General features: G+C 41.5%; 2 protein-coding genes across 6 annotated transcripts; one reads left to right on the forward strand and one right to left on the reverse strand.

The window, feature by feature from the left end:
- Positions 1-118,634: 118,634 nt before the first annotated feature.
- Positions 118,635-378,279, forward strand: TBL1X (transducin beta like 1 X-linked). 4 transcript variants are annotated; one of them, XM_084646525.1, is made up of 17 exons: positions 118,635-119,036; positions 194,378-194,451; positions 273,043-273,150; positions 323,781-323,888; positions 343,589-343,734; positions 348,312-348,573; positions 352,078-352,210; positions 359,927-360,068; positions 361,754-361,817; positions 361,919-362,016; positions 363,556-363,616; positions 366,835-366,956; positions 368,714-368,788; positions 370,585-370,712; positions 372,832-372,997; positions 373,976-374,077; positions 374,612-378,279. In XM_084646525.1, the coding sequence occupies exons 4-17, from the start codon at positions 323,831-323,833 to the stop codon at positions 374,636-374,638; spliced, it is 1,584 nt and encodes a 527-aa protein (XP_084502651.1). In that variant the 5' UTR covers positions 118,635-119,036; positions 194,378-194,451; positions 273,043-273,150; positions 323,781-323,830; the 3' UTR covers positions 374,639-378,279. The 4 variants fall into 4 exon arrangements, with proteins under 4 accessions (XP_084502651.1, XP_084502652.1, XP_084502653.1 ...); XM_084646526.1 differs by lacking the exon at positions 273,043-273,150; XM_084646527.1 differs by lacking the exon at positions 194,378-194,451.
- Positions 378,280-386,012: 7,733 nt separating this feature from the next.
- Positions 386,013-420,395, reverse strand: GPR143 (G protein-coupled receptor 143). 2 transcript variants are annotated; one of them, XM_084617255.1, is made up of 9 exons: positions 420,082-420,395; positions 418,327-418,436; positions 411,882-411,976; positions 409,157-409,249; positions 407,337-407,446; positions 402,840-402,948; positions 397,166-397,283; positions 394,422-394,674; positions 386,013-388,962 (listed from the first exon to the last, which is right to left on the reverse strand). In XM_084617255.1, exons 1-9 carry the CDS (start codon positions 420,323-420,325, stop codon positions 388,883-388,885), a joined length of 1,212 nt encoding a protein of 403 aa, XP_084473381.1. In that variant the 5' UTR covers positions 420,326-420,395; the 3' UTR covers positions 386,013-388,882. The 2 variants fall into 2 exon arrangements, with proteins under 2 accessions (XP_084473381.1, XP_084473382.1); XM_084617256.1 differs by lacking the exon at positions 386,013-388,962 and having other exon boundaries at positions 394,111-394,674.
- Between the last annotated feature and the right edge of the window lie 34,607 nt (positions 420,396-455,002).

Below are 455,002 nucleotides of genomic sequence, written 5' to 3' on the forward strand. Positions count from 1 at the left end.
TTCACCTTACCCCCAGCTCTTTCCTTGTGAATTAGGATGATGGAGTTAGAGACAGCAGCGAAACAAAAGCATGAGGCCAAATGCTAGTGACCTTCAGATTTAGGGCATTCCCTACTAAGCCGTCTGCTAAGAAATAGGAAACTAAGGACTTGTGTACACTGCAAAATTAAGTTGACTTTCTCTAATTCAACCTCGAGCCTCTGAATTATTTAAGTCGATTGTGCGTGGCCACAGTATGCTCATTGTCTCGATGGAGTGTGTTCTCACTAGCACCGTCTGCATCAATACACAAAGCAGTGCATTGTGGGTAGCTATCCCAAAGTGCAACTTGCCGCAGTATGTTTTGGGAAGTTTGTGCAATGTCTCATGGGACCAAAACATTGTCACAGGGGAGTATAGGAACATCATTGCATCGGCATCCCCTGATGCACTGTGCTCAATGGCAAACAACCCAGTGGTTTTTGCACCTTAAAACTGCCGCATGTACGCCATAACCCCAGAAGCATGGAGTCTGCTCAGTTGTGCACTCTTGCTGTGAGCATCTCAAACACCTCACACCTTCTCCTGCAGTATTTCCAGAGCCGAAGTAGGGTCCACCGCACGGAACTGCAAGCAGCCCTGCTGCAAACCATTGAAAAAAACAATTCACAGTTACTGCTGGCAGTCACAGAGCAGCTGCATTCTGTTGAGCACCATTTCTTGTCCGGTGAAACAAGCACCGACTGGTGGGACCGCATTGTTTTGCAGGTATGGGATGATGAGCAGTGGCCGCAGAACTTTCAAATGCAGAAGGCCACCTTCCAGGAACTTTGTGCAGAGCTTTCCCCTGCCCTGCAGTTCAGCAACACAAAAATGAGAGCTGCTCTGACAGTGGAGAAGTGAGTGGCGATCGCTATTTGGAAGCTTGCAATGCCAGACAGTTACCAGTCAGTGGGGAATCAATTTGGAGTAAGTAAATCAACCGTGGGAGCTGCTGTGCTCCAAGAGTGCAGGGCCATTAATCAACTTCTGCTACGAAGGGTAGTGAGTCTGGGAAATGTGCAGGACATAGTGGATGGTTTTGCCACGATGGGGTTTCCTAATTGCAGTGGGGCGATAGATGGCACCCATATCCCCATCTTGGTACCAGACCACCTTGCCAAAGGATACATAAACAGAAAGGGATACTTTTCAATGGTGTTGCAAGCGCTGGTGGATCACAGGGGGCATTTCACTGACATCAACGTGATTCTCCGGAAAGATTCATGACACGCGCATCTTTAGGAACTCGGGTCCATTCAAAAAGCTGCAATCTGGGACTTTCTTTCCAGACCTCAAAATGAACATTGACGATGTTGAGATGCCTATAGTTATCCTGGGGGACCAGCCTACCTCTTTCTCCCATGGCTCATGAAGCCATACACTGGCCATCTGGACAGCAGTAAGGAACAGTTCAACTATAGGCTCAGCAAGTGCAGAATGGTGGTTGAATGTGCCTTTGGTCATTTGAAAGGGCGCTGGAGAAGTTTACTAGCAAGGTTGGATCTTAGTGAAGAGAACATCCCCATGGTTATAGCTGCCTGCTGTGTGCTCCATAATATCTGAAATACAGGGGGGAAATTTTCTGCAGGGGTGGGCAGTTGAGACAGATCACGTGGCAGCCATTTTTGAGCAGCCAGACACCAGGGCTATAAGAAGAGCACAGCAAAGGGCTGTGCGTAACCACGAGGATTTGAAGAGCCATTTCAATAATGAGTCACAGTAATGTGAGCTGCTTGTCTGCATTGTGCTTTCCCAGACCTTCACCTGGCTTGTATCATTGTCCCTGCAAATCCAACCACTGGCCCAAGCCCACAGCTTCTTCTCAAGAAAGAACATTTATTTCTCGAATCCATTTACTTATTTAACAAACATAAGTAAAGAGGGAGAACAGAAAGAAAAGGGAACCTTGGGGAAAAGAGCTTGTAAACTTGGAAGGGGAGAAACATTTTCAGCTGCGCAACATAACACCATATTCCAGACCATCAAAGATCTGTGAATGGGCGCCTTCTGTTCCTTGTACCTTCCCCCTGAGTTAAGTGAAAGGGATAACGGACTTTTCGCCCATGCCTCATAGAACGCTTGGGGGACGGTGATTCTGCGCCAGGCGATGCTGGCTGGCTGTCCACCAGGATCTGCCGAGGGACTCTACCCTCCTGCTTCTGTTCCTGCAGTTCAGCCAGATGCCTCAACATGTCTGCTTGATCCCTCAAAATCCGAAGCATCTCATCCTGCACCACACGCTCTTGCTCTTTGGAAGCTTTCCTGCTCTCCATGTCCATGTCTAACTTCTTGGACAGTGAAATCCTCCACACTCTCAGCCTTGCGTCAGTTGTCCCGTAGGCGTTCATTATCTCGGTGAACGTATCCACCCGCGTTCTCTTTCTCTTCCTTCTAATCAGCAAAAGTCTGCTTTCAGGTGTTGATGACACGCTGGAGGACACATTTCCAGCTGTTAGTCATGAGAAAAAATAAAAGAGCCATTGTACCTGAATAAAATGTTTCCATAGCAAGGCCGTTTTCATTTTTAAAAAAAAAAACGTATTACATTGGGTGCAAGCCATAACATAATCAGAATCCGTAACCGTTCACTGTGCTGTTTTGCTGCTCCAGCCATGGTGAGTAGGCCCCCCGCAGGTCATTGGTGACCACACTTTCAATGACGTTTATGGCAGGCTCAAGTCGGAGGCAGAGGGAGCTAGTTGAACAATGGCCCTTCCCCATAGCTCCACGGGAAGCTGTTTACAAACGGGGGGGGGGGGGGCAGGTGGGAACATTTCCACTCCCAAATTGCAGAATCTCACATGTGGGACTCCTGTCCCCTATCAGCCACTTTAAACTACTTGCCGACCCATGCTGAGCACATTAGCAGCCACGTGGTTTGTCGATCTGGAATGTCAGGGGTGGGGTGGGTCTACATGCCCTTTTTTTCCTTTTAAGAGAACTTTTAATGAGAACTTCCCCTGTTTCCCCTACCCGACCCTATGTGATATCAGTTTCCTGAGGGTAACAGAGCCGGAAAGGAAGGAGATGCTGCAAGTGTCTGGGTATAGACCCAGTCCTTATACTGCTATGCTGTGTACCTCAATGATGCCAGCAGAATTAATTCAGGAGTTGCGTGGGAAAGTGTCCTACCATGGTGGAAGAAATAACACTGCCCTGCCCAGAAACCTTCTCCAAAGGATTGCAGAGTACCTCCATGAAAGTTTCCTAGAGAAATGCATGGAGAATTCCTGAGCTAACCCAGTCCACTTAATCATTCTTTTCCGGGTGCCAGCCTCTGCGTAGCTGGAGTGGCCTCTTGTAAGCAGAGAGCCACAGCACCTCACTTTTTCTTCCCAGCAAACATGCAATATCACGAAACGTGCGCGCCCACTAAGGTTTAACTGGGCTTTGATTCTAACTGTATACTCACCAGAGGTGCCTTCCCCAGCATCACGGTCGGCCATCATGATGTCCTGTGACCCACAGGGCACCAAGGTTAAAAATATTTCCTGGCTCTCGGGGAGAATGGATCCACCGCTCGCCTGTCTCCCATTCTCCTCCTCCTCCTCTTCTTCACCCACCATATCATCCTCCTTGTTGTCCCTAGACTCACATACCTGTGAGGTGTCCACGTTGCTTGTGGGGGTGCTGGTGCCCCAAGAATCGCATGCAGCTTGTTGTAGAACTGGCATGTGTGGGGTTCAGCACCAGAACGACTGTTTTCGTCCCTTGCCTTCTGCTACGCTTGGCGAAGTTCTTTCATTTTCACACGGCACTGCTGTGTGTCCCTCGTGTAGCCCTTCTCCCCCATTCCACGAGCGAACTTTGCATAGATGTCATCGTTTCTTCTGCTGGATCGGAGCTCTGCCTGCACAGAACCTTCTCCCCACACAGCGAGGAGATCCACCATCTCCTGTGCAGACCAGGCTGGAGCGCATTTTGGGCATGTAGTCTCCATGATCAGCTGTGGTCAAGCTGGCATGCTCCCAGTGCTGATCAAACAGGAAATGGGAAATCATAAATTCCTGGGGCTTTAGCATGGGCTTTTTCCTGTGTACCTGGCTGCAGTGCAGCGAATTGAGAATGATCTCCAGAGCAGTCACAGATGAGCATTGTGGGACACCACCTGGAGGCCAATTTAGTCAAATTACACAATGCGACATCTGCACTACCTCACAGTTGACCCATGAAAATCGAATTAAGCACCGCGCCTCTCGCAGAGGTGGATTACAGAAGTCGTCATAAGAGGAGACTTAGATGGGTGTAAAGGACCCAGTAGTGTAGACACATACATTAACAGGCTTCCTTCGACCTAATTTTTTAGTGCAGACTTGGCCTAAGGCAGGTATGAAGCCACAATATTCAGATCTAGATTTTGAACACCCCAAAACCAGGATTGTTCAGTTCTGATATTATGATTTAGCCCATTAGTAGCTAATTATCAAATTCTGTTCTAGATCGCTGAATTTTGAACTCACCCAAAAATAGGAGGGTTTTGGATCTGAGGTTTTAGTTCAAGTTCATCTCTGATAGGAGATCAGATCCTCAGCTGGTGTAAATCAGCAGTATTCTACTGAAATCACTGAAGCTAGACTAAAAGAAAAGGAGTACTTGTGGCACCTTAGAGACTAACAGATTTATTTGAGCATAAGCTTTCGTGAGCTACAGCTCACTTCATCGGATGCAGCTCACGAAAGCTTATGCTCAAATAAATCTGTTAGTCTCTAAGGTGCTACAAGTCCTCCTTTTCTTTTTGCGAATACAGACTAACACAGCTGCTACTCTGAAACCTGAAGTTAGACTGATTTCCCCCCTGCCCTCCCCTCTGCTCCCCCCTCTGAGGAGCTGGCCCAGAAACTTCATATAATTAACTTGTTCTAAATCATGTCCCACAGGGTTTCATTTGTGTATGGAGGGACATCTCCCCTCCTTCCTAGCATCTTCTTATTGTTTCCCTTCTGACCTGGAATAAATGGTTGCCAACTAAGGCCATTTTGTTTAGATATGCTGTACTGTTCAACAATACATTGCACCAATCTCCAAGAAGGAGTATAAAATAATTCATGACACCCAGTGATAAGTAGATCCCTGTTACATTGTGGATTTGCTTACAGCTCTGACCTCTGCTCTACATAAACTGTTTTTGATTGCAAAATTGCTCTACTCCACAGTACAGCTGTGTGGAGGATGTGCAGCAGAACTGTACTCAGTCTGACAAGCTATTTAGCTATAATATTTATAACCACTGAGTAGAAATGAAGAACAGTACTTTCAGCACCTCCAAAATCTGACTTCTATAATCAGCTCAAACAGCTAGGAATGCTGCCATATGTCATAGTAACAGACTTCCCTAATGGCACATATTTAATGATGGAATGGAATAGGAAAGCGGTCCAGGAGATGCCAAGAAATAGTAAGCATAATATATTTCAACTGCTGCCTTTGCAATGGACCTCTGGCATTACAGGAGGCACCATCCCAGCCTCCTTGCTACTATTAATAAAGGAGGGAATATGCCAAGAAATTGCTCCATTTGCAGCAGGGAGCATCTAAAAACCCAAAGCCTTTGAACGTTGGGCAGGACCTAAACAAATCAATGTTAGTGTGCTCCTCTTCCCCCATGCAATGTTTTCTCCAGCCTCACCAGGCAATGAAAGATATGTGGAAAGAGCATGTCAATGGTGCTTGGGAAGAGTGCTGGCAATTATGCAATAAGGAAAGAGAAGACATTAGTTATGGAAGAAAGTTAAAGAACTAAGAGGTTCTTTAACTTGAGTTAAAGAATGAGTGACAGTAGAAAGGACAAGGGTTAGAAAGTTCAGTAGTCAGGAGGAGTGAAGTTCAGCCATGACTGGGAAGAAATAAAACAGAGAATTCTTTATGTCTATTATTTTGCACTGTATTTTGCATAGTGTACATGTTTTCTGTTGCCATGATAATATGCCTCCTGTCTGTCATGTCTCTATTCAGTAGAGTATTGGACTATAGCGTTCTCATTGTTGCATAGGGGGTTGCATATTAAAAAATATCGTCATATCTTTCCACTGCAGCACCATATAGTCACTTGTTTTGTTTCTAAGTGTGACAAACTAGAAAGGAGAGGGAAGTAAAGGCTAACAAAACAATATTAAGTGTATATAATATTTTTAAATACAGTAGGCCAGATTCTACCCTGAGATACACACAACTCACATTGACTCCCAATAAGAGCTCTGCACACACATCTGAGGGCACAATTTGGCCTAATATTTTAATTATGTTTTTATTAATACTGCTGCAACGATCAGATGTTTGCAATATATGGCTACAAAAATACACAAATATATATATATTTATACATACTGTATATTTGGTAAAACCTTGCAACTCAAAGCATAAAGTAATATATTAGAGATCCACTGGAATAAGGGCAGCTCATTCTGGCCTCACTCACAGTAAACAAACACTGGGAGACATCGTGGCATAGTAAATAAGATATCAGACAGGGACTTGGAAGAATTGATTTCAGTTTCAGACTCTGCCACTGCTTTGGTGGGTGACTTGGGCAACTCACTTCACCTCTCTGTACCTCAATTTCCCCATCTGTAAAACAGGAATTATTATACTGACCTCTTTTGTAAAGTACTTTGAGATCTACTGATGAAAAGCTATGTAGAAAAGCTCTCTACTGTTATTATGGAGTTCTCCAGGTTAGCAGAAGACACCAAACCCAATGAACCCTAAGCTGGCTACAAAGAACTACAACTGTTTCAACTATAGTTACCAGCATTAACTGGGCAAAATATTTATCATGGTTGCTAGTTGTCCTTTCTTGGCTTCCTCACAATAGACAAACACCACTTCTCTGATAGGTCTTTTTTACAGCTTGATAATTAACCAATACGGCTACTATCATATTTGCAGCTAGCACAATTGTAGACAACATAATGCAAATCTCAGAAGCAGCTCTGATGGCTTGCTGTCATGTTCCTGCTACAGCACCCCCCTTAGTGGTCACCTGTGGCATCCCAAGGAGGAGATGGTAGCTGTGGCTGCTCTATTGCCTGTTTCATTGCCCGGAGGTGGGAGCCCCAGGAAAAGTAGGATAGGCACTTGACTAGATTTGAATGAGCCCAGGGGACACCTATCAAAGAACGGCTCTCTCCCGGGCCACAGTCATCCATGACAGACAAGGAGAAGGGGGGAAAGGAGGACCATGTTCCATCTATTCCCCCTCTTTGCCACCAACATTCCTTCTGCTGACTATTCTGGCTACACACCCACCAAGGACTACCCCATACAGGAGGAATCATCAGTAGGAGATTTGTGGTTGGCTTCCTCTTCCATTGAAGCACCCAAGCAGTGCAAAAGTGCAGAACAGGGCAGAGAATCTGTCCCAACGGGTGGATTGTGGAGCCTTGATCCTTTGGAAATATGTTTACCCGCCCTCCTCCCCCAAACTGAAAAGGTTGTACACCACAGTTGTATACAACTGAGACTATGCCACACCAGCTTTCTTTTAAAATGTTTTCACCATTGTTACCACCCGTGATATTACACCTGTGGTACCAGTGATGTGTGTACCAACACAGACAGGCTGCATGTCTAGACCACACAGTGATAAAAATGCCAAATGGCTGGCCTACACCGGCCGCTTCACTGCCATTGGTGAAGCTGCATCACTAGTAGCAATGGCAGGGAACTTTAAGGGGAGAAGTCTAGCATAGCCATAGCCTGCATCTTCCTTATCACCTGCTATTTTGTATCAGGTCTTTGCATATGCTAGTGTATGAGAGTAAGCTGAAGAATCAGATATCGTGTTGTAAGAAAATACAGCACCAGTACAGTAGGCTATAACCTAGACAATAACCCTCTAGAATTCCTTGTTATATGATGGAGACAATCCAGAAGAAAAGTGACAAATCTAATCCATTTCAATATAAAGTTAGTCTATTTATAATTTGCATTAGAGTAGTGCCCCCTGAACCCAATCAGGACCAACCCCCCTGTGATGGGGTACTCTTCCCTTTAAGGGCAATACAACCTACTGGTCAGTCCTCCCCATCACACGGCATGGCCCTTTAAGAATCTGGGGTGCTCTGCTACACAAAGCCTGAGAAGATATGTGGAGAGAGGAAAAAGGTCCCAAGAAGAAGTAGTATTTAGAAGGAAGTAGTATTTAGAAGGAATCCCGGTATTGGTATCTTTAAGGATCTGCAACCTGGAGCCTTGCAGACAGGGTGAGGCAGGGCTCCTGTCTCAACCAGCCAATGAGGAATGAGATGGGAGAAGGGGCCACCATAAATGATTGCCTCCGTGTTCACAGTAGAGTAGCTATCTGCAGATACTAAAGGGAATAAGAAGACTCTTCCAGGGCTCTGAGTTAACAGGCACCCTCAGAAGAGGGCTGCCAAACCCTCTGAATCTGAGGACTAAATGGGACCAGCTGAAGGAGATAAATTTCAACCCAGCTCCAGGAAGAGAACTGAGGACTCCTGGCAAGGAAAGGGATAATAATTGTTTGAACTCTCCAAGCTCCAGGAGGAGAGCTGGGACTCTGCCATAAGGAGAGACACAAAGACTGAGCGAGAACCCTGAGAGGCCTGGGAATGGCTTAGAGGGCAGGCTTCAGAGGAACCCTGAAAGCTAGAAGCACCTTTTGCTTATTTGGGAATTCTTTGTTATGGCCCTTTTTGTATGTGGGTTTGTAACAAACATACCCAAATGAGGGTATTATTGAGTCAAGTGTCAAGATTACCTGAAGTGAAATTTTTGGCTTCCTGGGCAGGAAGCTTGTACAACACTCCACTAACTCATCAAGGGGTAATACAGGGTAGGTTAGGCATGCCCTATAGCATCCCATCATGCTGAGTGCTGTACAAATGTACATTAAAAACCATCCTTATCTAATCTACCTATTAATATCAGCACTATGCATAAAAGTTTACTCCATTCAAAATACAAATTTTCTACAAGTGTAACAAAAAGATTTTTGTGGCCCAAAATTGCCAAATAGGTTAATTCTTTAAGAGCTTCATTATGCATAAGGAAATGTTAAAAACATAGCCGCGTGCTCTTTCTATTTTTCTTTTCTCATAGCTGCTGACTGCTGATGTATGTGTGTATTCACACTGATAATCAGCCACCTCCTCTTCTTTCTCTCCCCCTCTTGCTTCATTCTTTTCACGCTGCCACAATCCTTTGTTGGTGGCAATAATCACACAATTAGATCTGAAAGAGAAATTTCAGAGAATAAAAATAATAAAATCTTTTTGACACTTTCACAAAAGCATGAAACCTCAGGTTTTGGGAGAGGGATTTTTTGAGGGGGAGTGGTTGTTTGTGTGCTATGATTGGGGGTAGGAGGAATTGAGAAATTTTAGGCAAAGGAAAACTGAAATGTTTAGCCTGACAGAAACATGGAAATGATGATGATATTACAAGGACTGGGTTGTGAAACCACTACAGGCTAGTTATCAAATAGTTCCTTTTTTCCCCACAAAAGTACTCTAGTAAGGACAATGGGTAGCTTTTTAAAATTACATTTTTTGATATCTGCTTAAAGTTGTACAGGCTTTTTCTTCAGTGAGGATAGACAGCATGAGAACAGTCCAACCCATCCTACAGGAGCTCTGACCAGATGGATCACCATTAGAGCCAATACTAGCCTAGCTGCATGGAACTCAGGCCCCAATCCTACCATATCAATGTAGTTTGGGTTGAGATATTTGAATGGGATGCTTCACCTCTCCCTCCAAAACTCTAAAGTGTTCAGAGGGCCTAGTTTTGGGATATATCTGGTAGTACTACACAACCTAAATCAGATAACCCATTACTGCTCTCCATTCAGGAAAGGGGGAGAATCCATTGATTACATGAGCTCAGTTCCTCAGCTCCAGTTGGAAAAAGGCTTTAATTAAAACCTAAATCCTTTATCTTTAAAAAGACAGAAATCTCACAGGAGGCCCTCAGGATGATGTAAAAGATGACAGAAAGCAAGGCAAACTCCAGCCCTCTTTGACTATGATATGGCTTTTCAAGCAAGCACAACTAATCTAGGCAACTGGGGAACAGATACAATGGCAGATCAAATTCAGTGTAAACAATTGCAAGGTAAACGTACAAAATCCATGATGGGTTCTATGTTAACTGTAATGACATGGGGAAGGGGCGAGATTTGAGTGCAGTTTAACATGGTTGAATGTTCTTTTATGGTTTTTTGATGGAATATGTATGTTATAACAGTTATCATAGTTATGCTAGACATTTGTTACTTGTATTTGCCAAAATGCTTCTTCATTCTTCATTTAAGCACATTGCTGTTTGTGGTGGTGGTCGTTGCATGACTAATTATGACATTTATATATGGTACTTTAACTTAAAGTGCAACTGGCTACACTTGGGCTGTCAGCGGGAAAATAAGAAACAATGCCGGCAGGAAATCTAGATGATGAGGAGAAAAACCAAAGACTGCAAGAGTTACTAAACATAGTTTGTGTTAGACCTTCTGCACGATTCTGCTATTCTTATAGTCTATCAGCTAAACATAAGGCTCCATGGGGCTTCCAGAGTTATTAATAGGGGAGTTGAAGCAATATCTCAACTCTGTCATGTGCTTTGTTTTATTATACTGACTATTACTGTGATTAAAGTTATATTGAATTACATCATTATGACCATAATAAAATATAAACAGGGTAATATTTCTGTTTTACTTTCTGGCTTCTATCTTATTTCCTGACTTTCAGATATGTGGAAGAACACAGGTGTGCCACAAAAGCAGCGTTTAGTAATCTTTGCTGTGTCTGGTATGTACTGGTAGTTCTGATTAGCTGCTTAGACCCAGGCATGTTCTTTCTGTGCAGTTTAGCTCAGCATTTTATTCAAAACTCATTCTACATTAGAAAATGAATCTATTGACTAAAATAAAAAAACAAAACCTCTTTCTATCTCTCTTCTAAGACAATACACAAATTGCTGGTCTGACCAAACATTTAAAATAGGTAGAAAAAAGAATGACATTCACAGACCTAGATGTACAGAGGAAATCCCCTCTTTAACCATCTAAGGTAGCAACCAGCAGTTGAAAGATGAAGCTTTCTTAAAAACAACCAGCTCGAGAAAGCTGACAGGAAAGATTACATTATGAATAGTGTGACTTTTTAGGAGGATTTCAAACACAGATGGAGAATACTAATTCCTTTGCATTAGCCACCAGAACCTTTTATGTTTTTTGTTAAGTGTCTTGCATGTTCGATGTGGAAAAACAAAGTTTATGCCACACGGAATGGAAATATTTTGACCAGCTAGAAGGTCTGAAGGCCTCATCCCCAGTGCAGGAAACTACAAGTTGAGGTCACAGTATGGGGCTACTCTCTTGCCTGGATAGAAAAATTCAGGCCCACACATGGAAGGATGGTGATAACAGCTAATCTAATCTAATATAGTTTTGTTGGCATAATCTCTTGAAGGGGTACTCACCTTCCCTACTATTGTCTGAGAAGGAAAAAGTAAGGCAGGGCCATAGGAGGAGTGAATAGGGAAGAGCCTGTCTGGACCACAGTCATCTGGGAAGGAACTTTCCATTACAAAACCAAAGTTAAAAATTGTCCAACAGTTCCTGATTGTAGTAATGTTGCCCACAGTGCAACTGTGTGGGGAGGGGGGGGGCAGGTAGTTCCAGTTGTGGAGGCTGGAACTGCCCATGCCTAGCTAGTTGAGAGTGAAAGTCTTTTGTGGTATTTCAAATTATTTGGATTAATATTTATGAATCTCTGCTTTTTTGCAATAGTGTATCTGAAAGCAGAATTTGGCCCTTCACATTGGGTATAAGTGCTTCCTTTTATGCCAATTCTTACCCTTTTTTCTCTTTTGCTGCTTTTTCCCCTCCCCTCCCCTGCATTGCATGCTGACCCACCTATGGGCAGTGACACACAGATAACTACTGACATAGTGACATTACTAAATAAATTGTTACGGCAGTTTTTACCCCATGCATGGAAAAAATAAAGATAAATAAATGCTTAATTTGTGATTGCCAGTAATTAAATTATAAGGCCTTCAAAAAAGGGACTCTCAACTACATCCTCTCTCCATTCCTCAGTAAGGTTGCCAGCTTTCTATTCACTCAAAACCAAACACCCCTGCCCCACCCTCTGCCCCGCCCCTCCCCTGCAGCCCTGTCCCACCCCTTCTCTGGGGCCCCACCCCCCCTCATTCCATCTCCCCTCCCTCCATCACTCGCTTTACCCCACCCTCACTCATTTTCACCAAGCTGGGATGGGGGTTGGGGTGTGAGAGGAGGGTAAGTGCTCTGGCTGGGAGTTTGAGCTCTGGGGCAGGGCTGGGGATGAGGGATTTGGGGTGCAGGAAGGGGCTTGGGATGGGGCAGGAGGTTGGGGGATGGGGTCCCGGCTGTACTTACCACAGCTCCCAGGAAGTGGCCGCCACGTCCCAGCGGCCCCTAGGCACATGGGCAGCCAGAGAGGCTCGGCATGCTGCCCTTGCACCTGCAGGCACCGCCCCAGCAGCTCCCATTGGTTGCAGTTCCTGACCAATGAGAGCTGCGGAGCTGGCTCTTGGGAAGGGAGCTTCTCGCGGAGCCTCCTTGGCCGCCTATGCGCCTAGGGGCCACAAGAACCTGGTAGCCGTTTCCGGGAGCTGCATGAAGCCAGGACAGGCAAGGAGCCTGCCTTAACCCCGGGCTCCCACTTCCGCTGAGCAGACTTTTAATGGCCCGGTTGGTAGTGCCGATCGGAGCCGCCAGGTCCCTTTACGACTGGGCATTCTGGTTGAAAACTGGACAGCTGGCAGCCCTATTCCTCAGGTCTTTTTATGTCAGATAAAAAATCTTGAGAAGTATTAAAGGACTCTAAAAGCCCTTGTTGTGGCTGGGGGAGGATTCCAATGATGCAGGCATTTTGGAGGACAGTTGTAAGGCTGCCTTCTGAGAATCCCCTAGCAATTAGGGGCATAGGGAAGGTCCAGGAACAGGGCTGGGGGTAGGTGGGTTGTGTCAGGGGCAAAGCCTCAACCTTACTGAGGGAGGCTACTTAGGCCCCCACAGCTGTCTAAATTATGTGAGAGGTTTCTCCAGTCCCTGGCGCAGTGCAGGGTGGGTTGGGTGCAAGAGTGACTTAAAAATATCTTTGGTGCCCCCTATCAATTTCAGGTTTTGAATTCTGGTACAGACCAGAATCTTAGAGCTGGGGATCTATTTCCAATTCTGCCAGTGGCCCTTTGGATGACCTTAGGTAAGTCACACCCCGTGCCTCAGTTTCCCTATTTGAAAAATGGAGATAATGATACTGACTGAGGAAATATGCCATATAAGAGCTAGATTTTATTATATAACATAAGGAGCCTCTGCACTACCACAATACAAATACTAATAATTAAAAATACTTTCTGCTTTAAAAGATGAATGTATTGTTTTTCAGGGAGGGGAAAGGGAAATAGGGTGGAAGGGAGTTAGGCACTTAAATCCCTTTGAGAATCTGGGCCCTTGAGATCTACTGATCTACTGAAAAGCTATATCCATGTGAAGTATTAAGTTATTACACTATTACCACAAAGTACACAACTACTGTAGGATTAATCATTCACCACACATGGTCTGATTCTGCCAGCCCTCCACTCACAAAGCTAGTCAATGAGACGAGTAAGCTCTGAACAGGATCAAGCTCAAAATATAACTAAGGGTATGTCTGCACTGCCCCCAGCTCTATAAATTCCACTGTGAGGACACCATCTCTGATCAAGCACTAAAATAGAACATGGAAGCAGGAGGGGCTAGCTGCCCTGATTGCTGTCCCATCTGAGACTATAGGCATGTATTCAGGATGGCTAGCCTCTCCCATCACTCATGCTGCTGTGGCCACACTTCTATTTTTAGCACGCTAACTTGATTAGAGCCAGCATGGATATGCCTCCTGGACCTGGAATTTACATCTTTCAGCTCCGTTGAAGACATACTCTAAGATTAAAGACCTTATTTTTCTCTTTATGACCAACTTTTTTCATTAAGATACAACTGAAAGTGACATTTTAGATTTGTTCACTCTGCCATCTTCCAAGATATAACTTATTTGCCAATTTCCATTTTTGTAAAATCAACCTCTTTTCTAGGGCTTAATTAAATTTTCTCTCCAGATCAATGTGGTTCTGCTGTTGGCTGCTTACCAATTTCCTTCTCAGTTACTTTACTTTGTGTGCATGTCAGAACCATCACACTGGTTACTGTTATGATGAAGGCTGCGTGTCTGTCACGGAGGTCACGGAAGTCATGCTTCTCAGTCACTGCTTAGGCAGCCCCTGAGACAGCCACGCTGGACGCTGCTGGAGCAGACTCGGGGCCAGCAGCACCAGCTACTACCCATGCGGCCCCGGACAGCTGGCCCTGGGGACCGCCCGAGCAGTGGCCAGTGAATGGCCCAGGGGGTGGCCAGAGCACCCGCTGCTCAGTGGCTCTTGGCAGTTGGCCCCAGGGACCACCTGGGCAGCAGCCCTGGGGATGGTCAGAGCAGGGGGCACCCAAGCAGTGACTAGTGCCACTGGCCACGCAGATGGTCCAAGCAGTGGACGGTGAGGCTGGCGTCAGGCCCCACAGAGCAGCAGCGCCCCAAGGCACTCCAGAGCAGCAGCCCCCTCGGGACTCCCCAGCTAAGATTAAGTTAGGGGTATTTATAGTAATGGTCATGGACAGGTTACGGGCCATGAATTTTTGTTTATTGCCTGTGACATGTCCATGACTTTTACTAAAAATACCCTTGACTAAATCGTAGTCTTAGTTATGATTATTACTTAGAGCCCTATGTGTGCACGGTGCTATATAGATATAAAGTCAAACAAGAGCCCCCCCACCCTGAAGTGCTTGCACTCCAATTGGTGTGAAAACAAATGACAACATCAGCCACACAAAGGGAAGCAAGGTGTTGTCAGTGCAGGATGGGAGAGGTGAAAAAGTTATTTTGTTCTTTGGACTAGACTGTGGCTACATCAAGCAAAGAACCAAGAGAGATTGAGCCTTACTGAGGTACAGTTCCTCCCTGAAGTCTCGCTGGGGACTGGGCAGATTGACCTTCATTCTGTCAGTCCCTGGGAAGCATGGTCCCAACCCCTTCCAAGACATATCTGCTGCCAGAGTTGACTCAATGTGGTTCTTAATTTGATTTGCAATCAGCTGCATTATCTTGTAATGTTGAACATCTTGAGGGGAGGGGAGTTTGGTATTTTTTCTCCCTGAAATGCTATTCTATTTTGTGGTCTAAGGAGAAAAGTGGCAAAGAGCAGCAACCAAGTAGAGATTAGTGAGGGCAGGCAGGCAGAAGAAGTAGATTCTGAGGAGGGATTTGCAGGAGAATAAGGTATCTCAGAGCACTGGAGGAGGGAGGCATACAAAGAGACATGAAAGGCATTGCCAAGTCATGAGTGAGAGAGACAGACAAAGAGGGCATGAAGGTGAAATAGATTACATTTAAACAGGATTATTTAGAAAGAACCTGTGCTTCAAATCTTCCTTTCAGTTCTATAGGGTTTAATATGAAAGTATGTGCCTGGGATTTTCTCAGCACCAAAACAGTGGGTTACAACAGCCCTGTACATTCCCCCTGTTATTTCATTCAGGATGCTTTGACATCAGTGAGGACCATGCAGATTAGACCCAGACAGCTCGTAACCCTCGTCAGGATTTTTCGTCCTCCTTAAAAAAAAAAAGCTGATGTAATTCCCTTGAGCCCCTGCTATGGTATTCCTATTGCATAGCTGCATAATCTTGCTCGTCTGTTTTGAACATCTCAGCCCCCTGGGTTGAGGGCCATTTAGTTAAATTATTTTTCATGTGTATGTAAGGGGACTGTTGCCCCCTTACTAACATTCAGTGGGGGTGTTTTAGTTGCTAGCTCCCAGTACTAAAAAGGGGGAAGGGTCGATGGGGAATCAGGACCCTGAGACTGACAGCCCCCAGGAACAATGGGGAGAGGCCAATGCTCCTGATCAGCCTGAATAACAGGGCGGGCAGGCTAATCAGGAGGCCAGAGAGGTCCCGTCCTCCGTGTGAGCTGGATTTGCCTGGGTCAGACAGAGTGGGGCTGAGCTAAGGAGAAAGCAGGGGCCCAAGCTAAGCTGGGGAGCAGAGCTATGCCAGATCCAGAGGGGCCAGAAAAGCAGCCCAGAGAGAGCAGACCCTGTCCTGCGAGCAGAGCTGCAGCCCCAAAGCCAGAGGCACAGTCCAGAGAGAGCAGACGTGCCCTGGGAGCAGAGCTGCAGCAACCAGAGCCAGAGGGGCCAGGAAAGCAGCCCAGAAAGCAGGTCAGGGCTGGGAACAGAGTCACAGAAGCCTGCAGAGCAGACCTGTCCTGGGAGCAGAGCTGTAGCAACCAGAGGCAGAGGGGGCCAAGGAAGCAGCCCAGGAAGCTGGAGACAGAGCGGCAGCAGCAGCAGTGCTGAGACAGAGTGGTGGAGCTGGGGCTGGAGCAATCCAGAGCCGGGTGCGGTGAGCAGCTGGGGAGAGCGAGGGGGACCCTGGGCAGCGGGCCCAGCACAGGGAGACGCCTCAGCCAAGAGGCTCTGCAGGCCAGGCTTGAACTGTAACCCCGACAGGGCGGGGGTGACACTGGGTAGAGGGGTCCTACCAGAGCAAGTGTAGGTTGATGTGTTTCCTTTAACCTTTCCCATTTTTCCTTATTCTTTTTAAAATTAATTGTTGATTAAATAACAGCACCAGTACAATAGGATATATAACTTGCATTTGCTTTAACTTGTATGTAATGGTCAGTGGGTCAGAGAAGTACCTAGTGCAGAGAGAATATCCCAGAGTGGGGACACCCTAGCCCCTGTCCTAGGTGACCACAGCAGGGTTGGGGGTCAAGCCCCCCAGGAATCCTGGGCCCAGCCTTGTTGGGGTTATGAGGACTCCGCCAGACAGGAAAGTGGAAGGGGAGTCCTCAAGGACAGGGAGGCCACTGGGTAAAGGAAGTGGGAGCGAGGACTCAGATCCTTTCGCTAGCCCACTTCACCGGAGTAGTGCAGAAGCCAGGAAAGTTCCCCACAATAGCGGGACTATTCCCCCGCTTACATAATTGGCAGCACGAACAGGATCCTATCCACAGGGTCCACCCCATTGGTTTACTGGTTGAGTTCTGGTAGCACTGTCCAGGCCTAGTCAAGAACCCTGCCATGGCTGGAACTGAGGAACTACGGGCCCAGTTTTCTGAACTTCAGCGCAGATTGTCAGATCAAGCTGAGGCATTACAACAAGCTAGAACAGAACAGAGAGAAGCCTTATCACTGGCTAAGGAGGTAATAGACCAACAGGCAGCAGAAGCTAAGAAACCCCCTACTATTGATGTCCCATAGGAGCGGAAGGTCACGGAGTTTGGTGGCTTCCCGACTAGACCAGGAGACATTATGGTAGAGGAGTGGGTCAAATCTGTGAAGGCGGCTCTGCGTGTGCTAAGAGTACCTGAAGAAGATTGTGTAGACTTCGTAGAGGAGCACCTCAAGGGCCAGGCCGAGGCCACAGTAAAATTCATGGCAGTGGCAGACAAAAAGATGTGGAAAAGGTATTTGAACTCCTCCTGGAAGTGTATGGAGATAAGGTACCTATTGGAACCCGACTAAAGGAGTTCTTTGAGCAAAAGCAGGAGCCCGGTGAAACTATCCAGGCATATGCATATGACCTCCAGGAGAGGATGAGCAAAGTGGAGCGGCGAGACCCTCAACGAGTTCCAGACCCAGATACAGTTCTGAAGGAGCAGTTAGTGCTGGGGCTTCAGGATGATTCCCTCCACTGCGAAATAAAAAGGAGGTTTAAGGAAGAGCCCAATAAGAAGTTTCATGAACTCATGCAGGCTGCCATTATGTGGTCAGAAGAAGAGGAAGTTCCTGTGACAGAGACAGCCAAGCCTAACCCCCGTACACAAAGTGGGGACCTAGTGAATACAGCTGCTGGAGAAAAGGCTCTGCCCCAAACACAGTTAACACTGGAAAGTTTAAGTGAGGCTGTCCAAAAACTGGCTGTCCAACAGGAGGAGAAGATAAAAGTGATGACTGAGTTAATGAAAGAAAAAAATCCCATTAGTATGTCAAAGTATCCAAGAGCACCGGAATCCTGAAGAGCCCCACTAAAGGATAAGTTGGGAAGGTACATCTGTTACACTTGTGAAAAGCCAGGGCATACTAGCCAGGAATGTCCATTGAGAAGGAGAACAGAGTCCCACCCACTGAAAACCAATGAGGCACCAGGAGCAAGTGGTCCATCTACAGTACAAGGCCAAGCAGTGGCAGAAGGATTCCTAGGCCTCTCCTTGGTGGAAAGGTTTCAGAGTAGCAGCCTTGTTAGTCTGTATTCGCAAAAAGAAAAGGAGTACTAGTGGCACATTAGAGGCTAACCAATTTATTTGAGTATAAGCTTTCATGAGCTACATCCGATGAAGTGAGCTGTAGCTCATGAAAGCTTATGCTCAAATAAATTGGTTAGTCTCTAAGGTGCCACTAGTACTCCTTTTCTCCTTGGTGGAAAATCACTCTGCATACAGTGTTGAAAGGAATGTGGGCAGTGTCAGCATATCTAGTGACTTCTGTAAGCGAGCATTTGGAAACTGTCTAACTGCTGAACTATATATAGCAGCGGTGAAGACCAGATGTTTGTTAGATACTGGCTCAGAAGTCACCACCATTACTGAGTCGCATTTTCAAAAATATTTGAAAGACGAGGAGCTGACCATGCACAGCACACAGTTTGTACGTCTAACAGCAGTTAATGGACTGGCAATCCCAGTGGTGGGATGCCTCGAAGCAGACATAGACTACATGGGCCAGACACTGCCAGGGAAATGCATCTTCATCCTGAAAGATAAAGACTCTGAAGGGAGCCATATGGGAGAAGGAGTCCTCAAGGGCAGGGAGGCCACTGGGTAAAGGAAGTGGGAGCGAGGACTCAGATCCTTTCGCTAGCCCACTTCACCAGGGTAGTGTAGGAGCCAGGAAAGTTCCTCACAATAGTGGAACTATTCCCCCGCTTACATGTATATTTTCTTTGTGTTTTTCTTAGGTAACTAAGGGGGGATGTGGGAGTGAGATAAGGAAAGGTGATGAAATTGTCAGTTAAGAAGCTGAAGCTCTGCACAGTATTAAATAACCCAGAGGGAAATTGGAGAGAGTAGCCTTTGTGCTCCAGCCTCAGTTTTCCATTGATTAGGTAAAACTGAAGTGGAAGGCATTAAATGACAAACTGCTGTCTCTCTTTGGCAGGGACCCCACCCTGGCTATATCAGCAGCTGAGGGACTCAGGCTCAGCTCTGATCCTCTGCCTCCCTCTCCTGCACAGCAAGTCATCATTTAATTGAGTCTGAAAACCTGCTTATTTGAGCACACCCATAGGTCTCATAAATGCTGTACTGTTACATTCATCTTGGCTCGAGGGCTGAAGGATCACATAACCAAGCCTTTGCCTGATCCCCTCAAAATATGAGTCTGCAACAACAACAACAAATCAGCCTTCAAAGATGCAGAAAAACACACATGCTAAGCTTTTTTTTAAAGGAATTAGAACACATATACTCCCTCAATCTGTGGCCATTCACTTCCAAAAGCAACATCTTAGAAATCAAAGGAGACACTCAAGTAGGTGAGGCCAAAACCATTTGAATACAAATAACTGTTTATGACCTTGTGAAGAAAAATCATTTTTATCATATATTACAAAACAGCTTGCTGTCTCTGTGTCTCTTTTTCTTGCCACCTAAAAAGTAGGTCAACAATTTTCCTAGCTTTCAAAAGAAAATGAGCAGAATTTAATTTTAGTTGTAAACAGAGAGTCATAGTTTTGCCCTTAAAGTGTTTTCATAGTACAGTAGTTATAAATAAAGCTAGAAGTCAGGTTATACTGTATTATATATATTGATCACATTGATGGCTGGATCCCACATACACCCTGGATTTTCATTGGTTTATGTCAACTGTGGAATGTATGCCAGAGGAAGCTGGAAGTGACATGAAGTCCCAGCTTTCTTTGCACTGGAGGGATGAAGCCAGGACAGCCCCCAAACTCGGTAGTACTAGTTGGGAAGGATGTGTGAGCAGGGTAGCCAGAGAATTTGCTGATTCCGCACATCCTCCTACAAATGTCAACTGGCGAGGATGCTACAGCGTCTGGTCTTAAGCTGAGTATGCATCCCCACCCCATTCTAGCAAAACCTCAAAAGAAGAGTCACAGTCATATGCCTCCTCGGGCACAATGCATCTCACTGCACCAACGCTAGTGAATCCAAAGGACTATATATATTTCCTTGCTACTAAATAAAATTAATAACAAAAACAAAACAGAAAGATATGCTTCAAAAGACTGTGATGACTAGTTAGGAGAAGGTTTCGGTTTGACTGTCAGGGTCAGGGATTTTCAGTAAGAGAGCTAATCCCTTTATCAATTGTAGCGTGGTGTGAAAGTTCTCTAGAACATGAGTGAAGAAGGCAGACATGCACACACAAAGAAAAATCTGATCAATTTAATGGCAGCTGCAATTATGCACTTTTTTAAACCCTTCTTGATAATTTTCTGAAAGAAACTTTATTTCACCAAAGAGAGAGAGAGAGAGAGAGAGAACCTTTTCCACTGTAATCTTTCTTCAAGTTAATTTCCTTTTAGATCTCAGTTGTTGTGATGCATTAGCATCATTCTATTATACAGTAACTGTATTGGAACTGAGGGTTATTTTTTTAGCTTAGTTACAAAAATTGTACATGCATTAGTGAGTTCAACTGAATACTAAAACTCAGTTATGTGGCATAGAATAATTGCACTCAGTCTGGATACACAAGGAATTTTCAATGGCTTTTTATTATTATTATTTTATTTTACTTTATTACTTGCATTACGAATGTGAGCATTAGTGGTGTTTGTAATGTGTCCAGTGTTTCTGATGGATACTCAACAAACTGTAAGCAGGCTTTTCATTTGCATCTGCTCCATTATTAGGTCTTATTTTCCTGCCAATGTGCCCATTTTACAATGGGTTTTTTTTTCAGATGTCAGACTGAGTAAAGTGGCTGAAGCAGGAAGAGATCAAACAGACTGTACAAATAAAAATCTTCAAAATATATATTAATAGCTCTTACTTTCCACAAAATATGGTTTATAAGAATTTTTAACCAAGGTTGCCAACCGGGTACTATTTAGAAAACAGACCCTCCAGCAGAAATGTCGGATGGTCTCCTGCCCGGCCTCTTCCTCCCGAGGCTTCACCCCTGCCCTGCCTCTTCCCCCGAGGCCCTGACCCCCATCCACTCCTTTTCCCCCCTACCTCCTGTCACTCGCTGCTTTTCCCCTCCCACCACCAGCCCCATCCCTGGATCAGGAGGGATTCACCTGCAGAGCCAGGGCTTGGAGCTGCAGCCGCCTGACGAAGATAGGAGATGGCCCCGGCTGAGTAGGGGCTGGAGTGGGTGATGACCTGGCGCCTCCTCGCCTCTAGTAACTGAACTTTGGACATCCGGTCAGTTGATCTGACCAGACACCATCACGTCGCCTTTTGGGCCAGACTTTCCAGTCGAAAACCAGGCATCTGGCTACCCTAAGGGTTAGATTCTGTTACGATCTTTCAAGTTTTCCAATTGTTATTGCATCAATCATAGAATCATAGAATATCAGGGTTGTAAGGGACCTCAGGAGGTCATCTAGTCCAACCCCCTGTTCAAAACAGGACCAATCCCCAACTAAAGCATCCCAGCCAGGGCTTTGTCAAGCCTGACCTTAAAAACTTCGAAGGAAGGAGATTCCACCACCTCCCTAGGTAACGCATTCCAGTGTTTCAGCACTCTCCTAGTGAAAAAGTTTTTCCAAATATCCAACCTAAACCTCCCCCACTGCAACTTGAGACCATTACTCCTTGCTCTGTCATCTGGTACCACTGAAAACAGTCTAGATCCATCCTCTTTGGAACCCCCTTTCAGGGAGTTGAAAGCAGCTGTCAAATCCCCCCTCATTCTTCTCTCCTGCAGACTAAACAATCCCAGTTCCCTCAGCCTCTCCTCATAAGTCATGTGTTCCAGTCCCCTAATCACTTTTGTTGCCCTCCGCTGGACGCTTTCCAATTTTTCCACACCCTTCTTGTAGTGTGGGGCCCAAAACTGGACACAGTACTCCAGATGAGGTCTCACCAATGCCCAATAGAGGGGAACGATCACGTCCCTCAATCTGCTGGCAATGCCCCTACATATACATCCCAAAATGCCATTGGACTTCTTGGCAACAAGGGCACACTGTTGACTCATATCCAGCTTCTCGTCCACTGTAACCCCTAGGTCCTTTTCTGCAGAACTTCTGCCTAGCCATTCGGTCCCTAGTCTGTAGCGGTGCATGGGGTTCTTCCATCCTAAGTGCAGGACTCTGCACTTGTCCTTGTTGAACCTCATCAGATTTCTTTTGGCCCAATCCTCTAATTTTTCTAGGTCCCTCTGTATCCTATCCCTACCCTCCAGCGTATCTACATCTCCTCCCAGTTTAGTGTCATCTGCAAACTCGCTGAGGGTGCAATCCACACCATCCTCCAGATCATTTATGAAGATATTCAACAAAACCGGCCCGAGGTCCAATCCCTGGGGCACTCCACTTGATACCGGCTGCCAACTAGACATGGAGACATTGATCACTACCCGTTGAGCCCGACAACCTAGCCAACTTTCTATCCACCTTATAGTACATTCATCCAGCCCATACTTCTTTAACTTGCTCTCAAGAATACTGTGGAGACTGTGTCAAAAGCTTTGCTAAAGTCAAGGAACAACTTGTCGACTGCTTTCCCCTCATCCACAGAGCCAATTATCTCATCATAGAAGGCAATTAGATTAGTCAGGCATGACTTGCCCTTGGTGAATCCATGCTGACTATTCCTGATCACTTTCCTCTCCTCTAAGTGCTTCAGAATTGATTCCTTGAGGACCTGCTCCATGATTTTTCCAGGTACTGAGGTGAGGTTGACTGGCCTGTAGTTCTCCAGATCCTCCTTCTTCCCTTTTTTAAAGATGGGCACTACATTAGCCTTTTTCCAGGCATCCGGGACCTCCCCCGATCACCATGAGTTTTCAAAGATAATGGCCAATGGCTATGCAATCACATCCGCCAACTCCTTTAGCACTCTCGGATGCAGCGCATCTGGTCCCATGGACTTGTGCTCGTCCAGCTTTTCTAAATAGTCCCGAACCACTTATTTCTCCACAGAGGGCTGGTCACCTCCTCCCCATGCTGTGCTGCCCAGTACAGTAGTCTGGGAGTTTACCTTGTTCGTGAAGACAGAGGCAAAAAAACCCATTGAATACATTAGCTTTTTCCGCATCCTCTGTCACTAGGTTAATCAAGTGGGGTCTCCTCCAGCATACCTTACTTAGAGAAATCTTCCATCCTAGAAAGAGTTAGAGGTGAGTCGCATCATACACGCATTTAACTTACACAAATTCAACTATATGCAGTCTGCAAAAAAAAAAAGAAAAATAACAAGATACATGTAAATAGTGTGGGCGATTCTGCCCACCATTCCTCTCAATGAGCTTATGCCCCGGAGTGAGCGTGAGATGGGAGACATGAATCTGCTGTTCGTTCAGTCGGTCTCAGTTCCTGTGTGCCTCTCATAGTATAAGCATGTTGCTGCACTGAGTGTGATTCTAGTGTTTAAAGTTACGTATTTTTCATACAACATGGCCCCTAAACGCAAGCCAACTACTTCATCTGGTGCTCAACCGAAGAAACTGTGATCTGTTCCAACGCTGGAGGAAAAACTGACTGTGTTGGACTTTTTGAGAGATGGTATGTCGGTCTCCAACTTGGCGTGTAAGTATGGCCGCAACAAATCTAGCATCCGTGCCATCAAGATTCGAGAGAGAGAAATTCATCAAACCGTGGCATCAAGTGCTCCAATAACTGCTAAGGTGACGAGCCAGGTGCATGATAAGACTTTAGTGAAGACTGAAAAGGCATTAAACTTATGGCTGGAAGACACGAACCATAAACGTGTGCCTATCGATGGCAACACGTTGCGAGAAAAGGCTCTTAGCCTCTACGCACTGTTCAAACCTCCCACCGAAGAGGGACAGCCTTCTGATGAGAAGGAATTCAAAGCCAGCCAAGGTTGACTTAACAGTTTTAGGAACTGCTTCAACCTCAAAAACATGCAGACTACTGGTGAAGCTGCATCTGCCAATTAAGAGGCAGCAAAAGCCTACCCCGAACAATTAAAGGAAATCAAAGAAGAAAAGGGCTATCTTCCGGAACAAGTTTTTAATGCTGACGAGACTGGGCTCTTCTGGAAAAAAATGTCCAACTGCACTTACATTTCGAAATCAGAAAGACAAGCCCCTGGCTTCACAGCTAAAGACCATGTGACCATATTGTTTTGTGGCAATGTAGCTGGGCATTTAATAAAGCTGGGCTTGCTCTACAGGGCTGCAAATCCCCGTTCCCTAAAAGGCAAGAACAAAAATCTCCTGCCTGTGTTCTGGCAATCAAATAAAAAGGCTTGGGTGATGGCAGAATTATTTCTGGATTGGTTCCACAAGTGTTTCATTCTGGAGGTCAAGCGGTACCTCGAAGAGAAAGGACTTGACTTTAAAGTGTTGCTGATCATAGACAGTGCTCCTGGCCACCCTGAGGCTCTCAGGTTTGCACATAACAACACTGAAGTCGTCTTTCTCCCCACCAATACCACCTCCATCCTGCAACCTCTCGACCAAGGCATGATTCGCTGTTTCAAGGCCACGTACAAGAGACTTACATTCTCACGGATACATAGCGCTATGGATGCTGATCCCAATCTTAATGTGATGGAGTGTTGGAAGTCCTTCAACATTGCTGATGGCATCACTTATATTAAACAGGCAACGGATGCAATCAAGCCTGAAACAGTCAATGCATGTTGGCGAAACCTATGGAAAGAATGTGTGAATGATTTTATGGGTTTCCCGACCACTGAGAAAGAAGAGAAATGCATTGTTCAGTTGGCCAGGCAAGTGGGCGGTGATGGCTTCGTTGACATCCTTGAGGAAGAAATTGAAGAATTAACTGAGAGCCATAGAGAAACATTAACTAACGAAGAGTTAGAGGAATTGATAAAATCGTCTACAGAAGATGAAGATGATGATGACGAACAGGAAGAGCCAGCAAGTTGGAATCTTCATAAATTTGCTGAAGTGTTCCAAGCAGCGAAACACTTGAATGATTTAATTTCTGAATACAGTTCCCCTATGGAACAAAGTCTCAAAATCACACGTAGTATTACAGACCATTTGAGACCATATCAAGAAATGTTTGAGCTGCTCAAGAGACAACAGTGACAGTTGCCGATCATCATGTTTTTCAAGGAAAAACAACCAGCAGCAGATAAGCCTACGCAATCAACTTCTCGAGCTGAACCAGAGCCAACCACTTCATCTACGACTCACTCTCTGTTACCCAAGCTCTCAGTCACCTCTGTCTCCTGGAGCGACATCAAGCCCTGACGACCCTCTGTAATTACCCCCCTGTAATTAAAAATACAGTACTTTAAAATTATATTTTGCATATGTACTCCTTATTATATACTGTACATTACTGTATACATTATACATTTATACATATTACTGTACAGGGTTGTATACACAAAACCATGTACAGAATACTGTACTTTATGGGCAATTTAAGGGATTTTCAAGGGTAATTTTGACTATATGCTATTTTCGCCTTACTTGCTGACTTTAGAACCTAACCGCCACGTAAGATGCGACTCCACTGTATATTTAGCGCTATTAAGTTTGTGAACTAGGTCAACAAAAGGTAACAGGCCAAATTCAGCAGTGACATAAATTGGCATTTAAGTTACACATTAAGTTTAAATTGAGCAGAAAAGCAGCATAAACTGGTGTAAATGGTAAAGTATTTTATTTTGTGCCAATATGGCATTCAATGGATGTACAAAATGAGCATACCATACACTGGTTTGATATTCTGTACCCACCAAACTTAGCCCCTGGTATACATAGATGCAACTACAATTGAAGGGAATACAAGTTGTATCTCATAGACTCATACACTTTAAGGCCAGAAGGGACCATCACGATCTACTGACTCCAGGTCTAGAATTTGGCCAAGTACTGTTGGGGATGGCACAGCATCTGCATAAGTACCTAGATGGCTTCTTTATCTTATACCATCCTTTACTTGCTTTTCCTACTATTCCTCTCTGATCACCTCAGGGCCAAATTCTCTCTGGTGTCAATCAATGCAGTTCCTTTGAAGTTCATGGAGCTGCATCAATGTACCAGCAGAGAAACTGGTGCTCCAGGTCTAAGAGATTTATTTTCCACATCCACCAAATGCCAAATAGTATACTTCTGTGGTGTGACGTTATACACTGTTTAATTCACACACAATTTGGCCAGGACCTTCCATGGGATTTGCACCCATTTACTACAAGCTATATTTGGGAGAACTTAGTCCAGTATTTTTATTTTAATTTATTGTACATTTAAGTGAATTTGAGGGTACACAAAAGGTGACAGGATGACATTATTGGGAAATAAAGTCCTCTTTTTATTCACCCATATGCAGAGGATAGCACAGGCCCACTAAGTTCTCCATGACATGAGAGCCCTGTGATATATAAGCACAGAATATGAGTTAAAGAATTGTCAGCCTGAATTTATGTGATATTGTTGGATTGTGTCCCATTACTTAAACCAAGTTTTCCATGGTAATTTTCCTTCTTTTTTTTTTTCTTCCCACCTCTTAACTGGAGTTTAGAATCTTCTGGGAACCATGGAGAGTCTACCACATAAAAATACATATTTATGTACACCAATACAGGCAAAGTATTGACCCAATGGCTGTGCCTATCATATAAAGACATACTTTAATCAGAGCATTTTTACAGTACCTCTTATTTATATGATAGATGGTAGGTGCACCAGGAGAGCTATTACAGCCAATTGTACAAATATGTATTTACAATGTTTTAAAAACACATGCAAGCATAGAGAATTAAAATGAGGCTACAGCATATGGTTATTTCACTGTGAAACATTACTATCTTAACCATTAACAAGAAATAATTAAGGGCCAGGGTGAGTAAAAATCCTGCTCAGCTTCTGCAGCATCCAAGCCCACTCAAGAACGAGAAAACAAACTCAATTTGAGAGGGTGCTTGCTTAACCTGGCACAGCAGTGTGAGCTTTTACTGAACTTGGCTTTAAATGATTGAAGCAGAATATGGACTCACCCTTTGCCTTTTTGTTTTTAAATGTCAGAGATATTTTGAAATCATATGAGCACAAAATAGCGTTTTAAAGTCTTAAACAACTAAATAATTGGCTAGAAGAATCAATGTTGTTTCCTATTTGGGGTTCGCAAAAAAAAAAGGAGTACTTGTGGCACCTTAGAGACTAACCAATTTATTTGAGCATGAGCTTTCGTGAGCTACAGCTCACTTCATCGGATGAAGTGCATCCGATGTAGCTCACGAAAGCTCATGCTCAAATAAATTGGTTAGTCTCTAAGGTGCCACAAGTACTCCTTTTCTTTTTGCGAATACAGACTAACACGGCTGTTACTCTGAAACCTATTTGGGGTTGTGAGTGAAAGGGGCTGCCTGGATACCTCCAAGCTGCTACTTTAGATGTAAATTTGTACTTCAGAGTGAATTTTCATGATCACGTCATGGCACCCTGAAACCGGGGCTCATAAACATTTATAGTAGTGATGACACCTTAACAGTAGTGCAGGGTGAATACACTTCTGGGGGAGAGGGGGGGAAATAGTGGCCCCATGGATAAATATTAGGTGGTGAATAAATCCAGGTTTATTTTAAAAACCCTTAAACATTGGTTATTTCTCCACATCTTTTTTTATTTTTCAAATAATCTGTATTCCAGGAAGGATTCTTTAGGAGTGGAGATCTCTCTCTCTCTCTCTCTCTCTCTTTTTCTCCTTTTAAATCTTTTTTCCCTCCCAACGTTTGTCTATAATCCCTTAATTAGGCCTCAGCAGAGATAGCCCCTGTTTGATTTGCAGTCAGAAAACCTAATGTGTTTTAACATTGTCTGCCTGAGCTGAAAAGGAAACTGTAAATTTATACAGTCTGGTAAACATATTTGGCATTTGCATCTTAATGAATCTGTGGAATGAAGCTGGGTCTGCTCCCTTCCCCCACTAAGCTTTCAGTACAGCAGGGCAGTGTGTGAGCTGCCTACTCCCCTCCCCCACCATCACATATTACCATCCAAATTCTGTGCTGTCTAGAAAGGTCATGTGACCCTCATCAGTCTCCTGGGGTGGAGGAGGGGAAGCAGATTGAACCTGTTCTTTGTTAAGAGGTCAACGTCAGCTCCCAGAGCAGGGGAGGAATTACCAGCAACTCTCGAAAAGCCGGGCACTCTCTGCTGCTTGCAAGCAAATATCTTTCTTGACTGGAGGAGGATTTAATCCTCTGCTCTCTTTAATGTGATCCTCCTGGTGATACATGTCTAACCTAAGAAGACCTGCAATTAAAACTGCAAGCAAGGAACCAGCAAATTCAGAGTCTTAGCAATGCACTTTTGCAGCAGGGCACCTCATATGTCTGAGATTTACAGTAGCTGGCCTTTGGGGAATGCTGCTTCAGAGGCAGAGAGAATCTTGCTTTAAAAAAAACAACACATTCAGGGCTGAGTAGTTCTGACTGATGTTCTTACAAATATTGTATGCTGTGTAGCTCTAGCCTTGTGGGTCCCCATCAACGCTGTTACCTCACCCACCTTGTCCTTACAAATGTGCATTTAAGTGCCCTTGTTGTTGTGACCTTAGCACATGACAAGTCCCCAGAGCCAAATGCAGGGCCAGCTCCTGAAGTCCTTACCTAGTCAACGCTCGCACTGAAGTGAATGGGAAGTTAAGGCAGAGCCTCTAGAATTGGGAATCAGTAGATGCACTTCCCCAATGGGACCTGTCAGCAGCACTCTGTACCCCTCTGTAATGTGTACAATGCCTTGAAGAACTCTGGGAAAGCATGGGAAGGAGTGACCACCACTTTGGTACTATAGCCCTGACTCTCTCCTGGCTCCTTTGGGAAAGCTTGCACTGTAATCAGCACAGGCCTGGAACAATCCTTGCACGCTCTGGTCCTGTCTACAGCTGGGAAATTTTCATATATGTCCCACTAGCTCAGCTTAATGTTGGCAACGTGGGCCCCAGGCTGCTGCGGCTTCCACTTCCGTTTTATCCACCATATCGATTAAGCTCTGATCAGGGTTACATGCATGGGGTTACATCCCAGTCAGACGCAAAGACTTCGGCCTTGTCTGTACATGCAATTAGCCCTGATTTCAGCCATCAGCCTACTGTAGAGAAGGAAAGCTGTGATTTGTATTAGTGGGGCTTACCCCAGTTTCAAGTAGATTTTCCTTGTCTTCACTACAGGTTTGCAGCTAGGTTGATGGCTGAAACTGGGCCAAATTCAAAATGTAAACAAGGCCTGGGATTGTGTCTGGGCCCTATATAGCAATGCAAGATTGGAGAAATCTCCCTTGCACTCTTTCCCACCCCCGCCTCTTATATAGCAGCACAGAGACAGACACAATCACCCTGTGTATTGCAGGATTTGACCTTTTGAAAATAGCAGAGAAAAATACTTTTATATCAATATCACTACATAAAGTACTCTAATCCCTGTTACTTTCTTTGCCAACAAGAACATTTTCTTCGATTTTTCTTTTCTATTCCAGGCTTAATGATCAATTAAGTAAATACTAGGTTTAAGAAAAGGAGGACTTGTGGCACCTTAGAGACGAACCAATTTATTTGAGCATAAGTTTTCGTGAGCTACAACTTACTTGTGAGCTGTAGCTCACGAAAGCTTATGCTCAAATAAATTGGTTCGTCTCTAAGGTGCCACAAGTACTCCTTTTCTTTTTGCGAATACAGACTAACACGGCTGCTACTCTGAAACCTGTCATTATACTAGCTTTAAGACACCTTTCTCCCACTTCCTCTTTCTCCCCTCCCCCAGCCCTCTCATTGTAAGCTGTACAGACATCTGTTTCTCACTGCATCAGTTAAACTCTTTCCTTTTTCTGTTTGGTATGTTCTGGGCTTGAAGTAGAAAATGTTGTGGAAGGGAGGGGGAGGGGATGTTAAAATAGAAGCTAATTCTTGTCCTTTGACCTCAGTTTAGATAGAAGAGTGGGTTAAAAGGTCAAGGAAAACAATTGAAATGCTTCTTTTGCTTGAATAGCATGCCAAATAAACTTATCCTGGGGATTTAGAATGATCCTTTTATGGGAATTTCCACCTCCCTCAGGATTGCACATGCTGACTTTATGGGAGCTGAGGACAGTTCTAAATTTATTTGGAGTGGCACAGGGAATACTTGAGCTCTTCTTAAACAGTTTAGCTGGAAGAAGCAATAACATTAAAAATAAATTAATTAATAAAGGGATCCTCAACACAGCATACCTTCTTTGGGCTTTTTTTTTTTTTTTTTTTTTTTTTTTGGCATTTACAGTAACGATTTTAGCCTCATTATAGAATTCATTTCCTGTTGCTATTGGGAATGCCTAGTCCTCTTGAGATTTAAAATCAGACAGAAGAATTATGGATCTGATTCTCTTCTCACACCAATGTGCCTACATCAACGTCAATGGAGTTATGGCTGGTTTACACAGATGTATGTGGCAGCAGATTTAGGCCTATCTATGCTGTTTTAAATAATAATAGTGTAGTAGTTAATTGCACTCTTTCCTGCAACTTTCTTATGGAGGATTCTATATAAATTTATTTTGTTGATGCTGAACTGTTCCAATTGCCACTGTAGTGCAAGCTGACAAATGAAGATCACCGTAAAGAGAAAAGTCTCTTCAAGCTATCAGGCCATGTATACACTAGAGCTGATTGAAAAATTTCTATCAAAACTTTTTGTTTGTTTTTTTGTTTACAGAAACTAGACTTCGTTTTTTAATGAAAATTTTCACAGCACATTTTTGTTTCACTCAGATGTTTCCTGTTTCTCAATGAAAGGCAGGAAAAAAATTGATTTTTCAGATTTCAGAGTAACAGCCATGTTAGTCTGTATTCGCAAAAAGAAAAGGAGTACTTGTGGCACCTTAAAGACTAACCAATTTATTTGAGCATAAGCTTTCGTGAGCTACAGCTCACTTCATCGTTTTTTAAAGCTGAATATTTTCTAGATTTTGATTTTGATTTTTCATTGAAAATCCAGAATACTGTAATTTTATGGGAGGCTTTGGAAAAACATTTTTGAAATTTCCTGTGAAAAACATTTGGCAGTTTCTAACCATGTCTAGTCTACACTAGTCTTTTTACCCTGAAATGCCCCCCCCCCCAATGCTAACACTGATGCAGCTGTGCCAGTGATAACAACTCTGGGCATGCCAGTGAAAAACAAGTTGTTGGCACTCTCAGTGTTTTTATTGCTGTGCCATCTCAATTTGCTCAGAGCACTAAAACGTTTTACTGACATAGCTCTGGCAGTTAGGAGTGTGGAAAAAAAAAATCACACCGGTATCCGACATAGTTATGCTGGCAAAAGCCCTAGTGTAGATAGTTATACCAGCCATATAGTCCTTTTGCCGGTATCGCTTACTCCTTTTGGGGAACTGGGTTTAGGCTATACTGGCAAAAGAACTCGTTTGCCAGTATAAGTTGGTTCTCTGCTTGGTGGGTTTGCTGGTATACCTCCACATGTATAGCTATACCACTAAACCTTTTTAAGCGTAGACAAGACTCAGGTCTAGATTACATGATGGTAAAAACATCAGTGGCCACCAGAGTATTGTCTACACTAGCACTGGTGAAGCTACACCAGTGTATGTTAACAATAGTTAGAAATTTTAGGGGAAAGAACTGTAGTGTAGACAAGGCCTCAGAGTCTCAGGGCAAGTCTATACTATGAGTTCATGCGTGGCAAGCTGGGGTGTAAATCTAGAGCGCTTCAGTGTGCTGCCCCACTAGCTGTCCATGTAGACCCTACTGCTGCACAGTGAAAGCTTCACGTGGACTATGCGGCAGCAGGGACCACATAGACAGTTAGTTAGTGGGCAGCACACTGGAGTGCTCTAGGCATATACCCAGTTTGCTGGACGCTACCTTGTCATATAGACAAGCCCTTAGGCCCACAACAACACTGTTTCTCTCAAATCCAGAACTTTATTTTTTATTTTATTGGTTTCACAAACAGCCCCACATTTTTAAGGATCCTCACTCTGCGGACCTTGGGCCAAATTCAGCTCCCACTTAAGCCTTTTTAAAACCTTCTTAAAGCTAGATTAACTCTACTGACTCCAGTACAATTATCTGGATTAATACTAATGTAACTGAAGGCAGAATTAAGCTCCTTGTCTCCATCAGAAACGTCAAAATGTCCCTAAACTGGGGGTACAAAGAAGAGATGCCAAAACGTTGCTAAACCGGGGGTACACAGAAGAGAAGAGAAGACTTTCTGAGCTCTGACTGACATGCCTGCTATCTATTCTAATTTATTTCCTCAGATCACAAAGCTTGATAAGACAGCAGTGCAGGGAGTTATATCATCAGCATTACTGAGTATTAGACATTTCTAAAACTAAGGCTATGTCTACACTACAAAATTAGGTCGAATTTATAGAAGTTGATTTTTTAGAAATCAATTTTATACAGTCGATTGTGTCCCCCCCCCACTTAGACCATTAAGACCGTTAAGTCAGCGAAGTGCGTCCACAGTACCGATGCTAGCACTGATTTCCAGTGCACTGCACTGTGGGTAGCTATCCCACAGTTCCTGAAGTCTCCGCCTCCCACTGGAATTCTGGGTTGAAATCCCAATGCCTAATGGGGCAAAAACATTGTCGCAGGTGGGTCTGAGTACATGTCGTCAGGTGGTCCCCCCCCCCCCCCGTGAAAGCAACGGCAGACAATTGTTTTGCGCCTTTTTTCCTGGGTTACCCATGCAGACGCCATACCAAGCATGGCAAGCATGGAGCCCACTCAGTTCATCGTCACCGTATGTTTCCTGGGTGCTGGCAGACGCGGGACTGCATTGCTACACAGCAGCAGCTCATTGCCTTGTGGCAGCAGATGGTGCATTACGACTGGTAGCCGTCCTCGTCGTCTCCTGGGTGCTCTTGACTGGCCTCGGTGAGGTCAGTCGTGGTGGCTGGGCAGACATGGATGCTCCTGGCAGATCTCAGTGAGGTCTGTCAGGGGAGCCTGGACATAAACAGGAGTGACTCAGGTCTTTCTCTTTTTTAAGTTTTGTCTAATGGAGATTCAGTCCTCCCTGAAATATTGGCAGAGGGATAGCTCAGTAGTTTGAGCATTGGCCTGCTAAACCCAGGGTTGTGAGTTCAATCCCTGAGGGGGCCATTCTGCCTCAGGCTGCTCTCGCAGCCAGCAGCACCGGGAGCACCCAGGAGACAATGATAGTTAGCAGTCATACTGCACTGTCTGCTGCCAGCTGACCCCTTCCTCCGTGAAAGCAATGGCCAACGATCGTTTCATGCGGGCGCCATATTGCTATCAGCATCATCATCCACCCGCCGCTTCTGCTCTCCTGCAGACGCCAAAGCATGGAGCCCGCTCAGATCACCACGGCAGTTATGACCATTCTAAACACCACACACATTATCCAGCAGTATCTGCAGAACCAAAACCTGCAAAAGCGGGCAAGCAGGTGACGGCAGCGCGGTGAGGAGAGTGACACAGACTTCTCTCAAAGTACGGGCCCCAGCAATTTGGACATCATGGTGGTAATGGGGCAGGTTCATGCCATGGAACGCTGATTCTGAGCCCAGGAAACAAGCACAGACTGGTGGGACCGCATAGTGTTGCGGGTCTGGGACGATTCCCAATGGCTGCAAAACTTTCGCATACATAAGGGCACTTTCATGGAAAGTTGTGACTTGCTTTCCCCTGCTCTGAAGCGCCAGAATACCAAGATGAGAGCAGCCCTCACAGTTCACAAGCGAGTGGTGATAGCCCTGTGGAAGTTTGCAAGGCCAGACAGCTAACAGTCAGTCGGTAATCAATTTGGAGTGGGCAAATCTATTGTGGGGGCTGCTGTGATCCAAGTAGCAACGCAATCACTGAGCTACCAAGGGTAGTGACTCTGGGAAATGTGCATGTCATAGTGGATGGCTTTGCTGCAATGGGATTCCCTAACTGTGGTGGGGCGATAGACAGAACCCATATCCTTATCTTGGCACCAGAGCACCAAGGCAGCGAGTACATAAACCGAAAGGGGAACTTTTCAATGGTGCTGCAAGCACTGGTGGATCACAAGGGACATTTCACCAACATCAGTGTGGGATGGCTGGGAAAGTTACATGACTCTCGCATCTTCAGGAACTCTGGTCTCTTTCAACAGCTGAGCCAGGGACTTTCCTCCCAGACCAGAAAATAACCTTTGGGGATGTTGAAATGCCTATAGTTATCCTTGGGGACCCAGCCTACCCCTTAATGCCATGGCTCATGAAGCCATACATATGAACCCTGGACTGTAGTCAGGAACTGTTCAACTATAGGCTGAGCAAGTGCAGAATGGTGGTAGGATGTGCATTTGGACATTTAAAAGCGCACTGGCGTAGTTTACTGACTCGGTTAGACCTCAGCGAAACCAGTATTCCCACTGTTATTACTGCTTGCTGTGTGCTCCACAATATCTGTGAGAGTAAGGGGAGACGTTTATGGCGGGGTGGGAGGTTGAGGCAAATCGCCTGGCCGCTGATTACACGCAGCCACACACCAGGGCGGTTAAAAGAGTACAGGAGGGCACGGTACGCATCAGAGAAGCTTTGAAAACCAGTTTCATGACTGGCCAGGCTACGGTGTGAAAGTTCTGTTTGTTTCTCCTTGATGAAAACCCCCACTCGTTGGTTCACTCTACTTCCCTGTAAGCTAACAACCTTCCCCTCCTCCCTTCGATCACCGCTTGCAGAGGCAATAAAGTCATTGTTGCTTCACATTCATGCATTCTTTATTCATTCATCACACAAATAGGGGGATGACTACCAAGGTAACCTGGGAGGGGTGGGGGAGGAGGGAAGGACAAGACCACACTTGCACTTTAAAACTTATTGAATGCCAGCTTTCTGTTGCTCTGGGGTGGAGTGATTGGGTGCCCGGAGGCCCCCCCACTGCATTTTTGGGCATCTGGGTGAGGAGGCTATGGAACTTGGGGAGGAGGGCGGTTGGTTACACAGGGGCTGTAGCAGCAGTGTGTGCTCATGCTGCCTTTCCTGCACCTCAACCATATGCCGGAGCATATCAGGTTGATCCTCCAGTAGCCTCAGCATTGCATCCTGCCTTCTGTCAGCAAGCTGACGCCACTTATCATCTTCAACCTGCCTCTTATTATCTTCAACCCACCACCTGTCCTCGCATTCATATTGTGCTTTCCTGGACTCTACCATTGTCTGCCTCCATCCATTCTGCTGGTTTCTTTCAGTGTGGGAGGACTGCATGAGCTCAGAAAACATTTCATCGCTGGTGCGTTTTTTTCACCTTCTAATCTTTGCTAGCCTCTGGGAAGGATATGATAGTGTGAGCGTTGAAACATTTGCAGCTGTGGGAGGAAAAAAAAGGGAGAGTAGTAGTTAAAAAGACACATTTTAGAGAACAATGGGTAGACTCTTTCAGGGTGAACCTTGCTGTTAACATTACATAGCACATGTGCATTTGGTACAAGGTCACATTTTGCCTCTTATATTGAAGGTCTGCCGGTTTGGTGTGAGAGATCACACATGCAGGGCCTGCGGGCAACAGAATTTGGCTTGCAGGCAGCCATGGTAAGCCACAGTCTTTTGGCTTCTTTAACCTTCATAACATGTGGGAATGGTTTCAAACAGCCGCGCCCTCATTTCCCATACCAAGCACCCGTTGGGTTGGCCATTTAAAAAGGGTTGGCAATTAAAAGGAGGGGCTGCGGTTTTCAGGTTAACCTGCAGCACAAACCCAACTAAACCCCCACACACACACACCCAATTCTCTGGAATGATCACCTTCACCCTTCCCCTCACCATGTGGCAAACAGCGGGGAAGATTTCTGTTCAGCCACAGGCAAACAGCCCAGTAGGAACGGGCACCTCTGAATGTCCCCTTAATAAAATTACCCTATTTCAACCAGGTGACCATAAATGATATCAGTCTCCTGAGAATAACACGGAGAGATAAAGAACGGATGTTGCTTGAATGCCAGCAAACACCAGGACCATATGCTGCCATGCTTTGTTATGCAATGACTCCAGACTACGTGCTACTGGCCTGGCGTGGTAAAGTCTCCTACCATGGAGGATGGAATAAGGCTGCCCTCCTCAGAAACCTTTTGCAAAGGCTTTGGGAGTACATCCAGGAGAGCTTTATGGAGATGTCCCTGGAGGATTTCTGCTCCATCCCCAGACACATTAACAGACTTTTCCAGTAGCTGTACTGGCCGCAAATTAATCATTAAACACACTTGCTTTTAAACCATGTATTATATTTACAAAGGTACACTCACCAGAGGTTCCTTCTCCACCTGGCAGGTCCGGGAGCCCTCGAGTGGGTTTGGGGGGTACTGGCTCCAGGTCCAGGGTGAGAAACAGTTCCTGGCTCTCGGGGAAAACAGTTTCTCTGCTTGCTTGCTGTGCGCTATCTTCAACCTCCTCCTCCTCACCTTCCTCGTCCCCAAAATGCGCATCCCTGTTGCATCATAATCCATTGATGGAGTCAAAGCATGAGGTGGGGTAGTGGTGGCTGCACCCCCTAGAATGTCATGCAGCTCATCATAGAAGCAGCATGTCTGGGGCTTTGACTCCGAGTGACTGTTTGCCTCTCTGGTTTTTTGGTAGGCTTGCCGGAGCTCCTTAAGTTTCACGCGGCACTGCTGCGGGTCTCTGTTATAGCCTCTGTCCTTCATGCCCTTGGAGATTTTTTCAAATGTTTGGGTATTTTGTCTTTTTGTCTCCCCATACAGCGATCAGATCCCGTACCTCCCATTCGGTCCATGCTGGAGCTCTTTTGCAATTCTGGGACTCCATCGTGGTCACCTCTGCTGATGAGATCTGCACTCACCAGCAGCTTGCCACGCTGGCCAAACAGGAAATGAGATTAAAAAGTTTGCGGGCCTTTTCCTGTCTACCTGGCCAGTGCATCTGAGTTGAGAGCGATGTCCAGAGCAGTCACAATGGATCACTCTGGGATAGCTCCCAGAGGCCAATATCGTCAAATTGCAACCACACAACCCCAAATTTGACCCGGCAAGGTCGATTTCAGCGCTAATCCTCTCATTGGGGGAGGAGTACAGAAATAGATTTTAAGAGCCCTTTAAGTCAAAGTAAATGGCTTCGTTGTGTGGATGGGTGCAGGGTTAAATTGATCCACCGCTACTATATTTGACCTAAACTCGTAGCGTAGACCAGGGCTCATCCTCGTGCATCTACGTGAGCTTTTTTTTTTTTAGATTAGAGTATCAAGATCCCCAAAATAATGACAGCATCTCCTGCTAGCTGTTAAGAGAATATTGGACAGAACTGCAAAATCTGAAGGCTGCAATAACTAAAAGACTGAGGAAGGCCCGTATTAGAATATCCCATAGTTCAGTGGCTAATGTACTTTCCTGAGAATGCAGATCGCTTTTCAAACTCCTCCTCCCCCTCAAACTGAGGGAGGACTTGAATGGGAAGCGGGGGTTCTCCCACATCCTAGCTAAGTGTCCTAAGCACTTGGGTAAGAGTTACGAGGGAGGTGCTTGTAAACCTGATCTCAGAGCATACCTAACAGACTAGGCCCCATAGGTGAGTTAAAGGAATGCCTGTCTTCCCCAGGTTCATGTATCGCACTGGGGCTTAGGCATCCAGATGCCTAGAAAAAGACAGCAACACACATGCCCAGAGGCAGAAACATAGGCACCTAAGCAACTCTTACTGCACAAACTTAGGCACCAAGTGTGTACAGGATTCAGTGGCAGTTGAGCAGGGATTTGTGTACCCCAATGGAGCCAGATTCTGGGATTTAGGTGCAAAAAGTGGCAGTTAGCTTTAGGACTCTCCACTGTTTCTATGGGAGCTTTTTCAAAGTTCTGCCAGTTCTCATGTCAAGGCTGTTGGAACAATAATGAATATTAGACAAAGAAAGTTAATCACTAGCCAAGGCATTTTAATCAATATCAAGTTTTATTTAAAAGTGCAGAACCATTACCTCCTGCCAGCTCTTGCCTAATTACTGTTGCACTGAATATGGTAGCTTTCCAGTAATTTTGCTGAAGTTCCCCATAGTTCTGCTGCTCACTCATTTGGGTCACCTACCAAGTTACATTCTGTCTTGAAGTAAAGCAAATTCCATGTATGTTTTCTCATGATTGTGGAATTAATTTATTTACTAAAGCAGTATGCTGTAACATTAGAATAGAAAGGCAGATGGTGTGAATTAGATAAACAAGTAACAGTCAGTTTGTTACTTTAAGCAGTGATTAATCATTAAACTTGATACTATTCAACTTATTTGGTTTCACCCCTAATTCTCAGAGCTTTAATATGTAAGCCAAAAAGGCACTAAGGTTTTAGATATTTGCACACATGTAGAATAGCATGAGTGGATTTTTCAAAGCTATGCAAAAAACCTGAGGTGAGAATTTGGGCCTGAATTACCTCTGTCCAATGAAACAAAGTGGGTGAGGTAACATCTTCTACCGGACCAACTTCTGTTGTGAAAGAGACAAGCTTTTGAGATTACACTGAGCTCTTCTTCATGAATCAGATACTTTCAAGAAGGGAGTTTTCTCCCTTCTTGGACCTGCGCATACTAGAATACAAAACTCATGATATCAATATGGACAGGAGCTGCAGCTTTGCCTTGTATGAGTCAGTCACAGATTCAAATCAGACAGAATTTCTGAAGTTTGCTCAAGGAGAAATTGAAATCTATCTTTACCGTTTTTTCATACCCTCCACTCCTTATGGCAAAACTATCAGAATTATACCACTCATTTTTCTTAAGGTTGAAATTAGTGCTTAACTGTGCTCATAGTTTGACTCTACAGTACTAGCAGGTCTATGTACTTTCACCTACATACTGACCTATACTACTAAAACATATAATTAAAGTTTTACTGTTTCTTTCCATGGTGGGGAGGAGAAAAGGAGGTGTTTGTGTTTTTACTTTTGGGCTCTTCCTTTAAGAAAAATACATTTCTTCATTTATTCTTCTGGCAAAAGCTCTCTGACTGCCTTGTGTTATAGAAGATAAGAAAGAAGCAGCTAGGGAGAGAGATTGAATGTGAAACTTGTGGACACAGGTGTGCAAAAAATTTCACACTGCCAGAATCAAAATGTATGTGCATTTTTTTAATGAGTGAAAATGGAAGCTTTATATTAATGCAAATTTTGGTAAGATTCTACTTAAATGTACAGTGCATGCTTTTACACCAGTGGCTACTTGAAGAACCATTGTGGCCTACTGCTGGGCTGGGTTTTTTAGGTCTGAGCCTGTATAAAGGGATCCTGTGAAGATTAGAAAATTAGACCCACCAGGGATGGTTTGCATAGGTGCTCATGTCATATTATTCCTCTGCTTTTTGCCATTCTTAAATGCAGGCAGATAATGAAATATACTTCCCTCCTGTTGTTTCAGAGAAAAGACTTCTTTATCCCTTCGGTATCAGTCTGCTGACAAGTCACAAGCATGACTTGATTGGATCTGGTACGCACAGTCCTGGGCTGGATGAAGTGAGGAGCTGTTCTTCTCTAGGTGAGGTGGAGCTGCATCTGGCAGCATTCTGCTTCAGGAAGGCAAAATGCCTTTTGGAATTCCCAGGTACTAAGATGCAGTGTGCCCACTGCTACAACACTTAATGGGGTCCAGATTACTACCCCTCCACTCCATGTAGTTGGACAGTTTTGCAGGCCAGTGCATAGAGTGGATGGAGGTATACCTTCTCCTATTGTCTGCCTCCCCTCTCTTCTGTTGGAGAACCAGATGCCCCAGGAAACTTGGGAGGGAGCAGTCCACTCAATCCACAGGCTGCATATTTGCCTGGCCCTTACATGGTCTGTGGATGGTTCCTTGGGCCTCGTCCCTCCACTACACACATTCTCATTTGAGTGTCACTGTCAGGCTGAAACTGGCCCAGAGAGGTAGAGAGAAGAGATGATATGTCTCATGAGCACCATAGTTTAAACTCAGTTCCAGATAAAACTTCTTCTGTCAGAGTTCAAAAACCATGTTCTAAGCTAGAATTTCAACCTGGTTGGCCCCACACACAGGGTTTTATTTGTAACTAAATTAAAACCATCTATAGATGAGACAATGTCTGAAAAGCTTGTGTAGACCAGTCCTAAAAACACCTTCATTGTGTTCTGATTATTACTGTAGGGTATCCCAACAAAGTAACTTGAATATTATCGATCTTGGAATCTTTAGTCTAGGCATGAGGGATAGTATAAACAATGGTGATTTTAGGGTGGGATTTTCAAAAGCATTCAGTTCCCGCTGAAGCCAGCAGGAAAACTCCTTTCAACAGAGTTAGGCCAACGCTAAGCACTTTTGAAAATCCCACCCTAGGCAAAAGTTTAAGTCTGTCAGTCTTGACAGCAATTTCTTGAGTATTTAAAATGGTTCCTTGTTCCCATTAGGTGCCAATTTTACCTTGAATAAGAGAATCCCCACCACATCCATTCCTAACCTTGCCCTTGCTGTGGTTGGTACTAGACTCTGCCTATGCAAGCTTATCTTAGTTTCTTTAGAGTTCATTAGCGTTGTTGGGATTTTGTGGTAGTTTTCATTCGTTTACCCAGATACCAATTCTAGAAGTCATATAATGTAAAGTTTGTTCTATACTATGTAGTTATTTTTTAATGGCATTTTTAAAAACTGGTAAAAAAAATTAAATTCTAGGAAAATGAAGAAAATATGTAGATTTCACACAAATATAACAGAAAATGAAACCAAGCAATTTTTCACAATTGAATTCAACAGTAAATATATTGCAATGATAAACTATTTCTTAATCTCTTTATATCGATCATGTGTATTACATTACTACATTCACACAAGATCCCACACCAAAGGCTCTAAAGGAAAGTAGAAAAGGAGTACTTGTGGCACCTTAAGTACGCAGTCATGGGATAAGAAGGAAGGTCCTCTCATGGATCAGTAAAGATAGGAAACAAATGGTAGGAATAAATGGTTAGTTTTCAAAATGGAGAGAGGTAAATTGCAGGGATCCCCAAGGATCTATACTGGGACCAGTGCTGTTCAACACATTCATAAATTATGTAGAAAAAGGGGTAAAGAGTGAGGTGGCAAAGTGTGCAGACGATACAAAATTAGTCATGAAAGTTAAGTCCAAGGCTGATTACAAAGAGTTACAAAGGTATTTCCCAAAACTGGGTGACTGGGCATCAAAATGGCAGATGAAATTCAATGCTGATAATTTCAAAGTAATGCACATTGGAAAACATAATCCCAACTACACATGCAAAACAATGGGTTCTAAATTAGCTATCACTACCACCAACCACCAAATAGAGGTCTTAGAGTCATTATTGATATTTCTCTGCTCAATGTGCAGTGGCAGTCAAAAAGGCTAACAGAATGTTAGGAACCATTAGGAAAGAGATAGATAATAAGACAGAAAATATCATAATGCCACTTTATAAATCCATGGTAGGCCCACACCTTGAATACTGCATGCAGTTCTGATTGCCCAATCTCAAAAAAGATTTTTTAGAATTGAAAAAAGTACAGAGGTGGGCAACAAAAATGATTAGGGGTATGAAACAGCTTCCATATGAGGAGAAATTAAAAAGATGGGACTATGTGTCTTAGAAAAGAGACGACTAAGGATGGATATGGTAGAAGTCTATAAAACCACAAATGGTGGGAGAAAGTGAATAAGGAAGTGTTATTTATCCCTTCACATAACACACGAACCAGAGGTCAGCCACTGGAATGAATAGGCAGCAGGCTTAAAACAAAAACAAGCAAATACTTCTTCACACAATGCACAGTCAACCTGTGGAACCCATTTCCAGGGGTTGTTGTGAAGGCCAAAAGTATAACTGGGTTCAAAAAATAATTAGATAAGATCATTGAGGACAGATTAATAGCTATGAGCCAAGATGTTCAGGGAGTCAACCCCATGCTTCGCGTGTCCTTAAATCTCTGACTGCCAGAAGCTAGGACTGGATGATAGGGGATGACTGACTCGATAATAGCCCTGTTCTTTTCATTCCCTCTGAAGCATCTGGCTCCGGCCATTGTCAGAAGACAGGATTCTGGGCTAGACAGACCAATGGTCTGTCCCGTATGGCCATTTTTATGTACTTAAGTCACCTCTCACTCTTTCCACCTTCACCCTGCCCCCAAAAGGAGCTGGCAACAGCAGAGAGGTCAAAATTCACACTTGAACAAGGAGGGAGGAAGCTCTTGCTTACCGCTGACAGGCCTTCACTCTTGCCTCAGAACAGCTCAGATTACTTGCATTGCTTTTGCAACTCCCTGCTATTACTTTGACTCAGCAAAACGGGAAATGTCCAGGGGCTCTTGAGGAATGCTCCAGATGTAATAAATGGGTAAAAACAAATTAGCATCTATTCTATACATTAAGAAATCTCTGCTGGATTCAGGATGCACTGTTAGAAATGAAGGGTGTGTCAGAGATTCTCCAGATAAGAGAAGTACTCCTTTTCTTTTTCCAGATAAGAGAGTGATTGCTGTTCAAAGAACAAACTAATTCAAGGGCAGACAGATGTTTTTAAAAGTAAAATACACATGGGAAATTCTTCCTTCGGCTACTAGACTAAGCATTAACTAGATTGTCTGTTTGCATATAGTAACTTTTTATAATGGGCTGAACATATAAGGGGAAAAATCAGCCAAGGTAGGGTTGCCAAGCATGGCTGGATTCTGTGATTACAGGAACTGCCAATCTACTGGAAAGAGACCATTGTCAAAGAGTTTAAACCATAAGCTAGGTTCTGATATCAGTTACAACAAAGTAGGTCTGTAGTATTTCCCCTGAAGTCATTTACTCCAAATTTACACTGGACTGAGATCAGAATTTGGCTTGTAGTCACATGCTTAGCCTAGCAGTGGTTTTTTAAAATTATTTTGAATAAGAAGAGATGGAAAGTTCTCTTTAATAACAATTATTATTTATAATATTTTGTTCAGGGCAGAATTTTAGTGTGTTCAAATATGTTTTCAAAAATTCACAGCCACGCAGATTGACTGATGAAGTCACAAGTCTGAACCTGAATGTAATTTCACTAAAATAAACAGTATCTGTTCTCTTCCATCAATCACTTGTCCTTACTGTTTTTTCAGCCTCTCCTTAGTCTGCATCTGACACAATTTTTGGCCAGCTCTGTATTTATGGGAGTAGTAATATCTGGATTGATCTGAACACAAATTTTTGAAGAATGAGCTCATGAGGATTTTTTTAAAACACGTAAAAAATAAATTTTTATTTTAATATCTGTATTCACAGTGGTTCCTGAATGTTTTTCATTGATAATTTAAAAAGTACTGTGACTATAGCACCATCATAGCCCAATCTGGAGTTCACTCTGCAGCCAGCTCCAGCCAAGAAAAGGTGCATGCAGAAATGCAGCAGGGAAACTCCCTTCCACCCAGGGCACCTATTCCAGACCTCCCAGAGTAAACACATAAACACACACACACAGACCCACACACTGGATTAGTACAATGAACGTAGTAAAGGGAAATATTTATTTACAGAGGGATACCTACCTACTCCTTATTCCCAATCCAAGGTTACAAGTCCCAGTACTCATGGCCCCATACAGCTCTGGGCGACAGTGATACTGGGTCCAGCTCTAGTTTGTCCTTTTTGGATAATTTCTCCCTGGCACAGTGCTCCTCCTAATTCATGTCCCAGGGTGTCCCTGGACAGCCACTCTGTCCCTCCCAGATTTTGGGCTGGTTCTTGGCTGCTTCAGTACATGCGAGTCGGTTCACTGTAGGCCCTCTTGTCTGGAGCTCCAGACACACACATCCTGTCACTCTCCCTTGGAACAGCCAGCACTTCCTCAGGACAAGGTTTGAAACGGGTCTTTGTCTCTAAACCCCAAGGGGCGTTATGGTACCATGAGATCTTCCTTTGTTGAAAGGCCATAATTTATATCATGTGAGTTTGTTTTTATTGTCATTTAGGAGTCTGTTCTTCTGTGCTTTTCACCCTAAGAATAGTCACTGCAAGATGCTCTCTCTCTTTCTCAGGTGTTCCCAGTGCTGTAGCCATAACACTGATCCCTGAAAGCCTTGAGGTAGTTATGACAAAGTGACCTTTTACTTTTTTCATTTAAAAATGTTCAGCCACATCCACTACAAACAGGGTGTGGTAATAGCAGGGGAGAGGGGCAGGCAAAGTGGGGACTACTCAGTCCTGCATCGTCGGAACTATGAGGAACCCAGTTAGGGACACTGGGCTTCAGCAGTTCCCCATCCCATACATCCCCCAGTACCAGGTTCCAGGAGTGGAGATTAAATGTTCCCAGCTTGCTTAGGGTGCTAGGTTGGAACTCAGGAGACCCCGGTATAATTTTCTGCTGTTGACTCCTTGGGCAAGTCATAGAGTTTAAGGCCAAAAGGGATCACCACATCATCTAGTCTGACCTCCTTTATTTCACAGGGCACCAACACCACCCAACACCCATACACTAAACCCAACAACTGTGTGGCACTCTGTGCCTCAAAGCAACACCCTGGAACCCGCCATATTCACCACTGTCATACAATTATGATATGTGTTGTACAAAGTATGCCTTGTCAGGTATCATTTTAAAAGTATTGATCTGTAGAACATTAATATCCTGTTGGATTGTAAGTGCTATCATTGTATGTAAAATTATGAAGTTTTGCTATGTGTGTGTTACTGAAATAAGTTGTGAGGTTGGGAACACTCGCAACCAGCCTTTCAGGTCCAACAATGGAGCAGCCAGATGTGCTGATGGCCCATTAAAGAGAATCCACTATCCCAGAAACTGTATACAATGGAAACTTCTCAGACGAGAATGCTTGACCAATGGGGGCGGACCCCCCATGTCACAAGCAAAGATCTTTCTAGCAAGCTGGAAGAAACCATAAAAGAGGGGAAGTGACATCATCCCTTGGCCTCACTCCCCCCACAACTCAACACCTGGAAACATGTTTGGAAGGCAAAGATTTTGAACTGGGGAGGTGATCCTGGGCTGGAGGAGAGTCCCAGCCTGTGTATTGAAGATCTGTGACCTGTTTATACCATCTATCAGGGTGAGACACCGCTTGATTCAAATCCTGTTTAGTTTATAGAACTAAAACTGCAAATTTGTTTTATTTCTTAGGTAACCAACTTTGATCTCTGTGCTCACTACTTATAATCACTTAAAATCTATCTTGCTGTAGTTAATACATCTGTTTTATATTTTACCTAAAACTGTGTGTTTTGGTTGAAGTGCTTGGGAAATCTGCTTAGGTTACAAAGGCTGCTGCACGTCCACTTTGTAGAAATGGTGACCTTAATGAACTTACACTGGTCAGGCTTCTGACTAGTGCAAGAAGGTACAGTTCTTGGGTGTAAGGCTGGTGAGCTGGGGGGAATTGGCTGGAGCCTCTCTTTTGTTGATTCATGAGTGGTTGGGGAAGCATTCATGTAACTCAGTTGGCTGTGTCCCTGTCTATAGATGTCTGTGTAAGTACAGTACCTGACAGAGGTTTGTGGCTAAGCAATAGCATCACAGTGTGAGAGGGATCCCAGGTTGGTGGGACAGAGGGCTCAGCAGTCCCACCATTTAGGTTGCACCCCAAGAAACCTATCACAAACTGAAATTAGACCAAAGTATTACAACCCACAGGAGACTAAGCTATTGTGTGCCACAATATTCTTTAGTAGCTCTGTGTCTCAGTTCCCCATCTGAAAAGTGGAGATAATAGCACTGCCCTGCCTTACCAAGGTGTTGTGAGGATTAATTCAGTAAAGATTTTGAGGTGCTCAGATGTTATGATGATAGGGGCTATATGAGTACAATTGAAATGACTAGAACGTCTTAAACAGCAAGGAGCCCTAAATGGACACCCCTTCAAAAGTGTCTCACTGACAGAGTCAATGAGATAAAAGTGTCATTTTTACCAGAGTTCACCTACTTCTTTGAAAAACATGTCTATTTTGCAACAAAAGCTTTCCTTAGACAGCTCCAGTTGGTTACATTGTCATTCCCATGTGTCGATAAAATGCTAGGAGTTGATTACCCCATTCCTCTAAGAAAGGAAGGGGTATTTATTCTCCTAAACTTCTAATTACATAGCTTCTGAGCTGCAGTACTTTTGTTTGTGGTTCAGTGGCTGCTTAACTCCCCAGTGGTGAATTTGAACAATATTTAATTAGCCCAATTCTATGGTGGTACTCCAAACAACCCATTTAATCAATTAAGACAAAAGTTACATGATCCTACACACAAACCTTCAGTGTAACAGAGACCTCAAGTTGGAAAATATAAATAAAAAAAATGTCTCCTTGCAACCCTTAATCTGGCTCCAGCCAGGAACACCAACCAATTTGGTCCAAATAATACAAAGAAAATGGACACAGCATAAAACAATTGATGGTTAGATTCATTTCAAAACAGATTGAAACATTAAAGCAACACAAAGACAACTCATCTAAATAATGTGAATTATAACCTGCACATTCAATTTTCATGATATGTTCTATTGTAGCAACACAGAGAAAATATAATAAAACATTGTCAAAATTTCAAATGGGAATTGAGTTCTCTTAATATATGCCCAAAGATCTCTCCAAAATAAATTCCCTCTTCATAAAAAGGGACACAAACATTATTAAGGGTGAAGCAGGCCTGAGCTTCTTCCAGAAAAGGAGCTATTCCAGTTTGTACCAAGTACATCCAGGAAAGGAGCTAGTCTACATTTTCATATGGTGCCATGGTGTTTCATTGGAGTAGTAGCACCTGGACTGAGCTCCCTGCCTGGACTATATCTATGAAGAGATAGAATCATAGAATCATAGAATATCAGGGTTGGAAGGGACCCCAGAAGGTCATCTAGTCCAACCCCCTGCTCGAAGCAGGACCAATTCCCAGTTAAATCATCCCAGCCAGGGCTTTGTCAAGCCTGACCTTAAAAACCTCTAAGGAAGGAGATTCTACCACCTCCCTAGCTAACGCATTCCAGTGTTTCACCACCCTCATAGTGAAAAAGTTTTTCCTAATATCCAATCTAAACCTCCCCCACTGCAACTTGAGACCATTACTCCTCGTTCTATCATCTGCTACCATTGAGAACAGTCTAGAACCATCCTCTTTGGAACTCCCTTTCAGGTAGTTGAAAGCAGCTATCAAATCCCCCCTCATTCTTCTCTTCTGCAGACTAAACAATCCCAGTTCCCTCAGCCTCTCCTCATAAGTCATGTGTTCTAGACCCCTAATCATTTTTGTTGCCCTTTGCTGGACTCTCTCCAATTTATCCACATCCTTCTCGTAGTGTGGGGCCCAAAACTGGACACAGTACTCCAGTTGAGGCCTCACCAATGTCGAATAGAGGGGAATGATCACTTCCCTCGATCTGCTCGCTATGCCCCTACTTATATATCCCAAAATGCTATATCTGCAGTCATGTGATTCCCACAATGCATCATGAAGTTTGGTCAGAGGGAAGTCCACACTGCATCATAAGAGATGTTGTTCAGCCAGGAAGTCAGCCAGTAGGGGAGAATGGGGACCAGAACTACAACTTCCATGAGACAATGGGCCTGATAGGGAAATTAACTTCAATGTTAAACTGATCTGAACGGAAATGTTTCATGTCAGTTCAACAAACCAAAATATTCCAATTGGGTTGAAGCAACCCAAACCAAAATATTTTGAAAAATCAAAACCTTTTGACAACATTTAAATGTTATCCATATTGCATTTCCTGTCAAAATGGAAAATTCCCAGCCATCTCTGACAGTAACACATATAGCAGCCATATAGGACCATGTGCCTTACCTCAGATTTCACAGTCTAAACAGGTCATTCTGTATCTCCCATATGAATGAGAGCTACCAAAAGAAAATCCAGGTGAGCAGTGGTGCTGGTAATTCAGTAAATGGTCCTTTACCCCAGAATGGGACAAATTTTAAAAGAGAGAGTAGTTAAGGACATAGAGGTGAATGGTAATTGAGATAAAATACACCATGGTTTTATAAAAGGTAGACCATGCCAGAGTAGCCTGATCTCCTTCTTTGAGAAGATAACTTATTTTTTTTAGACAAAGGAAATGCAGTAAAGCTAATCTGCTTGGATTTCAGTAAGGTATTTGATACAGTTCCATATGGGAAATTATTAGTTAAATTGCAGAAGATGTGGGTTAATATTAGAACTGAAAGGTGGATAAGGAACTGGTTTAAGGGGTGAATACAATGGGTCATACTGAAAGGTGAACTGTCAGGCTGGAGGGAGGTTACTAGTGGAGTTCCTCAGGGAGCGATCTTGGGACCAATCGTATTTAACATTTTTATTGATGACCTTGGCATAAAAAGTGAGAGCGTGCTAATAAAATTTATGTATTACATAAAGTTGGGATGTATAGCCAATACAGAGGAAGACCGAAATAACATACAAGAAGATCTGGATGACCTTGTAAACTGGAGTAATAGAAATGGGATGAAATTTAATCATGCAAAGTGCAAGGGCATGCATTTAGGGACTAACAACAAGGATTTTTGCTATAAACTGTAGATTTATCTGTTGAAAATGACAGAGGAGGAGAAACACCTGGGTGTACTGGTTGATCACAAGAGGACTATGAGCTGTCAATGTGATGCAGCCATGAAAAAGTATAATGCACTCCTCGAAGGCATCAGGCAAAGTATTTCCAGTGGAAACAGGGAAGTGTTAGTACCATTATACAAGGCACTGGTGAGACCTCACCTGGAATGCTGTGTGCAGTTCTGGTATCCCATGTTTTAGAAAGATGAATTCAAACTGGAACAGGTGCAGAGAAGGGCTACCAGGATGATCCAAGGAATGGAAAACCTACTTTATGAGAGGAAACTCAAAGACCCTGACTTGTTTAACCTAACCAAAAGAAGGCTGAGAGGAGATATGATTGCTCTCTATAAAATACATCAGAGGGATAAATACCAGAGAAGGTGAAGAGTTATATAAGTTAAGCACCAACGTGGACACAAGAACAAATGACTATAAACTAGCCATCAACAAGGTTAGGCTTGAAATTAGACAAAGTTTTCTAACCATCAGAGGAGTGAAGTTCTGGAACAGCTGTCCAAGGAAAGCAGGGGGGGTAAAAAACCTAACTGGCTTCAAGACTGACTTGATAAGTTTATGGAGGTGATGGTATGATGGGACTCTCTACGATGGCATGTGGCCCATTGGCAACTGCCAGTAGCAAAAATCCCCAAAGGCTGGAGACAGAACACTAGATACGGAGAGCTCTGAGTCACTACAGAGAATTCTTTCCCAGGTGTCTGGCTGCTGGGTCTTGCCCACATGTTCAGGGTCTAACTGATCACCATATTTGGAGAGGGAACGAATTTTCCCCCAGGTCAGATTGGCTGAGACACAGGTTTTTTCACCCTCCTTTGCAGCATGGGGCACAGATCTCTTGCAGGTTTAAACTAGTGTAAATGGTGAATTTTCTGGAACTTGAAGTCTTTAAACCATGGTTTGAGGACTTCAGTAACTCAGCTAGAGGTTAGAGGTCTATTTCAGGAGTGAATGAGGTTCTGTAGCCTGCAATGTGCAGAAGGTCAGACTATATGATCACAATGGTCCCTTCTGACCTTAAAGTCTATGAGAATGGTGCCTGTAATTCAGTAAATGGAACTTCACCCCAGTGCTGCCCCAGAATGGTACTAAAGATCTTTCAGTAAGATTCAAGGAACTCAAGTACTGACCACTTGTGCTCATTAGAAATACTACAGCACTTTTCATAATAGCAGAGATTATCATCTTCAATATTTTGACCAAATATCACATCAGCTATTATTTTCGGTCTACTTGTTTACCCTAAAGGTTTTTAGTTAGATATGCTATTGTTCTTTACTCTCCTAAACATTAGTGTAGATGTGCATTGTTAAACAATTGCAGTGTTTCAGTTTAGAAATGGCTGTATTTCAATGGTGCGGAATTTACACACACATGTAGAGTATTTTGGGATGAATGGTTCTATATAATATAAGTCATCAATATCTGTCCTTTAGAATGGACATTATACTAAGATACAAACACAATCTTGCAGCAAGGAAGAGGTTAAGAAGAATATAGTTAAATATGGAATGACGGAGTGTTGATTACCACCAGGGACCTCATAGCATAAAAATTATGCCTCTGAAATTTTCATAATGATGGAAAGCACTTAAACTGACTGGGCTTGTCCTGACTCAGTGGCTGTAATCTGGGAGATGTGCTTCAGGATAAATGACAGAACCTAAAAGGACACAGAATGCTGAGTATTCAGAGCAACCAGGAGTCCCTGAAATGAAAGTGAGCTATTAAGATAATCACTATAGGGTTTTGTACATTCTGAGGAGATTCAGAAATGTGAGTAAATATTAAAGACTTTCTCCAGACACTGCTCTCTGTCATAAATATACTTTCTTGCCAAACATTTAATTATCTAATGGATAAAGGAGAAAAAAGTATTTTAACAGCTGATTGAAAGGTGATATTAAAATAAAAGAAAATATGACTTCATCCGAACATTCTGAACCACATTATTAGCCTACTCTGGCACATCTCCACACAACTGTTTTAAATCTGAATTAAAGTAACTTCATTAAATTTAAATCCTCTGGATGGCCAATGCAAAGCAGACATTGGCTTTTCTTGGTCAGTTCCCTCATTGCAACACAGGTAGATTAAGACTAAGGTGGTTAAAGGTAGAGAGATGAGCAAGTCTCAGATAGCAGGAGGAAAAACAAAACCATACATGTTATATTTTAAACATATATTTTTACCGTGGAGACTGAGCATGGACAGGGTCTGAATTTTTAAGGTTTATGTCTCTATGTGAGTCCTTTGCTCTCACAAGGGCTCAGACATGATGGTAATTAGAGTAGAAACCTAGAAAAAAATTTCTATAGCTGAGAAAAGTTTCTGAGGCTTGCTCTGCACAACCAACTCCTGTCAGTATAACTGTGTCACGCAGGGGTGTGGAAGATCCACAGGCCTGAGCGATGTAGTTATACCAACCTAACGCCCAGCATACACAGTGCTATGGGGTTTCTCATGTTGACATAGTTACCACCTCTTGGGGAGGTGGATTAACTAGGCAGACATGAGAAGCTCACCTGTTGATGTACGTAGCATCTTCACGAAGCCCTGCAGTGGCACCACTGGAGCACTGTAGGTGTAGACAAGCCCTGTCTATCCATTATAATTTTATTTTCTCCCAGGTTTTCCTCAAATTATGTGACTGCCTTTTGAGAACCCCCGCCCCCTCCTTAACCTGAAGCCTCTCATACTCCATTTTTCCAAGAAAGGAGTTATGAATTGGACTCCCATGATTTTGGAGCAAGTAATTCTTGCTTCTTAGTAAGCTCCAGAGGTTTCTGGTGAATGATGTGGGACAATCTGCCCTGCCTGCCCTGTGTCCATTTCACTCCTTGCCTTCCAGGATACCCTACTTAAAGAGTCTCTTAGGATATTTGTAACCACTTATGCCCTTGGGGTTGTTTGATAGCTTGACATCATACTCTATTTATTAACTGTTGCTCAGATATAAGAATAGAAAGTCTTCTTAAAATGGCCACTTTTCCGCAACTTACACAGGTATGTACTTGAATTTCTATGAATAAACTTACTGTGCATTTTAATATATCCATTAGCAATGCCATGCTGCCATCTGAATTAGACACTTAGGTTCATGAGCAAGTTGGTTTCCTGGGATCTCCTTCTGATTTAGAGTATGAGTGAAGAGTGTCTTTTATAACCTCAAACAAATTGTTGTGCAGGGGCCTTGCAGTAGACCCTGAAGAAAGGTTCTTGACTTCTCAGTCACTTGGTGAATATAGTGTTCATGCAGAGGGTTAAGAGAAGGCACTAAGGTTAAATGGGCTGCAGGAGAGTGAGTATAAAAGCATACCAGAATGAAACATTAATTTAAAATGCTATTCCACAGTTTTGGGGGTCTAGTAATTTCCTTTTTCTGGCGTAAGCCTCAATAATAGGGAAGGAGGATTAAAAGGCTTTCAGGACCAAAGCAAAGGTCTCAAGGCCTTCCTGATTAGTGAGAAATATTTTGATTTTCAAGGTGCCTGATAGAAAGGCTACTGAAGATGGGGGAGTGGAGCATCATTTTTTCTCCCTCTATGAATGTTGAAGAGAGGAGCTAGCCTTTCCTCCCCTTAGGAGAAACACTCACTTGTATGAGGAGATGTCACATTGTCATTTTTTCTTTCTATGTCTCTGTAATAGGGTCAGCTGCCTTCTTAGCATCCCCGATGGCCGGAGGTCACTTAACAATCCCCAGCCTCTGTTTCCCCCTTTCAGGGCCGCTTACAGATTCCACACACTTTTTCCCATGGCAACATACCCCTCCTTGGAGTCTGGGTTTATTCACAGAAAATAAACTCAAAATAAAACTCAAAGTGCCAAGGTAAAGTCAGCCAAATATTTTCCCTTCCTATTCCCAGGCATCCCTGCCAGGAGACCTTTTGCTGTCTTTCTTCCACTTGCTCAGGGTCTCTCCTGCCTTAGCAGGCTACCCCCAGCCATTCCTAGCTAGAGTCTTAATCCCAAATGACTAGACTCTGCTGAAATATAACCCATTCTAAAAATCCCCACTAACTGCAGCTGCCTGCTGCTCTTTATAGGGCAATCACCTGATTCCTAGCAGATGTGGCTCTTTCAGTGACCAGAATTGGTTAGCCCCAGGCCCTCCAGCCCTTACCGGGCAAGCCATCCTGTTACAATCTTATCTAGCTAAAAGCATTGGCTATGGTACTCTCATCTAGTTTTCTCACATGAGAATGAGGGTAGTCTGTGTTGAGTGCAATCGTCTTTGGAAAAAAGAGTCATAAGGGAAAAGCAGTGAAATGTTTGTGCCTGCTCCTAGGACAAGAGGACACTCTTCATAACAAGGGTAGATAAACCAGCAGGTTTCCAAGAGTCACCACAGCAGAGGCAAAGGAATCATGGCTTTAGAGGAGGAAGCATGGGAATTGGAAGTCAGACCTAGATAAATGAGTTTAGCAAGATCTTACCCAACGTCCTGAGCAAAAATTGGTGTGTCAGCTTCAGGAAGCTAATTCTTGCATTGAAATACACCCTACGACATCTGGATGGGGTACAGGAAAGATTTCATTCAAATGGCTGGGGTATGCTTGCAAGATACACAGATTAACATTTTAAAAACTGGATCCCAATAGGATTAGGTTCCTCAGACCATATTTAGGTACATAAATAAGTGGCCTGATTCTCAAAAAATGTTTCAGAGTAGCAGCCATGTTAGTCTGTGTTGAGCATTCACAGATCCAACTGATGTCAATGGAGCCACTTCTTAAAATTGTGGCCTGGAAATATTCCCAAGCATTGTTTAGTAGACAGAAGCCTAAAGGTTTTGTTTACAGACTTTTTCCCAGAAAGAATAAGCAAACTCTGAAGAGAGACTGTACTGGGCTTACTTGTTAGCCTGAGTCTGAAAGCCTTTGCCAGCTGGGCCCACTTTGACTAGGGAAATAGGAGGGTTGGGGTGGGAGACCAAAAGGTGAACTCATATTTATTGTCATAGGAACAAGCAAGTTTTAAGCTTTCATCTGCCACTAGCAAATAATCAAAGATGTCAGTGGCAGCAGCTCTCTTAGTTAACCCAGTGCATGTTCATTAAACAGCAGGGGATGCCCAGAGTGTTTATTTCTATACAAACAATTGAGCATATATATTTTATTTGTTCAGTGTTAAATGATTCCCTGTTAACAAAGCTGAAGAGGGGATACTTCTTAAGTTTCAAAGTGTGATTATTAAATAGAAATGTCTATCAGTCTAAAAAAAAGGAGTACTTGTGGCACCTTAGAGACTAACAAATTTATTTGAGCATAAGCTTTTGTGAGCTCGGATGAAGTGAGCTGTAGCTCATGAAAGCTTATGCTCAAATAAATTTGTTAGTCTCTAAGGTGCCACAAGTACTCCTTTTCTTTTTGCGGATACAGACTAACACGGCTGCTACTCTGAAACCTATCAGTTTAGTAATTTGGCCAAGCAAAGAGTGTCAAGCAGACCAGAGGTGTTTTTTTTTTTAAAAAAGAGCTGATTATCAACAGAATTTTTTTACGCTGTCACAAATAAGCTTCACAGCTTATCCTGTCACCAACCCAGCCACTATAATGCAATCTTTTCTGTAACACTGAAGCAGCACTCCAGCCAAGACTGAGATGGCATCTGCATCTAAAATCCCTCCCTGGAGACATTAATCATGTACTCTATAAAACACCTCTCCTTTGGGGGTGGTGTCAGCTGATGGATGACCTTTTGCAGAAAGTTTGAACAAAATCTATTCAGCGACTTTTGACTTAGTGAGTATTTCATAAATTATTGTTTATAAGGACAATTATTTTTTCCCTCTGTGCTCAAATAACTCAGCTGTTCTGGGGGAGAGTGTCACAGTTTAGGCACCTGCACCAATATTTCCCCTCTATGGTCACCATGGGCACCCCCTCTCAGGCTTCCGACTCCATCACCTCTCTTGGGCAGAGATCCTCATCTCTCTCCCTCCCTGCCAGGGTATTTTCAGGCTGCACAGTTCCCTGCCTACATTGTGAATTCCCAACTGCCTAAGCAGGCATGCTTTGCTTTTCTCCTCAGAGGCTATAAACAACATACTTGTCAACAGTGTAGGATACCACACAGCTCTTTCTAAGCAAGCCCATTTATTCTTAAGGGGAAAACATTACCGAGAAAGCATATTAAAACAATTTTTAAAAACCTTATATACATGCTAATAACTTTACCAGAGATCACCCAACTCCAACAAGGGCTCTGGCCAGTGACCACTCCTTCAAACCCTGCCAAGGGTTTTTTCTGTGATCACAAGTTCGTAAGAGCTGTTAGCTCAAAACAAGCCCACCCATGAATCTGTGAGTCCTTCCTTTATACAGTCTGCATCTCTGATCTAATCTTCATGTAACAGGTGATCTGCAGACAAAGATGTCATCTTCAGGATGAAGCATCAAAAGGCTGAATTGTTGCATGAAGCTCATAACACTTCCCAGTGTTTACGTTGGTCACGTCTCCTCACTAGAGACATTCATGCAATTCCACAATAATACATAACCATTTGCATTTTTAATACAGTGAGAACCTGAGTTACTTAAACTTAATTCAATAAGGTTTGTCCAGGATATTGCTGGAAACTGCCATATTTTCACAGAGGATTTGTAACTTCAAATGTGATGTGACTGGGCCTCTGTGAAAAAAAGATATAATACAGAGATAAGGAAAACAAAATTGCATATTGAGAATGTATGTGCAAATATGTGCTGTACATTTGCCAGTGAAGGAGTCACGTTCTTACCTCTGCCTCAGCATCCTTGGATGATTTGCACTGCTTTGGTGGTGCAAACTAGTCAAAGAGATGGCTTAACCAGCTGTCTGGGAATCCCCTGATGATACAGAGCTGGTCTAATTTGCTGTGCTCCAGCATTCCCTAGCTTCTGGAATGGCTCCCGGGGCCAAAAGTAGTTGGACACAACTTAAAGCAGCCTTAAGACCTTAAAGGCCAAACCACCCTCAGCTGGGCCCATGATTTGAGAGTGCTAAAGGTGACCTGAGGACATGCCCTTAATGCAGGTTCAATCTAAAACAGAAGTGTGTGGGACAAAGAGAAACAAAATGATTTATCGCCTACAATGGATAGCTAAAAAGAAAAGGATGCTCTCTCAGAATATGGATGGATCTGCCATCTGCTCCTATTGTCTCTTTTTCTTATGATCAGCACAGGCACATAACAAAATTCTACCACTACGGGGAACATAACTAAGGAGGGATATATGGTCTTGCTGAGGTCACAGGGTCTGGAGCTCCTAGGGATTGCACTTTTCCCTGAATGGAAAGAGTAACAGTATCTAGACTAAGCAGTTTCAGGGTGTGCCCACATTAACACAGAAGGGATTAATAAAATATGAACTATTACAGACGGCTTTACCTGTTGGGTTCATCTCTGTTCCTGGGGATTCCCAGACATATACCTTGGCCATAATCCCTCTAGATTATAGGGGGCAGGTCAGACAATTTCAGGTGGGGAAATGTTGCTCATTATCCTGGTAAATTATCTTAGGGTATGTCTATGCTGCAATTGGAATGTGTGATTGCCATATATGTAGACATGTCCAAGCTAGCTTTAATTGACCCTGTGTGCTAAAAATAGCAGTGTAGCCATGGTGGCATGGGCTAACTGTGAGTTCAGTCCTGCCCGGAATTTGGGATATGTGTGGGCCAAAGCAGGCATGAGTGACTCTATAGCCCAGTAGTTACAGACCCTACATGGGGTATGGATGATCAGTGTTCAAGTCCCTACTCAAACACTTATTTATAAAAAGTGGAATAATTTCAACAGGAGAGATCAAGAGCGATCCATCCCAGAATATCCCATACACACTGAGTTGGGATTTGGGTTCCAGTCTCTGCTTTGCTCTTCCAAACTAGGCAGGAGGTTGGAACTGAACCTAGGTATTTCATATTGTGGGTGAGTGCTCTAACCATTGGGCTAGAAGGTATAAAGTTACCCACACCACCTCCTTAGTTTTTTGTACTAAAGAGCATAGGCAACTAACTCCAGGAGATGGTTCATGACTATGAATCCCAAGCAGAGATAGGCACCTCCCTCCAACTTAGATACAAACACTTAGGCCACACCCCTCTCCTTGGCATTTCCTGTTGACTAGTTTAGGCAATTCCCCACTCAGTTTGCTGACTTAGGTGCCTAATTCTCCCTTCTAGGCAGCTGGGGTACCTATCTTGAAGCCATGGATTCAATTAGGCACGAAGGCACCTAAAGTTAGGATTAGGGTAGCAACACTCAAGTCCCATTTATGGATCTAGCACCCAAATGAGCCCATCCAGATCAACACATAGGCAACTTGGAAAGTCATCATCATGTGTTCAAATCCCTAGCTGGGTTTACAATTCAGCCATAAAAAAGTCCGGGTCACTCTATGAATTGACTGACTAAAGGATATAACTAGTGCTCTGGACCACCCTAATAAGGTTTAGTGTTCCAATAGAATTATTATTCATTTGAATATTTCCAGTCTGGAAGTGAAAAATCTGAATTTTACAATCTATTGACCCTTCAGTGATTATATTATGAAAAAAGGCTCCCAACAGCTATACGGACACTGGACCAAATTCTGATCTGTCACACTGATGTAAATCCAAAGTAAATTTGGTAGTTACTCCAGTGTATCTAAGACTAACATTTGTCACTCTGGCTTTCATATACTTTATATCCTGTATGCTGATATTGTATAATAATAATTTAAAACTGTAAGGTGTCAAAGTCAGAAGTATGTGGCAAGAACAAAAATGTATAATGGGCTAAAAAAAACACAAACCAGTCTTGCTAATATTTTAAAATATACTGGATACAAGCCAAGCTAAAATGCTCCCATTTTACATAAACTTTTGACAAATCAAAAAACTCCATGGACATTTATTTCAAAGTGTTTCAGTTTTCTGGTAAAATAATAGTTTTGGTATATGTTTTTGAACATTCCTCCCCTATATATTTTATCTGTTGCAGTGTCTTTATAATACCTAAATGTGTTGCCTAAATTTAATTGGGACAATGCAGTAGCAAAAATAATCATTAGTAAGATAATTGCCTTTAGCTAAAGCCAACATTATTTCTACCAGTGAACCAAGACTTATCAAGTGCTTCAAAGGATTGACTGACTTTTTTTTTATTGTGGGATTTTTAAAATTATTATTATTATTATTATTTAGGGAATGGGAACAAGTCCCAGGCCCACTAAAGTTGATAGGATTGTTGCCATTAACTTTGATAAGTCTAAAATTAGAACCTTGATCTCTGATATGTGACATCAGAAATATAAACTAGCCTGCTGCCTACAGAGAACCAGACACCATCAATGAGAGTCTATGCTGGGCACCTTGATGACACAACATAGAACTTTGCACCTTCCCCATTCTGGACTATCCTGGTCCCCGCTGCCTCCCCCGACCGCCAACCCATTACTTCTGACCTTCGCTGCCTCCCCCTGGGGCCCTGACAGATCCCCCTGGGGCCCCCATCACCCTCTTGGGCCCCCCCATCACTCCCCTGGGTGCTGCTGCTTCCACCCCCTCCTCCCCATTGCCTTGAGCTCTATTCTGCAGCCTCGCACCCCAGGCTCACCCCGCTCCTTGCCTCTTGACCATAGCACTGGATAAGACCAGCACTGCTGAGGCTCCGCCAACCTGGGCTGAAGCCCAGAGCCAGAGGTTTTAGCTGAGCCAAGGGAGGCGGAGCTGAAGCCCACCCCCAGAGTCCCGCAGCTGAAGATGGGGGGCAAAGGGGCCCTGAAGCACAGAGCCCACCGCCAGAGCCCCAAGGCTGAAGGGGGAGAAGGGAGTTAAGCCTGCCCCTGGAGCACCATGGCTGAAGCTAGGTGGGGGAGGCTGAAGCCCGCCCCCAGAGCCATGTGGCTGAGGCCAGGGGCAGGGCTCAAGCCCACTGTTGGAGCCTCCGGCTGAAGCTGAATGGGGGGAGGGTGAAGCTTGCCAGCTGAGCCTCTGGCTGAACCAAGAGAAGGGGGCTGATCCACCCCTGGAGTACCACAGCTGAAGATGGGTTGTGGGGGAGGGCTGAAGCCTGCCCCTGGAGCCCCTGGGCGCTGCAGGGAGGGGCTGCTGCTTTGCCTCCTCCCCCATCTCTGCCCAGGAGGCTGTCGTGGCCACAGGAAAACCCCCTGGTGGCCCCATGCAGCCACAGTGGGTGCATTTGAGAAATGCTGAGCTAGTCCTCTCTATACAGCGTGGGAGCTACCTAGCATGGGTTCACTATTGATATGTCTATACAGGGATTAAAAACCTTCAGCTGGCCTCGGTCAGCTGACACAGGGTCATGCTTTGGAGCTGAAAACCTGCTGGGTAGATTTTTGAGCTCGGACTGGAGCCTGAGTTCTGGGATCCCCAGTCGGGGACAGTCCCAGAACTCAGACTCCAACCCTCATGTCTACATGCCAATTTTTAGCTCTGCAGCCCATGCCCAAAGAGTCTGAGTCATCTAACTCAGGCCAGCCATGGGGCTTTTATCCCTGTTTAGATGTACCCAAAGTGTCTGAATAGGTTGTCATTCCATTAGGGGAAACAAAGGAAGCTGTTCTCCACTATCAAGAAACTGAGACAAGGGTTTCTGAATCCCTGTGATCCTACTTTGCTGTTATACATCCTTTCCCAGAGGGTCAGGTTTAGAAGGAAAGACAGTTGAGTTGTGCCACCAAGTCACCAGGTGTAAGTAGCTATAGTTACACTAATGAGCTGGTTATTCTGATGGCACATTTTCTGTTTAAGGCTATGCTACTTTTTCCTTTTAATGAGATTTTTTTAACATTCGGGTTCTGTTCTGACAAATATTTTTGATAAAAAATAATTAAAAATATAAATCTGAGCATGTATGAATTTTCTCATGCAGTTTTGGATGTCTAATATATGTAGCTGTAAAGATATAGAGTTTTTTTCAAAAATCATGTTTTTCAGATATTTTAGAGAGCATATCATTTTTCTGTTTTGCTTTTTATTGCTTTTTAAACACTTTTGGGGAAAATGCTTAATTTGGGCAAAACATTATTTAGTGCTCATAAGCTTTTCCCTACTTTCCACTAGCCCTGCATCTGTTTGATTTTCGGAAAATCCTTCCTTAACTCACATCCTTAACCCCAACAACTGCATTCAGTTGTGAGAGGGAAAACCATCTCTGGTTCCCTGCTTACAGAGCTAAACAGTACAATCTTTGCACCAGCCTTTGTGCTGGCCTACTTTTTAGTTTGATTTACTGTGTCTCACATTTTCCCAAGGACATTTTTTTCCTCCTTTGCCTTGTTTGGGCCTTTACTTTTTTATATTGTGTCAATCACAGCAGTGCCAAGAACCAAAGATTAAACAAATGGAGAAACTTCAGAACATTCTGAGTCTGACTGTAGCTCCTCTCCTGTGCAGGACTATGTAGCAATAAGGAAATTCTTCAAAGTGTGTTCTGTTTTCACTCTCCTCTAGTGTTGAGTGTTAAACATTTCTTTTTTTCCCTGTGCTGTATCATTAATGCTGGCTCTGTTTGATTCATGGGGAGAGCAAATTTCCTGCATCTGCCTACTTCCCATATGAGAACCTTGTTACTAGAGCCACTGAGCATGCATTAGCATGAATGCTAACAAAACAGAATAAGAATACATTTTGTTTTTAAGAAGTGCTCTTCATATTTAAAATGCAGTATGCCAAAGCATTGTATAAAGCAAGTGGGGTAATGACAGGGCAGTAACACTAATCTATAGGTTCTTACACCATGTCCATGTGGTCTGAGTGCCTAAAAGTTGTCACTAACCAGGGCCTGGCATGTGCTAAGCAAATGTGTGTCATTATGGTTTAAGAACGTGAGTGTGGCTGCAGGGATCAAAGATCATCTTTCATTTTGGAAGGAAGGGTTCTGGACTGCAGCAAACAGAAAAGTGTAGCCAGCTGCAGCTTACAACAGGCTTCACTGCTGTGTTATGTAATGTTTAAATAAAAATAATTTAATTCTGCCTTACTTATAGGCAGAGCATATAGTGTCACCTGTAGTTAACATTGCCCTACGCTTCCCTTTGTAAGACTCTGTTTTCAGTTGCTAATAACTTTGCCAAGTATTAATTTTGGGGGCTGAAATTTTCCACACTGGGTATCTGCCTCTGAATCATTTAGAAAGTTTCAGCTAAAGCACTCAGCCATTTCTGACAATGAAATTAGGCAAAATGTATTGTGTTGTCCATGGTAAAAAACATTCTTACAACTGTTTCATTGAGAAGCTCTAGCACCTCCATGCTTTGGGGCAATGACTTGCGTAAGCCCTGCGCCCTGAAGCCTCAGACAGACTAAAGAGCTCTTTATTGTCACCTGTTGGTAAAATGGGAAAAAAGCAGCCTAGAGCAGCGTAAAAACTGCAAGTGGGCAGGAGCTTCACTGGGGAGGAAGCTCTCTGCTGGCGTCTGTTGGAGAGCAAAGGGAATCGACTGAATGGGCCAGGACTCATTTGCATTTCAGTTTGATGTGACAGTTTGGGACATTTTGGTTAAATTTTGCATTTGGGGAAAATGACGTGCCAGATGCCTTCTTGGGAAGTACCAGGACAAGACACTGACATCAAGTGTGCCTGGTGTCATCCTGACCAAGAATGATGTCAGGCATAGTTGGGCTAGGGAGCTGCTTTTGGCTGGGAGTGCTTTTGTGGTGATGAGAACTCTGTAAAGGGTCTTACATATTTCTGATTCCTCTCTAAAGAGAGGAGCTGAGAGTGCTGTAGAACCGTGGATAGTACAGATCGGAGAATGGCTTTGAGGCAATGGACAGTGTAGAGTGGTAGCTTTGGGGTAATGGCTGGCACAGAGCAGCCACTTTAAGGCAATGGACAATGTAGAGCAGTGGTGATTGGAACAGAGCTGATGTAGCTCAGGTTGAAGCCCCAGCAGTGTACTTAAGGGACTGTGGTGTGGTTAACCTCCCTACCCATCAATTAAAGCTGAAATCTCCCCAGCTGGGTCAGCTGGTAGAGGGCCCCAAAGCTTCCCAAGCAGCACTGGCCTGCCTGCATCCTTGGACTTCTCCAACCCAGGACAGCTAACTGTGAGTAACGGGCCCACTGAGGGGAGGGGTGAGCATCTTACATCATAGAATTGGTGGATTTATTAATTGCTGGTTTTCCCAAGTTTGTTTTATTGTCCTTTCCTTTCCCCCCACTTAATCAAGTTCTCATTGTTATAAGCCTCTGGGCTTAGCATTTGTGAGTCAGGAAGTATTGCCCATCGGGGTACCCTGGGTTGAAGATATAGTTTTCCAGGTTTCTGAGTGGAGACTCAAGCCAGTGTTAGTTAAATCTTTAAGGAAACCCTAAGAAAATTGAATCTGGTCCTTTTTGCCACTGTCACGAGGTTATAAACCTCTGGAAAAATCGCACCCCACGCATGTTCAGAAGAGACTCTTTTTACAGTTTGGCAGCTAAATTTTCCAGAGATTTTGTCTGTACTGGGAATGATTCCATCCCATTACAGTTCCTATGTATGACCAGACTGTGCAAGCACCATCTCCACAGAGTGTTGGGTATGCTTTAGCCCAGGCCTGCAGGGGTGGAGAAGGACTTGCCCAACAATACTCATCCAGCTGCCAGTGGCTGCTGTGATGACCGACACTGTAAATGAGTGCTGGGAGACAGCGTCTCCTGTGCTTTCAAGTGCCACCCAACAGTGTGAAGGAAAAGAAGGGGGTTGCCTAACTCAAAAGTAGAGAGGAGAGGAACAAAGTCAGGGGAGGGGAGGAGATGAAGGGTGAGGGGTGGGGCAAGCAATGACAGGGGACAACAGATGAAAAAGCAGGGATGGGAGTGGGGTTAAAGGGTAATAACGAGGGATCCAGAGGGGGACGCTGACCAGAGAACCCCTGGCAGAGCCCACTCTACAAAAGTGTGTAATGAACGAGGCAAAGGACTACAGAGGAGAAAGCATGGTCTTGTGGTAAAGACAGTTAATTGCTACCCTGGAGAATTAGATTTTATCCCTGTCTCTGCCACAGAGTTCCTATGTGACACTGGGCAAGTCACATATACCAAAAATTTCACAGGTGGCCATTGTGTATTTCCCTTTTTCTGGATACCCAACTTGAGACATCTGGGGTATAATTTTCAGAAGCGCTGAGTACTCACAGCTGTGCAACTGACATCAGTGGGGGCTGTGCTTTAATATATAAAGTGCTATAAAATGCTAAAAATCAGATCGTAGACTTCTCAAATTGGGCACCCAAAATTAGTTGACACTTCTGAGTTTAATCTCCGTGCCCCAGTTCCTCATGGATAAAACAGGGATAATAAATCCATCTCAGCTTACCTGGGTGTTGTGAAGATAAATTCATTAATGTTTGTAAAACAGTAAGACACTATGATACGAGCAGCAGAGAAAAGCCCATGATTAAATTAATAATTCTGTATTCCATGCAGGATGGTGCAGAATACACAATGAATGGGGTGACACAGTATGGTGAGGATAAAAACACATTAAATAGCTCCCCATTCAGTGATCAATGTCTGCCCTGTGCTCTGAATGAGGCAGGGGGTCCCTTAGAAAAAATAGAATTTGATCATAATTAAAGACTGTCTCACAATGTGTATGCACAAAGGGACCAAATTAAAGCTGCACAGGCCATCTTAATTCAGTCATTTTCTAATTTTTGCATGCTTGACTTTGTAACTGTAATGTTCTTTTAACGTAGGCTTTCTGGGATGTAATAAGAACCCCACCACAAATAGCACTTGTATAGACTTGGACATTAGAGGCCAAATTTTCAAAATTAAGTTATTTGTGAGTATATAATTTGTGCAGAAATCACTTACCTGCAAACTATTTATAGCTTTTCATTTGTATATTATAGAATGTACACAATCAAAAACCCATCTAAGCACACAGCTCAAGTACGAAAGGGGTTTCTGAATACACACACAAATAATACACTGTGTAAGTGAGAGTGTGCAAAAACTAGGTACAAAAGAGATTTTCAAGCATACAAAAGAAGGCTATATTGAATCCCCTTTGGAACTTTAAGCCTACAGCTTGTTTTATGGAAAGGGAGGGCATATTGGCAAGAACATCAGGTTTATCCTCCACTCTTTTCAAAAAGTTCCACAAGGATCTTTAATTCCTGCCGAGATCTCACTTTAACATTTCATTTGGAAGAAGGCAGCTCCAACAGTGCAGCACTGTGTTTTGTTCTTGTGTAAGACTGCCTCATCCTGCGGAAATAGCACTTACCAACTGAGCCAAACTCCTAAGGATAACACATCACTCATAATAGCACTTATGTTTTTGTCCCCAAATAGAGAGTCTGAATGAGGGGTGGGGGCACACACAAGGGAATCACAGAAGGTGAGAGTCAAAATGAACACTTGGATTTTCAGATGTAACCTAATATTTACCATGGAATTAAAAAATGGGGGCGGGGGAGAATAGAGAAATTTCCTGACATCTGAAATAAGAGCTGTGAAAACTTGGAAAAAATCACTTTTTTTAAAACTAAAATCTAGATTTGCAAACCAAGGAGAGCATTAATATAATCTAGTTGCAAATCTGGTCACCAGAAACCAAAATTAAATCCATAACAACAATTATTCCCGCTACCCAGTACAAGTGTGTTTTGCAAGTGTTCCTAATCATATAGACTGTAAGCAATTTGGGACAGGGACTGTGTTTTTGTTCTGTGTTTGCAGAGAGCCTAGAACAATGGGGTCCTGACCCATGACTAGAGCTTCAAGGCACTACCACAGTGCAAATAATTAATAACAATAAAGGACAGAGGAGATTTTTTTTTTTTTCATTTTTTGACTTGCAGGGGAATGGGAGTTAAGACTGCTGGGTTCTCTTCCCAACTCTGTTATTGATCTAGGCTCATATCCTCAAAGGTATTTAGACTCCTAATTTCCACTTAAATCAATGGACGTTAGGAGCCTACATATCTTTGAGGATCTGGGCATTACTGTGTACACTTGAGCAAATCATTTCACCTGTTGGTGTCTCTGTTTACAATTCTCTAAAACCAGTGTAAGGATATTTAATTACCTGGCAGCGGCTGGGCTGCCTCTGACCCACTGCAAGGGCAGCTACCCAAGTAAACAAAGAAGCAAACACAATAAAGTTGTCTTTTTCCCCTTTCCCCTATTTCATCTTGGGATAATTGTTTGTTTTTAAAGACGGCCCTCCCTTCTGTTCTTTGGGGTACAAGCAGAAAAAAAAACCCAACAACCACATTTCCTCCTTTGGGGTTCAAGCAAAAAGAAAAAAAAAAAAGCAAAATAGAGCTCTCCAAAGTAAAAACTGGACCTTCCAGTTTAAAACCAGTACTCCCCTATGACATACAGGCCTTTTGGCAAAGGGTCCCCTGTTTTTTGCGAACTCTTGTTTCAGGCCTGACAAACTCACTACACCAAACACGTCTTGCAGGATATTTATCCATAAGAGGTAATGTAAGGTATATACATAAAGCTTGTAACTTATCAAGACTCATAACCATTATGAAATGTATGCATGGGTAGTATTTAAGGAATAATGGAACTATACTGAAAGTATGCTGTGTAGTCTTAATGTAAAAGTTAGTCACCAGGGGATAATACGTCTCTGTGACGGTTCACTCAACCTGGAGGGAGTTGTCATCCCTTCCTGGTTAGTCAGTGATGCAATGCAAGGCTCAATGGTCTAACCTTGCTCAATCTCAAGACTATCGATGGAAAACCATTAAAGACAATTGCAAACAACGTCACAGGGGAACAATTCAAAGGAACTCGGGGATTGGGCTGCACCTATGGTTAATCTGCAAGGTGAAGGCAGGACTGGCAGGGCCAGAGGAGAGTGCTTGAGTAACTGAAAGGCTAGTGATGTTAGGGAGCCAACACGCAGCTACCATGGATAAGAATCCCTCTCGCTGGAGGCAGGGGATAACAAGGTAAGTCAGAGTCCTGGGTGCCCTGAGAACCACCACATACCCCATCACCAGCCACACCTTTCAGTCTTCTTCATTTTTATATCTGACAGCTGAGACCTGCAACTTAAATGAGCCCCAACTGCATCAATTCATCAGTCATTTAACCCTTGCCAATCTAGTTTTATAGCCTATAGACCTCTTAGGACTGTACCAATAATCTAGAAGGTCTCCTAGGAATTCAACATCTAGTCTGTCCCACTGCACTACCTCCCAGCATCTCCGTAAAGCTGATGTTGGTGTCCGTAGAGTGCTCTGAGGCACACAGCTGAAGAGATCTGTATCACTGCACAGCGTTATTATTTAGTATACTATTCTGGCATTTAAATTAATCCTGATCTTTTAGTCAGTCTCCTCTTTGTGAGGCAGTTCAGAGATGTAAAGTATGACTAGATTATAGAGCTAAGAATATCTTACATTTATATAATACTTTTCAACTTAAAGGATCCAAAGTTCTTTGCAGACAATTTAAGTCAATGTCAAAACTCCCTTTAATTTCAGTAGGAGTGGGACTGGACGTGAGACAGTAGTGGAATTGCATGTATCTAAGGTTGAACTCTGGGGAAAACAAACACCCTAAATTCTGTTGAGAGTATCAGAACACACTTAGGCCTGGTCTGCACTTGAAATTTATACTGGCATAGCTATATTCTACATGTTCTATACATGTTCAGTATATGTTCTGTATTCTACTGAATTTAACAAATGCTCTACTTAGTGCTGACATTGGTTTCTATGGGGTTAGCCCTAAAAGCATTACATAGCCATATATTTAAAGATAATGATTTATGCTGGTTTTGAAAACAAAGATGAGAAATTTTAATACATTTTCTGGGTATTAACATTCCTGGGTTTTATTTTCAAGAGCAGCATAAATCATTAACTTTAACAATTACAACAGATGATCATTATAAAAGAAATAAAGTGGGATTTAATATGTCTGACAGTCAGGGAAATGTACTTCTTTGCTCAAATTCTCAGAGTATTTTATTTTATTTTATTTTATGTGGAATTGGAATACTCTGGGTAAAGTGTATTTGTGTTCTTCTAATCTGTTAGACCACTGACTTCCTATTGCACTATAGATGACTCTGACTGCATGGAAAGTATGGGGTGAAGCATTATGGTCTAATTTGCTGTCTTTATATCAAGATTCCTTACCTCTTCTTCTTTGATGTTTTTGTTTGTACAACTTAAAGGTCGAAGATATTGTCGACTAAAACAGAGTGGGAATCTGTGATTTCCAGACAGTGTCAGGTGGGGCTTCTGGCTTCCCTCTCTATATGTCTATAATACATGTGTGCAGGCAGGGGTGGGGTTGTTGGCTAGTGTAGAATTGGGAAAGCAAGGCTGTAAAATGGCAGAGGAGAATGAAACGTTCATCACTGAGGCAATCTGTGTCTTTTACCACTTGGAGACTAAACACACACAAAGCAGGAGAGTCTCTGCTTTGTATACTATAGAAGGCACATGGCCTACTGATAACAGAGGAAAAATAAGATGGTGTAGTCATCCAGGAAGGGTGGAAAACAGCAAGATTAAACAGTTAATCCTGTCCTCAGTGACTATTATTTGTTAATTATAGAGAATCCAGAAATGTACGAGGCACTTCATAGATAATTCTCCACAGAGTGTACAGGCTAATTATAGACATAACTAGTGTAACAAATTGGAAGGATGAGGCAGGGAAGGAGAAGGAGAAGGATGAGATTGAGTGGTTACTCAGATTTGTTATGACCATGCCTTGAAGGTTCAACTACATTTCTAAATGTAGAACTTTTTCAGGGAGATTGATGGGACAGGGAGATGGATGCGAGAGGGGAAATGGAAGAGACAAAGAGTTGGAAGAGAAAGGCAGGTAGCATGGTGAGACAATGCAGTAGTGTAAAATCAACCTGGTGACAATAAAAATCAAGTGACTTGAAACAAGTGAAAAGAGATTCAAAAAGCTGTAGTGAAGTCTGGAGTCTTGGGCGTTAAGTGAAGTGAGCTGCAACAAAGCTTCTTTAGTCCCCCCAGTAGCTCTCAAGGAGTGACATTCTTTCGCCTCTGTTGATAGCTTTTCCCAGAATCCCCTGACTCTCCAATGGTGCTGTAGCTCTTTGAAGAACCATATGGAGGGTGGGGATAGATTACGCATGAACAGAAGGGGTGTCAGTACTCTAGCTGAAAGAACAGACCAAGCTATGCCAGAGAGCTTTACCTACTACAGACAAAGATAAAAATAGTGATTATAGAATATGAAGCACTTTATTTTGAAGCAGAAAGAAGGAAGGAAGAAGCTGCTAAAATTAGCAGACAAAGAGGAAATAATATTGAGCACTGAAACAGATAAAATAAGATCAAAAGAGAAGTAAATAGAGAAGAATGTTTTTAAAAATCATGCAAAAGAAAGTAATAAGGTCACTGGGGGGAGGTTAAATATACTATAAACGCATGAAGTGGACCAGAAAAATAGAGGAAATAAAAGTATATGAACCCAGAGGGGATCTAAACATCACAAGCTTTACCAAATGCTGAGAAAACAAAACTTAATAGCTAAATGTGAAGACTGGAGGGGGAGGAAGGAAGAAGAAGAGAATAAATTGTCTGTAAAGAAAGTTTTGCAAATCACTTTAATAGCAACTACAAGTGGAGTAGACTGATAAAAATTGAAGATAATAAAGACAGTAATCCTAGTTCTGGGCTCGATTTCAGATCCTTTACTCTGCTTCTGTGCTGTAAAGAGGTTAGAAGACAGACAGATCTCCCCAGCAGGAAATTCCCCAGAATAATAGAGATTCCCCACTGACACTGGGCTGGTGGAATGCCCCCAGACCACCTTATCCACCAATAGAGCGCCTGCTGGAGATGGCCCTATGGGCATGAATAGGTGACTCCACTGCACTCCAGCTATGCTGGGCTACCAGTAGGGTGAGCAAATGTCCCAATTTTATAGGGACAGTCCCGATTTTTGGGTCTTTTTCTTATATAGGCTCCTATTAGTCCCCATCCCCACCCCCGTCCCGATTTTTCACATTTGCTGTCTGGTCACCCAAGCTACCAGACCATCCCTTGGAGACTGTTTCAGCCCAGAGAAGTTGAAAAAAAAGAGATTTGGGAAAACAGATAGGCCTTGCAGCATGACCTGAAGGTTAAAAGGTTTGGCAAGCTAGCAGATTCAGTACTACACATTTGCCTCCTCTGTGATGTAGAAGACAACAAGGAAACTTTAAAGCCATCTTTAAAAGGTAATCAGAATGTGGCCTTGATAGAAACTGAGGTCTCTAAAGAGAAAATTGAGAAGCAAGTAGAGATATTCAAGGGCGTTAAATAACCAGGACCGGATAGTACTTATCCGAGGAATCTGAAGGAAATAAAGTAAGAGGTACTGATGAGATAGATGCGATATGGGGATAATCCTGGTCCCACTGATGTCACAGAGAGTTTTGGCATGGTCTTAAAAGGGACCAGGATTTGGCCCTATATCTTGGCTCTTTGTTTCCACCAATTCTCAAAGATGCCTGTTAAAACAGTATAGAAAATAGTTTTATCTGGTCTATCTTAACACATAGTTGTTTTTGATAGCAGATAAGGGGGAATCCTAGCTAAAAAGTACATTTTCAATTTCCTAGTGCAAAGCTATAGGTTCAAACCAACAGAACTTCACTAAGGGTAGAATCATGTAAGTAAAATTAAGCTTATGTGCAAATATTTGCAGGCTCAGGGCCTTAACTTTGAAATAACTTGTAGGGTTTTTGGAATCTAGATAGATTTCTATATGTAATGGATTGTGAGCACCTTCTAAGGCTATGTCTACACTGGCAAGTTTCTGCACCACAAGTTATAGCACTTTTATTGAAATGCTGGAATTAAACCGCTGTTGCGTGTCCACACTGTGCTCCTTGTGATGCTGGAGCGCATCCACGTTAGCAGCTCTTGCAACGGCAAAGACAGCAGTGTATTGTGGGTAGCTATCCCACTGTGCAACTGGCTGCAGGGTGCTTCGGGAAGGGTTTGGGATCCCTCATGGGGCAGGCACAGCATCACATGATGCAGGTTTCCCAATCCCATTGTTCCATGGGCATCCTACTACATTGCCAGCTGCTTTCCAACTGAAGTTTGGGGGGAGTGCGTGTGTGTATGGATGGGGGAAGAGAGACAGTGTGTTTTGGGGGACAGAGAGTGTGTCAGCATGTTGTCTTGTAAGTTCAGATAGTGGCAGGAAGCAACCAGTCCTGAGGCAGGGGGAGGGGAAAACCCCTACATCAACCCCCGCTTCCCTCCCTGGGCTCACAGAGAGAGAGAGAGAGAGAGCTGCCTCTGTGTTCAACAGCACAAGCATTCCACATTAATAGTTTGCTTTGTGTCCTGGAGCAGATCAGCACAGCACTCAATGGCTGTCAGAAACGGTGCTTTGAAGGGGGTGGAGCGCATGTCTCCAGGGCAGCCAAGTTCAAAACAATGAGCAGAGCGGTCATTTGAGGCATTATGGGATAGCTCCGGAGGCCAGTTACAGTGCAGAAATCTATCAAGTGTCTACACTAGCAATTGAGCGCTGGAGCCTCTGTGCAAATAGCCTTACGACTCTCGTCAAGGTCAGTTTTTTGCAGCGCTGCAACTGAGGAGTTTTTGCACACAAAGTGGCTTGGCAGTGAGCAGTCAAACTTACACGTCTGCAGTTTGAACGCAAAAAGCTGCTTTATTGCGCTGAAACTTGCCAGTCTAGACAAGCCCTAAGTGACAGCTGAGCAATATAAAATTCTCGCAAAGTTGAATTGTTAAATCTTTTTTTTAGTAGGGAACTAGTAACTGTAATGCATTTACAATATAAAAGGTAAATGGACTTTTAATCTCTTCCTTTTCTACCTTACTGGTTTAAGATGAAAGATGCCTTTTTGTTTTTCTGTATTCCTGTTACAACTCTGTTTGGCAGTATTTTGGACCAAAATTCTCCTAATATGTGTAGGACACCAGTGGAAAATTCTGCAGCAAGCTGAAGCTGCTGTTGTTGCATTGTTGATAAATGTCCAAATTATTCAAAATATTAGTTAAATCTAAAAATGAAACATGCAATCAACATAAAACAAGATCATCCCTTTCAAACACTTGCCATAATAATGTATCAAACATATGACATTTACAACAAATTTTTCTAACTTGCATTGTAGCAGAGGAATGCCACCTGGCATGTGCAGGCTGCAAAAAGCTACCATTCTCACCTCGCATTCCAAGTGCATGGGTTACAGAGAGCTCCTTTTGTCTGTTGATTTTTCAAACTGTGAATTAACAGTGGCAGTTTTGATAGTTTTTATACAACAAGGGAGAACATGAAAAGCCGGTCCACCCGCTCAAGCAAAAAACATGGATTACAGGGTCCTACTATAGGGAAAACTGAACATTCTTTTAAAAAACAAACCAAGGAAATCTCCTAGATAAAGTTAAAAATTAAAGTAGAAAATATATAAATTGCAAACATATATGTATCCAGAGGTCGTGGCGGGGGGGGGGGGGGTTGTTTATCATGGGGAAATGAGAAATCAAGAAAAAAGGCAATGGTGGGTGTGAGACAGATACTTTCTGTGCTCCTGATTCTTTTAACACTACTTAGCACTTGTGTTCAGTTCATGATTCACTACTATCCCATACTCTAAGCACATTATATATATTAAAAACACATGGCCAGAACCTCCGTTTATGTAAATTGCCAGTTGACTTCAATGGAGTTATACCAATTGACCCCATCTGAAGATCAAGTCCACAGTCACCCAGTTAGCCTTACCTTATTCTCCAATCTTTATTAGATTTTAGTACATTGTTCTACTGACATGGCTAAAGCTAAAGAGTTAATTATAAATCCATGTGTCATTGCATGCTAAAGACCCTCTTACCCATGCTTCCTTATGAACACTTCTCCTGGCCCATACTCACTTGAGCAAGCGGATCAATAAAATAGACCACTGGGGAAACCCAGCATGAGTAAATCTGTGGATCTCTTAGAAAGAAATGAGCGTAGATAGTGTCAGCAGGCATGTCAACAAGACCTTATCACCAGTGGTGTAGAAGGCATTGGATAGATGTCAGAAAAGCTGCCTGGACACCTGGTTCTTAATCTCCTCCATGACCAGGAGGAGAATATCCCTCACAATAGCCAAAGCAGTGTTTGTGTTCTACTTGAGCCTAAAACCCAGGATCAGAGACATGAAAATCCTGATGGAGCTGTTTCATCACAACTTTCTTGATAATTATACCCAAAACTGGGAGATGCATGACTGGGAGCTAAGTAGGAGGATTGTCTATGATAATGGGCTGTTTCTTCTGCTAGAGTCTAGCCATCTCTCCTTTAACACAAACTGGCACCCTACCACAGGTGCTGGAACAATTTGTATAGTGGGGGTGCTGACAGCCATTGAACCAAACTATAAACCCTGGATATGATGGAAACCACTTCAAGCCAGCTTGTGCAGGAGCATCCCCAGCACCACTAGTTCCAGCACCTATGCACACCCCCTACCTCCAGGAGATATTGACAATCATCTCAGACAATAGGCACTGCATCTCCCATGGATAGAGCTCTCATGTCTATTTAATCCACCCCCAATGAGCAGCAGTAGTTCTGTCAGCGGGAAAAGCTCTTCCACCAACCTAACGCTGTCCACACTGCTGCTTCAGTCGGTGTAATTTATGTCACTCAGGGAGAGTGGCTTATTCACACCCCTGAGCGACATAAGTTGTACCGACATAAACCGTAGTGTAGCCATAGCACCAGTTGGGAGCTAAAGAAGAAGTTCTTTGCCTTTTTCAATCTATGGTACCCAAATTAATAAAAAGGAACTTATGCCCTTTGGGCTCATGTTTCACATGCATTTTTCCTCTCTGAATCTCAAGACTCGATTTACATACTTTTTTTTTTAACGTGTGTTTAGAGCCACATTATGACTCCATAATTTTTGTCCTGAATATCACCTTGTGGTAACAGCAGCTTCCCTGACTTTTGTGTTAGGAACTTATTGAATTTCCTCACTGACTTTCTGGTGGAATTTTTGAGAGTTTTTTTTATAAACTTTGCTTTTCATCTGTAGTCTGAGAATCAGCTTTTGATTATCAGTAGATTTCATAAATTTGTTCTTTTATCACAAGCCTAATGTGGGACTGTGGCAGCGTGGACTACATCTGGAGGCCCCCTGTTGGAGGCCTCACAGCCCTGCATCACCCTGTCTGAGAATAGAGCAGCGAGAAGTCCTCCAGGCAGCCTAGAGAGGCTGCAGAAGAATGGCCAATCAGAGGGGCTGATGGAGTGACCAATAAGGGGCCACAAAGGCCAGATAAAAGGCAAGCAGTAGAGCAGAGTCTTCAGTTGCTGTGTGGAGCTTGATGAGGGAGGGCTAGGTGTCTGGATGGCTAGATGAACAGCAGGCTTGTAGATTGCTCACTGCAGAGAACTCACCAGACAGATCTGAGCCCAGCAAAGGCTGCCAAAGACTGGTTGGCTGGATAGAATAGCATAGCAGCAGAGCCATTGAAAGGTTAATGTGGGCAGACAAGGGTACCAAGATGGACTCTGCTGGTCTGATAGCAGACAGAGCCATGGGGGAGGGGACTGCTGAAAAGGAGACTAGTTGAGGGTACCAAGATGGCCCCAGCTAGGTGTCTGAAGAAGGCAGTGCCTCTGGGAAGAAGCCTAAGAGCCCTGGCCCCATGCCAGGGCTGTGATAAGAACTCTGGACTGTATACCCTGGAAGGGGGGACAGCATGTGTGGCTCAGCCAGGGGGCTGAGCTGCCACAGACTGCTAAGAGAACCATCAGCCAGAGGGTTGCTAGTGAGAGGTGAGTGCCACCCCAATATAAGAACTAAAACCAAAAGCAGACTCACACCCAACCAAAGAGGGCTATCTATGACAGGTGGGTGTGGCCCCCCCTGAAAAACTGTGTTTGCAGGCCCTATTGGCCAGAGAAAAGGGGGCACACACAAGAGGTGGTACTGACCCTGTTACAGGGACTCATACACCAGAATATATGAGAGGATATGAGTGTGAATGTATGTTTGAGGAAGGAATAAACTTGCTCCCCAGCGGTTGAATCTCTGGCAAATAGCTTGCTGCAATTCAAATCTCAGCCCAGCCTGATTCAAATAGTTTGTTTTCTCACTTTCTGTCTCCACAAGAGCATGTTCTTGTCTGCCTTGCAATCATGTCTTTCTTTTGTTTTCCTATATATTCTGCAAGCATATTGAAGATGAAGTTATATCCTCTGCCTACCCATTATTGGATTAGGCGAAAAAGGATTCTTACAATCTGTATGTTTTGATGACTCATTTGGCATTGAAAAGTTGCCAGATATGCATCAATGCCTTTTGCGGGGAAATGCTGTTTTAGGCGACTGGATTTGTTTTTGATCTAGTGTGGGGTCTTGAATGTACAGACAAATGGAGACCACATGGTAATTATCCCTATGTTGAAGCAAAAGCCAAAAAAGCAGGGGGGAGAACCCTCACTCCAGTTATGAAGAAGCAGAACCAAAAACAAAAAAAGGGCGGGGGGGGAGCAGTGTTAGAATCTCATTACATCTGGAGCATAATGAAAGCAATGTCCAACAACCACACAGTAGATGGGAGGAAGCAAGAATAATGAACACTTACCTACTGTAAATATAGTCAACAGTACTGAACCACCTCAATAGCAACAACATCCCAAGCACTGTAATACTGCAAAATTCTGAAAAGGAAATTCAGGTAGCTGACAAAAATAAATATTTTTTCACTTGGAAGAAGTGCAAGGATTGTACATATTTTCCCAGCTATCTTATAGATGCAGACGGGATAGTAATTCAGAGATTTCAAAGAATTTTTGACGTATCTTTATATCACTACTCTTTAAGTGCTGGAACTGCTAGCAATTTATAATGGAAACAATCTCTCAGATGTTTCAAATAGCAAAAGGCTGAAACATAGGCCAAGAGTTGTCTGCTGAAAGTAATTTTATTTCTTAAAAATAAAGAAAATCTGGATCATATCACCTGAGATGGAGAAGAACAGCTGGGCAGGGAAACCAAGTCAGTGGTTGTATTACCTAAGGACAAGGAAATAGGTCTGACATTCACCTGAGGGACGAATCTAATAAGTTTTGAAACCAAACTAATGGAAATCTCCCACACTCCCTGATCCCACAATAGGCCATGCTCGATTTTAGTTAGACCATTTCAGTGGCCTTTTTTATCTTCATAAAGGGATAGCTGACTCCACCCCTATGCCTTAAGGGGTAGGCAGGCAGCACTTAGTATCTCCATTCAGTTAGGCACATGGCAGCCAGCTTTACAGCTAAAACTCAGTTGGGGTGTTTTAGTTGCTAGCTCCCAGTACCAAAAGTAAGGGGAAGGGTCAATGGGAAATCAGGACCCTGAGACTGACAGTCCCCAGGAACAATGGGGAGAGGCCAATGCTCCAGGTCAGCCTGACTGACAGGGCGGGAGTCAGGAGGCCAGGGGGTCTCATCCTCTGGGTGAGCTGGAATTGCCTGGGTCAGACAGAGTGGGGCCGAGCTAAGGAAAAATCAGGGGCCCAAGGTGAGGTGGGGAGCAGAGCTGTGCCAGATCCAGAGGGACCAGAAAAGCAGCCCAGGGAGCAGGTTGGTGCTGGGAGTGGAGTCTCAGAAGCAGCTCACAGAGCAGACCTGTCCTGTGGGGAGAGCCATAGGTGCCAACTCCATGGGTGCTCCAGGGCAGGAGCACCCACGGGGGGAAAATTAGTGGGTGCTTTGCACCCACCTGCACACAAGCTCCCCTCACCCCACCTCCTGCTTCTCTCCCCACCCCCACCCCCTTGAGCACACCGCGTCCCCGCTCCTCCGCCTACCTCCCAGTGTTTCCTGCCTGGCTGCTGCCGAACAACTGATTGGCAGTGTAGTAAGCTCCAGGAGGAGGCGGGGAAGAGGCGGGGCTGGGGGGGGGATTTGGGGAAGGAGTTGGAATAGGGGCAGGGAGGTGGTGGAGATGGGGCGGGGACTTTGGGGAAGGGGTTGGAATGGGGGCAGGGTCTCATGGAAGGGGTGGAGTGGGGGCAAGGGCAGAGGTGGGGGGTCAAGCACCCATGGAAAAGAGGGGAAGTTGGTGCCTATGGGGAAAGCTGCAGTAACCAGAGCCACAGGGACCAGAGAAGTAGCCCAGGGAGCTGGAGGCAGAGGAGTGGAGCTGGGGCTGGAGCAGTCCGGAGCTTGGTGCAGTGAGCAGCTGGGGAAAGCGAGGGGGGACCCTGGGCAGCAGGCCCAGTGCAGGGAGTGCCAAGAAGCCTTGCAGGCCAGACTTGGGGGGCCATGCTGGGAAGAAGGGTCCTGCTACCTAGAACCTGAGAGTGTGTGGCCCCTGCCAGAGCAAGTGTCCAACACATAGCATCCCTGCATCACAGCCAGGGCCTGGGCAGGAGGCCTGGGACTTGTGAGGAACAGACTGAACTGCCCTTACATTCCAGATGTTATACTTATAAGAAGCACATGGGATCTTTATAGGGGAGAAGGCAGCATGCCGCATTTATTGAGAATACAACAGTTAGCATATGCTTTTCAATCTTTCTCACACACACACACACCATGCACACAGTCCCTCCAGTTGATGTTTATAATTAGCAGTCCAGAGTCTGGATCAATCTAGTGGCCAGCCAGATTGGTCGCAGAGGGGAGCCGGGTTCTGTCAGTTGCGATTCGATGCTCTTGGAGTATGGCAAGATGAACCCAAAGTCCCATGGCCAAGCACCCTGTTCTTATAGTCTTTTTTTCTTCTGTTGAAGTCTATGGATTTTGCTGTGTCAGTTTGTGACCAGTTACTCCTTAATTGGTGTTATCTTTTGATGTTAACATTCCAAAACACCTCGGAGAGGGTCATCATGTCCTGGTTTTGATTTAATCAATTATCTTGTCTTTAGGGCTGCCAGCATCCACATCAGGGTCCTCAATCTGCCCTTCCTTGATTATGGATGTGCATTGATGGTTCTCTGGTGTTAAGTCTCTTCACTACCCCTTCCTTGACTGTCTAACTTTAACAATGGCCTTCACACCTTATCTTTTCCTGATGCATACATTCCTCTTTCACACGAACAGTCTTTCACAGAGACCTTTAAGAATACAGCAGTATTTTATATCAAGGGAAAAGACATTGTAAATTAAATCTTCGTTGTAAATTAAGGCTTACTACATCTTATAACCAAAACAATTCACATTGGGGCCCAGGTCTTCAACATTCCTCTAATCTACTTTACATACACACGATATAAGATCCTATGTCTTACTAACTAAACCTTAAAACAAAAACTAAAAGGGCCTAATTTGTGATGCATGGGAAACAGAATCTCTCATAGTTCCAGAGGGTCATTCCTTTGTGCTATTCAAAATGGGGTGGCTACTAGAATGAAATCAAAACATACACTGATACCTTTATTCCTTCTAGTACAATTATACAATCCTGCTCCTACAAAGAGATGCTTGTTGTGATGTCCCCGTGACATAGAGTGGGATTATGTGTGTAAGAAAAGTCAGAATGAGCTCTACCCTGACATCTGGTGGTGAGTTGTGGAAAAGGACTTCAGGGGCTGATCTCGTTTGCATGGGCACACCCACCCCACTGTTGGGTTTGGCCAGTAAATTTTACTCTTTACTTTTGTAGCTTGGCAGTATACTATCACCAACTGTGTGTGTCAGATAGCCACTCTGTTTATAGGCTGGACAATACAATGTAAACCTTTGACATTTATTTTATAATAAAGCCACTCCTCCTAAACAGGAGAGGTGCTTCAGATGTCTGAGAGACTAACATTTGTGAACACAGTTTTTCCCTCAAATGGCTCTGTAATCATGTCAGCCATTTTTATAGGATGCAGCTCCTGCTCTGTAAAACTGTCTTCTCATTTATACGCCTTTGTTATTTCTGCCACTGTAGTTAAAACATTTGTCTCTGGCAATGCTGCCCAGTTGTGATGCAACCGGCTAACTCAACTCCTCACCTTCCTGACTAAACACAATAAGATTTCTTAATGAGAAGTTCTTGGTTGTTTCATGTCTGAAATTTAAATTGTAAATGTTATATATTAGACTAAAAGAAAAGGAGTACTTGTGGCACCTTAGAGACTAACCAATTTATTTGAGCATAAGCTTTCGTGAGCTACAGCTCACTTCATCGGATGCATATATTAGACTGTACATGTAATATCTATCTATCCACCTCTCTCTCTCTCTCTCTCTCTCATATATATATATCCCTCTTCTCATAGTTGCATGTTATTTCCCTCACTTAACACCTGAAGTATGACGGGTTCTTCTTTTTTTCCTTTGTTTTAATATATAAAAGTGCTTCTTTTGCTCTAGGTAATAGCAATCGGAGCTAAAAGGTGGCACAAATTCACAGCTGCTACATAGGAAATCGCAACACAGGGAAAGCAGGAAAAAAAGATACAAAATAGGATGAGAGAGAGATGATACAGTATCTTGTATGCTAGTCCTTTGCACAATGTATAACCTCCATCAGGAAATATCAGAGGAAATTATAAATCATAGTTATATCTAGATATTCTCTTTCCTATGAGGGGAGGGTTATTACCATATGAACAGAGGACAAACCAATGACAGTGATAACCTGCCTTTAAAAATAATGTCTTTTTGAATGTCTCTCTGTTACTCAGGAATGAGGGTGGGGAAATGAGTCCTAGGAAATGGACTGCAACACTGTTAAAATTTCAGCTGAATGAATTAATTGGCAATAAACACAAAGCACTAGATGTGCTGTGACCCTGGATTTACATACATATGTTAAGTTTCCTCTTTTCTCTGCCTGTCAATTTTTTACAAAATTATAGAAATTTAGTGATGAAAAGCAACTTAAATCATCTAATCCATCCCAATATCAGTGCAGGATTGTTGATTGAACTATCTTCTTAAATATTTTGTCCAGTCTAGTTTTAAATAACTCAAAAGTAAAGGTATAGAAAAGTTTTCTATTTCTGTGATCAATTCTGAAAATTCTGGCACCCAAAGCAAGTATCATACCCCTACACCAATGCCCCTGTACTTCTAGCTCAGTAAGCGGGGAGAGTGCTGAAAGTGACAAGGCAGAGTGCAGCAGTGCATCCAGGATCACAACAAGCTTCACCCTCTGGGTTCATCCTTGGTGGGCCTTATACTTGAAGGATGCATTTGTTTCGGAAAGATGACATTTCTTTAAATATCCCCCTTCTCTGAGGTCAGATTCCACAACCCTTATTCATGTTGAGTACTGTAGTATGTACCCAGCAGAGTAGTCCCATTGGTACTAGACAAAGGGGGTAGGCCAGGGCTCTACACCAACACTCCACACTGGGGTTATGTGACGAGCAGAGCTGGCGCTTGAGGGAGTCCATGTTGCAGCATCTGTGTAGGGGCTGTGTAGCAGTTGCTGCTGCATGCATTTCCCCAGCATACTGGAGACACTTTGCCTACCTCTCCAGCACAGGCAAAATGCCTGCAGCCACTGCCTCTTATGCACCTCCTCTACCACAGTATGGGTTAGAAGGACCACAAGGTAACCTTGTTTAGGATGCAGACAAACAAATGCTATCAACTGCAGGATCCCACTGTGACATTATTTAAGCATTACTAAATCCAAAGCCAAGTATCATAAATAGATACTGAATGATAATGCTATTAGTTTGCTCAAGAAACAGGTGACTTGGATGCTGCAATTTCTGTCTTCACTTTTACAAAAGCCATCTGGAGATTATTTTAATATCTCTTCTAATCATTCACTATTATAGAGGGCAAATGAAGTCTAGAAAGGACCACGAGATTTCACTCTTTTGGCTTCACCCTGGTACAAACTATTTTCAAGGTCACCTGTAAAGTATTACATTGTTATGTTAGACTCCTCGACAATGCTGGCACTAACCTGGCATCACCAAGAAATGCCGACAGACATCCAAAGAGCCTTTTTATATTTCCTTTCCAAAGTCTCCATCCCTGGCATAAATCTGAGACTCGCAAAAGAGGTATGGCATTTGTTAAGTCTGACCAAGTGATTTGGCTGAAATAACAGGCACAGCCTTTCTCTGTGCGGTTTTGAAACAATCGTTTTTATTAGGCAGAAATAAAGAATGTGGGTGGTGTCTGTCTGAAAGGGTTTTTTAAGACAAAAAATTTGTTTTCCAACTTTTTGAGGGATCAGAAAGAAATCTGGATGGCTTTTTGTCATCAAAATGAGAAGACTATGTTTTCAGACAGGTAGTCTGGTCTTACTTATTGGCATATGTTTTGGGGAACGCTATATATAGCCCTATCAATGTCTGCTGGCTTCAGGTGCATATAAAGCCCATTGTGGCTTTAGAGAGCCGTTGTTTCTCTTCAGAATCCCCTTCTGTCTTCACCATTTCCTCCAGATTCACATCTCAACCTCTCACCACAATCAACAGCTCTTGGGGGGAAGACAGCTTAGAAAGTTGCTGAGAGAGACAGACACCCTGAGTAGTCTAGCTCTGAAGATTAGCCTCTCCAAGGTATATCATTCATCAGCAAGTTCATCACGTAATTCCTACCGGTTTAATGAAGTGGTCAAAATCTATTGCGCAAACGCACCAAGCTGTTCCAGCACAGTGTGTATGTGGCATACTCTGCGGTTTTACTTACACTTCCTGAAGACACACACAAAACTCAGGTAAAGATTCTTCGAGATCATCAGAATATTTTTCTGACCATTTTTTTAAAGATGAATATCAATAATTTCAGGGAAAATAATGTCAATAACAATGGGAGAAAGTTTGGTGCAAAACATTTTCAGTTATTCAACAAGTCTAATTCACGGTAACCACCATTTGTCTAATATGGAATTTGAGTGGAGCACTTTAACATACTAAAATGTTGATACTAGTTGAACTAAAGAGGAATTTCCACTAGCCTTCATCAATAGTGACGCTACTATGCCCATACAGGACTACAGATTTGTCACAGAAGGTACTCAAGGCACTAACTGAGTCAGCAGCCTTTAGAAAACCGCTTTAGTTTTTGTTTTCACTGTAGAATTGCAGGTCATGAATTCTACTCCCAACGCTGCATGTATGTGGTCCGCTGACCACTGTGGCATGTGTACATATGTGCAGCTCTGGCTCATTACCCTGAGACAACCCAGTGTGGCCAAACATTGATCACATAACTACCTGCAGTTAAAGAACATTATTTTTGTTCTTCTGATAGCAGTGACAATTGTAGCTGATAAACAAGCTTGGCACAAACTCATGCTAAAATAAATCCAATAAGGAACATGGCAGTTCTCTGAAGATGGCATATTTATCATCAGTATTATTCTACTTGTAGATGAAGAGGGCTCTAGTTTTCATTAGAAAGTCACTGAAAGCAGCTTTGCAGTAACTCTCCGTGACTGCTGTGCTCAGCAGGGCACCTACAGCTGCTGGTCCTCAGCTAGCTCTAGATTCCTCTAACATATTTTTGGATGAGTGGGATGCGTAGTTTTTTAAAGAAAACATTTGCCAGACCGCACATGATTTCATTTGTGCAGGCCGTATGTTTAATAAACTATTGCTTCTTCCACAACATTGTAATATTTTCCACAACACTCTCCTTTTCCAAAGCATTGTCCAAATCTTCTCCTGTGCTAGGCAGCAGCCAGTACTCAAATCTTTATATGATTGATTTCCCTAAATACACCTCTAGCTCTAAGGATGTTGAAGGGGTGAGAGTTTTATTGATTGGACTTTTAAACTAGCAAGACTTTTTGTAAATGTGTTAAAAACTCCAGATTTTAAATTAATCTTCTGCTTTCATGAAGGGCTCTCCATTCTGGGGCTATGTCCTGCCTGGTCAATTATCTGAAAGGTGTTGACCATCTTTAATTATGATAGTAAGGCTCTTTATGCACTGGATGACATATATAAACTAATTTGTCTGCACTTCTTGGAAGACCTACCAGTCACAGAATGCAAATATCAAATGATAGTTTAACAGTATAATTTAACTTTAAACTTATAAAGGATGCTACAAGATATTTTTTGATAAGCTAAAATCTGCCTGCATTACCTACTAAGGCAAACATTTTAAAACTTGGGTGCCTAAGGTTAGGCACCTGAATCCAGACTTAGTCACAGAAATAAACTGTCCTGATTTCCAGAAGCAGTGAAAGCTTATATCTTCTATTGACTTCAGAGGTATCTGGGGCTTTTTAGCACATCTGAAAATGGGGACTCTTTCTAGGTCCCTAAATATGTTGTTTAGGGACCTCAAGATTGGGTACCCAAATCTAAAAATTTTTTACTTGTAAATATATTGTGGGGTTTACACCTACCTACAGAAGCAACAGAAATGCCTTGATGACTGAAGTCAAATTTACTGACTGGCTTGAAAAAAAACAGAACATGTAGCTGAACCAGCAATAGCAAAAAAAACCTACCCTCATCATGAAGGTATTTGCTGAGCACAACATAGAACTTCCCTTTGCTACAGAAAGGTACTTAAGCTGCAAGGTTTGGAGGATTGTTTCAGCTGTGGCTCAACATATTTTCTGGGCATAGTCCACATGCTTGCCAGTACTGGGAGTGCTAGTTCACAGTCATGCATCGTTAATTTTTTCATAGATTTTTTTTCTTTTGTTTTTCTTTTTTTTTGGTAAGGCCAGAAGATACCATTATGTTCATCCAGTCTGACCTCATGTGTAACGTAGTCCAAAGAACCTCACTCTGTAATATCTGCAGCAAGCCTATCATCTGTTTGAACTAGAGCATATCCATTAGGAAAAAATATCCAGCCTTGATTAAAGACTCGAAGTGCTGAAGAATCCACTGCACCCCTAAGTAAATTGTTCCAACAGCTCAGCAGTTCTCAAACTGGGTTGCGACCCTAAAGTGGGTCACGACCCCATTTTAATGGGGTCGCCAGGGCTGGTGTTAGACTTACTGAGGCCTGGGACTGAAGCCCAAGGGCTTCAGCCCTGGGTGGCATGGCTCAGGTTGCAGGCCTCCCACCTGGGGCCGAAGCCCTTGGGCTTTGGCCCTCCTGCCCAGGGCAGTGGGGCTTGGGCTTTGGCTTCGGCCCCCAGTCCAGGGCAGCTGGACTTGGGTGGGCTCGGGCTTTGGTCCTCCCTTCTGGGTCATGTAGTAATATTTGGTGTCAGAAGGTGGTCATGGTTCAGTGAAGTTTGAGAACCCCTCAATAGCTAACCACCCTCGCTATAAAAAATGTGCACCTTATTTCTGAATAAGTTGAATTTGTTTAGCTTCAGCTTCCAGTCACTGGATTTTGTTATGCATTTATCTGCTAGATTAAAGAGCCCTCTACTATAGGAAATATTTCTCCATGCAGGTAACTCTATACTGTGATAAACTTACCTTTTTAACCATATCTTTAAGCTATATTTTCATGGGAGGTTAGTAACTTGTAGACTTTGAGGGTCATTTTAATTTATTTCTGCTATACTGAATTATTGTGGGGATTTTAATTGCTTACTATAATGTAAAGTAGCTAAGAATAGTAGTGACATATAGAGCTCTCACACAGTACTTCTTGTTTTAAATCTCATTTTTAACTTTCTTCTTCACACTTCCAGGAACAAATCCCACAGTACTGACTCAGGCAGTCTTCCTGTTTCAGTCAGCCTAATGCCCAGATAACTTCAGCAAGCACTTTGCTTTGCCAAAGAAAGGGCTGAAGATGCAGTTATGCTCCAATGGAGTCAGTGGAAGATTTCCTGTTAAATTCAACAAGAACAGAATTAGAACCTGCTTGAGGCCCCAAAGGAGGCCCCGGACCACTGGTAGAGAACCACTGGTCTAGATAATACGTAGTCCTTCCATGACTGCAGGGAACTGGACTAGGTGCTCTCTCAAGGTCCCTTCCAGTCCTATGATTCTATGACCTGAGCAAGTATTGCAGGGTTTGGCCCAGAACAATTGGCTGCACATTCCAATAAAGCATCAAATTGACGTTACACTTTTATTATCCTGTTATTTAAACCATATGTGAAAGTATTAAAGCATGACATTGAAAAATAATTTAGAATGATGTACCGTTAACCGATGTCTGCCATGCTGACTCAACTCATGTACAATGACCATTCTAGCTATAACAGTTAAATGGCATAATATCCAGATCGTTCCTTATAACTAACTTCTGCTACATACTCATACATGCTATCTTTTACCATCTCCTTAATCTAGAAGAAAGGCTGATTGCTGTTTAAAATAACCCAAGGGAGTATTTTTATAGCATTCTTCTCAGTCTCCCAAGATCCAAATATGTCACAAAAGCCCAAACTGAGGAACCCAATAAAATTAATAATATAGGAAAACTAAAATGTGGTGGGATTTATTCCTTTAGAGTAAATAACTCTTTCCATAACTTCAATGGCATCATTTCTATTTCTGATGGAAATCATTTTCAACAATAAAAATGAGAGGACACCAAACTTGTGTAGAACACAGGTAACTTTGGACTAAAATAAAGTCCCTCAAAACAGGGTAAACTTGAGAGGTATAGTCCTTCGGCCTGGTCAATACTTAAAATTTAGGTGGACCTCACTACATTGTTCAGGAGTGTGTGGAAAAAGTCACACCTCTGAGCAATGTAGTTAACCCAACCTAATTCCTGGTGTAGATGCTATTAGATTGATGGAAGAATTCTTCTGTCAATCTAGCTACTGCCTCTCAGAGAAGTGGATTAACTACGGTGACGGAAAAACACCATCTCTACTATGCTACAGTGGCATAGCCTGAGTTATATGGGTATTAAGCAACTTACCAGGAGGATTCCTGAGATTCCTACCCAGGTAACTGAAGGCAGAAATGGACTGATATCTGTTGATAGGCCTTGTCAAGGCTGATTCCCCACTCTGTCACTCTGAATGCAGGAGGTGGGGGCCCACAAGGATTCTAAAATTTAATACTGGCCACTTCAGGCTTGTATTATACTCCCAAGGTTACAGCTTTTCTCTAACCTTGGCTTGGTAAACGCTGCCACCACCCAAATGCAAAAAACCTCTTTTGAACCCAGGAAGGAGCACTTGGGAATTCCTCCCTGTGAGGTACCCTCAAGCCCTTTCATCCCCCACCCCCTTCCACGGAAGAGCTGAGAAAGAAAACAAAGCTAATCAAACAACATATGCACAAACCTCTTAGGAAACCAAAAATCCAATCCTGTTCTTAAAAAAGGTAAATTTTATCAAAACAAAAAGGAAGAAAATACATCTGGAACTTAGGCTTTTGTTAGATTTTTAAAAGAGCAGTTCCAAAAAATAAGCACCCAAAATAGCTTTCTGGGGGGGGGGGTTCAGCTTAAAGGTTACAAGCAAAGAAAAGCATTTAGTGTTAGCACATAGGAGTCCACAAACCAATAAGAAATATAACCCTAATCGCATCTTTTTAGTCATTCCCTAATTTTACTTACATATCTGAGGCTCAAGATAAGTAGGTTTGAGGTATGAATTGATAATCTATAATCATTCCTGGTTTAAAGCTGGTTATAGCATTACTGCTCCGTGTTCCTGCAGCCCAGAGAACAACAACAAAGGGAAAGTTTCTTTCCCAATTTTAAAAAGTTCTAGCCTTCCCATTGGCTCTTTTGGTCAGGTGCCTACTCCTTTTCTTTTACCTGTGGGCTTGTTAACCGTTTACAGGTAAAGCAAGCAGAGAACAGACCAAGAGGGATTTTACAGCTAGCTGGCTGGCTGGGTGTCCATCAATAGGAGCTACATTCCCTCCTCCCCCCTTCATGTAACAAAGTCATTAAGGCCAAAATTTTCAAATATTGCCGATGATTTTGGATGTCTCAGTTTTTGACTCCTCGACTTGAGACGTCCTAAAAGGATTTTCACCATAAAGGATTTTCAGGAATTTCTGAGCACCTGCCCTCTGAAAATCAGGCCCTTTTAAGGTATCTCAAGTTAAGCATCCAAAAACTGAGGCCACTAAAAATCACTAGTCAGTTTTGATAATCTTGGCTTAATGTCTTATCCAGAGTTTGTGAAACACCTTTTCTGTCCACTTCACTGAAACGTAACTGTGGAACACAGTTCAAATGCTGGAAAAGAAACTGCAGATGTAGTAAGCTTGGCACTCTCCAGTAAACAGTTCATGGATTCGTTTGAGCTGTGGACGCTACTTTAACACAAGGCAAGCCAAAGTGTGTACAAACATCAAATGTCATTACATTAGCCAGGTCAGTTTACTAAAGGAAAAGTAGGCTTGGATGACCATTTAGAAGAGCATTTTTACCAGGAGCTTACAAGAATAGTGTTCTAGGCCTTTGGCTTTAAAGAAAAGGGAAAACAGATTTAGACACTAATGCTTTGATCTTTATACTCTGTGTCACCTGGTGTTAGTTCCCTAGCACGATCCTGAACAAAAGTAAAACACTGGATAACAAACAGTACTCTTTATCTAGGACTAAACTATGTATTTACTATATGTTTTTTGTTGGCATCTTCATTTTTGTTGTTTGTTCAGTGGAAACACAAAGCATTTCTTCTATATGTTGAGGTCAAGTTTGAAATCCTAAGACAGGTATTTCCCATAATTCCTTGAGGGACAAAAGCATTGTGGAGGCACAAAACATGATGCAAAATCTTAACATTAATATCACCAGGCTGAGGCTGCAATCTCAGGTTAAAGCCTTGTCTTCTGCTAAGGAAGCACCTCAGTTTCCCATCAATGTTATACAGCCAGGGATTGCTAGAGTTTAGCTCACTCTGGCCTTCCTACTTCCTGCACTACACCAATGTGGGTCAGGAGGAGTTTGCATACAACTGGCTATGCTGGTTCTACAACAGCTAGGGATTTCCCCTGCTGAATCAGTTTTATGGTCGCTTTGTGCCACAGCCGGGGCTAGGCCTAAGGCAGACTAAGCAATTGCTTAGGGCCATGAGGAGGTCAAGGGGGGGCCCCTATTTGCCTTTTATTATAAGAATTTGCCTGTTTTAGTATGGGGGGGGAATATTCCTGCATAGGTCCCCCAATGGGCTAGCCCCAGCTTTGGCCACAGCACAAAACAAAGGGTGATAGCTGAGGATGAAGATCTGACCCTAAATATGTCTAAAGGGTTCAGCCTCTATTTCTTCCCTGTTTCCTCAGACAATTCTGTATTTTGGCCCTATTCAGTAAGGTCCCTAAGCAAGTGGCTAGTCCCATTTTGTTCAGTAGGACTATTCTCAGACTTCAAGTTATGTACCTGCTTCAGTACCTTGCTGAATGTGAGCCTTTGTAACAAGCTTGTTTCAAATTAGTGCACATGCTTTTATTATTAAATTCCTGAATCACCATAGTGCCTAGAAGCCCCAATCATGGACCAGGACCCCATTGTGCTAGGCGCTGTACAAACACAGAACAAAAAGACAGTCCCTGCCCCAAAGAATTTACAGTCTTAGGCTATGTCTACACTAGAAACCTTACAGCTCCGGGGAGGGGGGTGTGGGTGGGGGCAAGAGGGGATGTAACCACTGTATTAGGGTGTGACTGAAAGCTCAGTTAAATAAATGGGAAAGGCTTCCATTGACTTCCAGCGCTTTGGATCAGGCCTTTAGTACATCCCATAAAATGTAGGGATATTGACTGTGGGGACCTGACCCATATTCCATTGAAGTAAGTGGAGTGATTCACATTTACTTCAATAGGTGTTGAACTGAGCCCCTACTTAATATCTGCTATGATTAGTAGCATTCTTTGTTAACCCAGAAATGTATATATTTAGTTAATTTTGAAAAGGAATCAAAACAAAAAAAAATTTCTTCAAGACAAGCTGGGAATGAATCTCCCACACAAATCCATTTATGAACAATAATTATCATTGTCAGCTCTTTAGATTAGAGCAGGGTGAGCTGAACCACAGTTACAGCTCCGCTTTTTAATTGCTTCACATTTAAAAAAAAAAAGCAAACTTGAATATCAATGATATTTCCTTTCTCTGTTATTCAAGCTTGTTTTTATGTAGGTTTCTCGGTGATATTTCTGAGAGCCGATTCAGGACTTTGGCAACAGTACTTTTGCCACTAACAGAGTATTATGAATTATTTAAAGGTATTTTCTGTTGTGATGTAGCTTGGTGTTGGCTAAGATGACCAAAGAACAGGCTAAATGAAGGTAAAATACTCATGAAGAAAAACAGATTTTCCTGTTTGAAATTAAGAGGCTCGGACGGAGCCCAAGTAGTTCTTCAGTGTTGAAACAATCACTCCATAATCCCAAATTTTCAGGCTTTCTTTCAGCTCCATTGAAAATATTGAAATCTTTTAGCTACTTTAAAACTCTTTCCTTTTACTGTGTTTGCATAGAAAACTAGATAAGATGCAGTGATGCAATTTTGCAAAGGCAGAAATTAAAGGGGGAGGGGGCAGATGTAAGTAAGTGTAAGTTACACTACTGACTTCAATGGATCTCCATTGATTTACACTTGTTGAGGATCTGGCCATAATTTAAAAAATCTCGAATCCAGCCAATGGGTTCGCTACAACAATGTTGCAGCTACCATGAAGGAGGGGAGGGTCTACTTCCTTGTTTAGCCCACCTAAAAAGATCAGCCACAGGTTCTGCCAACTGCCAAAAAAAAGAAAAGAAAAAAAAAGTGTGTTAAACTAATAATGCATGCTACCTATCTATCTGTGAAGGCAAGGTGCCACAGGTTTTATCACCATGTAGCTAGGTGAAGTTCACTGTGGGTGGGGGAGATATAGTGTTGACCTTGCCTAGTTACATCATGCTAAAAACTAGCCAAGCCTTGTCTCCATTAGGATTTTATAGCAAGATAACTAATGCACCTGCAGCTATCTCACTGTTTAAAAAAAAATGAATTCTGGCATTGAAGACAGGAAATGAGATTGTGACCTTATTCTTGATCTCATTTGGTAAGGCTCATGGGAGTGCACAGTGCCCCAAAATGGGTTGGAAAGGGTAGAATAGAGGGGGGTTAATGACCCCACTCCACACAGCATTCATTCAAAGATACAAATAAAGATGTTTAAAAAACAAAACCTAGGTGTGCAGCTTTTCTGTTTCTTAATAATGTATAAAGAGGCTTAACAGGTTTTATAAAAGGTGTTTTGTTTGTTTTTTATCTGAAAGCTATCAGGAATGCCAAGGCTATGGCTACCCTAGACAGCTTACAGTGGTACACCTGTACCAATGCAGCTGCGCCACTGTAAGATCTCTAGTGTAGCTGCTCCATGTTGATGGGAGAGAGCTCTCCTTTCAACATAATTCACCCACCCCCACCAAGCAGCAGTACCTACTGTCCAGACCGACACTTAGGTCAGTATAACTTACATCGCTCTGGGGGTAGTTTATTCACACCCCTGAATAACATATGTTATACCGACATAAATGGTAGTGTAGACATAGCCTAAAACTGGCCTTCCCTGCTTCTGCTGGAGACCTACCTCCTTGGAAGTCTCGGGTGTTCACTTTCAACTTTTTCTGCCCTGTAGGAGCAGGGGAGTGCCATATTTTCTCATGAATGTTTCTCAGCACTTGAATTAACCAGGCGTTAACAGAATTAAAACCACCCACTTGGAATAAAACTCCCTCTTCCTCTCAGTTAATCAGGGTTCATTTGCAGATTTCTCTGAGGTCATAATCCTACCTGCTCTTCCTTTGTCCATAGAGAATTCCATCAGAGGCAGGGTAGACATGACCAATATTTCTAACGTTAAAAAAACAAAGAGCAAGTCCTGTTCCCTGTGAAACAGAAACCTTTCACTGTTTGTTATAAATCAAATAGAAGCAAAAGGGAGCTTTCTTTCTTTTGCAGGTCATCATTAAAAACAGTACCTTGTTTTACACAGCTTCAGGAGTGTCCTTGCTTACATCTAATGAATTGAGTAAGATTTGGCTTGATCTCACTCACACTTTTTCTTGATGCAACCTCCCCCCACCCCCAGCCAACCCAAATAAGCACTTTTTAAATTCACACTCTCTGAAAGTTGCTGAAAGCATTTCCAAAAGGAGGGTACAATCGTTACCATAGTCCAGGTCGTCAACGCTGCTGACATGCTGTTCTGGTGTTGCGTATCTATTCACTTTCATATGGAATCTGTAGCTCCTGTATCTCATACTAAATGTGCTAATGCTGGAAAGGCTTCTTTTGGGTCACACAAATATAATACATACATCTAAACTGAAATATCTTCTGCTAATTCTAATATTGCCTATTTTATAAGACTGTGACATCACAGAGGACTACGGGGTGTAAGACTTTCCCACTCCTGTATGCAGGACCTACCCATGAATCCACGTGGGGGGCAAGGGGCTGAGTGTCTGATACTCACACATTAGGAGTCAGGAAAGGGATGGGATGAGGCTAGGAAGGATTGGGATTATTTAGAATCATAGAATATCAGGGTTGGAAGGGACCTCAGGAGGTCATCTAGTCCAACCCCCTGCTCAAAGCAGGACCAATCTCCAATTTTTGCCCCAGATCCCTAAATGGCCTCCTTTGAACTCACAACCCTTGATTTTGCAGTCCAATGCTCAAACCACTGAGCTATCCCTCGCCCCTTCAAAGCTATGGCTATGCTTTGCTATATATCAGCCAGCAGAGCTAACTGGTTGCAAGTTGAAGGGGAGTATTGCAGTATCTTGTTATGGGCCAAGAGAGCATCCTTCTCTCTCCTGTAGGCAAAACAGTTGCCATGGAGGAACTATGCTGCAGATGGGTGTCTGAGTCACAATCCCTTTCAGGAGGTCCTCCTGGAGCGGAGCAGTCACACGTTGCTTTTTACTCAGGGCTGAAAGTCAACTTTCTATCTAGGGTAGTATTTGCTTAACACCCAATTGGACTTGAGTGCCACTGGGACTACTCATGGAGCAAGGGACTAATGCAGTGTGATTAATTGTCTTCCCCTCATAGCTTACCAAGGTTTGGTCCTGCTCCCATTGAAATCAATGGAAAGACTCCCATTGACTTCAGTACTCATTAGATCATGTACCTAATCAAAAAATGAAAATGCTAGTAAACCGAGTGCTAGCATGTTCAGTCAGCTTGGTACTCAAAAGGAGGATCAGGGGCAGACAGGCGGGACCCAGAGATCAATTGCATTATTCAACAGCAAATACAACCAGCAGCATCAAAAGAAAGTGCAGGTGAGATTTCAATTACTAAGAATTGGTTTTATTAAAATAGGGGCAGAGGTAGCTGTCCTTTTTTTTCCACAGCACAAATGAAAGTAATTTTAAAGGAAACCATATATATTTACAGATCTTGATTGGGCCATAAGGTTTCTGAAATCTAAATGTGATCAGGAGAAGAGAACACTGATGGAGAAGATAAGTTGATGTTTCTGCTCTGACTAAAACTGTCTTCCAGCTTTTTGACTGTAGTTATTGCCTTCACTTTAAGAAAATATAATATTACTTTGAATGGTTAGAGGTTTATAATTATGTGAAACTTTTGTCCTGTTATATACTACCTCACCCATAAATGTATTTTAAATAATGGGTGCAGGTATAATAATTGATTGTTAACAAACAAAAATTCACTTTTTGCATAGTAGAAGACTAAAAAGTTCATGATGAATCCACTAAGCAGGAAACTACCACTCCCATGAGCCCCCTTCCCACTGATCTATGACCCTCTGGGGTGGACAGGCAGGCACATTCCCTTCCCCTGACCAGTAGGGGAAGCGGACCAAAACTCTGTGGAAGACCCTGACCTAGGAATTAACCTCATGCTTGGGGAAGCAGCAACTATATGACAAGCCAGAAGCATTAGGGAAGCTGAATGCAAAGGAAAACCTCCAGAGATTGGGAGCCATGTGGAGAGCAGTCTGCAACAGGAGCCCGGGAACTACATGTGTTACAGGGTATGATTGTCAGACGTTGCAGTCAGGTTCAGGTCTGTGTGGAACTTGGGAAGGAGCAGAGTCTGGGCAGGGAACCAGGGCAGAGGGGGCCCCAACAAAACACACTACTTACTGATGCTGGCCTGTAAATCTGCAAGCTCCTATTTGCTTTTAATAGAGGACTGGACTGGAGAGGATGCCCCACGCGCTGGTCCTGAAGAGCCCTAACCCTCCAGTGGACTGTTCCCCGAGGGCCCAAATAAGAACTGCTACAAAGCTGTAACTGTGTAAGCCATTGTACCTACAGTATTTGCAACCTTTCCCTATCTTGTCATTACTAAATACCAAAATACCTCTTCACGTTAGCCATACCTCTGAATGGTCATTGGGACCCACCAGGGCTAGAGCCTATGTGGCCAAGCAGCTGAAGCACTTCAGCACTTGCTTCTGAGTCATGGGACCCCAGGTGTACTACTGGTACCTTAGAGGTTTGGTGTACCACAGCACTAGCAGCTGAAATAATTACAAAGTTAATGCACATGAGCAAAAGATAAGTGACTTTACACCATGGATAAGGTGCTATTGTATTACACTATTACCTGAGCGTATGCTGCTATTTGGTGAGTTACTCAAGTGGGTACCTGAAGACAGGGCTTCCGGAATGGAGTGGGGAGGGCCAGGGGGTCATGGCCCCATCGCTTTTAAAAGTGAGAGGGCTCTGCCCTCCCAATGGGGAGAGAGGGTGGAGAGGAGCGAAGCGAGCAGGGGCGAGGCCTCCGGGTGGGGGAGAGGGGATGTGAGGGTGGGGTGTCAAAGGAAGAGGTGGTGCAAGGGTGGGGCCACAGTTTGGTTGCTGCTGGGCCCCCCACTTCTAGGGAGCTTCCGGTGCTCCTGTCTGGAGATGAAGGTTGTGTTTACTCTCTGGACACTACAGCAGCACAGCTATGGTGTTACAGCTATGTGCTGTAGTACTGAAGTATAGATGCTTCCTACAGTGATGGAAGAGTTTTAGTAGAAACAGAGGATGAGCTATGATCTGAGCTCTTATAGAAAAGCTCCCAAGAGAGAGGATTTTTTTCCATGTTGCTGTTGCTTGAGAGGGTGATCGTCTCCACAATAAGTAAAGAGCATATTTCTGACGATGTCTCTTTCTTTAGATTGTATACACTGAATTAATTTGTTTGAAAAATGATTGTCACAACATACATGTTTATGGGATGTTTTTAGTCTATGAGTTGTTAAAGTATAAATAAAGTGATTTTTTTAAAAAAGGCAGAATCTGGGTGGGAAGATAAATGCACCATCGGACACATGCCAGAGCAGCTGAGTTGAGGTCTTGGCCTGGTCCTCAAATTGGCTCTCATTGTTATTACTGTGTAGCCATATCCAAAGCATTGCTACATCTGATCTGTGCATATGCAGGCACAGACTGAAAGGGAACACATCAGAATTTAATCAAATAATAAATTCAGGCAGGCAGCTAGGCCTAGTTATCCCATCGGGAACCCACTGTTAATGTATCAGCACTAGTCTTCCACACGAATAGGACAGTTTCCCATCATCTTACTTATTGGGTCTGATTCTGGTATCTCTTACACTGGTGTAAATTAACAATAATTCTGCTGAAATCAACGTATTTCCACAAGTGTGAAACCAATATAAGGGGGAGAGACATTACTGACAACTGTTACATGTGTGCAAGCATTTGAGAGAAAAATCTGTCCCTGCACATTTTAGACAATGTACTCTTGAACAACTCTAATGATAGAGCTTTAGTAACCTCATCCATTAAACGATTCTATTATTTTAATTGATCTCATAGGTAGAATGGAATCTTGTTCATTCACAAAGTGCACAGACCTCTTATTACTTAAAACAAACAAAAATCGAAAGCAACATTATGGGTGAAATGCCCACTGTGTTGAAGTTAACGGGAGTTTTGCCACTGACTTTAATGAAACCAGAACTTCACCCTAAGACTTAACAGCTATTGGGGGCATTTCCATAGTTAAGAGTTTTCCAAGGGTATTTTTTAAGTCTATACTTTATTACAAAGTATAGGTGCACATAGGTTTTGCAAAAACAGTGCTAGTGAGAGGATGATCGGTGAGATCTTTTCACTGTATTTAATCTGGAAATGTAAGTGGGGGAGGGGGGGAACCCTTCACTAGCACAAGCAAATTCCCAAAATAACTTTCACGTCACTTATTAACTATATTGTGTGCTACTCATTGATATGGTTCAAAGCAGTTTAAATTTTGTCAGGTACAAGTAAAATGAATCCAAAGTAACTCGCTGTTTTCTTGATGGCTTATGGGAATGTACTCTATGAGAGGTTTCAGAGTAACAGCCGTGTTAGTCTGTATTCGCAAAAAGAAAAGGAGTACTTGTGGCACCTTAGAGACTAACCAATTTATTTGAGCACGAAAGCTCATGCTCAAATAAATTGGTTAGTCTCTAAGGTGCCACAAGTACTCCTTTTCTTTTTACTCTATGAGAGGGTGCTAATTTTAGAGATACTTATCATAAGCATTTTCTAAGTAACTCTGTTTTTCATTGGCAGCACTTCCCAAATATTAGCAAGCCATTTTAGGAACAAATGACCTCTGCCATTCATACACAATAGTCATGTTCACTGCAAGAAATACAAAATTCAAGTTGAAGAAAATGCAAATGAGATTACCTACCAGGATTCCCTCGGAAGACAACTGCTATATCTAACTTCCCTTCCCAGATCTGTATCTCATTCACTGTGGTTTTTTTAGAGTGCCTCAAGAACTTTTTTACTCTACTTTTTTTTTGTTTTTTTTGGAAAAAGCCCTTTGTTGAAATGGATTTTTGTGTGTGTGTGGAAACCCAGGAGTTCCTATGAAACTTTCCTCAGGAAGGTTTCTGAGGTCTGGGATGGAATTCCTGATCAGAAGAAAGAAAGATCCACCTCAGAGCAATAGCCTGATGGTTAGGACACTCATCTAGGATGCACTGCTTGATTCAGAGCAGGGACTTGTACCTGGCTCTCCACAGCCCGGGTGAGTGTTCTAGACACTGGACAGTTGGCTATTCTGGGCTAGTTTCTCTCTCCTTCATTTCAGTAGCTCTTGATTTTTGTTCTGCTTCAGAATAGAAGCAAATGTCAAACCATCACAATTTTTATGAAACAGAAATCTTGTTTTCCAGGCAGTCCTAGTCTTTTTACTCTCCCCTGGAGCAGTGTTTTTCAACTTTTTTGATATCAGCAATCAGCTTGCTGCCTTCCTAAACTGTGACAGGGAGACCTCGAGGACCAGTGCCAGTCCATGGACCAGTTGATGGGCAACACAACCCTAGTGTATGGTAATCTTAAAGCATGACTGCCTTTAAAAAAAAAAAAAGCACTTGAAACATTCTGCTTCACCCATTCATCTTCAGAAAGAAACTAGGGGCCAGATGCTCAGCTGGCGAAAATTGACAGAACCCGATTGGCTTTAATAGAGCTCTGCCAATTTACACCACTTGAGTATCCTGCCCTGGGTCTGCTCACTCCATTTTGAAAAACCTGTTGGGAGAGGAAGGGCATTGTCTAGTGGTTAGAGACCAAGATTGGAAACTCAGATGTATTGGTTCTACTTCTGGATGTCACTGGCTTGATATGTAGCTCTGAATAAGTCGCTTAGGCTTGTTTTAAACTAGAAAAACTTACTGTGTTGATTAGAGGCATGTTGGTTTTGTCTGTGGATGCAATTTTACTGTTATAGCTTATTTTGCTTTCTGAATCAGAGTAAGCTATACTGGTATAACTGCATCAACACTGGGAGGGTTTTGTCCTTTATCCCACTAGAATTAAAGTGTCAAAATTTTTGAGCGTGGACAGGCCCTTAGATGCCTTGATTTACCTCTTTGAAAAATAAGCATGCTGCTACTGTACTTCCCATCATTGTTACAGTAATTTGTTAACTAATGTTTGTAAACTGCTTTTGAGATCCTTGTATAAAGGTGCTGTACAAGTGCAAAGTCTCTCTGTTGTGCTTGATGATGAAATAATATGTACAAATAGAGACTTTGTTGTTAATCATGTGCAGTAATGCAGGACTTCCTCACAGTTGGTCCTAACCTCCATGAACCTCCCTCCTTTCTCATAGTTGCCTGTGGATCTGCCAGGCATGGAGGTGGGCCCCGCTGTGTAGTCTGAGAGAGGACTTCTGCAAGGAGATCCCCATGAGTGCATGAGATGATATTTATAATTACAGGTCCCAGATCATACTGAATGTAAATTTAAGGTTTCAAATTTTGTTAAAAGTAAAATTAGTTTATTACAATCTGAACACGCACTTTTTCTTTAAAAAAGTTAAAACTAGAGGTAAACTTCTTCACATTGCTTCAGCATTTTGGGACATGACACTGAGTAAGCTTACATTGCTTCCCTCCAAATGAGCATTAGAGGACACATAAGGAAATGGTTGTTGCTCTGTTTCCTACTTTCAGGTTAGGTCTGGGACTGCACTCAGATTAATTCCAAACCTCAAGGCTTGACTAGTACCAAAATGTAAAGAGCACTTTATGGATGTATACAATGGCCTGAGACTGCATAAAGCTAAACAATACAAATGCTGCAATGCAACTGAAACAATAAGAGTATTTCTGTTTGAAGTATTAAGATACAATAGAGGACCAGTCCTGCCTGCATATTAGTCACATTGACATCAACTGGATTCTCCATACAGTAAAACAGGAATTGGCAACCTTTGGCATGTGGCCCACCGGGGTAAGCCCCCTGTTGGGCCGGCCCAGTTTGTTTACCTGCCGCGTCCGCAGGTTTGGCTGATCATGGCTCCCATTGGCTGCGGTTTGCCACTCCAGGCCAATGGGGGCTGCGGGAAGCAGCGTGAGCCGAGTGATGTGCTGGCTGCTGCTTCCCGCAGCCCCCATTGGCCTGGGACAGCGAATCGCGGCCAGTGGGAGCTGCAGTCAGCTGAACCTCCGGACGCAGCAGGTAAACAAACCAGCACAGCCTGCCAGTGGGCTTACCCAGGCGGACCACGTGCCAAAGGTTGCTGATCCCTGCAGTAGAACCTCAGAGTTATGAAAACCTCGGGAATGGAGGTTGTTCATAACTCTGAACAAAACGTTATGGTGGTTCTTTCAAAAGTTTACTACTGAATATTGAACTAATGCCACATTGCCCTGGTCTACACTAGGACTTTAGGTCGAATTTAGCAGCGTTAAATCGATGTAAACCTGCACCCGTCCACACGATGAAGCCCTTTATTTCGACTTTAAGGGCTCTTAAAATCAATTTCCATACTCCATCCCTGACAAGTGGATTAGCGCTTAAATCGGCCTTGCCGGGTCGAATTTGGGGTACTGTGGACACAATTCGACAGTATTGGCCTCCGGGAGCTATCCCAGAGTGCTCCATTGTGACCACTCTGGACAGCCCTCTCAACTCAGATGCACTGGTCAGGTAGACAGGAAAAGAACTGCGAACTTTTGAATCTCATTTCCTGCTTGGCCAGCGTGGCAAGCTGCAGGTAACCATGCAGAGCTCATCAGCAGAGGTGACCATGGTGGAGTCCCAGAATTGCAAAAGAGCTCCAGCATGGACTGAACGGGAGGTACGGGATCTGATCGCTGTATGGGGAGAGGAATCCGTGCTATCAGAACTCCGTTCCAGTTTTCGAAATGCCAAAACCTTTGTGAAAATCTCCCAGGGCATGAAGGACGGAGGCCATAACAGGGATCCGAAGCAGTGCCGTGTGAAACTTAAGGAGCTGAGGCAAGCCTACCAGAAAACCAGAGGGGCGAACGGCCACTCCGGGTCAGAGCCCCAAACATGCCGCTTCTATGATGAGCTGCATGCCATTTTAGGGGGTTCAGCCACCACTACTCCAGCCGTGTTGTTTGACTCCTTCAATGGAGATGGAGGCAACACGGAAGCAGGTTTTGGGGACGAAGATGATGATGATGAGGTTGTAGATAGCTCACAGCAAGCAAGCGGAGAAACCGGTTTTCCCGACAGCCAGGAACTGTTTCTCACCCTGGACCTGGAGCCAGTACCCCCCGAACCCACCCAAGGCTGCCTCCTGGACCCGGCAGGCGGAGAAGGGACCTCCGGTGAGTGTACCTTTTAAAATACTATACATGGTTTAAAAGCAAGCATGTGAAAGGATTAATTTGCCCTGGCTTTTGCGGCTCTCCTGGATGTACTCCCAAAGCCTTTGCAAAAGGTTTCTGGGGAGGGCAGCCTTATTGCGTCCTCCATGGTAGGACACTTTACCACTCCAGGCCAGTAACACGTACTCGGGAATCATTGTACAACAAAGCATTGCAGTGTATGTTTGCTGGCGTTCAAACAACATCCGTTCTTTATCTCTCTGTGTTATCCTCAGGAGAGTGAGATATCATTCGTGGTCTCCTGGTTGAAATAGGGTGCTTTCCTTCAGGGGACATTCAGAGGAGCCCGTTCCTGCTGAGCTGTTTGCCTGCGGCTGAACAGAAATGTTCTCCGCTGTTAGCCACAGGAAGGGGGGAGGGTTGAGGGGGTAGCCACACGGTGGAGGGAGGCAAAATACGACCTTGTAACAAAAGCACATGTGCTATGTATGTAATGTTAACAGCAAGGTTTACCCTGAAAGACTGTAGCCACTGTTTTATAAAATGTGTCTTTTTAAATACCGCTGTCCCTTTTTTTTTCTCCACCAGCTGCATGTGTTTCAATGATCATAGGATCTTCTCCTTCCCAGAGGCTAGTGAAGATTAGAAAGAAAAAAAAACGCACTCATGATGAAATGTTCTCTGAGCTCATGCTGTCCTCCCACACTGACAGAGCACAGACGAATGCATGGAGGCAAATAATGTCAGAGTGCAGGAAAGCACAAAATGACCGGGAGGAGAGGTGGCGGGCTGAAGAGAGTAAGTGGCGGGCTGAAGAGAGGGCTGAAGCTCAAATGTGGCGGCAGCGTGATGAGAGGAGGCAGGATTCAATGCTGAGGCTGCTGGAGGACCAAACCAGTATGCTCCCGTGTATGGTTGAGCTGCAGCAAAGGCAGCTGGAGCACAGACTGCCACTACAGCCTCTGTGTAACCAACCGCCCTCCTCCCAAGTTCCATAGCCTCCACACCCAGACGCCCAAGAACACGGTGGGGGGGGGGAGCCACCGGCCAACCAGCCACTCCACCACAGAGGATTGCCCACAAAAAAGAAGGCTGGCATTCAATAAATTTTAAAGTTGTAAACTTTTAAAGTGCTGTGTGGCATTTTTCTTCCCTCCTCCACCACCCCTCCTGGGCTACTTTGGTAGTCATCCCCCTATTTGTGTGATGAATGAATAAAGAATGCATGAATATGAAGCAACAATGACTTTATTGCCTCTGCAAGCAATGATTAAAGGGAGGAGGGAAGGGTGGTTAGCTTGCAGGGAAGTAGAGTGAACCAAGGGGCGGGGGGTTTCATCAAGGAGAAACAAACAGAACTTTCACACCATAGCCTGGCCAGTCATGAAACTGATTTTCAAAGCTTCTCTGATGCGTACCGCGCCCTCCTGTGCTCTTCTAACCGCCCTGGTGTCTGGCTGCGCGTAACCAGTAGCCAGGCGATTTGCCTCAACCTCCCACCCTGCCATAAACGTCCCCCCCTTACTCTCACAGATATTGTGGAGCACACAGCAAGCAGTAATAACAGTGGGAATATTGGTTTGGCTGAGGTCTAACCGAGTCAGTAAACTGCGCCAGCGTGCCTTTAAACGTCCAAATGTACATTCTACCACCATTCTGCACTTGCTCAGCCTGTAGCTGAACAGCTCCTGACTACTGTCCAGGCTGCCTGTGTATGAATTCATGAGCCATGGCATTAAGGGGTAGGCTGGCTCCCCAAGGATAACTATAGGCATGTCAACGTCCCCAACAGTTATTTTCTGGTCTGGGAATAAAGTCCCTTTCTGCAGCTTTTGAAACAGACCAGAGTTCCTGAAGATGCGAGTGTCATGTACCTTTCCCGGCCATCCCATGTTGATGTTGGTGAAATGTCCCTTGTGATCCACCAGAGCTTGCAGCACTATTGAAAAGTACCCCTTGCGGTTTATGTACTCGCCGGCTTGGTGCTCTGGTGCCAAGATAGGGATATGGGTTCCATCTATGGCCCCACCACAGTTAGGGAATCCCATTGCAGCAAAGCCATCCACTATGACCTGCACATTTCCCAGGGTCACTATCCTTGATATCAGCAGATCTTTGATTGCGTTGGCTACTTGCATCACAGCAGCCCCAGCAGTAGATTTGCCCACTCCAAATTGATTCCCAACTGACCCGTTGCTGTCTGGCGTTGCAAGCTTCCACAGGGCTATCGCCAATCGCTTCTCAACTGTGAGAGCTGCTCTCATCTTGGTATTCATGCGCTTCAGGGCAGGGGAAAGCAAGTCACAAAGTTCCATGAAAGTGTCCTTACGCATGCAAAAGTTTCACAGCCACTGGGAATTGTCCCAGACCTGCAACACTATGCAGTCCCACCAGTCTGTGCTTATTTCCCAAGCCCAGAATCGGCATTCCACAGCATGAACCTGCCCCATTAGCACCATGATGCATGCATTGGCAGGGCCCATGCTTTCAGAGAAATCTGTGTCCATGTCCTGATCACTCACGTGACCACACTGACGTCACCTCCTTGCCCGGTTTCGCTCTGCCAGGTTCTGGTGCTGCATATACTGCTGGATAATGCATGTGGTGTTTAATGTGCTCCTAATTGCCAAAGTGAGCTGAGCGGCCTCCATGCTTGCCTTGGTTTGGCGTCCGCACAGAAAAAAAGCGCGGAACGATTGTCTGCCGCGGCTCTGACGGAGGGAGGGGCGACTGACGACACGGCTTATAGGGTTGGCTTCAGGGAGCTAAAATCAACAAAGGGGGTGGCTTTACATCAAGGAGTATTTCAGGCAGGACTTCACGGAGGGTTCCAATAAGAAATGGTGCACCTAAGTTATTGTTCTTATTGGAACAAGGAGGTTAGTCTGGCCTCTTATTGATACATGGCTAGATTTACCTCACTGCACCTTCTCTGTGAGTGACTGCAGTGTGACCTAGAGGAATGAGTCCCCTAGATGGGGTGGGGGGGAAGCAGATGAGTACAAAACAAATCTGGTCTATTTCTTGTTTTGATCCACTCCATCTATCTTTTACATCTTTGGCTGGCAGCAGAAGGTGCAGAAGGACTGCATGCCATCCACATCTCATGGCTGCCCGGCAGAAGATGATGCAATAGGACTGCTAGCAATCCATATCACCTGCCTGCTCACCATAAGATGGTTCAATTGGACTGACTACAGGACTAAAGAGAATGATCTGGTCAAGTCACTCCAAATTTAGTCCCTGCGCGCATGTCTGCCCAGGCACTCCTGGCCAACGCGGCCAGGAGCACCTTGGACATGACGATGATGGCTACCAGTCCTATTGCACCATCTGCTGCCAGAAGGCAATGGGTTGCTGCTACTGTGTAGCAATGCAGTACCGCGTCTGCCAGCACCCAGGAGACATACGGTGATGGTTACCTGAGCGGGCTCCATGCTTGCCGTGGTATGGCGTCTGCACAGGTAACTCAGGAAAAAAGGCACAAAACGATTGTCTGCCCTTGCTTTCACGGAGGGAGGGAGGGAACGGGAGCCTGACGATATGTACCCAGAACCACCCACGACAATGTTTTAGCCCCGTCAGGCATTGGGATCTCAGCCCAAAATTCCAATGGGCAGCGGAGACTGCAGGAACTGTGGGATAGCTACCCACAGTGCAACACTCCGGAAGTCGATGCTTGCCTCGGTACGGTGGAAGCACTCCGCCGAGTTAATGCACTTAATGCACTTAGAGCATTTTCTGTGGGGACACACACACTCGAATATATAAAACCGATTTCTAAAAAACCAACTTCTATAAATTCAACCTTATTCCGTAGTGTAGACATACCCATTGAAACTTTACTATGAAGAAGAAAAATGCTGCTTTCCCTTTTGTTTTTTTCGTAGTTTACATTTAACACAGTACTGTATTTGCGGTTTTTTGTTTAGTCTCTGCTGCTGCCTGATTGCGTACTTCCGGTTCCAAATGAGGTGTGTGGTTGACTGGTCAGTTCATAACTCCTGGTGTTTATAACTCTGAGATTCTACTGTATGATTAAAAGCTATAGGATTGGGCCCTAAATTTGCTTGAACAAGAAGCACTTTTCAATAGTACATATTTTTTCTAACCATCTTCCTTAACAATGTTGCAAAAAGCAACATTTACTGATGATATCAAGTTTTTCAGTATACTAAGATCTTTTCAGTCAGAATGGCCTTTAGGTGTTTGTTTGTTCTTGTCTCACTCTAAAATAAAGTATCAATGGAAAAGCACACAGTGTATGTCTGCAACAGTCAGCAAGGAGCACAATTGCTGCTTGTCTCTGCAGACAGCAGGTTCCTTAGAAATATAAAGGTGTTTCACACAGAAAAGAAAAACATAACAGCAACATAGCTAAATACAGCATTGATCTCACAACTTGTATCCGCTTCAGTGAGTAGTGTGAACTATTGGAAATTCCAATTGAAAATATTCAAATGGCTCCTAATGGTTCCAGCTGGCAGCTAGGTTTAAGAATAGAGTAAAAGATCTATTGGGCTACTGGTTGCTAGTGCTATCACAGAAATAAACACTCACCAGTAGGATATAGACCATTATTGTTAAGTTGCTGTGACATTTGTAAATCTTGTGCCTGATCTCACGCCCATTAAAGGCAATAGAAGTTTTGCCCTCATTTCAACAAGAACATGATCAGGCCCAAGTTTTGAGCCTAACTCTTCATATGCTTATTAGGGAGTGTGGCGCTGAACATAGGTATGAGGAATGTATTTTAACCATTACATAAATAATGCATATATTAAATATTATGTTTCAGTGTTTTTATTTAAACGGGCAGTTTTGCCAGTATCGGGCCCCTTATGAGAGAGTTTTCTAACGTTTAATAGGATGTGAGTAGATAAACACCCAACACATAATAGGTAACATTTTAAAAATACTGGCTGCATTCTTGTTAGTTTGAGTCTTTTCTGTTTGACTGGTTATGGAGAGGAAGTTGAGGCATGTTTTATGTTACACCTGGTCTAAATATTTTGAATTTTCAGCTTATATGGTAACCAACATTTTTCAAATGAATGTTTGTGATTTCGCATCCAGTTCTATTTTCCAGACTTAAACAATGTATATATTATAAAGGTCACATTCCAAATAACTATACCTGATTTCAGTTTCATTTTTGGCATATTTCTGTCTACTCTGAACTTTCCTCATATCTTGGTTGTGCTTTTTTCAGTCTTGCCTGTCTGACCGAGTTAAAGAAATGTAATGTATCAAAGCCAGAATTAGAGGTTTACAGCCCACATTTAAAAAAAAAAAAAAAAAAAGCGGTCTCTGAATGAACACTAATCCTGTTTTAAGGATCTTATCTGATCTAAATATAATAACTTTAAAATCAGGAATTCCATTTAAAATGACCCACGTCATTTAAAATTGGATCATTCATAAATCTAAAAATGCCTCCTTTGTGTCCTTAAGTAGAGAGTGTTTAATTATAATTCAATTTAAATGAAACTTCTGCCATTTGCAGAGACTCACAATTAACACTTTCACTTGAACGCTGTATTTAGTGTAGAACATCATAAGCAAAAAATCATGGAATCACATGCATCTCTTTAATATTACTCCTCTTCAGTATTAAAACAAAACACATTTATACAGAACAAATTGCATAGGGGACTCTTAAGAAACTGCAGCTTGTGAACATACTGCCAATCACAAATTTGTCATGACATAATGCAGAAGTAGTGATGATTTTGGCTTCAAACTAACAAGTCTTGTTGTTTTGGAAGGTTCTGTATGGTTAAACTAGGAGACACATTGGGGAGGCATTCGAGGAACATGATGGCTAAGAGGCACATGGGAATTCCCTTATCTCCTATTATCTTCCTTCACTTTTGTTTCAAATATATAAATGAAATCAAACCTTCAAAAATGAGTATCAGAAGACCAGCATCATGGAACTTGATTAAAAAGAGGAATCCTGGGGGGTAGGAGGGTGTTAACGTGCTGTATGCACCAGGTTTTCACCTTTTTAGATATCATTCAAAACAATCCCCAATTTCACATGCATAGGATTCTCCTTCATATATATGAAAAAACACTGTTTTACTCTCAAATCTGAAAATCTCTCCTTTCATACTCCCATTTCATTGATTAACACTGACAGCTAAAAGGAGGACACAGAGAATGCTAAAGTAAAATCCAGGGACAGTGGAGAATTAGGGAATCACTTTTGTTCTACAGGAGATTTAAACTGGGTTACTGAAGCTAGTTTCCCCTCCACCACCCACCCCTGCCAATTACTAATTACACTGTTTAGCAAAAAGGTCTGTAATACAATCAAGCATACATAAAGAGGTAAAATCCCTGCTGTGTAATGTATATTCATTTTTTCTGACAGTTGGATTTTACTTAGTTCAAGGGTCCTATTCTGTTCCTATTTAAGTCAAAACTTCTATGGATTTAAATCGAAACAGGACTGGTACTTAAAATGTCTTCATTTGTAACCAGAACTATTTAATTAATTTCCTTGACCCTGAACCTGTCTATTTAAAGTAAGACACATCTTTAAACATAATTAATGGTAGCATAGTATTAAGAAAGTACCATATGAATAGTATTAGCAAATATTTAAATATTTGCTAATACTGTACATATATATGACTGACCATAAAAATGAGGTGAATCTCTTCTCACAATCTCCTTATTGACATCAAGGGAGATGCACAGGTGCTGTTGAGACTAGAATTTGGCTCATCGATTACACCTATGTGAAGTTTAAAATGTATAAACTGCAAAGCAGGACAGACCCACTGGCCTAAGAGTAGTGCTTCTTGTTGCTATGCAGAAGACTTGGGCTCAGTTTCTGCTCCTAGCCTGTGTCTCCTTGTGCTGTGTAGAACTTGGAAGGCTGAGGAAGGCCTTCCCGAAGAGTACGGAGTTGTTCATGATGCTCAACTATGAGGCTGCCCACATGATTGAAGAACATCACTAGTTGGCTCTGAAATTGTTCCTTCTAGTACAATTTTTCTGGAGAGATGGTTGTCCTGATGAGTCTTTGAAAGAAGTAGAGTTAAGATTGGAAACCTAAGGTAGGATGATCTTTATGGATTTGATGTTGAGATGGAATTTTGCAACAGGAGGAGAACTGTGGAAAATTAATGTCCTTATATCTCTGTTACACAATGGGAAAAAAATCTTCAGGAATTTGTAAAAGTATTTTGTGTAGGAATCAGCACTATTAATCACTGGTGCCAATATTAAGCCTTCATGAAAGTTTGCATCAGTTCTGTGTCTGTACAGGACCGAGTGCAATGGGGTCCATAACTAGGGCTCCTAGGTGCTCTGGTAATACAAATAATAGTAAATAATGTCTAAAATATGCTGATTTCTATGCCAGACATCTATTTGTAACTCCTATCATTTGCGGAGTTCAGAGAACTTCATTTGTATGCATGTATGTTTGGACAAGATATCAAATATCCATCATGCAAGTCTTGAACTATAAATTCTGCATGTGACGCAAGGGAAAAGGCCATATAACCATATCGCTATGGGCCCACTTTTGCCACCCTTACTCATGCTGAGAAACACCTTTCACCATGAGCAATCCCATTGTCTTTAATGGGACTTGTCATAGAGTAAGGCCCAGATCCTCAAAGGTATTGGCAACTAGGCACCTAAATATCACTGGGGATCTGGGCTCAAGCTATTATTCAACAGGGTAATGGCAACAGAACTGGGGCCTATGGTGACAGATGCTGGCTTATAAGAAACCTTCCAGGTCACTATATCATTTACACGTGCTGTTCCTATGTAAGGGACTTACAACTCTGAGGGTCTCCTGACAGATTTTTTTCCCACTGGATCCCCTGAAACATACGGAGTTTGTACCACCTAGGAATCATCAGGAGGTTTGAAACCCTTATCCCCCAGTACTGGTGGATTCCTGGATCTGTGGGTGCTCGCTGCGGGCTCATTTTAGTCATGTCCAATGTTCCCTCTAATTTTTGACAGGTTGTGTGTGCAAAAAATTTCTTCTGTGCAAATTTTTCATAGGCCGTGCGCGCAAAAAATTTCTTCTGTGCAAATTGTTGTGCTTCTGTGCAAATTTTTGTGCGTGCGGTGTTTCGCTGTGTGCTCGGGGTTTAGGATCTGTGTGCGCGCACACACGTGCACAGCTTAGAGGGAACAGTGGTCATGTCCAGCTCCTGGACCAGTGCTACTAGGGCCACTCCAGCTGGTTGCTTCCCTTAGAATACCCCTTTGGAAAGGAATGTATGGTGGGGGAGCTTCACAACAAGAAGGGAGACAAGAGGATAACTTTTCAGAGGGTGAGAATTAACATACCTACAAAATGTGAGAGATTAGGGGAGACAGACATCCTTAGCCATAAACTCATACCCCTGTGGAGCACACATGGAGGGGCTTCTGCATGGGAAGCAGAATGATGTCCTCGAAATAGTACTTCTATTTCCATGGCTCTTCAGGTTTCTCACTTGGTCCCTAGTTAGAGATACTCTGTTTTAAGGGAAATATATTACACTGCGGAAAAGGAAGTGGGCCAGGTATCCTCTGCTGTGCTGAATATTAACACAGCTGAGTCCACATAGAGCAAGGTTGGAGGAAGGAAGGGAAAGAGGTGGCAACCTCTCTGTTCCGCCCCCCCTTCCCCCAATCCTGGACTGCCTGGGGCCAAAATGACTCTGGAAGTATACTAGAGCAACCTAGAGACCACTGTACCAGGTAAGGATCCAAAGGGGCCCATAGGATCCAAGCTGCCTGTGCAGGAGCTAGCTACATAGAGCAGGGAAGTGGGTGATGTAGCATTATATACATGAAAGAATATGATCTATTTGACCTTAATTAAAAAATAAATATAAACATGTGCATATATTATATTACACAGGAGTATTTTCCTAAATCATGTAAGTATGAGATTTTCGCATTCAGTTGGGGAGAATTAGTCAATATGGGACCTGTACATTGATTAGAACCTCAGAGTTACGAATACCAGAGTTCCAAATTGACCAGTCAACCACACACCTCATTTGGAGCTGGAAGTACGCAATCAGGCAGCAGCAGAGATTTAAAAAAAAAAAAAAAAGCAAGTATAGTACAAGGGCTTAGCCATGGGTGGGCATGGGTGAGTCATGGCCCATCCACTTAGCAACCAGGCCCACCCAAATCGAGGCCAGAGCTCCCTGAATCCAAAGGCTGGGACTCTCGACCCCAGATCAGGGTCCATCAGCCCGGCCGCATTCCCCTCCTGCCAGCACCGTGCACTGCTGCCCCAGTGTTCAACCCCAGCACGTGCCTCATGGGGGCGGGTCCGGGTGGGGCTAGTGCCGGGGCCAGAGACTGGGGCAGCAGCGAACAGCGCTGGCAGGAGGGGAACGTGGCCGGGCTGACGGATGCCGAGCCGGGGTTGGGAGTGGCAGGTGAAGCTCGAGCCCCGGCGGGGCCCCCTTCCACCCCTTGTTTGCACGGTGCAGCCTGTGTGCCTGCTGAGTGGTAAGGTGGATGGGGTGAGGCGGGCTACCACATCGCTCCCTCCCCAGGGCACAGGATCCCTCCTTCGCCCCCTCCCCTTCCTGCCCCCACTCCTCAGGACCCCCCATCCCTCCTGCCTCCTCCCATCATTGCCCGCCCACCCGAAAGCTGGAGCCTGCCCAGTTTTCCTGTCCTAACTACGCCACTGGTACAGTACAATAAAGGGAAAGTTGTTTCAAAAAAATTCAAGGTAAGGAAGCTGTTTCCATGCTTGTTTCATTTAAATTAAGATGGGTAAAAACAGCATTTTCTTCTGCATAGAAAAGTTTCAAAGCTGCATTAAATCAATGTTTAACTGTAAACTTTTGAAAGAACAACCATAACGTCTTGTTCAGAGTTATGAACATTTCCTGAGGTGTCCATAACTCTGAGGTTTTACTGTAACGGTAAAGGAACATAACATAAGAATGGTCATACTGGGTCAGACCAAAGGTCCATCTAGCCCAGTATCCTGTCTTCTAGAGTGGCCAATGCCAGGTGCCCCTGAGGGAATGAACAGAATAGGTAATCATCAAGTGAGCCATCCGCTGTCGCCCATTCCCAGCTTCTGGCAAATAGAGGCTAGGACACCATCCGTCACCCATCCTGGCTAATAGCCATTGATGGACCTATCCTCCATGAACTTATCTAGTTCTTTTTTGAACCCTGTTATAGTCTTGGCTTTCACAACATCCTCTGGCAAGGGGTTCCACAGGTTGACTGTGCGTTGTGTGAAAAAAACCTTCATTTTGTTTGTTTTAAACCTGCTGCCTATTAATTTCATTTGGTGACCCCTAGTTCCTGTGTTATGAGAAGGAGTAAATAACACTTCCTTATTTACTTTCTCCACACCAGTCATGATTTTATAGACCTCTATCATATTCACCCTTAGTCGTCTCTTTTTCAAGCTGAAAAGTCCCAGTTTTATTAATCTCTCCTCATATGGCAGCCGTTCCATACCCCTAATCATTTTTGTTGCCCTTTTCTGAACCTTTTCCAAGTCCAATATATCTTTTTTGAGATAGGGCAACCACATCTGCACACAGTATTCAAGGAAAGCAAGATTATAGCATGCACCTCTGTTTGTAACCTCATTTAAAATGTAAAAGCATCAAAACTCCCACTAAAAGCTAAAACAGATCTTCACATTTTAAAATCTGGATGAGCAAAATACCAGGGCAGAATCCACATCTTATGAGTAATAGGGAGCAAACTTTGGTATATACACATTTAACTCAGACATGAAATGACAGCCTTGACGATAATAAGGAGGCCTTATCCTGCCTTCCTTATGCAACCGAAACATTGACTTCAAGGACTGTAGTTCCCCCCTCCTATTTCATAATTAGAGATCATAATGAAAAAAGGAAGAGATTGTAGAGCTGCCATCTTCACTTTGAGCACTAACTCAAGTGAGTAGTGCCATTGACTACCATGGGACTACTTGCATAAGCTCTTCCTGGGTTAAGTAAGGGTACCTCAATCTAATCCAAAACTAGCTGAGAAGAGCCAGGGGTGCCCTCAGTTCCTAGAAGTTTCACAGTCAGTTTTCTTTTTAAATTAAAACTCCTACAGTTAATGAAGGGCTATGTGAAAAGCCGTTATTCACATTAGTGAGCAGTTACTCACATGAGTTGTCCCATTGAAGTTAATAGGAATACACCTGCGATTAACTACAAACAGGTATGCGCAAGGTGTGTATAATCTGGCCCTATAAAAAAGTAAAATAAGGCCCCAGTCCTACAAATGCTAATGCATATCCTTGACATTATCAAGTAGTCTCGTTGAAGTCAATGGGACTATTCACGGTAGGAAAGTTAAGTATATACATAAGTGTTACAAGGATCAGGACCTAATACAGAGGTGGGCAAACTACAGCCCGTGGGCCACATCCAGCCTGCGGGACTGTCCTGCCCAACCCCTGAGCTCCTGACCCAGGAGGCTAGCCCCCGGCCTCTCCACTGCTGTTCCCCCTCCACCGCAGCCTCAGCTCATTGCGCCGCTGGTGCAATGTTCTGGGCTGTGAGCTCTTGCCGGCAGCACAGATGCAGAGCTGCGGCCTGACCCGGTGCTCTGTGCTGCACGGTGGCGTGGCTGGCTCCAGCCGTGTGGCGCGGCTGCCTGTCCTGGTGCTCTGGGCGGTGTGGGTGTAGCACTGCCAGCCACTGGTGCTCCAGGCAGCGCGGTCAGGGGGCAGGGAGCAGGTGGGGTTGGATAGAGGTGAGGGGAGTGCGGGGTGGTGGTCAGTTGGCAGGGGTGTGGATAGGGGTCGGGGTGGTCAGAGGGTGGGGAACAGGGGGGTTGAATGGGGATGGGGTCCTGGGGGGACAGTCAGGAAGGAGGTGGGGGGGTTGGATGGGACGGCAGGGGGCAGTTAGGGGCAGGGTTACTGGGGGCGGTCAGGGAGAAGGGGTGGTTGGATGGGGCAGGGGTCCTCGGGGGGCAGTCAGGAATGAGAGGAGGGGTTGGATGGGGCAGCGGGGGGCATTCAGGGGCGGGGGGTTGGGGGCAGTCAGGGGACAGGGGTGTTGATAAGGCAGGGGGGCCATCAGGGGACAGGGAACAGGGCAGGTTAGATGGGGAAGGAGTCCCAGAGGGGGCCATCAGAGGGTGAGAAGTCAGGGGGCATTGGATAGGGGGCAGGGGCTGGGCCATGCCTGGCTGTTTGGGGAGGCACAGCCGCCCCTAACTGGCCCTGCACACAATTTCGGAAACCCGATGTGGCTCTTAGGCCAAAATGTTTGCCCACCCCGACCTAATATGTCCTGGCTTCAGAATATAGACTTTCTTCGCATCACAAGATCAGAGTTATATGTATTTTCATAGCTATGTCCAAACAGTTATGGGGATATGAACTATGGCCAAATCACTTGGGCTTTGGCTTGATTTTATTTTTCCCTGTTACGTTAAATGTATTGTGTTCATTCTGTTAAACACATGTTTTTGACGTGTTTTTGTGAGGGAAAACACCAGGATTTTTTTTTTAAATAATAGAATTTATTTAAAAATTACTCATAGCATTTATGCAAAGCAATTTCATTTCCTTTGGAGAGAGAGAGAATACAGGAAAATATGGTGTGGGGGAGGCTATAGCTTGAAGCCCTTAGCATATAAACAACACATGAGGGTAATGAAGGACTTGTTTAGAGCCCCTTTTATGTACAAAATGAGTCCCAACCTTTTCCAAAGCATTGATTGCTTTGCTTTGGCTTTGGGTGACACCTTGGGTCTGACATTCAGCAGTACTGAGCACTCGCCATTCCCATTGCCTTCCTTTGGAGTTGCAGGTGCTCAGCACTTCTGAGAATCTCCAGCAATAAGACTTTGAAAATTGGGTTGTTTTCTGAAAATTGGAGCACAACTCTCCTAGTTACCCAAAAGGCCCTGTGCAAATATTTATGCGGTGGAGTGAGGGGCACGCCTTGGACAGCTGGTTACAGGACTAGATCATCAAAGAGGGAGATAGTGAACCTTGCCCTCCTGAGACTGCTTGAAGCCGGTACAAAATGGGTGTTACAAAAAGGAGGTGTCTAAGAATTGACTTTCACCCTAAAAAGCCTACAGACCAGCTGGGCCCCAGAGGGGTGACCAAGAGACCAAGCACTTTATTTTCCTTTCTTTCTTTACTTGATCCTCCCTCTCCTCTGGGAGTGGGAAAGAACCTGGTTTATTTGGAGAGACTCCGGTATACCTAGAGCTGGAGAAGCCCTCTGTGAGCCTGGTGGGGACTCAGAGAGCTCCTACCCATCACAAGTGGTAAAGAATGTGGGTCGTGTATACCTGACACAAGTGTGTAAGAAAAGAAAAACAGTCAAACAAAAAAGCCACAGAGGGAGATGGAGTTCAGTAGTTCTGAGCACAATGGAACCTGAGCAGAGGTGCAAATGGTGAGCTGAAATGCAGCATCAGCAAGTGGTTGCTACGTAGCACCAAGTCCAGGTGATGCAACAGCTGCTGAGGGAGCTGATGAGCCAAGAGCAGGAGCTCTACCAGGAAATGATACAAAAGATAGTGCCACCCTATGCTTCCCAGGACTCCCAGCACGACAAGCTTCCTCTGAAGTGCATCCTTCACCAAAACTTGGGATGCTAACAAAGATGGGACTGGACAATGAGCCTAAGTTTTTTTTGAATTACCTTTGAGAGGGTAGCACTAGCACTGTGGTGGTCCTATGGGCTTGGATGTTGGGCTCCATACTTGATGGGTCTGGAACAGATGTCCTCCTGTAACTTGGACTTGGAGCAGGCTAGGGACTACAAACAAGTAAAGTCCACCATTTTGGACTGCTTGGACATTTCTGAGGAAACCCCCCACCAATGTTTCAGATCCAAAATCTATCTCACAGGAACCAGACCCTGGTTAGTAGGGCACCATTTGAAGGAACACTGCTGGAAGTGGCTCCACATGAAAGAACAGTCTGTCCCAGGTGGCCAAGTTGATTGTGACTGAACGATTTAGAAGGATCTTACCACAAAAGACAGACAGTGGATACTACTGCACTGCCTGGGGACCTTGTCAGATGCATTGTGGTTAATCTAGAGCTTTCTAGAGGCTGAAGGGTCACTAGATTCAGGATTCCCTAGGGTCTCAATGCCATGCAGGGCAGATCTGAAAAGATGGATGACCTCAAACTGGCAACACTCATTCTGAGGGGTCCACCTCTGTGGTTGTCCTCCATGAGAATCAGACTAGGTGCTAGATTGTGATAAGTGCAGGTGGGATAAGTGGGGCTGTCAGGCTTGGAAACAACACTGCCAGTGGGACAACCAGGCAGTGCAAGCAACCAAATTAGGACCTGCAAAACAGGGTCCAGACACTATTTAAGAACCAGGTTCATCTCCAGGTAGGAAAGTTGCCATCAATGCCATCCCGGTGATTTGCTACTTCTGATGGAAGACAGGACATATGAAGAAAGAATGTTCTCTTAGGGACTGCAGGTACACAGAGGGCTGGACTGCAGAAACTCATGCCTGGAAAAGGGCTCCCCACGAATCAAGCTGGCCAATGAGGGGCCAAAAGAAGAGAGTTCAATGACCCTTTTGCCCTGGCTGTAGTCGGAGGGGGCCAAACCTCCTTAGTAGGAGACAAGGATGCTCCTAAAAGGTCAATTCACCTACAGTGCATAAATGGTTATATGAAAACATACCCCAGGCAACATTTGCTATTGACCATGGAGACACGTACCAAAGTGATAACTGTAGCTCTGGCTGAGAAATTGGCCTACGCCATAATCATAGGCCAGGACTGGCAAATTGTCTTTTTTGACAAGACAGTAACAAACAGGCCCACACAGTGAATGGGGTCCAGGTCCATTGTTGCGAATGAACCCCAAAGCCTGGTTTTGGAAGACCCTGAGGAGAGAACATTATGAGCAACTTGGTTATCCTCCTCCACAGGAAAGGAAGAGAGACTCAACCTGGACCTGGAAGCTCTCCTGCAGGGTGGGAGTCTTGTGCAGAGACAGAGGAGTGACCCTTCATGGAGTAGTGCATATGACCAATGGGCCTCTGTAAATGGGAAAGTAATGGAGCCTTGGCAAGTCAAGCAGTATCCACGCTTCATGCTTGCAGAAGGGAACCTCTGCTGAATTGAAAGAGATCCACAAACCAGGGCCGTAAAGACAACCGCTGGTGCAGTGCAAGTATCACCAGACAGTGTTGCAGCTCTCACGTCACAGCCCATGGACTTTCCACGCCAACATCTCAGTTCTTGTGCCAAGTATAACGTGGCTAGAACGGGTCCACCGAGAATTGTGTCTGCTTACTGCAAGCTGCATTTGGCAGAGAGGAACAGCACAAAACCAGTATAAAGGATTTAGTCTCAACTATACCGGACATTGCAAACAAAAGCGAAGATGAGGAGTAAGCAGAGAAGAGGATATGAACAGTGGACATACAATACTTTTGGAGACCACTTGTTTGGGGGAGGATCTACGTCTCAACGAGAGCACAGTTTGGGTAACTTCCCTTCTCTGGCACACATGGAGTCCGTCCCCCGGTCAGGGTATACCAGAGTGTCTTCAAGCAAACCAGGTACTTTCTCCCTCCCTGCGGACAGGGAGGATCAAGTAAAGAAAGAGAAAACAAGTGCTCAGTCTTTTGGGCAGCCACTTCAGTCACCCATTTGGGACCCAGCTTGTCTGTAGGCTTTTTAGTGTCCTGATCAGGGTTAGAGTCTCTCCTTAGATACCTCCCCTTTTTGTAAGACCAGTTCTGTTCCTGGCCCAGGCAGTCTTGTTCTTCCTGGTCTACTTTTGTAACCAGCTGTTTGAGGCACAGCAGTCTTCCCCTTATTACCATCCCTTCTTGGGCCAGGCTTTCCCTTTTTTTTTTTTTTTTTTTTAAAGCTTCCTCTCTATAGGCAGAGCAAGCCCTGCAGTTGTATCTGGTTAGTGCTGGCTAGGCCCAGGAGAGCTCATTAGTTTCCTCTTTAATAGGATGAGGGTATGGGGTGGGATCACCTGGCTCTCAGATTTCCTGGGGAAGGGGCAAAAACCGTGTTAGCTTGGTCCTTTCCTGCCTGGTTGTGCACCCTGAAGCTATAAGACTGTAGCATGAGGTACCACTGCAAAATACATGGGTTTGAGTCTTTCATGGTATGAAACCAGAGTAGAGGAGCCTGATCCTTGATCAGGGAGAAGGGGCTTTCCAGCAGGTGATGCCAGAGAGAATCCACAGCCTACCTAACCACTAGTACCTCCTTTTCAATAATGAAGTAGGCCTTCTCTGTAAGGAATAGCTTCGTGCTCAGGTGTAGAATCAGATGTTCTTGCCCCTGAAAGTCCTGTGAGAGCCAGGTGCCAAGAACAAAGTCTGAGGAGTCTTTGTGTAGTATGAATTCCCAGAAAAAGTCGGGGCTGAAGAACATAGGTGCCCAGCTGTCCTGCTTTCAGGTCATTAAAAACTTCTTTGCAGTTCCCATCCCATCAGATCTTCTTTGAGTTAATACCTTTTATGAGGTCTGTAAAGGTGTGTGTGTGTGTCAAGAGTGGGGGTTGGAGGTGGCGTGACTGAGGGAAAACCAGGGATAAACTTCCAGTAATACCCTGTCAGGCCTAGAAACTGCCTCACTTGCCTTTTCTTCTGGGGAATCAGGCATGCTGCTAGGGCTTGTACTCTATCAGTTACTGGTTTCAGTAGGTTGCCCCCACACAATATCCTAAACAGACTGCCTCTTTCATGGCTAGTCTACATTTCACAAGCTGTGGCTGGGAGGCCTGCATCTTGAAGTGCTCTTAAGTGCTGCAGGTGGTCTCCTGAAGTAGGGCTGTAAACAGTTTTATCTATGTATGCAGCAGCATACTGAGGATCTTATTCATAAGCTGCCTGGGAGTTGCTGCAGCTCCATGGAGTCCAAATGGCATGATCTCACATTGGAAATGCTGAGCGGGGTTGAGAAAGCAGTTCTCTTGTAAGGATGGGAGTAAAGGGATTTTCCAGTAACCCTTTGTCAGATCAATAACCCTTTGTCGGATCAGGTACTTTGCCGGTCCCAGCTGCTCTAGTAACTCATCTACACTTGGCACTGAATAGGCACTGAATTTCAAGATGGCATTATTTTTCCTGAAATCAATGCAAAACCAAACAGTCTGGTTTGGGAAGCATAACTATGGGCACCTCCATTTACTTCTGGAATCCTTATTTACCCCCCTTCCCATCTCCATCATTGCTCAGATTTCTTCTCGGACTGTGTCCCACATCCTCCCTGGTAGGGGCGAAGGGTTTTCCCTACCTGTTGGCCAAGGGGATTGCTTTGTGGTGTTGGGTTAACTGTGTTCTTTGTGGACAGGGGGGAAATACAGTAGCAAAGTCCTCAGTCAATTGGAGGAGTTGCTTCTTCTGTACAGGGGTAAGTCCCTGTGGGTACTTGGGTCCTAATTCAAGCACCATAGGGAAGGGAGCTCAGCAGGGCATCTCATGTCTGCCAAGGTTTAAGAAGATTCAGTGGTAAATTTTGGTTTCTTTCCTTCTGCCTAGTCTCTTATGTCATTGTCTACCAGCCCTACTTTCCTAGCAACTTCATATGGACTCTGCCATCGAGCCATTAACTTGACTCAGCCAAGGAATTCTCACCCAGGTAAAAGGTCCATAGTCATGCCCCATGATTATAGTTTTGCTCCCGAGTTAGGCCTTTATTAAGTTTTCTTTTGTGAACACCCCTATGTCCCTGAGTTGTTCCCTTAGTTGAAAGATATGCTGGGTCACACTTAAGACACCTACATCTTGTTCCTCCCAGGCTTTTTGCAGCAAGTCTAAAATTCCCCATGTTTGGCAGCCGTAAAGTAACTCAAAAGGAGATAACCCCATAGAGGCCTGAAGGACATCCCCTATGGCAAACAGGATCAGAAGGAGTAGCTGATCCCAGTGCTGATGGTTGTAACTAAAAAAAAAAAAAATTCCCTTCACAGTTTTATTAAATCGCTCCACGAGGCTGGCTGGCTGTGGGACGTATGCCAAGGTTTTCAGGGACGTTGACCTTCAGAAGTGTGCATAATTTGTGCATCACCTGGAGATGAAGTAAGTCTCTTGATCCAGTAGTATTTCTTTGGGAAATTTCACACATCAGAAGAGCTTCAGGAGCTCTGGTGCTACTGCTGTGGTTTTTGCTGAGTGACGTGGAAAAGTCTCCAGGTACATGGTTGCATAGTTGACAATTACTAATATATACTGGTATCCCTAAGTGGTCCTTTCCAGGGGCCCGATGATGTCTAACCCCATTCTTTCAAAGGGTGTCTCAATCCATGGCAGAGGGCTCGACGGGTCCTCGGGAGTCCCTTTGTCACCAGACAGCTGGCCTGGTGGGCAGGAGGAACAGTATTCTCTCATTTCCGGCTACATGCTCGGCCAATAGAATCAGGCTAGTACCCGTGACAGGGTCTTCTCTTCCCAGGTGTCCAGCCCCAGGTATTCAGGGGCTGACTGCTGGCCTGCTGGTCCCCAGTGTAAGTTAGAGCGGCCCTGAAACTGCTCTATATAGACTCCGCTGCTGAAACAATAACTTAGGATAAGGTCCAAATGAACCATGTTAGCAGCTAGGATTAGCTGGGACACTCCAGCCTTCACCCTTGCTCTCTCCTTTCTGGCCATTCCCCACACCCATGTGCTAGAGGTAAAATTGAGTACAGACACTAAACTGGCTCTGTTCTACCAAGGAAATCCTCTTGTGCTGCAATATTCCCTCGTGACATTATTCACCTTCTTTACAGCCATAAATTTCCCACTGTTGGAATGTATGCAGGAGGTTGCCTCGACATCTGATACATTGGGGTTTATGTTTTGAATGGTTGATTTACATTTAGTCTCAATAGATTAGCTTTCATAGGACCAAAACTACACTGGTATCAAGAGTTTCACTGGTGTAACTTTTCTTAAGAAAACAAACAACAAAAAACCCAAACAGGGACTCATTAAAATAGGAAGACTTTTGCTAATCCGACTCTGTTAATAATAATCATTTTGCATCATATATCTAGATGCTGAATATGACTTGCATTAAATTTAGGCTATAATGTTTCAGAATTTGTTGGTGTGTGTGCTTTTGGTTTTTTTTTGCCATTTCAGTATCATGTTTTAATGTGCATGGCGATGATCTCCATGCAGCTTCTGTTCACAACATCATAATCCTTTACCATGAGAATTCTCAATGACAGCACATAGAGGATTTATTTAAATCTGCAACAGGAACTGAAAATATAACTAGCATAACAACCTCTGTAATGTAAAAATAAGTCAAAAGAACAAGAAGACTGGCCACTTGAAAAAAATATGAATTACAGTGTAAAATAAACATCACCACCAAGGGGATTAGTGTATGTAAACAGACACTCCATGAGGCAATGCATTTGCGTGATTTTCACATTGTGTGGGATAAGGTACCAGATCAAAACATTGACACAATTTAACCACCAGAAAAGTGCAGTAAATCATGTATACTTGCAGCAGGCCTTATAGTCTGATTATGGACAATTTGTTTCATAAGAGTAAAATAAGGCTATAGGCCAGGGCCAGGGCATTGACTGGATATTATTGACACTGACCTTGCATTACTGACAGGGAGTCAGAAAACTGGTTTTGAATATCTGTATATCTATATAAACTGTTTTATAATTTAAAATATTGACACTGGTTAAGCATGTTATGTTTCAAACATAGCAGTAGACTATTTACAAAGTTCTATGCTGTGCCAGAGCAAGCAACCCAACACTGGAATCCCAGCTTGAAAAGAGTGGGTTTTCCTGCGCAGCTAATAGACAGTGTGTGGTAGTAGAGGAATGTGTCACAGTAATGCAGAGAGCTGTAATGATGTCAACTTGTTATTTACTTTCCAAAGCTGAATGACTGAGCAAGGCGAAAGGAGAATCAATCAACCACGGTGTGACTCTACAGGCGGAAAAAACACAGCACTCTCACCAGTAAGAGGTTGGGGGAAGGGAAGCACATGTAACCAGGGCAATGTTGCATCATTTACTTGCATTGGTTTTTGTATTGCTCCCTTCTTTTCTCGATTGAATGTAATATCTCAGTATCATGCTGTACAAATCCAGAGAAAAATAAGAAGGGCATGTTCAAGGCAAAAGAACAACAACATTTTTGGGGGTGTTGAATTTCAACTGATATATAATAAAATCCATTCTGCTGATTCACAAGTATGGAGACTGTGTAAGTCCATATTTAATGTGCTATAGAAACATTAGTTTTACATCACTCATGTTTTAACATAAGATATATAAGAATTTATTTTTGCTTATGTACTCTTTTGATTGTGGAACTCCCAGCTATTTTCAAATTTGAAAAACATCCATTGTCTTTTGATCAGATTGTTATGTTTCAAATTACTGAGAATTAGGCTCTTGCTGTCTGGCATATTATAGAGGAAAACACTTAAAAAAAAAGGAATAGGTAGAAAAATAGAAGATGGTTCTGGAGTATTTTTCCAAGTGGGTTAACACATTAATGGTTTGGTGTTCAATAACTATACATTATTACCCGATCTACTTCCTGGGAGGATTGTGGAAATGTAAATTAGATTTATTTTACATTGACTTTTTCAAAACTGATTTTTGTGAATATTTTCAGATTTGAAATCCGAAGACACTTCCAGCAGTCTGAAACTTGCAAAATAATAATAGTGTTACACTAATACAGAATTTAATACAATTAGTGTAAACTAGGTATCCCCAGACCTTCATGGGAATATAGTATATACTCATATCTATGTACACACTATCACAGACCAACTGTGTGTGTGTGTGTGTGTGTGTGTGCGGGGGGAGGGGGCGCCAGAGGAGTGTTCGTGCATCTTTGACATTTTTTATTGCTGAGTCCACAGGGTTAATATTTCGTTTTTCTAGTAGATGGGGTAGGGTTGATAAAAAAAATCCCTGGGATTCAAAATAATGACAAAAATAAGCCTTAAGTGATTAAACAAGTTACCTTAGGTACTTGGAAGAAAAAACAAAGCATTTTTTGGGTAGGCGTGCTTTTGTTTGAAGTTTTCTGGGGGAGTGTGGGGAGTGGGCTGATTTTGGAGGAAGGGAGAAGTATTGAGAGAGGGTGTGTGTGTCTATCTTCCCCTAGTTCAGGTCAATGTGGCTGGTTGGTTTCCCCCCCCTCCAGGTCACTGACTATCTCTGTGTGTCTTTCTCTCAGTCCTCCTCCTGCTGCTGCTGCTTGTCTCTGGAAGCCTTAGACACACACTCACACCAAACACATTAACTCTGCTAATGAAGTAGTGAGCAGCAGCACCTCCTGACCGCCATTCCGCACCAAAAACTTTCCATTTTCCTCTTCCCACTCTCTGGGACTTCCTTTTGATTTTGCTGTGTGGAGGAGGAGGAGTGTGTGTGTGTGTGGTGGTGGGATTTACAGTCTCCTTTAACGCTTGCTGGGACCTAGGAAAAGAAGAGTTACACCATGTACTGCAAGTGAAAAAGTCTCTGTGTGTGTTTCTTGCAGAAGTTGAGGCTTTTCTCTGCTGCTTCCAGAAGTGAAAGCTGTGCCTTTAATACACGTTGAGTGAGGTGAGTTTGGAGGACTGATTATTCATCATTTGGACCTTTTTGTGTGCGTCTGTGACATGCAGTTTAGTGATTAAAACGGCTTGCCTTTGCCATATTTTTCAGTGCATGGAATCAATTTCCTCGTGTTCCCCTCTTCTTCTTATTTGTTTCTTTTGTATCTGATTCTGCTGGATTTATGACTGTTTCTTTTAGGATTTCCCACATTTTGCTGTGTGTGTTTCTCTCAAGTGTGTCACGATTGTGTGTGTTTTACCCTAAAGTCACTGGAAAAGGCTAAAAAGTCTTGCATCGTTGGAAGGTTTATTATGAATGTTAATTCTGCTGGAGTTTCTAAACCCTGGTTAAGGCAGAGAGTGGTGGTAACACAATGTGGTGGCTTTAGAAGTGTTCCTCTGAATGAGGGAAAGGAGACTTGTTTGTTTGGAGGTTTGTTTTTTGATTTGTGAGGGGAAGGGTTAGTGAGTTTGGAGGGGAGTTTTTGAAATGATAACTTAGCCTTAAGATACTCACATTTCCCCTTAGTATTTCACTAACAAAATAAAAGGTATTCACACTGTAGGGACTGTGGAGTTTGCACAACCCAGGGTGGGGGAGGGGAATCCCATTCATCTAGTGTTTGAATCAGCAAGCACAGGAGTTGATCACTCTCTGGTAAATCGAAGTTTAGCTCCAAGTAGGTAAACAAATTAATTTTTGTCTATGATTTGTACTACTGTTATTAACTGAAAAGCAGTCCGTTAACAAAGTGATGGACAAGAGCTGGCATTATGGGAAAAATATTCAGTGTGACTTGTCTTACAAGCAGAGTACTACTGCAGTGTTTGCAAGAAAATAAAATTGCAGACCTGTTGCATATATATTGAGGCAAAAATAATACGTGCTTGATCATTTATCATTAACACATTAGGACAACAGGACAGTTCGACTAAGTTAGTGTGCCCAGCATAGATACTTAGCAGCACAGGATAGTGGGCATGTTCCTCCCAACTATAATCCTTTTATGATTCTGTTCCCTATTTTGTGTTGCTGTTTTAATCTCAGCAGTTTATTTTGTTTTAAACGGGTGTGAGGTCAAGCAGCATTGCAGTATGTCATGCTAATGACCCTTGGCCTATTTAATTACATGTTCTTCAAATCTCAAATAGGCATATTGCACACACAACCACACCCTAAAAGTTGGACTTATAGTAGATACAATTTTCTTGCAAAGTCTGGCCTCTTCATGTTGTCTTAAAAGATCTTTCACCTTCCTGCCTGAGGATTTTGTATTATTGGTATGTTTCCCCCCCCCCCCCCCCCTTACATACAATTCACGTTTAAAGTAGGAGGCAGGGGGAGAAGCAATCTATTTTGTAGGGCCACATGAAATGAAAAGAAAATGAGTTAGCATATTACACAAGAAGGCTTGTAATGTCACATCTTTCTTCCTTGACCCATTTATTAGTGAACCTTTAACTGAGACTGCTCACACAGCATATACAAGATTAACTGCAGTAAACCTTGCTTACCACATTATAGCACATGGTGGATTTAGGCCTCTTGGTTGGCCTAGAACTATATGGACAAAGTGTTACCAAACCTGGAGACATCTCTCAGTTTTCAAATTAAATAATTCTTTTTTCTGTGATATCAAACAGGATTGGAGCAAGAGCACCATTTCAGATTTCTTAATTTTTTTTTTTTTTTTGGTAAATGACAGTTGTTAATTGCAACATCACAAATACAGTCATATTCAAATAGGGAACCCTTCCCATGTAGATCTGGCAGTGGGGGTGGGGTGGACTGAGAAATAGACTCTCACATATTAAAAATGTATTAAACCTTTCTTGGGCTACATGCAGTAATAGTAAAACTGGCAGAGCTACTGTATCTCAATGTAAGTGTTTCAGAGGGCTAAAGAACAAATGGGCCATTTTTAAGATTAAAAAGTCTTTTTTAGTACTAAAGAGGATAATAATTATACATGCATATAAACATTGGCAGCTGAACAATAGTCCAAGTGCCCTTAGGAGAAGAAATCTCTGACAGTAAGTTGTCTTCTGTATCCATTTCCCCCTCCCCCAAGAAAGTTACTTATATATCCTACATTTATCATAATGATATTGGGACTTCATCTTCTTGCTCTTCCATTGCATGGATCATAAATCCCTCTGAAGCCTTTTATAAGGCTAGGTTTTTTATACTTTTAGTTTTGAGGATGGCGGAGAAGAACTTTTCTCTCTTTCAGAGCCCTGAGATGTCCTCTCTGCCAGTTTTTCCTGTTTTCCATTCTCTCACTTATTTATAAAGGAGTTTTTCCCCATCTCTGTAGTTACAGGGCCAGAACCAGACCAGTCCTTCAAAGGGTCATAATATGACCTGCCTCTTTGGAAGAGCCGTGGCTCCTTAGATTGCAGCAATTCTCAAAGGCCCACATCCTTGAAGTTGAAAAGGACTGAATGAGACATCCTTTGGAGTTAAATAATATTGTTTCTTAATGGTCCAGTTTGGTCAGTATTGAGGTATGCAGGAACACTCAGCAGTATTCTGAGCTCTGGCCATCTGGGGAGCGAGGCACCAGACGGGGAAAATTGACCCAGCAATTCTGTATGGTACTGCTTGGTCCTTGGGTCCGCGCACTTTTAACATTTTCTGTTATTTCCTACTGTTTTCAAATCGGGTGATAGAATTTACACTCTAGATGATTTTGCATGTATGTTTGTTTGGCCCCAACTGAACACATACTAAGAGTTAGTTTCCACCTTGAAGAGTTTATAATCAAAATAGACAAGACAGATAAAGGGTGGATGGGGAAAACAGAGAGGGGTGAAGTCACTTACCCAAGGTCATAGAGGTCAGCGGCAGAGTCGGAAGAGAACCCAGCTGGAGCTCCTGACTCTCTGTGCAGTGCTCTATCCGTTGTAACCCATTATCTCTACATCTCTTTGTGGGTGTGATGTTAAACTGTGGCACTCTATGGTGGTTTTATGATAAGTAAGTCCATTCAGTCTGGGGAAGGAGTAGATTTCCCTGCATCTCTGCTGTGCATTTTGCCTACCTTGAGTTTTCATTATTTTTTATTATTTTAATTTGTAGTACTGTTTTAATACTGGCTGGTTATACTCCAGCCAACCTTGTAAAATCACAAAGAATTTGTAACTCTCATGAGCAGGCTCAGGTTTTTTTTTTTTTTTTTTTCATTACTTCCATCTTGCCTCATGATGAAAATTATTTTGTAAACTGCTTTTCAGGTGCTAAATTAAGCTCCCCTCCTTCCCCCCACCTCTTGACTATTTTTAGTTAGAAGGAAATAGCTGACCTCTTTGCAGCAGGAACACAGAGCCCTTGGGTACCATTTATAGGTTTTTACCACATGGCCTACTTGGACAAGTTGGTTGAAATTAAACAAAAACACTGGAGCTACAGCCCTGCCTAGGAAGAACAGCCTCTTCTGAATATACATAATTTTAACTTGAGTAAATCTGAGAGAAATATCTGAAGGTGAAAATGTGGCTTTGGGGCATTCTTCTCCACTTTGGTAGATGAGTCAGCATTGTAGGGTATTTGTGGCAATCTGAAAGTTAATATTGTGGGATTTCATTTAAAATTGATGTATGCAATTTATATTCAGTGTTAAGAATGCTAGGAGTCCCACTTGCACTGTACCTATGTGGAAGTAAAGAAGGATATCTGTTTTCATAGGAAAGGATAATATTTCCCTTCACCTTCTCTCATATCAAACAGAACGTACCCTAACAGAGATTTCAAAGTTGTACCTATTAAAACATGGTAGTTACACAGCTGTGTGAAACCTGATTTTTCAAGCTGTTTGTCTTGGCTCTTATAGTTTCAGGTCTAAACTTATATGTTGGCTTGGAAGGATTAGATTTTTGTTGGTAAATATAGATTTCACTGTACACACACAGAGATGAAAAAATATTTCCACAGATGATGGTAGAAATTTACAGATAAATTGTTTTTACTTTTCCTGAGAACTTATTACAGTTTATACTTAACTTTGTATATTTTGACATCGTAATGTTGCCAATTCATGTTTAATGGCTATGAAACCTCATCTTTTTGAATCTCAATGACTACTGTCATTAAATAATTATTGTCTGACTCCCCTGTGATTTATGATAACTGTGAAAATTTAAATTGATAAACATCTAAAAATATTTAAAATAAACATTGATACTATCCATATACAAAATGATTAGGACTATAAAGTGATTAAAAAAATTAATCGCGCGATTATTCGCACTGTTAAATAATAGTAGAATACCATTTATTGAAATATTTTTGGATGCTTTCTACATTTTCAAATATATTAATTTACAGAATACAAAGTGTACAGTGCTCACTTTGTAGCTATTTTGATTACAAATATTTGCACTGTAAAAAAGGAACAATAGAAATAGTATTCCAATGTACCTAATACACATAGTGTAGAGCAGGGGTGGGCAAACTTTTTGGCCAGAGGGCCACATCGGGGCTGCGAAATGGTATGTAGGGCTGGGTAGGGAAGGCTTTGCCTCCGCAAATAGCCTGGCCCCTGCCCCCTGATGGCCCCCCTCAGAACCATCCAAGCCCCCTGCTCCTTGTCCCCTGACCGCCCCCTCCCTGGATCCCCCCAGTCCCTAACCACCCCCCCGGGTCCCCACCCCCTATCCAACCCCGACTGATCCCTGTCTCCTGACCGCCCTCACCCCCCTCCCGAACCTCCATCCCATCCAACCACCCCCTGTCCCCTGACTGCCCCCTGGGACCTCCTGCCGCTGATCCAACCCCCCTTTCCCCCGCCCCCTTACCATGCCACTCAGATTGGCAGGACAGGCTCACTGGAAAGCCTGGGAGGTGGGCGGGCACAAGCTGCTCTGCCCGTACAGCGGCGTGGCTGCGAGGGAAGTGGGACAGTGGAGGAGGGGCCGGAGAGGAGCCTCCCAGGCCGGGAGCTCAGGGGCTGGGCAGGGCGGTCCTGCAGGCCATAGTTTGCCCACCTCTGGTGTAGTGCAATCTCCTTATAATGAAAGTTGAACTTACAAATGTAGAATTATGTACAAAAAATAACTGCATTCAAAATAAAACCATGTAAAACTTTAGAACCTGCAAGTCCACTCAGTCCTATTTCAGCCAGTCGCTCAGACAAACAAGTTTGGTTACAATTTGCAGGAGATAATGCTGCCCATGTCTTGTTTACAGTGTCACCTGAAAGTGAGAACATGCATTCGCATGACACTATTGTAGCTGGTATCGCAAGATATTTATGTGCTAGTTCTGAAAGCATTCTCCACACCTCATCCTGCTCAGATTTTGGAAGGCACTTTAGATTCTTAAACTGTGGGTCTAGTGCTGTAGCTATCTTTAGAAATCTTACATTGGTACTTTCTTTGCGTTTTGTGAAATCTGCTGTGAAAGTGTTCTTAAAACGAACATGTGCTGGGTCATCATCCGAGACAGCTATAACATGAAATATATGGCAGAATGCAAGTAAAACATACAATTCTCCCCCAAGGAGTTCAGTCACAAATTTAATTGATGTATTTATTTTTTTAATGAGCATCATCGGCATGGAAGCCTGTCCTCTGGAATGGTGGCCAAAGCATGAAGGGGCATATGAACATTTAGCATACCTGGCACATAAATACCTTGCAACGCCGGCTACAAAAGTGCCATGTTAATGCCTGTTCTCACTTTCAGGTGACACTGCTCACTGCTTCTGATTTACAATATCTCCCATAAATGTAAACAACTTGTTTGTGTTAGCAATTGGCTGAACAAGAAGTAGGACTGAGTGGACTTGTAGGCTTTAAAGCAGGGATTGGCAACCTTTGGCACGCAGCCCGTCAGGGAAATCCGCTGGTGGGCCATGATGGTTTGTTTACTTGCAGCGTCAGCAGGTTTGGCCCATCGCAGCTCCCACTGGCCGCGTTTTGCCGTTCCAGGACAATGGGGGCTGCGGGAAGCAGTGTGGGCCGAAGGATGTGCTGGCCACTGCTTGAGTGCAGTTATGTAACAAAAAAAAAAATCTACATTTGTAAGTTACACTTTCATGAAAAGAGATTGCACTACAGTACTTGTATGAGGTGAATTGAAAAATACTATTTCTTTTATCATTTTTACAGTGCAAATATTTGTAATAAAAATAATAATAGAAAGTGAGCACTGTACACTTTGTATTCTGTGTTGTAATAGAAATCAATATATTTGAAAATGTAGAAAAAAATCCAAAATATTAAAAAACAATTTCAATTGGTATTCTATTGTTTAACAGTGCAATTAATCACGATTAATTTTTTTAATCGCAGTTAATTTATTTTAGTTAATCGCGTGAGTTAACTGTGATTAATCGACAGCCCTAAAAATTATACACATAAAATCTAATTATGCCATGCCTACATATATGTAAGACAGCCCAGAGATCATTTTGTCCTTCATATTACTTTTCACTCATGTATCTGCTTTGACCTTGGTTTCAGCGATGTCATGGCCTTAATAAATATTGCATTGCATTAGTATTTGGTGATGCCTCTATTTGCTGAAGATAGAGGAATATATGGCTGTGGGTACCTTACTTTCACCCCCCCCCCCCAGTTCCCTTGTTTAGATTAATTATGTTGCCAAAATAACACAGGCTGGGTAAGAGATTTGGTTTTAGGAGCATGATAGACTCAGATGATCTTTATTTTCTGTTGACTTCGCACAGGTCTCAATAGAAGGGTGCATCACAATGTCAGTATTGCAAGTAGAGCAGGTTAAGTAATATGGTTAAACAATCAATATGTCTGGTTTGTCCTATTTAAATTGAGACTGGGATGTAAGTATTTAGAATTTCTTAATAATGGCTAAGTAGTGTGCAGTTTTTAGGATATAACGCCATCTTATTTCAAAGAAGTATGGCATTCACATAATTTAAAGTGTGTCTATCTAGTGAAGTATCCTATAATGGAAGAGGAATAGTTATTCTGAATGCCTTTTGAAGGTGCATTGCATAAATATATATTCACTTGGGTGTTGAAGCTAACTACAGTAATTTATTATCAAAAAGTACAAGGTGCACTAGATTTGTTAATTGATAAGACCAATGGCCTGCTTATGAATAGATTAGTAGTACTAATAGTGTACTGTAAGTAGATGTGTACTTGTCAAAATCATTAAGTCTCATCAGGTTATGAGTTTTACTATGTTAATGTGTGGTTATCTTTTTCATCTTCCATCGGAGGGTAGAATGATGTGGTTTGTTTGTTTGCTTGTTTGTTTGTTTTTAAGCAGCATTCTTTACTAATAGCCAGAGTAGTATTAATCGAAATTAGATTTCATTTTCTGACCTACATTTCATTCTCCGTCTCCTGCTTTTAGTTGTAATGTACCTTGTCTTCACATCCTACAAGGCTTCAAATATGTTTTGTAACATGTGATTTTACACACAGAAATTTCTTCTGTTGGAAAATATGGTAACATTGAACTTTGAGTTCTGTCTTTTTAGTGAAGCACAACTTCCCGCACTGGCAGATACATTAATTCAATGAAGCTGCAAAGTCATTTCAAGCAGTTAAATGACATTTAGAAAATACCATTTAAAGTTTTCTTTAAGAAAACAAACAGGAAGAGGGTTTGCGTTTAGTGGGAGATTCTCTTTGTCATACTGCAGAATAACACATTTTCTTATGCTCCTTTTTGGAACTCAGCATACTACACTGGACACTTAACTTTGGCTTCTGCTGTATTTTGCAACACAGCATTATCAGCTATTCATTAATCCTAGACCAGAGAAGAGGCACTCTGGAGAGTAGTCTGTGTAGTTTAATAGTAAAAGCCAACCATTTACAACTTAATACTTCAAAAATGAATAATCATGAGGTATGATAGCACTGATGAAAGGACACTATCATATTATCATGATTAGCACATGTGCAATTTTTATTACATAAGGTTTATGCTTGAAAAAGTGCACTGAGTTTATACAGATTTCAACACATTCCAGTCACCTACAGCAGAATGATTCAAACAGTCCTGCCAAAAGTACTAACCTTTATAGTGTACAGTGAAATGTACACACACAGGTTTATTTCTTTCTTTTTGTAACATGAAGTAAAAATATAGACTCAGTGGAAGCCAGTATGAATTAAAGATTTGATTAAAAACAAATTTCAGCAGTTATAAGTTGGTTTACAGGCATACACCAGTTGGTTTCAATCCAATGCTAGTGGACAGAGCATGTACACAGTTGGTTTCAATCCAGTTCTAGTGGACAGAGCCCCCCATCATGATTAACACTCTTGCTGGCAGTCTCAGTAGAGGCCAAGATCTGAATAGGTACAGAAGCTGAATTATCCTCTCACCTGATTGGTTCTCTTTCATAACTACGGATGAAAATCACTGACCAAGGGTAGGGTAGAGAAGCCTAGCTCAGACGGTGCCTATGCTGTACCCACGTTGTAAAGATTACTTTCCAAGGATATCTGTCTGGTACCTTTGACAATAACAAACATCTCTTAACCCCTTCTGCCCCTGCCCATGTGCACACATGAAATAGATCATAGAATATCAGGGTTGGAAGGGACCTCAGGAGGTCATCTAGTCCAATCCCCTGCTCAAAGCAGGACCAATCCCCAATTTTTGCCCCATATCCCTAAATGGCCCCCTTAAGGATTGAACTCACAACCCTGGGTTTAGCAGGCCAATGCTCAAACCACTGAGCTATCCCTGGCCCATAGACCAATAAGAAAGCCGTTTGTTGATTAAACTGCTCGAAACATGGGCCTATTCAATCACACCAAATTCTTTGTGATTTTCACAACTTGTTCACTTTATATGCTTCCAAGTTTTTAAGCTGGTGGCTTGTCTTTGACTTTTTCTTTTTCTTTTAGATTAAGGTGTTTTTTTAAAACTTCTCTTTTTGTTTTTACCAGGCACCACAACACAGCTGCATTTTTGTGTGTGTTGAATTTCTAATGAGATAATAATTTAAAAAAAAAAAAGAAAGTGTTCCAAATAATCTTTGCAAGACAGTAGTTAGGGCACTCACTTTCACAATTTGATAATTTATAGTGGACTTTAAATGACTTAATCTGCCTCACAGAAGTGCTAGGAGGATTAGTTAATGTTTGTAAAGGGTTTTTAAGATTGGAAACAAAAAACGTTAATTGTTACTGCCAGTTTATTAAAAATGTAACATTTTATATGCAAACACACTCTACATCCTCCCCTGCCAAGTTGTAAACTATTTTAGAAAGATGGCAAAAATAAATAAAACCATTTCTATCTCCTTTATGGGGTTTTTAATAGCTCCTGTTGCTTTATTTTGTTGAACTCCATCAAGATGACATCTTAATGCTTTCCTTGGCTAAGAGACTGCCTTCCTTCCCTCTGCTAGGACACTGGTGCGAAACAGCTACTGGCTCTCTATCATGACCCAATGGAGGTCGAAGTTTAGCAGGCTTCTTCTCTGCTCCGCAGTCTTTTTTTTTTTCCCTGCCACTTCCCCAAGGTGTGACTGATACCAAATGAAAGAGAACCCAATACATAAAGTGTGAATTTGTGTTCCAATCCTGCAAACCCTCATCAACCAGGTAGTTCTGACGTATGCAAGTGATCCCATTGTAGCGATGGCCCCAGGCCTGCAAAAATTTGTGGGTATTTTTCATTCTGTAGATGTGAATGGTTCCATTGGTTTCATGCATAGAAATCTTTACAGGTTCAAGGTCCATGTGACCAAGCGTTTGTGGTACAGATTCTCGGTTGATTATGTGAACACTTTTTTCTATTTATTAACTAGCTAAAGACTCCTGATTTCTTGCTTTAATTCTATAAACCCTCTATTCTTAATGTTTCATTTCAGTTTTCAGCTATTGCTTGAAAAACTCATCTCCTCTAGATATGTATATATCACAACCTCTTCTGGTCTCAGGTGGTAGGCTTCACTGGAAATGTGTGATTACATATACATCTTAATGATTTTCCTTTCTTACTTTGTAAATGAAAAGAAAAACTAAAAATAGAAATCTTAGCCAAGTCTCCATTTTTTGTACATATGTCCTTTTCCCACATAGATGTTCTTGCAGGTGTATTTACATACTGTGTATTATGGAGCCATGGTTAAGTAACTAAACAACAATTAAGACTGTAGAAGTGTCTATGCCAACCCTACTGTCTGTTCTTCCCTTGTATCTAACAAAAACAGTTTCTTTTGTCCTGAAAATTCATGTCCTTTATCATGAGCTGGAGAAGACTTTTATTTTGACTGTTAGCGGTTAATCAGGCAAGCTGTTTTCTGAGTTATGGGACATAGAAAAGTAGGTGTTTTTGCTCCCCCTTGCATAAGCTCCCTTTCATGAAGGGAGCAGGAGGTTCATATATAATCTCCATTCACTGTTTTGCAGGCTGTTCTTATTTATTTGAGTGCCAACAATGTACTTTGAGATTTGTACAGTAGACAACACAAGATTTGTGCCCCCCGTATTTAAAGTTTATACAAACAGCAAGTTTGCCATGACTGACCTTGTACAGGCTTAATATTTCACAGTAAATGTCCATTGAGAACATTCAGGGATAAAAATCTTCCTTAAGAGAATTTAAGTTTATTTAAAAAAAAAAACCAAATTAGAATGCAAAAGTTACTAAAACTATTTTTCCTAAGATCAGACCATCCACCTTAATTCTTCTGCCACTAACTCATGTCCAACCAACACCAATAGGCTGAGAAAGAAACCCTAATAGCCACTCAGAATACATCACTACTCTTGCAGTCACTGTCAAGATCCTACCATCATTGTCCTCCTGCAGTTTACATGCTGTATGATCTACACACTGTTCTGCGAACCATGACCTAATATAGAAGTTTCTGCACTCTTCTAGTGGACCGTCTGGTGCCAGCCATATTGTTTAGGGTTATGAATATTATATACTATACCTAGGCCACATATCAATCATCCCATTTGCATGCAGTAATATATAAATCCTGCACATCTTGCTTCTATAGGAAGGACATTGCTGGCACATGATGGCATATATCACTTTGGTAGATGTGCAGGTGAACGAGCCTCTGATAGTGTGGCTGATGTGATTAGGCCCTATGATGGTGTCCCCTGAATAGATATGTGGACACAGTTGGCAACGGGCTTTGTTGCAAGGATAGGTTCCTGAGTTAGTGGTTCTGTTGTGTGGTTGCTGGTGAGTATTTGCTTCAGGTTGGGGGGCTGTCTGTAAGCAAGGACTGGCCTGTCTCCCAAGATCTGTGAGAGTGATGGGTCGTCCTTCTGGATAGGTTGTAGATCCTTGATGATGAGTTGGAGAGGTTTTAGTTGGGGGCTGAAGGTGATGGCTAGTGGCGTTCTGTTATTTTCTTTGTTGGGCCTGTCCTGTAGTAGGTGACTTCTGGGTACTCTTCTGGCTCTGTCAATCTGTTTCTTCACTTCAGCAGGTGGGTATTGTAGTTGTAAAAATGCTTGATAGAGATCTTGTAGGTGTTTGTCTCTGTCTGAGGGGTTGGAGCAAATGCAGTTGTATTGTAGAGCTTGGCTGTAACAATGGCAATGTAACAGATTGACAGAACCAGAAGAGTACCCAGAAATCACCTACTACAGAACAGGCCCAACGAAGAAAATAACAGAACGCCACTAGCCATCACCATCATAGGGCGTAATCACATCAGCCACGCTATCAGAGGCTCGTTCACCTGCACATCTACCAATGTGATATATGCCATCATGTGCCAGCAATGCCCCTCTGCCATGTACATTGGTCAAACTGGACAGTCTCTACGTAAAAGAATAAATGGACACAAAATCAGACGTCGATAATTATAACATTCAAATACCAGTCGGAGAACACTTCAATCTCTTTGGTCACTCGATTACAGATCGAAAAGTGGCAATTCTTCAACAAAAAAGCTTCAAAAACAGACTCCAATGAGAGACTGCTGAACTGGAATTAATTTGCAAACTGGATACAATTAACTTAGGCTTGAATAAAGACTGGTAGTGGATGGGTCATTACACAAAGTAAAACTATTTCCCCATGTTTATTCCCCACCCCCACCCCCCACTGTTCCTCAGACTTTCTTGTAAACTGCTGGAAATGGCCCACCTTGATGTATCACTACAAAAGTTCCCCCCCCCGCCCCTCCCCGCTCTCCTGCTGGTAATAGCTCACCTTATGTGATTACTCTGGTTACAGGTTACTCTGAAACGTGGTTACAGTGTGTATGGTAACACCCATTGTTTCGTGTTCTGTATGTAAATAAATCTCCCCACTGTATTTTCCGCTGAATGCATCCGATGAAGTGAGCTGTAGCTCACGAAAGCTTATGCTCAAATAAATTGGTTAGTCTCTAAGGTGCCACAAGTCCTCCTTTTTCTTTTTTTAGAAAATAATGTAGAGATGATCATTTGGAATCCTTTATCCTGTGCTATCAGGAGGACAGTCACTTCACCAACCTACTCAAGTGGTCCTCTTTTGCCTCTATACCAGCTCTAATATCAGTTTAGGCTCAAGCCTTCTAAATTGGAGGGAGTCCAGAGGACAGCAAAAACATGATCAAAGGTTTAGAAAATCTGACCTATGAGGAAAGGTTAAAAAAACTGGACATGTTGAGTCTTGAGAAAAGAAAACTGAGGGGGGACCTGATAAGTCTTCAAGTATGTTAAGTGCTTGTTATATCAAGGATGGTGATCAGTTGTTCCCCATGCCCACTGAAGGCAGGATAAGAAATAGTTGGCTTAATCTGCAGCAAGAGAGATTTAGGTTGGATATTACGAAAAATGTTCTAATTATAAGGGTAACTGTGTATTGCAATATGTTACCAGGAGAAGTTTGTGGTACCCCTGTCATTGGAGGTTTTTAGCACCAGGTTAGAAAAACACCTCTCAGGGATAGTCTAGGTATCTGCTTCTGCAAGGGTGGATTCCGTGGAAGTGAGGGTTGGGACGGGGAGAGGAGGAGGAGGAATGGACTAGATGACCTCTCCAGGTCCCTTCCAATTCTACATTTCTATAATTCAGTGCTGTAGCCATCTCATTTCCATAACCCCATGGGCCTGCATCTTGAAATTTTTAGGGGTTGGTATTTTTAGTTTCTAAAGTCCCTGTTCTTCCCCTGCATGGTAAGTGTTACCCATATCCCCTGGGTAACTCCCATTAACATTAAATAGTGTATGTGCTACGTATGTGAGAAACAGGCCCCTGGTGTTTACGCATTCCAATCAGCAATGGTCCTGGTCTCTTTGAGGCCCCAAATATTTTCCTTTTGACTATCAATCTTGTAGATTTGGGGCATTTGGGCACCACTCCAGTACAAATAAATAATAATCTGTTAATCACTTAGACTGAAATGTAATAAACCATATCTTTTTCTGCGTGTACACATGACAAAAAGGTTAAATTCACATGGAAAATAGACTAGCATAGAGTTATTAGCAATGCTCTAACTAGGATACCTTCTTCAGGAATTGCCTATAAAAGGAGATAGCCACATTTGAGTCTTTTCTTCATACCAGATTATTCCTGAAAGAAAGCCACGTGGCCAAAATATTGTTGCAAATTAGATTTTCTCTTTTCAGCATGATAACCATTTAGTTCAAATCGCTGATGCCAAATTGTTCTTGATGTATGTGTACATGTGTACTTTTTGGGGGTGTGTTTTTAATCCATTATGCAGTCTTTTCATCAGATTAATATATTTTCAAGCACTTGGTATTCAGAATTCTGATGTCCTATGTAGAATCAAATGTATAAAGCCGTAGTGGCCTATTTATTTTATTCTGCAGCCTGGGAGGAATTTTCTGCATGCAGCACTAAGAGTGTGAATGCTTTCAGGGTCTGTATAATGTATTGAATGGAGCTTCTGTATATTATTTATTATAAACATTTTATACATACCTGTTTTCTTGTCTGATGTCACTTATTCAGATCTTTTAAAGCTATGGGCTATGTATACTATTATTGGTGTTAAACTTTTTCAATGAAATAGTAATGCTACTTTGTTGCTTCAGCAACATGTTCTGTAGCCCCTGAAAGGACATATCTCAATTTGCTAGTATTTCTGCTTTCTAGAAGGAATTTGTTGTCCTCCAGAAATATTAACATAAAATTATGCACAAGAATTTAGACCATCCCATTGGGTTCACAGCTGTTCCCTTAAGACTTCTCCTAATACGTGTGATGTGAGACATAATTCAGGCCTTACAGTTTCTCTAAAGGAAGTTAATTACTTGGAACCTGCCCCGTTGTTATGACTTCCATTTAACCAGCAGTTAGAGGCATTTGACCAAGTTCTCAAAAGTATGTGGCTGTATCAGCCAGACCACCAGCAACTTGGATAAACACATGGTGGTATTTGTCTTCATTTCATCTCTAGGAACGGAGTATTACCCTGTCATGTAGTGACCTGAATCTAAAGACAGAGGTTGGAGTCAAAGGTTATTTTGTGCTGCTGTCAGACAGGATCAGGTTTTTCCCCTTAGCGTAAACGTAATTAAAGGGTAAGGTTACTTGCGCCTCATTATTGCTCTTCTTTTATGACAATAGGACAATTTGTGCATTGGCCGGATATGATGCTAATAATTTGTGTCCTTAGCTCATGTATTTATTATGATATGAAAGCTTTAAACCTAAAGGCCAACATTTTCAAGTGTAGGTGTCTAAGTAGCCTGGCTATTTTCAGAAGCACTGAGCACTCACAACGCCAATCGAAATGAATGGGTGCTGGGCACTCAAAATCACTCTTTGTTAGGAGCCCAACATCAGGCAAATACATTTGAAAACTAGCCAGATAATTTCAGTTCCATATTGCTTTGGCCAGTTAAATAAAGTCAGAAAACAAAAAAAAAACAACAAAATGAAAACAAAAGCAAACTCCCCTTCCCACCCCCCCCCCCATGATAATCATTGAAAGGTATGGTTAAAAAAATTCTAAAATTGGATGCAAAATTTGCTCCTAACCATGCAAGCTGCTCTCTGCACACCGTCCAATTATGTGTAGGTGAAGAGGACCGCGAGTGGATCAGCTTGAAGCAATCAGGCCCTTTAGTGAAAACAAGCAATATGACTGTGTTAATGTGTGTTTTTGTTTAGTATCGTTTGCTGAAGCTTCAGTAAAGTGCACTACTGTTGTGGTGTTCCTTTGGTTTACTAGTTGTTACAAAGATTTCCTTTATGAGGATCTTGAAATGTTCTGCATTTGTTAGTATTTGTATTCTTGTAGGGCCTAGGAACCTTTTTGTAATTAAAAACAAACAAAATAAAATACAAGCGAAAGTAACTGACTGCAAGAAAATATTTTATGTATGCCAGAATTAAACAAATTTGAATGATAAGAATTTGCAGTTCTGAAGTATTAAACATAGTTTAAACATAAACTATGAAAACATAGTGGCATCACACTTTGGCTATATAAATTAATGTTCTGTTCCAAAAAAACCCAAACAGTACTTTGGTTAGGAATTTTATGGGCTGTTGTCTTGAAAGAAAACCTTGGTTCAGTGAATGCTTTTAAAGAGAATGCTAGTAAAGAGAATTTAATAGAGGAAAAGAGAATGTGATGAAGGGTTGGTGCTTGGAGAGGACTTTATTCTGCACCTTCTGTCATATAAGACTGGAGCTTGGGCTCTCTCCTTATTTCTTTATTCCTTTTGTTTAGGAAAGTATGTGTATGAGACTGGACTGTTTACATGTATGTCCAAAATCTCAATTCACAGCTTACATTGCTTTAACTTAATTGTACCATGTTTAAAACTTTAAATATTGAAATTTCTTTCTAGCGATAAGTCAGCAGACCAAAATATAACAAATTTACATACTAGACCTAGAAGCCAGGGTTTTGACTTAATTGTATAAAAATAAAGATACTAATTTATTAAAAATCTAATTTATATTACGGTAGCAGCTAGGAGCCATGCATCAGATCGCCAATATGCTAGGTGCTGTACAAACACAGAAAAAAAAGATGGTATCTGCTCTAATGAGCTTACAACCTACAGTAAAGAAAGAGGGCATTTTAGCGTCGAAAATTAATTTTTTTTTTTTTACCCAAACCATTGTAATGTACATTTTATGGCTATGCACGTTTCAGTCCCATGTCCCTTCATGCCATGCCCCCACACACCCAGACCAACAAGAGTAGAAAGTTAAACACTGCAAATTCTGTATAATTGTCCCATTGCTGTTAGGCAAACTCCTGTTTTACGAGATCTTTCCACCACAAAGTAACCCCAAACTAAACTAATACAGTTCTGTTTCCCCTTATAAGATAGACAGATTTTTGTCAGTTGTTTGCATTGTTGCTTAAGACAGGGGTTTCACAGAACTCTAACCTGAACACATGGCAATGTCAAGTTTTATTCTGAGCCAGTATGCTTCCTGTGAAGAGTAATGTTTAGTGAAATGTTAATATTTGCCACATCAGGCTGGTATGAACTAAATTGTAAAGGTTTCTGAAACTGAAGATCATGTACCCGTTCTATGTAATATACCTTCAAAGCAGTGAGGGATAATGATAATGCAATGGTGTTTTGTAGGAAATAAAGGCTCACATGCCAGCTTTTGGCTATGTTAATCCTTCTCAGAATGTGTTCTGTCGACTGCAATCTGAAAACAGTTTTGTACCTAGATAGCGTGTTAAGTATCTCTAGGCCTTTCCCACTAGCTTGAAGGGCCTGTTACCAGTTTTACTATGGCCACATAATGGAGTGACCATTTTAAGGATTTAATTGTGATGTGATCTTTTTTTAAAAGAGGAGATTGGTGCTATAAGTGTTAGTAAACTGCTACAAATAATTTGTGGAGTGACACATCTTCATAACAAAACTCTGCTCTAAACTAAAATTAAACAGATGACCAATTTGTTAATGTGCACTGAAGGTTAGCTCAGGACATAGGTGCTTGCACTGAGAATTGATCATAAATTGTCAGCTTGATATGGATAGGATGCAAAGTGAACTCAGCATGAAAAACATACCTATTAATGAAGTTGAGAACATTTGCTATTGACAGTTGCTCTGATACAGTTACTGTTGTGTCTGAGGGAAGGTAAATAGGATGCTGTGTGCTATGGAGAATGGCTGTGCTTAGATCAAGGGATGGACACATTTATCTTCACCAGGGCTAGTTTCCCACCCTTTTAATTATTTTAATAAATATTAACCAAAAACAAAAAACAAACCAACGCCCCAAAACCCAAACAACAAACAAAACCACCACATATTCATTGTGTATATCCTCTTATGTTTTTAAGTATTGAAGCAGAGCATTGTTAGTTGTACACTGGTGAATGCATTTGAGTTAAATATTAGAAAGCTTGGTTTATTAAGCTTCTGTCTTGATTTCCCTCTCCTCCCCACAAAAAAGTATGTATTTGTTATACTTTATCTGTTTTTAGATTATTATAAGTATGTATCTTATTATAGGAGTACACCATATACTTTAGAGCAGCATCCTGTAAACACTTATGGATATGCTTACCTTTATGCACAAGCGTAAGTCCAATGGAATTCAATAATATTACCCAGGTACGTGAGGTTAAATGTGTTTTAGGGATCAGGGCCTTAATTGCTAGCTATAATCTTTCACAGTTTAGTGGCTGGGGCCTTTACATAGGATATAGGTATTTTATAATAACATCAACATCATCGTATCTCTCTCAGATACTTTCAAATAGGAAAAATCAGTTATTAAACGCTTTAAATGGGGACAGGGAAAAAATTGTTGCTGGACCTTCAGTGCCATTGACTCTAGTCAGGAATAAATTGCATGTTTTATCATGACATACACCTCTTAATCTTTCTAGAAAAGAAGCTTGTGTGAAAGATAAATTTGGCTGTAGTCTGCAATGTCTGTCTGTGTGTGGAGGAGGGGAGGTCACCGAGTGCTCCTTTTGTGTAAATGGGCTATGGAAATATCACATGGGAGAGAGTCAGTAGCTTTGTCAGTTGTGCACAAGAAAGACCAGTATAAAATTATACTTAAAGTATGAAATTAGTCATCAGTTCATCCCTCTCCCTCCCTCTCTCCTTGAATTCCGATTTCCACTAACATCCATGCCACAGCTAATAGCAAGGAACAGGCAGCGCAAACATTACAGTCAGGGTAGCATTTAAGTGTCCTTAGCTTGGACCAGTGGTTCTTAACCTGGGGTGAACGCATCCCCTGGGAGTGCGAGACATGCCAGATTTTTTTTTAGAAGGTAAATCATTGAAAACACAAATTAAGCACAGACATGTAAGTACAACTACTTTGTTTAATCAAACCTATGTATTTATTAACATTATACATTTTTTAAACAATTACTGTAATATACAAACAAAAATATATCTATTTTAAAGACATATTAAAGATAGTTTAAAGAACTAACCTACTTCAATGATTTTTGATAAGGGGAGCGAGAACATATTTTGAGAACCAAAGGGGTGCAGGCTGCGGTAAAGGTTAAGAACCACTGGCTTAGACAGTCTGTCTTCAGAATAGAAGCAAAATACCAATGTCTTTAAGGACTGATATTGGGGAGACTCTACTTGGGCCTATGCACAGGGCATATTAAAAAGACAGTAATACAAATAACATAACTCAAATGAATCTTCAAATAGATCGCTTTCATTTTTAGACCCCATCTTATGCTACAAAATATACTATTACCAAGTTCTTAAAATGCTTCATATCCTTTGCCACATGTGGCTGGAACATGATATTTTTTTGAAAACTGTTCTCAAAACAGATCTATCTAGTCTTGAAATGTTTTCCAAAATCTTTCAATAGAATTATGCGGTGTACGTATGTGTGGCAAAACTGTCTTAAGTGAAACCGTTTAAAAAATAACAAACCCAAAACAACTATTTTGATACACTGCACATTTTGTAGTGTTGATGGGGACTTCATGCCACCCAGCCTTTAAAAATAGATGTGTGTTCATGCAAATCTTCTATAATATGGAGAAAGCATATTTTAGTGCAGAAGTGGTATGTCTGCCTGAGTGGTATGTCACGCCTTTGTTTGTATGTGGGGTGTGGAGGAGAAACTTTTGTGAGTGTGTTTACTGTGGCCAAATCAGTCTGTCTGGGGATGTTTTGGGAAGCCAGTGAAAAGGTTAATAGCAACAGTAATAGGCATCAAGGCCAAACTTTGGCTACACCATCACATGGCTGTTGAAATATTGTCAAATTGCTTCCTGTTACTGAGGCAAGAACCCAGGTGTGTGTGTTCTGGGGGAGGAGAAAGAAAAGAGGAGGGGCTGTTAAGCTATTACACTTCCTAAGTGATTTCAACATTTACTGAATGGTTGGGACATCACATTGTGACCTCCTCTTCTACAATTCCTAAGCAAAGGTTATCCCCGGTTCACTGCTATTGTCTGATGCAATTAGGTTTTATTGACTAAGAAGACCTTAATAGGTTTCATTTATGTACCTTAAGTTTATTGCAATTAAGCCCTCTAAATGCCTAGAAGGCTGCTGCAATAACAAAGGTACTATTAATCAGGGGTCCCACCCCCCCAGAATATTTTCCCATGGGACATACTGTCAGTCCCTGCGGAGCCATCCTCAGGGCAGCGCCTCACCCACCAAGTCCAGACCATGCTCAGCCTTCGTCTTGCAGCTTGACCCACCCAGGTGAAGTGACACTCCTCATCCCTGAGAGCTGCTTGAAGAGGAGTGAGGCTGGGCAGGGCTTTGGTGCAGGAACCCTGACCCCTAAGCGGCAGCGAGGAGGAGCTGTTGTTCCTACAAACCCTCCATCACAATGGAGGGGCCAAACCTGAGTGGGCTGTGGGGTGGCCAGCACTGCTCCTCCTCGCCACTGCCAATGGTATGTACCGTGAGTAACATGCACACAGCTGGAGATACCACCACAATTAGAAGTTAAAAGAATGTGAACTTTTTGTGTTTATTAGAAAAAGAAAAAAAGTATTTAAAGGGATAGCAGCAAACTCAGAGTCCCCATACAGCTAAAAATGTGTTTACAAGTAATATCTAAGATTACTATGAGAGAGTAGAAATAGACATAGTTCTCTTTGGTCTATGGATTTCAGGGACTCATAGACTTTAAGGTCAGAGGGAACCATCATGATCATCTAGTCTGGCTTCCTGCACACTGTAGGCCACAGAACCTCACCCACCCACTCCAGCAATAGACCCCTAACCTCTGGCTGAATTTCTGAAATCCTCAAATCATGATTTAAAGACTTCAAGTTACATAGATTCCACCATTTACTCTAGTACAAACCAGCAAGTGACCTTGCCTACATTGCAGAGGACGGCAACTCCCCTCCCCCAGGGTCTCTACCAATCTTACTGGGGGTGGGGAGAATTCCTTTCCAACTCTAAATATGGCGATCATTTAGATCCTGAGTATGTGGGTGAGAACCACCTGCTAGACGCCTGGGTAAGAATTCTCTGCTGTAATGCAGAGCCCTCCTCCTCTAGTGTCCCATCTTTGGCAATTGGAGATAAATTTGCTAATAGCAGACCTGTGTGTACAGTCAGATTAATTGTTTTCCTTGGTGGCTCCATCCCCCCTTCCTGTTTGACTATTTCACAGAGCAACAGGAAGAATTTTTTTTTAATAAAAATATAAGATACAATTGTAAAACCATGACAGTTGGCAGAAGGGAGTTGAAGTAGTAGTAGCTAAAACTACTTTTAACTTGCTTATTTAAAAGTGAGTAGCTTTCAGGCTGACAGTGTCTTTTTAAAATGGTGAGGGGGAAAAAAAAACTTGCAGCTGAAAGCTTAATGTGCAATAGAATGTACTTTCTTCTTTTGATTATGATAATGGCAGAAATGAAAGACTGTCAGAGGTAGGCATTTAATTGTTGTGTGCTCTGGTGCTGCGTCGTTGTCATCTTTCTTACTGCTGCCTATGTGGGGCCTTGTTTCAAAACTTGTGATCATATGCCAGGCTGTCATGCAGATTGGTCTCTCTGAGGTCCACTGATATCTGGTCCATGTATCAAGTCTTGTATCAAGTCTCCCCCGTGGTCATTTTCCATCCACAATCATTGCAAGAGCCATCCTATCGATAGAGGGCTCTGGTCTCCGCTGCATATGCCCATACCAATGTAGCCTAGCCTCCCTCAGCTTATCTTCAAGTGGTGCAGCTCACATTTGGCCCCATAAAACCTGGTTTGGTTTCCTAATATGAAGCATCCAACCATTTGACCATCTCAACATCTTCAGTTCTGTGGTGGCGAGCATACTAATCTCCTTTCTTATGGGTGGCCAAGTCTCTGTTCTGTACATTAGGATGGGTTGCATTACAGTTTTATACTCTCTATCTTTTCACTTTATTGCCTTCTTTGTGTCTCAGAGAACAGAGGTCAGCTGCCATCATTTGCACCACACACAGCTTTAGTAGGATTCCCGGTGTCCTACCATCAGCAGCAGCTATTAATCTTAGGTCTTTAAATTCTTTCACTCTTCTAACCTTTCCATCTGTGACCTCCTTTATGCCAGGGGTGGCCAACCTGAGCCTGAGAAGGAGCCAATATTTGCCAATGTACACTGCCAAAGAGCCACAGTAATAAGTCAGCAGCTCCCCGTCAGCTCCCCCCAACTCCAGTGCCTCCTACCCGCCAGCAGCCCTGTCAGTCAGCATCTGCCACAACCAGCTGTTTTGCATACGCAGAAGGCTTGGGGCAGGAGCAGTGAATGCATGGCAGGCTCAGGGGAAGGGGTGGAGTGGGGGCAGGGCCGGGCCTGGGGCAGAGCAGGGGGTTGAGCAGTGAGCACCCCCCGGCACATTGGAAAGTTAATGTTTGTAGCTCCAGCCCCGGAGTCAGCACCTATGCAAGGAACGGCAGATTAACCTCTAAAGAGCCGAATGCGGCTCCAGAGCCAGAGGTTGGCCACCCCTGCTTTGTGGTGAGTCCTCCTCCCTCAGTTATCATAGCCTTGGTCTTTCCAACATTCACTCCAAGTCCAGCGTGCTCAAAACTATGTTGCCACTGTTCAAAGATGGCTTGCTGGGTCTCACAATCCTCTGCATATATCTCTAAGTCATCAGCAAACAGCATGTTCCACGGTGGCTCCCTTTGTATGTTCTCACTTATCACGTCCATGACAATTGCAAACAAAGAGGGGCGCAAATCTGTCTCCTGATGCAGACCAGTGTTTATTGGACATTCTTTACTCTAACCTGTCAGAGGATGGAATCCCTCTCCCCACGCATTTCACTTTGCTGTAGATGGTCTTCTCTCCTTCATGTCATCCTAGTCAGTTATATAGCTCACCACAGGTCATACAGCTAAAATGTCCATATTTTGAGAGAAATCTGTATTGGGGGTGAGGGAGAAAAATATGGCATCCAGTTGAAGTAACCAATTGGAATTGTGCTGAATTATAAAGCACTGAGTTATAAAGCATGAGTTCATTTTTATTTTTAGTCTTCTTTAAAATGTGTACCAAAGGTCATAAATAGGACTGAATGATACAGTATCAGCAACTGTGTTCTGTACAACTTGTCAGTTCTATCCATTTGAGTAGCACCTAGTCATTCACATAACCTCTATATAGTTAACTGGCTGAAGGAGCTAATAAATAGTCCAAGATGTACTCTTGAGAGCCTAATATTTTACCTTTCAGTGAGGAATTGGATATAAAAAACTATATTGTTTCCAGCGTGAAATGTCCCAAATGGTTACAGAAATGGAAACCTGAAGTCCCTAGGTCTGCTATGTGATGACAAAAGTTCTAGTGTAGCCCTTTTTATGTAATAACTCTTAACTTTGGCTGTTTGTACTTAAGACGATTAAAAGGATGAGAGAAACTAGAAACTGAAGGTTTTTTTGTGTGCACCAGACATGCATGGGATAGACAGCTGCAGGGTGACCTTTGCTGAATGGTTTTAATCTTCACCAGTAGAAGCCCTGGTTTCTAGGGTGAGGGCTAATGGTAGGTCAGTCCAGAAACTTCCCTAGGGCAAAGATGCCAATCAATTCTTAGATTGTGCTGGAGTTGGCATGTAAATGTGTTTTGTTTTTATTGTTTTGTGTGTTTTTATGTGGACTGCAGTCTGGTAGAGACTAGACTCACTGGCTTAAGTGCAGATGGCCAGTTAGAAAAGGGAATGAATGAGTTGATTTCCTTTCCAATATGCTTTGAAACTAATTGTGAAATACACATAGATGAGAAAGTAACAGCGCAGTCAGCAAACTGACTGTCTCTTGAGCCGGTCTCCCTACCCTTCTCCTCCACGAGACAATTTTAAATGGATTATCTTCTGTTCATAAACTCTGAGTGCCATGAATGTTTAAGGGAAACTCTGTACAAAAGAATAGGGAATTTCACTTAAAAAACTCGTGGCACAATTATGGCCCCTGATTTTGGAACTGCTTTTTACACAGTGGATGTTTATGGCTTTATCAAAAGTAGGAAAGAAATCCATGAAGCAGCCACCCCAATACACACATAACAAATGAAATTTACTTAAAGTTATCTCTCTTAACATAAATGCATCACATTCCCTATTGGTTTTTTTTTTATTTAGGAAAACAATTAGATTTATGGAAGCTCTGCACTTAGAAAAATATTGTTTTACATACAACTTCATCTGATTTCATAATGCAGTACATTGCAAGGAATAACATGTATTTTTTTAAAAAATTGTCTTCAGCAACCTGAAGTGATGTTCCTTTCCAGAAATTCAGGCCAAACTCCTGAAAAATCAAGTGCAATGTAAAAAAAACAAAAAAAAACATTTTAAATTTTTTTTTAAAGCTGATATTAATAGCACTTCAGCAATTGTTACTTCCATTTTAGATGCATAAAAGCATATTTAGATACATGAGAATTAGCTTATATAATAGATGGGGATGTTAATTAGCTTATATAATACAGGATATGAAACAGCTTAAAGCTGCAAGCTTTAAAAAACCCTATGTTTGCAATGTGATGTTTTGAAAGCTAATGATATAGTGTACTTGCAATAGTATATCATTACAGAAAAGTCATACAACTCCAAATGTTTTAAAAATAATCCATTACGTGCTGAAATGAAATGTCTTCCAAGTTACCTTTATTTACTGTTTCAGATGACTAGAAAGATTAGCTGTGTCAATCATTAGCACTTCTTACTTCATTTACTTTATGCAAAACTTATATTGGGAGTTTCTCCTATTATTATTAAAACTATGTAGAAGGCCATACTTTCATATTGAGGTTTTGGTGACCTATATAAATCACTTAAGGATTTTCTTAGTTCATAGCTCATGATAAAAATACAGGCTTATGTTGTATTCTTTGATTTTGTTTGTTTCGTTTACATGGCCTCAGAAGCATTAGAAAATACATTTGTACAACCAAAATGCCTATACCTCATGAGCCTGATGAATATATACAGCCTTTCCAAGTAGTAATTGAGGTATGTTTCCCATATACTATGGGGCTTTAGCCCAAAAACTTCTGTTAATTATAATGTAGGTTGTACTGTTTACTGCCTCACAGATCAAGTTGAAAGTATACCTATTGCCATGTAATTGTTTTCTGGAATTAAGAAAACAGGAGTTCCTTTTGGATTGGAAATTCTGGGGACCTGTGTCTGCTGCTTTTAGCATTGGGATGCAACAGTAAAGGCATTTTCCAATTTCTGTACTTTGCAGGAAATTCAAAGTTTTTATAGACACAAGAAATCTTGTACCTCGTGACAATTGCTACTACTTTAGTGATAATACTGCTAGAAAAGTTCTGTGATGGCCCAGCTGGAACAGTACACAGCCTATCCTAGTGTTAACCCTTAACCTTACTAATGCAGATCAATACTGGTCAGTGATGGGTTCTGTTTTTTTCACTCTGTTGACTTGTGCTTAGGACATGGTATACTTATCTGTACTATTGACTGAGAGTCAGACAGCATGAAGTGGTTTAACTAGAGTTGCATTCTTACTGTAAATCTTTTCCAGTAAGTAGGAGTCTTTTATGAGCAGTGATTATTCTTTTTTTAGGAGTTGATATGGGGAGAAAACATAACTCTTTAACCAGGACCAGGGGAAAAAGATTTGTCAGGAGAGGATACAGTGCTCAATTTAGCAACTAACGTGGAACAGCTATTTCCTTTCCATTTGCACTATCAGGAGAAAGGTGGATTGATTTCAAATCAGTGATTTTAAACAGCTGATTTTAAACATGATTTAAATCAGCAAGCAGACAACCTTAAATAGTCAATTTTAACATTGTTATGTATTTGTACTTTTTAGTTGTTTCCCCAAGAAAGGTTGATTCTCCCTGGTTGGTAACTTTTTAAAACATGTGGATTGGCAACTAGCTATAGCCTTTACACTACATTTGGTGGTTGCTTTTGCTAACCAGTAAGATAAATTATATCTATACACATTTATTTAAGCAGTTATATAGCTTAACCTATGTTTACGCATATTCTTAATTTTTACTTTATTGTAGAAAATGGTGAATGGGGCATTTATGTATCAAATTAATTTTTACTTATGATTTGTGTCAAGCTCCATTCACATGGAAATTCAAATTCAATTAAAATATACAAAACATTTATATTTTAATTAAATAAAACTATCTTTAAATCTCCTGGATACATAAGGAAAACAGGTTTATCAAGTTCATCAAAATATGTTTTTTGCATTTAAAACTAACATATTTTAAAGGAAGTGTTATTTGTAGTTGGTGAATTGAACTGATTGTTTCTGTTCACCAAGTCCTTCAAGATTTTAGAACTAGTAGATCTCAACCTCATGTCTCATTTTAATTTATAGAATGGAAGAAGAAAAAAAGCTTTTCTGCTTTTTCAAATTCCAATTGGTTCCTTAACTTTGAATGAAATAGTTATTGAACTGACTTATCTGAATAAACTGAAATGAAGAAAATATTCTCTCTACACTTGCAGAACAGGCTTCTGCTGTCAAAAGCTAGTTTAGCAGTTCAGCAAACTCTGATACAGGTTCTCAGCCAGTCACTTCCACCTGTTCAGTGGTTTGACTTTGTTTAAATCTTCAGCAGCAAATATATACCGCTTAATATTATTATATTTTGTGTTTAATTTAAATTATTTTAATATATTAAGCTTAAGTCTTAACCTAGGTTATCAATTTCAAATTTAATTTTAAATATCTGATGTTTAAATGTTTTTATTTTAAATAATTGATTTGTATCCATTGATACAGAGCAGTGCCTTATGTAAAATATTTTCCAGCCTTTAAGGCAAGTGGCAAAGGTTGCAAGTGAATATAGAAAATGAAAAACATGGCACAACTGTTCTTGAGCCAAAGGTCATAATTAGTTTGGGGAATGGAACAAACCTTGGGAGACAAATGGATACTGGGGGTTAAAATTGTCCCCTCTGTTGGTGTTCTTCCTTCGATCCCACACCCAGAGTGAGACCAGTACCTACTTCAAGTATGTCTCTACACTGTGCTCTCAGATTTAATCAACTGTGTTTGGGAATGCAACTTCCTTAATTGGAAAAGCAATTCCTTTAGGATCCTTTCCCAAGTGTACGCCCACTGCAGGTACTTTCCTCTTGTTAGGCATTGTAGAGAGGCACAGTGCTTTCGGTTGATGACCCTGCATACAAGTTTGGATGAAATGTCATCCATATCCATGGATTAAGTGATTTAAACTCACAAACTTTCTTTTGCCTGCTTCTCTTCTCTCCTCTCCTCCTCCTTCTCTCCACTTTCCCTGAAGAATTATTAACAGGTGCTGAGGGCATAATTGTTGCATCCCACTGAAATCTCAGAGTAGAAATAAAAGATCAAAGAATTAAACAAACAAACAAAACCACTCCCCCCCCCCCGCCCCCAAGTTGGGGCTATTTGTTGTAGAGGAATAGCATTGACCGTCTTGAGTAGGTATGAGTTGGGAGGGAAAAAAATAACCATAATTGTTACAGTCACATCAACCTATTTGTGATTTTTTCCATCTGTTTTCCATGTCCTGCCACTAAAGAAACAACATTAACAGAATGAGGCGGGCCCATGACACTATTTTATCAAATGTTAAGCACAATTGGCTTGGGTTGCTGCACTGAGGGAGGGACACAGACACTCCTCCCATATACATAAGGCCTGGTGTATACTTGTAAATTAGGTCAGTATAACTATGTCACTCAGGGATGTGAAAAATCCACACCCCTTGATGATGCTGTTAAACCAACCTAACCCACGCTATGTTGACAATGCTATGTTGTCAGGAGAATTCTCCCATTGAGCTCAAAACCGCCTGTCGGGGAGGCGGATTACCGGTGCAAAGAGGAGAACCCCTCCCTTCGGCCTAGGAAGTGTCTTCACTGAAGCACGAGAGCTGCGCAGCTGCAGCCTTTTAAGTGTAGACAAGCCCAAAGGTTATTTTCCTCTCTTCCTTCACCTCTCATCAGTATTCATCCATCCCCCTCATGCTCTTTAAGCTGCAGATTTCAAAAAGATAACATTTTTCTTTCTCCCCATATCGAGATCTTGATCTCATCTGTGTTGACATTTTAGTTTTGAGAGGGAAAATGCAGTCTATAAAGTTTCCATTAGTCTATAAGGTATTTAATAAGCGTTGAAAACATGAGCTGGGTTTCTTGGCTGAGCTAAGCAGAGCAAGCCATTCATATGGTTTTGTCCTCGCCCAAAGCAGAAAAGATTCTTTAGAACAAATAGAGAACTTGGCTGTTACAACGTCCCCTTTCCTTCCCCTCCCATTCTCCACCCTTTTCCAGAAAATGAAATGTTTATGAATAAGGGCCAAGTTCCTAATAAAGCAAGTGAAAACATAGCTATAATTTGTAGTTGAGAATACTGTGTGCAGTGTATGTGGCCACACATTCCTTTGGCAAGATGTTATTTGAGTTCCCCTTTAGCATATAATTATTATATCATTGCTTATAGAGAGAATTTTTTGTCAACCACTAAACTGCAGTGTTAACTCCAGATTTTAATGGATCATTTCTGAAGATCTTAGGAGAATCAACTCTTGTCATTTAATGTCTTCTGATTTAGGATAACATAAGTCTCACTATAGAAGCAGTGTAGGTATAAATAGGTTAAAATATAATATGCAGTAAGTGTGTATAGTAGGTGTAGAGATATAAATGAAATCTGTCTTGACATGCACACATGATAACATTTTTCTTGCTTGTTTACAAAATGAAAGAATTTTCTTACCAGAGACAGATTTTCTGTTTAAAGCAGTCTCCCCAATTCTCTTTGAAGTGTTAAATCCTCCTAGGGTTTCATTTTTTTGGCACAGGAGGAGTGGCTGTTTAAACAGCCAACAACATAAGCTTGCACGGGAGCATTCCTGTTTTATTTTTGTTTCTAGGTCTGTTTCCTGTGTTGGGGGAGGGGGAATGAGAACACAGCTGCTCCCAAGAAGTTCAAGATGAAGCTACTTCTTTCAGTGTGTGTGTTTTAAGCGTTGGTCAGACTTTCTTACTGGAAGATTTGGTAAATGGACGTTAGTCTAATCTTCTATTGCTCTTTTATGGGCGTGTTGCAAAAAATGCCCGCAATATGTGCAACACAAACAAACCAAACCCTCACATGAACAAAATGTCAACATGAGCTCTTCTAGAATAAAATGGATATTTGACCTAACATCCATCTGGTAGGGTGGCTGCTCAATATTTGTTTTTTTCCCCTCCTCCTTTTTAGTTTTTGTGTTTGCCAGCACACAAGATGAATGAGTTATTCTGGACCCCAAAGTTGAATCCCTTTGAAGCTTTATTTCTTTGATAAAGTGTATACAGTAGAGAAGGAAGATCAAACATTCATACTGGATGAGGTGGTTATTGCAGTAGCAACCATTATAGTTAAGGTTGAAAAATAGTTTTGGGGCTGAAATTGCCCATGCGTACATAATCCATAACCAGAAATGAACTTTTTAAATGGTGTGCTGCTTTTTATTTCTTCAGTTTTAAAAAACATTTTTGAAACAAACCCTTGTCCCTTATGTTCAATCAGGGTGTTACTCTCACACTCACACACCTGAAGTGTTTTCGATCAAATTTGCCTTATATTGCAGGGCACAGATATAAAGAACAAGCTAAAAGGGGAGCAAATGGGTTCAGAAATGTTGAGTGTTTAAAATATTTTCCTTGCATGTATGGTAGGATTTTCTATTACGAATCTTTGCTCATATAGACTTTAAAACATTGGGGCGAGTGGGACAGACATACACAATAGACTTTGTTGTTGATCTTTTCTGCTTAGGCATGGGTTTGAATGTTGGGATGGACGAAGTGTGCACTACGTGGATTTTTAGGATGTATGAACTAAGAGGCAGAGATAATGGTGCTGCCTCTGCAAGAGGCACTTAGCCTAGGAAAATGAGTGCATAGCTGGAAGCCCAGAACTCCTGGTGTTAATCCTACCTGATTGAATAATGGAGTCCCTTAGCTCTGTTCCTAATTGTGCCGTGCCATGCCTTGCTAATTTTTATGCATATAAAAACACTTCATGAATTTCATATTAGCAGGCCTTACAATTCTTCTATGAAGTAGATGAATATAGTTATCCAGTTTTACATATGGGGAAACTGATACAGTCTCCTACTCTTAAATATGTAACTTGGGATGCTGTCAGGTCTAATTTTGCCTAAAATTTAGGTTTTCCTTAAACAAGCATTTACAAAACCGAAGACCACTCAAAATTTTTCCGTGGTCTCTCAAAATTCCACTGAATACGGGTTCTTTAAACAAGGATTTGCTAACAGTATTTATAACCCAAATATTGTAGAATTTGTTAAGGCATGAGAGCCTAAAAGTGAAATTCACTAGAAACTGATATAAACAGAAGTGAAATGCAGAAGCCTATGATTATTATCTATTATGATAAATAGCATGTACAGTGGATAGTAAATGCGATTATTAAAGGATTTTAACCATCAAAATTCTTGTGTGTTACACTGGTAAGAATGTTAAGTTTAAAAAAAATTATTTTAACCTGACAGAATTTGTCAATAACAACAAATAGTTAATAAGCCCAGCTCAGTGCAAGTTATGTAAAGAGACCACGACAGGCTCTTGTGTGAAATGAAGTAGGTGGACGTATGGAGATTTGTATGTAGGTTATGTAGAGAATCGGACAGGTGGTGTTGGTAAGGATTACAGCGGATAATACAAGGGGGAGCTGAAAGGGCAAGTCAAGGAAAAAAAATATGTGGGAGAGGAAAAGCATATTGGAAGGATGCCCAAGGGGACGTGTAGCGCTTCCCGTTAGCTCTTAAAAATACATCCTCTTATTCACAATGATGTGAGAATATCACCAGTTCATTACATCTAGATGTATTTGTTATCCTCACCTGGAAATTAGAAAGGAGCATTAAAATTGCTTCTCTAATACTGAGGTTTGAGAAAAGTTGTGTTGCAGCTGATTTTTTTAAGCGTTTGAATATCCATGCCCTTAGCAACTGGCCTCCCATTATTTTGGAGGTGGTTGTTTTTTAAATTCTCCCCAGACTTATTAAGAAGTGAGTATTTAGTTTTAATTAATTGTGGGGTCATGCCCACCTTTTTGATTGTATGATTTTCTACCAAAAAAAGAGGCCATATCATCGTATAAGTAACCTAAGTCCCAGGAGTTACATAAGGCAAAGTTTCTTCACCATTAAAATATGTATAATATAATTAAGGCCGTTTTTGTCATGGATATTTTTTAGTAAAAGTCAGGGATGGGTCATGGGCAATAAACAAAATTTCACGGAAGCCCATGACCTATCCCTGACTTTCACTAAAAATATCCCTGGCAAAAGGGGTAGGTGGGTTCAGCACCAATTGCTGTTGGGGCTGCCTGTTTCCCCGCTGCTGCGGTGTGTGGGAGCTCCAGGATCCCCCTGCCCACGGAGCTAGGCTGCAGTGGGGTCCCCTCACCCCCAGGGCAGCTGGGAGCTCCCAGGTCCCCCCACCCGCGGGGCTGGGCAGCTGCAGGGTCCGCTGGCCGCCCAACAGCATCTGGGCAGCTCCAGGGTCCCTGGGGAGTCCCCACTGCCTGCCGGCTGGGCAGCTGCAGGTGGTCCTCCACCTCTGTGGTGGCCGGGCAGCTGCAGGGTCCCCCCCACCAGGTGGGGGCTGGGAGCTTCAGGGGTGGGGCTAGCTGGGAGCTCCAGCCCCGGGGCAGAAAATGTCATGGAGGTTAATGGAAGTCATGGAATCCATGACTTCCATTGACCTCCATGACATTTTCTGTGGCATAATCGTAGCCTTAATTATAATATTTTAAAAAGTGATTCAGGCCCCAATCATCAACAATACTGTAAGTACTACATATTCATCATGCACTGACAATTTTTTTAAGTTAAGTGCAGTAGGTAAATAATCAAAGTAACAAAATACAGATAGATACTTCTCAAAGCTTATGTTTACAGTTACATAACACTGTATAATTAAAAAAAATGAATTAAAAGGACAACGTAGAAGAATAAGAAATGTATATGTACTGTCAATATGTAATTCTGTTTTTATACACACCCACAGTCTAGCTAATTATTCCTCATTTGAATTTTCCCAAGGAAGTCAGAATACTTGCCATACCATGTTAAACCAATTAATTTTCATGTGTAAACTTGACAGTAGATTTCTCAAGGATCTCCAGTCTGCTTCCACCCTCACAATATAGTGAGGTGTGGTATTTCAAAATTTGGCTGCTACTGTGTACCTGGGAATGGTGAATCCGCTTTAATTAGATCTTTCTTTTGATGCTCAAGCCTTCCAGAGCCCCAATGGATGCATGACAGGGTTGAGGCAGAAATTACACTCCTTAATACTGCTATATGCATACATATATTTACAGAGTTTTAGTACTTGAAGAGTAGACTGCAACTTATAAATAAGTCAGTATTTATATAAGCACACAGATAACAGAATAGTGTGAGTCCTGTTACCCCCTTGAGAATTCTTAACGATAAGGTGAATAAGTCTAGAGCAGGGGTTCCCAAACTTGGTTCGCGCCTTGTTCACGGTAAGCCCCTGGCAGGCCACGAGACGCTTTGTTTACCTGAGCGTCCACAGGTATGGTCGCTTGCAGCTCCCAGTGGTTGCGGTTCACTATTCCAAGTTTGGGAACCCCTGGTCTAGAGGAACTTGTGAGATATTGATGGTGATTTGAATTACAATAAATATTTGGCTGATATGTATCTAAAGAACAGGAGAGGTCCAGATTCACCTTTGGTGTTAGCTGGTGCAAGCCTACTGGCTACCATATGAGCTGCCCCTGTTTAAACTAGAACTAAATTTGATAAGGGGTCAGAATTCTGTTCACTGGTACATGACTTTGTAGCGAGTTCTAGTTGTAATAAATGATTGAAATAAGGCCCCACCTCTTTTGCTTAGTAGTTGTTTTTTTAAAAAAATAAAAACAAAAAAGCTCCTCAAAACAAAACATGAAATCCACCACAGTCTATCTTCCTGAGATCTCTCTCTGATATAAATAAACTAGAAACTTACCCATATACAATTAATGCATGGCTCTGTGTACGAAAGATGTTTGGGACTGAACTTGACTGCGTTTTCTGATAAGTGCTACGCATACTACATTACTATGTACAGTAAACACTCAGCTACTGTAGGCGGAACATATAGTGACGCCTATAGTTCTGGTTGCACAAGTATTTCCATTGTAAAATGTCATGTTCACTTGCATATTCTGTTGGAATGAACTTTGAAGGGATTGTTCTCAGTCCTGGAGCGAACTTTTTGTGGACACTTTGAGAAAAAAGGATTAATCTGTCTTTGAAAATGAAGAGTATGATGTACTGTAGTCAGAATTGAATATAATTTGCACCATTATTTAAAATTAGAAAAGAAACTGTGATTTTTTACTTTTAACAATCTAGTGCCCCAGTCATAGGTACCCTGAACTTGAAATAGTTTCTAAGTCATAGTTGTGCCTTTTGCTGATTTAGTGACAATCCAGTTATAGAGGTTTAAAAACATGCATTACTCACGTGCAGTGGTATATTTTTCAATACAATCTACTACTAATATTGTATCAGTTATGTTAATACCACAGGTGTGTTTGTTAGGAGAGTTTGTAGGGAGTTCTGCTTGGTTTTCTATCATCTGTGAACGGGTGTAGAGAAAGAACCAGGGCTCAGAAAGAATGTTTCCTCCTCCCCTTCTTAGCAGTAAGGCGCATAGAAAAAGTGGTGGGGCCTCATGATGCTGTACAGTATGCGCCATCTGAACTCTACTTCTTCTTCGTCACCTTGTCCCATTAGTTTGGGTTGGTGACTCTTGTTCTTTGTCGCTAAGTATTCTTGTCAAGCATTTGTTCCAAGCTGATCCCAACCTTCTTCATGTCCTCCTTCAGTGTCTTGAATCAGCTTATTGTAGGTCTTCCTTTTGATCTTCGCCTCATGATGACTACTAGTTCTTGTACTCTCTGGCCAACATATCTCACATGACCAACCCAGCCATCTCAATCAACACTCCCTCAGCTTTTCTGTGATGGGTGCTGCCTGTCAGCTGACCAAGATAAGGGCGGTCTAGACTAGTGCCAGAGGAGGCAGCAGGCTTAGTGGCTGGAGTTAGTCGCCAGAGCCAGGGTCAAAACCGGAAATCAGGAACTGGATACCAGAGCCAGGAGGTCGAGGTGGAGTCCGTAATAAGAAGCCAGAATCAGAGGTCCAAACTGGAGGTTGGGAACTGTAACGAGCAAGGTGTCAGCAAGGAAAGGTTTGAGGCATGGACAGGACAGAGGCATGGCTGGGTACAGAGCAGGAGCAGTGGGAACAAGGTAATGCAGGAACTGGCACAGTGGTAGGCATGAGCTTTGAGAAGCCAGCAAGCTGCTGCTGTTGCTGGTCCCAGAAGACAATCAGGTTGCATGGCTAATCAGGCAACTGCTGCAGGTCAGTTGTACTGATGAGGTGCCTGAAGACAAGCTCTGTTGCGGGCCCTGGTTCCTGACACTATCTGAATCATGGCTCATACTGTTTTACTGTGTAGCCTATCAGCTCTCATCTTACCTAGCGACCATCTTAGTATGTTCGTTTCGGCAGTGTGAAGTAGTTGTTCTCCCTTCCTCATTAGCAGCATTCCAACCTGACCTGTATGTCATAGCTGGCCTAATTGTGAACTTACTCACTTTGCTCTTTAGTTTACTTGGCATATTTTATCACAGAGAATTTCCATCAACTCCTTCAATTTATACCAAGCAGTCTTCATGCGGCTTCCAACATCTGCATCCACATTCCCATACAGTTCAACATTGAACTGAGGTATTAAAGTCTGTACAACAATTTAAACTCTATGCCATCTAGTTTTATGGGCCTTTCATTGACCCTCTCAATGAAGCATTACATGTATTCCGTTTCTTGTCAGCTGATTCATAAGCCATTTTCTTCTAAGGCAGACATCCATAGTTCTAGGTCCCTTTCTACTTTGTATTTATCTTCACGATGCAACATAATGTCATTGGCAAAAATTATGCTCCTTGTAGCCACTCCCCTAATCTCTTGCATCAAGGTGTCCATTACAACTACAAATAGGAATGGGCTTAGGGCTGATCATTTGATGTAGACCTTTACAGTGTATCCGCAGCTGCTTCTTGCTACTGTTGTGCTACCCTTGTACAGGTCCATCATAGTCTAAACATATGTATCTGGCAGATTGCATCACCGTAAAAACTGTGTCATAAACCTCTAAATCCATAAACACTGTGTACAGTTCCTTGCATTTCTCACTGTACTTCTCCTGCAATATTTGGCCTAGAAACACTGCATCCATTGTTGACTTCCCTGGCATAAAACCCCAATTGGTTGTCACTTACTTGGATGCTCCAGTCCTTTCCAAAGCTTTTTCTTGATAATTCTTTCAAGCCATTTCATTATGTGACTCATTAACTGGATGGGTTGGTAATTAGTGCACTCTTTTATATCTCCTTTATGCTTGAAGATAGGGATCAATGAGCTCTTTCTCCACTCATCAGGCATTTTTCCAGTACGGAAAAATAAGTAGAATAACTTCGTCATCACTACTCCCTCATAGTCTAATGAGTTAAATTCCTCAATTGATATACTCTCTGGCCCCATTGCTTTCCCTTGTTTCATCATCTTTAGCATGGTCTGAATCTCCACCATGATGGTAGGTTTTGCGAGATTGTTGCTTGTGCATATTTCCCTCAGTAGTTTCTTTGCATCTCTTCATTAAGCAGTTTCTTATAAAACCGCTACCACCTCCTAATTTCACCACCTTCCACCAGTACTCTTCTGTTTTCTTCTATTACACACTTTACAACTCTGAAATCCTCTGTGCTTCTTTGCCTAGTTTTGGTTAATCTATATAGTCCTTTCCCCCCTTTCTTCATTAGTAATCCTGCATATAAGGCTTTGAAAGTCTAAACTTTAGCTTCCACAACTGTTCTTTTCATTGTTTTTCTCTCCCAGCTTGTATTTCTCATAACTTTCTACTTTTGTACTTTCTGCCATTGCTTACACTTTTAGCCCTTCTTCACTGCCTCCTGCACATCGCTGGAACACTACCACCTCTCCTTCCCATGAAATTCCCTTCCTTTCTTTTGGCCACAGGCAGCATATGAAGCTTCTGTGGTATAGTGGATATTTCCCCTCAAACCTCATTGATATCATTGTGGTTGGTTTGGTCACTGTCCAGCCTTCAATGGACATCATCCTTAAATCCCAGACTTCCCTGCTCACATCTTTTGTCCTCACACTAGAAGTCTATTACAAGCAATCTGTTGCTATACTGTCTGCTCTCCCAGGATCACTTTACAGTCCATTATGTTTCTTTTGGGCAGGAAATAGTTGATCTGGACCTGTTGGCCTTGCTCTTGTACGTAACTAAGTGCTCCTCCATCTCTACCAAGTATGAACTGACAAGAAGCAGGCCATAAGCTATGGCTAACTCTAAGATATCTTCAGGGACTTAATTTCTGGTTCCAAAGTGTTGTCCTCCATGACAATTATCGTAGTCCTCACCATGTTCTCCCACAAGTCCATTGAGGTCTGCTGTGATAATCAAGTACTCAGCTTGTGGTACTTCACACATCACTTGGTCCAGTGCTGTATGGAATTCCTCTCCCCCCTCCTCAGTCATACCATCAACCTGCAGCACATATCTGCATATATCATTAAATATTTGTTTTCTGCTCAGTGCTATTCTAACTTTCATCAGTTAGTCCGTCTTCCTTTAAATGGCCACTACCTTATCCCGTCGTATTCCTGCTATGATTATTCCTGCTCCATTCCTTCTTGCTGCTGAGCAGGGATACTTTATCTTTACAACCCTTCCTGTTGTTCATGGAATCAGAATTCTACTGCTGCCAGGCAAGGTGTTGCACAAAATGGGGTTCTTGTAGTTCAATTTAACTTTTTCTAGCCATGTTTAGGACTTCTATATTCTAAGTTCTAGTTATGTGTTGTCACGGTTCCTCCCCCACTCTGAACTCTAGGGTACAGATGTGGGGACCTGCATGAAAAACCTCCTAAGCTTATCTTTACCAGCTTAGGTCAAAACTTCCCCAAGGTACAAAATATTACACCTTGGACTGGCCGCTACCACCACCAAACTAATACTGGTTACTGGGGAAGAGCTGTTTGGACGCGTCCTTCCCCCCAAAATACTTCCCAAAACCTTGCATCCCACTTCCTGGACAAGGTTTGGTAAAAAGCCTCACCAATTTGCCTAGGTGACTACAGACCCAGACCCTTGGATCTTAAGAACAATGAACAATCCTCCCAACACTTGCACTCCCCATTTCCTGGGAAATGTTGGATAAAAAGCCTCACCAATTTGCATAGGTGACCACAGACCCAAACCCTTGGAACTGAGAACAATGAAAAAGCATTCAGTGTTTTACAAGAAGACTTTTAATAAAAAATAGAAGTAAATAGAAATAAAGAAATCCCCCCTGTAAAATCAGGATGGTAGATATCTTACAGGGTAATTAGGTTCAAAAACATAGAGAACCCCTCTAGGCAAAACCTTAAGTTACAAAAAAGATACACAGACAGAAATAGTTATTCTATTCAGCACAATTCTTTTCTCAGCCATTTAAAGAAATCATAATCTAACACATACCTAGCTAGATTACTTACTAAAAGTTCTAAGACTCCATTCCTGTTCTGTCCCCGGCCAAGACGACTACAGACAGACACAGACCCTTTGTTTCTCTCCCTCCTCCCAGCTTTTGAAAGTATCTTGTCTCCTCATTGGTCATTTTGGTCAGGTGCCAGCGAGGTTACCTTTAGCTTCTTAACCCTTTACAGGTGAGAGGAGCTTTCCCCTGGCCAGGAGGGATTTCAAAGGGGTTTACCCTTCCCTTTATTTTTATGACACGCCCCCCAAATCTCAGCTAGGGTGAAACACTGGCTGGGATTTCTTCCTGGAGCTCTAGGAAAACAGAGTTAATAAGACACATGCATCTCTAAATATACTACCAAGTACATAAAGACTAACAATATTTTCCACATCTCAAGGACGATTTTAACCAGTTGATTCTGGGAAACTTTCACGGGAGAGTGCATCAGCCACTTTGTTAGAAGCTCCTGAGATGTGTTGGATGTCGAAATCAAAATCTTGGAGAGCTAAACTCCACCGAAGAAGTTTTTTGTTAGTTTCTTTGACGGTGTGAAGCCACTTTAGTGCAGCATGGTCGGTTTGCAGGTGGAAACGCCGTCCCCAAACATATGGGCGTAGCTTTTCCAGAGCGTAGACAATGGCATAACATTCTTTTTCAGTGACTGACCAGTTGCTTTCCCTCTCAGACAGTTTTTTGCTGAGAAACACTACAGGGTGGAATTCTTGATCAGGTCCTTTCTGCATTAAAACTGCTCCCACACCACGCTCGGATGCATCTGTGGTTACTAGGAACGGTTTGTCAAAGTCTGGGGCCCTTAGTACAGGGTCAGACATGAGTGTCGCTTTAAGCTTGTTAAAGGCCTTCTGACACTTTCCGGTCCACTGAACAGCATTTGGCTGTTTCTTTTTGGTTAGGTCTGTCAGTGGGGCAGCGATTTGGCTGTAGTGCGGTACAAATCGTCTGTAATAACCGGCCAAGCCTAAGAAGGATTGAACCTGTTTCTTTGACTTTGGGACAGGCCACTTTTGGATAGCATCCACTTTGGTCTGTAGGGGGCTGATAGTTCCTTGACCCACCTGGTGTCCAAGGTAAGTCACTCTGTTTAGGCCTATTTGACACTTCTTAGCCTTAACAGTTAGTCCTGCCTCCCTTATGCGCTCAAGGACTTTTTGTAGATGTTCCAGGTGGTCTGCCCAGGAATCCGAAAATATGGCCACATCGTCAAGGTAGGCGACTGCATATTCTCCTAATCCCGCTAGGAGACCATCTACAAGTCTTTGGAAAGTGGCGGGTGCATTTCGCAGCCCGAAAGGGAGTACATTAAATTCATACAGCCCGAGATGTGTGATGAAGGCTGACCTTTCCTTGGCAGATTCATCTAGCGGTACCTGCCAGTACCCCTTGGTTAAGTCCAAGGTAGAGATGAACTGGGCCCGTCCCAGTTTCTCTAATAGTTCATCTGTGCGTGGCATGGGATAGTTGTCTGGGCGAGTTACAGCATTTAGCTTACAGTAGTCCACGCAAAAACGTATTTCCCCATCTGGTTTGGGAACTAGAACCACTGGAGATGCCCATGCACTTTCAGAGGGGCGGATTACACCCATCTGTAACATATCCTGGATCTCCCGTTCTATAGCAGTTTTAGCTTGAGGAGACACCCGGTAAGGTTGGACCCTAATTGGGTGAGCATTACCTGTGTCAATGGAGTGGTATGCCCGTTCAGTCAGTCCTGGGGTGGCTGAGAACGTTGGCGCGTAGCTAGTGCACAGCTCCTGGATCTGCTGTCGCTGCATACGCCCAAGGGTCATGGAGAGGTTCACCTCTTCCACACCACCAGCACATTTCCCTTCATAGTAAACACCTTCAGGCCACTCAGCGTCGTCTCCTCCCTGGGCTGTAAACTGACAAACCTTTAATTCTCTGGAATAAAAGGGCTTTAGAGAATTAATATGGTACACCTTAGGCTTTCGGTTGGAGGTGGGGAATGCTATGAGATAATTAACAGCTCCCAGGCGCTCCTGGACCACGAATGGCCCTTACCACGATGCTTCCATTTTATGGGCCTGGAGCGCCTTTAAGACCATGACCTGGTCTCCTACTTTGAAGGAACGCTCTCTGGCATGTTTATCATACCAGGCTTTTTGCTCTTTTTGAGCATCCTGTAAGTTTTCTCTAGCAAGGGCTAAAGAGGTTCGGAGGGTGTTTTGTAGGTTGGTTACAAAGTCCAGAATGTTAGTTCCTGGAGAAGGTGTAAATCCCTCCCATTGCTGCTTCACCAACTGCAATGGCCCCTTAACCTCACGGCCATATACAAGTTCAAATGGGGAAAACCCTAAACTGGGATGTGGTACAGCTCTGTAGGCAAAGAGCAACTGCTGCAATACTAGGTCCCAATCATTGGAGTGCTCATTTACGAATTTACGTATCATGGCCCCCAAAGTTCCATTAAACTTCTCCACCATGCCATTTGTTTGATGATGGTAAGGAGTGGCAGCCAAGTGATTTACCCCATGAGCTTCCCAAAGGTTTTTCATAGTTCCTGCCAGGAAATTAGTCCCTGCATCTGTGAGGATGTCGGAGGGCCAACCTACCCTGGCAAAAATGTCTGCTAGTGCCTGGCACACACTTTTAGCCCTGGTGTTGCTTAGAGCTACTGCTTCTGGCCATCGGGTGGCAAAATCCATGAAAGTCAGTATGTACTGCTTTCCTCTGGGTGTCTTTTTCGGAAAAGGACCCAGAATATCCACAGCTACTCGCTGAAATGGAACTTCAATGATGGGGAGTGGCTGGAGAGGAGCTTTGACCTGGTCTTGGGGTTTTCCCACTCTTTGGCACACCTCACAAGACTGGACATAGGTAGAAACATCCTTGCCCATTCCCTCCCAGTGGAATGATCCCCCCAAACGGTCTTTGGTCCTGTTCACCCCAGCATGGCCACTAGGGTGATCATGGGCTAAGCTCAAGAGCTTGGCCCGGTATTTAGTTGGAACTACCAACTGTCTCTGAGGATGCCAGTCTTCCTGGTGTCCCCCAGAAAGAGTTTCCTTGTATAAAAGTCCTCTTTCTACAACAAACCTGGATCGATTAGAAGAGCTGAGAGGCGGTGGGTTACTCCGTGCCGCCGTCCAAGCTCTCTGGAGGCTTTCATCTGCTTCCTGTTCGGTCTGGAACTGTTCCCTTGATGCTGGAGACATCAGTTCCTCATTGGATTGGGGACATAGGCTTGGTCCCTCTGGAAGCGATATAGGGGATGGAGCTGTTTCTGTTGACTGTGAACCGCTCTCCGCTGGTGCACTATGTTGGGATTCAGGCTCCGGCTGAGCCTCTTGTGTAGGGTTATCGGCTGCTGCCAGTTCAGGTTCAGTGGGGCCCTCTGGTGTTGAGGTTGCAAGTACTGGATTCAGTGCTGGCACGGGGTCTGGTGTTGGTTGTTTGGCTGGTTCCGGTTCTGGGACTGGTTCCGTCTGGGTCTCTGGGACTGGATCCACTACTGCTGTTGCAGACATTGGCCTGGGGTCTGGGTCCATCACCTCTGACCGGGCCCTGATAGAAGTTTCCGGAACAGAGCTAGGCCTCACGGCTTGTTTAGCCTGGCTGCGGGTGACCGTTCCCACCCTCTTGGCCTGCTTCACGTGATTGGCCAAGTCTTCCCCCAACAGCATGGGGATGGGATAATCATCATAGACTGCAAAAGTCCACATTCCTGACCAGCCCTTGTACTGGACAGGCAACTTGGCTGTAGGCAAATTGAAAGAGTTGGACTTGAAGGGTTGAATCGTCACTTGGATCTCTGGGTTGATTAAATTGGGGTCCACTAAGGAAGCATGGATAGCTGACACTTGTGCTCCGGTGTCCCTCCACGCGGTGACCTTCTTCCCGCCCACACTCACAGTTTCCCTCCGCTCCAAGGGTATCTGGGAGGTATCTGGGCCTGTGGACCTCTGGTGTGATTCCGGTGCAATGAACTGTAATCTGTTGGGGTTCTTGGGGCAGTTGGCCTTTATATGCCCCAGCTCGTTACATTTAAAACATCGTCCAGCTGACGGGTCACCGGGGCGAGGTGGGTTGCTGGAGAACGGGGTGGTGGGACGATAAGGGGTCTGGAGGGTTCTTTGGGAGGTAGGTGGGGCTTTGGGCGGCCCCCGGTAATAGGGTGTGGTCTGGGGTGGTCCCTTCTGGTCTCCGCTCCAACTGCGACCAGTTTTCTTCTTCTCTGCCACCTCCACCCATCTGGCTCCAATCTCTCCTGCCTCGATTACAGTTTTGGGTTTCCCATCTAGGATGTATCTTTCTATTTCCTCAGGAACACCCTCTAAGAATTGTTCCATTTGCATTAGGAAGGGCAAATTTACTGGAGATTCAACACTTGCTCCTGATATCCAGGCATCCCAATGTTTCACAATGTGGTAGGCATGTCGGGTAAATGACATGTCTGGTTTCCACCTTAGGGCTCGGAACCTCCGACGAGACTGCTCGGGTGTTATCCCCATTCTGACTCTCGCCTTGGATTTAAACAGTTCATACTTGTTCATATGTTCTTTAGGCATTTCAGCTGCCACCTCAGCTAAGGGTCCACTGAGCTGCGGCCTCAGCTCTACCATGTATTGGTCAGTAGAGATGTTGTACCCAAGGCAGGCCCTTTCGAAGTTTTCTAAGAAGGCCTCAGTATCATCACCTGCCTTGTAGGTGGGGAACTTTCTGGGATGGGAAGTGGTACCTGGAGAAGGATTGCTAGGGTTTGTTGGTATATTCTGCTGGGCCTTTATCCTCTCCATCTCCTCCACATGCTTCCTTGCCTCCATTTCCCTCTTGTGGGCAGCCTCCTGTACCTCCTTCTCCAGCCGCATGAGTTCTATCTGTCTTTCATGTTCCCTTTGTTTTTCCTCAGCCTGAAATTTGGCTAATTCCAGCTGTAGTCGAGCCGAGGATTTGGCCATTCTAACCTCTCTGTTTTTAACTAACTTTACACCCGAGGTTTAGAAATAAACAAACAAAACTTGGCTGTAAAATTTTGCTGTGCTGGAATAGAATACCTATTCTCTGATAGTGATTGTCAGCCTACAGAAAAAGACAATTCCCTTGTCTCTGCTCTGGGCCCAAATTAAAGCAAAAAACCTCGAACTACTTGGGAACCTGCTTACCCAGCCCAAAGAAAAAAAATTTCTTTTCAAACCTGTGCTCCTTGTAAAACAAAAAAAAATCAAAATCCTAAAAAAACCCCTGCCACTTTTGTCTCCAGGCAAATGGGTAGAGCACACACCCCCTATTTACTTTTAGGAAGAAAAGAAAAAAAAACCTCTGGGTTGGAAGACTGTGAATTTCCCTGCAGGAGTTAAGTACCCTGCCTCCAGGCAAAGAAAACCTGCAATTCACAAGATAATCCCCTTTTGTCTCTGCTTGGCCACAAAGCAGAGAGAAACCAAGCTGCTTTCAGTTTCAAAGCTGCTTCTGGACTTCCTAAAAATTCCTTTTTAAAATCTGTATTTCTAGTTCAAAAAATCTCAACTGGATCTCAAAATGATTTCAGGTTAATCCCACCACTGTGCCACCATGTCACGGTTCCTCCCCCACTCTGAACTCTAGGGTACAGATGTGGGGACCTGCATGAAAAACCTCCTAAGCTTATCTTTACCAGCTTAGGTCAAAACTTCCCCAAGGTACAAAATATTACACCTTGGACTGGCCGCTACCACCACCAAACTAATACTGGTTACTGGGGAAGAGCTGTTTGGACGCGTCCTTCCCCCCAAAATACTTCCCAAAACCTTGCACCCCACTTCCTGGACAAGGTTTGGTAAAAAGCCTCACCAATTTGCCTAGGTGACTACAGACCCAGACCCTTGGATCTTAAGAACAATGAACAATCCTCCCAACACTTGCACTCCCCATTTCCTGGGAAATGTTGGATAAAAAGCCTCACCAATTTGCATAGGTGACCACAGACCCAAACCCTTGGATCTGAGAACAATGAAAAAGCATTCAGTGTTTTACAAGAAGACTTTTAATAAAAAATAGAAGTAAATAGAAATAAAGAAATCCCCCCTGTAAAATCAGGATGGTAGATATCTTACAGGGTAATTAGGTTCAAAAACATAGAGAACCCCTCTAGGCAAAACCTTAAGTTACAAAAAAGATACACAGACAGAAATAGTTATTCTATTCAGCACAATTCTTTTCTCAGCCATTTAAAGAAATCATAATCTAACACATACCTAGCTAGATTACTTACTAAAAGTTCTAAGACTCCATTCCTGTTCTGTCCCCGGCCAAGACGACTACAGACAGACACAGACCCTTTGTTTCTCTCCCTCCTCCCAGCTTTTGAAAGTATCTTGTCTCCTCATTGGTCATTTTGGTCAGGTGCCAGCGAGGTTACCTTTAGCTTCTTAACCCTTTACAGGTGAGAGGAGCTTTCCCCTGGCCAGGAGGGATTTCAAAGGGGTTTACCCTTCCCTTTATTTTTATGACATGTGTGTTACTCTGTCTTCCCGTCTCTCTTTTCTGGCCCACTGGTTTGTCTCATCCCACTGTTTTCTTGTCTCTTTATTCTGTACATTTTTTGATGCAGGGACTGCCATTATATTTTTACAGCACCTAGGACAATGAGATCCCAATTTGGTAGGCTTCTGGATACTACTGCAGTTTAAATATTTAAAAAGAATACTTGTGTTCTCAAAGTGAATTATCACTGGTGGAGTCTGTTCAGGTGCTGATTTAAGTGAAAAATGCCCCATTTTCTCTATCCTTTGTCTTCCTCCAATTGCTACAGTCTTTGAAAACCTTAGATCAGTTTACTGAATCTGACATGGAAAAGACATATTTTTACATATATATTTTTTTCAAACTTAGTGAGGCAGACTAGAAAATGTTTATATCAAAGCCCTTTTCAAGTGCATGGAATAAAACACAGGTAGTGTATTTACTGTGTAGCTACAGCATAGGTTCATCTCAGTTCACACTTTCAAACTACTTTCCATTTGTATTGGCCCTGTGATGAGTTCCCCCCAGGGTGCCACCCAGAACTGGGGTACCACTGAGCCCCCCGACCCACCAACTGTGGCTCCCTTTACACTGTACTGCTGTGTCCAGCCTGCACTTTCAGCAGCACACATACAGCTAGGGGCACATTCAGCTGCAGTTACATGTAGGGGCTGGACACAGCGTCTGCATGGGAAGGCTCCAGCTAAGGAACTTCCCAGCTACGCAGGCACGCACCCACCTCCGGAGTGTAAACCCCAAATTATATCATCTTGAACTGTACAGCGTAAGATCATGAAATTCTCCCCCTCCCTCAATGTGGAGAAGAAACATACAGCAGCTTTCTGCTCCGAGTTACAACTCTCGCACACACTCATTTTAGAGAAAGCAAAAACAAGTTTATTATCTACAAAAGACAGATTTTAAGTGATTATAAGGGATCACAAACAGATCAAAGCAGATTACCTGGCAAATAAACAAAACACACAAACTAAGCTTAATGTACTACGTAGATCGGCTATGAATAACAAATCCTCACCCTAAGTGATGATTCAAGCAGGCTGCAGATTCTTAAGGGGCAAGCTGCACTAGCGTACAGTTTTGAATCCCCAGGTGTTCCATTCACAGGCTAAAAATCCCTTTAGCCTGGGTCCACCACTTCCCCCAGTTCAGTCTTTGTTCCTCAGGTGTTTCCAGGAGTCTCTTTGGGTGGGCAGTCAGTGAAGAACCACGATGATGTCAGTTCTCTGCCTTAAATAGCTTTTACGTATGGCGGGAACCCTTTGTTTCAAAGCTTGGTTCCCCCGCCAGTCAGTGGAAAAACACTGATATTCCAAGATGGAGTCCAGCACCAGGTGACCTGGTCACATGGCCCTGTAGTGTCACAGCAGCCATCACTCGGAAGTTGTTTGAAGTGTCCTCAGGAAGGCCCCCAGGTAGGAAAAAAAGCTTCTTCTAAAGCCAATCGCTTGCCCCTGAACCACCAAAGAAAAGATTACTGAAGTGTTTAAAGACCCTGGAGAGCACTGAGGAAAATGCTGACATACTTAGATAGATAATCAGTGTTGCTAACTTTCATTGTGAAGTTATGCAATTTTTGGCCCCTGCTGGAGCCAGTCTCATGATGACAAGAGACACTCCAGTCTTTATGTAAATATTAGTGCTACCATGGGGATGGGAAACCCCCTCTGATTGGTTGCCTTCCCCACTTGCCTGCCTTCTGGGGAAACAGGGCTGCTGCAGGAGTCTGAAGCTCTCTTCCCCCATCCCATGAGGACCCAGGAGAAGTTGTCAGGTAGGAAAGAGTGAAGAGAGGGAGCACTTTATGCCATGGTCAGAGGACGGGAGGGGGATGGAGGGAGCAGAAAAAGCCCAGAAGCTTTAGGCAGCCCAGCTCACTCCTCCTCTTCTGTGAAAAATGAGTCCGCCCCTCTCCCCTCAGTCCATGACTCTGCTCCCCCAGATGTGAGAAGGGGAAGAAGAGGACCCTGTTGCAGCTGCTCACTCTCAGGCCTGAGGGTTGGGATTGAAGAATTCCTAGCAGTGCATTGAGGAGCATGGGGCAGATGTGGGATTGGGAAGAGCATAACTGATGGGCTGGAGGATGGGCAGATGTGGGGCTGGTAGGGGCTGGAGAGAAGCTGGAAGCTCTGCACCATCAGGCAACCAGCAAGAGCTCCTGCAGCAGGGGCAAGTCACCTTATTGTGTGAACTTGAGAGAACTGGCAATACTCTAATTGCCAGACGCACATTGGGGATGGGTAGTGGGAGTTCAAAAATTAAAACACAGAGCAAAAAATCCAATATAATCTTTTTTAAAAAGTGCCTTTTGGTGTCTGGCTTGTGATTTTTTTGAATTTCTAGGCTTGGCGTTACTGAGAGATGGACTTGTACATGCTTGAGTGTTTTAATAAATTTGGGGCTCAATTAATTTTATATGATTTTTTTTCCAGATCTTCTTGACTTAAAACTTGGAAAGCTGATCAGTTAATTATTAAAGAATCAATTAAAACTCTTCTGCACTCTCCAACTTGCATTTCATTCTATATTCCGCCTCGCTTTACGGAGTCTCTGGGGTTAGCATCTGTAAACGCATTGTGTCAGTGGGTAGGGGTGCTATCTGCTTCTGAATACACAAGAGATTAACTTTGGATTCACTTTTTCCTCTTCTTTTATTGGTGCTTTGTGGGAAGGGCTTCTGTCAGGGAGGTGTAAGGAAGAGAGGCATTCCATTGGATGGGCAGGACTCAGTCATCAAACAGTGAGGTCTAGTTTAACCCCCAGGATTTGGGGACTTGTATTTTAGTGTGTATGTGGGTGTGCGTGTTACCGGATGTATGATTATATAAATTTTCTCAAGTCTAACAGACCTAATAATTTTTGCTTTGATGGTTCTACCATATTACAGTCACCTATGGCTGGTGTTTTGTGACTTTAATGTGACCAGCTCTGTTTTATTTTTAACGATGAGGCATTTCCTTTTTCTTCCACAAATGAAGTAGGGTTTCAACCTAGCAAACTCTTCAATAATGTAGATAAACTCTCTCTCAATTATATTAGTTTATTCTTTATAGGAATAGGGCGAAAATTTTCAAAAATTACTAGTAATAATGGTGCTCATGAAATACCTTATAGGAGCCTACAGAGACAAGGTGGGTGAGGTGATATTTTTTTATTGGACCAACTTCTGTTGCTGAGAGAGAAAAGGTTTTGAGCTTCCACAGGAGCTTAGCACTCTGTAAGACCAACAGAAGTTGGGCCAATAAAAGATATTCCCTCACTCACCTAGTCTCTCTCATATCCTGGGACCAACACGGCTACAACAACACTGTGTATTACAGGAGCCTGACTTTTTTCTTGAAAATCAACGTGCTTTAAAGTCTCACATTTGACACCCAAAAATCACGAGGGAGTTTTGAAAAGTTTGGCTGTTGCATCTAACCAGACTAAATTCCTTTCATCTAGTGGAATTTATAAACTCTGCCAGACCATTGGTAAAAGTTATAAAGTCCATTGGGACCCAGTGAAGCTGTCAGGAGTGATTTGGGTGTCGGTTTCAGAATGTCTATCACCTGGCCCTGTTAGGCCTATGCACCAGACTGCAAGTCGGATTATTCAATAAAACAAACATGAAGTTTCTAGTCCAAACTGGCTTTATAACATTTTTTGATGGACCAATTTTTCCTAATGAAATATTTTGTCTAATTAACTTCCAGATTTAAAAAGAAAAAAAAAATCCCTGTGGCTAGAGACCACACATGCAAAATTTTAGGAAGAAAGGAAATATATTTTTAGTGATGGCTAAGATCTGTCTTACAATGGAAAGGAAGTGATGCTCTTAATTATGGACAATAGTATGTAGGCTATGTCTACACTGTTCCACAGTTTGGACTACAGGGGTGTGAGTAGCACTGCACACCAAGGTAACTCCATGTGGATGCTCCAGGCTCAAACGAAAAGGTTCCGAGTTCACGATAACGTAGTTCTCTTCAAACAAGACCACATTAACGCAAACTAGGACCCTCTTTATTCTGAGCCTGCAGCATCCATGTGGGGGAATGACAACACAGCACTTTGGTATGCACTATTATTCACACTCCTGTAGTCCACTGCAGGGCAGTGTAGACAAGCCCTTCGTGTGTGTATATATAGAAGCTTTTATACTGAAAGCCCTTTACACACATGAACTAATTAGTATAATTTACAACCATGGAGCTATTACTGTTGCCCCAGAATGTATATGTGTGTCTGTGTGAGAGATGCTAATGTGTTCACAGTCCTAAATAATAATATGGTCAAATTGATTTTGCTTGCAAAATTAGCGAGACCAGTGTTTCATCAGTCATGCTTATGGGAGTTAGTAGCTGTACTTTCTATGGCCCTTATCCGACAAACTCTAATGCATGCTATCGAACTGAATGAGATTAGTTGTGTGTAAACATGTGCAGGGTCAGGGACTGTGCTCTCAGAGAGTATGTTGTAACTTCCACAAAGCCTCTGGCCCGGTTATCAGGAAATTCACAAATTTGTTTCTAGAGTGAGCAGAACCACATAGATGACCTCAGAGAAGTTACAGACTTCACCAATATAACCTACAGAGCTTTTAACTATACTAAGTCCCATGTTTCAGCCTTCACTGAAGTTATAAACTGTATAGTTTCTTATCTTACGGTATCACAGTTGTTACAGTCTAAAGGAGCTTTGACATTTCCCTAAGAATTAAGAGTTAAACAAATTAACAAAAATCTATACTATTTAGAACACAGGGTGAATCAATAAAATACCCAGCTCCTCCTCTTGCTTGACTCTCAGCATTACCCTGTGAATCTAGACCAGTGGTCCTCTTGGGAGTTAAACTTCACCTCCCAGTTTCAATGGAGAGAGAGAGAGGGAAAATGCCCCCTTCCTCAACATTTCAATGGAGGAATCTATTTTTCATCAAAAATAGTACAGTAGTTCATTTTAACCATCTTCTATAAGTATACTGGTATCTGTATCATTTTACTTAAGTAGACAGGACCAAAATCTCCAACAGCCAGCTCCCACCCCCTGCTGGAGTCTAGTTGCCCATCTTGGGCTCTGGTTATGTACAGTTGATTTCTCTTTCATTTCCTCCTCCATTTTCCTTGTATGCTTATTATTTATTTGTGTAACTGTAATGACTAGAAGCTGCAACAGAGATCTGCACCTGTGGAGGCTCTTGCTAAGCCTGATGATGTCAGCTAAAGTCATAATTATGACTTCATAATCAGGTTCTTTCCAGAATTTTTTCAGTAGGTAGCTTGGGCAAGGGATGGTTAGATTTTTTAAGTTAAGCAGACCAGAACACCTGGAGAAGTGTTCTCTGGAACAGTATAGTTAGAGTCCTGTGCAGATACAAAATTTGTATCCACATCTGATCCGCAAAAATGGTCCGCAGATATAAAGAGGATATCCACAGATTTGCAGGACTCTAGATACAAAATTTGTATCTAGATCCGATTCACGATCCCCCAAAATGGTCCGTGGATGTAAAGCAGATATCTGCAGATTTGCAGGGCTCTAAGTATAGTATGTATTTTTTCTTATCGGAAAGTTTTAACAGAAATTCTTTTAGGAAAAAACAAAAAAACCAGCCAATGGTACTAAGACAATTCTACAGGTTTAAAGAAATGTATTAATATAAATATTCCTGACATTTCCCTTTTCCAAAGTCTAGCTTTCAACAGTTTTGTGATCTAGTCTTAATCGGTTATAAAAAATGCTCCACATAGTTAAGCAAAAATTCCCTTCATTATTACTCAAACATTAATTAAAACATTATGTTCAGTGGTTGGATCTAGGTATAAATATTCACTATATTTGAAATTTAGATTTTGGGTTGAATCAGTGGAAATGGTTAAAATGACAAAACTCATCAAAACAACTTCCTCTTCAAATCTAAAATCACCCAAATTACTTTATCCTCAATTTAACCTCACAAAACTGAAAAGCTACATTGTAAAATTACTTTTCCTTCCTATGGAAATACAGGTAGAAGGTCTTTGACCTCAGAGTAATTCCTCTATTATTTGACTCTGTAGGTAATTTTTCTAACAATGTGTTTTTTGTTTATTTTAAATCTCCCTTTCAATTAGAGCGAGATGTCATTAGACCAGGGCAGTGTCCCTTCAAGGACACTGGAGCTCTGTGCCTGTTTTAATAAGCTCAAAGTGTAGACTTACTCTAATGGCTGCCTCAAAGCTTTATTTCCTGCAGTAAAGTTTTCTGCATGATGTAGGTAGAATAGTTTTGCAGGTCTGGAGCAGCATATACAAAACACATAAACAAAGCTTTTTTCTTCTGCATTCTGGTGCAATGGCAGTTACTTCTTAGTTAAGGTTGCAACTGAATTTCCATTTCTAGCCTAATTTTGGTTCCTTGTCTAAAATCAAAATGCACTACCAATTTCTTAACTGGTAGGACCGATGTCAGTCCAAGTGACGTTATCTACAAAATTTTGAAGTTAATCCAAGAAGAGATTCTTGAATTAAGTCACCCTCACATTAGAGATGATAAATGCCATCCCAAAGTTCTTCTATTTTTGTCACTGTGTAGTAAAAATAAAAAATATAAATTGAGAAAGGAGTCCCCTAGTAGAGATCTCCTGACCAGGACCATAATTTAATTGATTAAAGTCTGATTTTAAGAGTGTGTACATTTTAATGTAGTCATATTGCCAAGGAATGTCAGCTGCTGTGATCTTAGCCTAACTAGTCAAAGGGTGGTCTGGATGACGTTTTCTTTTTAAATAGAAAACAACTTAACCCTCTAACTTGCAGAGATAGAGCTCAAAGGGTAATCCGATCATTGGATAGATGTGTCAATGGAAAAAATACTTTCCTTCCACCCTCAGTCAAAAAACTCACAAAAGGGTTCTCCCCTTCTGCAACCTTGGGAGATCCATAGAAAAACTAAGAACACCATCTCCCTCATAGTACCTCCCTCATGTCAACTGGAAAGGAGCCCTGGCTCTCACTAACCTCAGATCTGTGTAGAGGAGAGCCTAAGATCTGAGACTGGGGACAAGAGGAAGCCTGGGATGATTGGTGGACCATCTCCCATCCCGTTCCATGAGGTCTGCGGGAGGAAAGAACCCCAGGCAAACTGTAAGGAGATCATTGATTCCCCCTCAAAGCCTTAGGTAGCTTGTTGTGGGATCAGTCCCACACAAGCCTTTAGGATCATTTAGTCCCCCCTCCCCTTCAGGACATTGGGAGGCTACTTAGGGGCCATCCTAAACCCTGAAATAATCACTAGGCTTTTTTATCCTCGCCAAACCTCCCTATTATGACCATAGGGGAGGGAGGCTAGCTACCGGATTGATTGTAGTTCTCAAACTCCCCTGCTATACCCACTCTAGTAAGACTTTCTTAGAAAGTCTCCTCATAGTAGTGCTTTGTGGTGGTACCCGGGTTATGTGAAGTCTCTCTTCACAATCCCACCACATGTGAAGTCTCTCTGCAGCAACTCTCCCACATGCTGCAGTTGTGTTTGTTTCTTCTGTGCAGGATAGGAAGAGGCATCAATGAGGGAGATGGAACTTGCTCTCACACAGGAAAAGCCCAATTCTTTTGCCACTGAAGCCGATGGAAAGACTGGGCTGCATGTCTGGTATCTCCTACCAACTAATAATGACGTTTCAGGTGCATTAGTTGTATTGTTTTTATCACCTTGTGAGTGTGAAATAGGCTATTGTGGCCATTGGAGTATTGGGTTGGATGGATCATCAAGATCATCTTCTTGTAAGGAAGTTTTTATATTCCTACAGAATGTATTGTGAATGCTTTAGGGTTTTTGTTTTGTTTTTGTTTTGCTGGAGGGAGCGGAAGGGCAATCTCATGCTTTTGCATAACATTTTTGAACAGTTGTTATTACTCACCTTATTGTTCTAAGTACATACTTTATAGCAAGTGATGCTGTTTTATTTCTTATGTCTTAAAATTGATAGCCATCAGTGTTAAGTGGTTTCTTTAGTATAAACTAGGTTGAACCCAGTAACTCTGTAAGAAACATAGTTGCAAAGTTATATTCTTTTGTTTTCCCCTCTGTTCTGTACTTACTTTGACCTTCTATTTACTGACCACTTAAGAATTTTTCTAGAAACAAAAAACTTAAGAATAGGTTTTAACTCCAACGTGTCTCTTCTTTTCATCAAACACATGATTCACAATTCAGGGTTTATGTATCAACCCCCTTCCTATTCCTCCTCACTCTAATGCTACTGTATTCTCTTTTTTATCCCAGAGAAGATTGGAGCAAAACTAAAAGTAGATTTTTTAAAAAAAGACAAGTCTTTGCTGCATGAATATTTAAATATATTTCTAAAGCCTTTCATTTGCAGTGTTTCTCTTTTTTTAATTAAAGTGGAAAAACGTGTATTAGGATAGCTGCATTATTTTGAGAAAATCATGATGTAGATTGTCTACAGAAAAAAAAAACAGGCTTTCAGCTGCGTATGTGATTTAACTTAATCTTACCATGTTATGATTGTGCTGGAAATAATTTGCAGCTTGATGTAGAAGAAACTGTTTTTAGAATTGAATTGAAAGATAGCCCTCTGATAAAAATTCCATGCCACATTGCTCTGGTTGTGGTGAATGTGTTGTGTGTAGGTTTTTTGTTTGTTGTTTCATTCTTTCAGGATTGGTTAAATATTGTAATAAGCAGAGGCCCAATGCTTCAAATTACCCAGCTGAGACAGTAGGGGAGCAAAGCAAGGAATGAAAGTCAGGCTCGCATTCCGTTAACTCTTACGCGACACATACATTTTCCAGTATACAAAATAATGCTGTTGGCTTTTTTTCCTGCTTTCTTAAATATTTTGATACGTTAAAGTTGGTTTTCTAACCACTTCCTCCTATTAATTACTGCTGGATTTATTAGGTAGGTGATGCCACGTGAAGAAGATGAAGCAGTGGAATTATGGAAAGAGAAGGAGATATATTTTATTTTCAGTGAACTCACAATACTAATGAAGTGATATCCAGGGAATGAGTTTGTAAAGCTGCACCCTGGAATGACTCAATATCAAGGGGAATTTTGCTATTGGCTTAATGGGAACAGGATTTGGCCTGTAGTGAGCAAGACAGGAAAGACATGTGCATGTGCACGTGATAGAGAGATTATTTACTATGCTATGTGGTGTGCTAGCCTAAGTGTCTAGCTTTTCCTTAGAGAATTAGTATTTCAGATAAACCTATTTGGTTTATAAATCTACTTTATAAATCTTTTTCTCCTTCATACACTATATTAATTGTAAATACTTCTTGAACTCTTTCCCCTGGTTTCCAACTTTCTCATAATTATGAAGCGCTCTAGGGCAGATGATCAGACTTGTATTACTTGGTTCTTGCGCCCTTGTATTGTGGGTGGTGTCTGGTGAACTACTGAGCTAATAATTAGTATTCATGCCAATCAGAGACTACATATATTCAATGCAACTGTTAATATTTTAAATAAACATTTTGTTGAATATGCACCATATTTTTGAAAGGCCTGATCTACCCTACAAAGTTTTTGCTGCCATAGCTATGTCAGCCAGGGATGTGGGAGGGTATGTGTGACTCTTCCCCGCTCCCCCCCCCCCAGCCCCCACATACTCCTAGCGCACATAGCTATGCTGGCAGGACTTGTGCGGACACAAGTAAGCTGAAAAAAGAGTGCTTTTATCAGCATAGCTACTGTAGTTTTGGGAGATGAACTCCTTCTGCTGGCATTTGCAGATTTTTATTAGGGAGCTCTATCAGCTTAGCTATGCCAACACAGGCTCTGTAGTTTTGACATGGCCTAAGTGGTTGGTAACCTGCCTGCTTCATTGATTTGTTGTACTCCTATAGTACATTCAGACACAGAGGAGCAGATTTTCCCCTTTGTCTCCGTGAATGGAGACTGGCTGCAACTCCTTTGCTGATTTCCAAGCTGCCCTCCCTGCAGATCCTGTGGGAGGGGTTTTGTGAAGGGGAGTGGCTGAAGCAGGATGGGTTCAAACAGTGGATGGTCCCTTTGTGGCCACTGCCAGTTGATACATCTTAAAGCAGCGTAGGTGTTCTCCTTTAAATTTTTGCCCAGGGCTGGGCAGAGAATTAGGATGCTGTAGCCAGCTCCCTGATGGTTTGCCTGCCCTGCTCCCCGCTCTCTACACATTTGGAGGAGAGCAGATGCAGCAGGGAATCTCTCTCAGAAATTCACATTATCTTGTAAACATTAATGAATGAATTCTCACAACACCTCTTTAAGTAGAAAAGTATTATCCTCCTTTCAAGTGTGAGGAAACGGAGACACAGGGAGTTAAGTTGTTCATCCAGGGTCACAAAGAAAGTTTGTGTTGGCAGCGTACGCTCCACTTGCTGACTGTTTTATTTAAGGTGTTATTCGGACGTAGCGTATGTACAATATTCTGTAGCGCACTGGAAAACCTATCATTGTTTTTGTTAGAAAAGTTCTGTAAGGCAATGCAAATAATATCAGATCTCAAAGATTCAGTTTATCAGAAGGCCACATTTCAACATGTTAGGCTATTTGAAAGTAGTGATAAAGTGGTGACACAAACCAATAAAATGGAGGACTTTCAAAGCAGAGGCACTCTGTCCTTGACTTTTCCTATTGAGCATTGATATGAGTTGTTGCTGAAACCCAAGGTTTATCATCAACTCTAATTCTTTTGGATTTATCTGTCAGATTTATCTCTATCAGCTATATCTGTGTGCCATCTCTTTCCTTGGTTTCAGATATCTGTTCCATTGTTTCATTTTTGGTAAAACTATTTTGTTTTATTCTCATGTTTAAATGGAAGATGTTCCTTGGGATTCAAACCTAGATCCTTTATTACTCTTTAACATCTTTTCTTTGGTAAACTGATTAAGTTTTGCAGGTTTGAGGATCATACAGATTATTATGGTGGGGATCATACAGATTATTAAATACCCCATGATTAAGAATCTAAAAATGGCTGTACTGCATCAGAACAATGGTCCATCCAGCCCAGTACCCAGTCTTCCAACAGTGCCCAATGCCAGATGCTTCAAAAGCAATGAACAGATCAGGGCAATTATCAAGTGATCTGTCCCCTGTCATCTAGTCCTGGCATCTGGCAGGCAGAGGCTGACGGACACCCGGAGCATGCGGTTGCATCCCTGGCCATCTTGGCTCGTGGTCACTGATGGATCTGTCCTCCATTAATTTATGTAATATTTTTAACCCTGTTATACTTTTGGCCTTCACAACGTCCCCTGGCAATGAGTTCCACAGGCTGAGTGTGTGTTGTGTGAAGAAGTACTTCCTTTTTTCTGTTGTAAACCGTCTGCCTATTAATTTTGTTGGGTGACTCCTGGTTCTTGTGTTATGTGAAGGAGTAATTAACACTTCCCTATTCACTTTCTTCACACCATTCATGATTTTACAGACCTCTGTCATTCTCCCCTCACCCCCCCCCCGTCATCTCTTTTCCAGGCTAAAAAGTCCTAGTCTTTTTAATCTCTCCTCATGTGGAAGTTGTTCCATCCCCTAATCGCTTTTATTGCCCTTCTCTGTACCTTTTCCATTTCCAATATATCTTTTTTGAGATGGGGTGACCAGAACTACACAAAGTATGTAAGGTGTGGGCATACCATGGTGTTATGATATTTACTGTGTTATCTATCCCTTTCCTAATGGTTCCTAATATTGTTAGGTTTTTTTTTTACTGCCGCTGCACATTGAGCAGATGTTTTCAGCGAACTATCCCCAATGACTCCAAAATCTCTTTCTTGAGTGGTAACAACTAATTTTAGACCCCATCATTTTGTATGTGTAGTTGGGATTATATTTTCCAACATGCATTACTATTTATTTATCAACATTGAATTTCATCTGCCATTTTGTCATCCAATTTTGTGAAATCCCTTCATAACTCTTCACAGTCAGCTTTGGATTTAACTTTCATCAGTCATTTTGTATCATCTCCAGACTTTGCCACTTCACTGTTTACTCCTTTTTTTCATCAGTATACACTGAACTGAAATGGTCTAAGTATAGCTCCTTGGGGGACCCCCCACTATTTACCACTCTCCATTGTGAAACTGACCATTTATTTCTGTTGTTTCCTAGCTTTTAACCAGTTACTGATCTATGAGAGGACCTTCCCTCTTATTCCTTGACTGCTTACTTTACTTAAGAGCCTCTGGTGAGGGACCTTGTCAATAGCTTTCTTAACGTCTGAGTACACTGTATCTGCTGGATCACCCTTATTCACATGTTTGTTGACCCCACAGAGAATTGTAACAGATTGGTGAGGCATGATTTCTCTTTACAAAAGCTGTGTTGACTCTTCCCCAACAAATCATGTTCACTTGTGTGTCTGATAATTCTGTTCTTTATCATAGTTTCAACCAGTTTGCTTGGAACTGAAGTTAGGCTTACCAACCTGTAGTTGCTGGTTCGTCTCTGGATCCTTTTTTAAAAATTGGCGTCCAATTAATCATCTGGTACAGAAGCTGATTTAAGTCACAGATTATGTATCACAGTTAGTAGTTCTCTGATTTCATATTCGAGTTCCTTCAGAACTCTTGGGTGAATACCATCTGGTCCTGGTGACTTATAACTGTTTAATTTATCAATTTGCTCAAAAACCTCCTCTATTGACTCTTCAGTCTGGGACAGTTCCTCAGATTTGTCACATAAAAGAATGGTTCAAGTGTGGGAAGCTCCTTCACATCCTCCGCAGTGAAGACCACTTTAGAGAATTAATTTAGCTTCTCCTCAATGGCCTTGTCTTCCTTGAGTGCTCCTCTAACACCTTGATCATCCAGTGGCCTCACTTATTGTTTGGCAGGCTTCCTGCTTCTGATGTGCTTTAAATTTTTTAAATTTTATTCTACTTCCAGTATCTTGCTCTGGCAGAATTATCCTGTTCTGGTCCGAGTTGAGTGTGGGAAGCTCTGCCATTGCATCATGGTCTGTTGCAGATCTGGGGTAAGGGTTACCTACATTTTATGTTTAGAATGTGGATTATATCTGAACTTTTTAATACCAGTCCAACTACCTTTCACTCTTAATTAGGAGAGTATCTGAACGAAACTCTGGGAGGAACTCCCTTAAGTATTTGAGCCCTTCCAGCATGGCCATTTGAAAGATGGTGAGCAGGAGATTCTTCCAGATGAGCTAAAATTAAAGCCCTGTCTATGCAAGCAATGTTTTATTTTATCTTTCAGTTATAGCCACTCAGTGATCTTGAGTCTTGTAATATGCAATAGGCTTTATCATTCATATTTGTATTTTATACAGTTAAAGTGTGTAAAATACAAATATTAATACAGTGTGCGCTCATGTTCTGCTCCATCTTTATTAGAACGCCACCTCTGCCAGCCACCCCACCCACCCTTTTGCCACAATAATAGATACCTGAGGTGGGGAGTGGAAGTCAATGTGCATGTCTTGCTCTTCACTAATGAAGCAGGCTTTTTGCAGATGCTGGGAGTGCTAAATCCTACCCTCCTCTTATCCCTTCCGAGTTGTAGTGTTGTCCTTGACAAGGCTTCCTCTGCCCCACAGTGGTAGCTGTTCATCTGCCTGCCCCGGCTGCTACCAGGATGGAGATCTGAGGGCTACTCTACACTGGCAACGTTAAAGCACTTCCCCAGCAGCGCTTTAACAGAGCTCATGTAGTCATGGCAGAGCGCTGGGAGAGAGCTCTCCCAGCGCTCTGAAAAACCCCACCTCCACGAGGGGCCTAGCTACCAGAGCTGGTGCACTGTCCACACTGGCACATTACCGCCCTGAAACTTGCTGCGCTCAAGTGGATGTTTTTTCACACCCCTGAGCAAGAAAGTTTCAGCGCTGTAAAATGCCAGTGTAGACAAGCCCTAAGGTGTCATAGCAGGGATGGGGGTTGTTTGTGGTTTGTGAACAGAGCCTTCTTCCCAAAATAAACGAACAATGCCATGTGGTGGCACTTACTGGCCAGGACCTTCCTATGGTCACTTCTTTTTTTTTTTTTTTTTTTTTTTTTTCAAGAAAGGAAAATATTTTTGTTGGTCCCTTGAGTGGTCACTGAAGACAGGTTTCCCTGTCTATTGAGCAAGTTACCAAAAGTCCCTGAAACAAGAATTGGCAAATAAGTTTGCAAGCACTAAATTAGAGCTTTAAAATTATGGGGATTAAATTGACAGACACAATGTTACTTGGCCTGTATGGATTTTTATGAGGAAAATATAACTGATATATATGTGTGCTATAGATGTGATATTTTTAATTTATTTCTGTTTCTTTGAAAGTTTAGTGACTGTGTTTGGTCTAGACTCTCCAAAATTGTACTAGTTTATAATAAGATTCATACTTTATAGATAGTTAGCATATATATATATTTTTCTCCTTTTTAAGTTTTGTCTGATTTTCATTACCTCTTTTGGGCCAGATTCTCTCTTGCAGTTGAACTCTGCTCAGTGCAGAAATGTGTGCTGCATATAGGGGGAGTCAAGCTAGTTTTATAGCTCCCTGCTATGCACTGACTCCAGCCCAGGCGTAAATCAGAGCAGCCTAAAGATTTCTCTAAATATGTCACTAGTATATTTTCTCTAAATAATCCTATGCTAGTGAAAGATCAGTTGCAGAGCAGACCTGTATCCTACCGCCAATTCACGCCTCCGTTGTCTGACATACCCTGTAGAGGTGTTGGGGCAGGGGACAGTTGGCACAGGAGCTAGTCCACCAATTTCATACCATCTGAGAGTCCCTGGTTTTATGCCAGCTGCCCCCAAAATCAGAGGAGTTCTCAGCTGGCCAGTTATAGCAAGAACATGCCCCTCTTTTATTGTTTGAGTGGTACCAAAGGGTGAGATCGCATTGGAGACTTTGGCCTGAAGTATTAGTCACTGCCCTAGAAATACCTGAAGTAGCTGCAGGAAATTAATTATGTATATCTGTTGTAGGCTTCTCCAGTATTGAAACAGTATAACAAGTTGATCCAGCAAGAGCTGCTAATGAGGGAGAATCAATGAAAAGCCCGTGTATGCATTTTGTGTTCCAGTTTCCAAAAGTCCCTGAGCTTCTGGCATGTACAATTTATTGCCAAAACAGTTGATATCTAGAAATGCTCCACTTAAAGTCATGGGACAAAAATATATTTCTGCATCAAGCCTGCAACAAGGATCAGAGGGAACAAAGGGTCAAATAGATACAAGAGGGCTTGCTTTTTTTTTTCCTTTCTTTTTTTTTTAAGTCCACCAGTCAAGAAAATTGCTTTTATACAGGCTTCATTTCCAGCTGCCCTTTTTAATCTCTTGTCCACAGGATGACTAAAAATAGCAATGCCAATGTAATATTTATGTTACTGTGAGAGCACACAAACCCTGATTTAGCTCTGATCTGCACACAATTTTTGTATCAGTGTAGCTATTTCAGTTAGGGTTGTGATTTTTTTTCTTTTAATGATATACTTACATTGGTACAGCACTTAGTGTGAACAGTTGTATTGGTATAACTGATTCTCCTTCTCACAGGAGACTTAGTTTTAACAGTATAAGCACATTTTGTATAAGCTGCATCTACAAAAGATGGGTTGTGCTGCTTTAACTATATTGGTGTATGTTTAAAGCAGTACAACTTTTGTGTGCGGACAAGGCCTTAATGATCAAACTCTCACCTCCTTCCTGAGATATTGGCTTTACTGATCTTAAACATAGCACTCCAGCCTAATTTTCCTTCCTTGAAGTTTCCATACAGGACCAACCTCCACCTAGCTCTATAGTTTTAGTTTTATAATTTTTAGTTTTATAGTTTTAGAGACCCAATGCCCAATAACTAATTAGCTGCAACTGCGGCCATGTCTACACAGCTGCAGCCACGCTGTTGTAAGGTGCACTGTGTGGCCACTTTTTATCGCCTGGAGAGTGCTCTCCCGGTGACCAAATAAAACCACCGCCAATGAGGGGCAGTAGCTTCGTTCCCGGGAGCGTGGCTCCCACAGACAAACTGCTGTCCACACCAGTGCTTTTCATCGTTAAAACTTTTGTCGGTCAGAAAGGTGTTTTTTCATACCCCTGAGTGACAAAAGTTTTAGCGACGAAAGTACCAGTGTAGACATAGCCTTCCTCACTGAGTCACATGTCAGCAGCTTTGTGTAGGGGTCTAGCACTTGCTGAGAGAATGGGTCAACACAAGAGCCCCCTTTTTGTAACCGTGACCTCCGTAAATCTTGGCCATGTCAGAAAAAGATGGAATCTCAGGTTTATGTAGCAGCGTAGTAGATCTGCGGTAGAACAATTTGACTGATGAGGCCTGGATGATTTACTGCTGAAATCTTGTGCAACTCTGACCATCAGAAATATTCAGAAATGTTCACTCTCTACCCGCCCAGGGAAATGTTACCCCAAACATTTTTCTGCATAGAGAAGTCAAAATACAGTTTCAAAAATAATGTAATAGGAGGGGGATGGTGGTCAGGTGTTTCTCATTCTTTTATTCAAATACAATGACACAGACTTACCCTGCAGCTTGAACAAGGGCAGAATGACTGATGATTAAAACGCATGTGTTCTGAATAGGACTGTTTGACAAATGGTGTCAATATTTTCTGGGGGGAGGGGGGGGGAATTAGAGCAAAACGGAGAACAAAACGTTTTTAGGGAGATTTTTATTTTTCAACTAATGGAATGGAATCAGAATGGCAATTGTAATTTTGAATGTTTTTTGTTTTTGTTCAGTTTTTAGCCCCTCCCCCCCCCAACTTTCTTCCTCTTTTTTCAAGGGTGGGGGAGGAAAGGAAGGGGGAGCCAGAAAGTCAAAATCTGAAATGAAATTTTGTGTTTGAATCAAAACAAAATGAAACATTTCCAAACTAAACTAAAATATTCTTTTCACTGAAAAATGTCAAAAGAATTTTCTCTTGAACAATTTCCTTTCCTTTGGAATGCCATTTTTCATTGGATTTTTTTTTTTTTTTTACCAGCTCAAATATTTGAAATGTATGTGAATCTCCTGCTTGAACGGATCCAACCACCTTTTCGGAGTATAGTTTTTTGGCCCTGCCTCTCTTCTCTTTTCTGTATCCCATCCTTGGCCTCAAGAGAGCTTAGCTGAAAAAGAGAAATACAGTCAGAGGGGTATAGACTGTGTTTCCCACATAGCCAGGGCACTGTGTGTGCGGTGGTGTCTCCATGAAAGAATCCATGAAAAAGATTTTTCCTTCCCTAAGTCCCCTCCTATTGCGATTACCCAAGGAGGGTAAGATCTAGGACCAGGACAGGTAAGACCTTCCTGTTGAGAAATGGATTAAACAAACTGCAAAAATCCATCACAGAACTAATCAGAGCTCTGAGCTTTGGCTCCTTATGTTCTTTTTTACTATTGTATGAGCCATTCCATTTTGAGCAGAAGTAACACATTGTGGAAGAAAACTGGAGAAGACTGCAAGGGTGAAAATGATACTTACCGACTGTCTGAATACCTATATAGACCCCATCAGTCTAGGATCTGACCCAGTGTCCATGACTGATGGTATTTGATTTCTTTCCAGTGTCTGTGCAGAGGAGGCGCCATTAATAATCAGTGCATGTGTCATTTCAGAGAGAAGAAAATCTTTTTTTTTTAACTCTAAATATTGAGCATTTGAAATTTTTAAGCTTTAAAGGTGGCAGTTTGACATTATGATGGATTCCTGTCCTGTGATTTGTAGCCATTTCAGGAGACATGGTGTGGTTGGTTTGGTTTATTTTATGTTCCATATCCAGCAGATCTAAGTTATCATTACCGTTGCAATTTGCCATGAAGGCAGAGAAGCCCTGATGTAAATAACGAATAGTCAAGGAAAGAAGTTGTGAATTAAGGACTGGCAATCCCAGGTCTGATTTGTTTTGAGTTAGGTGTTGTGCTACAGAAAAGATCAGACCATTCCCCAAAGTCTCGTCAGGTATATTTCATTTAACCACAAACTAAGGGCTTGATCCTGCAAATAGCACAGCATTTGAGTCAGTTGCTCAGGTAAGCAGTTCCACTGACTTAGGACTGCCAAAGTGAATAAAGTTACTCTCTTGCTGAAGTGTTTGTGGATTCAGGCTTGAATGGAGTAGCTATATATTAAGAAATCTGTGAACAGAGACATAAACTCTCAGAAGCATAAAGACTTCTTAAAATTATGCATTAAACTTTTTCTTTCTTTTTATATCCAGATTTCCATCTGGAGAAAAATGGTATAGGAACACTATTTGAAGCAATAAAAATTCTTCAGCATATTCCCTTCCAAAAGCCTTTTAAAAGTCACTCTCATCATACAGAATGAGACACTTATGGTGTCTAGACAAATGTTGTGAGGTCTCAACTGCTCTGTTTAGACAAACGTGCTACAACTACAAGAGTATATTAAATAAAATTTACATAGATTAAAATGTATTTGAAAATAATTGCCTTTGTTACCAATAAAACCTCAGATTATTAAAACAAAATTAGATTTTTAAAAAAGTTTTTGTTCTTCCACACTGATGTTTTTGCTTTTCATTTAGACAATGAAAATGGATAGATTTGTTAGCGCATGAGAACCAGAGAGTGAAACTAAATAAATATTGCTTTGTTTGGGTGGCAAACACTTCAGCAAATATTTAGTTCCAAACAGACTGTTCACATTAGGATTTTTTTTTTAAATCGGTTGATCTCTCTACAAACTTTGTATCTAAATTGACCTGACAGTATCCATTAAAAATATCTGATATTTTGTTCAGTGTAAGCTTCCCTACACTGGTCCCACCGCTGTACCTCATCCATTGGCTTGGAAGGATTAGATTTTTATCAGTAAATGGTGATTTGACCATACATTCATAAACCGATGAAAAAATGTTTCCATCCACAATAATCGAAATATACAGATAGGCAAAGTAAGAAAAATGTTGCTTGAGAACTTATTAGAGTTTTGAGTTTAAGATATTTGCTTTGTATATTTTGATGAGATGTTACAATTAGTGTTTTAAGATTCATAAAGCTTTAACTTTTTGAATCTTAATGTTACTTTAAATAATTGTTTTTTCCCTCCCTGTAATTTCCTGCAACTGTGAAAAATTTAAATCAATAAAAAAAGAAAAATGCTTAAAAATAAACACCTATTTGTCAAAATGTTAAAAAAGAATTGAATTCTTCCAAGCCTAGTCATCCATGACCAGCAAGGTCTAGCTATACGGGCGAGGTATGCTGTTTTGTTCCAATCTTTGGCCAGGCCGACTGCCATTTGGTGGCATTTGGTGGTAGTGATGGTTCCTGTCATGTGAATACGTTCACTGGGATCCCAGGGGTGGTCTAATAAAGATATATTGTATTACCTATATTTTATTATCCACTGCCGTTACTCAGTATCTGAATGGCCATATTTTTATTTTGTACACAGATTTACTATGTGTGGAAGTTTGGCATGGCCAGTTTTGGGGAAATTTTGATTTTTGTCAAGGAATTATCTAAGCTTACACTTTGATGCAAAATCCAAGACAGTAAGATGAAGGGGATGATTTTGGTTTTGCACTTTTTTTGAACATCTAAACAAATTTCAATTTACAGTCAGTTATCTAGGTTTTGCTATATGAGCCAAAAATCACTGAAACTGTGTCCCCAGCAAAACAGATAAAATCTAGCTGTAATGCTATTCAAACAGCCCTATTCTTGGTTTTTTGCCTCCTTTTCTTATTTTGTTTTTTGTAAATGGATTATCAGTTATCACTTCTTGACATCCTTATATATTCCCATACACTTTATTTCTTACACATGTGGACACATTGCTTTACTAACAAAATATATTCATCACAAGATGCACTTGTGCCTTTGTTGGAAAGAGTATGTCTTTTTCTTTTCTGCTGATGGCTTTAGAAATGTTAAAAAAGATTAAAATGTAAAGAGGTGAAGTGAGGGTTAGTCAGTGAGGATGGGTAAGGCATGTTCACTACATTTATAGTTATTGATGTGGAAACTATGCAAGTGTGCTGTCCATTTTTTAAATTATGTCCAGTCCCTTTACTGCCCTCATCCAAAAAAATGAAGTGAATTTAGTGCTGAAAGAGAGGATAACTTGGTACCCTTGGAAAACTAATCCAGAGCTTAACTACAGCAAGGCAGTGGCAATGAAAGTTTCCTCACCTTGTCTCACAATCGTGTATCAACCCTGACTAATGGGAGTAGTATACTGCAAATACCTTTAATTCTTGTCTTTCTTGATACCACTGCCAACAAAATGTCAATTGTGAAACACCTGCCTATTCATTTTTGCTCCAAATACACCGCATTTGGTTAAAGTATAGGGCCTGATTTTCAAGTTAATGTATGTGCCTTTGTGAATGGACAAAATGAATGCCTAACTTTCATGTCTGTTGGGTCGTGTGTACATGCAAACTAGGAATTTTAATGCAAACAGTTGGTGATGCATGTGCTAAGTAAGCATGCATTTACATTCAGGCAAAATACATTTCTAAAGTCTTCTTGAAAATCAGATTAACTCTGCATGAAAGTTTCATATTTAGACACATGAAATCTAGTTCTATTTTATAATGAGACCTATGTAATCTGCAGTGTAAAAAGCTTTTTTCTCTCACTCCAACCTGGATCACAAGTGCAAAAGTCAATGGAATAATTTTGCCTCGACTGTCAAAGTAATCATTTTTGTAGGAGTGTTTCTAGTCTGACCATACCTATTTACAGTTTTACTTCAGATGAGCATTCAAACTGTCCGAGATCTAGTTTGTTTTTGTACAAATGCTGGCCAGAAACTATTTTAAATTGTACGTAGAACTTGTCTACAATTTCAGTTAATGTAATTGTTGACAAGGGAAAATATCAATGAAAGTACGAGGGCCAAATTGTAGCTCTGAGAGGCTGATTATGCAAGGTGCAGGTATTGGAGAACCAGCTTGAGTTCCCGAGTAATGGACGGAAATATTATGACAACATAAGGCAAAATGCTGCTTCGGTGTCTGGACTCTTCTGGAAGTTGGCACTTGCTGCATCTGTGTAATAGGTGTAGTGCGTGTACTGTTAGCTGAAGGGTAAGGCTATAGCCATGCTCATATCTTGCCCAGACATTCTGCTTCCGTTTTCTGCAGCACTGCTAACAGGCTGGCTTTTCCCACCTCTCATCTCTAGCGTGTATAGAGCAGCATCATGGTTGCCTCATGACTTACTAGTATTCCTCTCACTTGTGGAGGGAAAACCATAACAGAGCTCAACAGCAGATTTAAAGGATGTGTATAAAATAATTTGTGTATTAAAAAAATAAAATAAAAAAAATCAGGATATTTATTTTCTTAGCAGAAGTAGCTGTGTCGTGTTTGGCTTGAATGCTTGCATGATTTAAATACTAGCTCAGAAGAAAATGATGGCTCCATATATTGCTTAGAAGAAAAAAATATTTCCGGATTGTGATATCAGGAATACAAAACAGACACAACATTTTGAGGGAATTAAGAGCTACTACATATTGAGGGAAATTTAGACTATGTTCGGTTTTAAACCATGGTCCAAAGTCTCCTGCTGATATAGTATGTTTTGTTAATTAGAATATTTTGGCAATAGATGCATAATATATTTAGAATTGCACTAGCCTGTGTTACATTTTTCAGTTCCATAGGAGCCATAAACAAAGCTTTTTTGCTTGACTATCAGTCATCTACTGTGTCCATCATGATTATCATTTGTACTCTGCAATTTTACAGTCATTCACTGTGAAGTCTGAATTTTGGTGGGACCTATTATTTTAGTTTCAACAAGACGCTTAAAAAAGGAGATATCCAAACAGTCCATGGAAACCCAAATGGTTAGTTTAAAAATGTGATTTTTGAAACAAATTGTTCAGGAGAGTTAAACAGTGCCTTTGTTACAGACAGATAGTGGAGCAAGAAGCTATATCTAGAGACATTTCTGAGGTGAATATTTCCTGCTTTGACTGCCCTGAACAAATATGTGGAAGAGGTGGCTTAAAGCTAGTTCAAGTTTCTATCATTCTGAAGGAATAAGCATAGGATCGGGAGTCAGAAAATGCCGATTTCTAATCCCACTCTCTCACTATGTGGCCTTGATCATGTCACGCTAATCCTAGCCTCAGTTTCTCCATCTGTAAAATGGGGATAGTAATACAACTCCAGCTACCGCATAGGAATGTTATGTGAATTATTTAATGATAATAAAACACTTTGAATGTGAAAAATGCTATTTAAATGCTCCAGTTCCTTTAAACGCTGTTCCAATACAAGAAGTTGCAATGCGATAGTTTAGTGATCCAGGTGCAGTGCCACATTCCTTCTGCTCTGGAGGGTTTTGCTATTCTATGCAAGACATCTCCCTCCCTCTATTCCTCATTTAACTGAGAAACACATACTCTTCACATATAGCGCAGGAAGGAATTATGTTAGTATATAGATGTCTTATGGCCCCTTCCATTCTTCTCCCATTTTCCCCTCCCAGAATTTCTATGAGAAAGTGAATTTTCAGGAAGTGCAGTAGATCCACTAAGACCCCAAGTTAACAGACGAAAGTATGGAAAGGAAATGAGATGAGATGAGGTTTACCTCCTGTCCGTGTAGGTATTCCACCTCCCTCAGTGGTGGTATCTAGGTCGATGGAAGAATTCTTCCATCAATTTAGTGCTCTCTACTCTGGGGGTTATGGTGGCTGAACTACGCAATTTAGGGGTGTGGATTTTTCACATTCCTGAGCAACATAGCTGGGTCGACCTAACTTTTAAGCATAGACCTGGACTTACTCTTGGTATTGAATTAAGTCATTAGAAGGTAGGCAGGAAGTGGTGTCTGGAGCAGTGGAGAATGAAAAAGAGCAGCATTGCCATTAGCTTGTCTGGTCGTTGAAAAACCACAGCACCGTATACACTTGTTGCTTTGTTTACAGCACAGTTTTGACAAAGCTGCTTCCTGTTTAAGTGTACAACAGGAAGAAACGTGGTTCCTAAATTAGTAGGTTAAGGTCACAAGGAAAGCAGCTGGTAATGGATGGCGTAAAGCTTTCTAGACTTTATACAGTACAGGGTTTAAAGAGACAATCCCTTTCAACCTTTCATTAGAGATCCTGATTAAAAAGAAGTTAAATCCTTAAATTAGTATTTTCTAACATCGGGAACACATTATTTTATAACATTTTATCCAACTTTTATTGGACTAAGGGAGGACTCTGTCTCTTATATGTGTTGTTTGGCAACTACCATTATATGGCCTGGATCCTGATTGGGGCATCATGGGCACTACTGTAATATAAATATAATTATTTATAAAGTCTAGTGGAGAATCCACGAGACCATGAGTTAGGAGACCAGGCGTCTATTCCCAGCTTTGCCAATTAAGTGCTGTTTCATCTTACACAAATTATTTGAAAAAGTCCGATTTTAAAAAGAGGCCAGTGGTTTTTGATGGCTTTTGTTTTTTTCTCAATGCTACATGACTTGAACCTGATATTTTTCAGAGGTGTGCAATACCTACAACTCTTGCTGAAGTCAATTTGAGATGTAGCTACTGAGCACTTTTGAAAATTAGGTAAAGGTTTGTCATGTTTGTCACCCAAAATCAGTAACCCTTTTTGAATTTTTTGGCCAGAGATGTTAATTTGGCTTTAGTTTCCCAACTGTAAAATGGGTGTTATTGTTACCTCTTTTGTAGTATACTTTGGAGGCCTAAGGATGAAAAACGCTATATAAGTATTTATTAAATTGTTGGCACACCCTTTTGTGGCAAATCTTTTTCTCCCTTGTTTAACTAACGTATCACATACCGTAAAGCTGAACAAAAGTGCACCGGTAACTTGTGTTTCATGTTGTGGATTTTGTTTCCAATATGTAAGGAATCAGATTGTCTTTAATACTTTTGGATGGTTGGAAATGTAATTCTGGGACTGCCCTGCATGAAGTGTTGCTGTGATGAGTGGTTACTGAAACTAGCAGGTGCCGAGTGCGTCCTCTTCTCTCTCACCGCCCTGCCTCCCCCACTTCCTCCATGAACTGTGAAGTTCACAGATCAAAGAAATGTTACATGCATTGGCTGTAGGCAAGTATACATATATAAGTTGTGTTTAGAGGGCTGCTGAGAAATTCTAGGGTTTGTTTGTTTACATGGGAAAGATACCAATACAAGGAGGAGTGTGAATTTAAATTGCTATATTTATACCAGTATAACTCCCCATATGGACAATCTTACTCCAGTATGAGTGCCTGTTAATGCTTTAGCTTATGTCACTTTGGAAGAGGTTTAAACTAACCTGAAAAAAACCACTCTTATTCCACTGTCAAGTGTCTTCACGACGTCAGTGCTAGGGTTGCCAGTTTTGGCTGGACATATTACTAGAGGTTTCATCACATGACATCTTCTATTAAAGATTAATCTTTAATTCCTGGAGACTCCAGGACAATCCTGGAAGGTTGGCAACCCTATCAGTATCCTACAAAATGCATGATTATACTAAGTCGTCATGAACTAGCAAAAACAATTGAATCATAGCATTAAGATCCTTGCGGCTTACAGCACCAGTTTCTGACCCGTGCTGAGCACCTGGTCATGCTGAGTTCAGCAGTGGTTACAAGCGCTCAGCACCACTTAAGACTTGTCCATACAGCGGGGTAATGCGCTCAACAGAGGTGTGATTTCTAAAGTGAACTCATGTGTTATGCATTAGTGGGTCTGGGCGGACCTTTCTGCTGAGCTTCAACATAGTGCTGTTTGAAACTGTATCATGTTAAAGCGCACTAGGAAAACTTTAGTGCCAACAAGCAGGGTCTGCACGGGTCAATTATTGTGCAACACATTAGTGTGCTTTAGAGATCACATCCTCACAGCATGTGCCACCCCACTGTGTGGACAAGATCGTAGTATTTTCAGGACTGGGCCTCAAATCCTTACTAGTCCCACTGACACATGCGAGTGAGGGTTTGCAGGTTCAGGTCCTTGACTTTGAGGTAGCAGGAGGACACAGAATATTTGGGACATATTTTAATCACTTATACTCTCCATCTGTTACAGCTAAGCTAAATCAGAGAAGAAAGAGACAATACAAGCTTGTGATACTGCCATATCTATTTGAGACAAAAAGCTAAACATCATATATGATGGATGCTGTTATGAAACACTAAAGCCATGTTTTCTCACTTTTATCTTTTGGATGATTTTGGTCACGCTGATCGGTCTGAATTTCACTTTCTTCTCGTGTGAATTCATGGAGCTCAGTGAAAAAGATATTCTGTAATTATATGTCACTCCCAGGATTTAACATATAGCTCTCCACTAACTTACTGCACAAAGAAATAAGTGATCTGAAGGCACTATGTACATTGGTGATGCTGTACATACATTGGGGGGAGGGTTGCAGTTACATCAAGCATTTAAATGTATGCGTTGAACTCCCGTCTTGTTCAGATATACGTAAACTTTAATTATTTATAATTTAATATTTAAATAGAAAAATGACTAACATCAGTGGACTGTTTTTGTTATTTAAGATAGCTTAGCTGTTTTGGGTCTGGTTTTAACATTGAAAGTATCTGTAGATGTAATAATAGTTCACCTTCAGCACATCTCTCTTAATGTTGAAGCAGTTGTTTGTACATGTGTGCAAAGTGCAGCATTATTAAATGGCAGTTCATTGCTGAAGTAGCAGAATATGAAAGAAGCAGGCTTACCCTCCTAAATCAATTTTGCTAGACTGAGGTTGAGAGTTTCAAAGTTAACTAGGGGATTTAGCCAAGTTTCGTAATTCCCATTACTTGCAATGGGAGTTGTATCGCTAAATCCTTTAGCTGGCTTTGAAAATCTCTTCTCGAAGTCCCTTAGATTTTTGGCTGGCAATTTTTTTCCTATTGCTCAACATTCTGAATATCATAATACTTCGTATTATATAGTATATGATCAGAGGATCAATAAACCTTGGGGTGAGTTGAATTTGGATAACAGTTACAAATTCAGCCCTGTGAGGAGGGGCATGCTTGTGCTCAAGGATGAATTTCATCCCTGGTGCATAAAGCAAAATTGGTGTGTGGAGTCTACTTAAAAAGAATATTTGTTTAAAAATAATTCTTTGTTCCAAACACAGCAGAAAAAAGTAAATGCTCCAACAACAAACTCTATGTAGCAATAATAAAAGACCTGTTTGCATATCAAACATTATCTTACAGTTTTATATTCTTGCTGCAATCCTGTCTTCTGCTCCCTCAGCACACAAATTATATCAGATTAGATTCAGGGAGCCAATTGCAGAGGTGATGTTGGAAGGTCCTGTTAGTTTAAGGAAATCCTAAGAGAATCTAAATTGTTTTAATTTATACCAATTTAGACTCCTCCCTTAGATTCATCTCTGCCTTTGACCTACAGACTGAAATACACGGGTTTTGAATTGCACCCTGAAGCTAACTGGAAGCTCATGCAGTCTGTGGAGCACATGTGTGATGTATTCCCTGAAGAAGTACTGATTACACTAGGCAAAAGGAGGCAGCTGCGTTCTGCATCAGCTGAAATTTGTGCGGTGTTTAGGTGAGGAAAGTGTGGATGGATGTCAATTAAGAGGAAGAAGCAAAAAAGTGGGGAACGAATTGACAGGTGTGGTCGAGGAGCAGCGAGGACAGAGGGGGTAATATGTAAAATGTGAGCCATGAGAAATAGAGGTAGAAAAGCAGATTTGGTGGGGAGGCTGGTGTATATTGTAATGGAAGTAGATTTGTAAGTGCTTAATCGCAAAAGCCTCTAATAACATTGGGTGTTGATATCAGAAAGCTGAAGTTGCTTATTCTATATTAGGATTTATAAACACTTACATTTTAAACCCTCCTCACCTACCTTTGAAAAAAAAACCCTTGAAAACCTAAATTTTGGGCCCAAATATAAAGCGACAATGACCGCTTGTAAATTCATCACACTCCTAAGGTATCTTTTTAAAATAGGCAATGTACCCTCTCTATATATTGATCTAAGGCAGGGCTTCTCACAACAAATTTTTGGTGGCCTCAGAGTGTAGCCATCAACTCTTGCTGGTAGCTACTCTGACAATTTTCCTAAAATACTTAATTAACTTTAGGAAAAAAACAAATAAATATGCACATATACATGTTCATGTCATTGTCATTTATTTACATAGGGGGGTTTTGAGGTTTTTTTTTTTTTTTTGCAGACTCAATATTAAAAATAATATACAGTTGTCTCTATCCTTTGCTGGACCTAAACAGAATAGAAACACAAATAAGTGCTTTGTACATTCTTGTCTTTTTTGTTGTTTCTTTAGGGGTTTTTTGGGTTGCTTTTTAAAGACTTACTGGCTAGTAAGACTGCTGCTGTGAAAAGTGATACTTGTATGTTAATATCACTTTTCACAGCCTCTCAGCTAGCTGCTAAATCTGCTGTGAAAAGTGATATTAACAAACATAGGAATATCACTTTTCACGGCAGACCTACTCGGCTCCCGTATACCAGGGGACAAATTAAGCTTTGTATAGGGAGGTGGGTAGGGAGGCAGCAGGGTCAGAGGCGATAGGGGGAATGGATGGGGGGCTGGGGAAGGCAGCAAGGGCCAGGGGTAATGGGGAGGTGAGCCTGGGGCCAGAGCCCACTGACACCCGGCCAGGGGCTGGGGCCGGAGCCTGCTGCTGCACAGCTTGGGGACAGAGCCCAAAGTCCTGCCTCCAGGGGACGGGGACCAGAGATGAACCCTGGGTCCTAGAATGGAGCCCAAAGCCCCACAGCTGGAGCCTGCCTCCTGCTGAAGCTTGACCCCACCATCCTCGGGAAGGTGGGAAACTCACTGGCTGCCTGCTCCTCCAGTGTTTGTGTCTCCAAAGGGGGGCAGGGCCCAACTGCTGCTGGTGGCCCCAGGGAAGGGGCCACTGTTTTGCCTCCCCGCCCCCACTACCCAGGAGGCTGTAGCCACAAGAAAAGCCTCTGGTGGCCTGTCAAGGTTCCTTCCCCACTCTGAACTCTAGGGTACAGATGTGGGGACCTGCATGAAAGACCCCCTAAGCTTATTCTTACCAGCGTAGGTTAAAAACTTTCCCCAAGATACAAACTTTGCCTTGTCCTTGAACCCTATGCTGCCACCACCAAGCATGTTAAACAAAGAACAGGGAAAGAGCCCACTTGGAGACGTCTTTCCCCAAAATATCCCCTCAAGCCCTACACCCCCTTTCCTGTGGAAGGCTTGATAAAAATCCTCACCAATTTGTACAGGTGAACACAGACCCAAACCCTTGGATCTTAAGAACAATGAAAAATCAATCAGGTTCTTAAAATAAGAATTTTAATTAAAAAAAAAGGTAAGAGAATCACCTCTGTAAAATCAGGATGGTAAATACCTTACAGGGTAATCAGATTCAAAACATAGATAATCCCTCTAGGCAAAACCTTAAGTTAAAAAAAGACACAAAAACAGGAATATACATTCCCTCCAGCACAGTATATTTTACCTGCCATTAAACAAAAGGAAATCTAACGCATTTCTAGCTAGATTACTTACTAACTTTACAGAAGTTCTAAGTCTACATTCCTGATCTGTTCCCGGCAAAAGCATCACACAGACAGACAGACCCTTTGCTTCCCCCCCCTGCTCCTGATTTGAAAGTATTTTGTCTCCTCATTGGTCATTTTGGTCAGGTGCCAGCGAAGTTATCTTAGCTTCTTAACCCTTTACAGGTGAAAGGGTTTTGCCTCTGGCCAGGAGGGATTTTATAGCACTGTATACAGAAAGGTGGTTACCCTTCCCTTTATTTTTATGACATGGCCGCATTTGAGAAACACTGATCTAAGGTAAGCTGCATGTAGTGGAGATTTCTCCCAAGTTATTTTTGTGTGCGACTTGAATTAGAGGTGGGCAAAACTTTCATCATGAAGCTCTCATGGGATTTGATTTTGTAATGAAACTTCTCAGTTCTGGTTTGGTTTGTTGAAAGCCAAGCTCAGTTAATGAGAACTCCACTGTTGCCAATCCCAGATGTTTAAAACTTGGATTGGTTTAAAAAATATAATTTAAAAAATCCCAAAAGCAATCAATCATGTTGCTTTTTTGACTGCCTTTTTGGTTCCCTCCTAAACACACACTTTTCATGGGGAAAACACTGATGTCTTTCTCCCCACCCCACCCCCCGCCCCCCAATCACCTTCTGTGAGATCATCTCAGGATCAAAATTCAACCCATAAATACACACACAATAGATACAGTGCAGGAAGAGACTGGAACATTTCTTTGGTTGTTTTTTGTTTTCTCCCTAAGAACGTGTGAAGTTGGACTATTAGCTACTTCCCTTCTCCGTGGGGGGAAGATGATCCAGGCTCATCCCTCAGGGACAGGGCAGAGGGCAAAAATTCCAAATGAAACGTTGTTCAAGAAGGAAACTGTATTTGCTCAAATCTAAAATGTAAGTACAGAATCAAGGGCAATGTTGTGTTCAGGGGTCCAGAAAATGTCAGGAGTGGGAGCTTGCTATTACTAATATGCCTGTAGGAAGTCAACAGCCCTGGTTGTCACTGAATGGTACCATTTTTGCTTTGATTTAAAAAAGCAGCTGAAATTAATTGGGAGCATTTATTTTCGTTATCTGGTGCTTATGCACAGAGGGCCAAATTCTGTGGATTCAATGCTGTTGAGCCCAGGAGGTGCACCTGTCTATCTATGGTATTTACATGGCACCCATTTATTGCAGTATCTTCATGCTTCACAATCTTTAATGCAAGGATAAATACAAGTCCCTGTGGGTTAGCAAAGCTCTATTATCCCCATTTTGCAGATAGGGAACTAAGCACAGAGACTAGGTGATCTGTCCAAGGTCAGAGAGGAAGTCTGTGGCAGAGGAGGGAATTGAACACTACTTAGACCATCGTTCTTCTCTTCAGTGCCGCCATGTAAGCACAGCCTGGTTGTTTTAGGATCCATGAGATGACTATGTAATGCTTACATGTTAACCAAACTCTTCCTGGACTCTGCCCATTTATGACCATTAGGTATTTGAGAAAGCATAGTGGGTATTAGCAGAGGGGCAATGAGCATGCATGCTGCTTCCATGATGTCCCAGATGGAGGTAGCGGGTCTACCGAATTGAATTGGTGGACATTGAGCTGAGTAGACGCTCAGTGGGTTGTATGACCTAGAGATCCCAGCATGGCTGACATTTCTGTGATGCAGTGTAGCGTTAACAGGCCATTCTGCCTTGAATGGTCCCTTACAGCATGTGCTATCTACTTATACTAAACAATCTGTTCCACCTTTCATTTAGCTGTGATGTTCGGAGTATTTTTCTCAAGCCTGAAGAAGAGCTCTGTGTGGCTCATAAGCTTGTACCTGTCAGCGACAGAAGTTAGTCCAATAAAAGATATTACCTCATCCACATTGTCTCTTTAATTTCTGTAATAGACTTACATCTCAGGGCACTGATATGGGGGACCATTAGGTTTCAGATCCCTTCCTGCACTGTAAGACAGGTGGTAATGGAAGAAGAGTCCTCCCTCATTCTTTCTGGAGCACTTGTGGTCCTAGGGTGGAAGTAACGTCTTTGTGCCCCTTTTCTCCATATTATACCAGGGTCAGAATTTGACCAGTCCATGGACAGTTGTATATTTGTCATGTTTTATTCAATAGGCCTTTGTGCAATTAGAATTTTTATATAAAATACTGTAACCCTAATGGTGGTAAAAAATAATCTAATTTACTCTCCTCTCATCTTTTGCTGATTGCGCCTTATCCTAAAACTATTCTACAATTAATAATAATAATAATAATAAATAATAAAAGAAATTGAAAATGTATCCTTTTGATGCAGTTACATTTTATAACGGGTAGTAAAGAATTTTTAGGAACAATTGTTTTAGGAATGCTTAAATTGGGGCTTATATTGATGTGCCTCTGCATTACGATACATTCTTTAATGACATATTTACCTGCTATTTTTTCCATAGGACTCCTGCCTTATTCAGTGCACAAGTTGGTTGCACAGGCAACCTTGACTCTGGGACTTCCTAGCTTTTAAGTGCTTGATTTTGTAACTTAAATAACTTTCTTTTAATGATCGGTGAATGGAGGGAGCTGAGGGTTGATGCTGCCATGCCTTTTGTATATTTCTTCTGGAAGAGCCTGGATAGACGGTGCGAAAGAAAATAAGACTGGAGAGAATATGGTTAAAATTTTATTTAACCATTTTAAAAATGTTTGATGTATATTCAACTCACCACTGTTTTGAATTTTCTTTAATTACTTTTATCATATAAATATAAGAAATTAATTAAATAATTTCCCCCCTTCATTTCATGTATCATTTTTTCTACCATATTAACAGGGGAAATTCAGACTTACACGAACTTTGTTCTTTTTTTCCACTTGGCTATCAGCATTTGGCCCCCTGTGCTCTGAATATAGTTCCAAGTAACATGATGGTTATTGCTTAGCGATAATAATTTCAACTGTTATGTCATACTGTCATAATTATCAATATTTTTTATTGGGCCCTACCTTAATTAAGTAAATAAAATCACAAAAACTCTCACGATATGTAAAAAGGTAATTGAATCTGTAGGATTTCCGCTTCAGGCAATAACAGTTTTAAGGTAAATTAAATCTGTGGCCAATAAAACCTTGATCGTGCCACTTTCAATTAATACCCCCTTTTTAAAAAAAGGATAAAGGATGCCTGTGTCATCAAACTTGCCTTTCAGTAGCCTGAATTTACACTAGTTTTCACTCAGAAAAAAATCTTTGATGTTCTGTTGATTCTACAGACAGAATGATTTGCAGAACTGGTCAAAGTGAGAGCAGTCTCCCTGCACAGAAAAGTCCATTTAGCCTTTTTCTGGTCAAGTAAATTGATGGGAGAGAATCCTGTTATCAGTCCGGATATCTAGCACTTTTAGTTGACGTTTTTGGGTCAAGGAGCATTCAGGTAAAGTCATGAACTCTTGAAGAGGACTGGTATGAACTTTCCTTTTTTTCGTCATTGACAGGTACCCAAGGATAGGAAACTGGCCTGAAGGGAAAATCTGGGGGAGACTGGGTATTTGGCTACATTTGCCCCTGAGTAAGTAAATGTTTAAATAATTAAAATACTGTCAGCTTTTTTTAGCTTTTCTGTGCCTGAAAAATAAATATTAACTGTACTGGCTTTAATCCCTGGAAACTATGCAGATGACTCAAGGTTTCTTGGAATAAAACAGGGCAAGAATATTTGGGCTTGCTTCTTTAAGAGCTTGTGTATTACCTTCGGCACTTCATAAAAGGCCTTGTTTTTTGTTTCTACCCTCAAAGCCTATATAAAGTTAAGCGAAGAAAAAGATTATAGCTAAAACATCTTCTGTTGTTCTTGGCCTTTTATTTTTGCTGATTTAGTTTTGTGAGAATAACTGCTGAGTGCAATGGAACTATCACTGACTTAAAGTTAAGCACACGCTTTGCTGGATTGGGGCCCGGTTGCATGGCACTTTGTAGGATCAGGGCCTTATAGAGGAAGGTTTGAGCACAGAAACAGTCAAGCACCAGAGAGCAGAGATAGGTAGAAAAGAGCACATGAGAGAGGACTCTGGATTCACATTCCCACCCCTGAGCAACGACCTAACCCTGCATGTAGACAGCGCTTTGTTAATGGGAGGGCTTGACATAGCTACCGCCTCTCGAGGAGGTGGATTAACTACACCAATGGAAGAAGCTCTCGTATTGGTGTAATAGTGTCTTTACTAAAGTGTCAAGTATCGGGAGTAGCCTGTATCCACAAAAACAACAAGGAAGTGCTACAGCGATGCAGCTGCACCAGTGTATGTGAAGATAAGCCCTAAGTTGCAGACCGTTGTTGCTCTTTGCCATGTTAATTGAGGGAAAAGCTGCTGCAGAGTCAATTAAAAGAGTCGTCATTAAGTAATGCAAGGGTACTCCCTTCCATAACAGGACTGAAGGTGCTGGCAGTTTCTTAGGAAGTGAGAATCCAAGAACCAAATTTATGTTTCCCCTATGCGACCCCCAAGACTTTTCATTTTACTGGGTAAGGTGGTTCACAATAGATACTCCTTAAAATACAAATGGATCCCATGTAAACTGGGGTAGTTTGAATGAGCAGATAAGCAAACTCTAGCATTGACCACTTTTTCCCCCTTTCTTGCCCAGTATGTATTCTTAATATAGAGGCAAAGGTCATTGAGTTTTCTGAAATGAATACCAAAATTGTAGCACTTCTCCATGCTGGGAATTTATTATTGCCATAAAAGTTATTTTTAGTTTGAGGAGGTTTATTGTTGTTTATGTAAGGCAAAGATTCTTGATTTCTACCTATGTTACATTTTAGAGAAACTGTCTCTTACGAAGATCATTGCTTTCGGTTCATGTCTGACCTAGACAGATATCAGTGTGTTTGATTCAAAAACATTGCCATGGCTTAATCATATTCCTGTATTCAACGAATGAAAATAATAAAAAGTTGATAAATGTATGATAGCTGTGTAGGCAAGCATATTTTAGCTTGCAGTGGTATTAACTGATTATTTCTTTATAGTGCAAGTATACATTTTTTTGCCTTTTTAATCACTTGTGGTATAAAGAGAGAATTAAACATGACACCTCTTATAACAAATCACTAAGTTTCATAAGCTACAACACCATGTAAGATTTTAAACTCATTACACACCCACATGTACATAGCATAAGAATCTATTCTTATCTTTGTGAAATACAGTAAGACCCACACTTAAGGTCATTTTTTGTTTTGTAACACAAGTAATCTCACATTGTTTGTCATTTGCAGCTTTAAAACTCGGTGGTTGTTTTCATGTGAATTTGTTGTTCATGTTTAAGGGCTGGTTCCTGCAAATGCATATGCCCAGGCACACCCCTGAACCAATGAATATCCAGGATCTACCCTAAAGACTCCCAGTATGCAGGTGTAAGGTTTTTTAAAGGGGAGAAATATCATATTGTTAAATAATAGTTTGCATATTTTAAAATCAAAATTAGTTTAACATTTCTGTTTTCAATCTGATATAGACCGTTCAGAGATGTTTTCTTGTTTCTTTTAACTTTTATAATAATACTCATCAAAAGTTTTCATTTATAAACCCTAAGTCATCTGTCCTTCTCTTTGTACTTAGTCTGTTGCTATTGATAGTGATGACCGACAAGGTATTTCCTGGCCTTTAGTATCTTGGACTCTGTATAAATTCAAGCATTCATTTTAAGATTATTTTCTTCCTCTGCATTGTTCACTTTTTTTGGTCATTTTTAAGGGCAGCAACAAAGGTGGTCTCTCTGGAGTTATAGTTTAAAAGTTTCAATCGTTTACATGACAAAGAAGCTTGTTGGTGGAAAGGAAGATTGTCATTCTGTGCTTTTCAAAGAACATGTAGTAGTATTTGTCCTGCACTGGAACAGAGATAAGTAGATGTTTTGATTCTTTTCACTGGAACAGTAGGCCAGGAAGACCATATATGTACTTGGTTTGTATGAAAAAGGCAAAAAGTCCACCACAGAATTAGAAGATGAAGGCACTCTAGTTAAGTAATGTAGTTTATCCCCTTATTGGTACAGGATTCTTCCCTACAGTGATTTATCAAGTGCTTTATCCAGCCTACTCATATATTTGCTACTCACTTGTGATCATTGTGAACCCATGCATTTCCTTTTAAAATTGAAAGTGAGTGCACTGAGGCCAGATTTTCCCTATTTGGCAAATAAATGAAGGGTGATATTTTTTGTACATATGCTGTACCCAGCTGCTCCTGGTGGGAACGTTGTTCTGAATGAAAGCTGTAGTGTTCTGAGCTCTTTTGAAAATCTGGCCCCTAGTTTGCAACAACATAAAAATTCTTTCGTGCAACTTTGTGTGTGTGGTATTAAATTATACTGTAGTCCCTGAGAAATAATTTAACAGAACTTAATGTCTGATTTTTTTAGCTAATAGGCAAAGATGAAACCAAGCAAAGCCTGTTGATGCTGTAGCATGTAGCATTTTAGCTGTGTTTAACAGCTAATTTCAGAGGGATTATTACTATTGTGAACTACAGTCAATGGTTTACGACAGTAATTTTTTAAGATACTGTGTTACTAGTATTCAATGAGTATGATGGATAATCTTTCACTATCTGGGGACTTAGGGCTCTTTCTTTCTCATGGAGATGAATTAAGTATTTACAATTATATTTATATCAATTTATCTACAGAAATTCTTAATGAAACTGACATTTTATAAGTTATTTCTAGAAGGTTTTCTTCTCTTTTATATTATGAAGAAACTTGTTTCGTAGGGTGTTTTATGTGGATGGGGGTCAGGATAAGGGTTGACTCATTTGAAGTTTAATTAACCCAAAACTTCATGAAAATGAAACAAATTAGTTTATTTAAACAGTTGCATCTATTGAAATTACTGCTTTTCAGGGAAGTAGAAGAACTAGATAGTTGCTAGGAAGACTACTTTTGATCTTCAGCATACAATCCCTTATTCTGATCAAACCTAAAATGTTGATGAAATTAAATCTCCATTTTATTTCACAGTCTGAAGCAAAGTGTTACAGCCTTTCCTTGGGGTTTGGAAAACTATATCTCACTAAATTTGAAAGGCAGAAAAGTCCCTTGTTTGGCCTCAGCATTAAAATATATAGACATTGCTACTTTACAAGGCTGTAAATGAGAACTGATCACTAGTAGGGGACTTGCAGGTGGATGTTGGCTTTTAAAGAAGAATACATTATATTACAAGTTCCTTTAGAGGGTGACTGTTTGTTTTTAATGATTCCTGGAGAGCAGGAGGCTACATTATGATGATCTAATTCAATATTTGTCTTCTTTTTTTTGAGAGCCTAATTCCTTTTAAACATACTATCGCCATATGAATTCCCACATATTGTTCACCTATCACACAGGAAAAAATGGGTTTATTTAGAGCAGGTGCAGTTTTCACACTAACCGTCAATAGAAATGCAAATGCAGTTAATGTGCAGTACACATGAACAGCAAATACTGTTATACTGTTGTCTCTCCAAATGTTGGGAGGTATTGGAGGAAATGAAGGGGGAGACGGTTATGTGGAGGATGCTCTGTGATGTGAATGAACATTTCTGCATCTTCTTTAGGTGGATGAAAAAAGACTCATTACCGACCTGACTTATTTTGTTTGGTTAATCTCTGATATTTAGAAAGCATCTTTACTGATCCTTTTTGCAAACCATCTCATGCAATAACTGGCAAAACAGAAGCAATTAGTGGTGTAGTCTCAAAGGGAATCTCAAACTTCACTTTTAGTGCAATGATTAAATCCTTTAAAATGGTAACCAATGCTGCCAAAAACTACTGTAATTGGTCACTGATGTATTTTGTTGTACTAGTCAATAGCTACTAGATTTTAGGCACATAATTAGCAACGTACACACTTTTGGTCAGTAAAATTGAAAATCTTAATATAACCATGGCTAGAGCAGGCAGAAAAGGAACACAGAACTGGAAAACTGAAATGGTGTTTTGTTGATAGTACCTAAGTAGAACTGTACGCTTCAATAAAACAAGTGTCCTACTGTGCTGGAATACAAATGGCCTGTCTGTGGCAGGATACAGGGAAGACATTTGGCAGAGAGGGATTTGAGAGCTTCTGGCATTATGTAATTGAATTGGCCATTTCTTTAAAGATACAGCAAATTGTTTGTTGCAGCGTTCATCATCAAAAGGAAGGTCAGACAGCTTGCCAAACATATGATATTCGTAATAAAAAATAAAACAGTGACTCAGACTTAAACACAAATCATTTATTATATTTGTAAAAGCTGTAGAAATGAATACGATTATTTTTTTGAGGAGTTGATGCATCAGAAATCTAAGTAAGATTGTAATTTGAGAGGGGGAGAGAGTATTAGTCAGTGAAAACAGACCCCAAGGAATTTAGGTAGCATTCAATATAGGGATCCCCTAATTTGCAGACACTGTATGTGATGCTGCTTAGTGTCAGTTTTAAAATGCTGTACAGAAAGTAATCACAAATGTTTTTCTATTAAAAAAACCAACACCTAAAAGATGGGAAAGGGACTTAAAAAACCCAGTTCCCTTTTTAACAAAGCATTGCTGCTTCTTGTTAAAATTGGCTATAGTGTGACAGAGCCAAATGCTGCAACAAGCTGCAGCATATTTGAAATCTATGAAATGTTCAATATCAGTACATTGGGAAAACCCTCTCAGGTCACATCCAGAACAGGGAACATAAATTGTATTGTGACGGGAGCTTTGGGCCACACAGTGGTGCCTCAGAAATGCGGAGCGGTTAGCTTTTATATCCTAATGCGTTCAGGAGACTAGCATTTTGATTTCTTGCACCATTGATAGGGTTGGAAATTGGAACCAAAATAATTAGATTGGATATACAGATCCTAACAAGCCAGGCTATGAAGTCGGGGAGGGAGCAATGCTTTGAATTCTAAAGCATATCTTGCTCCTTTTATTATTAATTTTGATGATAAGGTGAAGGAGGGGAGGTAAACTAGAACATAGATGGCTATTGTTAACATTCAAGCCATATAAATTAAATTATAGAACATTTCTTCATGTTAAAAGCTGTACGAGAGCTACTATATTAAAATAATAAAATACATAATTTTAATTATTCAACAGAATATATAGAAGTGTATTTTTGGGGCAGTGGTGGTAAATATTTGCTTAAAATATGCATATCTTGTAGAAATAGGGATGGAAAATACCTACTAGATTACCCACTCCACTCCTCTCTGCCAGTGCAGGATTGTTTCTTACAGTACGCTTTCTAATATTTTATCCAGGAGTGGCACTCCCCTGTTCCCGTTAGGATATTATTCCACAGGCCAGTAGACCTGTCTGTCCAGAAAGCCTTTCCAGATATTCAGTGAAGATCTGCCATTTCTTAATTTTATTCTATTACTCCTACTTGCATTTTCATGTATGAAAAATTATTTTTCTTCCTCCTTGGTGGGTGTACCCTCAGATACTTGTAAACAGTTATCATGTTCTTTTCCCTCCCTTAGTTGTCACTTAGCCAAACTATACATATTTAGCTCTTGTAATCTTTTCTCATAAGATAAAAAGAAAAGGAGGACTTGTGGCACCTTAGAGACTAACACATTTATTTGAGCATAAGCTTTCGTGAGCTACAGCTCACTTCATCGGAAGCATTGTTAGTCTCTAAGGTGCCACAAGTCCTCCTTTTCTTTTTACGGATACAGACTAACTCGGCTGCTGCTCTGAAACCTCATAAGATAGTTCCTCTAGCTCCCATTTTGTTGCCAGTCACAGAACTTCCTCCAACTTGCCAATGTTTTTCTGATAATAGGTACAAAATTTTAGGTCTGATCATACTATAGACATATATAAATATAAAAGTGACTATTACTTTCTCTCCCATGATCTGATTTCTTTGTGTATGCAGCCCAGAAAATGAATTTGCTTTTTTTCTGTTGCCAAATTCTCCTGCAAGCTCCAGTATAGTTTGCTGTCCATAATCTCTTCTATTTCTCTGCCAAATTTCTCCCTTCTATTCAGTATGTCGAGAATTATTTTTGTTCCAAATGTGTAGTACCTTTCATTTTTCAAAATCAAATCTCATTTATTTTTGTACATTTTTATCTTTCTAGATCCCTGTGCATTATTTTTCTGTCCTCACTTGTATTTGTGACTTCCAGTTTAGTATAATCTACAGATTTTATTAACATGCTGTTACTAACCAGCAAGTGACCTATGCCCCATGCTGCAGAGGAAGGCAATTCCTCCGCCCCCAATCTAACGTGGGGGAAAATTCCTTCCCAACCCCAAATATGGAGATCAATTAGACTCTCAGCATGTGGACAAGACCCACCGGCCAGATACCTGGGAAAGAATTTTCTGTAGTAACTCAGAGCCCTCCTCTTCCAGTGTGCCATCTGTGACCTCTGGAGATCTTTGCTAATAGGAGATGGGCCACATGCCATTGTACACAACCTCATCATACCATCCCCTCCATAAACTTACCAAGCTAAGTCTTGAAACAAGTTAGGGTTTTTGCACCCACTGCTCCCCTTGGAAGGCTGCTCCAGAATGTTACTCCTCTGTGATAGCCAGCCTAGGCACCTACCCATAATCTCAGCTTCAGACAGCATTTATATTTTCAAACAAGATGTCATGTATAATATGCTACATTTTAATAATGCTTAAAGATTTGGTTGTGAAATTATCTTTAAGGTACTTTTAGGGTAGCTAGAATTTCTCAAAAGCCTGACCATATTCTGGTCCCCAAACATTGATGACCAGATTTTCAAAGAAGAGTTCGGCAGCCCACAGCTGCATTTGCTGACAATGGAAGCAGCTGGATGTTAAGCTTTTTTGAAAGTGGTCCTAAGCTTATTACTAGATATTAGCAAAATATTTTTACAGTAATTAAATATGCTAAATGCTTATATTTCTGTTGTTTATTATTTTTATTGTGGTAGTGCCTGGGGGCCCTAGTCGTGCAGCATGACCCCGCAGTGCTGGGCGCTGTACAAACACAGGACTAAAAGATGGTCCCTGCCCCAAAGACCTTCCAATCTAAGTATAAGACAAGAGACAACAGATGGGTTACAGACAAATGGATAATACTAGGAAATAATGAGACTAATAATTGGTCAGCATGATAGGCAATGATCTCAGCACACCAGTAGTCTAACAGTTATCAATGTTTTGTAGGCATCATGGAAAAGGAGAGTTTTAAGAAGGATTTTAAAGGAGGATAATGAGCCAGTTTTATAAATATTTATGGGGAGCTTCTCCCAAGCATAAGGGGCAGCATGAGAGAAAGCATGAAGATGCTTGTTTAAAAACTTATGTGGGTGATTGGAGACTGGCATCACTGGCCGATCAAAGGTGAGTCAACATCTTGATAGTGTTATGTGATAAATTAGGGGCTAGGCCATAACAGGTCTTGGCTTTGAAGGCAAGTAGATTGTTTTATTTGACAGAGGAGGAGGAGCCAGCAGATGGATGTAAGGAGTGGGGTAACATGGTCAAAGAGAGGGGCTAGGAGAGTGGTATTCTGAATGTATATAAGCAAAGGAAGATTGTGTTTGTCAAGGCCGAAGAGAATGACGTTTCAGTAATCGAGATTTGAGATTGCGAGCTTGGTCGAGAGTCTTAGCTGTGTGAATGGATAAGAAAGGCCATATCTTAGACGTTTATGGAAAAAGAATTGGCAAGGTTTAGACATAACCTGGATGTGAGGACCTAGAGAAAGGTCAGAGTTGAAGATGACAGCCATTTTATGAGCCTGAATGACAGAATGGTGGTGTTGTCCACAATGATTGAGAGAGGGCTTATGGGGGTGGAGATTAAGTGTTCTGTTTTGGCCATGTTTATCTTGAGCCAAAGCCTAGACAGCCGTGAGGAAATGTCAGTAAGGTGACCAGACAGCAAATGTGAAAAATCAGAACAGGGGATGGGGGGTAATAGGAGCCTATATAAGAAAAAGACCCCAAAATAGGGACTGTCCCTGTAAAATCGGGACATCTGGTCACCCTAGATGTCAGAGACTGGCTGAAATTTTAGTTTGTGTAGGGGAAGATGGGTCTGGAGTAGAGAACTAGATATGTGAGTTATTAGCGTAGAAATAGTAGTTAAATTTGTTTTTGCAGGTGAGATTACCCAGAGATCAGAGATAGAGGGAGAAGAGAAGGGGACCAATGGCAGAGCCCTGTGAAACCCTGATAAAAAGTTGGAAGGCAGATGAGGAGAGTCATCCAAAAGGCACACTGAAGGAGCAACCTCCAACTCAAATGACTTCACATCAGTTATGATGAATTATCATAGAAGATTAGAGTTGGAAGAGACCTCAAGAGGTCATCTAGTCCAATCCCCTGCTCAAAGCAGGACCAACCCCAACTAAATTATAAAGATAATAGCAGAATGGCATTCCTCTATCCTGGTATTTTCAGCCCCATTATAGTTTAAAGGTGGCCGTCAAGCAAATAAAAAATTAATTGAGCGATTACAAAAATGAACTGCATGATTAATCGCACTATTAAACAATAATAGAATACCATTTATTTAAATATTTTGGATGTTTTCTACATTTTCAAATATATTGATTTTAATTACAACACAGAATACAAAGTGTACAGTGCTCATTTTATATTTATTTTTGATTACAAGTATTTGCACTGAAAACCCCTCAGAAGAAATAGTATTTTTCAGTTAACCTAATACAAGTACGGTAGTGCAATCTCTTTAACGTGAAATTTGAACTTACAAATGTAGAATTATGTACAAAAAAATCTTCATTCAAAAATAAAACAATGTAAAAATTTTAGAGCCTGCAAGTCCACTCAGTCCTACTCCTTATTCAGGAAATTGCTCAGACAAACGAGTTTACATTTTCAGGAGATAATGTTGCCTGCTTCTTGTTTACAATGACACCTGAAAGTGAGAACAGGAGTTCTCACGGCATTGTTGTAGCTGGTGTGGCAAGATATTTATGTGCCAGATGCACTATGTCCCTTCATGCTTCAACCACCATTACAGGAGACATGCGCCCATGCTGATGACTGGTTCTTCTCGATAACAATCGAAAGCTGTACGGACCGACACATGTTCACTTTCATTATCTGAGTCAGATGCCACCCAGTGGAAGGTTGATTTTATTTGTTGGTGGTTCGGGTTCTGTAGTTTCCACATCAGAGTGTTGCTCTTCTAAGACTTCTGAAAACATGCTCCACACTAACCCTCCCAGATTTTGGAGGAACTTCAGATTCTTAAACCTTGGGTCGAGTGTTGTAGCTATCTTTAGAAATCTCACATTGGTACCTTCTTTGCGTTTTGTGAAATCTGCAGTGAAAGTGTTCTTAAAATGAACAACATGTGCTGGGTCATCCTCCGAGACTGCTATAACATGAAATATATGGCAGAATGTGGGTAAAACAGAGCAGGGGACATACAATTCTCCCCCAAGGAGTGCAGTCACAAATTTAATTAACACATTATTTTTTTAATGAGCGTCATCAGCATGGAAGCATGTCCTCTGGAGTGGTGGCCGAAGCATGAATGTTGGGCATTCATGAAGGGGCATACGAATATTTAGCATATTTCGCACGTAAATACCTTGCAATGCCGGCTACAATAGTGCCATGCAAATGCCTGTTCTCACTTTCTTTTGACATTGTAAATAAGAAGAGGGCACCATTATCTTCTGTAAATGTAAACAAACTTGTTTGTCTTAGCAATTGGCTGAACAAGAAGTAGGACTGAGTGGACTTGTAGGTTCTGAAGTTTTACATTGTTTTGCTTTTAAGTGCAGTTATGTAACAACAACAAAAATCTACATTTGTAAGTTGCAATTTCATGACAAAGAGATTGCACTATTGAATTGAAAAATACTTGTATGAGGTGAATTGAAAAATACTGTTTCTTTTGTTTTTACAGTGCAAATATTTGTAATAAAAATAATATACACTTTGATTTCAATTACAACACAGAATACAATATATATGAAAATGTAGAAAAACATCCAAAATATTCAATAAATTTCTATTGGTATTCTGTTGTTTAACAGTGTGATTAAAACTGTGATTAATTTTTTAAAAAGTGATTAATTTTTTTGAGTTACTCGCATGAATTAACTGCGATTAATCGACAGCCCTAGTTAAAAGCCCTGAAAGCATGCTTTTTTCCAACCTTCGTTACAATTTTGTTTGTCTTTTTGTCATTTGTGCATAATAAAGGTACAGTCAAGGTCATGGTGGATAACCACCTGAACCATACGCTCCCAGTGCAAAGCTGTGGATAAAAGAGGTAATACAATCTTTGGTTCTATAAACAGGGACTATTGAGTAAGGAGTAGGGAGGTAGTATTGACTGTGTATATAGCACTGGTGATTTTACTGCTAGAATACTGTATCAGGTGTGGTATCCATACTTTAACAGGGATTTTTTTTTTTTTAAATTTAAAAAAATTGGAAAGTATTCAGAATATAGTTCAAGAAGGAACTATTCTGGAGAACCTGTCTTTGAGTGAATGACCAATGAAGCTCAATCTAATTACCTTATCACCTTTCAATCTGTGGATACCTATGTTAGTATTTCTGACAGTAGAGGTTTATTTAATCTTGAAGGCAAAGATATAACAAGATCTCATGGCTGGAAATTGAAGTTAGACAAATTCAGACTGGAAATGAAGGGCAAATTTTTCCACTGAGGTTAATTAACTATTGGAACAATTATTCTAGGGATGTATCACTTTAAGCCTTTAGATCAAGTTTTGATATTTTTCTAAAAGTTATACTTTGTTCAACCAGAAGCTATGGGCTAAATGCAGGAACCACTGGGTGGAATTCTATGGCCTGTGTTATGCAGGAGGTCAGATTACAATGGTCCCTTCTGGCCTTAAAATATGCAAAGGTCTCTGATTCAGGGTAGATGTATTTGTATAAGTATATATTCTTGAGCTGGGGCGATAGCTTATTTTGGTAACAGGATATGTGAGAACTACAGTGTTGTAAGTACTATATGTAAGTTGAGAACCAAGTTTGGTAACATGGCAGGAAATGTTGCAGAGCTACCTCTTGGAACGCAGGATTTATCAAGTGCTTCTCTTGAAGCATCCCATGGCAGATATGACATTTTAATATGTCGTTAGGTGAGAGTCTCTCCCCCACCCTTAATATATGCCCATGTGAGTAACTATTTGAATGCTTGGTGCTATTTCTTTATAGAGAGAATTTGGAAATACAAACCAAACAAACTACATTTTATTGTTTCCAGAATTACAGAATTGTTCTCTCAGTCTTTATTTACTGTGGAAGTTGTCTGGTAATGTTGCAGACACTTCTAATACAACATTTAATTAATGCTACTGCTTTTAAAAAAAATCCTTTGGCGCTTGAGGGGAGGAGAGAGTGAAAAAATTTGAGGGTTTTTTAGATGGAGAATCTATAGAATAAGAAAAGGAGTACTTGTGGCACCTTAGAGACTAACCAATTTATTTGAGCATAAGCTCATGCTCAAATAAATTGGTTAGTCTCTAAGGTGCCACAAGTACTCCTTTTCTTTTTGCGAATACAGACTAACACGGCTGTTACTCTGAAACCAATCTATAGAATATGAACCTATTCAAGTTTACAAAAGAGATCAGATTAAATACCTCTCAGATGTTCTACAAGGTCCATCTGAGAAGACACACAGCACTTGATTTCTCATGTTTTAACAGCTCCATTCACAAATGTGGACATTGCTTAGCTTTGGACAATGTCGTTGTGTTTTTTTAAATGAGTGATTAACCAGGCAATGTTGACATAAGTAGTATTTTCTATACCTGTTTTGCAGTTAAATGTACAGTGGATTCCATTAAAAAGTAAACATTTTCCATGGCAAGGTATAAATACCTCACTGCAGTATGCATTCTAAATATAGGAATTCATCGCATCAATACCACAGGATGTCATTTGTTTTAATGACATCTCTATTTAGCTTAATCTTTTTTTAAAAAAATGCCACAGATAAACAGGAAGTGCCACATGGCTGACTTGATTTTTGTTGCAACTGAGAGCAAATTTGGCTAATCATATAGATGTTGTCAGAAAGGTTTGTCCACTTCATCTTATTATCCCTGAGTATAGACAGAATCCCAGGCCACATGTATAGTATTTTTGTTGAGTAATCTCCAAAACTGATGATGATTAATGACCACTCCATGCCTATTAGTTCTTTATGATCAGGTTGGTGTACAATAGATTAGACTTTGCCTTTTGCCATATGATCATTCGGTTCCTATTTTGTCCATAAATACTGTATATAAACTTTTTTTGTTGGCATAAAGACATAGGCTATTCTCTTCTATGGTCAAAACCAAAAAAGAAAAGAACCTATTGGTCTGTCTCGTATCTGGGCTCAGAAACATGTCTGACAAACCCATCTCATGTGACAATGTGTGGTCATGTAGATTGATTGTTTCTTTGCAGCTTAGCATCATGGCCCATTGTGTTTACCCTGATGTGCACAAACTCAACAGGAAAGAGAAGATGTGCACGTTCTGTTTTTGTTTGTTTGTTTGAAAGCTGGATGAGAGCCTCCCATTTAGAACTAAATTTGACTAATGGATGTTAAGAACATGTTGGCTTTGTATGATTTAATTAAAAGACTCTTAATTCCTCAGATAGGGGAAACATTTCTGGAATCTGATCCATTGTCATAGCAACCTGTTGCTTCTCTGTACTTTCTTCAGTGAAAATTTTAGGACAGCATTGTGCTTTAAAGATTTAATTCTGAAATTAGACAGCACCACCTCTTATACAAAGATTCGGGGGACAAATTTAAAACGATTTATGTGTTGGTTAGTGCTAAAATTGCTAGCTTCTCTCCACAAGGGGAAAAATTCTCTTTTTTCCCCCTTCCTGTGCCCCTCCCCAAGAATACAAAACAATATAAAAATATAGGTGTGGAAAGGCATGAAAATGTGTTTCACGTATTTTTCTTCTGTCTTGGAACAATGGTTGCTGACAGCAGAAGGCTTGCTTGCTTGTTAAAATTAGATTTGAATCATCAGTGTAATAGCTGTAGGAAATTGTACTATGGATGGATGCCAAGAAGTCTATTGACGTCTGCTCCATCCTTTGAGTAAGTATGGGGTGATCTCTGACCATAGCTGACTTTCTTAACTGAGGGAGCTTCTACTCTCTCTGACAGAATGTGAGTGTTTGGTTTAAGACTCCTTAAACCAAGATGTTTTGTACATGAACAAAGGGAATTTAGTGGAGCTCCAAGGGGAAACACACAGCACAAGTTTTCAAATACACAAGTGGGTACTATCAGTCCAGGCTGCCTGATAGAAGGTAGCTTTACTATCAGTTCCTATTTCATATTAACTGGGCCTAAATCCAAGAACTCTTTCCCCTCTCCTGATATAGGGTACAACAGAGGTTCTTGCTTGCTTGCTTTCTTAGCCAGTCAAAGGTCAATGCCCTTTCCAAAGCTGCTTTGAAGTCAGCATCATTTTGGCTTTCTCTTCTTCTGTTTCCAAGCTGTTTTATGATGGCCCAGCATCCACTTGTTTCCTAACTGTAGTTATTATCCCTGCTTTTGCAGTAATCCAATCTGGAGATGACAATTACTTCTCCATGGGGCTTCACCTTAAGATCACTCAGAGAAACTCCAGTTGGCAGCTTCTCATTTAAGGGGTGTTTCTTACAGGGAGCATGTGACATCTGTGCTCCATAGTGGCTTCCATTTCATTTCTGTTGCAATCTAAGGTGTTGTTTTTAACCTACTGCCCTAAGCGGTTTGGTTCCTGATTACTTCGGAGACTACTTTGTGTGACACAGTGGTAACTGATATCAGCTGAGGTGCTCAGGCTACCAGTCCCCTAGTTTACATTGGTGGGGGACTGAGGCAAGGCTTTGTCATGAGAGGCCCCTTCCTTTGGAAATAATTTACCTTGTTGGTGTATCAGAGCTAGAATTTGCTGACCTTCAGGTCACACTGCAAAGTTTTGCTATTCTCTATTCCTGGGTTGGAGGGCAAAGTGGAAGAGAAGGAGTGGTGGAAAGCTTTAATTGAAGGATTTTTCTTAAGGGAAGGATTTTAATTTAAATATTAGTCTAACTGTATAGTGATTTCTTAATAAATGTTGTGTGTGCAACAAGAGGAGACATTTTAAATAAGTCTAAACAAATAAACAGCTAATGGTCATTCCACATTGATAACCTGGGCTTGTGTCTACTCCACTTAACTGTGTATTACCGGTTCCCATCTCCTTTGGAATTGGTAAAGTCTGCATAAAGTTTCTGGGGTTTTTTTAAGTGTTTTATTTTACTGAGGCTTAAGGAGTTCCACACATGGATTTATTAATTGTTGGCAGATAGGGGGGACAGGATCACCCCAAGTGGCTCAGCAAAGACTGGTACAGCAAGCCTGGTATTATCCAATTGGGCCTGGCAAATGTACCACTTAAGTGTGAGGACCTTATCCTAGTGTAGTATAACTGTATAGGAAGGAGTAGCTTCCAGAAGAGTTTCTGCTGAAGTGTATCCACCATAGTATCATTTGGATTGGAAAAGATATACTATGGATCATCTAATCTGTCCCCTTTCTTCATGGCAGGATTGATCTAACTATCCCTAAATCATTCCTGGCAGGCTTTAGGTACCCAACGTGATGGTGTTTCTATCACTTCCCTTGGTAGCTTGTTCTGTTGTCTAACTGTTCTTACAACGTGTTTCCTAATAGATAACCCAAATTTTCTTCTCTGTACTGAGCCCATTATTTCTTGTTCCATCTTTGCTGATTAATGTATCTAATTGGCCCCTGTGGCATTTTTGTAGACAGTTGTGTTTCCCCTTAGTCTTTTATTTAGCCAAAACATGCTCTGTTCTCTCAAATTTCCCTTTTCCTTACTTCCCAAAGCTTAGTCATTTGTGTTGCTTTCCTTTTAAATTTCTCCCATTTGTCTGAGCTTGTCTCTTTTTTTAAAAAGTATGTTGTCTAAATTTGAAGATAGTATTTTTAAGACCTAACTCTGTACATCATAATTTGACCCATAGTATTTTGCTAGATAGCATATATTCTTAATCATGCTGTTCAGCCAATAATCTTCAAACATATTTCATGTCATGTGGGTGTCTGCCATCTGTTACTTTATGCCATTAAATTTCCACCAGATTTCCTATATTCCCCTCAACATACTGTGCTGAAAAATAACTTCCTTATCTTTCCCTTTATTGATCTCACAGTTTAGTCTTAATTACACACCTAATCAGATTATGGTCACTATTTCTATTTCTCACTACATCCTGTTTTCCATTTTAACAAAAACAAATTCAAGAATTGCTCTGGGCTTACGTATCTGGGGCCTGATTCTCCACGACGTTGCACAGTCATTTATACCTGTTCAAAACCAGTATAAAGTGGTGTTAAAACACTGCAGAATCAGCATTTTATACTCACTCTTGGCACTTGTAAATGACTATACAAAATACAAAGCAACAGAGACTCAGGTGCCCTATTTAAATATTAGGTATAGAATACATTTTATGATCATGTAGGGGCTGATTCTGTATTACTTATACAGGCAGTGGAAGGATACCAGGCCAGATAAAATGATCATAGTGGTTCCTTGTGGCATTAGAATCTATCAGAATCAGGATCTTTGTGAATTACCACTCTAAGGAGTATTTTCATAAACATTTCTGATTTCTCTTATATCTAACACTTTGGATAGGTGGCCTATAGAGATTTTCCCATCTTTTTTGCCAGATCTTAAAACGACTACCCTAACCAACATCTGACAGATCATCAGAGCCCAATTTTGTTGTTATTATCTTAACAGCTCTCTAAATGCCTTTGTTTTTGTTAGTGTGGCAACCTAAGAAGAGTTTATAAATATATAAATATAAATAAAGTTTTCTCACCTTCTAAAATAATCTTTAATTATTTATTCCCTGTAACTGCAGGGTGAAAACTAAGCTGATTAACTCCAGGTTTCCATTGCTAATGAACTTGGCCAACAAGTGATATCTGTTCATGTACCATAAGAAATAGACTGTATGGTACTATTATTGTGGAACGTTTGTTTTTGCTTACAAACACGTATGTTTATATATGCCAGTTAGATGCAGTCTTAGTTAACTCAGAATATTTGAGTCAGAATCCTGATGTTATATTCAGTGGCAGCATTAATATCCCATGAGGTTCATGGGACTTTATCCCTCTCTTAGAGTTATTTTTTCTGAACCTGCAGACTCTGGAAGACAGCACTGCATATATTAACTCTTCCAAATATGAATTGAAGATAAACTTCCCAAACATAAGATAACAATTTTTTAAATGCAAGCTCAGACTTCAGAGCACAGTTCTGCAGTGGGGGTGGATTCTGTGGCAGCTGAATCATGGAATTAGTACACCCAATTTTCCATAATATTTAGTCTTCATGATGGTGAGGCTTTTTTCTTGCAAAGCCTCATTGCATTTTACCCTAGCTAAACTGTCCTGGTGAAATCTCAGCAAAGGGCATGTACTTTCAAACACCTTAAAAATGTCACCCTTTTATTACTGTATCTGCTCTGCCCTATTTTTGTTTTTGTTTTTGTTTTAACCCTTAATGGTGAATTGCAAATAATAGTCTAGAATTAAATATTTTAGAGCACTAAGCTGTATTATCAGTATAGGAAGGGGTGTCAGTATTAATTCTTGAACACTAAATTCTCTTTCTACTGTGTGGGGGAGGGGGAAGGTTTGCATTGAAATAACTGCTATTGTGAGAGGGGGCACTTGTCCTCTCTGCCCGTTGCATATCCTCAAATGGCTGATCTGCTGTGACCTGGATATCACAAAATTATCTTTACTTTACATCTTTACTTTGGCTCCTTCACTGCACTGTTGTTGATAGTACAATGTATGCAGATTTATCTCAATTCAATTTATTATGCTGAATAAAAAACCTTTTGGCTCCAGCAATATGTTGGAGGAAAGACACCCTACAACAAACTACCAGTAAGGATCTCTTCTCAATCTTATTTCCTGATTCCTCACACCTGCTTACAAGACCTCAAGCTCCTGCTAGTATAGCAGGTTCTGACTAGAGCTGTGCTGAACTTTCACCACAAAATCTGAACCCTCAAAAAAGATGGTGGGTTTCAATTTTTGTGTGAGCCTTTGTTTTGGTGACCTTTGATGAAGCTTGGGCCAAGACCAGCCCCTGCTTCTGTATACAGTTCCCAGCAGGCTCAAGTTCCACGCTTACCTCATAGTATCTTCCGAAGAGAGGACCTTTGTCTTTCTATCCACCGAAACCACTAACATCTTCAGGAGCACCTTGGCTGGTCTGCTCCATTTTTAGCTCCCTGGGGGCATGGAGAGGCAGACTACAGTTCCATTTTATCCAGTCTGGTTTGGTTTGTTTGAAGGGGCCAGTTAGTAGACCTACTTTCCCCTTCCTCAGAATTTGGGTAATGTATTTTGCTGAAGAACCTGGGAATTTCCTGCTCGGTGGCACTACTGCTAGTTCTTGAAACCTTGCTCTGATCCTGAGATATCCTAGAATGCAATATAGTGAATTGGGGAAAACCCCACTGAAGTGGGGGCATCTCAGTCTGAGCAAGGTTTAAAGGAAAAGCAGAAGCATCCAGCATGGATTTCCTGGTTCCCTCTGTGGAATAATTAGGGGGTCAAGCAGGCTGTTTGCCAGGGCCTAGAACAGGGATCGGCAACCTTTGGCACACGGCCTGTCAGGGAAATCCGCCGGCGGTCTGGGACAGTTTGTTTACCTGCAGCGTCCGCAGCTTTGGCCGATTGCAGCTCCCACTGGCTGTGGTTCACCATTCCAGGCCAATGGGGGCTGTGGGATATGTCGGTCAGCACATCCCTCGGCCTGTGCCGCTTCTCACAGCCCCCATTGGCCTGGGACGGCGAACTGCGGCCAGTTGGAGCTGCGATCGGCCGAACCTGCAAACACTGCAGGTAAACAAACCATCCTGGCCCACCAGCGGATTTCCCTGACAGGCTGCGTGCCAAAGGTTGCTGATTCCTGGCCTAGAAGATGGTTTGGGGAAAACTGGGTTGCTGGTTGGTCACCAAAGAAGTAGAATGGGGAATTGTGCCCAGGTGCCCATTAAACATTGAGCAAGAAGCACTATGGAAAGGCACAATTCCTCTCCCAAAATCAACCTGATGCAAAGGTGAGTTGGGCCATATGAGGGCCATATGAGGTGCGAGTTGGGCCATATGAGGTGCGAGTTTTATTATTACACATGGGTATCCCCAGCAGCTGTTATGCATTCCTATCATTCTTCCCGGCAACACTGAAAGCATTTTTTGTTTCAGAGTAACAGCCGTGTTAGTCTGTATTCGCAAAAAGAAAAGGAGTACTTGTGGCACCTTAGAGACTAACCAATTTATTAGAGCATAAGCTTTCGTGAGCTACAGCTCACTTCCTCAGATGCATATCGTGGAAACTGCAGCAGACTTTATATATACACAGAGAATATGAAACAATACCTCCTCCCACCCCACTGTCCTGCTGGTAATAGCTTATCTAAAGTGATCATCAGGTGGGCCATTTCCAGCACAAATCCAGGTTTTCTCACCCTCCACCCCCCCACACAAATTCACTCTCCTGCTGGTGATAGCCCATCCAAAGTGACAACTCTTTACACAATGTGCATGACAATCAAGTTGGGCTATTTCCTGCACAAATCCAGGTTTTCTCACATCCCCCCCACCCCCATACACACACAAACTCACTCTCCTGTTGGTAATAGCTGATCCAAACTGACCACTCTTCAAGTTTAAATCCAAGTTAAACCAGAACATCTGGGGGGGGGGGGTAGGAAAAAACAAGAGGAAACAGGCTACCTTGCATAATGACTTAGCCACTCCCAGTCTCTATTTAAGCCTAAATTAATAGTATCCAATTTGCAAATGAATTCCAATTCAGCAGTTTCTCGCTGGAGTCTGGATTTGAAGTTTTTTTGTTTTAAGATAGCGACCTTCATGTCTGTGATTGCGTGACCAGAGAGATTGAAGTGTTCTCCGACTGGTTTATGAATGTTATAGTTCTTGACATCTGATTTGTGTCCATTTATTCTTTTACGTAGAGACTGTCCAGTTTGACCAATGTACATGGCAGAGGGGCATTGCTGGCACATGATGGCATATATCACATTGGTGGATGTGCAGGTGAACGAGCCTCTGATAGTGTGGCCACTATGGTGAACTATCCTGATATGCTGGGTGTAACTCTCTATAGCTCTGAATCTGCAAAAGGGATCCTCATGGATGAAAGGGTCAGAGCAGATGACACCTTTACAGTATCTTGCACTCAAAGATAATAACACATTTATTTTTATACCTCAAGTAAGTACATCATTTTGCATGAATAACACCTAGTGTAAGCTGCTTAGATCAATAATACCTCATAAACTATAACAGCCACAACAAAAATCTAAAAGGGAAATAGCAATGAAACATGAAGTAAAGGATGCTAATTTAGAGGCAACAAACAGGAACTGCCAGTAGTCCAATTAAACTCCATAATTTGACAAATAGAATGTGCAGTCTTAAATTTAGTTTCTACAAATTTAATATTGTTATAATGGACTCTGGTGCAGCACAGAGCAGTAACAGTAAAATGTGCCCCCCCCCCCCCCGGTGAAATGTTACTGTAAACTTATTTTCCCTATTCTGTGTAATACTTCAGTATTCCCTTACCTTTGGCAGGGTAAAGATTAGAATAATTGCAGACAGCCCTCTTTCTTCTTGAATATCAAAAATTGAATTGTAAACGTGAAACGTGCTAGTAAAATGGGACTTCTCCTATAGCATTATATAAAATAACGAAGGATCTGGGGGTGTGTACATATACCTGGGGAAATGCATGGTTGCGTATACTGAGTAACTAAAGAAGATATAGTGGAATACCCTGAAATACAGATGTGCTCAGAATCCCGTAACTGTTTTGTTTTGTATTGATCCACCTTGCCCTTCCCCTCTTCATGCTGCTTTCTTATTCTCCCCTCCCACTTGGGAATGTCTTTGTTATACTTACCATTGCCCGGTGTGTGGTTATAACAGCTTTGAAACTGGTGCATTGTAGAATAGTGGTTCTTTATTGCTTTATTGGGTGAGATTCCAAGCTGCACCTTCCAGAGGTGTGGTACAGAATTTACAGCTAAGGGAGGTGGGCTATGGTGGCTTTAAGAAGCCACCTTTGTGCCCTTCCCATCTTGGACTGTTCCGTGGATCTTGATGTAACAGACAGCTGTGGGGGCCTGTTCTCCCCAGCCTGCCACATAGTGCAGCACTGCCTGGAATCACTGCAGTGTTGCATGCTGCAGACGCACCCATCACCCTGTGCCCCAAATCCTGTCTGCAGCAGATTCCCTATACTCAGGCCTGCAAAGGAGTCCTTGGAAGGCAGTCTTACAGCTGTCGCCACAGTTTCTGCACTGGAGGAATCCTCCCCTGGAGATATCCAGGCTTTTAATGCCCTTTTATACTGTTCCAGACCTTTTACCTAGTGTAAAGCCTTTTCTGGATCATGGGTGAGGATCTTACCCATAGTCTTCACTTGTGAAAATGGCATCATACCACAAGGATTTCATGTATTAAGACCATGGTGTCAAAATGCACAAGCTATTTTGATTTTTGGCCCATTTCGTGTTACTGGGATAAATGAAAAACAAGTGGGTGATTTTATTTGCATCTTTTTTGTTTGTTTTTGTTGCCACCTTCATGTGATGCAATGACATGATTGCTAGAACTGTGGTTTTACATATTTTAAATTATAGTGGAGTGAGAATACTTTGCACTGCTCAGACCTCTACTTTCCTGTATTCCCCCCCAAAAGTGTCATGATGCACGTATATTTCTGTCATAGAGAAGGCTTATGTTTTTACCCCAATGGGGGAAAAAAAGCCAAAGTTACAGTAGTGAAAACGGTCTTCATTCACTAGTGGTAGCAGTCAGCTGTGTATCAATAACTTTTACAATGGGTGATGGAATTTGTGTGTTTGTGTTTGAAATACAGACATCCCACTTTTTTTACGCTGACTTTCCATTTTAAAGAGAGAGACAAGGTGGGTGAGGTAATAACGTTTATTGGACCAACTTTTGTTGGTGGAAGATGCAAGCTTTTGAGCTACAGAGAACTGTTCTTCAGGCACAAAAAAATAAGACGTACTGGAAATCCTTAAACTAGCAGGCTTCATCCAATATAAAGGAATGTTGGGATATAATTAAACGATCTCCTAGGATGGGAGGGCAGTGTATCATCATGCAATTAAAGATTGCGAATGCATACACAAAAGGGCGCAAAATTGAGGTTGTGTGGGCAAACTTAATTCTTGAATTTCCTAACATTTGAGTGCTTTACAATCTTAACAACATCATTTGGATTTTTGTATCTAATTTCCTAAGTGGTCTTTTTATATAAAGAAAAAGGGAAAAAGTAATTCTTATTATGTGCAGCTATACCACATCCCCACCCACCATGTGCTATCAGCAGGATGGAAACCCTACACCTTCAGCACTGCATCAGACCTCTAAAACTTGACCTAAAAGGTTAACCACAATAGCTGGCAGTAGGATTAGACTGTTATCTTCTGAGGACCAGCCACTAGAGAAAAATGCATAACTCTGAAACAGAGAGTTATGTATGCATTTTGCAAACTCAAGAGCCACGTGCATAGATTTGGCAGATTCTTTCTGAGAGGTAGTATGGCTAAGTGATGGGGGGGAGGGGCTGCAAGATTTTCTTAGGGTTTTATTCCCATTTGAGTAACCTCTCAGTGGAGTACAGTGCCTTGCTCATTAATGAGGGTTGTGTAGGACCCAGAATTATTACCAGTCAACAGAAGAAATGAGATTTGAACTAACTGTCTCTTGGATCCAAACCCAGTGTATTTTCCTTAGACCAAAGGGGGAAAGTAGCAGGGAGAGGAGGATGACAAGGGTCCATTTTGAGGAGGAGGAGGATCCATTTTGTCTGTGTCCTTTCTGAAGCAGTTTTGTGTGCTTTGCACGCTAAAGAAAGAAACCAGGGCAGTACATGCATGGTGCTGATGGAATGTTGAGGGAATTTAGCAGCCAGCTTCTAGTAAACTCTAGTAAGCAAAACACGAGTGGGTAATGGCGTCTTTTTCAGCAGTTTACAACGTGGTTAACATTTACTGTGGGGACTGCAAAGGATACCTTCCTGATTCCAGGTCTTCCACTGCCAAATTTCAAGGTCCTGCTGCTAACTAGGGAGATGTTACAGCTCTTAAAAAAATGGTCAGTAAAATTTTTATAAAGGAAAGTGTTAGGCAATCTAAATTATTACTTCTCACCCACCTAGAGTGTGGGTGTATGTAAAAAAACACACACACACACACACACTACTTAAATGTTCAAAAGTGACAAGTGATTTTGGATGCCCAATTTGGGCTCTCTAAAAGGAGCCAGACTGCACAACACTTTTTGAAAATCAGGCCTCTTTAAGGTGTGTCAAGTTGGGCACTGAAAATCTCTAGGCACTTTTGAAAATGTCACCCACATGTATACATATATATGTGTGTGTCTAGAGCACATCTTAACAATTTTGCTTCCTTACCTTTACCCAGGCTTTTTTTTTTTAGGCTTCTTTAAATTATGTTTGTAAAGAGCCTTTTTTGGACGATTTATACAGTGTTACATTTTTTTTCAAAAGACAAGAAAGTGAGACTAACACAGTGTTAAAAGGAAGCTCAACTGCTAAGGTATTATGGGGATAAACTGTAAAATCAGTAAATCACATAATGCTGGAGTGACATGCATATTGATTTGTTTGTATCCAGGCCTCCCTTTCCTCACCCCTCCTCCTCCTGGTCCCCATCTGTGGAGTCTGAGTCATATCAGGCAAGAACAAAAATGGATGTGGTTGCTACCTGTTTGTGGTTGATTGGTTGTTTTTCCCCTCCGATTGCTGCAGGCTCGGAAGAGAACAGCGGCTTATCAAGCACTTCAATCTGGTTTGCTGAGTGTAACAGCTTAAGAGAAAATGGCTGCCTTGTTTTCCAGAGCTGTCCTACAGATGACCATGCAAGAGAAAATGAGGAGCTGAGCATGAGAAATCTCAGAGTAGTTTGCCGGGCCATTTAGCATTTATAAATACAATATGAAGGATTCTTCTTCTTTCCAGGTAGCTGCATGACTTAGTCCTCTAAGATTTACCATTCAGCACAATGATTCCAGCTGAGCTGTTTGAAGGATGGCTTGTTGTGAATGTAGGCGGAAGCGGAGCAATTCCAGAGATGTCATAAATACTCTTTGGAAACCTCTCTTTCATAATAGATTGAGACTCTGAATTTTGTATTTTAATCTAAAATACTAGTAGCATAATAAATGAATTCAACCATTTATAGTACTTAAATATTTTACAAAAATATAGTGTGCCTTACTTCTTGAAAAGAACTTTACTCAGTGCGAAACAAACATGAACAATGTAGCATCATATAAGCAGGTGTGAGGTGACACAATATAGAACTACATACTACAGGTACAATGAAGTATGTCTAGGCCAAGAAGTTTTCCATATTAATGCACATGTGATCTGTCAAAGACAGCATTCCTAATTCTTGGTGAACAAAAAGCTGAGAAACTCTAAACTGTTCTTCATACATTCTCACACAATAATGGGATAACACAAAGAAAATAGTTAACAGGTTGCACTATTGCTTTGCCGTGCTTTGCACCTTCTATCAGAGAATCTCAAAATGCTTTAATGAATTAAGATGCCAAACATCCCCATGAAGGAGGTCCTTATTCCAGTTTTATTGATGGGGAAACTGAGGCAGAGAGGGGGCTGTCATTTATGCAGTGTCCCAGAAGAAGTTTTTAATCAGAGCCAGGAACAGAACCCAGAACTCCCGACTCCTAGTCCTTTAACTTAATCAGAAGACCAACCATCCTTTACCATTTTTAAAATCTTGGGGGGAAAAAAATCACAGTAGGTTTTGTCTTTGGAGTTGCTACTGGCAATGTCAATATTGCGACATTGACGTACATGGGTTTCTAAGAGCTTATTTCAACGTACTGGTGTAAGGGTTCATTTCTTCCCTCATGTGGGCTTTCCCCCCCTCCTCCTCACCACCTCTTCAATTTAGTCAGTCAGTAATCTTTTCTGGAAGCGCTGCCACTATCTTCCAGATTACACACCCTGTGATGATGCTTGAGCAGTTGAAAATGGAAGGTAGTGTCCCCTCTTTTATTTTGTAATGGGAAGCTTCAGAGAAAAAGACTCTGGCCCCCTCTTTTTTGATTACACGTACTGTTGAACCTTACAGCAGTGGAGCTGTTATGGGAGAGGTCTATGTTAAAATTCTGGTGACTCCATCCATGCTATGTTGTGGATCAGCTGGGAACATACTAGAGCGTTAATATGGCTATTTCCCTTACCCAAGGATGAAGCGTGCTGCTGTTTCTGCCACTGCCAACCTGGATACCAGCCTAGGGACTGAGTTTTGAAAACTGCTGTCAGTGGACTTGTACCAGCATCAGACAGGAGAAACACTCTGGTGAATCAAACCCTAAATATATTTTGGAGAGGTGGTCAAAAACTTTTTAATGGAAAAATGGTTTCTTTTAAAGGGATTAAAAATGCATTTATTTTTTTTTTAGCAAAATGAAAAAAATTTGTCAGCTGGAATAAAATATTTTATTTGTGTGTGTGTGGTTTTTTTAACCTCTCCTCCCTCTTTTCCATTGAAAAAGAGAGTGGGAGGGGAAGTAGGAAAAAAGATTTAAAAACAAAACTAAAATTTTCACGTTTAAATCTTTGTGGGAAATAGCTACCATATTTCAACCAGCTCTAGTAATTTGTGTTGTGGACACAGGAGCTGGCTACATGGGGCTCACGTTCCTTCTTCAAGTAGAAACAGGTGCAATGCCCTGCCTCATACCTCTAGATGAGACTGTCACAGAAATCTGTTCAGAGCCCTACTCTCTTAGTTTGGATAGGGCCAAATCCTCGGGCCAGCTTTGGTAATGTGCCAGTAAGCAGGGTGTGCTGTTCTTTTCTCATAAGATGGAATCTTGGAAGTTTACTGAAAACTCACTTTAGTACAATTAAAAATATAAAACAAATATTTAAAATCTCATTTCTACTCTGAAAAATGGCAGAGTGGGCCATGTGGGTGATATTTCATGTGGGTGATTTCCAGATGAAATATACTCAGTTTGCAATTAATAGGTGTTAGAAAACACATATTCTCTGTGTATATGTAAAGTCTGCTGCAGTTTCCACGATATGCATCTGATGAAGTGAGCTGTAGCTCACGAAAGCTTATGCTCTAATAAATTGGTTAGTCTCTAAGGTGCCACAAGTACTCCTTTTCTTTTTGCGAATACAGACTAACACGGCTGTTACTCTGAAACCTGTCAAATTGTAACTGACAGTGTTCAACATAATTTTGCCCTTAGTGTAGACAAAGACAGTTAGGGGTAAAAATGAAAAAGCTGTTCCTCATTAACCGTAGGCATTTTTCAACACACCTGTCCTCGTCAATACTGACTCAAACTTATGTTTGACATCATGCCAATTAATATGTTCTCTAATATGATGCGTTTCCTCCAGAAAAATTCTTCTACTCCAGTGGTAAAAGGCGTGAAAGGTAGTAGAAAGACTTTGCCAGTAAGGTCACCTGATGTGAATCTAAGACAAGTTGTGTAAGCAGGAGCCATGTTTACAAAGTGTGGCAGAGCTCCGACCTTGTCCCCATGGGTCCCGCACTTCCAGGCGGTTTATGCTAGCTTCAGAGGCTTACTGCTTAGCTCTTCTCTCTCTAGGGCCAGGGATACAGTCTACTGAGCCCTTTTCATCATAAGCCAGCAATGGAGGTTCGTGAGAGAATTCCCACAGACTCTGTTGCTCCTACAGTTTAGCCTCCTGTCCTGACAGGGGCCTGTTTTCCCCTCCCAGGAGGTGTTTCTGTAGTGATGGGTTGGGGGGAACCCGGGCCCACCCTCTACTACAGGTTCCAGCCCAGGGACCCTTATGGTAGCAGCTGTTGGCAGCCAACCTTTTACTGCCAGAGTCTCTACATTTCCCTGGGCCACTTCCCCACAGTTCTCCTGCTTCTCCCTTCTTCACCCTTACCTCAGGGCTCCCTTACTAAAGGCTTGAGGGTATTCATTAACCAGCCATTCAGCCACACTTCGTCTCCTCTGGCTTCTCTTTGCCTGAGTGGAGTGAGCCTTTTTATATTATCAGAGGGGGCCTTAATTAGAGTCAGGTGGTCACATTAGCCAGGAGCAGCCCCTGCTCTGGTCAGTCAGGGAATAGAAAACGGTTAATCCAGTGGCCAGTAGATCTGCTTTCTGCTACTCTGCTGTACCCAACTGACCTGGGTCTATCACAAAAGTCATTTTTTCAGTAGAGCTGAGGAGCTCCTCCTTAAACATCCACAAAGCTACTTCATTGTCCTCCTTCAAATCCCTCCTTAAAAATCTCCTCTGCCGTGATGCCTATAATAAACTTAACAGTGGTTAAGCCGCTAGTGCACTCAGATCATTGCCTACCATGCTGACCAATATTGTCTTCTTGTTACCTTGCATTTCCCCATCTGTCTATAACCCTCTGTTATCTCTGGTCTTATATTTAAATTGTAAGATGCTCTTTGGGGCAGGACCGGCTTTTTGTGCTGTGTTCGTACCGTGCCTAGCACAATGGGGTCCCGGTCTGTGGCTAGGACTCCTAGGCACAGCGGTTATACCAATAAAAATAATTTATTATTGTTCATATCTTCATATCTTTTTGTATGTTAAAAACAAATTGATGGGTTGGGTTCCACATGTGCTTTAAGATGAGTAAAATATCTCATTGTCAATACACCAGCTGTCAATTCCATGAAAAAATGAAAGATGAAAAAATAGTTATAACTGTTAAAGAAAAATTCCCATCTTGATCTCATTTTTATCATATTTACTGAAAAAAGCACTTTGTGATGTTACCATAATGCACATAGAATCCGTCTAGCCTAAATTAAATCTAAGGTTGATTTAACAATATACATTTATGATATTATTATACTGATGTGCTATTTAATCAAAAGTATTAAACCATTGAAATGATTTCAGGTCATGCTGCTTTCTGAGAGGTCTTTGGTATTTTTGTTACACAGTATAAATGTTAAAGACAGACAGTGAATGTTTTAGGCCCCATTTTGACCTACTGTAAAAATGTTACAGTATGGTAAGCTTGTATTCAAAATATTGTGCAGTTTTAGTTGTCTAGTTTTCTCATATTCTGCTTTCCCATTACTGAGCAATTGATAAACAAAAACAAATCTCTCACCATCAAAACCAAAAACCAGCCACTTGTATTTTCTGGGCCAACCACCATGCTGTCTTGTTCCACTGAGAACTCTGTACCAGTAGGTACACTACCCTATCCCAGAGTGTGGCGATATCACTGACAGTGGTGGTGGCCAAACAGTCTGAGGCCTGAAAAAGCTGGTGGAGAATCTTTTTCTAGGTTCAGTTACATTCAAAATCCAGGAAATAAATGTTTTGCTACCAAACTAGTCCAATAAAATAATTTGCAAGGCAAAGACGGTATTACAAACTAGGCCAGATGCTGCTTTCCTGTACACTGGTGTTCCTCTATTGACAACAATGGCATTACTCCTGATTTACACCAGAAAATCTATTAAAACCACCTAGCATGTTCCAGAATCCCAGACACTTTACATGCTGCGGCTTCCTGAATGAGTAAGATGAGCAGGATTTGGCCCAGTATCTTCAAGTTTCTGTATACTTCCATCTGATTTTTCTTAAAGCTGAACAGTAAACTAGCCATACTACACTATAGTGGTCCTGACTGGGGTGTATCAGGTTGGCCAGAACTGGACTCTGCAGTTGCAGTGTTCTGTGCACATTCTGACCCTTATGGAAAAATAGGATATGGTAGGATTAGGTAGCAATTTTTCTTAACCTCATTAATTTAATAGAGAACGATAACCTCTCTGTTTGTTTGTTTTTAATACAAATTCGTTTTTAATAGAATTCTGTAGCATGATCCCCCTGGGTGATGACCACTCATTTGAATGTCTGCCCTAATACTATCACTTGGATATAATTCTCTACTAACTTATATAGGATGGTATTTAAAAAAACAAACATAAAAACCTTATGCTTTTTAAATTCTCTAGGACTTATTCATCAGGAGAAAGATTGTCTCTTGTCTCCACAGCTACCATACACGCTATTCACCACAACTGCTTGGGAGCGCCAGTTGACGTTGGGTTTGGTGGGTTGGGGGAGACTGAATGGGTTGAATGACCCAGATGCACTGTGGTTCATAGCTCCAACACAGACACTAATTTTACCAGTAATGCTCAGGGAGGATATTCTTAAGTGCTGAACAGCGTGTGAATGGACATTCTTTTAGATGAAGTTTCTTTGTTACTTATGAAAGGTTCTGGATTGAGAGCCCTGGCAACAGATTGTGGTCAAGCTTTATCTAACCTTTGTTTTTTTAAAAATAGGCTGTTATCTTACAGCTATAGGTACTATTTGTTGCCATTTCCTTTCATTAGCCTGGTGGTTCTGTACTGCCTTGTTAATCCAGGGTTTGAAACCAATGGAAAATCCACTGCCCTTGACTTTTGTGTCCCTGTATGATTTTCACTTATTGTGCAGTTCGGTCAGCTGTTCTTTTCAAGTATGTTGTACTCTGAGTCACTATGTAAAAAGGGTGCCTTTTTACTCAACAGATCTCTTCCGTGTGCGTATCTGCTTAATTTAGTGACTAACACCTACGCTTTATTCTCGTTAGCTGCTGTGGGAGAGTGAGCTGGGTTCTATTCATTCTCTTGTCTCATAAAAAGAATTCTTAACCAAAATCCAGTACTGGGCCAAATTCTGCCCTCAATAACAGCTCTGCGACCCTGCTGAATATAATGGGATTATACAGGTGTAATTCATGGTATAATATGAAGATGATGGTATTTAACAGGTGCAACTGAGGGCAAGAATAAATCCTGCAAAAAAAAAAAATTATAGGTGCTAATTAAGGAGAAGGAAACTTCACACTTGACTGTCAGATCCCAGGTTTAATTGACAGGGTTGGCAAATGGGAAGAATATGTTTTTACTTGTAAATTGAACAAATTTGCTTTGGAATCAGTGAGACACTCCATAACGTCATTAGTAGTCACTTTTCAGCATAAGATTATGTACATTATTCGTATTTACAGAGGTGAATTTGGACCTCAGGTACACCAGTGAACATCTGGAATAGCTTAATTTGTAATCAGTGTACTCGCCATGTTTACACTGTTCTAACTGAGTTCAGAACCCAGCCAACAGACTCAGGAGAAAATCGTTCACCTGTACACTCGCTCACTTACTTGCCCGCAAAAGACATTGGCACGTTTTACAAAGAAGGAAAATCATGAATTCATAAATTATGACAGCCATGACAAATAAACAGTCTTATCCATTACCAATCCCCTGAGTTATCAAGCCACCTCCTCATTTTATGGATCGTAATGTAAGATTTTAAATTAATCTCCTTTTCACTCATTATTTGTAATTCATAGCATTAATAAAAGCTCACTGCTTTATTCTTTTTTCCTTGGGTATCTCGGTTATTTAACACAGTAAAAATGCTTATATATCTTCTAGCTGTAGCATTCTTTGTCTGCTTTTCTGGTGTTCTCCTATTCCCTAATCTGGGAACACTATAAAAGAAATTGTATACCTTTTCTTTATTCAGAGACATGGTGAGTCTGTTGACCTTCAGAGCACACTGGAAGGGCCATCTGTTTTTCCAGGCTTTTGGAGGGTCGGGGCTAGAAAGGACAGGGGAGGATCTGAGGCATAATGAGAGATTGGTTTGCTTTGTTGTTGTTTGATTATAGCTTGGTTTTGTTCAGGGATGAGGCTAATTGACGTTTTACTGTATTATGAAATTTGTAACTTATTTTAAAGTAATGTCAGGACACCCAGAGCTTTTGGATGGGTGCCTTTTAGTGTTAGAAATCAAAATAAATAAAATGGTGTGGCTTCAAACTGCTTGCAAGTCTCTGACCAATTGTAAGGTTGAAAGCATGTTTGCTGCTATCATGTTTAAACAGTGTTGTTTATAATGTAATTGCAGCTAGAACATCTTCAATTCTAATATGGAAAAGGCCTTAATTATACGTGGGGAACTTGCAGGATACAATACTGGCCCCAAATAAACTTGGATTACTTCAAGTCTCAAAAAACCCTCTCATCTGGAAACGTTTTTTTTTCTAATTTATTTCCAAGACTGAATTTGTGATGGTGACCTCCACATACAGCTGCCCAATTGAGTTCATTGACAGTGCCTGTATAGGAGACATTCTCTCATTTCTGTGGTGCTATTGGCTGTCTATCAAGGACAAAAGGATTAAGATATTGATGTAGGTCTGAGAGGTGTAAAGGGTGGGAGGAGGAAGATATCAGTTGACAATGTTCACCCTTCCTTTGTCTTTGTAAACAATTTTTTGAGAAAGATAGTGGTGGCTTTTCAGCATTTTGTGATGCATTCATTCCTCCCCATCACACCCCAAAGAGACCATCTGATTTAAAGCACAAGATATAATCAATCAGATGCTTTGTTTGCCTTTTTTTAGAAACATATTTTTCTGCATATTCTTCTATTTTGTGCAAATATATGTCATATACTATGAAGTGTGCCATAGAACCTAATCTCCCCCTCCCACTCTCCAGATTCTCAGGAGGCATACATCAGCATAGCTCCCAGGGGGCTACCTTGATTTATATTAACTGAGAATCTGGCCTATCTCCTTTAAAAGGGAAAGGAAAGGGCTGGAGTTCTCTCTGATAGGTTAGTGTAGTTGTTTTAAACTGAATACTGAAAATAACTTGGTCATAAGAGAGAACCTCAGTCTCAAATTCAAGATTAATCTTTTCTAAAGAAGAGGATATTTTAAAGCAGAATTTATGACAGTAAAGTAATGTTGCTGGGTGCTGTTATGTTTAGTTCAGTAAAATCCATAGGGTTTAGTTAGGGGTTAATTTAGCGTCAGTCACTGGAGAGGATTCCTCTCTCGATCTTGTTAATTGTATTTTAGGAAGGAAATAGTCTAATTATGCAATTTATTTTCCATAAAAGTACATGAGGAAAAATTAGCTGGCTTTTTATGGTTTAATTAATAATAAGTCTGTTTGAATCCAGAACAGCTGTGTCTTGGGTCTGGTCCACACAAAGAAGTTAGGTCAACCCAGGTACCGTCATTGCAGGTTATGAAAAGTCTACATCTCTGAGCAATGTAGTTACGCCGACCTACCCCCTCTTCTTCCCCCGGTGTAGATAGGGCTAGGTTGATGGAAGAATTCTTCCATCAATTTAGCTACCACCTCTTGGGGAAGTGGATTACCTATGCTGAAGGGAGAACCCCTTCAATCAGCATACGTGGTGTCTACACTGAAGTGCTACAGTGGTGCTGCTGTAGCATTTTAAGTGTAGACAAGCCCTTGGAAAAAACCTGAATTTTAAAGGAAAGAGAGCAGAATAAAGATCTATGGATGAGACAGTTTACTTCACAACCCCTAAGAAATGCAGGGGTATTTTGTATTTATCGCCAGCATTTCAGACTGACCGTTCATACTGATGTGCTGTGTCAACTTTTCTTTCTCTCTTTTTTGTCCATTGTGTTATTATGTAGGCTGCACATTTTGAGAGAGAGGCAAATGAAAGTTTTTGGAAATGTACTGATTATTTTAAAAGGTCATTTTGATTTTCCGAAATGTTCTTTTGGTTCAGAACCTACTGTAAATGTTGCATGAAGTTTGGTACTCTACTACTGAGGAGTGGCACTTTTTTTGAGCGTCAGCCCAAGTTTTCATTTGTGGCCACTGCAGGTTAAGAAGCAGTTAGCAGACTGTTGTTTTTAAACTGGGGTTTCCGATGCTTAAGATCAAAAGGCTTTCTCGTGAAGCCTTGCATGGCTTACCCTTACAGAAATTCTCTCAAGGGGTTATAGGTCTTTGAGTTAAACATTTTTCAAGACTATTGCAACTCTTTTCAGGGAAACACGTTCAATGTAAAACATCTGCTTAAAAAAATGTTCTTTCTTTGGCGGGTTCTTGCAACTGTGGTAGGTTAAACCTTGGCCTTGGAATTTCCTCCCTTGGTAACACTGGTTATGTACAGTAAACATGAAATAACTTGGGTGTTATGTCAGCAGACAATTGCAGAGTATGGGAGGGTGCCAGAATACCAACTTGCAGGTGCAATTCTTGGCAACTTGGAAATAGTGGCAGTCTAATAATTCCAGCCTTTATCCCTGTGTGAAATTAAATCAGAGATAATGAAAATGTGAACAAGCAAGGATTCAAGCAGCTTTGAGGACAACATGAAGTACAAAAAATGCAATTGGCAGAAACATCCTGTTTCATGACTATGAAATCCTAAACTATTTAGATTAATAGTGGGTCAGTTCACGCTGTATACTGAATCAAATTTGGTGAGTTTCCTGTCAATTTAGTGTTTACACCTTTTTGATGTGTGTATGTGATGTATGAGCTAGATTCTGTTCTGGCTCACAAATCAACTAAATTATTAACTCAGTTCCAAGTACAGAGCCAAATTTTGCTGTGCCATATCTGTGCATTAGAGAGACAAGGTGGATGAGGTAATATCATTTATTGGACCAACTTCTATTGGTGAGAGAGAAGTTTTCAAGCCACATATAGTTCAAAAGCTTTTCTCTCTCACGAACAGAAGTTGGTCCAATAGACGATATTACCTCATCCACCTAGTCTATCTAATATCCTGGGACCAATGCTACATTGTGTGTATCTGTGCATTGTCAGTGGAGTTTCAACAAGTGTGGTGAGAGTAGAATTTGACCTACAGAATCTTTATTATTAGTGGTGATGCATGACAGGAAAAAAAAACAGCTGGACTTTCAGATCCGCTGTTGAGTTTGCAGGCTGGTAGCTTGTAAGCTGACCAAATTTGGTGGAAAGCCATTGAGATTAAACGTGGATCCCTAATAAAGTCATTGTTTGAAGCAGAACCACATTTCAAAGAATGATACAGCTTAACATTTTGAATAATTAAAAATGTAATTCTCTTAGGTGGCTTATGTTATATGGAACAGGTAAAAATTTTAGTTTCTCTACTAAAACACAAATTTTCAAGGGAAATTTTCATTTCTTTTTAAAATTGTCCCATTTTTGAGACAAAATTGAACAAAAAAACCCTATTTAGTTTCACATAAAATAACGTTTTTGCTTCAGTTTAAAAAACAAAACAAAAATTGGGTTTGGTTTTTCCCATTTGTGTATGCTCGATCTCTCTCTCTCTTTTGCCCGCTCTTTTCCAGTTGGGGGGGCAAAAATGAGGAGAAAAGGAAGAAAAGACAAGGAGGAAACCTATAGGATTGAAAACTGTAAAATGCTTGTGGCTGTTCAGTACCACATCTGCTACTTTTTCAATTAAATAACTAGTTGAAATGAATAATTGTTTCACCACTGCTGAAAAGCAAGCCTTGATTCTTTGGTTACAGAGAGGTAGGCAGGTGAGTAACCTGATAAGTCGTAATTACACTCTTGCAGTGTAAGTTGATTTTTTTTTAAAATTGATGTTTTGGTGAGTTACGTAGCCTCCATTTTATTTTTATTTTTCTAACTTAGGGGACCGATTTGTAGTTTCCCCCCAGTATAGTCAAGGATGCACTTTTCTCTCTAGGCATGCATGCCAGTCTGTTTTTGTATATAAAATAGAGAAAGAGATAATCCCCTTCAAGTAATCTAAACAAAAAAAAAAGCCTCACAAATTTTATCATAGTGCTGGAGGTTAATTCCTGCCTTGAATGTAAAGAATGAAACCCAAACACTGAAAAGACAGTGCCTCTTAATGTAATTCACCAGACAGTTGTAAAATTGCCAACAGGTAGTGTTTTGTTCGTTTTTTACCTGTTGCACATGTTTACATGCTTGTTTGTTAGGATTTTTAAAAGGCCGTAGTTAGTTTAATGGTTACCACTAAATGATTTTGTTGTTCTATAATAGTGTTAATATTTAGTTTCCAATAAGTTATTATTTGAACCTGTTATTGGATGTTTGTAAAAAATGAGTGCTGTGACTGGGTAGTAAGGATGTGATAAGACATTGTCTTTCAAAAGGTGTGAAGGAAAATGATAATAATAAGTTGATATTTCTAACATTCAAGTTTCAAAGTTAGGCAGTGAAAAGAAAACCTCTTATTAAATGCAAATCAGTATTCTGGTAAACACTAGAACAATGGTGGGATGTAAGGGGGCAGAAGCTAACCTCAGTATGAACCACTTGTTACAGCAGCTGTTTAGAAAGAAATACTTTGTTTTACAGTATATTGAGTCATTGACTCAAATAATGGTGGAAAACTGGGGAAATTTTCTATTAAGGGGAAAAGAGTATGGGTTAATTTTTGCTCAGTGTATTTATACATGAAGTCCAGTTGAACCCAATTGAGGCTTGGTCGACACCTAAAATTTGAAAAACACACCCCTGACTGCCATAGCTATGTTAACAAAAACCTCAGGGTTGTCACTGCTATCTTCTATTGATACAACTAATGTTGTTTGGGGAGGCGGGATCTCACACCAGCAGAAAAACTCCTTCTGTTGGCATACTCTGTGTCTACACTAGGGAGTAGGCTGGCATAGCTGTGCCATCATAGGTTCCGTAGCCTGCATAAGACAAATGAGATTTATCCATATTTCCAAAAGGAGGAAAAACAACATTATGAGAATTTATGTTCTGACTTCCAGAGAGACATACTGGAACTATGCTGGTTAGGGAAAGGGGGAGACTGTCTTTCTGCATCCCCACCCCCACCGCCTTCCTGCTATTCTGTAAAATGTAAGATCTTGTGTTAATTTTACCAGTGTTCTGTTTAACTAAACTGAGAACCTCGCTTGTTATGCCTTCCATCATGACTAGTTTCAGCCATCTTGCTTCACATTTTTTTTGTCATTTTACTTTTTATCTTCTACCTTATGCCAAATAAACATTGTTTATATTTTTCATAATAGAAATTTTATTAAATTGGGGCAACTACCATTGGGCATCTCCTGAGAGAAGGAAACTGACATGGTCCAAGGGAAGTGGAATAAGATGAAGTACCCGCTGGGGCAAGAGTGAAATGGGTTCCAGACCCTTCACCAAATGGTACTGGAAAGAAGCTGACTGTGATCAGTATAGTCATGGGTAGCTGAAAGCATCAGGCAGTTTACAATTAATTATTGACATATAAGAAATATAATACGTATTTAAAATAACTACACATTAGGAGTATAAGAACATAAGAACGGCCATACTGGGTCAGACCAAAGGTCCATCAAGCCCAGTATCCTGTTCTCTGACAGTGGCCAATGGCAGGTGCCCCAAAGGGAATGAACAGACAGGTTATCATCAAGTGATCCATGCCCTGCCACCCAATCCCACCTTCTGGCAAACAGAAGTAAAAAACACCATTCCTGCCAATCCTGGCTAATAGCCATTGATGGACCTATCTTCCATGAATCTATCTAGCTCCCTTTTGAACTCCGTTATAATATTGACCTTCACAACACCCTCTGGCAAGGAGTTCCAGAGGTTGACAGTACATTGCGTGAAAAATAATACTTTCTTGTGTTTGTTTTAAACCTGCTACCTATTAATTTCATTTGGTGGCCCCTTGTTCTTGTATTATGAGAAGGAGTAAATAACACTTCCTTATTTACTTTCTCTATACCACTCATGATTTTATAGACCTCTATCATATCCCCTCTTAGTCGCCTCTTTTCCAAGCTGAAAAGTCCCAGTCTTATTAATCTCTTCTCATACGGAAGGCATTCTATACTCCTAATGATTTTTGTTGCCCTATTCTGAACCTTTTTCAATTCCAGTATATCTTTTTTGAGATGGGGCGACCATGTCTGCACACAGTATTCAAGCTGTGGGCGTACCATGGATTTATATAGAGGCAACATGATATTTTCTGTCTTATTATCTACCCCTTCCTTGATGATTCCCAACATTCTGTTCGCTTTTTTGACTGCCGCTGCACATTGAGTGGATGATTTCAGAGAACTATCCACAATGACTCCAAGATCTCTTTCTTGAGTGGAAACAGCTAATTTAGACCCCATCATTGTATATGTATAGTTAGGATTATGTTTTCCAATGTGCATTACTTTGCATTTATTAACATTAAATTTCATCTGCCATTTTGTTGCCATCACCCAGTTCTTTGAGAGATCCTTTTGTAGCTCTTCACAGTCTGCCTGGGGCTTAACTATCTTGAGTAGTTTTAGATCATCTGCAAATTTTACCACCTCACTGTTTACCCCTTTTTCAGATTGTTTATAAATATGTTAAATAGGACTGGGCCCAGTAAAGATACTTGGGGGACACCACCTCTCTCCACTCATTAAGTAACTGGAGATAAAAATCTGAAAAAACTGTCCAGGCTTTAATAAATTCATTTTTTAACCAATTTAATTCCATATGATTTTCAAACTAAGAAAGAGTTGTCTTTTGTCTCCCGCTGGCATAGCTGCCGATGTAGCTACTGCTGCTCATTGAGATGGTTTTACTATGTCGACGGGAGAGTTTTCTCCCGCTGGCATATAGTGGCTGGCTATATGTGCGATCTTACAGTGATGGAGTTGCATTGGTACAGTTGTTCTGCTGTAAGCTCGCTAGTGTAGTCATGTCCTTAGTCTTTTTTTATAGTGGGTATTAGTCCAAAATGATACTAAAATGCCTGTGGAGATGGGGAACTGTTTTAGTTCTCTGCCTCCCAGATTACAGATTCAATACATTTATATGATCTATAAGAGGGTCAATGCATGGTATGTAATTTATCCTCCTCATGTAATTGAGAACGTACTGCTACCATATTTTCTATTTCTTATCCAAGGATACTATAGATCAGTGGTTCCCAAACTTGTTCCGCCGCTTGTTCAGGGAAAGCCCCTGCTGGGCTGAGCCGGTTTGTTTACCTGCTGTGTCTGCAGGTTTGGCCGATCGCATCTCCCAGTGGCCGCAGTTCGCTGCTCCAGGCCAATGGGAGCTGCTGGAAGTGGTGCGGGCCGAGGGACATACTGGCCACCGCTTCCAGCAGCTCCCATTGGCCTGGAGCAGCGAACTGCGGCCACTGGGAGCCGCGATCAGCTGAACCTGTGGACGCAGCAGGTAACAAACTGGCCTGGCCTGCCAGGGGCTTTCCCTGCACAAGCGGCAGAACAAGTTTGGGAACCACTGCTATAGATTTCTACAAAAAGGGACAGTGCTTTATGTTAGGAGTATACAGTGAAACTGCTTTCATAAAATGTAAAATAAGCAAGGATAGCAGAGAGTGAAAGAACTTAAATAGATATAGATTATACTGAAGACACTACTGAAAATGTCAAGTAGAGTTTGACAGCTGGTAGATTGGATACATAATTATAAAAAATGCCATACGTGCACAGACAGCCTTTTTGCATGAAGAATTGGCATCTTGCAATGTAACGGGGTGAGGGGCATATGGAGGATTAAGGCAGCTGAGGTCCCGTGCATACTGGAGGCAAACAAGTGAGACTTTGAGACAAAGAAGACTATAGTAATAGCTCTGGCAATGTGTCTTTGTTGATTCATAGCATAGCATTCTATGTTGGTTAAAGAAAGGTCTGTTTACTGTAGCTTGCTCTCCCAGTCAGAAGCACAATAAGTTGGAGCAGTGGTAGATGCCAAAAGGAAAAATAGTCTGGGAGTGGGGAGAGATGTGCAGAGCAGTCTGTCATGTAAGCGACATCCCAAATTGGGGTGGGGAAAAAAATATGTCTTTGTTTCCATACGGAGCTATATTATTCCCCTTCATTGTGCACTGGGTTTATGGGAAGAATTCAGAGATGATCCCTTTTTAAGACGTAATTAATGTTCTTATTCAGCATGATTATTATGCCTCCCTATCCATGCTACAGTTGGAATACTGGTAGGAAACAGAGCTTTGAAATGTGTCCATTTAAATACTGCTTCCAGTCTTTTTTTTGTTTTTCTTTTTTTGGCTTCAGTTTAGATTCCAAATGCATTGCCATTGGGCTGTGACCCTCCTGAGGGAGAGATTAGTTCAGTCATGCAAGCTATTTTGGGAGCTGAGCTGTGCATTTATTTATGGAGCTCTGTCTTCAGTCTCATATTATTATTTCCTGGTGCACTTGTTTTAGTGTTGCACCCACCACTTCTAGTTCTTTGGATATGCTTTTAAATAAACATACTGTAGGAGGCTGGCATTGTTTGCCTGGAACAGACACCCATCGATCCGACTACAAAAGGGTTAGAGGGTTCTAAATCCTTGAGGCAGGTGCGCTGTTAACCCACAAGAATATAATAATGTAGGTGTGTATTTTTCCTAAGGAAAAGATCTAAGGTGTGGCCTGAGCAGACCCGAGGAAGGGATCTGAGCAGCAGCCAAGCCTGTGGTGAAAGCTTGAGCTAAATTGTTGTCTTACTGTTAGATAGTAAATGTGAGTTTGGACTTTACTTAGCATGTGGAAGGTGTTTTTAAAGGAGATCGGGAAAGGTGCTAGCTTGACACACATGTTTTGGAGCTTGCTGAAAATCTTTTTGGCTTGTGAAAAAAATCATTGAATTATAATACAAATTATACACACAGTTGGAAGACAGGGAGCTTGTCATGTAACAGGAAATAAGATGGAGGGGGGAAATGCTAGATACAGTTATAGCAACACTGAATGTCAACTAAATAACTCATCAGAAAGCACAATATTAAGAATGCGTGAATCCCTTAAATATCAAGTAGTGCATGTTTCCCATTAAACTACTATCTGCTTCTCAGTACTCTGAGGGGCATTCATTTCACACTCTACGTGGGTCAAAGCAGATTTAGTTTGGTTTGTAACTATCCTGTTACCAGATGTGCCCATTATTTTGGGGTACACTCATTTATTAGGGTTACTCTTCTAGGGGGGAGGATTCTGTAATTCTATCAATGCATTGCTTGTGTCACTTGTGTATTTATGTGGAGCTCTACTTCTCCCTTCTGCAAGTCCCCTCCCAGTGGAGCTATCCTGCAGGATCTAGGTTCCCCAGGGCTGGGTTTCTCCAGCCCAGAATCAGATGAACACACACACACTAACAGAGCAAGTCTGAGTGGACCAGGTCAATCAGCACTCTCAAGCTGACCCCCTCATATGTTCCGGGACTCAGTGGGCTGGGTCAAGCAGCACTTTCAAGCTGCCCCCTTATATGCCACAGGTTCAGCATGTCCCTATCCCCCCTTCCACGTTACACTTATACTGGTAGTAACCCACTTGATAAGCAAACCCCACAGTATTTTGGGTGCTACAGGGATCTTTAGCTTAGGGAAAAGAAGCATTGCTGCAGAGTGAATGGGGAATCTAAAAACACAGAAGAGTAAAGTTCAGAGAGAGACAGAAGCAACCAGCTTAACCATAAAAGTTATTTATTGAATAATAATAACTACACAAGGAGAGCCTAAACCAACATAACAGTTACATTATTAAAGGTTAATACCTGAGGTAGAAAAGAAAACAGAGTGAGAGAGAGAGAGAGGGAGGGATCTCACCCACTCCATGAGGCTTGAACTGGTCGGGGTTCCCAGGTGATGGTGGTAGCTCAGGGTCCTGAGTGCTGGAGACAGGTAGAGCCCCCAGCATGATCAGTCAGGAGAAGTTGGAGTCCCAGTGGAACTGGTGCATAGTTTGGATCCAAGCATCAGAATACTTACTTGAACATAGGCAGGGGGTTTTGTCCGGGGAAAAAATGGTTCAAGGGAGAACACTGGATTTGTTTATGGGTAAACTGATGACTCCAGGGTTTTCTTTAAGCTAGACAATAGGAGCTGATCACTCTTGGCTATGGGTGGTGCTTCTTCCAGGGAGCTCACAATGAAATTAGGCTGCTTCAGTATTTTGGATATCAATCAAGGATCCATTACTAGAATTGGTCTGATAACTGCTGAGCTGGGTGTGTGCAGGCATAGGTTCATTAACATCTGGAGCAGAGATCCCCATGATGCAGTGCTTCCCGGCTTTTCTGGTCCCAGAGTTCAGTGTGGTTCTCGCATGGGAATCTCTGTTCTCTATTCTGTATGCTAATGGAGATGTCTCCCTGTCCCATCTTTGGGTCTAGGGGAGTTGCCTTTGCCTACTCAGCAGGGGTCTAGCTGTGTCTCCAATCTGCCCTTCGTTGCTCTCTGCAAATCTTTTCTCTGATTGCTTTTGGTTCAAGCAGAGGCAGGAGTGAGGGGGCGTGTTTCATGAGTCAGACAGGCTGGATACTGCGCCCTCGTTCCCCAAGAACACAGAGCTGACTGGTATCAATCCGATCATTAAGTTATTAGATCATTAGAAACTTTTGAGGCTGCCCAGCTTAAGGGATTGGAAAGGAATACAGAGCCTTTCACCTCTAGGGCTGCAGTTTGTCAATATTCCTACTTTTTAATCACGTAAAGTTGCTACCTTCTGCTAGCTGTTTGGTTCAGTGGTTGGACTCTTTGAAAGTCCTAAGTGATCTCAATTCAATTCCTACTGGACATATGTCAACATTTCAGTAATGGCCATCTTAGTTGGCACTAATTCACATCCCTTGGCAGCATCAATAGAAAAGACAAGGATTTAATGGGCAAGGAAGTGAAACTATCCACCTACCTCTTAGATCTGTATGCTCCTTATATATCAGGGTAAAGACATATTCACAGAGCAGAGTAAGGATAGTTGCATAGTCTCTTTTCAGGTACTTTCTATTCTGAGTACTTCATTCTCCAGGGCTGTCCATCTCATATCTGCTACCAGCAGTGGCAGATTAGCCACTGCGCCAATCCCATGCCCAGGGGCCCTGGCCAATTGCGGGGCCCCTGGAAAAACGGGCGCTCCCACACCCCAACCTGCTCCACCTGCCCGGCGCTCCTGCTGGGGGGTGGGGGAAGCCTCCGCACCCTAACCCCACTCCCTGGCAGCAGCGTCGGGCAGGCGGGGCAGGGCAAGCCCCTGTGGTCTGACCCCACTCCCTGGCAGGAGCGTGGAGGCGGGCGGAGGACTCCAGGCAGAAGGAGTGGGAAAGGGCTCCCACTTGCTGTGGCCCAGGACCCCACAAACCGCTAATCTTCCTCTGGCTACCAGCACTAAATTCCCTGAAGAATAAGGAAGGAAACATAGAAGAGTTCAAATCTCATGGTCAAGTTAGAAAATCTAGGAACTAGCTTCAAATTATTGCAGAAGGTTTTATTCTTACTTCCTCCCCCTCATATCTGATTCAAGGCAGATTCAACGTAATGCTTATTTATTGCTTTCTTGTTGGTGTTCCCTTATTGTGACCACAGGTTAAAGACTTAGTAAAGCTGCAAGCTAGTCTAATTTATCTGAATATCCTGAATACGCTAAATACTTTCATGCTGAGTGTTTGCCTCAGACACTGGAACATGTGAAGAGCTGGAAGTTAGAAAATAATGGAATGAGAAGTGGCTGTTGGTTGCCATTACGATGAAATGAAAGGTTTCAGTCTTTGAATTGAACTTTCACTCTCTCTGTCTGTCTGTCTCCTTACACATGTGCATACACTTCCAGATACACAGGAAAATACAAAAATAAATAAATAAAAAAAATCAGTCTTGTACTCTGAGATTCCCTTTTACACCTGCTTGACCCAATCTGATTTATGATACAGTCTCTATTTATGTGATGCTGATTAATGGCCATGCTAAGGCTGGGACTGTAGGAACAACTACGGGTTTTTAAAAGTATTTCACCAGAATGAAGTTAGAATTTACAGAGTCAGCAATTGAAACCTAAGGAACCGTAGCCATTTAAGTGTAAAATTTAGGGATTGTTCAATAATAATTTTAATGGATTCTGTCAACTAGCTTAGGGTCTCAGTGTATTTTCTTTAAAAGGCATAGTTTTAGGTATAAGTGCATTGAGAATATATAGGTAAGCAGTCAGGTTGTACCTCAGAGATCGTTGCATGCTTTGGGTATGTTCTTAGCAAAAAGTCAAGTGACCACAATCATATAAACAAAGCAGTGGTCACCCAGAAATGCAATGCTCCATGGCCAGATTTTCAGAGGGGCAGAAGTTTACATATGCAATCATACACCTAATTTTCATAGACAGGTACCACCACCTCACATGTAAATTGGATATTTGCACATACAAATAACCATTTGGACATCTAACTAGTAAATATGTGGCAAAATTTTCCAGTTTTCATATAACTTGGTAATTACCTGTGCAATTTAAGTATGGAATTGCGTAAACATGTTTGTACTATCCTGGAGCTTAGGTCCTTTTGAAAACTATATGGATCCAGTTGCAGGTAGGGTTCCAATTTTGGTTGGACATCTGCCTGGAGGTTCTATCACATGACGTAATATTTAATTAAAGATTAATCTTTAATTCCTGGAGACTACAGGACAATCCTGGAGGGTTGGCAACCCTACTTGCGGGACTTGTGCCCTAGTGCCGTATTAACGTTCTGAAAAGAATAATCCAAAATTAAGGGAAATAGGTACATGTTTAGCTAATGTCATTTATATAAGCAAAATCATAGACACTCAAACAAAATGTTGCATTACAAAACTAACCAAAAATATGTTACCAGGAATTGGTTCAGCTCCTGAAGGTGTGCATTGATAGCCCTATGAAACATATCCTGGTGTGTCTCTCAGCTGTTGTGATTCACGTCTTTTAATTTAATTTTTTCATTAACATATTATTATAATTAGAGTAAACAGAGTGTAACCTTAAGAAACACGATTCACAATGAAGAATTTGAAAATGCGAGAATAGAGGATAAGCATTTTTCCTTTTAAAATGAGAACACAAGTAGCTGGCTTTTTGACACAGGAATATCAGTTGTATAGACATCATGGTTATTCTGTAGGAATCATCTGTTTTCTAATACAAACTGTGAAAAGCAAATGTATTTTGGCATGGTGTTTGTTTTTTGCTAATGTGTTTTAGTTTAGCACAAGATAAAAATGGCAGCCACATCAGAGAATCCATCTTTACTCTCTCCTTATCGTTTTGGGCTTGGTGCAATGCCATTCTAACATATAATGAAAATGGCAGAGGCCAGGCTGCTGATATATATCTAGATGTGGGTTTTGTTTCTTTGTGGTTTGCCCATGTGTTCATACACTGTGCTCAGTGGTGCTTCTCTCTCTTTTTTGCACATTTTTGAAGTTATGAAGCCTAGTGCAGATAGGTTCTTGAAAGAAGGTTTGTTTGTTTGTTTTTAAAGCTCATTCACTGTAAAAAGTCGGGAACAACTTTGGGTTTCCACCAACCTCATGTTGCGGGAGAAATGTTATTGTGTTGCTCAAATATAAAATAAGCCTGCTGTGCTCCCATGCATCTCAGGGTTTTGTGTGAATTTTAGCTCTTAAAAAGCTTAGCACTTTACAAACAACTACCTATCTCAACCAGCCTATAAGTTAGGCAAGTGATATTCATACCATTTTACAGATGGGGAAGCATCACAGCAGAACACTTAAGTGTCTTTGGCAAAAGCCACAGGATGAATTGGTGTGAACAGTGGGATTAGAATGCAGGAATTTCTTGCTCTGTGTGGCGGTCCACTAGATCCGGCAGTCTCTCCTACTGCTGAGTGCCTCTGTTCATCCTTTATCTTTCAGCCACATTGGCTTCTCTGAGCGAATGTAGTTGAGCTCAGGTAGCTGGCTAGGGGGTTCCTATGGCTTGGTTAAGCAAGTCAGCAAAGTGTCTGATACCTGGAGTAAATGGTTGATATTTCAACTACCATATTAAATGGGGAAGCTGATTTTGTCAGACACCGAATGCTCTACTAGGTGTTTTATAGTAGCACATACAATCTTGTGATTAATATGCTGAATCTGTTGTATTACACATGCTTGTGTTTGCATCTTGTATGATTTTCCTGTATTCAAACCTGCTAACACAAACCAGTGTTTCCCATGAGAGCGGGGACCTGTTGGATCACTCACTTAGGGCGTGCAGGTCACTGTAGACAATGCTTAATAATGACATACTACCTTACCTGGCCCATGTTCCCAGGTGTAACAATTTATTCGTAGTGGGACAAGAGCCTGTAGTTGGATTATTCAGGGTTGACAGGTGACAAGTCATAGCAGAAAGAGTCACCGTGAGCTTTATGAGGAGAGTCAAATGTTAGTGTACTGAATGCCAATTAAAGGCTGTCTGCCACATTTGTTATTGAAAAGGTGAGCTTTATTTTGACTTTGTTTAGGTTCAGTGACCTATTACCCAATGTAATTGTTTTTCTCATTATACTTAAAGCAGCTAAGTAAATAAAATGTACCAATTGCAAGGCATCTGTGTCCTCACTCAGTTTTGTTAGCATAGGATGAGTTGCTGCTGTTAAAAAAAATAAGCGAATGAGCTCTCCTTTAACTTAATTCTTTGTTGCTTTCACACATCAGTATTGATTAATGAGTATTTGGTAAGAATGACAAAGATGTAACCACCATCTCCTCTAAAATGATTAAACATAACAATGCAGGTCAGTCACTAAATCTCCAAATAGACTGACTGACAGTTTTTTGCAAGAAACTGACACTGCCCCATAAGTCTGTGGGCAGATTTGTGGTTTCACAAGCAATGGGTGGGAAAGGAAAGGTGCAAGATAAAATCTTTATTTATTCTTTTTTTTTTTTTTTACAAAATAGCCTCAGAACTATATTGTTTTTTTTGGTTTGTTTTTTGCCTGTCAGTAATGTCATGTTCATGATAATGCTCTCTAAATGCACAGACCTGGTTTCTTGTAAATATAAATTCTATCTCATGGTAGTAATAAGATACTCAAAGCTGTGTATTTCAGTGTGATGATTATTGCATTTATTGAATAATTAAAGTTACTCAGCCTTTGGCTTTACGCCTTTGTGGCATGCCTCAGGTGGTGAGTAAATTGCCTACAAATGAACTGGCTGTCATGTCTTATTGCTTAATTTGTTCTGTGGGGTAAGTATGCTATCATAGTATATACACCATGCAGTGAATAAGCATTATACAGGGACTGAATGCCATTGCAAAGCCATTTCCAGTGTTGAGTCATTCACCTCTCACAGAAAGTAATGAATACCAAAATTAATGTCCACTGAAACTATGGTATGCTATTGCTCTGAAGAACTTTGTAGAATGATTGGATGTCTCAATGGACTGATATTACAATAAAGATTCCTTTACTGCCAGGTCAGGGGTTTGCACGTGGCCTAAGTTGCTAGTGCATTGAAAGACATTGTCATCTGATGACTGCACGGTTGCATATGTTAATTGTGAGGAATAGGTGTAGAACAGTTGGTGGACAGATGTGCACATCATGAAAAACACCAGTGGAACAGGACCTTACTCGCCACCCTTAATAGTAGTGCCAGCAGACAGTGCATTTTCCCATGGCACCCGTTATTACAGTATAATTTTTTAGGATAGTCTATTTTAAATCTGTGATATTTACGAAAAATTATACTAGTGCCTCTCTTGTAACCAAGATTCCCCCCTCCCCATCCAGAAGTAGTTCAGTCCATTTCAGTAATGTCATTTTGTATAGCTGAGTGGACCAGCAAAGGCACAGGAAGAAGCAAGTCTTTCTTCATTTAACTTCTCCGTAACAAACTTTATACATCCAAAGTATTTATTACAACAATTTTATCTCTAGCTTCAAGTGGCAAAGAAATTACTCAGTCACCCCGGTTTATGTTGCTAGAACCTCTTAATAAAACTACCCAGCCATATGACAGAAACCTTAATAGATTATTCTTTTTATAATGTTTTGTATTACATTACAATATATTACACTATGTTATCAGGTGCTATATTGTAGAATGAATAAAGCTACAGTTTCTGATGGGATAGAATTATATTATTTATGGCCCAGAGGGTGGTAGGATCTTTAATGGGAAAGTACACTAATATGTCTTGCTGTGTTCAATAACACTGAAATGTATTTGTAAATCTTGCATCTCTTGTGATTTCTGTTCTTGATAGATTCACTCTTACTAAGACAGGAAATTTGTATTACCTTTCTTTATTGTCAGAATAGCAAAAGATAGTACTTAGCTAGCATTTGTTGATGTCCAGACTTGTATTAATAGAAATTGAACTAGAAATGAACAAGATGCTATTAAGAAAGTAGGAGCAGAGGTTAGAAGCTACTTAAATTGAGTGCTAGCACTGATCACACTTCAGAACTCTGAACGCAGCACACTTTTTGGTTATTCTCGTTTTATAACATCAACTCGTAAAAGTTTTGATTCTTCTAAACTATAGTACAGGTTTGTAGGACCAGAGCCAGAAAAGCATATGGCAAAATTTTCAGTTTTAGATGTGTTGTGAATCTAATATTACATCCTGTTTGCACCTTAGCCCCTCTGTTTGTGAACTCAGCTTTTTGTCTTTGGCACACGTAGTATGGTCATGTCAACTTGCTTCAAAATAAGTGAACAAAATTGCCAGTTTGCAGTGTATATGAGGGTTTATTTTCCTCTTCTTTAGGAATAGCAGAGTGTTCAAGAGAAAGCAATCAGATGGCTCTGCACTAGTGTATTTTATCTGTAGGATCTTACATGGGGATCTTTAATATCCCATATTTGTAGCCACTATAGAGCAAATAAGTTTATTCACACTTTCAAAATAAAAATAGACAGAAGCCTTACAAAATACTAAAGCAAAATCAAACCAAACCAATGCATTTTAAGATTAAAAGGAAGCTCTAAAAAGAAACTGACAGGTCAAGGGTGTTATCAGACCAAAAACACCTAGAAGTATATTTCTAGTATGAGAGGCAATGTCTGACAAGGAACTGAGCACAATTCTGGATGTTAGGGCATCCTGAGTGTGAGTCTTAGCTCTGCCATTGACTTGCTCTGTGGCTTTGGGCAAGGTCACTACAGGCAGTGGCGGATTTAGAGTTAGTGGGGCCCTGTGCTCAGCTTCATTTTTGGGGCCCCCCCTCAGGACCCAGCCAAGAAAAAGAACATTCTCTCTTATCTCCCCCATCCCTGTTTTTCATTCTTTTTTTCTTCATCCTCCTACTGTATTATAAGTTATAGGAAGTAAATGAAAATAAAGAGAGGTACCTTGATTGTTTTTTTTTCACAGACCACTTGAAAATTGCTAAGGGTTGAGGCGGACCACTTAATGATCTTTCCAAATATTGTTTGTACCGTTAGCTAACGATTGCAAAGTGCTTTGGATAAGAGCGCTTTATTAAAAAAAAAAACATAAAAAAAACGTTGGGGTGCAGGCTCTGGCCAGGAGTTAGGATGTGGGAGGAGGCTCAGGGTTGGGGTGTGGGGTCTGGGAGGGAGTTAGGTTGCAGGAGCGGGCTGAGGGTTGGGGTGCAGGGTCTGGCCAGGAGTTAGGGTGTGGGAGGGGGCTCAGGGCTGGGGCAGAGGGTTGGGGTGCGGAGAGCTTACCTGGGGCAGCTTCTGTTTGGTGCGAGGGGTGCAGGTGGGGATGGGGGGGTGCAGGAGCTCCCGTTTGGTGCTCAGGGCAGGGGTGGGGATGGGGATGGGAAGGTGCAGGAGTCAGGGCACAGGGTGTGGAGGGGGCTGGGTGTCGGGGGGTGCAGGAGTCAGAGAGGTCAGGAGGCTAGGAGTGTATGAGGGGGGTGTAGGAGTCAGTGCTGGGGTTGTGGTGGGTGCAGGAGTGAGGGCAGAGGGGTGGGCCAGATGTATGTGGGGCTGGGGCAGTCCCAGTCCCGGCCTCCGGGTTACCTTACCTGACTGGCTGATGGATGCATCCCTGCCCTGCCGCTGCTCCTTTTCACTGCCAAAGGGAGCTGTGGCGGCAGCAGCATGTGAGAGCGGAGACCCCCTGGCCTGCTGCTCCCTTCCCCAGGCTTTTTTCCAGGGGCCACCAGCAGCAGTGTGCGCCAGGGACTGCACCTGTGCCGCCCGGCATCCAGAGGAGCAGGGCAGCAGGACAGGTGCGGACAGACGCCCCACCAGGGGAACGCACACACCTCCCCTACAGCGTGCCCGCAGCTGGCCCCTCACCTGGCTGCCTGCTGTAGCGCATGGGGCCGCCAGCACCAGCCTGCAGCAAGAGTCCCGAGAGCCAGCAGGAGCCTGGCTCACCGCCTGGGAGAGCACACCGCACACCGCGCCTCCAGCACGGCTCTTAAATGGCTCCCTCCCTGCTCTCCCCACAGCTTTTGCCCTTGCAGCGGTTCCAGAGGTGCTGGGCTGCTTGGCCCTGGGGCCCCATGTAGTTGGCCCTGTGCCAAGGCACTGTTTTCATTGTAAATCCGCCTCTGACTATGGGTATGTCTTCACTGCAGAGTTAACCTGGGCTCTTATGTGGGTGTTGTCCCTAACAGCCTACATCCACACACACAGATCTCTTGTTTGGGGTAAAGTCCAAATGCTGCTTTACCTCTCCACTTTGCAGGCTAAACCACTTGCATGCTGATAGTTCTCCAGAACCTTTCTATAATAATTCCCCCTCTCTCCCCTGTGTCCAGAAGTACAAACAAGTTATCCCACAATTCACTAGGACCACACAGACTAGCTCAGCTGATTGAAACACTAAGTACTCTGGAATGTGATCCCACAAGTCTTAACGCCTTGCACAAATGAATGCAGCTCCAGTAACTTGATATGGCTTTGCAGTTTGGCCACTTGCACCCAAGTTAACTCATCAGTGAGGACATACCATATGACTCAATATCTCCAGCTGCAAACTGTGAATACCACTACTAACTATATTTTCACAAGAGCATTATTAAAGTGATAGATAAGTACTATGTGTTATGGATAAAGCATCCACAATGTTCTCCCACGATATGAAGGACTTAGTCAATTTATTTTTCTGCCTTTAGGTCCAATGTTGGCGTGTGAAATGCCTTGGCAAAGGAGAGTGTTGCTTTATTCATTTTTGTTGTTTATCATTTTCACTGTTGTTTGTTTACTGGCTTGCAGTGCTCAATGAAAAATGGGCTGGAGGGGGAAATGGCAGCGTGGAAAGAAATAATTCTTCTTCTTCTTCGAGTAGTGTCCCATGGGTGGTGCATTTCAGATGCACGTGCACAGCTCGAGCTCTTGATTGGACAGTTTCAGTTAACAGTGTCCGCTTAACCCCCGCACGCTCCCTGTGCCTCCTTGTGTGGGATACCGAGGCTGTATAGGGAAGCACAGGCAAACTGCCCTCTGAGTCCTTCTCAACTGTCTCGGCCTGAGATGGAGCTTTCGCCTGTCCAGGCTAAGCGTGCCTCAGCTTTTCTAATATTTCATAGTGGTTAAGATAGTTCTTATAGTTAGTTGCTAGTAGAGTTAAAGCTATAAGTTCGTTAGTGAAGTAGTGAGAGGATTGGTTTGCTCCTCTCGCAGACACAGCTCTGATAAGGCGTTGGGTACCTTCTACCCGCAAGGAGGGCAAGCATAGATGCTCGGCACTGGTAATGTCAAATTTAGTCCAGCTGTCGGTACCCGTGCATTCGGCACCGAGCAAGCAACATCGACATCTACTTTGATATGCCCACCATCAGTGGTATCTTCAGTGATCATGGCCTCAGTTACTGTGTCTGTACCGATCCTCTATTTGATACCACAGGGGTTCAGCTATATTAAGGACCTCTCAATAACAGATTAACTGAAATCCTTGCTCCTCGTGGGAATCCAACATCTCTCGGTACCGAGACGCCAGTCTCTCGACTACCTTGCTCCGGTACCGCAGGACTCTCCACGATTTTCTGTAGGGGTTCCTCCTTTGGATTAGATGGAGGAGAGTGAATGGGCCTTCCAGTCAGTCTCCTTTATTTTTGTTCAGGGTTCTCCAGCATATGCCTTCAGGAACCCATTCTCTGAAGGTCATAGGAAAGATGGGGCTCAGTTATTAAGGTGGTGGAACCAACCCTGCATGCCACCTCCACTTCTGTATGGGCCCCCCAGTGGTCATACTGGGACCCCTGGGCTGCCTATCAACAACAATTTGCATAGGGAGGCCAGAGTTGTACAGCCCTCTCCTCCCCTCCCCAATCAGTCTCCCACCCCCATCCCCCAGGAGGAGATGTTTGAGGAGCAAGAAGCTAAGGTAGATAAGGAGGCCACCCAATAAACACCTATTTCATCCTTATCTCCAGACAAGGTGGTTATGCCTCCACCATGATCTATGGCTGATGAGTTTCAGCAATGTCAAAACCTAATAAAAAGGGTAGCTGACACTCTTCAGGTTCCTTTCAAAGAGGTCAAGGATTCACAACACAAACTGCTGGATATCTTGCAGTCAGCAACACCCTCCAGGGTGGCGTTACTCATCAATGAGGTGCTACGAAATCCGGCTAATATGGTGGCCCAAACACCTGCCACTATTCTACTCATGTGTAAATGTGCAGATAAGAAGTATTATGTTCCCCTGAGGATTCTGATTTTTTTTGTTCTCCCACCCTCCACCTAGCTCCCTGGTGGTGGATGCGGTAAATGAATGTGGTAGGCTGCATTTCTCTAAGTGTACTGGGACATATGAAATGGACCAGAAAGACTGGATCTCTTTGGAGGAAAGGCCTGTTCATCAGCAATCTTGCAGTTCAAGATCACAAATTATCCGGTGGTCACTGCCACATATAATTTTACAGATTATAGCGGATTCATAGCTGTTGTTGACCAGTGGCCACAAGAACATAGGGAGGAATTCCAATCCATCATCTCAGAGGGACAATAGGTGGCCAGAATTGCTCTTCAAGCTTCCTTAGATGCCGCGGACACTGCTGTCAGGTCTGTCTCTATAGTAGTGGTTATGCATAGGGCACCATGGGTGCACCTCTTGGGATTTCTGAGAGAAATACAGAACACCGTGAAAAACTTTTCTTTCCATGGTTTTGTAAACTGTTCTCAAAAACCAGGGTTAAGTGCTCACATGCTTTAAAGGGTTTAGGGGCATTTTACAATCCCTGGACATATATCTACACCTACAAATAAGAAAATGTTTAGTAAGTCACAGACTGCCCAGAGCTTGTGTCTTGCTCAGTTTTCTGGGTTCCATATAAGCAGCAAACCCCCCAGAAAGAGAGACAGATTTCAGAGAAAGAGAGCTGCCCATCTGCCCTCCATGACCTCCCAGCCGTCTTCAAAGCAATAGTTTTGATGGGTTGGCTGGGGGGATTGAATCTTCCCACACCTGTGGATTTAAAGCTGCACCCATTAGACCATCTTTGAAGACTGACTTGTCAATTTCCAATATGCTTAGAGGCAGATCACTACAGACAGGTGGGTCATAGAGATCATAACATCAGGCTGCACCATACATTTTACCTGTCTCCCTCCCTTCCCTGTTCCTCTTCAAGGACTCCTCTCATGAGTTTCTTTAGAGACAAGAAGTGAACTCTTTCCTTTGATTAGGAGAAATAGAGTCAGTTCCTCCTCCTCGCAAGGGCAAGGAATCAAAGTATATCCTTATTCCAAAGAGAGACAGAGGGTGGAGACCAATCTTAGATCTAAGACTTCTAAACAAGTTTGTAAAGTCTCGTAAATTCAGGATGGTGACTCTGGCAGCTATAATTCCTTCACTAAATAATGGAGATTGGTTCTCAGCCCTCAACCAACAAGATGCCCATTTCCATATAACCATACACCTATCACACAAGACATACATATGCTTTGCTATAAGCCAGGAGCATTTCCAATACTGAGTGCTTCCCGTCAGCCTTTCCTCAACTCCAAGGGTGTTCTCAAAAGTCCTGACAGTAGTGGCTTCTGACCTCTGTAATAAGAAGCAATCCTAGTCTTCCTATTCTCAATGACTGGCTACTCAAGGACTGTTCTTACGAAGCGGCCCTTGTTCTGTTCCAGGAGTTGGGTCGACAACTGAATGTAAACAAGTTCACACTAACCCCTGTACAGAGAACACAGTTCATAGATGCAAATTTGGACTTGTTGACAGCGAAAGACTACTTTCCCTTGGGCAGATTCATAATCTTGTCAGGTCTCGTATAGGTAATTCAGGGTAACCCTCAAACCACAATAACTGTCTTCAACTCCTGGGACATATGACTGCTTGCACCTTTATAAACAGTCAACAAGGCTAGGTCCCCACTGCTTACAGGGTTGACCTGTTCTCTAGTCAGAGACACGTTGGACAGACAGGTGACAATTCCTCTACCGTTTGGAAACTCCTTAGACTGGTGGAACGATCATAGAATATCAGGGTTGGAAAGGACCTCAGGAGGTCATCTAGTCCAAGCCCCTCCTCAAAGCAGGACTGATCCCCGACTAAATCATCCCAGCCACGGCTTTCTCAAGCCTGACCTTAAAAACTTCTAGGGAAGGAGATTCCACCATCTCCCTAGGTAATGCATTCCAGTGTTTCACCACCCTCCTAGTGAAAAAGTTTTTCCTAATATCCAACCTAAATCTCCCCCACTGCAACTTGAGACCATTACTCCTTGTTCTGTCATCTGCTACCACTGAGAACAGTCTAGAGCCATTCTCTTTGGAACCCCCTTTCAGGTAGTTGAAAGCAGCTATCAAATCCCCCCTCATTCTTCTCTTCCGGAGACTAAACATCCCCAGTTCCCTCAGCCTCTCCTCATAAGTCATGTGTTCCAGTCCCCTAATCATTTTTGTTGCCCTCTGCTGGACTCTTTCCAATTTTTCCACATCCTTCTTATAGTGTGGGGCCCAAAACTGGACACAGTACTCCAGATGAGGCCTCACCAGTGTCGAATAGAGGGGAACGATCACGTCCCTCGATCTGCTGGCAATGCCCCTACTTATACATCCCAAAATGCCATTGGCCTTCTTGGCAACAAGGGCACACTGTTGACTCATATCCAACTTCTTGTCCATTGTAACCCCTAGGTCCTTTTCTGCAGAACTGCTGCCGGGCCATTCGGTCCCTAGTCTGTAGCGGTGCATTGGATTCTTCCGTCCCAAGTGCAGGACTCTGCACTTGTCCTTGTTGAACCTCACTAGATTTCTTTTGGCCCAATCCTCCAATTTGTCTAGGTCCCTCTGTATCCTATCCCTACCCTCCAGTGTATCTACCACTCCTCCTAGTTTAGTGTCATCTGCAAACTTGCTGAGGGTGCAATCCACACCATCATCCAGATCATTTATGAAGATATTGAACAAAACCGGCCCTAGGACCAACCCCTGGGGCACTCCACTTGATACCGGCTGCCAACTAGACATGGAGACATTGATCACTACCCGCTGAGCCCGACAATCTAGCCAGCTTTCTATCCACCTTATAGTCCATTCGTCCAGCCCATACTACTTTAACTTGCTGGCAAGAATACTGTGGGAGACCGTGTCAAAAGCTTTGCTAAAGTCAAGGAACAACATGTCCACTGCTTTCCCTTCATCCACAGAGCCAGTTATCTCATCGTAGAAGGCAATTAGATTAGTCAGGCATGACTTGCCCTTGGTGAATCCATGCTGACTGTTCCTGATCACTTTCCTCTCCTCTGAGTGCTTCAGAATTGATTCCTTGAGGACCTGCTCCATGATTTTTCCAGGGACTGAGGTGAGGCTGACTGGCCTGTAGTTCCCAGGATCCTCCTTCTTCCCTTTTTTAAAGATGGGCACTACATTAGCCTTTTTCCAGTCATCTGGGACCTCCCCCAATCACCGTGAGTTTTGAAAGATAATGGCCAGTGGCTCTGCAATCACATCCGCTAACTCCTTTAGCACTCTCGGATGCAACGCATCCGGCCCCATGGATTTGTGTTTGTCCAGCTTTTCTAAATAGTCCCCAGCCACTTCTTTCTCCACAGAGGGCTGGTCACCTTCTCCCCATGCTGTGCTGCCCAGTGCAGTAGTCTGGGAGCTGACCTTGTTCGTGAAGACAGAAGCAAAAAAAGCATTGAGTACATTAGCTTTTTCCACATCCTCTGTCACAAGGTTGCCTCCCTCATTCAGTAAGGGGCCCACACTTTCCATGACTTTCTTCTTGTTGCTAACACACCTGAAGAGACCCTTCTTGTTACTCTTAACATCTCTTGCTAGCTGCAACTCCAGGTGTGATTTGGCCTTCCTGATTTCACTTCCTGATTTCAGCTCAACATCTGTTCAGACAGAGCCATCCTGTCCATAGGGCAGACCGGGGCAACTGCCCTGGGCCCTGCACTTTGGGGGGCCCTGCGCTTCAGGAGGGTGGGGAGGCAGGGTAGCCTGGAGGCTAGCAGGGGTCCTGGCGACAGCAGCAGGGGTCGGGCCCGTGCCCCACACTCATCACCCTACGCATTTATTTCTTGCCCTCAGCACCCCAGGCTTGGGCTCAGTCTCTGCAGCAGCAACAGCGAGCAACCCGGCCCCATTTCTAGCGGGACCCTCCACCAACACAGAGGGCCCCCTCACCCCTAGTACAGGTGAGTGCCAGCCAGCAGTCTCCATTGTCGCTTGCCTGTCCCCCCAGTGCCCTATACCTCCCCCTTCCACTGGCTTTTCTCCCCCTCCCAGCACTGGGTGGAGTCCTCCAATGCCACTTCCAGGGCCCTTATCACCCCCGTGCCTCAGGGTCCTCCTTGCCTTTCAGCTCTCCAGCCTTGGGGTCTCCTCCCTGCAGCACCAGGACCTGGGGTCCCACAGCTGTGCTCTCTCCACCACCCACCAGGACTGGGGTCCTCCAACCATCTGCTTTTCCACCCCCCCCTCCCAATCCCCAAGAGAAAACAGATCTTAGAGCCCCTCCTCCATGCTGGAGGGTCCTGGGGTCCCCCAGCACCAGGCCCTCCAAGAGCCACCCAGTTCCTGAGACATGGGCTCTCAGTGTTGCAAATGTGTAATTACATTTTTAAAAAATCTACCTCCCTAGGAACGACCCTGTGTGCAGGCATTCCTTTCTGTCATCCAGCCCCATCAGTGATTTTAACAACAGACGCATCACTGTTGGGATGGGGAGACCACCTCAATACCCTCACGACTCAGGGCAGATGGACAACTGAAGAAACCAGTCTCTGCATCAATTTTTTGGAGCTCAGGGCTGTCAGGAACACTTGCCTTCATTTCCTACCCCTTATGAGGGGTAAATCAATCAGCATCATGATGGACAATGTATTCTGCATATTCTATATCAACAAGCAGGGAGGAACGGGATCCCCCTTCTGAGTGCTGAAGTGATGAAACTATACAATTGGTGCATAGCTCATCAAATCCAAATTTCAGTGGTCTACCTCCCAGGTATTCAGAACGCCACAGTCAGTGTCCTCAGCAGACACTTCTCACAGGATTGCAAATGGGAGCTAGGCACCCATGCTCTCCACAGCCTATTCAAAAGATGGGGACTGCGAGAGGTGGATCTTCACCAACCCATGAACAGGGAGTGTCCTCTTTTCTGCTCAAGAGGGGTCTGGTCCTCCACTCCTTGGGAGACGTCTTTTATTCCATCTTGGAAGAAAGGTCTGTTTAATATGTTTCCTCCAATGCCACTGATACTTATGGGTGACAATCAAGATCAGAGAGAACAGGGCCAGGATTATCCTTATGGTGCCGCCCTGGCTGAGACCTGCTTGGTACACATACGTGCCTCATCTGTGTGTCCAACTGTTGTTCAAGCTCCCTGCAGTTCCTCATCTCCTGTCACAGGATGCAGGTTGTGTGGTTCATCCCAACCTAGATGTTCTCTGCCTCAGGATGTGACTCCTGAATGGTTCACAGGGTTAGAATCCTCCTGCTCTGCGCAAATACAGCAGGCATTACTGAATAATAGAACGATATCAACATATGTTACTTACCTGCAGAAATGGAAGGGATTCTTCCATTGATGTTGTCGTCGCTCCCTTTTGCCTGATTCAGTGCCACTTGTAGTCATCCTGGATTACCTGTTGCATATAAAGAAATCAGGGTTATCAGTTAGTTCAGTTAAGGTCCATTTGGCCGCAATATCAGTCTTTCATCCTCTGGTGGAAGGATTCTCCATAGTTGTTCATCTGGTATTGTCTAGGTTTATTAAGGGCATGGGGAATCTCTATCCACAGATTAGGAACCCTCCCCTGAACTGGGATCTCCACCTGGTACTCAGTTACTTTATGAGACTTCTATTCGAATCAATGTCAAACTGTTCTCTGTTGCATTTATCTATGAAGGTGGCCTTTTTTTAGTAGCCATCTTATCAGCCCCTACAGTTGGGGAGATGGCAAATTCCCCTGTTTATGGAGTTCTTTAAGGACAAGGTCTCTTTAGTTCCACACCCTAAATTCTTACCTCAGGTTCTGTCTGAGTTCCACCTTAATCAATTCATTCCTCTACCAGTGTTTTTCCTGAAGCCTACAGGTGTTCTCTATAGGAGTCCAGTTTACATAGCCTGGATATTAGAAGAGCATAGGCCTTATACTTAAATAGGATCAGGCAATTTAGGAAGTTATCGAGGCTCTTCTTTTCCTTTGCAAATAGATCCATGGGTCCTCAGTCTTTACTCAGAGACTATTGAGATTGTATCTGGATGTATTACTGCTTATTATGACTCTGCAGGTGTTCCCCCCACAAACGGTGATAACACATTAATCCAGCTAACAGGCAACATCTACGGCATAACTGTAGAATGTACCGGTATCTGAAATGTGTAGGGCTGCTACATGGCTTCAGTACATATGTTTTCAAATCATTATGCCCTGATCCATGTTGTCAGAGCTGACGCTGCACTTTGTCTTCGTTTCTGGCCTCTGTTCTGAAGTGCTCTGCTTCATCTTGAGATATTGAAAATGGGAGATTTGCCAGCTGAGAGCAACCTGGAGGGCAGCAAATGGGCAGTGATGACAGAATGTCTTGAATCCTGAGAATGTTATTTTGATTCTAAGCTGTTTACCTTCCACTAGATAAATATATAATTTTAATGTTCTGAAGACAGCTAATAGAAAAGTTTTCCGTATTATTACCCATTTATATACCAGTATTTGTATTTTTGTTTATCTAGGCCTATCCCATATAAATTAAATTACAAAATCCTTCATTAAAATAAATAAGGTTGGGACACAAAGCAGTGAAACCAAAGCAGTTTTGCCTTGAGGCTGCAGGGGTTTCCTTATCTCACCCTGGTGTGTCTAGGTATTGCAAAACATATGGTTCACCTTTAGGGGGAGTCTCCAGCCAGAGGGAAATGTTACGCACCATATGTGCTGCAATAAGCAGAGGTGTGATGAGAAGGTGAACTGAGGACAGCCATGCAACCGTCATTCAAATGTGTTGGTGGCTGCAATGTCAGTCTGCATCTTCTCCTCACCTCCTCTCTTTGTAGAAGTTAAAGCATTAAAATATGACATTATGGGGGGCATTAGAATTGCTTATCCATATTATTATTTTTATTTTATTTTATTTTATTTATTTATTACTGCTGCTGCTATCTATTCTGCAGTAGTGCCTAGGAACCCTTGCTTTGGACCAGGACCCCATTGTGTTACGCGCTGTACAAACACACAACAATAAGACACTCCCTGCCCCAGTGAGTTTACAAACTAGACAAGATACAATGCAGATCTCAGTTAAATTTTCCACTACTGCCCTGATGATAAATTTTAATTTTGGATGCCTGTGCTCCAAGGCCTCTACCTGGCTTAATAAGAAAACACTGTGAACATAATTACCCCTAAATTGGTAACTTGCCCAAATAAGTTCAAGAGCTGGAGCAATAAAACAGCATCATCTCACCCTCAAACAAAAAGCCGCATGAAAAGAACAAACCAAAGCAGAGACAAAAACAAAGCTCCCAACTATTCTCTTAGTTGTCACTGACACTTTGGCTATGTCTACACTATGAAGTAGGGGTATGATTCCTTTCCCAGGGTACACAGAGATGTGGCTGGCTGAGCTGTGCTGAGTACAAACCTCCCTGAATTCAGTATGTACTAGCCACTGTTGCTACCAGTGCCACTGTACTGCTATTTATACTTGTGTAACTCAATGAAATCTGGTGCAAGTACATGTACACGAGCTGAGGTATTACACCCCTAGTGTAGACAGAACCTATCAGTCTGATTCCCATTCTGACATTCATGACCAGTTGCTGCCAGTGCCAATATCTCCTGTTAATGTAATGGAAGCCACTCATTTGTAACAAAAAGCCAAAATGTTCCAGTATGAGATAAAGATGTTACTTCCTGTAATAAAGAAAAATACAGGGACAGATCCCCTTTCTTCATGAAAAATCAGTTCTGACTTATTTTACTTTCCAAATTTTCTAAGATATGGCGCGGTTGCCCAACCTTGAAACACCAAAGCCATGTTTCAGAACTGCAGAGTACCCACAGCTTCTGCTGAAGTGAACAGTAATTGTGAGTGCTCATCCCCTGCATAAATCAGGCTTTAAGTATCAAGTTGAGAACCCAGAATGACTGGAGAGTTTTGAAAATTTAGGATTAAGTAACTTGCATTAGGGTGCTGTGGTCTGATAAACCATAGAATCATAAAAATGTAGGGCGGGAGGGGACCATGAGAAGTCATCATGTCCAGCCCACTTGTTCTGAGGCAGGACTAAGTAAACCTATACCGTCCTTGACAGTTGTTTGTCCAACCAGTTCTTTAAAACCTCCAATGTTGGGGATTCCACAAGCTCCCTTGGAAGCCTGTTCCAGAGCTTAGCTAGCCTTATAGTTAGAAATTTTTTCCTAATACCGAACCTAAATCTCCCTTGCTGCAGATTAAGTCAATTACTTTTTGTCCTATGTTCAGTGGACATGGAGAACAATTGATCACCATCCTCTTTATAAACAGCCCTTAATATATACGAAGAGAGTTATCAGGTCCCCCCTCAGTCTTCTTCTCCCAACACTAAACTTGTCCAGTGTTTTTTAAGCTTTCATTATAGGTCAGGTTTTCTAAACCTTTTATCATTATTGTTGTTCTCTTCTGGACTCTCTCCAATTTGTCCATATTTTTCCTAAAGTGTGGAATCCAGAATTGGACACAGTACTTCAGCTGAGGACTCACCAGTGCCACGTAAATCCAGATAATTCCCTCCAATGTCTTACATACAACACTCCTGTTAATGCATCCCAGCCTGACATTAACCTTGTCTGTACCTGCATCACATTATTGACTCATATTCAATTTGTGATCCACTATAACCCCCAGATCCTTTTGTGTAGTTATTCCCCAGATTGTAGTTGTGCATTTGATATTTTCCTTCCTAAATAAAGTACTTTACATGTATCTTTATTGAATTTCATCTTGCTGAATTCAGACTACTAATTCTTCAATTTGTCAAGGGTGTTTTGAATTCTAATCCTGCCTCCAAAGTGCTTGCAACCCCTCCAGGCTTGGTCCTATCCACAAAGTTTAGAAGTGTACTCTCCACTCCATTGTGCATGTAATTAATGAAAATAATAAATAGTACCGGATCGAGGACTGGCCCATGTGCAACCCCATTAGATATACCTTTCCAATTTGATAGTGAACCATTGATAACTACTCTGAGGACAGTCTTTCAACAGGTGTGCCCCCATTTAATAGTAATTTAATCTAGATCACATTTCCCCAGTTTGCTTATGAGAATGTCATGCAGGACTGTGTCAAAAGCCATACTAAAATCAAGATACATCATCTCTACTGCTTCTCCCTTATCCACTAGGCCTTTTTAGGTAGTACAGTAGGAATTGGGAGACCTAGGTTCTGATCCTGATCCTGACAGTCTAGGTAAATTGCTTAATTTCTGAATTTTACTTCTCTATCTGTAAAATAGGCATAATACTTAGTGAACAGAGCTGTGAAGATTAATTAAGGTTGGTGTAGCATAATGGAGAGTCTATCAAAGTATTATAATTAAGTGCCATAAAAATAAGTGCCATAGAGGAGCAGAGGAGAACAGCATACCAAGGACAACAAGCATTCCTTCCTTTCCTGCTCCGATACCCATATTACTTCTATCTTTGCTGGAATGCTGCCATTTGTACAGAGAAACAGAATTGGTGATCCACAGGAGATCTCCATGTTTCACCTGGAGTAGCAACAAGGGAAGTTGATGATAACTTAATTCTTCATTTCCACAATTTCAAATGACAGGTTTCAGAGTGATAGCCGTGTTAGTCTGTATCAGCAAAAACAACGAGGAGTCCTTGTGGCACCTTAGAGACTAACAAATGTGTTTGGGCATAAGCTTTTGTGAGCTAAAACCCACTTCATCAGATCCATGGAGTGGAAAATACAGCAGAGAGGTATAAATACACAACATATGAAAAGATGGGAGTTGCCTTACCAAGTGGGGGGTCAATTAAGGTGGAAGTGGGCTATTCTCAACAGTTGACAAGAAGGGAGAAAAAATCACTTTTGTTGTGCTAATGAGTTGAATGTAATCAAGGTGGCCCATTTCAAACAGTCCGCAAGAAGGTGTGAGTATCAGGAGGGGAAAATTAGTTTTTGTAGTGACCCATCCACTTCCAGTGTTTATTCAGGCCTAATTTGATGGCATCCAGTTTGCAAATTAATTCCAGTTCTGCAGTTTCTCATTGGAGACCGTTTTTAAAGTTTTTTTTGTTGAAAAATTGCCACCCACTGTTAAGTCTGTTGTTGAATGTCCAGGGAGATTGAAGTGTTCTCCTACTGGTTTTTGAATGTTATAATTCTCGATGTCAGATTTGTGTCCATTTATTCTTTTGCATAGAGACTGTCCTGTTTGGACAATGTACATGGCAGAGGGGCATTGCTGGCACATGATGACATATATCACATTGGTAGATGTGCAGGTGAACTAGTCCCTGATCGTGTGGCTGATGTGGTTAAGTCCTATGATGGTGTCACTTGAATAGATATGCGGACAGAGTTGGCACTGGGGTTTGTTGCAGGGTTTGCTTCCTGAGTTAGTGTTTTTGTTGTGTGGTGTGTAATTGCTGGTGAGTAATTTCTAATGTTTGTTGGGTTTTGTAACTTTAATGTTGAATTTCCTGGCTCTTCGTCTTTGGTGTTCTTTTGGTTTTTTTTTTAAATTAAGGCCCAATATTTTAATAGAACTTTAATATGTTTTCCCCCTATTGTTGCTGATACAAGTTTTACAGTCTTAACTACATCCAATCATAATGTTTCAAAAGACAGTTTATAAAACATACCTGGGTTAAATAATTTAAATAACCAGATACCTGTACTAAGTTTCTCACTGTTCTTTGGATCTGTGTTCCTTAGCTAAAGTAGAGACTGGAGAGTTATTGTAAATTTTGAGTTTTGTTAGCCAAAATAACACTCAAAGCAGATAAGAAACTACAGAAAACAAAATAAAGTGATTAGATGATAGTATTTACAATGTCTAAATTGAACTCAACCTCGGAAGTTACACAATTATCAAGAGATAATCAGTTCAATTATGTCCAAGTTTTATTCCAGTCTTGTTATAAAGGCAAACTTCCCCAGTTCTCTACTAGTCTAGACAGGTGATTTTGGTATCAACATGAAAGTAAGGATCCTTAAATATAGATCCTTATTTATCTCCAGTCAGGCATATCTGCCAGTAGAATTATGGGCCTTCCCAGGTCAGTTCAACCAAACAGTTGGCCAGAATTTAGAAAAAGTTACTTAATTATCAAAGAATGTCAGTTCAGTTCAAAGTTAATGTGCCCAGATGATAATTGCAGCCTAAGTATTGCAATTTATCCATGCACAAGACTGTCACAGTTTAAACCCAATATATAATATATGGTAGTAATTTTGGAGCTATTCTAATTTCTCTGGAGTTTCACCGGTACTGTAAACTCTTATGCCACTTTAAGCAAAAGTTCAATAGTGGTAAAATCTTTAGCTTACAAGCCAATTCAGAGTTTCTTCCTCTTTATCTAGGAAGCTGTAAATTCTCTTGACCATAAAATTGGTGTGATTTTGTAGGCTGAACTCTTTGAAACACTCAAGGTTTCTTGCAGCCGACATTTGCTACAGGTAAACGCAGATTCCTGTTAAGAATGGTGTGAGACTTAGTGTAATGAGTTTCTCCAGCCTCAGTACTCTTGACAGAGCTAGAGATTCAGCATAATTCCTATATCTAGACAACTAAGACTAATTTTTTAGTGAAATGCAAGTACATATCATATATTTTCATTGTTGTGTGTTTTAACTCAGGTATGTACTTACTGAAAAGCATTTAATTTAACTAAGTTATCACTCCCATATCTTTATTCCAAATATATAGGCAAAAGCATATAAAATAGAAAAGAAAAAGCTGAAAGAGTAGGTTAATTCAAAACTTAGCAAGAATTTGTGGTTAAGCCTAGCTAGGTAGCTGCTGTAACAGTTACTCAACCCACATTTGTGTGTGAAACACAGAATGGCATCTGCTGTTTGACATGTGTTAAAGGTTTAGACCTATATTGGGGTTGTCTGTAACACTATTGTAATAAGCTACATCTTTTCTGTGCTGTCACTACAATAAGTAGGAATGTCACTTTTTTTTATAAACATAGAGGGTTCAATCCCACACTGATGTTGGGAAAATTTCTTCTCTCAATGTAAAAGTTAGGTTTTGAAATAAATGTTATTGAAAAAGTATTCTGGTTGCATGCATAAGGCAGACCATTTCCAATAAAAGCTTTGAAGTACCACCAGTCTATTCGTTTGTGGTTATGAACACCTTTTTCAATTTTGCAATATGTATCTACTTAGCAACTGTACAGAAGCTACTATAAATTTGATGTGTGATCTAGGCAGCAGGCTTCATTGCATAGATAGTTCCTCTTCTTTCCTTACTTTTGTGCTCCATTTATTTCTGTTTTTTAAAGGGTTTTGAGTGGAGCTCTAACGATAAAGCTGCCCTATACTTTGTTGTTGGTTTAAAATAAAAGGTGTGGGGAGCGGAATCTGTTGAGTTAGGAACTATGTACATATATGTGAAAGATATTTCATTGCTCTCAGGAAGAAATGAATGAATTCCATTCAGAAGTAGGACACAGGGAACACAGTGTATTCAGATTCCTCCTACTGTGTTTAAATGAAGATAGTGTTAGACTGTATTGCCCAAGACAGGGTTCCATATCTTTAAGCAGATAACCATGAACTGTTTTGTTAACAATGATTGTATGTGGAAGCAGCTTTTTCATCTTTGAAATTTCAAGCTGTATCTCAAATTGGGTCATGCCATTTAGTCTAAATGAATCTCACTGTCTCTTAAGTAGTGGTTGGGGGGAGAGATTGGAACAAAGAGTTTCACATGAAAGCACTTGAAACTGAGATTTCTGTGACTGTATTCACACAAGGAAATTGCATAGTATTTAATGCCCTACAATATACTTTATTACACCGGCTAAACACCTATGACCGTTTTTATTATTGTTAATATGGGGGTGGGGGGCGAATTCCTTGTCACACCCTGGCACAAAACCAAATCCAGTGCTGTCATAATAGCCGCCACTTGTTAGCTGCATTCCAAACTACTGGTTGGCAGTGCACACACATTACTTGGAACTTGCTTCTGTGACTAGGTAGGTTTTTCTTGCCTTTTCCTTTTAGATTCACAAACCAGATCAGTTGAAACTTACTGCTTCTGAATAATCATATTTAATGACTTTTTCCCTGGTTAAGTATTGAAATATATACTTATCTGTGTGACTATTTAAAAAAAAATTATAATTGAATCTACATTGATACTTTCCCTTTCACATAAAAATGAAACAGCGTCGAGGTGTGAGGAGAGGTATAAAACTGAACTTTTTGCCGTATTCCAGTGTTTTGTTTTGGGTAAAGTAGTGCATTTTGCGTATTATTAGCATCCTAGCTCTGCTAGCCATGTCCCTGTTTACCAAGGAATTCAGCTGGCATTAACCCAGATTATGTAAAATTTCTTACTAAGCTTTTGAGTATATCCCAGTGCTTAGCTTGAAGTGAAGATCCATATCATTTCTTGCTGAGAGAAGCAGACTCCATACCAGCCACAGGCTTCTCTTGTGGGTCTAGTGCCTTCCCTTGACCTACAGCCATAATTCAAGTATTTAAAACATCCAAAGATTGTTTTCAAACTTTACCCATTTAAAAAAATAATCTTTAATACGTTACTGGAAAAGGCAATAAAAAAAAATTGTAGGTTCACGTTTACCTGGGTCTTTTAACAACTCCTGAGCGTTGAAATTCAGCTTCAAAATAGACAACATACTCTGAACCAATAGTAATGTAATAAGCTATTTCTTTTTGTTTCATTGTATTGCAACATCTCCATTTTTCCATGCCAGGGGCATGGAAAAAATAATAAACAAAACAATGTTAGTACATTAGCTGGATCATGATGATTTCAAGCACAAGTTGGGTTATTGACTTAAAGTGTAATGGGCCTAATAGAAAAGCAATTGTTTAAACAACCCCTCTCTGTGTAGCCCATTCCCTGTTCTATCCCATCTCATTCTCTTTCCCACACCCCAATTATACAAGATCTAAATACATTATTCTTTAGCAGCTTTGCTTTTAAATCAGGAAAAATAGTTTTAAAATTATTTTTTAATAAATTTATTTAAAAATATTCTTGCTACATTCAGCAGAGCTTATATTTTTACAAACAAAGGCTCTGATCTTGCAATCTGATCCATTTAGGAAGACACTTGTAACCCATGTAGTCTCACTGACTTAAGTATGTGCAGGGGTCCACCAGAGAGGATCTGACTGCAGCATCAAGCCACGGCCGGTACAAAGAAACAATAGTCTATTTTATGCCATTGCACCTATCTGGCCAAGGATTGAAACATCTGGAAATTGTCTGTGGATTTTCAAACAAACAAAAGCCCCAAACAAAAAATCCATGAGCTTTCTCAGAACCAGTAGTTCTTTGGTGGCACACTGTTACCCTCCCGAAGAGCATTTGTGCTCATGGTCTGAGTATTCTTGGATTTTCACTCCTGGGTATTATACTCAAAATTGCATAAGAAAATTTGCGGATGATACTAAACTAGGAGGAGTGGTAGATACAGTGGCAGGTAGGGATAGGATACAGAGGGACCTAGACAAATTGGAGGATTGGGCCAAAAGAAATCTGATGAGGTTCAACAAGGTTAAGTGCAGGGTCCTGCACTTAGGACGGAAGAATCCAATGCACCTCTACAGACTAGGGACCAAATGGCTAGGCAGCAGTTCTGCGGAAAAGGACCTAGGGGTGACAGTGGACAAGAAGCTGGATATGAGTCAACAGTGTGCCCTTATTGCCAAGAAGGCCAATGGCATTTTGGGATGTATAAATAGGGGCATAGCGAGCAGATCGAGGGACGTGATCGTTCCCCTCTATTCGACATTGATGAGGCCTCATCTGGAGTACTGTGTCCAGTTTTGGGCCCCACACTATAAGAAGGATGTGGATAAATTGGAGAGAGTCCAGCGAAGGGCAACAAAAATGATTAGGGTTCTGGAACACATGACTTATGAGGAGAGGCTGAGGGAACTGGGATTGTTTAGTCTGCAGAAGAGAAGAATGAGAGGGGATTTGATAGCTGCTTTCAACTACCTGAGAGGTGGTTCCAAAGAGGATGGTTCTAGACTATTCTCAGTGGTAGAAGATGACAGGACAAGGAATAATGGTGTCAAGTTGCAGTGGGGGAGGTTTAGGTTGGATATTAGGAAAAACTTTTTCACTAGGAGGGTGGTGAAACACTGGAATGCGTTACCTAGGGAGGTGGTAGAATCTCCTTCCTAAGTTTTTAAGGTCAGGCTTGACAAAGCCCTGGCTGGGATGATTTAATTGGGGATCAGTCCTGCTTTGAGCAGGGGGTTGGACTAGATGACCTCCTGAGGTCCCTTTCAACCCTGATATTCTATGATTCTATGAAAAAATAATAATCGGAAAGTTTTCCTTGAGAGCAGTGGTAGAATTCTCTTCAGGAGAGAGAACAATATTTTGATCCACTGGAGAATTTTCATTTTGTTCCAATAGTTTAATCACCATTTATATATTTTTGCATTATTTTTAGCATCACATAATTCCATAGTATGTATGCATTAAGTAAGTGTTTTCTGTATTGCATCTCCAACGTTTGTGTATAGCTGGCTCGTCAATCAGATATAATTATTCAGTGCTGCTGGGGAGACTATGGTATTGTATGTTTTTTTTCCTCACCCCAAATAATGCACATTTTTTAAAAAAAATATGTAGTAGCAAGCTGACATTTTGACTTGGGAAATATTAATAGAATAGGACCCACAGTACCAATGATTCAGTCATCTGTCAGCCTGATAAATTCCAGTGGGGAAATGTAGCCCACAGGGCTTCCAGCTAATTATATTTAAGTTGTTTAGTACTGCTAGGAAGCAGCATCCAGGCAGTTGCTGAAAGCTTTGAAGCTGTGTGTACCATTCGAGTGTGTGTTCAGAAACTCATTACCCTTTTGTGCTTGTGTTAGATGGATTTTAGGAAGCTGACATGAAATAGAGAGCAGGAATCAATATCTGAAAAGACATTTTATTTGCTTCTGATCCATTTCCTGATTCAGAAGCTGCTAGTCTGTAATGTTTTATACAATAACTACATATGAGGGAAAATGTTATTTAACTTCACTAGGTATTGGCCATACAAATCTGTTTATAATGACGTGCAGCAAAACAGAACAAGTTAAGCTCCAGCCATGCCAAAGTTATAAAGGGACTGTCCATACCCAGAATCCCAAGTGGCAGCAACTGCCTAAAGTGTCTTACTTATCTGTGTCTGGTAAGTTTATTGCAGCTGTTTCTGTCAAAGCCTGATCTTGCAACCGTTATCCATGCCCTTGCAATTTCTGGATTCAAATCCTGTCAGAATGCTATATGTTACCCTTTAAGACCTCTTGGAAATCACAGCTTGTGCAGAATGCAGCTGCCTGCCTGCTTGGCAGTGCTAGCTACAGGGAGCACATTACATCAGTTATCAGATGACTATGCTGGCTTCCTCTTTGTTTCCCAGTCAAGACAGAAACTGTATGGAGCTTTATAGATCAGTGTCAATAATGTGAATTGCATCTGGAAGCAAACTCTCTCACCGTGTATCGCCCACTGGTTGGTTGCAGCTGAGGTGAGAGTGCTAAAAGTCCCTCCCCGCATCCAAACTTCTGGAGATCAAAAGCAGACAGTTCTCAGTGGTGGAGCATTCTGAGGTGTCAAATTCACTTCACTTGCTGGGTGGCAGTCCCAGGGCTTATCTATGCACAGAAATTGCGTGGATTTAATTAACCCATTTTCCACATTGATTTTGTTAAATCAGTGCAACCTACTGGTGTGTAGGTTTCAGAGTAGCAGCCGTGTTAGTCTGTATTCGCAAAAGAAAAGGAGTACTTGTGGCACCTTAGAGACTAACAAATTTATTTGAGCATAAGCTTTCGTGAGCTACAGCTCACTTCATCGGGTGCATTCGACGAAGTGAGCTGTAGCTCACGAAAGCTTATGCTCAAATAAATTTGTTAGTCTCTAAGGTGCCACAAGTACTCCTTTTCTTCTACTTGTGTGTACACTCTCTTAAATTGTTTTAACGGATGGCTGATAAGACACACTTGAACAAATTTAAGAGTGTTCACAAAAGGAGGTTGCAGCCCTTTACATCAATTTAGAAATGGATTTAATAAAATTTATGCAATTTGTGTGTGTAGACTGGGACCAAGTCTTCCAGTCTTTTTAATGAATGGTGCATGGTTCATCTTGTTCCTCGTGTTTTTACTTCAGGTGGGGTTCAGTGGAGAATGCGGTTTGATATTTCTGAAAGGGGAGTGTCCCTCTCCCCCCCCCCCTCAGATTTTTAATGAGCATTTTGTTTTCTTTCTTTTTATTTTATTAACTTTTGTATATGTTACTGTAACTCTTAACAGGCCATTTTATAAGTTAAGAAATAAATCTCATGAATAGGGTTGCCACGTGTCCAGGTTTTGACTTCTTTGTCCAGGTGCCATTTAGGGTTGCCAGGTGCTTGGTTTTTGACTGGAAAGTTCTGTCAAAAAGGGGACCTGGCATCCCTAAATGGTACTCAAACCAAAAGTACAGTTACTGCAGGGTGGTGAGAGGTGCCAGGTGATTAACCCATAACAAACCCTGCTAAGCTGGTGCTGCCTCCTACCTACAGGCAAGCTCCTTGAGATGATCCAGTGAGCGATGGTGGTGGGGGTAGAGGAGCAAGGGGTGGGGCCTTGTGGGGAGCAGGGGCAGGGCCTCAGGTGTACAGTTACCAGCAATTAGAAATCTTGCGATCCTACTCATGAGTAAATACCAGGAAACAGAACTGTTTTCGGAGCTGGATTTTTTAAGCATAGAAATTAACATTTATTTTACTAACCCCGAGGCTGCGAATGAGTTATGTGAATATAACCATTGTCTAAAGTGCCTTACTCATTGTCCATGTATATCCTATATTAATATATATTATATATCATGTGTATCCTATATATCTATAGCTATCTATCTTTATATATTGTGACAGGGTCAGGCCAGATGGCTATAGGAGAGTAATAGAAGGCAGCTATATTAGCCCCAGGCTAAGTAGGTCCCTTTTCCCTGGGTAAGGTAACAGGGAAGGTTCCAGAACAATCAGGAACCTTCTGGAGACAATTAAGACAGGCTGATTAGAACACCTGCAGCCAATCAAGAAGCTGCTAGAATCAATTAAGGCAGGCTAATCAGGGCACCAGGGTTTTAAAAAGGAGCTCACTTTAGTTTGTGGTGTGTGTGTGAGGAGCTGGGAGCAAGAGGCACTAGGAGGTGAGAGTGAGAACGCGGACTGTTGGAGGACTGAGGTGTACAAGCATTATCAGACACCAGGAGGAAGGTCCTATGGTGAGGATAAAGAAGGTGTTGGGAGGAGGCCATGGGGAAGTAGCCCAAGGAGTTGTAGCTGTCGCACAGCTGTTCCAGGAGGCACTCTAGACAGCTGCATTCCACAGGGCCCTGGGCTGGAACCCAGAGTAGAGGGCTGGCTCGGGTTCCCCCCAAACCTCCCAACTCCTGGTCAGACACAGGAGGAGTCGACCTGGACTGTGAATTCAGAAAAACGGCCAAGCTGAGGGCTGCCGTGAAGCTCCAAGGCGAGCAAATCCGCCAATAAGCACAAGATCCACCAAGGTAGAGCAGGAACCTTGTCACTAATATATATATTATATATATATATATCCTTCTGTTGACACAATCCTAAATTAATTGGATCAACAAGAGGCAACTGCAGTTCAAAATCCTCATGGACTTTCTGTCTCATATTTTGAAATTAGCCTTATTTCCATCTTCCATTTCCTTTCACATACTCTCTTCCTCCAGTGGAGATCAAATTCACTCTGGGTTTTACTGGTTTTGTTTTGTTTTGTTTTTGATTTTTGGTATGCAACATCACACATCAACTTTTGGCTGCCAGTAATCCTTTTTGTAATATTTTCTTGTCAGGCTGAACAAATCATGATGTTACTGTTTCTCTCAGTTACCCCCAGACAGCCAAAGCCTCCCCAGACACGTTTATTATCTTTCCTCCAAAACTATGATGTGCTGCAACAAATACAGTATTTACTACATCAAGATGTAGCACAGGGAAGAGAAGGCTGGACCTACTGAGTCTCCATATGGGTAAAGCGTTGAGCAGAATAAGTATTTAGGAAAGACTCTGCAATTAAGATTTCTGATGGTGAACACCTATTTTGGCTCCTATAGGGCTCTTGTGTAAGAGGAGGTCACAATAGGGTACCCAAACTGGTTCAAGACATGTCATTGTTGTGATATTGATTCTCTTAATTGAACAGGTGTTCCCTGCATTTGAGAGAGGCTGTTCCGGTGAAAGGGAGAAAGGCTTCCTATTGGCAATGGAATTACAGCTATAAGCTTTCTCTGTATTAGATACATCTGCCTCTAGCTCAGCAAGGCTCTTTTGACACCTTAGCTGAATAATGCAGAACAGAATTCTGCTACATCTATTGTATAATTGAAACATGAATAATAATTCTCTCAACTATACATGAAAAGAGAGACTGAATTATTTCTGTGTGATTGGACCTTGATACCAGTTCATCACTTCTGGTCCTCAAGAATAAGACTAACATTTTAAGGGTGTTTTTCCTGTTAACCTGTTTATGAGGGAAAGCTTTTATTCAATCATATTGTAATTATTTGTCTCAAAGTTGATTTCATAATTTGTTTTTATCTAGCTGACTCATATCTATTTTATGTTGCCCTCTTCACCGGATGTGACTTTGAAGATGTCTCATCAATGCTAAACCAGGTCAAAACACCCTTCCAAATTCAGTAGATGCATGACTCAGGGCTTGTCTACGTGGAGATTTAGCAAGCCAGGGTCTGGATGTATAACATATTAGCGTGCTGCACACTAACTGGTGATATGGACTCTGCTACCACACACTAAAAGTTCTGTAGTGCAGTTTGACCTGCTCTTTCAGTGCACACTGCAGAACTTCTAGTGAGCGGTAACAGGGTCCATATGACCTTTTTTGTCCAGCAAGTTATTGTGCTATACATTCACACCCCAGCTTTCTGAACGCTAAGTATCCGTGTAGATTAGCAGTTAGAGACTCAGGTACTATGGTGATGGGGCAGTATAAGAACCTAGACACACAGATGACTAGTACATCAAACAAGGAACGGTTCAGCTAGCTGTTCATCTTTTTCAGGTAAATAAATTGATCTATGAATAATAAAGTGAAAAATAAAGTGAAATTGATCACTTGATGATTACTTGTTTTGTTCATTCCCTCTGGGGCTCCTGGCATTGGCCACTGTCAGAAGACAGGATACTGGGCTAGATGGACCTTTGGTCTGACCCAGTATGGCCATTCTTATATTCTTATGAACACCATGCAGTTTACTAGGGAGAGATTTTTATTGAGATGTTAAAAACCCAGCTCTTGACTAGCCTGGGTATAAACATTGCCCCTTTTTTGTAAGAGTAGTCATGCCCAGCACAGTATGGGTGGAGGTTTTGGCAACAAGTTGGTTGTTGCCTGTGTCCCAGAAGTGGCTGCATTTTAGTGCTGCTGGTGTGGTTTTATGTAAAATATTAATCCAAAAAAGAAATTAAAAACCCAAATCACTCTCAGCAGCTTTGCAGGTGGCAGCACATTTAGTCTTCTTGATTTATATACTTTTTAGGAATCGCTTCATATATTTTTAAAGCATCTTTCAGACATGATATCTTGGGTTTTAGTTTGCCGGATTGTGACATATTTAACGATGGCATCCTGCAGTTTGCCATATATTCTGGTTTCCGTACAAGTACTAAAGGTTACCCCTCAGGGACTGTTTGAAAATATTAAAGCTGCTTATCACTTTGAAAGGATACAAAACATTCATTTCATGTATTAGGTAGACGGCACATCTTTTCTAGAGGCTGAAAGTTAAATTCCTCCTGTGAGGCTTCTCTGGTTTTGTGTACTACTGAAAGTGGCCTGCCTAACTTATATATAAAAAATAAAATAAAATCCATTGCTAGAAGGGGAAAATATAAATTAGACACACACCCACACACACTAATATAATGGTTTAAGGAATAGTGCTAGGGAAATGTATTTAAACACTAGGCCAGTAAAATTGGCATCTGGTTTGCCCTGTCTATGGTGGCTGGTCAAATCAGGTAAGAAATGGTTTGGTTGGAACTGTGCCACAATTGTGTTTAAATGCTGTTCTGAAACATGAGGCAAGATTTACAAAGGTATATAGGCATCTAAAGATGCAGACGGGTGCCCAATGGGATTTACAAAAGGACCTAAGCAGGTTAGACACCTAACTCTTACTAGTTTTTCAATGCGAGTAGGCACCTAACCTGCTTAGGTGCTTTTGTAAATCTCATTAGGCACCTGTCTGCAACTTTAGACTCCTAAAAACCTTTGTAAACCTGGCCTGTGGATCCGAAATGAATGTATGCAGGATTTAAAGGGAGACTAGATAAGGAGCAAAGGTGCAGTAGATAGATGTACTCACCTTTCACTTCTGAATAAATATGGACAGGACCAAATTCAGACTTGGGGTAAGTGGATTTAACTTCAGTGACTTCTAGATTAAAGGCCTAGGTCAGAGTTTGGCCCAAATAGAGATTTCTGCTCAGTCATATCCAGGATGTAAGTATCTGATCTGGATGTAGATAGAATGGTGGAAGTAAATATATTTACATATGGTCAGATAAATTATGATTTTTGAGTTGTAGAGAACTATGTGCAGTGTTCCCTGTGCTATGCTAGATCTAAGCCGGAGATACCGGTCCCTCTCCAAAAATCCCTCCCCCAAATGGGTGGTCTTTTATGCCTATGAAGGCCACGGGGAACAGAGAAATAAAATCAGTCTTCACACAAAGTTTTACATATAGAGTGTATAGCCATTGAATATCTATGTCCTTCTCTCCAATAAAAGGTTAGAGTCCTTGGATGAAATCTTGAAGTCACTGGACTCAGTGGGAATTTTGTCATACATTTCAGTGGGACCAATATCATCTCTTGGCTTTTTTCTCCTGTTGTTTTGCATGACACAACAGTGTTGTCTTATAAATGTGAATTAAAGATTGAGAGTAATGGTGGTTGACAGACATGCTCAAGCATATTCTGATGGCTGATTTTCATATTTTTAGGAATGGTGCAAAGTCTAATTCCAAACCACAAGCATCAGACATATGATTATAGAGTATCAGAGGCATATGAGAACTGCTCTCCTGTGTTGTTGTTTACATACAGTCAACTTCTTTGGCATTCTCGCCGCAGAAGATGTAATAATGACAGAAAAGAGAGTTAAAGCCGTCTCTCTGACGTCTTTTTTTAAGCAGAAAAAAAATTAAAACTTCCAGGCTATTGTTATGTGGCAATATATGGCAGTTAAAGCTAACATTTGAAGTATTTCTTTTTTTATTTTGTTGTAAAAGGACATGCCAGGATACTTTGGGTCTCAGAAATCAGAGGGGTTTTTTTTATATACATCACAGTAAGTTAGTATGCAAATAGAAAGTATGATTGTTTTATTACCTGTATCAATGTTCCCTAAACAGTGGGTTGCAAGAAGGGTTGAGATGGGTTGTGTGTGCCCTGGAGGCACTACCTATCCCTCTCTCCCCTTCTTTCCGCCCCCCTCCCTCCCCCATTTCTCTCTTCTGCTGGTCATAAGGAAGCGGCCATAGCTGGCGAGTGGACAGTCACAGCCTGGCAGCGCTTGTAGCCCAGCCACAAGGAGAGAGGAGCTGGCTGGGGCTGCAGGAGTGGGACAGGGCTGCAGGAGTTAGAGCAAGGGGGCTGGGGGGAGTGGAGCAGGGGGCTTGGGCTGAGAAGAGGAAGGGAGATTGGGGAGCAGGGGGCTAGAGGTCTGAGTGGGGTTGAGGGTGGGGTGCAGGGAGCAAGGATTATGGTGGGTCCCCAAAAAAGGCAAAAGGCAGTTGGTGCGTTGCCTTTATAAAATGTTTGTGAACCTCTGACCTATATTACTAGCTGGCTAGATGCCAGATGAAACTCGGGCCCTATTGTGCTAGGCACCAGACCAAGACCCTAGTAAATGGTCCCTGCCTCAAAGAGTTTACCATCTATTTAGAGAAGAGTGACAAAGAGTGAGAGAGAGGAAGTATTAACTGTCATTTCACAGCCAAGTCACAGAGCGTGTTAGAGAAAGAAAGTGCCTCTGGAACCTAAACATATAGCACCAGAGCTGTGTGTATATTATAAAAAATATTCAAAAACAAACCACTCCACTGCATGCACACACTCCCCCTTTGGAGAGAATGAGAGAACAAACACATGACAGCTGTTAGTCATGTTACTTAATGTGCTACAGGAAGGTGCCCAGATACTAAGGTGATGAGTGCAGTATAAGGACCTATATAGAAGAGAATGGAGATTAAATGACTTGTCCAAGGTCACACAACAAGTCTGTGGCAGAGCCAGCAATTGAACCCGTACCTTGTAACTCAATCCAGTGTCCTAACCACAAGACTAGATTGTAGTCTCTGTCCATAGGCAGTTCATAGATTCATAATGTTTAAGGCCAGAAGGGATCATTAGCTCATCTAGTCTGACCTCCTCTATATCCTAGGCCATTAAATTTCACCTAATTGAGCCCAATAACTTGTGTTTGACTAAAGCATGTCTTCCAGAAAGGCATCCCATCTTGATTTGAAGACACCAAGAGATGAAGAATCTACCACTTCCCTTAGTAGCTTGTTCAAGTGATTAATCATGCTTGCTGTTACAAATTTGTGCCTAATTTCTAATTTGAATATGTCTGGCTTCAGCTTCCACCCAATGGTTCTTATTGTGCCTTTCTCCAAGAGATGGAAGACCCTTTTAAACCCAGTATTATCTCCCCATGAAGGTACTTATACATTATAATCATGTCACCTGTAAGTCTTCTTTTTGATAAGCTAAAGAGATTGAGCTCTTTAAATTTCACACTGCAAGGCATTCTCTACAGCCCTTGAACAACTTTTGTTTTCTGCATCCTCTCCAATTTTTCAACATCCTTTTAAAAATGTAATCAGAAGAACTGGCTGCAATATTCCAGTATCAGTCTCATGAATTCTGTATAGAGAGGTAAAATCATCTCCCTGTTTATTGCTTCCCTGTTTTTACAGCCAAGCATCACATTCACCCTTTTTGCCACAGCATGTAAGGGACCAGGGTGTTGGTGGTCTGGCCTAGTGGTCGCTGCTGGGCTTGGGTCTACACATCAGGGATAGTAGTCACTGAGCAGGAGTCAGAGGAATTGCAAGAGCCAGGTTCAGTAAGCAAGAATCAGGGTCAGAGGCAGTCCAAAGTCAGAGACTAGAGGTCAGAGGTAGTACCATGCTGGAATCAGGGTCAGAGTCAGGCCAGAGTCTGAGATGAAAGAGAGTACCAGACTGGAGTCAGAAGGCAAGAGTCAGTGTCAGGCTTGGGATTTGAAACTGAAGATCAGGAGACAAGATAAAGTCTGGAGTCACAGCAGGCCAAAGTCTGTGTGGTTGGCCAGACAACTTCCTGGGGCAACTCCCAGAGTTAAATAGGGTGCTTGGCCGGTAGAGGGCCGCAGGGTACTGTCCCTCTGTCTCCCTTGGGTGGTACTTCCTGCAACACCTATTCTCTGCAGTGCTCGCTGGCTCTGGCTCTGCATGGCCTCCCAGTGGCACTGTGGGAAGTCATCTGTCCCAGGTTCTAGTCCACACAGCAAATTTGATAGAGAAAATCTGCTTTTCAGAAAGTAAACTGTGTATAGTAAAATTCTGCTTTCCCCCACTAACACCGTCACCCCCCTCACTACCACCTATTTTTGTTCCTTTGCTCTGCCAGTGAGGAGATTATCATTCTATTCTTGAGTAGTTATCAGTACGTAGTTTCCTCCAGTCTGTCAGCTAAAATAAATCTGCTGGAGTCCTTAGCACCAAGAACACAGGATGCTCTCGCCTCCTGGGCCGTGTGTTTTGCCACTCCAGTGCTACTAACTTCCTGAATTCTGATCCCTTGATTTGGTGCCTGATCCTGCAGTAATGACGTCCATGAAAATGTACCACTAACAGCAATGCTGCAGGATCTGACCTTCTGGGGTCCCTTTGACCTTCTGGGGTCCCTTCCAACCCTGATATTCTATGATTCTATGATCAGTCTCTTGCCTTGCTTCCAGGAGTCCACTGCGTCTTCTCCATAAAAGATTTCTATAACACATTACTAAATATCCCATTTCAATTTACTGTTAATACTTGACAATAACTGTTCTCATAACTGCAATGATCAAAATACAAAACCAAAACATTATCTTGTGATTAGCACTTTGATTTTTTTTTTTCATGTATCCATAAATTAGATGCAGGAAAAAGGGTTAATATAACTTGGAGACATTAAATACTTACAGAGCTAAAGAGAGATGAAGGTCTCTGGCCTTCTGCTAATATCCTTGAATTATGATTGTTCCGCCTGTTTTCACATCAACGCAAACAAATAAAATAGCCTCCCGACTTTTTATAGAAATGGCAACATTTGGGTCCCAACTGTAGTCAGTAATATGGCTGACGTGTTCCAGCAATAACCCCTCTCTTCCAGCAAAAGCTTGGTTGTTCCTTTTTCAGTATGTGTTGCCAACAGTGTTAATCTGTTAGCAGACCCCCATTGTAGACAGATCCCCATTGAAGTCTGCAAGGCACTACATGGGCTAGGGGAGCCACCTGGATCAAGTCTAATGCCTTTAATAAGCAATAATAATATAAATCATAATGAATACTTGTTTCTATATAGCAAAAGTGAAAAGATGAATGGCCTTTAAATGGGTCTGTTGCTTTGCTAATAGTATTTTTTGAGAAAGCTATTGATAAAAGCAGGCAATGATACAGTGCACCAACATTTGTAAGAAGCCTTAGTCTGACAAATTTATGAGTATAATAAGAATGGAAAGCATTAAATATGCAGTCACACAATATTTAAATAAATCAGAGCTATAGTAGGAGCCTTTATCTGCTTTACAGGATGTGTTAAAATCAATGATTCCTGCAGAGGGATAGAACATGGATCAGTTAATTGTTGTCTAGACCAGCACCATTATAACTTGTCTTTTGTTGCATGCACAAGTATCAGGATATTGAATATGGGCTAAAAATTTAATATTTAATATTCTATGAGTTTTTCAGTTAAGTATGGAAACAGGGATTATAACAGTATAGTCTTCCAAACATATTTAGGGTACCGCCTTCCATATTTACAAAGTCACAGTTTTTGGAGATGTTTTGTAGAAGGGGATCATAATGTTCACAAGAGAAGAAATGAAAGAAAAACAGCTTAACCTCAAGCTGTCAAGATGGCTAGATGGCATGAAATAGCTTAAATCTCTCATTATTCTATAAATATATGGGAGTACACATTCATTAGACAAACTCAAAAGGCTTTGACTTTAGTTAGTGCTATAGTTTTGTCACAGTGGTCACAGAAACTGTGAATTTGAAGGAAGTCCATGAAATACCCCAAACTGAGTGAAATGTTTCCAAACTGAGTGATGATGTGACCTCGTGCATGCAGGTTTGGCCCGTCTGTCCCTCCCTCTATCCTCCATCCTAACCTCAGTGGTGTTGCTATCTTGTGCGTTAGGTTGCAGCACCCGGAGTAGGGAGCTGAGTCCAGCCCCAAAGGACAGGAGGCACTACTGAGAGAGTGAGTGCAGTGTGGGCTGACTCTACAACACCCTGTCCTACTGCCCCCTTTCCATGACTCGTTTTTTCCCCACACCTCTGCAGTTAAATGTATTCAAAATTTCTGTGACAATCATAGCCCTGCTTTTGTCCATTCAGGAATAGTTCATCTGTTGTTCATATCAAAGTTAATTGGAACAACATGGAAGGCCTGATTTCCCTATGGCCTGGTCCCTTGTGGAATCATTTACACTTGTGCAAAATGGGTGTAGTAAAACAGTATGCATGTGGGTATAGAATTTGGAATTTATTATGTTTTACAGTCACCTTGTACTAATGAGAATGAGTATGTTGTTCAAGACAGGTGGAAAATCAGGACTGGATTCATGAAAGCTAACCTCTAATGATGTTGCAAATACCTTTATTTTATAAATTGATTGAGGAATTAAATGTTTCATTAAAAAAACACATTTAATGTGTGATTCTAGGAGCTATCAAAAGTCTTTGGAAAATAATATAACTCATTAAGAAATTAAATAAATCATTTTATCCTGATACATTTTATTGTTTTATTAGAAAGAACACAAGACATAAGGTGGGCAGAAGAAATGAGGCTTGAAATGTAGCCTGGGGTAACATCAAGAAGTAAGTTAGGCACATGAAGGCTGTTCCAGAAGGGGGCTATGAAATAAGGCTCCACTGGAAAGACACAAAGGAAGGCACAGAAACGTCTGGTATTTGAAGAGTGCAGGAAAAAGGCTCTTGTGGATATAAAAATTCTGGCACACCTTTCATGTTTGATTCCATAAAGATTTCCACCCTGACCTTCCCAGAAGACCAAGGGATGGATGCTTTGGTCTACCAAGCTCATTTTGTTCCACTTACTTGGCACAAAGTGAACTTAAACCATCTGGAAATTCCCGTTATAGGGGGAAGCTCTGCTTGCAGTAGGGAAATTGTCTGTATTTTATTCAGCTGCAACTCTGTTGTCAGACTTGAACAGTGCAAGTGACCATTGAAATGGCAGAATTTTGCGTTCTGATCCAGGTTGTCTTGAGGCTCCTGTTAGCGTCCTGAGTTGCTACAACCTGCCTCACAACCACACGTGCATCAGTTGAGCAGCATGAGTCTTTGTGTGTCTCTCTTCTATAGCTTTTTCTGTCACAGCTTTATTCCCCCATGGTTCAGATAAGCCTCCCATCTCAAAGGATATTAAAAATGATTGATAAACTGGAGAAGGCCAAGAGGAAAACTGACAAGTGCTCCTCTTCTGAGGCCATGTAACCCGGTCTGACTGGGTCTCTCTGCCTCTCATTCCAGACTTATCTACTGTCGGATGTGGTGATCTCAATGGTAACGCAAACCCCCAGACTCTCGACAGCAGCCTGCGAGGAACAGCATTCAGCAGCTCAAAGGTCTCACGACCAGGTAAACCAAAGTAATTCCAAACATGGACTTACCTTGAGAATGCTATTCTCCCATTCTCCCCACTTTCAGATTTTTCTCTGCTGGCCTAAATCCTGGTCACAGTTGGAGCACAGCATGGGCACACCTGCATTTTTGTAGAAAGAGTTTGGTTGTTAAGTCTCCACTTGCACCATCATTTAAGGCTAAGACAGTTCCAACTCCCTCAGTCTCATTTGATAAAAGGTCTATAAATATTGTTGGTCATTTTCCTGAAATTCCTTTTTATAAACGTCTCCAAATTATCAATATTGCCAGGAAAAAGAGCAAAGAAGCAAGCTGTCACTGATAAAGTGGATTCTGTGTTAGCTAGCTGCTCCAGAAAATTCTCTACAATGGAAGGAATCAACTCTCAGACATCTGCTGTTAAAGAGAGTGTATTAATTTTCTTACATTTATTTAGAACTGTCTGTCCATTTACATTAGGCTAGAGTCCTTACAAAATTATTTTTCTCTCTTCATGAGATCTGTCTTAATGGGTCCTGGAGAATTTCCATTTTGCTGGGTATGGTATCAAAATGTTTGCATGATACTTTCCAAGACGTCATGCATCTATCTGCAGGGTTGGGGGTTATGCCAACGAGAGCCTGCAGGGCACATTGTCAATGATCTGGTGCAGAATTCTTGGTTAAGTTTTGATTCCTTCTCTATATTGGTGGACTCCTATGGAGGGAACATGTAGATCAAGGCCTTAAAGATCTGTTTGGGAAAAAGACCTATGTAACTTCAATATAGGGGAAGATCAAGACTTTTACATACAGACCTACTCCTCATCCAAAATATGTTGGCTCACAATTGTTACAGAAACGAAGGATTGGCTATCATATGCAGGTGTAGCAGTTTATACATTCAGGGAATTCTGACTAGCTCTCTGGCAACTCCATATTAGGGGCCAGCTGGCTCCTTTTCAACAATGGTGTTCCTGCCTCAGCATCTCTAGCTTCTGGGGAACATTGTGATTATGGCTAGTTTATAAACTTTCTAAAGTTTCCTTCCATATGCCTTTCTTTGCAGATTGTTCTTTCTCCTTTCACCATTGTCCAGAGACTTTTTTTTCCTTCCCCTTTTTATCTCCCTTTTTTCCTTTGGGGAAAAAAGGAGAAAGGGATGGGGAGGGACAAAAGACAAAATGCCGATTTTCAATTCAAAATAAAAATATTTGCTGGAATTTGTTTCATTGAAAAATTAAATTTCTGAGGAATTTCTAATCAGAATGTCACACCGTACTAAGCCAAATGCTTTACAAAAGTCTAGGTGTATTATAATCACACAGTTATCTGTATCAACCAAACTTGTAATCTGATCAAATAATTAAATCAGATTTCTTTGACAAGACATATTTTCCATAGAACAATGTTGACAGGCCTTAATTATATTCCTACCCTTAAATTCTTTTATCAGTTGAATCTGATATCAGCTTTTTCCACTATTTTGCCTGGGATTGTTGTATGGCTCACCAGCCTATAGTTAGCTGGGGCATTCCCTTTTTGACTATTAGCACAACATTAGAAGTGTTCCAGTCTTTTGCAGTCATCCTGATATTCCAAGCTTTACTAAAAAATTAACATCAGTGGGCTGGAGGTCTGTTCAGCCAACCCTTTTAGAACTCTTGGATACAAATTATCCAAGCCTGCGGATATAAATACGTTTATCCCAATAAATGTTGTGTAATGTCCTCCTTAGTTACTAATGGACAGGAAAGTTTGATCATCCTCATTTGATACAAGTACATCATTCTGCTTCCTTCCAAATTTAGAACAAAAATATTTATTGATGTGTTTTCTGCATCATCAGTGGCGGATTCTGCATCAACAGGGGGCCCCCTGGAAAAATAATCTGCCACCCACGGTGGAAGCCCAGAGCCCTAGCCGCCGGGCAGGCAGGGTGAGAAAAGTCCCCATGCCCCAACCTTGCTCTGTGGCAGAAGTGCCAGGCGGAGTAAACCCCTGCGCCGTGACCCCGCTCCCCAGCAGCAGTGCCAGGCATGTGGGGAGGAGAAATCCCTCTCCCCCCGTGACCCCTGAACCCATTCCTGGAAGAAGCCACAGGACGGGGGAAGCCCCCGGCCACGGCCTGACCCCATCTCTGGCAGAAGCTGCAGGACAGAGAAACCCCTTCCCCCCCAGCAGCCTCAGCCCAACCCTGGCAGAAGCTGTGGGATGGAGGAAGAACCCCCTCCTCAGTGGTCCCCAAGCCAAGACCCTCTGTGAAACAGGGGTGGACCCTGGGGAAGGGGCAGAAAGGGGTGCAGCTGTTGGGCAGGGCCACAGGCAGAAGGGGCGGAACAAGGAGTGATCTGGCCCAGGGCCCCAGGAAACCTTAATCCGCCTCTGGCATCATTAACAGTTTTACCATGTGTATTTAGCAATGGGTCTATTGATCTTTGTTATGATTTTTTGTATATAATATACTTAAATTCCTTAATTCAGTGGTTCCCAAACTTGTTCTGCCCCTTGTGCAGGGAAAGCTACTGGCGGGCCAGACCAGTTTGTTTACCTGCTGCGTTGGCCGGTTCAGCCAATCGTGGCTCCCAGTGGCCGCGGTTTTGCTGCTCCAGGCCAATGGGAGCTGCTGGAAGCGGCATGGACCGAGGCATGTATCCAAGTAAACAAACCTGCCCAACCCGCCAGGGGCTTTCCCTGCACAAGCGGCAGAACAAGTTTGGGAACCACTGCCTTAATTCCTTATTGTCCTTAGCCCTGCCAGTCATGTATTTTTTTCCCGATGTCCTTAGTTTCCCATATTACTTTTCTGTACTTCATAACTTATAATTTATATGAGTTATATCTATTTCCCCCTTTTTCTGGTTGTTATATGCTATTTTTCTAATTGCTGCCTTCACTCCACTGAACCAGATTGGGCTTTTAGCCAAAGTTGTTCTCTTTCTTGATTTTTTTGAATCATTGCTTATTGGCTGTCTTATAAATTCTTTTTAAAGAACCCAGTTTGCATTCACATTTTTTGGTCTAGATTTTTCTTCCCAGTGAATTTAACTCATAAATTCTCTCATCTTTGGGAAATTAGCCCTTTTGAAGTACCAAGTGTATTTATTATCCAGTGTGTGCCCATATTGAATGTGATCAGGTCATAATCACTGGTCCCCAGGCAACCACAAGCTTCTAGGCAAGTGAATAAATTAGTCTTTATAATGAGGTCCAAAATAGGGTTACCTCAGATTGAGCGCAATACTTTTTGTATTAGAAAATTGTCATCTATAATGTTTAAAAACCAATAAAGTTTTGGTTTTCTTAACTGGTTTCATGAAACCTCCAACATATGTTTCCCCAACTGAAGTCCCTCACTACGCAATTATTCTTTTCACACATTACAGACAGGTGCTTATGGAGTAACTGATTCTGTTCTCTGGTTTGAGTTGCTGGTCTGTAACAGACCCCCCCACCCCTGCTCCTTCTGGAGCTTTGTTAGGACATTGATCCATATGTGTTCAAGATCCTGTGGTTCTGAGTTATTGATAAATCTAAACGAGTAACGATGTTTTCAATGGAAAATGCTACCTCTACCTCTCTTATCCCCTCCATCCTTCCTAAATAAATTATAACTAATGTGCGGTGGGGTGTATCCCCACCTTAGTCAAGATGGGGTTGAAGGCACAATCAGCTCACCTGGCAGACCTGCAAGGTCTGTCAAGCCTGTAGAGGGGCGGGGCTTTAAAAGGGAGACTCCCTACTCAGTTTGGGAGTGGCATTGAAGGACTGGTTTGTAGTTTAGAGCTCCCTGAGCCTCTGGAAGAAGGGATTGCTCACTGGGGAAACCTCCTAAGAGCCTTGGGGGCCCAAGTTCTCTGAGGAAAGAATGGGACCGATTCTTTTCTTTTCTCTTTGGCTTTCTGAAGTACCTCGATTCTGCCTCTTATTGGCTCTGGGAGCATCCTGACTTTTTCTTCTGGACTAATTCCTGCCCCTCCTATCTCCCCCACAAGGGAGCAAATGCTCTGAGTGTGGCACAAGAGGACTGTTTTCCAAACTCTGAGGCAAGAGTGGTACCCACCCTGTTACCCAGGGCCCCCAGGGAGGTGTTACCTACTACACTGTGACCTTAACATGCCAATCATGTGAATCATTCCACCAGGTTTCAGTAATGTCAATTATATCCAATTTCTTCTCATCAATGAGAAATTTGAGTTCCTCTTGCTTTTTGCCCAGCATTGGCTAGCATTAGTATATATGAAAATTTTCAGTTGGTTCTCATAACATTCTTTGCCCTGTCAGTTCAATTTGTTCACTGTAAGCTGTGTTTGAGTTGTACTGAATTTGCCTCCTTAGAAAGCTTTCCTGTTGTTGTTAGTTAAATGCCCTTCTGGCTGCTCCAGCTAGTTACAACCCAGAAGATTAGCACCCTCCACTCCCACACCTGTGGGATGCAGGCTGTCCTGTTCAGACAGTCCCCACTTCTAGTGGAATGTGGCCCAATTTTCCATAAAACCAAAATCTTCATCTTCACACCAGTGAAACAGCCAACATTTTACCTCCAGCATTTTCGGCCTTTTCTCGCTCATGGGACTGGAAGGAAATGACAACATCACTTGGACTTTTCTCTTCTTGGAATCTGAAGCTGTACTTTTACTAACTGGAACTACCCAAGAGCATAACTTGCATTGATATATCTTCCTCTGAACTTTTCCATTTTGCGGTAGCCCCAGGAGTCTTTTAATCTGTTAAAGGGAATCTGTCTGCCCAATCTATATTGACCTACCTTAAAGGCAGATGAGTCTGTACAATTTAATGATAGAATGGCTCAAGAAAAAACAGTTCTAGTAAAGCTTCACATAATTTTCTCGAGCCAAAATCTGTAAAAAGCCCTTTTTGCATTCCAGTGGGTTTTAACAAGTGAACCAGTGCAAGTTTGGTCAGAAAATTCCATACCAGTGGCTTACCTGAACCAGTAAGAGGGAAATAAAAAGCCACAGGCTTCTGTCTGAGTCAAGAAGATTGTTTCAAGGGACAGAGAAAAATCTCGCTGAGAGTTACTGAGCCCATGTCATGGGGCTCAACCTGCTCACAATATGAGCTCCTCTCTCTGCTACTGGATTGTCTCTGCCCATACACTAGTGAGGATAGATGGTCCATTGAAGATCTCTTCATCTTCCCACATAATGTTCAGTCAGTCAGGTGCACATCTTCTTAATTATATTATTTAAGAGCCAGTGCTGATTGTCTCCCTAAATCATCCTGTGCATAACATGGTGATAAAGATTTGGACCAAAAAAGACAAAGTTAAAGAGGTGGCTTGATTACATGGGGAACAAATATTTAATAATGGGCTCTTCAATCTAACAGAGAAAGGTATAATATAATGCGATGAGTAGAAGTTAAAGCTAGACAAATTCAGACTAGCAGCTATGAACAGTGAGAGCAATTAATCCTTGGAAAAATTTACCAAGGCTTGTGGTGGATTCTCCATCACTGATCACTGAAAATTTGTTTTTTCTAAAAACTATGCTCTAGGAATGATTTGGGGGAAGTGCTATGGCTTGTGTTATACAGGAGGTTGGACTAGATGATCACAGTGGTGGTCTCCTCTGGTCTTGGAATCTTGGAATTTATGACCGATGTCAGCCTCATAGTTCTCATATGGCCAAGAGAGCCCTGTTACTAGATTTGACCCAGCTATCCATTAAAAGAAGGTTCCTTGCACCACAAGTGTCTAACCGTATCAGAGGCTAGTTCTCAGTCTGGATTTCATGATCCTGGCCCTGATGGGGCTGTAGGGTAAGAGTTCTAGTTCCAGTTATGTAGGTATCTGACCTGTTATGGAAAGAGAATAAATTTTACACTGCTGATGTAACAAGCAGACACATTAGTGAAGATTTTAAAAAGCGATTAGTGATTTTGGGTGTCCAACTTGAGACATCTTAAAAGAGGCCTGATTTTCAAGTGCTGAGCATCAAATCAGTTTGTAGTGTCTCAGGTTGGGCTCTGAAAATTAAAGACCCCCAAATCACTTGTCATTTTTGAAAATCTTGGCCAATATTTATCATAGATATGGCAGTAGTGTCAAGAGGCCCCCCCAGGTTGAGACCACATTGTGCTAAGTGCTGTATAAATATATAGGAAATGAGAGTATCTGTTCTAAAGGGCTTGAAGTCTAAAAGTGTAGACATAACAGATGGATGAGCCAAACAAGTAGGCCTGAATGGGGCTTGTGGGAGGTGGTGTAACAAAAATAAGATGATGTGCTCAATTCTTAGCACGTCAAAGAGTACTCACAAATTGCCACCTGTCTAGATTGTTGTTTCATTTTAATGTATTATCTCAATACCTTAATTTTGATATCTAGGTTCTTTTTAGAGATAGTAAGTAATAAAGATTTTGTGCTTATGTCAGTTGATACTATATTTTTGTTGTTGTTAATTGCTTAGAAATGATGTTTCTTGAATACTGCTAGAATGTTGCATATGAAGTTTAATAGCAAAATATGTAACATTAATTTATGGTAAAATTATGTTCATGCATGGACTTATGTTAAGGTCACCTCTCTCTCTCTCTCTGTCTCTCTCTCTCTCTAATTCGATTCTCACATACGTGTGTGTGTGTGTGTGTGAATCGAATCATAGTTATATAAATATTTTGGTAGGTTTTCAGATGGCTTTTCTCTTTGTTTTGAGATTAATGAAGAAAACATTTCATTGTGAGTCAGAGTTAAGGTTGTTTGTTCTAATTCAATGTACATGTCTTTGTACTTGGTAAAAATGTGATTTATGTGATATAGGCAGTGTAAGATTTACCATGCAATTAACTATTGTCTTGTTTTTAAGTGCTTGAGTTTTGTAAGTTATGTGACATGTTAGTGCGCTGCTGTTACTCAGGAATCTTGATTTTTCTAAACAAAGGGTAACTGGGGTTTGTTGTTGGTTTGTTTGTTTTATTTATTTGGAACATTAGTAGTGCTATCGCATTGGCAGCTGGGGAAGCTTCCAAAATCACAGAGACAACTTGATTTAGCACTGTGGTCATTCATGTCTATATAAACATGATGAAATAGAAATGGTCAAACTACTCATTTGTAATTATATTCATTATCAATATAGTCCCTTTTTATTTAATGAACCATTCATAAACTGATTTTGATTTCTGAAAATGTATTTGTCAGCAAGTTTCAACAAATAATTTAAAGCCTATGGGACAGTTCATGAACTATGCACTTTGACTACTCAGTATTCATTATTCATAATGTATGGTTACTCACATAAGTCACATTAAATTGTTTCTGTTTGCTGAGTGGAAAATAATTAACTGCTGCTAGGAACTTTTGGAAAAATAAACATTAAAACATTAAAAATAAACATTGTTTAAACTTTCATCATTTTCAAATATTTCAGGAATATATACTGTGACACTCCATATAATCATTAATACTTCTCATGCAATCCATGAATCATAACTTAGCGAATGCTAGTTATTCATGAAGTATTAATGGATCAGCGTTTTCTTTTAGCACCCAACTACCTCTAGCAAAAATGTAGTTGGTTAGAATTTGAACGTCTCCATTAGAGAAACATTTTTTTATTCCTGTGAATTGCACTGAAGAGATGGAAGGAAAAAGAAAAGAAACCCTACTGTTCCATTGTTAATAACTTGCACAATTTTTATCATGAGATATATGGTGTTTTTCTTTCTACTGGAATCAGGTTATTACCAGACAATCTCTCCAGCTTTAATTAAAAATTAAAAAATTAGAAGTGGGTTGCTGAGAAAAACCTGAAAATATAGAGAACGCAAAATGTACTCTTTTTAAAAGTTCATGATGTTTAAATGAAGCTCATGATTGTTTGGGGCATGGCTCATGATTTTTGAACATTGTGACTTCTCAATACTGTTCTCTACGCTCCATTTGATTTGTAGGGTTCATCAGGATTCAGAGTTCAACATACCAATCACTTGCGAGTTGTGAAATTTGATGAGAAGAGAGCAGTGTGGGCAAAACAAATACCTCTACGGTAAAGTTAATAAAATGATAATCAGGCTCTGCAGTTAAGAAATTAAGGCATAGGGTACAGTAGGCCTGTGCCTAGGATCCCAATACTGGAGTCACAGAATAATAACAAAATCTTGGCTTTCATTTAAAAAAAAAATTGCTTGTTAGCCCTACTGGGGTATGTCTACACTTCACACTCAGTCTGAATCTGTGGGACCCAAGTTTATGGATTTGGTGTTTCCAAGCCTGTGCTTGAGCATCCATGCTGCATTGTAAACCTGGGTTTACAATGGCTGTACCTAGGTCTCACAGGCATGCTAACACCTCCGTTCTGCACTACACAGACTTTCTGACTCCAGATACCTCCCTACTTCAAAATGATAGGGCTTGGACCTGAGTCACAGCAGGACTCAGGTTCTTACCCATCCCCATGGCAGGATCTAGGATCTGGGTTCTGAGTGCTTGCTGACCCAAGTCAGACTGATTTTTGTGTGGCTCGGAGGGGAGCTTGGGCTCAAACCCAAGTCAGAGCCTGGGCTTAGTGCTCAGTGTAGACATTTCTGTGGATATGCAGAAAATCTTGAAAACAGGAACCTCGTGTAACTAATACCTGCCTGAGTCTGCAGACTGTGTGCATCAGGAGCTCCAAGAGGTGTGAATTCTACCATGTATCTCAACTCTGAAACCTGCTGCTGCCCAAAAGAGGGGTATGGGAGTAAGGGAATGGAGAGTACCATGTTGGGTGCGCCAGGATTCCTAGTTAGCCCTAATTTGATCCTGTTTAATTACTCAGAACAAGAACTGAATGATTGCTTTTCAAAGTTTTGTTCACTGGGTTTTTGTTTTATATTGATCGTCATCCTGATATTTACATTAGGACAGCGGTTCCCAAACTGTGGGTCGGGACCCCAAAATGGGTCTCCAGGGCTGGGGTTAGACTTGCTGGGGTTCAGGGCTGAAGCCAGTCTGAGCCCCACTGCCCAAGGCTGAAGCCCTCAAGCTTTGGTGCCACGGCTTTGGCTTTGCCCCACTGCCCAGGGTGATGGGGCTCGGGCTTTGGTCCCACTTCCTGGGGTCGTGTAGTAATTCTGGTTGTTAGAATGAGGTGGTGGTGCAATGAAGTTTGAGAATCCCTGCGTTAGGATATAAAACTGCAGTTACTATAATTCAACTAAATAAATATACCCCCAAATTGCTGGTCTTAAAGCCAGCTTCCCCAAACCCCATGCACAGACACATACTGAACTTCTAATCCAGTTCAGTTTAAAAAATAAATGACCTCTTGGAGGTTTCTGCAAGGAGATGCTAAGCTCCCAGAAGATGGCTGAAATAATATGTGTTTTAATCCTGGTAAGTTTATTTCAGATAAAAAAATCAAGAAAGCTCCTTTTAGTTTTCTACTAGGCCCTGATCCTGAATCAGGGTCTGCTAGCGTGGATCCAATACAGTGTTCTATGGATGTCTTAAGACCTGACTACACAACCCTGCAGTTAGGACCACAAAGTGATACACTGTAACTCCCCCATGTGGACTTTGCGAGCAGAAACAAAAAGATACCTCCTTTGCATTAACTTAGGCCTGTTTAAGAAGATGGTATTAACACGAATTAGGTATCTTTTAAAAAGAAAAGGAGAACTTGTAGCACCTTAGAGACTAACAAATTTATTTGAGCATAAGCTTTCGTGAGCTACAGCTCACTTCATCGGATGCATCTGATGAAGTGAGCTGTAGCTCACGAAAGCTTATGCTCAAATAAATTTATTAGTCTCTAAAGTGCCACAAGTACTCCTTTTCTTTTTGCAGATACAGACTAACAAGGCTGCTACTCTGATAGGTATCTTTTAGTTTGCTCATAGTGATCACTGAGGTGGGGGAGGAGGGAGGATCAACAGCGAAGCACACGAGTATGCATTCATTCATGCCCCCTAATTCCAAACTGTGGGGCCATGTAGACATAGCCTTAGTTAAATGTTTTCCTTCCTAACTGTAAGCTAGAAAAGGAAAATGTCATGTAAGTGCATTGCAGTGTTTATCTTTTAAATAGAGGTTGGGATGGGAATTGAAAACAAGCACTCACAGTTTGACAATGGCAAAATAAACATTTTGATCAGAGGTTTTTTAAGACCACAATTGAAACTAGATTTTCCTTTTGACATTTTTAAAGTCTTTTTTTAGTTTACAATTAGGACTGCTCTGGGTTCCTTCCTCCTTTCTCTTCCCAGATTGGATTATTCCCTGTATTATATTTATTGTTTAGTCATATTCATCTATCTTTACATAATATATTTTATTATTAATAAAATAAAGAGAAAACTGAACTGGTTCACAGATCTATTGAGGAGATGGGACAAGGAAAGAGGAGGGGAGGGCAAGAGAGCACGTCATCTAAATGTAAGGCTCTGAAATATGCATTCTGTGAAAGAAGGACTTGTGATTGAGTAGCTGGATCTCCATGTAAGTCCAGGAATGTGAGAATTAAGTCACAGGAACATACTTTCCTATGAATGAATGCTTGTGGGAGGAAATCTTGGGCTGTCTCTGCTGCCTATTTTCATGGAAGAACATGATGCGAAACATACTGTTACATAGTCCTAGTATGCATACGGAGACAAAGTTCCTCCTCTACTTTGGTGGGTCCTGCGCTTATTAGCGGATTTGCTTGCCTCAGAAATTCACGGCAGCCCTCAGTTTGGCCCTTTCGTGGCTCAAATCTGCCATTCACTCAGATAACCTCATCACTGGCCAGCATGGGGAAAAAGAGAACAACCCCCGCAGTCTCTGCTGATCCACCATGTAGGTCGAGGAACAGCCCAGAGACCTCCCCTCTGGTGGAACCCACAGTCCAGGTCAACTCCTCCTGTATCTGATCAGGAGTTGGGAGGTTTCAGGGGAACCTGGGCTCGCCCTCTACTCTGGGTTCCAGCCCAGGGCCCTGTGGATTGCAGCTGTCTAGAGTGCCCCCTGAAATAGCTGCGTGACAGCTACAACTCCCAGGCTACTTCCGCCTGGCCTCCTCCCAAGACCTTCTTTATCTTCACCACAGGACCTTCCTCCTGGTGTCTGATAATGCTTGTACTCCTCAGTCCTCCAGCAGCACGTCCTCTCACTCCCAACTCCTTACGCGCCCCCCCCTTTCCCCACTGATGGGAGGTCCTTTTTAAACCAGGTGTCCTGATTAGCCTGCCGGCCATAGTTGATTCTGGAAAGTTCTTAATTTTCTCCAGGTGTCTTGATTAGCTTGCCTGTCTTAACTGGTTCTAGCAGGTTCCTGATTGCTCTAGGGCAGCCCCTGCTCTGGTCACTCAGGGAACAGAAAACTATTCATCCAGTAGCCAGTATATTTGTCTTCTACAAGACTCCTGTACCCCACTGGTCTGGATCTGTCACAGTACATACTCTGTGTGAGTGTGCGCACAAATGTACAATACCTATACAAATAGATCACACATTCATATAGATTCCTGTCTCTCAAGTAGGGCCCTACCAAATTCACAGCCATGAAAAACGCATCATGGACTACGAAATCTGGTCTATAGTGTACTTTTACCCTCCACTATACAGATTTCATGGGGGAGACCAGTGTTTCTCAAACTGGGGGTCCTGATCCAAAAGGAGGTTTCAGGGTGGTCACAAGGTTATTGTAGGGGGGTTGCAGTATTACCACCCTTACTTCTGTGCTGCTGCTTTCAGAGCTGTGCAGCTGGAGTGTGGAGGCTGCTGGCCAAGGGCTGAGGTGTGAAGACAGCAATACAGACATAAGAGTAGCAATATCATACCGTGCCATCCTTACTTCTGCACAGCTGCTGGCCGCAGCACTGCCTTCAGAGCTGGGTTCCCAGCCAGCACTCACTGCTCTCTGGCTGCCCCCGACAATAACCTTGCAATCCCCGCTAAAGCTCCGTTTTGGGCCAGGACTCCTACAGTTACAACATCATGACATTTCAGATTTAAATCTCCGAAATCATGACATTTACAGTTTAAAAAATCCTATGACTGTGAAATTGACCAAAATGGACTGTGAATCTGGTAGGGCCCTAATCCTAAATCTCACTAATACAACTAATTTCATTGGGGGGAGGATATTTTGGTTTCTTTTCAGTTGCATTGCAGGTAAGGTAAAAACCGTAAATCAAATGTCAGATGAAAATCCCCACAAGATAGTTGAAGATAGCAGTTATTGAATACAAGCCAATAAATTATAACACCGGAATTGGATTTTTATCTCTGAACAAACTTACTACTTTTTGGATTCCTCCCCTGCACTTACATGCCCAAAATCTGCTTCTGGAACTTTACAATCCAAGCATCCAGCTGTTCTTGTAAAAATATGCCACTTTAAAAAAAGGTTTTATATTTAACAAGCTACTTGTTATCTGCTATCTGCAGGTGAAATTGTACACCTAGCTGTCCAAACTCACTGAACTTCGTAATGAAGTATCTTAGTGTAAGTCTTTTCCTTCATAAAGATTTCACTGACTTGCCCAAGTGCACTAGTACAGCGTAGTACTAAGAAAGCTGGGATAGCTAGTGGCCGGTTGTGGTTTGGACTCACTAGGCGTGGACAAATGGACTAACATCACAAGACTGACATTACATTCAGACCTCACTTCTGGAAGAGAAATACTTCCTCTACCCCATGTGAAAATCTTACATTTTCCTGATATTTGATTAAAAGGTAGAGGATTGAGGTGCTGTATCTGTTATCTACTGAGAAACAAAATGGGGGTGGAATGTAAGTAATGTAATGTATCCATTGTAATAAAACAATTCCTCCTCGCGTTTTTTCTTTGTGTCCTTAAATATTAGTGTGGTTAAAGGTTTGTTGTGGTTACTGTATAGCATACAGAATAAATTAGCAAATGTGCCAAAGCTCTGTAAACATCAATTGTATTTACAGTCTACTTAAATCAATTTAAGTAAGCTCTGCTCAACTGGTGCATACACAAATTCAAATTAATTTCCTTTTTATCTAGTCTCCTTGCAGACCTAATAAACACAGTAATCAATTTTATGAGCCCTCTTTTATAACGTGACTGTGCCTCTCTGATCAAGGAAACTTAAAACAATCTTTATTTCCCCCTCTAACAATCTCATCTGTCTGGATTTATTTAATTATTCAAATCAATCTTTTAAAAAAATCACTTACTGAAATTTAGAGAGAAGAAGTGCTATCTCATTTGGGTTTCAATTGAGGCTTCACACGTTTAAAGGAAAATCCTGTTTCCCACTGTACTAATAAAGGCTTTACAGACGAGATGGGGAAAATTGATATCAGTCTGACTTAAAGATTTGTTCATAGGTAGGAAGCATAAAAATCCACTCTGAACAGTTTGTACTGTAGTCTATATTCTTTATAGATTATGGGTGAAATCCTGGCTCCACTGAAGTCAATGGCAAGTCTCCCACTGACTTCAACGGGGTCAGGATTCCACTCACTACTTTTCTATCCCTCTTGTAGTGTGGTACTACGGTGCTAAGCCCTTTTAGGAAATGGTGGGTGACTGTGACAGGTGGCACTAAAAGAATTACATGCCTGAAGAAGCGCCTGAGCAGGTTAACCACACTGGTTACTAAGAGTGTACCCATGTGCACACATCCTGCATGCACACTTATGTGTGTGCGCATGCACGCACATACACACACACGTGTCTCTCTCTCAACAAAATTGGAATTGGTGGTCCATTGAAATAATACATTGGCCTTTACACTCAAATACTTGTAGTGGGAAATGGTATGAATTAACTGCCTCTTTTCTAACCTTCAGATAATGAATTAGTATATTTTAATGTATCTGTATCAACCTATGTAGTGTGACAAAATGGCCTATATTGGTATGGTGGGTCCCAGACTTTTCTTGGCAGGGGGCTAGGATGCCACTCCTTGCCCCTGCTCTTGGTGCACTGAGGGCCCTGCTAGTGGCCTGGGAAGGTGGTAAAGAAGGGAAGTGGGGGAAGGGTCTGGGTTTGCTCCTCACTCTGAGCCCCAGCCCCTCTCAACCCCTGTGGATTTCTTACCCTCTTCCCCCTTGGGTAGGGTTACCCTCGGTCCTTGACACTGGGGGAGGGAGTCTCCCTGCTCTGCTGGGGCAGGATCTCTCTTCCTCCGGTTTTCTGGCCTTTCAATTCTCAGCATCACACCTCCAAACTCCAGTCCTCTCTCCTTCCTCATTCCACCCTGTCTGCCTGAAGTAGGTTTTTTTTAATTAGGTTCCTGACAGGGCCTTAATTAGCTACAGGTGCTCCAGTTAATCTGTAGTAACTTTTCCTGGTCTACAGGGAACCAGACCTTAATTAGCCTTGGGCAGGGGTTGGCAACCTTTGGCATGCAGCCCATCAGGGTAAACTGCTAGTGGGCCATGAGACATTTTGCTGACATTGACCATCCGCAGGCATGGCCCCCCAGAGCTCCCAGTGGCTGCAGTCAACGTCAGCAAAGTGTCTCGCGGCCTGCCAGCGGGTTACCCTGTTGGGCCGCATGCTGAAGGTTGCCGACCCCTGGCCTAGGGCTTATATTATCTCCCCTCTACCACTCTCCCACTGCTCCCTGGTCCTGCTGTATCACAGTAGTTATTTGTGTCTCGCATTTGTCAAAGTATGTAATTATTTTAAAAATATTATGTGAATGCATATATGAAATATAATCAACTTGCTGTATGCTTATAACATTATTGTAACTGTTTGTGAGACAGTGTCACTGTCTACTTCAGCCCCATGTCACTGTTTCTACCATCTGTGTGACTCACCAGGGCTAATGTGGACTAGCCTACCAGTGTTTTAATTTCTCTGTCATCTAACCCAGGTTTGAGCAGGTCTATATGACACATTGACTTATTAAAAAGCTGGCACCTCATCTGCACTACAGCTCCTCCTGCATTGGTGATAGCAGTAGTGAGACATTTTAAGAGGGAAACAAGGCTAGTGTAGCAATGGCATCAAACTAAAATACCCTCCTTCCCTTCCCCTCATGTAACTTTATGGTAGGATTTTCAAACATGCTTAAAATGTGCTGATTCTGCTCTCCTTGAAGTCTGTAGTAAGACCGCAATTTACGTAAGCGGGAGCAGAGTTGGTTCAATGATGTGTGTTTTTGAAAATCCCTTCTTTAGTATTTACTTGCCACAGTGTGCCCTGAGGAGAGTCGAATTGAGAAACTGGGATTTGCTGGGTGACTAGCCTTCCTTTTTGGAGGAAAGTTCTGCATCAAATTGTTTCATACTCAGTGAAAACCCAACAAAGACCTGGCAGCGCCTGGTCACACAGGAGTTGGCACATAGTTTCACTAAGAAAAGGAGGACTTGTGACACCTTAGAGACTAACCAATTTATTTGAGCATAAGCTTTCGTGAGCTACAGCTCACTTCATCGGATGCATACTGTGGAAAGTGTAGAAGATCTTTTTATACACACAAAGCATGAAAAAATACCTCGTTTTCCAGTTTGACCAATGTACATGGCAGAGGGGCATTGCTGGCACATGATGGCATATATCACATTGGTGGATGTGCAGGTGAACGAGCCTCTGATAGTGTGGCTGATGTTATTGATGGTCAAACTGGACAGTCTCTATGTAAAAGAATAAATGGACACAAATCAGATGTCAAGAATTATAACATTCATGAACCAGTCAGAGAACACTTCAATCTCTCTGGTCACGCGATTATAGACATGAAAGTTGCGATATTACAACAAAAAAACTTCAAATCCAGACTCCAGCGAGAGACTGCTGAATTGGAATTCATTTGCAAATTGGATACAATTAGCTTAGGCTTGAGTAGAGACTGGGAGTGGCTAAGTCAGTGGCAAGGTAACCTATTTCCCCTTGTTCCCCCCCCCCCCCACGTTCTTGTTAAACCCTGGATTTGTGCTGGAAATGGCCCACCTTGATTATCATACACATTGTAAGGAGAGTGGTCACTTTAGATAAGCTATTACCAACAGGAGAGTGGGTTTGTGGGGGGGGGGGGGGAGAGAAAACCTGGATTTGTGCTGGAAATGGCCCAACTTGATTATCATACACATTGTAAGGCGAGTGATCACTTTAGATAAGCTATTACCAGCAGGAGAGTGGGGTGGGGGGAGGTATTTTTTCATGCTTTGTGTGTATAAAAAGATCTTCTACACTTTCCACAGTATGCATCTGATGAAGTGAGCTGTAGCTCACAAAAGCTTATGCTCAAATAAATTGGTTAGTCTCTAAGGTGCAAAAAGTACTCCTTTTCTTTTTGCGAATACAGACTAACGTGGCTGTTACTCTGAAACCTGTCAGTTTCACTAAGGAATTCAACATTCTAATTTGAATATATAGTGTCCTCTTAAACAGCTGAACATGAGCTCACAATGCGACACCATGGCTAAAAGGGCTAATACATCTTTGGATGCGTAGATGGGGGAATATTAAAAAAGAGTAGAAATCTTATATTACCTTTGTATTTGACAGTGGTGTGACCACTACTGGAATACTGTGTCCAGTTCTGTTGTTCACACTTCAAGAAGAATATTAAAAGTTGGAGAGGGTTCAGTGAAGATCCACAAGAATGATTAAAGGATTTAAATCTTTATAGTGCCTTTATAGTGAGAAACTCAAGAAGTTTGATCTTTTTATCATATCAAAGAGAAGTTTAAAGGGTGACTTGATCACAGGCTATAAGTACATACGTGGGGAACAGAAATTTGACAATAGAGGGCTCTTCAGTCTAGTTGACAAAGGTATAACAAGATCCAATGGCTGGAAGGTAAAGCTAGATAAATGCAGGCTGGAAATAAGGTGCAAATTTTTAACAGTGAGAATAATTAACCATTGGAAGAACTTACTAAGGGTTTTTGGATTTTCTTTCACTGGACACCTTAAAATCAAGATAGGATTATTTTCTAAAATAAATTCTCTAGTTCAGCCTCAGCAATTGGACTTGAAGCAGGAATTAATTAAAGAAAGTCCTGAGGACCATAGAAGCCAGGCTTGATCATAATAGTCCCTTCTGGCCTTGAAATCTATGATTCCATTAATCTTATGCAATTGTAAATGTTTTTAACATTAGGATCTCTATGTATAGAAAAATGAAATTTGATGAAATGGGAAGAACCCTTATTTGTGCTGTGTGCCTTCAAGTTATGAGACTTGTTCCAAAAGAGAGTTGACGTGAATTTGCTTTGACATTATAATATACAGGAAAAGTCCAACTTCAGACTAAGCATCATGAAACATTAATCTTCTCAGTGGCTGAGGAAAGGGGTTGGTCTCTTTATTCTGAATCAACACTGCAGTTTTGGATAATACAAAACAGAGACTGTGGCAATTTCACTTGCACCATTCTGTTCCAAGAATAGAAAAATCAAAGATCTCCAGCCATTTAAGACTTAATTATTTCCTTCAACAAGTTTGTGAACCTCAAATGTAAATTACTTCTAATATTTAAGGGGCTCATTTAAAAACAAGGAAAGCAAAACCAGAAAGTTTTAATTTAGGTATTAATCGCTTTTGTTTACACTGCTGTATCGAAAGTTGCATCACATTGTTTTGGAAGTCCTTTCTTTTCTGAGTTTAAAATTCAGCCATGGTAATGGCGCTAAGCTAAACTTAGTATCCAAGGTCCTATTCTGTGAAGCCTTTCCTCAGCCTGGTTTCCATAAAACATTGCTTTTGACGTTTCTCGGTTATATAAGCATATATAGTATAATTTTGTTATTCCTCCATTTTTTCCATTCCCTCATCATTCTCTTTTTTTAAAGTCAGAAAACTAGAAGTCGTTTTTATTTAAAACGTAGGATTTGGAGCTGATTAGCCTATATGAAGTAGGAAAAAAACATCAACATTTCAAACTGGCTACTGGCTATTAGTACTTCGGCACATGTATATAGTTACTTTCAATTGATTTTTTTTTTTTACTTTGCATATCAATATGCCTTTGCTAATTACCTGCTTGGTGACAAGCCCAATTATTTTTGAAGGATCTGCTGTAGTCTTAAGTGCGTAATACACATTTTAAAAACTGTCTATTGATATACTGTAATTCAAAGCCCCAAATCTACAAAGGGATCTCCCCAAGCTGATCTCTAGACTTAAGTGGAGTCCCTGTGTAGATTATGTATATATATTTATTATTCAAAAGAATAATGGAGAACACAAAAATATCTGTTTTTTAAATCAAATAAGGCTAGGGTTGGCTCAAGGTCAAAATAGCAAAAGCAAGGGCAGTCAGAGCTGTCTGTGCTGCACGGATGTGCCAATTGTTCTCTGAGGGAATGAGGAAGAGGATCAGTAACAGCAATTAAGTCAGTGACGTTGAATGGAAAGGGAAGAGAGAAGGGTCTGATTGAGCTGCAGTTAAAAGGATGGGAGGCAGAGATGGGGGAATGCAAATTCAATTCAAATTAGTTTTTCAATAAATTTAATGTTCTATTGGCAAGTGCTGCCCAAGTATAGAAAGGAGAAAGACTGTGGGTATCTATCAGAGGAAGATTAAGTGGTATTCCCAGGCTTCACAGTGTTTTATTCCCTGTCTTCAGTTGTTGCCTTTCCTGATTTTCTGAGAGGTGTGATGATATCTCTGCCAACCCCTTAGTTTCCTCCAAGAACTATGCCCATTTTTCTCTGTTACTTTTTAGTATTAGATTTTTGATCATTGGATAATTTGAGGATGTATTGTATCTTTTCTGTACTCCCTCATGCTTTGGAAATGGCTATAGAGAAAGTCTGCTTCAGTCTCTTGTTTGCTGCAGTAGTTTTAAAGTCATTCTTTCAAGGCTGTGCTGTGCTATGTCTCCCAGTTTCCACTTCCAGTTTATGGTCACTGATACCATATTTAATAAGTGTCTGCCTTGCCTTTGCACCTTACACTGTGATGAAGTAGTCTGCTAGTGTTGTGATAGCTTTGTTGAGGGATTTGTAGAAGACTAGCTTCATTTCTGAATTTGTTGTTCCCAGTGACTCATACGTTGGTGTGTTAAGTGTTGTTTAGTACAGACAATGCTGGTAGCTTGAGCATTCTTTGGTTTTTGGTGAGGATGTCCAGTTCAATATATTGTGGCTAGTGTGGCTGATGTGTGACACTAGTGTTATGCTGAAGTCAAGCAAGTTTTTGTTTGTGTTTAGATTTTCAGCCTCTAGGACTTTGCAGTGAAGGGAGCATATATGCTGCTTTGGTTGAGACAGTACAAAAAGTTGAATGCTCTTTCCTCTATGATGATTAAGAGCAGAATTCCTAATACTGCTATGCAGGGTGACCTGGTGGCTCTGGTCAACACCACTGACCGGGCTGTTGATTGTCCGGTCGGCGGCGCCACGCAATGGGGCTGTCAGGCTCCCTGCTACCCTCTGCACTGCACAGCTCCAGGGAAGCCGCCGGCATGTTCCTCCTCCAGCTCCTATGTGCCACTGCCTCAGCCTGGAGTCCCCTCCTGCACTCTGAACTCCTTATTTCTGGCCCCACCCCTGAGCCCGCACCCCCAGCCAGAGCCCTCAGCCCCAACCCCTTGAGCCAGCCCAGTGGAAAAATGAGTGAGTGAGTGAATCGGAGCAAACAACAGAGGAAGGGGGGATGGAGTGAGCAGGAGCAGGGTTTCGGAGAAGGGAATGGGCTGGGGCGGGGCAAGGGTGTTCGGTTTCCTGTGACAAGAATGTTGGCAACCCTTGTTCCAGCGTTGATGTAATATTTGCTAACAGTATTTAAGTGCAGGGTTTCTGTTGTGGTTTTGTCCCAATTGCTGTAACTGACTATTACAGGCTCAATCTCAGGCTTTGCTCAGACAATTTCAATGATACTTTTCAGTCAATTTAGAGAGAAAGTAATCAGCGGGTTGTATTCATGAAGTGGCTTCTTGATGTTATAGAAACTCATGTAGTTCTTTTTGTTTTTCTGGAGAAGATATCAAACGTTTGAAATAGCTTTCGAAAAATTGGGGGATTTAACTAAATCTTGGCAAGGATCAAAGATCTCTTTTGTACGAGGGCATCATTGTGAAAGGAAGATGCAAAGGCACTTAAAACAGTCAGAAGTTCTCCACTCAGTTCTGCATTAGGTTTATACATGAAAGTCAGCATAAAGCTAATCAAATCACCGACACCATGTGATCTGTTTCCATTGGCTTTAAGTTATCTTTGATAAATGAACTTCTCTACTGTAAAGCTGAACTGGTGCAACCAATAATTCATGTAGCTGTTAGTGTTTTCACTCTGTTCTATTTTGTGTGGTCTAAACCGAAACTGACAGGGCCTAAAATGGAAATTAAAAAAAAGCAAAACCAAATTCTGGATACTTTTGTTTATGAACCTTACTGAAAATTTCTTAGTCAACTCTTTGAGTGTCATATTGACACCAGGAAGCCATGTAAATTTCACACTGGAATTTACAAATCTGTGGGAGTTGCATGTTGATGACTGTCTCTTCTGTTTCCCAGGGGTGATAGACAATAGATTACTAATCTCTTAGTCATTACTTTAAGCTACAGTGACATTTTGTTCTCAATATTCCAGTTTAACAGTAATACCAACTGATAGCCTCCATCAAGAAATCATATTTGCTTTCTAATCTAACATGATTTTCAAATGTCTGGTATTCTGTCCATCACAAAAACTTTCTAAAATATTATTCTTGATGGTAGTTTTTTATCCATTTCTATATGTACTCAGTAAACCTGACTCCAGCCAGTTAGTCAAATGTGAAAGTGGAACTTTAGTGATGAAAACAGAATGTACTATGGATGGCTTTGATAAAGAACCCTCTCATTTTTGTACAATGTATAATAGACGTAATCATTAGACATAATTTGCTTATTAACTGTTTACAAGTGTTCAAATTTTGTTTGTGCCCTGCTGTATAGTTGCCTTTGATCTTGCAACTAAAGAAATTCGACTGTTGAAGGGAAATTGGGGCCTTGATTCCAGATTGTTTATGTCTGAGCTCTTATTGCTTGCTCTTTTAACTGACAAACCACTACTTTGGTTACAGTCCTAGAGGGCAAACTTAAGAGGAGGTTAAAGGGATGTGGTTAACAACAAGATATGATTGCTCACTGTAGATGCTGCAGATGCGACTGGACTTTGTGGAATCCTAGGGCTTGGGAAAGTGATGTGAAAGTGCATCTTTTTCCTAGTTAGTTAAACTAGATTTGAAATTCTTTAGCTGCCATAACTGATGGAATAGCATGAATTATTTTAAAATGTTTAAAGGGGTTAGTAATTTTAAAAAAATGAGTTTACTTAATTATAGATTTTATTTTTAAATGTTAGGATTGTGTGTTTAACCATTTAAATAAACTGTTATTTCATGTCATGTTTAAATGGTGTTTTATTATGTTAAAAGTAAGTGTGAGATTATGGTTTTTAATGTGCTTTGTCCTCTGAAAAGTGACTGTATCAGTGGCATATTCTCTCTCATCAGACATGCTTCCTGTATCTATTCAAAGCCAGTACTGATGACTTTAGTGACAAGTGACTTTTCACTGCCTTTTTATGACTATTAGCCATGTAGAACCAACACAGCTAAGAGACAGTGAGCTGGATCGTAATCCTCCTTGCTTATCAAGGAGTGGTTTGCTAAATTCCAGTCAGCTACATTGTAAGGGATTTCCTGGTCCCGCTTGCAGGGTTGGGGGCTCTGCAGGGAAGCATGCAATCTGGGTCTTCAGCAGTGAGTCTGCCAAAGAGTCAGTCAGGAGCAAGGTGGGTTGAGTTTTGACACTTTGCCTTAGGAAGGATTCCCCGCAACCCATATTTGGCTGTTCATAGAATCATAGAAGATTAGGGTTGGAAGAGACCTCAGGAGGTCATCTCATCCAATCCCCTGCTCAAAGCAGCACCAATCCCAACTAAATCATCCCAGCCAGGGCTTTGTCAAGCCGGGCCTTAAAAACCTCTAAGGATGGAGATTCCACCACCACCCTACGTAACCGATTCCAGTGCTTCACCACCCTCCTAGTGAAATAGTGTTTCCTAATAGCCAACCGAGACCTCCCCCACTGCAACTTGAGACCATTGTTTCTTGTTCTGTCATCTGCCACCGCTGAGAACAGCTGAGCTCCATCTTCTTTGGAACCCCCCTTCAGGTAGTTCAAGGCTGCTATCAAATCTCCCCTCACTCTTCTCTTCTGCAGAGTAAATAAGCCCAGTTCCCTCAGCCTCTCCTCATAAATCATGTGCTCCAGCCCCCTACATCATTTTCGTTGCCCTCCATTGGACTTCCTCCAGTTTGTCCACATCCTTTCCGTAGTGGGGGACCCAAAACTGCAGTACTCCAGATGTGGTCTCACCAGTGCCAAATAGAGGGGAATAATCACTTCCCTCCATCTGCTGGCTATGCTCCTACTAATGCAGCCCAATATGCTGTTAGCCTTCTTGGCAACAAGGGCACACTGTTGACTCATATCCAACTTCTCGTCCGCTGTAATCCCCAGCACCTTTTCTGCAGAACTGCTGCTTAGCCAGTCGGTCTCCAGCCTGTAGCAGTGCATGGGATTCTTCCATCCTAAGTGCAGGACAAGTCATCAGATTTCTTTTGGCCCAATCCTCCACTTTGTCTAGGTCACTCTGGGCCCTATCCCTACCCTCCAGCTTATCTACCTCTCCCCACAGTTTAGTGTCATCCGTGAATTTGCTGAGGTGCAATCCATCCCATCATCCAGATCATTAATGGAGATGTTGAACAAAACCAACCTCAGGACTGACGGCTGGGGCACTCCACTTGATACTGGCTGCCAACTCGACACCGAACTGTTGTGTGTTAGATTTGTGGATTCTGAGAAATATAGTTGTAACCTTCCAGGAAGAGTATACATGTTTTTTCTAACTGTGTGTATGCCATGAATGTAACAGGGATAAAGAGTGGGTCTTTACTTTTTGAGTGGAAGATTAAATTATAGTGTGGCAAGCACCTCCCAGAAAAAAGTACACAGTAATAGTGATTGTGATGAAAAAATCATGGGGGGACAGGGGGAAGGAAGCAAGGGAAGATGCAGATCTGTGTCGTTAGTAAATAAATTTTATTCATATTCCTGTACATTTATTTCTGGGATCTGAAAGGCTAGGAAGGAAAGAGGAGCAACTATAAAGAGAGTTTTTATTTGTGTAACTGCAGACAGAAATTAGGTTTTTCCCATGTTGTAGGTTCATGCAAATTAATGATTGTGTTGGCAGAAATCTGGAAAGTCAAGGATGCAGCAAAATTCAGTCATCCTTCAATTCAAAATCAGTGCCTTTTTAAAGTACATTTATTTCATGGAATTTTTAATTAAAAATAGTTGGAGGTGTATATCTTCTAATAAAACATTGTGTTTATATAGAACTCTTCCTTTTTAATATTATTTATAAATATTAGCCAAGTAATCATTGCAACACTCCAGCAAGGTTGCTAAACCTGTATATTATTATTATCCACTTTGCAGATGGGGAAAATGGCGACCCAAAGGTTAAGTGACTTGCCCAAGGCCACGGAGGATGTCGGTGTCAGAGTCAAAATTAGCATTCAGGAGTTCTTGACCTAGCTCAGACTACTAGACCTCTCCCCTCTCATTATTCTGATTTATAAACCACAGTACACAAATTATTTGGAATAATTTTGCAAAAATTCAGTCTAATTATGTTTCAGTGTAAAAAATAAATGGGATTATTTTCCCTAACATATTATGGTTTAAAACAATATTAACATGACCTATTTATTTTCTCTGGCATTTAGGAAGGATTAAAGTTTATACAGGAAAGTGCATACTTTGAAGCATTGTGGAGTAGGAGTTCGTCTTACTTGAAAATTGTTTTGGAAAGGTGTGCAGCTGTGTATTATTCAAGATCTGCATTTTTAAGGAATGGCAGGTTACCCAGAGCGTGAGATGCCTTTTTATGTTTGTTTTGTACAAAAGAAAATAAACAAATACTAAAAACCTACAATTGGGCCATTAGCTGTCCTTGCATTCACTATGGACCACTCTTTGATTGCTAAGGATTGCCAGATGATGATACTGAGGTTGGCAGAGAGAGATGGTAGAACTATAATGAAATAATAATCACAGTGGCATTATTTTTTTAAAGAAAATAGTGAAAATGAAATTATTTGTGCATGGACCTTTTGAATGTCATGTTTGTACGTTTTCTTTTTATTCAGAAGATGTGGGTTACAGTTCAGTGATACGCCAGAGTATTTATTCAAAGGGATTTTCTGCTTGGCACTATTGGTGCTGCAATAAAGAGGTGCTATGAGGAAATGTTTTCAGTTAAAGCTGAAATTCTTGTAATACAAACTGTCCTAACTGATCATTGCCCATCTAGTAAAGCTATGGTGGAAAGTAAAAAATACTTAAAACTCAGCATAAACCACAAAGGGTTAAACGTGATTTTGTGTAAGCAGACTGATGACCCTGAACATGTAGGATTGATCCACTGAGACAATCTTGAATCACAGAAGAGGACCACATCATTTTAGCTTTTAAGCTTATTTTCCAATCTAGTCTATTATAGTGCATGATAATAAACTATTATTTCCCCCTGTTTTACCATGGCCAATATATACATTTAAGTAAATAAGCTTATACCAATCTTCTTGGAAATGTGGTGCTTTGAACTGCCACCAATTAGTTAATGGGAGCTGAATTAATTTAGCTTGAGCAGACTGATGTGATAGATAAATAACAGCTTCTTTAGAGTCATTACCTTATAATATGAAAATGCTTGTGGACAATTTAACTCTTAATTAAGGGGCTTGCAAATTTATTTTATTTTGGTTTTCGTTTGTGTGTGTGTGTGAGAGAGAGAGAGTGTAAATATGTATATGCACACACCCACACACACACACCCTAGTCAATATAACAATAATATTATGCACTTCTATAGTAACTCTCATTAGGTGGTCTTACAGCACTTCTGTAAACATGAATTAATTTAGCCCGACATCACTTGTTATTGTTCCTGTTCTACAGCTGGTGAACTGTGACACACAGAGAGTTGCTTTGCCCAGTCCTGTGAGAGGCTATGTCAACTCCCATTGACTGGAACTGACATAACTCCAGATCACAGGCCACAAGTTACTTGCTCAAAGTCACAGAACAGCTCTGTGGCTGAGCCAGAACTAGAAGTCAAATCTCATAATTTCCACTCCTGTGACTTATCTCAACTATTATTATTCTTTCTGTTTGTACTGTGGTAGCACCTAGGAGCCCTGGTCATAGAGCAGGACCCCATTGTGCTAAGCACTGTACAAACACGGAATGAAAAGATGGTCTCTGCCCCAAAAAGCTTATGATGTACCACTGTTGCAATGATAGACCTTTATGACTCATTTTAATCATTACAATGTACTATAAACTAAAAACAAACAAAATCTTGTGCTATCTGTAATGGAAGCCTTTGATCAAGAATATTTTTGCTGTGTGCTTTGGTGATTTTCAAATATCTATGACTAGTGTTTATAGTTTTGGTTTATTTTAAGGTTTTCTGATGGGGTGGGGGGGAGGGCAGATGCTATCATGTGACTGTACTGGTTACCACACTTGCTTTTAAAAATGTAGTGAGTTTTGAGCATACAAAGGCACCTTCTAAATAACCATTTGAAATATATAGAGACTGTTTGCCACTTTAAAATATAATTTGGGGAAAAAAACCTGCTTGCTGTATTTATAGTCAGAATGAAGAGGGAACAGGGTTTGTTCGCAGTGGTACACTCTGTAAATAATACAATGTTAAAATTGTAGAAATTGTTCTATAAAAGGCAGAAGGCACATTGCAGCCGTTGTTTTGTTTATGTCATCTGGGTTTACATGTAGTATAACTCAAATCACAGTTGCCATTCACATAAAATACTTCTCAGTTTCTAAATATAAACCTATTTGATACAAATATGCCACCTAGCGTGCCTTCTTTTTACCTATTTTAAGTTTCTTGTAGATCTTAGAACTGGACTGGGTTACAATAATAGTTGTAACAAGCAATTGTAATAGCTCTTTGCATAGAAAGTGGTATATGCTGTCTTTGTTGTGACTCCAACTCCATAAAGCTTCTTCTGTCATATGTCAAAATCATTCATTGATGTGCAGTTTGGTTTCAGTTATGACCTGCAGCTAGGCAGTAATAAGCTGAGAAAAGCAGTTGTAGTACAAGGGAGACTTTTCAAACCCCTCACCATAGCAAATATTTTTTGGGGGTAAACAACCCACCTCTCTGGTCTCCAAACCTGAATCCTCACTTACTCTTTACTGCTCTTTTAGAGTCTCTGTAGTGTGAAAGGACCCTTTCAGATGCTATGAACTTCTTGGTCTTATCAAAAGCCTTAGTACGCTGTGTGGACCAACACCATTTCTGTTTATCGTATAACTGTTTAGAGGATGTAACAGTGTTGCTATGTTAGGCAAGAATCTGTGGTAATAATTGACCATCTCCAGAAAGAAACATAATTGTGGCACATTTTATGGTTGGACTTCTTAATGGTAGCTTCAGCTTTGTCCTGTGATTTATGTAAGCCATCTTTATTAATGGCATGGCCATGATATTTCATTCTGAAAAATTCACATTTTTCCTTGTTTGCTCTAAGTCCATGCTCAGATAGCCTCACAAGTACCTTTCGGGGTTTCTCAAGTTTCTCTTCATCACAAGATCCAGTGACCAAGTAACTCTGAGTACCAGTAATGTCTGCAGCACAATTAGAGATAGCCAATATTCTTGAACACTGACTGTTAAGAAATTGAATTCAACCATATTCACCAACATGTGAATCCAGAGGACTGTCACTCTCATTGTTGGGGGCGGTGGTTAAGGATATTGAAGTGGAACCAGACAGTCAGTGTGATATGTAGGACACAAACTGAATTCTTGCCAGTGACAAATAACATGATACAATGTGAAAGTAAAAAATGATCCTGTACTGGCTAAAGTGTATGACATTACTGTGAATGGATGGATTTATGCACACACAACCACTTCCAGCTCTCCTTTCTCAAAAACAACAGTTAGTATAAGTTAAGGTTGCCTAATGTGTGGCATGAGAGTAATTATTGCTGTGAAGCTCACATCAGGCATAAACAACATGAAGGCCATTTGGGCATTGTAAAAAATGAAAGTCCTGTCCAGGAGTTGTGTTGTAGGCAGGGATTGATACTCAAATAGAGGGAATGGCAAAATATTCTCAAGGTTGTCAACAAATACAAGACATGCCTAAACATTCTCTGTTGCATCCTTAGAAGTGGCCAAGTATCCCATGGCCTTAAATCCACATGGACCATTTATAGGACATAGGTTTTTGATCACAGTTGATGCCCATTCTAAATGTCCTGAAGTATTCTGTATGAATTCCACTAGTTCAGCACAGATGGCGCTAGTGTTTAGACTATTGTTTTCAAGGATGGAAGTTCATGAATAGATAGTAACAGTAAAACTCCATCCACATCTGCAAAGTTCCAACCGTCTGTTGGAAAAAATGGTATCAAACATGTCACATCAATTCTTACCATCCTGCCATGAATGGATTAATGGAAAGGTTTATCTAGACATGCAAGCAAAAGATTGACTCTGGATAGAGGTAGATTCCAACACAAGATTACTAATTTTCTGTTGGTGTATAGATATACATTATATGCTTCTACAAATTAGAAGCTAGCGATGTTGTTTATGGAACTGAAACTTCAATCTACAAAGGGACATTCAATAAACCATGTGAGCAGTGGCCACAAATAGTCACGCCTGACTGCACGGTTTTTACATAAGAGAAAAAGAATTAATAAGAGATTCCTTAAATAATTTATAGAATTCTGGATTGATTGTCGTAGATTGTTCCTCTATTTTATCAGATAAAAGTGGCATGGAACATGTCATGAGGATGACACGTAAACCAGCTTGTAACCACAAGTTTGGCAGGATGTGTTTCCACTACTGGTGACACATTGAAAATACCAAGCCTACAGTACAGCTGCAGACAGTGATTTGTGGTAGTACTGGTGAGCTTTGTGTCCCTCCTACAAGGGTCCCTATACTACAGATCAGGAAGTTGTTCTTGAGAGAGCTACACAAGAAATTATAGACACTGTTCCAGATGCTGCTGTGATGCCTATGAGTTGTTATCCAGGCAGAAGTCATAATCCACCTCTCAGACTTAATTTGTAGCATATTGTGAATTGAATGGTAATGCATTTATAACATTTTAAAATATCCTTTTACATTAAAGGAGAGGAATATGTGATGAGTGGGACTGGGAATTATCCCTTTAGTTTGTGAGCCCACTAGTGGCGTTCTATCTTTTGTTTATACACCTGCCCATGCAGCAGTGGGTGTAAGTAAGGGCTTGTCTATACTTATGGCTAAATCAACACTGCTGCGATTGATGCAGCAGGTGTTGATTTAGCAGGTCTGGTCAAGACAAGCTAAGTCAATGGCAGAGCACTTTCCCATCACCGTCTGTACTCCACCTCCCCGAGAGGCAGAAGGTAAGTAGGTGGGAGAGCATCTTCTGTCAATGCAATGCGATGTAGACCTCACTGTAAGTCAACCTAAGTTACGTCTACTTCAGTTATGTAACTTGCGTAACTGAAGTAGCATAACTTAGGTCGATTTACAGCTTTAGTGTAGGCCTTGCATATTGTGCATCTTTGGACCGCACTGTCCCCATGTAGTTCCTTCATGTTGTTGTGTAAAGAATAAGACATATTCATCTCTCCAACTAATGAGCTCCAAAGTACTCTAAAAGAAAAGTAGGGCATATCTGTGTGCATATATTCATATCAGGAGGATCTTTATTTACCTTTGCTCTGGGTAGGGGCAGTTTTCTTAGTGCTATGTCTTCTTTCAGGCATAAAGACTTTGAAAATGTCTCCCTACAAGAATAAATTTGATCATTGGAAACTTGACAAGTTAATAAATTATAGTATTAACTGGCAGAACAAAAGCAAATATTCTGCAAGGTATAATATAACACCTTTCCTCCTGAAAGATCTCAAATCTCTTTATAAACCACAAAAGAATGAAACCCCTGTCTGGAGCAGAAGGTGATAGCCAATAAGTTTGTAACGTGTGCACAGCAGTAATGCTATACAAAATGTGTAGGACCAGTGAAAAGCTAAGATGTAAAGTGTTTCTCTACTTGCTTATACAGCACCAGTCCAGGATGTAACACAACAAGGGCCAGGCCATCCTCTGGGCATTCTTAGTTTTACATTGTTCGACAACAGTAGCACCATATTCCCCTTGCATCTCATCTCTTTCTAGAATTACTGCTAAATGAGAAGCCTCCTGTCTGTCTTCCTGGATGGAAGGATTGTTTATTAAATCCAGGCTCAAACCCCATCCATGTAGCAGGAGGTGTCTTGTTCAGAAAGTCTCTGGGATAAAGGTACTTGTGCTAGCCAATCAGAAGATCCAAGATCTTTGATGTATCTTGTGGCTGTAGTACTGTATATCTGAACCAAGTTTTTAGTATTCCTGTTACAGTGTAGTTTGGATTGCTATACAAAATATTCCATCGCACTTTAACCAGGTGATGTCAGGGCATACAGTCCCCTTCAAGACATTGACTTTCTGCCTGCAGAGAGTTTAGAAAGTAAATCCACAGTGGTTTAACTGCTAGAGGTTCCATCTCTGACCTGGGTTTGTTCCATAATTTGTAGACTGACTTGCTCTTGCTCCACGGAATATTTCTTGTTTCACTCCCCAGGAAAAAAAAACTGGAATTCCTAGATTCAGTGGACCATTTGCAAGGCATTCACACAGCTATTCTAATGTCTTCAGCCAAATAATGGACAGGCATTTTCTCTGTTAATTCACTGTATTCAAAAGGTCTGAAAAAGACCTTTCCATCCTGGGCTTGAAATGGTTAAATCAGTACAGTATCTCATCTCCTAAGAAATTCAAGAGAGTCTTCCTGAGGGTTGTAATTTTAGTGTTGGCAATGGCTTCACTAGGAAAAAGGGTGTGTGTGTTTTTAGTGAGAGATTTACAATGTTGTTATAGAGAGGGGAGCCTAGGGTTTACTTAGACCTGTAAATATATTTTAAAATTACATTCTTCCTCATGTAGTTACCATGTGTACCTAATATGTGGTAAGAACACAATTTTTTTTTGTAGTAAGCACAAGGCCTCAGTAACTGTATTTGTGGACCTACAGAATAATTACCTCCATCACCAGTGACATTTCAGATTCTGCTGTGGGTATTTTTACCTGCAACGTTATTCCCTCCTGTTCTGTTCACTGTTATGTCCCTGGGTTTTCATGTAATTGGAGGAGTGGGCAGACCGTTTAAGGCAGGAGAGCGTGTGGTTGTACCTTTCTCGGATGAGTGGCTTTTTCTAGCAGGAAGTACACGTGTAGACAGTTTAGCAGATACTGATACTATTTTATAGTAAATGCTGTTGATTAATTGCAGTTAGCTTACGTGATTAACTCAAAAAATTAATCACAAATAAAAAAATAATCGAGATTAACTGCAGTTTTAATTGCATTGTTCAGTAATAGAATACAAATTGAGATTTATTAAAATATGTTAGGATGTTTTTCTACATTTTCAAATATATTGATTTCAATTACAACACAGAATACAAAATGTACACTGCTCACTCTATATTATTATGTTCATTATTACAAATATTTGCACAGTAAAAATGATAAACAAAAGAAACAGTATTTTTCAGTTCACCTCATACAAGTACTGTAGTCCAATCTCTTTATTGTGAAAGTGCAACTTACAAATGTAGATTTTTTTTGTTACATAACTGCACTCAAAAACAAAACAATGCAAAACTTTAGAGCCTACAAGTCCACTCAGTCCTACTTCTTGTTCAGCCAATCGCTAAGACAAACAAGTTTGTTTACATTTACAGGAGATAATGCTGCCCACTTCTTATTTACAATGTCACCAGAAAGTGAGAAAAGACGTTCGCATGGGACTTTTGTAGCCGGCAAGGTATTTACGTGCCAGATATGCTAAACAGTCCTATCCCCCTTCATGCTTCAGCCACCATTCCAGAGGACATGCTTCCATGCTGATGATGCTCATTAAAAAAAAATGTGTTAATTAAATTTGTGACTGAACTTCTTGGGGGAGAATTGTATGACTTCGGCTCTATTTTACCTGCATTCATCCATATATTTCATGCTCTGGTTGTCTTGGATGATCACTCAGAACATGTTGTTCATTTTAAGACCACTTTTGCTGCATTTGACAAAATGCAAAGAAGGTGAGATTTCTAAAGATAGCTACAGCACTCACCCCAAGCTTTAAGAATCTTAAAAGAGCAACACTTCAATGTGAACATCACAGAACCTGAACCACCAAAAAAGAAAACCAACTTTCTGCTGTTGGCATCTGACTCAGATGATGAAAATGAACATGTGTCGGTCTGCACTGCTTTGGATTGTTATCGAGCAGAACCCATCATCAGCATGGACACATGTCCTCTGGAATGGTGGTTGAAGCATGAAGGGACATATGAATCTTTAGCACATCAGGCATGTAAATATCTTGTGATGCTGGCTACAACAGTGCCACAAGAACGCCTGTTCTCACTTTCAGGTGATATTGTAAACAAGAAGCAGGAAGCATTATCTCCTGCAAATGTAAACAAACTTGTTACATTGGTTTTTTTTTCAATGCAGGTTTTTTGTACATAATTCTAAATTTGTAAGTTCAACTTGCACAATAAAGAGATTGCACTACAGTTCTTGCATTAGGTGTAATGAAAAATACTGTCTCTTAGTTTTTTTACAGTGCAAATACTGGTAATCAAAAATAAATATAAAGTGAGCCCTGTACACTTTGTATTTTGTGTTGTAATTGAAATCAACATATTTGAAAATTTAGAAAACAACCAAAATATTTTTTAAAATGATATTCTATTATTGTTTAACAGCGATTAATTGTAATTGATTTTTTTAATCGCGTGATTGATTTTTTAAATCGCTTGACAGCCCTACTATTTTACCATAATAGTCAGATGGTGACTGAGTCTAAAAGCTTCTTGTCCAGTTTCCTGAGGAGTGGGAGGGGGGAACATTTACCAGCAGGGAGAATTACAACCAAAAAGGTGAGTGTTTCAGAAAGTTCTAAATTACTTAAAACAGGGGACTTATAGTGGAAGCTGTTTGCAACCTTACCTGTAGAATATAAATGAGTGTATAATGTTGTTACCCTTTTTGGCCTGAGAGATTAGTCAAAATCCAGGTCTTATGGATTGTATCCATTAGAAGGAGAAAATAATGATGGAGAGAAGTATTTCTTTGATGCAGTCCTGTTTCTTTACAAAGAATGTACAAAGTCCTGTTTCCCTGAACACAGTAGGAATTAAATAATAGGGGATAGTTTCTTTGCTTATTGTTCCAAGCTTCTTCAGCCAGCACTGTGCCCAATAATCTCTCTAGGCTTTTTCTCAAGGCCATGTTCCCAGTGCTTGTTCTGGCTGCTTGCTTGGGTTTCTGCTCCTTCTCTGTTGTTTCTGTGGGGTTTTTCCACTGCTTCTCTCACACACCGCTCCATCAGTCAATGCCCTAGCCCCAGCATTTGCTATATCAGTCACTAGGGGAATCCCTTGGGCCACATGTACCTGTGTTTTGGGTGGTGCTCCTATTGTTTCAGCTATCTGAAAGGAACTCAGCTGCTCTTTAAACTTATCCTGAACAAAAGGCAGCTGTTACACCCAATGAGGTGTAATCTGACCCATGATAGCATCATGTTTGCTTTTTTCTTTGTTTCTTGTAATAGTCCCCTCTTGTAAAGCATCATGAGATGTGTGAAGGATGTTATGGAAATATTATGTTGTTGGTCAATGTGTTCGTGTCCTCTAGTTCATATAGAATTAAGTGAAGTATAAGAAGTTCCCTCATGCAGTCTCACCTCCTGAAATTCCAGCAACTCAAGTTTAAGTAATTTTGGATGAGCACAAAATTTAAAGAAAAATATTACCATTTGCTGTTTCATTTTAAAAAAAAAACAATGTCATGCCTCCTGTCTCTTCTTATCCTAGCACATACATACTGTGTTAATTATCGTGGAGTATCTGGTACGTCATCAAAGAGGAAGGAAAAAGAGCTTGTGTTACCTTTTAAAGAAAATTCTGCTGCAGCGAAGTCTAAAAAAAAAAAAAAAAATAGTTACGAGAATTGATGTGGTGAGACCTAGAGTGTGAAACTACTACTTGCAAGGTTAGATTAGTCTAGGCTGAGGAGCTTTGAGAAGCATGCTTTTTAATAACAATAGACGCGTTCTTTGCAAGTTATATAACTTTGGATTATATAAAAATGCTTTATAGAATTAAATATCATAAGATGATGGACAGTGTACTGTATTGTGGAATAAATAAAAAGATTATGTGGGGAATAAGTAAAAGTATCCAGTCATCAGGCTTGTGGCAGGGTATCATCCCAGAGCATGCCCCTCTAAGCACAACATGGCCCTGCAGCCAATCCATCCTCAGTTCCATTCTGGACCTCCCAATAACTCAGTCATAGTGCAGAGTACTTAAAACAAAATTCCAGCTCTTTCCCAGTGCTTTCATCTTGGGGCTTCCAGCTCACTGCTTGTTCTAGAAGAGCTTCAGGTTCCTCAATCCCTTTCAGTTCCCAGGAAGTTCTCCCAGTCCCAACAAGGCTAGGGGCGCCAGTGAAGACCCTTTCATAGAATCATAGAATATCAGGGTTGGAAGGGACCTCAGGAGGTCATCTAGTCCAACCCCCTGCTCAAAAGCAGGACCAATCCCCAATTAAATCCCCATTGGTCTTCTCCTGCGGTTGTCTCTGGATTTGACTCTTTGCTCTTAGTTAAGGGATTCCATAGCCCCCCTACCCTTTGGTTCAAGGGCCCCACAGCCCTCCTTTTTGGGACTGTGCTGTGATTCAGGCAGGCTCTGGCCCTGAGCCAGCTTCTCCCCAGAGGCCCATTTAAACTATCCTCACCTCGTTACACGCAGGTGTTTCAGACAAACAAAACTCAAAATAACACCTTCATAACAAAGTGCTTTCCTCTCAGCTGTGTCTGCTGGGGTCCAGTCTTCCTGCTATTCTCACCACTTGGACTCAGGTCAGTGTACCTCAGTCCTTTGCCATAGGCTGGGAGAGTCCAGCAGCTATGCTGTCTTTCTTCTGCTGGTGCCTGTCCCATTATGAGGGAAGATGCAGATTATATCATAGAATATCAGGGTTGGAAGGGACCTCAGGAGGTCATCTAGTCCAACCCCCTGCTCAAATCAGGACCAATCCCCAATTTTTGCCCCGATCCCTAAATGGCCCCCTAAATGGCCCTAAATCCCTAAATGGCCCCCTCAAGGATTGAACTCACAACCCTGGGTTTAGCAGGCCAATGCTCAAACCACTGAGCTATCCCTCCCCCCATGCTGCCCTCCTTCCGAGAACTTGCTATTTTTGGATGGGAGAGGGGAGCCTTGTCCCACCCTACACTACAAGTCTTCTCACCCTTAACAAAACAGTAGTCTGGAGATTTTCCCTCCAGACACTAAGTGCTGTATTACCCTAGGACAACTTTCTTTGTCCCAGCATCATCATCTGCTATTTCCTAGGCCCCTGTCTGCTTTGGAACTCCTGGAACCTTGAAGGGGCTTAGTCCTGGAGCAGGGGTGATTGGCCCTGGTCCCCACTACCTCTTACAGGGGACAGAATACTCTGTCATAGGACTATTTGACTCACTTGGATTTAGTGATATGTTTGTTAACTTGTTTCTAGTTCCATTTTTGGGCTAATTTGTTCTGCCCCTCCTCCCCAAGTCTTTCTCCCCTCCACCTCCTCTGTTTTTTGTGTTCTACAGTATAAACCTTAGTGCAGAGATCAATCAACTAGAGATTATCTAATTCTTGAGGCCTCTGCCCTGAGCACATCAACCACCCAGTGTGCTAATTATCAGGAGGCTCAAAGAAGTTCATTGGGGAAGATATCTGCAGCTGGGCCCTTCAGTGTTCTTAAACTGCTGTAATGGCATGCAAAATCACTCAGGGCTGAATGTCGGATGAAAACAGGGCTGGTGAGGAAAGGGAACTGTGCTGACACATGGGTGAATGTTTTTGATCCTTTTAAATAGTTTGTGATAGATGGGTTACTAGAAATCTTCTAAAAGGCATGCTTACAAAATACCATTATTGGTAAATTGTATGATCGTATACCTTATTGACATCAGATGAAATTATAAGGATTGTATCTGGCCTTGCTGATTGTGTATCAGAATGACATTGTATTTATTACTAACTGTGAAATGATCAAAAAGTTAGTTGAATCTGCTAAATGTTTGCTTTAAATTTTAGTCAATCACAGATGCATTACATTTCCTTATTTTGGAGGAGAAGGGATTCATTCATTTTTAACTGTATCCGTTAACAAAGCATTGAATTTTAATATAAACATGACATACTCTGCTATGATAAAAACAAAAAAAAATTATACAGAAATGTCTCAGACATATTAGTTAATGTTTGTAGAGCATTTTGAAGATAAAAAGCAATATAGAACTATTAAATGGGGGTGGTATTCATTAATACATAAGCCCTTATTTCCCTAGCCTCGGGGGGAAGTCTGTCATTACATACACACACAAAGAGTCAAAAATGGGGCATATGCTTTACTTCCCTTACACTTGGATCGTTATTATTGATTGAGTGAGGTCATGAAAAGTTCCTTTTTGTTTCAGTAAAAGGGATATATTCTTCCATCAAACTTTCCTTTTCCAAGTTTTACAGTTTGCTTCATCCAGAAAAAAAATACACAAATATTATTGGTGAAGAATGGACTGATTTTTTTCTTTCAATGAGAGATGCTGAAATAATTACTCTGAAAAAGTCTCAACTGCTTTATTCTGGTTACTTGCCAAATGAAATTTGCATGGCTGTATTCACTAAGATGACTGAGGATGTCGTGACAAACCCAAAAGCTTAAAAAATAAATTTAAAAAAAAATTTATGAAATGACGCCTTTTATACATGCAGGTGTGGATTTAAAATATCCTTAGCCCCAAAATGAAATGGACATTACAGAACATTTTTATTTTTGTCTCCAGAGTTTCTTAAAATGAAAGATCATTGCTTTCACTCCACAAAATAGGAATATACTGAAACAGGAAATAATAATTGTGAACAAGACCTTTAATAATTACCTTCAAATCTATTTACACTCTCCATTGGATGACCAAGGCCATTCCGAAACACAGACCACCATGTTGGTTGCCTATTAATTTTTTATTTTTTTAAAAAAGCATGGTGTTTGCACCAGTGCCCCCTTTACATTCTGGATGTCACAGAAATTTTAATAATTCTGAGCCAGAGCTCACACAAAAGATGTACTCTTATTTCCCCTCCTTCACTGATGTTTCCCAGGACAGTAACTTTGGCATAAAGAGTAACACTGGACCACTAAGCCAGGTGGCAAAAAGTCAGTGGGAGCTACTAGGTGCTCAGCACTCGTGAAAATCAGGCCACTTGTTTAGGTGTCTATGAATTGAGTTAGGAGCCTCATTTTTGAAAATCCCAAGCAGCAAGAATATCTCTACTTCTATGGTACATAATATGTGGACTTGAATGGCTCGAGTGATAGGGTACAGAATGACCCTCTTCTAGATCACCAGTTCACATCTTGCCCAGTGATGGATGAAAGTTTAAGTGATGGCTCTTCAGTGGCGTATTTGAAATGACTTGGTTGTCTCAGTCCAGTTCCTAGTGGGAAAACACATTGCTCAGTGTTCAGCTAACTGAAATGGAAGATCATATGTTTTTTTTCAGATTGGTGTAAAACTTTCTGCGTGATAAGTGAGGAAGGCTCCACTCCACGTTCAACTATGACTGTGACCCTTTCAAATGATCACACATTTAGCAATCCAAACTTGTTCATCTTTGGATCACCATTTGCTAGTGTTCTTTTCTGCTGTTCCAAACAGCATGCACTATTGCTAAAGGTTCAGAATTCGTGGTGTTTTCAAACTAAATTTTTGAGACAAGGAAAAGTCATTAATCCTTATACAAAAATATATAGTGTTCTGTTTTTTGATGGAGTAACCAAATAAATTCAGCCATAAATGAACAACAAAGAATTTGGAAATGCCGCTGCAGTGTATCATGGGAGATGAAGTCTTGCAATGGAGCCTTGTCTGTAGAAGAGAAAGGGGTCATGAGGTACATGAAGTAAAACCCCCATGAGGCAAATCAAATGTTCAGTTTTTATCTGGAAATATTTTGTCTTCATTTATTTGATGAAAAGTTTTCATTTTGGGGTGGGTAATTGAACAATGTGTAACTATTCACCTCTGCTGCTTTCACCACAGCATGTCTCTTTCCAAGACCCCCTTCTGCATTTAATTCACAGCACTGTTTCTTTCTCCTCAATGAAAAGTCTGGTTCAGCCCCAGACCTTGTAACTCTGGAGCGGAGCAAGCTCAATGCACACAAAATATTCAGAAAATTTAGCTGCCAGCCTCTTATAGACATCTGGTGAGCAAGCACAAATGGTAATCGTCAAAGGTTTTTAACTCAGCCAATTCTGGGTGAATTTTCACTGCAATGCAAAAGGCACTTTGCCACCAGAGTGAACCCTCTCACAAATGTTACGCCCCTGCTCCAAAGCATGGAGCAGCTAGAGCGTCTCAACAGCACACTTGTATAAACATCAGTAAATCTGTATCTTTTCCCCTGATCTGGTTTTTTGAAATGACCAAACTGTTTTTGCTTAAGCCATCCAGAAACATTTAGTCCAAGGCAGACACCTGGAAGGGAGCATTACAGCCCGAATGGTTAAAGTTGGTCATGTTATAAGCAAGTGAAAAAATAGGGTCTTTTAATGAAAAGTATGTCAACTTTAATTACAGGTGTTGATGCCAACTTCCTCTATAACAAAAATCTTCAGTTTGTGTTAGCAGTGGGGGGAAGGGTGCACGGGGGGGGGAAGAGATGTAAACAATCTATCCCATAAAATCTATCTATGAGAGGAATGATTCATGCAAATTCATCTGTAAGCAAACAATGGATGAATAATAATGCTTAACATTTATGTATTTTTTTCACCCATATTGAAAAAGAACAACACATACCATTTAGTACTCAACTGCAAATATTCCAGTAGGAGCACGTTCTGAGCAAAAGCTTCTTCTAAGAAATAATTTGCCTCTATTTCTCTTCCCCATTAAAATATTAAGCTCTGCCTCGAGAAAATTGTTTGCTTCATCATAGTTCATCAAGAACTGACAAAAGGATATGTTTGTGGTGAAGACACAGGGCTGTGAGTCAGAAGATGTGAAGTTCCATTCTTGGTTCTGCCACAGTCTTACTATGTGACCATGTAAAATGAGGATTTTAATACTTAACCTTACTTCATAAGAGGACTGCCAAGCTTAATTAGTAGTTATTTTTAGTAAAGTCCATTAAGACATTTGAATGGAAGGCTAAATACAAAGTATTATTATTGAAAACATTTCGCTCTTTCAAATAAAACTCTAATCTAGTAGTAAACTGGAACTGCTCCAGTATTCAAAAAGTCATTCTTCAGTTACTCAAACCATTTTCTTTGTTACTGGATATTGCAAATAGAGTGGGAAATGGTGTTTCAGTTCCATGAAAATTTTGAGATTTCAAACATTTATTCCGTTCCTCATCAGGATCAAATGGAGACCTTTTAAAATGTCTCTCAAACAACCAGGGAGACACAGACACACACACCCCAGAATAGCCAGTTGTGTGGTGGTTAGAGCTGTTGGAGATGTGGGAGATGCAGGTCCTGTACCTGACTCAGAAGAGAGACTTGAATATGGGTTTCTCAAACCTCTAGTGAATGCTCTAGCCACTGGGCTATTAGGCAGAACACTCTCTCAGCCCTTCCCGGAATGGAGAAAGTTTTGTTGAAAGCCATTTTTTTCCCACAAAAAGTTTCAGTTCAACTAACTGGCATTTTTTGATTAAAATGTTTTGTTAAAAAATTCCCAACAAGCTCCAATTGCAATCCAGATTAGGGAATAAATGGACTCTTTGCCCAAACAATACTACGGTTGTTGAGTCTGCAGGCTGGAATTTTCAAAGAAGTTAGACACCCAAATCCCACTGAAATTCAATGAGATTCGGAGTCTCACTCCCATAGATTCCTCTGAAAATCTCAGCTGTAACAATGCATGTACCTCTCCTAATCCCTGAATACCACCTTCCAGCTCTGCCAGAATCAACAAAAATTGGTGCAGAAACCAGAGGGGAGGTCAGAGTCTTAAAACCTTGTCAATACTCAGGGAAAGAATAACAATTCTAAGCCTCATTACTTTCCAGAATTTAATAATGTCTCTCAAGCCCAATATTTATAGATTTAAAGCTTCAGTTTTATTCTCAACATCTAGGCTTTTTGTTTTACAGTAAAATATTTTCCTGTTAATTAAGCTAGTTCTTAATTATAACATTTATAGGTATCATAATATATTAAAGTTCTTCCAGATAAGTATTCAGCTTGAAAATTTTCTTGAAACACTTCAGTTATATCTATCTTAAAAATTCTTGGGGAGTCAGAGTCTAATTTAGCTTCTAGTACAACAAGTGTATAGAAAGTAGGATTCAAAGCAATTTTCCACAATGGTGCCCCCAACCATAGATTTTCCAATTTATATCTGAAGCTGTGATGATGATGCCATCAAACCTCTAGTGTTTTGTCTCTTTCCTCTCCAGGTGCATTATATATAAAAGGCCTAAAAAAGGGTCCAAAGAACATCGTCACTGGCAGAGTTTCCTTCAATAATTGTTAAACAACCACTAGAAGACATCAAATAAAAATAAAACCCCAATTTATGCAGCAAAGATTATGAAGAATTAAAAAAAAAATAGAATTTAAAACTCCTGACTTCCCAGTCCAGCTATCCAAAGATCCAAGGAATAAAGGAAAGTCATACTGAATGGCACTGCAGCTAAGAAAACAACATAAACCCCTTGAAATCTGTCCCCATATGCCTGCTCATCTTTGACCTACAGGCCAGAGACAAGTGTCTTACCCTTTCCACCCTACACTATCTAATGTACAATTACAGTATGGGCCACGGATCTCTGCTATCCCCACATTGTCTGCATTGATCTGTATACCTCTTGCAGTAAATGGGCCAGACTCAAAACTCCAGTCAGTCCTCCTTTTAGAGGTCACAGACACACATCATCTGACTTTTCACGTACAGCCCAGGCTGTCTATCACTTACCACCCTATTAGCCAAAAAGTCTAATCTTACAGAGAACTTCTTCTCCACCCCCCACTAGCCCAATATATGAGTGGAGCATGGATGTGGGTGTTAGTATCATAAAACTAAAGGTCATGCCATTGGAATGAATACACTTAAAAGGTCAGACTTAACTTTTGTTTAACATCTGGTGGGGGTCCCAGCTGGAGGGTGGGATACAAGGGTAAAGTTAACTATGTTGTTGGAAGTCTGAGTGAAATTCTGGCTTCACTAAAGTCAACGATAAAACTTTCACTGGCTTCAGGGGAGCCAGGATTTCACCCTCTTAACTACAAAATTAATCAGTTTGTGAAGTTGAAGCATGGGGTGTGTTTTGTTTTGTTTACCAGCTTTAGTACTAGGGGGGCAATACAGTCTCAATCTCAGTTCTGCTTTAATGGTGGTTTTTGTGAGGGAATTATCTTTTTTATTTAAATACTTAGAGAAAATCAGACCATGATTAACAAATGGATGAAAGAAACCAGTTTACTAAACAGTCTGGATTTTCTAAGAACTAAGAACATTTCAAAGGGATAAATATGTATTCAGTGCACAGTCTTCTGTCTGAAGCAAAATCCATATGAAGGGATACATTGGACCAAGTTATTGTATGAAATGTCTCGCTCTTTGCATATGGAAAATATAACTTAATTAACAAAATTCAGTATTGATCAGTATCTACTTAGAAGCTTCTACTGAGATCCCTTTTGGAAGGGAATTATCTGTTTTCCTGACTTGAAGAGAAATAGAAAATAAATCCTATTGTTTCACCCATACAGTCTCCTCAGAAGCAGCTGTCTGGAATATTAGAATGGCAAGGAGGGACTGTCACTCTTGCCTGCCTTGACAAGGACAGATAAATAAGTAGGCTGTGCCTAAGTGAGTATGAACCTGTCACTTGGCTGAATTTTGATCTCACCCCAATGGGAAATCAGGAGTGATGTTAGTGAAGTCATATAACACTAGTAGTGAGATCAGATCTCCAGTACATGGAATTAATAATGAAGGCTAGAAATGCTTAACGATAGTAATATATCTTGATACATGTATTTGTTTGATGTTATTACATTGACAGGCACCTATTCTGTGCACTGGTTGTCCTTCCGGCAGTTAAAATTGATAATCCCTTAACATTATCCATTTTAACAAATAATAGGCAGCTTTTATCTACCACTGATCAAATAAGTAAATACTTTCTCTCTCTCCAAATGTTTCTAATGTTATATTTGAAGACAGAGCTCTTTATTTATATTCATACCCAATCTCTATGAAAATAGTAGGTATCAAATGGTGTCTGCCATATTTAAGGGTCCAAATAGTTTCCATTATAAACTAGTGCTTTCACACATTCCTCAAAATATTTATTTTGGGGATTGAAATTTTCCATGTTTGTTTTTTCCTGAAGGTTATTTTTGTTTGTTTGTTTTTTTAACTTACTTAGAACACAATCCTTTCAGTTATTTTTTAGCTATGAGAGAATGAAAAGAAAACATTTACCCTGGTGTAATAATAAAATAATAATAATAATAATAATAATAATAAAATTAATATAATATTATAATAAAACAATCATTTAAAAAACATCCAATCACACTGTGCATAAATAATGTAAAATAAAAAAGGCACTGGAGCAGGGGGACTGGATCCTGGGTCTCCCTAGGAGACTGCTCTAACGAACAGGCTACAGTGTCATTCTCATGTGTGTTCTCTCTGGACCCATGATTCTTTTATTATTTATTCACAGTGAAACAGCTTCAACAGGATAAACTGAGGGAGCTCCACATCAGAATAGCCTAACGGTTAGGGCACTCACCAGAAGCAGTAGATTCCTGCTCAAATCCTTTTCCTCTGCCAGCCCCCTCCCTCAGGTAGAGTGGGGACTTGAACCAAGGATCTCACTCATTGCAGATGAGTGTCCTAGTCACTGGGCTCAAAGTTATGAGGGAGGTCCTTCCGTGGCCGTTTTGTATAGGGGCTTGATCCGGTAGGCAAGCTTTGAGTATGTCATGCTAAAAATCACACCGAACATGCTTCTACTGGAATTTTTTGCAGTTGAATGCTAAATAGTACATGTGCTTTTTCAATATGGATGAAAAAATGTACATAAAAGTTAAATATTCACTTATACACTCAGGGTATATTGTCCCTGAACGAAAATAGACAGAGGAACGCCTACCTTTCCTTCGTTCGTGCATCACTCTGGAGTTTAGGTGTCCAGACAACTAGAGTGAGGCTGCAGTGCACATGTCCAGAGCTAAGTTCCCTCTAAGCCGTGCAGTAGGCTATCAAGGGCCACACAGGCCAGGAGAGGCGCCCCAGCCAGAGCTGCTGGGGCTGGGGTGGGGGATCACATGCAGTGGAGCGAAATTAAAACTCGTAGCCAAGCAGCGCCCCCTGCCCATTGTGCTGCAGCCACCTTGTCTGGTGGGTTTAATGAACTACTGTGAGTTAGCGGGAGGTGCCCAAGCCGACGCCCCATGACCCACTGCGTCCCCTGGGGATGGAGTGCCATGCTGCCCCGCCCCCCGCAGCCACTGACGCCCATCCCAACAGGTCCTCCCTTGAGCTTTCCCAGCCTTGCGAGCCAGCTGGTGGGCTTGGGAAGGCAAAGGCTGATTCCCTGCATGGCCCATGGGCCATGTGTATCCAGGCATGGAGCTCGGCCGGGGGCACAATTCCAGTGGCTGATGCAGCTGAGTGTGGTTTTACCCATCCCATAGGGGCTGGGCAGTTCGAACCCACCCGTGAGTGCCTCCCTTGTGGGTGCAGGGGGTGGAAGGCAGAGTCATCCCCCCCGCCACCCCTGCAAAGTTGCCCACTTGGCCGGCAGCCCACAAAGCTGGAGGTGCCTGCCAAGGTATGGCAGGTCTGTGTCAGGGGGCGCCCCACGGGAGCTGCCGTGGCCGGGGAGAGGCACCCCTCCCCCGGCCCCGTGCTGCTGCAGTGAGAGAGGGCTGGGGGGAGTCCTCACTCCCCGCCGCAGCCCCGGGGCAGTCTGCACCCCAAACCCCTCATCCGTGGCCCCATCCTAGAGCCTGCACCCCCAGCCAGAGCCCTCATCCCCTCCCTGCACCCCAACCCTCTGCCTCAACCCTGAGCCCCCTCACACATTCCGAACCCCTCAGCCCCACCCCCTGCCACCCATCACCTCCATATTGATGCATATAACAAATTTCATTTCGCACGCGGACGTAAAAAATTGGAGGGAATATAGGTCCAGAGGCAGAAGCATAGGAGCCTAGGGAACTTTTAGTGCAAAAATTAAGGTGCTGAGTGAGTTCACGTGCCTACACAGTTTGACAGCAGTTGAATGGGGATTTTGGGAATCCCAGTGGGGCCTGATTCTGGGATTTAGGTGTCTAAGGTGGCAGTTAGGTGCTTAAATCCTTTTGTGAATCTAGCCGTTCGTGTGCATATAAGGAGTGAAATCCTGGCTCCGCTGAAGTCAAATGGGAGTTTTGCTTGTCAGTGGTGCCAGGATTTCACCCAATATCTCTGTTCTCAACTCAAACACAATAGTATAGTCAATTCTTAACGCCTCTAATCCATACTCCTTATTTTCAGATGCTAATTTCATCTGTGAGCCCTAGAGCTACCATCAGCCTTCTTTTATCTTGGTTTCCTACAGCTCTTCATATAGTGTATGCATGTAAACACTAAAGTTATTTTTGTATATTTAAAAAACAAATTAATTGAAGTTGCCTCTTTTCAAAGTAGGTCATGAAAGAAATACAACGCCATTCCACTAATTAAGAAGGGTGTATTTTTTTTTTTCTTAGCAAAGTGCCAAGAAGGAAAGATCAATACAGCAAAAACCCTTTTCACTTTAGAGCAGAGGGAGCTGGAAAAGATCCACTTGAGCTCTTAGAACTGTAATGCTGGAGGCTGATGTCATAAAGAAAACTAGCTGAGGACTGAAAAATAAACCAAGCAAACTAATAGGTTTTAAGTGTAAAAATGGGGGGAAAGTTATACATCAGTAACATCCTAAATAGAGGGATGGGCTTTACTCTTGGTGGTGCACAACTTTGCCTCTTTTGAAACAACATTTCATTTTGAATTTTACAATCATTTATATTTTAAAATATTTTAAAAGTTACAAGATTATTGGAAATGAAACACCTTGAAATGATCAAACCAAAACATTTCAATTGAGTCAAACAAATTTTTTTTTTATTACTTTCAGTTCACAAATTTTTTTGAGATTTTTGACTTTTCACCCTGATTTGAGACAGGAAAATGTTTCAAAAATCTCACACAAATTCTGAGAACAGAAAACCCTTTCCCGCCCGGTTCTAATAGGGACCTTGTACAGTTGCAGATACTTTTAAAGGTATGCAATGAATGTGTCCTGCACATCAGAGATTAATCTGCCCCAAAGCATGTCATTATCGATATTTCAGAGTGCTATGACTCTGCTCCTGCATTCAGATACATACGGATAGATCCTGAGTCCCACAGGGAGTCCTCTTGTAGTTGCTGGGACTTTGCGTGAGTGTAGTGGTCTACGCACACGAATTTGATTGTAGGATCTGACCCATTAACTCCTACCATCAGGAATGATCTCTTCAAGGCAAAGTGGAGGTTTATTTTCATTAAGTATTTAATTCCCACTCTCATTCCCTCCACTTCCTTTTCCTTCAAAAAAACGAGTCCAGATTCAGTGACTAATTGTACAAGATACACTTCAACATGTCAGTATCAGAGCTGGACCACTCCTTGTTTATATCGGGGATTATCAGGAATAATTGTATACATTATAGACATAGTTGTTGCTTCCAATTATGAAAATGTGTGATTTTAGCACAGGGTAGCAGTGAGAATTTTATGAAGATGAGTTCAATCTTGCTAGCTGGATTTTTATTCATTTATTTTTGTTCACCCTCATTTAAAATACAAAACAAAAAATAGAAGACTCAGGTAAATATAATTCCTGGTGTTTTTAAAAAGCTAGTCTTAATGTTGGGCTATTTGGGATCCCTGAAAGCCCCATCTCTTTTCTCTTGGAGGTCTAGGACCCTACTGAGCTGCTATAAGTGTCACTGAGAGGACCCTGACTGAGTCAGTACATAAGGGTATACCACACCAGCACTTATTTGAAGATCTTCTCTTGTTCTCCAGAAACTCAACTTTGATTTTAAAACAAAAAACAAGTTGCTAGGGGATATGGTTGTGAAGAAAGCCTCAAAAATAGGAACTGAGTGTAACCAACAGAGAGCCTGGAACAATAGCTCTGACGGGTTTGACCTTCTTCATTCCTATCACTGAGGTGTTAACTTACATGGCCAATGATGATGATTTAAATATCAATGTAGTTATCTGTTTAATTCCTCACAGAGGAAAAAAGAAAGGAGAGTCAGAGAACTCCACAATTTACTGTGAATAACATCTCATTTTGCTGTCTCAAGTGGGTGGCACGTGGGAGATGCCACCAGTTATTTCTTTTCCCCTGTCAAGAAGGAACCAAGTCCAAGAAGTTCAGCAGAAGCCATGGGCATATTCCAGACTCATGAAGGAGGCGAGTTCAGTGGAGCTCAGAGAGCGTCCATGATCTATACTATAAAGTAACAATCTACTATGAAGGGTATCTTATTTTGATAACTCACCTTAGCGTAGCTTGGAAAGAGTACATCACCATTCTTTTTTCTTCTCCCAATTTGACCCCTGGTCATCGGCAGACTTGTTCTATTATCAGAAGCTACTTAAAAAGAAAAGGTGGCTTAAATTATATCTGCCTGAATCAGCAGCAGCCTACGTGGCAAGGGGGAGACAAAAAAGCGAGACTACCTACCCTCGAAAAATTCTGGCTTCCTGGGAGTGGAACAGGATAAAGGTTCCAATTCAAGAGGAGAAATCTGGAATGAAAGACAGACAAGGAGCAAAAACGCAGAGTATGGGACAAAAACAATGCCGTCCTCTGGGTGAGGAAGATGCTGATTCTTAATCAATGATTATTGTGTTTAGACACTCTAGTTACAGACAGCCTAGAAACAGATGATAGGGTTGGTTGAAAATTTTCTGCTGAAACTGTTTTTCAACAGAAAATTTGGGGGGTTGACTAATTTTTTCATGAAAAGTGGCTGCTTTCCACAGGAAATGTTGCTTTTCATTGAAAAACCAAACACCAGAAAACCAAAATATTTTTATTAGAATAAGATTCTGCAGTGCATCAAGGGAGTCTTTTTGGGGCGGGGGCGGGGAGGGGTTCAGACCCCATTCTCTTCTATGGGATGGGTGTCCTGGCCAGGCTGTTTCCCATGATGCACTTCCTCCCCTCCTCCAAGAGAGGAGATGAGGAGCATCATGGGTGTTGCTGGCTGTGGTGCATCATGGGAGGTGTAGCTTGACCAGGGAACCTATCCTATAGAGGAGAATGGGAGCAGGATTCACCTGAACTTCGACTCCATAAGGCACTAAGGCAGAGTTTCCAAATCAAAATATTTTGATGTTTGGCTGAAATTCTTTCGTGTTCAGATTTGTGCTGAAAATCTGGAATTTTCTTTGGAAGATTTAGAAAATGAAAAAATATGTTGTGTCACTGAAAGTTTCCATGCAGAAAAATGCCATTTCCCAACCAACTCTACTAGGTAACTAGATAAACAGTATAACCTCACTTAATGAGAGACAGAGGGGTGTGGAGTGAGAAGGAAGAGCCCGGTGGAGCGAAACATGTTCAGCTTGCATTCAAAGCACCCTGGAGCTGCCATACTCCCTCAATGAGCCATGTAAGTGCCAGACCAGCTTATCTACTGCCTCAGCCCTGCCGTTTGGCTCTCTGATTAGCCACCATCAGAGAAGGGAAAGGAAATAGAAGGGGGCCATATTAGTGGGTCTTCTCACTTGCTGGCTCATCTCTCTTCTGCTTGAGGCAATGTAGGTGAATATCACTGTCAATATTTTGAAGGGGAAGGAGGATTAGCTTCTCCTACGCTCATCCCCCTTAACAGGCTGCTGACTCTGCTTCTAGATGCAAATCCCAAATCCTCTCCTCAGGCAGCCTCTGCTGCCCCCTGGTCACATCCTGGAGCAAGGGTGCAGCCCTCCAGGATCCCACAAAAGAGTAAAATACAAATTAAGGATTAAAAAAACAGAGAGAAAAAGAGAGAAAAGAAAAGGCCCAAACCTGGTACTTTGTTCACCCCAACTCTCACTTTAAAAGAAAAAAAATTATAACCACCCTTTTAAGTTCTATAATTTAAATAACTGAAGGTAGTTAAATAATCCTGCCTGTTGATAATGCAAGGTAAGTCCCTGATCTTACAAACACACTCTCATTATTCTTAAACGCGTGGGGTCAACAAAACTGTGGCTTATTTTAAGTATATGACTAGTCCGGTTGACTTTATTGGTGCTACTCATATGCTTCACTTTAAGCCCAGGCATGCATATGTGCAGGATGAGGACCCATTTTTTTCTGTGTATAGCTGAAACTAATCAAACCCTCCATAACATGTAACTGATTATGAGAAAAGGTGTTTCAGGTAAAAAAAGAGCTTGGATGTGTTTTGACCGTCTGCCTGTTGTTGTGTGTTGTGAACTTAATTATGTCACAGTGAACTCAAATGTTATCACTTCAGTTTAAATGTGAAACAGCCGCATAAGCACAGTAATGTTGTCTCTGAGCAATACTTTAAAAAAAGGAGAGAGCAGGAGTATTAATCTAGACAATATTGATCTCCACTAATGCGAGGAGAACATTTGGTTACTACACACATTTGGTTACTACACACACACCACTCCACCCCAGCTTTCCGCTGGAGGTTTTCTCAGGATTTTAGAGATGGACTGAGTTTTATTGTGTTGGGGGGGGGTGGAGGAGGATTTTTTGTTTTGTTCCTTTGTTCCTGAATCCGATTTAGAGCGACACAAGAGACAATTATGTTCCTCTCCTCCTGACTATCTTTTCCATAGTCTGATATCAGGTTTGGGGTATTTTTTGTGTGGGGATGGAGGAAGTCAAAAGGCAGGGTTAATGAAATTTAGTATAGTCTTTCATGGCTCAGCTGAATTTCTGATTAATAGATTACTCTGGGGCAGAGCCAAGATCTCTGGATCATTTCAGATGGATGGAGCCTGTGGTTGTGTATCTTATTGCTGCATTGGCATCTGCAGGAGGGGGAGAGCTTAAATGCATGAGCGGGGATCATCTGGTTATTTATGGGATGGGAACAATGTGTATAAAGATATGATCTGACACATACGTCAAAGTAATTCCTGTTCACTGACTTCAGGAAAAATGCATTATAAATCCAGCTACTTAGTGTGCTTGGAATTCTAATACAAAAGGGAGAAAGGTAGCTGCTGTGGAGGCTTTCTCTGTGGTTGCCAAACTCTTTATTTTGCAGTCAGACTTATTTCCTCTGGCTTTTAATTCATTTAACAAAGGTGTTGTCTGGGAAAAAAAAAAAAAAAACCTCTGTGTGAGGAAAGATTATGATACTAATAACTCAACCTAATAAGATGCATCCCAGGAGCAGCTCTTGTAATTTCTTGAGATATTATTAATAATACTCAAAGCAGCATAATGTACGTCATCACTGAAACTGAATTTTTGTAAGAGGTTTTAACTTTACCATCTTTCCTACCACCAAGGAAATGAAAGTGCTATTTTTAAGATACTAAAAAAAGGGTTGGTGGGTTTTTTTTTTTAAACCAGCGCTGTCACAGTTTCTTACACTATTGCTGTAGGAATGAACATCTGTGATAGGAATATATGTTTATATGTAATCAAATAGATGGAGTTAAAAATGGCTTTAACAGGCATCGATAACGTCTTTGGGGGCTTTGAGTGTTTTGAGAGTATTATACAAAAGGGACGCTTGGTGAATTATTCAGAATTATTCAAATACTATTTATGCTAGTAGACAGCAGTAAAGTTGTATTTAAAGGTCTCCTTTTTTAAGTAGGCTCTTTATAGGGATTTGTAAAAAGTGCTCTCTTAATGTGCATTTTTGCCATTAAATACAAAATGCTGTAGTTTACAAAGGTAGATTTATCTGTCTGCAATGATAGCCATCACCTTAGTGTCTGACCTCCTCACATATAGTAATGAATTTATTCTCTCAACATTGCTGTGGATAGGGAAGTTTTACCCCTACTTCATAGAGGAAGAACTTGAGGTACAGGGACACCAAGTGACTTTCCGAGGGACACACAGGAAGACTGTAGCATAACGGAAATTGAACCTAGATGCCCGAATCCCAGTCCAGTGCTTTAAGCACAAAATCATAGGAGGAGGAGGAGAACGTACTATGTATTTTATCTTTTGCATGAGAGGTGCAAACGCCTGTAATATAGAACCAAATACTTGAGAAGAACTTCTGCTAAATGATCCAAGGTATTGGTTGTGGTGGAAACACAACATCTGAGCCATTGCTGAAATAGTGCAGGGAAGGGGAATATAAGACATAAGAAGAATTCTATTTACATAAATATGCAAAGACATCTGTTACAGTCATGAACGACCTGCTGGTTTAGATCATCAGTGGGGGAAACTTGTAGTTAATCAGCACTGCCTACAGTAGCAGGTGCTACTCTAGGCAACAGGAATTACTGAAGAGGTTTTCAGTGAACAAAGACCATCCTGCCTGCCAAGAAGAGACATTTGAGAAATTAAAACAAACAGCAGACTCCTACAAAATTCTTCATTTATAATGTGTAAGCATGCTCTTACTTCCAAACCTTTACATGGTGGTTATGTGTTCGGTGTGGATGTCAGAGCTGTAAGGCTCACTTAAAGTACTTAAAGCTGTTATGGTGAATTTTCTGAACCAACTAAACCAGAACAAAAAAAAATTGTCATCGAGATTTAGAGAGAGAGAAAGTCAAATACAAAATAACATCTTAATATATAGCATTCGGCTTCTTTTTTTTATCACAAAGTATACCCAAACTAGTCATGCAAAGCTGTCTTTCTTTTTAAAGGTTATGGTTATTTTAGTAAATCATCCAAGCTTGACTCTTGTGCTTTATGAACCACCGAATACTTGAGACATTACAACTTTTTATTATGCAGAGATGTGTGCATATACATTGTTCTGCACAAAGTGTTCTGCATAACTCCCTATAAATATACATTTACTATTTGTTCTTTTATTTTTTTTGGAGTTGCTTATAATTTTACTGCTATTTTATTTAAGTTCTCTGAATAACATTGTGCTATTTTTTGAGGTTACTGTCTGTTTCTCACATGGATAAACCACTAGGCAGAAAACTAGATTATAAAGTTTGGCCTGGAAAGGATTAGGTGTGGCGTGGCGTACGATGCATTGACTGTAATTGCCAGTAGTGCTGATCAGAGTGTACTCATACACTGAAGGAGGTATCCAAGAGAACTGTAGTAAAGCTAAAGTACTTTCAACATTTAACAACGCTGTCTTTGCATCTCTCACATACAGTTTAAATCACAACTGTAATAAATGTAAATATTTTAGCCTTTAAAATATTAACTGTGTCCCATTAAATAATGTTCCTCAGTTCTGGTAGCAAATAATATAGTAAATCAAAATAGAACAAAACCTCTTCTGTTTTCTTCCCCCTCTTTGAACAGAGCGTGGATCACACTTCTTGTAAACCTCATCATATTGAGGTGGGGCTAAGATGAGCATAACCAGTGACGAAGTGAATTTCTTGGTGTATCGCTATCTCCAGGAGTCAGGTAAATTACTTGTCTTTCATCAGAACACGCGTCACAGATGGAGAGAGGGAGAGAAGAAAACCAATTTATTGCATTGTGTTGTGTCAACAAAATTGCATTGAGCATTAGAGAATGAAAAATCCAGGCTAAATATTCTCTGCACAAAACCACGTCTTTGAAACCATTCCCCATGGTAATAGGGCAGATATACAAAGGTACAAAAGTAAATATTGTAGTTAGGCAAAACAAGAAAATAAATAGCATTATGTTAACAATGTCGAGTAGAATTATATCATACTAGCCAAAGTAATTTTTGGCAACCTATGCACAAAGCACAATTACTTAATCCCTTGGGGTTTTTTAGCCACTTAAGAATATTTTAGTCAAATGTCAAATGAAGTGAGATTTTCTGTAAATAAGCTTTTCATTGGGCTGCAGATAAGTACATTTCTAAATGGTTATTTGTGTGTGTAAATATCTGATCTTTGTGCTTAATCAATGTCACTCTGTATATGAATCTAATGGTGAAAGTGGAACTCTGTCCTTGTCTTCCCTTCCCTCTGCTCTTCTGACCGCTCTCTTTTCAAACATAGGAGGGTCTTTTAGAGTAAAACTGTAATCTGTGCTTTTAAAAGATACCTTCAAATTGATGTTTAATTTTAGAGGATCCATTTTCTTTTTCCCAGCCTGCGTCCACTTCCTAGCTAACACCAGCCGGTAGGAATGCTGCTTTGCTGATGTGTAGGGCAACTGCATTGTCCAGGAACTGACACCCACTGTCCCAACAGGGGCTAGAATTGGTCTCTGCGTTGGGCTAGAGATAACCAGAGTTAGTTGAAAATTGTTGGATTTCAAAATTTAAAAAACATACATTTTAGCAAAACGTCCCTTTTTTTAAAAAAAAAACAGCTCTAGGAAAAAACTTTCTGGCCCCATTAGAATAGGCAGATGGGATCAAAATCTCAGCATCTATTTGGAGTGGAAACTCAAATCTGGATCACTGTTTGGAGAGATCAAGGTGCCCCTGTTAGTTATCCCACCATGTATTTCATTGAGGCTTATTGGAATTTCTATGTATACTCGGCCCTCTGAGAGGCTAGCACCAGCCTTCTTTCCCCCATCTGCACAGCACTCACTGCCTGTTTCCCCTCTAATCATCTGGCTCATTGGAACTGGACATGGCTGCTGTCTGTGATCTGGTGATGGAAAGCAAGGGCTGAGAAAAATAAAATTTGATCTAAAACTTCATTTTGAAAAACAAGCTGACTGGGGTTTCACTCTAAAAGGCTTTTGAACATCTGAAAAAGGTGCATAGAGGATACAGCCATACCTTAGAATCCTTAAAATTACTTTCTGTTGTATATTTGCCTTTTTATATTGTTTTTAATGTAAATGATTCCACATCACCGTGTTGTGCAATGGTTTTCCCCTATGGGACAGCAAAAACCAAAGATGGCAGTCTTCGCCTTCCTGCTCGCCCTCAATACTCACACTAATGCTGTGGAATGATTCAAAAGGAAACTTTATGGACCTCCCGATGAATGGCAAGATCGAAACGATGGTGGAATAAGGCTCTTCTGGATGTTTTTCCTCTACTGTTTTACAGTATTTTTTAGCCATTTACTGGGGGGAAACCATTGTGTTTCTACTTCATATACTTTTATTTGACATAGAAAGCTATATTTCCCTAACTTTATTATGCGTGAGAGTAAATATAGAATAACTCCACTGACATCACTGGATTTATTCCATATATAAATTATATAGTTGAGAACAGAAGTTGGCACTAATAATTTAAAGGAAAAACTAGCTCAAACCAAACCATTTGGGCCTGGACACTATGCATAGTCCTAGTAGAAGTATCTGACCCAGTTGTGTACAGGTACAATGTTGTACAGTAAAAGGAAACTGCAAGTAATGCTGTGCCAGCAGATCTGTTTTTTAAGAAGCATGTACTATACAATTGGTATTGACTTTCTGAGCCATGCTTATGCTCTTTTCCCTTATGGAGTTTTAAATTTGTATTTTTTGTAACACAGATAAAGAAATCTCAGCTTGTAAGATGCTTTGCCACCTTCTAGCATAAACAATATAGAAAGACGAGATAGTAAATTAAAAATGTCTAAACGAGTTTCTAATGATTGTAAATTTGATATCCTGTGGGTTTTTGTAATATAGTTTGAGTTCAGTCATCTACAGTTGATGGAGTCTGCAAACCCAGGAATTTTTTAGATTTCCATCAATGGTATTGTATGTTGGAATGTGAGCATCCACCCAGCTCACAAAACATCAAGAATATAAATCAAATAGCAACATCAGAGTAATTTAAAAAGAAAACAGGTGCTCAATTTTCCTTTTCTCTCCTTTAATGTTCTCTTGTGAGAATTCTAAGCTTTTGCCCTTAAAATGTGTGTGAGTAGGGGGAAAAGACAAAAGGAATCACTCACAAGACAAGTAGGCAAAGCCATATAAAGCAGAAATATTCCTGGATCGTTACAAATATTTCACAGCTGCGAGGCAGCAGGTTGCTTGAGGTTAATTCAAACATTGTCATGGCAAAGGTACTTGTAGGTACTGTGCACTTCCTCATGAAAATACTCTAATGACATGATTATGGAGGAAGTTCAAGCCTTTTAAAGTTGAAAAATTCATCAATAAACCTCAAAGGTTACTTTCTCTTGCTTAATACCTTACTAGACCGGAAAGCTTGTACCCAAGAGAATTAAAAGAATTGATTGAAGATCTCTCTTAACCATTATTGTTAATTTTTAATAAATTTTGGATTACTGGGAAAGTTCCAAAGGAATGGAAAAAAGTGAATCTTGTGCCAATATTTTAAAAGGGCAAATGGGATGATCCAGGTAACTATAAACCATTTAGTCTCACATTGATCCTGGTAAACTCATGGAAAGGCTGATAAGGGACACAATCGCTAAAGAATTAAAGCATGGAATCATAACTAATGTCAGTCAACGTGGTTTTATGGACAACAGGTCTTGTCAAAAAACTTGATATAATTTTTGATGCGATTACAAATTTGGTTGACAAAGGTAACTATGTTGACAAAATGTATTTAGACTTCTGTAAGGCATTTGACTTACTCCCACATGAGATTCTATGGGAGTAAAAAATTAGCACTACAGAAAATCAGTGTAGCCCATACCAGATAGTTGAAAAACTGGTTAACTAATTTCAGCTCAAAAAGAAGTTATACATATGGAATATTCATGCAACTGGCGTGTTTCTTGTCAGGTTCCATGGGGATCTGTTCTTGGACCAATGTTCAAGATCTTTTTTTATCAATGATCTGGAAGAAAAGATAAAATTTGCAGATGACCTGAAAATTGGTGAAGTGGTAAATAAGGATGTGGTCAAGTCAGTTTTACACACTGATCTTGATAACTTGGTGAGGTGGGCTCATTTAAACAACAGGTGTTTCAGTTTTAATACAGAAAAATTCAAGGTTATACGTCTGAAACAAAGGATGTAGGTGTTCATGCTTCAAAGATGGGGCCTGTATTCTGGAATACAGTGACACTGAAAAGAATTTAGGGGGCAAGGGAGATCACTAATGGAACGTGATCTCCCTGTGTGATGTAGCTAAGAAAGAGAACACAATTATTGGATGTATAAGCAGGGGAAGATCAAATAAGAGTAGGGTGGGGATATTACCACTGTATATGGCATTAGTAAGCCCATTACTGGAATATTATGTTCAATTCTGATGTCCAGACTTTAAAAAAAAATGGAAAAATTACAAAGGCTTTAAAAGAGCTACAAAATAATATGAGATCTGAAAAACATTCCTACTAGTGAGAGGTTTAAGAAGCTCAGTCTTGACCCAAGAGACGGGTGGTCACTGCCTACAAATACTTACATGGGGAAGAGATTTCTGATAATAGCACTTTAATCTAGCAGAAACAGGCATAATGAAGCTAGAGAAATTCAGACTAGAAGTAAGGTACACATTTTTAATAGTGAGGGTAATCAACCATTGCAACAATTTACTTAGAGATGTGGTCTATTCTGTATTGCTTGAAATCTTTAAATCAAGACTGGATATCTTTCTAAAAGATATGCAATAGCTCAAACAGAAGTTATAGTCTTGGTACAAATATTATTGGGTGAGGTTTATGGCATGTGTTTTATATGCAGCAGGTTAGACTAGATTACCATAATGGGTCCAATCTGACCATAAAATCTATGAATCTACTTCTCTGCCTCACCTCATGGAATTCCGGGTAGGGTGATTAATCCTGAAATTCCTTCTTTTTCCCATAACTCTTCAATTTGTAATAACCATAGTTGCAACAATGAATCCTTTGGCGTGGTGGATTAGCAAATATATGTAAAATGAGTCCATTCTGTAGATTATTATTGTTTATAATTTATACTTTGTGTTATCAAAGTGCTTAGGAGCCCGAGGACTATAATCTCATTGTGTTAAATGCTGTACAAACACAGAACAAAAGACCATCCTTGCCCCAAAGAGCTTATCATCTTAGTGTAACAGAAGAGACAACAGATGGGTGCAGACAGATGGGGGGATACAAGAAAACAATGAGACAATATTGGTCAGCATGACTGGCAGTAATATGTGCACACCAGTGGCCTAACCGTTATCAGGATTTTGTAGGCCTCATGGCAAAGGAGGATTTTGAAGTAGAGTAATGAGTTAGTTACGCGGATGTTTATGGGGAGCAACCTCCCAATCATGAGGTGCATGAGAGAAAACACAAAGGGGTGCTTGCTTGAAAATTAACAAGTCGGTGATGTAGGCTGGCATTGTTGGCCAATCAGAGGTGAGAGCGGACATTGTGATAGTGAATGAGAGATGGTAGATAGGGTGAAGATAGACCATGTAGGGTCTTGGCGGTGAAGGCAAGTAGCTTTTGTTCGATGCTCTAGAGAAGGGGGAGCCAGTGGAGGAATGCAAAGAGAGGGTGCCATGGTCAAAACAATGATCTAGAAGAATGATCTTTGCAACAGCATTCTGAACAGATATGAGTGGGGCAAGGCCAGAAAAAAGGTTGTTTCAGTAATTGAGACTTGAGATTATGAGAACCTGGACAATGGCTTTGGCTGTGTGAATGGATATGAAAGGCTGTATCTTAGAGATGCTATGCTACTTATTTCTTCTCTTATTATGAAAAACATATAGGTCTTATCTACCCTAAATTACACTGTCAACCCTCCAATGCACTAGTTGCCTTAAATATATAACAGGCATTTGATAGTAGGTTTACCAAAAATTAAAAAGTAAACTTCTGTGGCTTGTAAAATTTCCCAGGAAATCACATTTTGACATTTCAGTTCTTTTTTGAAAGCATGATATCTAAAAATATAGAGCATAAAGTGCTTCTCTAGGGGCTGTCCTATCAGTGTTGGATCTGTGAGATGGTTCATCAGTGGCATACTAGTGTTGTTACATGTTGCTTATCTTTACCAGAAAACAAATTTATTAATAGGACCCTCAAATATTTGTCTTAACCTTTTCATGGAATCCCTGTTTGTTTGTTTTTTTAATGTTTAATAGGTTTTCCCCTTTTCCCAGAATGGATAGTGTCTGCTTAAACTCTGTGTCACACAGATTCTAAAAATATTTAGCTGCAGCTCTGCTCCCCTCCAGGTACCCAGTAAATTTCTAGTGCTTCCACACTCCTCCATTACTTTTTTCCAAGGGTGGCACTGTGTGTGTATTATTCTCCCCCTATCCAGTAGAAAATACTTCTGAGAACTGCACATGAGAATGAAAAGTTCAGGCCAAAATTTTCAAAGTTTCTAAATCCATAATTAGGCAGCTGATTTTCAAAAGGGCTGGGGACCGCTAGCCCTGGTTGAGTTCACTGGGATTTGTGTGTACTCAGGACCTCAGAAAATTGGGTCACTTTATGTTTAGGTGCCTAAATATTAATTTAAGGGCTTAACTTTATGTACCCACAAGTGAAAATGTTGACCTTGCTTACTAAAGTTAGAGAGACTTGCTATTAGTTTCTTCCAGAATGAAGGAGTTGCAATACCACCCAACCACTTAGAATCCAGAATATAGAGTTCCCACATGCTGCCATGACTGTCCAAAACAGAACAGATGATTATTTACATTCCAGAAAGGACATCAGAACAATGCAATTAGAAACATGTTGTAATTAAAAGAATTCCAGTGACAAACTGAATGGTGAGAAGAAGTAGAAATTGAAAATTCAGGTGCATTGGTATATCTGAGACTTGCATTAATTCTGTCTCATATGTATAATCTAAATACTCTAAACTGAAACAAGCCTTCAGATATGAGTGACAAATCCATACTTGGCACAAATGCAGCAAAATAAAACTTTTTTTGTCCCTACGGCCCAGCCACTTGTCACTTACAATTTCTTAAAACTATTTCAAAATTAATAATTTTTATTTATTGATTTGTGTTCCTCTTCTGGCTTCTAATGCTCTTTTCTGATGTTCCTTCACTTCAATTTTTTCCACAATATGTTTTTGCTGCCCGAAAATTACCTCCCTATCTATCTCTGGCTTATACTGCTTAAAAAACAAACAAATATCATAGCAGCTGCCTGGCAGTGCCTGTCGTAGTTAAGGTTGCATAACAGTTTCCATTCTTACACTTATAGCTTTCTGAAACTTTAAACTTGAAGTTTTCCATGCTTCCAAAGGTGGATAGCAGACTCTTTGGAGTACAATTAGTATCTGCCACTGCATCCAACTTGATGGTGGGATTGAAACATTCACTGGATGATTTTGCTAAAATGATCAGCAGTGAAATTGTTAGGTGCTGACGTCTGAATATTTACCATTCAACTTCAGAATAGTTATTCGCTCCTCCTCAATGAAGGTGGATGGGACAGCTTGTTTTAAATAGCTGTTTTAAATTTTCTATTTGGAAACTCAAGAAAACAGCAATGTGTTGTGTGTTTGGCTCATGCTAGAGAGATTTTTTTGCAATTATAAGGGCTAGGAAATTCTCTGTTATTTAAAGCTTAGACTGAGGCAAAAGTTATGCAATAAAAGGGGATTTTGCAGAATCATAGAAACCACAAGGCCCGGTTATTAGTTTAAACTTGTATATGTGGGAGATGGGCTCCTTCCTGCAAATCTTCTAAGGTGAACTAGAGGGGCACACTTCCCCCTTTGTAGTTCCTAAGGTGCACGGGAATATTTTCTTTACAGATCTCATAAAGTTAATGGAACAGGGAGTTCTAATGTTGTCAATTTAAATAGTTCAAGATTATAGTATTTCCATGTGCTCCTTACAATTTCTTGAAAGCCAGCAGAACTTCAAAGTCTTGAACTTTCTTTTAATTTTTTTTAAACTTTGACATTTTATACAAAAATTAAATGTTACGGTTGAACAGCTAAGATATTGAAAGTTAGGAAATACTTAATGTAGATTAATACTCTGTCCCTTTTGAATATATGTCATATGACACAATCTTAAATGACATGATCACATACAGTTTCTCAAAGAAAAGAACATACTTTTTTTCTGTGTGCTTAGGTACATATTTATAGCATTCAGAGTGCTGTGAACTACTGTGTATACCACAGAGTTTGTCATTTTTATGAAAAGTGCATACTTCCTCAAAATACTTCAGATGAAGCATAGCATAGAATAATAATAAAAATATTGGTGTATGTAGGACAGCTACATTTGCTTCATCGTTACCTGCCTCATCCTTTGCAAATCAGGAAGACTGTGCTGTTAGTTGAACAGGAAATATAGAGCGTATGGGTTTTGACAAAATTATTCAAATACACACCTTGAAGAATAATTTATTATACAAGAAGCGTAAGTCAGTCAAGGTACTGGACCACTTTGACAACAAAAATAGTGCACTATTCTCATACGTATGAAGTCTGATGATGATGATTTCCCCCCCAATTCTATTCATTAGCTTCAAAGACCTTTTAAAGAGCCTCTCTAGGAATATGCTTTTAAACAATGTCCCTCAAGTGCTGCTGAATTTACCTGGTGCATGTACAAAGCTCACATCAGCTGCTATATTTCAACATGTACTATTCACGTCTTTTGAAGCCTTCAAATTACAGTGAAAAGGACAAGGGAGCTCAGTAGAAAAGAACTTAATTACATATTGTTTTCAATTAGGCCTTGTCTACACACAAAAGTCCTACCATTTTAACTATGCCAGTATAGTTACAGCAGAGCAACCTCCCTAGCATGGGCTCAGTTATACCAATATAAATGTGCTTATATGCTGATATAGCTTATTCCATCGTTCTATTCTGTGTTTGTACAATGCGTAGCCTATTTCGAGTCCATGACTAGGTCTCCTTGGCACTGCAGTAATGCAAATAGATCATCATAATAATTAATAAATAAATAAACCAGTATAATTGTACCCACACTAGGGGTTATGCTGTGTTTATTATTTTGGTAAACAGTGCACCTGTAACTGACAGTTATGTCTGTACAAAAACTGTGTTTAGACCAGAACTAAACTGTTCTGTGCCTCAGTTTCCCCACCTGTAAACTGAGGGTAATAATACTTACCCCACCTCACACGGAGTGTTGAGGTTTTGTTCATTAATATTTGTAAAGCACGCCAAAGTCCTCTAGTTGAAGGCGCTGCAGAAATGTTGAGTAGCTTTTATTTTATTTGATCAAAGTGTGAGATAAGGGTGGAGAGTGGGCCAGGAGTTTGTTACTTATTCTGAGTATCTGGACAACAAGAATAAGGTGGTGAATCCAACTTTTCAAGCGTTAAAACGAGCCTTCGTGGCAATGTGAAGTCAATTTTTAGTTGTCATGATTTAGCAGAGAGCTGGTCTGTGAGCGAACAGGCTTATTTACATGATGTCTCATTTTCCATTGGCCCAACCTACTCAGTGAAAAGAGAATTGCTTCTGCAGATGAGCCAAATTTCTGATGAATAGGCGGCTCGATTAAGAGCCAAGATTTGTGACCTTCCAGGGGTTATTTCAGATGCACAGAGCCCTTAGTGTTCTTAGTACAGATGTTGCATCTGCTATATTGGAAAACAATGTTTGAGAAATTGAACAAAATCAGCATTAGTTCAAATAGATATGTCTCCCAATAACTGACCTGATTATTTAAAGAGAAACTGTCAATTGGATTTTTATAAATTGGCTAATTAAAAAGAAATATTTTCTGTTAGATTATGCTTTATATAGTCTTTTTTTAACTTCTCTGAAAACATTGACAAATCTTCTCCCCATCCCCTCCTTTGCTTCTATTATCTTTTTTAAAACTAAGGGAAACTGACTATACAGTACATTGGAGACCATGAAACTGGCTGTATTCAAAGTATTGTCAAAAGTACATAGTTAAAAATGAAAGACTTTCAATTCCCCCCCCCCCCCCCCAATATAGTAATCTTGGGTATTACTTGTATGAGTAGCAGTGCAAATTTTTCAGGCAGAAATGTGATTTTTTTCAGTTGATGTCCCTTTTAAATGAAAAGAGTACTTCATCATTACACTTCCTGATAAATTTTGATGGCACATCACATGGCCCTTCCAGATGTATTTTCATTCTAATTTATAGTTTATTTATATAACTAATGGGGAATAAACATTATTTCTCAGTTTAGAACTTTATTATCATCCATAATTCCTCACTCTGCGTGCCACCGTCTTTATTCACTCTGAAAAGATGAAATACATTTAAAAGATCCAGAAGTATAATTAGAAGTCAAGTTCATTTCACTTATGATCAAAGTCAGGTTTGGATCCAGATTAAAGTCAGGTTGGGATCCAGATGTGAAAGGGTTTGGTTTAAATGTGCAATTTTTCTCTAATGCGTTTTGCCAACCTCTTGTAGATAAAAGCAATTTGGCTTTCATGTTGACAGCACCTTTATGTCACATGAAATAATGTGAGAATCATGATCTCAGTGTGCGCTTTTCTCATAGGCTGACAACATAGAGAGGCAATATATCAATAGTCCTGTTATGAAATCCAAACCCCACATTTAACAAAACAAAGGACAATTTTTTTTTGTCTATAGATACAGAAGCAGAGCAGTTTGGTCATTCCTTGTTCTGGTTAAGTTTTCAGAGGAAACTAATCAACTGTAGACCCTGGCATTTTGTATGTATTGGAGTGAAAAATAATCAACATTATGTACGTAAACTGTTACTTATGTTCCAAATATTTATTTCATATGCACAAATGCCCATATGTGTAAATACATGTTTTGCAAATTTTAAAAACCTGTCCTGCTGTATGTCTTCGTTCACTCTTATCCATTTTGCATCAGGAAGGCATATTAAAATGTAGTGTAAGGAAAGCAATTCAGAATTTAGCAAGTTCTTGAAAAGGAAAAGAAATACACTGAGTATCCTGTTCTTCTGCCATCCTCAAAGCCCTACTTTTAGTCAGTATTTCCTTCTAAATCATTTCACAGATTTACAAATTTGGCTGTTTTAAATTCTCTTTGGCCTGTGTCTTGGCATACAGTGTCATATATGAGCTGTATGGTCATTTTGAAGACAGAAGAACGCAAACAAGTGCACCCTTTTTCAGATGTGTTTTTACCATAATTCCAAAAAAGTTTATAGATGTTTTTAAATTAGACTTTGTAAATTATTAGTCTATAATGAAGATGTATCTATTGTGTTGTATTGAATAAATTATTGACGTGACACATTCTAGAAGGACTTGCTGAATAAATAAGGGTTTACTGAATATCATAGGCATGGGGGTAATTACAGTATCAATTCTGGGAAAAAGTTTTGGATTGGGCCTACACTTGGAAGGTTTTGCCAGCATAGCTATACTATACCAGCAAGGTTCTCCTAGTCTGGATGCAGCTCACACCTGCAATAATGCACATTTGCCAGTATATCTTATTCCAGCTAGCTTGCCCACCCCTCCCTTCCCCCGAAATACTGGCAGAAGCACAGTTTTTCTAGTATAACTACATCTATAGTAGGGGCTTTTGCTGGCACAACTGTGTTGGTCACAAGTCACCACACCTCTGCTATGTCAGCAAACGTTTGTAGTGTAGATCTGGCCTTACTATCTTGGGAACTGAAAAGTCCAAGGTGACCATCTGTAGAAACCATCTCAGTGTTGAAAGCCTTGCTTGTTCATTACTGAGCGTCAACAGCAATGTCCTTTTCACTGCTGCTTGCAGGTGGTTATTGTAACTGACAGAAGAACACAGCTTAGAGCAAAACCTGCTAAATATGATCTCCCTTGCCTAAAAATGAGTCTTGAAATGATACACATCCTCTCCTTTAACCTTTGGTTCAGAGGACAGGTCTGGAAGACGATGATATTATTAATGTAGTAAGAGAGGATGACTTTTTTGTAGTGGCCATCGGAGAAGATTGCAAAACTTGCTGATTTGCATAAATAGTTACATTAAAATGCCAGATCAGTGTTGACATTTAATTACAGATTGTCAGGCTAATTTATATGGCGTGATTAAAAGAGAGAATTATTTCAAGCTTTATTTTTTAAAACAAAAAAAACCTCTTTCCATTTTCCTTGTCCTGCCTTCTCCCCCTATCATATTTCTCAAATAGATTTAAACGGTAAAAGCCAAATACTGCTCATCAAAAGATCATTTCCAAGTTTTATTAATCTTTTCCAACATATTTTCCTGCTTCACAAAGACAATCCCTGCCCAAAGCATTCTTTGGCACATCATAAAATAATTTGGGGTTGCAAAGTTTCACTCTGAATTCTTGGCAGATGCTGAGCAGGTCAGATATCCAAGGAAAAGGGTGTAACTTTTAATATTTGTGAATAATTGCTTCTACAAAACTTAGTAGGCAACCATGCGCACTGTAATTTTGGCAGCTGACATAAACTACAGCGTAGGATCCTTTCTTTATATTTCCCAGGAACTATGAAAGAACTTGTAATACAGGACCCATTTCCCAGGGTTCTGGAAATCATTTTAATGGTTCAGTAACCCTAATCTTAATACAAATGTGCAGGCCCTATTGTTCAGTTGATTTTCTAAAAATATATTTTGACTGCAGTTCTTATTTTACATTGCTAATGTGTGTCCTTGTTAAGTCCTTTATGTAATCACTAAGGTAAGTCTTCAAAAATAAGCAGGCGCTGCCAAAAAAGAGGGAGGCACTTTAGGACATATTACCCAGAATGAAAAAAGCTCAACTTGGAGAAAAATCGGAGTCTGCTGTGAATCATAAACAAGATGTGGTTTAGGATTTGTGCCCACCTTTTAACTGTCTGCATTAAAACACAACGCATGCAGTGGCTGGAGGCAGCAGAATGATATTAACCGTATGTAAATAGTCTCTTAGAGATACCAGGGTCCCACTTGTGATGCCACCAATTTACTGACACTCGGCTCTGAACAAAAGTATATTCAGAATTGCCCTGTGATAAGTAGAGATTTAATCGGAATCAAAACCACAGTTCTGCTCGTAAATGTCATCGATAATACAACATATGACTGGGTCAGGGAAAAAGAGCAAATGACTATCGCCTGGCAGTTCGGTCACTCTTCGGGGGAACACCCAACTACAAAGACCTGCTCCATTGGAACAGCTTCACCAGGAGAGATGAAGAGAGATTCACCCCAGAATAGACTGGGAGGGCACTGCCTTGGGAGAGGGGAGACCTGGCCTCAAGTCCCTTCTCCAGAGCAGGAATTCAAACCCTGGCCTCCCACATCCCAAGTGAGTGTCCTAACCACTGGGCATGCTTCCACCAGCTGTTTTGTGAATCTAGTGCTTTAAAAATGCCTAGAAGCAAAACATTTTGGGTCAAAGGACAGGTTTTGTTTAACCCGTAAATGGACTTTTTCAATTCACTGGTATTTTTAGGAATTTCCAGTTCAAACTAAACTGGCTTAAAAAAAAAAATCAGAACTGCCAGCAAACTGAAAAATCAATTATTTGCCCAGCTCTAATTAGGGTCCTGGCTTGTACTTTGCAAATAAGTAGTTGATATACCTGCTTTTCACCTCCCTGCCCCAGTAACCCTTCAAAATACTTATTTTCATCCTCATTGTGCATGCTTCTAATTAGTTATTCTTTCAGTGCCTCCTTCCCCTCATCCCATTTGTGGTAGCAAGACTCTTATTTCTTTCCAAGCATCACATCACACCATTCTTCCTTCCTTTCCTTCCTCTGAGATGTAACTCCCAAGACCCAGATGTCAAAATGTGGAAGATATTTTTCCAGAAGTTACATCTGGACCCTTGGCAGGCTCCGCAAGTGGTTGTGCTGGCAGCTTTGGAGTTACTCAGGGTTTGGGGACACGGTTAAGCTGCAGATGGGACTGTGTGGGATGTCTTGTCCTTCTGAATGCCACTTTCTTTCGATTCACTTATAATTCTACAGAATGCCTCTACTTGATACGTCTAAATCCTTCGTGAGATTTGCACATAGGCCTATTTATGGAAATAAAGACGGCTCTTTTACCCCCTCATACCCAGATATTTTTTTTCTGCAGCCTGTGGTACTAGCCAACTTCCTAATACACATTCCACTCTTACACAATTTTTTACAACAGTTAAATTCACAGTCTTGGTGCCAGTGCTTATGCTGCTTAAAAAAATATTCATGCACTCAGAATCCCCAAATTGCCAGGATCATGCAAACCAGAGCCATTTTAAAACCAGAGTTAGTTTAAAACCATTTTGTAACCCTGCTCTTTTTTGTATCCCCTACCTGTCAAATAGCTTTTAAGGGAACAAAAATGCTTTTTGGGGAAGAGAAAAGGAAGAAATGGGATGGGGGTTCAGTGAAAAAGCATGGTCTCAATAAATAAATTTTTAAAATGTTGGCTATCTTAACTATGAATAGAGCTGGTTAAACCCTGCTAAAAGAATGTGGCAAATATTCATTTATATTCCAAGTGGCTGCTCAGTTTGACAGGGTTCATTCTTCCCCTTTCCTCTCCCCATTATTAACAAATGTAACAAATTCACTTGTTAGGTGGTCTCTATAGGATGAACCCAGGACCTCTGGATCTAAAAGCATCAATCAGCCTTTACTATTTCAGCTACAGGACTAGGATCACGAGTGCAAAAGCAGGAACAGCCACACAAATCTCCATATGAGGAACCACCTTGTTAGTATGAGTTATATAAACATTTGTGAGAATGGGTTTTTATTCCCAAATGTTTGGAGAATGACTGCTCTTCATACAAACACCTGGGATTTGGTCCGTCACAAGAATATTCAGTAGATACGATGCACAGTTTGGTGGTCATAATTCCTCGTTCTCCATGTCATTCAGTCAGGGAGCAGTAACAGTGCTGAGGTGACAAGTCACCCGCTGTGAATAATTAAAATGAACAGTTTGCAAAAAACCTAGAGGCTAAAACTTGTTTTTATAAGCTATTTGAAAATTATGGTAAATAAATGTAGTCTGCTCTGGAGGAGTTCACAAACACAAATAAAAACTAAACTAAGCAAATAATTCAGCCAGCTCTAACCAGGACCCCCATGATGGCAGGCTTGGCCTGTGATGCTTCAGAAGCTACTGCTTCCAAAGAGCAGTTGTGTCATCCTGTACACCCATCCAAGTGCGGCAGAATGTACAATAGCTGTTGTCGCGTAAGATAGTATTGCACACTAGACAGCTATTTACAGAGTTAAAGGGGTCAGAAAGAGCAAGGTGCTCTGAATGTATGTCAGCTACTTGAATTTATGATTACTGGATCAGCTAGGACAGATAATACTCAACAGCACCTCATTTGTATGTTTATAAGTAAAAATCCTTACTTCACATTTCAGCTGAGACCTAAATCCACAGAAGAGAGGGAATTCCCACTTAGATTGCCATGGCAGCATCACTTTCTCCCACTATTCTCTCTGTGTTTTGGAAATGCATTGCTGCTGTTCCGAAAGTGTGCGAGGTGCATTACAGGAAATTTAAGATGACAAGGTCTTTGCCCCAAAAAGCTTGCAACATGGACAGTTTACCGATGAAGAACAGAACTGTGTTCATTAAAAAGGCAACAGCTAATTGACATACCCAATCCCTTTAATATTACATACAAAAACTGTTTTAAGAAGTACCATATTCAATGAGAAAATGTATAACCAATTTAGAGGAAAATTCGTGTTTATCTCACTTTCTGAGGATGAAGCAAAATGCCTAAAACATGAATTTTGTGAAATTGTCAGACACATATGTTTTTGGTGTGAATTAGGGAATATGCATTGTTTCAAAGTAGCCCTTATATTAACATTTTTAGGGTTTTTTTTTTTATTCTGTTTCCATTGCATTCATTCTAAGCCCATTATCTTGTCCTCCATCAACTCCTTTTTCAAGGCCCAGTTCTTCCACGATTCCTACAAGACATCAGCTAACTAATAATGGCTATATTAAGGAGCTGCCAATGTAGAGCTGCTGTGTTTTTTAAAAGGTATATAATGTATGTATAAATTACGCATATTTTGATTGTTTACCTTTTCTCCTCTTTTCACAATATGGCGGAAAAAAAAATGAAAAGAGTTGGACAACACTCCTTTGGGTCTGGTTTCTGGAAGCAAACAGTAATAGCAAAATAATGAATTGGAATGTGTCACTCATAGATGACAAGCCAGTTCAACTGGGAGAAGGAGAGGAGGAAAGAAACTCGTGTGTGGCATTATGTTCCCCCTCTCCCTCCATTTGACTGTTCTTACCTCTTTAATGATGGTCACAACCTCAGAGGGTCCACAATCTCTTGCTACGTGTCTGTGCAGGAATTAATACAACATGGTCCCATTTCCTTGGTGCTACAAGATAACAAATTAATAATAATTTATGGAACAATGTGGAATTACTACAATGATGAAAATTAAATCCAGTTTATGGGAAATAATACACATGGAGACACAGCACTTGTCTACACAGGGACACTCAGGAAAACTAATCAAATTAATGAAAAGTGCATTAAACCCTGTGTGGACACTCTCAGGTCTTGTCTACACTACAGAGTAAGGCAGCTTTATGTCAAACTAACTATAGAAGTGTCTACACTTAAATTTTGCTCCTGCCAATATAAATGCCCTGCTGCTGCAACTTCCTAACTCCACCTCCATGAGCGGTGAGGACACACACCACTGACCCAAGGAGCAAAGTGTAGACATGCACAAGCGATGTAGTTACTGTGGCAGCTGTATGCCGATGCAAGTTAGGTTGGCTTAATTTTGTAATGTAGACATGGCCTCATTCGGAATTTAAGTGGCCTTAATTCGGTTTAGTTTTATATCAATTAAGCTAAACCAAATTAAGGCTACTTATGAGTATGTCCGCAGGGGTTTAATGCAGTTTAACTAATCCACTTTAAATTCACACCTTTAGTTAATTTGGATTGATTTTCCTGAGTGTCACTATGTAGCCAAGCCCACAGATTCAACAACTTTTCTCTCCCGCTTTATTCTGTACTGTTACAGTGTCTGGTTTCAGTCAATTACAAATTCACATTGTCCCCATCAAATCATACCTACCATTTGCAGAGCACATTCTGTCTCTGTTCTCCCCCTCCCCAACTGCCTCAACAATCTGCATACAGTCATCAGAGGGAGTGGTGTTCCAGTTTCTTGGCTTTTAGCTCCTTAATATGGGTTTCTGAATCTTAGAAGAGGGGCCAAGTTAACTCCACATAACATGACCATTTAAATAGCTAACCTTTGAAACTTTCCTTTGGTTAATGGAGATCATCTCTGTATGTGGCTGAAATATAGAGAGATACAACACTACTATGTAATACTGCACACAAACATCAAAGAGCTCTGATGACATCTGGTAACCATAAAAGCAAAGCTCAAGTGATTTACGATGTCATTGGAAACCTGACGTGTGTGCAGCTTCATTCAGTTTTCCTGTTGTGTGAGTTATACTTCAAAAGCATACACTGTATAAAATGTCCATTTCCCTGTTACTTTTATAAAATGTTGCTGGAGAAGTATAGGAGGAGAGAATTTTTTTTTCTTTTTTAAAACATACAGTTTAATTTCAAGACGGTTCTAAAAGGGATTATGACATCAGACATTGTTCATTCAGCCAACCTTTGTTTGATAAACTCCTTGATTTTCAGACTACAGTCTTCTTTGTTAAAAGGTTAGGAAAGCTGTCTTGATTCTTTAATATGGCTGATGCTCAAAAGATTGAATATTGCTTTGCAATGATGCCCTAGCTATGACTTTTGTTGTCTGGCAGTTGCTTTTGTAATGGTATGTTATTTAAACATCTGCAGAGATGCTATACATTCATATAAGCTAGAAGCCAAACATCTGTTTTTAAATCCAGGTTTCAAGTCCCTTCCCCTGCCTAATGTTTTCAGGATGTAAAATGAAAAACTTGCAGCTGTCTGTATTAATGTGACTTCTGCATGCTGAATAAGTGCATTTTCATGTTCGAGCAGGTGATGATGAGTTAGCAGCCTTCAGTGATGTGTCATGTCCCTCAGTATTGAGCAAGGTGATTAGCTGCAGGCCCAAATTAAAGCCTACAGTCTGCTGGCCCAAGGTATAACCCTCAGCCTGCCAACAGCCAGCGGAGAAGGGGCTGCAATAACAGGTGCAAAAGTGTAGTTAAAAAGAAACCTAGTGTATATCTACACTAGTAGCTTTACATCTGTTGCTGCAGTAGTTTGGTGGTTTGGAATTTTAATGCCACCTGTCCTTTGATTGCGCCAGAGACCACTTAAAAAATCCTTACCTGTCAGGATCACAAAGTAACTTCTGTGTGAACTTTAATGCTTTTTGACCCACAGTTTAATCACCCAATTACTCTCCATTTATGAGTGCATGAGTAGATTGGCCATGAAATCAATGACACCATTCTGAAAAGAGCCTACTTTAAAAAATAATGTTATAATGTGCACAAATTTAAAATAAAGTAGGACCTGTTTGGGTAATATTGGATAGTCACACACCATAGATATGGAGATTTCAGTGTTAAGCGACTCTGTTATGAAACCAGGGCTCTGGACTGACACACACCAGCACAGGCTAACTGTGCTCACTTATTTACTTATTTTTGCACCAGCCAGAAATATGCTTTACACATTTGAAGAAACAAATAAGAAAAAGTCCCTGCCCTGCAGAGTTTACAATCTAATCTGATGGGCAGCCAGGCAGCAAATAAACAAAAGAAGGGCAGGACACAGTAGCAAAGGACCAGGGTGATATAAATAAGATCACACACTTACTCATTTCTGTGATTTACTTCACCCATTATTCTTTTTCAGAACTAGGCTTGTAGCCAGAGCTGAACCTCTTCAGCATACATGTTGACACCCAAAAGGAACAGGGAACATGGGGCAACATGTGGAGACAATGGCAGAAGTCAAGATGTGGGGGAAGGAAAGACAAATAACAGAATGGGGGTGGAGGGGAAAGGCAAGGAACTTTAAAAAGCAAATATTTCAATTTCATGGGTGGGTGTGTGAGGGGGCTGAGGAGATTGTACTTCTGAGTTTCTTTTTGCTACTGATCCAACTAACTGGGATCATAGTTGGTTGGATTGGTTGCCAAAATAATCTTTCAACGAGAGAGAGAGAGCGCTCAACCCTCCTGAAATTCTGGAATAACTCCATAGTCCCCTCCCACTCCCCACACATAGTTGGACAGAGCATTGGTATGGGGGGAAATCCCTCAACGGACAAAACTGTAAATTAAACCGCTGTTGACAGGGGGAAGAGGTGTAGATATATATAACGGAAGTATTTTCATTTGAGAGTTGCTATTCTCTTCTCCCACTCGTCTAGTCGACGGAGAGTATGAGGGTTTTCCTGTTTGAGACATGGCAATGGTGGTTTCCTCAAGGCTTTTAATGTGAGATTAATGCTCTGGAGACAATGCGGTGATAAATGGGTTCCTACAGTTATATCTACATCCTGTTCTCCCTTCCCCCTCCTGCACGTCCACTCACATGCACAGTCCAGGTACTTTTCCAGGTTGTAATGCTTGTTCTTGCACAAAGCAACACTTCGGACTAGTTTCCCCTTGTGATTAAACTGCAGCTCCTTCTTTCAACGTTTATCCAATAAAGACTTTAATTTGAGATGCAGAGTGCTTAATTATCAGCTGTTTCCTAGGAAGACGACAAAAATTAAATGGGGACGAGAAAGGCTTATAGTTAACAGAGGAGTGGTGCCAGTGAACTGGCTTGTCATCTGTGATGTGATACATTCCAATTCATTATTTTTGCTATTACTGTTCACTTCCAGAAAATAGATCCAGGAGAGTGGCCTCCGTCTTTTTGGTGTTGTTTCATATTATAATGACTACGCTCTGTGTGTCAGATTATAGCCGGTAATGAGAGCTGTGGGCAGAGAATTGAGTATTTCTTATCTTCTGTAAGAGAATGGCTCCCCTGTGTGAGCTGCAAGTATGCCTTGGCCAAATGCAACCTGTGCATTGATAAAGATTTAAGTATTTGGCTTCTGAAAGGTTTGATACTAAATTAGAGAGGAAACAGAAGCTTTGAGTCAAGTTTTTAATAGCTGCACTTGCCACCAGCATGAGTTGTTGTAAATGGTATATTTTTTTGCTTGAACATTGATCATGTAGGCTTTTCATTTCTGTATAAATTTTGTTTACAAATTAAATGTGGCTGGAGAGGAGGGGAAGAAGAAACAGTAAGATGGCTCTGTTAACCTAACTGACCCAATGCAATCAAACTGTATTTTTCCGTTTGTGTCAGTGCCTTTCACAGTTTTAAACAGTATATTTTTAGATTGAAAAGGGTGCCTATCACGTTGATGAGTTCAGATTTCATATCATGGCTTCCTTTCCTGCTTTCAGGTTTCTCCCATTCGGCCTTTACATTTGGTATCGAAAGCCACATTAGTCAGTCTAACATCAATGGAACACTAGTGCCACCTGCTGCCCTCATCTCTATTCTTCAGAAAGGCCTGCAGTATGTGGAGGCTGAGATCAGCATCAATGAAGTAAGTACACTCATTGCCACAAGCGGGAAGTGCACTTTTGCAATTTACAAACGTGCTAGAAGTTGGCATATGAAATCACACGTTTTCGGTTGAACTCAACAGATCAGATGAACATGAGACAGCTTCTGAGGTGTCTGGAGATCATTTCATTTTAATACATTTCCCCCCACAGAAGCACCTGAAAAAGCTCTAAGATACTTTCCATTTGCAATTGTATCTTGGAGGATGGATTTTTTTGATGTTACTGGTGCCTAAGTAAAGAAGTTAAATACACAAGGGAGCCTTTTATGTCCTTTAAAAAAAAAAAAAAAAGTGTTTCTGTTTTCTAAACCACAAGCATTCAATGGGGAAAATCTGCATTGTATCTTAAAACTTCGATTGCATACTCTGTTAGCAGAGAAGACTACCAGCAAGTGCTAGGGAACTCATGGAAGTCAATGGAAAGATTCCCATTGATTTCAGTGGGCTTTTGGATCAAGCCCTAGAAAGACCAAATGGCCAATGGTGGCCAAATGGTGTGACTGAGCAAGGCACAAAAATCAAGGCATTCCTGAGTTCTAATACTGACTCTACTGTTGAATCCATCAAGCTGCAAGCTCCCAACAAGGTGGACTGTTCAGTAAAACAAAGGGACTAGACAGGAAAGTTCTGCCCTGCCTAACTTAAAAACATGGTGCCACAGCAAAAGGAAATGAGACAAGCCAGGTCTTACTATATTACACAATACTCACCATGTATACTTTTAATTAAGTAAGATCTTGATTCTAGATAAATAATAATTTCCCGTGTGCACATCCACTCTCCCACCCCATGCACTTTGAGCAGGCATGGAAAAATCCATTATAATACCCAAGCTAATAAATATTTTTTTAAAACAGGGACGGGAACATTTTTACCTCTATCAGGTACTACGTGGGTGGTGGGAATCTTTAATATATATTAATTCATATGAAAGCTATCCTCTGTTTTGACTGTAAAATATTTGTGCCTGAGCCACAAGGGTGAGAACAAAAGGACGGGGGAAAGAGGGTGAGGAAGAGCTTGTATTCTGTAAGATAGGGCATGGTTGTATATCACTCATTTTTTGAGGTAAAGTGTTATGTTTATTTTACTCTCTCAATAGAACCAGCAATATTTAGCAGTTATATATATATTTTTTTAATATAAAAGCAATGAGATTAATGCCAGATTACTCATTGATGTGTTTGTAATAATAAAACACCCATAGGGATTTGTTCTGATTTTCTGCCACTTAAGATTTTGCAATTAGATGTTGCAAAACATGTTGTAATTGGATCCAGGTGGGTGGACCCTTGCACCTATGGACATCATCATTGACAGTTTGGCCTCTGTGCTGATGCGAGAGTCATTCCAAGTGGATCTTATTCCGGATCGCAGCCCAAATTGGGAAAATGCCCTAAAAATATGTTCATTGTCGCAAGATTTATGGTGCTTTTATACTTTTTTTAAAACACCAATAATCACATTTTTGTATGCTTCACTGTGTTTTAACTTATTCAAACTGAAAACACTAATTATGAATTCTCTTGTCCAATTGTGCTATTTAATTTACTTAATAAGTTTATCTCCAATTTCATGTCCCTTAATATAATTATGCTTTATAATTGCAAATATAATTTTTCCACCTTTATTTTAATGAATTGATTTTGCACTTCATACTTAAATGCTCACACAAAGACACTGAGTTCTGAAATGATCAATAGAAGACAAAACTTAGAGGGATTTGGAAGCATTTCCTTGCCAATTATGCCATTCAAAGAAGGTTAGAGCTAGACCTAAAATGCCTCAGCATTTTCTTTCATGCCAGCAATGATCACCTATTTTTGCTGGTGGTTGTTTTAAAGAGTGGGAGCTTACAATCTAAAAAGGCAACACAAGCAAAAAGTAATAAGAAAGCAACCAATATGCACCTTCTCTAATGTGTGGTGGGAAGAAATGTCTCCTACCCAAGCCAGCATGCCTTCTCTACTGTTTTGTTCCTGCCACGGACACCCCTGCGCTATGGGGAATCCTCAGCTTCTTGTCTGTTACAGCTTGTAAATCCCTTGTCTCCATTCTGGCACAAAATCAGGGACAACGATCTGATTCTAAAATTCTGTGTACAGTAATGGGCCTGAGTTTTATATTCCAACTTTATTTTTTATGCCTGCAGTTCTGCTAGACATATATGTCTAAGTGTCCAACTGCATCAGCAAGTATTTAGTAAGTTCTTAGACATCTACAGTAATGACCATTATTGTGCCCACAATATTCTGCATGCAGAAACAGAGGCCTAGTTAAGACTGTGGTGCTCTTAGCACTAGGGTGACTAGGGGTCCAGTTTTCAACCGGAACACCCCGTCGGAAGGGACCCTGGCGGCTCTGGTCAGCACCGCTGACCAGGCCATTAAAAGTCCAGTCAGCGGTGCTGCAGCGCTAAGGCAGGCTAGTTCCTACCTGTCCTGGCTGGCACCACGCTGTGCCCTGGAAGCGGCCAGCAGGTCTGGCTCCTAGGCAAGGGGGCCAAGGGGCTCCATGTGCTGCCCCCGCCCTGAGCACTGGCTCCACACTCCCATTCGCCAGTTCCTGGCCAACGGGAGCTGGAGTGGGTGGTGCCTGCGGCCGAAAGCAGTGCATGGAGGTCCTCGCCTAGGACCCGGACCTACTGGCTGCTTCCAGGACATGTGCATCACGGTGCCAGGACAGGCAGGTAGCCTGCCTTAGTGCCCTGCTACACTGCTGACCGGGAGCCGCCCGAGGTAAGCCCATGCCCCTGCCCCAGCCCAGTGAAAGTGAGTGAGGGTGGGAGGGGACTGAGCCACTGAGGGAGGGGGAAGGTAGTGAGCGGGGGGTGGGGGGGGCCGAGGCTCAGGGAAGGAGCGGGGCTAGAGTATTTGGTTTTGTGCGACTACAAAGTTGGCAACCCTACTTAGCACCGATCCTCCACAATGAACGTCAATAGGAGCTTTGCCATTGCCTTCAATAAATACAGAATCAAACCCTATGTGCCTTTAGTTAAAAGTTTCATATGCCATGTGTCACAGTTCAAGGAAGCTGCACCTGTATTTCCCCTCTGTGGTCCAGCAAGGGCACCCATTCTCAGGCTTCTAGCTCCCCAGCTATTCCCTCTCTTGGCTCGAGACCCAAATCTCGCTCCCTTCTGACTGAGCTATTTCCAGGCTGCACAGTTCCCGGCCTTCACTGTCCCAGCATGGACAGGTTGCCCAAGGACACCCGCTCGTTTCTCTTCAGAGACTGATAGTGATTGTGAGCAGATATATGTACTGCAAAGATATAGCTAAGCAAGCCCATTTTATTCTTAAGATAAAAAGCACTTCAGAAAAAAACGTTTTAAAAACAGTAAAAGAACCTGCATGCATGCTAATGAGTTTACCAGGAATGTATGCCTTCTGGATAGGATTCTGGCAGGATAAGTCCTTCAACCCTCCCACCTTAGGCATTACCTTGGGGTTACAAATTCATAACAGCTTCAGCTCAGAAAAAGCACCCTGTCTTATTGGGCCTCAGTAGGCCAAGTCCTTCCAATCTTCCCTAAGGATTGGGGCCTTCAGTGGACCAGAAATCTTGTTCTTTTGCTGGATCAGGAAAAAGGCCCTGAGTCCGTTTAAACTCAGGTTATTTATCCAAAAGTCTTTTCTTTTTCTGTTGGTCTCTGGAAAATCTGGTTTGAACTAGTGCGCGTATCTTGCGAGGAGAAGGGGAAGACGTCGGCTGAAAATGATAGTTCCAACAAGTCCATACTAGCCAGCCAAATTATTATCTTTAGATTTCAGCTTTTAATTTGTTGAGGTAGTGGACGGGTGTTATAAAGTAAGAATTGTTTCCCAGCTACTTCATTTTACCACCTCCCCTACCCAATCTCTCACCACTTTGTAGTGCCATTTTAGAAACCTTCTGCTGATGAGTTACATCTATTTCCAAGAGTCAGACTGGGATGGCTTGCAACCTTGCTTTGGTATTTAAAAAAATTAAATCTCTCCCACTTGTGGTTATGAAGATGACCTTCAACCGAATGTTAACTGATGTAATTATGTTTTTCTCTGAGTCTGCAGGGTGCCTAAAACAATAGCTCAGAGAAGTGTGAACTTTTCCATTAATCTCAATGGTGCAGTATCCCAGAAGTCTAATTATGAAAATATAATTGCCAACATTAACTATTTATCAAAGTGCACACCGAATTTACATACCCTCTCAATTGGACCCCTGTCTGTGTCTCCACATACCCCTTGACCCTTTTATTTTGGAATATAAAATCAAGGGAAACTTTTCTAGCAAGATTTAGATAATTAAGCTTTGCATAACTCTGTTTTCTTTTATAAATTCAAATGCTTATGTGCCTGAATTTACATACCCTCTCAACCAATTATCCATCCACATACGGTATTTCTACATAAGAGAGAGCTCTAGTGTTCTGACTTTTTGGTCATATCCAAGTCCTGTAACCTCACGCTACCCATATGTTTGGTTTCTCTTTGATGTTCCCCTCTCTACAGACCTTTCTGCACTGGGGAGATTCTAAGCCTGCAATTTCCCCCCCTGTTTATTTTGTTCCCCAGGATGGTACAGTATTTGACGGCAGGCCCATAGAGTCACTGTCTCTGATCGACGCTGTGATGCCTGACGTGGTACAGACCAGGCAACAGGCGTTCAGAGAGAAACTAGCTCAGCAACAAGCCAGTGCAGCAGCAGCAGCGACGGCAGCAGCAGCAGCCGTGACGGCGACAACGGCAGCAACCACAACAGTTGTTTCCCAGCACAACACACCAAAGAACGGAGAAGCCACTGTGAATGGAGAGGAGAATGGGGCACATGCAATAAGTAAGCAAAAGCACGGCGCCCGTTGTCTGGTGTTCAGGTGGACTTTGGTTTGAATAATGCTCTTGCAGCAGCATAATGTTCACCCAACAGTTGTAATAAGACAGAACTGTGATGGTATCATTCCTGGAAGCTATTAAAGCATGGGCATAGTCAGAACAGTTCCTATGTAAACCTTACATATCGGCGGTGCATGCTACAGTGCTGACATAGTCAGTGTTTTGTCATCTCCCGGTACAAGACTAAACAAGCTTTACCAAACTGCAAGCTCAGCGAGACATCGTAAAATGAAGCAGTGTGCGCCTTCTGCTTTGAGCAGGGTGCCAAAGCTTTGCCCACATTACCAGCGAGCCAGGTGCCTCAAGGTTGCACCCAGTTAAGATCAATGAAACAGAGTGCGGCTTCCCTGCTTTAGATTTTCAAAGCTATATAGGGGATTTTGCAGCTCCCATTGAAATTGTGTGGCTAAATCCCTTAGTCGAGTGTAAGTCTCTCAAGTCCCAATTTTAGTATGGAGGTATGGCCTGAAGAGGCTACATATCTTCTCATGCCACCTCCCTCTTGGTCTGAGAAGAGAGCACATTATGGTATTAGAAATGAGGCAAGTCACAAAAGTCACATCATATATCTCTGCAGTCTGCGTTTGGTCTCTGAGCCACGGTTTGTCCATTCCCTGCTTTCTAGCTGCATAACTATTGCAGTGATTTTAAACTGAGGGAGTTTCACTAACAATTGTAGCCTTTTCTTGGGGCACCCAAGAAGCAGTCAGACAGCACGCCAGGTGGCCGTTCTGGCTTTCTCTGTGTTGGGGAGTGGTAATACCTGGTACTGTGCTCTCCAATAAAATTTCACAAAGGGATTGAGGAGGCCAAATTAGGGCTGTATCAACCAACAGGGCATGGGTTAGCATGCAGCAAATTTGGGGGTTAGTTTTGGATAAGCAGCTGGCCGGACAGACAGTAAAAAGAACAGCAACAGTTTGGGAGGGGAGAAGGTCCCTGAGGAGCAGCTGGCCAGATGGCATGTGTTTAGCAACTGCTGCTGTGCCAGCTGCTCATTCTGAGAGAAGAGCTGAGGCCTGAAAGTTAAGAAGACGTAGGCTATGGGGAGACCCTGCAGAGCAACCTGGGGACAGCTGGCTCTGTGAAACAAGTGCTTGCACCACCTTGGGATGCTGCAAACTTGCTCTCTCCGAGCCATTCACAATATGCCATCTTCAGAACTGAAGGTGTAAGAATACATGGGGGAGAGGCACACAAAACTTTAGGATCCCTGTTTAGTTGATCTGGCCCTGTCAGCCATTCATGACCTGTTCAAACAACAAACACTGAGAAAGAAAACTCAGGACTCCTGCATCCAAGTTACTGTAATTACAGGCCACCACGAGAAATAAAGATTTTATAATGAGATTCTAGCTGGCAATTTTGTATTAGAGGCTAAATAGTGCTCCTACCATTGTATTTGTCTCTGTAGCGATAATGGTAACCAAAAAACCAAATTCTTCAAGTGCAGTAATGAGAGGGTCACAATCTTTGTTGCTTATATAGGCCAAGCTGTACACCCAGCCAGGCTCCTCACCCCTCATCCCATTTGGACACTCAGGATATAAGGCGGGTGGGGGACTATGTTCTGCTTTGGCAGTGAATGCGAGGCCACTTGCCTTCCTCCCCCGTGGTTGCTGCTCCTAACTCTGCTGCAGTCTGTGTTTAGACTGAGGCAGACACTGTTTCACTAATAATACTTAAAGAGTTTTTTCAAGATTTTCTTCACAACCGTGAGCATTAGAAACATCATATTTTTAAATGAAAACTGAGATTCTGATGTCAGCACATGACTCTCAAACCTAGGGCCCTAAGCACATACTCGTTGTGTTTATGCCTTAATGTCATCCTGTTCATGGGTGTACCTGAACCACACTGAAAAGCAGGCAAGCCTGAGGAGCCTAGCAGGGTGGAATACGTTCATACTTTGAACAGCTGCACAGGTTCCTAAGAATGGCATCCCATTTTATCCTCCCAAGTGGGTGGAGTTCAGGAAAATAGCACTGCTTTTTGCTTATTTTTACCCCAATTTGAACTCTGAATGGGACACAGACAAAATGAACCATCATCATACCGCCGCTGCTTTCCACCAACAAAATACCCGTTGGCTTAGACCAGGGGTGGGCAAACTATGGCCCGGGGGCTGCATCCAGCCCCCAGATGTTTTAATCCGGCCCTCAAACTCCCACTGGAGAGCAGGGTCTGGGGCTTGCCCTGCTCTGGCGCTCCAGCCAGAGGAGTGGGGTCAGAGGCTTGCCCTGCTCCGCGTGGCTTCCGGAAGCAGCGGGATGTCCCCGCTCCGGCTCCTATGCATAGGGGCAGCCAGGGGATTCCACACATTGGCCCTGCCCCAAGTGGTGCCCCACAGCTCCCATTGGCCAGGAACTGTGACCAATTGGAGCGGCAGGGCGGCGCCTGTGGACAGGGCAGCATGCAGAGCCGCCTGGCTGCACCTCCGTGTAGGAACCGGAGGGGTGATATGCTGCTGCTTCTGGGAGCTGCTTGAGGTAAGCACTGCCCAGAGCCTGCACCCCTGAGCCCTACACCCCAACCCCCTTCCCCAGTCCTGATTCCCCTCCTATACTCCGAACCCATCAGTCCCAACCTGGAGCACCCTCCTGCACTCCCAACCCCTCATCCCCAGCCCCACCCCAGAGCCCGCACCTCTAGCCGGAGCCCTCACCCCTTCCCACACCCCAACCCCCAATTTCGTGAGCATTCATGGCCCGCAATACAATTTCCATACCCTGATGTAGCCCTCAGACCAAAAAGTTTGCCCACCTCTGGCCTAGATGAATATGTGCTGTACTGGCAACCAGGAGAAAATGGGTTCTAGGCTAATTTCTTCTCCTAATTGATTTTAGTAGTGCTTTGCCTTTCACAAACCTTAGTAGTTAGTGAGCCTTATGGGTTCCGCACACACAGCGTAGAGAACACAGATCTATAATACGACAGACCAAATCTCAGCCACTTAGCCATGCTGTCTCTCAGAGAGAGTCTGACAAATATTTGCTCTTGGCTCTGTTTTCTATAAAAAGGGGCTACTCCTCCATATGCAACATCTTTAACCTACTTTAACCAACTATTTCAGTGTTAGTGGCTGGTGTACAGAAGGTTGCGCTGCAATGCTGAACATTTGGGGTTAAAATCCTGCTGATGACACGTGATGGTTGTTACAGTTACACATAATATAATTTGGGTTTTGGGGGGTGGCTTGTTTTTCTTTAATAAACAAAAACAAAAGAAAGCTCTTTCAATTGCAAAGCCAAGCACTCAAAAGTTAGAAAGCCAGATTTATCGTCACCCATCCAACCTTAATTCAGCACCCATGTGCATTATGATACACCCTTCAATTATATGATCTGAAACTGTTTTGTCCCAGTGTAAAGCATGGACAGTGCTCAGAGAATGGTCTGTAACAAAAACTCACAGAGCACTTACGTTCTGATACTTCTTTTTTCTACAGATAATCATTCAAAGCCAATGGAAATTGACGGGGATGTTGAAATACCTCCTAACAAAGCAACAGTCCTTCGGGGCCATGAATCAGAGGTGTTCATCTGTGCCTGGAACCCTGTCAGTGACCTACTAGCGTCTGGGTAAGACAATGACTGAAACCACTTTCCAGATGTATAAAATACCATCTGTTACAATTAAGATTAGAGATGCAAAAACATGAGACCACTAGAGTCTGATGGACCACTTCTACAGTTTCTCACGCTAGAACGGTATCAATACATTGTTTGAAAGAGTTGGGAGGTGATCCAGCACTTCAAACATTTGCAGAGTTAATATGTACTGGGTTTGAGGCCACTCTACATTTGTGCATACCATGTGGCTTACTTTATTGTAGTACATTTTAAAGATGTCTCTGGAAAATTCTCACTGGGCTCATATTCACTTTTATTACACAAGCATGAGCACTCTCACTACTCAGAAAAGCTCTTTGTTCATCCAGGCTTTAAGTGGGAGGAAAAGAACCAAGACCCTTTGAAGTAAGACTCTGTGTAAGATCCATATGCTGACAAGACCCTGGCAGCTGTTGCCAAAATCCTTATTTATCCACACTCAGTACTCAATAATGTATGCCAAACTGAAGAAACTTGGGCACTTTTGGAAAATTGGCATAGAGAAGACATTGGAGGCAAATCTGCATGAAAGATTCCTATCCCAGAATATTAGAAAACAGAATTGACGCCTTCTTCCCCTCTGCACTCAAAGACAGAGGAAATCTGTAATCTGCAGGAAGCAGAATTTCAGGAGGATCAGAGCTTTCCTCTTTTGAGTCCTTGCAATCATAAAACATGAGAACAAGGGACTAGAAGGGAAAAAAATAAATACATGTATTAACTTGATTTCAGAAAACTAAATATGAGGCTGGGAGAAACTGAACAAAATACATATATATGGCAGTGCAGATAGAAACCAGCCAGTTCAGAAGGTATGAAGTTTGAGGAATCCACAGAAAACCCTTCTTTCCTAAAGAATTCAAGATCTCAGCCTTAACAATACTTGACAGCTTATCTACTTACAGATTATAGGAGTAAGCTATACTGCTATAAGCATTGGTATAGCTGTGTCCATGCTATACGGTTTTACTGATTTATCTATGTTGGTTTCTACACTGATACAGTTATAGAAGTACAAGCACTGTGTGTAGACCAGCCCCTCATATTTAGAGTCTACCAAGTTCTTGGTACTTAGATTGTAAACTCCTTGGGGTGGAGGTTGTCTTTTTGTTATGTTTTTGTACAGCACTTATAAGAGACACTACAACAATACAAATAATACACTATAGTAATAAGAATTAAGGAGGGTGCCCATATAAGGTGTTCGCAGCACTCTCCCTAGTCTGCCTCCTCCGCACACTCACCTTCCAAAACTTCAGTTATCAACGTAGGGATAAGATCTCAGGTCTAGCAAGGACCAACCCAGACCTGTGTTGTTATTCCACTCAGTATACCGCCCCCCAGCGTATAGTTTAGAGGTGCAGAAAAGGAGACTTGCTCAATGTCAAAAATACTTGATTGGTATTGAGGAACCAGAGTATTCCCAGAGAAAACGGAATGGATATTTTCAAGAAACAAGAGTTTCTTTTTTGGTTTGGTTTGGTTTGGTTTGGTTTTAGCGAGGCCAGTGAAGCAGTGAAGTACATAGAATGTTACTTACCTAAAGCTATCAACCTCACAACATTAAATGAACCTGAATTAAAATTCTTCAGAAATATTGCAATAGTACCTCAATATTTACCTAAATGCTGTGGGTAACCATGAGTAACATTAAGTTAAACCATGATCTAACAGTGCATGTTTGAAGAGAGGAAAAACCTAGGATTAAGGTGCAACTATTAGAATTTAAATTAACCTTAGAAAATTATTGTTTTGGTAGATGGCTATCTACCAAACATAAATGCTCTCTTACTGGTAAATTTACCCAGAGTGGCATCTATTTGATTTCTGTGGCAATCTTTGGATGTTAATGGAGTTGTACTAATTCATTTAGGGAAATCAGTCCAGGGTAAGGATAGTATGGATTAATTCCAAGTATAGATGTTCTATATGTGTTAAGTACCATTGTAACATAGAAACCTACAATTGTACACAGTTGGTATTAAATATTTTCAAATGGGGAAACAGATGAGAATTTTAAATGCATAGTTTCCTGGGCTTAAGATATCAAAGTTAAAAGTCTTCATATAAAACTGGGGCTGGCTGCTTTAAATATATAATTTGGTATAGTCAGGAAACCCAATAAAAAGATCTAAACATTCCTAAACTTCTAGTTTTGAAATAATATAGAATGTTGCTTACTACAGGAAAAGCATCTCTTGAGTTCCAGGCTTGCAAATTAAGGAAAATGTGTATGGACAAGTTGTTTGAGGCTTAAACTCAGAAGGCGCTGACATCCTTTTAAATAAAAGATTCCCATTTCATCTATTTGAAATCACAAGGAATTCAGTTAGAAGATAAATGCTAGTAATACAATTGGGATGAAGTGAAAAAATAGGGTTTTACTCAATCTGTGCTCCACAGGCTAGTAAAACCAATTCCTTTTTTTAATAAATTTTGTCACTGATTTTTGAAGCACATAATCATATACATGGATAACTTGCGAATACGATCAAATAATACTGAGACATGCTTACTAATAGCAATAATATAGGGCATATAAGTAATTTAGATTTCTAATTTAAAAATACAATTTTAGCCTACACAAGAAATAGTACATCTCCGTTCAGCCAGCATTCAGGTACTATAGTGATGAGTGCAGTATTAAAAATTTAGGTGAGATAACTGGTATATAACACATGGAAATAATAATACCAGGCTGTAAAACTATGTATCTGATGGTTTGAGTCTGACAATGTGCCATTGCACAAAAAGTATGGCTCAGCAATTAGGATACACTGTCTTCAGCACAATGATGAAATTTGTCGTGAATGGGTAAGAGCTATGCTATAGGGTATTATTAAATATGAGGCAAGACATTTCCCCAGACTACTGTACAATAGTAGTGCACTTTCTCTTTCACAGTTTCATCTTTCCAAAGAAGATCATTCAGGTAATTCAACGTGCCAATACAGAACTGTTGGGGTCTAAAATAACTCATTTTTTTCTGGTATACTTGTTTTGTTCACAAGGGGTGATTTTACTATCATTACGTAGCAGAACTTTGCCAGTATAGCTGCATCCACACTAGGAGCCCTTTGCCAGCATAGTAGATGAGTAGTCCTATACTGTAAAGCACTCCTAAGATAGACTTGGCCATATTTAGATTTGGGACAGGGACAGTCTCTTGTTCTGTGTTGTACAGCATCTCCTGGGCCATGACTGGGGCTCCTAAACACTATAGCAATATTACTACTACTAAACTTTTTACAGAAGGTGGGGGCATTTTGCAGAAGACAGTATTTTAAAAATAACAAGGGCTGTCAAGCGATTAAAAAAACCATTTTTATATTTATTTTTGATTACAAGTATTTGCACTGTAAAAAAATAAAATAAATAGTATTTTTCAATTCACCTAATACAAGTACTGTAGTGCAATCTCTTTATCATGAAAGTTGAACTTACAAATGTAGAATTATGTACAAAAAAACCTGCATTCAAAAATAAAACAATGTAAAAGTTTAGAGCCTGCAAATTCACTCAGTCCTACGTCTTGTTCAGCCAATCACTCAGACAAACTCATTTGTTTACATTTGCAGGAGATAAATGCTTCCTGCTTCTTGTTTACAATGTCACCTGAAAGTGAGAACAGGCATTCTCATTGCACTTTTGTAGCCGTCACTGCAAGGTATTTATGTGCCAGATATGCTAAACATTTGTATGTCTCTTTGTGCTTCGGCCACATTTCCAGAGGACATGCTTCTATGCTGGTGACGCTCGTTAAAAAAATAATGCATTAATTAAATATTGACTGACAGTTTGGGGGAGAATAGTATATCTCCTGCTCTATTTTACCCACATTCTGCCATGTATTTCATATTATATCAGTCTCAGATGATGACCGAGCACATGTTGTTCGTTTTAAGAACACTTTCATAGCAGATTTCACAAAATGCAAAGAAGGTACCAATGTGAGATTTCTAAGGATAGATACAGCACTCGACCCAAAATTTAAGAATCTGAAGTGCCTTCCAAAATCTGAGAGGGACTAGGTATGGAGCATGCTTTCAGGAGTCTTAAAGAGCAACACTCCGATGCAGAAACTACAGAACCCAACCACCAAAAAAGAAAACCAACCTTCTGCTGGTGGCATCTGACTCAGATAATGAAAATGAACATGCGTCAGTCCGCACTTTCTTTGGATTGTTATCGAGCAGAACCTGTCATCAGCATGGATGCATGTCCTCTGGAATGGTGGCTGAAGCACAAAGGGACATACAAATGTTTAGCATATCTGGCACATAAATACCTTGCAGTGACGGCTACAAAAGTCTGCCCAAGGACAGATAATTGCATGATCAGGGCATTAGGACCAGCTACAACAAAGTTTATAACAGGCAGCTGAGAGTGGGGACAAGGAAAATAGGGAGAGGCACATGTGGTTACATACTAGCTATCGGACAATGTAACTGTGATTATTAGTTATTCCTAAGTATGATTCAGGACATTTTTTGATTGTTTGTGAGTTACCAATTCATTTTCACACTTGATTTTCACTTTTACAAAAAAAGTTGTATCTGGTTATTTATTTATTTTTTCTGTCTTTATTTATTCACATTTTTACTAAACAGCAGTAAGGGAGCGTCCATCCAATGATCGGGGGGCCCTGGCCAATATGTTAAAAATAAACGAATAAGGAATCTAACCTGTCAATTACCACAAGTCAAATTAAATCAGATAAGTCAGCTACAATACAACAAAAATTATCCCAAAACTTGCATCTGAAGATGAGCAATAACAAAATCTGAAGGGGTTGGGCAAAACAATTAAAAAGCCAATTTCTTCATACATCTAGAGCTATTTTAATACAATCCTGACACCGTGGAATGGGGATTTTATTTGCCCTATAAGTAAAATTCTGGAGAGATCCTCTTCCCTGATTTATAACGGGGACTGGAATTAAACATGCAATTTTAAAAAAAGAAAAGAAAAAGAAAAGACAATCTTTCAGAACTAAGCTTCCCTAAAGTCTGGCAATACTCCACCCAAGAGAAAAACAGTACAGTACTCATATTACTCAAGTGTTCAGGACTTGCATGCTGGAATCAACTTCTCGACAGTTAAGGAGATTAAATATCTTCCCAAATCGTGCTTGAACCATGGTCCTCTAATAATGCAGGGTTCACTGAATCATTCAGCAGAAATAGTGATACTTTTCCTGTTCTCCCAGCAACAAAAGGGAAGACACACAAATACCCCTACCACACACTGATAGGCCTATGGAGCTACTCTGCAGGGACACATAATAGCTTATATAGTGGGGGAACAGAATAGAAAAACAAAATTAAAATACTGGAAAATATAATTGCCCAAGCAGAGCCTGAATACTGAATAAATAAAACCATTGAAAGTGAAAGTACAGCTCTTCTAGAATTAGCAAATAGGAAACTGAGTTTGATAGCAATATTGCTAAAAAATTGATTTCAAACATTGGTACAAACTGGGTTATTATAATTAGGACAATGTTAGCTCTGAATCTTACATAATGGAGAAGCCAACAGGAGCATTGAGGCAATTTCCCAATTAGTTTGCATGTTAAGCCATTATCCAACTCTTATTAATAAATGATTTATATCCTATAAACAATTATAAAGCACCAGAACTAAAAATGATTCTTCGCTTTTAAACTTCATTAAGTAATCTAGCTAATCTTCCTAAACTTGATTCTCTATTTTCAGTGTCTCTGTAGACATGAGAAGTTACATTAGAAGTTCTTGCCACAGCAATCTCAGTTCTTCCTGGGGGCAAAACTCCTGACCCAAAAATTTTACTAGTCATTAATAGAAACAAAAAATGCAGAGGCGACAGCTGAAAATGTTCTGTTCTGTCTGTCAGTGGTCCAGTCTGATAGGGCCCGATGGCAGGGCCCTAACATGGCCATGTGATGAATTAGGAGTGAAACACAGATAGCCCTTCTATGTAAATCAAATTTTAAACAAAATGTGAATCTATAGACTAATTGCATTTGTAAACACTGATCTAGAAATCAGGGCCAAAAAATAATGAAAAAAAATGATTAATATAGCAATTGACCTTCATCATTCAGATTTCAAACTAGCTAGATCAATATTGGTCACTTGGGACGTTTTTTTAACTTAATTTGGTACTTTATTCTTTTTTTAAAAAAAAATGTTGAAAACATTTTAGTTATCAACTCCAAGAAAGCATTCAGTTCAGTTGGGTGGGATTTTCTTTTCAATGTACTTAAAAGCATGGGTTTTGGAGAGAAGAATTTTATCTCAAGAATTCGGTCATGAAAGAGACGTACTTTTTTTTCCCCGTAGCAATATATCTCCTAAACTTCGTGATTAAAAAGATGCCCTAAAACATGAGGTACAGACTGGAGATATATGCAATAAAAATTACTTTACATGTCTGAATTCCTGAAAGTATAAGAAATCTTCTAATTCTGTATCAAATTCTACTTTCTGCATATAAATGCAAATAACCCAGTGGATAAATACGAGCAATTCTTTGTGCAAACTGATTGCAAAAAGGACAAGTCCCAATAAACTGAAAGAGGTATCTCTACTATCTTCTTGTAAATTGATTTCCAACCTCAGAGACTTTCTCCCACTGGAAGATAGTCTCATGTAAATCCAATGCAAATGTGAGGATTAGTATAGAGTATGACTTCCTCTCCATGCTTTTCTCAAGATAGAGGGTCAAGACTTCAAACTTCAGGAAAATGACCAAATTAGATAAGACTCAATCCATCCAATGGATCTTTTACACCTTACTTTGGTCTCTAGCAAATGAGTGTCCCTAGCTTGCTGTCCATCCCGCACCAAGGAACAATAACTATTTTACTGCTGCAATTTATGGAACAGATCACCAGGTCTGTCCAAGTTGCACTCAGCACAGCACCTTGCAGACAACAGAGAGAGAAAAGTGGAGCTAAACCACCTTTTTGCTCCCCTAATTCTGGGACTGATTTGGGGCTTGCTTGCATTGAATCCCATTAGAGCAAATGGACCATTCTGCCAGCCAGGCATCACTGGAACACAGCATGCTCCTGCCCCAATCTATACCTTGGAATGCCCTTATAGAGGGGGGAGGAATGAGTGGCATAGAGTCAGCTGTGCTGGGGTTCTAATATCACCAAATTTCCGCTGTATGACAAGGGAATTTCCAAATGCTGATTTGTCAGCTTTAAGTCCCCTTTCTGCCACTGCAGTGGCCTGTAAAGGGAACTTAGCCTGGACTGAGGAGCTGACCGCCTGTATGCATTGGCTTTTTATTCAGGTTTTCACAAATTGTTACTTGTTTGTTATATAACTTTTGCAAGATTGTGTGTGATATAAGCCCGTGGGCTGCAAAATATTGAGGGCAAGAGAGTGTCTTGCTTGCAAAATGCTTTGGAAAAAACATTGGTGAAATGAGAAGCTGATTCAAAAAAAGCTTTCTTTACTTTTAGTTTAAGAACTTGAATGAGGATTATTCTCATTAAAAACATAAAAGATCCCAAATAAATGAATCAGGGTGCAGGGTGGGGGAGTTGAAGAGCAGAGGAACTCACCACTTGTGGCTCTTTTTTTTTTTTTTTTTTAAGCCTACAGTGTTCTCTCAGTGTAACCAGAGATTTCTACCTGCTATGTAAGATCATCTCATTACAAAGTGTTCATCTCAGTGTGTTTGTTTTTGTAGATCTGGAGACTCAACTGCCAGAATATGGAATCTCAATGAAAATAGCAACGGTGGTTCCACTCAGCTAGTTTTGAGGCACTGTATAAGAGAAGGAGGACATGATGTGCCCAGCAATAAGGATGTGACTTCATTGGACTGGAATGTGAGTTAACTTCTTGGGCCATTCGCAGTTTTTAACTGAATAAACTTAATTCAGATGCAATCATAGTTACTATGCCTTTATAGTTAAGGTGGTCAGAACTTCTTCCCTACCCTAGTAACGTCCTTCTTGTTTTCAGAAACTCATAATAGACTAAACTTTCATCTGTCATGCTGAAATTTTCTAAGGCTGTTGATTTTCCTTAGGCTTAATAATTAGAGTGTTTATATATTTATTGTGGGGATTGTGAGTAAAAATGGCTCAACTGTTTTTAAGGATGAGGGAATAAAAAGGGAAATGTCAGTGGCACTCCCTATCAGCACAAGATCCCAGCTTGATCTGTTGGTTAATCATGACTATTATTATTGTGCCCCAGTGTGAGCTAGGAGTGCTGCAGAAGAAAAGGGTAAGGCCCTTGCCCAAACAGCTTGCCATCTAAATTGGAGACTTGACATAATGAATGAAGGTGATGCATAGTAGAGGAAGGTCAGGGAGTTCAACATGGTTAAGAAAGAAGACAAAGATGAAAGATAGTGAGTGTTCTTGATTCCTTTGCTGTGGGCTCTGTGGCGAAGGGGAATTTTCAGGAAGGATTTAAATAAAGAGATGGTGGTGACCTGATATACCAGTATAAGGAAATAGAGAATTCAATGCATGGGGGAAGCATGAAAACAGGCTCAGAGACAATTATGAGAGAAGTAGGAGAAATGAATAGGAAGGGGCCTCCTTCAATGGGCAATCATCTTATTTAATTTCCAGACCTATTGTGATGCCAATATTTATCCTGAAGTTTATTTATCTAGTATTTATGTAAGCAAGCCTTTCTAATGAAACACTCAATGTGATCCCAAATTGTTATAGAGTTTTCCAAGGCAAGTGAAAACACAGGAAACTGATATCCGATGAGATGCAAATTTGACAGTATTTGTGCATCTTCCACCTGACCTTTCTTTCCCCTCATTCATGTTCTCTTTTGTAATTGTCACTTATGCATTAGCTAGCGTGCAACTTGAATGTATGTCCCAATAAACCTAACCTAGGTTTTGATTTCTTTTCTACATCTTTCTATATTTAAGTGCACAGCTATTCTGTCTCACTCTTTTTTGGAGAATAGGAATGGACACATCTGTTGATGATTACTTTATACTTTTCTTAACAACTTTTTATTCTGGATGCTAATAAAACCATCTGCCATCATTATTTAATTAAATCCACAATATTCATCATCGTCCAGTGCCCGGAAACTTTCACACTGATTAATGTCTAAAAACCAGTAGTTATTGCATTCTGTTTTCATATGAATTGGGTTAGAAACATTATAAAGAAACATGCAAATTAGAAATTATTTGCTAAATGCCTAAAATCCCTGTTTCTCAACTAAAAGATTCCCATAAAAATCATTATATCTCAGTTTTGTCTCAGTCGTTTTGGCTAAGTTATTCTATGTGATGGAGCAACTCAATATTTAATGGTTCATTTGCAGTTTTTATTCTCTCGTTGTTGCCAGCAATACTAACCTCTAATTTAGGATGTAACTGAGTAATGATACTTGCTTTCTCTCTTTGTGGGTTGTCAAATTTCCCTTACTTCAGAAAACACTGACTTGAGGAATAGATGACTGAATCAGGGCTGATTCAGTATAATCTGTAGTAACCTTTCATTTATATTGGCTTTTCCACATCCAACAGAGTGATGGAACGCTATTGGCTACAGGATCATATGATGGTTTTGCAAGAATATGGACAGAAGATGGTGAGCCATTTAACATTTCAGTGATTACAAATGATTAATAGTACTGTATTCCATCTCCCAGACAAATCATAACATTAACATTTTTTGTTTTTACATTTTAGGTAACCTTGCGAGCACCTTAGGTCAACACAAAGGTCCCATATTTGCTCTGAAATGGAACAAAAAGGGGAATTACATTTTAAGTGCTGGCGTTGATAAAGTTAGTATTAAAAATATGTAACTTTGATGTGTGAACATGCAGATGCTGTGAGCTTATATTGTTTGAATTTCAACATCTCCTTCTCCTGCTTTGGGAATTCAGCAAAGTTTGCCTAATTTGTTTTGTTGGGTCTTGATTTCATCAGAGTAAGTGACTAACTACTCTCCTGTGGCTGGATAAATTTGTACCATGTGACACATGTTTTTAACAAATCCTCACTTTGCTGTCTGTTGCATTGAATCCCAAGCATTGCTCAGACAAAGGAAGTAAAAATCTCATCCCCCAATTTATGTATATGCATTTAGTCTAGCACTTATAAATACCTCAGGAGAGGGAATCTGTTTTAAGTTCTCTTGTGCCCACTAGTTCATTTCAACAATCAGACAAATCTGAGTAAAGAATTTATGGTTTTGTTTGCAAATCAAGCAAAATCTGGTGATGTCATCTCAAAATCAGGCACAATGTGACAACTTCAGCTGAGTGTCCTGTTTGAGTTAGAAATTGAAAACTCAAATTACTACTGAAGGGGGGGCACAAACCCATTTGAACTGTAACTGGGAATTAACCTCCCATAAATCCCTGTAAACGGAAACTTAGAGTTTTACTCCTATTGCTAGAGTAACTTTTATCTCCCAACAGCAGTACTATTAATCCAGTGGACATACTTTCTCTGTAACACCAATAGTCCTTTAGATGGTTACATTATCAGTGAAATCAGGCATCCCATGTTTATGTTCTGGAAGTATATTTTTCTAATACATTTACAATTCACTCAAAAGATTGTGCTTAGTTCTATAGGGATTTTGCTTAAATTTGCTCTGCTATGGATCCATAGGAAGCAATTTCTACATTCATCTGGCCCACCATGATGACAGTAGAATCATAGACTATCAGGGTTGGAAGGGACCTCAGGAGGTCATCTAGTCCAACCCCCTGTTCAAAGCAGGACCAATCCCCAATTTTTGACCCAGATCCCTAAATGGCCCCCTCAAGGATTGAACTCACAACCCTGGGTTTAGCAGGCCAATGCTCAAACCACTGAGCTATCCCTCCTCCGCAGTATACCATTTATATTTTTCTGCTAGATGAATTTCTCACATGGTGACTTAGTAATGATATGTACAGTATCTGTTGGGTTTTCATAATACAACTCAGTTTGCATCATGTAAAAGGGGGGGAAGTCTCATCTAAAAGAGGTGCTAATTGAAATAACTGTAGCAAAATGCTCAGAAAGATCAGCCTCATAAAGTTGCTCAGAGCTATCTTCTGGCTAATACGTTTAAGAGGGAACCCACGCTCATTGGGTTCATTGCTGCCTCTGTAGTAGTGACAGTTCAATATCTACAGTTGTATTATTTTCTCATAACAGGTGTATTGGAACAGATATATATGTATACATCTTTGCAATAGCTAAGGCTCTCAACAGTCAATAATGTTATCAGGGTGTCTTCTAGAATTGCTCTGTGGTGAGCTTTTTTTTTTTCCTGTTACTTTCCAAGAGGAATGGTAACTAATCTTTATTTCTTCCTCTGGACACAGACAACAATAATTTGGGATGCTCACACAGGGGAAGCTAAGCAGCAGTTTCCTTTCCACTCAGGTAATTACCATTTACATTTTGTTTCAAAATATTTTTTTCCTTAATTTTGGCAATCTGAAAATATATATATATCTTGTTATCAACCTGGCATTATGTTTAGTAACAAAATCCAAATTCTGGCTCTAGAAGTGTTATAGTTCCCTTGGGTTTAACCACAGCTAGCTAATGCATTTTTAAACATCACTGTCTTCATCTAAACTAGGTGCTAAGTTGATGTTTAAACACATGTTATTTAGCATGTTTAGTTTGCTAAATAGCTAACATTTAGTTTGCTAACATATTTAAAACATCACTCATTTTCCCATTGTGGACAAACGGATAAACATTACTGGCCTCCGGTGCAGGTAAAAATTATTATTCTTCAGAAAATACAAAGTATTCTGATAGTGTATGTTCCGATCAGATTTTCACTGCTTTTTGCCACTCATCTTATAAAACTGTGCACTATGCTGCCTGCATGGAAAAAGCAGTCTCTGTTTGCAAATGAACTCATGATATTTATTGTGGAATTTTATTTTTTGTTAGGAATATTCTGTAGAACCACCCTCTGCACTGTAAAGCAATGTACTGATGAAAAACCTATACCCTCTTAGCTCCCTAGGATAGTGTTCTTACTGGATAGGAGTACATTTGAAACAAAGTCATCCTTCAGGAATGATTTGCATCATACAGACACCTCGTGGTTTCCTTATATACTAATTGGTAACTTGATTAGGTCTTCCAACATAATGTAATAATCTCTAGCTGCATTACAAAGAGTTCAGGACATATCTTCCACCGTCTGTGCTTTGCTTTTCATTGGGCTCATGAGGTGTGAATGAATTATGGTTGTGTGGACGCTAATATTATTCATTTCAGATTGATTATGTTAATTTTCAAAATGGAATAGAACAATTATGAATACTGGATGTTGCTGGGATCTCCACTATTGCCTGACCAATAACCTATAGGTCTAATCCAAGGCCCATGAAGTTCCCTGACAGATTGGTGAAGTTTTATAGTTCCAAACCTAAAACTCCCATAACTTTCACAATGGGCTCGTAGGTTTCTTGCATGCATCCAGGATTTGATTAGCCCTTTTATAAAGATTTACTACGATTCTTCCCAGCCACCAGAGCAGACTTCAACTCGAACCCGGTCCCAATGTTCATTTCATTAACATTCAGTGAGAGAATCCTGTTTTCAGAGGGATCACTATTTGGACGCACATACAAAGCACCACCCAAGCATAAATTGGTACTGGGTCACTAATGAGAAGAGTTTAGCTAATTGATTTTTACAGTATATCATGGGTAGCCTTATAATAGCAAATATACTTTTGTTTTGGGTGCTCATTTGGAAAAATTTCAGTGAATGCCTGCCCCATATTTAAGAAAGGTCATTCCTAACACAACATATAAATCGCAGTATTAAACACATAGCTAGGAGTACAAGGAAAAGCTTTGGTCTTGTCATTTTCAGTGCCATGCAGAAACCCCCAAATGCCTTGATAACACTGTGTAAATAGTAATGCATAGCAAGGTGTGTGTTTATTCTGAATACCCATATGGCTTAAATGTGCAATGAGGCATGAGGGCAGAAGCCAAATGCCTTGAACTATGAGGAAGTTGTTGCTTTCTAACTGCAATTCTTGAAATGTGTAGTTGTTGCTTTTATTAAATGTTGTTGTAACCTTTTGTTTTAAGCAGTTGGCTAATAATCGCTGTGGTTATTACAGACATCTGTTTTGATAGTCAGGTTACTCATTTTCATACAGCATAGTTGGCTATTATTTCCAGTACATTTTATTTACTTATATTCTGAGTAAACATATGATTAAATAAAATAAACCCCACCAGTGAATATGAAATTCTACCAATATTATGGGGTCACCCTAGCAACACGTTTATGATTCAAATGATACTTCCTTTGTAATTCCATAACTTTAGGTGCACCCAGCTTTCTGAAAATTACTTTTGGACCGCAATTTCTCATTCTTTCTATTAGCCCCAGAAAAAGGGTACTGATGTTGATTTGGATACATTTTATTGACTTTAAAACAATGATGCAAAATTGTGCAGCTGAAAAATAATAGCAGAGAAACATTGTGTAAACAGAATCCTGGGCTGCTTCATGATCCTCTCTCTAATCACACTGAGCCCTCATCTCTACAGTGATCTCTCTTAAACACACATGCTTTCCATCAAACAGAATGCCTCCCCTCTTTCACAGAATTCCTCCGTTTCATCATTAATTCTATACGTGATGTTTTTCTGTGAAGCATTTCTGCCTTGCCAGTGTAGCTGTATTTTTTTTTAATTGAGAGGGTTGAAGAAAGCCCCATGATGGTTCACGAGGCATGTGCTCTCCTGTCATTTTTAGATATTACATATATTTACTCAAAGGTGCTTAGTTTCATGAGAATAAAGTCAAAACAAAATATATTAAATGTAGTAGATTTTTTGGTTTCCAAAGGAGACATACTTCCATCTTTATACGTAAAAAACATTGGATAAAAAATTTCGGCGGTCTCGCCACCATTTTAATGATAAACCTACATTATATGCTCACCCCAAATAAATTCAACTTTAACCCCTTCCTAAATCCTGTTAGATTGTCATTGTTACTGACACATACATAATAAGTGTCCTGAGAATGAAAACTAATACCTCTGTTAACAGATCTCATTCCATCCTTCAGAGGGGTGGCTAAAATCTGTCTTCGGCAACAAAAAAAAAAACAACTGTGGTAGGCCTTGTCTACAGTCAAAGTTGTATTGGTTTAACTTTAAATTGGTTTCAAAAACAATTTAGTTAAGGCACTGCAAAAACCTTTGTGACATTTTTAATTTGACTTAATCACTTTATCTTAAGTTGGTTCCTTACCAAATTAAACTACATCTATATATAAAACAAGTTAAAACCAGATTAACAAAAGTGCATACAACTATAGGCTTAAATCTGGTCATCACCTAAGGAGTCTAATAGGAAGGTGCCATATGAAGCATCCATGGTACCCATTGCTAGGTAGCTATAAACAGAGTCCCTAGAACAACTACTGAACTACTGTGTATTTCTTTTCATATCTGACATCCACATAGCAATGAACTGTTCCAGATCTATAATAGGCCAATCACTAACTGGTGCCCTTGGTCAAGTTGGTGGCATGGGGAGAATGATTTGGGTAGCTGTTTCTTTGCCATATTTCCTAACATTCACTCTTTTGTTTGTGCTTCACAGCCCCTGCTCTGGATGTAGACTGGCAGAACAACACTACTTTTGCCTCCTGCAGTACTGACATGTGCATTCACGTATGCAGACTTGGCTGTGATCGCCCAGTCAAAACCTTTCAAGGACACACAGTAGGTTTAAAGAATTTGAAATTTTAGGAGTCATTACTAGCATGTGAGCATGGTGGTAGCTGGTGATGTTAAACAGCATCTGTGTTCTAGGACCAACAGTGTTTCTATCCCTTTCCTTCCCCAAAGACGTACTCTGTAAAAATGACTCTCTGTCTTTGAAAAGAGATTCACTGTTCTAAATCACAACATGCAGGCAAAACCCACAGCTTACACAGTGAGGGTATTGACATGTAACCGACTCTAAGGACTCAAAAATACATCAGTACAATTTCATCTACCGCTTTTGTAGTCTCTTTAACAACGTGATGTGAATTACAAGGAGGAAGGGAACAATTTACTTTTAACCATCGTTCAGTTGTAGAATGAATTGGGTTGAGTAGGATAAGATCCATTAATAGGTACTTCTCTCATCCTTCTCTCCATTCCCCACCTGCCTATATACCTAAATAGACTCCTCATTTTTTTCTCTTCTTGACTATCTCTCTTTGTGACTATTTAATGGTAGCCACAGGCTAATGCTGCAGATTTTCTTTCACAAGAACACTGCTGAGCTATTCTACCATATGAAATTACTTCGTAACTCCCCTCAGGTGGCCACCTCTGCCTGAGGCAGAATTGGTCCACATGGAGACTGGTTGCTAATCACGATGGCTACAGTTCTCAATTAAGCTGATGTTTTCTCAAAAGGTGATGCTGCCTCCACATTAGGCCTTCATCCATAGGCTGATGTTTTCTATTGAGTGGACTGACTGCTCCGTTCTGCACATGGGGCAAATCCTGCCCTCAAATATATGTGTGCAACTCCTGTTAACTACAGCTGAAATTGTGTGTCTGTATCTGAGGGGGGAAATGAGTTAAAAATAGTTACAGGTACTATCCCTGCCACCAAGTACTCCGCCCAATTACTATGTTCCCACAACACATTTTTCTCTTTTAAAAATGCTTTTCTTCCCCCCTGTTAGCATGTGAAAGACCCATAGGAAACAGGGGAACTGGCTGACTAGATAGGGGAAACAGTGGGTTTGATTACACACCAAGTGTAGTCAAATACACAAAGTAAACTGGAGAAAAACAAAGAAAAAAATGTCCTCTAACTTCATATAGTTATCGTCACTGCAGGTGTTATTGGTACAAATAGTGGATAACAAAGTTTTCAGACTGAAAGGTGGTTTTGAAGTTGATCTGGTTTAAGGACCACAAACCAGCTAATGCTCCAAGTTGCATTTTGTCTTAGTACATTAGTACACACACTGGTATAGACAAAGCACCTCTGAAGAGTTGCACTATTTGAGACTAGTCCGTAGAACTTTGTGTGTGTATGTGCGTAGGTATATACATATATATTCTTAAGGAAAAGTATTTGTTAGATTAATGGAATGTCAACCTCAGAAATTATTTTAAATTATCTAATTGTTGCACCATTAAATGGTCTGGGACTAGGGTTTGTCAAATATTCTGTCGTGTAGGAAGAATCTGATGATTGCCAGACTTTGCTCCTGACACCAGTTATGTCAGGAACATGGTAGCTAATTGTGTGGATCATTCATTGACACAAAAAATTGGTTTCCCTTCCTCATATGTATTTGGATAGTGGGATGTGAAAAGGGATGTCTTCACATGTAAGGTAATGAAGAATGGAATGTAATTTTCAATAGTTTCACTTGTAGGAGTAATAACACTTGAGTGCCCTCTGCTGGGTGCCAGGCACAATGCAGGCAACTTGGAATGTTCACTTAGAAAATCAATCTTTATTTCAGAATGAAGTCAATGCAATTAAATGGGACCCTTCTGGTATGCTACTAGCGTCCTGCTCTGATGATATGACATTAAAGGTAATGTAATTTGATGGCTTGCCTCCAGACTGCTCAGTATTTTTCCCCTGGAGAAATTTACTTTATAAGGTTTTCCATTCATGTAGTTAAAAAAGACCTTTTCGTCTCTGTTGACATTTTTTTCCCCAGCCTGATGCTACCATACTATTAAAACTCTCTGCATGAATGGTGGTTTCATCTTACCATTTTTGAGTGAAATAAGAATGAAAGAGAAGCAGAAAGAAAACTTGAGCATACTATTTCAATTAGGATCTACTGTCAATATGTCACTGTGATGGAATTCTAGCAGTTTGAACTGAAGACCATATTTTAGTTCATCCTGTCTCACTGCCAACACAGGACTGATCCTCACTGTACATTAACAAGTGTTTAATCACCATAGTTTACAGTGAATACGCCAATAAGGTTTTCACCATTTCACCTGGAAAACTGTTCCAGTCTAAAGCCTGATCCACACTCAATAGTTAAAAAATATAATTGTCAGTAAGTAATGTGTTTTTTTGTTTTTTGTTTTTGTTTGCTGACATAGTTATACTGGCAAAAGCCCTAGTACAGATGGAGTTATACCAGTGTAAAGATGCCTTACCCAGTGTAGCTTATTTTGGTTCCCAAACCAGAATAAACTGTACCAGTATAAGCATCAGAATATTTAAAGAGGCAAAACTTTTAAGTGCAGACAAACCCTGAAAGGATCTCTCAATTATAAATTCTATACTGAGAAACTTTAAGACCAGAAGGGACCATCATGATCATCATGTTCAGCCTAAATAATATTTTGCTCAGTTTCACCCTCTAACTCCTTGGTGCTTTATACACCTCAGATATTTGTTCGATGGTTCTTCTGTCCACCCACACCCATATACATTTTAATAAATTATTTATCCATATTTAGTCATTTCTCTTAACGATTTTCTCAGAACTCAATCCCTCCAGTTCCTTAATCACTTCTGTTGTTCTTCTCTGAATTTCACCCCATTTCTCCACAGCTTTCTGTTACTTAGATGCCCAAAAGCATGGGCTGTTTCCAAATTGTGGTCTCATATTCCTCATTATTGATTCTACACTGCTGTATATGTGGCTCACAAACACATTGGCTTGTTCTCCTGCTGCTAATTTATATCCAGTGAGTTTGAGCATTATTGCTTTTCCAGCATCTCTCTACCACTGAATATCTGTAATTTTGGATTATTTTCCCCCCTAAAAATTAGTTGAGGGGTTTTGGTTTGTCAGGCAGCTGCAGAGCAGTTTCACTATAAAACATGTCATTTCCATTCAACTTATTCTTTCTCTGATATTGAAATATTGACTTGCATAATAGTGCATAAATTATTGATTTGATTCCATCAGACATGTTATTAAAGACATCAGTAAAACAAATCAGAATACCAGCAGGATGCTTGGAACAATCAAGATTTATCTAAGCCATACTTAAAATGGTTTTGACAAATTCACACTAGGATTGAAACATGTAATATAAATTCAGGTTAGATTCCATGGCCAGGACAACAATTGTCAGCCTTTCTTGATCTAGTGAATAAACACAGTTAAATTTGCAAGGCCTTTCTCTCACAATATGTAATGTAAAGTGTGTAGATGTACGTATGGCAATTAGCAAATTGTTATGTAAATAAGCTATATTTAAATTCTTTTGCTATGCTGTAAGTGCGCGCGCGTGTGCAATATATATATATGATTGTCATATACAAACAGAAAAGGAAGGATTGAAAACCAGGAGTTGAGAAAAGATTGCAAAGTTTAGATACCTGGCTGATTTTTTTCCGATTCACCTGGCATAGATTTGGAGTATGAAGCAAGATACATGTGTACATGACCTTCAGGCTCACAGCAAAGAGATTTATACTATCAAATGGAGTCCTACAGGACCAGGCACCAGTAACCCAAACTCCAACATCATGTTAGCCAGGTAAAAACAAAACCACCTCCTCTCCTGCTGATGCTTGTTACTGGGCTATCTGCAAATAAGACTGAAAATCATTTCTGTTAGTGGATGAGCGGGGATTGACCAAAGAGGGAGGAAACATACAACAAACATGGAAAATTAAGCCAGATAGTGTTTAATTTTTAAACTACTCCTCCACCCAAATATAACGCGGTCCTCGGGAGACAAAAAATCTCACCGCGTTATAGGTGAGACCGCGTTATATCGAACTTGCTTTGGCCCTCCTTGTTCCCTGACCGCTCCCTCCAGAGACCCCCCATCCCTAAATACCCCCAGGACCGCACCCCCTACTCAACCCCCCTGCTCCCTGTCCCCTGACTGCTCTGACCCCTATCCAAACCCCCCCCCCCCCCGCCCCCTGACAGGCACTCACCGGCAGCGGCAGGAAGAGGAGTGATGCAGCCCCAGCCCGCTCCACTCTGCCAGCTCCCAGCCGCGGCGCTCTGCTTCCCGCCGCCAGTGAGCACAGAGAGGTTGGGGAAAGGTCATCCTCTGCACTCACCGGCAGTGGGAAGCGGAGCGACACGGCCCCAGCCCTCTCTGCTTTCCTTGTCCCAGCCCCAGCTGTGTCGCTGGGGGGGGGGGGAAGGTCCCGCACTCACCTGCAGCAGGAAGCAGAGCACCACGGCCGGGAGCTGGTGGAGTGGAGCGGGCTGGGGCCGGGCTGCTCCGCTTCCGCCACTGCCGGTGAGTGCGGGGGGAGATCCCTTCCCACAAGCCCCCTCCCCTGAGTGACACATCTGGGGCCGGGGCGAGGGAAGCGGAGCAGGCTGCTCCCAGCCCCTCACTAATCCCCTGGGCCACTCTGGGACTGCAGGGCCCCCAAAAGTGCCCCCCACAGCTCCTGCCTCCTAGACTCTGCGGGGGGGGGAGCCCCTGACCGCCCCCGAGACCCTCTGCCCCTTATCCAACCCCTCGGCCCCAGCCCGGCACGCTCAACACGCTGCTCAGAGCTGCGTGTCGGAGCTTTCCCGCATTGTATGCGAACCTGCGTTATATTGGGTCGTGTTATATCGGGGTAGAGGTGTACTTTAGTAAAAAAAGGATACAGTTGCCACTGCACCCAACACCCAGGCATCTGGTTTATGTAAATGAATCTGTTTAATTGAAGCCCTCTAATGTATGGATCTGGCAGTCCATTAAACCAATTGGATGTACTCTAATGAGAGCCATCAAGCAAAACTGCATAGATATTGATATTTTTTTATAGTTCTGGTAAGTGGTGTGGAACAACTTGGATGCCTGTTAAACTTTCACCTAAAGAAATTCATTCAAGATTTAACTTCGTCCAGTTTTAGACATCGGTTTAATCTTAGGAATGTCAATCGATGCCTGGACCACTGGATTGATTAGCTAATTGGCACATAATGACCATATCTTCTGTATGATATCCTAGCGGGGTTGCCTCTTAAATTTATCTATTTTGTTGGTCAAGTAGTTTTGTTTTGTTTGGAGGGAGGATTGTTGGGTTTGAGGGTTTTTTATACAATACAGGGGATTTCTCCTGTGTTCCCTTAGTCCACAACGTTGGATTTAGGTGGATTGTGGTAAGAAACGATGAGTAATTTCTGGCAGAGGGTGAAAGAAGGTAAAGGACCACTATGCTAGAGAATATGAAGCAAAATTCATTTGTTAGATAAGAGACCAAATCCTCTTAGGAAGAAACTTTCCCTGGGGCATGTTATCCGAAACCTGTCCACTATAGAGTTACTTCAGCCTTCCTCCAAAGTAGCAGGTAATGGCCACTGTCAGAGACAAGATACTGGACTAGATGAACAGCTGGTCTGATCCAGTAAGGCAATTCCTATATTCCTACTTCTACCCACAACCCGCTTCCCCCTCCCCCCCCCCCCCACATGAAGCCAAAGAAGGCTCCAAATATGCACATTCACTGTAATAAATTTGTTTCACTTAAGAGGGTTTGATAGATCTCAGTCCTTCCATACCTCTCCTGTTGGAAGTATTGGTGCACATTTGTTTGTAGATGGGATGTGTCCTCACGAGTTGTTTACAGTATCTTTGCAAACTGCAGATAAACTAGTTCCCTAGTCAGCACCCACTTGTGTTTGACTCTTTCCTGTAGTGCTTCATTCGATTCTACTGTTCGGCTGTGGGATGTTGAACGAGGAGTCTGCATTCATACATTAACCAAACATCAAGAACCTGTCTACAGTGTAGCTTTTAGTCCTGATGGGAAATACCTGGCCAGTGGGTCCTTTGACAAATGTGTCCATATATGGAATACTCAGGTACTCGTTCGATTCACACACACTAATGAAAAGCGGTTTAGCTGGAACGTTAATAACAGAAATGATAAATGGAAAATGTATGTATCTGTATGTACTGAATTTGTGAACCTGACCGTGACATGAAAACCTTTTGAGCTGATGGTGTGAGATAATGAGGTGCCTGTCCTTTCACGTTTTTGCCAAAGGTTCATTGAATGTGGAACTGTGCCAAGAAAATCAATTGTCTCAATTTGATGTTGGTGTGCAGATGAAACTGCACTGGGCACATGAGGCGTGTCAAGCTGCCAGTGCAGCAGCCTTTAGAAATGATTGATGCTCCTATTACGCAGCAAGCTGGGTTCATTTGAGATTCAGATATGCACAGGACTAATTTTTTAGAGTATTGCATATTTGTGAAGAGATTATCATCACAAAGATACGTGGATCTGATGTTGTACAGGATAACAGGGCTCTGTAAAACAGTGGGATACTTGGAGTTACTACTTTGCAGACTAATGCCCAGAAAGCTCTTTGGGCTGATAGTGACTTCCTAGCAGAGCTTGCTCCAGGAACAAGCTGAACGATTTGAGCTATGCTTGTTTATATACAGCGTTCTTTTTTTCCTAAGAAGTAAAAATGTTCAGGACATGAATTTTCAATATTTCTTTCTCTATTAGAAACCGCAGGGACCCTCCTGGCAGTGAAACTGGTGTGGTTCCCACCAGTGAGTGGGGATGGTGGATTTGGGATGGGGCTACAGACAAGTGTGTATACAATATGGATCCCAACTCTTCACAGGACAACTGGGTGAAATCCTGGTCCTATTGAAGTCAATGGCAAAACTCTCATTGACCTGAATAGTTCCAGGATTTTACCCCTGGTATTTGTGCCTCACAGTGTAGGCACCAATGCACCTCACAGCAAACCCACAACCATAAGTGCCCACATAAAAATAAAATATTTTAAACGTCAAATCTTGCAAATTGGTTTGCTTTCTAGAGCGGAACTCTAGTACATAGCTACAGAGGCACTGGAGGGATCTTTGAAGTCTGTTGGAATGCTAGAGGAGACAAAGTGGGAGCAAGTGCATCAGACGGATCGGTAAACATTTGTATTCATTCATTGTAAATATTTTGGGGAAAATCCTGTGCAAAGGCCAACACAAATTCTGTGCACTGTTGCCCTCTCTGGACAAAGCTCAGAGGTGGGTGGGTGTGTTCCCTTATTTAGGGCCCAGTTCAATGCTCCATGAAGTAGATGGTGTCTTTCCATTTACTTGAAGCGGCTTTGTATCAGGCCCCTCAACGCACATTTCCTTGATTGCCACCTTTTATTTGAAATATATTTATGATTAAAGAAATACAAACACTACTGTTTCTTTCTCCACCATGACCCTTAAAGAGTAAATCCTGCAGATTATCATGTAGAACCATAACAAGTAGAGATGAGAAACAACTCACTCATTAGCTAGTGAATGCAGAATTCTCCCCCAGTCAGTATTCCATGATGCATTATCTAAGTTATTGGTAAATTGCGTTACTACAAATTTAGAACCTGAGCACACACATGTTAAGAATTCGGAATAAGCTTCAGAAATGTTTCTAACTCGTGGGTCTTTTCTTTCTCCACCTCTAGGTTTGTGTTCTAGATCTGCGGAAGTAAAGGTGAAGTGTTTTAGGAGAAATTTCAAATGGACCAGCAGTGAATGTGTGGGGAGAAGCACTCTTCAAAACTATTCTTAACAGCTCCAGAACTGTACAAACTTGAAAAAAGTTAGTATGTACAATGAAACCAACTCTCCCTGGCCACAGAAGTCTAGTATTTTGCCCATAACCTTCATCAAGGAGTAAAAACACAGTCACTTGAGAGGGAGAGAGGATGGTTTTCACCTGGAATATTCAGCCTTGGAAGCATGAAGCCACCAATTAGAGACTGCACTGTTTGACTTGCATCTGAGAACTTGCTTTGATGGCTGGAAAAAAAAAAAAAAGCTGTGCCAAAAAATAATAATAAAGAAACAAACTAAGCGAAATGCTGTGATAAACCAAAAGGGAAAAAAAAAATCCTCCTCCATGTGGTGGTGTATTTTTTTCCTTCCAATTTGGACACTACAGTTGCTCTCCCAAAGGACATTCAAAGACCAGTTTGTACTGATGAAACGCGCAACTTTGTAATCACAACACTTTCTATTTTCTAGACTACTTTTTTGTTCAGTGGTTTTTCTATCAGCTGGAATATTATGTCCTGGAGTATCCCAGGCTTAGGTTGGAACTGATTTTTTTTTTTTTTCTTTTTCCTTCCCTTCTCCTTCTTGTTTCTCTCTCTCTCTCTCTCCCTCCTTCCCCATCCTGTGTGCCCACAGTAGATGCAGCCAGTTGGACATGACAACAAAAAATTTCGACAGTCTGCTTCTCCTCTTTCTCCGCTTTCCCCCCCCCCCCCGCCTATTTTTTTAAAATCCCTCCATGCTTCAGATCTTAGCATCTCAAGGGCACTTTCAGCAAATTGTGTAATAAGTGCTTTATATAAGAATGCAGTGCTGGGGAAGATTTTTACAGGCAAAAGATGACTTTTAAGAGAGAGAACCCAGTGTATTTTTGGAAAAAAATATTTTTTATGTTAAACATAATTTTAAAAGCCTAAAATAGCCACCAAACGTAGACTGCTTTGTGTAATTCAAGCAAAAGAATGACTCAAGTGGAATCCACGGTACATTAAAGATGCAGTATCATTTTCCTCTCCTTTGTCTCATAAAGTGCTGTAAGAAAATGTCATTCATACAACAAATATCAGGTTTTAAACAACAATAACCTCTTCCTGCAGTCAGAAGTTTACATGGGCTAATTTTTATTTTTGTGGCTGTATGACTAAGTACATTTATTAAAAGAATACAGAAGTTTGAGGTTATATATACAGAATTCATATCTTTGGGTCCATATACCCAAATACCTGTAGTAATTAAAGGAAAACAATTGTATATGCTCTTTCTTGGAGAAATGGTCCCAAATTCATATTAAGGCTGCATTCTGTCACTCTCAGTCATGTTCATAGGACTGGAAGGGACCTCAAGAGGTCATCTAATCCAGTCCCCTGCACTCGTGGGGGGACTAAGTATTATCTAGACCATGCTGACTAGATAATACCTCACTCCACTAGTCATCACATTAGGCTGATCCTCTTCCCATTAAGTCAATGGGACTTTTACCACTGATTTAATAGGATCCCTTCTTCCCCTTTGGATTCCCCTAGTATAGGCACTGCAGAAGACAGCTATCAGATTGCCTTCTGGGATGCTTTGCAAATCATGATGACAGAGGGCACAGGGTTAGGGGCAGAAAAGGTGTGCTGTGGGCAGGGTTGCAGCATACAGTGCTGTGGAGATTCCCGGCAGTGCTGTAGACCATGGAGTAGTTCAAGGAGGTGGCCATAACTTAGGCCCTAAGAACTAAACCATGCCAGGGCCCTCTCCATCCCATGGAGCAGCCCAGGATCAGAACAGTGCAAAAGTGGCTTAAAGCCACCATAGCACCTCCATAGCGAGTTGAGTGCTGTGCCTCTCAGAGGTGCCACACAGAATCTCACCCGTTTCTTTCAGTGGGGTTGCCCAACAGGAGTAATTTGTAAGACCCTGACCCATAATGCTTAAAGTGGTATGAAAATGCCCAAGTTACTTAGTATATGGAATTAATATTTTATTTCATCTGATGTTTTTCTCTCTTTACTGTGACACGCTGACACTATCTTGGCCTTTTCACAGGAACTAACCACTGCTCACTCATCACAAGCCCTGTGATGTACGATTGGAGATCAGAAAGTAATTAAAACAATTAAACTATTCAGATGTTTCGGTCCTGAAGTAGAAACATTTAGGTGGAATATTGGTTGTTGATTGCTATTGCTCTTTTTTACCCCCAAAGAATGGAAGGTGGGAAGAAGGAAAGTTATTTTCCTTGAGGTAACAAATCCATAGAGCATTGGATTTTAGATGCCCAGATGACATTTTTGAACTGTTTTATAATAGCTGCCTCGGCTGACCTGTTTAAGCTCATGATAGGAAAAAGAGTCCTTGTTAGAAGAGAGAACTGAGCTTTATTACAGAAGTTCAGTGAGGTTTTATAAAGGACTGCTGATGTAATTACTCACTAGTGTCATTGTGAGTGTTGACGGTTCTCATTTTAAGCCTGTGCCTATGATGCACAGGAGCCTTGGGTTGAATTTTCAAGGATAACAGGAAAGCAGCATCTATTTAGGGGGGCTCAGAAGACATGCTCAGCAGTGTGCTTCTTTTGGGTCTGCCGTTTGTGTGACTCTTGAACAGGCCAAACATCAAGATGTGATGACAGGATAGGTGATTTTAGTTCAGTTGCTTTTTTGGCCTGGCTTTCTTGTTACACAGACATATCTAAATCTGATGGAGCCTGTTCCAGGAATTTTAACTGGGAGATACTTTGTGGGTGTCAAAGAAACATGTTTCATTTTTGAAATGATCTAAATTAACACCATCTTGTCTCTGCTAAGTTACATAAAAAGAAGAAAGCGAGTAAAGCACAGTTTCAGAATTTGGCAAGTATCAAATTCTCTCATGTGAAAGGTGCTATTGTCCCAAAGAAGAATTCTGTATACATACACGTTTTGTTAGCCTCCTGCAGACTGACCCATTAACCTTCCTGGATGCTTACAGGAATTTTACCTTTACTGGCTGCATGGAACTGGCCTTGAGATAAAATAGCAACCTTTGAATACGTGCCCAGGCTTTGCTTCTTTAATGTAGGTTACTGCATCTTTAATGTAGAAAACACTGGGTCCCTTATGGGGCATTAAAGGGCCTGACAGTTACAGGGTTAAACACGCACTAACCCCATGCTACATCTTAGGAATTTCCTTTTGATTTGTTTTTAAAAAAAAAGAAAAAATAAACCTAGGTAATTTTAGAGCCAAGTGAAGTGCACTTTGTCAAATGTAAGGGTCTGCTTTGGTTTTGCGGTTTACTTTTCCTTTTTCTTTTTTTTAACTTTTTTTTAAAATGTGGTTCTTTGTCAATTGCAGAAATGTTCTTTCAGCCACTCACTGAAATTTTGAATTCTGGTTTCTGCAGTTTTTATTGTCTGTGTCAGACTTGCAGCCAGACTTTGGTTCTCATTTCAGCATTTCCCAGATTCTGTTGAAACAACATCAACCCCTGTTTTGTTTCCCCTCCACCTGCACACTCTCAGAAATCACCTTGTGTATTGTAGCTCATTTGTTTCAAGGAGAGAATCAACAGATCATATTCAGTGTCTTGAATAAATTGCTATATTTTGATATTAGAGAACTCTGTGCATGTTGTTCCTTTTTCGGCCATTAACTTTTAGCTTCCCACGCTCAGGAGCTGGGAGGAATGTGTCAAAATGCAGCATATTTATTGTAGAATTTTGTTTTCCCCAAATGGCCCTTCTATTTAAAAACACTCTGTTTCCAAAAGGGCATAACTAAATATTGAGCAGTCCAGATGGTAAAGAATCAATTTAAGTGAAATACATATAAAGCACTTTTATACCAGAGTAAGTGTCCATAAAAAGGGGCTAACTAAATAAGTGTCTAAATCAATTTAGTTAAATTGTATAATTTTCTCACATAGACAAGGCTTTAAATCCACCACGTTGCTTGAGGTGTGGCACCACGACCAGTATAGATGTCATAAATGCAGCTGGGACATGCCCTTGATTACAGGTGCCAGTTGAAATTTTCACAGCTCTCTAGAAGATTTAGACAAACATCTTACATTAGTTTTAAAGTTTGCAGTGTTGTTGTAGCCATGTTGGTCCCAGGGTATATGAGAGACATGGTGAAAGAGACCAGCTTTTGACCTCCATGGACCTGAAGAAGAGCTCTGTGGCTCTCGAAAACTTGTCTCTTTCACCAACAGAAGTTGGTCCACTAGAACAGATTATCTCACCCACCTTGTGTCTCTCATTAATTTTAAGAGAAGATGTGTATAAATCCCCAAGATGATTTTAAAAAATGTAACCACAGTACTTAAGTTCATGCAGTAAGCATGTAAATTCTTTTCTGTTAGCTATATCTAGAGGTGGCTAGCAGAGCTGTTTGTTTATCTACCCACCCCCACTACATGAAAAGCATCTTGGTGCTCCAATGGACTTGGTGCTCAAGCAGAGTGGAGCTGTTCTGATCCTCCTATCAGTTCCTTCTAATGGTTCCCCTAGCGGCTAATCTCTGAGGGGTCCTATATGTTAACCCATCTGGATTTTCCGAATATGTGGAGAGCCTTAAAATGTACATATAGTAGCGAGAGATGTAGGATATTGAAAAGCTTTATCCCATGCAAGCTGGTACCTGCAGTGCACATAAGATGCCCCTGCGTGACGTATGAGAACATAATCAGTAAGAGATTTTGTGTGACAGCCTCACTGCACTGTCTGTTCACTCGAGCGAAAGGTCTGTCAGAAGCCTGCCAAAGGAATTAGTTGCCTAACTCATTAACTCCAGCACCAACAACTCACAACCATCTCTAGCCGCATGCTCACTTATCTGGCCTGTCCTTGGTTATCTAATATTCTCTGTCAACACATTGCCTAGTCACTGGAGGAGGCTACAATTAGTGGGCATGGTATGCATCTTGCTCATAGTCCATCATGACGTCCATCTTACCCTAACTGTCATGCCCAATGACCTCCTTTCACAAGTTACATCCTTCCTGGGCTCTGGTTTTGATATGGTGTATTTTCATAGAATCATAAAAAAGTAGGGATGGAAGAGACCTCAGGAACTCATCAAGTCCTGCCATCTGCACTACGGCAGGACCAAATAAACCTAGAACATTCCTGATTCCAGGTGTTTGTTCAACCTGTTCTTTAAAACTTTCAATAACAGATTCCACAAACTCCCTGGAAGCCTATTCCAGAGCTTAACTACCCTTACAGTTAGAATTTTTTTGTAATTTTTTTTTTTTTTTAGTTACCCTCTAGATGCCAAGAAGTAAGCATGACCTATTAATCACTTTTCTTTGGTGTCCATTTACCCTTCATCCCATCAATAGACACTCAAGAAAAGGCAAACAATGTCCTCAAACATTTTGTTATGTTGTTTTTCACACAGGTTATTTCAACCCATACTAAGAAGTATGGCGTGAGTTAAAACAAGAAATGTATTAATTTGGACTACTAGTGAAAATGAGTTCAGTGGGTCTCACAGAAGTCTCTTTAGCAGCCAATAGTCTACATAACAAATACTCCTCCAAAAATTAGGCCTGGCTGCCATTCTTGATTCAAGAGAGGACTGGGAATATAACATCTGGGCAGCGTGGAAAGTTTGGTCTGAATCTGTAATTTGCAGCAGTATGGAAAGTTTGCCCAATACCTGTTTGCACTATAGCTGGTTCTTTAGTCAGCACTATATTATATTAGTACTTTTTTGAGCAACAATTTCAGAGAAATTTTAAGAAATTAATTACTATTAAGCTAAAAATGTAATTTGTTTCTGCTTTTCTGCTTAGCAAGAAAAATACCATTTTACAAGTAGCACCTACAACAATGAGCCCTCATAAAAAAGGTACTTCTGGCAGATGCTCATATCTTTAAAGCAATAGAATAAAAGATGTATTTTGTGATACCTATGGCTATGAAGATGTAATAGTGCAGCTGTCTCACTCAATGTAGTGGCCTTTCCAGAGCCACCCATGCTTTCTTCCCAGCTCTGAATATACATTCATTTTCATAGTTCAGTAACACTAGCAATGAAAGGACAAGAACATCTTCACCCATTAAGATCTCATGCAACTTCATGGATAAAGACCCAAGCTCCCCAAAAACATCTTTAAAAGTTTTAAGGCCCATTCCAGATTCTTACATGAGTAAATGAGTCACTTGGCAAGGAATTTGTCATCCTTACTGCCTTCCCTTGTTCGCAACAGGGATATTTCTCTTTATGTAGGTTGTTACCAAAAAGGGAACACCAGACAAGAAAAGAGAACAACTAAAATCTCTTCAAAAGATGACAAAAATGTTCACAAAAAGGCAAAGAACAAAATCTAAAAACCAGAGGAAAAGAGCTAAAAATCCATCTAGGTCCTGTTTTCCTGACATCAGCTCTAACACCTTTCTCCAGAAAGCAGAACTTTTGACTTCAGCCCATAATAACACTGAGATAGAAGAACAGGAAGAGGTTTTTACACAGACCCAGAGATGTGTTTGAAACAATGGGGAAGAAACCATGGTGGGTGCTACTGATATCTACCTAGAGAGAACAAGTGGCTAAAGCCCATGGCAAAAATCTCCTCTCAAGCACTGAGACAGAATTCGCCGTCCCTCTACACCACTCCTTCAAAGAGGTCTTTAGAGACGAGTGTATAAATGCACAACAAAGGGGAGAAGACTTAGTTGATGAAATCCTAGCGTCTGAGAAACCAAAGATTCTCTCTGCATCCTGACAGCGTAGACTAGGGGAATTTTCCCTCTCAAAGATCCCATGGACAGAAAGATAGAATTCAACCAGAGAAGGGACTTGGAGGCTTCAGGAGCAGCCTCTAAAGCCATAATGTCCTGGTACAAAGACCTAATAAGCCTGACTAATTCAAGTCAGCACTGTGAAAAAGATACTCTGAACTACTGCATTTGACGTGGACCAATTCACGAACTCTGTGAGGCTGGTAGTGAGAGCCCTGATAGAAAATTCAGTGGCCAGGTGTCAACTTTGTTTTAAATTCTGGACAGTGGATACTTGAACAATGCTTCGGTTCTCAGTTAGATCCTGTTTGGGGAGAAATTCAAGAAAGTGGTGCTCAGTAACACAGACAGGCCAAACCATTCAGCCTCCATTCCAGCAAAAGTCCCAAGGACTACGAACCCCATATACACAAAAGATCCTTTTGTTCCTACCCACAACAAAGGCAGCAGAGAAGGGTATTCTCTTTCTCCACAGTTATGGCCTGGACCTGCTACACCAGAGGGCAACACAGAATAGTTACAGAGCTTAGGTATGGGTTTAATCACCACTTTCTAAACTGCAACCAGGCCTGCTTCCATCCAAGTGTAGGCCTGTATCAACAAAGTGAGATATCCCATTTCTCAGATAAGAAACATCACATTTTCTTGAAGGAAATCTCACACCTGCTAAAGGTAGGGGCAATAGAGCTTGTCCCTCAAGACAAAAGATACATAGGGCTTGAGTCCATCTTCAGAGTCAGAAGAAGACCAAGAAGGGTCCAGGGTATCTCAGTCCAATAAAGGATGAGCCAGAGAATGAAGAAAATAAAATTCCAGATAGGGAAATATTTTCTGCTATCACTACAGTCGCTTCATGAGACCTAAGGTTGATGGAGTTGACAAAAGATTAGCTGCATATTCCACTCAAGCCCCGTTACTAGCAATTCCTTTGGTTCACCTTTGGAAATTGGCAGTACAAAAGGTTACCCTTTAGCCTGTTTTGTACCCTATGATATTCACGTTAGTACTGATGATTACCACAGCTCAGCTGAGAAAACCAGGGGACTCCTGTGTATCCATTCTTACACAGAGCATGGTCCCCCGAGATTTCATAGGAAATTGCCCATCGGACTTTCTCCACTCTTTAGGCACATGGGGATGTGATCAACTTAAAAGAAGAGACCCCTGGATCCACTTCAGAGGATTGTCTGGCTGCTGGTCTATAAATGAAGAAAACCAGACACTGGTAGGTGGATTCCAGAAGAAACCAGAGCCCAGAGAAGTATCCCTGGCAGAAGGGGCATCCGCCACCCCAGAGGAAATCTTTGAAGCTGCCATTCAGCGACATTTTCTAAAGCAAAATATACTTGACATTCATTCTTGTGCAGAAATATCCTTCAGCGGGGATGTATCCAAAGCAGTGCCCCCAAAATAGATTACCACTAATATGATAGAGGGATGAACATTTTGCCTTCTGTCCTACTTAGCTCTCCCACCCAACTAATATTTTCTTGCTCCTTGCTATGCCTCATATGTCATGGGCTAAGGGAGAGGTTATTATCCAGAACAAACAGTTTACCTGATTTATTTTCTGGGGCTGACATCTCTCTCAGTCCACTCCTCCTGATGATAAGTTCCTTGGGTATCTTTACAATGGCCTCTTCAGGGGTCATGTATAAGATTAACAGCACTGGTAGAAAGTGTTTTTTGTTGAACATTGGCCTTTGGAAAATGAGAATTTTCATGATTCAGCATCAGCAGTGTTATCATCTAGTAAGCCGTGTAGCTCACTCGAGCTGTGGATTTCAATGGTGCTAGCATCAGTAGCTAGCAAAAGCAAAGAGAAAGGCCTGTGTTTTATTGAGAGGTACATGGAAATAAATTTGCTGAAAAATTGGTTGTTAAAAAAAATAATTGGACAAGATAGATAAGGTGGTACTGTTCCTTCAAGCAACAGTTTTAATATTTTTATATCAAATTGTCAATCAAAATTTTGAGTACAAAATTGAAATGGCACAAAAATGAAAATGGCATAAAAATGTGCCATTATTTCAATCTTTTTTCTCAAAATTTTGATTAACATTATCAAAAAGGACATTACAGTATTTTGTTTATCAAAAATTAGGATTTGGGTAGTATTAATTTTTTATAATCTCAATACTTTTGATTAAAAAATTAAATCCTTGAAAGAAAATCATAAAACATTTAAAAAAACTTTGAAACGAAACCAACTTTGAAATTTAGAAACTTTAACTATCCCTTGCTAACTCAGTTGAATAAGCTTGTTATGGTCAAGAAATGTAAAGTTAATCAAAAATAAATTGTAGTGTAAAAGCGGCAAAGAGTCCTGTGGCACCTTATAGACTAACAGATGTATTGGAGCATAAGCTTTCATGGGTGAATACCCACTTCGTCAGATGCATGTCACATGCAAATTTCACCTTATAGACTAACAGACTTATTGGAGCATAAGCTTTCGTGGGTGAATACCTACTTCATCAGATGCATGTCACATGCATGTGACGTGCATCTGACGAAGTGGGTATTCACCCACGAAAGCTTATGCTCCAATATGTCTGTTAGTCTAAAGGTGCCACAGGACTCTTTGCCGCTTTTACAGATCCAGACTAACATGGCTACCCCTCTGAAAATTGTAGTGTGTTCATTCAGCTTTGGCAGTGCTCATCTTGCAAGGGAGAAGAAGAGGGGTGCCCAGGTTCTTCAACACCATGGACAAGTCTAAAGTGTGTTGGTTTTTGCACAAAAAGAGGCAAAGTCCAAATATCCTGTGTTGGGAGACAGCTCAGTTGCACAAAGAAAATCATCGGTAAGGCTAAGATTTCATCATGGATATTTTTAGTAAAAGGCAGGAACAGGTCACTGGCTTCTGTGACACTTTCTTTATTTCCCGTGACCTGTCCCTGCCTTTTACTAAAAATATCCATGATGAAATGGGAAGGGACTGGGCGGCTGCAGGGTGGCTGAGAGTGCTGGGGCCCCCACCACCCATGGGGACTCAGAGCTCCAGAGTACCCCTGCCCCCAGCGGCAGAGGGGAGCAGCAGGTTTTCCCTGCCCCCTCCCCAGTGACAGGGAGCTCTTGGAATCCCCCTGCCGACACCATAGTGGGAAGCTGCCAGCGTCCCCTTGCCCCATCCTGTGGCGGAGGGGAGCTGGTGGGATCCCCCTGCCCTCTCCCCCACCCCCCAGTGGTGGACAGGAGCTGCTGGAGTCTCACTGAACCCCCCTTCCCCCCACCCCTCCCCCACCACCAGGGCCAGCCCATAACATTTTGACACCTGAGGCGGGGAGCTCAAATGACGCCTCCATGCCCTCTCGCTTGGGCCAACACTTGGAATGGTCTCAATTCTGCCTTCTTCCTGTTCTGCTCCTCTCATGGTACTGCTCTGCTACCTACCCCAATAAAGGAGAACTAACAACTTAAAATGCCTTGTTCAAAAATTTTAAATGACATTTAACTTTCTAACACCTGAACAGCAAATTTAACTTTTCTTGTCTGCATAGTAAACACTGGCATTTTTATCTGTTTGAATAGTCAAAGTGGTGCTTTCCGTGCCTTCTTGGTTGCAAAGATTTGAACTGCTTCCTGAAGCTCCACAGTCTTAAAGGGCTTTCAGTTCATCTGGGCAGGTAGTCGTACATGCTGTGTTCAGTGCAATAAACTGGATAGCCCCCACTGTGCTGCTGGACTTCTGCCTGCATTGTTTTTACTCTTGCAGAGGTTTTGTTTTGTTTGTTCTTTGCATGAGAGGAGGGGTTTTTTTGGAGGGGGGCGTTATTTGTTTACATTTAGAGACTGTTTATTAGGTATATTTGGTACTCACATTCCCTCTCTAAACTGCCTCGCAAAACTCCCCTGTTCACTAGCTCTTCTGGTCACTTAGGAGCTGGCTTTTTAAACCCCTGTTCTTCCTGAGTTAGCCCCATCCCCTTGTCAAAGTATCCTAAAGGGATTAGGGATCAAAGGATGGCAGGCTAGAGCCTGGTTAAGAAGCTCTCAGCCTTGCCTAGGAGGCACCCACAAAGTCGTTGCCTATGACCTGGAGAACTCCCTCACAAAACACCCTTGTTCGCTAACTCCTCTGGTCGCTTAGGAGCTGGCTTTTTAAAACCCTTTTGTCTCTGAGTTAGCCCCACCCCTTTGTCAACCGATTCTAAAGAGATTCAGGATCATATTGGAACTACTACTTCTTTCTTTCTTTCTTTATGCCGCTTTTCCTGGTGAGGGTCGCGGTGGCAGCCTGGAGAGTAAGGAGGATCAGACCCCCTTTTCCTCTGCAACAGGTTGCAGTGGGGGAGTATTGCTGTAGATCATTAACATCTTGATATTAATTAGTATTTACTCCATTTTGAGGGACTGTGGCAGGCTGATCTCTATTTGGCAAACTTGTCATGTGACTGAGAGGAACATCAAGTAATAGGAATTTGTTATATGTTGAGAAGTTTCTGCACATTGGCTGCCAAGCTTACTGCAACACACAGTCATACAGCTTTCTCCCCCTTGACCATTTCAAAAAGTACTTTTCAGTAAAGAAACAGACACGTGGATCACGGTGAAACAACTCATTATTAATCATTTGTATTATGGTAGCCGCCAAAGGTCCCAAACCAGGATGGGAGCCCACTACAAACACAGATGAATACACAGTCCATGTCCTGGAAAGCTTCAAATGTCTGCCATTCTGACAGGTGTGTTACAGCAAAGTTCAAATTAGTTTTCACTGGCTTTCTTCAACCAGTGTCATTGGTAGATGACCTGAAGCTGTCTTGTACAGTGGCTAGGTGCCTATTTTAAGTACAATTTGTTGAAGAGAAGTTGTATATTGTTTTTCAATCTGTGGAAGTGAATTACTTTTACTCTGATCTTCTATACAGCAGTGGATAGATTTCTTGTTGATGAAATACTGCTGTTGATGCACTGTGAATCTGAGGACATTCATGAGTCAACCTCTGGTAATTTTCCAGGAGGAGACTGTCACTATTCCAGTTCTATTCAATATTTCTCTGTTTTAAGCACGGCTGAGCTAAAGTCAGTGTGGTGATTTCCAATGCAGATTACAGATTGTTAGGGATTAACCTCCTCTTCCAACCCACTGCAAACACTCCTAAAGTGAGTTGGATTCTACCTGAATCTTGGGAAAGGTATATGATCTCCTCTGCCTCTACACCAAGAAGTGTTTTCCTGAAGAGTTCTTTCTAACATCACAAAGTGACACCTACAGTTATTTCAAATACTCATTTGGTTGGTTAGGGATATGAGGTAAATGAAAAGGCAGCTATTGGCTTTTTCACTTCTTCCTGAGTCATCCTGTCCAGAGAGGGAAAAATATGTCCTTTCTACTCGGCCAAAAGAATGGTTCCTGTTATAATCTGAAAATATAACTATCTTCAAAGAAGAGTCCAAACTCAATACGTAGGGCCAAATTCTGTTTCTGTTACACCAGCGTAACTCCACTGACTCCATCAACTCTGCTGAGATACACTGACAACAGAATTTGAACTATAGCTCAGATAGCTATAGGTCAAAGTAGCTTACAGTCTTTGTAAGGTTCTAAGTCTTACTGTGGACATTAAAGGACAACACATACATAAAAGCTGCAGTTAGTTTTATAACAACTAGTTAAAAGGACCTTAACCAGAAGGAATGTCTCACATAGCCAGATCTTCAGTTGGTGTAAATTGGAATAGTTTAATTGACTTCATGATGAAGGTCTGGCCCATGGGGTTTTAACAAAACAAAAAGAAGCAAAGCTATATCAATAAAAGCATGGCATTTTCCACCAGCAGGAAAGATACCGTACATACAGTGCATGATGTACAAATTCAAAATGATCAGATTTTTCTCACTAAAAATACACCCAGCTTGTGCCAGAAACTTTTTTTTTTTTACAGTCAACCAGTATGCTGAATTAATCTGTCACCCTAAAACAACCTAGGTCATGCTAATCTAGACTCGACAGGAATTTGCATTAAATTTCCTTGAGTACACAATCATCATCATAATTACATCCATCAGTCTCAAAATAAGTCTTTGCCTAGCCTTTTATTTTTTATTTTTTTGGCAAATGAATCATCTCTTTGGACCATGTGGACCAAATTCAGAGGAGAGTTTAAGTAAATGAAGAGGGAGTAAAAGTGAGTATAATTTACATCCAGCCCTTCAATGTATATGTTATATCAACTTAGATTCCATCTAGACTCCCTTGATTTACTTGCTTGGACTTTCACCACCTTATTATGTAATTTACAGGTCCCTTTGCACACCACCTTAGAATCTGAGTCAAAGGGAGCCTAATTTGTATAATTCACTGTACTGGGGTGTGCACCCCACACCAGCCCTTTTAGGGTTATCAAGGGCCTGAGAGGCCAATTAGTTACCTGGCAAGATGCAGGGTCAGGGTTAGTTAAGAGTGACGTCCTGCTGGGGAAGGACTGGGACAGCATTATAAAGCCAGGAGGCTGAAAGCAGAAGGGAGATGCAGGGGAAGGAGTCCGCAGTCACTCCCTGGAGGAGGGAGACCATCAGGGATAAGGAAGAAGTCCAGGCAGAGAGTAAGCCTGGATATCCTACCCTAGAGTAAAGAGTCTGGCAAGAGGCTAGGGGTGGTGAAGTAGTCACAGGGAATAGAGTAAGCTCCAGTGGTAAACCCAGAAACAGGCAAGAAGATGGAGAGGCTGGGTAGGATGGAGCCCAGTAAAACAGCAACTGGGAGTAGGACTGAGCAGATCTAGGCTGCTGCTTGAAGAATCCCTGGACTGGAACCCGGAGTAGTGGGCAGGCTCGAGTTCCCCCGCTAGCCACTGGTATAGTGGCATAGAGCCCCAAGCTGGGGATGAACAGCCTCAGGAGATGGCATTTGGGTCATTTGTCCTGTTGGATTTTGTAACTCTAGAAGGGGTGGATTAAATGGTGACCTGGCCAGAGAGCCAAGTTACAGAAGCAACTCACAGATCAACACGCAGCAAGGAGGCACCGGATGCCGTGAGAGCTACATTCCCAGACCAAGACGCAAGGAGGCACACTAGTGGTAAGTGGCAACCCTGTTACGTTCACATACTGAAGGGTGAGAAGAGAGAGCTGAACAGAGAAAGCACCTCATAAGCAGGTGCTTCTTGAAGGTGGTTACTCTGTACTTTAACTTACACTTTCTAGCCATGTGTAAGGATGAGTGAATGTAAAGAAGTCTAACTCAAACCACCTTAAACATTATCTCTGAATCTGACCCTCTGTGTCTAGTCCACAGCTCAGGCCATTTAAATCTATCAAAAAAGTGCTCTTTCAATTTGAATGCTAGAAAATTGTTAAGAGCAAGTGAACTCAGCAATCATACATGTACTGAGGGCGTCGCTGGGGGGCAGGGGAGGAAGATACGTGAATTATAAAAGAGGGGAAACAATCAGGCAAATCCTTGAGAACGTCTTCGTGTCTCCAGATACCCAACTTATGCCTTTCACAGTTTTCCAAGTTATTCAACATCAGCATCATTCTCCTCTAAGTCATGTAGCTCACTTGGGATCTGGATTTCAATTGTGCTAGCATCAGAACCTAGCAAAACAAAAGAGAAAGGACTCTGTTACTTTCAGGAATAGGTGGAAATAATTATTGACTGGGTTATTTAAAAAAATAAGATGGCAAAGTGCTAGTTCTGTTTAACAATATACGGTAGGAGTCTCAGCACATAAGCTTTCAGACCACAGAGCTCTTTGGCCAGAAGGTTTATGTATTCAGACAGACAGTATGTGAGGCCAGCAAAAGTTATCTTTATCTATCCTGTGCCTTGTTGCTTTCAGTGTAATTGCATTCCTAGGGAAACGGTTGATTGCATTGCCCAGTGAGCTATTGGGGAGCTAGGTTATTAAACTTAGAGTACTTAATGTGATTGTGGGAGAGTCTGTGAGCGTTGGCCAATAATTTCTGGTGCCTTGAGCAAAGATATTTGTTAAAGCAACAAATATGCGGATCTCCCTGTCACATGGGGGCACATGATGGGGGAGGAGGGATGAAGTTCATGACATTTCCACAGAAACTGTGGTATTTTGTTGAACACTGTAGCCTGAAGGGAGATAGTTGGCTTTTTAAAAGAAAGTTCACACAAGATCTGCTGTAATAGGCCACAGCGCATTGCAGCCAGTTGCTTGTACATTTTCCTAGCTGAAATTAACATCCACCTAGGTTCAGATATTGTTGTTAGCTCTGGTACTACTTGGGAGTGTGACAAGTAGGACAAGAACACTTCATCTAATGCAGGTATGATGGAATTTATTCTTTATGCTTCTTGAACAAAACGTCTCAGAGCTAAATGGTTTTAAAATGCTACCTTATTTTTAGAGAGAGAGAGGTTCTTTACACATTTCCATGGTTTCTCAGGATGCTGCAGAACAGGTGTACAGGGGCCTTTGTCCACACACCCTGTACACATCAGCGCTAGATTCTGCACCAGCTTCAAATAGGCCAGGGAAGACAAGAAAGGGAGTGAGAAGCTAGAATAGGAGGTGGGATAAGAGACTGACTGTGTTTTTGTGGATCCAATGGCTACAAGTCCAACTTGTATGGATGGATAGATGTTATGGTCTCTACTGCCTGGAGCCTGCTATTTGGAGTAATGGATCCAGAGCTCCACAATTCCCCACCCACAGACTGAGATGAGGCATTACCTTTCCAAACCCACACACTATAACTGGTTCAAAAAAGAGTTAGATAAGTTCACGGAGGATAAGTCCATCAATGGCTATTACCCAAGATGATCAAGGATCCAACCCCCTGCTCTGGGTGTCCTAAGCCTCTAACTGGCAGAAAATTGGAGTGAACAACAGGGAATGGATCACTAGATAATTGCCATGTTCTGTTCATTTCCTCTGACACATCTGTCATTGGCCACTTTTGGAAGACAGGATACTGGGCTGGATGGACCATTGCTCTGACCCAGCATGGCTGTTCTTATGTTCACACTTCTCCTGCTCAAAGCCCATTAATCCATGCTTTGAGGTGAGGTAAATTTTACGCAAAGGGAACACTCTCTTTAGGTAAGCATTAAAGCATTGCACTCTCAAAATACTATCAACCCCATTATCCAGCACATGCCACCTGAGTGGTGCAAAGTAGTTCTGAAGTCAATTAATCCAGCCACTGGAAGATTCCCACTGTAAAAGTGCTCTGTTTTGTTGTATTTCCTACTGCTAGATAACTTAACAGTGGCATTGGAGTTGTAACAATATTCCTACTGCTAAAGTCCTAGCAAAAAATGTGTTTTGTGGGGTGTAGAACATGATAACATTTGCTCTTTGGCTACTACAAAGGAGAACAGCATCTTGGAAACTAACTCTCTAGTTCATCTTTAACTAGATCTTCACATTTATAAATGGAAGATGGAGGCTCCTTTCATACACAAAACTTGAAATAACCTTTCTGTGGCACTTAACAGTATTGTTTGTTGCCTGAATACCATAGAAACACAAGCTGTTGGGTTTATTTTTATTTGACAGTTACATGCTAATTGATATAATTTCTAAATCAAACCAAAGTTTTGTTTTTGTCATGGTTTTTACCATTGGCCATGAAAGGCTAAATCATTTCCTTTCTCTCTCGGCCAAATTCATCCTGGTGTAATCCATCCTATGTATCTAAAGTCTGTTGTGGTTTGAGGTTTTACTCAGGCTAAAAGAATACCATCCTTTAACTTGGGAATGTAAGTAAGAGAGTGATTTCCATTCAGATGAGAGAGAGAGAGAGAGAGGCACAAATGGATGTTAGGAACATTATGTTTGTTAACAGAATGCAAACCTCTTTAACAGGTGAGTGACCAAACCACCATCTGGATTCATCCAGACTTTCCCAACTTATCCACCCTTTGCCCTAGCATCCCCATGTGTAACTGCTGTATATATGATCTTGATAAACCCTTCCCCTGTCAAGGTCAACTGAATCTTGGAAGATGATGCACCTCTCCTCACATACATATTATGCTGCCTTTAGGAGTACAAGTCTTGTAGTACGGCAGAAGAAATAGGCATCCTAGACCAAAGCCATAGTAAGCATTTTAGATTCTAATGCCTCTTCAGTGTATATATAATCGGGGAGATCAGAGGAAGGATTTAAGAGATGTACAGAACACGTAAACAATTAACAGCTAGAGGAACCTCAAATGTGTAGCTTTGGTGTGCAAGAACTTTACCTCTTTGCATTTCAGCCATACAATTAGCGTGATCATCTGTATGAAACTGCCTGGGCAAAATGTAGCCCCACTCTACCCCGATGGATAAATTCAGGCTGGTTTGGGAAAGCACATCCCATGATAGCAGGGGATAAGATACACTGTGTTCCTGACCGTTTGCATTTTACTGTTATAATTAACACAACCTAAAACCAAACGTCGAGTTTGTGCAGAGAACATATATTGTGTATTTGTGTTTAATAATCCAGCTTGTTGTTGTCATATAGCTTTTGGAACATAGTTAGTTTAATCATCTACCATGATGCACAAATACCCATATCATGAGGATTCCACTGCATTAATCGTTTTATTCCAAATTATGTTCTAGCTTTGTTATATTATTTATATATTTTACAATGTTATTTATTCAAGTGTTCATTCAGCTGGGCTTTGTTATGCTCTGGTGTGTGCAAAATACGATCATGTACAATTAATTGTGGGTATGTCCCTAACCTATGTTGTTTGAGCTGAATGTAACTTGCTGGACAATTGTTTTGAATGTATAAGTGCTCGGTAATTTGGTCCCTGGCCCAATCACCATTCCACATCTACCTTTCAACTGAGAGTCACGGACACCCCAATGTCCCAGAGAAAAGTGTTGACTGGCCAGTAAACTGTAGATATTACTATTAATTAGAGCCCAGACTGCCCTGCCCCGACATGGTCTAAGGCAGAAGCCACATCTCATGTGTGTTCCACAAGACCCTGACTCAGTCTACTGTCCTACTGTGGATTGGATTTTATCTCCACTCTCCCTGAGCCACCTTCCCAATACTAATTTGAGACCAAACACTCTAGACATAGGCCAGCAATAAATATTTCCACATTCAACCTGAAAATACTCCCAGTGTGCTCCCAAATTGAGCCTGAGACAACCCCCTACCTGATATAGGCTGGCTGCATGATTTATCATCATAAAAGCCAAGACCATACAACTGTAATTCATCTACAAAATGGGGAAGACAATTCTTTATCATGGGATAAGTAGTAGTGGGTCTCCTACCCAGTGAGAGTGGATAAGCAGAGTTCAGGTCAGCATTGGAAACATAGCTGTATTTCCTGACTTGCTGTGAGGTAGGTGTTTTACACTACTGGTCCCACATTCTAGCTTCCTGACTCTCAAACATTTGTTGTTAATGTTACTTTTGAATTTCCTTCTAACTAACTTCTGGAGGAGAGGAAATTCTTACAAAATAAAATATCCTGTTACATGCAAATGGCCCTACTAACAGAAAAAAGGTGTGGGGCTGGGGAGAAAAAAAGATAGACTGATTGTTTTTAAAGAGTGTGATTTTAAAGATTTTCTACGAAGCAACTGCAGCTCTTTAAAGATCAGTCCCAGCATTTATCAATTTACTGTATCTCCTTTTTATTGAATATAGTCAGATCACATTTTTTTTAGCTCCAACTAAGCCTGCTTTTCTGACCTTCCTGGAACTCTCAGCAGTATGGCTATTATCATTCTACTCTTTAATTTAAAAAAAGTTACACCGGTTTTCGATGATCTATTTATGCTTAAACATGGTTGTACTAGAATCAGTTATAACACAGTTTGGACAGCCAGTACAAAATTGTTTGAATTGACTTAAAGATTTGTTCTAACCTATGCCTGGACTACCATGTTTTTTAAAACTGGTGCTCAGTTTGGACTGGTCAGTATAACCACACAGTAACCTAGAAAGAAAAGGAGGACTTGTGGCACCTTAGAGACTAACAAATTTATCTGAGCATAAGCTTTCATGAGCTACAGCTCACTTCATCGCATTCAGTGATAACCCTTGTTTAAACCATGCACAAGCACTGTAGACTGAGTCCCAATAGCTAGTTAACAATCAACCTGTTTTAACAAGTATTTGGGCACAGGTGCGTAGACACCACAGTGCTGAGCACAATAGTTAAGGAAGGAAATAAATATTCTTGATTGAATTTCCTGGAGTTCAGTAAACTAGGAAATCAAATAGACCATTCCTCTGGACTGCAGGTTACATTTCACTGTCTTTTGGTTGGATTTAGGCACCAAAGTCATTTAGATGACTGAAAATTATACTCTGCATCCCTTAATGGTTTAAATACCAGACTGCACTGTACGAAAAGACTATATTCCTATTAATTGCAACCGCATTTAGATAAAAGCACAGTTAAATATCCCACTAAAATTAAAATGGGCAGGGTAAAACAAGAGTTATTAAGCAGGGTTCTATATGCAAACAATGCAAATTCATATCTGTGCCAAAGTTGTGTCTTTCCAACATTTGAACATTGTTTTAAGGATGACAATTTTGCGTCCCTACAATCCTAGCGATAGAATTCCAGATACAGAGCTGCTCTCCTGAAAGTCAGGCAAGGGGCCAGAGTTAGAAAAACCCAACACAATAGTAATTTGTTTATTAAACAAAATAATATTCTGCTGAAGTACAGTTTACAAGAGAGGTTAAAACAAAAATGTACGAAAAGAAATCAATGAGGTTAATTAAGAAACACTGAGCTTCAAAAAGACTGCTGCCAACATAATGGAAAGCAATCAGGCATTCATCAAACAGAATCATCTTCTCTCACACTCACTACAAGGGGACTGAAGACATAAGTTATCTTTTATGCCTCCAGGAAATATGTAGGATGTGACAGATGACAAGGCCCCAGCCAAGCCCTGGAGCAAATAGTGATGCACTCTGTGCTGTCGTTAATTAAGGGTCATGGCAATGGGAGAGGTAACATTCAGCTTTATGCTATGCAAACTACCAGCCTTGATAGATAGGAGAGTTTCTGGATAACCTGTCATCACTGATAGTGTTACCTTCAGACAGCATGCTTAAGGCCTCATCGGTCTGCTGGCTGCTGGCTATTGTTGTCTTCTTTGAGTTGTGGATGTTGCTTTGGTAGTTCACAGAGGATCCAACAGCAGAAGGGTAGCCATTGTCAGCAACAGCTGATGTGGACATTGATTCCCACGGTATTTCTCTCTTTTGCCACTTCAAGTTCAGTTTCCACCCAGTCCAGCCATAAAAAGCGAGTGTGAAGAGAAAGCCTTGCATTGGATTCAGCACTCCCTGGAAAAGAGAAGAAAGGAGAATTGTGATGGGAATTAAAATCAACAGAGTGGTGAATTTCAAGCCAAGTGAAACCATTCCTGTGCATTAAGGGTACATCTACGCTGCAATAAAAAATTCACGGTGCCAAGTCTCAAAGCCTGGGTCAGCTGACTTGGTCTCGCAGGACTGCAGGCTATACAATTGCAGTATAGACATTAGGGACCAGGCCGGAGATGTCTACACTGCTATTGTATAGCCCAAACCCCACAAGCCCAATTCAGCATGCCTGGCCATGCCTCGGGTTTTTTATTACAGCATAGACAGAGAGACTTTCCTCACAGTGAACAAATTGCTGCCTCTGAGAGATGTTGTAAAACTCACCCATCTGCATCCAGATGAAAGTACATGTTATGTTTCTTCTAGCCACAAGCAAATCAAGGTAAGAAACCAAAGGCCTTGTTCTGGTACACAATAACACTGAGAACACAAGGGGTCAAATGCTTGCCTGGTTTGACCTCAGCTACTCCACTGAGTTGTATCAGGGATAAATATGGCCCTCAATGTGCTTTAACAGTCTCCACTGTGTCTTATGAATTTTATTTTACATGAGCAATTATAAAACTTCAGTGAAAGCAGAGCCAAACATATTGAGAGCAGCCACTCACAGATAACCAAGTTCTTAAACAGTGATCAGTCCGCTTGTAACTGCTGCTGACTCATGAACCAGTCCATCATGGTTGGATTAAAAAACTGGCCAGCTGAGACAGTCTCTCAAGAATCACTTCTGTCCCCACTTCCTTGGATATTTGGCAAGTAAATGCTTTGGATGTTTCTATTTTTCTCCTGGGAAATCAGCACTTTATTTTCATAGCCAGCCTACAAACAGTTCATTCCTAGACTTGACCTCTTGCCCTCCAGGCCAGCAAAAGCCGAGAGCTGTGTCACATGAGTGTGTTCAGCCCTTGGGAGAGAAGGGGGCACCATGTGAGTGGCATCACTTACTCCTTTAATACAGGATGAAACCTGGAAACGGAGAGGTAGGTACTTGGGGGTGCCTGGTTGCTTGTCAGAAGGAAGCAGAGTGTGCTGGGGGAGTGGGAAGAGTAATTTAACCCTTGTAACACTAATGTAGGATAAAATCTGGAAAGAGAGAAATAGGTCCTCGGAGATGGAGGTGCCAGAGTATCGTGTGTGTTCTGGGAGTGGGGGGCATGTTCCATACACAAGAGGCGTACATTCATCCATAATACTGCAGGCCAGATTAGCCAGGCTCAGCTGCAAAAATTGAAAGGTGAATACTGATGCTCCACTGACTGGCAGATTTAGAAACAATGCTTGTAAAGGAGCCCTGGTGAGTCCTCTGTGGGCAGAGGGCTGTAGCCAAGGCGCACATAGACACAAAAATAGGGGAGGCAGTTTTAAGAGAAGAAAAATTGGTGGTAACATGGGTTAAACTTGCAAGGGAAGCAATGGATTCTCCAGTTCTTGACATCTTCATATCAAGACTGGATGCCTTTCTGGAAGATACGCTTTGGCCAAACAAATTATTGGGCTCAGTACATGGATAAGTGGGTGAAATGTAATGGGCTGTGATATATAGGAGGTCAGATTAGATGATCAAATGGGCCCGTCTGGCCACAGATTCTTTAAATCTCTATAAGAATCCCAGAAAGTGGGAAGGGAGGGAATTATTCAGAGCTAGAGCTATGCCATAACTCAAACTAAAAGAGTTTTAGTGCCTTTCACATGTTTAATGTCCACTTAATAAAAACACTCATCCAAATATATCCTTGACCCTCCTCTAGAAAATTGTTCTGTCATTTCAAAAAGAAAAACAAAGAGCATGTTTTTACTAAGAGGCTTTGCAGATATGTAAGATCTCCCCAAAGAAGCTACCTGCATCATCAACTCCAGAATAACCCCTTTTGACTATTCCAGGAACATTACGCTATGGGGGGATGGGTAAATCACAGTCCAGTAATGGTCCAAAATGCTTTAGTAGTGTTCCTACAGTATTTGAGATCATTGCTCTGAAAGACCACTATATTTTTCTCTCAAGTAATTATTCTCTCTATATACAGATGTTTTCTACATAGCAGCTTTAAGGAGCAAAGCAAATAACCTTCATTACAAATACAGACTGAAATTGCTAGTAAGCACCCAAGTTGTTAGCCTGTATTCAGTAATCACTGGTGGAAACTCTGTAGTCTGTTATTCAGGAAGACACAATAGATGACCATAACTGTCCTTTCTGGTCTTAAAAATGAATGAATCACCTTGACTTCAGTAGGGATGCACAGAAGGGTCAGTCAGGGCAAAATGCATTCCTTCATTCTTCTTGCAGAGTTTCATATGAAGAATAGTTCCTGTGACTTGGAAAATGTTCTCCAATTTTTTTTGTATGGAGTGGTGATTATATTTTGAAAGAAATAAACAATCATTACAGTGGTGCTGCTTCCTGTCAGACAAAAGCTACTTCCAAGACTAATAAAAATCATGGTTGACCTACCATTATAATCCATGTGATCAGTGCAGCATTTCTGACATTTTTCAGGGGGTTTCCATTGATATCTGGCTGCATTTCAAGGTAAAACAACAGGCTCTCATTGATGATGTTCGATGACCAGCTGTTGCAGGGATAAAGAGGAGAAAAAGAAAAAGACAGATTTTTTTTTTTGTATATACAGTAGTTTCTTTACCAAAGCATAATTGTGGTGATTGTTGGCAGGGAGAGGGAGAAATCTGTTGGGTTTTTTTAAATGCTAAAGCTTGTGGCCAACAATATGAAGGAGCAGCAGGTCTGGGAGAATATGATCAGGAAACAAAATCCTTTTCCTAACCCAGCCTGAGACAAAGAAATAGACATAACCAAACAGAATGAAATCCTAGCATTCCACCCTGCTGCAGGCTGATAAAATGCAGAATTAAATCAGGTTGATTAGAAAATACAAGACTAGAATGTACTACAGTCTATAATGGAGAATGTCATCATCAGCACCTTCTTATAGTTGCAGCCTGTGACATGGTGTACCAGGCATTTGTTGCTTCCGACCAAAGGCCTCACTGCCTTGGCATACCCTGGCAGAAGAAGGTGCCTTGCCAGAAGGGAAGGGTAGTGAGTTCAGACATTTAGTGGTTGCCATGATCAGCTGCAGGCAAAACCAGAGAGAGTTGGTCCTCCAGATCTAGCAGGACCGGAAGCAGGTAGAGGCCAATCACGACCCAGCAGGCCAGATAAAAAGCAGTGGCTGTATCTAGTACAGGCCAATTCTGGGTGAAGCCAGAAAAGGGAAAGAAGGCTTTTCCTGCCCTAACCCAAGTAACCTGACCCAGTCAGAGGCCCAACCTTGACAATGTTGGGTCTCTATGAAGGGTTAGTGTTTATATTGTGGGCTTTAATGCCCAGGTGGCTATTTTGAGTTAGGATTTAATTTGTGTTCTGTTAACCCTGGAAGGGGACTGGACTGAGACTTGAGGAGCTGGCCTCTGGGCCATGGAGGCAGCTGACCATTGCAGAACTGGGACAACAAGGGGTGTTAAAGAGGAAGAGTCTTGCAACATTATGTCCTGACACAAGGGGGCATTCTGGTATCAAGGTCACATTATAATACGGCACATAAGTAGAGTTGCAATGTTCATACATACGCTAAATATATATAGCATTGCTACATTGCTGCACATCATTTCCTAAACAACCACAAACTTCAAAGTTAAATTAAAATGGACTTTAAAAGTGACATCAAAAGAGGATTACAGATGACTCTGAAATTGCCATAATGTACCAATAGTTCTTACCAACAAGGGCAGCTCATGGTCAGATAGCAAACATCAAGTTAAATGAATCAATAATCTTCAGCGCCAAAGAGAGGCTATGTCAGAAAGCCCAGGTTTTAGCCCTAGTGAACAGACTTTAGTGCAATTTTTCTGTATTTCTCCTGCATAGTCAAATGGGTCAGGCTGGTTTCCTAAGTCCAGCATTTGTTTAAAAAAAAAAAAAAAGGATTTTGCCATTTTCTTTTTGCAATCAAGTTCCCATTCTATATGAAAACCTCATGTTTTTCTCCCTCCACCTTCCTCCCCTCATTTCTTCCCTGCTCCATTCCCCCAGCCTGTCCACTTTAACAAGCTGCTCCATGCATGACCTAAGGTACATCCAGGGCCGGCCCATAACATTTTAGCACCTAAGGTAGGGAGCTCAAATGATGCCCCCATGCCCCCTCGCTTCGGCCAAAACTTTGAAAGGTCTCAATTCTGCCTTCTTCCTGTTCAGCTCCTCTCATGGTTCTGCTCTGCTACCTACCCCAATAAAGGAGAACTAACAACTTAAAATGCCTAGTTCAAAAATTTTAAGTGACACTTAACTTTCAAATGCCTGAACAGCAAATGTAACTTTTCTTGTCTGCATAGTTAACACTGACATTTTTATCTGTTTGAATAATCAAAGTGGTGCTTTCCTTGCCTTCTTGGTTGCAAAGATTTGAACTTCTTCCTGAAGGTCCACAGTCTGGGCCAGCTCATGCTCTATTGAGATGGTTGCAAGACCGACCAGCCTCTCCTGTGTCATTGTGGAGTGTAGATGTGTTTTTATTAACTTCAGCTTGGAGAAGCTGGGTTCTCCACTGGCAACTGTTACAGGAAGTGTTAGAAGTATGCGCAGAGCAACGAAAACATTTGGAAAGAGGGTGGTCATCTTGTTTGTGCACATATATTCCAGAACAGCCTTTGGAGTTGATCCTGCTGAAATGTATCTTGAAAGGGCTTTCAGTTCATCACCTAAATCACTCACATCAATATCGCGCATGTCATCATGTGTCAACACTGTCTCTAGTGCCCTGCATTGCTGGTGTAAGTCTTCTTCAGGTATAGTGAGGAGTTTTGGAATATCATACAACATCCCAAATATACTGCTGTGTTCCTTGAGCTGCATGAAACATTCTTCAACTGACTGTATTGCACAGTTTAGCACCTGGTTAAAGAATTCAACTTTGAATTGTTGTTTGGGGTTTCTTATGGGATTATCCCGTGCCTTGTAATCAAAATGTCTTCTTCTTCGGTGACTCTTTCTCACAGGGTCACCAAGCAATGCTCTGGAACTACTCCATATGAAGCCAGTCAGGACTCTGGGGGAGCCGCCTCTCTGTGAGCATACTGTCTCCAGGACAAGAAGCTTACACAGCTTCGACCTTCCTGGGTCTGACCTCGGAGCATTCAGCATCCCCTGCTCCACCATACGCTTTCCACAGCGAGTCCACAGAGGCGGGGCTCCTGGGGAAGCCAGAGGGTCCTGCACCCCACTTCTGCAGTCAGACGTGACTCTCAGCCAGTCAGTAAAACAGAAGGTTTATTAGATGACAGGAACACAATCCAAAACAGAGCTTGTAGGTACAGAGAACAGGACCCCTCAGTCAGGTCCTTTTTGGGGCCAGGGAGGCCAGACCCCGGGTCTGGGCCTCCCTCGCTTTCCCCAGCCAGCTCCAAACTGAAACTCTCCTGCCCCTCCTCTGGCCTTTGTCTCTTTCCTGGGCCAGAAGGCCACCTGATCTCTTTGTTCTCCAAAACCTTCAGTTGGCATCTTGCATGTGAGGGTCCCAGGCCATCAGTTGCCAGGAGACAGGGTGTCGACCATTCTCTGTGCAAACACCATCACACTGGCCCTCAAGGGCTCTGCAACAATCACACACCCTTATCCCACCACTTAGATACTTAAGAAATGCATAGGGGAAACTGACGCACCCACACAGTATTCAGTGAGAACATTAAGTACAGTCCCACTTCGTCACACTCTTGTATTCTAGAATGGGTGGGAAAATAGCTTCAGTGTGAAGTTCCTCTGCCAACTTCTGTGCACTCTTCAGAACGTTTTGAAATCCCTCATCTGACCGGTAAGATGTAGGTATGACTTTGCTTTGTCCAGTTGTTCCATTGCTCCATATATATCAAGGTCAACACCTTAGAGTCTCTTGCTTACAACATTTATTTCAAACAGTATGTCATGCCACAACACTAAGCCGCACAGAAATTTGAAGTTATGTATGTTTCTGGTGATTCCATTTCCCTCTGCTACTGTTCTCCCATGAACAATTCCTGTCATAGCATTATCCTCCATAATGGCAACTATGGCATCATCTGTCTTCCTAATTTGGTGTTTGATAGGCTTTATCGCCTGTACTCGACTTTCCCATTGTGTGTCACTCAGTGGTTTCAGTGTCAGAGAGGATGTTCACAGATGTTGCTTCAAAATTTGCCATCGATGAGATGATGCAGAGAAAAATACATAGATGCTTTGAATTACATTAAAAAATTCAGCAGCCTCACTAGAAGCTGATGCTGCATCACTGACCACCAAGTTCAATGAATGAGAACTGCATGAGACAAGGGATCCATGTCTGCACTCTGTTCTTTCCTCTCATGTTGGCACCATTATGGTAGCCCTGGCCTCTCATGTCAGCTATCGCAATTTCTGTATCTTCCAGCTTTTTAAGAAGCATATTTGTCATACCAGTTCCTGTAGTATCGTCAATGTCAATACATTTTAGAAAATGTTCTCTGACAGTCACCATTGCAGGGACATTTTCACTAGGTACTGTTGTTGTTACAACATCTTGACTTAAGGAACTAAACTCAGCAGCAGCTGTTTCTTGCGCCTCCACCACACTCTTCTCTGATCTACACTTTTCTGCAGGAATGTGCAGGGTTACATCCATTTGAGATGGAGATATGGATGCTGCGGTAGCTGCCCGGTCACCTGCACTCTGACTAACTGGAAGATCAGGCATCTTCTCACCACTCACATCCTCACTGGGGCCGGAAGGCTCACCGTGAACATTTGTGTCTATGTATCTCAAGAGAGCTCCTTCCTGCTTAGATAGAAAAGCTTCCTTTGCTTTCTTTCTTTTTCTGAATGCTGTCCCAGAGGGGCATTTTCTTCTTTCACTCATGAGTGCTGTTCTGTCCCAGCTATAGTGGCTCTCAACACTCTATGGAGGGGACAAATAAGCAGGCTGGTAGCAGGGCCTGAGTGAGGGAAGATATCAACGTCTTAAGGACCTATCTGGCTCCTACTACTTCAGTTGACTGCCTGTTCTCCTCAAGTGGGTTCAGGGAAGCAGCAGGACACAGGAAGCTCCCTGAGAAGCTGGTGTTAATCAGTCCAGGCTCCTGGGGGTGCTAGAGAGGTATTAAGAGGCTCCTCGTCCTCTCTCTCCCTGCAGCTCCTGCTGCTTTCTGTTATTCCCTCTCACCTTTTCTCCTGTCTGCCTGTTATGTCTCTTGTGCTTCCCTTCCTCCAGCACAGCACTCCACCATCTCTGTGCATCTAGAGCAGAGAGAATACATGTGCACCAGCAGCAAACACAATTTTCTACACTCTGGGTCCTAGTGGCGCCCCCGCCCCCACAGTCTGGCACCTGAGGCGGCCACCTGAGTTTGCCTCACGGTAAGGCCAGCCCTGGTCACATCCCCTCTTTGACACTGTTTCCTTTCCTTCCCTATTTCTGTCTTGTCTGTTTAGACAGCAAGTTCTTCATGGCAGGGACCATCAGCTGCGATGTGTTTGTGTGGTGCCTTGCATGATGGACTCCCAATCTCATCTCAAATGTGCTCATGTAATACAAATAGCAAATAATAATTTCTTCCTCCGAAAGGATGCTCTATTTTTGTTCAGTCAGTCAACACCTGTCACTCCCAGTTGTACTCCAGAATCTTTTGCACTAGCTGAAGCATACTTTATAAGGAAGCTGCCACTGCAGAAAGGCAAAACTGTGTTCCAAAGAAAACTCTCAAAGGATACCATATTTGAGATGGGAATAAGTGATCTGAAATTCCACAGCCAGACCATATTGAGGCTACTCTTGTGGAGAGTGACCATAGCACTGTATTTTTCAGACATTGCTTTAGGCGGCTGCCTACCCATCTTTTTAGCCATTTTTCTTTGAGGCTTTTGTTTTCAAGTTGCTCAAACTTTTTTTTCTATATATTCTGGAACTTGTGTCCCAGCTGCAAGAGGCAGCTTAATGCTTCAGCTACTAAATAAAATAATGTAGAACGTTTTCCTTTCTAGAGAATTCCTCCCCTTGAAACTGTCAGGTTGACAAACAAATATAGCAAGCCCACCAATACCGTTCACACCCCCTACCTTCCACAGTGGAGAAATATTCAGGTTTTTTTAAAAATACGCCTCCTACCATATAATGAACACCAGCATAATTTTGAAAAAGCGGATCTGAATCTCCGTCCCCAGGCGTCTTTCATTCTCTGTGTAGATTCCTTGTCTTCCTTTGAGCAATGAGGCAACTGGAAAGTACAGAACTGTATAATGAGTACATGGCTGTGGGTTTATTTTTTTTATTTATAAGGATCCAGAGAGTGGGAAAGGGAGGAGGAGTAGGTAAAGTTCCTGCTGTGGTGGGACTTGATTTTGACCAACAGGGAGGAATTGGTAGCAACAGAAGGTGGAAGGCAATTTGGGTGAAAGTGATCAAGAAATGATAGATTTCATGATTCTAAGGAAAGGGAGGAGTGAGAGTAGCAGAATAAGGACAACAGACTTTTAAAAAGACGGACTTTAACAAACTCAGAGAAATGGTAGGTGAAGTTCCATGGGCAGAAAATCTAAGGGAAAAAGGAATTCAGGAGAGCTGGCTATTTCTCAAAGAGACAATATTAAAGGCACAACTGCAAACTATCCTGATGCAAAGGAGAGAGAGGAAGAATAGGAACAAACCAATATGGCTCAGTCAGGAGCTCTTTAATAAGCTGAATTTCAAAAAAGGAATCCTACCAAAAGTGAAAACATGGACAAATTGCTAAGGAGGAGTACAAAAGAACAGCATGAGCATGTAGGGACAAAATCAGAAGGGCTAAGACACAAAATGAGTTACACCTAGCAAGGGACATAAAAGGCAGTAAGAACAAGTTCTTTAAATACATTATGAGGAAGAGAAAGATGAAGGAAAGTGTAGGTGCTCTACTTAGTGGGGAAGGAGCACTAATAACTGACTACATGAAGAAGGCTGAGGTGTTTAATGCCTGATCTGCTTCAGTCTTCACTAAAGAATTAATGGTGACCAGATAGTCGAAACAAAGCAATGGGGGGAAGGAACACAAGCCAGAATAGGGAAAGAACAAGTTAAAGAATATTTAGATAAATTAGATGTATTCAGGTTGGCAGGGCCTGATCAAAATCATCCTAGGGTACTTAAGGAACGAGCTGAAGCAATCTCAGAAATGTTAGCAATTATCTTAGACAACTCCTGGAGCACATAGGTAAGGTCCCAGAAGACCAGAAAAAGGCAAACATAGCACTTATCTTTAAAAGGGGGAACAAAGAAGATCTGGGAAACTATAGACCAGTCAGCCTAACTTTTACACTGGGAAAAATACTGAAACAAATGATTAAATGATCAATTTGTAAGCACCTAGAGGAAAATAGGGTTACAAGGAATAGGCAGCAGGATTTGTGAAGAACAAATCATGCCAAACCACCCTAATTTCCTTTTTTGATGGGTTTACTGGCCAAGTGGATAAGGGAGGAAGCACCAGACATGATAGATCTTGAATTTAGTAAGGCTTTTGATGCAGTCCCACTTGACTTTCTCATAAGCAAACTAGGGAAATGAGGTCTAGATGAAATTACGGTAAGGTGGATCACAACTGGTTGAACGACTATACTCAAATAGTAGATATCAATGGTTTGCTGCCAAATTGGGAGGGTGTATCTAGTGGGGTCCTTCTGGGGTCAGACCTGGGTCCAGTTCTACTCAGTATTTTCATTAATGAAGTGGAGAGTATGCTTATAAAATTTGTGGATGACACCAAGCTGGGAGGAGTTGTGAGCACTTGGAGGATTGGATTAGAATTAAAAATGACCTTTAGAAATTGGAGAATTGGTCTGAATTCAAGAAGGTGAAATTCAATAGAGACAGTGCAAAGTACTTCACTTAGGAAGAAAAAAATCAAATGAACAGCTACAAAATGGGGAATAACTGGCTAGATGGTAACAGGATCTGGGGGTTATAGTGTATCATAAAGTGATGGAATCAACAATGGGATGCAGTTGCAGAAAAGCCTAATATTCTGGGGTGTATTAACAAGAGCGTCATATATAAGACACAGGAGGTAATTATTCCACTCTACTTGGCACTATGAGGCCCCAGCTATTAGTATTGTGTCCAGTTTTGGACACCACCCTTTAGAAAAGATATGGACAATTTGAAGAGAGTCCAGAGGAGAGCACAAAAATGATAAAAGGTTTAAAAATCCTAACCTGTGAGGAAAGGTTAAAAAAACCTCGGTATGTTTAGTCTTGAAAGTTGCGGTGGTGGGGTGGGATCTTTATAACAGCCTTCAAGTTTGTTAAGTGCTGTTTTAAAGAGGATGGTAAATAATTGTTCTCCATGTCCACTGAAGGTAGGTGGACAAGGCAATGGGCTTAATCTGCAGGAAGATTTAGGTTAAATATTAGGGAAAAAATTTCTAACCAAAAGGCTAGTTAAGCTCTGATATAGGTTTACAAAGGATGTTGTGGAATCCCCATCAATGGAGGTTTTTAAAAAAACAAGTTGGGCAAACACCTGCCAGGGATGGTCTAGGTTTACTTGGTCCTGCCTCAGCGCAGGGGGCTGGACCTGATGACTTCAAGGTCTCTTCCAGCCCTACATTTCTATAATTCTATGTAGGATAGTTTAGAAGAGGGAGGGTGACTCATTAAATAATCTCCTTTATCCATTTAACAATTAAAGAAAACAGTGTCATCCAAAAGTGAGTGGTGGCATCAGAACTTGCCACTGGCTTTCTATCAGCCCCATTTAAAATGGAAAGTAACAGGAGGGGTCATAACCGTTTTACCTTTTAAAAACTTAACATGAAATGAGTGTTTCAATAGTGTGTTTAACTATGCAATTCCTATGCCTTTGTTTTCTGAGTTCTGCACCTGTAAGTCACTTAGGACTCCCCCTGCAGAGATGGGCAGCTAGGTTGTGTACAATACAGACATTCATAGGGGACACAGGCACACTTTGTGCGCTCTCATGAAGACTTTAGTCTTGTTTGTTGCTTTTGATTAATGTAAAATAGGGAGACTGAAAGTATATGGCTGCTCTAGTAATCAATATTGGTTCACTTTACAGCATGGAAGCCTAAGGTGCAGCCTGAAGTAACCTGTATTCACTGAAGAGAAAATAAAGAAGTGTAGCCTCTATATACCTATAGAACTGCAGGTACGAAGGCAACAGCAGAATAGACTTCCTTATTGGCTGTGGATAATGTGTTTCATCACCTTGATCAACATGTAGCTGCTCCTGGATGCCCAGGTAGCTGCAGTTGCCAAGTCAGTCATCTGTGCTTGGAAAGGAGTTTGTCCCCTTTTATTTGCTTATTATCAGACAACAGTTTACATCTGTGCTCTGCTCTGACTATCAGCAGATTTCTGAGTGAGGTTTAAAGAGTTTTTGACCATTCAAAGGCTTTGGCTGTCTGAGAAAGAGAGACTACTTTCCTTCTCATATGGTACCATGGTAGCTATGATCTACTAATAAGCTGAGCGCCCCCTCCTCATCTAAATAGACTATGTTCTCGGTGAGGGCTCTTGGCTCTGAAACGCACTTCCTTCTGTGGTTCACCAGAACCCTGGTATGGTGAATATGGCAGAACAGTCTTTTTGTTCTGTGTGTACAGTGCCTGGCAACAATGAGGTCTTGGTTCTGGCTGGAGCCTCTAGGATATACACAATACAAAATATTATTATTATTTATTTATTTTATTATTATTAAAAACCTGTCTGTTTTCTCAGCCTTTTCTTGGAAGTGGGGATTACGGAATGAGGGATGGAAGGGAAGATGGGACAGAGATTGCATTTGGAATGGGATTGGTGGTTTTTCAGGAGTTTTTTTATATATTTTAGTATGTGTATATTTTGATGCAAACTTGTGGATTTATATTATGTAATACACTGAGCATTGGGTGGGTGTAATATTAAATACAAAGTCTGGGATTGTTTGGCTACAAGGTTTTATTTCAGGCTCCTCTCTCTAATGTAAAAATAAGTTAGATGTGGTCATCAGGCCCCTGATGAAGTTGTGTACAAGCCCAATTTCAGGCCTTTGTTCCTAACATCAAAGTCATGAGTAACCAAATTCCAATCATATTTGACCACATATAAAACTAATAACTGACTCCAGGTGCAATTAATGAGAGGGCTGCAGAGAAGCCAATGGAGTTGCATTTCATTACAATATGTTAGTGACTTAGACCTTATCTACACTAGAGAATAATCCTGACTTCAACTCTCAGTGGCCAACTATAGCTGCACCAGTTCAAGCCCCTAGCATAGACAGTTCAGACTGCTACAAGTACCAGGGCAGACTGCTAAAGTTCAAGAAGATGCAATGCAGTTTTGGCCCTCTACAATAGTGTTTTGTATCAGCACATCTACGTTGATGGTGTTGTTGGCCACCAATGCCATACCTGGAGCAAATCCCCAATGTCAACAGAGCCTTGCTTTTGGTACCTAGCTGTTATGCTAAAAAAGCGTGGTGCATTTCTTTCCCTGGACTAGCTGCATCCTTCCATGGCTTTGTTCATAAAAGACTCCCCCACAGAACAGGATATACAGACATAGCTTTTACATGATTATTATGTTTTTACCTCACATATACTAACTAATGTTGCATTTAGGAACTTACCTCCTGTTACCGTCCTCCTAAAGAGGATTGGATTGGCCACCAAAACTAGCAGAAGTGGAGCATAGGTAGTGATGTAATGAGGAATTGCATGCTGCAGGCCGTTTTCACAACTGAGAAGAGACCATTAAAAGATTAATTCTTCTTCACACCTTGTAGTCTTGGCTATTATACTTGCATCACATTTAGCTAAAAATATGGAATGAAATAAACAGATCCAAAAATGTCGTGACACATTGATTCTGGCCAGCTCAAGTGAGTCACAAAGTAGACTATTGAAATACAGGTTTCAGAGTAACAGCCGTGTTAGTCCGTATTTGCAAAAAGAAAAGGAGTACTTGTGGCACCTTAGAGACTAACCAATTTATTTGAGCATAAGCTTTCGTGAGCTACAGCTCACTTCATCTGAAGTGAGCTGTAGCTCACGAAAGCTTATGCTCAAATAAATTGGTTAGTCTCTAAGGTGCCACAAGTACTCCTTTTCTTATTGAAATACAGTCGAGTTTCTTTGTATGTGGCCCTTGTGAGCCAATGCTTCCTTCCAACAATTTAGGTGGAAGGAAAAAAAAGAAGCTAAGACAGCATGGGAGAAGAAGGGATAATAGGACACAGGACTTCTTTGGCATGATCTTCTCCCTCTCTAGGAGCCTGTGGAAGCCTTAATGCCCCCACTTTCCATGGCCATGTCAGGGATGGGCTATGGGGCAAGTAAGCACCAATTTTATGTGGCATGTTTCCCTCTGGTCCTGGCAGAAACCCAAACAGATAACTGCAGAGTCATATTGGGTATGTCTACCCTGCAGCTGGGAGATGTGATTTTTTTCAGCACTCTGGACAGACTTGTGCTAGCTCTGCTTGAGAGAGCATGCTAAAAATAGCAATGTGAATGTGCACCCGTACTGCAACGTCTACACCACTATTTTAGCACGCTAGCTCACGTCTGTCTACCTACGCTGGGAATCATGCCTCCCAACTGCAGTGTAGACATAGCCATTGACTCTGAGTTATGTATATAAATCGTTTAAGTTGATACTTACCAAAGTTAAGTTATTCAGTGATCAAACCATACACAACAAGTATAAGAACATCTTTGGGACTTCACTAGTTGTTGGTTTTTCAGTGATTGGGACCTAAAGTAGGAGTAGATGGTGCTGGTGCATCATCAGCGATTGAAGGAAAAGTGAGTTTTGAGGAGGAATTTAAAAGAGGAAGGGGTCACACAAGCATAGGCAGGCTGTTTCAGGCATAGGAGTTAGCCTGATACTGAAGTGGAGAGTCATGAGTAGAAGAGTTGGATGGACAGAGCATAGGGCATGAGAGAAGTAGGATATAATATTTTTAAGGCCATGCTACTCTACCACTTATGTTGGCAAAACTTATGTCGCTCAGGGGTGTGAAAAAACATGCCCCCCCAAGTGACAAGTTTCCCTGGCATAAGTGGTAGCGTGCACAGTGCTATGGCAGCAGGAAAGCTTCTCCCGCCAACATAGCTACCACTGCTCGTTGCGGGTGGTTTAATTATATTGATGGGAGAGCTCTCTCCTGTCGGCATAGAGCAGCTATATGAGAGATCTTACAGCAGTGCAGCTACATCGGTACAGCTGTGCTACTATAAGGTCTCTAACGTAGACATAGCTTAATTCATGTAGGGCCAAATTTGCTCTGACATTCCTTACTGTAAATCCGGAGTAACTTCATTGACTCCAATATTTGGCATTTACTCTCTTGTAATTGGTGTAAAAACTTGACCCTCCGTCTCCAAAACTGACAAAGACATTCAAGTAATCACAGAGCTAGATTTTTTTAATTAATGCCTTGCTTACCTAGCAACGGAAGGGTAGTAAAGCATGGCAATTCCTTCCACACACAGCAGGATTGCCAGGCCCCATGTCATCATGTGGTACAACACAATTGTACTGGAAGCCCATGAAATGGAAAAGAAGCTGTTAATATCACTCATCATGTGCATTTGGAAAAGAATTGTACATAAATGCAAGTAGAACAACGCTCCACCGTCCGTACAGTAACTGGGAAATGGTAAAGCGGGCTGGGAAAAATAAGAGTTGGGCTAAGTCAACGCAATTGTTCAGATTGAGATAAGGGGCCCTGCCTCTGTCCCTCCCTCTCAACGGAGCTGTAAGTGATTCTCGCCCACACAAGCGTTCAGTCGTCCCTCCAGGCTCCCTCCCTTCCTGTGACCCATGGAGGGGGAGCTTGGTGGGACAAGCTACACGGAGAAGGAAGAAGGGCTCCCCAAACATCATGAATGGTCAGCCCTTTTGGGGATTTGGAAATCACAAATTTTAACAGTTATGATCACATTTTGCTTCATCCACATCAACAAGGGCCTGATCCAGACCCCGCTGAAGTCAATGGGAGTTTTTCTATTGACTTCAGTAGGCTGTGAGTCAGGACCTGAAAGTTTTGCCACTGATTTTGGTGAGAGCAGAATCAAGCCCATATTGCCTCAGGTTAAAATGGTGTGACTTATGTATACATGTCTATGAACACTTGAATCACTGCCCATAGGAAATAATATGAATGTCATTACAGTGCATAGCCTTGTCTGGCATTGGGAATTTAGATAACCTTGATGGAAATAATTAGGGTAAAATATGTGAAGAATTTTCATAATAAACACTAGAAATCAAGTAGTCTAGCTTGTTACTGCTTAACAGTTCCATAATTCCTGGGCATCAAAGCTTCACTATACAAATAAAATTCAAGTTTGTCCTACACAGGCTAGGGTTAATACTAGTTTAAATCAGAGATTTTTTTTTCTTGTTCTGGAGATGCACATAATAACATCTGCCAATTGCACTATGTCCCCAATATCTGATTGCTCAATATTGTCTGGGTATAATATCACATAATTCTGTGCTCAGTACTAGCAAACTGAAGGTCTTTTTGTTCTTCTAACTCCAAAAACTGGCAGCCAATTTAGAAAAACCTTTATATTTTGTCTCTAGTATAACAGCATGGCCATTGTACTCAAAAAGTTGGCTGTCAAATTGGGAGGGTATATCTACTGGGGTTCCTCCTGGGCCCAGTATTGTTCAATATTTTCATTAATGAGTTGAATAATAGAATAGAGTATGCTTAAAAAATTTGCAGATGACACAAAATTGGGAGGGAGCGCTTGGAGGCCTGGATTAAAATTCAAAATAACCTTGACAAATGGAAGAATTGATCTGAATTCAACTAAATGAAATTCAATAAAGACAAGTTCAAAGTACTTCACTTAGGAAGGAAAAAAATCAAATGCACCACAACAAAATGGGGAATAACTGGCTAGGTGGTGTTTCTCCTGAAAAGGATCTGGGGATTATAGTGGACCACAAACTGAATATGAGTTGTGAATGTGATACAGCTGCAAAAAGAGACTAATATGCTGGGGTGTTTTAAAAGGGGTGTTGTATGTATACCACAGGAGATAATTGTTCTGCTGTAGTCAGCACTGCTGTAGTCAGCACTAGCTGGAGTATCGTGTCCAATTCTGGGTACCACAATTTAGAAAGGATGTGGACAAATTGGAAAGAGTCCAGAGGAGAGCAACAAAAATGATTAAAAAAAAAATTAGAAAACCTGACCAATGAGGAAAGGTTGAAAAAATTGGGCATGTTTAGTCTTGAGAAAAGATGACTGAAGGGTGACCTGATATGTCTTCCAATATGTTTAGGGCTTTTATAAAGAGGATGGTGACTAACTATTCTCCATGTCCACTAAAGGTTGGAGAAGAAGTAATGGGCTTAATCTGCAGCAAGGGAGATTTAGGTCTGGTATTAGGAAAAACTTTCTAACCATAAGGGTAGTTAAACTCTGGAATAGACTTCCAAGGGAGGTCATCATTGGAAGCGTTTGAAAACAAGTTGGACAAACTCCTGTCAGGGATGGTCTAGGTTTACTTGGTACTGCCAGAGCACAGAGGACTGGACTTGATGACTTCTTGAGGTCACTTTCAGCCCTACATTTCTATGATTCTATTCATGCCAGAGTGTTTAGATACTCCAGGGATGGGCACTATAGAAGACATATAATACATAAGATTATTTTTTTCTTTTCTTGAAAAAGATGTTCTATAAAATGAAAATATCAACAGGACACTAACAACAGCTTTGAAAAGTAGACAAAACCTCAAATCCTGAAGCAAAAATTCTAGGTGTATTTCAACACTTTTTTTTTCAGAGTAACATTTTATTGCTACAAGGTTCAATTCACGGTGTAGATTGGGGACTGGGGTGAAATCTTGGGTCCACTGGAATCTTCAATGGAGGTAGGATTTCACCCCAGATTTTCAAAGTTTAGGTGAATGCAAGTGCATGCAAGTTCGTAATCAATACTGGAGCATAGTCATGGCCCTTTAAGCACCTAGCATACCATGCACCCATACTAATACGTGATTTGCATATGCACATCAAATGTTTGTGCATGCTTCATTTATGTGCCTGAATACATGCATACAAACATGTGCACCTAATGTAGGAAGTAAAGCTACTTTTAGATCTTTAATTAGTTCAAATTAAAAATTAGTTAATTTCACTTTGGTACCTTAGCCCTGCTGATCTTCTAACCACCAAGTAGGAATCTACAGCATAGCAAAACAGCCACCAGAAGCCAGCACTGTACAAGAGCTGGATCCACATCTGCAAAAGGAAAAAGATTCCATTGTGTCACAATTGCTGATAAAGTCTCTAAGTGACCAGGACAAAATAAAACTCCCTGTTACTTCTAGCTCTGATGAGGCCTCATTCAAACATGTTTAATGGAATGTGTGTGTTTTTCCAACAGAGATCCATGAGGGGACAAATCTTGCTCAGAATCACAGAAGTAGTCTCACTGAAGCCAACTGGTCTATTCACATGAGTAGGTTGAGCAGCATTTGACCCCTTTTGATAAGCTTGTTTTACTCCTGCCCAGAAGAGATATTAACCTTGCCTAACCTTAACTCTGAATTTTACGTGTGCATCCAAAAGTAAACCATCTTTTGCTCCATTCATAAAGAGATTTATAGTGAGAATGTTTGAAATTACTGTATTTGTACATTAGTGCCGCTCCTGTAGCTGAGGGCTTGTCTATACTTACAGCTAAATCAGCACTGCTGCGATTGATGCATCAGTGTTGATTTAGCAGGTCTGGTGAAGACAAGCTAAGTTGACATCAGAGTGCTCTCCTGTCACCATCTGTACTCCACCTCCCTGAGAGGTGGAAGGTAAGTCAGCTGGAGAGCATCCCTGTCAACACAGCATGGTGTAGACACCACTGTAAGTTGACCTAAGTTACGCCAACTTCAGTTAAGTAAGGCCTGGTCTACACTGGGGGAGGGCGGGGAAATTGATCTAAGATACGCAACTTCAGCTACGAGAATAGCGTAGCTGAAGTCGACGTATCTTAGATCGACTTAGAATCACTTACTTCGCGTCCTCGCGGCACGGGATCAATGGCCACCACTCCCCCGTCAACTCCGCTTCCGCCTCTTGCCCTGGTGGAGTTCTGGAGTCGATGGCAGAGCGATCAGGGGATCAATTTATCGTGTCTGCACTAGACGCGATAAATCGATCCCCGATAGATCGATCACTACCCGCCGATCCGGGTAGGCATGGCCTAACTTATGTAACTGAAGTAGCATAACTTAGGTCGACTTACAGCTTTAGTGTAGACCAGCCCCTGAGACATGAGAGAAGGACTTGTATCTCTTAATCATTGTAGCTATACTGTCCCTTCATATTCTGGGAACTGAATGTAAAAGGAAATTATTATCTAGTCAACAATCTCTGTTCCCAAGAGGAACAAAAAAAGAGAAGAGTGGTAGTGAAATGTCCACACTTTAACTCTGATGTTTTTTTTCACTAATGACCCAAAGCAAAGAAATGTGCACAGGTTTAAGGCAAGCTACATTCCACTGTATTTGACAGCTGAGAATTCTCATGTTTTCTCACGAGTATACAGAAAGATATCTGACCTTTTCTGCTGTGTTTACACATTCTAAAATTCTTTCCCCAATGAACTGGTTCTTTTACAGCATACTTCCCCCCCTTTTTCATTAGTCTGGAACATTTTTACTATTCAATTTAATGTTCCTCTGAGCCCCTCTTTCATTTTGGCTCCATTTTCATCTGAATATCCTTTGCCATAGGTCCATAGTAGCAACCCTTTACCAGGCAGAGACCAACATGCTTGCTATTAAGCCAAACATCAGCTCTGAAAACAAATCCCTGGTATTCCCTCCTCCACAATCTGAAAATACTCCCTTTCCCGAGAGATGTTGCTCAGTCACTAAAGTCACTTGCTGGAGGATTCTCTCCACCTTGAAGTCTTTAAACCATGATTTGAGAACTTCAATAGCTCAGACATTGGTGAGAGGTTTATCGCAGGAGTGAGTGGGTGAGATTCGGTGGCCTGCATTGTGCAGGAGGTCAGACTAGATGATCATAATGGTCCCTTCTGGCCTTAATATCTACGAGTCTATGAATCAATACACCTGCAGGCTCCAGTACATTCATCACTGGAATGCACTTTATTCATAGCATTCAGTGTATAACTTGAGCTTAGTTTTACATTTTTTTTCTTTGTAAGATTTCCATTTGAAAAATAATATTTTTAAAATTCCATTTAAAAGAATCTGTGGGCTTGATTCGCTCAAGATTGCACTGGCTTCTTCCACTTCATTAGGGAAGATGGAGCTAGTCAATGCTGCCTCAAACAGATTTGTGCTTCATCTGTCCAAGATGTGGTATTAGTAGGTGTCTGCTACTGACCACCAAATCACACTTGGGAAGAGACTGACTGGCTCCTTATGCACCTATCTATAATGTGTAGGGGGAAAAAGCTCTGTGATCCTGGGGGAATTCAATCAGAGTGACATATGCTGGAGGTCCATGCTACTAGAACTCAAACATCCTTGGGATTTCTAAATACTACAGATGGCAAAAAGTGTGGCATCCAACATAGGGAAATTCTATTTTAGACCTCATTTTGACAGATACAGAAGAACTGATCACAGAAATAAAAATTAATGGTAACTTAGGTAGAAGCCATGATGACTTGATCATCTTTATAATGTGCAAGCAGAATAAAGTCCAGATCAATGATATTTATAATAGGTGCTTTAAAAGGGTTAATTTTACAAAACAGAAAATGATTATGATCCAAATAAGATGGGAGGAAGAATTTAATCAGGAAAAGATTAATAATAATTTGGAATTGTTTAAGAATGCCTTTCTAGATGGCCCAAAAAACCACAATCCCACAATTGAGGAAGAAGGCCATATTGGTTGAAAAATCAACCTGGTTTAGGAAGGAAGTGAGGCAGCCATTTTATATATTAAAACAAATAGAAGAAAAGGGAAGTTGATAGTAATAAATACAAATGAGAAGTTAGAAATTGTAGAAAATTGGTGATGGAATCAAAGGGACACAAGAAGAAATCTACGGCCAACAGAGTTAAGCACAAAAAGAAGAATTTTTTAAAATATATTAGGAACAAAAAAAATCCTAACAATGGTATTCATCCATTACTAGATATCAATGGTAGAAATATCAATAAGAATACAGAAAATACAGAAGTGTTGAATACATATTTTTTCTGTATTTAGGGAACAAAGCAGATGTAGCCATCATCTTATAATGCTCTTTCCATTCTACTTGTATCTCAGGAGGATGTTGAACAGCAGCTAGTGAAATTAGATATTTTTAAATCAGCAGGCCCAGATAACTAGCATCTAAGAATTTTAAAAGAGTTGCCTGAGTAGCTAAATGGACTGTAATGTTTATTTTAAATAAGTCTTGAAACTGTGGGGAAGTTCCCATTGAGTAGAAGAAAGCCAATGTGCCAGTTTTTAAGAAGAGTATACGAAAAGACCTGGGTAGTTATAGGCCGGTAAGTCTGACATCAGTCCTGAGCAAGATAATGGGGCAGCTAATACCGGACTCAACTGATAAAGAATTAAAGGAGGGTAATATAATTAATGCAAATCAATGTGGATTTATGGAAAATAGATCCAGTCAAATTAATTTCATCATCTTTTTTGATAAAGATTACAAGTTTAGTTGATAAAGGTAATCGTGTTGATGTAATAAACTTAGACTCCTGTAAGGCATTTGTCTTGGTACCACACAACATTTTGATTAAAGAACTACAAGATCAACATGGCATGCATTAAATGGATTAGAAGCTAGCTAACTATAGATCTCAAAATGTAATTGAAAATGGGGAATCATCGACCACTGTGATCTGTTATTGGCCCTATTCTATTTAACATTTTTATCAATGACCTGAAAGAAAATGTAACATCATCACTGATAAAGTTTCCAGATGACACAAAAATTTGGAGAGTTGTAAATGACAATGACAGGTCACTGATTCAAAGAGATCTGGATTTTTTGGTAAGATGGGCGCAAGCAAACTATATGTGTTTTAATCTGTCTAATTGTAAATGTATTCCTCTAGGAACAAAGAATGTAGGCCCTACTTACAGGATGGGGGACTCTATCCTGGAAAGCAGTGTCTCTGAAAAAGATTTTGGCAGGGAAGGTGGATAACTAGCTGGACATGAACTCCCAGTGTGATGCTGTGGCTAAAAGGGTTAACATAATCCTTGGATGCATAAACAGGAGAATCTGTGTTTGGCACTGGTGTGACTGCTCCTAGAATACTGTGTCCAGTTATGGTGTCCACAATTTAAGAGGAACATTGCTAAATTGGAGCGGGATCAGAATGAGAATGATGAAAGGATTCGTGCCTTTAGTGCCTTGTCTTACAGTGACAGACTCAAGGAGTTCAATCTATTTAGCTTAACAAAAGAGAACACTAAGGGTGTCTGCATGGGAAATATAAATTTGATAATGGGCTCTTCAATCTAGCAGAGAAAGGTATACCACAATCCAATAGTTGGAATCAGGGGTGCCAGAAGAGGGGGGGGCAGAGAGCCATGGCCCTCCCACTTTCTACCTGTCCACTTTTTGCCATGGGCCCCGCCCCTGCCTCTCCTCTTCCCTCCGAGGCCGAGGGTCCACGGTTCATGGCCTGCTCTGGCTTCTAGCTTGGCCATGGGCGGGCTTCAGACAGAAGGGGCAGGGAGGGCGCCCCCCCCTTTCCCCCGCCCCCAACTTTTGGAAAGGCTCCACAGCCTCTGACTGGAATCTGAAGCTAGACATATTCAGGTTGGAAATTAGGCATAAATCTTTAACAATGAGAGTAATTAACCATTGGCAAAAGTTACTAAGAGTTGTGTTAAATTCACAATCCTTGGCAATTTTTAAATCAAGATTGGTGGTGATTCTTCTAAAAGATTTGCTCTACGGTGGTCCCTTCTGGCCCTGGAATCTATGGGAAAAAGTCAGCAGGAAGTGGATGCATTTTCATTCTACTCATCCCTTGGGTAGCCTCTGCTGGCTACCAAGTAGAACCACCAGTCCTGGCGGAAACCTCTGGGAATGTGGCATTGTAAACACAATCTGTTCTTTCTTGGGGGTGTATCTACTTGGGAGTCACTTTCCCCTACTTGTATAGGGGGGTCTCCTCAGGGGACGAATCAAGGCGTACCTGGTTTAAGGCCAGAATGCATGGCATTTTATTTTTTAAACAAAAACAAGAATAGGATTAAAAGACATTTGACGTGACTATACGTGGTTTCATGAATTCGAATGTGAATAAGGTGGGAGAGGGGAGGAGGAAGCAGGTTATTTGTCAATACAAAAAATAAACAGTATCAATGGTAAAAAAAATTGTTTCAAGTATTCATTCAATGTTAACACAGTGAAATTACGACGTTTTAGGAATGGCACTTCACTGTTGCAAAATTTTTATGTTGGCAAAGTTTTCTCTTTTTATTTAAAAAAATCAGGCTTGGACTATGATACAAGCTTGTACACACTGAACAAGGGATAATGGTTCCCCCTCGTTTTTTCTACTTGTACCTGGCAAGGATGAGAAGGTGTGTGATGGGAAATAGAGGGGGATTAGAAAAAGTTGTAGTGTGATTGTTTTTTGGCTGTATGGTACATATAGTTCAATGTGGAAATTATCATTCAGATTTGTAGCAGTTGGTTACAGGCTTCTGTACAGCACCATGATATTATGCCTTTTGAAACCTAATCAGATTTTTGTTTTAGTGTAGAAACAGATACTTTAGCAACATTTAGATTGTAATTATACGTGCGTGGTCAGAAATTCCTTGGGTACTCAATATTCTCATTGGCTTTTCATAAGTCTTTGTTCTGTCCTATTTGTCAGACTCCATATTACTGTAAAAACTGTGAATTGAACGACTATTGGTCAGATATAGCATTTATATTCCATTTAAGTTTATACATCAGCCCATATTTGAACCACATTCAGTTAAAGTATGAATGACAGTGTAATAAACCCGTGCAAACAGTTTTGTCACTTTGAGATTCCTAAGAGATTTTCAAGCACTCCAAAATTATTCAGGCCAAACATATTTTTCATTTCACAAAAAGGATAAACTCCCCACCTGAGATTTCCTGTCTGATTTTCAGCATACAGTACAGTATGTAATTACAAAGTACCTCACTCAGAGACCCATTTATCTTTGTCCCATACAAACCCAGAGCTCGATTTTGTCCTAAATCACTGTACATCTGAATTACCTTATTGACTTCACTGGGCTTGTGTGTATTTAGCACCTCTGAAAATCAAACCTCTCTTATGATTTAAGCACCTACCTTTAAGCACCCACATGTGAACATTTTGGCCTCAGCTTTCAGGAAATAGCTTGCACTCCTCCCACTCAAAGCTGGTGCTGCATAGCACTGGCGTGCCAATACTTGTACCTCGTGAGCAATTAATACATTTCCCTCTTATTTTATCGCTTGTACCCTGCAAGACTTGTATGGCTTTGGGAGAGACAGAAACCCATTATACTTATAGATCTGAATGATAGTTCCATTTTCTTTAGATCAGGAAGAGTTTGTCCTGCAGGCTTCCTTTACCAGATTAGTGTCCCTAACAAGAAAAAAAGAGTTTTGTACTTACGGCACTTCCCACACAGAAGGCAGAAGGCAGCACATCAGTTCCATTCACCACAGAGATGTTTGCGATGAAGTCAGGGAAGCCTATCCATACTGCTGATCTGAAGATGATACCTAACGGGAAAATTCATTAGTGTTCTGGGTGTGTTAATATGTTTTGAGTCACATACTTGCACTAGCCTGTTTTCACACATGAACAAAGCAAGAACTGTGCTTGAATTGAGCACAAGACAACTCCATTTATTAAATTCCACCATAATCTATCAGTGAATGCTGCACCAAAGTTTAAAGTTGCTGTGGTCTAAAATGTTCTGTCTATTTAAAAAAAAACTTCATTTCATTAACATTGACACACATTTCTCTAAAATGAACTGGATAGCGTCTCACGGGCTGTCATCAAATGAAAGTAATCTCATAATTAAAGCACTTTCTTTTTATTTCTTTTCACTGTTATATTTGCATATATCAATGTTCTTACATTCATTTCTCTTTAACTCTTTACATTTTAGTATTAAAGGTATTTTATATTCTTAATCTATTCTCATTTTTGCAAACAAATCCTCTCTTCTTTTTCAAATGAATGAAACAAATAACATTTCCCAATACTGCTTTAAAAGACATCACAGCTTGCAATCAGTGAAGATGTCTATTCTTATTACAGTGTGATAGCACTACCCATGATGCTTTATATACCATTTAATGAGAATTGACCCCTGCCTAGGAAAGATTACAAAGGGTCTCAGACAAAGATGATACAAGACAATTGGTTCTGATTTGTCAATATAATTCAAACAGAAAAACCTCTCTCACATTTTTGGCCTCATCAAATTAAAGGAACACTTTTCAGGCTGTCTATCCAGGTTCTTATATAGGTGCTCTTTACTGTATCATCTGAGCAAATCTCAAAGGTAGAAAACAATACTTATAGGTGTCTCTCCCTTCTTCCCAGCCATAGGACTTCAGATTATTATTATTATTATTTATGTATTTATATTATTTATTTCATCATTTTATATAAAATGTGAAAATAAAGATATGATTGCAGCAAAGCCTGGACGAAGAGGAAGTTCTGCATTTAGCTCTGGATATGGTGCGATTAGTGTTCATTTATACTTTGGCAGCACATTTCATAGTCTGGCAGGTTAGAATTAGACACCACTTTAGTTTTGACACATGGGTGCCCATGCATGTTGCCTCATTCTTCAACTTCCTCAGCCTGCTCTGTCCTTGTGACCAGGCAGGGTATTGGATGAGCAAGGTTCTTATAGATTTCAATACCCTATCTATAGCACAATCTAAACCAGCACTCTTGGGTTTAAAAAAAAAACGAGGAGTACTTGTGGATTTGCCTAGTGGAGAAGCTGGCATTTTCATAATGCTACAGCCTTTGTTTGGAGTGTTTAAGGATCAAAAGAATGTTTTTAAAAGTTAGTCTTTAGGGACAGTTTAAATTTTGGAGCTGTCAGCCATTGAAAAAACTTCCAACATCTGTCTGATTGGATTTTGTTAGTTTTAGGTGCAGATTTTGAAGAGTGCTTGATTTTAAATTTGAACTTTTAAACCTAACATTCAAAAAAATCTCTCTTCTATCAAAGACCCGTTATTTCCTAGCATCCCTTAACCCAAATCCTCCAGCCAAACAGAAACAACACACTTCCATTCCAGAGCTCTTTCGGCTGCTAAATGGATCCATTTAGCGACATTGCCTCCAGGCAGAGGGAATCCACTCTAGGGCAAGGCACAGCAAGCTGGTCCTTACCTAGGTCACCAAGGAGGTCACAAACGGAGATGAAGAGAAGAATGGTGGTGGAAGAGGAAGCTTTTTGCATCTTCCGGGAACTCTGTCCCTGCTTGGGAAGGAGCTGCAGGATGCTGAGCAACAGACTGATTGAGGCACTGCCAATGCAAACCCCACAGAAAACCTCAGGCTGGAAAGTCAGCACCAGTTGCGTGGCTGCATCCCGGTTGGGGCAGCAGTAGGTCTCTAGCCTGGGAGAAGCCATGGGAGGTCTGGGTGGTGGTAGAAGATAAGGAGCAGAAAAAACTGCTGTTGCTTCTGCAAGGGAGATTTAGCTTTTACTTGATCCTTCCCATTAGCCTTCAGTGGTGAGAATCACGCGACTGATGGATCATGTGCTGCTGCTCGTGCTAAATCCCCTGAAGCTGCCTCTCTCAGCCTCTCCCTAGAAAGGAAATCAGATCAGAACAACACCATTGCACTGTAATCTGAAACATACCCCGTCCCTGCTCTGAGTCACTGGCAACAGTTCACTCCGATATTTCTGCTTGCACAGTATATGATGAGGGAGGACTAAGCCCTTCGGAGCACTGAAGATGGTGTAAAATGGATAAGCATCGAGGCCCCAAGGTAGGAGCATTAGATTTTCTTTTAGCCCCCAATTAACCCCATCCCACACATCGTACTTTAATTACGGCAAATTAACTTGAGCTCTGGGTCCAAACCCAAGCACTCCCAGACTTTTGGAAAAGGAGGAGGTAACCTAAATCCACACCCAACTCCTCAGATCCACCTCTCTCGTTAAAATCAGAAATGCTAACTCATAGAATCAGGAAGGTAAAAACAAGGCTAAAGCTATTATTCTTAACCCCTTTTAAACTGTGAACTTGGGAAGTTTTAACATATATGAAACAATATATACGCTGTGGGCTGATCCAGCAGTGAAAAAATTGTGGGCTATGGATTTCTCATGAGCAGTTTTTTATTTTTGCAAGGATTTGATATGCCCAGCTTCAGAATTTGAGCAGTATTGTTTGGTTTGACTTGCATACGTAAATGGAAAAACTAAAATACTCCATTCAGGTGGATTCTCACTTAAACTAAGACCAATTTACATTATACTAACAATGTAACGTGGACTTAAATTTAGTGTAAATGTACTCCCAGTTTGAGACTACTTGGCATTGTTCTGGAAGTCTGAGAGCCTGAATGCAAATGAGAATCTGACCCTTTTTTTTTTAAGTGGTGCAAGTTCTGGCCCTAAATGACAAGCATCACATTACCAAAATGATTCTCATTGACTGGTCATACATTACCGCTGGGGGAATTCTGTGATACTGTGTGCATGCAGAATTCATGTCCCCCATATATTTTTTTGCTTCCTCACAGAAAAAAAATGACTTTCTGATGGGGAAGAAAAGAGAAGCCTCAAGAGTGGTCATGCATCCCTCCCAAGCAGTGCTGGCATGTCGGTTCAGGCATCCAGAGCAGCCAGCTGAGAGGTAAATCACTGCAGGGAGGAGGGTGCGGGACAGGGGATGTCCCAGCCAGTAGCTCCTATCCTGAGCTAGGCTCACCTCCTCTTCCCCTGTAAGGAACATCTGGGGCTGGGTCAGACCCACCCCTAGAAATCTCCCCTGGCTGCACGAAGCTTCGCATCCCCCTCTCCCATGTCCTGCTCCCATTGCTCCTCAGCCACAGAGGGAGGGGTCACTGTACGAGGAACTGCTCCCTCATCTGCCTAACTCCCAGGCATCTCGACCCCCCCCCCATACCAACATTCCCGCACTGAGCCTCACCCCCCCATCTAGAACCCCCACCCAACCAAGCTTCACCCCCTGCATCTGGAACCCCTGCATCCGGATCACACCTGGACCCCCCCAGACCAAGCCCCACACCGTCTGCATTCAGATCCCCACCAAACCCCTCGCACGTGCACCTAGACTACCCTCCACTGAGCCTCACCCTGCTGAGCTCCACCCCCTGCACCTGGACACCCCAATGAGCCCCCCTGCTCCCAGACCCCCCACCCCATTGAGACTCAGCCAGCTGCACCCAGACTCCCACCAAGCATCCAGACCCTCCCTCAAAGAGTCCCCCACAGCCAGATCCCTCCACCGCTGCTGAGCCCCAACAACCTTCACCTGGACTCCCCTGCAGAGTCCCATTACCCCTGCACCCAGAACCCCCCAACAAGCCCCTGTGCATCCAGGCCCCTCTCCTCCCACTGAGCTGCCCGCATCCAGATTAACCCACACAAAACCCTCTCACCCACACTTGGATCCCCCCACAATAAGCCTTTCCACACTTGGATCCTAGCAGGCTAAGTCTGCCTGCCCCACACCTGGATTTGGGGACCAGGGCAGGGTGGGACTGAGACTCTGTCCCTCTTGCCTGCTTGTTACACCTGGCATGGAGGGGCAGGGCCCCGGGGTGTTTCTGGGGCAGGCTGGCCCTTGCGCTGTGTGTCAAGGTCAGGTGCAGTCTCACTGCCGAGTCTGTGTCTCGGTGGGGAGGGGGCTGCAGGGTGATCTTCCACCTCCACGCAGTCAGTGGCCTGTGCTCCCCACTGCCACGCTGGAGCCTACACATTTATTTACTGACAAAACTTGCAGAATTTTGCAGAATTTTAAAATATTGTGTGCAGAATTTTTAATTTTTTGATGCCAAAATCCCTCAGGAGTAGTACATTAAGAGCATAACACTTTTGCCAAACTTCTCAGCATCAACGGTCGGTCACACTTTAACCATTTTGTGGACATCCTATAGAGCACAAAAATGAACAAGGAAAAACGGATGCATTGTTTGATTATATTCCACTTCAAAATAGACAAGCATCTTTCCTGTCAGAACAGCAGCAGCAAAACGCAAACAGAAGAAATTATTTGGAGGAAAAGCAAATTTCAAAAGAAAGTCTATGTAATTCTTACTTGTCAATGTACTGACAACTTTCACAAGCGGACATCTACAGTATATTCAAATCTAGCTTAGTCACAAACAAAGTGATTTTCTTGGTTTCACTGTAGCTCATAGAGGAAGTCTTTCTACATGATAAAATGACCTCACAATTCAATGTAATATATACACTTAGGCTCAGGACTGGATAATCATGATTGGTACGCTGGCAGAGCTGTATGAAAAATTTTATAGAATATCTCAGTATGCCACGTTGGAGTCTGTAGTATTGATCTCATGCTTCATTGTATGCCTGAGAGCATACAATGTCCCTGTGCACACAAAGCTGCCATTGTGCTTAGTGGAATTATGTATACATAAAGATAAAAAGATCAGGATCACATTTGAATTTTGGATATCACCAGCTTATTCAAGAAAATGTGAAAAATGCAGTCACTGGGTACGTTCGCACCTGTTTGGTTTTCTTCATTATTACATTTTTCATCCTTTTTTCCATCTGAGACTCTTGGAAATATGATGACTCTGCTAAAGCAATGGGTAGGTCTGACATTCCCCTGGGTATAATCTGGACTGTTGAACAGGCATGTCCTCTTAATTCTCTAGCCTGCGGTCCCTTTTAAACTTCTTTGCTGTCAGAACATCCACTCCTAGCCTGCTCACACAGCCTTCAGCATGTAAAGTCACTCCCAGCTAAGTTACATGAGCGCTCTGGCCAGTCATTCATGAATTACATACAGGGCAACACCTGCAAATTCCTAGTCCCACTTGTCCCCCACAGAAATGTGCATCTTGTACGTCCAGCACACTGCTGAACAATGCAAGCCCACAGAAAGTCCATTATTTCATCAAAGGAAAATGGTAATGCGCCAGCCTTGTTATCCCAAATGGAGTTTCCCCACACTCTAATCCAAACACACTGGTTAGGATAAAACAATAAGATAAGTTTATTAACTACAGAAAGGTAGATTTTAAGAGATTATCAGTGATGTATAAAAGTCAGGATTGGTTACAAAAGAAAATAAGAGTAATATTCAAGCAAATACCTAATTTAACAAGCTAAGTTAATTTAAAAGCAAAGGTTTTGCTCACTGTACGTTGCAGTAAATTTCACAGGCTGCATCTCCTTTCAGCCTGGGACCACTCCCCTCTTAGTTCAGTTCTCTAAGAGTGGTTGATGCCATGAGCAGAGAGACAGGAGGATGAGAGATGAGTTGGAGGTCACTGTCTATCATTTTTATATCCCTCTCCCTTCTTCCAAGATTAACCCAAGCTAGAGTGTAGTCTCTTGTGGACATGAGGTTTGAAACACTCCTGTGATGCAATGTAAATTCCTTATTCACATCTTCCTTCCTGCTAAGGAATAGACATTTAACTAGGTGATTGTCCAGTTGATTATGCTGATACCTGGTTGGGGGTGCTAGTGTGTCTTTATCACTGAAGAGCTGGTTTGGGCCTGCCTTTCTAGCTCTGGAACGTGTTACAGCAATGTTATACAGTAGAAACTTATTACTTTCCTGTCTCATAGAATGTTGCTACAAATATTTTACCAGGACAATAATGTTCAGAAGAGTGTGAGTTTTCAAATGATACTTCACAAGGCACACTTTGTCCAAAATTTATCCTAGTCTTGTAAAAGTGGTGACCATAAGAGTATAGGCTAACCATAAGAATATAGGCTGTCACAGCATGCAGATGTGGATGGAGTTCTGGGGGAGGGTGTGCCTAAGCTTAAATCTGAGGGGTAAGCACTAATCACGGGGCCTAGACACTTGGACCATGGGGATCTCAGCTCTAAGAAGGGAGTGCTAGACAGAGGTTCTGCACCCCAAGGATGTACCTAGATATCCCAGCCAGGGGCAGTGCCTGGCCTCAGATTCAGGAGGCTTAGGGTATGTCTACACAGCAATGTAAGGCTCAAGACAAACCTCCCTTGCGTTCACCCACCAATTGTGCAAACCTAGGGTTCAGACCGAGGGTCGCAGAACCCTGCAGGACTAAAGGGTCCAAGTCCATGTTAAGCTGGGACCTAGGTTCCGAGCCCTATTACTTTCCTATGTGCAAGCAGCCCTGGCTTGACTTGGGTCCCAGAAGTCCTCCAGATGTATCCCAGAGTTCCCCGCAGCAGAGGAGCAGTACTGCATGCAGCCATTCTGCTCTCTGGCCCTTGCTTCTGCCCTCCCTGAGGCTGTGTGTGCAGAGGTGCCCGGGCAGCAGGTGCTGTCAGGGCGGTGAGTGGGAACCAGCCCCAAAACTTCCTCATAGCCTCTCTCCCACTACCCTTAAGGACACAAGAATGGCCATATGGGACCGGACCAATGGTCCATGTAGCCAAGTATCCTGACTTCAAACAGTGGCCTGTGTCAGAGGGAGTGAACAGAACAGGGCAATTTATCCAGTGAACCATCCCCTGTCATCCAGTCCCTGCTTCCAGCAGTCCATGGTTTAGGGGTCCCCAGAGCAAGGAGTTGTGTCCCTGCCCATCCTGGCTAATAGCCATTGATGGATCAATCCCCCATGAACTTCTCTAATTCTTCTATGAACCCAGTTATACTTATACAAGGATTTAATTCAATTAAACAATTACTTACAAATGGAGTAAATGATTTCTCTACTGAATCCTTCCTGCTGCAGGCAGGACACATATGGCATATCTGATTCAAAAAGAAAATGAAGTGACTCACTGATATATGGATAGGTGCCAGGGCACATGCAAAGATGCCTTTACATGGGAGGGGTTAAGTCAAGCTGGGACACAGATCTGCCAGAATTCTGGGCCCCCCCATAATCCCAGGGAAATGTTTAGCTGGCAAGATCTAGCCAGTTTCTGAGCTCCATGCACCAGTCTAAATATACAGAGGAGGAGCCAGAGCAGGCCAGAGAATCAGGCTCAGTGATATTACACCAGAGAATAATTTGGGCTGTTGTGTTTATGAAGATAAGGGTTTAAGAGTTAGGAGCCTAAGGGAAAAAAGGCAGGAAAGGGAAAACAGTAAGTAAACAGAGAAGTGTTTTTGCCTGTAATTGAACAACATGTGGTATGCCAGTAAAAGTGAGATATTGTTTCATGGCTTGATCCAGGGGTGCTGGAACAATTTTTTTAGTGAGGGCGCTGAAAGCCATTGAACCAAACTGTAAACCCTGTATATAATGGAAACCACTTCAAGCCAAGGGGTGAGGCAGCACTCCAGCACCCTAGTTCCAGCACCAATGGCTTGATCCTATTCTCACTGAAAACTCCCATTAGATTTGATGATGCTGGATCAGCGCCATAAACATGAAATGCATCTCTTCTCTGTACCTTAACAGTGTCATAAATAGGCATATGCTATTGTGGGACCATAGAGAGATACCGTAGCAAGCAGAGAAGCAAGACACTGTATAAATTGCATAGTAAAAAGCAAAGTAGTATAAATAGGACATTAGAACAACTGTATAAAGTATAACTAGGACATTGCATGACAAAAAATCCCAGTTTTGTTTTATGCATTTACAGCTTTATATTGAAGTGGAGAAGCTGTGCTCCTAGAGGCGGATAACAATTTTTTGGGGCCCCTGGGCCAGAGCAAGTGAGAGGCCCTCCTACCTGCACGGGATATGGGATCAGGGCATGGGGACTTCCCCTGCCCGCCTAGCATTCCTGCCTGGGAGCAGGGTCGGGGCGCAGGGGCTTCCCCTTCTCCCTGGCAGGAGTGCTGGGCAAGCGGAGCGGGTTGGGACGTGGAGGGGTGCCGATTTTTCTGGGGCTCCTGGGCACCAGCCCCATTGGCCCAGTGGCTAATCTGCCACTGTGTGCTCCTCAAAGCACATTCTCTTCATACATGTATTTCAGAAATCACTCCTTCTTTTCTTTTGGGACCTGGAAAGCCAACCTTCAGTTCAGTCCACCTTCATCATTAAGCTGAAATATTGGCTTTCCAAGTCCCAAAGGAGAATAAAGAGGCTGCTAAAACATATAAATGTGAGGCGAATGTCCTTGACTATTAATGAGTGCAGCATGGTTTATGCTTGTGTGCAAAGCAAACTGTAATTAAAATATCTATTGAAGGGACCCACAATGTCGGAATAGTGTAAAAGGAAAATGTGAAAGAAGCACCTTCCTTACTTGATCTTTTTATACATTATTCATAGCATCTTTGCCAGTACTCAAGGCTGTTCCATAAAGACCATTATTAACTTATAAATATTAAAGCTGGTGTTTTCTTCAGTTGATTCATGCTGTCTCCCCCTCCCTCAACTGGGCTCATTACCTGAGACAGCATTTCCCAAACTTATGAAAGCTGAGTCTCCCTTCAGAAAAACTAAACCAACTGTACTCCTCCCTGTAGGCCTGCTGTGTGATGTTAAAGGCCTACCCATCTAAATGTATACATCTTCCACGTACCCCAGCTCACCCCCTGTGAAGTGGTTCACTCACTGTAGGAGCTCTTCCTCATGACTAGGCATGGCATAGCAGCAGCCTCCTGCATGGTGCCCCAGTGCCAACATTCACTAAGTTGCTGCAGTGGTATCTCTTCCCACAACTTGGCCTTCTGCCACCTGGGCCGGCCCACAACATTTTGGCACCTGAGGTGGGGAGCTCAAATGACACCCCCATTCCCCCTCGCTTGGGCCAAAACTTTGAAAGGTCTCAATTCTGCCTTCTTCCTGTTCTACTTCTCTCATGGTTCTGCTCTGCTACCTACCCCAATAAAGGAGAACTAACAACTTCAAATGCCTTGTTCAAAAATTTTAAGTAACACTTCACTTTTAAGGAACTGAACAGCAAATGTAACATTTCTTGTCTGTATAGTAAACACTGGCATTTTTATCTGTTTGAATAATCAGACTGGTGCTTTCTCTGCCTTCTTGGTTGCGAAGTTTTGAACTGCAAGGTCCACAGTCTGGGCCAGCTCATGCTCTATTGAGATGGTTGCAAGACTGACCAGCCTCTCCTGTGTCATTGTGAAGTGTAGATGTGTTTTTATTAACTTCAGCTTGGAAAAACTGCGTTCTCCACTGGCAACTGTTACAGGAAGTGTTAGAAGTATGCGCAGAGCAACGAAAACGTTTGGAAAGAGGGTGGTCATCTTGTTTGTGCACATATATTCCAGAACAGCCTTTGGAGTTGATCCTGCTGAAATGTATCTTGAAAGGGCTTTCAGTTCATCACCTAAATCACTCACATCAATATCGCGCATGTCATCATGTGTCAACACTGTCTCTAGTGCCCTGCATTGCTGGTGTAGGTCTTCTTCAGGTATAGTGAGGAGTTTTGGAATATCATACAACATCCCAGATATATTGCTGTGTTCCTTGAGCTCCATGAAACATTCTTCAACTGACTGTATTGCACAATCTAGCACCTGGTTAAAGAATTTAACTTTGAATTGTTGTTTGCGGTTTCTTATGGGATTATCCCGTGCCTCGTAATCAAAATGTCTTCTTCTTCGGTGACTCTTGTATTCTTGAATGGGTGGGAAAATAGCTTCAGAAAATAGCTTCCTCTGCCAACTTCTGTGCACTCTTCAGAACGTTTTGAAATCCCTCATCTGACCGGTAAGATGTAGGTATGACTTTGCTTTGTCCATTTGTTCCATTGCTCCAGATATATCAAGGTCAACACCTTGGAGGCTCTTGCTTACAACATTTATTTCAAACAGTATGTCATGCCACAACACTAAGCCACACAGAAATTTGAAATTATGTATGTTTCTGGTGATTCCATTTCCCTCTGCCACTGTTCTCCAATGAACAGTTCCTGTCATAGCAGTATCGTCCATAATGGCAACTATGGCATCATCTATTTTCCTAATTTGGTGTTTGATAGGCTTTACCGCCTCCACTTGACTTTCCCGTTGTGTGGCACTCAGTGGTTTCGTTGTCAGAGAGGATGTTCCCAGATGTTGCTCCAAAATTTGCCGTTGATGCAGAGAAAAATACATAGATGCTTTGAATTACATTAAAAAATTCAGCAGCCTCACTAGAAGCTGATGCTGCATCACTAACCACCAAGTTCAAAATATGAGAACATGAATGAGAACATGAATGCATGGGACAAAAAAAGCTTGAGGGTTTAACTCTCGGATCCATCCTCTGTTCTTTCCTCTGATGTTGGCACTATTATCATAGCCCTGACCTCTTGTGTCAGCTATCGCAATTCCCATATCTTCCAGCTTTATAAGAAGCACATTTGTCATACCAGGTACTGTAGTATCATCAATGTCATTAAATTCTAGAAAATGCTCTCTGACAGTCACCATTGCAGGGACATTTTCACTAGGTTCTCTTGTGCTTACAAAATGCACCATTAAAGTAATTTGTTCCCTATGGCTGATGTCAGGTGTGCAATCCAGAATAACAGACTTCAGATCTGCCACAATCTCTGTTTGACTTTTGTTGCCAGTAACTGTATGATCTCATTTTCAATTGTTTTTCCAAGGTAGTGGTGTGTGTTCATTTCTTGGGTGTGACTCTTCTTAGATGCTCCTGGAGTACAGCATCAAACTCAGCCATCAGCTCCACAATTTTAAGGAAAGTTTCAGAGTAGCAGCCGTGTTAGTCTGTATTTGCAAAAAGAAAAGGAGTACTTGTGGCACCTTAGAGACTAACAAATTTATTTGAGCATAAGCTTTCGTGAGCTACAGCTCACTTCATCGGATGCATTCAGTGGAAAATACAGTGGGGAGATTTATATACACAGAGAACATGAAACAATGGGTGTTACCATACACACTGTAAAGAGAGTGATCACTTAAGGTGAGCTATTACCAGCAGGAGAGTGGGGGGGAAAAACTTTTGTAGTGATAATCAAGGTGGGCCATTTCTAGCAGTCGACAAGAACGTCTGAGGAACAGTGGGGGGTGGGGGAATAAACAAGTTACCATTGTTTGGCATATACAGCTGATCTGAAGTGCCCCACAGTGCTCAGTTTTGGGCAGCAAGCATTCTCACAATGGCAATGAGCCTTTTCAGAACATTTTGCCAGTAAAGAGACTCTGATGCAATCATCTCTTGATGCTGATCATCTACGGTGGCCTTTAACCTTAGTCTCATCTCAAGCTCTTTCCACCTATGGAGTGCTCTCTGGTGATTTGCTGCCTTCTCATGGCATGCCAGATTTCTAGCTAGATTTTTCCAGTCCTTTGTTCCTGTAGAAACCAGTGTGCCTGGAACATTAGACTGGAAGAGTTTGCAACAAAAACAGTATGCAGCATTTTGGGTTTTTGAGTACGTAAGCCATGCCCTCTCCACTTTGTCACCATTGGGGATTTCACGCCAGTAATGTGTTGGATGGAAACTTCTATTTTCATTGTCTTTGGGGAACATGAAGTTTTTCACTTGCCGTGGCCCATTCAGTACAAGGAAGTCCCTCAGGCTACTGCTCAAGTGGGTCCACAGTTCTGGATCATCTTGACTTAAGGAACTAAACTCAGCAGCAGCTGTTTCTTGCGCCTCCACCACACTCTTCTCTGATCTACACTTTTCTTCAGGAATGTGCATGGTTACATCCATTTGAAATGGAGATATGGATGCTGCAGTAGCTGCCTAGTCACCTGCACTCTGACTAACTGGAAGATCAGGCATCTCCTCACCACTCACATCCTCACTGGGGCTGGAAGGCTCACCGTGAACATTTGTGTCTATGTATCTCAAGAGAGCTCCTTCCCGCTTAGATAGAAAAGCTTCCTTTGCTTTCTTTTTCTGAATGCTGCCCCGGAGGGGCGTTTTCTTCTTTCACTCATGACTGTTGTCCTGCGCCAGCTCTATTGGCTCTCAACACTCAGTTGAAGGGGACAAATAAGCAGGCTGGTAGCAGGGCCTGAGTGAGGGAAGATATCAGCATCTTAAGTGCCTAACTGGTTCCTACTACTTCAGTTGACTGCCTGTTCTCCTCAAGTGGCTTCAGGGAAGCAGCAGGACACAGGAAGCTCCCTGAGAAGCTGGTGTTAATCAGTCCAGGCTCCTGGGGGTGCTAGAGAGGTAGATAAGAGGCTCGTCGTCCTCTCTCTCCCTAAAAGGAAAAGGAGCACTTGTGGCACCTTAGAGACTAACCAATTTATTTGAGCATGAGCTTTCGTGAGCTACAGCTCACTTCATCGGATGCATACCGTGGAAAATACAGAAGATGTTTTTATACACACAAACCATGAAAAAATGGGTGATTATCACTACAAAAGGTTTTCCTCCCCCCCCCCCCGCTCTCCTGCTGGTAATAGCTTATGTAAAGTGATCACTTTGTGCTGGAAATGACCCACCTTGATTATCATACACATTGTAAAGAGAGTGATCACTTTACATAAGCTATTACCAGCAGGAGAGTGGGGTGGGGGGAGAGAAAACCTTTTGTAGTGGTAAACACCCATTTTTTCATGGTTTGTATGAAAAGAACATCATCTGTATTTTCCACAGTATGCATCTGATGAAGTGAGCTGTAGCTCAATAAATTGGTTAGTCTCTAAGGTGCCACAAGTACTCCTTTTCTTTTTGCAAATACAGACTAACATGGCTGCTACTCTGAAACCTCTCTCTCCCTGCAGCTTTCTGTTATTCCCTCTCACCTTTTTTCCTGCCTGCCTGTTTTATCTCTTCTGCTCCCCTTCCTCCAGCACAGCACTCCACCATCTCTGTGCATCTAGAGCAGAGAGAATACATATGCACCAGCAGCAGACACAATTTTTTAGACTCTGGGTGCTAGTGGCGCCCCCCCCCCCCCACAGTCTGGCATCTGAGGCAGCCGCCTGAGTTTGCCTCATGTCTGCCACATCACACTTTAGTCACCCCTTCTAGGGTAACAGAGTTCAACCAAACTATAGTCCAATGACCTTACAGCAGGTCTTCCCTGACTCAGGGTGCTTCACTCTATCTTTCTTGGTGGCTGGTAGGGGAACCCAGGCCTTCCTTCTTTTCAGGATTCCAGCCCACTGTAGCTGACAGCCAAGGTTTACTCCCTCAGATGCCTTGCAGCCTCTCTGGACCACTTCCTACCTCTTCTACCTCCAAGAGAGTGACTGCAGACTCTCTCCCTGCAGCCCTTTTCTTTCTGTCTTTTCTTTCGTTATTTTTAATAGTGAAACAGACTTGAGTGAACATTTATAGCTGCCACGAACTATCATTCCTAAATATTTAATGGTTTATATTCTTTCACTCCACCGTGTCCTTCAAGTAATGTAACATCGACTTTGTTATGCTACCCCATTTTCCTGATAGTTTTACTAAATAACATAATTCAGACATTTGAATGCCTCAGAAAACTTTCCCCTTACTTTAGCAAAGCCCTTTCATACACACAAAAGGGGATCAGTTGTTTCTTCCACCTTACAGAGTGCACATTGTCCATCCTTGTGTCTTTTTTTTATTAAAAAAGATTTTTGTTTATGCCACCATGGCCACTGAGGTGCCTAAACAAAAGCACTTCATTAGTCCTATCCAGGCCCTGAAGTGTGTCATTATCCTCAACTCTAGAGCACAATTTTTATATATATATATATTTCATCTTTTTTCATTAATCCACATTTTTTATCATTCCTCTTTTTAAATTTTTCTATATTAGGCATTTGAATTCCTGTTCACTCAACAATATTTCTATGTCAACCCTTCCATTTCTTACAGGGTTTTTAGCTGCTCTGTCTGCCATTTCATTCCGTTATCCCGACGTGCTGGGATCCAAGGTACTGCTACTTGTATCCCCAGCTGTACTAACTCTGTTGTTATGTCACCATAAGGCCTGAGACTGAATCTGAAAAATGACCACTGCTGCTGGGTGTACATCCCAGATCCAATTTAAGGTTAGCATTAGTGCTACGAGTTCAGCTGTCATTACCACTGCAAAAGCAGATTCTTTTTAGATATACTAATTCCTAATTTTGGTATACAATATGCCATCCCTATTTTGCCTATTTTTCTTTTTTTGGACCCATCTATATATATTTGACAAGATTGACTCCACCTTTCATATATATACTGGTATATTTCATTTTTTAATACCTACGGTCTCTTTTCTCCCCTTGAATTTATAAAATAAATCTAAATTCACATTTGGACATGCAACTTTCCATCCATAACTAATTTTACCAATGACTGAAAGTTTTGACTTCATTCAGCTTTTCCTTGTAGTTCAACTCCTACATCCACACTTTAAGTCAAATGGCATGTGCAGTTCCAATATAGTATGCTATAGTTGGCCTATCAAATTCCACCACATCCTCATAAGTTTGTTTGGTACTTTCATCATTGCCATTGTTATTACTTTTGGCCCAGAAAGTTAAGTCCAGTAGTTTAATTTGTAGTGTAACTGGCATTTCACTAGAAGCTACCTGGAGTGTGCACATAGGTGTTGTAAGAAATGCACCACACACAATTCATAGTGCCTGGCTTTTTATTAAATCTAATTTTTTAAGTTCAGAATTTCATGATGACTCAAAAGCTTGGCAGCCATAGACAACAATGGGCTGATTAAGGTTCTGTGTACCATCACCAGTGTTTTCTTATCCACCCTACAATTAGTCCTGGAAAGCCTTTTAAGTAGGTTAATCCTTCCGGTTTATATGATCTTTCCAAAATAATTTAGTATCAAATATTACCCTAAGAATTTGAACCTTTTAACTATATCTATTCTCCATACAGACACTGTTTACATTCCTTTGTAATTTTCCTTTTTGTGAAGAGCAATCCTTTGGTTTTAGCAATGGAAAACTTGAAACCCCATGTATTTCCCCAGGCAGAGGACTCTTCTAATGCTCTATTGATTCTCTTTTCTGCCACGTCAGTATTCCTGCTCCTAACCCACAGAGCACAATCATCTCTGAATAGAGTGAACCTACCCCAGAACTTATTTGTATTGGGAAATCATTTATCATAATATTAAATAAGGTTGGGCTGATAACACTTCCCTGTGGTGTACCATTTTTAATATTACAGTAACTCCTCGCTTAACGTTGTCGTTATGTTTCTGAAAAATGTGACTTTAAGTGAAACGATGTTAAGCGAATCCAATTTCCCCATAAGAATTAATATAAATGCCGGGGGGGTGGGAGAGTTAGGTTCCAGGGAAATGTTTTTCACCAGACAAAAAACTATATTTTATATATAGTTATACACTATATATATATATATATATACACACACACACAGACAATATAAATTTTAAACCAACAATTTAATACTGTACACAGCAATGATGACTGTGAAGCTTGGTTGAGATGGTGAAGTTAGAGGGTGGAAGAGGGTGGGATATTTCCCAGGGAATGCCTTACTGCTAAATGATGAACTACATTCTTCTGAGCCCTCAAGTGTTAACACATTCTTGTTAATGTAGCCTAACATTCTACAAGGCAGCACGAATGGAGGGAGGGGAGACAGCATAGCAGACAGAGACAGAGACACACACCCTGTGTGTGAGAGAGAGATGCGCATTGCCCCTTTAAGTACGCTGACCCCACTCTAAGTACACTGCCTTTTTAAGTAGATCAGGAAGTTGAGACAGCAGCTGCAGCCAGCAAACTCTTTCCGTCCTGAGCCCTGTCGTGTCCCCTACCCTGCTCTATATGGTAAGAGGGGGCAGGAGCAGGGGGACACCCAGACATTAGCCCCCTCTTCGCCCCCCACCCCACTCCACACAGCAAGCAGGAAGCTCCCAGGAGCAGCTCCAAGGCAGAGGGCAGGAGGAGCACATGGCAGTGGGGGGAGGGACAGCTGAACTGCTGGCAATTGATAGCCTGCTGGGTGACTGCCACACAGGGAACTGAGGGGAGCGGGGAGCTGATAGGGGGGCAGCTGGTCCACCCTGGTTCCAAGCCCCCACCAGCTAGCTGCGACAGGCTGCTCTTCCTGCAAGCAGTGGGCAAAGCAGGCGGCTGCCAAACAACATTATAAGGGAGCATTGTGCAACTTTAAATGAGCATGTTTCCTAACTGATCAGCAATGTAACAATGAAACAACGTTAACCGGGACGACTTCAAGTGAGGAGTTACTGTATATGTATTTGACATAACCCTCCCAACTCTGACCTGCATGGTCCTTTTACTCAAAAATCTCTAATCCAGTGATACATTCTTTCCCTTAGGCCTAGTGCAACTCTTTTGTACCATAGGCCTTCCCTCCATAGCATGTCATATGCCTTTTCAACATCAAGAAAGACAGCTATCATGAAACCTTTGTGCCTCATACTTTTTTCTATTTCAGTTTCTAATTTAACAGTGTTATCAATGGTGCATCTTCCTCTCCTAAAACCACTCTGCACCTTATCCATAATGCCATTGTTTTCCACAAAGGAAACCAATCTTTCATTCACCATTCTCGCCATAATTGTACCCAGAAAGGACGTGAGGGCAATTGGCTTGTTGTAGAAATTCACTTGGATAGTTGGTCTGGTTTTCATATTGCATTACTATTTCATGTTTCTGCCCTACACTCCTTTTCCCCATATATGTCAAATAATTCCAAGACATCCCTCAAATTGCTTTCACAGAGATATTTAAACTTTGTTACATTTATCATCATTACCTGGGGATGTATTCTTGCTGATATCAATAGCTTTCTTAAGTTCTTACATACAAAACCATTCATTCAGTATAGTATCTTCACGTTTATGCCCAACTACATCATTGATTATGATTCTCTTCACTTAATTGTCTTTTAATCTGGTGGAACACTTCACTTTGGCTTCTTCATTACTCACCCCTTGAAAAGTTTCTGCTAAAACTTATGCTTTTCTCATTTCCAGAATTCTAAGGATGTTGTCAGTCACTGTAAGACCTGGGATGTGGCTTTTATTCCATTTTATTCCATTCATTCTTCTAATTTTCCTGTATATTTCTGATGTCTTGGTATCTTTGTTTATCTGCCCACAGCACTTCCTACAACTTACTTTCTTTGATTTTTTTTTTAAATAATTCTTTGTGCTATTGCCTTACTATTTTATAGGGGTCTCTTTTGTTTTTCTTTTTCTTTTTTATAGGCTTTGTTCCTTTATTTAACTGTCACTTTGCGCTTCTCAGTCCACCATAGTTTTGGGGTACTTAAAAATCTTAGGTATGAGTACAGTAGCTGCTGATGCTCTCAATCCCTTTGTTACATTGAAATTCTCAGTGTCATAAGCCCCTATCTGCTACAAATTTCCTGGCTTTATAATCACCACCCAGCCCCTCCCCAGCTGGGCTCTAGCATCTATTAAGCCTGGCTTTCCCTATCTTAAAGGTGCTGTCAGGTATGTTAATTGGACTCCTGGGTCCACATTAACCCCTTCAGGGCCAGTGCGGGGCACACACCCCCTTCACATTTCCCCCACAAACACACACTTTGGGAAGCACTGGTGTACACCATCATAATATAATATTACTTCTCCTTACTTAACAATTCTGATTTTAAGGTATCATAACAGGTATCCCCATTAGCACCCACGGAAATGAATGGGATAGTTTGTACCTCAGAGCTATTGTTTCAGGCTTACTGCAAACTCAGGAAGTGCAGCATTTATAGTAGTTTCACATTGTGAATGTTTTCTTCACAACTGTAACAGCTAGAGAGTCACTTTAAAAATAAATAAATAAAACTGAGACTTTGGAGAAAAATTGAGAGGTCTATCCATGTTCCCCACCACTACCCAACCCCATCACCCACTTGAGGACTATGTACCATACTTTGCTAGACAGTTACCTAAGAGAAGCAGGATGAATTTGTCTCTTTCACGTAAAAATAAGGAACTAGGTTTTTTTTAAAAAAAACTGGATGTGCATAAATGCATGAAGTGTGTGTGCTTTTACACACCTCAGTTGAATGTGCATGCATCCTCTTCTGCAGCTAAATGATCAGGTGGACGAAGTGTGTAGGAATTGGGGAAACAAAAATCCATCCCCCAACCTGAGGCCTAGGCTCCTGCTTATGGGCTGTGATAGCAACCATATCCCCTTCATGGCAAGTGAAAGGAGTGCTTGGGCTGCTGGCTCTTCATAAAGATTGGTTTTGTGGCCCTTTTTCCTGAGTTGGCACCATTATTTTTCCCTTGCCATCCTCTGCACCAGTTTGTGGACTGCCAATATAGAGATACCTAATCTCAGCACACATGAGGTAAAGAGGCCACCTCATGCAGCTGCTCAGATATCAAAACCCTGACATGCCATGTGACTCAAGAAGTGTGGAGGGACTTATGGGGTATGTTTACACAACAAAGAAAAACCTACAACTGGCTCATGCCAGCTGACTCGGGCTGGGGATGCAGGGCTGTTTCATTGCTGTGTAGACTTCTGGGATTGGGTTGGACCATAGGCTCTAGGACCTTGTGAGGTGGGAGAGTCTCAGAGCTGAGACTCCAGCCTGAGTCTGGAAGTCTACACAGCAATGAAATAGTCCCGTGAACCCCATGAGCCTGAGTCAACTGGCATGGGCCAGCTGCAGGTATCTAGTTTTGTAGAATACCCATGGAGGCTCTCACCATTGGGGTGAATTTCACCATTTCCACACTAAAACTGTTGAAACCTAGGTTTTAGGAGTCCATAAATAACGGGGGAAATAATTTCCAGTGTGATAAGAGTGGATCATAAAACATAAGTAACTTCAGATGACCTGTGTAATAATGGGTGCTGTATCTTAGGCTGGTCCATGCACTTGAAAAAGTTGAGTAGAGTGTTGGAGCTCTGCAAGTAAAAAACACTAGCCCTGCACCTGTGTGTATGCTTGGATTCACTCCCATTAAGATACTACATCCTGTGCCTTTCATTTGGCCACAGCTTCTGTTTTGTGTGACTGTTCTATGTGGGCGGTGAGCAGAAGAGCAGCTCGTAATGACAGAACTGTGACTATTGTGACAGGATCAGACCAGATGGCTACAGGAGAGTGATAGAAGGCAGATATATTAGCCCCAGGTTAAGTAGGTCCCTTTTCCATGGGAAAGGTAACAGGGAAGGTTCCAGAACAATCAGGAACTTTCTGGAAACAATTAAGGCAGATAGACTGATTAGAACACCTGCAGCCAGTCAAGAAGCTGCCAGAATCAATTAAGACAGGCAGGCTAATCAGGGCGCCTGGATTTAAAAAGGAGCTCACTTCAGTTTGTGGTGTGCGTGTGAGGAGCTGGGAGAAGAGGTGCAAAAAGCTGAGAGTAAGAAGGCGTACTACTGGAAGACTGAGAAGTACAAGCATTATCAGTCATCAGGAGGTAGGACTTGTGGTGAGAATAAAAAAGGTGTTGGGGAAGTAGCCCAGGGAGTTGTAGCTGTCACACAGCTGTTACAGGAGCCTCTGTAGATAGCTACAATCCACAGGGCCCTGGGCTGGAACCCGGAGTAGAGGGCGGGCCCGGGTTCCTCCATCCTCCACAACTCCCTACTTGATACCAGAGAAGTTGACCTGGACTGTGGATTCACGAAAACGGCCAATCTGAGGGCTGCCGTGAATCTCCAAGGCGAGCAAATCCACCAGTAAGCGCGAGACCCACCAAGGTAGAGGAGGAACTTTGTCACACTATTTAAATAATCCATTGAGAGAAGAATTTGCATAGTGCTGATAGGCAAAAAGGGGAAGGTCTGGTTTGAGATAACTAGCAAGAAATCGAGTAAAGTCCAACAGGAAATAAGCTTTGCAGGCTGCCTACCAACAGATGTTGCATGAGCATTTTGGCCTCTCCAGTCACGGTGGTGGCATCCTATTCTTAAACATTAGCTACGCTTTTTTAAATCTACTCCAAAGCACAACCCCCCCCCCAACACATGCTCATCATCAAGATACATTTTTGTGTCAGCTTCCCTTCTGATCCTAGTTACAATGGCCACCTTCACCAGGGGTAGCATTTAGCCCATAATGAGACAGGCTTAAATGTAGTAAAGAGAGTCTGTTTGTCTGCTTCTCGCTTGGTTTGACAAAGGCTCCTAATGTAGGAATTGCCATGGATACAGATAGCTAGGTAGCCGGGCATCGTGGGCCAAATTCATGGTGTAACTTCACTGACTTCATCAAGTAATAGTATGGATAAATTTGACCACTGTTGAAGGACAAGCATGCTCTGATTACAGAGACCCTTCCTTTGTCCGATTGCCTGCTTTCCTCTGATTCCACTACCACATAAAGAGTCTCTATGCTCAGTGTATTTGAAATTCAATCTTTTTTTAATTAGGCCCAAATGTTGCCAATTTGGTTCACGTTTATTTCATTCTTCTCTGTCTATAGGTCTAATAAGTTATATCATCCTCAAGCTCTGAGTTGTGACTTGAGCTTCTTTTCATGTGATTTTAGCAGCAGGAAACAAGAACATCCAGCATTATGTGACCAGACAGCTCTTCGTGCATCACAGCAAATGCCCATGGACTACAGATTGGGAACCACTACTCTAACCATTCTGCAGATGGCTGTGATAGGGTTTGGAGACCTTACACTAAGGTTAAAGGAGTGATGGAAAAGTTTTTGGACAAGAAGGCCCCAGCCCTCAGCAGCTGCCAGGTATGCTCCCTATGGAGGATCTGTTTAAAAGGGAGCTCTGGCAGGCAGTCAGGCAGGGAGAAAGAGAAAAGGATAGATTGGCTGCAGGAAGGCAGATAGTCAGTAGCTCCTGAAGCAGAGCAATTTGCAAGGAGAAGACCGGGACTGTGAGTAAGCCTTGGCCAGGAGACTGGGGACCTGCCCCTGACACAGTCCCCCTGCTCCAAGGGTCCTGGGGGTGCAGAAGCACAGGAGACTATACCCACATAAACTCAGTAAGACCTAAATAAAATGCCTCTCTACAGTAAAATATAGTTAATAAAGTTTGAGCAGAGCCCCACCTTAGAGAATTTTAAACACAGTTCTGCTGTGACAAGCGATCACCTACAACAACAATCAATACAGCAGAAAAATTCAAGGCTTAGTAAGTTCAAAAGAAAAAAACTTCACTAACTTACTTCACTAACTTCAAGCATCAATTAGGGTTGCCAACTTTCTAATCACACAAAACTGAACACCCTAGCCATGCCCCTTCCCGAGACCCTGCCCCCTGCTCACTACATTCCCCCTCCCGCAGTAGCTCGCTGTCCTTCACCCTCACTCACTTTCACAGGGCTGGGGTGTGGGAGGGGTGCAGGCTCTAACTGGGGGTGAGGGCTCTGGAGTGGGGCTGGGGATGAGCGGTTTGGGCTGCAGGAGGGGGCTCCAGGCTGGGGGGTGGGGCAGAGGGGTTCAGGGTGTCGGTGGGGGCTCTGGGGTGGGCAAGGGGTTAGGGTGCAGGGAGGAGGGCTCCAGGTGGGGCTGTGGGCTCTGGGGTGGGACTGAGGGGTTCAGGGATGTGGGAGGGGGCTCCAGGTTTGGGGGTGGGGCAGAGGCTAGAACTAAGCAGGTGGGAGCAATTTATGCCACCCATACTCACACTGAGTAGAACTCAAGTACTCATTGAGTGGGATTTCGTCAGGTAGTCCACTTGAAATCAATGTATGTACTTGTGGAATAAAATACTGTTCAAGATAAGTAAGGGTATCAGAATCTGGCCCTTATTGTTAAGTTTGTATTTAGTTCTTCACTAAGGATTGTGAATGATTACAGCTAGGAGTATATTTATTATGAATTGGCATAAAGTTTTCCTCAGAAATTCCTTGAAGGGCTTTACAAAAGCATTGGCCAATTATTGGGGATTTCACCTAGTTCAGGATAAAACAGAGTTTTATATTAAAAGCATATTTCTAATCAACTGTTCTGCCCTGCCTTGCTAAGGGTTCTTCTTAAGGCTTCTCTTGGGCACCCTCATTTCTTCACACCAGTTGATTTCCACTTGACAGCTTCATATGGGAGTCTGTATGTTAATGTCCAGAGTACATGCCCCAGATAAGTCCAGTGCTTCCTTCTGATTCTAGTGGAGAGGAGCTGCTAGTTGGTGATTTCTAAGATCTCTTTGTTAGTGATAATATCTCTCCATCCAATGCCCAGAGTCTTTCACAGGCACTTATTTTCCAAGGCATCTAGTTTTCTGTTTAACATTTTAATAGATCTCCAGCTCTCAGAGTTGTAGGTTAGCACTGAGATTACATCTGAGTTGAAAATTTTCAGTTTTGTTCTGCTGCTGTGTATCTTCAATTTCCATACGTTTAGTTTAGTGCATGCTGCAGATACCTTTCCTATCCTGGATGTCACTTCTTTTTTGAGGTCTTCATTGGCTAGTATGGTGCTGCCCAGGTAAATGAACTGTTCTACTTTCTTGATGTTTTTGCCTTCTAATATAATACTGCGTGATGTCTGGTTTTCAAAGGTATTTGTTTTGGTATAAGTGATTTTGAGCCCTGGTTGGCCCTTTTTGCCAAGCTGTCTGTTTTTGTTTGTAAATTTTCGGGGGTGTCACTCAATAGTGTGATATCATCAGCAAAGTCTAGGTCTTACTTTGCAATCTTCCTATGCTAGACCAGTGTTTGTGATGCTAATTATTCAGTCTATGGCAATGCCAAACAACAGCGGAGATAGAATGCATCCCTGTTTCATGCCAGTGTCCGTAGTGAACCACTCACTTCTCAGATTGTTCACCCTTATAGAACTCCTTGCATCACAGTACATAGCCTAGATGATGTTGATTACTTTAACTGGAATTCCATAACACTAAGGAATATTCCACAATGTATGCCTGTGCAGGCCACCAAATGCCTTTTGAAAATCAATGAAACTGATATTATGGGGAGTCTGCCATTCTATACATTCTTCTTTGATGGCTCTAGTGTGACTATCTGAACTGCACAGGATCTCTTGGGCTGGAAGCCAGCCCGTTCTTCCGTAAGCATTGCATCCACTGTCTCTTTTATCTTGTATAGTATCACACTGCAGAAGACTTTCTCCACAACAGAGAGTAGTGTAACTCCTCTCCAGTTGCTACAGTCAGTAAGATCACTGTGATAGGGTGCTTGGAGGGCTGGGCAGCCTAGTGATTAATACACCTGACTTCAAGCCGCTTGTTTCACTGACGGGGCAGCAAAGGTGTCTGGTTCCTGACCTTAAGCCGGGAACCTTCTTTTCTCCACCCACATCTGGGCCTCAGCTCTTAAAGGAATATGCTAGGGGGACCCAGGCCCTTCCTGTCCACTGGTTCCCAGTCCAGGGCCAGGCAGAGTCTAAGTCAACTGCCCTGGGCTACTTTCTACCTACGTCCCTTCTGTTTGGGGCATAGCCCCAATAGTCCAAACAGTCTGTAGTGTCTCGCCTGGAGTAGCACCCCCTTGTGGACGTTTTGCAGCATTCTGCCATAGCCTCAGGTCCCTCTGGGTAGTTATGGATGTAAGGTTGGAGGGGTCCTAGCCCCACAATGCCCTTATGATGAAGCAGTAAAGTTCACTTACTGCTGGGTGCTCCCAGTCCCCTCAATTGTCTCTCTCTCAGTCAGGGACACAGTGCTTCTCCCCAGGTGGTTGTTCTGGCTGTCAGGCTCGTAGTCTTCTTCTGAGTGTATGTGCAACGTGCTCCAGGTGGCATGTGATCAGGCTTCATCACTGAATTTGGTCCACTGGTTGGATCATTAGCTTCCCTGGCCTGGGCTGGGCAGTGACAGGGAACATGACATGGACACTGATCCATGCCCTTCAGGCTCTTAGTGAGACTCCCCTCATGTAGAGAGGCACAGTTACCTCCTGCCTCTTCTCCAGTCTGCCCTGATCTTTGTCTTTGTTTTTTTGGTGCAGCAGACTCATCATACAAGTCCATGACCACCACTTTCTTCATTCATTTCTAGCTAAGTTTTATTTGTTGTTTGTTTAAAGCCTTTTACTCAATCTACAGGTTTCAGAGTAGCAGCCGTGTTAGTCTGTATCCGCAAAAAGAAAAGGAGGACTTGTGGCACCTTAGAGACTAACAAATTTATTTGAGCATAAGCTTTCGTGAGCTACAGCTCACTTCATTGGATGCATTCAGTGGAAAATACAGTGCGGAGATTTATATACACAGAGAACATGAAACAATGGGTTTTACCATACACACTGTAACGAGAGTGATCAGGTAAGGTTGAGCTATTACCAGCCTCCAAGAGGCAATACTTCCCCTCTCGCAAGCACATAGTCTGAGTGTAGCAAAAGTCTTAGTTACTTAATTACTGTTACAGCCAGTCAGATATCTCTAATTCAGGTTAGTGCCAACATTATCCCCATATGTTCAGCCATCAGAACAGCCATATAATTTGATAGCTTCTGAGATTTCTAGATTCCAAGTCTGGGAACACAGAAGGCTGATCCCATTCTACTCGTGCTGTCATCTTTTCATCTGTCTGTACAGTCTTGACAAAGCTGGCCCCATTTTTCACAAATAAATTCAGAAATGTCATTGGTCATAATTAAGGCTGCATATCTATCATGGAGGTCACAGAAGTCACGGATTCTGTGACTTTCTGTGACCTCCGTGACTTTTGCAGTGGCCAGTATGGCTGGCTCCAGGGTTGCCCGAACACTCGGGCAGCCCCTGGGCCAGCAGCATCAGTAGTTTGGGTGTGGGAAGAGGCTCAGGGCTGGGTCAGGGGGTTGGGTGCAGGGCAATACTTACCCCGGGGGGGTCCCGGGTGGTGCAGGGGTGGTGCCTGCAAGCAATGATAGAGCACAGAGCCCCTGGCCACTATCATTGCTTGCAGGCACCACCCCTGCAGCTCCCATTGGTTGCAGTTCCTGGCCAATGGGAGCTGCGGAGCCAGAGCTCGTGGATGGGGCAGTGTGCAGAGCCCCCCTGGCCTTCCATTCCCGTAGGAGCTGCAGGGACATGCGGAGCAGGGTAGGGAGCCTGCCAGCCCACCAAACACCCCTCCCCAACACACCAGTGGGGGTCCCGGGTTGCACACCACCACCTGCCCTCCACCACCAGTGGAGGTCCCGGTCTGCACACTGCTGCCTCCCCCCTGCAGCAGGGATCCTGGGCCATGTGCCACTGCCAGCCCATCCCCCATTGCCAACGGGGGTCCCAGGACACCCCCAGATCACCCCTGGCCCAAGTTTTAGTTAGGGGTTTATAGTACAAGTCATGGACAGATCACAGGTCGTGAATTTTTGTTTGCTGCCCGTGACCTGTCCATGTCTTTTTTACTAAAAATACCCGTCACTAAAATGTAGCCTTAGTCATAATGTGCATGTGTGGTTTTTTCCCCTTGTTATTTTCATACAACTCAAAATCCACAATTGGGGGAATATCTGCCCAACTATAATTTAATTTCCCATGACTTAAAAGTTTTAGTTCTCTCAATTTTTCTTTTTTACCTATCTCCTTTACCCATTTTTTGACCTTGATAGTATGAGGAAGTCTGTGGCGATATATATAATTTTGTCTACTAAGCAACCACCAATGCTCATAAATCTGTTGTGAACTTCTATTTTCATGATTCCCTTTTACCTTTGCCCAAAAGGTTAGGTCTAATAGTTTCATCCTTAGATTTATAGGTGCTTTTCCAGTGGCAGCACACACACAGCACTGGTGTTGTTATCATTGTGCTGCATGCCAATCTCGGGGTTTGAGCCTGGAGCAATTCCAAGAGTTCTCTGAAGCTGAACCAAAAGCTTGGCATGCATAGTCTAAAACTGGTCTATCAATGCTCTATACATCATCATCAATAACTTCTTATCTGCACCCCATGTGTTTCCAAGTACACTTTTAAGTTATTCACCCTATTTTTACACTTTTGTATGGTATTATCTATGTCACCTTTCCAAGTTAATTTATAATCAAACACTACTCCTACGAACATAAACTTTTGAATTACCTGAATTTTTTCACCATAAAGAAGTAAGTTCCAGTCTTCCCTGATCATCTTCCTGGTTAAAAACATTACCTTAGTTTTTGCAAGTAAGAATTTAAATCCTTGGAAATTCTCTAGAGTGCCTCATTTAGCTTTTGCATGGCTACTTTGCTTTTTATGAGTAGTCCATATAGCACAGTTGTCTGCAAAAAGGAAAATACCTATACCTGTCTGCACACTCTCTGGTAGTTCATTTATCATAATGGACAACAAAGTAGGGCTGATAATACTGCCTTGTGGAATTCCATTTGTAAACATGTAGGCTTTTGATAAAGCTGTTCCTACTTGGACTTGTATAGTTCTGCCACATAAAAAGTCCCTTATCCATCAAAAAATTCTCCCTTTTATTCCAATCTTGGCTAGTTTATATAGGAACCCTTCCCTCTATAGCATGTCATGTGCTTTTTCAGTATTCGGGAAGACTGTTATCATAAGGTTCTTAGTCTTTCTTGTTTTTTGTATCTTAGTTTCTAGTCGTGCCTTATTGTCAACTGTGCATCTTCCTGTTCTGAAACCACTTTGTACCTCAGTCATAACATCATTTTTCCCCAAGTACTCCACTCATCTTACCCTTTTCATTTTTCCTATACATGATATGAAGGCAGTAGGACTATAAGCATCAGGTCTCATTTGTACCTTACCTGATTTCCTAATTGGTACACACCAGTGCTTGTTTCCTTTCTACTGGCAGCCGTCCTTTTCCACATATATCATTATATAACTGCAGAAGAATCTTTAGATGCCCTTCTGACAAGTGTTAAAGCATTTCATTACTTGTATTATCTTTACCTAGAGCTGTGTTATTCCTTTTTCTGATGGCTGCAATAAGCTCCAGAATACTAAATTTTTTGTTTAACACATCATCAGTATTTTTTTCCTGGCCATTTAATAGTTCACACTTTTCCTCAATAAACCTCCTTTTTTGCTCATGACACTCATTGTTTTGATTCATGTCACTACTGACCTTTTGGAATTCTTTTGCTAAAATGGCGGTATTTCCTAAGTTGGAGACCTCCATTTCATTGTTTACAATAAGATCAGGTATACACTTACTTTTACTTCGAATTCCATTCATTCTTTGAATTTGGTTATACACATCTGAAAGCTCTGAATATTTGCTCAATTTCCCACAGAAATTTCTCCAACTTTCTTTTTTTGTCTTTATGATAATCTTTGTGCCGCCACCTTACATCTTTTATAATTCATTAAGTCTTTACTATTCGTTGTGTGTTTTGCTTGCCTGTATGCCTTATTTCTTTCCTTGATTGGTAATTTGCAATCCTCATTCTATCAGGGAACCAGATTTCTAAATTGGGGCAATTTGATGTTTCGTAGATGGCCACATCAGCTGTTGCTGTAATTCTTTTTATTACGTTTGTGACGTTGCATCCCATAATGCTTTATGGAAATATGCTTATGAATGTAAATATGACATAACTGGAATATGTTTTATCCTACATATGCCATGTAACATATCTCTGTAAAGGTTATGATCTACTGAATATGTTCATCCTATTTGTATGCATGTATCTTTTTTGTTTTAGAAGTTATGAATATTGGCTGTGTATTTGTTTGATTTTTAAGTAGCCTTAGTAAGGCATTTGGTCAGCTTCTCTAGAAAGGAATTTGCAAGTTAAGTGCTTAGTAAAGAAACATTTAACAGACAATGGATCTTGGAAGACTCCAATCCACATAAGAAATCTACCTGAGGACGTTCAAGGTAGCATGTGAACAATGACTGCCACCTGTAGTTCTGAGTCATGCATGGACATGTGACTTGCCCATGTAACTCCAAAACTCCATCTTGGATTCTGGATAGGAGAGAGGAGGGGTCTCCACCCACAAGAGAAAGTCTATTTAAGTCCCTTGGAGACCCCTCCATGTTGTCTTCAGCTGACTCAAGAGATAGCTTCTCCACCCACAAAGGACACCTGAAAGAAATTGGAAAAAAGTATAGTAAGCACAGGGGTGTGAGTGATTGCTGGACCCAGACTAGAAGGAAGCTAGTCTGTGAAAGAAGCTTACTGGAACATCTCCGAGGGTGAGAGTGGATCTGTAATCACTTTCTTACTGTATTAGGTTTAGACTTGCGTGTTTTATTTTATTTTGTTTGGTAATTTACTTTGTTCTGTCTGTTATTACTTGGAACCACTTAAATCCTACTTTTTGTAGTTAATAAAATCACTTTTTACTTATTAACCCAGAGTATGTATTAATACCTGGGGGGCCAAAAAGATGTGCGTATCTCTCTATCAGTGTTATAGAGGGTAAACCATTTATGAGTTTACCCTGTATAAGCTTTATACAGGGTAAAACGGATTTATTTGGGGTTTGGACCCCATTGGGAGCTGGGCATCTGAGTGTTAGAGACAGGAACACTTCTTAAGCCGTTTTCAGTTAAGCCTGCAGCTTTTAGGGGACGTACTTCAGACCTAGGTCTGTGTTTGTAGCAGGCAAGTGTGTCTGGCTCAAACCAGGCAGGGCACTGAAGTCCTAAGCTGGCAGGGAACACAGACTCAGAGGTAGTCAAAGCACATCAGGTGGCAGTCCCAAAGGTGGTTTCTGTGATCCAACCGGTCACAACGTTGTCATAGAATTCTCCTAGGTTTTCACTTGTGCATAGATATTCATCACATTTAATCTTGAAGAGGCCCCAGTCAGCTTTTTGAAAATTCCAGCTAGGAACTCTTTCTGTGTTTTTGACATTTCCTTTGCCTTAGTACTCAATATTTGTGGTGAAGTGTTCGTTCCCATTTCATCATCTTTATGAATTTCCCAGCTGCATTTACTAGCTATATTATTTGTTGTAATTCCCAAATGCAAAAGAGAAAAGGATTCATCCACTGAATTAAATCTAGTAGGTGCTCCTGTATTCAATATTTCTAGGTTATGTATATCAGTAAATTGTTCTAAGCATTTACCATGTAGGTCAGTTTTCTTACTTCTCCATAGCTCATTATGACTATTAAAGTCTGTGCTAATTATGAATGGTTTTTTTACATTACCTAGTTTTTCCAATTCTAAAATAATTAATTTTGTACATGAATTATAAATATAGTAAAGCTGTATATGTGGTTTTGTTCTGCATGGGAATCTCTATAGCATTATATTCAAAATTTAGTTTTGGCACATCTATTTTGACATAACTGAGTCCCTTTTCTATAAATATACAGACCACTCACCCTCTTCTGACATACTCTGGAGGGATCAAGAGGCTATCATATCCCAGAAGATTGAACACAAGTTTATTTATTAGCCATGTTTCTTGCACACACGTTGCATCAAGCTTCCCCTCCCCCCACATTTCAGTGATGGCTTTCTTAAATTCCTGTCCATGACTATTACACTATGCACATTCCAGCTAAAGATCATTAAGGCCATGTTATTTAAGCTGTATTATTGCCTTCATTTAAAATCAAATGGATGCAGTCTATCACGAGAGTGTCTATCTTTAGATATTTCTCTGCTGCTTTTGCTGTGATTTTAATCCTTTCAATTTTCCCCCCCAATCTTCAAGATGCATTAAATTCTCCTCCCTGACCAGAGATGAGTTCTGCTGCCCTGTACATCTTTTTTCTTACTTGAGTCTTTTTCTTTTTCTATTTTCTGCAGTGGGTTCCTTTTTGCTAGCCTCCACATATGATACTTTTTGACTGATTTTAACTTCTTGTATTTCTCTAGCTCATTCTGCTACGGCACATCCTTTATACACTGCATTATGCTTTTCCCTGCAATTGCTGCATTTAGGTTCTGTTCCTTCTACACAGTTCTCATATGAACTCATACACCTCATTGTTCCTTTACAAATGGCTGCTGCATGTCTAAACCTTTAACAAATAATATACTTCATGGGGGGAGGGGGAATATATGTTTTAACCCAGAAAGACTGATACCCCATTTCGATCCTATCTGGAAGTGTCCCACCTTTAAAGTGTCATGCCTGCAGCCATAGATGGCTGGTTTTTCTCCCTCTCTCCCACTAAGTAGCCATTTAACAAACAATACTTTATCTTTACCTTTTATCTTCATCTTTATCTTACTCTTTTTAATATCATCCTTACACAACCCTTCTGACTTCTGTCAGGAATGTAGGGCAGTTGGCAAGTAACTTCCGTTTTCCCTAAGGTTAGAGTTTTAAATTTTTTAGCTCCCTCCTTATTTGTACATTCTGCCAATTCTTCCTGCATTCTTTACGCTCTTTGTATGTCACCAACACTTCACTTTATCCAGTCTGCCATTTTCAGGGGGTTAACATCTCCTGTTTTCAAATCTTCTGTCATCGATCTGACAATTATGAAACGTTGACTTCCATTGTGTTTTTGTTTTTTCATTCCTATGCATTCTTTCTTCTTTAAATCCTGATCTACCTAGTCTTGTTTTCTTTCTCCTGAGCTGAGACCATTCCTCATCCCCTGCTGCTTCTCCTTCACAGTCCCTGGCAACTTTCTCTCCCAAGTTTCAGAGTAGCAGCCGAGTTAGTCTGTATTCGCAAAAAGAAAAGGAGTACTTGTGGCACCTTAGAGACTAACCAATTTATTTGAGCATAAGCTTTCGTGAGCTACAGCTCACTTCATTGGATGCATAAAATCGGAAAATGCAGTGAGGATGTTTTTATACACACAGACCATGAAAAAATGGGTGTTTATCACTTCAAAAGGTTTTCTCCCCCCACTCCACTCTCCTGCTAGTAATAGCTTATCTAAAGTGATTGACAGATTGACAGAGCCAGAAGAGTACCCAGAAGTCACCTACTACAGGACAGGCCTAACAAAGAAAATAACAGAATGCCACTAGCTGTCACCTTCAGCCCCCAACTAAAACCTCTCCAACGCATTATCAAGGATCTACAACCTATCCTGAAGGACGACCCATCATTCTCACAAATCTTGGGAGAAAGGCCAGTCCTTGCCTATAGACAGCCCCCCAACCTGAAGCAAATACTCACGAGCAACTACATACCACAGAATAGAACCACTAACCCAGGAACCTATCCTTGCAACAAAGCCCGTTGCCAACTGTGCCCACATATCTATTCAGGGACACCATCACAGACCCTAATAACATCAGCCACACTATCAGAGGCTCGTTCATCTGCACATCTACCAATGTGATATATGCCATCATGTGCAAGCAATGCCCCTCTGCCATGTACGTTGGTCAAACTGGACAGTCTCTACGTAAAAGAATAAATGGACACAAATCAGATGTCAAGAATTATAACATTCATCAACCAGTTGGAGAACACTTCAATCTCTCTGGTCACGTGATTACAGACATGAAAGTTGCGATATTACAACAGAAAAACTTCAAAACCAGACTCCAGCGAGAGACTGCTGAATTGAAATTAATTTGCAAATTGGATACAGTTAACTTAGGCTTGAATAGAGACTGGGAGTGGCTAAGTCATTATGCAAGGTAACCTATTTCCCCTTGCTTTTTCCTACCCCTTCCCCCCCGCTGTTCCTCAGATGTTCTTGTTAAACCCTGGATTTGTGCTGGAAATGGCCCACCTTGATTATCATACACATTGTAAGGAGAATGATCACTTTAGATAAGCTATTACTAGCAGGAGCGTGGGGTGGGGGTAGAAAACCTTTTGAAGTGATGAACACCCATTTTTTCATGGTCTGTGTGTATAAAAACATCCTCACTGCATTTTCCACTTTTATGCATCTGATGAAGTGAGCTGTAAGCTCGTGAAAGCTTATGCTCAAATAAATTGGTTAGTCTCTAAGGTGCCACAAGGACTCCTTTTCTTTTCTCTCCCAAGCCACCCTCTTTCATGTCAGTGTCAATGTTCAGCCTTGTTTCTGCTGGGCCCTCCAGCCAGCCTGCTCCTGCAGCCCAGCCTTGCTGTTTTGAGCCAGACATCCGCACTCAGCATGACTTCGGTTCAGCCAGCCCCTCTCCAAACTCAGGCCAGCCCATATTCTCCCTTTCTGTTCCTACAGCCAGCTCAGCCCAGCCACCTCAGCCTAGCCTTTCTCCCTGAATAAACCAGGTTGTCTCCTTTTCTTCCCTCTCCAAGTCTGGCACTGGCTGTAGGTATAGCAGGGCACCTAGGCCCACAGGCTCTCTTCATCCCCTTTTCTGCTGGTGTGAGGTTTCTCTGCTCAATCACAATAATCCTTTTGAGTAGTCTGACAATTATTCCATGTTTAACACTATGCAATATGCATATCCAATAATCTCAATTAGAGAGAGGCAGTGTGACCTAGCAAACAAGACATCCACCATGGGACTCAGAAGACCTGGGTTCTATTCCCAGCTTTGCTAGTAGCCTGTTGGATGAGCTTGGGCCAGTCACTTCACCTCTTCTTGCCTTGATATTCCCATCTGTAAAATGGGATAATGATATCTCCTTTGTAAAGCACTTTGACATCTACTAAAGATTCTACTAAGCACTTTGACATCTACAAAGGATTCTGAAAAGAATCCTATAAGAACAGGGTATCAATATTAGGTGATGTGCTATCAATGGACTCCAGAGTCAGCAATCATCTTGGTCCAAGAGGATGAAATCCTAGCCTCACCAAAATCAATGGGAATTGTAGAATTGACTTAAATGGGGCCATGATGTTATCCAGAGAATCTGTATGTGGAGGAAGACCATTTGTTCTCCTTACCTTTCTTTCTTATTTCCTGCTTGCCTTCTCTGATTGAATGCACAGGTTTATTACGATAGTGAATGCAAGTAGTGACTGCTATAGTTAAAAGGGAAAATATATCTTACTATTTTGCTGTATGTGTATGTATAGTTTTAAGTGGCAATAATATATCACGTTTGGTGATAGCTGCATCCTTTCTCTCATTAGTACGAGAGACAGTGTAAACTTAGTTGCTAAATTACTTTGACGTCCTGATACATCTGTCACTTTTACCTTAAATCAATAAGATCTTTTATACTCAGTCAAGCAAAATTTGTAAGAGAAAAGAACTGCCTGGGGAGAAAACTGGATGATTCACTGGGTGTCTTGGTATTATTATGTTATTGTGATGAATGAAGACTTTGTTATCAAGGTATGGTTTGGAGGAAGTCAAACTGAAGTTCATATCTAGTCAGATTGTAAACTCCAGTAGTGTCCATCTTTTTATTCTGGGTTTGCACAGTGCCAAGCAAAATGGAGTCCTGCTCCATGTCTAGGGTTCGTAGGCACTATGCTAATGCAAACAATGGAAGAGGACTGATAAAAATCTCCAACAAGTTTTGGTGCTTCTACCCACAGTGAATAGGAGATTTTACAGAGCATTATGAGAGATGTGGGACTGAATCAGACTGATATAACAAGAGGCACTGAGGCCAACTCCCATTCAACTGAAGCTGTATGCCTTCTTGATTTGGGACGGCAGATAAAACTTAGATATATGAAGAAATTAAAATATGAGTCTCTTGGCGAAGGCAGGAAATTCTTTGCTTTCCAATGTTAAGACTATCAGAGAAGATAGCAGAAAAATGTCATTTAATTCAGAGCTGATGACCACAGAAAAACAAATGAAACAAATTGAGCACCCACATAAAGACTCACTAGAACAATAATTGACAGATTTGGGTTCTAGAGAGTGCCACCATTAACTGGTATATTTGTTTTCTCCTAAAGTCTCCTGTAACTGATCTATGTCTTGCTATATTTATAGTTTCTATGTTACAGTTTCTGTATGCACAGTGCACAGAACAGAGGTTCTTAAACTCTTTCATAGTGGTGACAACATCCTACTTTTGTTAGTAAATGTCCTTTATCCAGTGGCGGATTTACAGTTTGTGGGGCCCTGTGTGCAGCTTCATTTTCGGCCCTCCCACTGGGGACCCAGCCAAGAAAAAGAACATTCTCTCTTATCTTCTCCCCATTTTTCATTCTTTTTTTCCTTCATCCTCCTCCTATATTATAAGTAATAGGAAGTAAATGAAAATAAAGTGAAATACCTTGATTGGGGCAGGAGGTTGGGGTGCAGGAGAGGGTGCTGGGTGCAGGCTCTGGGCTGGGGCAAGGGGTTGGCGTGTGGGAGGGGGTGAGGGGTGCAGGCTCTGGGAGGAAGTTTGCTTGTGGGGTGTGGGCTCTGGGCTGGAGTAGGGGGTTGGGGTGCAGGAGGAGTCAGATGGTGGCGTTTACCTTGGGCGGCATGGCTCCCAAAGTGACCGGCACATCCCTCTGGCAGCGGCTCCTAGGCTGGTGGGCCAGGGGGTCTCTGTGAGCCGCTGCCCACAGGTGCTGCCACCACTGCTCCCATTGGCTGCAGTTCCCGGCCAATGGGAGCTGCAGAGTCGGCACTCGGGGCGGTGGCAATGCACGGAGACACCCCCAGGGGTTGCAGGGACATGCTAGCAGCTTCTGGGAGCGGCGCGGCACAGAGGGAGGGAGGCAGTGTGGGCAGGGAGTCACCTTAGCCCTGCTGTGCTGGTGCTGGCATGTCTCTGCGTGCCCCTTTGGGGGAGGGGAGCAGCGGCTCTCCGTGCGCTGCCTGGGGCAGGAGGAAGTGCATGGAGCTGCTGCCCCCTGGCCTGGGGCATGCAGAGACAAGCCAGCAGCCAGCCGTTTCCAGGAATGACATGGGGCCGCCGGCCACGGAATGCAGGCAGCCTGCCTGCCTGAGCCCTACTGCGCTGCCGGCTGCGACTCAGGAGCAGGTCGTCAGATGAGATTTGTTTCATGGTAAATCCACCTCTGCCTTTATCATAAAAACAGTGAGAATGATTAAATAAATATATAATCAGATGGATGAGTATAGTACTATCATAAAAACACCTACAGTGATTTAGGTGATTTAGGCACCCAAATCTCAGTTTTAGGCACCACTGAGAACCCCATACCCTTGTTTGGCTGCTGCCTAACACTGTTGGTGTCAAAGCTCACTCACCACCTAACTTTTACAGCAAACACTTATCTCAGAGCCTAAATTGCTGCCTCTGGGCATGTGCACTGCTGTCTCACTCTATGCATCTGGATGCCGATTTCATGCCGAAGCCCCAGAACAATCCATAAAGCAAGGGGAAAATAGGCATTCCTCCACCTATCTTGAATGTGGGCCTGATTCGGTAGGCATGCTCAGCGTTCCAATACCTAAGTTCCCTTGTGGATCTAGTCCGAACTCACTTGTGACACTGGGCAAGTCCCAAATTCTGCATCTGTTTCCTAAGACGGCTCTTTGTTTTTGGTTTTTACCTATTTTTAAAGAAAATTTACAAAAGCTATTAGTTTTCCACCGATTTTCACCTTAATTTTCGACCACTTAAGTACATGAAAATATTGATTATGTTAAGAAAATCCAATACATTACATTAGGAAATTGTGTTTATGTTAATAATAAATTAGTCTAAGTGTAAATGCCAGGCTGTCTACTAAAGTAAGGAAATGTAGCAGAAGCTACTGTATACGCACACACAAAGAGATGTGCAAATAAACTATGGCATTTATCTGCTTTTACTTTCAATAATCTTAGGGGAACACTACACAGCTAAAAAAAAATAATCCCACAGCAGCAAACCTCAGAGTTTAGGTCAACTGACTTGGACTGGCAGGGCTCAGATTACAGGGCTAACAATAGCTATTTGGACTTTTGGGTTCAGACTGGAGTCCAAACACTGAGACCCTTGCCCATCGCCTCAGAGCTCAGTTGATCCAGGCTCTCAGACTTGCTACCATGGGAATTTTTTTTTTTTTTTTTTGCTGTGTAGCTGTACACTTACCTTTCTCTTTGTTGCTTTTTTCCCTGTGCTCCTTTCTCCCACTATTTACCCAGAAAACTATTAACTTAATTTTATGCACCAATATGCACACAACTTTAATTGTTTTGAACAAACACCAATAAATTCCAGGGAACTATTTAACAAAATAAAACATGAAAACAGAGTGCCTTGCCTACCCATAAAATTATATTTGTCTGCCTTTGTAAAGAATGTTGCATTCTGCTGTATTATTTTCCTCCCTCAAATCGCCTTTGCTGTGATGCCTATAGAAAACTGAGACCGCTGCTTAGCGCATTGACCAGTATTTTCTCATTGTTTTCCTGTACTGCCCCATCTGTCTGTAACCAGACATTGCCTCCTCTTATACTTAGATTGTAAGATCTTTGGGGAAAGTGGTGTCTTTTTGTGCTGTGTTTGGTCAGTGTCAAGGGGCTGTCCATAAATTGTGTACTGCATAAGGGGGAATGGGTGGGCTCCATGACTATTTGCTTCAGTGTTACAAGGGGGTGGGTCTTGAAAAATCACCAAAAATGTATTATGTAATTTATGGACAGTTTCCCACCCCCCCAGCTCAATTGGGCTCTGCTCCATGATTAGGTCACCTAGCTGCTGCCCCAATACACATAACTATAGGACCTGAGGCAAGTAGCTAAAGTTTAGATAAGCTA

The sequence above is a fragment of the Lepidochelys olivacea genome, assembly GCF_965140295.1.
Source record: "Lepidochelys olivacea isolate rLepOli2 genome assembly, chromosome: 1".
Taxonomy (NCBI): domain Eukaryota; kingdom Metazoa; phylum Chordata; order Testudines; family Cheloniidae; genus Lepidochelys; species Lepidochelys olivacea.

Coding starts and splice junctions, on each gene's coding strand:
- TBL1X (XM_084646525.1), top strand. CDS start 323,831: ATGAGCATAACCAGTGACGAAGTGAATTTCTTGGTGTATCGCTATCTC. Junction 370,713..372,831: donor TCCAACATCATGTTAGCCAG/GTAAAAACAAAA, acceptor TCTTTCCTGTAG/TGCTTCATTCGATTCTACTG. Junction 374,078..374,611: donor CAAGTGCATCAGACGGATCG/GTAAACATTTGT, acceptor CTCCACCTCTAG/GTTTGTGTTCTAGATCTGCG.
- GPR143 (XM_084617255.1), bottom strand. CDS start 420,325: ATGGCTTCTCCCAGGCTAGAGACCTACTGCTGCCCCAACCGGGATGCA. Junction 407,447..409,156: donor TACTACCCTTCCGTTGCTAG/GTAAGCAAGGCA, acceptor GTCTCTTCTCAG/TTGTGAAAACGGCCTGCAGC. Junction 397,284..402,839: donor ATGCTGGTGTTCATTATATG/GTAGGAGGCGTA, acceptor TCCCTGCAACAG/CTGGTCATCGAACATCATCA.